Source organism: Stegodyphus dumicola, chromosome 1 (genome assembly GCF_044657685.1).
Source record: "Stegodyphus dumicola isolate Sdum_Otavi_A_Nest chromosome 1, ASM4465768v1".
In the NCBI taxonomy this organism is placed as follows: domain Eukaryota; kingdom Metazoa; phylum Arthropoda; class Arachnida; order Araneae; family Eresidae; genus Stegodyphus; species Stegodyphus dumicola.
In genome coordinates, this window is record NC_140768.1 from 64273465 (window position 1) to 64758032 (window position 484568).

Genomic DNA, 484568 nt, shown 5'->3' on the forward strand with positions numbered 1-484568 from the left:
ACACCATGAAGGCACGCTAAGAAGAGAGAGAAATACCTTAGAAAATTATTAGAGCACATGAATGTAATAAGCGTTCGACAAGATGAAGATGTTTCGTCAATAAATAAAAGCAAGGAAATACGCCTGACGTTCGTGAAATCTGAGGTAAGCAAAGATTTATCGTGTTAAAACTATATTATATTTGCAAATAAGTCACAAATTAATACGTTTAGGTCAGATGAACAAACTGCTGCATGGCGAAAATAAAAAAAAATTAATTTAATTTTAAAATCTTATTGTCTACTGTTAAGCTTGAGGGTTGAAACATAACGGTTTGGGCATGTTTCGCTGCCTTTAGGTTGAAAAAGTACTTTTCATAGAAAATAATGAGTAAGCATAAATATATAAATATTGTTATTGAAAACCTGAAAACGCAGGCAAGGAAACTTGGAATGCAAAATAAATTCAAGTTCTATTAGGACATAGATCCTAAATATACAGCCGTGAATATTCGCCTGTAACTACTGTACAGCTGTCAAAACTCTTCCATATTCTCCGGATTTAAATCCTATCGAACATGTACGGAATCAGCATAAAAAGGAATAGGAAAACATTTCTTCAAAAGCCCTAATAAAAGCAAGTCTTACGAAGGAATAGTCCAAAACAGAATATTCTAACAAGAAAAAAGAATTAGTTGAATCTGTGACAAAGGATATGGAAAATGTAATTTTAGCTAAAGGATACACAACAAAATATTGAATATTATGTTATTTTTGTATTTTTATTAAGTATGACCTGCTTTATTAAAGAGTCCGAATACTTATTAGTTGATATTCAGAACGTTTTTAATATTTTTTTTTATTTATTTATTTTTATTTATTTTATTTATTTATTTATTTATTTATTTATTTATTACCGAAAACGCTTTGCATAACAAGCAGGTTCTGAAAAAGGGGTCTATAGTATGCGTGGAAAAAAAGAGTGATTTTGCTAGTATTTAGTATCCGATACTTGACTGATACTTAAATATGACTATAAAACACGAATATTCGAAACATATGAGCTACTGTAGGTTCTTGTTAATAAATAACCGTATTTGATATCATTAATAAATCTTATTTAGTTTTTGAAAGGAGAAAACATATAATTCCAACTTAAACTACACAGACAATTTTTATATCAAAATCTTTAGACCATTCTTCTGAAGTTGCCAGGTCCACAAGGCGTAACTCTGTTTCCTTTACTTGTGGCTCTTGATCTTTGTTTTCTTTTATCGTATGAGAAAGTCATTTTAATTTAACAGTTTACAGAACTAGCTATAAAAACGACATACTATTTTTTCGAAAAGAGAAGTAGAAGTATTCCCAGTAGTTTTAAAATTTAAAACAAATATGCTCGACTTTTCTAAATGAACGTAATTATTACAATGCACTTACCCATCTATATAGCAATACATTTATAGATCTATATTAAATTAAATAACAAGTTTTTTCCCTTGTAAAGCTTTTGAGCTGTAATGTTTTCCTTAATTCAGTTGTAGAGATATTACGTATTTTTTTGGAAGCAGGAGAAACAAAAAATGAGCAAACGCCTTCGCCGGGAATCGAACCACGGGAACTCTGGAATACCGACCCAGCGTGCAGGAACCACTACACCACGAAGGCACGCTAGGATTGGTTTGGTTTGGTTTATTTAATAATGACAAAGCACACTAGGGCTATCTGCCTAAGGAAAGGGTTGCCTTCGTGGAGGACTTTCTAAGGAAAACTGACTCCTAGACACGTTACACATGTTGGAAAACCACAAAAACGCGCATGCAGCCAGCCCGTTCGCGGGATTTGAGCCTTGGACCGAACTACTAGTGTTAAGCAATTTTACCGCTGGTGGGCGGCACGCTAGGAAGGCGGTAGAAATACCTCATATATCTCCCCTTTTAAAGGGCGACTGAGGTTCTTAGGTGACCAAATCACCAAATCCTGGGGGCGGAGGAAATCATCCAACACCCTTTTAGTTCGGGCGCCACTGTAGAGATATTAGGATTTTTTGGAAGCAGGCAAGATGAAAAATTAGCAACCGCCTTCGCCGGGAATCGAACCACGAACCTTTGGAATACCGGCCCAGCGTGCAGAACCACTACACCACGAAGGCACGCTAGGAAGGTGGGAGAAATACCTTATACACTTAACCGATTATTCAAATTTTTGTTATCTTTCCTGAACTCCTCAACTTCCCTGCCAGGATGCTAATTTAAAGTTATGAAGTGAGTATTTAAACGGGTGAATCCTGCAGTTTATTCAGAGCGTTTTTAAACTAGTCAGCTCACGTTACGTTTCTGATCTTGCTGTTACAGGGAGTTGCTGATACGCCTTTTGGCCATTTGAATAATTATCCCACCGGGTGGGTTGTCGTGTCAACCTAGTTAGCCGTTACTTAAAGTGCTAGTCCAGCACTACTCTTTTAGACTTAAATTTATTATGTTATGATTCTTAAATTCCCCCGCAAGTTGTCGGTGTTATTACATTGTAAAGCACGAAATACGTGCCTTTCTGTTCATAGTTGAGAATAATAAAGGATTAGTTTTACCCCTTCTGTGCTGGTATTATTTTACGCCCGTGAGAGAAGTTGACCGGTTCTCTAGTAGGATCTAGTAGAGTGTTATGTATTAATTGCTATTATTTTCAAGCTTACGTTTTGCTTACTCTTTCAGTTTTGATCTGTAATTTAAGTTCTTAATTTTTTTTTAGTTGTTTAAAGTTGGTGTAAGTTTAAACTGTAACTTTTGTAAACTTTAAAATAATAAAAGTAAAAAGTTAAACAACCTTAAGGGTCAAAACAAAAGTACCAAAAACTAAGTAACTTAAGTCCCTAAACTCAAATTAAAACTAAACAACTTCAACTTAAGAAAACCTTTTAAAGCAACCAAACCTAAATTTTAAAGTTTAAAAAATTAAGAACTTCAATTACAGATAAAAAATGAAATAGTAAGCAAGACTTAAGCTTGAAAATAAAAAGCAATTAATACATAACATTCTGAGAATGAATTCCAAGCTGACGGTTGGGATGTGAAAGTTTTCAGAACCAGTGAAATGTTATTCAACACAAACGAATTTGGAACATTAAAAATTAAACTATTACATAAAAATATAATTCATTAAAAATGTCAGCACTATATAAATGATTTCTTCAGCAGCATTTTAAGTATACACACACATTAACCAGATTGAATTTCAATTACTATTGATTTACGTTACAGCCAGTCAGAAAATATGTATTCGACAACTTTAATAGAAAGAGGGGTACAAATTAAGTTAACTTAAGTTAAAAAAATTAACACACTAAAAGTGCGACAAACAAAACTTTAAAATAATAAAAGTTAAAAGTTAAACAACCTTAAGGGTCAAAACAAAAGTATCAAAAACCAAGTAAACTTACGTCCCTAAACTCAAATTAAAACTAAACAATTTAAGAAAAACTTTTAAAGCAACCAAACCTAAATTTTAAAGTTTACAAAAGTTACAGTTTAAACTTACACCAACTTTAAACAACTAAAGAAAAAAAAATTAAGAACTTCAATTACAGATTAAAACTGAAATGGTAAGCAAAACTTAAGCTTGAAAATAATAGCAATTAATACATAACAAGAGATTAGATAGCCAGAGAGTTAGATCCTATAATAGCAGTTATTTCATACTTCACCATTTCATGAGAAACGTGTTATAAAGTCACCTCTTCAGTAGTCATTTTACAGTTTATATTTTGTGAATAATTTCGGACATCATAAAATGTATGGAAGCTCGAGTAAGCCGGGCCTTTTCTTCTTGTATAATTTTTCCTCATGAAAGATTTTTCGTTTAGTAGTAAAATGACTGTAGCTGATGAAATTTAACAATGAAGACAATGATGAGTAATAGATAATTGTTGCCTTTATTCTTCAATCTCATTACATATTTTAGTGTTATTAATATTATCATTAGGTAATAATTAATACGATTTGCAGTAGTATGAATAAAATAATAATTGGAAAGCCCTTCTGTTCTGTGTTAATTATAAGTTAGGAAGGTTTTATTTGACTTCAAAACCTTCATTTCCATTACTGCTACCTCATAGTATTCCAAACCTTTAATATGAATTAATTTTGGTTGTTGATTTCTTTTAGCAAACTTTGATATACATGAATAAATTTTTGAATATAAATAAAGATACCTGTATGTCGTTTGAGGATTTGAATAAATTTTAGTAAGGATTACATTCTTCCAATGTTTGCAGATATTTTCCATTAAAAAAAATTAACTTCTTCGAAGGAGAAAATGATTCATATTCTCATAAGTTTCCTGTTATGTAGGTTATTTCTCTGGAGTACTGAACAATTTTTGTAATTTTAATGTCATCTTACGACTACATTAGCGTTTTTACAGTCGTAATGTTAGCTTGCGAGCACATCAACATTTTTATAGTCGTAATATCGGCTTACGATTACAAAGAATTGCCTTGCTCTGCTTATCTGAACATTTCACCCATTATTTTCATACATATGTAGCGTGTTTTAAAAATAGCGCAGTTAAATCTTTCTGTGGCAGTTAATCACAGATTCCTTATTCCTATTTATGAAATGGATCAAGCTCATAAATTTTTGGACTATAGCAAATTTGGCTTCATGAAACCTTTCAGTAAAAATATGCAAAGTTTAAATTTTTGCTTAGATCGTATACAAATAGATTTCAAGTAGTAAGGTATTTCAACCTTATTAGGGCTTACTTTTTGGAATTAGAAAAAAATATTCTAAAACAGAACTGACCTAGAATAGAATCTATAACCTTAACTATGATATTTAGTGTGATATTAATTGCATGAGGATAGGTTTTGTTTAATTTGATTGATTCCATCATCGTACTATCTATATTGATAGTACGATGATGACTTTTTCTATTAACGTTTTTTTGTAATACTGTTGGTGTAAAAATGTAAGTCTCTAATTTTTATTAAAAAGAGTCTAATATGACAAAACTGGATGGTTATTTTATTTGGTTCATTTATTAGACTAGAACAACAGGGCAGTGATTAATTTCTCAAAGGTATCTAATTACCTAATCGTTTTTGAACACTTTGCAAATGCAAAAATTTCGTGGTTTAATCTCAAGTTGCGTTGTTAACTTTTAATCTAATTTTGTAACTTTTTAATCTTTTGTAAAATATAAATATTATTACAGATTTTTAAAATACATACAATTTTAGATTAATATAGTTTTAGAATAGTTTTAAACCTAAATGATAGATTGCAACAGATGCAATAAGTAGAGTGGCAAGAGAATTCGTGGATCAGAACAAGCTGCAAGCATAACGTTTATTAAATCAACCTTTGTTACTTTCCAAGGAACCCGGCAGCAAAGTTTATTACAAAAGAACCTCTTAGAATAGAGTCTGGAACTGGTTGTTCATAATTTAGACTATGCACTTTTTTATAATCGCTTTTAACACCTATCGTTTTACGTAATATTTCACTTCTATTGCTCGCATAAATCTGATTTGCTACCGCGAGCTATAAAGCTGTTCATATTTGTCTAACATTTTCCAGCACCTGGTGGCATTCATGTCAATAACAGTTATCAATGATTTGAAGTCAGATTCTCAAAGCAATAACAAAATTATATCATATTTTTTGCGCTAGATCGCAGATGATGAAGCGACTCATGAAAAGCGAAGATCGGATCATGACTCATTCATGACCTTTGGTAGCCAAAGTGAAAAACTGGCATGTTGAGTTCTAGCAAGTTCCACTGACTTGGTATGACCATGGATTCTAAAGCTATGTTTTGGAATACGTAAGAGATGTGTTTTGCACTAATTAAATCTCTGAACTACTTATGAATTATAATTGGTTTGTTGTCTACCGTTTAGCCTTAGCGCAATTTGATATGAATTAGCTAAGTGCACAGTATTTTTTCAGTTGTACGATCTGAAGCCAAACTACAAAGCGTAGATTAGATGACATTAGCATATATCTAACAGCACATCCTCCAGTCACTCTACATTTCAGGACGCTGATAATGCAGAACTAATCTGCTATCCACAAATGTGCAACTGGCGTCATCTCTGCAGAATATGGAGACCATATCATTAGATGAAATTCATCAAAATGTTCTTGGAATCAATTCTGTAAGATCCAAGTACTATCGCACAGGATACTGGTGGGATTATCATAATTTAGGGAAGATAATTTAAGACAAACAAAAACTTAATTTCAAAAAGACCTACAATTTGAAAGCTTACAATTATGCATAGTAATCAAAACATAACCTGAAGAATTAAAGGAAAATAACAGAGTAAGCAACACAATCAACAAAATATTCGAACTATCGAAAATTGTTTGAATATTTTCAGCATATATTCTTCACAGCTGTTTTAGAGATGATACAGACAAAATATTCCCAAAATGTGGACCGCAACACATTATGCGGATCATGAAATCTTTTAAAATTTCTTTTTTGCCATATAATTATGAACATTTATAAAAAATTGGTAATTAAATTAAAAATATTTATTAATTATTCATTATTATATACATGAATTTTTTTATTTAATTTCAAGCTTACAATATTTTCGTCTAAGATTTTACATCTTTTTTTCCTCGCAATATTCGCAATTGCAATGTAAATATTTGCATGTGAGTCGTGCTGATAAATTATTTTGAAAATACTAATGAAGACCATGCAGTTGTGTTTATAGAATTAGCAATCAACATTTGAAAAATTAAGTATTTTCATTTTTTTCTTTATTTCCAGTAAAATAATACTAAGATTTCTTGGATTTCCGTAATCCTTAATCTAATTAATATGCAAAACGTAAGCACAAATACATTTTTCAACATAAAACCATGAATTTATTGCAAAATACATTTTGAGATCTATACAATGAAACGCCAACTCAATAGAAAGGTGATGTACATCCAAATATCTGCATCATGGTTAGAGAGTACGTCGGGGCACGTAAAACGCGAAGGGACAGCGTGAACAATGCAAGATAGCTTTAAAAAAGAAGGCGGTATTTCGGCATTTGTTTTTAAGTGAAAATCAGACTGTGCACGCAGTACGGCTGCAAGAATACATCAGTACGCCTTTATACGTTGTAGATAGATTGGCAAGCTTGAGGAGGGCCGTAGGTAACTATCACCCAAGGATTTGGCATTGATAAAAATGTTGTTTCACGAGCTTGAGAAAGTGTTACGAACGAGTAAGGAAGACAGCGATGTTAAGGAAAGCGATGACAACTGATGACCGATATATTACCCTGCAGACGGAAAAAGATAGAAACCAGAAAAAGGGAAACATTTTTCAGTAGCTACACACAGCAACCGACAGGTCTCTATTTACTGTGGCCAGACGACTTCATAAAAATGATCTGTTCTCCCGCCCTTCTTGAAAGCTACATACCGTCGACAGCAGCTCATTGGCGGCACCGTTTACTGTGGAGTAGAGAACACAAGAACTGGATACATTATCAATGGAGTCATGTTCTTTTGATATCACTGTAAGAAACCATTGGTTTGATCCAGGCGTGGTTGTAAAGGGAGGCATTATGATGAATGAACGGACGGAGCTCTATATTTTCGACAGAGGTTCATTTACAGGAATTTGTTCCTGTATAAGGTATTTCTCCCGCCTTCTTAGCATGCTTTCGTGTTGTAGTGGTTAGCACGCTCGACGCGTATTCGACAGGTCTGTGGTTCGAGTCCCGGCCAGGGACCATTTTTACATCTCTCCTGCTTCAAAAATACCTATTGTCTCTACGCCTGGGATGAAGCTATCCTGCTCGACGTGCGTTTTTTAAGGATGCTATTGGTTCCGACTTTGTTTTTATAGATAACATTGCCCGGCCACATAGAACTCGTGCTGTTGAGGAGCTCGTGGAAAGTGAAGATACCCACAGAATGGATTTTCCATCATGATTTAAATCTCATTAAATACAGTAGTATACTTTATAATGACGCCTCTGGCACTATCGTACCCTCCGTAAAACACCAAACAACTGAAACAGGTTCTCTTTGAAGAATTCGAACTCTTACCTAAAGAATTTCTTGATAATCTAGTATTGAGTATCGACAGACGGTGCATCGTAACGAATTCAGATAGGAGAGGTTCATATTCCCTTACCAAGGGTCTTTAGTTTGTTGCTCTCCCTCTGGGTAACCAATGCCATTCTCTGCATAAAGCCTTTTTCTGCTCGTTCCGTACTATATGTATACTATTCATTGTTTTGCTACTATACTTTCCTCTCCTTTACGTACTACATTTTACTTCTGTGATATAAATTTCATGTCTCCCAGTTGATTTTTACGGAATTACGGATGAAATCATAAAAGTTGCTTGCATTTTGCACATTAGTGTATAAATTAGTAATTTCTTTTCTTCAAACTTTGCAATCATTCATTTAAATACCTCGGATTTTGTTCAATCAAGGTATGTTTGTGAACAATAAAGAGCATAAACCCAGAACTGTCAGGGTCCGTTCTTAAGATATGCTTATCCTAGATGTTGTCCCGTTGGTAAATATCCTTAGGAGCACGGATCAGTTTTGATTTTAATAGGAGAACTTGTTTTGCAGCTATGCTGAAATACCTGGTAGTTATTACCGATTATTCTGTTGGGATATTCTCTCAGTTCTTCCATGAAAACCACTCATAACATAACACTTCCTCTGCATCCGTTCAATAGTGCATACAGATGCAATAATGACAAAGCCTCCGATGAAGATGAACATATCGAATGACCAGGCGACCTTTTCCAAGGCATTTTACGGTACATCATCAATGATCTTATACTCAATTAATATGCTATCATGGATGGTGCTTAGGAATCCCATTAAGTGTATGGCTATGCAGCCCGACATCCAAGCGTGCTCAGTGAACTGACTAAGAAATTAAACTGGCTGCCTATTCATCAGTGTCTGTAAGCTACCTGCTTTTAACAAATACCATCTCAAATTAATATAAGAATTTAGAAGGTATTACTTCATAACCAGTGCTGTAGCTGTACAGGTGAATTGCTAGAATTGCATACTAATCAAAGTAATGGAGATTTGTGTAGATAAATATATTAATTTATTATATTATGTGATAATAATAAATTTATGCTTTGAATGTTTTAGATTTTTTATATTGTTCTTAGAATTTGCATTTCAAATATCTAATACTATCTTCTTTTTATATTTGCATCTAAGAGATGACACAACTACGCCTCTTCTTTTTCTTTTTTTAAAGGCTGTCTCAGCTTTTTCAATTACATATATTGATGTTAAGAATCAGAAGTTATACTCAATGAATTGCAAACTATGTTGTTATAAGAATCACAGGTAAGTGCATTGTAAATATATTTAAACATTATTCGGTATTATTTGAAGCGTCACTTAAGACTAAATTATCTTCTCGACAAATAATGTTTTCGATTTTCATTCCTGAAGTTTAAATCAAACCCTGAAAAACACTTCTTTTTACTAAAAGAAATAACAAAATGTTCGTATATTTAATTACTTGCTGATTTATCTCTATTCTTCCTGATTAAATTATGAGCCGAAATATTCCCTTTGAAATGCGCTTCTTTAACATAGTATAGGATTTTCTTTGAAAGCAAGTAATGTTTTTATCGCTTTTCTCAAAAGAAGGCTTAGATTCTTCTTCAACTCAACCATTTATTTAAGAATTAAATGTTAAAATCAATGCTTTTTAGAATTTTTTTATCGCTTGAAAGCATACGAAATAATTATTGTTGTGTCTTCTTATCAAGAATTTTTTTCTAGTCTAAGAAGTTTTTATTGTAAAAGGAATTTGCATGCTTTCTTTAACTTTCCACAGTGAAAGCAATTTCTCTTAAAGCTTCACTTTGTCTTGTTAAGAAATTAATATGTACACGTACACGAGTGTGTGAATGCATATATATGCGGGTAATCCTTATTTTAAAATATCTCGAGCATTTCCTGAATTATGGCGTGCTAAAAAGTCATTTTATACATTAGAGTAAAAACATAACGACGAAGGAACAAAAAATTGTAAGCTAAATATCTGAGGTTAATTCAGTTTTAATAATGATCAATAGGAAGCTATTTTCTTTCTTTTAGCTCACCTGGAAGTTCGGTAGTTAAAGAGATTATAGGGATCTAGTCAGGAAGGGAAAAGTATTTTTTTCTAACACACTTTCCTTTTCTACTAAAAGGATACGAGCTTTACTTGGTGGCAAAAACATTAGCTTAAATCCCCTACTATCAGGGAGCGTTCATAATTTACCAGATGTGTTTTGGTAATTGTAGCTTAAGAGGAAACTCGCATCAGCCAACACAGGTGACAATAATGCAATCAGATGCCAATTGGAATTTAGTTAACTGCATGTAAAATATGCTTGTATGACGATACTTCTTAATAATTTGAGTATCTCTAAACATAATACACAAAGTCTAACCCCTGTGGACTCACAAAATTTTCCATATTTTAAATTACTGTGCTATGATAAGTGATTCCACCCCTCGAACAGTAGCTTTACTTTTACCTCAGGATGCGTCAAAATTGTACATAACTATTTATCATCCTATATATTTTGCTCTTACAATATGCACCAGGTACTATTTTTCAAAATTGTAAAAGCATTTTCTTTGTACATGCCTAGACTATACCATAAGTAGTTATTCATTTCTAAATAATCAAACCTTTTATATAATATTTATAAGTGTATATGTGTGTACCGTTTGCATTTCTAATGGTTGTGTAATTTCTTTTAATGTTCATTCTTTCGTTGTTCTGATGCAACTTGTACAAGTATAGAATACATCAGCTGGATTTGGCAACCATCTTCGGACACCACAACAAGGACTTATTCCGGGGTGTTCAGTTCTTAAAATGATACCGATATTCCCCTCAAACGTCCTTCAATCTATTCATGTTTCAAGACACATGTAACTCTTTCTCATCTATCGATAGTATCAAATTTTTTAAAGACTGTCAAAAAGTAATAGATTTCCGATGATAATGTTTGGATGTTGATTTTATAGTTGACACGTAGATACGAAGATACGGTAGACCAGTGAGGTCTAAAATTTGAAACCACGGCTTGTTCTAAAAGCTCCGACTTATCTTGTAAGTCGAATTATATAATGAAGATCATAGACTGAGGGAAAACTGTCGTGTCATTTTGTTTTCATAAATGTGCTGGCATTTTTATACAAGTTCGTTTCTGCTCTTCCTCTGATTTTCACAAGAGTACTCCGAGATAAAGATGATAGCATCCTTTTAAAAATTTTAACTTCAAAAAGCTCTCTTTTAAAATTTGCTGAGAAACCGCTACGACATTAGAATTTCATGTTGCTACAGAACTGAACGCAGCAGACAAATTCTTACTTGCATAGCAGTGCCATGAATAAAGGTAACATATGTTTATAAATAAGTATTAACAATTTTGGATGTCTTATGCAACGATCTTGGTCAAATACGCTAGTAAAAATGATTTCCTAAATGTTCTGAGAAGGTTACTAAGTTTAAATGTTACACGTATATAAATTTTAAATAGTAAATACAAATTTACACAAATTCAATCGTATTTTTCGGGAAACTTGATCATATTCGCGTCACACCTGAAAGTATTACGGAAGCTTCCTGCAGGCACCCCATTCGTTAAAATTTGAATTCTGGTCAAATTATCAGTGTTCTGCGGTTCTACCGCTCGGCCGCTAGTGGGCAACATTGTTTAAAAATTATACTTTTATTCTTACAGTAAAATGTATGGACCTTTCTTAAAATTTGGGTCATCCATTTTTAATTACTGCTTTCAAAATATAAAACAGTAGATAATGATGTAATTAAGAGAGTACGGCAGAGTTTATCATAAAAGACGGACTATTTATGCTATCTTACGAAGAAAAATGAAGCTTATTTTAAACATTGCTGTTTGCCTCACAAAGTAGAAAACAAATATGCATAATGCGTTGCAATGAGGTTTCAATGCTAAAAAAGAATTTTTTTCGTTAAATAATACTATAATAATTTATTGTTTATTTTATAATCTGTCTTTGATTTTGTTAAAATAATCATTGAAGAACTCGCTATAATTTTGTTGTAACGGTCGTTTTCTCTTGAGGTGAAAATACTGTCGCTGGCTACGTGTTCGTAGAAATCTCCTTAATAACTATGTTAAAGTAACAGACATAAATTGCAAGGTTTATCAATTATAGTCACTTAATTCTGAGCTAAATCACTAAATTTGGTTCCATTTCTCAAACGCAGTAGTATATATAGGGTATCCCAGCACTTTTGAAAGTTTCAGGTAAATCGTTCTTAGAGCTTAAAAAACACTGGAAACTTTCAGAACACTGAGAAGTGTCAGCAACTTAATGCAAAATTCTGTGGCTGAATTTTGCTCATTTATCAGCTTTTAACTGAGTTATTTTCACAGTTCAAATATCGATCGAATGAGAATTATAAGCATGAAACATACTCAAAAGGTGGCCACAATTTCGATTAAAGAAAATTAACCGCTGGAAATATCACATAAAATGCATCAAATAAACACATAATTGTATAAAAACAATGCATAGCACTATAAACATGCACAAAAACCAAAATTTAACGGAAAATATAAATAGCTATGATATATTTTCAACAATAGCGCCTTTATGTTTTATATAGTTGAAATCATGAGAACGTGCATGTAATAATAGACTCGATGCAAAATGTTCAATGTTTTGTCGTCTTACACGCCTGAACTTCATTTAAAATCCATTTCTCTGCATATATGTACGCATAGCGAAAGATCTGTATTTTACTGAAAATAAAAAGTACTTCTGAATTATAATGATACTTTTTGTTGTGGGATATTCTTATGGAATTCAGAAAACGCCTCTTAGATTATTAAGAGCAATTTAATAAAAACCTTGAAAAATATGCTTGTTCTGAAGTTTGTTCATATTTAAAACAACTTGGGTTACAAATTTCTATTATATTTGTAGTTTCATCGCAAATACTCTATATACCATTTCAATCATTTACCAAATTCACAAAATGGGTCGTCGTCAGTTATATTTTAGAATTCATTATATTTTATGTTACAGTTTAGAAATATTTATTCCACATAATAAAACTTAGGAAAAGAATTTTTTTTTTCCATTATTTACCTATGGCTTGAACACCCAAAATTTCGAATTTCTCTCTTAAAAAATGATTTTTTGAAAAAAAAAAAAAAAAAAAAAAAAAAAAAAAAACGAACATTGCTCTATTCTGTGCAAATATTATCCCATTCCTTAAGCAGGAAAACATTATCATTTTCAAACTTTTGTTTACTTATATGTTTGCAATATGTACATCATACTACAAGTAAATTTAAAATGCCAGTAAATCCTCCGCTGTTTTAATAAAAATACTTTTTATAATTAATATATAAAACTTTAAAAAAATGTCGTTATCTCCATAAGAATATTTTCCAATTTATGTAAATGTAAAAAATAACAAGGCACATAACAGCCAATTTCGTCGGAATTTGAACCCGGCTAGCGCTACCACCATTTAAGGTCAATCTTATCTGATTGGCCGTTGGTGAACAATAGTGAAAAGAATTCGAGAAAATCGTATATTCGCTCGAAGATGCAAAACAAAGCCAAATTAATAATGCAATTAAATGTGTATTTGTAAAGGAAATTGCTTGAAATCATGGGTTCGAATATAATGCATAGGAATAACTGACAAAACTACAGATTTCATGCTGGACTTGTTCGGGAAGTCCAAGCTGATTCTGCTGAAACCGAACATCTGCCAGCTACAGCGGATATGTATCTTCTATTTATTCCACAGGTTATGAAACAAAGGTTATAGGGAATCTGAAATTTTTAAAATGTGCATCATTCTTTCTTTAGCTTGCAAATACTTTAAAACTCATATTTCTTATATATATATATATATATATATATATATATATATATCTTTTATTCGCATATTCTTTCATATGTTATATGTGAATGAATGAGTAAATGAATAAGAACCATAACGAAAAAGAACGAAATAGCAGAGTTTATATCTAATATATGGGTTGTGGTTATGACTGGAGGGGGTTAAAGGAGCAGATGTTTGAAAAGTGGGAAATTAGAAATCTGGTTCTTTAGGGAAGATTTATTCTTAGAATAAATACCCCAAACAATAAAAAACAAGAGGTGTCATTTATTATTTGTACCATTTAGTTGTCCGAAGGACAACACATGAATGGCAAAAAATATCGATTTGCGAAATTTTTAACTTACCGAACTAACCCTTAATCCCAATTAACTTCGCATACACAGGACACTCTGAAGTGTCTAGTTAGGATTGTATGTAAAAGATAGCGTTATTAAATTAATGAATTCATATTCTCTTGTAGGTAACAGAATTTACCAGTTCGTATTTTATAGAGAATCCCTAACACGCCGAGTTCTGTAGGCTTTTCCTTAGTCTTCTGGGTGATCGGAAAGCAACAGGTGGATGGTTCTGCTGGTTAAAACCAATATCCATATCCACATGTCGGGAGCTTTTGTCTACGGGCGAAGACCAAATGAAGGTTCATATACCATATTTTTTCAATGAATATTTTATTTTTAATCCTACTAGCAACGTCGATCAAATCAGTTTTATTCAATTTGTTTTTCAAGCAAATATGAGTTCTTAAATTTTCTACTTTTAATAAAGAAATATAGGTAATATTTCATTACCCTTCCTTATTCCGCATTATGAATTTTAGATAATATTTCGAATTTTTTATTTATTGCATATTCTGTATTTAGAATGTATTGTAAAACCAACAGTGATGAAATACTGTGTTAAAAAAGTACAATTTCCTTTTGAAGGCTTTTGTTTTATTATTCGCTTTTGCAAATTTTATGCCTGTAAATGATATTTGATGTACTATTTTATAACTCAGCAACAAATACGTTTACCAGAATTTCCGAATTTTGCATGTAATTGAAGAATTACATGTAAAAAGTTGAATTTTTAAAATATAATTGAAGACATTACATTCAGTTACATATTTTATGAGAATTGTGAACATTTTATGCCCATTTATGTACAGTTATATATATTTTATGTGAACATGTTTTATATGCATTAGAGTAATAAAAGCTTTTAGTTTTATTGGGAAAATGCTTTACATTCAGCAAATCAATAAATAACTAGTTATGTGTCATCAACTGACAATTAATTACATCTGTTTATATTGGACGAATCATTTTCCACTTGAAAGCGACTTTTATTATCATTTTAATACATTATTACATAAAATTCCCATATGCAACTAGCTTCCAAAAATGGAAATCAAAATAGGAATGAAACTGTCGTAGGTTCTAGGCTTTAGCCATTCTGTCTTTGGGCAGACAAAAAGAAATGCTTTTTGCTAATGTAAAACAATAATAAAGAGCTTTTAAACTATGAAGAATTAATTCGTTTTATATAATATTTAAGTTACACTCGTAAGCTTAAATTAATTTACTTATTTATTCAATCCTTCATATTACCTTAACTAAAAATGCTAGTTCATTAAGCAAACTAGCTCAGAAAATGGAAAGATGAAAAAATAATTCCTTGTTACTAAATTAGATGTAATTTAGTATCTATTGCACTTCCAGAAAGTCTGAGAGACAAAATAAGCGTTAAGAAATGTTTTCCTTGAAGAAAAAATAGGAATGTCAAAATTCAGAAGTATATTTCGGTATACTCAACAATATTCTTACCTCAATCGCATTTTGGAATCGGAAAGCATACACACATTCCCCATTCAAATGCGCTAAGAATATTTGGATAGAAAGTATGAAAGACAACGCGATTCGGAACCGTTTCTTCTCAGAAGCGAAATAAAAATATTGCGACAGAAAGTAAACAAAAAGCGCCGGCTTCGGTTTTTTTGAAAAATAAAACCGCAGAAACCTTCCCAAATGCCATATAGGCCAAACTAGATTTTCGAATTTGGTAGTGGAGGTGAAAGAATCTTTCAAAATGATTTGTTGAGGATTTCTTGCTTTCTATTTGTATTTTCTTTTCACCAGATTTGGAATCGAACGTGATATCTTAAATTCTTGGATTGAGAATAATTCTGAAGTAAAAGAATACTTTATTGCCACCTCCGATTCAACTTAATACACAGGATTTTCGAAAAAAGAGGATACGTGCTTTATTTCTTTAAATATTGATCTTAGATACATATAATACAGCATGGAACATTTTTTTCCTGAAATTTAACAATTAACAAATGCATGCATTGTGAAACTACGTTTCTTTGCTATGCTACAACTTTAGAATCCAGATACTTTAGTTACGTATTCCATGCAATAGTTTCAGGCCATGCAATAGGTTTAGTGCATTTCTCTTCAAAATCCGTATTTTAGGCGTATGAGCACGTACAAGAAATTAGTTAGCAGAGCTTTTTAAGAGGAATCAAAGCATAGCTGCACTATAATCTTTCAAAATCCCAAAATAGATGAGCTGCGTTTGTAAATTTCAGTCTAAGTTTGTTGTTTTGTCACTGAAAATAAAATTTGTTGTTCTTCGTCTGTACAGAATAATTGCAATAACTACACTTTTCTTTAATCTCTTACCTTATTATAAAAATATTAGTCTTTTCTGAATTAGTTCATTAACCAATGCTAGATGCAGTAGTTCACTAATTCACATGTGGAAGGGTAATGCTTCAGTTCAGCATTGTCCAAGAGATCCAAGAAGTTGAAGTTGTCCAAGAGATCGCAAAATCCTACTGATTCCACAAAATCTTTTGTAGTCATTTTTATGTTTATGGCAATTATCATGTTTAAACTACTAAATCAATATCTGATAGATAAAGCTGAAAAAATACGTGGCAAAAATTCAGTTGTAACAGAAGTTGAAATTAAAATAAATAAATATTCATTAAGCAATAAGATAAATTAGAAGAAATTGTAATAACTTACAGAATTTTTTTTGTGGAACACTAACAATATTAGTAATAAATAGCTCATCGATACATTTTGTTATGGAATGACAAAAATTCACGTGAATTCACTATGATATAAATACTTGCCAATACAAACCCTTTTTAAATTGCATGATTTTAAACAAATTCAGTATGAAATGAAAAATAATTTGTTCAGTTAACATAATATTTTGAACATTTGGGACTTAAACTCGTGGGGCTGCTAACAACTGTAAATTTTAAGTGAAAATTGCCCAATTAAAATTTCAGAAAACTTGAATGTAATTATTCTTATATATGTCATTCCAGTACTATCATTTCTTATGTCCTTTGATATTGCGATATAGTAATTAATTACATATTACGATAGCTAAAAATTTATTTTTTACTTTTTAGTGCATATGATTAATACCGTTGTAGGGTTTATATTTATTTTAACTAACATTTATTTTAAGTTTAAACTATCTTTCCTGTCAAGTCTTACTTTCCCCTGGAACTGCCAATGCCAGAATATGTAAATTTTAGTAGAACGCGCAAGGATTCAAATTATCTGCGGAAGTATTATGATTTAAATAGTAGGAAGGAAACGAGTTCGGTGTGATATTCTTACTTCACGAGCGCGGAGGTAGTTAGCGAGAATTGAAGAACCCCGCGTTTCGGCCTATGTGCTTGGCGGGAAGTAGTGTTAATCGTTCAAGTGAGTTCAAGTCTGCTGAATTAACAGCGGTGTTGTAAAACGCGGTGAGTTAGTTATTTTAGAGAGCCTCGTAGTTAGAATCTTGTCTTTAGTTTCTTTTCAGGTTATTATTTTTATTTGACCGCCAAGTAGGCGCAGTCTGTGAGCGTCAAGAGCACGCAATTGTAATTTATTACGTTGAATAAAAAGGAACTTAAACCCTTCACAAGATTCTGTATTTTATCCAGTTGTCACAGTCACCTCTTGGTTGCGTGCAAGTTGGAGGCGCGCAACGTTACATTGGCGCCCGAACAATTATCGAACTGAAATGGCCGAAAACTGGATGGAAGCCGCTGGACAACACCAAGAAATGACAAGCCAGTTAGAAGGATTTGGATACCTGGTCCAGACTTTGAGAGCATCAATCAAGCCAAACGTCCATTTCGACGGAAAAAATTCGGTGGCGGTATTTCTAGAAGGTCTAGAAAACCACTTTCAGCTCTACCCTGTACCTGAAAGACAAAAAGTTGCCATCGCCACATCATCACTAAGAGGACAGGCCGCGCTATGGTGGAAAAACATAGGCAAATTTTTACTAGGTGAATTTGGAAGCCAGACATATACATTTGAAAATTTCAAAAAATCGTTAGTAAAGGCCTTCCCCATAGTGAAAGATCGCGCACGGCTGGAAGCCGAGCTATATAGTTTCTATCAACAGGATATAGCAGAATTGACGGACTTTATTCTACGAAAAATCAAGCTAACGGATATGCTGTATGGGAAGAAACCCGATGCGGAGATTATTGAAATAATATTACCAAGATTGTTACCCGCTGTTCAAGACTACTTTGAAATTAGAAACCCAAGAACATTGCAGGAACTGTTCGAATTGGCGGTGAAGTTTCAAAATCGCAGAATAGCGGAAAAAGCGAGAGGGGAAACATATTCTCAAAGTACCCGAAGGAAATCTTCAAAGGAGGAAACCAGAAATGGAAATCGCTCTTATGGGGGAAAAAACTATCAAGCTAACGCATCGAAACTCGAAGGTCAAGGCCCAAAAAGAAAATTTGAAAATAAACATCCGCGTACCCAGAAGGCACAGATTGAAAGGAAAGCTTTAAACGACTAGAGGGGCCTGTGAAAGGGAGGGTCCAGACCCCGGAAGTTTTTAAAAAACCCTCAAATAGACATTTAAATACGGTCATCGTAAGAAACTCACAGCTACCAATTATACAAGTCCTGGTTGGCGATGTACCAGTAGAAGCCCTCATCGATACAGGAGTAGAAGGAAATTTTATGAGTGAAAATTTCTTCAAAAAGAATTTTTATAGGGTACGACTATTTAAAACCAAAAATACGGAAATTATAGCGGCGCAAGGAAAAACATGTCACTGCATCGGGAAATTATCATTAAACCTACAGGTAAAAGAGGAAAGTCTCAAAGTATTAATTTTTGTGGTGAAAGATCTGCAACACTCTCTTATTTTAGGTATGGACAGCAAGTGGTGAGTAATTTTTCTCATTTGTTTTCAGAAAAACCAGGAAACTGCCAAATAGTGACGCACAAGATTCAATTAAATGCCGAAAAACCTTGTTGGACTAAGCCATACCGTTATGACAAACAAAAAGACTTAATCATCGAAGAACATATTCAGGAGATGTTAAAATAATAACGCCCATAAATAGTGAGTACCCGAGTCCAGTCGTACTATGTAGGAAAAAGAACGAGTTTCCTCCTTCGGATAAAAGGGCTTGGAGGTTTGCTATTGATTACAGAAAACTAAATAGTATTACCAAATTTCCAGTTTACCCTTTGCCGGTTATAGACGAGATCATTAGACAGATCAAATCGACAAGATATATGTCTACTTTGGACTTAACGTCTGGCTACTATCAAATAGCTATGAGACCCGACGATATACATAAAACCGCGTTTATAACAAAATCGGGCACTTATGCATTTTTACGCATGCCTTTTGGGTTGTGTGGGGCCCCATCAACATTCCAGAGAGCTATGGACATTGTTCTAAAGCCTGTCCTAGGAAAATCAACTTTAATTTATCTAGATGATATAATTATAACGAGTAGTACGTTGGAACAACACATTAATGACCTCGAACAAGTTTTTAAATTATTAAAAGAGGCCGGTCTTACAATTAACGCCTCAAAATGCAAGTTCGCAACTAAAGAACTTAAATATCTCGGTTATAAAATTTCGCAAAAGGGTATAGAAACGCAAGATTCAAAAATAAAAGCTATTAAGAATTTCCCACCGCCCAACACCGCCAAGAAACTTTCTTCGTTCCTTGGGTTATGTTCTTACTATCGATCTTTCATAAAAGATTTCGCTAATATTGTTGAACCACTCTTAGTAATCAAAAGAAAAAAGGGTAAGTTTACGTGGACAGCGGAAGCTAACACAGCTTTTGAAAGATTAAAAGAAGTGCTTATTAATGCCCCTGTTTTAAAATTCCCGGAGGGGGACGAAAACCTGGAAATTCCAGCAGATGCGTCAGACTATGCGGTGGGTGCGGTTCTTATGCAAAATAACCATCCGCTGGCATTTTTCAGTAAAACGTTGAATCAGACACAAAGGAATTATACAGCTACAGAAAGAGAAACATTAGCCGTATTAATGGCTGTACACAAATTTCGAGTTTATTTCGGCAAATCGCCAGTAACAGTCTTTTCGGATCATGCGGCTGTTGGTAGACTTTACTCGGGGAAAAACCTAACGCCCAGGTTAATAAGATGGGCTTTAAAACTCCAAGAATATAATATCACAATAAAATATAAACCAGGTAAGGAAAACAATGTAGCTGACGCACTTTCTCGTATAAAACTGGACGATGAAGGAAATGAACTTAAATGCGCTGTGTTGACTTCAAAAATTTTAGATTCTAGAGATACGGTTATTACTGAACTGAAAGCTGATCCTGAATTTGGAAATATCTATGCTTATTTGAAAGACCCCGAAAGCTTCGAGCACACAGATATCGATGCGATAAGAAATAGAGCAAAAAACTATGAAATAATACATAATTTATTATTCTATACGAAAACAACAAACGAAAATCTTGAGTATAAGCCAGTCATCCCAGCCTCGCTTCGATTAAGCATTTTGAAGGAGTTGCACGAAGCAAAAACAGCCGGCCATCTAGGGGTCAGAAAGACTTTAAAAAGGGTACGCGAGGCGGTATATTTCCCGCAATTATACAAAATAGTAACGGCGTATGTCAGGTCCTGCAATCAATGTCAGTTAATAAATGATATTAATTACAGCCCGGCCGGGTACTTAAATAGCATTCGCGCTACATTTCCGAATGAAATTTTAGGCATAGATCTCCTTGGTTCCTTCCCCCAGAGCGAGTTAAATAAAAATCGTTTTCTTTTAGGAATAGTAGATCATTTTTCAAAATGGACAGAAATTGTTCCACTTAAACGCGCGTCAGCCAAAACAGTCGCAGATGCATTCTTACACAGATACATTTTAAAATACGGTGCACCGATAAAAGTCATTAGCGATAACGGAAAACAATTCATTAGTCAAATATTTGAAAACATATGCAATGGACTTGGCATACGCCATATCAAAATGGTTCCGTATATACCACAAGCTAACATAGCAGAAAGAGTTAATAAAAATATAGTAAAAATAATTCGCAGTTACGTGAGCACACATCACAAGCGCTGGGATGGCTACATAAATGAATTAGCTTATGCTTTAAGAACGGCACATCATGATACTACGGGAAAAACTCCAGCAGAATTATTCTTAGGCCGAAAATTAATTACGCCTTTAGATAAATTATTCTTTGTGCAACAAAGAGAGCAGGAGTTTAAACAAAAAGATGTGAAAAAGTTGATTGATCAGGCGCTTAAAAGCTCGGATACGGCAAGAAATAGGCAGAAACTATATTACGATAGAAAACGCCGTGAAGCAGATTTTAAAGTTGGGGATAAAGTATTGAAGCGGAAATTTTCTTTATCAAGTGCCCCAGACAATTTTATGGCAAAGCTAGCTCCAAAGTTTGAAGGCCCCTATGTAATTCAGGAAATCAAAGGAGTAGTCTTATATCTTAAGAACGAGAGAGGGGAAATCTGTAAAGCAAGTCCCGACCAGGTGAAAAATTACTATAATCCAAATGATTTTGAAATCCTTAAAAGTTTCTTGCAGGACTCAAGTCTAAACGAAGTAGAAGGTCCAGAGACTACAACAACTATTCCACCACCCAAGAAACAGAGAACTGAAGAGAGACCTAGCACTTCTACAACCCGGACGTCGGTATCAAAAAGAAAAAATAATTTTCAAACTCCAGCGTTTAAGAAAAACAAAAATACAGATGCACCGGGTAAAGAAACCGTGGTAAAGAGAAAAACACCACCTACAAAGGATGGCAGGAGAAATTTCACATCAAGGAGAACGCGCACACGACCACAGAGTCAGGTGCCAGCAAGGCCGCCGTTCCGGAAACTGAAACGGCAACAGGAGGCACAAAAATACGAGGAACAGAAGAAATTCAAGAAGGACTCCAGACCGGAGGACGTCAAGACCAGCCGACCCAGGGAGAAACAGAAAGGCCAACAACCAGACGATTACTCCGCCAAGAGGCCAGCATGTAGAGGACGCAAAACAAAAAGTCAGGTGGACGACACTCGGAGGGCAGTAAGGAGAAGATTAACATCCATGAAACCTCTAACTTGGGACCAATTCTGCCAAAAACGAATGACGGAGTTTCAAGCATCGAAAACTCAAAGATAAGTTAAAACCTTCTATAATTTTTTTTTCTCTTTTGTTCCGAAATGTTATGCATAAGTACGAAGTTCTATGTTTTGACGAAAGTCAATATGTCTCGGTTGAGACTTAGTTTTGTTTTACTTTATTTAGCTAAGGCAAAAGTATTATTTTCTTTAAGTGTAAAAGCTAAAAACAAGCATTTTCTGTTGGTCGAAAGACTAATTCTGTTATGTTAAAGCCAGAATTTGGCCGAAGATAAAAATAACTTCGTATTCTTGTATTAATAAGAATTTTAGTTTCAGTGCCGCCAGCTTGGCGAAGATTGAGTAAAGTAAAAATTTATTTTCTCTTATTCATTTTATGGTAAATTGTAAAAATCATATGTATTAAAATTTTGTAAATGTACGTAAATACTTGAATGTTATGTAAAAGTAGAATTTAGTCTAGAAGCATAAAATTGTAGATGCTAAAAGTGAATGCTTAAAAGCAAGGAAGTCAAAATTTAAGTATTAAACTGTAAAGTCATGCTTTAGAGCGAAAGCCTGCATGTTTAAAGATGAATGAGGGGAAAGTTAGAATGAATGTGTTTTGTAGGGTTCTCCACCTACATTTGAATTTTTAAGACTATTAAAGTAGCTCATTGAGTTGTAGAATGTCGAGTAAGGTGTGTCTATTTGGTCGTTGAATTCTAACAAATCATGGTGGTTAGGGGAAGTGTTGTAAGACTAAAACACGAATATTCCCGTTTGACACCACACACGGTGGAGAGCCAGGGTAAAGTTAAATTAATGCTTGAAAAATTGAATGAATGTGAAGTAAGCAATAACTAAGAAAAACGAATCGTTTAAAAACAAAAATTTATTGTGTCAAGAAAGTGTAAATTATAATGTATGTAGAAAGATACTGATACTTATTCCTTCCAGATGCTGGAAGGAAAGACCAAGATTGATTGATGAAGTCCAGGAAAAGTTGCTGTAAGAAGAGAGCTTTGTAACGATCAACAGAATTTTAGTATACAAATGGTTACATAAGATTTTTTTTGTGTAAACGAGGTTCTCGCCAGTTAGTTCAGAATTAGAGAAACTTACAACAGGTCGTTTGTAGGACCTGCTTCCAAGTTTTCCAAATTCTGGCAGCGGCAAATGTAGGGTTTATATTTATTTTAACTAACATTTATTTTAAGTTTAAACTATCTTTCCTGTCAAGTCTTACTTTCCCCTGGAACTGCCAATGCCAGAATATGTAAATTTTAGTAGAACGCGCAAGGATTCAAATTATCTGCGGAAGTATTATGATTTAAATAGGAAGGAAACGAGTTCGGTGTGATATTCTTACTTCACGGGCGCGGAGGTAGTTAGCGAGAATTGAAGAACCCCGCGTTTCGGCCTATGTGCTTGGCGGGAAGTAGTGTTAATCGTTCAAGTGAGTTCAAGTCTGCTGAATTAACAGCGGTGTTGTAAAACGCGGTGAGTTAGTTATTTTAGAGAGCCTCGTAGTTAGAATCTTGTCTTTAGTTTCTTTTCAGGTTATTATTTTTATTTGACCGCCAAGTAGGCGCAGTCTGTGAGCGTCAAGAGCACGCAATTGTAATTTATTACGTTGAATAAAAAGGGACTTAAACCCTTCACAAGATTCTGTATTTTATCCAGTTGTCACAGTCACCTCTTGGTTGCGTGCAAGTTGGAGGCGCGCAACGTTACACCGTGTAATTTAAAAAATGTTAATGTATTTTATTTTACACTTGAAAGAATATTGCCTCAGAACGCCCAAATATTATTCTTTCCAATCAAGCATAAGATTATATTTAGTCATTCATTTAAATTTCTCTTTGATTTAGAGATCCGATAACATCATTATTTAAAATAAAGGATTGCTAATTATAAAGGATTGAACACGTTAGATTTAAAAATTCATCATTGCTAGCAACTGCACATGAAAATCGAATAAATTTTGAAAAATAGCCAAAATTCGGAAAAATATTTAGAAATTTTGAAAGCTATATTTAAAAAAAATATAACTTAAATTTTGATAATTAAAATGGTAATCAATTTTTAATCTAATATTTTTTATGTGTGCACATTTAATTTAACCAATAGGTTGTTCAAATGGCAAAATATTTTTTTTTTAATTTTTATTCAGAAATTGAAAAATAATCATTGTAAAATGTAGTAGTGGTGCTAAAGTTTTTCAATTTTTGTTTGGATGGTACGCGTTAGTCAAAAGGTTGAGAACCGCTGGTATAAATAATATAATACAATAAAAAGCATAGAAAAAGACTATTTTTCGTTTCTGGTTTTAAAGCAAAGCACTTCAAAGCGAGGCATATTGCTCGCTCGAGAACAACGATTCAGTGTCAAGCGATTTCACCTGCCGACCGCAGGTGAGTCATATTAAGGATATTGTTAAAAATTTATCAACTTTGTACTATTAAAATTTTTAGATCCTTAAATAGATAAGTGAAAATTCACTTATCTTCTAAATAGGGCTGCTCTGAACTGCCTGCTTTTCCTTCTTGTAGGTATCCATATCTATGATGAACTTCGATTCACTGCGAAACACAGCTATAAACTTTTTTAAGAAATTTTAATTCATATGCAAGATATCTACAAAATATTTACAAGTTATAATGATTACAAGCATAATTTATACGGAGATAGCATAATTTGCATCGTTATACATCTGTTAGACGCGTCAGCCGTTCAACTTATAACGTTGCGCGCCTCTAACTAGCACGCAACCAAGAGGTGACTGTGAAAGCTTGTATAAACCACAGAGTCTTATAAAGGGTTTAAGTCCCTTTTTATTCAACGTACTAAATTACAATTGCGTCCTCTTGACGCTTACAAACTGTGCCAACTAGGCAGTCAAAATAAAAATAATAACCTGAAAAGAAAATAAAGACAATATTCTAACTACGAGGCTCTCTAAAATAACTAACTCACCGCGTTTTACAAAAGCCGCAGCTAATTCAGCAGACTTGAAGCTCACTGGAACAATTGCAACTACTTCCCGCCAAGCACATAGGCCGCAACGCGGGGTTCTTTAATTCTCGATTTCTACCTCCGCGCTCGCGAAGTAAGAATAACTCTCTCACCGAACTCGTTTCCTTCTATTTAAATCATACTACTTCCGCTGATAATTTGAATGCTTGCGCGTTCTACTCAAATTTACATATTCTGGCATTGGCAGTTCCAGGGGAAAGTAAGGCTTGACAGGAAAGATAGTTTAAACTTAAAATAAATGTTAGTTAAAATAAATATAAACCCTACAAACTGACTACTTTTTAGTCTCTTTCGCCAGAGGGCGTTCGTGGAAGTAAAGTGCTAGTAAGCAAACGCGACAGATATTGTTGAGGAAGAAGCTGCAGTTTTTTTTTTTTTTTTTTTTCAGAAAAAGCCATGTATATAGACTGCTCAAAAGAATTAGGGGATATTGTGAATTCAGTATGAAAAAGCCATAAAATCGACAACTTCTTTAACAAAAGTCAAATAGAAGAAACAAAGGAAAATTGCAACGTTAATAAAGTTGGAAATATGCAAATTTTGTCTGTGATTTAAAAAATTATGCGTTTTAGGTAACAATCAACCTGCAGCATTCCTTGTAGGAAAAGATTTAAAACAATTTATATGCGTTGAATGTTTTGTAACAGTGAATACGACGTCTCAGCAAGAGACTTGGCTGAATTGGTAGCCTAGAGGGCCATTGGGTCTTTCTAGAGACGGGTCAAACACAATCTATTGTAGCGGAAATGTTAGGAGGTTCTCAAAGTATCATTTCCAGACCATGGAATCGGTTTCTGGAAACTGGAAATGTTCGCCGAAAATCGGAACAAGGTCTTACGCCTATAACGACACAAAATGAGGATCGGTATTTAACACCTAACGGCCAGAAGAAACCGCACTATAAAATGACACACTCTTGCAACATCACCTTCAGAGGAGGAGTACCAGAGTTTCGACTCAAACTGTTCGAAACTGACTCCGACATGTGGGGTTCTATGCTCGTAGACCTATGTTTTGTGTTTAGTTGATCCAGGACCATAGTGCTATTCGCAGAAGGTGGGCACAGGAGCGTCTCAGATGGGACGAGATGGAGCAATGTGCTATTCACGGACGAGTCTGAATTTAGTGTAGAACGTGAAAATAGGCGGAATCTTCATAAGGAGAGAAACTGGTGAACGGAATACGTCTGCATTTGTGCATGAAAGTGTCCGATTTGGAGGAGGCAGAGTTATGTTCTAGGTCAGCATTTCTATCAATGGCCGCACCGACCTGCACTTTATCAGGAGTGGAGCACTTACGGCTCAACGATATAGGGATGAGATCATCAGACCTATTGCCGCCCTTTACTCTGGGATTTACAATCAGGGATGAATTCATTCTGGTGGATGATAAAACAAGGGCATATTGTGCTCAGCTAGTGAATAGTTTTCTTTTCGACGAAGGAATCCTTCGAATGACTTGGTCAACATGTTCCCCAGATATGAACTCAAAAGAACATGATGGGGATATTCTAGGGTCGCTTATCACCTCAGAAACAATCAGCAGTCTGAGAGCTCTCTTCTACAGGAGAGGAAGAGAGTACCCCAGTCCCTCATTGATAACCTCACTGGTTGCATGACTCGTAGCCGTGCGACATTGGTTTTTATCTGGCGAGTCCATATATGTCAGTCACCAAAACATTCCTCATCCGCAGTTTATATCCAAAATCATAATATCTTAATATCGTCTAATTGTTTTATGCAGTGTACTTAAGTCTTTACTTGACACACCAAAGAACCAGAAAAGGGATGAAACTGCCTTTGTTAATATTTAAGATTTAAAGAATGCAGGAGATAAGGGAAGGTTTTTGGAAGGTGAATTCAGAAAAGACAGGAGAGCGTGTTATGCCTGTCTGAAAGCCATGTTGTTATCTTTGATTTACTAGCGATTAGCTTTATGCGGCGTTGAGTGCTTCTCAGAGCCTTCCTGCGCGTTACGTAGCCTGTAAAAGGCCGTTAGGCTAATTTAATTCTATTTTATTTTACCTGACTTGTTATCTTTTGAGTTAAGCCAAAAGAGTTAGCTTCTGTAGGCACGAGTCGGTGCCATCTGTGAAATTTATATTTAGTTAATAAAGGTATCCTTACACCCTTCTCTGGACTTTTGTCATACTCATGGATAATTCCTCAAGTAATCTTCGAGCATCTCATTAGTTTATGTTTGCAAAAAACACGAGACGCTATAAATGTTTAAAACATAGCCTATAACCATTATTTGTCTATAGGAAGGTACCTTTGCAAAGAACTTTCTGAAGAACACTGGTACATATTTATGTTAGTTAAGAGAAAAAACACGTTTAACTATGGCGTTAGGTTGATTTTCTGATCGTGAGAACAACCGGTGTTTAATTATCAGGACAACTTCGCCACTAATTAAAGCGAGATTTTTAGTTCGGCTTGTGTTTTTTTTTTTATTTTTTGAAATGAAATTTACAATATTTCTGAAATGTATTTATCGATAGGCAAACAACTACTAATATATTCTAAAATGTGAGATTTTACTTTATTATATACGGTTCGTATTTACATTAAAATTAAATCCAAGAATCGTAAAGACATGAAGATAACCTATCGTTCCTTCGGTTCTTCTAAGTAGAGTATCGCAAATCCAAATGAAGGTTTAAAATAAAACGTTTTTCATCGACATCTCAATATAATCAACACCTCAGTCAAAACGAATAAATAAAATAGAAAATCAGGTATCCACTAATTGCGAAAAAGATAAAAAATGTTTCAGTTAAATTAAAATATTAAATAAAAAAATAAGGCTCATCTAAGTATGCTTTGGCTCGGCCCTCAAGATTTCACAAAAGAATTTAAGCTAGCAGAGGTATAACTGAAAATCATATCAACAGCAGGAAGCTTACATATAATTAATAGACGAAAATGTTCTTAAAATCGTTGATTTAATTTATAGTTAAGGATCATTTAAAATTGGTATTGCAAAATATCTGTATAAAAAATTTTAGAAATTTATGTTACTATGGAAAATTACTTGAATTTTAAGTAGAAAAGTGAATACCATTCTACACTACATCAAGAGTCCCACGTTTTTGTCAATAAATAAAAACAACAGATATAAGGTTTCTTCTATTAGAAAATTAAATTTACTTTCAAACAACTTACATTCTCCGATTAAAACATATACAATAGCAATAAATTTTTCCTTAACTTTATAAGTTACAAATACATGTCTTATAACTTAAGATTTTTTAATGTTTCTTTAATCAGATATATCGCTCTATCAGCTTAAGCACAGCCAGTATATTTTCTTAAGCATTTTAATCTATAGATTAAAAATTCTTACTTATTTGGTATTAAATGTGTAACTTGCAAAAGCGAAAATCATAATAAAATCTTTAGCAGACTTTTCCCCCTTCATCTTTTCCATTATTTTTTAAACTATATTATACTCATCAAGCTATTAGTATGCATATATATTTATAGTAAAGCATAAAAAAACACAAAACTACGTTAAAATTTATGCAAACATGCAATAAAACACTGGGTAGGGGTCACTAAATTCTGAAGTTTTATTGGGTGATAGCTAATCCGGAAAAAAGATAAATTTTATTTTGCGTTTATGTATTTAGTCTTATGGTTGTTGCATTTTATTGCTTTTATCAGGATGATTAATATTTTGTTTTTGTTTTTACTTCGTTTACTTTTCACACAATGTACAGGGAATTTCAAAAAACAACACAATTTCTTTTCAAATTTGATATATTTTCCGGGTTAAGTAAGTGATCATGAATTTGAAGTAAATGGAAAAGTGATTGACTGAAACTATCCCATGATTGTAGACAATTCTATTATATATTCCTAATTGAAAATGATAGTAAACAAAAGATATTTAGATATAATTTCCAATCTCTGTATGTCCACCACATTTTTGTACGTTAAAAATTGTAAACTACGCAAACAAGCTAATTTTTATTTAATAAGCCATTTGAATACTTCTGATCTTCGTACGAGCTGTGCTCCGTAATGTATTGTAAATTGTCAAGCCCACCCCGAGTGTAGTAGTTAGCATTCCTCTAACATCACAGAGGTCTTTGATAGTAGATGAGAAGATATATGAATAACCTCAATAATTAGGCATTGAAAACCCAGAAATAGCCTCTCAGATAACGAGGTAAAACTTTAATACGAACGACATGAGCTTATAACACCAATAACTCTTTATTAATGCCATTTTAGTGAATTTATCTATAAGAAAATAAAAACGGCCTATGGAACATGACGTTATATATTTTTATAACATTTTAACTTGTGCAACTAGTAACTGGAATAAAATGATTAAAGCAACTACTCATATGAGATAATTACTATTTTATGCTAACAATCCCTATACACTCGAGGTATATATAACTATAAGTAACACTGGTAAAAGTGTTACTTATAGATATAAAGTAACACTATATTTAATTTTAAAGTAATTTATCCTCTTTAAAATTAAATACGGAACCAATTGCAACAGCGTACACTCAATGCAATAGCTCAGAGAAATTCCAGTTCCCACTATTACACTGCCAGTATATAAATGTGATCATCAGTTCTAATTTTCGGCTTGTTAACTATTTCTTCTTTTCTATATTATTGGATTATGAACTGAATTCATACTTATATGTGAACAGAATGTGATAACATTCAGCTGCTTTTCAATTCGCATGTTGAAAATTCCATTTCAGCCACCTTCTTTGTTTCTAACGCGTACGCAAATCGTGATGCCCTGGCGTATAGTCCTTTCATAAATAGTCTTAATATTATAGTAGTTGCAGATATTGACCTTCCAGATTTGAAGCACAACAACTGCTCTTGAAAATGATACGATCACACCTAGATTGCGCTTAAAGCCATATATTTGGTTACCCAAAACGTTCTGCGTTTCTGGCGATACATATAAAGAAGCAAGAAAAGCATAAAATACTTTCATTGAAACAAATGAGCACCATTTTATTCTATAATTATTAAACATTATTCTATAATTATTAAACATTATTCTATGATTATTAAACATTATTCTATGATTATTAAAATTTATTCTATGATTATTCATTTATTCATTTTGACACCTGTCAGGTAGCTACAAAATTTCTTTTTACTTCCTTATACGAATTAAAAAGGAAGTATTGTAATCGCGAAAATTTTCAGGCAGCGTATTTCAACAAAAATATCCATTTTGACCACTATCGAATGCAATTTAACGATGTTTTTGCTTGACATCTGTACGTAAGAACAGAATAAAAGACTCCTTTCCTCCAAAAAAATTATAAAACTGCTTTAAAATGAATTCTGAAGAGAATTTTTCGTGGTGTCTGTACGTACGTACGTATGTATCTCGCATAACTCAAAAACGAGTATCCTCAGAACGTTGAAATTTTTGTACATAGGACTGATATAACATGTAGAGGTGCACCTCATATTTTGGTTGCAATCGGCCGCACCAAACGTATATAAATATATTTATATATATATCCCCTTTGTTACCCGGCTCAGTGATCTCAATTTCTTTACTCTTATATGTTTGTAAATTGTGCATTTTTTGCTTTAAAAAGGATTTAATGATGTTGTTCTTATCTTCCTGTTAAGGTTTTTGTGCCTTTAGTAAATCTGCAAGCAATATTTGTACAATTAATCAACAATTTAAAAGCTGTTTAAGTGCAGATAAGCCTAATTTTTAAATAACATGGCGAACATATTTGTTTACATTTCAAACAGCAGAATAGCAGATTTATTGCCAATCTAGAGAGACTAAGCTTCGCAACAACAAAGATAAAGCCTTCTTTGATTACTGAAAATTAAATCATGCTTAATCCATTCTGGAATTTACTCGAGAAAATAAGTGTTTAAGATTTACTTTGTAACTTTTAATATAGATATTTTGAGTTTTTATGTATTTTTGCCTTGGCGGGAAGTGAGAACTGAATTAATTGAATAAGAAAAAGTGAATCGTCTGTGAAAAAAGGCAAAGTTAAGGGTTAAATTCATAAATTCTAATGAGAATGCACTAGCGAAGTAAAGCACTGCGGTTTTACATAATTTCTGAGTAAGTTATTCGTACGAATTGATCTTGCATTTAAACTTGTATTCCAAATTAAGATTCAACTTGAAATTAATGTAGATAATTACTGAGAGAGATTTTTGTAGTTCACGTGAGAGTTGGGGTCACGTGATATGAAAAGGCGAATCAGGATGTTGAACTATGAAAGCATAGTAAATTCTTAAATTAATATCTTTTCACAAATTTATTGTCTTTATTTATTGGCTTCTTTTCAATAATTTTAAACGATATTAAAATGTTTAATCCTTCAAAAAAATTCTTAGAGCTAACATTTGTTAATATTATTTATTTGTATACTGTATGTTGTCGCCAATAAAGTCTGCTCGGCGAGATTTGCGCCTGCGAAACGGAAAAGTACCAAAAATTGTTTAGGCATCGCTACATTGACTCAAGTTGTTATGTGTTGATAGACATGCGGTGATGAAAGGAAAGTGTAATAAATAATGATTTGCTAGGTTGGCGTCAGATCAACGAGGCATCTATGTGGAATGTTTCGGTTTGAGATGTGTGCCAAAGCAGATACGTAGCAACGGAGCCAAATTACTGATTGTACAAATTTATGCTAAAATGATTGTTTCAATAACAAGGTATTTTATTTGGTGTCAAAGTGAAATTAAGAATCGGAACTCTCCAGAAGTTTTATTATACGCGGAAAGGGAGGGAATCAAATGCGCATGCGTAAAGCCTACGAGAAAAACGGTTTTGAGGTCCGGATTTTAGATCATTCCGGATAATGGACGTTCGGATTTGAGTTTCTACTGTACTATGTTGCACCCTTATTCTACATACTAAGCCGGTCGACGGTTGAGGAAAGACTTCAAATAAAAGTAGCATAAAAAGTTGAAATTTGAAAAAAAAAAGTATTTTAAAATTCTGTTTGTAATAAATAATTGAGTAACTAGTAGTTAAATCTAGAAACTTTGGTATTATGTTATTAAGATGCTTCAGCATTCGAAAATATCTCAGCTATTCATTATTTTTGAATATGTTTTATTATATGTATGTATTTTTAACCCAAAAGTGTGTTAGCCCAGAAGAGCTATCAGCCTCGAAACGACATTTTGTGTCGGTTCATTATTAATGTCCATTTCGCTTTTCAAATTATCGCCTCCAAATATTATCGTTGTGCATTGTATTTAAAGAAATTAAATAATGAAGAATATGCTTGAATGTGTGTACGTTTCTCGCATTGTGAAAAAAACATACCTAAAGCTATCAAAGTTTGAATAACCTAGTCCTCTACCCGAATATGGACATCTGCAACACCGAATCTTGAATATAGAATATGATATATAATCTATTTCCTATTTTTTAAACTTAGGCAACACATTCTCTACGGAATAAAGTATTTTTATCTCTTGCGCGCGAGACTGTCTATCGAAATCCTAAAGATATGCTGTTTTAAAATAAATGCAAATATATTAAAGTGTCGTTCAAAGTCTTGACTGTTCGATGTTCTGATTGGGACTGAAAGAAAACTGAGAAGTTCCGCTGTAAATAACATTAAGAGCGTACCACAAGATTCTACTCGGCTCTCTGTATCCAAGCAGATGCCATGTAGAGTAAATGAAATTCCTAATACACAAGTGGCTGAAATTTCTAATCCAAAATATGCAAGGAACCTATCAAAATTCGATAAATTTTTCTGTCAAGGACTTGCTGATTAAAATAGCCAAGAAAAATTTTATTTTATCCTTCACGTTTCCTTTTGAAGAATAGCAAACTCCACAAAATTATGATTTAATCATTTTTCTAAAAAATAAGCTACTTTAAAATACCATAACTAGGCACAGAAAGTAACGTTATTGTTGAGTTTTAATTAGTACTGAATACGATTTATATATTAGGAAGTCTTTAATTAACTTTTGCTTATTATTAAGCTAGACATGAATATATTGAATAGATGATAATTAGGTCATTATTTATCGTAGAAGTAAGATAAAATTGAGCAGCCCATGATTTACAATTATAGACAAATAAAACATTTTGCAACTTTAAAAATCCTCGAAAGATCTCTCACAATGATTAGTATTATTCTAGGTACAATGAAAGTTAACTCTTATAAATATCTGTTTAACTTTATTCTGCCTTCAGTGACTTCTTCAATTGTATCGCTGTATTTTTTAATTAGTTTATATGGGAAATTAAATTCCTTTTTCTTCATCTCGTCTGGGTCAAAATACTCCATTAAATATTCGAAAGGTTTGTATCTAGTTTAAAATTTAGAAGCAACTTCTAAATGCAATCTTATTGTAGTAATTAAAGTTCTAAGAACTTCTAAGAACAAGGGAAAATATATGTTCTAAGAACAAGGGAAAATATATGCAGTATATCTTTTTATAAAATTTATTTCAGTCCGCACGTTATTTTTATGTTAATTGTTTTCTGCATTTTTATATTTTTTTATCCGGCTATTATCAGAATATAAATTAGGTTGAGTTTGAATAGCGTGCAAATTTGCAGCTTTGAGTGAAAGCTGTGTATCCCTGAGATGTCCACCAGTGTGCCAATCTGCGTTTTGGGGAAAGATTTTGTATTTGTTAGATTATAAGAATAGAAATCATATTAATTCGAGACGGCTTAGTGAGGTGAAATATGTTATTTTATGTGTTATGTGTATTTAAATAAATGGATTTCTGCGACTCTGCCACCAGAGGTGGCTAAGGTGTACTAAATTAATTGCACTACAAGGCATAACATTTTAATAAAACTTCTTAAGATTTACCTGTTACTTGTGTTATCGAAGTGGAGACTTCCAGTAAGTTCAAAGACAGGAATTCATCTAAAGCACAAGAAGGCTAAACAGGTGTAATTTAATAGTGATTAGATTTAATTATACAGCCTTTAGTTCAAGTTTTACTTTTCCAGTGTTCTGAAAAGCTTTGTCTTGACTAAAATATTACAATATAATTCGAAAGGACGATAATGTTTCAAATAGCATCTTTGACGTTAATGCTCTGCACTTCTTGTTTCATATTTATTTTCACGCTGGAAAAGTTCTGTATAAAGCTTTTATTGTATGTGAAACCTGGTTCTCTTTAATAAGCTCATCGATCTCAGAATGCTGTCTTGAAGTATATTAAAAGGAGTTTTATGAATATAAGGATTGTATTACTGGCTTTGCATTCAGCCAGTTTTGAAGTAACTGGAAGCATGCCATCATCCCCATAATAGTTTTCATGTACCAGTTCTTTATTTTCAACCTTTTCGAACGACTGATGCTGTACTTAAAAGTTTTCTGATAAAATAGTTTATCGCTTTAAAGGCTTTTTATCTAAAATTATCGTATCTTTGCGAAAGATTTTCGCTGTATCTTTTCCTATGTGAGCTTTGAAATTGCACAAAAAGAAAGCAATTAATAAAACTGTAGTCGCTCTAAAAATGCATAATTTCTTAATTTTGCAAATATATTCATGCGTAGCAATTAAGATGTTTCTTGCACTAAAAAAAATTCAAAAACATTCATTTGTTAAGTTAAAAAAATAAACAAATTACTTTTTTCTTCAACTCATTTAAATATGATAAAAAAATAATAAAATACGAAAACTACGTATTAATTATTAATTATAAATATAATAGTAAACATTTTTCATAAAAACTGAGAATTTTTGGTAAATATTTAAGGTTATTGAGATAATTTGAATAAGAAGTTGGGTACTTTATTACTGCAAAGTAAACAAGAGTTATCGTATCATGAATGATGCCTTCATACAAAACTTCTAAATAGTCGATGGCTCTTATGTACTTTGCTGACTGAAAAGAATGCTTTCGTACAGGTAGTTCTCTTCTACTAAGAGTGACGCTCAAGATGAAAATTAAGAACTTTTTAGCCAGATCATCAGTGGTCATTGAAACTTCAAACAAAGTAGCAAATCAAAATATATGTTGACACATTATTTATTAGAGCCATGCTATACTTATTTGTAGCATATGAAAGCATTGGCTCATTGGGAAGATTTCACTTTAAACAAGTACTTTAAATTCTGAATTTCGGTTTCAACAAACATCTGAATAGTAGTCGGTATACTATATTCGTTACTGTATTCTTAACTAATTATCTTTCCTCAATTTAAACAACTGAAAAATAAAATGAAGTTGTACATAAAAGCATAAAAAAATCTTTCAGTTGCCGTGAACATTACTACAGAACATTTGTGTTTATTTTTCAAATACGCATAGTTTCATGCACATGCTTATAATAATTTACATTGATGTCCAGAGATAAAAATATAAATAAAGTCAAAAACAAAGAGAATTACAAATTTGCTAAGAGTTCTTAGAGAAATGTACCTAAAAACTATTTTGGAAGAGCTAATGGGGTAATATATAAATATATGCAGTAATATTATTGGGGTACAGAAATGAATATTATTATGTTGAAAGACAAAGGCATATCAAATTTATATTCGGTTAGGAAAAATATTTTCTTTTCCTAACCCTGCTGCTGATCATAGTTTTTATTTTAGAAAATGTGAGAGCATCAAATGTATCCCATTTATAGCAATATTTTACATACACCAACAAACATAAAACAAACGATTATGATAGACCTAAATGCATATGTCTGTAGCATAACCATTAACAATATCTGAAATTATCTGGAAAATATTTTCTTAAATAATCATTTTATGCAATTTAGGTTTGCTACAGTTGGTTAAAAGTCATGAGAAATCCATACTACATTTAATTTTTCATTTAGTAGAGAATCTTTTATGCATTCGAGGATCTAAAATTTGGCTCTTACTTAGAAATATGTTATTTCATTACTCTCACTGTAAAAATATGAATCAATCAGTGGAAAATTTTAGCAATATCTCCTGTTCAATAATTGTTGTATTTTGTTCTGAAGACATTTATGCATTCATCAAGCTGAAGGTTTTAAGTAGATTAATTTCAAATGAAGAAAAAACGTAATGAGAATATTAAAATCTTAAGGCTGTAGGTGCAGTAAAATGTGTTATTTAAAACAGACAAATTAAAACATAAAATAAAATGCAATAATAATACAATGTACACAAACCAATCGAATATATCAGAATAGATAAATATTTACATTCATAACGTGTAACAAATAAAGTCATAAATACATTTTCTAAATGTTATAGCTTAATATAGTTAATTATTCTGATAATAAAAATTCGAAATAAATTAAATGTATCATTCCTTTGTTAATGTTTCCAAAATTTAAAGAGGGCATATTGTAATGTAAATTTAAAATATTTAAAACATCTTATTGTGTTTCAAAAGCTAAGAATGTAGAATGAAATACATAATGAGTATGCTCTTCGGATTATAATGCTATTTGGAATCTCAACTTATGTATGGAAAAACAAAATAAATTGTATTTGTGTAACTATAAAACACTTCAGATATTTAAATATAGTTTGCTGTTTACTAATATGATGAATATACTTACGTCCGAACAAACAAATCTTTCTCTTCATGCATTTAATTTGACAAACAGAAGATAAACTAGTTTAATTTTTGATGATAATATTCATTAACGTTGCCTAAAACTAATATATTTTAGAGCATATTAGTTCACATTCACTTGATAAGAAAATAATGTGACTTACAACGCTTGTTGGTAAACGTGATATAATTAATGTCCAAAATATATTTTGCATTATTCATTAGAATTAATTTCGACAGTATCTGCCTTCTTATTGAAGACAACAAAACGGCCAAGTGGCGCACATGCTACAACTATTTCTTCCCATCCTTCTCGATAAATATGTGCTCCATCTTTGCAATCAGTCCTCCACAATACAGGTACTTTGGCTTTGACTTCCACACATTTTGCAGTTTTGTTCTTTATCTTCCTGGATATCTGACACGAACATTTCGCAGTTAGCAAATATTCTGGTATTCTGGCAGAATTCCTGTCTGTTAGTGTCCAATTGAATGGACACAGTGCTCTTTCCTCCACACCACGGTCTGGACCCAAATGTTTATAATAGTTACACATACTATCTTCTGGATGAAGTTTCACGTGTTTCTTTTCTAATGCCCTTCTTAAGGAGTCGAGATAATCTTTGGTAAAATGAGGTTCAATTTCGTATTGTAATCTGGATGGACAAATCTGTTGATCACTAAAGGAATGGTTGTAAATTGAACAGGTGTCCTTTAAAAACACATCACCTCCAGTTTTTCTCAAACCATCTTCATGCGCAGAATAACTCTGGCTTTTCTCTTCATAGCGGGATTCGCTTTCTTCTTGCCTTGCTGTTTCATGAGGCATCAATGCATTGATGACATCAGGAACAGAATCACTCAGTTCAGAATCTGACCGACGTATATAAAGAATTTCCTCGACTGGATACCTCTTATTAATATGCTGCAATATACGAGATCGTTCAGAAGTATGCTCATGTGGAGACTCCTTCTCAGAGGCTAGTTGTTCTAGCAATTCGTGGAATGGTGTTTTTACTTTACTGTCCTGTGAGTGATTCTCGTGAAGTAAGTTTTCATGACTTGTAGAAGGCTTCTTCTCGTATGGAAATACTTTGTCCAAAGAATCATCTTTTGTTTCAATCAACAGCTTTCTGAAATCTAAAGTGTCTAACATTTCATCATCTGTAACTTCTTCGGACGATGATAGCTCATGGTAATCTTCGTAGTTCTGTTCCTCGACTGAGCTTTGATCGCCCCTTTGAAAGACGCTGTCATCAGAAAGAATATCACCGTTTTTAATCTTTTCTTTTAACCATAACTCAAAATCATCAACTTCATGCTTGAAAGATGGTCTGGATTCAATTTCTGAAACTGATTCAAATTTGGTCGAAAAACACATGTTCAGTACCGAAATTATCACAATAAATTCTACGCAAACGTCAGCTAGTTTATCGTATAAGTAACCCATTGCTGCTTAAGGTAAAATATAGAGCATATAAATTCTAACAATGCTCCTCTTTATTTATAAGTGTGTATCAAAAACTCTCGAATGTTATGCAGACAGTATTTAAATACCTAGTAAGAAAGTAAGTAAAAAATTATCAGTCCTGTTTTATTATTTATAAGCGTAAAATCCGTTTAAGAGAAGAACATAAAATTTTTATTTTTATTTTTTCCTTTATCAGGTACTTTAGCAAAACTCACGCTTTTTACATTCACCGGTTTTATTGATAATTTAAAGCAAACGTTTTCTAACGGATCTATTTTAAGATGATAACTCTTCCAATCAGTCAAATCATAAAAAAAAATTAGCTTTCTCCCAAAATGTTTTTTAGAAGTACAATTGTTTCAATTAATCCATAAATTTCATAGAAATATACTTTTTTAATCAATATATAACTTGCAGCTTGGGTTTTGAAAGCACATTTTAGTAATTTACTGTAAAATGTATTACCAAAATTATTAAAAAACATCAAGTTCATCTTACTTTATTTCGTCGTTTAATATATAAAATATCGTTTTCTAAAGCTTATCCTATTTATTGGAGACCGCGTAAAATAATTTGCTCTGATAATTAAAGTAAATTGCATACAGAAATAAATCTAGAAGATATTTGTAACATTTTAAAGGTATTCTAGAAACTAAGAAAATTATGAGAGCATTTTATAATTTGAATGAATGTTCGAAGTTAAAAATGATATACATTTTGCCATATTTTCATATTCATATTTTTACAACTACTGTGTTTATATATGTAATAAAACATGGTGACTATTTCTCAAAGTGACCACTGTTTCTAAGACCATAATAATTATCGATATGGAATATCATTCGCAATCAGGTTTTCTAAGGTTACTCTAATAATTGCAAAATTTGTTGGTATAATCAAAGTTTCGTTATGTTTCGTTATATACTGATATATAACGTTCGTTCGTTTCGTTATTGTTGAATTGTGCATTAGCAAGTAAGGCGTATTAAGTGCACTTCCTCTATTTAGCGCAGTTTTAATCAAAGAATCATAAGTCAAAATAGCTAGGAAATCTTTATTTAACAAGTATGAGAAATCTGCTTATCTTAAGTAAAACACCAATTAAAGTAGCAATCTTCACAAACATTAAAAATTGAAGTATTGAAAAAGAATAACTTACATAGAATCATCATCACTCCTAAATGTCATCAGCGTTACCTATTCAGGCAATAAAAAAAGAAACAGGAACATATTTTGACACAGTACCTGAAAGAGAAATCACTAACTGAATTAGACTTTTGGCCCAGGTGTAAGTAGCTAAGGTAAGAATCAAATGCCGCCCGACCTTCGCTTTCTCTCACCAATATATATCTTGGCGCACGTTCGTTTTTTTTATTCTTTTGAGTTTCATTATGCAAAAATACGTAAATTTACTAACAGTTATATATATGCTAGATGACCTTCCTTAGACGAGCACTCACAGTCATAAGATTTTAATAACTTGTATCATCTTCAAGAATCTGTGTATAAATGATATTCAATATCGTTATTGAATTTTGTTCTCAGAAATATTTGCCGTATTCAGATGTAATCGTTTTAGAAAGGCGATCACGGCGACATGTTTTAATACATGTAAAATATATACATAGACATCTATTCTCTAGATATAGAATACAACATAATCCGTCAGGGTAGCCTCTTCCTTTAAGATGACCACCTCTGAAAGTGGTCAGTAATTTTAAGATCACAATTTAATAACGATACTGAATATCAGAGATTGTCATATTCTCTAAGATAATATCAACAGAACATCATTCGACAGTCTGCAACATCCGATAGTCGTTCTAAAAGAGATTTCACTTATATGCAGGTATACAGTAATACTTTCCTGAGAAGACCATCAGCATTTTCCAATGATTTTGATGTTCTGTATAAGTGGTCACAGCAGCGAAATAACATGACAATCGGTTATCTTCAAAACCGACGTTTATTTATGATCTCAGAAACATTGGTCTTTCTAAGAAGTGGTCGTCTAATTAAAATAGTCGCATGAGAAATTTCACTTCATGTGAAATACAAATACAGATTTATAAGTATAGAAATGCAAAGTAAAATGGAGTTCAAGAAACGGCTACCTATCATTTCGCTGCAGTCGAAGAAAGCTCTACTGTGAAAGTACGAAAGCGATTCTTTAATTAATCAATATTCCCGTTTCATTCTTTGGATTGTGTTTGTGCAATGTTTAAAAAAGATTGCACGATTTTATGTTTTGAACAGTTATCCGCAGATTTTTGGTTCCTATTTAAAACCTGAAGGAAATATAATAAGATTTCAGATTTCGACAATTCTGGTCACGTGACAGTTTCAACAAAAATATAAAAATGTTAAATTTTTAAACATACTACTTACAAAGTTCTAATTAATAAATTATTTTTTCCTTATCTTTATATTTTCTTTTCTATTTATAGAATGTCTGAAAGTGACCCTGAAAGCATTATCAAAATTGTATGACTTGAGATACAACTTCCAAGGTATATGTTTTGAAATTTTTTAAAAAATGAATTTGTTAAACAGAAAATTTAATACTTTTAACGTTTATCCAAAACAAAATTTGAAAATCATTCTTGTGCATCAATATTTCCCTAGATGCAAAATGCCTTTTATAAATTTACATTCCGAAACATTAACCATGTCAACCCTTTCTTGTTAATATTTCAGCTACGAAAAACAATTTTATGATTAATATTTAATTTTCATTGAGCCCGATTGAAGAAATAAATGAGCCTAAATAGATTGTAATATCAATGAACATTTTTAATGACAGAGATTAACTTAAACATAGTTGCGTACAGCAGAGAAAAAAGGCGAAGAAGTAAGAAGGGTATACATATACATACATGCGTAATAAACACTTACGTCATCATCATCACCGCGCGGATAAACGCGAACGGCGCATGCGTCAGGAGAAGCCCTCTTAAGCTAAACGTCGTATTATAATTTATGATACAACAACCCCCTTTCGACGTTTGGCGGCTAAAAAAAAAAAATAAACATTAATCATTTACAGTTATTCCAATTAATTTACAGCACTTAGAATGTTTCGAAGCAGTCAATGTTTTTGTCAGTACTTCAGCAGGCATTTTCTCTGTTGGCAAATATTTAACGTCTATTTCATTTCTTTCATAAATTTCACGAATGAAATGATGTCTAATATCTATGTGTTTAGTGCGTGAGTGATAAACAGCATTTTTCATAAGCTTCTGTGCACCTTGATTATCACAATATATAATGGTTGGATAATCAGCAGTAAAATTTAATTCTTTAAGGAAACGACGTAAATAAACTGCTTCTTTGGCACTTTCTGAAAGACTTATGTACTCTGCTTCAGTACTTGATAATGCAACAGTTTGTTGCTTTCGTGATTCCCATGTTATTGGATTTGCAGCAAACTTGAATAGGTAACCTGTATACGATTTTCTAGTATTAACATCAGACGCCCAGTCGGCATCGGTATATCCAATAAGTGCTTTGCCAGTCTTTCGAAATTTTAAACAATAATTTTTAGTTCCTTTTAAGTATCGAAGAACGCGCTTTGCAGCCAACCAGTGTAATTTTCCAGGATTGTTATTAAATTGGCTCAGGTGACTGACGGCATATGTAATATCCGGCCTAGTAAACACAGAAAGATACATAAGCGAACCAATTAGACGGCGATAAGGTACATTGTTCATTTCTTCCTTTTCAGTTTCAGAAGGACACATTTCTTTACTTAATTTTACACTAGGATCTAAAGGAGTTGCTACTGGTTTTGCATCTTGCATATTAAACCTTCGTAGAATATTATCAACATATTTCTGCTGAGATAAACTAATAGAATTATTATTTACATCTTGATTAAATTCTATTCTAAGACAATAATGAAGTTTGCCTAAATCTTTAACATGAAATTCTTTAGAAAGATAACCTTTAAGTTCAGCGTATAAATCACAGCTATTTGTTGCTATTATTAAGTCATCAACATATAAAATTAGAATTAACTCACCTTGAGATGTTTTCATCCTGTATACACACTTATCTGATTGTAATGGTTGTAATCCAAAGTTTTTAAGTTTTTTGTCTAATTTTTCATACCACTGTCGTCCACTTTGTTTCAAACCATAAAGAGACTTTTGCAAAGCATAAACATAATCAGGATTATTTTGGTCTTCAAAACCTTTAGCTTGTTCCATGAAAATTTCTTCTTTTAAATCTCCGTTAACATAAACCATAACAAAATCTAGTTGATATAACATAAGGTCTTGTTCAGCACTGTATGCAATCACAGTTCTTATAGAACTTGCTCTGGCTACTGGAGCAAAGGTTTCATTAAAATAAATTCCAGGTTCCTGTGCAAATCCTCTAGCAATCAATCGAGCTTTTCTCTTTTGAACTGTTGAATCTGCATTATATTTCGTTCTAAGAACCCAGCGAGATCCTATTACCTTTTTGTTCTGTGGTCGCTTTACTAATTTCCATGCACCATTTTTAACAAGTGCTTCATACTCACTTTGCATAGCCTTATGCCATTCTTCAGCATAACTTCCATTTAATGCTTCTTCTAATGTCGGATTTGTATCTTCTTCAGCAATTTGTGCTTCTTCCTTTTCTATGTTTATATTGTAGTACTCCTTTTTTGGTCTTCCTGGCTTCCCAGTCTTGGACAAAAACGACCTGGCCCCCTTTTAATATGGATTTCAGGTAGTGCTTCGGAATCAGAATCTTCATTATCAGATGATTCAGCAGATGCTTCTGCCATATTTGAGGGGTCTTCTGTTATTTCATCAGCCGATATTTGATTTACATTCAGAGGTTCTTCCTTCTTTTTATCAGGAATATTTTCGAGAAAGAAAACTTCTAAATCTTTATTATAATTAGTACAGTTTTCAAATTCATCAATGAATCTAACATCTCGGCTTATAAAGATTTTTCTGGAATTTTTATTCCACAGCCTGTATGCTTTCGATTCATTTGAGTATCCTACAAATATATGTTCTTCTGATCGAGGATCGAATCTCCCTTTAGACCTTTTATTAAGTACAAAACATTTTTGTCCGAATACTTTGAAGTGAGATACAGTTGGCTTAATGCCAAAAAATAATTCATAAGGTGTTTTGTTTACTCCCAGGCTTCGATTTGGGCAACGATTACGAATATAAACAGCACAGTTCAAGGCTTCAGCCCAAAAGGATTGGGGAAGATTACTTTGTAGTAACAAACATCTGGCCATTTCAGTTAAAGTGCGGTTCATGCGTTCAGCTCTCGAATTCTGTTGAGGAGTCATTGGTGCAGAGAATTCTCGTTTAATCCCGCATTCTTGAATATATTTATTAAATTCTTCTCCGCGATATTCGAGACCGTTATCAGTCCGAAGGATTTTTATTTTCTTTCCTAGACGATTTTCGACCGCAGCTTTGTATTTAATGAATGCCTTTTTCACTTCATCTTTAGTTTTAAGAAAACTGACTTCGACATAACGCGATTTGTCGTCTATGAAAGTAACAAAATAACGCGAACCAGCATGGGATGGGACTCTCATAGGTCCAGACAAATCTGAGTGAATCAAGTTCAGTAATTCATTACTTTGAAATTTTGATTCTTTTTGAAAAGGTTGCACAGTTTGTTTACCTCGGATACAGACTTTGCAGTCTTTTAGAGATTCAGTGTTATTAAAATTTAAATTTCTAACCATGTTATCAGACTTAAGTCTTTTCAAATCAGACTCATTTAAATGACCTAATTTAAGATGTCACTTTACAAAATCAATTACCTGTGCTATTGCAGCTGTTTCAGTGCTTGGATGTATATAATAAAGATCACCATGACGAATAGCCTGCACTAGTATAGATCCATTTGGTTCTATTATTCTAGCATGTCGTTCTGTAAAAATCACTGAACGATTATTTGCAGTAGCTTTAGATGTTGACAGCAAATTACATTTTAATTCCGGAACACATAACACATTTTTGAGCGTAAGTTTAATTGTCTTATTTCCGTTAGGTACTGTTATAAGGACAGTTCCAATTCCTGTAATTTTTGCTGTTTTGTTAACTGCTAACTTTATGGTTGAATTCGTTCGAGGGTGAAATTCTGAAAATAACCTTCTGTCATTGCACATGTGAGATGTACAACCACTATCTAAGCACCATGAGGAGGTCTTCTGATAAGCATTGTTTACTGCTAAACTAATCTGCTCTTCATAATTAGAAGCCATCATAGAACCTTGATTTCCCTTATTTGATTGCGCATATTTTCTATCAGCTATTTTCTTTCTGCATTCAGATGCCTTGTGCCCAAGTTTCGAGCAGTAATTACACTTCAAGTTTCGAAAAGTTCTTTCAGCAGGAAAAGTTTTGTTTGAATTTACCTTCCATTTTTCATTTTTCTTCTGTTCTTGATTTCTTCTTTTATAATCAGTATAGTATGCATTCTGTGAATCTTGAGACGATTTCCCTTTTCTTGCTTCCCATTCTTCTAACATTTTGATTTTCAAAGATTCGGGACTAGGTAACTGATCTCTTGATTCGATGGCGCATCTAAAATTTTCAAAATTTTCTGGAATACTATAGTGCAGAAGAATCGATAATAAATCATCAGCTATGTCAATTTCCATTTGTTTAAGCTTATCAACTATTTCGAAAAAATTATTCAAATGTTCAGACATCGTTTCGCTTTCCACCATTTTTCTAAATAAAAGCTGTTTTAATAATGTAGCCTTCTTCGCAGGTCCTTTCGATTCATATACGGCTTTGAGTTTATTCCACACAGCATTTGATGTCACACAATGCTTTATATGACACAGTTCACTAGGATTAATTGCAAGAATTATATCTGCGCGAGCTTTTTGATCAGCTTGGAGCCATTTCTTTTCGTCTTCGGTTCCTTCAGCAGGTTTTAGCACTTTACCAGTTACATAATCCCAATGGTCGTTTTTAATCAATACTGCTTCTATTTGTAATTTCCAACTGTCAAAATTATCTTTTCCGAGCTTTTCTATAGTAGTCAAATGCGACATAATGTAATACAGTCTCTCACAGCCAAAAAAACAAGATTGAGCGCTATAAAAATAGGCTTAACTGAACGCTGATCAGTTCTTACCGTTGATTAGACGTAACAGTTCTTGCACTGAATTAGGCTTAAGAGTTCAATGCTCGAAAACTTCAAAATGTTCATTTTAAAATAAGTATTTTGCTAATTAGGCACAGTTGAAACGTTCCTGGGCCCATAACCATTGAAGAAATAAATGAGCCTAAATAGATTGTAATATCAATGAACATTTTTAATGACAGAGATTAACTTAAACATAGTTGCGTACAGCAGAGAAAAAAGGCGAAGAAGTAAGAAGGGTATACATATACATACATGCGTAATAAACAGTTTCGTCATCATCATCACCGTGCGGATAAACGCGAACGGCGCATGCGTCAGGAGAAGCTCTCTTAAGCTAAACGTCGTATTATAATTTATGATGCAACACCGATAAAATTGAAATTTCCTATATTTTTACTGCATTTGTCAGAAATCAAAATTATCACGTTTTGTGTCTATCTTATTTTATTTATTTCTTAAACTGGCATTATTTGTGGGAACAACTTCTGTTCCAGAAAAGAAAACAATCGATGCGAATAGTTACAATTATAATTATTTAGAACTGTTAAAGCACATATTGAATCTCTTTCATATCCTTATTTTAAATAGAGCATTAAATGTACTGGAAAAAAATCTTAAACTAAAAATTCAATCTTACTAATGAAACACAAATAATTTGGTAGATAAGCTGAAATTCGAAAAATTTCTCTTAATATTTTGAAATGACATATTGCGAAAACAAGTTAGTATTTAGATTTTTCATAATGAAAATTTTCGAACAGCACTATTTCAAAACTTTCAAAGCTCGTATATAATCTCAAGAATTAATGATCTTGTGATAGCAAAAACGACAGTTGCACACTCAACTATAAAATTACAAAATTAGCACATTATATCGAATTTCTAAAACCTAATGTACATATTTTAATGAAATTTAATATGAGTATACATTTTTAACAGAGAAAGAGATACACAAGTCATTTTATATATGCATGATTATTAGTAAATCTCAGAGAATACTGATGTCCAAAATCCATCTCGTGATATCGAACTAAATGAGTATAATATGGGGTATGGCTCCCTCTCACAGCTAGACAGGTCGAACAACAAGACGATATGCTGGACAAAAGCAGCTGAGGAGTCCCTGTGGCAGTCGATCCCACTCGTGCAGGAAGGCAGTTCAGGGGTGGTTATCGGAGGGGAATGGCTAGATGAAGTTGCCCTCTCAAAAGCGATCCAGGTATGCTGTATAGGTCACTCAAGATCAGAAGATCTGGCTGGCCAATCCATGCGGCGAATCTCCTCACATTCCAGGCAATCGTCGACTAGATGAACGTTATGTAGACGAACATTATTGTTCATTAACAGGAACCCAGGATGAACTGAGCTCCTGAAATTTCGACTACATGGCTATAAAATCTCCTCCCTATATTTCACTGCAGTCAGGGAGCCTTTGTTAACACCGGTCGTCCAACATAATGCTTGCCCAAGCCATTACACTTCCAACACAGCAGTGATCCTTTACCCTGATGAGGGAGGGATGGTATCGTGTTCCAGGCTCTCATGCCCATTAATACAATTACATCACAGCGTTACAGGTCCGCCGAGAATCCAGTTACAGGTCCACCGAGAATCAGTGTCTAGGTTGAATCTCGACTTATCTGTAAAACCCACGACGCTCCATTGAAGTCTGGTTCTAGACGTATGGTGTCTCATCTGGCATACAGCTTTATCTCATAAGGCTTTAGAGCAATATTAGACCGTGAACATGGGCTCTAGTGGCTGCATACAAGTCCCGGGAGAGTTATGAAGCTGAAGCAGTCCTGGGTCTCCGTGCTGAAAGTGTCAAATAAAGATCCGTTGACATGAATTTTTGTCGACCTTGTCCAGGTCTTCTCGATATGGACCCAGTGTTCTGAAAATCCCCAAAGTGTCCCAAACATTGCAGACGACATTGATCTTTACAATGAGCTCCGTAACCACTTGCGTTTTTGACTGGCCTATCTCCACTCTGCCGACAATTCTCCATCTCATTCCGTGATCCATACGATAGTGGCTACTCATTTTACCTAATACCTTCAAAATTTACCTAACTCCGGAGAAATACGGGGGATGTCATGAAAGAGAAGAACACATAAATGGCCAAAAACCACTTATATCGCCTCTACAATAACAGATCCTCAAATACGTATATGTACTCTCGCGTATTCGACTCCGAATATTTGCATAATACTTCGGCGGCATAATTAATATGTTTCGTAAAAATTTGCAAATTTGCAAATTCTTTTTATTTTGCACAATAGTGTATTTTATAGACACACTAGAACAGATGTGCAGTTGTCGCTAAAAACAGATAGTTTTTAGGCTATGTTAAGCTTTTCGAAGCAAAAAGAAAACATGAAACCTGAGTTATACTCTCACCGGGATTCATATTCCGAACGTTGCGCTTGCTAACTCACGTACAACTATTTACAGTACGAAGGAGCGCAGACTTGAATGGAAAAATTCCTTTCAGATTTATTATAAAAACATTCGAAGACTATTATTTGGAATAAATTCTTGTTAATCATTAATTTATTCATCAGACTCTATTGACCATGAGAGGATTAAAGTCCGCTTGTGTCTTCTGAAGAGAAAGACACAAGTCCTTTCTCTTCAGAAGCAAAATATACCAAACTAAGGGTTGATTCTTACCTAGTTTCAAATTATATATTGTCAGGTTTATCTTTCATTCGTTGTTACCTACCAGAGTTTCTTCCTGTATGCATAGTTCAGTGCAGTTCAGTAACGGCATTGCTTTATTTAGAGAAAAAAGAATGCGTGAATATAAATACAACCAAGTGGGAGATTTTATCTCCTTTCTTCCTATGTGTAATTATGCGGTTTGTTTGCTTATATCAAACTGCATATAGGACAATATTTTACAATTATTTTCATCAATAAACGCATAGAGAATCCTACGTTAATAAACCAAGAATTATAATTTTGATCTTAAAAGTATCTTCTCCTTACCGCATTCCTCATCAGAATGCAAATTAGCTTTGAGGTGAATTTACGCTGAGGGATTTGAATCTTAAGAGAAATTTTCTGGCAGCCGTGTCTCGCTGTTTGTATTCCACGCCAACTCTGTTCCAACTGATATTTCGACTTTAAAGGTCTCGCTAACCTATGTTTTAAATACGCGCCTGTAAAATAACTGAACCAGCTTATTATATTGGATGTGTAGTCTTAGACTACGTTATCAGTATCTGATACGCAGGAAAGGACGCCTGTGCCCAGAAATTACAGTTTTTCAAGCGGAACGTTTAGCAATTAATACGTCAGTAGAAATTGCAATTAATAATAAATGCAGTCAGCTCACAATTCAATCAGGTTCTCTTTCTCCATACATGCATTAGCGAACTTCAGCATTCTTCTTCAAAAATGCAAGAAATCTTTCATCTCTTCCAAGAAAATAGCCGAATTAAAAGTTCGCTTGGTTAGGTGAAAGTATATGGAGATAATGAAGGAAACTCCGGCTTCCTTGCTAAAGATTCAATTACTACTGATACCGAAGATATGAATTTAAAATGGCCTAAGCCATACCTAAAATGTAGGACACGAAATAAATCAAATCTTGCAGAACAAATGGAGCTATGTTCCCAAAGGCAGGAGAACAATGAACTAATCAACATAATAAACAGGAAAAGATGTTTTAATAACCACTGTTTAACTCAATTGATATGTGGATATGGACTCTTTCCCTCTTATTACTAAGAGAGAGAGATATTTCTTCCTCAGATAACTGTGTTTGCGGCGAAAGACGATCTCCAGAGCACTACATCTTCTTATGCCCATTAACACAAGCACATCATAACGCTAGACCAACTACAAATAACTTCTCATGCCCATTAACACAAGCACATCATAGCGTTAGACCAACTACAAAGGAACTCGAGTTTTGGTGAATTTTCATAAATAATCCAATTTTTCAGCACAAAATAAAGTTATTCCGTCACTTTCATGAGGACTGTGATGTAGATAAATTAAATACACCACGTTCTATAGTAGAATTCCGAAAATTGAGCAAACACCTCGCTCACTCCGCACCAATCATATGACATATGAATGTTTCCAAAGAAAAGGGAACACAAATTTTTACAGATGAATTAAATATCCAAGATAAAGTTGCATTTATGGCTTAGGAAGCTTAAATTCATAATATGTAAAATGTTTAAACTAAATGATTCAAGCACAGTTTACAAAGCCGAAGCAATAGCTTTGAAAGAAGCCTTTTGTGGCTAAATACTTTTCTCAGAATTAATAAGTTACAATATGCGAGCATTTATACAAATAGTCAAAGCATTTCAAAGGCGTTACGTTCTACGAAGAAAACATCTTTACCTATTCAAGCTCTTCAAGAAACAATAAATATGGAAATGAAGAATTCGTCCGTTTAGCCTAAACAGGATACGGGAACATACGTGTGTAATAGGGAATGAAGCTGCTGATACAGCCGGCTAAGGAAGCCACATTGAAAGATATGATTGGTATCCATCTTCCTCTTTCAAGACACACAGTCAAAAATAAAATTTCTAAAGAAGTTGTAATAAAATGGCAAAGAAGATGGGATGAGGCAGATGCAGGAAGATTAACTCACGAATACTTCTCACAAATATTCCTAAAAAGAATAAAAACAAATTTCCTGCTAGAACAATTATCAACAAATCACGGAAAGTTTGCATCTTATTTCCCGCGATTCTTACGAAGAAATATACGATGTGGATGCGGAACACCAGCATATTTAGCAGATTCTAAACATTACATTTCGCAATGTCCATTACTTTCAATTACTAGAGCAAAGCATTTACCAGGATTTGCAACAAAAATTCCATCGAAAGATTTATTCCACAATGCAATGTGCGCACTTCAATAAATTATGAAACATATTATTGAAAACAAAGGCACAGTGAATTATGCTGAGCGGATGGTTAATTAATTGTTTTGGCACAAGATACAAAATTGTCTTCTTGCAGTGTTTTTCACTGAACGGAGAGGGAGTTCAAAATATCGAAATATAGATCACAAAGTCAACAATACTATAAAATACCTTTTGGAACGCGAGACTGTTACTTAACTGTTACAATAATGTCTTTGCATTAGTATATAAAGTCTTCTAAATTATAACTGCATGAAGATATTTTGGAAAGTTTGAAGAGCTTCTGTAGGATGCTTCACTCCATCAGTAGCATCACGGAAAAGTACATTTATCACCAGATGGTAAATCCCTGGTATCATCTGCAGGCTGAATCCGCGAACTCTTTTTATTACTGCCTCAGTTTAACTTAATTAAAAACTACTTCCTTAGAAGGCAATATTCTTAGATTTTAGGAAAAAAATCATGTTATCAGCTTTATCCAGTAAACGTCCTGAAAGGCAACAAATACAGCAGCTACATGGCCAAGTGGCCCATTCTTGCCTCTAGATGTCGGCTTTCTTTTCCCCTTTTTGAGATATGGGAAGGAGACTAGATTCGAACCACTCTGAGGAACGTAAAGACAAACTTCTGACTTAGAAAACCAACTGAAATGTACTGTCTTAAAGTAATTATCAACTACCATGTAAATACTGTAATAAAGATGTGTGTAAATAAAAAATCATTAAGACTTAATTGAAGTTATGATTTGAATCCAATATAGAAGCCGAAATAGCTCTGCCAAATAGAACCCATGGATTAGAGACGACAACAAGCGGAACGAACAACTGAGTGGTCGATTTTCACTCAATTTGTTAATGCCCTTTCAGTAGTTGGAAATACTTCTACTATAAACGAAGATATCACAATTATTCAGAATAAGGATAAATTCCTTATTTTTACCAAACAAGCCATATAATTAAGAACATTTCTTCGAAAGTACTACTTGTTGATAACATAGCTAGCGATTTCGCTCACAGGTGGCTACCAGCGACTGATGAATATCGACCACTTGTATTTCATTATCGATTTTTACTGGTTACTTTCTTTTGTGTTTCCAACCATCCAAATCCTCCTGTAATCCACAGAAACTTCTTTCCTCAGGAACTTGTACTTAATGAAGTCCCCCATAGCACAAAACATCCTCAGGATGTCCTATTTAAGTCGCAATATCCCGGGACATACTTAGGATGTCCTAAGGATGTTGATTCTCAGATGTCCTGAGGAGATCGTAATTTAACATCCTGAGGATGTCTTATTTAAGTCGCTATGTCCCGGGATATGACAGGATGTCCTGAAGATGTTGATTCTCAGATGTCCTGAGGAGTTCACCAATTTCACATCCTGAGGACATTCATTCTGCATTGTCCTGAGGAGTTCACCAATTTCACATCCTGAGGACATTCATTCTGCATTGTCCGGAGGACTTTCGTTGTCAAACATTTTTAGGATATTTGTTCTCAAATTTACCAGTTTTAATTTTTTGACATTGCACATCTGAAACTTGCACATTATTTTATTTTTCATATGTATTTTACTAAGTTGTTTCTAAATGCTGTACATTAAAAATATTGATATGATTGATGATTTATTCTTGTTATTTTGTTATTAATTTTAACTGCTATTTTTTCTGACGTTTTTAAAAATTTATTTAGTCATGGAAAAGATTTTTTTCAATGGATTAGCATTTTCTAGAATATTTGCAAAATTCTAAATAACATATATTTTTTTTATAAAAAATGTGTAAATTACATGTATAATTACTTACAGATTACAAACCCTACTACAAATATAGGTAAAATTAGATATAGATATATTTAATTAAGGAAACGAATTTTTTTTTTTTTTTTTTTTTTTTTTTTAAATTTGGATATAGAGACATTAGGTATTTTTTTGGGAAGCAGGAAACATGAAAAATTAGCAACTGCCTTCGCCGGGAATCGAAGGACGGACCTCTGGAATACCGGCCCAGTGTGCAGAACCACTACACCACGAAGACACGCTAGGTGTGGTGGTGGTGTATTTAATAATGGCAAAGCACACTAGGGCTGTCTGCCTAAGGGGAGGGATGTCTTCGTGGAGGACTTTCTAAAGGAAACTGGCTCGTATACACGTTACACGTGGGGAAAACCACGAAAACACCCATGCAGCCAGCCCGTTCGCGGGATTCGAACCTCGGATCGCACTACCAGGGTTCAGCGACTTTACCGCTCGGCCGCTGGTGGGCCGAAGACACGCTAGGAAAGCGGGAGAAATACCTTATATTACTTCTCTTTTTAAAGGCCGACTTTTTTTTTAAGGGGATCCAATCACTAAATCCTGGGTGTGGATATACCTCATCCAACACCTTTTTAGTTCGGGCGCCACTGTAGAGACATTAGGATTTTTTTGGGAAGCCGTAGAGATGAAAAATTAGCAACCGCCTTCGCCGTGAATCGAACCACGGACCTCTAAAATACCGGCCCAGCGTGCAGAACTATTACACCACGAAGGCACGCTAGGAAAGCGGGAGAAATACCTCATAAGGAAAATTTTTTCCTCTAATTACAGGACAGAAAATGTTTTTCAATCGCGCGATCTGTTATTGATATTCGAGCATATTGTTTTAGAAACCAATGCACCATTATTATATGCTGGCTTATTTTATAGTTATATGCAGTTTAATTTTATGTTCATGTTACTGTAGTATTGTCATTATAATAAAAGTATATTGATATTGAATTACAGTCGTGCGATAATTTCGCAGTAAAGATACATCTCTGATGACTATCCAAGATTCTAGAAACTTTGGTCTTATATAGAGATGGTCGTCTTATAGAAATAATGCTTAATATTAATATTTATTTATAATCTCAGAACTATTGGTCACTTTCAGAAGTGGTCGTTTGAGAGGCGATATTCTATATATTTATTTACTGATACTCTCAGATTCCAAAATTTGTTTATATTCTCAGAAATATTGGATGGAAGGTGGTCGTCCCATACATGCAAAATTTTACATTTCATTAAAAATGAACTCGGCATTATTTAACTATTTCCCTATTAATTAATTAATTAGATAAAGAAAAAATTAGAAATAGTACTGTTTATTACGGAATAATGTAGGAAGTTTTACAGAACTATATTCTTTCGCGTCATTGCACATTGTATCCGGCAAACTACTAGTTCCTCGTATTCTTCCGCAAATCCGTAAACATCTGTCTGATTTGAAACGAAATCCAAAATGGCTGCGCCATGAGGTTAACTTGTATGGATAATTTTCGTTGCATGAAAGGTAAGTTCAGTTGCAATACTTGTATGTTTACTTTTTTTGCTTTTCGAATTTATGTTATTTATGTCATTTTGACAGTTAAGTGTTTCACAGCTTTATGAATTGTTACCATTCTGTCGTGAATTACGTGTATCTCAATGGCTGGCTGTCTTTTCAAATATCTAATTTGCCCTGCTATCCAAATGTTTATGACTGAATTTTTTTTAGTCTAGTTTATGCATTCAGTTTCAAAATAATATGTGTGATCAGATTGCTTATTATTTTATTGCAGCAATAAATTTATGTTAAATAGTTTGAACAATTGTATAAAAATAAGAGTTTGCATTGTTTTGTCCAAAATATGTATGGTTGAAACATTATCTTAATCTAGTTTGTAATTCAAGTTTTTTTGGGGGTACTGTTCTGTTATTGGGACCAGAATCGGAAATGTATGAACCTGTGTTCGTAAGTATGTGCATAGATGTGTATATGTAGACACACAAATATACAAGTATACATAAATACAATTCTGAACCCGGTCCTGATAACAGAACAGTACCTTTTTTTAATCTTTTTTGAATATTTTATAAAAGGATTAAGCATTTTTCAAAGTGCATATCATTTTAAGATTCGACTTGCAGGAAGACAAAATATGGTCATTCAATCAAATGCTTATGATTGCTTTTAACATTTTCTCATAAATATTGTTTGCATTTTTATTGTATTTTAGATACTTTAGTTATGTAAAGTGAACATGAGAATATTAGGAAAGCTGAAGAATATGAATAGTTACAATAATACATGTATTTTTTCATCGAGCCCATTGTTTTAGAAACCAATGCACCATTATTATATGCTGGCTTATTTTATAGTTATATGCAGTTTAATTTTATGTTCATGTTACTGTAGTATTGTCATTATAATAAAAGTATTGATAATTTTTGTTGAATCTTGCAAGTTGCCTAACATTCAGAATTATTACTACCGAATTTTACTGATAGATTATGTCAACTCGAAAAAACCTATCTGATAAATAAAATAAACTGGTGTTTAAATTATATGCATTTCTCTTAATGTTTCATTGAAAGTGAGATGGAAATATAAATGCTATCCAGAAAAGTGAATTCTTTTTGCCTGAAATAACAAACTGTACTAAATGATTAATGTTTATATCATTTTAGAAATGTCAATATTAAAGTTTCTCCCCCTTCTCTTCTTTGATTTTGAAATAATTTATAATAAAATAATATATGCATAAGTGTAATTAATGTAAAGTGTCATTCAGTAATATAATTTATTTTTACTGATATTTTTATATTTCTTATCTGGATTTTCTTTTGGTGTTAGAAGGAGGAAAAGACTGTAATGTTTTAATTAAGGAAATAATTAAAACATTACAGTCTTTTAAATAACACAGTTACAGTAATGTTTATTGAAGCAATCAGTACTGTGTGATTGCCAGTGATTGAATAATGTTAAAATGCATTGTTCATAAGGTGTTGGTGTATTTAATTATGGCAAAGCACACTAGGGCTATCTGCCTAAGAGGAGGGATGCCTTTCGTGGAGGACTTTCTAAGGGAAACTGGCTTGTATACACGTTACACATGGGGAAAACCATTAAAACACCCATGCAGCCAGCCCGTTCGCGGGATTCGAACCTCGGACCGAACTACCAGTGTTCAGCGACTTTACCGCTCGGCCGCTGGTGGGCCATTTGTTCATAAGGAAATTTGCTTATCTTTGTGTTATAGATTTTATTTTGACATAAGCTGAAATTTGAATTATTGGAAGCACTTTGAAAACCCGAATTATTTCCTGAATCATTAATCAGGCCAATATATAACATACAAATTTTCATACAAAATTATTTCTTTGAGCATATCATAAAGAGCTCATTTAATTTTATTATTTGTACAAATTTTAGACAAAAGTAGCATGTAACAGTTAAAGATTTATTGAAGCCTACTTGTTACTTGTGGTAACAAAGAAGTGTGAAAGATGTTGCCACATTAGCGAACATGACGATCATTGATGCTTAGTTTAGTAATTTAATAATATATTGAGAAATGCTGGGAACTTTCAGAAGTAGACATTTCGGAAATGATGGGCTTGATAAGAAATTTACATGGTTTTTTTACTTATTCTTTAGTTAAGAATGGATTTTAGATGTTCATGTGAAAGAATTGTTAAAGTTTGGCATTTAAAAAAATGAATTAATAATATGCAATTATCTTTTTATTATACATATATTACTATATATTTCTAATGCGCTATGTAAATGTCAGTGCTAAACAATTGAGATACTATTGTCAGGGCAATCTTTTCTTATACATGAAAAATTCTGATACTTTCTTATCATCTGCCCTCACAGCTTCAACTTATGCTACAACAGCAAGAGTATGCACATGATAATAGCAAACTATGAATATGCATACCACACACATGTATTTACATGCTTTATATTTAATCTTTATTTCTGAATAGTATTCCATTGGATGAAAAATATGTGAATATTGACCCAATGTATATATTTTTGTGTGTGTGCATCCTAAAATTTCTTGTTTCTTATAAAGTGCTTATATGAATTACTACTTGTGAACAGAGCAGTAGATATGAACCATAAACTAACCATTTTGCCAATTTTCACAGCTTTGCTGATAGTCAGAAAGCACCAAAATTTGTAATAATGTTAAGTTTAAATGATGTTCTATACTTTTGTGTTAATTTTTCTATTCTATTAATTCTATTACTGATCAAACTTTCTGCAGGAATTTCAACTGGTTAAGATGTTATTACCATGTAGAGAAGAATTTGGTTTTCAAGCTAGAAAAAATTGCAGCTGAAGGATTTTGTAGAAGGTCAGTCAAACTGGTTTTAGTTAATTATAATTTAATTTTGGGTTAAGAATTCTCAAATTTATTTATCATAAGTGTCTAAAGGTCTTCTAAATTAAATTCTGCTTGTTTTTGAAATTTTTTATGACATTCATTCTTTGATTATTATTATTATTTTTTTAATTTACTAACTTATATCCAGGCACATAATGTTGCATTTAATGCCATACCTTAAATATTGTAAAATGTTAAAATAATGCATTTCACTTAAAAATGTGGTTGTGACAGTAAATTTTCTGTTACATTTAATCATATCTATAAACATTGGTATACATCATTTTTCAATAATCTGTATATTATTTTGTGCATTTCTTTTACATCCAAGATCTGGCATATTACTTGCTTTTCAAACTGATAACATGGTGTAATAATGTAAGCTAATAGTTAAAGTTTACTATGGAACGGGCCAAATTTAATAAATTATTCTTTGATAGAAATTTATTCATGTGTTCAGTGTGTCTCATCTCTTTAAATTGCTAAAGTAAATTTTATGTACTTGCATTTAGGAATTTTGACTGTATCAGAGTAATTTTGTTTCAGTTATTATAACATGCAAGGGAAAAAATTCATTCATAGCTCCGTATTTAAAATTAGTTAATTAAAGTCCTTAATAAAGAGGGACGTTTTGTTGTTTTTAATGTCGATAGAGTTTAATTCAAAAATATGCCAGATTAAGGGTTACTTTTTAACCTAATTTAAAATTTTCATTACTTTAACACGTCCAATAATTGTTATTTTTTAACCTAATTTAAAAATTTAAAAGTAAATTTAATAAATTAAAATTTAATAAATTAATTAAAGTAATTTAAAAGTAAATTTTGTTTACTTTTTAACCTAATTTAAAATTTTCATTACTTTAACACGTCCAATAATTGTTATTTTAACTCCGATATTGTAATAATATCAAAATTCCTTACTTTTTGATAGGTAATCCAAATGTAAAACAAGAAAAGAAAAAATTAAAATCTAGAAGTATATTTATTTCATACCTCTAACAAATAAAAACAACACAAGCACTTTTTACTGTCTATCTGCATAGTGTGGCATGTCCCGTAAGACTGAGATTTGTATGGTCAAATCCATGTTTCAGTTAAAGGAAAATGCATGCACAGTCTTCTGATTTTCCCTTCGATTAAGGATTCTGTATATACTAGCGTAAGAAATATATTAGTTAATGCAGTGTTATACATCAATATTTATAGACAATTATTGTGGCTATGTTTATTATAATTTTGTTCACTGTAATGGCTGGAGTGCCTAAACAAACCATCATGCTCTGTAAACAAAACTCAAATCTTCATCTCTGCATACTGCTCCACTAGTGTTTAAACCACTGAAATGGTGATTATGGTAGAACATCTTTGGTAAAAATTTACTCTACTGTAACCCTTGGCGAATCGTTTCTTTTTTTTATATCAAGATCGTCACCTGAGAGGATCGGCACCAGTTTCAAGGTGGCCGCTACACAAAACCAAAATAAGAAGTCAGACATACACAAACTCTGTGTCCATGTACACATCGACCTATTAAAACAGAGAACTGCACAAACTGGGCATTGTGCACTGCCTTAACTTTGTCCATGTACACATTGATCTATTTTCACTTTAAGAAAATCAGAAAGTTAAAAATATCATAGTTACCAGAAAAAATTTGCCACTGTCTTAACACACAGACAACCAAAAATATACAAACAGAGAGGAATAAGTTACCAAAAATACATATTTCGTAACATAAAAACATTAAACAACAAATCTTCTAACAAAAATTAACACACAGAGACAAAAAAATAAATGAAACGTCATTTTTTTAACATACCTTTTTTTTCACATGCATATGTTTAGGCTTCTCACCACCATCCTCCAGGTAAGCAATTCAATTAAATTTTTCGTCTCTTAGTCACCTCAGACATACTCAAACGATGGTACCCACACCAAAATAATAAATAGCATGTTCAAAATACAAGACCATACCACTTCCGTGCAACCAAACACAGCAATTGAAAAGAATGGTAAGAACCAAAAACCTGGGACCATACAAAAGGTTTACTATTAAAAAAAGTAGCCCAAAACTAAATTTATCACAGCACGTTGGCAATATTTGCAGAAATAACTCCTTTTTATTGACAAAAAAAATTCCCCCCCCCAAAGGCTACTTTTGCCAACATTATCAACATTAGGGTTACTGAAAAACTTATTTGACACAATGGGCTTCCACATTTCACAAACAACCAATACCACTTTGCGATTTTTTTTTTTCAGACAGAAACCAAGGTGTACCATACAGTAAAGATTAGCCACATCTTCATTTACTACTGTTACAAGTACTTCTTTGGTAAATTTCTGCAGTTAAATTCAAAAGTTTAAAATTGCATTAACATGATCAGATTCAGAGTCATAGCTAGGGTTTTCAGCGCTCAGGGACAACTGAAGATTTCGCATCCCCTACTGCTTGCCAAGGATGGAAAACATTTTATTCTAAAATGTTCTAACATCAGTTTGGCGCCCCTTGGATCTGCACCCGGGGCCAGATGCCCCCCTTTCCCCCCTCTAGCTACGCCCCTGATCAGATTTTATTTTCTGCACGTAGCTAACAATTACTTATGTGTTGTCAGATAAATGTTAGCAGATGCAGTTAATTATTTTTTACTTGCCAATCTCATGAGACAAGTTTTTTTTTTTTGCTCCTGCAAGACTTTACTTTATGTTGCAAAATAAATTCATTCTCACTCTTTTTGGACTTGCCTACACATTAAATTTAAAATAGTTTTATGAATAGGTAAGATGTGATTATCATAATTTTGTTTCTCTCTTTATCTTGGCAACTTTATATGATGATTCAGTATCCAGGTTACCTACCAGTGGCTGATTGATAAAATTGCTCATATGTTCAGCTGGTGGTTTGAGTTTATTTTCTGACATAAAAAATTTTAAAAGGCATCCCCCATGTTTATTTTACTATAATCGAAAAATCAAATAATTGCTACTCTGTTTATAGGTATTAAACGTTAAAATATTTTAAATGCTTCCTTTAATTTGCATTCTAATAGTAATTTGTTTAAATTTAATTATGAATTATATTCACAAATAGTAATTGTGAGTGTTTTTTTATTTTAGGTGCTGTGAAAGGCAATGACAGAGATCCAATTTATCAAGAGTTCTTATATACATAAGAATACATGGATATAATATTGTTTTTCATGAATTCAAATAAGATGTGATAAATTGGATTAATAAAAACTATTTTGAATTTTGAAAAGTGTTTTTCCTCTGTTAATCATAATATAGTGCCATAAATTTCTGAATGTGTTTATTTTTCATCCAAATAAATAGCTTTACAAAAATTTGTCATATTAATAGATATTGCATAATTTAGCATTATTATAAATATTTATTATAGCAGATTTAGCTGAACTACTTTTTTAGTCTCTTTGCAGATGAAGTCACAAAGGTAAGTGGTTAGATATTTTTCTGTATTCCCCATTAAGTAATTTTATCTGGTAAATTACCATTACTTATATACTAAAGGTGAAAGAATAAGCTTTCCTTGAAGATACAAAAATTTGCAGATATTTCAAAAAATTGGTATACGTAAAAAAGTTCTTAAATTGCCACATATGCGAAACTGAAAATGTTATATATGAAATAGTTCAGAAATATAAATATTTTCATTATTTTTTAACTATAATTCACTGCATTTGTTATATATAATCACAGTTTAAGTTATTTGTTATATATAATCACAGTTTGTTATATATAATCACAGTGCTTTTCTCACTGTGATTTCTCATGTATTTTGATTCATAAATACACGTACATAAATCAACGTATTTGGATTTCTCTTTTGAGACCGAATAAAAAATGAACTAAACATTCTCGTTGACATTGAAAGTTGAATAAAAGCTCACCTCAAAATAAAATGAATTAATAAATTTATGAAAATTTTACATTGAATATATTGAGCAAAAAGAGTAAACTGAATATACTTTATGGATTAATAATTGGTAGAGTTGATAGCAGAATAAAATGCCTTAATTGCATGGTAAACAGTAGATCTTTTGAAGTTTTTCTATGTTGCATAAAATGCAGATTTAAATTTTTTATATTGATTGTCATATAAATGGCAATTACTGTTTTATTTTGCTCTGAAATGAATGGTTAGTAATAAAATTCTGGATGAGACAACCTTTAACATGCGCTAGAATTTACAAAGTTTAATTTGGTGCTGATTTCAACGGGTAAATTTCATTTTACTGAATTTTGCGTAAAATAATACCAATGAACCATTGCAAATTATTTTCAGAACTTTTTTTTTTTAATCTAAAAGGGCTATTAGTTTTGAAATGTGACTTCATATCGTCAGTTGTAAACTTGTTTCGCTTTTCATTCAAGTCTTGCCATTTGGCAAAATTTAACATATTTACCTTTAAAATCTAATATATTATTGACTAACAATTTAAAAGCATTACACACAGTTCTTAACAATGCTTTTTTTAATTTCTAATCTGATTGATTTAAAATGCATTTAATTCATGATATATCTAATTGAAAACATTTTAATATTTCTACATAATTACATGATATATTTCTTCATTTTTCAAATATACAGAAGATATATAACTTTCTGGTGTCAGTATCTTATAAAATGTTTTGCTATTTCCACTGCCCCATCTGTATTGATAATCTATGCATTCATAAACTTTTAGCCACTTTGAGTGAATGCTAAAATCTGAGGGCTTTTTTTTAATTGTGTGAGCAGAAAGATAGAATTTTAGAAGAGCTTCTTGAGTTACCTTTTGAATGATATAAAGAATTGTTAACATAATGTCAAATTTTTACAACTAAATGTTAAATATATAAAAAAGCATGCAGCATTCTCATGTTATGAAAACATATTTATTTATTCTGAGGCTAGGAATTGATTTAGTTTTAAAAATACAATTTATTCTTTTTAACAATTTCCCAACAGTGTCATCAAAACACTATAAATTCCTTACATGTTTTAAAGAAAGATGATTCATTTATGTAAAGATTATTAAATGGGTAATTTTATTATTCAATTTTTAATACAAATTAACTGAAATTAGAAACTGATTTTGTAAAATAATTTAATTATGAATTATTCAATTTGGGGGCTATTGGATGTTTAAAAATGATCAAAAGATTTTTAATATCTTAAAAGCAAAATTTTCAGTTTTAATATTTTGTATTAATAATTCATTTTAATTTCTTTGCTCAGTTTTAATATATTCACAAATTCAGATTTAAAAACAAAATAAGTTGTATAAATATTTTCAACATTTCTGATTTTTCCATAGTAACCATAGGAGAACGATTTGAGACTATCTGTGTAAAAAAAAGTAGGTTTTAGATCATCGCACCTTCACATACTTTCACTGGAATTTTCCTCTGTATATATACTGGGATGTGACACTAAGCAGTTGAGAGTATGTATTTAAGAGGTTAAAGGGATATTGTAACTAGTGTTTCAAATCCTGATAACATCCCATACGCTGTCGGTGGGACGTAGATAGGATGTCCTAAGGGTATACTGGGATGTGACATTAAGCGCTCAGAAGGATGAGTTTAGGAGGAAATTGGGATGTCCTGAGGATGTAGTAAGTAGGACTTTAAATCCTAATAACATCCCATAGTCGATGGGACATAGATAGGATGTTTTTAGGATATAATGGGATGTGCTTAGGAGGTTTGTGGGATGTCCTGAGGATGTAGTAAGTAGGAGTTCATATCCTAATAACATCCCTCACGCTGTCGATGGGACTTAGTTATGATGTCCTGAGGATATCCCGGGATGTGACATTAAGCACTCGGGAGGAGGTGTTTAGGAGGTTTGCGGGATGTGCGCATATCCCGCGAGCAACATCCTTGGGATATCCCAAGGATGTTTTTGTGCTATGTGGGGTCATCTCCCGGCGCCAATATTGAGAATTCGAAGGTCACGAGCTGCAACTTCAGAACTCTCGAAAAATACTTCCAAAAATGTTTTTTAGATTAGTATGTGATACGTGCTGATGTCCTAAGAATAGGAAAAAATTAATTTTAAACAATCCCATTTATTATGTTAGACCTTTTTCATAAAACTTAAAATATGTTGTATTTAAAAAAATTCTATTCTAAAACAGAATCATAGCTACAACCATCAGCGTCCACATGAATGCGCTCGAAACACAGTAACGGATGCTGCTCAAACGCAGATGAAAATCAGTTTCTTATTTAATGCGTGCTAAAAAGAATTAATCCCCAATTTTGCAGCACTAGATACTCTTATCCGTAATAAAATTCATTTCAAACTTAGAACATAAAAAAATCTTAGAAAATTACTTCTATGTTATTATTGAAAGACAGGCATCCGAAAACTAAGAAGACGGGTTTCGTGTGCCGTGCTGGGAAGGGCACTCGTGAAAATTTCGTATATCAGAAATTCTTGAATTGGTCACAATGGATCACTTTTTAGCCACAATTGTCCCCTGATAGTTATCATCTTGAACTCAGGGATTGTGTATTGTTCTGACTGGAAACGAGGGAAATCACAGATTTATTGCTGTGATCTTAATAAAAGATGAATTATACAAGAGAGATAATTAATATGAACGAATTAAAGGATATATTTATTAGGATTATAAGGTATTTCTCCCGTTTTCCTAGCGTGGTGTAGTGGTTCTGCAAGCTGGGTGGATATTCCAGAGGTCCGTGTTTCGAATCCCGACGAAGGCGGTTGCTAATTTTTCATCTCTCCGGCTTTTCCAAATTACCTAATGACTCTACATGGTAAGGAATATCGTTTTAGAAAAAAAATGTTAAAAAGGGTTGGGAGACAGTCATGTTTTATAAACATACGTATGTATATATGTATGTTGAAATGGTTTAAGTGGTTCAGAGATCATCGTGATTGAAGTACCGCGTATTAGACCTACGTTCTCTTTGCCGATGAGTCTTGTTTGGAGAATGATTCCACTGAACGAAGAAAAGAACACACAAGAAATGTCGAAACATCTGTATAAAAGTGTGGAATCGTGGTATGGGTGGACATTATTTTGAAAGGCAGCACTGACCTACATACTTTTATCAGTGCAACTTTTGGATACTGAAATATAGAGAGATGACGATCTTCATTCTTATGTCAAGTTTAGGGGTTCAGTCGGTAATACCTCTCTCGTAATGAATGTTAATGCTCTTTGGCATCGCGCTGCATTCAGAGATGGATTTACATGTAAGCTACACAAGCTATAGCTTAGGCCCCCGCTTTCTTGAGGGCCCCCCAAATCCCTCTAGATATCCTAAAATCATATTTGGCACTGACATATATCTGGACTTATAAAGAGCTCCATATCTCAGATAACTTAGAGCCTTAATCAAGTCTAAATCCGACACTGGCTATACTAAGAACTAATCTGTCTTAAGAGCCAAAGAATCCAACAGAAGATGTGGCCTGCAAATTTTAGAAATTTAAATTCCATGAAACATGTCTAGATTGCAATAGGATGATAACTTGCATAACAGCAGCCCCCATTTATTATAATTCTTAAGAATCTTCAAGATGCTATTCGTCACGAGTAAAATTTGTTATCGCAGAAGCTCTGTAAACTCTAATACACAGCACAGGGAAATCTTTGTAAAGCTTGCGTTTTAGTCAGAGGTGACGACATACCTCATATATTTTTCCTATGCCTCTTTAAAAGTTCTCAACACTGATAACTATATTATATTTCTTACGCTCTTAAAAAATTATTTTTCACAGAAATAGGTATTCTACATTTTGAAGATCTATCAAAATAAAGATCTTGTACAAGTTCCATTGCCTTAGCTGAAAAATCATTAAAATGACCTGAAATTTTGTAGTTGTTCCTTTAATTTTTTTTACCAGTATATTTTTTTTTTTACTATTCAGCTGCTTTTTTACTGAAACATTGCTTGTTTTTCCCACAATATTTATTAGTTCAAACGACGATTTATAAAATAATGTTACTTTCGGCATTTTAAAATTAAGAGATGGCAGCATTAAGAAAAAATTAAACTTTGCTCTAAATGTATAGTAATGTTTTTAAACTGAGCTTTACATATGTGCAGCTGATGTAGTTTGAATAATCGGGAATCTGGTATACGATTTGATAAAAATATTTATTTGAAATTCAAGAAATAAAATTTTTAAGTATATTTATTTAACCTCAAAGATTTTACAAGTATAAATTTTTTGAAATTTTAAGTACGTATTTCCAAAAAATGAAGAAAGGTAATAATAAAGACTCGTCTGATGATAAGAAAAGAAGTTGTAGTTCAACAAAAATTTTGACAAAAAGTCATTTCTGTGAAGAAAAGAGAAATTCAACTTCGGAAGTCAAAGTCTTCGATGAAACCGCAGCTAAAATTCTAAGTGAGTTCGGCTTGCTAAATAAATTCCAGAAGAAATACTTGTAAATATAAATAAGTATGAATACTAATACTTGTATCCTTAGCACTGATGTTGAAGTAAAAAATTAATTATACGAATTAGACGCATTGTATTTACCATGATTTTTAAATAATTAATCTAAGCAGAACATTATACTATTATGTGCAGTCTACTTTGGAAGTATAGTGTCATTTAACTATCAAAATATGGTGTTGTTTTAAAGCTTAATAAACCTCTCAGGGGTAAATTTCTTTTGAATAAGATAAAAGCGTTTAGCCATTTAATTTCATGGAAATTTTGATTAAATTAAAATCTACTCTTCTACACGAATTCAAAGATTTCATTTTCTTTAATCCCTCCTCATAATTTGTCCTGCGTAGCAAAAGAGGAAGAAATTTAATTGCTATGGAGAAGTAGCAGTGGATAGTGAAAAAAATGAGCATAGTTAATAGAAGCTCAAGTAGAATTCAATTTGAAAAGTACAACTAATTAAAAAATAATTATTGATAAAATTCCGTTATAAGGACCTTAAAAAATCGCCATACTATCACTGATGCCAATGATGCTAAAAATAATTATGGTACCCTTGATTTGGTACCATTATTTACTAGCACATCCATTGTTACTAACGCAAGGAAGGATGTATAGCATAACTACCGAATAGCTTACGGAAAATTATTATTTTAATTTAGATGAAAGGTTAATTTCACATATTGCATTTTTGACTACAATCCATAAAAACATTTAACGACTAAACAGAACGGAAATTGAACGGGACAAGTGCAATTTTCGATCTCTTCCAACATGCGGAGAAAATTTCAGTTCTTTTAGGTAAATGTCTCCACATAAATTTGAACAAATAAGAATTTAGGTGCACTCGAGCATTACCTATATGGTGTTTATTATGCCATTTAGCATTATACCATAGCCATTTGTGTATGTTACCAACTTTCGGGGGTCAACCAAATTACATTTGTGATTGACAGTAAAATGTCTTCGCAATTCACCTGACTTATATGCTTTTTAGCAATCAGCACAAATAGTGTTTCTTTTCCCAATATTTTCCTTTATGACATTCAATAAAGATTTCGTCCATCTGTATGGATGAAAAACATTCATCTGATTCTCTATACAATCCCCCCGAAACTCACTGTGTCTGAAAACACGCCCAATGCTGTTGTTTCTTCGAGTGAAGTCTTTCTTCTACTACAATAAACTTGTCACATCCTCCGATTTTCAACGTAAGCCGATTAATTAAAACTGTGGTACATATCTCGCGGATATATTTGATCCAGTCTGCAGTTGCATTGTGATTCATCTTCAGCTGAAGTTGACAAAATGCAGTAGATGTTATCTTCTGATACTAAAAACAGATGAACCTCCCTACTGCAAATAAGGGAATTTTTTCCCTTCTAACCATTTATGTGGTCTTATCGGCCGACTTAGCTGGCCGACAATATCTGAAATAGCTCGCCTGTCTACACGGAACGATTTTCTCGTTAGTACAGGAATTCGCTCAGCCAATCACTGTAAAAGGAAGTCGTTATGCAACGCCCTCTATAGCGTCACACTGTCTACGATTTGTAAACAAAGCTTACGGTGTTGTCAAATAGTCAAAATAATGGATGACTATTTTAAATTGCTACTATAGATACAGCTACAATTTTGAACTACTGCTACAGAAGGGAAAAAAAAGAAAATTGTTTGGAAATTGGGTTAAACGACGAGAAATTCATGGTGCCTTCACTCTGCTCCGGGAGTTGCATATTGAAGACACGGTACAATTCGGAAAGTACTTACAGATGATGCCGCGTGTTTCTGATTTTTTGCTAAATTTAGCTTAGAGTCCTTTCTTCTGATTACAGGATGTTTTCCTGCAGCGCCAGTTCACTACTGAAGATAAAACCCAGTTTCAATTTCGTGGTGCTTCAAACATAATTTTCTATCATTAATGATGCCTTTTCTTGGGAAAAAAGTGTATTGCAGACTTTCGTGCTTGGCCAATTCCGAAATTGTTAGACACATAGCATTTTCTAAATTTTTTTTAATTAAACATGAATTTAAATGACTTAAAAATCTAGAACTATCTACATTTAAGCGCAGTCTAAATTAACACATATTTAGAGAAATCCAAATTTGCATGCAGTTTGCGATAGCAAAATTGTTTGATTTGGCTCTTTTCTGATATATTTTTGCCGCAGTGTCATGCGGTCTCCATAATGGAATTGAACCAATAATTTTATCATCCGCTAGTATTTATTGCTTGCTAAAATAACATTTTTTTTATTTGAAGTAAACTGTTAGCTTTCCATTACCCTAGTGCAAATGATTTATGCCCTAGCGTCTGAAGATATTGGCAATAATTAAAATATGGTCCTTTTAGTAATTCTAGAGAAATGCTAACAGTGTAAGGAAATTAACGGTAGGCTCTTTCTTTTAGTTTAAAAAGCCGCTGGTGTTTAATGAGTATGATTACTTACTAACGGAAGTATGAGGATGTTATAGAACAAATAAAACAAACAAAAGGTTTTGCATGCATATACATTTATTTTATTTTATTTTATTTTTATTTATTACACTTATTCATGCAAAATGACACTATATAAAATTGGTCGATGATATGAGAAATAAGATACATAATTTAAGATGTCTGCAGTTATACTCCTAGTAAAAGTTTAACATTTGCCGGGTGTATTTGGATAGTTACTTGGCGCATATTGAGATTAAAAGTATGTTACATAAAATCAAATTTCTTTCCATTTCGTATAAAATACAGCAAACACCATTCGAACATACTGACTGTCTTTTAATACTTACTTTGGTAACCAGTAGTTTATTTGTTATTGTAACATTTGCTGTTGCAACGTCAAATATGAATTACATGGCAGTTGCATAACGACTTTGTTTTATCAGTATATACAGATAATATTTATGGGTGCACTGTTAAACCTTGGACAATAATTACTAATTCTACGATAGAGACTGGAAACAATTCGTCCTTAAACGTGTTGCAGAAATCCAACAAAAATCGGAACCTCAAAATTGGAATTTTAGTCTAGAGAAAGAAATTACAGCCGATACGATTACACGCGGATGTAAAGTATATTCTATTTGAGTGGGATAAGTTGTGATGGAATGGACCTAGCTGGCTTCACGAATATCAGAACTCCGCTACATGGATAAAGAGGTTTGCTCACAATATCAAAACGAATTCTGAAAAAATAAAAGGATTCTTGTCAGAGCAAAATAATACTATGTTAAATACTATGTTCAGGAAACCGAGTTCCTAAAAGCATTAATACAGTTATCTCAAGGAAAAACGGTGAATAATTCTTCTCGATTGATTAGCTTTGATCTGAAACTGGACTAAAACGGACTTATTTGTTCAGGAGGACGACTTCAGTATTCACACTAAACTGTTAACCCAAAACACCCTTGGTTACTTCCTGGAAAGCATCACTTTACGGAACTGGTAATTATAAGAGAACATCAAAATATTTTCATTACCCGCTTTTCTGACACGCTCGTACAAATTACAGACCGTTGTTGGATAATAAGATATCGTGAAAGCGTTAAGAAAGTTTTGAACAATTGTAATAAATGCATAAGGTTCAAGGCACGTCAAGGAACTGAAGTAACAGCTCCCCTGCGTCTTGACAGAATTAAAGTTGAGATTACGGGAATGGACTGCAGGACAGCTTTATGTGAAAAGCATACATTGAGAAAAATCATACATTGCCATTTATCTCATATGCAATATCTAGCGCTATTCATTTAGAAATGGTTTTGGCCTCAACAGTGATAAATATCTTCTTGCTTTCCGACATTTCATAGAAAGATGCGGTTTATGTAAAATTGTATTCAGTCACATTGCAAGGACTTTTAAAAGAGCAGAAACCGATCTCCGAAGATTGTGGAATTCAGTTACAGATGATCAGGTTATGTATTATTACGGAAGAAAGGATATCACATTTGAATATATAGTAGGAAAAGCTGCTTGGAAGAAAGGAATTTGATGAGGATGAAAAATAAAAATTTATTTGAGGAAAATTCTAGGAAAGTCTTTGTTATCGTACGAAGAATTGCAAGCTGTAGTAAATGAAACTGAAGTTATCGTTCTCACCAGATACCTTATCGTATAACAATCCTTCTGAACCCTCTCCTTTAATACCTCATTTTTAAGCAAAAGACCGAGATCTGTACCTGTTCTAGATAGGCCTACTGGGGACGTTAACTGCAGCGTGAATGCCATCCTAAAAAGGTATGTGTGTTCCCAAGGTCTTCTAAATAATATTTGGCGCTGGTGGTGCAAGAAATATTTACTATAACAAAAGGATGCTCATTACACAACGTCCAACAACGTGGGAGATAAGTTCAAGAAGAATGATATAGTGTTAATAACAAGAGGTTAAGTTATATAGCTGTAAGTGGAGATTTAGAAAAATTGTATACAATCATACAGGAAAAGATGGTAAAGTGCGCAGTTGTCCTTTGAAGACTTCATCTGGAACATTAAGGTGACCGCTGCCCAGACGGGAAAGTGGTTAATGACTGTGCACCGAACGACCCGGGCTCAAATCCCAGAGAAGGCATGGATACCCATTGTCAGTCCCTTCATAGTAACAGTGGCCGCATACTAAGTGCCTCCATAATAAAATGGCCACCGCTTCTGGCCTTAGGAGTGATCAAAGCCTAAAATGGCTAGCGTCCGCTATAAATTAATAACAATAAAAAAGCACCATTAAGGAGACCATTGCAACTACTTTATTATTTAGAAGTTTGTAAAGGTATTAGGGTTATTGTAAAGGTCATATGATTTAACTTTATTTTTAATGAAATTCATCCTGGGAAGGGAGCCTCGCGATTTTATTTTTATTACATATGATCAATACGATACATATTATGGCAGCTAAAACAAATTCCTTTTTCTTTATACTTTACTGCATTTTATTAAAATGGTTAATTTCAGGTGAGGTTTTTGTAAATTTTATTTTAGCCCTTTTAAGCTATAGAATAAGAGAAAGCAATAAACAAAGAGCATCACTGCTTTTAAGAAAATTATTCTTTCAAGTATTGCTTAAGATGGATACACGTGAATTTAACTCTTTTAAATTTCTTCTTGATTTAGAAATCCCGCCTCCTCCCAGTTTAGATGGCGATGAAATTCATGATCATCACTTTATCAAATCATAAATTTTGAGAACATTATTTTAACGTGGAGCTCTCCTAAACGAATAATATCAGAAGAGAATTTCAAGGAAAATTATGCGATAGTTTAAAATTGACATATATAAGAATAATTACATTCAATTTACCACTTAAATTTATCTTTGACAAAATTAATTCGCTACCAGCGGTGAAGATTTAATTTTTGGACTTAAATTAACAACTGTGCTATAGCTTAAAAAATAAAAAAAAGAAACTGTATTTGAAAAAGTCAAAAATGTAAAAAAAAATCCGAAAAGTTCATAACCGTTCTAGAAATCCCCCAAAATCTTCTTCTGGAAAAGTATTTTGTGGTCTAAATATTTTGAAGTATTTTGCGATTTGAAAATCAAAATTTTGTAATGATAAAAATTTGTAACTTTTTGCTATTAACAGTCCAGTTTATTTCAGTCACAAATATGCATATTTGAAAGAATTCTAGAAATTTGGGTCTACAGAAGATGATCAAAATTAATTTCAATGCTTGTTTCAAACAGACGGGGAACTAACACCGTATAAAAAGTGCATAAGACTGCCACGAGATGGCAGCATTATCTTTGCCAGTTGAAAGCTCAACAAGTAAGCAAAATTCTCCATATAAGCTATATTCATATAGGTAGGTGAAATAAACTGTTAGACATTTCTTTTGATTAAGCTGAAATGATGTATGATTTTTTGTTGCCAATTTAAGTTTCAAATTAAAAATGTAAATTCAACTTCAGCGTGAAATTTCCTCTTTAATTTTAAATGCAACTCAAAATTGATGAAACATTATATACTATTAGAACATCTATCCTTTCTATATTTTCAGTTAGAATAATCTAAAGCAGCGTTTCTCAATCTTTGGTCTGCAGACGGCAAGTGGTTGTCGAAGCTTGCCCTTATGATCTTCCTAAATTTTCAAAAAAAGACATCCGTTTTAGTCTATTTGTTATATGTCTGATCAGATAGCCTGGTTCAGTAAAAGTAGGCGGCCAGTGTAACTCTGATTCAAAATCCGATTAAGACCACGTGCAGTGCCTATCATGACCACGTTATACATGTATATATATATATATATGTGTGTGTGTGTGTGAGTTTGTGTGTAAGGTATAATAAAATACGATGGCTACGCTAAGAAATAATTGGCAACCTCAAAATTGACTATTCTAAATTTGGTGTTCTCCCTCCTAAGTTCATCTGTTCTCCCAAATTCGAGATCTGTCCATGTTACATAACACTGCTTGAAAAAGGAACTAACAGCTAAAAACTAACCAATTACAGCTTATAGTTGTACCTGTGTACATTACGCATCCCTTTGATTTCTGCCATGTAAACAACTCTCGCTTCTATGCTTTCCTGCATAAAATGCTTACGTCGTACTTCTAAAGCCAGTGTATATAAACATTATCGTATTCAACTATGATTGAATAAATGTCTGTCAAAATAATTTCATAAATGTAAAAATAAAGATGGTGATTCTTCAAATTCAGTTTTGGTTGTCTTCGTCTGTATGCCTTCACCCTATATATATCTTTATATATATAAGCCGATAAAGTGTGTGTCGCCGATAGTTTATTGTTGCCACTCGGAAAAATGAGCGCGGAAATTAACGTTTCCAAAGTTTTTAATTAATATCTCGGGCCGATTAAAGTCGTACGAAGATGAGAACGGTATCAATGGATTTGGAGAATTTTGGGGAATCCGAGTCTCGAATTTCAACTCGGCGCCGTTCCGTAGATATTCGAGAAAAAATAATTTGGCACGTAGCCAAATCCCTGTAATAGGGAAAACACAAGAAAGAAAGTGGAAAATGTAGGGGAAAATTAGTTTTTAATTAATATCTCTGCTAATTAAAGTCCCAAGAATACACGAATGGTCAAAATGGCGTGCCACGGACTTGCGGAATCCAACGGTGTGCTTCTCTAAGCCGGGGAGCCAGCCGTTTTGGAGCGATGATGTTACTTCACCCCATATATATATGCGGCTTAAGTGTCTGTTTGTCGCCGATAGTTTATTGGTTGATTGCATAACTGTACTAGCCAATGGGATGAAGTTGCCACGGCACGGGGTTGCCGTTTCAATCGAGACGTAGACAATTTCCGGTAAAACTTGCCTTTGCTATGACCATCAATAAGTCTCAGGGCCAAACGCTTAAGCGTGTTGGCATTTTTTTACCTGAGCCTGCATTTGGACACAGTCAACTTTATGTTGCCTGTTCAAGATTTCGTGAAAGAACGGACTAAAATTAAAAATAATGGATGGTCCTCTGTGAGGCGAGCTTAAAAGAGATGGAAAGATCTACACAAAAAATATTATGTACAAAGAGATCTTTAACATGTGAATTAACATTTCATTATTTAAATCACCTTTATTGATTGAGCTAGAGGTGGGCTGTTAAGAAATGTACTTCCAGTGGTTTTACTTTAAGCAATTAAGCAAGTAGAAGGGGGAAACCCCGTGGGGCGATAAGCAAAGGGACGTCCTCGCAGCCTGCCCTGTGTAATTCAGTTTAAATTAGCAGACACCTTTGCACAACTCATTTTAATTACAATTTATAATATCTAGAACAGCGGTCATTTCGTATGACCACCGGGCTTTCTAGTGTATATATATGTATATATAGAGAGAGATAGATATATTCATTACATACACTAACAACACGCAAAATTCATAATTTATTATTTAGAGATGAGAAGTATCTCTGTCAATCCCAGAGCAAGACATATGGTTCTGGTTAGGAGATTTTGAAATACTTCTTAAAGGGAGGCTGGCTTGTCAATTTCGTGTTCTCAATCAGAAAAAAAAAATCTGATATCGCTTATATTTAATTTCGAATATTTTATTATTAAATGATGATATGTATTTATTTTGTATCATTAATATTTAATAGTAGTAAAAAATCAACATTCCTTCCTACCATTTTCTTCAGGTTTCATTACGCAAGAAGTGCGAAAAAAGATGTTTTTAGTATAGAAATACTGTATGTGATATATCCATCGATATAAATAATGAGCTTTTAAATACTATATTTTCTTTGATTTAGAAAGCATCCCTGGTGTAAAAAGTTAATTCTCCAAGCTTTACGTTTAGTTGTAGGTTTAAGCAAAAGATGGCAGCACTATGTATTACAACTTTCGCGCAAGAAAGTTTGTACAAAAGTCAGTTAACGTAGATCGGTGGTTTTGAAATTGTCTAGCCACTGAAAGAAATTTATGCTGGCTCCACGAATGCATTTCGATTATGCATTTGTTGCAAAAATTTCATGATTATAATTATTTGACGTCTAACTTTGCATTATTTTCATTAACCTTAGAAATGAAAGAGAATGACAAAAAAAATATATAGCTAACAGTGCGGAATAAAGTGAAGATGCGAAGATAATTTTATTCGTATTTTTCAGAAGTACTCTTACGTAGTTTCAATATTTGCACCAAGATTAATATTACTTTGCTTGGAAAGACAGTATGTGGACAGCTGCTTTTTTTCTTTTTTTCACAATCGAAAGTTAATAAGAAAAGACCGATTGACCGATGAGCATGTACAATTCGTGATGAAGCTAATTCCTAGTAATTTTTCTCCAGTATACAAATATTATATAAACAAATTTTGCATTTACATACGAAATTACAACTATTTATGTACAAACATACGCATTTTAATTTATGTCTTAAAGAAAAATTTAACTACTAAGAAACTATGTTGTCATTAGTTATTCTCAAGTTTTGTCTCACTTGAAAAGTAATTTTTTTAAATTGAATTAAAATAAGTTACTTGATGACCAGTTAGACGTATTAGGACTATTTTTAATAAGTGTCAATATATTTGATTTACAAAGTGTAACCAACAAATATGTCTTGCAACTACCAAACTTTAGACTTCAGATAATAAAATAAATATAAATTTGATTTTTTTCCTTTGCATTATTACTATTATCGTTATTTATTTATGTTTTGATAAATATTTAGTAAGAGAAATTTAAAATTTAGTTAAATATTTTTTTTTTTAATATTTTGTTGATAAAAATTTTAAGTTTTTTTTTTTTTTTTTTTTAAAGGGTAAACAAAAAAAAAAAAAAAAAATTCTAGCCATTCATCACTTTTCAAATCGGTCCGCATGCACTATGAGTTGAAGACCTATAATATAGTTGATATTTCAATGAGAAAATATTAATTTAAATAACTAGTTAAAATTGATAATATTTATTTATCACACATATTGAAATTTTTATATTTTTCTTTACTACCATTTAGTGAGGAATAAAAAACAAAAGTTACTTAAAAATTTGGATTTTTTTAACGTGTTCGGTGGAAATACATTGTAGAAAAATAATCATCTTTTGTCCGAAATTTTATCACACTGAATAATTTCAGGCAATTTGAATGGAGACAGAGTTACAGGCTTTAGGAGTGCATCATATTTCAGGATGAACTGAAAACACCTAGGTGAAACTTTCAATATATTTTTAAAAAAATTTAAAATATATAACAAATAAATCATCTTATCTTAGTTTGAAGCTACTGTGCAAGTATTAGAAAAACTTGTTTTCGATTTCAGTGAATTTTATTTCATTCAATATTTGAAAATAAATAAGAAATATTGAGAGATAAAATCCAAACATATTGAAAGAAAGTTTTTAAATATATTGAAAAATATAGAGGGAAGATATTCTTTTGTACAAATTGCTTAGTAACAGGTTGCCATTACCAATGAGGACCACCACTAGCAAAGTAGTTTAATCACTGTGTGGTAACGTGTGGCCCCAACTTGTCAGCAACTGTGGTAGTGACCAATGAGGACCACCACTAGCAAAGTAGTTTAATCACTGTGTGGTAACGTGTGGCCCCAACTTGTCAGCAACTGTGGTAGTGACTGCTACGAAATGTAAATTTACACAAACACGTAAGAAGGGTTTAAAGCCCTTTTTATTCCACTTTAAAAATAACAGCTGCGTCCACTTGACGCTCACAAACTACGCCGACCCGGCGGTTTAACAGAAACAGAATGTAAAACTGAAAAAATAATGACTGGATGAATAAATAGCTAGATCAATATCCACGAGGCTCTGAAATCTTAACTATCTTAACAGCGTTCTAAAAATACAGCTGAGATTCAGCGAGCTTACTAATTAAGCAGTTGAAAGATTCAGCAAACTGCCGAGATAGGCACACAGGCCGAAACGCGCGGTTCTTAAATTTCTACCTAGCAACCTTCACGTTCGCGATTCAAGAACCACACATACAAACTCGTTTTCCTTCTATTTAAACTCAACTTACTTCTGCGAAATTTGAATATACTGCGCGCTCTACTACAATTTACATATTCTAGCATTGGCAATCCTAGGGGAAAGTAAAGGCTTGACAGGAAAGATAGCTTAAACTTAAAATAAATGTTAGTCAAAATAAATATAAACTCTACAACTGAAGTGACAAAATTTAGTAGTTCGACTCGGGTTTAAATCCCGCCAATAGATTTGTTGCATGGTAGTTCCCATGTTTTTCCCGATGAATAACATGAATAGTAACACGGCCATGTGTAATGCAGCCAATTTATTTTATCTTTATTGGAAATGTGAGGCATGAGCCAGAAGAAATTAAAAAGTATATAATATACTACAAATTCCTGTGTCCATTTAAAAGAATGCAGAGAATAAACTCTATTCAGCCATCTAATATGGCAAGAGTTTATCGTGGTTTCCACAGGCAAGAATTAAATCAAAAAATAACTCAACTACTTGTTTATCATTTTAATAAATCCATTAACCTTATTTAAAAAAAAAAGGTCACAACTGACCTTAGTCGAGATCAGAGGAACCGTTACATACAGACACGTCTTATAATGCAAAGATGAAGACGATATGTCTTGTTTTAAATCCATTACTTAAACTAGATCATAAAATTATGTAAGCTTAGGACATATGCAGAAATAATGTCACAATGTAAACCATTCAACACAATCAAAGAAGAACCATAGCCCGAATTTCACAGTGGTAGCAAGTATGCTAATTTGAAAGTCGACAGTATTAGGCGATTTGACCGAGGTCACCATGATGCTTCATCGATAGCTGCCAGAGAAGGTCTGCGCTATCCAATCACAAAGTCACCCCTACCGGACAAGACACGCCATTGTTTGGATCTTTCTGCTATCTAAGATTTCCCCACAGTATTTTCCTCCTCGAATGCCGAAAGAGCCAAGAAAGAAGTCACAAACATCTGATGTTGCTGCAGCGGACACGAGTTCCCTATCATGTGCCGACCGGTGGAACACTAGAAGGTAGTGAAATGTCGAGCGAAGAAGGAGAATCTGGAGAAACAGGACGATCTGGAGAATCAGAGGAATCCGAAGGAGTAGGAGAATGTCTGATTACAGGGATCGGAAGATTCGAAGCTTCGAACAATACAGGCATCAGTCTATCGATACCTAGGACAGTTTTCTTGTCATGCACAAGAACGGTGAAATGTTTTTTTCTACGTGCACACACTTTGAACGAACAATGAAACACATCAGTGCAGGATGCTCGAACGAAACTTCTGTTTTGTGCCATGATGTAGAAGTCAGAGACAACGTTTTAATCGCTGCTTGGAAAGTCTGATTGCCGAATGTGATACAAAAATTTGTTCTGAAGTCAAGAATTATTATTATAATAAAGACAGCGAACTCCCATTTTCTACATAGGATATGGATATTTAAAGTTAGAGCTTCCCTGTGGTTTCCAAAAAAAAAAAAAAAAAAAAAAAAAAACTACGAGGTATGAATATTCAAGAATGTTCTTTCTAGTGAAACCGTAACGTTACAACATCAGACATTCCACTATGCGCCAGTTTAAAAGGCAACGCGAACAAGAGTTCTATCGCTTCTGGAAATAATTGTCACCTCTTAGAAGCGAGACTCATAAGAGCTGCATTAGATGATAATCTGTTAGAGATGTTTCTTTGATGATTTCGTTTGCTGATAGATTTCGTTGTATTTTAATCCAGAAATAAAGGTTTTATGCCTTTAGCTTCGTAGTCCTGATTTTCACGACAATCTGTGACATTAAATTACTATTATTGTTATGATTACTATCATTTAGAGTATATATAATTTTTTCACAGCTCCAGTTGGGCCTTGGGAAATATAAAACGCCATTTGTCCGGCAAATATAAGACGCTAAAATTAGTCAGCAGGAGTAGAATGAGTCAGTCCGTTAATTGCCAGATATGACTCTTTCAAGCCACTAAATGATATTTCAACAGATAAAGCAAAAACTTCTACCAGACTTAAAGCAAAAAGTCAGGAAAAGCAATTTGGGTTTGCCTGAAAGCATTAATCACACTTTTAAAACTACTACTGGAGTAGATATAACTTACAAAAGATTCGAAACTGGAAGTGTTGTTCATTGTTATAATTTTTTTTTTTCAAAAACATTATTAAAAACTATCGAAGTGCGCTAATATTCAATTATTTTAGAAGCAAAAAAGAAAAATAGTTCGGAACTTCTGAATTTAAAAAACTACGAGAACAGTCAAGAGGAAGAACAGTTTGGTAAAAGAACATCAGCAAACACACAGTTTCATAAGAATGAAAACTTCCGTATCAAAACTTTCTGTATCGTTATCGCTATAGTGGGAGTAAACAAAGAACGTTCTGCGTATGATAATACAAATTCTAAATTAGAAGTTTTGATTTAGAAAATTGCTATTGAGTCACTTTTTTGAAAGAGGAATTTGAAAATTCAATTTATTTGTAAAAGAATGTTAATAAAGTTTATATTTTTGCGTAAGTTTATTTTCCATTAACACACTGTCAGAAGCATTTTAAAAATAGTAATTGAACAGTAAACAGAATCTCAGATTTAAAGTATATTTCTTATATATTTTAAGCACATAAGTTGATTAATTGTAAGACACTATTAGAAGCTAAATACATTTAAAACGGTTATTCAGCAGCAAACAGAACTGCAAATCGAATGAACATTTCCCAGTATAACAATAGCTAAAGAATTATTATATGTATTGCTTGAACCATTTTTGATGGGGTTGGTTAGTTTGGTTATTTTGATAATGGCAAAGCACTCGAGGGCTTCCTGCCTAATGGGAGGGATGACTTCGTGAAGGACTTTCTAAGGGAAATTGGCTCGTATACACGTTACACATGGTAAAATCCACGAAAATTCCCATGCAGCCAGCCCGTTCGCAGGATTCGAACCTCGGACCGAACTACGAGTATCCAGCAAATTTACCGCTCAGCCTCATTTATCATTTACCTATAAGCAGCGTTTTAGAACAATCCTAAATTCAAATAGTTTATCCGTTGAGCATGTTAGAAAGAATAGCTTATTGTAATGTTATCCATAATTTTACAGAAAGTAAATGCCACCATAAAAAAGTTTTTCGCCATTGCAGATATTTTTCAAAAATACGAATAAATTGCCTTTATTAAATTACAGTACTATTCAAGTAAACATAGATAAATAACAATAATAGTAAAGCAGTTTTTCAAATAAATGTTATTTAACTTGTAAGTAGTTTAAGTTTTACTAACGTTTATTTTATTTTAAAGCTTTGCTATCCTCTTTGATTTTCCATCTTCACCCAGAATAAGCGCGAGAAGGAATCTTATGTTAATGAGTTGCAAACGCCCTGCTACGCGTGTGCTTTTCAGTCAATTTATGTCTGCTTTTATAAGACCAGAACTTAGTTCTTGCTGATATACTAAAAACGTATTGTAGTATTCGCATTTCGCTCACTACATACGTAATGTCAAAAGGCCAATCTTCGCGTTAGTCTCTGTAAAGCATTTAAGTTTAGTTCTTATTAAGTTAGTTTATTTCTTATTTTATACGTTTTAGACCAAAAGTGCTGGTCTCTGTATTCCGAAGCGCGGGAGCAGCTGTACGCTGTGAGAAATAAAGGATAAAGTTAACCCTTCTTATTGGTGTTGTATCTTCTACGCACACACGAATATAGTTTTTGGTTGAGAAGAACAAATAAATAATGTAGTTAAAATTAATAATATTATCAAAAGTTAACTTAATAATTTATATAAAATATCTACTTGAGTAAGCCCCCTGTTCCTACTCAGGACTCCAGTAATGTTTCCCAGGGCAATTAGAAAAAATAGTACAAACTTACTACCTGTTTTATTTAATTAGTTTTCAGGCCAAATAGTTTTCAACTCAGGGCACTCAAACTCTCTAACTTACTCAAACTATGACACTGGTTAGGAATTAAAAATGATTTTCAATGTCCTCTATCGTAGAAATTTAATATTATGTGAATAATATGTCTTTCTTTATTCGAATATTTCTGTGAAATCAATCTCAAGTCATGATATTCATTAAAAGGGACCCTGAGTGAAGAAAAATTATGTTTCGAATATGATGACTAACTACCACAATAAACGCGCAATACGTTCTGGGAAAATTGCGAAAATTTGGGAAGGGAAGGTTAACGGTGATCATATGCTAATAAATAAATAAAATTTTAATTTGGTGAATATTCATATATATATATATTTAATTTTATAGTTATGTTTAGATTTTTAATTCGATGCGTCTTAGGAAAAATAAGTCAATAAACAATACTTATTTCTAAAAAGGGGAAAGGACAAAAAGATTAAAAATTCCGCAAAGCCAACCAAACGGTTTATTTCTTAGTTAAAGTATCACAAATCAGTTCAAATGTGAGTTATATTCGACTCAAATTACAATAACATGGGACGACAGGTGTAAACTTATAAGTTTACGTAAACGGAAAAGTGTGATATTAAGTGTACCTTTTGTCATTATTTGTTGCTTGTGTTAATAAGGTATTAAAAGGATATTGGGGACAAGATTACAACATTCTAATATCGGTAGCTGATCAGCAGGCTGATCGAAAAGAGGTTCTTAACTTGCTTGCTAATAGTCCGGAATAATCTCTTGAAAGAGACTTCTTCGTCTTTAGTGAGGCCTACTCCAAGTTCTCATCACATTTCACAGCCATTTATTTCATAATCAAGGGCGATAATAATTTGTCGCGAAAGCCCGGTAATAGGCAACATACCTGGGTCTTCTTACTCTAACTCAGGGCTTCTTAAACTTTTTTCAGTCGCTACCTCTATTAATAACTGAGATTTTTTTTCGCGACTCCAGGACACAGTAATATTTACGAAAATTTTGCGGAACCCCATAAGCATTGCGCAAATTTGACACATGCCTGGGTGAAACTGACAACGTTTTCACTGGTACTGTAATATACTATTTTAGTTTAGGTCATTAACTTTAATTTCTAATTTTAAGACAACAATGTGAAAATTTTAAATAAGTAACAGACGAAATGACAGCGTCACGTGCAAAGCAACTAAAATGAACGTTTATATTATAAAAAGAATAGTTTTCGTGTTTTCTTTGTCTATATTGTCTTATCTTTATCTATTTTCAGATACATTGTGTAAAAATCTTTGGTAATTGTATAATTATAATAATAATTTAAAGAAATATCAAAACTGCTAAAATTTTTGGCGGCCCGCAGTTTAAGAAACTCTGCTCTAGCTCAATAATTTCTTCACCTTTCTACTTAAAAATGCGATAAAATAATAAAATATATACAAATATAAGTAGCCAGAGATCAAACATTGAGCAAAATACGTAATAAGTAAAATACAATTGTATTTAAAAAAATGTGCGAATAAATCAATGAATAAATTAAACAGATAAGAAATAATACAAATACAAGATACCATTATAAAACAAATAGAAAACATAAACAAAAGTTATGTCGATAATATTACTTGGTTCTTGATCTGATAACCTTCTCATAAATTAATAACTGAAGACATTTTAGATATTAATCTAGATTTCTAATAGTAGATTTTCGCACATGGAATTCTATTCGCAACATGCTCCATGGTCGGATATCTGTCGCGAGATGAAAAGGTACTCAAGTGTTGATTGAAAGTTCCAGAGGACACAACAGTTACACAGATATCCTAATACGAGTTCTATTCGGGAGTCTCACGGTTCATGCACTTATAGCATACAAACATTCCGTACCGCACCAAGCGCATAGGCAAAAATACTTCATCGCGATTGGCTAGGGTTCCGATGACATCATTTCCTCTATGCTTAGAAAGCCTTCAATTTGCTCTATGCTTAGAAAGCCTTACGGCACTAGAGTGCGTCACCATCAAGATTGACGGCTTAGGCTGAAGAGTACACCTCCATACCGTCTGTTTACATTTTGATAGCAGTATCGAAAAGTTTATTACTGTTAATGACGTGCGTTGTATTTTTGGTGCCGAGATTACACTTCTTACGGCACTAGAGTGCGGTGAATTTAATTTAAAAAATGTAGTGATTTTTGTTTTCCTAAAGAGAAAAAGTATTATTTCTTCTAGTGCCAAATTCCTAAATGTGTATTAATATTAAGTGTAATATTTAATAAAGGAATTCTTAAATTAAAACCGCTCATATTAAAGGTGTTGTGATCATTAATACACTATTTCATGTTCATTATATATCCATTTTCTGCAGATGTAATCTCCGAAAGCATCAGACAAGTCAGATTTCGCAGATCGCAAAAATGTTGGGAGCTAAGGTAATACACAGCAAATTCACGATAATTGTGGTCGGTCTGAAAAAGAAAAACTTATTTTTAAAGTTAGAATACTTGGATCAAGAAATAAAAATAAAAGGGTAAATTGAATAATATTACTTTATGAATATTGCCCATTTTTTAATGTGTAATATCTGTTGCATGTTGTGTAAAAACAGTATTTACCAGAGAAGGAAGTTTATTTTCTTATACATATGCATTAAATTCAGTGACAATACTGAATGCACTTTTTTCTGTCATTTAAGGCAATAAAATATTAGAAATGTGAAAGACATGGAATTTATCATGGAAGTAACATATGCAGTTGCAAAGGAAATATTTTATACAATGTGAAAGGAACAGAATGCAACAAAATTGCAATATATACATACGTGCACACAATGCCTTTGCAGTTGGGTCGAGACCGTCCTATAATTCAATGTGTTTTGATTTTTGCACTAAATTACTTCTGATTAGACTATATATAATCTAAGAGCTTGAGATTGCTTCTGATATTAACAGCATCTTTGAAGGATTTTATAATTTTATTATTCCATGGAACAGGAAGTCATCTGCAGAACGCTGTAGATATTTTCGTCTGGCATAACTGTTCAAAGAAAACAAAAGATAATTTTCAAGCTTCCGTGTCACTCATGCGTGTCATTCAACGAAACAAAACCGTAAGAATCCCGCCTAAACGTTATTAAACCAAGAGAAAATGATGTCATCGGAAAGTATGCCCAATCACAAACACGAATTTTTCCCTATGTGCGTAGCGCAGTATAGAATGCCTATATGCGCACAGATACAGCCATCACGTCCAGAATGAAGTTCTTTTACAGTGCATATTTCTCATAAATATCTAGGTGCTTTATCTTCAGTTATCAAAATCACAGTATTTTCTCAGTTCCATGGACCGTTTGACTAATCATGGTTTATGAGTTGACGTAAGTTCAAGAAGATAAGATAATTTCCATCTTTTTCAAATTCGATTACGTAAATCTTCTTGGTATCTTCTCATTTTTAGAAGTTGAGATTCAGAGGAAGGAATCTCTTTATTTGCTCGAGGAAACACCAACAATCGCTATCTGATTAGGAAATTGCCACTTGATAACTGTTCGGCTTTGTTTGGATCATTCGGAAAACATAAATTAGGAGCCTGGAGTTAATATTGCAACTTTATAGATGAACATAACTGCCATTTCTTCAAATAAAATTTAAGTTCTTCCCAAAGGTTTTTCAGGGCCATCTTAACTGACCCCACTAAGCGTTCCTAAAAACACCCTATCAGGCAGGCCTTTCGATGCCTGATAGCTTCTTCCCAACTAACTATTACTTGACAGCTAACTTCCCAAACAAGTTTTGTACCAAGGTTCTTTAATATACTTCTTCACCTTTATGATTTACCTTAGCAGGTTCAACTCTCGATTTGCCTTGTGGAATATCGCTGTAAATTTCTTGCAAAGGCCTCTCCTTCCAACAAATTTTTGAAACGCTTGTAGAAATGTCTGAAAGGTCAAGTTAAGTGTCAATTCCAAATGTATCGCTCTACTTATGACACAAGTAAAGAGCAGTACATAAATCTTCTTCATAACGATCTTTAATGTACAACGTTTTCAAATAATCCAGTCTAGTCATTTGAAAAGAATATGCTTTCGATATCTTTTCAGCTGTAGCTGACGCAGAAATCTTAGTCAATGACTTCGCGCGAAATTTCTGGCATAAAATGAATTTATATACAACACCCTTAATTCTTTGTCTCGCTCTTAAAATTTATGTCTTCTCCTTAATACGGTCCAGTATTGCTGCTGAAACTCTATGCTTTAATTTTTGTTCGTAATGCTTAATGATAAAATAATTTCAATCCTTGATAATAATATCAAACTTGAGATAAGAAGTGGGAAACTAACTAGATGTGCTTCTCAATGGGAAATAATAGCACAGTGAAGGACATCCTCCCATTAAAATTATTCCTATTTTATCTAGAATAGGTTCAACAAACTAATTATAGAGTTTGTTGGTAGTGGTTTTCCTTGGTTAAAGCCCAATATGCTCGAGGAAAGTAACTCATTTGTGTCTTTTTCAGGCAGTACTAATTATCCAACTTACTAGTACGATTACCAAGCTTATAAGGGCTATTATGCAGCTTGTACCTATTTATCCATATTGTAATATTATTCATTCAGCTTGTAGTGTACTATTCATCTAGTGAAAATTCAGTGAAGAATAATCATGGAATCTGACCAGAAATAAAATTTAGTATTTAGTACTTTAAAGTTTTTTCGAATGCACTGAAATAATCTGGCTCCTAAAAGAACTGCAAGAACTTCCAATCTAGGAAATGTAATTTTACGTATTGATGTAATTCTTGATTTTACAGAGACTGAATTAGATTTCTTACCTGAATCATTGTAACATAAATAAATCACAGCTACTTTCATCTACAAAACAATGATGTAGCCAATTAGTTAATTCATTCATTTCCTTATATTCAAATAAATGCCGCAGCAATAATGTAAGTAGTAAATGTTAAGTTGCAAAGTTGTTCGCATCAGTTTTCATATGTTTTCGTCAAATCCGATAATAAGGGATCATACCAGCTCAGTTTTCATTTCCAGATTTTTTTAAGCATAATTTTTACTCTAACCGATGGGATTAAATATTGATTTTATCTTTGACGATTTCTTATCGTACTTATCTTCGAAGATTTGAATTCATATGCATGCTTCGTGTGTAGTGCTTCGTTATACATAAACTGTAACATGCGTATAAGCTCGTACAATCTTCATTTGGGTTCTAGCATTATCCAAGAATATTACATGACGTAATATCAGAAATAATTTTCCATTGAATCTTTGTTGAAGTAGCTGTATATTTGTTCGTTATTTCATGTAAATCCGGTTTCTCCTAAAATAAACTTTACCTACTAATGCACTTCAAAGGCATATTTTTCATCTACACTTCATACACCGTACGCAATCATAGTAAAATCTAGACACATTAAATATTTTCAAACAATTAAAGCAGCATTCAACACATGGTTACCATAACATAATATTGGACGTTCCTTCACATTAAAGGACACTACGAGTCCTCACTCCCCGCCGAATCAGGACCGAAAGTTCAACCCCTGTCCTTGCAACTTAAAGAGATTGGCTCACAGGCCCAAGGGCAACACTCATCGTCTATTTGCTACCTACCAGTCACACGGGCTGCTCGTCTCCCAAGGATACTATCAAGAAAACCAGGGGCGTCATCCCCAGGTAGAAGCCGGGACGCCACCCCGGGCTACCAAAGCCTTGAGCTCTAGGACCTGTCAGACCCACTGGCTGACCAATAAGTGAACTTTCGAGGGCTTTTAGAACCACCAGATTCGTAATTTGTATAACCCGTGGCCGAGACTACCTAGGTACATACACTCATGTCCATAAATTAAGGATAATTCGGAGTCACGAACTCTAAAATAAATATATCACCTGTAAAATCACTACACACATCTTCAAGAATCATATGCAAATTTCAGGAAGTAACCAGATGACACCGATGGTACGTCACAATGACGAGAGTGTAAGAAAGTGATATATAAGGAATACAGGCAAAGAAGTAAAATTGTTCGCAGGCGCTTTATAAGCATTTCAGTGCAATAACCGAATAGTTATGACACAAAGCATCAGGAAACATTAGGAAAACTGTAACCTGTGAAATTGAGGCTCCAGTGACAGCGGACTGCTTACTAGAGAGCGTTTGTTTGTCAGTCTTCTAGGGTTTATATAGCGAAAATATATATTCCGAAAATTGCAGACTACTAGTTGCTATGCTGAAATGACTTGCAAACATCGTCAAGCAAAAATAATTTTTTTCATGAAAATCATTAAATGATTTAACTGTTGTTGCCGTAAATGAAATTGTTAATAATCCTTCTAATAGTTCTATTGCATTAGTTAGTATAATGCATTTAAATATGCATGAAAGCTACGATCGATGTATACCTCGTGCAGTCGATTTCTTTGCTATAAAACAAAAAATAAATTAAGCAGTTCATAAATTTTAACCATTATTTTAAATTTAAAAGTCTAAAATTACTAAACTAAACTTTAAATCATTAAAAAATTTAACGATTCAAAGATTTATTTTGCTTTAAGAAGTGATAATAATTCAAAAGCTTTCCTTTCCTACTTTCATTTGCGTTTTACATTTACAGTTTTTATTTCCTCCCTTCGTTCAATTTTTTTTTTTTTTTTTTTTTTTTTTTCATTTGCAAATTCGACTTCAACTATAGTTTATTAATTGCCAACCAGATTCTTGGGTATTATTCTTATATTTATTTTTATTATTGGGTATTATTCTTATATTTATTTTTATTATTGGGTATTATTCTTATATTTAATATCAATAATGCCATGTTCTGCAAAATTTTGAAATATTTCCCAATTTCGGTTTCAGTGAATGGCATCATTTTTAAAATTTGTACTTTATTTATATTAACGCAATAAATAAACTGTCTTCTAACTGGAAAACTAAATTTTTTTTTTCACAGAATGTAGTCATACAACACATTTTTAGAGACAGCTGCATTCTGCATGTGCATTTTATAAAATATTTTTAATTTTGTTAGGCGATACAAAAGTAATGAAGGGTAAGCACTGCAGTATATCCTTTCCGTTACCTCGACGCAAGCAAGGCTTAAGGAAAAACTCGTTTACAACTGGCTGTACAAACAAACACCATCCGGTGAGTTACACATCTTTATCATCTACATAACGAGATGACAGCTGAATGCTAATTAAATGAGATATAAACCCCTCAGTGAAATGCTTCATACTGCAGATTAGTAGGTGATGACTGTAAAAATGATTGATAGTTTATTTATTTGATTCAAATGAATTTATATTCGGGTTGTGGTTTTTAAGTGACCTTGTTTAGATTCGTCTTTAAAGGTCATTGTGCGATCAAAACAGTAAATAATGAGCAGAATTTAAAATATATCTTTAATCATGTCGAAAAGTAATACAATTTTTAATATTCTTTAAGTAGTAAATGTTATTAATAAATTGGCATAAGAAAATACTAAAATTTAATTGTAATTTTAAAGTCAGTTGTTGTAAAACTGCAATTCAATAAAATAATATTAAACGTGGAAGTTTTCTCAGCAATCATTATTGCTGAGAAAATTTATGTAAAATATTTTCTTAAAAATTACAATACTTAATTAATGTAAAGTAGAATTCTTAAGCTTCAGTAATGTTAATCAATACTATGTATTTTTCCTTTCTTTTACACCAGAACTTATATACAGAATTTGATTTCTTACACAGAATTTGAAACAGCTCGTCCGAATCATTTTCGAGTTCTAAGTTTAATTACCAACATTCGAACTCAGAAAACAACTACCAGTGTTTCGTATCTTATAAAAGAGATTGAGACTAATCCAGTAAGAAGTTTAGGAAACGCTCCGAAGTTTCTAATCTGTCTTTAAAATACTATATTCTAAGTTGAACATTGTGAAAGAGTAGAAGCATTTCATAACAAGAAATTGCTTCTGAATTTGTTTTGTGTATCTTTTTGATAATTCAGAAATTGATCAACAGTAAAACAACAAACGCCTTATTGATGATATCTAAAAAATTTATTTTCATTTCGAAATTAATATTAAAACTCAGTAAGCTGGAATGCTTAGTATTATTACTGAAGTTGGAGCGTTGCTAACGTCCATAGCTACACTCAAGTTCCATTTACTTGACTTTTCTTTAGATGATGTCTGGCGGTACACGAGCAAAATGAAAAAGTCATATTTCTTCTTTTTCATATATCTCTTTAAAGATATCAATTGCGTATAACTCGGCAAGAAGCTCATTATATTTAAAGAAACGAGAAGAAGCGCATTAGACGTTTAACGAATTTTAACATCTCCGTTAATTATGGCATTAAGACTGAAAACAATAATTCAGTCTTCCAAATTTTAAATGAGGAATCTTTTATTTTATTTGTTTCAGTATTTATTTGTTTATTTATTGATAGCAGCTTTAATGTGGTTTTTTGCAACGTTACATAGGTTATTCAAATTAGTTATGGATATTTATAAGCAGCTTTTTCTCAATAGTTTAGGTTATCAACCACTTCCAAATTTTACTGAATTTTGAAAACAAATATATTTTGTTTTGTCTGTTCATGGAGTTTTCTGAATGAATGGCAAGTCAAAAACACAAAGCATAACCAATTGGATAAAGATTCGTCGGTGTTATGCTTATCCAAAGTCAGAGAAAATATACCTGAATAACTGAACCCGCAATTCATGAAAAGCAGCACTATATCATAGTGCAGGACATTATTGGGGAAACCGATAAGTATTACAACTAGCTACACGCGGAGAAGATTCTAATAATTTTTCCATATGGCCTTAGTCCTTTACTCTGTACCTCGAATCCTGGATGAAATTGGTTTTAAAGGATACCCTTTAAATATTTAAGTGCTTCTACAATTATGCTATGCTTTCTTTTTAGGCACACGTGTAATATTACGACTCATTTCGTTTTTCAGCAGCGGCAAATATTAGTTGTTTACAATGATAAGCAGAGTCTCATTCTAATTTTTATTTTTAACCTGCTGTTTTACTGCTATTTTAATTCTACTTTCTTTTTAATGCGCATTTCTACTCACGTTTGCTACTACTAGCAGCATTTGTGATACATATTTATGAATGAATTTAGAGCAACGATTTATGCTATTGAGTGAATGCACGCATTTTACTTTAAAAAAAGGACACCATACAATAGCTTCTTGCATCTCCTACCTACTCTGGACTAGGGAAGGAACTACATAACTTGAGGAACATTTCATTGAATTCGGATTCAATAATTAAAATATTAAATTGAAATTTGAGAACTTTTCAGAAACTTAAAAGAATAAAAATTACATGAGTTATTAATCTATTTTTATAGGGCACAAGAAAGAACCTGGATAGACAGAAACCCGTTCAAAAGAGAAAATCCTCAAGAGTCGAGGCTTTTCGGCAGATAGTGACAAAAAAGCGCCATTGTTGTTCTACAAATGCAGAAAGAAGCAAACATAAATCGGGAAAATTAGTAAAAAAGAAATCACTCAAAAGCAACTCCAGGAAAAATGTAAGTGATATTTTAATTGCTTAATTGCATTTCTTCGTTTTACGTCAATAAGATGTTATGAACTCATGATATTAATCCTTCTTTTTTGTTACTTGCTTGCAATTTAAGCTCAAAGTACATTGTTTGGATCAATGTACTTTGTGACATTAAAAGGTAACACCACAAAGATACATTGTTATCAAGATATTCAATGTGGAATTCCAAATAAAGTTCTGTTATGAGTAGTGTAACTGGATTTCTACACTGTTATCTCCCAAAGCTCTGCTTTACTTACCTTAATGAAACCGTTAAATATAGCATTTGGAATTTACGTACGACATCATATTCTTCTAAGCGTTTTACTACTTGGTGACCTGTTTTTTAATAGAAGCAGATATTAAGCATTTCGATCTGAGTAGTAGCTTAACAGACGAAATCAACCTTTTAACTAATAACTAACTAATTCAGAAGTCAAACAACAAAAATTAGTGTTATATTTTCAAAATTTTCACAGGACTTTCCATGGTTTTACCGAACCACCATCCTCAGCTGCAAAACCGCAAATGAACAAGATAGGAAATAATGATTAGATAAGATAAGAAAGCCTGGACAAGAATATGCAAGTGGCGCCATCTGTTGGTGAAACCAGAACTAAAACATAATTTCTTTAAAGGCCAAAGGCAAAGAACGCTGATTCTTTGCCTTTGTTTGACTTCTGAATTAGTATTTATTCGGCGTGTTATTGTGTCTTAATTAATAACTAACTACCCATTTCAATAAACGAATGTGAGATATATTTTTCTATGGTCTGCTCCCTTTTAGTTTATCACACTGTATAGTCATTAGGTTATTTTGAAGCAGAAGATGTGAAAAGTGGGCAATGCTCTCGCCGGGACTTGAACCTGGACCTCTCGAATACGCGCCGAGTGTGCTTGCAGTTACACCACGAAGGAATGCAGAAAGGAGGGAGAAAACACTTTATATACTCCTCCTTTTAAAGAGCGACTGGGGATAAGGATATACGGTATTTTCTCTCCCTTTCCTGGTGTAACGGTAGCAGACTATTCGAGAGATCCAGGGTTCGAATCCCAGCATTAACCATTTATCAATCCGGATACTGATTGTCATACACCATACACAGCCTGTTTGCAAAGGTATGGGGAGTGCGAAATGGCGAAATAATGGGGCACTGACCGTTGTCAATTAGATTCTTATTTAATTGTGTTTATGTTACAGTAAGAGTATCCGAAAATGCAATCAGGCATTTCAAATGATGATCAAGCTTCATGCCCTTGCGCTAATCTTAATTCACTAACAGAATTTTTTTTTATTTCTTTGCCCAGTTGCTTAATTTACATTAAAAACTTCTAATTTTAAGAATATTTTTATGTCATTTTTTTCCTTGGACTTTTCTTCAACTTAATGGTATCGTAAAAATTTCGGCTATTATTTTTATGCTTCGAATTTTTCTCCAGGTCAGTCTTCGGCGATATCTGAATCCGGTCCTGATAACAGAACAGTACTGGCTTTTCTGTCAAGGCTTTTTGTCATTAAAGGGAGGGAATGTGTAAGCTAAACGATACGTAAATCAAAATTATGACTTAAATTAGCAAAAGCCTTTAATTCTCCATTTTATTTGGGTATTCCTCCTCTCTATTCTAAAATGAATACTTGTATAATTGTATATAAAATATATCTCTATTCTAAAAATAGTACTTGTATAGTATAATTGTTTATAATAACTTTCTCCGGACTGCGTCGTTTCTGCATTATTCTATATCATGTTATTATAATTGTTTATAATAACGGGTACCAAGATACAAATTGATCCTTTAATGAACGGGCCCCAGGATACAAGTTACTGCTAACTGAATTAAAGTGAAATAATGTTCCTTTTATCAGAAAGACATCCTTTTGTAATCCTAATGCGACACTGTGGATGTTCTTAAATACTATTTGAAGCTCTGTGCATAATCTTGACTGGTTGTAACTCAGTTAATACTGATATTACACATAATGCTAGTACAATACGAAAGGATTCACTGAGTCTTCCTGTATAAACACATTCTATGAACTATGAACGTGCAACAGGACATAAATTATTACCAACTAATTAATACCAAACAGTGTCTCTTGTTTCACATAGCCTTCCTCTTAATAGTTAAATTCGATGTTCCATGGTTCTTAAATGTTAGAACATTTTGCGATTTCTTTACAAGATTTGAGTTATATTACATGAAAATCAATATAAAAAAAGAAAGAAAGAAAGAAAACAAAAAAACTTAAGTGAATCATTTAACTAAATCAGTTAGCTCAAAAAGCACAAGAGAAAGTTCATGAAATATTATTATTATTGATTAAAGATTTCTTATTTTGGTGCTTCTTTCTGATAGTACACGTATACATTGGGCACAAATATGCAATGCATGTCAAGATTTCAATTAGCCTTACAGATAAAAATGAATTTAATAACTTTATTGCTTTCCACAATGGCTCTTAGTGTTCCTAATATTTCACTTTAAAGGCGCAATAATAATTTTTCAAAAAAAAGCTTATTTAAATTAGCGTCTTTATTTCTCTAAAAGCATAAATCTTACATTCGAAATCCTATTACACTGTCTGCAAAATAAAAGATAATTCCAAGTAAATATTAACAGATAGTGCTTTGGAAATAATTCCAGTTTATTATTCCGCAATATACTCCTTAATATTGGCTAATCAAAACCTAGTTTAGGATGTGAGGCATCAAAACGTATCTTATAATAATCCTCATATGTTCTAGAGTTCGCCAACACTGACCTAAATTTAGCTTTACAATGATGCACTACGCCTTTACTCTAGAAAATGCAAAATATGTTACTCTATCTTTTTAATTTTAAGATTATTCATAAAAGTAAATAAAAAGTATTTTATTTAAATGCATCCTAAACTGTTTTACACGTGTAAACTACATTAAATACTTTGTTTGTTAACGCTATTCATTAAGTGATGAAATTTAAGATGATGAATTTATTTGTTGAGTAAAAGTTTCTGCAATTAAAATGGATATCTAGTTAAAGCACATAAACTTCACATCTCATCATTTTGGAGTACTGGTAGCAAATTCACAAAGTGGAAGAAATAGTTGAGCGAAGAATACGGATTGATATATGGAGACTGATCCCTGTTATACATTCAAATTGGTTTTTCGAACGTTCTTGAGAAAGGGTTAGGGATACATCGCTCGAATTCCGGAGACAGCTGCTTCTGATGACCAATGACACGATTTCGTGACGTGCATTAAGTTCAGTATGGTAAGAGTTGAAATTACTAATTTCTTTTTGATTGAACGTCTAATCTACCTGCCGCGTGTGTTACATGATTTGAACATGTAAAATGTCCATTTCCATCTGCATATTCCACTGCAGTATCTTCATGTTTTCGACTGAAGGCCTAATATAATTAGCTGTAATCAGGTTACGGAAAGCCTAGCTGCTGGCTGTTTGCCAAAAAGACAAAGATTTCAGAAAGAAAGTAATAGGTCATATTGGAAAAGATTTCTTGCGATCTTTCGTTAACATTGTAAACTTGCCAGTTTAAGATAATCAAGATATAAATATAACACAAGGTTTAACGGAGTAATATAGACTTTCATTTGTAAGTTACCAAAAGTCTCTTATAATAACGTAATTCTTTAGAAATCAATTAGTAAGTTACTTTCTACTGAAGTACAAATTCGCTAATTCAGCTATCAAACTCTTGAGAAACTAAAAAGATTCAGAGTAAATTCACATATTGTTGTTTTCTTGCCCATGTATTTCATGGAAGAATGGTTACTAGAGCGTCAAAGAGGTTGGAATTCTTCTTCCACTTCAATATTTAGGGAGAGTACCGCAGGGGCTGGTCCGAGGGCCTCTCACCACTCTCCCCTACCATCAAACCACAAGAGAGGACTTTCGTCTCGTCATATATTTAGAGTGCCCTCATGCCGTATGTACACTATACATTTGCAGACATCCATGCCTTCTCTGAGATTCGAAACCGAGCCCTTCGATACAACAGTAGGCTCACCTAACCACTCTACCGTCTGGGCGGCAATTCAGTTATTAATATGAACATCAGCAGTTAAGAAAGAATAGGCCAAATAAAACTGACAAATTTTTCGCAGTCGCTGAGAAAGCAACATTGCTTGGCATCATAGGCAACATCTTCAACCACTTTAAAAATCATGCTTTTCAAAGACGAAACAACAATAGTGCATTTTGCCTTGTTAAAAGTTATCTTGTCTTGTTAAAAGAAATCCAAAGATGTAAACTGATGTTTTAATTGTCGCTGGCTTAAAAGTTCTAATGTGAAATCATTTTATTCGAGGTACCGTAACAGTATCCTAGACATAACATAGTAATCTAAGTACAGCGGACCCCCGATGTACAGTTTGTTTTAACGAGACAAAAAAAGAAAAGATGAATAATATAGGAAAGCAATTAAGGTCGGGTACCATAATGCATTGTAAAAAAGTAGCATATATTAGCTTCAACAATTAATACGCTAAACTAGAAAAACTTCCTTTCAAAAAACGTTAAATATTATCTTTTGCTTTTTAGCTGAATTTTGCTTTGATTGAAAATACGACTTTTCGAAGCTTAAAATATTTCAACGTCTGCCTCGCTATCTTCCTAAATCTCAGTGAAGCTTGACACCATCTCTTGTTCATATTTATTTATATCTTCTGCCTCAGTAGTTTTCATAAGTGTAAACCTGTAAAACTTGAAAACTAACAATAATAATTTAAAATTAACAAAAATAAACTTATTATAACTCGGAATGAAATAACAATGAGGACCCGAAACAGAGTGCCATGCACTAAGTGTAGTTAACTTACTGTTACACTGGTGTGCAAAAATTAAGGACGAGGCGGTTTTTTCAATATAACTTTGTACAAAAGCTTTCCAAATCAACACATTTAATACCGTAAGATCCCCAATACGTAAGGACATGAGTAATGTAAGCAACACTTACTAAAAGAGAAATCAGAGGGATAAAAAGAAGCTTTATTGAAAAAGTAGCATGGAGCGCAATGCGACTGAAGGCCGAAACATCCCTGTGATGGGTGTCCAGCAAGAAACATCCGGTCTTCAATAGGGGATTTGATCTCCCCTGACTGCTAAGCAGGTTTCACAGCGTCTGCCCATGCTGAGAAAAAAGGGTGTCAATGAGTTGTTGAGGCATTGCTGCCCATTCGTCTTGCAGCGCCAATCGAAGCTCCGGAATCGTTACTGGTGGTAAGGTACGAGCTGCCAAGCGTCTGCCTAGAAAATCCCATACATGCTGGATGAGATTGAGATCCGGAGATCGTGCCGGCCAATCCATACATTCAATATCCTCACTCTCTAAGAGCTGTTCGGCAGCTACTGTGCGATGACATGGTGCAGTGTCGTCCAGGAAAAGGAACTGCGGACCCATAGCGCCTCTAAAAAGACGCACATATGGAAGAAGAATCTCGTTACAATAACGGGTACCGTTGACTGAACCTGCGTCGAAGATGTGAAGGTCTGTACAACTACCAAGCATGATGCCTCCCCAAACGAGAACATCGCCACCTCCATACCTGTCCCTTTCAATGATGTTAGAGGGATGATTGCGGCTTCCCCGCTCTCTCCAGATGAGTATGCGATGAGAATCGCTACTCAGACTGAATCTGCTCTCATCTGTAAAGAGTACTCGTCCCCATTCATTGTCTCTCCAATTCCGGTGTTCCCGGCACCACAGAGAACGCCTTCTCCGATGGGCAGGCGTTAGAGGTACACACCGTACAGAGCGTCGTGCAAACAGACCACCACCGTGCAGTCTTCTGGCCACGGTAAAACGCGATATCGGTCGCCCAGTCGCCTGTGTCGTGTGTCTAGCGATTTCTCCCGCTGCCTGCCGCCTGTTTCTTCTGGCCTGTAAGGCAATATATCGGTCATCTGCGGGTGTGGTTCCTCGTGAACGACCACTACTAAACCCCCGGATAGCTGTTCCTGTAGTTTGAAATTGTCTCCAAAGTCGTGAAACGATGCTGTGAGCAATTTCGAACTCTGCAGCCACACTTGTCACATTGCGGCCTTCCTCCAACTTCCCAATGATTCGACCTCGGGTAAAAGCATCCAGATGTCGTCTAACAGATTGATTATTCGCCATTTCTCGCTGAAGCAGCAACTCGGGGTGATTTTAACTGCTATACGGCGTGCAATCTCTTTGCCAGAAATACTGATCTTACACCGACAACATGCTTTAAACTACTCAGACACTCCCCCATTACGTCTACTTGCATATCTGCGCATGTGCTACCGTACATCACCTTACCTAATCTCCTGATTGGTCTTTCTGTCCGCTCTGCCTCTTCGTTCAGCTGATATGCTAATTTTTCGACTTCGTCCTTAATTTTTGCACACCAGTGTAGTATCCTTTATTGAAGATTTATGCAAGATTTCCCCAAGGGCCAAAAAGCACCAAAATATACATGGAAGAAAAGGATAGTTTCGAGGACGACAACCTGAGTTTTATTGTATTTAAATTATGAATCTACTCTCATTATTAAATATAAACTCAAATCAAATGGATTAAATCTTCATTATTTACTTTATTTATCATGAAATATATTCTTATGTGGATTTATAAATTTTCGGTATTTAGATATCTATATCATGTGTAATCTATACAAAAGAGTACAAATTTCTTTTACACATTTAACTACGGAAATTTCTCTGTTAGCCGCTATAGTTATAGCCATGTTAATACGCAAACAATAAACTTGATGAACTTCATATTTAAATGCAGTAGTTTAGTCGCCACTCGGTAAGATTTTGCAGAATCATTAGGTTATATCCATGAAAGAATGTGAAGAAATCCAAGGTGCCCTCACCGAGACTCGAACTCCGAATACGCGTCGAGTGTATTTCCAGTTACACCATGAATTCATGGGGAAAGGAGGGAGAAAATACTTTGTATACTCACCCTTTTAAAGGGTTACCAGGTATTGTGAGACCCAGTCGCCAAATCCTGACGAATTATCGTCCACCACCTTTTAATTCGGGCCCCACTTCCCCAGCTTTGTAGAATTTTTTCCATGTCAGGAAACTGAACAAATCTGCAGTGCTCCCGCAGGGATTCGAACTCCGGACCACTCGAATACGCATGAAACGTGCTTCCGATTATACCACCAAGGCATGCGGAATGGAGGGAGAAAATATCGTATAACTTAAATATGGAAGTTATTTCGGTTGAAACGTTTTACAGGAAAATAGATACAAAAAATAAGTTTTAATGAAAATAACACTTTGTAGAAAACTTTTACAAATGTTTTTAAATTCTCAAAGAATTCATTAGTAGGATACGAAAAACAGGATACTTGCTCACCAGTGAAAACAAAAGTCAAAAGAGTCAAAGAAAGATTCGCAAATGAATGTAAGGGAATTTTACACAGAATTGATACATAGCTAATTATTTGGATACAGTTATACTCAGAAAAATTCTTTTATCATACAAAATGCAAATACTAGACAAATGTATTTAATCTTAATATAATTATAGAAGTTTTTTTTATAATTGCTAAAAAGTAATTCGAGAACTGTGCTTTATAATACTATCTTATCTTGCTTAAATTTCAGAATCAAGATTTTCAAAAATGGTAAAAATGAAAGGTAAAAATATTTCTAAATATGACAGATAAAAATAAAAATGTTTTACTTTTATTCTGTTATTTATCTAAAAAAGTTCGATTTTAATACATTATTTGTATTTTAATGATAACTTAATAACGATATTAAGTTTGCAAAACACGATATCAAACTTTTTACTAAGAAACTAATTTTCAAATCTCCGAAAATTTTGACAATGATTTCTTCCTTCCTCTGGGTTTAGGGCCTTCAATCAGCCGAGCGGTAAAGCCGCTGAACTGTGGAAGTTCGATCCGAGGTTCGAATCCCGCGAACGGGCTGGCTGTATGAGCGTTTTTGTAGCTTTTCCCATGTGTAACGTGTATATACGAACCAGTTTTCCTAAGAAAGTCCTCCATTAAGGCATCCCTCTCCTTAGGGAGATAGCCCTCGAAGCTTTGCCGTAATCACACAAAACCAAAACAAATCCACCGTGCTTTAAATGCAGAACTAATGACAAATTTTTCGCAATTTTTGGCATTTAAAATAATTGGAAAATCCGTAAAAAAAAAAAAGAATTTTGCACCTAAGATGTTTTTGCAAATGAATTTTACGCCTCAGATCGTTTCGTTGTCATCTCAACGGATCGATTATGTTTGGAACTAGCGAATATGGCATCTGTGTTGAAATTTACTGTTATAAAATCTAGTGTTTCATATCACATTTACTTTAATTAATTTCACCGCATTACTATAAAAGTTTATTTTAATGAACTAGATTTCTCGGAACTCTTACTTTAGATAGATAGTTTTACTGAAGTTGGAAAGAATTTAAATTTTAGATTTTAATCTCATTTTAATTTTATGTTCTTTTATTTCAGAGGAAAAAACAATGGTCTGAACCCTTAATTTCTTGCGATACTCTTTCCATTCCAATCATTACAAGAAGTATGTCTCGATATTACGATTCTTGGAAAGAATGCCTAAAACGAGGAAGTGAGTGTGATCTAAGCAGCATCAATTTCCCAACATGCTTATTTGGCACCGGCATTGTCACTAGAGGATTCTTCAAGAAAATGGAATACAAGTCTCGTCTGAAACCTCAATCGAATCCCAAGCAGACATCCGCTGTCCATAAGTGGTTTTCCCGAAGTGATCCCGTAGAATCTTCACTAGTTTCCACAGAATTGAAACCCCATCGGAGTTTTCTTGCCTTGCCGCGTCCTAGAAAGTCTTATTTCGCACCTTCACTGATGTCTATGAATCGAAAATATCAGTTGAGGAAGCAGCTTCTCAGTTATGTCAGCTATACTTTGGGTTTTGATTTACAAGCTGATATTAACAAATCTGTCTGCGATTCCGAAGGATTTTGTGAATCTGTTTCGAAGAAAGAACAAAGCCCTGTATCGAGGACAAATCCAATGAAACTGCAAGAAATATTTAATGATGAAAAGGAGTGTGCGAATGCTTTGCGTGAGGAAAATAACGAGAATACCATAAAAAATGATAGTCCGAAGGACAAGGTAAATATTAGAACCTAATATTAGTTATTATAATTATTTGTTTTTAGAGAGGCAGATGCTAAAGTACGCAGTTATCCAATATGGAGGCTCACTAAGAGAAGGTTTTGGTTTAGGTTGCTTATTAGGAGAAACGTTTTAGTTCTAGAAATTGTCAGTTCAGGTTCCGAATTAACTACGTCATAGCGCTACACAAGTTATGGAACATACTAGATTGATCTGCAAATGACGCAGCCCAGAAAGGTTTCTACTATTTTTAGAATAAAGAGAAGAAATACCCAAATTAAAAATAAGGAAGTAAGAGGTTATTGCTAAATTAAATTATAAAGCCGATTTACATACATTTTATCTTACATATTGCTCCCTTCAAAGGCTTGGCGAAAAAAAGGATTTTCAGAAGAAAAATTTAAAGCATGAACGAAGCAAGGATTTTTTAAAAAAATATTATAAGATTTTGAAATAAATATTTATTTTAAATAACAAAATCTTATAGATATAATTATTAATAATAAACGCAAATTGAAAATTCTATTGAAATTTTGAAAGTCTAGAAGTTTATTTTTCTGTAAAAATACGGCAAAGAGTGTCCTATTTTTTTTTTTTTTTCAAGAAATAACTGGAAAAGGTTATATTTTTGAAAAAGCTTTACTTGAATTCATAATATTTATAGTTGTTGTCTTGAAAGTCTATCAAAGATGTAAACAATTTGAGACAAGCACAGTTAATGCGGCAAGTTAATTGTGGCCTCAATGCGTTTCTGAAATAAAAATGAGTATTTAATTTGTCACCGGTGCCAGGTTCCAGTTCATTATGGATTAGCATTCTGTGTAATCAAAATTCTTGTTGTTCGTTATGTATCTGTGTTTCTACGCCATCAATATTCTACCTATCTATACCATCCGTATTTCTGCATCATCTTTACCTCAAAGTTAACTTTCATTACAGTGAGAGTCTGCTTCATTACACACCCCCATATAATGAAGCCATACATATATATATATAGAGAGAGAGAGAGAGAGAAATAGATTTAAGTGATTTATCTATTTCTCTGCGTCCACTGAGTAAGTTTGAAATTCATGTCCTCTATTATTGCATTAATTTCAATTTTAAATTCAGTAAAAAGTGTCTAATTAATTTCTTTTGTTTTATTTGCGTTATTTGGCAATAGTATTTTTACGACTGAATGCGTCTTTGCATTTTTCTTTTAATACTGACACTGGCGTCAGAAAGGAATTCAAGATTTTCTGGTGAACTGTTATGATTAAAAAAATTAGAATGGTTCATCAGCTAATTTTGGATAAAAGAAACGCAATGATTTTCAAAGGGAAGGAGGATTCAGTTGAGCTTTTAATATGACAATTAAGCCGGTAAGGATAGTTTCCTGCAGCCTGAAACCTCAATAAAAAATTTAATTCAGCTCTTCAAATCATCGTTTTGTGATAAATCCAAGATAATGTGAAAGAAGTGAATCATCAAGTTTGTTTTTTCAGTGTTTAAAAAAAATAACAGATCATTCTTCTGCTGTGGTGTTTTGCAAGTGCTTCAAAAAAATAATCACGCCTAGTGTTTATATCTCGATAAATTGAGAAGTTCGAATGCCTAGTGAAAAGGAAATCATCAGTGAATTACCGTTTTGGAATGAAGCATTACAGCGGGTTCAAGGTCGATCCGAGTTAGTGTTTGCAAGTATGTGCGACAGAAAATTATTTGCACTTCCGCTTTTTCAACAGCTCAAAAATTATTTACATTCGTGTGAACATAGCTCAGGAACAAAATTATTTAATGTGCTGCGGATTCTATAGTTTTCATTTAAACTTTGGTTAAAATTTCCGCAATTTGTTTTGAAAAAATCTAAAATTCTTGTTCATTAATTTTTCTAATTTTTCATTATTATATGTGAGCAAATTAAGTAACGAAATTTAAGCTATTTAAATTATTCATAGGAAAGGATATTAAGATAAGTTTTTATATTTTAACTATGACAAGTTATTTTCCCGACTATGACAAATTATTCTCCCGATCTTGACCTTTTATATCTTTCACATAATTTGAATTATTTTGTAGCAAAAATTTTCTTCTTATTGTAGGATAATATTTGTTTCTAATTTACAACGTTATAAAAAAGACTTTAACTTGATTATACAAGTTATCCGTCTTATAATTTTGATTTTATATGATCTTTTATTTTTCTAACACCACTTTGAGGTAATGTACAATGCCAAAAACCAGTTACCTTCTATTAGGCAACGGAGGTTTTTCGATATTTGTACCTAGCACCCCCAACCATCAGCAAGTAATCACGCTTATCCGTTGGCGAGGACATGCCATAGTTTTAAAGTCAAAGTGTTCATTTTCTAGGTATAATTGTATTATTTATATTGAATTGTTTTTTGATTAAGTATAATATTTTGTATTGAAGTGTAAAACATGTCAATCTTTACGATGAGAGGAAAAAATGCATCATATTTGTGAACTATCAACATGCATCATATTTGTGGACTATCTGGCATTTAGAGATTTTACCAGATATTTTCATTCTATTCGAACTCTTTTTATGAAAAGGACTTAAAAAAAAAACACAAAATGGACATTTTTAACAAAATTGAGGACTTTTGTAATTATAACTTATTTATTTATCAGTATTCCATATTTATTATGTTATAGTCTTAAAATTAGTCATATATTATATATTTATTTATAACTCATTGTTTTAATGTTCAAAATTTCATATGCTATAAAGTCAAAAGTTTATATGAGAAAGTCATGAACTATGATAGGCCATAGTTAAAGCTTGTACGCTATGTTCTGGATGTTTTCATGTCTTTTCTCATACTTTTGCTTCACTCCTGTACTAATGCTTTTCTCACCCCGGCCTCTCTTTTTGACGGGGGGGGGGGGGAAGATGTAAAATAAAAAAAAAATACGATGGCTTTGCTCTTTGCGAACCAGCATCCTTTAATTAATTTTCTGCAATTCAGCATCTCCCCTTAGACCATTACCTTCTAGAAAATTCGCACCTATTACATAACCTCCTCATATAAATGCTGCGTCATAAGTTTTTCTACATTTTTCTAGAAGCTACTCTGTTACATAACCTTTCATATAAATGCTGCGTCATAAGTTCTCCTAGACAGATGCCTTCTCGCCTTCGTCCTGCTAACGCTTCCGCTATGCTCCTCTTTTTTGTTAGAACGTTATGATGTATTAAAGTTTAAAGTCAGTCGTATCTAATACCGTATTTATGCGAATCTAATGCGCCATCGAATCTAATGCGCATCCCCATTTTAAAACTTTAAATAATAAAAAAATTGTTTGTCGGCGAATGTAATGCGCATCATTGATATGAGGAATTTATTGAATCTTATTTTATGCAACAATGAATTTGTATATAAACTATCAATTAATGGTATGATAATTTTATTTAAATTTAGATACCATATTTTATACAACAATGGATTTATACATAAAGTAGCAGAACATAGAATTAACCTATTAGTGGGCTAGTGTCATGTGAAACAATCATTGTTAATTAGCTCTACCGTATATACGGTACCTATCGTAAAATATGAACATGAAATAAATCGTAACATTTCTATCTAGCTAACAGTTTCTACAATCAGTGATTAATAGTAAACGTCTTTATTCACTAATGTTTTCATCAGTGGAATCCTCGCAGCTCTCTTCGTCAGAAGCAGATTCATTTCTTCTTTCCTCATCGTCGTCATCGTCATCCTCGGCGTTCCAGAGCACGTCATCGTCACTGCCATTCAATGAATTTGAAATGCAGCATTTCTTGAAAGATTTCACAATCATTGGTGCTTCGATGCTTTTCCAGGCAGCAGAAACCCAGTGTGCAACAATGTGCGGTGCAGCACGCTTAATTTTTCCTTTCGGGGTCAATACACGGTTTGGCTCACAAAACCATTTTTCGTACTCCGCCTGAACGTACCCCTTAAAAGGTTTATTTATACTAACGTCCAGGGGTTGTAACACAGACGTCATCCCTCCAGGAATGATAACAAGATCACTGCCTAGCCTGTGCATCGTCTTTTTTACGTCGTCGGTGAGATGACTACGAAATGCGTCCAGACATAGCATTGATGGTGGATTAGAGAGCCCACCGGGACGGCGTTTCCGTACATTTCGGAGCCAATCAAGCATTAATGATTCCGTCATCCACCCCTTCTCTTGGTTTCGAATCAGGACATCATCTGGGAACAGCTTTTCATTTTTAGGGGTTTTAGGGCATGTTTTCCGTTTGAAGATTAAGAAAGGGGGAAGTTTGCACCCGTCTGCTGTTATTGCCAGAATCACTGTTACGCGTTGTTTTTCACATCCCGAAGTTTTGATGATAACTTCCTTATTCCCCTTCTCCGTAATGGTGTAGTTACGAGGCATATCAAACCAAATTGCCGTCTCGTCAGCGTTGCCAATTCGGCCCATTGAAAAATTCTTTTCCTTCCGAATTGTGATGACATACCGCTGAAATGTTAGTAGTTTTCCCTCAAAATCTGCAGGAAGCTTTTGGCATATTGTTGTACGGCGTCTTAGAGATAAACCCATCCGCTTCATAAACCGATCCACCCATCCACGGCTGGCCTTAAACTCTTGTTTCGGTATTCCAAGAACTTCAGCCTCCTCTTTTGCTTTATTTATTATGGTGTCACTAGTCACAGGTTGTCCATTCTTCCTCCTTTCATGTACAAATTCCAAAACTTTTTCTTCAATTTTAGGGTGTCTTCCTTTGCGAGGGCCAGTGAATTTCTTTCTACTAGCTTTAGTTGCAAACAGTGCCAATTTCTGTTGCCGCCACAAGCGAACATTGCTCTCAGCTACGTTGAACTCTCTCCCTGCCTTTCTATTGCCATTTTTTTCAGCATAAAGAATTACTTTACGTTTGAAAGTAGCGTCATATGACATTCTTCTCTGTTTGCCCTCCATTTCGTGACTACGTACTCTGCAGTTTGTATCCTCTATGCAATAATGTGTCAACGATAAATGTAACGGTAAATGCAGTCGAGAAATTTGGTTGACGTCATCGGCGAACTTTGCACTCGAATCTAATGCGCCATCGAATCTAATGCGCACCCCAATTTTGAATACTACATTTGGCCAAAAACGATGCGCATTAGATTCGCGTAAATACGGTAGTTCAATTACTGAATAAGTTATTTGATTAACTTCATCTGGAAAAAGTCATCTGCTATAAATTAAAATAAAGATATGCTTGCTGTTAAAAGTGAAAAGTCCTGAGTCGTCATTTTTCTCCGTGGTTCAATCACCCCAGCTTCGTTAACCATCTGCCAGAACGTGTAATGGAATAGCCTCACCATTCGCCCACGATGTGTTGGAATAACTGAAAACATTACAGTTATTAATTAGCCGGCAGGATAGTTTCCTGCAGCCTGAAACCTCAATGGAAAATTTAATTCAGCTCTTCAAATCATCGTTTTGTGATAAATTCAAGATAATGTGAAAGAAGTGAATCATCAAGTTTGTTTTTTCAGTGTTTAAAAAATAACAGATCATTCTTCTGCTGTGGCGCAAGTGCTTCAAAAAAAAATAATAATCACGCGTAGTGTTTACAGATTGAAAGTGATCTCTCGATAAATTGAGAAGTTCGAATGCCTAGTGAAAATGAAATCATCAGTGAATTACCGTTTAGGAATTAAGCATTACAGCGGGTTCAAGGTCGATCCGAGTTAGTGTTTGCAAGTATGTGCGACAGAAAATTATTTGCACTTCCGCTTTTTCAACAGCTCAAAAATTATTACATTCGTGTGAATCTAGCTCAGGAACTAAATTATTTAATGTGCTGCGAATTCTATAGTTTTCATTTCAACATTGGTTAAAATTTCTGCAATTTGTTTTGAGAAAATCTGAAATTCTTGTTCATTAATTTTTCTAATTTTTCATAATTATGTGTGAGCAAATTAAGTAACGAATTTTAATCTATTTAAATTATTCATAGGAAAGGATATTAAGATAAGTTTTTATGTTTTTGAAATTTTGTTGAGAGTTTTGAATACGAATTTTATAATTATTCTAAAAATGAAGTAGGTATAAAAAATAAGTGAAATTATTACAGATACGTAATATGAAATTATGGTAAATGCATGTTAAAATTTATGGGTTATTGTGTGTTAAGTATAGTATGATGAGGGTGTACTGGTTCCTTCAACAGAGGCCTGTAATTACCTCTGTACAGTTGTTCCCTTCACCCTCTTCAAGTAAGATAATGTTGGAAGCTCTCATTTTATGAGTGTGTGTGTAATTTTTTTTATATTGTTATTATTATTATTATATGTATTTTTTTATTATGGAATGTATTAGTGCAGTTCTCAAAGGCCAGTTACCTTAATGCAAGGAACGGAGGCCTTTTCAAGTAACTGCCTAGGCACCCTGGGCCACCAGTGCATAGAACACACTGGTTAGCTCAAGAGGACAGCCCTATTGATGGATATGTTTGTTTAGAAGTATTGCAAGGCTTCCAGTATGGTAAAATAAAGGAATTGTAAATGAAAGATGATAAAGGTGAAACCATAATTTCTGAAGCTTACTCCTATTATTATATGGTATTAAAATATAATTTATCAATATGAAAATTAATATCATAAATATTTATGTGCATTAAATTTAATTATAAGTAATGATTATGTAAAAGTTTATTTTGTGATATTCTGCGATAACAAGAACCTTCCCTGAAGAATTATGATTATATGAACTCTCAAACAAAAAGACTTTTGGACTGAAATGTTGAAAAATTCAATAGGACTCTAAAAATCAAGAATTTATTTAAATTAAGAATTTATTTTAAAAAAATTGATATTTATAAATAATACTTTACAGGATCAAAATTTTATTATTTATTTATATTTTTTTTTTAATTTGCTAGTGTTTTAACTCTTTCTCTTTAAAAAGGCTTCTCTGTCGCTACGTCTTTTTCTTTTTGAAGGGGGGAAATATGTAAGATAACAATGTATGAATCAGAATTATAATATAACTATAAAGATTAATTCTTCCTCTCTATTCTAAAATCGTAATAACTTATCTGCATTGCGTCATTCAAATTAATCATACGATCTTACGTAACCGTTAATACCAAATGCCTCTTGACAACCAATCACCGAATTGTAAACCAAAACTTTTCTCCTCGCGTGCCTCCATCTTGCATAACTACGCACTTCAGCTTTTGCTCTCTACTGTCCTAAGATGTAATTTCGCTGGCTTGCTTTCTATCCCACCAATATCAAAAATGTAAATCTTCTGTGGAAAGGCACGACTAGAGTGCCAAGTGATTGTGGCCACAAATATCAATTGGAAATAAAAATGGAATTAAAACTGCCTCGACTGCCAAGTTCTTTAAATACTACGCAATCAAAATTCTTCTTCAATTATGGATCTAAGCACGCATCTACAGTGTTCCGTCATTTTCCTTTGTGCTTTAATATTACATATATATACAGAGAGAGAGAGAGAGAAATAGATTTAAGTGATTAATCTATTTCTCTGCGTCCACTGAGTAAGTTTGAAATTCATGTCCTCTATTATTGCATTAATTTCAATTTTAAATTCAGTAAAAAGTGTCTAATTAATTTCTTTTGTTTTATTTGCGTTATTTGGCAATAGTATTTTTACGAGTGAATGCGTCTTTGCATTTTTCTTTTAATACTGACACTGGCGTCAGAAAGGAATTCAAGATTTTCTGGTGAACTGTTATGATTAAAAAAATTAGAATGGTTCATCAGCTAATTTTGGATAAATGAAACGCAATGATTTTCAAAGGGAAGGAGGATTCAATTGAGTCTGATGTACCTTCTCTTGATAACTCTGTATCAGATTTGATTGCATCCCTCTTCCTATGTATTCATTTGTGTGTGTGTTTTCAGTTTCTGAGATTTCTGCATTTCACTTTTCTTTAATTTTTAGGACTTTTGGTTAATTTACATGTTTATAGAAAATTTTGAAATTTATTATTATTGAATGTTACTTCTTTTGGGTCTTTGTGGAATTGGTTCTAAATTTCTTATTTTTTGTCTCTCTCTCTCGGGCTATATATATGTGTAAAGAAAGAACCAACCTGTAGCTGCAAATTGCTCAACTTTCAACTGTTGCTTTATATTTGTTACATATTTCATTTGGTATTTTATGCATGCACTTACTTATTTATAAATATGAACATTTTTACAGGAAATCAAGAAACATGCATCAGTTCAAGTTGATTTACTGAATCAAGGTGAAATATGCCAGAACGAATACCAACACGAAAATAGTTCAAAACGAATAAAAGAAAAATTTTTTGACACATTTCCAGATTATGAAAGTTTCCATGATTACTGCGTGGATCCTTACGTTTATTATTGCAAGAGCGAAGATTACGATTATGAATTTCCAAAGATTGACCATAGTGAAATGACAGAGCTTCAGACTTCCCAGGTTAAAGATAATTCAGTGAAAATGGGGCCTGAAACATTTTCATCATTGAATTCTTTATATACCGAGAAAAATTTGCAAAAGACTTCCAGCTTTAAACCTCAAACAACTGTAAGTACTGAACGTTTAAAATCAGTTGGGTTTAAGCCAGACTTCTTGCACAACAAATCAATCAACAGTTCTCTTCCTTTAACATTCTGCAAAAATGTTAATTCTCTGGCTGACAAGGTCCTTCATGATTTGGCAGCTGTTACAAAGTTGCATAGTTATGCAGATCATGAACAGACTGTTCCTGATAAAAGGCAGAGCGATCAGCAGATGAAAACACAAAATGAAAAAGAGTGCATTAACAGAACCTCGGATTCGAAATCTTTAGAAACAGCGGTAGTAAACAATATATCCAATCAAAGTTGTGACTTATGTTTTAAAGCTATGGAATTTTGTAAATGCAGAGTAAAGAAGAGTTGCAATGACGATAAATTCTCAAGAAACATGCTGAGCAATACGAAAGACACGATATCGAGCGAAGCAGAGGAAATCTTCTATCACCAAAATCTAAATGCATATCGAAACGGTCGACTGCATACAAGAAATAATTCTATTAATAACAGAGTAGCTTGCGATGAAAGCAGCAGAAGTACCGAGGTCCAAGAGAATGTTGAAGTTTATAAACGAAATCTACCTGGTGATCAACAAGAAATAAAACCAAACGAGGTGAGTATAAACTCTCACACAATTTGGAGTAGTTTCGGACCAACTCAGAACAATCAAAACTATCACAGACCAAATGCATTCATAAATGAAAGAATAGAGGAAATTCAAAATGCAGAATTATTTTCTCCTTTGCAGTCATTTTCTTGTTTTGGTCATAGCTTGAATCCTAGAAGTGTATATGCTGTGAGGTCAGAAGGAAATATCGCACAAAGAATGCTATTTAAATGTAGAGGTTTTTTGAAATGCATGTAATTAAATTATTTTAGTTTTTATGCATGAATAGCTATTTTTTGCATAAAAATATTCTGCTTTCTATTTTCCTTTAGCAAGTTCTAATAGTTGTAATCTAATTTTTCAGTTACGCAAACATTAATTTGACCACTAACAAAACTGTCCGGATTCTAATCTTTGGAAAAACTGGTATTAACTCATGCAATTAGAAGACAAAAGTTGCAATCCAAGGACATGTAGATACAGTAAACCCTTGCTAAACGCGAGGGTTCCGTCATTAACACATTACGCGTATGGCAAAATCGCTTTCCTCGATGTTAATTTTCTATGGAAAAAACGGGTTAAGTGTAGTTTAGATTAAGAAAGTTTGTGTAATTCATATAAACCTAAATATTACAAAAATAAAATAAAGAAATTTACATAAAATAAAGAAAAATGAAACAAGTATTAATTGAAAGTATTTCCGTTACTGCTTAATAAGTAGGTAGATGATACAATTATTTTTAATGGATAGCTGGTATAGATTTTTAACTTCTTGTACGTTAAAAACTCTTTATCTTCTTCACTATTTCTGCTTTCATTATTTGCTGGTGTTATAAGGTCATGCAGTTCTTCATTTGTCATTTCGCGATAGTCATTCTAGACTAATTCTTTAATTTCTCCTTCTGCCTTATATGAAAATAATTCGATGCTTATTGCTTTCGCGATCTGTATGATTTCATTGGCTTCATTTTCAATCGATAGAAATCCTCAAAAATTGTTGACAACGTCCGGGCAGAGTTGATGCTAGGAAGCTTTCATTGTTGATGAATTCACTTGTTTATATGCAAGTTTAAAGGCAGTGTGTTATGCTGAATTGTTTCCAAAATGCCATTAGCGTGTCATGATTTTCTTCGTCTGATGCTTTATTTGCAGAGATTTATACATGTCTGGAATAATAGAATGTTTTTATAATTGCTTGATCCAGTGGCTGTATTAAGGAAGTGGTGTTCGGTGGAAGAAGTAAACGCTCTATATTTAGATGTAATATTATGAGTGCTTCAGCACCGTATTTTGGAGCATTCTTGAGTATCAGGAGAGTTTTAAAACTCAGGTCTTGTTGTTCTAAGCGATAGTTGCCTTCTTTAATGAAGTACTTTTCACACCAGTTATTAAAGAGCACTATCGTATTCTTTCCCACGTCTTACAGCGTACCGGGTATAATCAAAATTCTTAAGTTGGACTAATTAAATGGAGACAATTAAGATAACGCGTGAATGCAAAATCGCGTTCCTCAAACCCGCGTTCGACAAGGCTTTACCGTATTCGCATGCTTACAATTTTCCTACACATACCTTCCTTAATTTTGAAAGCTTTTGGTCTAATTTTATTTGGTCCAGCCTTTATGGAAAGTGAATTCAAATAACACGTTAGAAAAATTTTTAAATACAAAGCCTGCACTCATAAAGTAACCGAAAAAATTAAAAGATCAGATTATAAAAGAAAAAAGTAAAAGAAATGTATGAAAAATGTTAGAAAAAAGAAATGTATGTTTAGAAAAAATGACATCTCATCTTGTTAAAGCCAGTTGAAACTGGTTATTTGTTTCTTTTGAATATCAAAAATTGGGAGCCATTTTAATTTACTGAGAGGTCATTGTAAAAAAAATTCCTTCGAAATGGAACAATGTTATAGCATTAAAGTTTGCTGTAATTTATAGAATATCAATATCAAGTGCTTCAATGAAAGTTTTGTGGTGAAGCTTCATTTAAGTTTGTAAGTTTCCTTTATGTTACCTAATCAGTTATTTTATACTTTAGATCTTTACTGTCACATTTCCTGCCATAATGTAAATTGAGGTATGTATTTAAGGTTTCTAGATTGTAAGACAGCGTGTATTCTGACTCTCCAAGTCACGGTACTAGTTTGCTAGATTAGGTAAGAACTGTAATCTTCGGCATTACATTATAATCGCCGATATTGAATCTGCATGTCGGTTGAGGAAATTTCGCATTAAATAGATCTGTGTAGATCTTTGGTTACTAGTTTATTTAATTTAAATTTTATATTTAAATTTACGCTTACTCTTAAGTTACCTCGCCACGATTGATGGATGAGGTTTAAACACAAAGTGTTCCATCTGTTCTCATTTAGTTTTAATAGAGGATCTTTTACACCTTTCTCAAGATTCAGTAGTTATTTTAGACTTACCGATAATTCGCTGCCATTTTATCTAAAGTTACATTGTATGATTGTCAAGAAAGAATAACTAAACTTTGTAAGTTAACTACGAGTCAGTGTTCATTGCTTTGCATAAGTTCCCAGAGCAGAAAAATCTGACAATTGATAAAGTTCCTTTATTAAATGCAGAACAAATAAAACTTGTCAAAGCGTTTTGAAGAATCTGGTTTGTTAGAGCATCATTCAAAAACCAATAGACTATGCTTAAATGGAGTCACAGTCAGGTCCCTTTGCATCCGAAATTGAAGCGTTAGGGTCTAAAGCAGCTACGGGGACCAAGCACCGTATATGTAGTGCAGTAGCAGTATCAACGGTTCGCAATATTCCTCATGGAATCTTATATCGCTGCCAATGGATTGCAGTTGTGCCATGGGCGTTTACCAGTAAATAATGCACAAAAAGAAGCATTTTCCGATTTATTGTCGTTGTCCAAAATTGCACAGGAAGCTAACTGAGTATTTAATTTCTTGCGGATGAATGAAATTTACTTTTCGTTATACGGAGAAGTTAACAAGCGATATCTTACCCCAGTGATTACACACAGAAGTCACTTCATTCCACAAAGATAATTTGTTGTCATTTCACGTGCTTTTTTCATTTTAGACTCCTTTTTTCTTTCAAGTTCAGTGCCTAGTAAATGGCTGGATAATTTGTGATGTGAATGCAGAGTGTTATTTAAAGCTTTTGCATATAATGATGCTGTCTTTGAGGAAAGTGATGCGGTGTCTACGTTAACATTAAAACACCATGGGACAACCAGTCACATTGCGAATCCAGTCAAAACTTTCTTTATCGAGACCTTCGGCAAAGATATAACATCACTAATAAGCACGGCATATTCTCGTGTCCTCCTCGCTTTCCAGATTAGACTCTGGCGTGTTATTTATTGATTGTGAACGTAATTGAATTCCTGAAAGTATCGCTTGAGGTCCTTATGTGTTATCGGAATTGAAACATACGATTCGTCAAGAGGTGTCACCTCTACATGTATGCATGCTGCATTGTGCCATCGCTTGAGTAGTGACTAGCATACAGTGTGTTACCATATAGCAGACATTACCTCAAGAACTTGCTATTGTAATAAACAATTTTAAAGCCATTGTCGTTGTTCCTTGCTTGTTTCATAGGTTGTTAACACTTGAAATTATAATCAGAATAAGGAAGGAAACTGTAGCTTCGTTTGTAGAGTAATTGGGTAATAACAACTACACTACGAAGGCAGGAGAAGGCGGGAGAAACATTTTATTCGTTTAAAAATCTGTTTTCTGAATAAGAAGTAACTGGTATTAATTTCTAATACAATTTTTATTAAATGCAACATAATCAATTAATTTTAATCTACAGGGAGTTTAACGCATTAGGCAGAATATTTACTGCGAAATTATCTTAATAATCATATACAAATTCTAACTCAACACCTTTAAGCAAGATATTTAGAAGAACTAAAATTTCATTGGTATTTACTAGACCGGTCTCGAGTAATCCTTTTTTAGAGAAATGATCAAAGTCATACAATAGCACAATGAGAAAAATACAAAGATAAGCTCTCTATAATTAGCAGATTATAACGGGGCTAACCTTTCGCATCCTTACATGCAGTTTCCGCATTCTGCTTCAGATTTTCATGTTTTTGTTGTTTGATTCTTTTTTACTTTGACCATTAATCATGTGGGTTTCACTGATGAATAGAAAGCAATGGCAATTCGTTAATCCGTTGTTATGTAACATTATTGTAAAAATCCATAATTCCAGATTGTTTAGGCTATTAAGGCGATCTGGCTTACGGATTTTCTAGTTTCCTTGGTAGTACATCTTAAATTCAAATTTGAGGTGAATTAAAGAGGAAATAACCGAGTAAGCATTAACGATTTATTCATGAAAGAAAATGTTGCTTTTATCGGTACAAGACATTTAAGAAAAAATTAAATTGAAATGAAAAAGATGTACGCATAAAAATAGCGAGTGACAAAGAATTTTTTTTTTTTACAGCCTAAAATGGCTAGCGGTCACTAGTCATTTTAGGTCACTACTGAGGCCAGAAGTGACGGTCAATTTATTCTACAAACACCTTGTGATCGTTGGAAAGATGGATAAATTATGCATGCATTGCAGAGCCCTCAAATTTAAAAATGAAGCACCAGGAATGTGTTGCGCGAGTGGAAAAGTGAAACTGCTCTCACCAGGTGGGAAAATAAAAAAGTATTGTCTATCCAAAAGCACTTCAATAAACATAATTAAAAAACACACTTTCTTTCCTTTGTAGATACATTAGGTTTTTTTTTTTTTTTTGGAAGCAGGAGAAGTGAAAAATGAGCAACGCCTTCGCCGGAAATCGAACCACGAACTTCTGGAATACGTGCCCAGCGTGCAGACCACCACACCACGAAGGCATGCTAGGAAGGCGGGAGAAATACCTTATATAGTCTACCTTTTAAAGGGCGACTGGGTTTTTAGGGGATCCAATCGCCAAATCTTGGGTTGGGAGAATCATCATCCGCCTCCCTTTTAGTTCGGGTGCCACTGTAGAGACATTGAGTTTTTTTTTTTTTTTTTTTTTTTTTTTTTTTTTTTTTTTTTTTTTTTGAAGCTAGAGAGAGGAAAAATGAGCAAAGCTGTCGCAGGGAATCGAACCACGGACCTCTGGAATACGCACCCAGCGTGCAGACCACCACACCAGGAAGGCATGCTAGGAAGGCGGGAGAAATGCCTTATACCTTTAAGTAGCACTGCAATGCAAGACGGGTGATATCTAGCATTGCATAAAATAGCTTCGAAAAGAAATTGTATATAAACATTAATAAATATTATTTACATTTTGTAATAGAAACCTTTTTTTTTTCGGAAAAAAAAAAAAAATCCCGAGTCACGAAAGAAACAGTTAAATTCACGCATTAAATCCTAGCGCCCCTTTGGAACAGACAGCGTGCAGTGACTTTTTTATGATAGTTAGCAGTCAAGTTTCTATAAATTTTTACACATATTTTTGTCCGTATTGGACCACACGTTTACCTATAAGAATCGTCTATAAGTCTATAAATTACAGTTTTTCATACACTCTAATTTAATTTCAAAGTAGTTTTGTTTGCTTCTCTAAAAAGGGCTGCAGGTCCTTTTCAAAAGACAAGGCCAATTAGTTTATACAATAATTTTGAGCTGCGGTGCCTAAACGAATCCTCCTGAATTGATTGATTTGTCAGGATGAATGACAAGAGACAAATAACACGTGAAGGTTTCTTTAAAAATATACAATATGATGTACAATAAATATGCAATATGTATAATGTGCAAAAAATATATAGTATAATACCTGTGCAAACGAAATATAATACCGGTAGTTACAATTCTACTAATGCTCCCAAAATTTGTGAGAAAAATAAAAATATTGCAAGTTAGAAATCCATGAAATACGTGCAAGGCTTTAAATGCAGTATTAACTTTGTATGTAAAAACCACAGAAGTATGAAATAAAATGTTCTCATTAAAATCAATATAAAACATGCAACCAAATTATAACAGGTGAAACAATAAATCGATTCAATAAGTACAGTATTACAGCGTCGTAATAATAAAAGTACATCATAAAAGAAAATGATAACTGAGACTGGAAATAACAATAAAAGAATTCAACATAAGTAATAATAAATATACAATTTGCAATAAATAAAAACAAAAAACAACAGTACTTAAAACATAAATTAAGAATAATAATGAATATGCAATTACTAAGTAGTAATACACAGTACAATAATAATAATAAGTATAAATGTGTACAACACGAGAGATGTTTCTAATGTTCACAATATATGTTTAGGCTTAAAATGCATACAGAATTGTGAAAGGGCACCACAACTTGCTCTAGTTCCGTGTGATCTTAGTAAAGCAACTGCAAAATCAGAAGAAATTTTAAACGTTTACATTAAAGCTTGAAACTTAGGGAGGCCACAGCTCTGGCTTAGAAAAGAATTTTCTCTACTCGAGGGATTTCTGTCAATGTAAAATGTCAAAGTAAAGCTCACGAATTTAAATTTTGAATTCACAAATACTATTTCTATCGAGTTTTTGCGCAGGATTCTACAAATGCGAGCAAACTCGACTGGCAAAAGGTTAACGTCAGTCTAAAGTAAATACATACCAGAGATGAGAAAAGAAATAGCAAAAAGGTCAGCGTCGCTGCCGGACATCCTATCCCTAACTTTCAAAAACTCTATTTTTATACACAGTTTACATCCTGGCGGGAACCGACGAAAGCGTAAGTGACACTGCAGATAAAATAATGGGTCAGTTAGCATATTAATTAATAATGGATTAATAAAATAATGAGTTAAACCTTAAACTGTCGGCTATTGTATTATGGTAGAAACATTGTCATTTATCAAACTCTTTTTTACACAACACTGATCTTGACACAATCTCTTACATACAAATATATGTATAAAGTATTTGATACAAAGATTATTTAACTGATGGTTTTTAATAATTTTCGCTGTTATTATCAAATATCAGATGGTTTTAAATGTGATGAAAGTATCTGCTTAGTTCTGCCTTATTTGCATTTCCTGCTGCCGCGTGCCGTATTTTTTGATACATGCTTGTTTTGAACTTTGGTAATGTCTTATAATTGAGTATTTTAATAAATGGAATTTTCGGAATGAAAGGGTAAAATTTAATTAATATATATGCATATAAAAATTACACTTTTTTTAAACACTTAACAAATCATATCTATCTACTAAACACATCATGTAGGCTATCACTACATTTTAAATTCCTGTATATATAAAATGAATAACTACTGCTAATTACAATATCCACTTCTAGGTCATTGATTTCAATTTAGACCTGATCTACTACGTTGGTCACTGGTCTACCTGAAAACTAATAAGCTATAATATATCAGTTACTTGGCTTTTTTGAAGGTGTAATTTATCCTTGGGTCACAGCCTAAAGATATTGCTATTTCGTGCAAATTAGCTATAAAAAGGGGGAGGAGAACTCACTCAAAATTTCTGCAAGACAAAATAAATAGTCATTACATTTCAAATTCCTGAAACTCTCTTAAAATGGCCTTTAATTCAAGGAGGTCTTATTTTCTAGTAAATATGATGTACCAGAAGAATTTGCAGCTGGGAAGACTCCTTTGCCAAATGACTAATTAGTACATTCAACGATCTTGCTCTCTCTTTTCCTCGGACTTTCCCTATTACCTTGAAGATTAGTTGTCTAATATCAACGTCTCATCCAGCAGCCACGCCTTCAATATTTCATTCTTTATTTGTTTCAATAGATTCTTCCAAAATATGATCCAAAAAATGATTCCAAAAATGACATCTATTATTGGTTCTCTGTCGCATCTTTGTCGCATCCCACTCATGTGGTCTTCTTAACGAAATCGTTTTACTTTTTCCTTTTATGATTTTCCATGTTTTGAGTGTTCAGATAGTCATCGTTCTTGAATACTGGCATTGTTAATTTATAGCGCAGTCTGACTCTCATTATTTATACTTATATTCTCTTTATTTAGAGTTTTTAAACTGATTTAGTTTTTAGCTTTTCAGTTTAAAGTAATTTTTTAAATAAAATAAAGTAAAGGGGACTTAAAAATGATACTGAGCCATAGAAGTTGGAGAAATTATAAAATGGCTGAGTCTCCGGTTTTCATTCATTCACTGTAGCACAGGTCTACATTGCTTCAAATACCCGAGAGATAGAAGTGCTGGAAGCTCGTAGTCTCAAACTGGTGGCCCGCGGATCAAAATGTGCACCCCAAAGATATTTTACATTACCCCAGAATACATTTCCCGCAAATTAATTCGCCTTATTACGACAAGAATTTAAAGACATAGTTTAAGATTTTAATGATTATCGAGTCCTATTTTACATCATTTACGTTTTCATACGTGAACTATTCTTTTTTTCGCAAATGAAAATTAATGTGTAAGGAAAGGACCAGATTGACAGATGAGCATCTGCAGTTCGTAATAAAGATAGCTTTTAATAAATTTTCTCCAATTTTACAAACTTTGTCAAAATCGGAGAGCAATGAGGTGTTCCAATTGATAATTGTAGTGAGAAAGAAATCATTTGTATATAATTTTTTTTGTATGCATTGATGGAAAATTAAGTAAATAAAAGGAAGAGAATAAGTTGTCATAATTTATTTTCGAATTTTTCCCTACTTGGGAAGTTTCCGTACTTTTATTCCTATTTTCTTACAATTTTAAATAAGCTATTTAGTGGTTAGTTCAATATATTACAATGCTTTGAAACAAATGTCAATCTGAAAATTTAATGTTTAGCTTTCAGTTCGAGTAAATTACAAAGTGTAACCAATAGGAATTTCTTGTAAATTATACCAGCCTTTAGATTCGAGGTAGAAAATAAGTATGAATTTGAATTGTTTCTTTGCGTCATCATTATTACTATTTATGTATATTTTGATAAATATTTAGCAAGTAAAATTTTAAATTTAGTTAAAAATATTAAAAAAAAACTATCATCTATTTTGCTAAAATAATTCCGACCTGTCAGCTATTTTCTGATAATTCATTATTCGGCCAGCGTGCAATTTGTGTTCGACATCACTGAATTCATTAGAAATTTTTTTTTTAAGATGACCTCTTTAAAAATGAATAGATATTTCAATAATATCTGAAGAATTCTGTTAGATAACAAGTATGTAAGTGATAACAATTATATGAAGTTCTGTAGAGCTGTTTTGTCTTTTAAAACTAAGTATTGTGCAGGTAAGTTTTATTATGGAATCAAAAAACAAAACTGACGTTACAGACACAAATGGCTGTTACGATTCCCGAATATGAAGCGAAAATGAATGAATTGGTTGATGTGATTAATCATCGAAATGTTCATCCATGAATCAAATGCTCAAACTTTAAATATAAAAACTGACACGCGAAAACATTTAACGGATTAAATCCTTTCTTAAAAAAAATAAACGTGTTTTTAAACGGATTAACTTTCCTAAAAGAAGAACATCTGTTTTTATTACGTACTTTGCTCTTTCAAATTTCTTTAATTCCGGTTGTATATAACAACATTTTTCAATGCGCAGTTGTCAGACCTCGTTTTATGTTGCTGTTTAACATAATGGAAAAAGACAGGGATGTCACAGTATTTCTTTGCTGATTAATCAAAGTTTCACAGTCAAGAAGGTAATTAATATTTCGGTATTTCCATTATTTAGATGGCAACAAGACGTGCGGACTGAAAATAGATTTGTAAATAAACACGCAGCCGCATTTCGGCACTTCAAACGAAAGGATGTAAATAAAAGGTATTTTATATTGACCCATTCTTAACTGCAATTAAATTGCAGCTTCCTAGTTTTCGCAGCACATTTTGAGGTTAAACTCCGGAGGATACTCGCAGCTATTTCTAAACCCTTTTTTAGTTTTGTGCCAAGTTTCTCCCTCCCCATTAAAAATGCTTTTCATTCAAACGCTTTCCTGTTTACCGCAAAAGCGGTAATTTTGCTTCTTTTTCCTCTTCCCCCCCCCTTCTACTGTAGTAACAAACACAATTGAGTTCTCGTGCCGGCGTTGACAAATACTACAACACCCCCAAATCTGCCGCCATCCCCTTTGCACTTTCGCAGAAAAATAAACATAAAACACAGACAGGGACGTACACAGAAGAGAAAGAAGCATTAAATAAATAAAAAAAAAATAAATGACCGTTTCTTCGATGACACGTGCTATTAAGTAGAAAACAATTTCGGTGTCATCCCGAAACGACCCCTCCAGTCCTGAAAAGTATTAAAAAAATAAAATAAAAGATCACCCCGTGTAGTACTACAAAAAGACCGAAAAAGAAAACTCCGCCATGCACCTCCTCGCTCATTGGCCAGTTGTACGGGGTGGGGCAAAAACAAGGCAAACACCCCCCTCTTTTACCTACTAGCTATTACTTTTCGTTTGGCAAGTGCCGGCGGAACACGAAGTTTTTCGTCCGCGCTCGGTGAAGTGTGCTTGTCCCCTTCTTGAAAAAAGTGAGAACGGATTTAGGAATTATGAAACCGCGGTATCACCTCGTGTTTACACCTTGCCATAGATAGGGCATATGAATTCTGAGTCGAGGTTTTTGAAAATATCGTCATGTTCGCCTTCTATTTAAATATTTTTGTGTTGCTACTGCTCCTACCCGAAGGACTTGCTATTAAATGGATGTGAGTATAAGTTTAATAAGCAAATGCCATTGTATTTAGTATAATTATAAATTTATTATATTTTAATTATTGTAAGCAAAAAGTTCAATTCATTTTAGTAATGTCATTTATGAAAATCGGAATTAAAAATGTTTACGTTCAGGAAATAGTGGTGATTTACAGAATTAAATAATATCTTAATTGAAATATAAAATGGTGATAAATTATTAAAAAAATTTTTTCAAGCGAATGTTTAGGCATTTATTTTATTAACATTATATTACGGGCATTTCCTCGAAAAATATTTGATATCAATTTTATAGAAAAGGGAGCTTTTTCTAATTTAATTTTGGGAAACGCAATAAAGTAAAAATTTTTATATTACGCATCTATATGCAATTTATTCTAGCTTTTTTGTGCAGAGCTAGAATTACGTTTACTTGCTAAAATTGATTTTAAATATTCAGAAAAACAGGTTATTAAAAGTGAATTTCAATCCTGTAAGGAGGTATGGTCATATAAGACTGTGTATTAGGTCGGGTGAATAGGCAAGTTACTCAAACTTTTTTTAGCAGAAACATATTTACAGATATCATTACTTATTTTAATGCCATTATTATACAATTCCAAAATATTGCTTTATTTTTAAAAACACAAATCAATTTGGTCTTAAGTATGCGTAATAATTCTAATAAATGATAGTAAATGACATTTAATTGTATTAATTGTAAATGTGATGGTAAACGTGAATAAGAGCTGTAATTTTAAAGTAAAAATGCGTGAAGTTACTGATGTGTTTTCGGGAGTAATTTCATAAACTGAATATATTATTTAGACCCCTCAAATGAGATACTAAAGTATAAGATTTTAATCACAAGACCTAGGGGCTATCTCTAAAGATCTCTAAGATTTTATGAATTTGCATTGTTCATTACAGCATGTATGAGTATCTATTAATAGTTAAAGATAAAATATTAGTAAATAAAATATTTATAAAATTTAATTTTAACCAAGGAATTTTTTCCGAATTGAAAAATGCTTTGTTCGTTAAAAAAATTATCTGATTTAAATTATGATATCTTTGACAGACCAAAAAAGCTTAAGCCTCATTATGATATTTTTAATAGTGTCGGAAAAATCTAGACGCTACGCGTTCCTCCTAAAAGCGGCTAAGATATCGTTGGAATTATTCTTATTTTAATTCCAAAACGCTGCGTAGAGATTTTGAATTCCAATCAATCTTCACCGAAATGAAAAGTTAATAAGTGCGTAGGCGCGAAAGTTCTAAAACCCTGTAATACACTGATCGCTGAGACTCGTAATCTTGATTTAGGGCTCATTATCAGAGAATATATTCAAATGCTGAGTGAGTATATTTGAATTTTATGACCGATTGTGAATGTATTTAAAGTTCTTAGGCTAGTAACCTTTTATTTCTTCGGAGGTTGATAGTATATTTTAGCCAATAACTTAATCTATGTTGCAATGTAATAACACGTTATCGTTGTGAAAATTTTACCAGATTTAGAACCAAATTCAGTTTTAGTAAAATTCGACAGGTGTTAAGTAAATACATTTTGCTGAATTTTCACATTTCGAATAAACGTTTCGTATTAAATATATAAGGCTGAGATAACGATCATTGTAATGGAAAATGTTTTTAATCGTTTACGAACTCAAATTTTGCTCAGTAATATTTTTATTCAAATTACTACTTGATCATTTAGAACAGATTTTAAAATAAATTGTTTTCACCAAAAATAATTACTATTATTTCTCATTTATTCTAAATATATGTTTATAGAATTTGTTAAAATTTTCTGGCGTATAGACCATTGAAAGTAAGAATTCGTGGTAAAATTATTTCACCGCTGAAATAGGTGGATAGGCAAGGCAAGTTGAATTTTTTAATGGAATAACGTGCGCTGCAAAAATCATTTTACGAATGGAATATGAAAAAATGTTTTTAAAAATAAAAATAAAAGTGATTTAATTCTGTATTTTATACTTACATTAGACGAATGTGTCCGGTGTCACAAAGATACAACGAATAAATTCTGGTAAATAATTTCTCCAAGTGACAGTTTTATGTTCTTAAATTAACGATTTTTTATTCTCTTTATGACGGATAATTAACTTAGTAAGCACATATCCTTACAAGCAGCTCAATAAAAATCTAGTTAAAAATTTTGATAAGGTTTATTGAAAGTAACAAATTATTTCTGCCGGATTTTCATGTCTTGAAAAATCTTTTATTTTTCTAAATGCACTGTCATTTATATACATTTCCTTTTGTGAATGATTGCGAAACTTGTATCTACCGTATAAAACGGAAATATGTGTACTCTGGAAGATTACTTGTTCATCTAGGTAAATTCTTTTGTGAAACAATAATCTATATTATAGATTACGGGATACGAGTATTATAACTCTTTACATTCTTGACCTGATATTTCAGTTCTTGTTATTATCTTCATTCTCTTGACCATCATACGCATTTGCCATTGTTCTCTAATCTCTGGTGGTAGTGCCATAATCGTTTCAAATTGGTTATAATCAACATATATTTGTCTTACCGTTCAATATTCGATAAATATGTCTACGTTCATAAAGGTAAAACACACCGCACGTTTTTCTCTTTGTTCTAAGAACTCTGTTATCTTATTTCTATTTTTCAGTTTTTATCAAGATTCAACACGCGAACGCGCGGCATTATTTAATGCTCTGACGCAGTCATCTTGTTCGAGTAGGTAGGTTAATAGATAATCTGTATGGTACACCGGAAGTAGTCATTTCTTCCAGTTAACTTCAGTTTGCATTTGCGGCCATCTCCTGATGCAAACTTTCTTTTCCACTGGAATTTGTGTTTACTTCAGACTTTCTCATTTTAAGGTGCACGAGATTTTGCGCATTTATTTGAGTAGCCCCTTCGACAATTTTAAATATTGTATGCAATTCTATATATGAACTTAAGCGTATTTCAAAGGATACATAGTGAATGATATCATACATAACATATTTTTTAGATGCAAGATCTTTTCAATTAACGATTTAGATTTCTAATAAATAAAAATTAGAATCATTGAGGTAATATTCACATTGAGGTAATTCAGGTTCTGTTTATCACAGCAATATTCATATAAATGTAGAAACGTCAGCAGTGAGACAACGATGAAGCGTTTTATCTTTGCCTAGAAGATCTGCAATTCCTGCCTGTACCTCTTTTCAAGAATTCAATGTCTTGAATACATAAAAGCAGACTTTGAAGTACAATCAACTCTTATCGTGCACTGATTTGCGGAACGCAATTTCGCATATAACCATTAATTGTTTCCATTTAATTTTTCCAACATAGAATTTCATTCATACGCGGTTCAAAGTTCATTCATCCACAAAGAATGTGTGCTGACACCAGCTCTGGCGGGAAATTACAAAAGTGACGTTGAAGATTTTGGGATATGGGAGAAGAAGTCAAATGCCACATACATACTCTTATGATAGCACAAGTAGAAAAACTGAAGGAAAGAAAGGATACTCATTCACAGTTATATTTACAATAATTAGCTCTGGCTGAAAAACTCCGGCCTGCTGAATAAACATTTTCCCAGAAAACCTTATCTCACATTTTCAGTAATTTTAAACTCTTCTGATTGTCACAGCTGAAAAACATTGAAAAGAATTCCCCCTTTGTTTCTTTAAATTTAACGAAGATGACGATTTGAATGCCTAGTAAGCAAAGAATGCATTTACAAGTGTTCTATTTTCTAATTTTTTTATCATTCCGGCCACTCGTGGCTGAGCTGTAAAGTCGCTGAATACAGAAAGTTCGGCCGGTGTTCGAATCCCGGCTAACGTGCTTGTTTTCGTGGTTTACCTCATGTGCAACCTGAATACAAGCCAGTTTTCCTGAGGAAGTCCTCCACGAAGTTATGCCTCAAGCAGATAGCTACTTGCGTCTTGCCGTAATTAAATAAAGCAAACCTTTCCGTTATTCCATCTTTTCAAGTCTGGATAATGCAATTTACGCTAATTAGCTCTATTATCAACTTTTGCATTTCTTGGTCTAATTGGTATAAGATTATAACTTAGCTAAATACAGAGAATTAAGAGGAATGTAAAACAAAAGCACTGTGCTGCGATGAAAAATAAATGATTCAGTTATAACAGCGGCGCCCAGGTCACAGATCCATGAATTACTGGCAGCAGAATGGAAATGTGTCTGATCGTGAAAATTGCCGAACTACAGAGCAACATGCATTTTGCTTAAATATTAAAAATGCAGAATATGGATTTTGCGATATATGTTTCTAATTTTGTAACTCTACTGCATTTACGTGTATCTTGTCAGTTTTTCTTCACCTGATAACTGAGCGTTTACCGGTGTGAGTGTTAAGTTTAAACTTATGTTAAGGTATTATAGTATATGTTTATGAATAATTTTTCTTTACTTAAGTAACATTTTAGCATATGTAAATCTACATTTAGTCGTATGATCAGATTTTAACTCATGCACTTTAAATATACCAGTTAATGTTAAGATGATTCGTATTCGTAAGATTTGTAAAAGAATCTTACTCAACTTTCACCTAAAACAAGTGTAGAGAATAAAAGCACGTGCTACTGGTAATTTTATTTCTGGTCTCAGATCGAAGTACGCATGTAAATTAATATTTAATAGAAACTGCGTTACTGTACAGACGCCTATTTGCTAAGTAAGAGATTAAGGTGAAGCAGCTAAACATCTCTAAGTTTGAGGTTTAAGTTGATTACGGCAAAGCACACTAGGGCTATCTGTCTAAGGGTAGGGATGTCTTCGTGGAGGACTTTCTAAAGAAAGCTGGCGCATATATGCGTTACACACGTGGAAACCCACTTGCAGGCCCATTCGCCTGGAATCCAACTCTGGTCGGAAGTATCAGTGTTAAGCGATTTTACCGTTTGACAGCTGGTGAGGAGTGAAACATCTCGAGTTTTGTGATAGCTCGTTTTAGGTTGTGTAAATATATATTATGTAAATATATTTGAATTTAAATTTCGGAAAAAAAGCTACCTTAATTTGGAGCACATATTTAATTTAACTAAGATTGCTTTTTGACTGAATTTTAAATTTGACGTTGTCGTGTTTCTCTTCCAATATAACAGTTTAAATGAATTTTCTAAGTACAGCTCCAAATGAACTTGATATTGTTTTGGTGAGATCAGAAATTTATCCAGTACTCAAATAACTATATTTTGTAGATATACGCCATAGGGAAATTATGAAGTTCACAGAAAGTTTGAATTGCGAGCGAATTTCTATATTTCTTGGGGTGTGGAGAATTTCTGGATATCTATTCCAGCTGAGTTTCATACTTAAAACCAGGATTGGAACCAGGATTCTATTTGAGTGGTTTCACTGTACCATAAAAGCGGTGAAAAAAAGTAATTAATAGTTTGAAGTATGCTTCACACACACAAAAAAAAAAAAAAAAAAAACCTTGCATATGAAACTGTCTTGCCCCTTATTGGCGTCGGAAAAACTGGTCATTTTAGACTAAACCATATTTCTAGTTTAGTTCAACGACTACCTGCTCCAGACCACCAAAAAAATACGAGTATTACTCATCTTAAAGGTTGAATACCTTGATCTAAGATTTCTTCCTTTTACTTAGACCTCATACAATGAAACATTGAGAATTAGTGGTTGACAAGAGAATAGTATAGCAGCGTCATTCACTATTTAGTTTTTTTTTTTTTTTTTTCTTACATTTCTGTAGCATTCTGTCCATCTGCCGATTAAAGAGAATTCTTTTCAGAAGAAAAAGCGCTGAAACTGTCGTCTTCCCAATAGAAACCAGACAGTGAGGGAAGAGGAGACTTCAAATTAAAATTTCAACTCTTTGGTAAACTAAAAGTGATATAAACTTTACAGTACGCTTATCTGTCAATGCGCGCGGTTTTTTACCACATCTTCCTGTCTCCCAGTAGATCGATCATAAGCTTCTGTTTTTTAATTTTGAGCTTTTAACAATACATTAAATTCATTGAATGAGTGAAAATTAAATTATACGAATCCCATTACCTCACTCCTAATGACTTTCAGCGCAATTTTACTTGTTAAATTTTATTTGATCAGAATTGTCTCAATGTATTACAGGCTTGTGTAGAACTAACTTTTTACGAAGATTTAGCCAATATTTAATCAACTAAGATTTCAATTTAATATTGTTTTACTTCTACATATGACACCTTACTAAGTTTATCCACACAACAGTATGTACATTAGTTATTAATTTTACTCTTATTTTAGTTGAAAGCTGTTTCATTTAAAGCTTCCTTTCTTAACTCAGATTTTCCTCCAGAATAAAGGTGTAAGAATATTTATTACAAAATGAAATTAATCGAAGAACTTGAAATTTTAGAATACCCGTTTAAATTTATTTTTCATTAATATGATGTAATAAATAATTTAAATCTGAATCACAAATTTAATTCTTTTGGGAGTTCTTTTGGAATAGCTTTATTGCGCAGCTCAAAAACTTCCGGAACTCGCGGCTTTGCTGTATAAATATATTTGGTGAATTTTAAATTCGTGAGCTATAGATCACGATTTCGTAAGCTCTGGTAAGAATAGAAAATGGTCCTAGTGGTACATGAAACCTTTTTTTTTCCTGCCGACTTACTTTATCTAAAATTATTTTTTTAGTTCCTTTTTTAAATGTGTTTCTCTTCCAATTATAAGAAAATTTGTTACTTATAATTAATTACCAATATATCCTTTAAATTTAAGGCAAAAGAAACATTGAATACGGATATTTAAATCAAATATATTTTGCTAGAGAAAATAAATTACAAAATTAATATGTGAAATAAATAAAAAAGTGCAACAAATTGTTTCATTGCCTTAAACGAAGCGCGTTTTCTGCCTTACGTTTTAAATGTTTTCCTGTATATACCATATTTTCGTTTTATGCTGAAACTAGCACGGATGTTTCTAAATGTATAGTGTCTGTGCGGCATGGAAGAACTCTAAATATTCAGCGAGACAAGGTTGGTGGTAGAGCAAGAGAGGTGATGTATTCTCGGACACCTCCTTCCTTAGGTCATGTGTAGAATTAACCTTTTAAGAAGTTGGGGTGGTGGAACTAAGCAAAATCATCTGTCATCTGTATGGTACCTAAGGCTGTTGGCAACGATAAGCGCAAGCCACGATGAATTTCGTAAAACAAACATGCGTTGGCTTGGTGTGATCTAGTTCTTTGATTTCGGCTAAATCACACGGTGCAGATGTTTTTATGAAGAAAATAGTTATGTATTTTAAAACCAAATCACTTCGTAAGGAGTAATAGCTTAGTAAGAAAAAAATCATAATTTTCGTAAAGAACTATATCAATAATTCGTAATTTCCGTAAGGAATAATATCTTAAACTTCTTATATTCCAAACTGACCGAGAAGCTATGTCGTTGAATACTGGTAGCCCAACTGACCGCATGGACGCTTCTGTGGGTTTCCTTGTTGTAACGGAAATACTAGCCATTTTGTTTTTAAAAAATCCTTCAACTAAGGCAGCTCTCATCAAGTCACGCTCTACGATAACTGAATAAACAATACTTTTCTGTTAATAAAAATAATTCTGGTCTGTAATTTGTTATTAGGTTTTGTACATTTCATAATCAATTAGTTATTTGATTTGGATCAGTTGCTTAAAGTTTTAAAATTGCGCTACAAACATTCATTAAATACTTTAATAAACTCATAAATATCATCCAATCTCTCTGAACCGTTTTAAGAATAATTAGGTCAAGTGCAGAATTGGCCGTTTATTTAACGCATTGTGTTTGGCGCTTTATACAAAAGTAACAAGAATTGGATTTTTGTCAATTTCCTTTGACTTTTTAAGTGAAAACAGAAAAAACTAACTGTATTTTTCGAAAATTTAAAATTTGTACTGAAGCACTGCGCGCAAACTGACAGTAATACAAATTTAGTTACAGTAATAATTTTTAAGTAAATCTAGCGCCAGAGTGTCGCTATGGTAAACAAATGCTAGAGTGAATTTTAAAGAATGCATTTATTCTATTGTGGTTTATGTGCTGTCGGCGAAGTAGATTTAATTCAATCCAATAAGTTTAAATGAAATGCAAGAAAAAAGGCGTATAATTAATTATTCCGTACAAGGTAGTCATGTGGTGTACACATGAGATTTTTTTAAGTGAAAATAGGTCGATGCGTACATGGATACCGAGTTTGTGCAATTCTTAAAAATGCGCCAAGCAGTGGGTGATTCAGCACTTTCCCCGAAAATTTTACTAAAATAATAATTCATAGCGATGTTTGTGTTTTTTTTTTATAAGAAATAGCTATGGTAATCGTTTAAACGTTACAATCGTAAAAGTTGTAATCTGCGTATTGATTCATAAATTGCTTTGGTGCTAATTTTGCGCGTACTTATCGTTTAATAATGAAATCAATACATAATATCATACATATCGTTTAATTATATAATACGCATACATATCGTTTAATACATAACGCGTGTACATATCGTTTAATTATGAAATCAATATACTATTTTATCATCCATATTTTGTTGATGTTTATTTATCAAGAATGGCGTAATAGGGTTATAGTGATTATTAATGTACGTAATGATTTACGTTAGATTTTAATAAATAACGGTGATAAATAAACAGACGTAATCTCTTTTATAATAAGTATAAATGGCATGACAACTCTGAACATCTGTTATTTAATCTCAAACCGGCGGAAATTAAATTCCTTTTCAGATAACAAATGTTTAAAATGTCAATGCTCTTTCTTACTGACTCGGTTGGTTTTATAAATAATGGAGAACTGGGCTGTTGGAAAGCGAGCAATGGTTGTTGCATGATTTATTTACTATTCCTTAGGGTAATATTCGGTCGTAGTATAAATTATTGCATAGTGCGAAAACTAAAAACTCTCTAGAAATTATTATTAAATAAATCATTAAAGAGAAAAAATCATTTTAGGATTAAAATATTGCCAGAACTTAATAGTCAATGAATCATCCAGGGAGAATCGAAACTAGTGCTTTACTGGTTAATAATTCTGATGACGTTTTATGTATGTGTATATCATACAACTCTGTTTAATCCCCACTAAAGCGGTAATTGATATTTTGCATAGAATGCTTTTCAGGGTACCCCATGAAACTAGTTACTTCCGTCAAGTAGAAATAAATGCATGTAAAGATATTATTAAATAAATACGCGCGTTATAGTTATCGATGATTTGAAACAAAATAGATATAACTTATGATTTTTAAAGTAATGAAATATAACATAACTTCATAAATTAATCAGGAGTAATATTCTTTTGAGTTCCTTTATCGATTTGCTTAGGGTCGTTTCACGCAAGGAAACGTAAGAGGCATCCTGAAACAGCAAATGCATTGTGGATTTACACTATAATGAGAAAGCCATTTAAGAGGACCAAATACTTATTTTTGGGGTTTGGCTTGTGTTCATGAAAAATCAGACAGACCTTGCTTTTGTAGACACTGTTCTCGGCAGATTTGCTCTTTTCGGATACATTTTTGGAATAAAATAACTTATTTCTAAATATTTGTCTTCGCCTTCTCGTGAGAAGTTAATTTTTCCGTCGAGACTTCAGTAAGTGGTATTTGGAGTATATTTTTCCTAGGTAATAGGATTGAGAAAACGCATTCTTCAAATAATCGTAAAAATTTGGATGTACTTCAAGACGTTTTTCTAAATGTTGAAATTTGTGATGCTTCCGATTTTGGTAATGTGTTCCGTTTTTCAGATAGATCTTTCAGTAGGGCGTGCATTATAACTGACGCAATCTGTCGATGTAGTTAAGAAGTAAAGGTCATCCATCATCAACATAAACACTTACAACCACATTTTTGTCCTTCGCTTCTTTTTTCCCGCAATAATCATATATATTATAATATATAGTGTATGTCGACATACACTATATATTATATATTATAATCATATATATTATAATATATAATATATAGTGTATGTCGTTTGTGAATGCAGAATTTTGAACTTAACCTCTTTAATCTAACTTCACTGTTTTGTTTAAGCGTTATTTCGGTGATATGCGAAACTTCGTTAAACTGTATTTCGCAATTCTGTAAAAAATTATTTCCCATTTTTGTAAGCTTTTCAGTGTTTAACAAAAATGTTACTATAATATCGTTTTACGAGATATTTTTTTGGTGTCTCATGTCTTCAATTTTTTGTGTGATAGTTATAACCATACATTTCAGAGGGACTCTATATTAATTTCCTATTTATTATTTCAGTGATTTACTTTTCACAAAATTTTTCTCATTTCTATCGCAGAAAGATTTTTTTTTTATGCGTTAATCATTTTATCCAAACATCATTTTTGTTTTTCTAGAATATTTGGGAATACGATTACTATACGAGAAACATAATTTAGGTATTTGATAAACTAAAATGTATTTTAAGAAATAATATTAAAATTTACATTTAGTTTGGCATGTCAGTCTTAGAACTATATCCCATGGTAAAGTAGTAAACGTGTAATAGTGAAGTATTTAAGGCAGTGAATCTTTTAAATTCATAGTTTGAAGATATTGCTTATCAATTGAAACTATTCTCTGTTTTATTATTCTTTTTTATTTAAACAGAATAATTGTATAAGATTATATATAAAAGTATTCCTTTGAGTATTAAATAGATGCATTATATTTGTTGAAATAGTAAAGAACATGCATTTAGGAGAATAAAATATCTTTTCATTGTCAACATGCCCAATTAAACATTTCCTTAAAATTTACTTTGTGGAAGGACAGACAATCCAAAGAACTTCGGATATTTTTGTTGCAACATAAAATCAGCATTTTTCTCTTTTACTAGCAAGATGACTCTAGCAATTTAAATCTGTGTGGTCGCGTGCATGGATTTAAAACAATATTCCTTCATTTTAGGCATATTAATATCAACGAAAATAAAGTACTACAGATTCTTAAATAATAATTATACAAAAATTTATAAATTAAAAAAATAGAACAGTAAAGCAGTTTAAATATGAAAAACAAATATTTGAAAGCTTTCAGATTTTATATAACGCCTAAAGGGACGTTTCATTGACGTTTCGTATTTAACTTTATTTATTAAATATCATGTTCTTCGCACTTAAACCATAAAATTCAGTTCAAAAAGAATATAGCAAAATATTTAAAAAGAGCATATCTTTAGAATTTCTGATACAGTCTCACGCCCTTGAGATAAAAATTTTCTTTTTTTCCTGTACAGTGTTATCATTGCTCGCTTTGAGATCGTCGAGTTTGTTAATCAAAATTTCCTTAAAGGTTTACAAAATATGAAACAGATAATAAAACAAATTTCCAATTCGGGCCTCCAGGTGTCCATATTCGAGTAAAGGACTACGTTATTGATAATTTGATGTATCGTTGTGATTTTACAGTGCGAGAGTTATACATACTTTCATGCAGATTCTTCATTATGAAATTTCTTTAAATATGTTGCAGGGCTCTAACATTTGGAGGCAAAAATTTGAAAAGTGAAACGCCGTTTTATAGTGGACGATGCAAAATGCCAAAGCGAAATTAATAGCGCTTCTGAGCAAATTACCCCTTTAGGCTAAATATAAATTTATTATAACTAATAAAACCAAATGACGACATCAAATCTTTATGTGATATCTTTTCGAAAAACAAACAAAAATTTTTAAAGAAAGTTATTAGACATTTTATGTGAACCATTTTTTATGATTTAAATAATGGATTCCCAACGGGGTCGGTATAAACTCCTTTAGGGTTATTGAAATTTTAAAGAGGGTCTGTGATGATCAAAGGGTCGATAGCCAAATAAGCTTCGCCAGTTATAGGCATAATTAAGATACCATTGATTACAAAATATATCCATTAACTTGATAAGTATTTATTTATTGATAGAAAGGCATATCAGGATTATCTTCGTTTTTTTTTAACTGACTTATTTTTATCGACATTGAATCGAAAAGAATTCCATTATTTTAACAACATAATGCAGTGATCTAATTACTGAAAAGCATTCTGTTTCCTCAGAAAATATTGTTATAATAAAGCGCTTGCAAAATTTAAAAGATTGTAATGTTCATTTCCAAGATATTTAAGATTTTAATAAGCCAACATGGCTGATAGAACCGCTGAAATACGATAATCGGATCTTGATAATTTGATTTAAAACGTGTTGACTACACTGAGGTAAGATGTTCAAGTCTTATTCAAAATGTATGGATGCTCTAAGTTTTGGAATTTAAAAGTCTTGCAACAGAAATATCCCCAACATTTAATTTTTTCTGTCTTTGTATTACTATAATTAAGTTGCATGCGGTATATAGTAGAGAAAAATGTAAGGGGATTGATGAAGAAAACCATTCTTTTTAAATTGGTCGATGCAAGAAAAAGGCTGGGAATCTCTGCTTTAATCTTTTACTATAACTTCTTTTTCGTATTCCGTAGTGCTCTACACATTTTGGCAATGTCACCTGCAGTTTAGGTTCTGTCATCCAGCTCTGCCAGTGAATATCCCGGATTTAGCCATTCTGCTAGCGAAAGTTTAAAATACTCCATTAAACTATTGAACCGACTTCAGTAGGAACCGACGTGCAGTCTTTGACTACATTAACCTTTGATTTGAAACCTCAACTTTGTTATTTTAAATACCAACAAGTGGCGGAGTTTATTTGCATGTCTGTTTATTTAAAGATTTAATAAAAAGGTTATTTGCAACTTTCTTACAACTTTTTCATGATATTTTTGACGGGGCTGTAACTCGCTTTTCAATCTAATACAATCCGAACGCCTTGGTGTTTTTTCACAAGGACTCTATAAAGTTCGAAATAAAATAGCAACTCAGTATAATATTTCTTATAACTTATTTTTTAAAGGAATTTTTTTATCTTTATAAAGAAAAATATTTTTAAAAGGCACTTTTTTATCTTTATTAACAAAAATATGTGTGGTTATTTTACGAAATATTTTGTAAAAGTTGTTTTATTTAAAATGAATAAGAAATTAGAGCTGCAGTCTGAAAACATCAGATTTTCCTTTAACGCATTAGAAAAGTTTATCATTAGATAAAATCAGTATTTAAATTTTTTAAATGTCAAAAGTCATGAGAATAATAACAATTTGATACTGACACGTAGATATCTATTCAACACCTGAAACGATATTAAGCTAAGTAGTTACAATAGGCCGAGTCGAAATGATTTAAAAATTAATCCCCCAAAATTAAAAATACGAAGCATACAATCATATGAACTGAGTTGTTCAAAATGACAAAAACCAGATGATGGGTAATATTTGTTATAATATTATTTAATAATATATCAACGCCATGTGGAGACTTGTTTTATTCAAAAATAATTTTTTTTTTTCATTTATTTCACTGAATCGCTTGTGCACGAGAGTTACAATAAATATTCCCGTTCATTGGCAATACTTTTACAGTAAAAAAACAAATAACCGTGAACAACAACAACAACAACAACAACAACAAAAAAAAAAAAAAAAAAAAAAAAAAAAAAGACGTCTCATAAAGCCTTTATTTGAGGTGTGAAAAAATAAATAAATCAAGTACTTAACATTAGATAATCACCCATATTTAACTAATTACGAATAAATAACAAGATTTCTTGACAACTAGATTTCTAGAATAACAAGAGCGATACTTTTCACCTAGGCAAGAATATGTTTAAAAATTATTAATCACAAAATTTTTTGTTAAGTGTACATGTCGGTTAAAGAACGCTGTTAAATATATGCACTAATTACATTCATTTAGTATATCCCTGGTTAGTTTGTCTAAAAACTTGAAATTAAACATTTAATGTCATAAATTTAACTGGTTATATTTTTATATGCGCTACATCCATGGTAACTCGGCACATTTTATTACAAATAACAATCTTTACAGTCTTTTATATAAACCCATAATGATAATTATTTTTTTTACCTCCAAGAAACACCATACATGAAACACCATTTCATGACGCAATTTGTTCTTGTTCACTTTCATCACCAGTGCTCAAACAAATAATATTTGCACATAAAGAATCTTATCTGAATGTCAGTAGTCTGCATACAGCTTGGTACATTCTTGAGGGCTAAATAGCGAGAATTTTTTTAACTTGACATTTTTTACCTCTCCTGCTTTTATACACAAATTTAATATACTGCCATCTAAGGTTACCTATAATATTAATAATTTTTAACTTAAAAATTATTAATTTTGTAAAAAATGTGCAGTGCCCTCGCCCGGAGTCCAACCCTAGACCTCTCGAATACGCTTCGAGTATGCTTCCAATTACACAACGAAGGCATGCGGAAAGGAGGAAAAATACTTTACATACTCCCTCCTTTTAAAGGGCGACTCATGGAGGTAGGAAGTTAGATGGAGTGGCCCTAAACCGGTTTCCCCATACCCTGCTTTGAAGCACTGGCGATACTATTGAGTTCAATGGGTTGTAATTACGTCATAAATATGCATATAAATGTATATATTTTCTTTTTCTACATTACTTCAGAGTCCTAAGTATATGAAAAGAAAACAGTTTTAAACAACATTTCATTCTGAACGGAATTAAATGCTATACTTTTCAGAGAACAATTTCCTCAGAATGGTTTAATTTGAAATATTTTCACAAGTTTTCGTTAATTACATTAGGAAAAACATTTAAGGTAATTCGATTTGATTCGGTTAAGGATTACAAAAATTAAGATCAAAGTTATTAAAATTATGCATTATTTCTTTTTTATTTATAGAGCTTCTTCCTAAAATACTTTCTCATATATGACATGATTCTTTAGCTTCTGAGTCATCTTTTAAATCGAAAACTATAAGTCAATTAATTTATAATTAATGCTCTATTCGGTCCATTTCAAATTAGAGCACCTTTTCATTTAGTAGCGAAATACTTTAAATAGTACTTAACTTTCTCTGAATATTTTTGAAAGAGGATAAAATATGGATTATTTTTAAAATATTATTTAAAACTTGTAACTGAGTTATTATAAAATGTAAGGGGAATAATTCTTTTAATTATACTCATCAGATTTTTTTTTACCCTTCATTTCAACAATACATATTCCAAAACTCTTCTTTATTACTTTCTTAAGTACGCATCTCAAAGAAATTGCTTTACAATACCTTTTAACAGATTGCTTTCCAGTACGAACAATTCTTGCTTAACTAGTTTTATCATGTATTTGTCAACAGGATGTCAATTTATATTTACAATTCAATGTTAAGGTTATATATTTAGATAATATTTATAATCATTATAAATTTAGATACATTTAATAATTAGATTTTTTCACAGTAACATTCACAGCTGTTTATGAATGAATAAATCCTTCATTTCAAATACATTTATAAATAATTTAATAAATATTTACGTATTTTGTTAAATGCAGATACATGCTTTTTGCAAGCACATGCATAAATACCATTTTTCAGTTCCGGCATGTGGAAATCTTTAATTTCTGTGCATTCACTATATTTTTCGAGTAAAATTTACACTAATTTTAAAAAAGTACATGTTACAATAATATATGGATGTGGAAAAAATTTACTTTATTTAAAACATTTTGGCGTTTGGAACATAAAATAAAAGTAGCGAATACTCTATCAAGGGTATCGAAAGATATATATACAATTTTAAATTTACGGTGAGATATTTTTCATTCTTTAAGCATAACTTTTTTTGCTAAAATCTATATTTTTTGTAGTTCAACAGCTTAGAATTTTATAAAACAAATTCATAATCAAAATCGCTGTTGTTAGTTATCAAAAAATAACCAAGATGTGATTTTTGCGTAAATTATACAAATTGCTATTATCCATCACACCAGGAATTTTTCTTTTATGCAGAAGTGTCCCGTTTTCCGATTTGTGTGGAACTGTCGTGTGTCGAAATACTATCAGAGCGCTGTCAAGCGAGCTTCTGAATGTAAACAAAAAACACCCCATCTGGTGATCGAAGCTTCGGAGCGATGCTTCACTTCTAATGCCGGATTGGCCACCCCTTCCTTTCTTACCTCCATGGAGCAACTGGGGGGGGGAGGAGACCCCACTGCCAAATCCTGGTGGTGAGGAATATGCTTCCACCACCTTTTATCTTTCACCACCTCGCCACAAAGTCAGGTCTTTTTGAAGCTGAAGTGGTGAAAAATGTGCAATGCCCTCGCCGTGAGTCGAACCCTGCGCTTCGAGCATGCTTTCAATTAAACCACGAAGGCATGCGGAAAGGAGGGAATACCTTATAAACAAAATATAGTTCTATAATTTGAAAATTATGAGTTCTATATTAGAAAGAAAATACACTATGCAATTAATCTAACCTGATTCCTATTAAGATGCTAACGGTAGTTTAAGTTTGGTCTGATTTTTTCTTGGGTACGTTTATTTACGTTGTCCTGTTAAGGTAAGGTTAAAAAAATAATGGGTAATTCACATTTATTCTAGATATTTTCTTTTTTTCTTGTATCTTTCGGAAGCATATAATTTTGAGGTAAGCTGTTTCAGAATGCATGCACTTATTTGTGTCCTGTTGCCATTGTCAATACTGCAATGTTGCCGATGCCGTTTGCCAGTAGTTTAATTGACCATTTGTTGTAAAATTATAGCAATGACAGAGACATATTGGCATTAGCTGTGACTGTAATCATTACTGTTACGATATCAATCACAGCTGAACCAGTAATTACGATAGATCAACGTGCTATAGTTAAAAAAAGTAAGGCTATAAATACGAAAGGATTATAAATAATTATTTTCGGTATTTCTCTGTCTTTTTTCCTGAACATAATTCTTTTTATTTCTCTCTTGTTATCTCTAAATACTAACGTATTGATTTATTATTAGAATTTAATGTGTAGAATTATTTCCTATCTGAAATGCCGTGTTGCAAAAAATATATTAGTGAGATAAAATATAAAAAAAAGAATGTTATTAAATTAATATCAAGTTAATTCTAAGAGCCTGAAAGCACTAGTTGTTATAAATAACAACATAATATCAAATTCGTGTTCATGTTCAATTATTACATGAGATAATTCTTATTATTAATTTGTATTTTGCTTTTACATGATTATTTATGGGAATTCCAGTTTACTGATCCTCTGAAATATTTTGATAAATGTATAGATTTCTGCGACTTTTCGATGTAATGTTAAATAACAAAAACCTCACTGTTCTTATTCACACACATGTTGTATTTGTTTCAGTTGGAACACAAATCGTCTCCATTGCCTTCTGATTTCGCGTCAGATTATGTTAATTAATTATGGCAAAATGCGTCAGTGTTGTATAAGCAGATTATTGCGTATGGACATTTTTCTAAAACAAAGTTGCTGATATTTGTATAATTATGAATGCGTTTATTTAGTCATCTTCTGTGTCGTAGATCAGGGGTTCTCAACCGGTGGTACGCAAAGAAAAAGTATTTTTAACTATTTAATTAAAAAATCTCGTGAAAAAAAGAAAAATTGATAGAAATTTCCTGTGATCGAACTTAAACTGAAGATTTCAAAAATAATGCACTTGTTAATATTTGTCTGAACCGAAAAATAACTTTAAAGGCATTTCAAATAAAGATATTAAATTTTTATTCTCTTTTTGCGCAACTTATTTGTGTGAACAAGGATTTTTTCCATGTTATATTTAAAAATTAAATACAAAACAAAATTAAAAGTGGATCCTAATTTCCTGTTAAAACTAGACGAAATAAGACCAGACACACACACAAAAAAATTGCCTTTCTTAAACAGGCCCACATTTCGCACTAAATTTTAGAATTAAAGCATTATAACTTAAATTTTAATAATAAAAATTATAACCCATTTTTAATCTAAAATATTTTGTATGCATGTTTAATACAAATGGCCAAGAGGTTGTGCAAATGGCAAAATATATCTATTTTTAATATTCCTATTGAGAAATTGAAAGATAATCATTGTAATATGTAGCGGTGGTACTTAAGTTTTTAAATTTTGATTTAGATAGTACGCGTTAGTCGAAAGGTTGAGAACCCCTGTGTAGATTATTTCTTTAAAACCATGGAGAATTTCTGCTTGTTTTTGTTGGTTTGGAGGTACTGGATATGAGAAATTAATTTCTGATTTCTAGTATTTTCTGGTATACTGGTTATGGGTTATCTAAGTCATGTTAACAGTATGTACCCGAATGTATGAAATTGGGTTATGTTGCGAAGTAGCCGTTCGATTAAATCTGTTTGTTACGTATCTCTTTCGGGGAAATATTGAGTACGTGATGAACCTTTTGGTTTTTTATTGGGAACAAAGGGAAGTTTTAAGGTAATAAATGCAAACATTACAGAAAGAGCCGAAAACTTTCATAGCGATGAGTTACATTCTAGCTCGACAAAAATTAGTCGAAGAACTAACTATATACCCTTATAATGCACAATTTTTGGAAATATATCAATGAAATGTTTTGAAGATATGTTTGCTGCAAAGTGAATAGTTTTCATTTGAAACACTGTAAACATAAAATCGGGTTAAAATATATTAACTTGCTCTCGAACAGCTTTCCAAGGTATAATGAGGTTGTAGGTCGCCTTTGGACAACTCGCTTTTTAAAAGTCCAAAAGCACAAAAATACATTGGTCAGAAGATTTAGTAGGGATATGACTGAAGGGTATGGCCTTGAAACCCGTTGCGTTTTAAATTTTTCCCAGGAAATTAACAGTAGATTTTAACGTGTAGCTACATGCTTTGTCTTGATGCAGTTCTACTGATCAATCAACACTCTGTGTAAAGAGAAGGTACTGCATAATTGAAAAATAAGTATAAAGCATGTTTCTGATAATATGTGGGGTTGATCTTAACATTTTTCTCCACTTTCTTCATTTTCAATTTGCTGTTATATAAAAACAAGCAACAATCAAAAATCCCTTAGAAAACTTTTCTTTAGATTTCTTGAACCATGTTTTAAAAGTTTTTTTTCTGGTCTTTGATGATAGTAAATGGATCTCTTTCTATTGCAGTCATTCAAGTACATCCAAGATTCGTTTATTGTAAATCTCGTCTATTAGGGGTTCTGCGTTCGGCGATATGTCGTGGAAAAAGACGATGCACATTATGTGTTAAGTTTTAAATCAGCATTAATCACACAGTTGACACTGCATATTTTAATGACTTTGCAACTATCCTTTGACTTGGCGAATTTTTAGCATTAATGATCTTCCTTTTGACACATTTGAAACATTCTGTTTTTTCTTGGATACGTATTTGGAACATGTATCCACTTGAAGCTAAATTTTGACATTTGTTTCCTTTGTTGCTGACAAAATTATCTATCGTAACTTTAAATACAAAAAAACCATGGCTTTCGCAACGTTTTTTAATAACTAGATGTGAATAATTTTATTCGGAAAGAACCTAAACATAGCCTTCGATCCACTGCTTCTTTAAAAATGACATTTTGCGTGGAAACAAAACTGACAATAATTTATACTTTCAATAATATAGTTGAAGTTAAAAAAAATTCCAAACAGAAGACTTAAAAGCAAAAAAAATCGTCTGAGAAATATTTGAATAGCATTTGTTATGACTTTTTAGCAGCCGAAATGAAAAATTGGAAAGCTTGCTTAGGAAATGACCTGCCTTCGATGGAATATTTTCCTTGCTAGAAAGATGGCAGATTATGTCGCGCATTCACTTTCTTCAGTTATAAATTTACGTTTACATTCAACATATAAATATAAGAACAAAATATAAGAATTATAAATAAATTAATCAAGTGATACATAATGAGGATTCAAATTATGCTGAGTAATAAGTTTGGGACTCGGCATTAATCAGAAGTCATTAAGTTATACTTGTCAAGTAACTGTAGTATATACTCATGCTGGAAAAGATAATAAATAAATTTAATGTTTAAAAACAAGCCGAAAAGCTAATAAGAAAGCTCTTGGATCTTAAATGTAAATCAATCTACTTAATTGAGTTTTACTCGCCGGTTTTGGAAGTTGAAAGAGACTGTTATTTTGGACACGCTTTTTTTAAGGTCTTATCGAGACTGAAATCAAATCATTCTTTTCTCAATGGTGGATTTAAATGATGCCAAACAACGAAGAACTTTCTAATAGATATTACTGATGTTGACAAATATCAGAATAGTCGTTTTTAAATAAATCTTACTGAAATAAACATGAGAACTTGCATTTTAATATTTTGTCAATTTTTATCATATTCATTTAATGTTACCTATAATGCCTAAATAAATAAATGAAAATTGTTAAATTTTCAATATATTTGTTCTCTTGAGCAGTAAAATTTTATTGATAGCTACTTTTCACATTTTCAGATTCGTTTGCGTCAACGCATGTTGCACCTTTTTTTATAAGTTCTTCACTAATCAGTACTTATTCAGTGCATAAAGGAACGACTTTATGAACTCGAAATTGTGCGCTCGCAGCGTTCAGCTGCTCGAAAAGTTGCTGCACCAAATAGAGCAAACGTTTTGAAACTTCTATTCTTCTGGATCTGCGTAAACGTCTTCGGAATATTCATAATTAAATATTCTTTTCTTTGTTTGATTTCTGGTGGTTTTTACTATAGTTTTAACAGCCAATGTTTCTGCCAAATTTCGGGTATCAACTATAAATGTTTTTGAAATCATTATCTCTGAAAATGAGTCAAGAAAATTTTCATATCTTTTTAAATAAATCCAACTGACATGAGGTTCTTGAAAAATCATCTTCACTGCTTTCGCTCTAATAGCATTTTAGTCATTTCATCGGGACATCTCCATTCTAGAGAGTAACTTGGATGACGGCCTCCGAAATTTGACGCCTTGGGCATCAGCTATGTCACCTATGTCTGAGGACGGGTTTCAAAGCATTCGCAGAAAACCAATTAAGTAGTATTTTACATCCAAATTGTCAGGAATCACATAATTTCCGAACAAAATTTATGGGGACAATTAAACGAGACACATTTAGTACCTAATCAAAGCTGCATAAAAAGTGGATAATTTAGTTGCTGGGAATCCAGAGAATCGAAATGAAGTCATTTGTTATCTGATTTTTATTACATTTATCTGATTCTTAATTAAGAATGATTGTGGACCTACTTATCAATTCGTGAACTACTAATGATATCTGTGAAATTAAGGAATCTGAAGCTCTTAGGATGATCTTAGCTTTCAAAATGAAAAAACAGGTCGCACAATAATTAGAGAATGTTCTACTAGAAATAGTTAAATGATATTAGGTGCTTATTTCAGTAAAATATTACTAACTGCTTAGAAATTTTAACTGTGGTTCCTAGATAACTATTAAATAGCGAAGGTAGAGTTATTTAAGAACTAAGCGTATTAAAATAACTATTTGTTTTATTAATATTCCAAGGCATCGTGTTGATAGAAGAATAAGAGAAAATTTCGGTGACATATTGACCAAGTAAATACTTCTTATAACATATCTATCAGTTATTATCCATATTTCGTTTCTCCTCAAAATTCCTGAAAAGCCTGCTGCTGCTTCAAAGCCGCAGGCAACCAAATTTATCCATTGTCTTGTTTAGACCAATAAATAAAATTTTGTCTAATTCCTTTATTGTATTTCCCTGAATAATTTAAAAATTATTTTTTACGTTATAGCGTACAACAATACTTCTCATCTGGAGCCGTAGAGTTCTGCGAAATAATGTCATAAGTCCGCGAGAAATGGTGATATAATCATATATAAATGAAATGTGTGGATAACCATAGAAAACATTTAAGAGTTCCCTGAGACATGAAAATGATTTCAGGGGCTCTGTAAAGATAAACCTTTAAGAAACGCTTGGATAATGTTAATATTCAACTTATCTGAGTGTCATTAAACATAAAGAAGAACCGAAATATTAGCCTGTGAAATTTTCTCTTTTTTCATGTCGCACTTTTGCGCAATGGAGTGGTGCCTTTGTATCAGTACTGGCATCTTCCAAGACTAGCAAAATTTGTATTTCATGCATAGAGCAGAGATAAGTGCAGAAAATTTAATTAATAAAATATATATAATAAAATACTACTACGCTAACATAAAATCAGGCTTTCTGTATGATGCATTATACGTTAACAGAGTATTTTTTTCTTTCATTTTCTATCTGAAATCTGTGAAATAATTAGTTTCTTAATCCTTTGCAGGCAATATTGTTACTAAAAGTACTGTGACTGCATTATATAATACCACGTACACCATCAAGGAATGGTAGAGCGAAAAAAGTCATAGTTTCCTATTAATATAAGTAATGTATTACCAATCTGCTTGTTGCTTGCGTATCTGCTCAGAGGCGTGATTGCTTTTAGTAGAAGAACAGGACGCACATAGATCTATTTCACCTATTTCTAACTTATCACATTTATTTCTCCGTACTATTCCCCTTCTCTGTTGTGGGCATTTTGAGACTTATGTTTGAACTTTTTCAACTTGTGTAACTCTTCGGTATTTTTTAAACTACTAGACTATGATAAATCATAAGTAACTAAAACTGCAGGTATTCATGACTGCATGTATTCACCGCATACCAGAAACAAGATTGCATATCCTTCACACATATTCAATTCTGTTGTTATTTTATTCATTATTTTATGCTTCTTTCTTCTTTGAAGTATCAAGTATTTTAAGATCTTCCTATTGTGTTGCCTTTTTGCGTAGAGTGCGTACATAATTTTTGCGTACATAATGAAATATGAAAATAAGCAATTAAAATCCACCACTCTAACATTCACTTCTTTAAAAGAAATTATTTCATTTCTTTTTGAAATTTATAGGTTTATGAAGCTTAAATTCCATAATAAAAGAATTTTCGAAAAATAATACTTGCAAACAGCATAATTATAGATTTGAATGTTGCTCATATTGTGAACTTTCTTTCAAGAGCGTACTTCTAATTTTATAATAGAAGTTTAAGGACACTTCAGTAAAATAATACTGTTACGAATTTGGTATTTAAAAAGCTAATATTAGTTCAATTATGAATTAATTGGTTTTATTTCTCGCGCAGTGCAGCGCGTGACGAATATTAAAAGAAAGCTAAGCCGGAAAATTGAAAATACAAGAGCGCGTGCATTAAATAAATAAATATCTCTTTTTGATTTCGAGAAAGTACTGGAAAATTCTAGCGCGTGATTTTAAAATCTTATAAAAGGAGGAAAACATCTCAGTTTGTAGCAGTTGCTTAGTTTGTTGTTGTTTAAAAAAACTACTGTTGTTGATTGTAGCGAATTCGTAGATTAGCGTTCTTTAGCTGTTTTGAATTACGTTCTATTGGACATTTGAGTAGTTAAAAGAAAACTACTGTGAGATATTGTAATACTGCGTGATAATTTGAGAAAATTTAAGCATTTTTGTTGTGATAATAATAAATTTTTGTTCATTTTTTTTCATCGGACTTGTGCATTCATTTCATAACGAACCCGTACGCACGCAACAATTTTTGGTGTCAGAAATGGGATTTGAATGCCAATAACAAGAGCGATGGAAGAACAATTCAGGCAAATGATGACTGCATTTGCTGCTTTCCAAGAAAAGATGGAAGGGGCCGTCAAATCCGTTAAGGAAGAAATGAAATTGGGCCAGGAATCCGTTAAGGACGAAATGAAAGCCGTTCAAGCTTGTCAAGAAAAGATTGAAGCATGTCAAGAAGAAATGAAAAGAGAAATTACCTGCATAATAGAAAATAAATTTGAAGCTATGGAAGGCAGAATTGACACAGTTGAAAATAAAGTTGGACAAATTGAAGAAAAAGTTTCTTTTGTAAAAGATCAAATTGAAGAAAGAGTTTCTTCGGTGAAAGAAGAAATAGAAAAAAAAAGTTTCTTCTGTAAAAGAACATATAGAAGGGAGAGTTTCGGCTGTGGAGGAACGAATTGAAGGAAGAGTTTGTGCCGTCCAACACCAAGTCGAACAACAAATTGATGAGAGAGTTTCTGCAGTTGCCAAAGAAATGGAAACGTTCAAGAAATTCGTAGCGACGGCAGGGAGCAAGAATGATGATTTTAAATTCTTACCGATGCCTGCTCGTCCATTTCTGAAGCTATCCACATATGATGGGAAGACATCCTGGCAAGTGTACAAGACCCAGTTTTCTATCGTTGCGGATGCGAATGGATGGGATTCCCAAGCTAAGGCCTGTCATCTCGCCGCTTCTTTAAGAGCCGATGCAGCGGATATCCTTCAGACTCTTCCCGAAAACAAAAGGTTAGATTTCGAAGCTCTGTCCGGCGCTTTGGAGCTGCGCTTTGGCGAGAAATGTTTAAAAGACTACAGCAGGCTTCAATTAAAATCCCGTCAACAGAAGCCCACCGAATCACTCCAGGAGCTCGCCACGGATGTTGAAAGGCTGTCCCACCTCGCCTTTTCGGAGTGCCCGACAGAAACAAGAGAAATCCTGTCGCTGCAATATTTCATCGACGGCATCCGGGATCCTGAAATACAGAAAGCTCTTCGAATGGCAGATGTAAAGGACATAAAAAGCGCTCTGTTGTACGCCATGAAGTTCGAGGCAGCCCAGCAAGCAACTCTTAGAGATCGCTACCCAGTCAGAGCTGTGCGAGTCCACGACCCAGGGGACTAATTGATGGCTCGTTTAGATGATTTATCCAGACAAGTCGATGCTTTGATACGGAGTAGCAGTGAGAACAAAGTGGCTGTAAGATGCTGGAGATGTGGTTCTGAAGGTCACCTACGACGGCATTGCAGAACACCCCAGGGCACGGATAATAAAACGGATGAGTTGACAAGACCAGTGAATGCTTTAAGACGGAATAGTGGTGAAACGAAACCGACCCTAAAGTGCTGGAATTGCGGTGTTGAAGGCCACCTACGAAGGAACTGCAGAACTCCCCAGAGCACGGAAAATAAAGCATACGATTTAAACAGACAATTAAATGCCACGGGAAGGAAAAGGACTGACAAGAAACCAAAGTGCTGGAACTGTGGAGCTGAAGGCCACGTACGAAAGAATTGCAGAACACCCCAGGGTACGAAAATTGAGACAATTTCTGAGCAACGACGCAGGAAACAAATTAATGACCATATCAAGGAACGGAGGTTGCCAGATAATGAGAAACCCTGTTTTAAAGCGCTTAAGATCTCTATAGTGAGTGGCAACAATAACGGACTGTCCATCAATGGGAATATCGATGGAGTTCCTTGCAATATGATCATTGACACAGGAGCTAATGTTACCATCATTAGGAAAGATTTAGCTGAACAGTTTAAAGATAAACTTATTTGGACGCCATCCTATGTTACCCTTCAGACTGCGTCTGGTGATAAGATCGACATAGCTGGGAAGTTAAACCTGAAAATCACGTTTGGAAGTGCCGCCTACCATCACACGGCATATGTGGCGGATATTACAGATCCATGCATACTCGGATTGGACTTTTTAAGGAAATACAATTTTTCCTTAGATTTCAAAAACAATAAGCTGCTTTCAGCATCTGATGGCATGACTATCCATCCTCAAAAGCGATCCTCGCCTGGAAATGTCGACGCCTTGTCCGAAAGATCGAGCTCGGGAAGCTGCCGAAATCATATCAGGGTCGAAAAGAAACGCAAGACTATCAGCTATTCTCCATCTCAGAAGTTCTTCGGTCAAGACCTTCGTCTGCCTTGTGACCGCCTGTTTAGTCTCCCTACGGATGCGCCTTCATCGCCTGAGGAACACATCCAAGATGCCCAGGCCCGGTTTGAGGGGATGCACCGTTCTGCACGAAAGCGAGTCAACTTGGCGACGGAGAAAACGAAGACCAGATGCGACACAAGAGCTACTAGACATAGATCCAACAAAGGAGACAAGGTGTAGTTGTGGAACCCGATTCAACGAAAAGGACTGTCACCTAAATTACAGTCACCTTCGGATGGTCCATATACAGTGCTGAACACGAATGACGTCGTGGTTCGGATCCGTGAGTCTTCGAACTCTTACGACAGGTTAGCTCATTACTATGGCCATAGTACATAATGTAAATAATTGTAAATAGTATCAGACCATGGTCCTTTTTGTTTATAAATGTGTATTTGATTTGATTTGTATTTAGTATTTGATTTGCATTTAGTATTTGATTTGTATTTAGTATTTGATTTGTATTTAGTATTTGATTTGTATTTAGTATTTGTTTTGTATTTAGTATTTGATAGCATTTGATTTGTTTAAGTTAGTTATTGCATTTATTGTTCATGTTGTTTGATATTGTGATGTAATGTTTATGCCTCAGTTGCATTTATGCCACAGTTGTAAGTTTAGCTTCCTGTCCAGGGATTGTACTGCCCGGGACGTGCAGTCCTTGGGAAGGGGGCAGTGTTACGAATTTGGTATTTAAAAAGCTAATATTAGTTCAATTATGAATTAATTGGTTTTATTTCTCGCGCAGTGCAGCGCGTGACGAATATTAAAAGAAAGCTAAGCCGGAAAATTGAAAATACAAGAGCGCGTGCATTAAATAAATAAATATCTCTTTTTGATTTCGAGAAAGTACTGGAAAATTCTAGCGCGTGATTTTAAAATCTTATAAAAGGAGGAAAACATCTCAGTTTGTAGCAGTTGCTTAGTTTGTTGTTGTTTAAAAAAACTACTGTTGTTGATTGTAGCGAATTCGTAGATTAGCGTTCTTTAGCTGTTTTGAATTACGTTCTATTGGACATTTGAGTAGTTAAAAGAAAACTACTGTGAGATATTGTAATACTGCGTGATAATTTGAGAAAATTTAAGCATTTTTGTTGTGATAATAATAAATTTTTGTTCATTTTTTTTCATCGGACTTGTGCATTCATTTCATAACGAACCCGTACGCACGCAACAATACATTTTATCCAGACATTACAAATTCAGAAAATAATAAAAGTTTAGTTAGTTCATTATACTTATTTCTTGTTCTGCCGCGTATGAATATCTAAACACATCTAATTTCCAACAAATGTATGTTGTACATCTTAGAACAACTGATTCTTTGCCAAAGCTCTGCATTAGCATATGGATGAGTTTTCCCAAAGATGTTTTTCTACTTTCATTTCCTTTGCATAAACATTGAAGTGTCAGATTATTGTCTTTATAGCCAGCTGAAAGTCTACGCTGAAAAAGAAAACTGAAGTCAACAAACTTTAATAAATTGTTCTTCACAAAGCCTGACTTTCATGTTTTGTTTTTGGATGCTTTCGATGTTTTAAATTGTTTAATGTATACAGAGAAGAGCATCAGATATAAAAGTGCCTATGTTTGCTGTTTAATTTGATTTAATATTTAGAAATATCTAAGCATCTAGAAAAAATATCAGTCAGAAACCTGTAGTTTTAGCAACTCTGTACGGATTTGTTAACCAAAACAAAAAAGTGTGTGGTAAACACTCACTTCTTGGGAATTTATGTCACATTTTCAGTTTTTTAGCTTTAAAAGGTATTTAGAGATTAAACTCATAGACTAACAGAAAGAATATCTTAATTATCATTAGCTTATTATTATTATTATTATTATTATTAATCGTCAGTTCATTAATGTTTCTTAATTTCATTAGTTTGTTGGTGCTTTATTATAATGAATTTTCTTAACAGAAGGAAAATTCTTGTCAGTACTGTAGCTCAGAAAATAGCTTTCGCAATTAACCCGTAACTCTTACAGACACGTAAAAATACTCTGTGTATTAATTTTATGCATGTAGCAATGCATTTTAATCCCTAGGTAACGTTAAGGTTTCTCTTAATTAGGAGATACCCTTTTTAGCTTTATAAGGTATTTCTCCCGCCTTCTTAGCATGCCTTCGTAGTGTAGTGGTCTGCACGCTGGGCGCGTATTCCACAGGTCTGTGGTTCGATTCCCGGGGAAGGCGTTGCTCATTTTTCATCTCTCCTGCTTCCAATTAACTTAATGTCTTTACAGCTTTTTGGATTTTATATTTTCTGTTTATTTCTTTTTCAAAACTTTATGTAGCATCCAGTATTGCGCATTCGATAAACTCAGTTATATATCAGCAAAACCATGTATTTCATAATATTTCACAAATTTATTTAAATACATTTAAACTAAGAGTTTACCTCTTCGAAATAATACTTGTAAATAATGTTAAGAAACGTACAACATGAGTGAATTCTTCAGTCAGCTTTCTTTTTCTGAGTTCTTGACTCTGATTTCAAACTATCAAGCTAATCGAAAGTTACACTAATAGTTATTTTCAGGCGTATTTTACTTCCATCTAGGTCAACGATTAAATACAGGCGAAGACCTTCGGAGTCGGACTTTAGAAATTCTGAATTTTTGAGAATTCCAGCCAGAGCTTCAAATGAGAAAATATCGCACATTTTATTAAAAAATTGTATCGAAATATTAGCAGAAATTTTTGTTACTTATGTAACGCATGTCAGCAGTTAGTAAAAGTGATACTAGCTATTTATTATATGCCCTTTTCGGCAAAATATGCCAGAAACTTTGAATATTTGAGAAGGTAACTCATGTGGAAATGTAATGCCTGCATAAGATCTAACGCATCAAGAAATCGTTACATGGATTAGAACCTGGTTAATCTGATGACGAAGAATACTGTTCAGGATTATTATTTCCGGTTTATAATCGGAAACATGTTCTGTTATCTTTAATTTATTCATCTTCCGTTTGTTTTATTATTTTCTTTAATTTTTGCAGAAAATTTATTTAAATTTAATTTATTATTCTTATATTTGATATCAATTTAACTTATTAGTCCAAAGCGGCTTTGTCCCCGAAGGACTTTTGTTTTCGTTTTGCGATTTTGCGTTGGTTCACTACAAATGTTCGTTTCGATGCCACCAAATGTTAAAGTTCTGCATTATATTTGAAGAAATTAAATAATGAAAAATCTGCATAAATGTATGTATATTTCTCGCATTGTGATAAAACAATGATACGTAAAGCCATCGAACTTTGAATGACGTAATCCTCCTACGAATATGGACATGTGGAAGCCCAAATTTGAAATTTGTTTTATTATCGATTTCATATTTTGTAAAACTTTAACGAATTTTTGATTAACAAACTCGAGGATTTCAAAGCGAACAATGGGAACGTTGTACAGAAAAAACATTTTTATCTCCAGCGCGCGAGTCTCGGAAATTCTAAAGATATGCTCATTTTAAAACTATTTTGCGATATTGCTGTTGAACTGAATTTTATGGCTTAAGTGCGACGAACGTGATATTTAATAAATAAATGTAACACACAAAATGCTAAAAGAAAACCCTCTTTAGACGTAATTTAAAACATGAAACCTTTCAGATTTTTGTATTGTTATTTCATTAACCTCCTCATCTTGTATTTAAATTTAATTTGTTTATGATATATTATTTTATTTATTTGTTCTTCGTTCATCTTTTCCGATAGCGTTCTGTAGGGCTGATTTCAGGAAATAAACTCCGATCCAATTATAGATCGTTTCAGCTATAGGTGCTTATTTTGGTAACTAGATGCAACAAAAGATTAAAGCCAATGCCCGTCGTTATTCCGTTTTTTTCAACATAAATATATGCAAGGCGGTTTGATAGTCCGTGAACTTTTGAAATAGCTTTTCAATGGCTGGTTGTAAGCTCCTGACTGTCTTTTAAAAATAGATCAAATACGGTAAATTAGGTTGGTTAATTGATTAAACATGACTATCCGCTTAGGAGAATGTATGCCTTCGTGGATGACTACCGGAAACTGGTTTATATCATGGTTACACATGTGAAAACTCCCTTGCATATAGCTTGTTTACCAGGATTAGGCTAGGTTAATTTATCTGAATTTGGCAAAGCCATGAGGACTATCTTTTTAAGAGGAGAAATGCCTTCGTGGAGAACTTTCTAAGGAAAATTGGTTTGTCTTTACGTCACACACAGAGGGAAATACAAAAACCAACCATGAAGCCAGCCCGTTCATCTGGGTCTGAACACAAAGCAAGTGAAACTACCAGTATTCAGAGATTTTAAAGAATCGGCCACTGGTGGAGGCTTTGTTGGGCTTAAAACAAGATCTTAACTACCAGTATTCAGCAGTTTTATCCACTCGGTCACTGGTAGGCCAGTCAAGGAAGGTTATTTTTCAGACTATGAAAATTATGGTCAATGACGCTTTTTAATAAAAATGTATGAAACTGAATTCTTTATCATGAGTCATTTACGGCGAAATTTCTAATGAATAGGTAAGTAAATGCATAAAAAAATTAACCCGTAATATATAAAATTAGATCTGGGAAAAAAATTCAGAATTACGCACATAAACTGCTGCTTTGTTGTTTCGAGCTTAGAAAGAGCTCATTTCAAGAGACTAGAAGCACAATAGGGCATAGATAAAAAACATCAGAGGACTTGTCAGGAAAATATTCAAAAGTATATATGCAATACCTGTATCAGTCTTCATTTTTTCAAGGAATGAAGAGGTCCTTTTCGAAGTATGACCTTGGTGCTTTCTCTTGATGAAATCTCATTCTTTGAACGCTAATGGGGTAAAGAAATGGAATTTCTTATGTAAATATCGGAAGTAAAACTTTCTCTTGGTATACTGAGTTGATTTTAGCATTTTTTCAGCGCTTCTTATTTTTAATTTCCCATTGTATGAGAATACCGCGATAATCATAAACCCTTCAGTGAAATCTTTGCATTGACTAGCACATTACAGTTGCAGTAATTTAGATGTACCTATACTTCATCAAGGGTCACAATGTGTTTCCGTTTATATCCTGCTAAGCAGTATTCATACATGGCTCTACAAATCGATTTGCACTGAGCCACAAAGACAAAGGTGCTGAACTTAATGATTTTTACCTTTTATAACTGTAAATCTTCGGTTTTTGTTACAGATGTATTTAAAAACTTCGCAACTGGTTTCTGTGTCAGTGGATTTTCTCTCAGTGGACTCTCTCTTGTTATCAACGACTTAACTTTAGAAACATTAGCTTTTTCTGGTATGCATTTGGAGTATTTATTCCTTCCATGGTGGTAATGATTGACGGTTTTTCCGTTTCAGATTAATAATGTTGCTTATTTTGCACTTAGAAAATTTTAATACCATGCATTTCAAAATATTTCTTTAATTATGGAATAGGAATATTTCTTTTCGGAAAGTACAAAAACATATCCTTTAATCCCCAACTCGTTTGCATGCAACATATTGAAACGAAGAATAAATTTAAAAGTAGCAAATGGTACTTTTCATTTCAAATAATACGTTCTTTGAGAATTTTTTATTCCAAAACATTTGCTTTTTTCTCAGATTATGTAAATCGTTCTAAAAATGTATAAATACCCTCTGTACGTCTAAGTGCTACAAAATGTTATTCAGAAGTACATATAAAATTATTTTTTAATGTTTCAGTTTATTACTTTGATGAGCGATGCATTTTATAGAATCTTAAAACTCTCTCCGATTGGCAACAATATTTGATTTTTATTTAGTGCGGATAAAGTTTATTGATAAAAATACTTCCGCTCCTCCGTGTTGCTAATAAATTCACAAATATAAAACAAAGAAACTCATTATAACAAAAAGAATGCGTCGATGAACTAAATATTAAATAGACTGTAGTAGAAACTCAATTAACTGGAGTAATGCGACGTCCACAGTTAACCTTAAATCACGGTTAATTCGACAAAACTGCAGGAAAGAGAAATAACTTATATTATTATTTACAGAAATAACTATTAACAAGTTCCGTACATTTTAAAATTAATTTGGAGAATAAACTAATTTATATAGTTAAATTAAATTATCATTTAGTACAAGAGCACACTTCAAAATGGTAAAACAACGTTTTTTTTAAATATTACTCTGGTATTTTATATGAGTAAATAGATAACAGAAAATTAATGGCTGTACACTTAATTTTTTGTTTTTAAGTTTCATCAGTTTTTTCTGTACAGATGCTTTTAGAAGGTTTATATATACTATATTCCAGATTACATGCAGTTAAATTACTTAATATTTTGTATGAAAACAGTTCCTATAAATACCCTTGACATCATTTGCTGTTTCACGTATTTTCTTCTTCATATTTTATTGTCTGTAGACATTTATTATGATAGTTTATGATAGCAATTTTCCCATCCTTCTGTACTAAAACAAATTAACATTTTTAGATGGGCTTGGTTAATCTGCAGCCGGGTTATTCGGCCCCCAGTTAATCGGAAGTTGTTTTAATAATAAATACGAGAGATCGTAATGCGAGTACTTCCGCAACTGAGGTAAAGTTCTATTTAACATTCGAAGATATAATTCGAGAAAATTCAGATTGTTTATTATTATTGCTACAGCCAAACCTTGTTGCTTATTATTAGCTTCTTTAACATTTCTTCTACATCTACGAGAGGTATACATGAGTTGTTTAATTCTACTTCAATTTTCTGTACGTTTGATTCGCTATTTTATGCCATTCTTGCAGATGAAAAGGAAAGTTCTGTTTAAATTCTGAAGCAAGAATATGTAACACTAATTTTACACCTTAAATTATAACACGAAATTTTTGCAACTTAGAATACTGATAACACAATAAACTACTCATCAGTTCCCTTATTTACATTATTTGCAATAATGCACTAAATTTAGCATACATGTAAGAAATCATGTTTGGATCTCATAAATTCTAGTTCTCCTCAGATAACTTAACTTCAGATTCAAGTTTACCTCACAGAAATTCGAAAACTTTGGCATATGCCATCAAATAGAGATAGAAGTTAACAGATAAAACAACAACACCCACGTACAAGCTTGTCGCCTGCAGTAATCATGCCACCATTCGATCAATCATACTTACGCCTCTTCTTCGTTTTGTAAAGCCGTTTATATACTTCTGGGTTTAGTAGATAAAACAAACAAATATAACCCATTAAAAAGAAAAAGATATTAACTTGTTTCCATAATAAAACCTTGCAAATTGTAGACATCGCAAAAATAAATATACGCAACAATAAAAAATGGCTAGCTACCCTTTTTCTTAAATATTTAAAATTTAGTTTCATCTGTTATTTAGTTACAAGAGACTTTATTTTAAAATTATCGTGGAATATGGAATTACCGAAAAGGAAAGATGTTTGATTTCTGCATGAAAATCGTCGAAATGTCTGGAAGACTCATTTTTACAAACGTGATTTTCATATTTAGAAAGATGTTCAGTATCGGTATCGTCAGGAAAATGAGATGAGTACATATTATTCTAACAAATAACAATAAGGCATATTCTAACAAGTGAGCTCCAAGCTATTAGAAACAATTGTTTATTTTCGATATTTTTTGTTTTCATTTTCATGTGCCTTATTCTGCTTTAACACAATTTAGGATTAAATTTCGAAATACTGATTTTAGACATTCTATCCGACAGTCATAAATATAATTATCAATTTAAAACAAATTTAAATATCAAATATATTTGAAACTTCTCTTATCAGTAAAAATTATAGAAAAGTTTTCAAAATTATTTCATAAATCATATAAATATAATTTACCATATTTGCTCGAATCTAAGAACAGCATTCAGCTATAACCTTTGTTCTAAAATTTCATAGGATCTTAATATCTATTAATTTAATCAATGAAATTCCAGAGTGTGAGGAAGGAACTTAATCATATACTATATAGAGTAGTTACAAAATTTAAATACTGAACCAATCACAGAGATAATTATTGTATATATGAACTGCGTAACTACTAATAATTATAATAGTCTTGTCTAGTAGAGCGATTTCTGCTTAGGCTTACTGTACTGCTTACTGGTACGATTTTGAAAGCAAATATGCAATAATGTAACATTAATTTTTCCAGCTTCTTTTTACTACACCATAGTAAAATGATGCATTTAAGTAGCTTGCCTTTCATTCTATTTAGAACCATGCTTTCATCAAATATTCTATCTACATTTTTATTTTTTAAAATTTACCCTAAAATTCACGGGGCCCTTATTTTTCCAGTAAACATGGTAATATCTTGAAATGAGTCAATCAATTAATATAAAATCAATAAAATGAATGGATTTGAGTTAAAGAATTCGACTTGTGATATTTTAAAGAACGTGTTTTGGCCAGAATTTCTAGTTCATGACTGAATTAGTGTTAGCATTAGCAGAAATATTTTAATTTAGTAGAAGATGGGGAAAAAACAAAATAATTCATTTTTCCCATTTTTTTCTTTCTTTCATAAGGTATTTTCTCCAGCCTTCTTAGGATGCCTTCGTTGTGTAATGGTCAGCACACTCGGCGCGTATTCGAGAGGTCCGAGGCTCAAATCCCGGTGGGGGTATTGCTCATTTTACATGTCTCCTGCTTCGAAATAACCTAATGTATTCACAGTGGCACCCGAGCTAAAAAAAAAAAAAAAAAGGTGGTAGATGATGATTCTCAACCACCAGGATTTGGCGATTGGGTCCCCTAATCCCTAGTCGCCCTTTAAAAGGGAGGAGTATGTAAGATATTTCTCCCGCCTTCTTAGCATGCCTTCGTGGTGGAATAGTCAGCACACTCGGCGCGTATCCGAGAGGTCCGAAGTTCGAGTCCCGGCGAGGGCATTGCTCATTTTTCATGTCTTTTGCTTCGAAGTAATCTAATGTCTTTACACTTTTTTTAAATAAAACACAGGTACTTTACATAATAATTCATAAGTAAATGAGCAGCTAATTTACGAAAAACTGTCCGCTTCTTCTCTGCTACTCCCGGTAACAGAACGATTTGTTTGTTTAAATGAACACCAGTAAGTATATGAGGCCTGTCCATCTAAGAGATGTCTTTAAGGGGCACTTTCTGAAGGAAACTGTCTCATATTTACATTAGACATAAAGAAGAGCATGAAAACGTCATGCGAGCAGCCTGTTCGTCGGAAGTAGAACTCGGATTGAACTACGTCAGTGTTCAGCGGTCGTATCCTTTTATTTACGGTGGATTAGAACAAAATGGAATTTCGTTTCATGCAGCAAGCGTGGAACAGAATCCCCCGGTCCACTTTCTATACATAATGTAAAAGTAATCCATGAAAATATGTCTTTCTAAACATGTGTTACAAATCTAATTCTTAAACTGTGATTCGCGGAGCTGCAGAGAATCAATTAAGCAGGAATCCGTGAGTTAATTATTTCAGTTTCTACAGGGAAATTGTAACTGTTATAGTTTATTTACTTGGCATAAAAAGTAAAATTACACCCATGAAAAGGTTTTGTTAATTTTCACTTAACGAAACTATAAAGTTAATGTTTTGGGGTTTGACAGTGTGTATTTTACATTATAAAAGGCTCCTCAAAATTTATGAAGTTTACTGATAAAGGTATTTATCATGATTTCTTTACCGCAATTAATAACCTATCTGTTTGAGATAGTATTTATCACTGAATTATTAATATGAATGTGAACATTTCTATTTTGACACTGAAAATGCAAATAATTTAAATCTGTATTAACAGATTTTTTTTACCCAGCATACTTTCTTTCTGTTGTGTCATGATATTTAGGAAAAAAACTTTATACATATATATATATATATAAAAGCTCTGAAATGTTTCAGATTTTAAATTACGTCCAAAGGGGCGTTTTTTAACGTTTTGTATGTTACCTTTTTTTATTAAATATCAAGTTCTTTACACTTAAACCATAAAATTAAGTTCAATAGCAATGTCGCAAAATAATTTTAAAATGAGCCTATTTCTAGAATTTCCAATACAAAGTTTTGTGCGCTGGAGATAAAATAGTTTTCTTTTCCCCCGTGGAGTGTTGCCTGACTTTAAAATCCTTGAGTTTGTTGAGCCCAAATTCCGAATTTCAACTTTGGTCTTCCACATGCCCAAATTCGTAGGAGAATTACTTCATTCAAAATTCGATGACTGTATGTACCGTTGTTTTTATCACAATGCGAGAAATATACATACATACATTTATGCATGTTTTTCATTATTTAATTTCTTCAAATATAATGCAGGACTCTAACATTTGGTGGCAACAGTTTGAAAAGTGAAACGGACATTTCTAGTGATTCAACGCTAAATCGCAAAACGAAAACAATAGTCCTTCAGGAACAAAGCCCCTTTGGACTAATAAATTGTTATGATTTGAGCATCTAAAGTTCAGGCATGTTCAGTGAATGCAATATTATCCTACAATCTTCAAAACATGCTCCTCCTTCTAATACGCAAAGACATTAATATCGAAACAAAATTGCGAAAATATGATGTACACAATAAAGTATTTTCGGGATATTTTCTCTATGTTCTGTAAAATACAATAATTTCTTTTTCTGTTACGCCAGCATCCATCTCGCCATCTACCTTGAAATCATGAAGCAATAAAAGAAGCATCTGCCGGTAGATCATGCTGCACTTGTCTGTGTAGATCTTCATGAAGCAATAAAATAATCTCTACCTGGCGAATAATTTTTAACTGCTATTAAATCGGTGAGAGTCAGGACAGTGACCCTCCATAATTAAAGTGCCAGCGCTTCATTATGTAGAGATATAGTATCAGCGGTAGGATATTAATTTTTTCTAATGTATATGAAGACAACAACTGATAACTGCACTAGGGGGCGTAACTTCCCTTTCTCCAGGAGCCGCAGAATTTATTTGAGGACATTTTACCCCTCACCTTTATCCGGTCAAGTATGTTGTTGCTTCATGTACGTGATTCCAATACTGAAAAGTTAATCCTCCTGCTGGGGTACGGAGAAAGTTCAGAATGTAGTATTTGTTGTAGAGGTTGCATATATATTGTGTAAGTATATTATTGCGGGTGCAAATTTTATGCTGTTATTATACACATATTTTAGTAATTTCATTTCTTTGGTGAAATATTTGTTTCGCCAAGTGTTTAACAGTTTGCAAAGGCTTTAACAAGATACGACAAGCCTTTGCAACTTTTTAAAAAGATTAATTGTATAAAAGATTTAATTTTCAGTGAGAAAAAGAAAATTCTAAAATAATGAAAACAAAACCTATGAGGTAACTATATTTAAATACAGTGAATTCTGTCTTGACGACCACCTCTAAAAGTGAAAATGTTTTAGAAGGAAACTTCATAGAAGTTTTAGTAGTTTTCCTCGTGTGGATGTGAGTACGAGACATTTCCCCTGAGAAAGTCGTCCGCGAAGGCATTCTTCACTTTAGACAGATAGCTCGAGAGTGCTCTGTCATCAAAATTATATTTAATGTTACTGTATTCTTTAATATATGTAACCCAAGACAGCGCATCTTGTTCATAGAATTCAGTTTTGTTAAGGTGACACATACATCTCAATTTTTGAACATCTAATACATCTACATCTCAATTTTGAGATGTATGTGTCAGATATACATAAGATCTTCAGATATACACTTACGATGTGTCAGATATACACTTACGATGTGTCAGATATACACTTAAGATCCTCGAATATGTGACTGCTGCAAGAATTGGGATGTTTTATATATTTTGAAAGCAATTACTTCCAACCTTTTACAGCTGACTATATAATTCAGCTGCTTTGGGAACTAGTAACCAGAAAGTTTGTGTTGCCACAAATACTTTTATAATTAGTCCAAAGGGATTTGAATCCCGAAGGACTATTAGTTTCGTTTTGGCATTTTGCGTCGGACGGATAAATGTCGGTTCACTTTTCAAACTGTTGCCACAAAATGTTAGAGTCCTGCATTATATTTGAAGAAATTAAATAATGAAACATCTGCATAAATGTATGTATATTTCTCGTATTGTGATAAAACAACGGTACATAGAGTCATCGAATTTTGAATAACGTAATCCTCCAACGAATATGAGCATGTGGAAGACCAAATTTGAAATTTGAAATTTGTTTTATGATCGATTTCCTATTTTTTAAAACTTTGACGAATTTTTGATTAACAAACTCAAGGATTTCAAAGCGAGCAATGGCAACGTTGTGCAGAAAAAACATTTTTATCTCCAGCGCGTGAGTCTCTGTATCGGAAATTCTAAAGATATGCTCGTTTTAAAACTATTTTGCGATATTGCTGTTGCACTGGATCTTATGGTTTAAGTGCGAGGAACATGATATTTAATAAAGAAAGGAAACACACAAAATGTTAAAAAACGCTCCTTTGGACGTAATTTAAAATCTGAAACATTTCAGATTTTTTTTTTATTTAATCTGCTTTGTGATACATTTTTTATGCGTTCACGTCATGTTTCACGCATGATATTTTAAAAATGACTAATGGTACATACTTGAAATTTGATGGAATTACTTATGTGGGCACTATCTTCTAACTGAACCAAGAATCTGAAGAATACTTTAATATTAAAAAAAGTTTTGCACGAAAACATTACAGATTTTTTTAATAAAATACATTTTATAAACTCAACTCCCAAAAAAATAAAAATTTAACATGAAATGCTTAGTATTTTTGGTTAAAAGTAGTTTTCGAATGTTATAAAAGCTATGTATTAAATATGGAATTAAATTTTGCAACAGAATATTTTAAACTGTGCGCGTGCGCACAAGGTGGAAACATGACGTGAACGCATAAAAAAATTTCGTCACAAAGCAGATTAAGTTATAAAGATTTTTGTGGCAACACAAACTTTCTGGTTACTAGTTCCCAAAGCAGCTATATTATGTTGTCAGCTGTAAAAAGTTGTGGATGTGAGTACGAGACATTTCCCCTGAGAAAGTCGTCCGCGAAGGCATTCTTCACTTTAGACAGATAGCTCGAGAGTGCTCTGTCATCAAAATTATATTTAATGTTACTGTATTCTTTAATATATGTAAAGTAATTGCTTTTAAAATAAACAAAATATCTCAATTCTTGCAACAGTCACATATTCGAAGATCTTAAGGGTTTTAAGGTGTATGTGCCCCTTTAGCGTATGTTTTCATAAAAATAAAAGTAATGAAATCATAATTTAGGAAAAGAATCTTTTTTTCAGAGAAAAACAGTTAAATAAAGACATACTTTTATTCGGTATGGTAGATATACCACTTTATAGAAACATATCACAATGACAAAATAAGTTAGACAATTAATTGAAAACTGGCAATTTTGTCGCTGATTAAGTGGAATGAATTCGTTATATGAGTGCTGTCCCCCAACGCGTTACGTACTTAGGTTTTGTTTCCTTTAAACAAATTTCTATAGACATGTTGTTCTGTGAGTTTCAAGTTACAGATATTTCTCTATCTTCCTAACTATCAAGATGGTGAAAGAAAAAAATGCCAAATTACTTTAAGAAGAAAGATATAATTTTTTTTCCCTTGAAGTGCAACATTTAGTATAATTTTACTGTTATTAATCTCTTATATAGTCGCTTGAAACGTTTATAGGTGATATGATTTTCATAGTGTATGTAGATATTAGTATAGGGTCGAAAAGCATTTTTTGTATTTAATTTAAATACATTTCATTAGAGAATCTATCATTTTCTTCATTTAAATGAAATTTATTAATAATATCTGGAATATTTACATTTGATAGAAATAATGGTTCAGCCAATTTCTCAATCTATATGTGCTATTTTTGGATAATACGCATAACAGCTTGTGAGCTGATTGTATTGATCTGAAAGTATATGTAAATCTAAAACGAAGTTTCAACGTAATGTTTTTGCATGCGATAACATTTAATTCTTTGTAATCTAGTATAGCGTGAAAATATCTGCGAATTGTTAACAGTGCACTTTCGATTATCCGTGTGAGGGTTAGCTGGTTTGCGGATCAAGTGTGCTTGGCGTATCGGTCATGCATGGTGTGATCTTCTCATAATTCTTGTTGAGTTTATGATTTGGTTTATTCGATGACGGCAAAGCGCTTGAGGGCTATCTGTCTAAGAGGAGGGATGCCTTTATGGAGAACTTCCTAATGGAAACTACCCCGTGCACACGTTTACACATGGTAAAAACCACGACAACGCCCATGGAGCCAATCCATTCACCGAGATTCTGTTCACTGGTACCGTCCATTCTATGGAAGTTAATGTCAATCGAGAAAACATCTAGCAGGGGTTCAATGGCGATTCGACTGGGCCAAGCTTTCGCTGCTAGAGTGATGAGAAAATTGTTTCGAATGTCACAAGAACAGAACAGGTAGGAAAGTAATCCTGAAAATACAAGAAAAGAAGATACTGTCAATTACATTATTCCCGAGACAATAATGGCTTCTTTTGAAACTCTGTAGGATTTTGTCAACCAAAGTGGATTCGAATACAATGATAAAACTGCACTTGGAAAAACACGCAGTGAAATTCGACAAATATTTAAGCATTCTCAAAGGGAAAATGAATTACAGAATTTTTAAATAAAAAAAATCTGATGTGTACACCACATCACTTCCTTGTATGGAATATTAAATTATACGCATTTGTTTCTTGCATTTCTTTTTAACTTATTGGATTTAAGTAAATCTACTTCGCCGACAGCGCATAAACCACAATAGAATAAAGGCATTCTTAAAAATTCACTCTATTTGTTTAACATAGCGACACTCTGGCACAAGGTTCACTTAACAGTATTATATTTCATTCATATTATAACTCAGAATGCACAAAATGTATATCATTTAAAGAATTATCTAATCGTTGTCACATGTTCTTTTCAAATACTATAATAAAGCTAGAACGATGTAAAAAAGAAATTAAGCAAACAAAACAAAAAAGAAACAGTTTTTCACAGACGATTGAGTATTTATTATTCAATTAATTCAGTTTTCACTTCGCGACAACACAAAAATACATAAAAGCTCAAAATATCTATATTAAAAATTACTAATTATTAAAAATTAAGTAAATCTCAAACACTTATTTCCTCGAAAAAATTCCAGAAAGGATTAAGCATGATTTAATTCGCAATAATAAACGAAGGCGTTATTTTTGTTGTTACGAAGCTTAGTCTCTCTAGATTGGCAACAAATGTACAATTCTGCTGTTTCAAATGTAAACAAACATGTACGCCATGTTATTTAAAACTTAACCGCACTTAAACAGCTTTTAAATTGTTGATAATTGTACAAATATTGCTTCCAGAATTACGAAAGGCATAAAAACCTTAACCGGAAGATAAGAACAACATAATTCAATCATTTTTTAAAGCAAAAAATGTACAATTTACAAACATATAAGAGTAAAGAAACTGAGATCACTGTGCCGAGTAAAAGAGTGGATATGTATATAAATATAGTATTTATATACGTTTGGTGCGGCCGATTGCAACCAAAATACGAGGTGCACATCTACATGTTATAGAAGTCCTATATACAAAATTTCAACGTTCTTGAGGCTACTCGTTTTTGAGTTATGCGAGATACGTACGTACGTTCGTACGCACGTACGTACATACGTTCGTACAGACGCCACGAAAAATTCTCTTCAGAATTAATTTTAAAGCAGTTTTATATTTTTTTTGGAGGAAACGAGTCTTTTATTCTGCCCTTACGTACAGATATCACGCCAATTGCATTCGATAGCGGTCAAAATGGATATTTTCGTTGAAATATGCTGCCTGAAACTTTTCGCGATTACAATACTTCCTTTTTACTTCGTACAAGGAAGTAAAAAACGCATGTAGTATGCATGAAAACTGATGGTTTGAAATATCCGTTCCCGAACATTAGCCCGTATAATCGAGAGTACACTGTATATACATATATATATTCACAATATAAAAGAAACGAGAACTTTGCTTTTTTCACTATATTAACTTCACCTGAAATATCTTTTGTATAAATTATTGAGAATTTTATAATCTAAATAACTGTGTTAGAACTTAAGTTAATCTGGAATGTTTTCAGTTAATATTTCCTTCTTACTCCAAAACGTGAACGAATATTAAAATTAACAAACATTGTTATAAATGTTAATTTTCAAACTTTGTTTGAAATAAATCATAATTAATTAATCTCATGTTTCATAAAGATGCATATAAAAAATAAAATTTTAGCTTTTCGTAAAATATTTTTCACTTTTACTGTTTTAAAACGTAAATGTACCTTTGATATTTTTAAAACCAAACCTTTCATGGTGACGGCTTTTGAAAATGAATAGCGTTTCTGAGAATTAAAATATAGATATGGCTATTGATTGTCACTTTTTAAAGCGACCACCTCTACAGAAAATCAAATTCGTTTGAAATCATGGGTGATCGTCTTAAGGGGATCACCATATTTCACTGCATTTGATTTTAATAGAAATTTAATTAATATTTTTTAATTTAAAATTTCAAGTTTACTTTTAATGTTTAATGAAAAAATATCATACTTTTCATTTTGAACTGTCATCGATTCTAAGACCTACCCGTTTAATTCCGTATCACCAAACAAAAACAGTGTTTAGGCAAATAAAGTGCATAAAATAAAATGCTAAATTGTCTGTTTAGCAATAAATAAAAATATAACTTTAAATGTGTGCTTTTAGCAATTTTTTTTAAGCCGAAAGGAGCGTTAGCTCAGGAGGGCGCCTAGTCTCGAAACGGAATTTTGCTTTGAATCACTATAAAAGGCTGAATCACTTTTCAGTTTGTTGCCGCCAAATATTATCGCCCTGTATTATATATAAAGAAATTAAATACTGAAAAAATCTGCATGCATGTATGTATGTTTCTCGCACTGTAAAAAACGACGGTACCTAGAGCCATCAAATTTTTAATAACGTAATCCTCCACTCGAACATGGCACCTTTAAGTCCGGATTTTGATTTTCGAATTTGTTTTATTATCTATTTCACATTTTGTAAACCTTTAACGAAGTTTTTTATTAACAAAATCAACGATTTCAAAGCGAGCAATTGCAACACTGTACAGGAAAAAAAAAATATCTCCAGGGTGCGAGACTGTCTATCGGAAATTCTAAAGATACGCTGTTTTTAAATATTTTCTGATATTGCTGTTGAATTGAATTTTATGTGGTTTAAGTGCGAAGAACATGATATTTAATAAATAAAGGTAACATAGCTTTCAGATTTTTTTTCCAGTTCTCCTTTCCCTCCCCCTTTATTTTGGAGTAGACTTAGATTTATTATTAACTAAATGAATATGTTTAAATTAATAATTTGTAAAAATTATATACTTCGAAATAATTAGAGATTGAGAAAAATCTGCACGTCTAAGACGTACTCAACGACGTTTATATGTCAAGAATGGTGCGCCTTAAAGTCGTAAGAATGCAATACATAAAATATTGAATGCAAGGATAAAATATTATTAAATCAAATTACTTTGCGCATATTCCTTTTCATAGTTACCGTCAAATAAACAGCTTTCTCTTCAATATTAAATGCTCTTCTCTTGTTTATTTTATTTATTATCTGTCTTAAACGTACGTTGTTAGTTACCACTCATTCGGCTCAGCCATTTTTTTTCTTCCCCTTGATCGAGCAGTTTACCAGGTTCATTCAGATTTTCATTCACCTTCCGTCTGTAATCTTTACTGCCATCGCCCGTAACATTGCCGCCTTCTTTGAAGAAGATCATCAGCCGTTTCATCCATTGTCTGTAGAAGTACTTGTCAAGGTAAGCAGTTAACTAATTCGGGATAAGAATAGCAATAAATATACTACCGGAGTGTCTAAAATGCATTTTAAGTCATTCACATCCCTCCATGCATAACTGTCTGTTACGGGATATTTTCTATTGTTAACTCAGCTGGGCTTAAGTTGTGTAAGGAAGTACCAGGATCATAGTTATTGATATTTACAACATTAATTATTGTAGGAAATTTTCTTAGGGTTGGTAATAAGTTATTTATTCAAAGCAGTGAAAGCAGGAAACTGTCGGATTAGATTAATTTATGATTTTTTTATGTGTATTTGTTTAATTAAGTTATTAAATTAGTATTCAATGATGAATTGTTTCTTCCTTTCTTCCTTGTGAATCGTTGAAGTAACCTGTTTAAAAATTCATTGTGTTTTAAGAAGAGATACAAATGTATATTTTTGTGCAGAGCTTTTGAAGAACTTATGTACGTCTTGTGTCCTTAATTTGTATAGAGATATTTGGCTGGGTGTTTTTCTCTGAAAACGATAAACAAATTAGCCGTACTTATGAGAACCCAAATTATATAAACGGGAAAAGAAAAAAGTGTCATTTTATCGGAATAGCATGACAACTGTTCAACAATGATATTTTTATGTAAAATAAAGTCATTTATTTATACACTGAATTTCAATAATTTATTCAATTTGAGTCAACGGTGTGCTTGCTTGTATATATTTTACCTTTTATTAAAATCTCTTTTAGATTAGAGATATAAAACTGGTGGCCTGTGGGTCTGTTGAGTAAAAAGTAACGTGTTCATAAACTGTAGTACAGTAATACTAATTGTAGTACAGTAATACTGTAATTGTACTACAGTAATAATAACGATTATGTAGTTAAAATGCAAGTTTTAACAGTTACAAGAGCCATACTTTTTCACCTGAGGCAAAGAGGTTTATTCCGATGCAGAAATCTGCAATGCTTTCTCCGAGATTCGAACTCATAATCTCCCGTTACTAGCCGGATGTGCTTCCATTTACACAAAGAAGGCATGCGATGATCATGTATAAAATTATTTACATTCTCCCCGCCCCCCACGTAAATGATGATGACGAGGAGGAGATTGATCCAGTCACTAAATTCAGATGTAGAGAAATTATCGTTTACCATGTCTTTTATTCTGGCGTCATTTGTAGAGTTTATTTTATTTTTTTCGGAGTTGCATAAAGTGAAGAATTAGCTATGCACTTGTTGGGATAAGAGCTTTGGAAAGCCGGATTGCTAGGCGGATGTGCTTCTAATTGCATCGCGAAGGTACCCGGTAAGCAGGCAGGAAGTTCCTTAAATATCTAATAATTTTTCCTGAGAAGTATTCTTCTTTAGACGTATTTTTTATAAAATCCATTTCCGTTTAGTTTTTTAACCCTTTTTTCTCTTCGTCTGAAGTGCTTATTACATACTTCGTGCAGCTTGTATTTTATCTCTTTGTTTTCTACAATCTCGGCATTCTACAAATTGTTTACTGTTATTATGCAGTTTTTAAGTAATAACGGAAAATGTTTTAGCATTAATACAATATCTTTTTTGCAGTTTTTATTATAATAAAAAGTGTTTAGTGTTATATCGCATATAAAATATTCCCAAAATTTACCAATATTTAAATATAACATCTCAATAAATCTTAACTTTTCCTGAAAAACACCTATTTACAATGAATTATATGAATCATTTAAAGTTGAAATTTTATTTTGGAAGGGAGAAAAGGTAATCTAGTCCAGCGTAATAGTTTTTTTCATTTTACTAGTACGGAATTTAATGAATATTTCGTAAATTTTGAGGTTTTATTTTCCGAAATCGACATTTAATGCGTTGTGAATGGTGTTTCTATTCAAATTAATGGAATTATTTAAATCCATGATATTAAAAATAAATTATTGAAGTTACTTATAAAATTAGAATGCTAGTGTCCGAGAAAAGGTTGAAAGATGAAAAATAATTTTAATCTCTGGAAAAGACTGGAATTATTGCATTTTAAATGAATGAGTTTTCTGAAGCCATACTGATGTTTATAATATTGATTTATATCATTCATAAAATTAGATTTTAGTATATCAATATAATACAATGAAATATATTCGAAATGTTGTAACAAAGGACTAGCTAAAATTTTCTGTAATGGGAAGCAAGTTTCATTTTCGCAAGAAAACATGTAGCATATAAGCCCATAAGCCATTTTATTAATTAATTCTCGAAAGTAATAACTTAACTTACAAATACCGGAGAATTTAAGATACACGCGTTTTTATTAAATTTCTCAAAGTCTGCGTAAGCCAGAACAAAATTTATGGCACTGTTCCTCGCAGAAATAATATCTATAAATTCCCAGTCTGACAAGAAATGAGATATGGAACACTTTTTTTTTGGGGGGGGGGAGGGGGGTTACACAAAAAATTTAAAAAAGCGGATTTCTTTTTAAAACCTTTTCTAGTATTTTTATTCTAGAATTTGCAGGCAGAGTTTTTAATGTATTATACAGGGTGTCCCATCAAGACCACTGAAATTCTGCGCAGCCAGATTCTTCTTTTAAAATAGATTTAAAAAAGTGTTGCTTACGTGTTAAGCTGCAGTCTGAAATATTCAAATCGAATTTTTTTAACTTTAAAAAGTTAGTAATAAATTTTTTGGCGTGTTAAGCTTCAGTCTGAAATATTCAAATTGATTTTTAAAAAATTTTTACTAATTTATTTGAACGCCTGGGAAGTCTGAAACTGTTCGCGGCTGTTTCTTCTTCACTTCTACCATTTGGAGTGGCGGGAAAGATCTGCTTTCCTTAATCCGGAGAAAATCTTCCTTAAGTGTTTCACATGCAAGAAACCCTATTAGTGGCCAAACAGTTAAAGACTTCTGAATATTGGGGGTGGTTTTTGAACTCGAACTTAGACAAACGAATTAGTTACGTGGTTGGTTTTCATGGTTTCCTTACGTTGTTGATGTTGTCACGTCTATAGTGAAGCCTATTCTAATAGTGTCATATTCTAATAGTGTCGAAGGTGACGGCCCTGGCATTCCGCAGAATGTTATAATCCTAGAGGTTCGGTCTTTTAAGCAATACCCTAATATTTACCAATTCAGCAAGGATGGCTGGACAATAAAAAAATATGTGCAGTTATCAGTTCTGTGTCCGGGCAGTTATCACAGTTTCTGAAGGTTTTCCTACCCTCTGTGTAATCTTCCAATCCTCTGTGATGGCCAGTTCTAAGCCTCACTGTGGTTTTAATTATAAAGCGATCTCCCATTTTACGGAGTGGCGCTTTATTGTAATTGAATGTTTCTTCAATCTATATTTGACCATGGCATTTGCGCCGAAGAGGGTGACAATTACGTTATCGTGGTTTCCTTATGTGTGATGTGAATACCAGCAAGTTTTCCATAGAAAGTCCTCCACCATTTCATCCCTCACCTTAGGCAGATAGTCCTTATGTGCGTTACGATTTTCAAATTACCAACCAATATTACTCAGTTTGTGAAACTTTCAGAATATGAAGAATTGAAATAGCATTTCCCTTAAGATCTTTCTTTGTGTTTTTAACTTTTGCAATGTGAACGCTTTAGTTTATATGCTCTTATGCTTCATAAGTATGCTTACAAAAGAATTACATTTTAAAAGAAACACTACATTTTAATTAAAAGTTGTTGTAATTATTAAAGTCAGATAACAGAAAAAGCTGTTTAAAAGAAGCTTGAAGTAACATTTTTTTAAAAAAACTTTATTTAAACAAAAAAGGCCATTCAATACGGGAGGAGGAGGGTAAAGAATCTTAAGTTATAAAATGTTACATTAATCACCTATATTTTTTACCCTGACAGAAAGAACACGTAGATTTTCAACGTTTTATTTCTTCTGGTCTATTAATAAAAATTACCACCATTTCATCCAGGCGTCTTTGACTTTTATTTTTCAGATGAACTTGAGCAAGCTTATGTGGGTTCATGTAAGATACGATTTCAACATATCTCAAGAAAGTTATTATTCGTAAGTGTTAATTAAAAATTCTCAGTAACTGAGCTAATTACGTGAATTTATTAGGACCATACGAAAGGAATTCTGCAAGAGCATTTGTGTTCTATTGTTAAATATTTTATAAGTCTTTACTCTATCCTTTCGTTTTTTATTTTTGGAATCGCACTGTTCACAGCAAGGTTAAACTAATTAAACTATAAAAAAAAGGATGATTTGTTGCAAATATGCAGATACTTTGCCGAACTGTTGCTTTTTACTATGAAACTGATACGTAAGATACGTGAGGAAAATATAAGGAATTATAAAACTCCTTACTGAATTTTCTCGCAATTAAGTGGTTAGCGGTCCAATTTTGGTGAGGGCATATGTTGAATTTTCATGTTTCCTGCATCGAAAGACTATACAACTGGGGTTCTCATCCAGAGAGGGATTCTCACCTAGGGAAGAATTTCATAGTTTCGAGAGGAGAAAGAATGTTGTCAACTTTATATATAGTGATTTGGTATTTAATTTTAGTTTATGAATATAAAACTACTTTTATTCAAGTTTTGGTATTTATTTATGTTTTCTATATTTTTGCTTTTTGGTGTATAAAACATGTTAAAAATAATCTAAATCTCTCTCTCTCTCTCTCTCTATATATATATATATTTCGAGTTTTGGAAAGGATGGGTGAAAGATATTCTAGCAATGATAAAAGGGAGTACATAGGCAAAAAAAGGTTGGGAATCACTGCTGTATAATCGCTTCCTAATTAAGAGTTATTCCTATGGAATAAACAACAATAATCAAGAGGCCAATTCTGGTGAGTGAGAAGATAATAAATGAAAGTGACATTTTCCGTTGCAGATCTAACAATATTATATATGCTTACGCAATTCAGTATTAGTGTTATCTTCAGAACAGATGGAGTAGTTCCCAATTTTAATCTGCGTTAATTAGCTGCTTTCTTTGTACTTAATAATTCAAGCTTTGTTTTAAATCCTAGGCTGTTTGTGTTCATTTCCTTTCTTATTTTCTTAAACATCTAACTTAATGCGTATTGAAACATATATCTAGATGGTAATAAATATTCAGATTAAATTACATGCTGTTTTATCTTACGTACAGTGTAGTGTCTTACGTATAGTGCAGTGTAGACCTGTGTTATCTTACGTATTCCAATTTCATTTTCACTTCATATTTTCGAAACTATCACACCATCTGGTGAAGTGAAAATAATTATTGATAGTATGTTGTTACCTGCATTTTAAATAAGCAATGTAAGCATCCATCCATCAAGAAAAGATTGAGTTCTAAGATAAAAGGGAAAAAAAATTAAATTCTTACGTGTCGGACTTCTGGCAAAACAGGTTAAGTGACAACTAGACTAGGTAATACTATTTAGAATCGAATGGCTTGGTGGCACACTGACCAAAGACAGGTTGATAATGAAGAAGATTTTGAGTTAAGCTGTCTTCAGATGCATTTGTACGTAGTGCATAAAATGCATTCACTAAATGTAACAGAGACTTAACTCTGTTCATTTTTATTTAAGACATGCAATCTTTATAGAGTGTTTCAAATAGAAAGCGTGACTAAATGCGGCTTGATCGTAGGGTGCATTATTCCATTTCAAGAAGTGAATGATATGGGATAGACCTTCAGATAGTGACAAGTTTTGTCACTTGCTATCTTTCAGGAAAAGTATGCGATTCTTAAATTTGTATTAGCATGCGCCAGAAATAACATCCCAAACCAAAAACGTGTGCCGTAACGCAAACATTCAAACAAATAAAAGGAGAAAAATAAAATTATACCATGCAATCAAAATTATTCAAGATATTATTAATTAGTAATTTCTGTCACTGAAGGCATGAAAAGATTTCTAATATAAAATTCCGGGAGAAACTTTTAATATCGAATAATGATATTGTTACGAATTTGGTATTTAAAAAGCTAATGTTAGTTCAATTATAAATTAAATGGTTTTATTTCTCGCGCAGTGCAGCGCGTGACGAATATTAAAAGAGAGCTAAGCCGGAAAATAGAAAATACAAGAGCGCGTGCATTAAATAAATAAATATCTCTTTTTGATTTCGAGAAAGTACTGGAAAATTCTAGCGCGTGATTTTAAAATCTTATAAAAGGAGGAAAACATCTCAGTTTGTACTAGTTGCTTAGTTTGTTGTTGTTTAGGAAACTACTGTTGTTGATTGTAGCGAATTCGCGGATTAGCGTTCTTTAGCTGTTTTGAATTACGTTCTATTGGATATTTGAGTAGTTAAAAGATAACTACTGTGAAATATTGTAATACTGCATGATAATTTGAGACAATTTAAGCATTTTTGTTGTGATAATAATAAATTTTTGTTCATTTTTCATCGGACTTGTGCATTCATTTCGTAACGAACCCGTACGCACGCAACAATTTTTGGTGTCAGGAGTGGGGTTTGAATGCCAATAACAATTCAGGCAAATGATGACTGCATTTGCTGCTTTCCAAGAAAAGATGGAAGGAGCCGTCAACTCCGTTAAAGAAGAAATTAAAGGCGAGATGAAATTGGGCCAAGAATCCGTTAAGGAAGAAATTAAGGCCATTCAAACTGGTCAATTAACTTTTAAAGACGAAATAAAAGTTGTTAAGGAATCTTTTAAAGAAGAAATAAAAGCTGTTCAAGTCAAGATTGAAGAAAGTCAATGCGAAATGAAAAGAGAAATTGCCTGCATAATAGAAACCAAATTCGATGCTATGGAAGGCAGAATAGATGTGGTTGAGAATAAAGTGGGACAAATTGAGGAAAATGTTTCTTCTGTTAAAGAAGAAATAGAAGAAAGAGTTTGTTCCGTTCAGAAACAAATCGAACAACAAATTGATGACCGGGTTTGTGCGGTAGCCAAAGAACTGGAAACTTTAAAGAAATTCGTAGCGACGGCTGGGAGTAAGAGTGATGATTTTAAATTCTTACCGATGCCTGCTCGTCCATCTCTGAAGCTATCCACATATGATGGGAAGACATCCTGGCAAGTGTATAAGACCCAGTTTTCTATCGTGGCGGATGCGAATGGATGGGATTCCCAAGCTAAGGCCTGTCATCTCGCCGCTTCTCTGAGAGCAGACGCAGCGGATATCCTGCAGACGCTTCCCGAAAACAAAAGGTTAGATTTCGAAGCTCTGTCCGGCGCCTTGGAGTTGCGCTTTGGGGAGAAGTGTTTAAAAGACTACAGCAGGCTCCAATTAAAATCTCGTCAACAGAAGCCTACCGAAACACTTCAGGAGCTCGCCGCGGATGTTGAAAGGCTGTCCCATCTCGCCTTTTCGGAATGCCCGACAGAAACAAGGGAAATCCTGTCCTTGCAATACTTTATCGACGGCATCCGAGATACTGAAATACAGAAAGCTCTACGAATGACGGATGTAAAAGATTTAAAAAGTGCTCTAGTGTACGCCATGAAATTTGAGGTAGCCCAGCAAGCCACTCGTCGAGACCGCCACCCAGTCAGAACTGCTCAAGTCCAGGAGCCATGGGATCAAGTCACCGCTCGACTTGACGATTTAACTAGACAACTGAACGCCTTGAGACGGAATATTGGTGAGAAGAAACCGACCGTTAAGTGCTGGAACTGCGGTGCTGAAGGTCACATACGACGAAACTGCAAAACACCCCAGGGTACTGATGTTAAGACCGCTTCTAACAAGCAGCAGGGAAACTTAATTAGTGGCCATCTCGCGGGGCGGAGGTTGCCAGATAATGAAAAGCCCCCGTTTAAAGCGCTTCAGATTTCTGCAGTGAGAGGCGGCAGCAATGGACTTTTCATAATAGGACATATTAATGGAGTCCCGTGCAATATGACTATAGATACAGGAGCCAACGTCACCATCATCCGAAAAGATTTGGCTCAACAACTAGGAAACAAACTTATCTGGACGCCGCCCTGCGTTACCCTCCAGACTGTGTCCGGTGAGAAGATCGACATCGACGGAAAAGTAAATGTTAACATCACGTTTGGAAGGGCCGCTTACCATCACACGGCATATGTAGCAGAGATCACTGATTCTTGCATACTCGGATTGGACTTTCTAAGGAAATACAATTTTTCCTTGGATTTTAAAAATAACGAATTGCATTCTACATCTGAGGACATAGCGTTATTTCTCGTTAATGATGAAGAAGTTAAATCTGTCCATAAAATCATAGCACAAGACTATATGACAATACCGGCAAGAACAGAAATTTTACTTCCTGGATCCATAGCCGAAAATAGAAATTTCCGCTACGGCATCATAGAATATCCCAATAACTGTAATATCCCAAAAGGAGTATTAGTAGCCTCAACACTCGTCGACCTATCCAGAACGGTTATCCCGGTGAGAGTCGCCAATGTAACTGAAAAGTCGAGAGTTATTAAGAAAGGTGAAGTGGTTGCGACATGTACTCCAGTAACCAGCGTTGAAAGAAAGAGTAACATCCCAGAATCCGTGTCCTCAGAGAGCATTACATCGCAGTTATTGCAGAATGCACAATTAAACGATAAGGAGAAAAATGCTGCCGATCGCGTCATTAAAGATCTTCAAGTTGTTTTCTCCCGCTCGTCTTCTGACGTGGGTCGAACTAGTTTGACACAACATAGAATAGATACTGGCGATCATCCCCCGATCAAGCAACATCCTAGACGTCTACCGTTTGCTAAACAGGAAGAGGTGCGAACACTGTTAAAAGATATGGAAGAAGGCGATGTCATCGAGCCTTCAGCGAGTCTATGGGCATCTCCCATCGTTCTCGTCAGAAAGACGGCTCAACAAGATTTTGCGTTGACTATCGCCGGTTGAATGAGGTTACGAAGAAAGACAGTTACCCTCTTCCTAGAATTGATGACATTCTAGACACTCTTTCTGGAAGCAAGTGGTTCTCAACACTTGATTTAAAGAGTGGGTATTGGCAGGTAGAAATCCATCCTGATGACCGAGAAAAGACGGCATTTACTACGGGACAAGGACTTTGGCAGTTCAAAGTGATGCCGTTTGGACTGTGTAATGCGCCGGCAACATTCGAACGTCTTATGGAGACTGTTTTGAAAGGCCTTTCCTACGAAGCCTGTCTGATATACCTGGACGATATCATCATCGTTGGAAAGAGTTTTGAAGAGCATCTAGAAAATCTTAGAAAGGTGCTTCAGAAACTGAAAGAGGCCAATGTGAAGCTGACTCCCGCTAAATGCAAATTGTTTCGAAAGGAAGTGACTTACCTGGGACATGTCATCTCTGCAGAAGGTGTGCGCACGGATCCTGAAAAGGTATCAGCGGTTAAATCCTGGACGCGTCCCGAAAATGTCCATCAGCTGAGAAGCTTCCTAGGGCTTTGCACCTACTATAGGAGATTCGTGAAGAATCTTGCGATGGAAGGTCTTCCATCGCAAGACCACTTCACAAGCTGACAGAGAGCAAGCAAAGATTCTTGTGGACAAAGGAATGCGAGGATGCATTTAACAACTTAAAGGAAGCTTTAACATCTGCTCCAATCCTGACGTATCCTCAGCTCGACAGACCATTTATTCTCGACACCGACGCGAGCAATGAAAGTGTCGGTGCTGTTTTGTCCCAAGAAATAGACGGCCAAGAACGGGTAGTAGCTTACTGGAGCAAGTGCCTGTCTAAACCGGAGAGGAATTACTGTGTCACAAGGAAAGAGTTACTCGCCATAGTCAAAGCTGTAGAACATTTCTATCATTATCTATACGGGAGAAAATTCCTCCTCCGCACGGACCATGCCTCATTGGCCTGGCTTTTAAATTTCAAAAATCCTGTGGGTCAAATAGCCAGGTGGATACAGAGACTCCAAGAATATGACATCACTATCCGTCATCGTAAGGGATCATCACACGGAAACGCCGACGCCCTATCTAGAAGACCTTGCCAAGAAAGCTGCCGATATTGTTCCAGGGTGGAAGCGAAATACGAGCTGCTGACTCCGGTCGCAAGACAAATTACAACATCAACATCGGCTGATCGAGACCCGTGGAGTGATGATGAAGTCAGGAGAGACCAGCTGGAAGACCGCGACATTAAACCCATACTTGATTTAGTAGAGTCATCAAACAGAAAACCTACATGGCAGGACATTTCTATCTGTAGTCCTACAACAAAACAATACTGGGCACTCTGGGATTCACTTCACATTCGAAACGGCGTCTTATACCGGAAATTCGAGTCGGATGATGGGAAGACGTTCCGATGGCAACTGATACTTCCAAGATCCCGTATTCCTGATGTCCTCAAAGAACTACATAACAGCCCTACAGGAGGTCACTTTGGAATTATGAAGACCTTACAGAGAGTTCGTGAGCGCTTTTACTGGAATAATGCAAAGAATGACGTGCAAAAGTGGTGCCGATCTTGCGATGCCTGTGCAGGTCGAAAAGGACCGAGGAAACGCAGCCGAGGCAGACTGCAACGTTACAACGTAGGTGCGCCTTTTGAACGTATCGCCTTTGACATCCTGGGACCTCTGCCACGAACTGCTGATGGCAACAAATACATACTCGTTGTCATTGATTACTTCACCAAGTGGCCTGAAGCTTATCCTATTCCTGATCAAGAGGCAGTCACAGTAGCTGAGGTAATGATACAGCGCTGGATTTCCAGATTCGGAGTGCCTCTTCAGTTACATTCCGATCAGGGAAGGAATTTTGCCTCGGCAGTAATCAAAGAACTATGCAAACTACTTGGCATTGACAAAACTCAAACGACGCCATTGCATCCCCAGTCGGACGGCATGGTAGAGAGGTTCAATCGAACCATCCTTAATAACCTCTCATTAGTGATTTCCAGAAACCAACAGGACTGGGACAAGAAATTACCACTCTTTTTACTGGCTTACCGCAGTGCTGTCCACGAGACTACCGGCTACTCTCCATCACAGATGCTCTTCGGTCGTGACCTTCGTCTGCCTTGTGATCTACTGTTTGGCCGCCCTCCGGATGCTCCTTCATCGTCTGAGGAATATATTCAAGATCTCCAGGCCCGGTTTGAAGTGGTGCACAATTTTGCACGAGAGCGAGTCAACTTGGCGACGGAGAAGATGAAGACCCGATACGACACAAGAGCTACTGAACATCAATTCCACGAAGGAGACAAGGTGTGGTTGTGGAATCCGACTCGACGGAAAGGACTTTGTCCGAAATTACAGTCACCTTGGGATGGGCCGTACACAGTCCTAAACAGGCTGAATGACGTCGTGGTTCGGATTCGTAAGTCTTCGAACTCTAAACCTAAAGTCGTTCATTACGACAGGTTAGCTCATTACTATGGCCATAGTACATAATGTAAATAATTGTAAATAGTATAAGACCATGGTCCATTTTGTTTTTAAATGTGTATTTGATTTGTATTTGATAGCATTTGATTTGTTTTTTTGTATTGCATTTATTGTTCATGTTGTTTATTATTGTAATGAAATGCTTATTAATGCATTTATGCCACAGTTGTAAGTTTAGCTTCCTGTCCAGGGATTGTACTGCCCGGGACGTGCAGTCCTTGGGAAGGGGGCAGTGTTACGAATTTGGTATTTAAAAAGCTAATGTTAGTTCAATTATAAATTAAATGGTTTTATTTCTCGCGCAGTGCAGCGCGTGACGAATATTAAAAGAGAGCTAAGCCGGAAAATTGAAAATACAATAGCGCGTGCATTAAATAAAATTAAATTCTTACGTGTCGGACTTCTGGCAAAACAGGTTAAGTGACAACTAGACTAGGTAATACTATTTAGAATCGAATGGCTTGGTGGCACACTGACCAAAGACAGGTTGATAATGAAGAAGATTTTGAGTTAAGCTGTCTTCAGATGCATTTGTACGTAGTGCATAAAATGCATTCACTAAATGTAACAGAGACTTAACTCTGTTCATTTTTATTTAAGACATGCAATCTTTATAGAGTGTTTCAAATAGAAAGCGTGACTAAATGCGGCTTGATCGTAGGGTGCATTATTCCATTTCAAGAAGTGAATGATATGGGATAGACCTTCAGATAGTGACAAGTTTTGTCACTTGCTATCTTTCAGGAAAAGTATGCGATTCTTAAATTTGTATTAGCATGCGCCAGAAATAACATCCCAAACCAAAAACGTGTGCCGTAACGCAAACATTCAAACAAATAAAAGGAGAAAAATAAAATTATACCATGCAATCAAAATTATTCAAGATATTATTAATTAGTAATTTCTGTCACTGAAGGCATGAAAAGATTTCTAATATAAAATTCCGGGAGAAACTTTTAATATCGAATAATGATATTGTTACGAATTTGGTATTTAAAAAGCTAATGTTAGTTCAATTATAAATTAAATGGTTTTATTTCTCGCGCAGTGCAGCGCGTGACGAATATTAAAAGAGAGCTAAGCCGGAAAATAGAAAATACAAGAGCGCGTGCATTAAATAAATAAATATCTCTTTTTGATTTCGAGAAAGTACTGGAAAATTCTAGCGCGTGATTTTAAAATCTTATAAAAGGAGGAAAACATCTCAGTTTGTAGTAGTTGCTTAGTTTGTTGTTGTTTAGGAAACTACTGTTGTTGATTGTAGCGAATTCGCGGATTAGCGTTCTTTAGCTGTTTTGAATTACGTTCTATTGGATATTTGAGTAGTTAAAAGATAACTACTGTGAAATATTGTAATACTGCATGATAATTTGAGAAAATTTAAGCATTTTTGTTGTGATAATAATAAATTTTTGTTCATTTTTCATCGGACTTGTGCATTCATTTCGTAACGAACCCGTACGCACGCAACAATATATTTAATACATGTATATGAATATATATTTTAATACATGTATATGAATGAATCGTTGTTGTTGTTGCTTATTCTTACTTGTCTGACGTAGTCAGCCCAAGCCCATGAAATTCCTTGTGGCAAGGAGCGCTAGATTATGTCTGTACGTCTGTCGTTGTCAACAGCCTTAAGCGTAATAAGTGGCAGGGCGATTTGGCTCAATTCTGCCCCCAATTTTGATGGAGAGCACTCCTGGGGAATGAATACGAGGATCTCCCACCTCTCTTCCGTTCCACAAGCCAAACGAGAGGACTTTCAGCTCGCCGCATATTTAGAGTGCCGCCATGCCGCACGGACATTATACATTTACAAACATCCATGCTTTCTCCGGCATTTGAACCCGTCCCTTCGGCATTGCACTCAGCGACGCTAACCACTATACCAGTTGGGGCGACATGAATATTAGTCTCAGCATATTGATGATTTCCTAACTTGCCGAAGTTAAGCTAGTCGCATGTATTTAGAATACGTGAAGTTTAGAATTTTGATTTAGAATACGTGAATATATATTAGTTTTATATGCCTGTTGACAATTTAACCTTTCTCATTCCCCTCAACACTCACATAACAGTATTATTACTACAAGTATTATGTGATTACTGTTATTTGACAGCATTCAAACTAACGTATCTCTAAACCTACTTGTTTCTGAAAAATTCAAGTAGATATAAAAAAAAAATCGATTGAACGTGTTATTAAAAGCACAATGAGCATGCTTTTATTTTCAGGTAAAGAGATCCTGCTTCGAATTTCTGTCGAAGGAACTTTACAAGCTGGCTTCACATTGCCAATGCAGACTTACTCAACAAGTATAATCACTAAATTGTTTTTTTTTAATTGAAATGCAGCTGTTGCTTTTACTTTATAATTATAAAATACGTCAAATATATATTTCACATGTCTGAGTTGCGTTTATATCTGAAGCTGGGGCTAATAAAATGTTGAATAATTAAAATGCTGTCAAAGAAACAATATCTTTTTGTTACTATCTTTCGTTAGTAGTTTTAAAATTGTTTGTAGGGGGAAGGGGTTATCATTAAAAGTAATTTAATTAAATTACCGAAAAGAGAGGGAAGGTGAAATGGCTGGAGGGTAAAGCCCGAATTTTGTTTCTAGAAATAGCTTTGCTGTTTGCTTCTTTGTCAGGAAAAGTCATTCCGTTTGATGGTTCAATTAAGCCGCCATGAGTATTTAAATGTTTCCTCTTCTATTTGCATACTTAATTTTTAGCTTTTATTTTAAAGTAGAGCAACATATTTTAGTGCAATAGAACAGCATTTTAAGCACAATTACAAAAATAAAATTTTTTTGGCAATATAATTATTTTCCGTCAGGATACTACGTTTACGAGTGGGAATTTAAGAGCTTATTTATAAACTGTTCTTGTAATTTAAACAAAGAAAGACTAACAACTCCGAGAGCTTGGGAGCAAGAACCTTCGTTTTCTCAGCGTCAGTATACGTTTACACATTCATAACATAAGTAGCTCTAAGCGGTTGATGCCAAAAAAAAATTAAATAATTGGTAAAATGGCAAAGGTGAAGAAGAAGGGTTTACTGCAATTAATTCGTAAAGAAAATGTTCATTAATTTTATTAATCGATTTATTATTTGATGATATCATCAGCAGTGTCGCGATCAACTTTTTGTTACGTCTGATGTACCAGCAGTATTTGCAATTTCTTATTGAAAGTTATGTGATTTGCCTATTTTTGGATTTAAACATGTATTATTAACTAATGCGTAAGGAGACCTAAAGATAGCAATAAAAATACCAATTTTGTGATTTAAAACCTACTTGGAATCTTTTTAGTCAGTCATTATAATTATCTTCAATTAAATTAAAAGCAGTAGGATAAGAAGTTCAACAGTACAGTAGGACTCCCAACTATTTGGATTCATGTCATTGAGATTGCTTACTTTACAACAGATTCGTGGCTGCTAAGATCATTTGACTTTCGTTCTTCCGCACAAATTAGACTCCTTTTTTAGACGTTTTCTCTTATAATCATAAAGTTATTATAGATTTGTAAATATATAAACTTAATACATACGATGTTATTAAATTCAGTAACTTTATACGAGCCAAAAAAGAATATTTTAGTTTAATTTGAAGTGAATAGTAAGAGGCTATGCAGCTAGCTCTAAACAAATGAATAATTTATTTGCTAAATTTTAACACAGCGAAAATAAAAACAACGTTTTTACTTAGCTTTACGACTTACATAAATAAATCAAATAAGATTTGTATTTAGCTTTATGGCCTACATGATAAATTTGTTTTATATGAGATCCTGTATTTCAGCTAATATGAAATAAGATCTTTATTTAATTTTGTGGAAAATGTTTTATGAAAATAAAAGTTTCTTTAGCCATAAAATTTACCAAGGAAAACCAGTTGTTAGCCTACAAAATCTTAACCTATGCTTTCGACTTCATAAGCAAAATTATGGTGTACGAAAGCACACCCAGGAACATTTGGAAGATCCATCGTTCTACTGTTTGAGAAGCTGATGAAACTGAACAACGCATTCTGATGCCATTTTACGTAAATTTTCTGTTTCGAAAGCTGATAGTCTGTAATGTACAGTATTGTATGATATTGGAAATGTTTTGTATTAATTAGAATCCATTAGTCCGTTATCCATTACATATATTATGAATGACATAAATTTGATGTATTTTATATTTGATCAGATAGAGATACTGCTAAAAATTAAAAACGTATTTTTAAAAGTACGAACATTCTTTGAAATCTCATAATTAGTTAGGCAATGTACTGGCTTTGAAAGATGAGTTAAAGATCGTATGGAAAGGTCAAATCTCAGTCCCTCGTAAACTGATTTAAATAGAAATGCCGCGCTACTCTAATAAAAGATATGCAGTTGTGTTAGGAGCTTACCGATTAAGTAACTACTATGAATTCAGGTAATTTAAAAAGTCCGCATAACTATTTTCATAACTTGCATACTAGCATATGGCCATCGGATTTTTTCTGCTTTGGAGTTTCTGTTTTTCACAGTTAGAATTATTAATACTGAGGAATTTAATCGTATTTTTTAAAATAGCTAAACCGTAGTTCAGAGATGCTTTCAAATGTTAAAGAACTGACTTTGAGAGTAATGTATCTAACAACAGAGAGAACGATACCGCTGTAATCCTTCTCTAATAACGATGCAAGAAATACGATTCATAGTCATACATTTTTCAGTCTGATGCGATATGGAAACCACATAAAATATTTCGATAGAAAAATAAGCTAATTCTCTCTCATTATTTCAGAAACAATGGCATGCAGTTTTTAATGATTTTTGTCTTTCTAATCAAATGGTCGTAAAAGCTCAAGTTCCATCCAATTTCACCTATATTCAATTTTAGTCGATTAAATGTGGCAAAAAATTTATCATCATTGATCAGAAATCAATAACGCGAACAAATAAACAAACGCACACATTCTTCTCTATATGTATAGATTTTGTAAAAGTTACAAGTTTATGATTAACAAACTCTACGATTTGAAAGCAAGCAGTAGCAACACTTTTCGAAATAAAGCATTTTTATCTCCAACGCCCGATACTGTTGCCACTCGGAAAAATGAGTGCGAAAATGAGCGCTTTCAGAGTTTTTAATTGATAATTCGGCTGATTAAAGTCGTACAAAGATGGGAATAGCTGAAATGGCTTCTCACGAATTCTTGGAATCGGGAATTATGTATTTAATGTTCGGCAATGCTATTTTTATCTCATCGTAAAACTTAGAAATTTTTTGTTAGCAAACTCCAGGATTTGAAAGCGAGCAGTGGCAACGACTTTCGAAAATAAAGCAGATTTTCATCTCCAGCTTACGAGACTACTACCACTCGGAAAAATGAGGGCGAAAATTATCGTTTTTCCGAGTTTTTATTAATATCTATAATTTTAGCTATTTTGTATTTTTTTGAAAAAGTGGACTTCGACCGTATCCAGAACCCAGAACAGAATTGTCGAAAGTTTGGTGACGATAGTAATGACTGAGTTATTAGAGGCAAACACACATACATTCTTCTTTATATGTATAGACTGAAATTTGATAAAATTGAGGAGGTACTTATTTTAGTTGACGTTTTAGGAGATCATACAAAGCAGAAACACATTTTATAGGGTTCTAGTTAAATTGAATGTCGTTGGCAACCAGAACTAGAGAAGAGTATAGCGAGTATTCGCTGTTCTTAAAACTGCAAAAACAAAGAAGGGTTAAAATATCCTTTCATTTAATTTGAGATATTTATAGTCAGCCTCTCTTGGGCTTACATGAAAACCTCCACTTGGGCTTTAAATTAAGATAGAAAATAAGAAACTAATCTAACGAACTAAAACAGACAGAAATAATTAGCCAACTTGGCCCGTAATTAAACCTCACCAGTGGTTACTAACAGGCACGTAAGAATGCGGCTTAACGCAGTAATATTGTCTTAACGCAACGACGTGTCCAGAAGGCGGAACACACTCTACTGAGAACTTCTGAGCTCTTCTAAGGAAATGACTGAAACTTCCCATTAAACACTTCATTTACATAAAACGCGATACTGAAAACTCATTCTGGCGGGGAATTGTAAGTGGGAAATAAGAAGTAAAGGAAAGGGTTTCAAAATTGAAATAACTCTTCGGAAGTTAAAATAATCCCCTAAATTTAAATCAGCTATAATAATATAATCCCATTTGCTATTTATTTTGTTAACAAAATTATAATAGATATATAAAACTTATGATTTTGTGAATGTTTAAATAAAAATTATAAGGTATTTCTCCCACTTCCCTAGCGTACCTTCGTGGTGTAACGGTAGCACGCTGGGCCGGTATTCCAGAGGTCCGTGGTTCGATTCCCGGCGAAGGCGGTTGCTAATTTTTCATCTCTCTGGCTTCGAAAACTTATCCTGATGTCTCTACAGTGACGCCCGAACTAAAAGGGTTGTGGATGATGATTCTCCACACCCGAGATTTGGCGACAAGTTCCCCTAACTCCCTAGTCGCCCTTTAAAAAGGGGAGTATATAAGGTATTTCTCCCTTTTTCCAGCGTGCCTTCGTGGTGTAACGGTAGCACGCAGGGCCGGTATTCCAGAAGTCCGTGATTCGATTCCCGGCGAAGGCGGTTGCATATTTTTCATCTTTTCTGCTTCCAATTAACATAATTACTCTACAAAATTATCTGAAAATTCTATTGTTATGTTATCAAAGAAAGGGGGTATGCAATTTTAGGAAAGGATCTCAGATAGCTGTTGGAAAAATATAATTAATTAATACATAAAATTCTCATAAAATATCATTTCTGTTAAATACTAGGTTTTAGCTAACAGTACCACAGATAGTTAGGTGTGTTACGACAGAATTTGAAAATTCACAGTAATCGAGAAATTCGTTTTAACCATTTTCATTCTGTAATCATGAAATGAATATCTGTCACAAAACTTAACCAACCGAGCCCAACGTTTTCTTTTAATGTCCGAGAATATGAGTGTGTACAGATATACTTGCATTTTCCTAAGAATCATTATTTCAATTCATTTCTGTCTCATTATTTAAATACACTTTGTAAAAAAAAGTGATTTCACATTTTCATTGTATTGCCACGCAAATAGCTTTTACAGATACTGCTTAGCAAACAGTGGTGCAACATGTTTTCTCATAAGTTTACCAGAAAGAAGGAAAAAGATCGCGTATTATTTAAAGCAATATAGGTATGTAAATGTAGATATTCTAATACAAACTTTTGTCAGATTATTTCTATCTCTAAACTGCTGAAAAATATTATCACGAGTAATCCGAAAGTAACGTTACCCAAAATGGTTTCGCACCAGTTATTTCACATAAATAAAATTCTTCTGAATACAACATCTGTCGTTTCTGGTAGTTTGATTCCTTCGAAATTGCTTTTAAGCTTTTTATTCAAGTTGACGCTATTTAATCCAAGTAATTCTTGGTGCAGGAAGTCTTCTGCAATTAATTTTATTTCCAATTAATTCTTTATTGGAAATTTATTATACGCATATTATGCAAATGCGCTGTTTATTATTCTTTAATAACGCAGCTAAACTCTGTAACTGGTCCATGACGTCCGTCAGGACCCTGTAACTGGTGCGTGACGTACAGGTACAAGGTTCTCTTATGAAAATTTAAATGGAGGCTGATTACCATTTCGAATGAATGATATAGGTTGTAAATTTATTTAGTCGTAAATTATTCGATTTAATGCTTAAACGGGCTTTGGGATTCTATGTATGTATTTGCATTATTGGTTGCATTGTTAGAGGAACTGAACTGATTGATGCATTGTCCGCAACTGATGTGAATGTAGGATTTTAAAGTGACGAAGATGTTCTTTGGTGTTAAGAAAGAGGAACATGATCAAATCAATTGCTTATCAAATCGTCAAGCAGTTCTTCAGCTTCTCCTAAACTAGAAGAATATGTATATGCACAAAAAGGGTATTGTCGCATCCCCCCCCTCAAAAAATAACAAATCTTTTGTGATGTCTGTATTCTGTAAAGAGGTTAGATCTTTTGTTTGTTTGAATGATTCGTCTGCGAAAACATATTTGTCGATGATATATTTCCTCTGCGTAGCCCTATAGAAAATATAAATCCTGCTCATTTTTGCCAAAGAATGTTGCGTGCCCTAAACTGAAGTAATGGTATATACTACTTACCTCGATTGATTTCTTAAACTGAAACCAAGTCAAACTGATTTCTTAAACTACGACCAATCTTTCGAAAAATATTTAATCTTGCAGTTCATTTGAAACGTAATGTGTATTTTATCATAAAAAGTATTGAAACTTAATGCGTGCTTTATCATAAAAAAATCAATACATTTAGAGAAAGTGAGTTCAAAATCCTTATTAATCATTAGTTTGGTTTGGTTTAGTTTATTACAGCAAAGCACATTAGGGCTATCTGCCTAAGGGGAAGGATGTCTTCGTGGAGGACTTTCTGAGGGAAACTGGCTCGTTATACACGTTGCACTTGTTAAAAGCCATGAAAACGCTCATGCAGCCAGCACTTTCGCCTGGAATCGAACCCCGGTACAAGTGTTCAGCGGTTTTGCGACTTGGCCGCTACTGGATCCTTATTAATCCTTACCGGTCCTTATTTATTATCAAACAGAAACATTTTTTATTCAGTAAAATCATACTTTAATTTAATTCGAAATTCTAATGTGATTAATTTTATAATGATGTATTTTTACGTTTGGAACCAATCTTTTATTTTTCCATATTCGTTATATTTGTGTACACATTCTTCCTTCTTTTTCAATAAAAGGAAGAAATAGATTTCAGTGTAGAAAGTGTAGAAATAAATTTCAATTTGTTTGGGAAAACTGTTAATCAATTTCTTTTATGAATTTATTCTACATAGATGTAATTTTTAGAAGCCTTTTTTTTTCGTAATAAACTCTCTAAAATAATTATAAAGTATGAATGTGTTACAGTTTTAATGAACTTCTTTGCCCAAGCAAGAGGAATCGTGAAACGCATTAAAATAATTCAAGATGAATTTCGTCTGACTGAAAGAGTAGCCACCAAAATAGTATTCGAAAAGTCCATAATCTTTATAATCTAGCGAATGATTTTGAATCCTGTTTCTGTAATCTGTTTGACTTTGACTGGAGATTCTATGATCATTTTGACTCTAAACTAGTGGCTATTTAAGTTAATTCAACAACTAATGAGAAACATACCTTTAGTATATCCCGTATTCAGCTAGCTGGTGTATTGTGTAGAGTAATGTTGTATGTATGGAATATATGTGTATATATTGTTTAAGGGATGAAAAAAATTAGTATAGTCATTGTGTTGGATAAAGAAGCAGCTACGTGTATACAGAAAATAAAAATACTAGCATAAATATCACATGTCAACAAGATGAATTTTTTAATCACTACAGTATGAACCGGAAATTAACATTTCAAGTTTCTGAAAGCTTTAGGAATCTAGCATCCTGCCATTGTAAAGACACAATAAAGTTTCGTTTACAAACTCGCATACCATCTGTAGCATATGTTCGTCGACAGGTTGATTAGAATCTCATCAAGGGTAGCTAAATGATTTTCTGTATAGTGACAACTTAGCACTGGCGTTTATATACATTTCGCATCACATATATTTCCCTATATTTCGCACCACGACAGAGGTTACTGTTCTCTGATAAACTGCCATATGACAAATAGAATCTGTCATTCTTGTGATCAACGGTATTATGAAATTATTTCGAACATTTAAAAGTGTATCAACTGTAACTGATTAACGGTGAAAGTTTAACTAATTAGTTTTCAGTTTTGAAAATTAAAATAACATTATTAATCTTTTTATCTATATAACTATCCGTCTGCTGACATGTTTTATATGGAAAAAAGCCGTTTAAAATTCATTTTTTATATTATTATATATTGCTAGTTAGTGGATCAGGATTATGCCTTGGAAGGTAAAATATTTTACGATAGGAAGAAACTGTTCGAGGTATAGCAAATAGCCTTTTTTTTGTTTTTTTTTTCTTTTTAAATTTCATCTCCTCCAGTTGGGCGTTTTTTTCATTTACTGACACATACATATTTTGAGAGCATTTGCGCTAATGTCACATTGTTCTAAAACTATTTTAAAACAGAATTTCTTTAGAATTTCCGATAGAACGTCTCGCGCGAGGGAAATAAAAATGTTTTATTCTCTACAGCGTTGCCACTGTTCGCTTCGAAGTTGTGAGATGTGAGGTTTATCTATTTATTTTCAAATAATAATTCATTTTTGGTTGAAAAGCCTTTCCTAATACTCTCTTTTCACCCACGATTTTCATGTCAGAATGTAAATGAGATAGCAAAAGTTTATTCAGATTAAAATAGAATAAAGAGGTAGGAAAAGATAGAATAAATAAGCAAGAGTTTTGGGAGTAAGTTACAGAGCGTGTCTACCTATTCCAAGCCACGTTGGGCTGTGATTATTAGCGACTTGCGTCAGCGGCTTTGCGTGTTCTAGCTCTTAGGCTTGTCTCGCCGGTTTACTACGAACCAGAGCTCTTAGTGCGCATTAAAGTATTCTGTAAGCCGTTAGGCTAATCTACTACACCTTGAAATTAGTATTTTGTTACGTTATACTGTTAAGCCAGAAGTTCTTGGCTTCTTGTAACCCAAGTTGTGTCATTGTTAATTTCATGTTTGAATAAAAGGATCTTCTACACCCTTCTTGTGATTTCTGTTTCGTTTCACAAGGCTAGAAGATAATTCTTCAAGAGTCCTTTTAATAGTTCATGTTTCCAAAAGGATATAGACCTTACTGAGTTTTTTTAATCAAAAATTCTTTAAGGTTTTACAAAATATGAACGTTAAGTTCCACAAATTCGGGCTTCCAAGTGCCCATGTGTCGGGTGGAGAACTCTGTTATCCAAGATTTATGACTCTAGATACCGTTGTTTTTTTCACTATGCGTGAGATCCGTCAGTGTATAGTTTTTTAAAATATAATACAGGATAGTATTTGGTGGCAACAATTTGAAAAGTGATGCAGCCATTTATAATGATTCGACGCATGACGTTTCGAGACTAATAGCCCTTCTGGGCTAACACCCGTTTGCGCTAATAATAATAAATAAAAAGAAAAAAGTAATAAACTAAAGAGAATAATTTAAATTGAGAATGAAACTCCGAAAAGCAAAAACTGTTTCTTTATTCCGGAAAAGTTCAGAAAACATTTATGGCCAAGCTGCAGAAAAGTGCTTCAAAGTGGCCTGAAGTGTCTTCCTTTGCTGGACTTGAATGACTGACATCAATTCATCTTCATTTTAATTGCGCACACCATCTTACTTGCTTTACATCTTCATTGCCACTACCGCAACCACACAAAGTACCTGAAGCAAGTCCAAGACGCACGGAACAGCCCTTAAAATTGCCATGATTTTTATTCTCTGAAAACTATAGGGAAAAAAACCCTTTTTGTTCGTTGTGCTTTTGCTGAGGCCAGATATCCTCTTTTCCAGATACCGATAGCATAATTTTTATAAAAGTACTTCCAGTGAGAAACACAAACACGGAGATTTGAATCAATAGGAAGTTTCGTGGCTGAGAGGTTAGCGATTCTCATTTCGTTAAATATTAACAGTTATGGTAAACTTTATTTTGAGAATAAAATCTTACTTGTACACAGATAGATAATTTTACTGCAGTTATATGTGAAATTATTGTATTTAGCTGTATGATGCGACATGAAAATCTAGAGAAAAAAAACTTGCCGGAAAAATACGAATACAGGGGGCAAGTCTTAACATTGAGTAAATGGCTATCTCGTTAAACTCTGTATCACCGTCCCTATATCACAGTAATAGGTATGGCAATTGAATAACTGTAATTAATTTTAGATGCTCTGTAACCGTATTGCCTTCCAGTAATTTTGAGAAGCAGAAAGTACTAGAAATATTTTAGCGGGCGGGTGAAAACTAAATAAGACCGGAAAGAGTATATGCTGTCAATTTTTGTTGCTGTTAGTTGAGGGTGAGTTCGGAGTACTGAGATATCTCCGGATTAGCTTCCTGTTTAGATGTGCTTTGCATTGCATTGTGTTTGACGTTCTTAGCAGTTTGAAGTATAACTATTAGCTGTAGTACTCTGTGATACAGTGAACGCCTGTACGAGTATTTCTGCCGAAAATTCCAGACCTATGAAATGTTTCTATTGATAACATAAATTTTATCAATCTATCATCCGGATCTGTGTGCATTCTATCTATTACGAACCCTTATGCATGCAACAGTATTTAACATTAAATTATTTGTTATTTAGAACGCGTATTAACAACTAAATATTTGTTGTCTTATATTTTTGCGGGGTTACACAGTGACATAAAAATAAATTTAAAAATTGTTTAAATACATGTTTCTTCTGCTATGTTGTTACTCTGTTGACTGTCACAAGGAAATTACTTAATGCAAAGTAATTAAAAGTAAATTAGGGGTCATTTATTAATTTCTGAAATAACTCTAGATGTCTCTAAAGTTCAAATTTGGTTGATTTTTTGAGTTAAACTATTTAGAAAAACTAAATATTCATTACTTTAGAATTAAAATTTAAGTAAATACATGCTGATGCTAATGAATTTTAATATGACCTCAGCGTGAATTCTTTTACCATATATTTATAGATAGGGTTGAAGAAGGACGACTACAAGGTAAGGCATTTATATAACAATGATTTTTAGAATTTTACCTTAAATTTCTTGAGTTTCTTAAAATAAAACACAAAGTTTTGTGAGAAAAGTTTCAATATTGTTAATAGACGGCTTTTGTAGGTTTAAAATGTAACATCTTAGAGCAGAAACGCCCAGTTAATAATATATTCACTATCCGTTTGTTTGTTGAATGTAAAAACTTCAATATTTTTTCGTTCGTAATCAGAGGAGATGCTGGAACAAATTTACTTACATAAGTCATCTTTCATCTTCCTTTAGCTACTTTAAGACAAAGCAATAATTAAGGATCCTATACAAAATGAAGATTGATGATTGGGTGATTAATGGTTTCTTTTTGAAATAACAGCATTCGCTAAAAGACGACCATTCAGGATCTCAGACGATTTTGATATTCTATGAAGTTAGACATCTTAAAGAGTAAAATTTCTCGGTACGTCCAGTTTCGTTATTTAATTATGTAATCAGACATTCTGGTTATTTTCAGATTTGATTGTTTTATAGATATGGTAGCCTTAAGAAGTTTCGCAGCATTTCTCAGCAAATTTCATACAGTTTTGCTGAGCAAGACTTTTACCTTTCTCTGAAAATCAATGATGCCGGTAATTTTAATTATACAAAAAATACGGAAATTTTTATTAAGGTCATTCATATTTTAATTATACAAAAAATACGGAAATTTTTATTAAGGTTATTCATATTTCTGAATGTGTTCTATAATCCATATCAGTATTGTATTTATAAAATAACTCCTGTGTGCCCAATAAAACTATGTAAATGTAATGTTCAAAAATTGATAAATAAATTTCTTATGGCTATTCAATGGCTAAGATAAATATTTTTTTTTTTGAGAAGCAATTACTTTAACCTTGATTTTGACACATGATTACACGTTAAAGTGTTTTTAGGAATAATTGTATTTAGATTCTTTATTCAAAATGTCTGTTATTCTTATAAAGAGCTATCATTTCAATCTTAGAAGTGATTAATGGAGGTCCATCATCTGTTAACCAACAAGTTCTTAGCATGTGATATACATGTCACATGCTTTTCAACAGATTTATGCAAACTGTCGGACAATTAATATACGATTATACACATTATGCTTTTCAGTTGTTTATATTGCAGTTAATCTATTAAAGGATCTAATTATCCCGCTAAATGTTTTTCATTTTATTTTAACTATTTTTATTCTTGAAAGTCTCTTTTTAACAAGTGAAAATATTATACTAATTCTTTACTAATCTTATCTGAATTAGGTTATGAAAATAAATCCCTGATTTATTTTATCCAGTAATGTCGTGGCTTTAAAGATGGAACCTTAAAGCTACTATGTCGTTGATTCGTAAGAACTTTATTGTCAGGCTACGTTATCAACGGCCAAGAGTGCTGAGCGGTATTATTCGCTAGGGTCCCGAGTCCTTGCACAAAATGTTTCATAATTTCATGGTGTGTAGCGTAAATATGCTGCAATTCCTTTTAGAAAGTCCTTCATGAAAACATCCCTTCTCTTAGGAAGGTACCCCTAGAATGTTGTGCATAATTCAATAAAGCCCACGCATTTTTAATTAAACTGAAGGTTTTCATGAAGCAACGACAAGAAAACTTTTGTATTAACATTTTTCAAATTCATGAAATTTTTAAACTTTAATTTAGGTATCAATCATTGTTGAATTTAAATATTGAGTATCTCTTAAGCAGGTATGTGATAATATTTTTTTTAAAATCATTTCCTTAGAAAATGTTTCTTTTTCTTCCTCCCAGTATTTACGCTTCCTTTTGAATGCTATGGTTACTTACATAGAGCATACAAATGGTGAAATTAAATTCGATGGCATATTCTATTCTTTATATTTAGAGCATAAAATAATTTAGAAGTTACAATTAAGAACACAGAATAAAAAAACAAAGAAGCGTTGGCAGTTTAAATATGCTCAGTGCTACGTGTAAGCATAATCTTGATGGCATATCGACAGTATTCATTTAACAAACCGATAATTTTCTAGGAGCTACTTTCTGGTAACTTAGACGCCAGGAACTTTAACTACCTTTTCGGAAGTGGCCATCCTTCATTAGCATATCGCGTGAGCCTCTCATTTATTCACTTCCAAAGTCTGAGTAGCTGTCCATCACAGAGCGTTTACCACAGCTATCATTTCGAGTCAAGCTTCCGTAACTTTCCTCATTTAAAAATCGAATTTCGCGGATGATTTTTCACGCAAATCTCATCTCCCAAAGGATCTGTGATGGACAGCTTTTACCATGACCGATTCCATTATCTACCGAAAGGCCGAACACACCTAAGATCAGGCGATGTTTCTTCTTTTTTTCGGAAAAGGTTCAAGAAAAGAAGTGAATATGCTTAATTTCATCACCGGGTGGTCATCCGTCTTCCACCCCATCCCAGACACCACAAACCTGTTCACAGGGCATGAAAGATGGGGTTAAGTTTGAGATGCACAGCTTTTATCTTCTGGGATTCTGTTTATGGAAGGAGAGCACGTTCATGGTCCAGGCAAGTAGGAGGGAGGTGTGAGTCAATGACATTTTGACATGCGTTTTCACTCTTTTATCGTTTTTGCGTAGTACAGAATGTCAGTAGACCGCATTGCTTAGAAAGAAGGAGCGTTAAGTTACATCATTCCTGTTATGATAGCTGCTTAGTGTATTTCTTGCAACTAGTTTACATTCTGTGAAATGGCTACATTAGTACTGAAAGTTGGATATTTTTAGCTGAATTTTATATGCACTAAATTGCATTTGCAAATTTTTAGTTGATTTATTTTATAATTATTTAAATATCAGTTGAATGTATGAAAGATTCAGTTGAAGAGGTATGCATTTTAATTTCAATATAGATCGCATAATTCTCTGACAATTTTAATGTGATAACGTTTGTCGTCGACATTTTGATAACATTAGTCGAATGATAACACTCAACGAAGACAAAAAATATCCTTCAACTTAGTAATACAATTTAACTAATTTAATCTAAATATAATTAGAAACATAAATAGGCACTTTCACAACACATTAATAAGGAAAATGCAAACTTTTGTGTATGAAATGTTCATAATATTTTCAATGCAAAAGTTCATTTATGAATTGTTCATAACTCTTCTGGAAATTATTTTGTCTGATGCTGTACCCCTAATTTTAATATTCGGAAGCCATTCCTCATCGGAAGAGAACTTGCTAATGTAAAATTTTAAATTAGGCAAAAAGCAACCTTACCGAAGATGTTTTGGAGGGGGAAAAATCCTGTAGTCTTTTTTTGGGGGGCAGGGCTTATAAAGAAAAGGTACCTGCGTGTGATTTCCACAAAATTGATATTGTTATTGAAAATCTGCATCAAACCGAGGATGTTCTTTGGCTAATTTTAAACATTTGACTAAAATCGAAACTAAGGTGTTTGCGACTTAACGCTAGTTGGAGATATTTCTATGTACATTAGCAATTTTTAAAATACATTTTAAACCTAATTTACTTTACGACTTTTTTCAGTTTAAAAATATATATTTTATAAGTTTTGGATCAAAATAAATCGGTAAGTGTAAACGATGTATTTTCTATGTTTTCGTATACAGACGGCGGGACACAGGTAGTTTGATAACGATATTCGAATGATAACATTAATCCTGATCACATTAAACAGCATCTGCTGTAGAAAAATAGACTTCCGTATTTTTCGCTTGAATAACTTACAAACCATTGCTTCATTGTTATGCTATTTTTTGCTTACGTTCCAGATTGGGTAATGTATGAAAGATTGGTTGAATTAATAACTTTTCTTTGAAGTGGTGCGGAATTTTAAAGACTTTTATTCCAGGAAAGAGATGTTCTTATTTGCAGTTTATACTAAACATTATTTTCTTGATTTTTTAAAATTTTTTATTAGAAAAATAATTACATTCGTAATAATCAATGGGTATTTACTTAATTAAATTCTAGATATTAGATTTATGAATGTTTATATAGATGAATTCATGAAGATTTTTGAATGTTTATACAGATGATTTCATGAATTGATGTTGAAATGAATATGAGCCAGACATTAGTATTCCCAAATGAAAACGCGCCCTTCTAAGGGAAATAAAAATATAGGGTCCCCCCCCCCGTGTATTAGTTACTTTATTTCTACAAGTATAAATAATAATAAAATAACAGTAAATAAAAGTCTAACTGAGCTGGTGAGAAAATGTTAAATTGATTGTTGTTAAATAATTAGTGAATGGTTGCAAGCAGTGTCTTCCCAATACAAGCATAATGCGAAATATGATTAAGTGTTATTTAGTATTTAATCTTTCCATTAATCTTAGAAGTAGCATATGTGTGTCTTCGATTCAGCAGTTTTTAGTAGCACATTTTGTTTGATACCAAAGAGATACTTTGTAAATTATATTTATAAATACTGGAGAGTTAAAATATGACAGTAAAAGTAAATTGCATTTGATTTTAATCTGTCATTTTTATTATTAAAAACGTCAGTCAAGTTTTGGTGTCTTATTTTATGGAGCTGCATCATAAATCGTTTGCAGACACAGTATTATTATTAATATATTATAATACTGATAAACGGTAACCACCCGAATATTGATAAACGGTAACTATTCGAAACAAAGAAAGATTCGATATTTATATTGTTGTCTAATGCATTTAAATGTTAAAAAAACTCTAAAATTTTAAACTGAGCAGTTACGCTTGGCTTAATAATTTAATAGTTAGTCCCTCTAAAAGTAGAGATACAGATGATAAAAATCTTACATTTAAAATGAGCTGTTGAAAAAGATAAAGTCGAGAAGAATTGCTGCAAAAATTAGCACCATACGAAAATATGTGTTTGGAAAAAAGAAAAAAAAATACTTGAGATGTAGTTGTGTATTTATTTCATTGAATTGCTTGCATACAAGGTTTGCAGCTAATATTTTTCTTCTAAAGTCAAGCCACAAAATCCACGAACTGAAAACGTTAAACCCCTCGAATAGGGTTCCTTCGACTAGTTAATAAATATGAATTTATGCTGCCACCAAACATAATATTTTTTTCGTTTAGGTTATAACATCTGGTGCTTCTTTTAAAAATTAGTAAATTGATTTTACGAGTAAATATTCTGTATAATTTACCTTGGAGTAACAGCTTTGCAAATAAACATCTTATTGGGCGAATTGACTTCATTTGATGGTATATAAATATTTATTAAGTAGGTTATTATTAAAAAACTAAACTCAGTGGCGCAGCAGCCCTAGTGGGCAAGCAGTACTAGTGGGCCAAGGCCAGCAGTGCCTGGAAATCTGCTTTCTTGACCGTTGGCCTCGGGGTGCATAAGTATATGCCCTGAACAAGTGGTCAACTTGTCGCAGGATCCCCCCCCCCAGTTTTTAGTTTCTAAGCGAACTTGGTACTCATTTTCTCGACCCAAGGCATGAAAGGCTGAGTCGACCTTGTCCAGCCCAGGGATCGAACCCCGGACCTGTGGTGCTGCTGTGCGATGCGATAGGTTATTGTTATTAAGTAGAATATTATTATTATCAAGTGGAATATGTGTTATACATAATATAATTTTAATCATTTAATAAAAAGTTTAGTGCGTTGATTAATTTAATACCGGAACTACGTTAGAATACTGGTGGAAAATCGAATTCTACACGTTTTGTCCTATATGAAGCCTACCTAACTTAAGTAACTGCTTTATATCCAACCGACGCTCTTTATTGTTATATCATGATATAGGCTTGAAAAAACACAAGTATCTACTTGTTTTGTGAAGTTTCACTCGCTTATAGAAGGGTGCTAATGAACAACAAGTGGGCAACTAATAACCTGAACAAATACTTCGTTATTGTACAATTTAAGCTTAAAATCTTCCAAACTTTTTTATTTTAATGAAATAAGTTGTGATAAACCTGCTTTCCGATTTTCTGTACAGAAGATGGCGCATTAAAAAAGCCTTTTTTTGGGTGGTGGAGCCTTTTTGGGGGTCTTATATAATGCAATAAAGAAGCCAAGTATCAAAGAGAAGTATACAATTCAGATTTTAATAACTTTTTGATGTATTCGGCGGTATTAAAGTAGTAAACCCTTTGATCTAAATCACAAATATTTATCTATATATTCTTCTGAATATATATATAAATCTCTTTTTATGTAGCAGCCATCACAAATTGAAGTGACTTGAGAACTCTCTAAATAAACTACGAATTATTGTACGGACGATCAGAGAGTAAACAACCGCAATGTAATACTACTCCGTTCCATTTATAACATACAATTCTTAGATTTCTTTTTGGACACTTGCATTTTTTAAATTTAGTTGCCTGTATCTTGTACCAAGTACTGAAGTACAGAAACATAAAATTTAAATTCAGAATAAAATAGAATAAAATTTTGGAAAAAGAATATTTTAAATATTTCTGAAGCCTTGGATTTCTTTCATTTCTTTCAATATTTCTCATAGTATTGTCATAAAACATCTTTATTCCAAATTCTTATGTAACTTTTTGTGGGGCTTAAATTGCTTCCACGGAAAATCTAACGTTTAGAAAAATGCTTCGTAATCTAGATCACCTGAAAGGTGAAAAACTCTGAAAGAGTTTTCCAAAGGTTGTTCGCTATGTTTAGAAAATTTTGTTTGGGTGTAAAAAAAGAATCTGCCTGGAATTTTTGTTTAACTGCAACTATACGTTTGAAAGTATAAATTACCGTCTGCTACTTGAGAGCTCTGTTTTCAGGCAAAATATCGCTTTTAAAGAAGCAATAGATGGAAGGCTATGTTTGTGTTCTTTCCGAAGAAAATAATTCGGGGATCTAGGTTATTAAAACATGCTGTGAAAGCCATGGTTTTTCGTTATCTAAAGTTACGATAACCCTTTGATCTAAATCACAATAAAATGTTGTAAAAAAAAATTGCTTCAACTGGAAGAATTGTTTCAAATACGTATCCAAGAAAAAAATGGAATGTTTAGAATGTTACAAAGTAAGATCTTTTTCCATGTTAAAAGATTATCCGCCAAGTTAAAGGAAAGTTTCAAAATCATGTGTCAATGGTAAACAAAGTGATGAATGTTCATTTGAATCTTAAAAAGGCGAAAAAAACATAATGTGCATCTTCTTTCTCCACGACATATCGCCGAACGCAGAGCACGCTTCAAACTTCTTTATGAGAAGCATTTATTCGGACAAAAAGGGAAAAATGTTGTCACAATAGACTAATATTGGGCGTATTTAAATGGCTACAATAGAAAGATATCCATTTATTAATAAAAATCTCAAAACATGGTTCAAGGAATCTAAAGAAAGTTTTCGAAGGGATTTATGATTGTTTCTGGATTTTCAAACTAAAAATAAGAACAGAGAAGAAAAATGTTAAGATCAACTCTACCAATTATCAAAAACATATTTTTTAAATTTAAAAATATGAAATAATACCTTCTATTTACACACACTGTGATCAATCAATAGAACTGCATAAAGACAAAGCAAACGGCGACACGTCAAAATCTACTGTTAAATTCCTGAAACAAATAGAACAAGAAACGGGTATCAAAGCCATAAGCCTTCTTTCATATCCGTACTAAATCTCCTGATCTATCACCAATGTATTTTGCGATTTCGGACTTTTAAAAAGCGTGTTGTCCAAACGTCGACCTGCAACCGCCTTAGACTTTAAAAAGCTGCATGAGAGCAATGGGATAAAATATCTATTCCGATTTTGCGGTGTATGAAGATAGTGAAGAACAGGGGTTGTCAAGTAAAACATTTAAAAAATAAAAATTTTATGTGAAATATTTTTGTAATTACAATGAAAATTGTCTAAAAAATGTGCGAACATCCTCTGCCTAATCGCAATGTTACTAATACTAGTAATTTTATTTTTTATTTGTTACAAGTCAGATACCAGCAAGTCAGTCACCATCTTCCACTTCTTCAGTACATGCAGAGTAGAAATAACTATACTTCGCTACGCGAATATAGTTAAACATTTCTAAAACGTCCGCAAAATAAATTTTTTTTAAATGCGACAGTTTCATATTTTATCTTGTTTTTTAATATGTATTATTATAGTTATGTTATTTTTGCAGAGTAATATTTTCATAATCCAGGCCTTGTATTTACTGTTTTGAGCTTCATATCAGTCATATACCATTAAGGGTTTGCTAAATTTCAACAACTAAAACTTATTGAAAATAATAAAATAACTAAATAATTAAAACTTATTAAAATGACACTCTTTAAATCCTTCTTTCCCTACTATTGTTTATTTAGAAGCAGTAATGAAAGCAAAAGTGCAATTACAACTTTTGTAAACACTAATTAACTTAATAAACTGTTTGTTTTTTATTTATGAATGTTCAGATTTACTGACTACTATAAAATTGCTTCTTCAAAGTGATAAAACTCTTTTTCTGTTGTTTGGCATCGTGATTCTGTTGCGTGTCAAATTGCAGACCTTTTGTTCGAACTTTATCGTGAATGTTTCCTGGAATTGAATGGAATTATAATTACATGTAACTTTTACTCCTCATTTAGCGTAAGCGATACAAAATTCGATCAAAACATCCAATTATCTACCGTCGGTTTTAATGTAGTGTAATAGTTATTGTCTCATTTTAATGGAATGTTTTTGTACAGGCATCATGACTTTATGATATCAGTTTAATTCACTTGTCATTTTTTTAAATAAAATATGGAGTCCTTTTTAATTCTTCGAACGTTTAAAGGGGGTAAAGAGGAAAGAAAGAAAAGGAAAAAAAGAAAAAGAAACTGACAGTAAACGTACGAGCAGGTAGTACAGTTTCCTGGTAAATATATTATTATTTATTTTGCAGTTATCTGAACTTTTCGTAAAGTTCTTTGGTTTAAAGAAAGATAACTAACCATTAAAGCAAAATTCATCTGTTTGTTTTTTGAAAGCATTTCAAAAAGCTGCATATGGAGAAAAACTAGTTTAAAATACTTTAAGCTTATTTTATTGCTTTAACAACATTTCACGATCTGAGATATAATTATGATTTACGTGTTATGATAAGACACTGTAGGGAAGGGAGGGATGCCTTCTTGGAGGACTTTCTAAGGGAAAGTGGCTCGTATTAACACATTACACATGGGGAAAACCACGAAAACGCCTATATAGCCAGCCCGTTCGCTGTATTTGAACCTCGAACCGAACTACCAGTGTTCAAGGACTTTACTGCTCGGCCGCTAATGGGCAACGATCTGAGATAAAAGAATTTTTCTTGTCACGCTTATCGTATTGTTTTATTATGGCGTATAGTATAAAAATCAAACTCTGGGAGTCCATAAGTAGATAGTTTTTTGTCATTAAACATTATGTTTAATGTAGTACAGAAGTCTGTATAACGTTCTGTAACTACATTAAACACAATTTTTTAATATAGTTCGACAAATACTTTTTCCGTCGTTGCTTAGCTAAAATATAGATGAACCAAATATTATTTAGTTAAAATTAAAAGCTACAGAAATTTGTGATTAAAAAAATACTTATGTATTATACCACCAACAATGAAACTGTCGCCAAACAGAAAGAGTTACTGCCAATTATGGATAACGTGACGTTAGAGCACTCTAATAACTTCTACGGTTTCATTTCATATAACCTCGTATTATTCTCGATAAGATACCTTTTGCTTTTATGAACAAGTATATAAGTTAACTGTTATTGATGGAACTATGGAAAAAAAAACTACTATAGAACTATAGAACTAAACTATGGTTAACTATAGAAAAAATATGATTAAAATTTCGGACGTATCTACTACAGAAAACCGAGCAGTGGATTATTTTTAAAGTCATGGTATCCTGTCATCTAAAAAGTTTGTATTAATGGACATGGTATGGTCAGCTGAATATGGCTAACACAGCAGTAATAGACTGGAAAAAATACCTACATGAAGTTTGTAGATACAACTTGGTAAACATAGCTTCCGTAAAATCGCAGAACATGAAATGAATGGAAATTGACAAAGTATAGAAATTGTCTAAAGCCTTTTTATAGAATGCAAAAACGGAGCGGATTGAAAACTGATTGTTTACTGAATAAAGAGGAGTTAGTTCCTTGAGAAATCCGCAGAATTTTGCGAGATCTCCGTCAAGTTTCTTGGTTCTACGGTAGCTAATTTTCATGATCGAGAGGTTAATACGTAAATATGTAAAAAAAATCAAACATGTTTAAAACTTTCATACAGACAGAAGTAATTCACAAATGCTTGAAACTATTTTTAAAAAACCTTCCAAAGCAAATATATTCAAAAAAATTTCTATTTTAAAAAGCATTTGGTCTTCCATAAAATGTATCTAAATCTGCGTAATAATTTCGTTCCTTTCACTGATGAACTAAGAATTTGCAAATAGGACAGTGTATTTTTCAAATTGAAAGCACTCACAGCATGAGAATAACTGTGCTTAAATCATGCCTTAAAATAAGGATCTTTGTAGACATTCAAATTAACATCTGTCAATTTTTTTTACTAAACGTAATTCTTTATTATAATCAGAGTTAATTGTGAGTCGTGACGCACACGGACAAGTTTTCTTTGTATCTGGAAAAATAAATATTGTTCCCATTTCTTGCTTTATTAATAATTAAATTCTGATTACTCGTAGAAAATAAAAAAAACTAATATATAGGAGCAAGTAAACCTGGCTAAATTATTTTTATTTCAAAATATTCTATGTACCTATTCACACTAAGACAGTTGACCTGCTCTATTTGAAAAATTATATTCGATGAAGTCATGTGCCATTATATATTAACTACGCTGTCGACTGAAATTAAAATTGTGTGTTTAACAAGAAACTCTCTTTTTCTTTTCCCAGTATGTAGAAAACTTGTAATTTCCAGTAGGCTTCGAGCGCAGTATCAGAAGCAGGTGCAAGGCAATATCATCACGATTTTAAAATTGTTCTTGATTTACTTCTTTCATAATCATCCAGGTTACTTCGACATACGTGTGCTACAGGCGTCCTTGAAAACTCCCGAAAGTGTTCTTGAGAAATAATTGTTTCTTTATTTTTTTCTTCGAGGGAGTTTTTATAATATGAAAGAATTCTGCTTCCTAGGGAGAATATTTTTGTAAAATATTAGTATTTACGTATTAGTTACTGTTTCCATTATTTCGATCATTTCAATTTTTACTTTTGTTAGTTGTTAACTTAAATTTTTAAATACGAATCATAAAGCTGAAATTTAATTAATAATTAAATTCAAGCACTTGAAAAAGAATATTTAAAACCGTATGTTTCTTTCGTTTTTCATTGAAATAGTTCATTTGAGTCAATTAATATTAATTCCAATCTTCATTCTTCATATTGTAAGTATGTTCCTATGACACTGAATGTTCGTCATATTCATGGCAACAAAACCCGTACGCTTGCGCGTAAGAATTTGTTTTTGGAAAATGAGATTTTATCAAGTGTCACTGAAAATGCAATGATCTGTTTCATTTGCAAAGAACGTCGAAATTTTTATACATAGATATATGTTTAGATGTCTAAATATTATGGCAAAATACTAACGACGTTGAACATTATTTGTGATGGAGTTTCCATGTTATGTAAGTTCAAGGTAAAAAATTCTTTAAAAATTACTTTAACTTACTGTGTTTACGTACGCAACGTATTTTCAAATAAAACAGATTAAAATGTACAATCAAATCTTATCGTATAGAGTTAATTCTCAAACTTGTATGAGATTCACGTTTTTCATTAATGACGTTATATATATTAGTATTAAAATAAAATTCAGTAGAACATTAACTATTAGTGCTACTTTAATTATATATCATCTTAACTGTAAGGTGAAAGGAAAAGCTCAATTTTCCAAGTTCTGTATTACGTTTTATTAGATAGTCATTGATATGTGCAATTATACACAAGATAATTCATTATCATACATAAAGTCAAAGTTTATAACGAGCTTTACATCTCTAAATGTGAAACTAGATTGAAACAGTTAGCTTCAGAATTTGCAGATGAACGTTCTAATCACAGAACTATCGAAGAGAATTTCTTTAATTATTTTATATCTCTAATAGATTACGGTCTTGGTTACTCATTTAAGTAGCTGCTCAAATTGCGTGATAAAAATAATGAGTCATTTGGGATCATTTGCAAAATAAATGCGAACTATTAACAGTAGCCTCCGATTTACTATTAATAATCATTCATAAATAATGCTGAAAGGTTGTTTCGTTAAGTGAGTATTAAAATGCTTTTTATAGTCTCACGCTTCGTATATTCCACAGCAGATGTACTGCAATCTATGTTCCGAAAGAATCTTTAAAAAATTTACAATTGTCAAGAAACTTTTGCATGAAAACTTAATAACTAAAATCTGTGACTGTTTTTCTAATCTAATTCAATTAAAAATTAGGCAATTCAGGAAACAAATCCTAAAAAACTCATGCAAGCCTGTTATTTCCCTTTCTGTTTATTCTTCAATTTAAGGAGATAAAAAATTTTAATAAAAAAAAATCTGAAGCTTTCTGATTTTATTTTACGCCTAAGGGGGCATTTTTTAACGTCTTCTGTGATACCTTTATTTATTAAATATTATGTTCTTCGCACTTAAACCATAAAAAACAATTCAATAGCCATAGCACCAAGTATTTAAAAGAGCATATCTGTAGAATTTCCGTTCCGATAGACAGTTTCAAGTGCTGGAGATAATTTTTTTTTCCTAACAGTGAGTATTGCGATTGCTTGCTTCAAAATCATTGTGTTAACTAGAAATTCGTTAACGTTTTATAAACTATGAAATGGATAGCAAATCAAATTCGAAATTCAAAATTTTGGCGTCCAGGTGCCATATTCGGGTGGAATACGTTATTCAAAATTTGATGGCTGTAAGTATCGTTGTTTTATCACAATACTAGAAACATGCATACATTTATGCAGAGTCTTCTTTATTTAATTTCTTTAAAGATAATACAGGGCTGTAACATTTGGTGGCAACAATTTAAAATGTGAGTCAACGCAAAATTCCAAAACGAAATTAATAGCCCTTCTGGGAAAATTGCTCCCTTGTGCTAAAAAAAGGACAGTGCTGTTTTGAACAGAGAATTTTCCCCTTAAGGTTTGTTTATTTATCAAATGCTTAAGTTCTAGCGCCTCCCCATACGATGTTAATTCTATTGTTGAAGTTTAGACTAAGTCCTTAAGAGGACTAGTCGTTGAATAAACACAGGTAGGAGGTGATACGTCTGTCATTAGTCATAATTATTTTCCACCAAAGGTCTATAATTCTTTCGAGCACTTTTCTAACTTTGTCTGAAACTCTCCAAAGTAGTGCGAAATGCATTTTTACGGGCAGGAGCTTCAGTTACACAGTCAGACAATTGATCATGAAAAGACAGCTTAAGAAAGCTAAGGTTTGGAGACAGGAAGTGGTTTTGTAATTTTTTATTGGTAATTTTCGTATTTAAACTTAATTATTGGTCTTTTGCATTTTTAAGTTTTGTAATTTATATTTTTCTTTATGTTTCATTTTGTAATTGTTAACTTCTATTCTTACCTGCATAGTATTTAGATTAATAATTTTTTTCGAGTACTTAATTTATTTACAATATTTTTTTTATTCTGTGATTTTGCTTAATTTTAGGTACAATTTAAAACTTTTTTTTTTCTATTTTCAATCTTTATAATTTCCAATTTTCAGTTTTCGTATAATTTTGTCATGCCCCTTGTATTTTTCAACTGTAATTGCTTACTTCCTACCCTTTTCTTGTAGAGTCGTTAAGTTTTTTGAAGGAAAATGAGCAATGTCCTTGCCGGGACTCGAACCTGGACCTCTCGAGTATGCGCCGATTGTGCTTTCGTTACGCCACGTATTTCTACATGTGCGTGTGTAATTATGGCAAAGCCTCGAGGGCTATCTGCCTAAGTGGAGGGATGCTTTCGTGGAGGACTTTTTAAGGGAAACTGGCTCGTATACACGTTACACATGGGGAAAAGCACGAAAACACCCATGGAGCCAGCCCGTTCGCGGGATTCAAACCTCGGACCAAACTACCCGTGTTTAGCGACTTTAACCGCTCGGCCGCTGGTAGGCCGACGCCACGCATTTCATTCTGGAAGAAAGGAGAAAAATACCTTGTAACCTTTACTGCACTATTATTTTATTTATACACAGCTTTTAATTCCTTTGCATGCTTAATACTTTGCAATTTCGTTTTACGTATTTCGACATTTTTTACGTGCAGTGAAATCTCGGTTCACGAACTTTATTCGTTCTTAAAGGTCGTTCATTAACCGAAACAATTTTCTGCATGGGAATTAATGTAAAATTAATTCGTTCCTAGGCTACAGATGATTGCTTGTTTAAACTTTAGGGCAGTATTTGTGTACACAAGTTCTTAATCAAAAACCGATGGAAATCATGACATTAAAAAATACGTATAAAGATAAATATAAAGGTATAAAATTAACGAAAACTTAAATTTGAATTTACTGTGCCTGTACAAAGGAGATTGTACAAAGTAGATGGCATAAATGGGAAATGAGGAAATTTTTATTGTTTAGATGGGACATTTTCTTCTATAAAAACACCAGGGAGCATCCATCTTCTTTTGCCTTTGTTTTCCTCTCTGCGTCACTGGATTCTCCTTAAGACCCACTAAGACTGGATTTCACTCAGAATATGTCTAGTTAGATTTGTTATTGCCGACATTTGCTTTTGATTATATTTATTTTTTATCCTTGTATTTTTAAGTATTTCCTTATTTTCTACGTAATGCGTAATTTGGAATCCAGATTACTGTTTGATATTTTTAATTTTTATGTTTTAGAACGAATTCCCGACTTATTATCCGTAATTTTACGACCATATCTTCCATTTCGATGATTCATATTATAACTTTTCATGTTGATTCCATTAACGGAATGTATGAGTTCGTTATTTTAGCTTATTTTTTTTTTTCATTAATTCCTTAATTTTTCATTTCAAATTCATTGACTGTGTTAATTTTAGCTTACTATCCTTTTCATACGATTGATATACGTATGAATGGGCCGAATATAAGAATACTATAAGAATGGGCCGTCTCCGTGGAATAACTAGTTACAGGGAAAACACTACGGTAAAAATATCTTGGGGTCAAAAATATAGCTAAGTGAACAACGCAAAACGAAAACGTCGTGAGAACATCGTGAGTCATACAAGACATCGTGAGAGAAAAGAAAGCAAAAAGCATCGTAGTTCTAAAACATCGTCGTCAAAAATAAAGGATTCAAAAACATCGCAGTTATAAAATATCGTTCGTAGAAAATATCGTGGTGAAAAATATCCTGGTAGAAAGCATCTTGGTAAGCACCTTCAAATATCAAATCTTCGCATGACGAAAACATCGCAGACATGTGTCTTTTAGGCATTGAAAGTTGTAAATGTATATTCGCATAATAATTTGTCAGCTAGAAAGGGTTCAGAAATATTTTTACCTCAATCTTATCCTATTTTATATATATATTTCACACTTTTCAACTAACACAATTTTATTTACAAAGCAAAAAACATTCAGAGACTGAAAATGAATAGGAAATTACTGCTACGTATAATTTAAGAGAATAGTTGATAGAATTTTAAATTTATACACGTACTTATCTATTAAAAGTAGTCATTTAATTAATCGCTTTTGTAAAGTTATATTGGTAATTTTTCATTAAAATATAGTCTGAAAAAGGATTAAAAATTTAATAATTCTTCGTGTTAAAATCTGGTCAGGTGATAAATGACCACATGCCTTTTTCAAATGCAAAATGGTTTTGTCTTGGTTCCTACGATTTTCTTAAAAAAAATACAATTTTAGTGTTTAATTTTCCAACCATGGCTATTTAAAAGTGTAAGTATTCTGAAAAGAGCATTTAAGAATATTTAAAAGCCACTTCTGAAAGGTAATTAAGACTTGCGAAAGAAAGAGGAGAAAAAATACTGAAGAATTTTGAACCTATCTTGATTGATAAACGGACTCTGACAGTACAAGCTGAAGACACATCTTTTCACTCCGTCAGCTGTCAAATCGCTGTTTTATTTTTTGCAGTCGTATATCATTAAATGCGCTTAGGTACCTTTTACTTTATCAATTATATCTGCCAAAACAATTTTTGATTCTTTGAATATGCAGAATGTTTCCACTGCCCTTCTGTTATGTGCCTAAAGTATGTAGTGAGGCCTTTTCAATAATATGACTGGAGATAAGTGGATTTGCATATTTAAATCAGCTTATGTCTGGGAATGTTATAGATTTTAAGATCTCTTGAAGCAAATAATGAGACATGTATCATTGTGAACAAATACTATTCAAAGCTGCAGAATTTAGAATGATAATTTCAGTTGGTAACGAAATGACTAGATGACAGCAATAAAATCAGAAAAGAGAAAATACACCCTACATTTTAGTAATAGTTTTAACTGTATAATAAACAATATAATTTTTCGCAGATTGAGAGAAAAAATCATAAAGTTTCTTTTCTTGTCTTTTAAATTTATAATATTTTGTGTGCGTTTCTGCAAACCGAAAGTAAAAATATATTATTATGATTCTAAATAATAAGTTTCGCTGAAACCTTTACTTTATCAATATAAATTACGCTTAAGAAATTTTTATCTCTTATCTAACCAAATAATAAGGAAATGGATATTTATCCTTAAATCTATAATTATTGTCAGCTATAAAATGAACGCTGTTCATACTGTATAAAGATTACATTATATTGTTACGAACTTTTGTATATATGTAAATAATTTTAATGAAGTTATGTTTAAAAATGTAGTATCTTTTGTATAATGTAACATGAAAATCTGAAGAGTTGAAGCTGTGCCAGAAAAATAAGATTACAGGGGAATTCTAATTAACATTTATGTGGGGGATCGTTTTGGATGGGGTCATAAAAGATATCCTTTATAATGTAGCAATAATTTATTAACAGGTTTAAGTTACATACGGATATTACATTTAACTTTAAGAAAATTACAGAGCAAGCGTCTGATGCAACCTATCAGGTTAATCACTTGGCTTTTACTAAAGTAATTATGTGGCTACTCACCAGAGGGCACCCTCGTCGCTACAGTATATATTAGCAGAGTTTATATTAAAGGATTGGTTACGTATTGAGATAAAAAGCTAGCTTGCTAAAGTGGCGAGAAATTGCCAGAAGTTTCCAAACTTGGAAAGTATTTGGCGACATTTTTGTCCGGTCCCTGTATAACTGTAATTAATCTCTATGCCGTTGTTACTGTATCCAGCCCTATGTAGCATTAATGTATCCAGCCCTATGTACATTATATGTTCAACTAAAATAATTTATTCCTGTCCTGCTAAAAGGATTATTTTAGCTTTTAATTCCAGAATTTTATTTTAGCGCTGAATTGCGCTTTGTTCCGTTATAAAAATCGAAAAAGGTAGGATTATATGCAGCTATTTAATTATACGACGATCTAACATAGATGAAATCAAGTTGCTAGAGAAATGAGTAATTAGTTCAGTCCCGATTACACCATTCCGGGACAGCTTAATTAGTTCAGTCCCGGAACTATTTCAACAACTCCCATCAACAGAACAATAACACAAACTCGTAGTTACGGTAATTGTAACTTGAAATATGTTACTGATATTAGTTGCATTTTAATTAATATTATCTAATATTTGTGAATTGTACTTTGAAGCTGTACTGTGAAGGTAAATGACGAATAATTCATATTTATGCAGACTAAACTAGCCAAATCTTAATGTCTTCTATCCACTATCAAGTGACCACATGAAGTTCAGTACTGTCGTGTAAAGGTTTTGTATTCAATAACAACGTTGACTGAATTTAACTCATTAGGTGGTCAACTCATATGTGTTGAGTTCGTTATATCAAAATAAAGTTTAATTGCTTTATTTAGATGCAGGTTTGTTCGCACAGAGCCATGACTTGCGCAGTCAGATTTTTTTCCTGAGAGAGAGAGAGAGAGAGGAAAAAAGTTTCGAGTTTTGCATAATCTTTTCAAATACCAGATAGCAAAACAACCCTCCTCCCCGCGCTAACAACACTTTGTTATTTATCACAAATGTCTTCAAGACATTGATCCTTCTTCATAAAAACGAAAGATCACGTAAGGAACATCATCAAAATAATCAGTTTGGTAGCAAACATAGTTACTGATTTCTATCATCCCTAAAGAATAAAGTTAAATTCAATAACAAATTCCAATATACCCACCAGTTTTTTTCTCTTGTTTTTTTTCTACGAATACGAAATATATTATGCCATTACAAGTAACTTCTTCATCCTACATCTTAAGTAAATAATAAACAGTGTAACCTAACACAAGTTTTATTTCGTCAAAAAATACAAAGTTCACATACAACATATTCGATCTTACAAATATTTTTAAACACTGTTGCTAAAGAAGTGCTGCACTTTGAAAATGCGTTACGCTCGCAAAAATTCGTTCACAGCGTTATGCTCTTTAGTTACGTAGTTGAAAATCAATATCCATTGACCCTGTGTTAAAGGCTAGCGCCATTGTCTGGTCTCAATTATCTTCCTTTTACATTCGTTTTGAAGAACAGACACGTGTGAGAAACAATAAAACTACATTAGTTTAAGAAAATCCGACACATGATTATGAAAGCAAAATAAACCTTACATGTTAATCGACGTTGTACGAAGAAAATGATATAATTGTGTGTGTGTGTGTGATTATGGCAAAGCCTCGAGGGCTATCTGCCTAAGAGGAGGGATGCCTTCGTGGAGGACTTTCTAAGGGAAACTGGCTCGTATACACATGGGGAAAACCACGAAAACACCCATGCAGCCAGCCCGTTCGCGGGATTCGAACCTCGGACCGAACTACCAGTGTTCAGCGACTTTACCGCTCGGCCGCTGGTGGGCCTTGATATAATTGAGATCTTAAGTATTTTTAGTGCATGAAAGGTTAAAAAAAATATAAGAAACAGTTTTGAACTTAAAATCAACAGCTTTCGAAATCTTAAGATAGTATTCTGCGCAAACTATGTAGAACAACTTATTGCTAAATTTCCTCCATTGTTATATTTTCCTGTATTGCTATTGCAAAAATGCTATCAGTATCCTTTTTTTTTTTTTTTTTTTTTTTTTTTTCGTATTACTGTCTCTTCCAGAACATAATAACTCAACAGATAAAATCAGTTTTCCGTATCTGGCAACTTTATATTTCGCAGTGGTTAATGTTTTTCCACCAAGCAAAAGTAGAAACGTTGCACAAGAATGATGGTTGTGCCAGATTTTTTCTCTGTGTGATACTGGTTTTAAAGGATTTTTGGCATTTGAGTAATACTATGTAATAATAATCGGCAGTCTATGTTTTAGAAAATTTATTACCAGTATCGAATTGAAAACTTAACAAAGGTGTCTCTTAATGTCTTAATGTCAGACCGAAAAAGTGACATTAATTATATCATAAAGCCTCCATACGTGGAAAAAACCTGGAAAAATATTTGAAGCACTACATCGCTTCGCTAGCCGCTTAGTTCTCAGGAATCAAACTAGATAAATCTGCATGCTTTGAATAGTTTCAAGCACTTGACTACAAATGTACTTCCAAAGCTTTTGAATATGAAATGTGCCATGATGTAAAACTAAATTTATAGTTGCATTATGTATGATTAAATGATTTGATAGTATTTGAGCCGTACATTGGTACATAAACAAAAAATCTAAGGTCTACTAATCTCCTAGAAACTTCAGATATTAACCTCCTAGGAACACCAGATGAATTCATTAAGATAACCTTCATCTGCTTCGGTTTAATGATATCCAACATTTGGAAGTGGTATTTTATTAAGTTTTATAAAGCTCGATAAGTCATTGATATTGTAAAGCCTGCGATGGACAATTTGGGTTTTCCAAAGCAAACCAGTTCTGATGTTTGTTCGGAGATGCAGTGAAGAGAAGTGTTATCTGATAAAATCTAGACCGTCTTTCTAAAATTAATGATACATGCATTATTTTAAGGCTTATTTGAAGATTAACATCTTCGAATTAATACTGTTGAATCAGAGAAGGTGATGGCTTTATTTAGTCCTTCTTCCTAAAAGAAATTCACGAGAAGCCATGGTAAGGTTTATTGCCTTAGGTTTAAAAATCTGAAAGTGTGAAGAATCGTAGAATTAAAAGAAAGTCGCTGTGAGTGTATCTAAACCATATAGTTTAATTGTGTAGTTGTAGACGTTTTCCTTAAGACTGACTGCATTAAATATCTCACTGAAATGCGTTTTTTAATAACCAACTCTGAAATTAATTGAAATAAGAATAAAATCCAAAGTAATTATCTCGTTTTAAATTGAACAATTTTAGAATTTATGGAAAAGAAGTGGATTAATCTTTGGATTATGGTAACTTGGCGATTTTTTGGCGAAAATTTGGCGACCAACTCTGCTACAGCAACCCTCTATTTTTTTTTTCGCCGCCATTTTGTCTTCATGAAGTAAAGACATGTTTCTTTTCTTTTTATTTACTCAACTCTTTTTCCAACAATCTGCTAGCCGAATTACGTTTATGCTAGAAATTTCATGGAAAAAAACTGCATAACCATGACAAATATTAACTGCAAAATTGGGAAAAGGTTCAAAATCGCAAACTCCTTGCCGCGTTTTTCAGATTCGCACATACACAGTAACCATGTACACGTCGACTTATTTTTACTTAAAAAAACATCCTAGAATTGCACAAAAATGGCATTGCGCACACTCTTGACTTTATCCATCTACACTGCTATTTTCTCATAAATTACAAAAACTTGCACGAAAATGCAGGAAAATTTTGTGAATCTTTAAACTCGGTAAAAAGCACATATATGAAATTACCTGATCGCGAAAAAGTATATACCCTTTCCAAGGATGAACATTTGCACGCATAAAATAAATAAAATATCCAAAAACTTTTCACTCTAAATTATCTATTATAAACCTCACCTGCCAATTTATAACGCAAACATTAAAAATGGTTCCAAATACTTAGTGTCAAATATTTAAATTCTTTCCATGCACATTTACTTCTACTCAAACGTATTCCAAAATACTACAAACATATAACTGGCAAAATCACGGTCATTAAATTAAAATATAATTAAATTAAAAAACACTACTTAAAATATAAATAAGCACATACATTAAATTAATAAAAATTAGCTTACAATCCTAATTACTTTAAACTAAATCATAGCTAATAACAATTTTCAAATAATACCATATTAATTTATTTACTCCTTACATTTAGAACAAAGCATAAAAATAATATCCTCAAATGATTAAAAATACTAACTTACCTAATCTTCTACAGAATCTTGAGTGCATGGCGGATCACAACATGTCCATTTTCACCAGATTTCTTGCACCGCCATTCAAACTTATCTGTAATATCCTTCCTTTCACATAATCTCATTTCATTCCCACATGTTGGACATTCATACTTATCCGCAATTAATCCTACACTCATACACCATTCAATCAATTCTTTTGAATTTTCAGATAAACGCATTAAAAATTTAGAATTCACTTTCAATAGCGCCATGCGATCCAAAAATTAATCAACACTCTTTCACACAACACACAATGAAGCTTAATACAAAATACTATAGTACTGCAGATATTTTCCTAAATTTACCCCCTTTTCCGATTAAAGAACTGTAATTCGTCCATTAATGTCACATGACATATCTCATGATCTCTCATTTCCCTCACACAAAATAATGCGTAATCGGAACTGAGTACTTCTCACATTATTCCGAAAGTCCTAGGTGGCCTACCAGCGGCCGAGCGGTAAAGTCGCTGAACACTGGTAGTTCGGTCCGAGGTTCGAATCTCGCGAACGGGCTGGCTGCATGGACGTTTTCGTGGTTTTCCCCATGTGTAACGTGTATACGAGCCAGTTTCCCTTAGAAAGTCCTCCACGAAGGCATCCCTCCCCTTAGGCAGATAGCCCTAGTGTGCTTTGCCGTAATTAAATACACCAACACCACCAAAGTCCTAGGTAGTAACCTTTATCGCCTCCAAAATGTCTCCAAAATACCTGTTACCATAATTCCAAAGATTAGCCAAGAAATGTAGATGAGAATAGCAATGCGTTCATTTATCAAGTAATAGTGCACACTAGAAATATTTTTGAAGGAACTTACTGGTTTCACAATAAAATATTGTGTTCAGAATATTTTATACTTGCACTTTTGCATGAATTGCGCTTTGCTCTTGGAAAAAAACAAACAAACAATGGAATTCTTATATTTGCAAAATCGTAAATCTATTTAGTTAAAACTTGAATCGATCAAGTTTGAAGAAAACAGACAAAAACTTAGTACCTGAAAGAAACCATTTTGATGAAAATGTGTTTTTCGGTAACAACATTATGACGAAAATTTGTTATTCGATAACGATATTCTACAAAATAGTGTTCTAAGATTTCCAGGTGTTGAAGAATTTAAGTAGTAGTCTTAAGACTGTTGTTGTATCTCTCAATAGAATTCTAAAAGGTAAAAAGAAATCTCTTACCTTTTCTTTCACCCGGGAGCCGAGCTTGTTCCATTCTAATTCTTATTCGATGAAATATCTAAATAATTCCAAGCTTTTGCATAAAAACTGACACTTCTGTATAAATAAAGATATTATATTTAGATACAGTTATATACAATTATTAGATTACATGAAATTACGCGCTCTCCAGCTAACAGTCAATCGAGTTCGGATTCAGAGTTCTAACTACGTTCTTACGTAAGATTATTCTCGAGTTTAGATGTAATGGTGCTGATAGTTCGGAGTTTAGATGTGGAGGCGCTGATAGTTCGGAGTTTAGATGTAACATCTCCTCCCACCATTGAGATCCGACGATGCGGAGGAACTCAATACACACAGGTCCAGTCGATGAGGAGGCCGAACAACTCGTCCAGCTCTGGTCATCACTCGAGGACTTGAGGCAGGTTCTGGAATACTAGCAGCCTGATCAGCCTGACCAGTTGCATGGTCGTTTCTGTCTCGAGGTGCTCTGTCGGGGAACGGAGGGCCAACGGATTCGGAAGTAGAGATCTCCAACGGGAAAAGCCGGGGCACTGGACGAAGCAGAATACCATTTCTTGTCTTGACCCTCGCTAGTCTAACTATTCCGTCTTTACTGGGGAAAAGCTCGACTATCTTGGCTAAAGGCCAATGTATGCGTCGTCTCTGGCTGTCTTCCAACAGAACGACATCGCCTACTTGCAATTGTTGAAATTTTCCTTTCTTTATTGCCTGTTGTCTCAACTGACCAAGATATTCATTACGAAATCTGTTTCGTAGATCATGTCTTATTCTCTGTCGGTATTTGGCTCGACGGTTTAGTTCTTTGGAATCTACGTAGTCCATATCAGGAACTCCAGATGACGACAATTCTTGCAGAAACATCATAGGGGTCAGTGGTGATGGATCTTGATTATCCTCTGATACGTATGTGATAGGTCGCGAATTAATCACTTGTTCACAGTCACATAATATAGTATATAATTCTTCATAATTTAAGGACGTTCGACCTAACACTCTTCTTAAATTTTCTTTCACCATTCGCACAAGCCTCTCCCACCAACCTCCCCACCAGGCGGCGGTCGGAGGGTTGAACTTCCATCGTATCCTTTGGATAGAAGCAGCTGAACATATGGCGTTCCAATTAACTTTCTTAAGAACACTGTTAGTCCCTACAAAATTAGTTCCGTTGTCGGAATATATCACATAAGGTCTACCTCTTCTGGCAATGAATCTACGTAAAGATTGGATGAAAGTTTCTGTAGATAGAGAAGTAACTAGTTCGAGGTGAATGGCTCTATAAATGGCACATGTATACAAGACTATCCACGCTTTAGACCCCTCACGGAGATAGAGAGGACCCGCTAGATCTACACCGACGACTTCAAAAGTCGCCCCTTCTCTGACTCGATCTTCGGGTGGAAATCCTGGCTCGACTTCCACTCTTTGTGAAACAAATCTTTTACATCTTACACATTTTCTGATAATATTTCGAATACTTTTTCTGGATTTTAATATCCAAAAGTTTTCTCTAAGATTTGTCATCAAAGTGCTGACACCAGCATGCTGGAGTTCTAGATGTTTCTCGTAAATTAGTCTCTCAACAAGAATATGTTTTGAAGGTAAAATTATAGGATATCGGAAATTTTCATTATCTTGACGCTGTAGGACGTTCGTTTTGGCTCTTAAAATTCCATTTTGGTCTACGATTGGTCTCAGCGCACGAATGGCGGGATCGTTTATGCCTGTAAATGATTCTTTCTGTACCAATCTACAAAGTGCCTTTTCAGCATTCTCCAATTCATCAACTGAGACATCAGGAGTGAGGTTTTTATCTTTGTTCTTTAAATTGTGATAAAACCTGAAAATCCAAGCGATCATTCTCACGGTTTTTCTATATGAAGAGAAGTATTTGTAGTACCGGTCCAAATTGTCTCCATGATCTAGAAGAGTCAGAATCGTTTTCCTTTTTTCCTTGTTTATAAGTTCTTCATCAGGCTTTTCTTCTACATGGGGCCACTCGTCTTCTGGTAAGTAAAGCCACGATGGGCCCTCCCACCATGCCGATTTCTGTAATTGCTCAATAGTACATCCTCTCGATGGGAGATCCGCTGGGTTTAAACTTCCAGGTACATGCCTCCAGTCAGATATTCTGGTAAGCGATCTTATTTCTTGTACTCGATTGTGAACAAACGTACCCCATGCTTGATCCCTTCTTATCCACCCCAAAGCTGTAGAAGAATCACTCAAGAACACTGTTCTACAATTCTTAAGTTTCAAATCTGATAGAATTGTTTTGGCAAGCCTGGCACCTATCAGACAGGAAAGAAGTTCAAGCCGTGGAATCGTAAGTTCCTTAATAGGGGCTATTCGACTTCTCGCACTTACTAACTGAACCTTTACACCTTCGATGGTTTCAGCTCTTAAAAATGCACATGTGGAATAGGCTCTTTTACTAGCATCCGAAAAAACGTGGAGCACTACGGTATCTTCGTTTTCGTAATCAATATTTAACCAACGAGGAATTTCAATCTGAGATAGCAGAGGCAATTGGTTCAACCAAGTCCCAAACTGCTCACTTAGGGGAAGAGGAAGATCTTCATCCCACTTAATCTTCTCGTTCCATGTTTCTTGCAAAATTAGCTTAGGAATTACAGTTATCGGTGCAGTAAAGCCAATGGGATCAAAAATTTTCTGGGTAATTGACAAAACTTTTCTTTTGGTAATAGGTTCCCTCAAGTTAAATGTTTCTTCGATCTTGCAACTCAAACTATCTTTTTCTAAATCCCATACTAATCCTAATACTGGGACAACTTTTGTCTTGCTCTCTATCTCATCGATCATGTCAATGCGAAAATTTGATCGCCAACATCTCAAATTGAAATGCCCTGAAGCTAAAATCAATCTTGCTTCTTGAACGAAATTTTCGGCTTCATCTACTTTATTTAAGCTAATTAACGAATTATCGAGGTAAAATGAATCCTTCAAAATATTAGAAGTTTCTACAAATTTTTCTGGGACTGTAGTCAAAAGGTGACTAAGTGTAGCGGCTAGCAGAAACGGACTTGATGTGAGTCCAAAAACAACTCGATTATGTCTATAAATTTTAAACTTATGTTGATTATCGAACTATAGAAACCTTAAAAAATCTCTATCCTTTTCTGCTATTTTGATTTGACAAAAGGCCTTTTCGATGTCAGATGACACTCCTATGCGATATTTTCGAAAACGATTCAATATACGTGGAATAATTTCTATTAAATTTGGTCCCTTACTCAGAAAATCATTGAGAGAGGGTGAATTCTTAGAACGTGCAGATGCATTGAAAACAGGCCGTATCTTTGTAGTTTCACTAGACTCTTTTATTACAGGTCTGTGTGACAAGTAGTGCACTCCTTCCTCCTTTTCCTCAGTTACTACCTCAATAATGTTCTTCGCTTCCCACTCATCAAATATTTCTTCGTAATCTTTTCTTCTGCGTGTGTTAATTAGTTTACTTTCGGTTTTGACGAGGTGTCTTTCTGCCATAGTACGGTTACTGGATAAGAAGGATTTATCTAAAATAAAGGGTAAGGTTACTTCATATCTCCCTGAGCTATCTCGTTTTACACTTTTTAAGAAATGTTTTCGAGTTTCTTCTTCCAAGACACTTTTCGTTTTGTTTTCCTCACTTGAAATCCCCAAAGTGTCTAAACGCCAAAGATTGGACAAATTTGTATCGGAAACATGTAAGGATAAAGAAAGAACGGACAGGGAACTCGACGTATTCGCATTCTCTTTAATCTTGCCCATTAAAGTCCAGCCTAACTTGGTCTCAAAGGCTACGTAATCCCCCGCAAAATGTTCAATTCTTTCAGTGAACAATTGTGCTGCGGTGTCCGCTCCTAACAGCATATGAATCTCTTCCGGATTTTCTTGAAACAGACAGAGATTTCCATTCACATGGTTGTCGTTGATAAGGATTCCCCTTTTTTCCATTACTTTAATTAATTTTTCGTCTTTGATCTTAGGTAGTGACGAACAAATTTTCCTCTGGTCTAGTGCTTCGATTTTACACCTGTACTTTCCATCCAAACTAGTTAAATCTATTTGATAACGATTATGATCTTCCGAAACTTCTACACCCCCAAATAACCCATGTTTAATTCTTTCAGTTCCTATCTTTTCTAATTTCAACGTTTTAGCAGCATATTGACTTATGTACGTGTTCTGACTTCCGGTGTCTATTAGCAATCTTAAATAACCCTTTAAGGTTTTCCCAGCTACCCCTACGACCAAAGTTTGTAAATAAACTTCAGAACGGTTGCTCTGATTCGAAAGTACTTTATTCTCAACTTCCTGGACAGTTTTGATCGTTCCCTTTTTACTCTCGGAATTAATTCTGTTGCACATAATCGTAGAATGCTTAGAGTGACAATGGGTGCAAAAAATGTTAGAATCACAAAATTTGCTGATGTGACCCTTATTTTGTAAACACCTAAAACAAGTGCCATTTTTGCGTAGTATTTCAACCTTTTCGTCATTAGTTAGTTTCTGGGCAATAGGACATTTATGACTTGAATGGGAAAAATCTCCGCAAAAAACACATGCCTTAATCAATTTTTCTTTAATACCCGTGGACACTAAATCAGAAGCAGAAGAAGCTTTCGTTTCTAATTTATTGCTCTTTCCATCGCTGTAATGACGAGTGTTTATTTTCTGGACTGCATACGCAGACTGACGGCGCCCACTATTCGCTGTCGAATGCTCTGAATTCTTATTTATGACTTCCGCCCTTTCGCGTGAATCTAAACATTGAGCTATAATCAAGCACAGGCTTTTAATATTACAATATGCACTTCCATTACTCATTCTGTTAATCTCAAGCAAAATATCTTGGGGAAGTGATTTCAGAATTATTGGACATAACACACTTGATAAATTCTCGAGAGACTGACCCAAATTTTCTAAACATCTTAATTCGATAGAAATATTATCATAAAATTTTCTAAAGGCGCGAACATCATTCGAGATTTTCAACGGTTTAGTGTTCAAAATGTTATTTATGTGGGTATAAATGAGCACATCTGTTTTCGCAAATCTTTCTTTTAGAAGATCAATTGCGGAATCGTAATTAGCAGCAGTAATCGGTAATCCTTCGACTGTATTTAAAGCAGAACCACCTAAATGAGCTTTCAAATAATTAAATTTGTCTATTTTATCTAATGAATCATTTTTATGAATGGCAGACTCGAAACTGTTCCAAAAGGTTAGCCAGTTGTTTATATCTCCGTAGAATTTCGTTAAAGTTAACTTAGGTAATTTAATTCGAACAGACTCGTTATGTTTTGGTTCGCTTTGACTATCAGTACTGAACTGGTTATTTACTACCGTTTCAGTAGATTTGCGTTTTAATTCGTCGATTCTTTTGGAGGTACGGAAACTGCATTTAACGACCTTTTGGCGATATTCTTCAGATTTTTGGAATTCAGCATCAAATTCTTCTACTTTAAAAAGAGGTTCTAATTCTGTATCGACACTTTTAAGCGATTCAAAATTATTCTTTAATATTTCTAAATTTTCTTCCAAATCATGAATTTTCGAATCAATTTCCGAAAGCTGCGATTCCAAATCTTTAAGCGATTTCGTTACTGATGTTCGGAGAGCTGCGCGCTTCTTTTTTAATTTATTTAATATCTCTTCAGACATGTTCTTAACAGTTCAAAAATTCAAAATGTAATCAATAATTGTATTCTTAATCTTTATTGTCTAATTTAAATTCTTATTCTTAGCTCGGGCGTCCCGGCAGGGATGCCAAAATTTGTTGTATCTCTCAATAGAATTCTAAAAGGTAAAAAGAAATCTCTTACCTTTTCTTTCACCCGGGAGCCGAGCTTGTTCCATTCTAATTCTTATTCGATGAAATATCTAAATAATTCCAAGCTTTTGCATAAAAACTGACACTTCTGTATAAATAAAGATATTATATTTAGATACAGTTATATACAATTATTAGATTACATGAAATTACGCGCTCTCCAGCTAACAGCCAATCGAGTTCGGATTCAGAGTTCTAACTACGTTCTTACGTAAGATTATTCTCGAGTTTAGATGTAATGGTGCTGATAGTTCGGAGTTTAGATGTAGAGGCGCTGATAGTTCGGAATTTAGATGTAACAACTGTGCTGAAATTGACCATAAAATTATTTTTCCTTTATTCTGCATAGTAATATTCGAAGTCACTCTGTAAAATTAATAATTGAATTAAATCCATTTTACAGTGAATATATTAAGGAATAGAATTAGAAAGACTTGATAATTATAACACACAGCAATGCTGAATGCACCTAATTTCTATATTCATTGTTTATTCCTACCTAATTTCCCATGCCTTATTTAAATCCACAATATTTCTTTGCGCAGGAATTATTATTCATTCGTCCTCTTAACATATGTCACATATTTCACTATGTTCAGTATCCCCCATATATCTTTCATTTTAGTAATTTTCAACCTAACCTTAATAAAAATTTCATTCAGGATTCTTCTCCAAAGATGCAATTATTGAAAAATATCCTCAAACTTAGCTTCAATTCTTTCAATTTTAGTAATTCTTTCCACTGGTTTACAGCCTCTAACTCAATTCGTAATGTTTATTTTCCCTTAACATTAAATCAAAGCCAGACCAATAAATAAAACTCTCCACAAGAATATCTGTTAGATTATAAAACACTTCCTAAAATTTTATAACTTTTGAAGAAATAAATAAGCCTAAATAGATTGTAATATCAATGAACATTTTTAATGACAGAAATTAACTTAAACATAGTTGCGTACAGCAGAGCAAAAAGGCGAAGAAGTAAGAATGGTATACATATACATACATACGTAATAAACAGTTACGTCATCATTCATCACCGCGCGGATAAACGCGAACGGCGCATGCGTCAGGAGAAGCTCTCTTAAGCTAAACGTCGTATTATAATTTATGATACAACAATCCCCCTTTCGACGTTTGGCGTCTGAAAAAAAATAAACATTAATCATTTATAGTTATTCCAATTAATTTACAGCACTTAGAATGTTTCGAAGCAGTCAATGTTTTTGTCAGTACATCTGCAGGCATTTTCTCTGTTGGCACATATTTAACGTCTATTTCATTTCTTTCATAAATTTCACGAATGAAATGATGTCTAATATCTATGTGTTTAGTGCGTGAGTGATAAACAGCATTTTTCATAAGCTTCTCTGCACCTTGATTATCACAATATATAATGGTTGGATAATCAGCAGTAAAATTTAATTCTTTAAGAAAACGACGTAAATAAACTGCTTCTTTGGCACTTTCTGAAAGACTGATGTACTCTGCTTCAGTACTTGATAATGCAACAGTTTGTTGCTTTCGTGATTCCCATATTATCGGATTTCCAGCTAGCTTGAATAGGTAACCTGTATACGATTTTCTAGTATTAACATCAGACGCCCAGTCGGCATCGGTATATCCAATAAGTGCTTTGCCAGTCTTTCGAAATTTTAAACAATAATTTTTAGTTCCTTTTAAGTATCGAAGAACGCGCTTTGCAGCCAACCAGTGTAATTTTCCAGGATTGTTATTAAATTGGCTCAGGTGACTGACGGCATATGTAATATCCGGCCTAGTAAACACAGAAAGATACATAAGCGAACCAATTAGACGGCGATAAGGTACATTGTTCATTTCTTCCTTTTCAGTTTCAGAAGGACACATTTCTTTACTTAATTTTACACTAGGATCTAAAGGAGTTGCTACTGGTTTTGCATCTTGCATATTAAACCTTCGTAGAATATTATCAACATATTTCTGCTGAGATAAACTAATAGAATTATTATTTACATCTTGATTAAATTCTATTCTAAGACAATAATGAAGTTTGCCTAAATCTTTAACATGAAATTCTTTAGAAAGATAACCTTTAAGTTCAGCGTATAAATCACAGCTATTTGTTGCTATTATTAAGTCATCAACATATAAAATTAGAATTAACTTACCTTGAGATGTTTTCATCCTGTATACACACTTATCTGATTGTAATGGTTGTAATCCAAAGTTTTTAAGTTTTTTGTCTAATTTTTCATACCACTGTCGTCCACTTTGTTTCAAACCATAAAGAGACTTTTGCAAAGCATAAACATAATCAGGATTATTTTGGTCTTCAAAACCTTTAGCTTGTTCCATGAAAATTTCTTCTTTTAAATCTCCGTTAACATAAACCATAACAAAATCTAGTTGATATAACATAAGGTCTTGTTCAGCACTGTATGCAATCACAGTTCTTATAGAACTTGCTCTGGCTACTGGAGCAAAGGTTTCATTAAAATAAATTCCAGGTTCCTGTGCAAATCCTCTAGCAATCAATCGAGCTTTTCTCTTTTGAACTGTTGAATCTGCATTATATTTCGTTCTAAGAACCCAGCGAGATCCTATTACCTTTTTGTTCTGTGGTCGCTTTACTAATTTCCATGCACCATTTTTAACAAGTGCTTCATACTCACTTTGCATAGCCTTATGCCATTCTTCAGCATAACTTCCATTTAATGCTTCTTCTAATGTCGGATTTGTATCTTCTTCAGCAATTTGTGCTTCTTCCTTTTCTATGTTTATATTGTAATACTCCTTTTTTGGTCTTCCTGGCTTCCCAGTCTTGGACAAAAACGACCTGGCCCCCTTTTAATATGGATTTCAGGTAGTGCTTCGGAATCAGAATCTTCATTATCAGATGATTCAGCAGATGCTTCTGCCATATTTGAGGGGTCTTCTGTTATTTCATCAGCCGATATTTGATTTACATTCAGAGGTTCTTCCTTCTTTTTATCAGGAATATTTTCGAGAAATAAAACTTCTAAATCTTTATCATAATTAGTACAGTTTTCAAATTCATCAATGAATCTAACATCTCGGCTTATAACGATTTTTCTGGAATTTTTATTCCACAGCCTGTATGCTTTCGATTCATTTGAGTATCCTACAAATATATGTTCTTCTGATCGAGGATCGAATTTCCCTTTAGACCTTTTATTAAGTACAAAACATTTTTGTCCGAATACTTTGAAGTGAGATACAGTTGGCTTGATGCCAAAAAATAATTCATAAGGTGTTTTGTTTACTCCCAGGCTTCGATTTGGGCAACGATTACGAATATAAACAGCACAGTTCAAGGCTTCAGCCCAAAAGGATTGAGGAAGATTACTTTGTAGTAACAAACATCTGGCCATTTCAGTTAAAGTGCGGTTCATACGTTCAGCTCTTGAATTCTGTTGAGGAGTCATTGGTGCAGAGAATTCTCGTTTAATCCCGCATTCTTGAATATATTTATTAAATTCTTCTCCGCGATATTCGAGACCGTTATCAGTCCGAAGGATTTTTATTTTCTTTCCTAGACGATTTTCGACCGCAGCTTTGTATTTAATGAATGCATTTTTGACTTCATCTTTAGTTTTAAGAAAACTGACTTCGACATAACGCGATTTGTCGTCTATGAAAGTAACAAAATAACGCGAACCAGCATGGGATGGGACTCTCATAGGTCCACACAAATCTGAGTGAATCAAGTACAGTAATTCATCCCTTTGAAATTTTGATTCTTTTTGAAAAGGTTGCACAATTTGTTTACCTCGGATACAGACTTTGCAGTCTTTTAGAGATTCAGTGTTATTAAATTTTAAATTTCTAACCATGTTATCAGACTTAAGTCTTTTCAAATCAGACTCATTTAAATGACCTAATTTAAGATGCCACTTTACAAAATCACTTACCTGTGCTATTGCAGCTATTTCAGCGCTTGGATGTATATAATAAAGATCACCATGACGAATAGCCTGCACTAGTATAGATCCATTTGGTTCTATTATTCTAGCATGTCGTTCTGTAAAAATCACTGAACGATTATTTGCAGTAGCTTTAGATGTTGACAGCAAATTACATTTTAATTCCGGAACACATAACACATTTTTGAGCGTAAGTTTAATTGTCTTATTTCCGTTAGGTACTGTTATAAGGACAATTCCAATTCCTGTAATTTTCGATGTTTTGTCAACTGCTAACTTTATGGTTGAATTCGTTCGAGGGTGAAATTCTGAAAATAACCTTCTGTCATTGCACATGTGAGATGTACAGCTACTGTCTAAGCACCATGAGGAGGTCTTCTGATAAGCATTGTTTACTGCTAAACTAATCTGCTCTTCATAATTAGAAGCCATCATAGAACCTTGATTTCCCTTATTTGCTTGCGCATATTTTCTATCAGCTATTTTCTTTCTGCATTCAGATGCCTTGTGCCCAATTTTCGAACAGTAATTACACTTCAAGTTTCGAAAATTTCTTTCAGCTGGAAAATTTTTGTTTGAATTTACCTTCAATTTTTCATTTTTCTTCTGTTCTTGATTTCTTCTTTTATGATCAGTATAGTATGCATTCTGTGAATCTTGAGACGTTTTCCCTTTTCTTCCTTCCCATTCTTCTAACATTTTGATTTTCAAAGATTCGGGACTAGGTAACTGATCTCTTGATTCGATGGCGCATCTAAAATTTTCAAAATTTTCTGGAATACTGTAGAGCAGAAGAATCGATAATAAATCATCAGCTATATCAATTTCCATTTGTTTAAGCTTATCAACTATTTCGAAAAAATTATTCAAATGTTCAGACATCGTTTCGCTTTCCACCATTTTTCTAAATAAAAGCTGTTTTAATAATGTAGCCTTCTTCGCAGGTCCTTTCGATTCATATACGGCTTTGAGTTTATTCCACACAGCACTTGATGTCACACAATGCTTTATATGACACAGTTCACTAGGATTAATAGCAAGAATTATATCTGCGCGAGCTTTTTGATCAGCTTGGAGCCATTTCTTTTCGTCTTCGGTTCCTTCAGCAGGTTTTAGCACTTTACCGGTTACATAATCCCAATGGTCGTTTTTAATCAATACTGCTTCTATTTGTAATTTCCAACTGTCAAAATTATCTTTTCCGAGCTTATCTATAGTAGTCAAATGCGACATAATGTAATACAGTCTCTCACAGCCAAAAAAACAAGATTGAGCGCTATAAAAATAGGCTTAACTGAACGCTGATCAGTTCTTACCGTTGATTAGACGTAACAGTTCTTGCACTGAATTAGGCTTAAGAGTTCAATGCTCGAAAACTTCAAAATGTTCATTTTAAACTAAGTATTTTGCTAATTAGGCACAGTTGAAACGTTCCTGGGCCCATAACCATTGAAGAAATAAATAAGCCTAAATAGATTGTAATATCAATGAACATTTTTAATGACAGAAATTAACTTAAACATAGTTGCATACAGCAGAGCAAAAAGGGGAAGAAGTAAGAATGGTATACATATACATACATACGTAATAAACAGTTACGTCATCATTCATCACCGCGCGGATAAACGCGAACGGCGCATGCGTCAGGAGAAGCTCTCTTAAGCTAAACGTCGTATTATAATTTATGATACAACAACTTTTTTATAACATATGGTTAGAATAAGAATTGTCTTCTTTTTAAAGAAAAAGTAAATTCCATTTTTACCTGTCTCTCGCAAAACAGTTTGGGTTATTTTACTTCTCTTTTATTTTTGACCAAACTTACGACAAAACATTTTGTCTTATGAGCATTCGTTATAACAAAAGCCATTTCTTTTCTAAGTTCGGTCTCAAAGTATTATAATTCATGATTTAAAAAAAGGATGGACATGAACGAAAATTAAACCAGATTCTGCCGATATAAGATATGGGAAAGATTAATTGACCCTTTCGAAGAACGTTATGCATTGAAACCTGAAAAACCTCACATCATTTTTTTATATGGAAACTGCACTGGTATTTTTTATTGATAAGTTATTTCTCTGATTGTCAGAAGTGATTTCTTTATTATATTTCTTTCAAGATGCAGGCATCATTTAATAATACACTTCTTCCAAACGAACTACAGTTTACTCTAATTCAGCTTCTCAAAATTCTTTCGGCGTTCACTTGGTTCATTCATCATATTAAGAAGGCGAAGGGAGAGGGATGAAACGGTCAAAGACCCATAAGTATTCCAACAATAAGGTATTCAGTCTGAATTCTTATTGCGTCGCTGCCTAATCACAGAGGAGGATATAAACTGCGTACATTTGAAGATTTTAAGTTTCAAAATTCGGAAACTAAGTTTTTGACATGATTAAGAGCAGCAGCGGTTAGTGAAGTATTAATTCCAGTACTTATATATTCGAAATATAATTTAGCCCTTTTGAAAGTAGGTAGCTCACTTTAGTTTCTTTCCTTCATGTGAAATTAAGATTGAGGGACTTTTATATCAAAATTATTTAAATGAACTGGATGTTGAAAGACTTATGCGTAGCAGCATGTAAGCCTACGTTAGTACAATTATATTGTTTCCAAAAGTTTCTACATGTAAAGGATCTTTGCATATAATTGTACGATTAAACATTGTTAGTCATAGACTCAGAGTTCCAAGTTAAGAAATAAATAAATAAAAATAAGCTTTCAGATTGAGGTAAATTTTGTTCATGTAATAGATTTGTATAAGAATACGCGAAACAATTTGTGAAAGGACCCTTAAAATAAATTCATTTGCAAAAATGATTTCTAAATCTTAATTGGTTAAAAATAAATTAAGAGTTCATCTTCATGCAATCAGAATTAAAGGTATCTTCTCCAGGCACAATTTTGCTTATTACAAATGGGTTATTTTTCTTCTTTGACTGTTTCAGCATTCATTCATGGAGTCAGCCAATTCTCTCTTAAGATGAGCATTCCCGGCTACAGGTAATTTTGGCGTTTTGAGGAGCTATTTAAAAGTGGCTACCTGTGATGGCGATTACCGATGTGCATAATAGATTTATCCTATTCAAGACTTGTAGAGTCTGTTAAATAAATAAAAACGTGGCGTGGAGATTTATTAAACCTTTGTATTAATAAAATTATGAATTCATTATATTGATAAATAGAGAGGGATGTAGAGAGGGAAGTTAGGGAGAAAATGTACAATTAATTTCCTGAATTAGAAATTTATAATGTTTTAAAATGTAAGAAAATGTTCTTATGTGGAGCACAATACGCATTTCTCTTAATTTTGCACGCATCTAATTTGTTTTCATGCCTACATTTTACTTATTGTAACTAGTGCCATTTGAAATCAAAAGAGTTTGTGTACTTACATTCTGGCAAATATTAACCTTTTAATAACAAGTTTATGCTTTTTTTCGTTGCTAAATTTGCTTTCTGTTATCTAAAGTTAAGGGTTAAATAGACTATATACTTAAAATTACTGATCTTTCTAAATGTGTTTAATCTGTTTTTAATCCCTTACTAAATTATTTTAAGTTGCTGCAAATCTCGAAAATGCTTTGCATACACTTATTCAGGGGGGAGGGAATATAAAAGATTAAGCTAACTGATTGAGGCAAAGCAACTCGAGAGTTATATGCCTATGAGAAATCTTTCGAGGAGGACTTTTTAAGAAAACCTAATTTGTATCCACATTACAAATGGGGAAACACCACGAAGACCCCACGCAGCCAGCCTGTTTCCCGAGAATCGAAACCAAATCAGACTATTAGCGTTCAGCGACTTTACCGCTTGGCGCTGGCAGTTATAAAATGATTCATGTGTTTCGAGTAAGGTTGCCATATTTTGAAAACGACGGTTCTAAACTATGTGACTTAGCGGGGGGGGAGCATGGTGCATATCATCCTGCTTAGAGGCGAGTAAAAAATGTGTTTTCTATTAATGAATGTAAATTATGCACAGAATACATGTGTTTTCTATTGCCACAGTACTTTATTTTATAATCTTGCGAACCTACTTCCGATTAAAGAATGAAATAAAAACTTATTGATGTAGTTAATTTCCACTCTTTCCGCGGAGAATATAGATAAAAGTTGGTTTCAGAGAATACAAGGAAAATATAATGACAAAATGTTCAAGATATTCTTTTGAAAATAGTTCTACTTTGATGTGAATGCTAGAATTCCAGTTGTCATTCATTCTTGCATAGTTCTCATTAGCTAATATTTTTCCCAACTTTCAGGTGGATTTTATATGCTCACCAAAAGTCCCTACATCAATACTTGAAATTCCGTTTCCAAGTTTTAATATGCTTTTAGTTTTGATCTCTATAATCTACCTCTTTCTGAAGCCTGACTGTTGTTCATGATTGAAAAATGTCATTGTACCGAAAGTATTGCATTTGGAGGCGAAAACTGATTCATTGGACGTATAATTAGTCTCATTTCACAATCCTGGACATTTTTCAATCCCGGACAGAACTCCAGAAGCGATTATGATTCCCAGGCTGTTGGGATCATCCTGGACATCTAATAACATTATTTTAACTCTCCACTTGCGGCTCCCGCGATTTGAGCGGGATTATCGAGTAGATCCGCTACTACAGTTCACGTGAAAATAGCGAGTGAAGATTTTTTCCCCTTGATTTCGACCTTGATTCCGTGCTGTCCAGGGTAAAATGTTTTAGTGTTAATTATTACGACGATAGATGGCTCTTTCGTTGTACATAAGTAGCATAAAGTTTTCCAGTTTCTTCACCAAACGTTTCGGCAATGTGTTCCATCAGATTGCTCCATAGTGCTCATCAAAACGTTCCAGTGATGTTTCATGAACTGCATTTACCTTACAGAAAGCCAGCCATATGCCACCAAATTCTATAACAAAGAAGCTTAGAGGACAATGGGCTGTGTATTGCTCCACAAAAAAAAAAAAAAAAAAAATAGAAAATACGTTAAAGTGACTCGTATCTGGTGTGAAGAATGTTAAGCCGGCTTACGTTTGGTGTCTTGCTTCAAAGTTTATCATCACACGCAAAAAACTTTGCATAATAATTAATAAGTGAGTAAACCTAACAATGCTAGCTTTATACAAGTCAATATAAACAATTTGTAATGTTTATAAATAGCTAAAACCTTTGATCATTTTAAATAAAGTATCCGCCACTCATTAAACTTACCTAATTTATAAAGGCAACCGCGTACTACTTTCAAATTCTCAGGAACCAGACGAAATGCATACTAATGAATAGAAAATCAGCCGTTTATAAAACTTAAATCGCAAGAGACTGGTTCTTCAGATCCAGAATAAGCTGTTAGTTTCTGACAAAAGCTGTTTGTTGTTCGTGTATTTATTTATCTTTCAGTTATATAATGCTTCAGTAAAACGGGTTTAGCAAAAATTTCGAGCAGTGTAGTTAGAACCAAGATCGTCGGGGTGTGTTTCCCTAGTCCATATCACATGCTGCATGCAAAGCTATTAGACTGGAGCCGGGCCAGCTAATACCGGAGTAGAGCTGAGAGTGACAGAATAGGCTTATCCTATAATTAACAAAATCCTCTAGAGCAGGGATTCTCAACCGGTGGTACGCAAGGGAAAACTAGGTGGTACGCAAAGAAGCAAAGTATTTTTAACTGTTAAATTCAAAAATTAAAATCCCAACATCCTGAATTAGTTTTATCTCTAACACTCGTAAGTTTATGCGATCTGAGCTTTGTTCAAGAGTGGTGGTGGTCCTAAAGGTTTTAAATGTTTTTTAGATGGTACGTATTAGTCAAAAGGCTGAGAACCGCAGCTCTAGAGGTATTCGAAACAAGTTCCTTGATTATAATTGTATTAGCTTTATCATCTATATACGCTTGCTTCTAGTTTGAATTTGTTTTTATACCTTTATTAAATGTATCAAATATTATCGTATTGAATTTGATAAGCTTCCTTTCTAAATAGTTCTTTCCGTTTGTGATGTTTCTATCTCTCTGAACTTAAGGAACTTCTCAACAAGCTTTTACTGTATTTACAAACATCATCTGAGAGCAAATGTGACCATAATACTCTTAGACAAACGATTTTCTTAATACCAGAATGCATTCCTAAACAATGGATAAATCAAATATATTGTGCACTTCGTAACACTAACATATACTCAAACTGACTCTTATATGCACAGAGGTGAGTTGCGATTGGTTTATAGCATAAATGCTGCTCTAACATTTAAGAAAAACTACAAAATTACTGCTTCACATTATAAAAAAGTGATCTTTTTTAGATTTCCCTTCAAAATACCTTTTAAATAATATGATCATGTTCTAGAATTTCACTAATTTCAGGAAAATTTCATTTGATTGCCTCTTTAAAAGTAATTTACTTGATTTTTGAAATGGTTGTATCGATAGTAGGATTACCATCGTAGTGTATAATGCATAAAAGAGTACGAATGACAATATGTGAGGTTTTCGTTTTCCAACCTAAACATTTTAATTTTTGTAGTATGTGTTCGTTTATGGACACAATACGCGATCCAGAAATTTGTACTGGGCAGTCTTAAGCTTTGTTTTCAGCTTTTTTCTCATTGATAGGATCAGAGTTTACATTTAGTATCGATTTTTTATTTGTCTGCTCCAATGAATGTCTGCTTCATTTTAACTCCTATAAAAAATTGAAGATTTTACATTTCATTTCGCCATCGACGGACAGCTGGTCCTCTGGGTAAGCATTCATCAGCTTATTAATTTCTGTCGGCGGATATGAGTAAACTGCGTAACCTGGGACTTGGTTCCTTGACGAAAGTTGTAGAAAATGCATAATGGTGCATAAAAGTAATGAATACTTATTCTCAATGTGCTTTAAGTCTTATTTTCCATATTTACTATATTTAAATTTATTACATAAATATTTAATTTAGTTTATCGAAATTTCTTTACTGTTAATTAAGTTGTGCGTTTCGATTACTGTAAATAATCAATAACAAACCTAGCGCGGGGTAACATAACCCACATTTATGAAAAAATGGTATGTGATGCACAATTTTAATGCCTTCTTGGGAATTCAGGGTCATTAGAACAAGTAATACGTTTAAATAAATATTTTCACAGAAGGCCTGTTGTTGGTTGCTATAATGGAATTTACAAACTGAATTTTAAGTAAATAAGCGAAGGAAAAGAAATGAGCTGAATGAAAAAGTACAACATTTTTGTCCTATACAGCCCCTCTTTCGTTAATTCCAGAAGCAAAAAGCAATTTAACACTGTTTTATGAAAGCATAGGAGGGGCTGATTAAGAAATTCACGATTTCTCTTCATTTTGTTTTAGAGAATCGTGAACTTCGAATCGGAGATTTTCGGTTTCGAAAGTCACGGCGTAACTAATCAACGAACTTCCTTGTTCTCTTATAAATAACATATACTTGGTTTCAAAGAGAAAGTAAAAAGGGAGCATGTCGATCTCAAACTACTGCTGAGAGGGCAATATGTTCTCAACACTTTTTTGCAACCTGATTTATTGCAGCCTCTATTTATTAGAACCTATGTTGTTACATCTTTAGACATACTTTAACAATTATAAATCTGACCAGTTTACAATAATAACCCATTGTGGTTGTGGTTCCCGGTTGGAAAATTTATCGCAATAGGTTTAACAAGCAACGTAAATCCGTAGAGGTTGGATGTCTACTTATGGTTCGAATGTATAAAATCGTTGGCAAGGCGCTTTACACAATTCCTAATAATTTATGCCGTACTGAAACTCTGTTGAAATCAATCCGCACTTAAATACGAAAATACGAATTATTATTAATTCTTTTATTCAATTAAGCAAGATATTATATTGATCACTAATATTTATTGTCTTTATTTATACTGAAAGAAGTAGGATTTCAGTCAAAATTAGTTTTGATCGGTACTTTTTTCTGTTTTTAAATCGTAATTATGTATTATTATTATCATGAATCCTGAATGAAAGAGATTTATATAAAAACTATTTTGTTCAGTGACAATAGTTGCTGTGATGAACCCTCGGGTTCAAAATTAGTTTTTACTGTGAATACATGCTTTTACTTTACAACAGGGTTAACTTCTTATCTTCAAATGTAGCAAGAAACCAAGAAGTTCAGAAATGGGTGCTAGTACTAAGAAGCGCAAGCATATGGCCTATACTTGCAAATGTAATACTGAAAAACTTAAACAAAAATATTTAATTTGCTTCTTAAAAATAAATTTCGGAAACGTTTAAAGTTGCGCAAAATGTTTGAAAGTTCGTGGAGTTCAAAATCGGGCAACGCAGTTATCAAGCCATTCGAGCTTCAAGGTGATGAAAATGTAGCATTTTGCCAGAAAAGCACGCCAAGCATGTTAAAGCTTTCCTTAAATAATTAAATCTGCAATTGCTGATTGAAACATTTTGAGAAATGTTTCCTCTGTTATCTCTTTTCGATATTAAAAATTGTTTGGGAAGATTCTGTATGTATTTACATGTCTGAACCTGCAGCTGAAATAGTTTGTATTTGATTACAGCGAGTAGAAGTACTTAGCGTACGTATTGCAGGGACGAGGAGGAAGAAGTCTCTTTGACTATATTGCAGCGATGTGATTGAATGTTTTGTTAAACTTAATAAGAATCGTAATAAAACACTTGAAATGGTATCAACAAATTAAATTTTTTATTTAGCCAAAGATTTTCGTATATCAAAATTATACTTACTCTCTTCATCGTATTTCAGTTCAAATAGTTCTTCTTTGGCAAGTAATATTCTCACCATTATTTGCAGTAAAAAGATTTTTCATCCTGTCATTCAACTTCAAGTTCAAAATATGTTCAGATCGTTTTTCCATACCCAATTTTAAATGTGAATACTGAAGCTTTCGGTCTCCACTGGAGTTACATTAACTTTCACATATGACAATTCGGCAAACTGATGAAATGCTCTCTTTAATAGACTATGCTAATGAAAATCAAGAGTATTGTCAAATAATGATGCAATATTTTTTTGACTGTTGTTTTCTGTTGGTTTCTTGAAGCTGCAAACTGATTTCACTGGATCTCTTAAAAATACCTGCCAAACAAAACAAAAAACAAAATGATTCTTGACAAAGTATTTCTTGGCAAAGAATGGTCTCATTAATGCTTTTCAAAATATGTGCGATATTGACATATAATACTACAAAGTGGTATGCGCATTTACCCTTTGACAACCATCGAGCATTTGAAGCCTTTTATATGTGAAAGTAACTTTACAAAATCTTATTTTGTCTTGTATACAGCTTTAATCGGTATAATTAATGATGAATGGAAACTTCTATTTAAATATTTTGCTACAGGTATTGTTTATGCACCATACAGTGATTTGATAATTCTTACTTCATATAAATAATAAATCTACGATAATGGCCTAGTCATGATTTTGATCCGTCACTAATATATGCTACGATATTGTTCGAAGGTAAATTAATTTTTTGTAAAATATGATTTTAGAGCATTAAATAGTGATAATCCTTGTGGTATCTATAATAAGATTTATTGCGAATAGCACTTTTTTATATAGCTTATCGTTTTCATAAAAACAGTGCCCGTATATAATCAATGAAACATGACTATCCACAACAGTTGACACGATCCATTTATATAGAAAATTAGAACAACTTATAAGTTTATTTTCATTATTAACTGCCATTTCTTCAACTCGTCGCTTTACTGTGCTATTACATAAAGCTCGGGATATATCTTGATGCTTTACTGTAGAGATAAATTTCTTTTATTGAGGATGTTATTCAAGTTTCTCCAGTACTATAAATTTTACCACATTTAGCAATTAATTGTGATATGCCATAAGAGGCTGTTAATTCATCTTCGTAATGGTATATTGTTTCTTAAATAATGCGGCTATTGTTGGACAGTTTTGAATTTTTTAAAAAATATTTCTTGAAAATATTCAAAGGGCTTGTCCTTATGTTTGCGTTGTAGCTCTGTTTGCTTTTCCTCTTTGTCCTTCTGTTCCTGTTTTTAGTTTTGCAGCAAGTGTTTTCGCAATAGGCTTGGCTTCATTGCTTCATTAGATAATGTTTTTATATCCCAGTAAGTACATTGGAAGTTGTTTATTTGAAACAGAATCAATGAAACTCATCTTATATATTCTGCTAAATAGCCACAAGCATACTGTTTGTTTTTTAGACATGAGTTACAATATACAATTTATAAAGCCTATTTTAAGCCGTAGACTTGTGCTTACTTTCACAAATCTAACTAGATACAACCACCTACCACCTCACATATAACATGAAATAGTTCTAAGCTTGAGTAATGACACCTTGCCCTCGTTAAACCGGTATCGCATCTACTACCTATCCTCAACACATAGAAAGAAACATTTTCTGAGATTCTAATTTTCGAGATATATGATCGGTTGATTTATGTAAAAACGAGTTCTTTGGAGAAACCCAACGAGAGGCAAAGCTTCAATTGAAACATTTTCCATCTGTAATCGAAAATGTCTCGCTTAGATAGCCGGTTCCAGTGAAACTATTTTCCAGCTAAGTATATTTTTCTTACTAAAACTAACTATATTTTACGCTAGGAACTATCCAGTGTATAGAAGAAGGAGAGGCTCGTTTCTCGAAACATTTTCTGCTAGCCTTATTCATTGTTAGATGTGATAATCCCATTATGCGCGCTATAGTTGCAGAACAATACATCAGAAAAGTGAAACATCTGTACAAATATGAAGACTCAAGATAGCTCTGCACACGGAGGGACTCTCAGTGTGCAATGCTATCTTGAGTCATCCATTCAACATACACGAGTGTGTGCATGTATATATATATATATATATATACAATGGTTTTGAAGCGTAGTCGGGATGGCATAGTGGCAGGCTGGGAAGACGAACAGATGATGCCGACACAAAAATGAATTAGACGAATTCTCAATCTTTATTTCCACGCATATAAAAGCATCTCATTAGATATTTATCCAATCATAATGAAATCCGATATATTCTTAACCCCTCGGCCACGATTGCTGCGGAAAGCTGTTAAGATTCCCAGTGTCGAAATTCTTCCATATATATATATATATATATATATATATACGCACGCATCCATATATGTGTGAGAATGTTTCGATCTTTCTTGATTTTCATCATTGGACAAAAAATCTGTTAACATTTACCAAAGCTTAAATTACCCACTAATGCGTGGTAGGGATAAGGTTGGGTATTCCTGATTTAGACTTTTCATTTGCTAGAAAGTTTGTAATGATACCTTCAATAAGGAAATATAAAGAGGTTAATATATCTAAACTAGATATCCATTAATATCTTAAATTTTTGTAAGGAAGCGGAAATTTAATCTAGCTTCAATTTGGCTAAGCAACGTTGATGATTCTTCAAAAGTCAAAATCATTTCTCCAGTTACCCTTTTCAAATGAAACTTTACTGCCTTAACTCCCTGCTTTCCAAAAGTCTCCCATTGGATGGCGATGCAGAGCGAATCCTTTACTAGATAACTCATTTTTTAATATATATATATATATAATATTTTATCTAAATCTTAAAATATTCTGCAACTCTAAAAGTTTCTGTTTGTCTCCTATAGAATGTGAACTATTATATGTATGTGTAGAAGAAGGCATGCCTCTTTTAGCAATAAACCTTCTCAGAGCGCTAATAAATGGTTTTGAGGTCATATTAATCATTGTTTCGATGTGGTATGCTCTGGCAGCCATACACGCAAATAAGGTGATTTAACACTTTACGGTCTTTGCACCATAAACTGAATTAAATTTAAAGTAACCGAACCGCGATAATCTAGAGTACAGTTAAAAACTGGTTTCTCATGTGTTGCTCTAGATTTTGGTTAGAACACTCATTACCTGGTTGTTACGAGAAATTCTTATGCTTAATACATTATTAAAATTACTGGATTATGGAAAGGAAAAAAGCTAATTAGAAATGTATGCAATTTCTAATTAGTTTTTCCTTTCCCTAATCTAATAATTTTGCTCTAAGAATATTAAATAATAAATTCTAGAATGCAAATGGGTTATATTCTTTTATGAAGAACTTACTTAGTTTATGATTAGGAGGGAAAGTAGCAGGATGCGTAGTATTATACAGACGGCTCCTCTAAAAAGATGAGTGATGTCAGTTTTAAAAATTTAGCTTTTCGAGTACTTTTGTAAATGCTGTAAAAAGTGTTCCCTTCTTTGCAGTAACTCTCTCTTAGATTGATAAGAATGGTGCATCACCGCACTTCTCGGGTTCGGGACCCAACCTCCATCGAGAAATAGTCCAAGCGAGCACATCTGCAATTAATGATAATTATAATATTAATGATACGAAATGATAATTATACGAAATTTAAAACCCATTAGCTTAAGCATTATCTTGAAGCCTCCAAGAAAGTCGAAAGATAAGCTGTCGAGCTGTTTACTACATTGACATTTCAAGATTAGTTCACTTTTTATTTCGTACCGACGGTTAAGCAATATTGTTCTACAATATAAGGCAATCTACAACATAAAGCATTGTTAAGCTACATCATAATGCATTATTAATCTTCAACAATGATCCTGGACATCCAAAATCTTTGCAGAATTTATACTCGCGCATCAATCTTCCTCCCAGTACTGCTTGGCGTATAGAACTTGTGTATCAAACAATGATAGCTACATTTAAACAATATTATATGAATCTGGCCATCAAGGCAATTGACATGTAAAGTAGGCCAACATTAAGAGATTTTTTGGAAGACTTAATATATGGAACGCAATAAACGATATTATAGTTATATGGGCTAAAATAATAGAGTAAAAAATAAAAAGTTCTTAGAAACAACTATGCCCAGAAATAATGACTGATTTCATAAATTCTGAAGAAACTCCGGAAGATATCGCAGATCAAGTAGTTAGCCTAATAAGTGATCTAAACTTGGACGTTGCCAACGAAGATGTTAATGAGTTGACTGAATATCACTTAGTACCTCTGTAGAATGAATATTTAATTAGCAACAAGAATTAAATGAAATACATAGTGAAAATAGGAAGAAGAGACTAATGGATGGTATTCAACTGATGTTTTACTAGCTTGTAAAAAGAAACTCCTGAAAGCGCTTAAACGCCTCGTTAACTTAATTATATATTTTAATAAATAAATATTTTTAATACTAATTTTAATTTTTTTACAGCCCTCTACTTTCGAACGTTCAGCATTTGCACACATTTCCAGGAACCAATTATGTGAGACTCGAGAATCGCCTGTACCTTACTTTGGAATTCTGAAGATGTCTTCCCAACCGTAAAAGGCCACCAGAGTCGACAAAATGGCATAAACAACAAACTGGAGTGGGCTTCCTCGGTGGCTTATTATCTTTTAAATAACATTACAAAATAAATGATGAACGTAGTTCTGTATTAAACTACTAGTCTATATAGTTGCTGAAAATTTGGGCAATACTGAAACATTGATTGTTTTTCAATTATTAGATACGGAAAATAAATTTTTGCGGAGGCACCGGCGAGATCCAAACTTACGACCAAATTTACTTGTATACCAGACGACAGGAGATCGTTTGTAGGTTCAAATCTTACCAATTTCTCCACAGTAAGGAGAAATAAACATGGAGGACACCTGTAATCTTAGTAATTAGTACTAGAACAGAACTGCATTATAGGCAAAAGCTAAATAATAACTCCAGATATATAATTAATGTATAGTGCATCGTGGGGTCTTGTCTCATTTGACCACAGTGCAGAATTTTTATGCTTGTTTTGATTGATGCATGTAGCATCTTCGTTTTTCATTGTGGTAACATCCAGAGGATTTGATAGCGTGCTGCATTATCTGTTTGAGCTATTTTATGGTGTGTAAAACTGTTTTTTTTTTTTTTATTTATCAAGTGTATGATTAAGCGAAAAGCCATCCGGTTCTGTGAAGTATGCTTCTTCCTCATTCATGTTTATTGTAAATTGTAATAAACTAAAAGCTTGGATTTAGAGGTGCATAAAGAATGTTTTCTACATTTTAACGTAAAATGAATGGTGAAATATAGTCATGCCATGGACTTTAGTGTGGGGCTTAAAAATGATAGAATAAAATGCAACAAATTATTTAATTACTAAAACCTAAAGATTTCTTCAAATAATATGAAACTTCGAGAAACATTAGAGAATCCGTATGATCGATAGATGTTTGCAGCTGCAAAACATAAAAGTCAGTATTTGAGTCATGGTCTTCAAAACTGAATTGTAGAAGATGTATCATAGTTAATCGAAAAATCGTGAATAGTTTTAGTTCGTTTTAATAATTAACAGCAGAATCAGCTTTCATGATAATTGAAAGATTGTTCCGAGAGAGTAATTGCATTAGCACTCGCATGGAATAGGTAATCGTGACAATCATTGATTCTTTATTTCTTTTTAGTAAACAACGAGTGATGAAATTAACAGATTTTTCGAAGAGATTAAACAACTTAATACTAAAATTATAAATTGCATTTTCGTTGGAATAGATTGGAAATTTTTGCGGTTTTTGTGTTTCTAATTGCGAATAACTTAGCAAAGGCAAATAATAAAATATTAAATATGTGTGTTAGTAAGCATATAAAATTTTTAAACGGATAGCTTGAATATTGTTTAATTGAATCTAACTTGGAACAAATTTAATTCGTTTCTTCAAAAGAAAAAAAAAAAGTTTCATCAACTAATAGTATTGCAAAAATTTCCATTTGTATTACCGAAAACTTAATTTTGGGTTAAGTCTGTCATTAATTTGAAAGTACTCTTACCCAATCTTTTTGTTCAATTTCTTTTGACAGCCTGGAAAAATAACATATAACATCTAACATATGAACTGTTCTTTTCCAGATATCCAAATATAAATAATTGAAGGTATTTTCTGTTTTAACTAATCACCTGGGTAAGTTGTACAAGCAAGAATAATTTAAGAGTTTTGTTTTAGTTGTCTGTGCCCTCGCATGGTACAAACTTTATTAGAAATGATATAATCATCCATTAGGTTTTGGAAAAATCTTCGAATGCAAGTTGAAAAATGTATACTACTATTTGCTTTCTTCTAAACAAACTTCTTCCCCAAACAAAACCTATTAATATTGTGAGATTCATTTAATTTGTTGCTAGGCAAGATTTGCAAAATTGAAGCTCCAACAACGTTATTTTTCAGATCTACGTCTCGGCATTTGAAATTATCTCCCAGAAAGATAATTATTGCCGTTATGACTAATGATGCTTTGTGCCATTAATCAAAGTGTTGTGTGCGTGTTGTTAGCTCGAATTTCTGGAGAGGTAAGATGAAGAAATTAAAAATTGAAAGAGATCGAAAGTTTTGAATCTTATTCTTCACCATAATCGCTGATATCTGATATGATCGATAGAATAAAAAGGCAAATTTTATATATAACGTAATAATTCATAATAACATAACATGTATTTAATTGCTATTGTTTACTACTCCTATGACCTTTTATCTGTCTTTTTTTAATTACACTTGCCGGTAGTGGTTTTATTAAATCTGCAATTTATGTTGATTTTTAAGTACTTCTCTGTGGGTGTGCGAAACGAAATCTTTCGAAATATAATCATTACTAAAGTGAAAGCGTATGTTTTTCTACTTCAATTTTACATAATGCTACCTCAATTATGCTTGTTAATTTAAATTAGCTCTATTTTTCCCCAGTATGGAATTACTTTTTCTCCCATTTATCGTTATTTTTGCTTTCTCTCGTGCGATTACTCAAACTTCTTCGGTGATGGAAAAGATTTAAACATCGGCAAGAATAAATATTTATAAAAATTCACCTTTCAAGATCATTTAACAAGCGTAAGTTAAATTTTGTTAGTCGATGTTACTGAATCTAAAATATTATTGTTACTCTTATTAGAGATATAAGTATTATTGCGTGCGTTCCGATTTGTAATGGATTGAATGCACACGGAACTGTGTATTAGTTTTATCGAATTTATTTTCCCAAAAGAAGCACTTTACAGTTAAGGAACTTTCCACAAAAGTAATCGTACAGCTCTTCTCGGTATAATAGAGCACAGTCAGTAGGTACTACTTCAAATTACCAATAATGTTAAACACAATACAATGCAAAGCGCATCCAATGAGCGATCCTCGCATGGTCTCTCATTGCTATATTATTAGTATATTCCATTTCTTGATACTGACTGCAAAGACGCAATTCGCAGCAAAGAAATAAAAGTTTTAAATTTGAAGTAACCTTAAAAAATGTGCGTCAAAAATAGCTTTAATTTAAAAGCGAAGATCTTGTTATAAGCATTTAAATTAATATTAGAATATACATTAAATATTAAAATGTGTCTGTTAAATATTGAAATTTTCAGATTGGCATTTATTCAACTTTTAGAGTAATTATTATTATTATTATTATTATTATTATTTTTTTGAAGCAGGAATCATGAAAAATTAGCAATGCCCTCGCCGGGACTCGAACACGGACCTCTCGAATACCCTCCGAGCGTGTTGATCGCTACACCACTAAGGCATGCTAAGAAAGTATATACACTTTAATACTTTAATACCTTATATACTTTAATACCTTATATATTTCTCCTTTTAAAGGGCGGCTGGGGATTAGGGGACCCAGTCGCCAAATCCTGTTGGTGGAGAATCATCATCTACTACCTTATTTAGTTCGGGCGTCACTGTAGAATCATTAGGATTTTTGGAAGCAGGAGTGATGAATAATGAGTCCCTCGCTGGGACTCGAACCACGGACCTCTCGAATTCGCGCCGAGCGTGCTGACCACTACAACACGAAGGCATGCCAAAAAGGCCGAAGAAGTACCTTATAAACTAATTGCAATATATTGAACTACTAAGTAACATACTTTTAAATTAAACAAAAAAAAATATACGAAAGCTTAACAAGAAAGACAAAATTTGAGAAAAAAATAATGACAATTTATTCTCTTTCTTCTTTTATTTATTACACTTTTCTATGACGCAAAAAAAAAAAAAAAAAAAAAAAAAAAATAATAATAATAATAATAATAATAATAATAATAATAGTTGTATGTAAATTGTAGTTGATATCGTTGTTGTTTACTACACCTTTTCAGTTACACTAGCTCATGAAGTTTCGATTTTCATGAAGTTTGTAATCTTAGAGGGAAATTACTGAAAAGTGATATCACAAATTGTAGATAGTCATCGGCCGTCTGGCTCTTTTTGTAGACTTATTAATTTTCAACTTCAAAAAAAAAAAAAAACTGTTCTCAAGTAAATGTACTCAAAAACAAAACGTGTATTCTTATTGCAAAAACTTGTAACTTAAGATATGTATCTTTTGAAAAGTACTAATAAAAGTTAATCAAATATGTATCTTAAAATCTTTAAACAAGATTTATATCACAGTTATATCACAGTTATAATTAATTAGCTCTACTGTATATTGCGTACGTTCAAGATTTATATCACAGTTACAATTAATTAGCTCTACTGTATATTTTATGAAGAGTTAGTTCGTTTTTGGTAATGAATATAGCGTAAAACTGGACTCCAAACCATTTAAATTTTTTTCCTCTAATTCTTGCCATAGTAATGCTATTTAATTTAATGGAAATGTATTCGCAGGCAGCATAAAATTACTTCGAGAGCCCCTCGGCGCCCGTGGGCAGACAGTTTGACACTGCTTTCCTAGAAAACAATATGTATGATTAAAAGGAGGCGAGGAGCCACAGAAAGAGTGACTTAGTCCTTTTTTTCAACTTTAGTATTCTTTCCACGAAGGAAAAACTGAAACTTTACGGGCACAAACATAAGTAGAAACAAAGAAGAAAGAACTTCTAAATTTTGACATTAGAAATATGAAACCAAATATATTTCATAAACCAAGATTTTACTTTTGTAACTGAGTAAACACAGCGGACAAATATGCAGAAAACAGTAAGGATGTTAAAAATATGTTAATATAATTTGTATATAACATTAATCAAAAAATATTTTCACTGCAGTGATGAAAAAAGTGATTTGTTTGATGATTATTTAATTACGGCAAAGAGCATTAAACTTAGTAGTTAGGGGAAAGATGGCTTCTTAAACACTTTTCTGAGGTAAACGAGGTTTGAAGAGTCAAGACTTGAGAGACTTGAAAGACTGAGATAAACTGACTGGTAGGTGCATCATGAAATACTGTACAGCAAGCTACTCAGCTCCGTGGAATCCAAATCCGTGATGAAATGATCGCATTTCTCAACCCAGAAACGGTAGGGTTGTACCTGCAACAGATCTCTTTTAAAACTATTAAATCTTTTTCTTAATTACAACTCATATATTTATGGATGAAATTTGGTTGCATATGATTATGAACGTGTAAGCAGAAGTAAATATGAAGATGTGGCAAAAGTGAATATAGGATACTTTGATTAATATTCTAACTACAGAAAGCCCACCAGTGACCCATATGTGTAAACCCCTGAAAACGGTGATTTGATTCGAACCACTATGTTCAGCGAACAAACTGATTAAATGAACGTTTTCATCTTTCCTCATAAAACCCAACATAAATATGAGACAGTTTCTCTTAAAAAAATCCCCCTCTATTACATCCCTTCGTTTAGGCAGATAGCCCTAAAGTGCTTTATAATAATCCAAATAATCCAATTCTAACATTGGATAACATTGTAGAAATTTTTCAACATATTACGAGTTTGAATAGTATAATATATAGATGCCATTCCCCTTTTTTACTTCTTTTCACCGTTTGCAGTTTTCATTATTTACAGCTTAATTAAGCTTCCGTGTATATGTTTATGAATTTATGAAATTGGAAAATCATAAAAACTATTGCTAGAGATACTACAAATGTATTACCTCTAAAATAAAGGTAGGGCTGTTAGCCTCCAAATAGGATTACACAATAAATCACAATAAATCGTTAGTGATTAGACGCAATCAAAATGTTTGCATTTTCATTCGAGTCTGTTGCCATTTTTCCAATTGTGAGATATTTATTTTTCAGTATGAATCTCTCTGTTGTAGGTTAAAAACTGAACTATTTGAAAAAATAGATACAGTTATTAAGAATATTCGTTTCTTATTTTTGAACTGGATTGATTTAAATAATAAAAATACATTTAATTTATGATCTGTCTTATTCAAATAGTAAATATTTTCATAAAATAACATTATACTTTTAGTCCGAAAAGGCCGTCAGTTCCGAATGGGATATTAGTCTCGAAACGGCATTTTGCGTTGAATCACAATAAACGTTTTATCATTTTTCAAATTATTGCCATCAAATATTAATGAAGAATCTGCATGAATATGTAGGTTTCTCTCAATGTGAAAAAAAAAACGGTACCAACAATAATTCTGAATAACGTAGGGCACTTAGAAGCCCGAATTTTGAATTTCGAATTTGTTTTAAACATTTTTATCTCCAGTGCGCGAGACTGTCTATTGGAAATTCCAAAAATGTGCTGCTTTTAAATATTTTGTGATTTTGCAGATTAGCAGAAAAATTTGTAAAGCCATGTTTAAGAAAACTGAACATTGATGTAATAAACTGAAAATTGACTGGGGGAAAAAAAAAAAAAAAAATAATATGCCAAAGCTTAGCACTGCATCAAGAATTCGAAACGTATACTGCTATGCTGCTTTTAAAAGTTTGTAATTTTGCTGTTGAATATATGGCGTAAATGCAAAGAAAATAATGCTTTGTAATAAAGCTAAAAGGGGAAAAAAGGGGGTCAGCAGGAATGAATTCATAACAGACTGGTAGACTGTGAACTCAGCGAGACTGTAAAAAACCTTAAAAACTACTTTTGGTCGCCGTTAAAATCTGAAACCTTTCATATTTTTTGTTTATTACGTATTTCATATTTTGTAAAACTAATGAACTCTCGATTAACTCATTTGAAAGCGAGCAGTGGCAAATCTGTATGGAATAAAATATGTTTATCCTCAGAGCTCAAGACCAGGGTTATCGAAAATTCTAGAAGTGCGAAGAAAATGGTATTTAATTAATAAATTTAACACACAAAACGTTAATAATAAATAGGCAAAAATCCTTTTGCAAGCTGTCTTACTAAGAAAACTGAACTTGGAAATAACAAACTGAAAAAAGACAAAAATAATAAAATATCTAAAAGGTTTCAGATTTTAAATTACGTCCAGAAGGGTGTTTTTTTAACGTTTTGTGTGTACCGTAATTTATTAAAGTGTTCTTTGATCTTAAACTATAAAATTCAATTCAATAGCAATGTCACAAAATAATTCTAAAATGAGCGTATCTTTAGAATTTTCGATACACAGTTCAGCGCGCTGGAGATAAAAAGGTTTTTTTTCCCTGTAAAGTGTTGCCATTGCTCACTTTTAAACCATTGAGTTTGTTACTCAAAAATTCGTTAAAGTTTTACAAAATATGAAATTGATAATAAAATAAATTCCAAATCAATGTTGGTCTTCCACATGCCCATATTCCTAGGAGGATTACGTCATTCAAAATTCGATGGCTCTATGTACCGTTTGTTCTATCACAATGCGAGAAACATACATACATTTATGCAGATTTTTCATTACTTAATTTCTTCAAATATAATGCAGCACTCTAACATTTGGTGGCAACAGTTTGAAAAGTGAAACGGGTATTTATAGTGATTCAACGCAAAATCGCAAAACGAGAACAATAGTCCTTCAGGGACAAAGCCCCTTTGGACTTGGACACACACACACACACATACATATATATATATATATGTATTTATATATATATATATATATAAAAAAAGAAAGAAAGAAAGAAAATGTATGCCAACTCTTTAGCACTTCATCGGGTATTCTAAACATATGTTCGTTAAAAAATTATGTGATTTTGCTGTTGAACTGTATATGGTGTAAGTAAACCAGGCTTAATAATAAAGCCAGAGACCAAAGAAAGGGGTGGTTAACATAAGTAAGTGCAGCAGCAGACTAATGGCTAACTGAGAACTCAGCGAGAGTGTATAAAACCTTAACAAACCCTTTTTACAGCATTTAAAATCTGAATCATTCAAATTTTTTTTTAAATTTTATTTACTCTGTTTCTCTCTCGTTTCAAAACCAGATGTAAGAAAATTAATTAAGCTCTAGAAGAGGGAGATTCTTTTACGGGTGATAAAAATTTAAATTGGATTTTTTATTATTTTATTTATCTTATTTTTGACTTGTGTAAAAGAACCAGGCGTACGAAAATTAATAAATGAAGGTAAAATCCCTTACAGGTATTTCCAGGCCGTTTACAGGCATCTTAATTGTCATCTGATAACGCGAGAATCACTCGCTAAATTTAACTTTGTCAACTCTATGGAGACATGTCTATTTTCATTCATGAACTTGTCTGATCAATAACTGCATGTCAATCACAACAGCGCCGGAAGCCAGGAGATCATTTTTTGTCACCCAATGAGAAAGCCTGGCTTGTAAATGTTCCTTATCTTGCCTATAATCAAAAACGAGCGCTTCTCACACCAAGTACAAGTTAGGGCTTCTCATGAATTGCCTAAAGCAAGTTACGTGTATCAAATTGCATACTTTGCGATACCCTGAATGTTTTTGGCCGACGTCAGTAGAATATAAAACGATATCTGTTGATATTTAATGAGAATACATGTAATAAGTTTACGGTTATAAAATCATTAGTTAATATATCGTTTAACTAACACAATTTATTTTAAAAGCAAATTTGTATTGCATAAGGGTTATTATCATTATGCCAGAGTGCTTTGACAAGCATGTGTTTAGAAACTGCTGGACGAAGCAATTTATTTCTTGATAATTATGATTCGGCTTTTTGTAGATGGTACAGCATTTGTCTATTTTACAGGGCCGGCGCTTGTACGATAGAATTCAACGCGACATGATTTTTATTACGTTGTGTTGTTGTTGTGACTTATCTCACATGTCTGACCTAGTGGCTAGGAGTACAAGATTACACCTGTCTTTGACAAGAGCCTTAGTCATCATATGGGTGACACTGCGATTTTGCCCAGCCACCCCCCCCCCCTGGTTTTGAGAGAGAGCATCCCTGGGGGTGATTCCGAGGGTCTAACTCCTCTCTTCCCTTACCACCAAACAACATAAGAAGACATTCGGCTGCCCATATATTAGAGTGTCCCAATGCCGCAGAGACACTATACATTTACAAACGTCTATGCTTTCTTCGGGGTTCGAACCCGGGCAATTCGGTACGGTAGCTATTAGAGTCACTATCCCATTTGTGCGGCGAATTTTTGTTACGGAAGCATCGGAGGTTAAACATACATTAAACGCTAAACGCTAACATACATTAAACGTTAAAAGCTAACATGCATTAAACGTCAAATCCCCACAAGCGTTTTTCTTAGAAATGATAATGCTTCTTTAAAATACATACGCGTTTTATATTAAAATATTGTATGCCTATAATAAATTAATTATATCAATATATTGCTTAAATATATGAGATTTTCGCAAATTTCAAATAATTTTTCGAATTTTATTTGGTACAATTCATTTATTATGCATAATGTTGGTTTTGAGTACTTGTGTAATCCTAGCTCATTACGTTCCTTTCTACTATTTGGAAAGGTGACCAAATAGATGGCATCCTACAACGACCGTGAAAGAACACCTTGGCCTTTTTACAGGGTTTTTTCTGTTCTTGTGTAACACACTATATCGATAGAATTCACCTACTTTACTATTCCTTTTCCGAGTTCGCAATGAACTATACTGTGACTACCTGGGACAAAGTGAAATAAAAAAATATTGTTCTTTGAAATTGAACTTTTAAAATTCTTGCATATAGATTTGAATTAAAATCTGTTTTTAGTCCAAAGGGGCTTGTCCCTGAAGGACTATTGTTTTCATTTTGCGATTTTGCGTTGAATCGTTACAAATGTCCATTTCAATTTTCAAACTCTTGCCACCAAATGTTAGTCTTGCATTATATTTTAAGAAATGAAATAATGAAAAATCTGCATAAATGTATGTCTATTTCTCGCATTGTGATAAAACAGCGGTACATGGAGCAATCGAATTTTGAATCTTATTGCGAATACGGGCATGTGGAAGCCGAAATTTGAAATTTAGAATTTGTTTTTATTATCGATTTCCTATTTTGTAAAACGTTAACGAATTCTTTATTAACAAACTCAAGGATTTCAAAGGGAGCAATGGCAACACTCTACGGGGGGGGGACGTTTTTATCTCCAGCGGGCCGTGAACTGTGTATCGGAAATTCTAAAGATATGCTGATTTTAAAATTATTTTGCGACATTGCTATTGAACTGAATTTTATGTTTTAAGTGCAAAGAACATGATATTTAATAAGTAAAGGTTACTCCCAAATTGTTAAAAAATGGCCCCTTTGGACTTAATCTGAAACCTGCAGTTTTTATTGCTTTTGTTCTATTATTTCTTTTATTAACTGATTATTCTGAAGTTAATTAACATTTTCATGATTTAACAAAATTTATTAAATGAGTAATCCAATAAGTATGAGATTTTTGCTGTGAAAAAGTAATAATCTTCATTTATTTTTATCAAAACCTACTGAGAACTTGCCGCTGTACTTAAGAGCTTTTATTACATATTTTTCTAATTTTGGTCTTAAGCACCGAAGAAAAGTATCATAATGATATATTAGAATTAGTTGTGACATTTTTAGATTTATGTACAAATTGAAGATTTTATAGCATATGCATTACCTATGAAGCTTGAGAAGACAAGCAAGTTCTTGAATGAAATTAATGAAGTGATTATGGTAGTCTTCGGCAATAAATTCTTAATCATTTTAGATATTATTGAATACACCGATACTATAAATAAGCCAGATATGAGAACATACGAAAAATAAGTTCTAGTTTATTTTACTGTGCTTTCAATTTTATTTGACTGATAGTTTCTACTAATTTTATGCTGTACATATTAATTTCTTTTTTACATAGAAAGTAGGAAATCTACAATAGATTCAGTTTGTAGAATTCTCTGTTGAATGTATTTATCTCAGGATAAATCCACAAGTCAAAAATTGTATTCAAACATTATCCTTCGATGAGCTTGAGAATTAGTATGAAATTCACTGTTTTCATCTACTTTCTAAATCTTTGTCGAATTTAATTTAATAGTCAAATTTTAGAGAATGAATTAATTTAATTTAAAGATGAAGTAAGAAGTAATCGCGTTCCGATTATATCTTACTTTTTGGTCAGCAGAATTCCTATCCATCTAAGATACAGATTTCCGTCAGCAAATGTAAGGCCTTGGTATTTTCAATATCTATCTGTCGTCTTCAAATGAAATACGATATTATACTAACAGATGAATGTCCGAAAAACAGTGGAAGTTTGATGCTAGGGTAAAAAAAAAAAGAATCTCAAAGGTTCTAGATTTTAAATTACATCTAAAGGGGCAGTTTTTTTTTAAATTTTAAATACTTGTTACCTTTATTTATTAAATATCATGTTCTTCGCACTTAAACTATCAAATTCAGTTCAACAGCAATATCGCAAAATAATTTTAAATTGAGCATATATTTAGAGTTTCGCGCGCTGGAGATAATTTTTTTTTTTTTTTTTTTTGGTACAACGTTGCCATTACTCGCTTTGAAATCCTTGAGTTTGTTACTCAAAAATTCGTTAAAATTTTACAAAATATGAAATCTATGATAAAACAAATTTCAAATTTGGTCTTCCACATGCCCGTATTCGTAGGAGGATTACGTCATTCAAAATTCGATGGCTCTAAGTACCGTTGTTTTATCACAATGCGAGAAACATACATACATTTATGCAGATTCTTCATTATTTAATTTCTTCGAATATAATACAGGACTCTAACATTTGGTGGCAACAGTTTGAAAAGTGAAATGGACATTCAGAGTGATTCGACGCAAAATTGCAAAACGAAAACAAAGTCCCTCAGGGATAAAACCCCTTTGAAGCAATAAACATTACGCAGTATACGCTGACATGCTATATGCAATTAATAGGACTGTGATGATATTTTTATTACTGATGACTGTGATGATATTTTTATTACTGATTTTTATATTTGCGCCACTTAGATTAATTACAACGTACATCAGAGAAATTTAGTATTTGTCCATACTCGAGTAATGAAGAAAGAATATCCAGAATTAAAATTTACTGTTATTTCTATACTGATTTTTTTCATCAAATAGAAAGATTCTAGATTTTTAAAATTGTAAACCATGGTTTTATCATCATCCTGAACTCAACTGCAAGATCAATGTTTTAACACAATCCCCAAAAATGTAAATGCAATTAGATAAGATCTAGATTTTTGCAGGAGCCAAGGAATAGATCTATTCTGTACAGCGCACCGTCATGAAAAAGGGGCGTTTAAACCATTCTACAGAATTGTTGCAAAATAAAGATGGTGCTTCAGTCGAATGCTGCCACGTTTGAGCGGAAAATATCTCACGTAATTTAACACACGTTAACATAGGTACAAAATCCCGTTATTTTATTTCATAAACACGGCAGAAGACTGCTCCTTTCAAGGATATTGTAATTAACGTTATTACGAGAATGTCTTAAGAGTAGACCAATTAAAAGCTATTCTCTTCTCCTCCTAAAACAGCCACAAGCAGGAAATTTCCTTTCTTGCAATGGCCACACATAAACTGCAACGTTCTCATAATAAAATCAAATAACTCATTAATTAGACATGGACTCGGCAGTAGTCATTGACATTCCGTGGTTCAAACGCAACAGAATACGAATGCGTGTTTCTTTGATAGGATAATTTCGCCGCTTTAAATCATCATCAGATTCCTAAATTGTCGGTGTTAACGCTCTAAGGTGCGAGTATGATGAATGGAGTAGCTCTCAGTTTAGAATTAATGCAATAAAGATCTGATAGGAGTATTTCTTGTACGATACTTTTTTTTTTCTTTTTCCCTTTTCTTTTTTATATTATTACTATTATTGTTATTAAATTTAGGAGTTGTAGTTTCGAATAATAATAATATGCTTAGAGTTGTACTCATTTATACGTAATTATTAGAGGCACATATCTATTATATTTTTTACTGATTAAACTACGTCATTAAGAATAATCAATATTCAAAATACGGTCTATTCTTAGAAGAAATATTTTTATTTCAACAGATGAAAGTACAATTTAAAATTCCGTGATTATTTATCTGATTGAATATTAGAATGTAATAAATATAAGTGAAATACTTTTTTTGTTATATCCATTATTAATTAATCCATATAACTGATGTGTATACCACAGGACTTCCTTGTATGGAATATTAAATTATACGCATTTTTTCTTGCCTTTCATTTAACTTGTTTCCTCGAATTTCATTAGAGATATTATTTCTCGTTCAATTAACTCAGTTCTCACTTCGCGAGAAGGCAAAAATACATAAAAACTCAAATTATCTATATTAAAAATTGAAAGATATAGAAAAACTTAAAACACCAAATACAGTTAAAACGATTTAAAAAGTTTTTTACAATTAAAATTGCAGTTTCTACGCAAAAACCAAGCAATTCGGCCAGCGGGCAAGAAGGCAGATTTTTCGGTGAACAAAACTGAAAGTTTACTTTTGGTCTCACTCGTCAAAAAGACACTGTAGGCATAGAAACTGACTTAATTTGTTGTGGACGCTATGATCTGTCAATATATGGGGAAATTTAATAACTTAAATGATAATTACACATTGAATTAAGCATAATTTAATTTGGAATAATAAAAGAATACGTTTCTTTGTTGTTGCGAAGCTTAGTTTCTCTAGATTGGCAAAAAATCCACTATTCTGCTAAATTTCAAGTGTAAACACGTATGGCTGCTATTTAAAAAAATCTAGGCTTAGCCGCACTTAAACAACTTTTAAATTGTTGATAATTATACAGCTATAACATGCAGGTTAACTAAAGGCATAAAAACCTTAACCGGAAGATAAGAACAACATAATTAAATCATTTTAAAGCTAAAAATGCACAATTGACAAACATTTAACAATAAAGAAACTAAGCTCACTGAGCCGAGTAACAAAGTGGATATATATTTACATATATTTATGTACTTTTGGTGCGGCCGATTGCAGCCAAAATAGGAGGTGCACATCTACATATTATAGCAGTCCTATATACGAAATTTCAACGTTCTGAGGCTACTCGTTTTGGAGTTATGCGAGATACATACGTATATACGTACATACAGACGCCACTAAAAAATTATCTTCTGAATCCATTTTAAATCAGTTTTATAATTTGTTTGAAAAAAATACTGTCCTTAATTTTGTCCTTACATACATATATGTCACGCAAAAACATCATTGAATTGCATTCGATAGTGGTCAAAAAAGATATTTTCGTTTAAATATGGTACTTGAAATGTTTTACGATTACAATACTTCCTTTTTACTTCGTACAAGGAAGAAAAAATTATCTTTGGTCATTACTTGATATTTTAAAAAAAGTGCAGCAAATTCGGTGGGAATAAATTTATTACAGAAATATTAAATTATGCACAAATGTTATTTTGTCCTATAATTGATGCTATGGCAAAAGTTGTCAAAACATATCGTGACAAAAGAATAGCTTAAAAATGTATGCTTCAAACCAGTAGAATCACCTTGAAAGCTACGTACAGAAATCTCTTCTCTCAAACTATAGAAGACATTATATTAAAAAGTCGCCAACATAATTTAAGATGAGATGAGAAATGGTTTATTAATTTGTAGAGACATTAGGTTATTTTTTGGAGCAGGAAAGATGAAAAATCAGCAATCGCCTTCGCCGATAATCGAACCACGGACCTCTGGAATATCTTCTCAGCATGCAGAACCACTACACCAAGAAAGCACGCTAGGAAGGCGGGAGAAATACCTTATAAATTAATGATGGAAAAATATAGGACAGCTTTCCGCCCAAGAAAAAGGATGCTTCGTGGAGAATCTTCAGACAGAATAGGTCCATATTTCCGTGCATATGAAGAAGTCCACAATATGCTAATGTAGCCAACCAATTTCCTCTCCGGAACCGGACTCTAGACAAGATTTTTCAATGTTTCTATACGTTAAGTAATTGATGCTTTTGATTAGCCAATTTATAAATGTTATATATGCATTAATTTCTAATCAAAAAGCTAAATGCTAATATTTTTCTTTTCTTCGAAATAAACCAGTGTGTATTCATAGGTAGCTATATGTTGAGGAAGAAATACTTTTTTTTGAGATAAAATAAGTAAGCATTATTGGGTAACTATTTTATACAGCTGGCAGATCTGAAGGAAAAGAGCTTATAGATATTTAACATTTGTGCATCATTTAATAGATAAGAAATCTTAGTTATACATACGACGGAGGAAAATTTTCGCATAATCTTATCAAAAGAAATAATGAAGAAAATGCTCACCTTGATGATGGTTCTAAACAATTTGTACCTGAAGTGGGAAGATGTGCTGTTTGCCTTCCAAATATTATATTACAGATGTTTTAGAATTGAAAAATAAGTAAGAATTAATGGGTACGTGTTTTATTATGATTTCAAATTATCATATTCTTTTATTAAACATAAGCTTGGGTTTTAACCGGTACCGTATCTACATTTTATAAAATGTTTGAATAAAATGCTAATTATCACAGAAAATGTATTATTTTATGTAGTTTGCATATTGGTAATGAGATACATCCCGATGACATCAGAGATCTTGTGACTTATATCATCTAATATAAACAAACAACGTGTATGACCTCAGAGATCACGTGACGTATGTATAGCTAATATATGTATATATGAAGAAAAAAAGGTAAAAAAAGATAATTCCTCCTCTTCCTCTTACGAAATGTATCTCATTGTTGAAGATAAATGTTAAAGCATAATCGAAGAACTTCACAGAGATGGCCGGATTAATATCATTTTTTATTTTAGTTGTTCAAGCATTTCAATAAGCCAACGTAAATAAATTAAACACCATAATGCTTGTTTTTGAAGAATTAAATAAATTCTGGTATGTTTTAACAAGAAAATTCTCAGGAGAGCAAGCTTTAGCAGAACTTATCGCAGAAGAAGCAAAAGGGAAGTGCGCTGTGTTCGAGACGAATCTTAATTCAAAATGAATTAGGTTCGTTTTGAATGGCTAATTAATAGTGCTTTAAGTCACATGATGGCGACTATTAATTTTGAAATAACTCAATCAAGAAAGGTTTATTGTAAGCAGTTACTGTATTTAGAACAGAAAAGGAAAAACCCAAATTAAAATGAGGAAATAAAGGACTGTTGCAAACTTAAATTAGAGTTGAGTTTTGATTTATATATCTTTTATCTTACAAGTAAATTTAGAGTCTCCTGTGAATGCTTTAAATGCCGTGAAGATTATTCGCAGGCTTTGCGAAGGAGTGTAAAAGTACTCACATCATGTTTTTCTGTGACTTTCACTGACTTAGGAATGGGTACTTAATCAAAGGTTGTGAACCGTTCTAATACCTCAGAACCAGGTCGTGCAGTTGCACAGAGATAGGTGCTTATTTCCTGAAGAGCTTATCGACAACAAGACGTCAAGGAGATAAATCTGGTCTGGTGACAGTAAATTATGTGTATCAGTCATTGATAGATAGTGTTGTTTGTATGTTCTAAAATTAAAATTATGTGCACGAAAAGTAAGAGTTATCATTTATTGCTCATCGGGGCAGAGCACTTTCTTTGGACTCGTCATATAATGTAATAATTATTATACGTATGCTCCAATTTCCTTCTTTTCTAAATTATAGATATAGTATGTGAAGAAAAGACATATATGTTGCAATGTGTTGGGAGGATAGCAAGCAACAGCAGGAATGCAAACTGTTTAGAAGGAAAGCTTTGGACAGAAATGATTTGAGTTTCACTTCACATATTCCCATTTAATTCCTATTAGCTAATAATTGTTTTCTAAATGCGTTATTCGCTTCTTAGAGAGGCTTGTTATAAGCAGTTACTATTTTATGGAGAGAGGGGAAATAACCAAATTAAAGTAGAGAGTATAGAGACTGACTGTTGGTGTATGTGGTTTGCCTCTTCCTCCAAGTCTTCAAAAAGCAAGCTCTCCTAAATTTTAAAATGGGTTCATCCACGCAGTGGTTTTCTTCTTACTAATTCATATCCTTGTGGATTTTGGGTGCGTGAGCTCTAAACAATTAGATTGGAGAGCTTCAAGAAAGCAGGGGTATCTAATACTCATGATGGTTCTGAAAATCATTTTGCGAATTAAGACCGACTAAACGGTGACGATGACGACGTCTTGCATGTTATAACAGACAAAAAGGACAGCAGTTTCAACAGCACTGAATGATTTAAGTTTTAGGAAGTATCAGTGGACAACAGTAACGGAAGTGAAAAAAACTACAAGTAAAAACGAAAATATCTTATTAGGTATTGCACTGTTAATATTACTTAATTGCATTCTTACTGGTATGCAGCTTTTTCAAAGAAATAGTATTGTGATAGTTACTGTTACTTTATCCATGAACCCTTTTTCATTTTTAAGCTATTACTGTAACAGCGGGCTTCGGAAATTAAATTATTAGCATAATTTCCCACTCTCTATTTTCGCATGATAAAATTAGTAAAGAGAAAAGAGGAGCTTGCAGACAAAAATCTTTAACGATAGCGATACGATCTCTAGGTGCTGGACCTTTTATGTTTGCTAGATTAATTCTAAACAGACTTTCTGAGCATGGAATCGAATATTCCAATAAAGTATATAAGAAACTGAATCAAATTTTACAAAAGTTTTACAAAACTAATCTAAAGATTTCAGTTAAATTTCGTAGCACTAATTTTTTTTTTCTTTTATTCTTATCGATTTTGTGACTGGAACATTGTTCTGAAACGAGGGGGGGGGAATAATAAAAATAAATAAATAAAATAAAAATCTGAAAGGTTTCAGATATTAAATTACGTCCAAAGGAGCTTTTTTTTTAACATTTTGTCTGTTACCTTTATTTATTAAATAGCACGTTCTTGGCACTTAACCATAAAATTCAGTTCAAGAGCAATATCGCAAAAGAGTTTTAAATTGAGCATATCTTTAGAATTTCCGATACAGAGTTTCGCGCGCTAGAGATAAAAGTATTTTTCTGTATAATGTTGCCATTGCTCGCTTTGAAATCCTTGAGTTCTTTAATCAAAAATTCGTTAAAGATTTACAAAATATGAAATTGATATTAAAACAAATTCCAAATCTCAAATTTGTGCTTCCACATGCCCATATCCGCAGTAGGATTACGTCATTCAAAATTCGGTAGTTCTATGTACCCGTTGTTTTATCACAATGCGAGAAGTATACATATATTTATGCAGATTTTTCATTATTTAATTTCTTAAAATATAATGCAAGACTCTAACATTTGGTGGCAACAGTTTGAAGAGTGAGACGAACATTTATAGAGAACCAACGCAAAATCGCAAAACGAAAACAATAGTCCTTCAGGGACAAAGTCCCTCTGGACTAAAAAAACATTTGTAGAAAATATCCGTATTCTACAGCATTACAGTTAAGCAGAGAGTTTTGACTAGGAAACGAAGAATGCTAAAACTGTGACTTCTTTTGCTAAAATCTGATTGCTCAGTTTCTTTTCCCAAGCTAGAATTTGAATTTTTTTTAATATGGAATGTGGAAAATATTAATTTAGAAACAGCGAAAATTGGAGAACTATGATAAAACAAATTGTTGAAAATTGTTGATTGGAGCACTTTTATATCTCCTCTTCTGCTGTTTATAATAATTTAAAACTAAATAAATTACGTGGCGAGGAATAAATATGTTCTTCAGCGTTCAGTATTGACTTCAAAGTCAAAACAGAACGATTTCACACCCGATGATTCTCTCACTTACGCGTACCAATGCAGTTGCTCTATTTCTAGATTGAAAAGCTCTCTAAATATGTTATATCTTGCATCTTAGAAGACTATGAATTTGTTCTTCAGCAGAAAATGAAATATTGCAGTTATCTGATGCGCTAACATAATAAAATTTCCTTTCCCGAAGTTTTGTCGATTGATCCAGCAGTCGAAATTTTATAAATTCAAATTCTTATCCTTATTCCGAGAAACGTTTTTCCTGTATCCATGATAATTGTTACAAACAAAATCCTCTTTCTTTGTGATGTTCAGTCAAACATTTCATTTTCTAGCGAACTTCACAGTCTGTCAATATGTACATTGAGAGATCTTTAAACGTCTGAGGAAGATGGAACTTGTCTGATATTTCCAAATGAATCGCTTATTCGGCATGAAATCCTTCTCCTTGATTTAAAGTCTCTTTGATTTGAAGTTAGTTTATACGTTGTCATATTACGCATTCAGTTTTAGATAATTAGAAGTAACATATTGAGAACGATAAGTGAATTGCCAAACGTCTCGAATTGTCAGTTTTTTCGATGTAATTTAAGAGAACCTTGTATTTTTTGCATCATAAATATTTTCCCGTGTATCATAACGAACAAATTCACATTAATATTGGATGCCACGAATTAAAAGTGTAATTCACGTCACATCGGACAATTAAACCAGACCAATCTGTAAGAGGACGTACGAGACAATTAGCCGCCCGGAATCATACGTCATTGCTGCTTAGAAGAACTGCTTTTAAGTTCCTAACTATTGCGAAATACTTTCAGGTTTCGTTATCCTGTTACGGAGCATATTTTGTAGCCAGTAATTGTTTGTTAAATATAACTCTTAAAACTCTTAAAAAAAAGTAAGTCTGCACCAGATAGTGACACGAAATGTGTGTAATGGCTGTTTTGTGCACAAATAAGGATTGTTCTTTGCCTATATTCGACAGTTATGAGTAATAACACTGCTGTAAAACAAAATTGTATGTCAACATTCCTAAAAATGTTCAACGTTTATCATACATTTAGCGTTTTTAATGGTTATGTAACAAATTCTTCATGTTTATGTACGTCACTTAGTTACAGCTTCTGGGATGTATTTGCAACACACCATGAAAGATCAACAGCACTTGAGGAATTTGGTGCAGTCGTAATTCTTCTTAATTCCCGTGTAGTGCTAACATCACTCGCTGCTCGTGCGACACTTCACGAAATTAATTAAACCAGTTTGAGCTATATTTCCATCCTCAAATACTCAAATTTTGCCTTATCAACGAAACTCAACTTGTGCATTAATATCTGTGAACAAAAATTTGGAAGTTTTATGCAGTGTGCATTACTAGAGCTTTTACCTCCCTCCCAGAGTGATCCGTCTGTCGCCCTTCTGTATGCACACTAAAAATTTATAAATATCAAAATGACATTTAATGAAGTAAATAAAAGCTGTGTGTTTATCTGTAAAATAAAACTTTTTCAACATTCTGCAGTGCTTTTTTGCTGGTTTTTCTGTTAACAGAACCGTCGACGATATTAAATTTTGTTTCATTAAACGTGCTATTTTGTAGCTTCTTTTGTTTCATTAGACGTGCTATTTTGTGCTTTCTGGAGAACTGTCGTCCTTCTTCCCACGCAAATAAAACACTGAAGTATTTCTCTTTCAATCAAGTTCCCTATTTATAACACTGTGATGATAATTTTATTGATATTCAAGTTTTTCATTCGAAAGTCTCGATGGATAGCATGGAACTGGTTGGCTGCATGAGAGTTCTTTTGGCAGAAAATTTAAGTCTTCCACGAAGGCATCCCTCCCATAGGCAGTTAACTGCAATGAGCTTTGCTACAGTCCAAAAAATTGAGTTCTTTCTGCTGCGATGATTCATAGACTCACACATATAAAATTTTACGTGTAATATATAAAATGCAGCCTCCCCCAAAAATGCCTCTCCGGAAAGTCCGCTGCTCCGTACCTAGCAACGCCATTAGTTTTTCGAGTAGAAAGTTTTTTTGAAGCTAATCTTATTTGCATACCTATGTATCTTACGATCCAGCGTCTATCTATTGATGAAATTCCAATTTTGTGTTTTCTCGAAAAAGATCTGAATCAAGGTAATAAACTTTGGTATATACCACATCCTTCTACGATAATTAATCGATTTTTATGATTTTTGTTTTAAAAATAACGGCTTTTAGATCACCCTACATAACATAAACTACTAAAATAAACTGCTAAAAGAGTGAATTACTGTTATATCATATCAAAAATCTTGATCTCGATTTACAGAGGAGCATAAAAATATGGCGGTACTTTTGATCTTTCTTTCTATTTGTAACTCAACAAAATAATGAATCCAATAAAAATACGTTAGAAATCTTTCGTTTTCATATATATCAAGCGTAATTTAGTGCCCATACACATTAGCAAAAAAATACGTTTATAGAACACCTACCCATCAATTTAGCGTTTAAATTAAAAAAACAAGAGGCGTGTCGAACATCCTGGCAATTATGTAGACGATTGACTTGCTTGATTGGCCACGACCTTTAGCTTGCTAGCTTCATATTGCAGCCATGGGATCGGTTAGTTCTTACATTCTGCATTAGGCGTCGTTAAATGCGTAATAGTTGCTGTGTTCTTGATCTGAAAGGGAGAGGATTTACCAGTCCTGTCGGGCCCTGGATGACAAATCGGGTTCGAAAGAGCCACCACATGCAGCATACCAATTGGAAAGTAGATTGCAATGACTCTTAACCCTGTGCAGAAGTTATTCACCCGTGCTGTTACGTTTCTGATTATCCATGTGTCTAGTGTGTTAAATTTCAGCTTTTTGAAAGAGCCTCTATTGTTATTTATATCCGCATATTGTTTTGACTGAAGATATTTAAGTGTTCAATTTGACCCTATTTATTTCCTTGTACTCTCTAAACTTTTTCATCATACAATAGACTCAAGTTAAATTTGCCGCTGTTCATTGCATAATTAATTATTTATACAAAGTATTGAAAGTAATACTGATTTTGCTCTGAGCTATAATCTTTTAGTTATTTTCCTTAATAATATACTTCAGGAGGTCAAAGCATAATAATAAATATTCCAGTTTTTGAATCGATATATCTGACTTCTTCAAAATTCGATCATTTATGTAACAACTGCATTATGTAACCCAGTCAAAAATGGCTCATCGGAGTATTGCAAAATTTTATAAATACTCTTATCATAATTTTAGATCTTCAAGATTGGCTTAATCAAATTCGCTGATTTATTCAAAAAATAGTTCCTGGAGAAATCTGTTTGAAAACGTTAGTGTAAATCTCACAATTTTTTTAAAAACTGAAGACTGATTGAAAATGACCATTACGTTTTAATATTTGATTTGCTGTGACTGAGCCATCTTGTCATACCTACATTTTTATGATTTTTCCTTCGTAAAATGTAAGCACCAGTGGAATCAGTATAATTTAAATTATGGCATAAAATTCTGTACCTATCCGGCTTAGGTATGGCTATCTTCGTGGATGATTTTGTAAAATGTAATTCGTAACATTCGGTATCAAATCCGGGTAAGAACTGTTTGAATCATTGTTTTGTCAAAATTCATTTTTTTAATAAATGTCTCAGAAGTTTGATGGTTGAGAGACTCCCAAGTCATGGGGTTCCGATGGCTTGGGATGCCGGCCATATGTCGGATAAAGTAAGGACATTTACTATTAATGTCATCGCTTGACCTGAAGTACAAAAAAAATCTGTCAGTTTGATAATAAAAATTCTCTTGAAAAGTAGGTTGCAGTCAAAGAGAGGCTAGAAAGCCTCAGATTACAATTTCTGTGGTACCCAGTTATAACTGTCAAGAGGAGTTCAGCTTCCGCAGACTCAAAATTTTACTTTTTACTATTGGATTAAAAAAATTCTGCCGTAAAGGCTAGATAACACTAGATTTTTTAATGTTATTTCTATTATTTTTTTGGAATTTGAAATTTATCATCGACTTTACACGTAACATTCCTCTTTACAAATTTTATAATTTGTCATTTGTCATCAACGTAGCCGGCATGTGTAAAATGTTATTTAAGATTATAAGCTAAATTCAAAATAAAAAATTATTCATGTTAAATATTTTTCTTATATTACTTGAAATTTTTTAATTCTAAGTAATAATTCCGTTTCGTTAAATTTATTAAATACCATATTAAAAATATATTTAGTTACTGTTTGACTATTACACATTACTATAAAATTGTATTGTTAGTTAGTTACTATTTGAATGTTAGTTACAGTTCATAAGAAGAATTACTAGTTGTTTCACGTCTTACATCTTATTATAAACGTATGCTCAACGTCACATTAAAGTTTTAGAGTAGTGCTCTTGCACGTAAATGGTATAAGATTCTTACAGTAATTCTTGTTGCGTATGTTATTCGAATGCTTTTTGTGTTTGAATCAATAACAGGAAACTTGTATTTTAGCTTGTTTGTAGGTAAGAAAGTTCTGTCAAAGAATTATGAATCACTTGCAGAAGCAGAGGAAAAATTTCAGTGTACAAGAAAATGTAATGTGCTTACTTCTAAATGCTAAAGAAATATATTTATTAAAGATATAAAACGATTTTTTATGAAATGAAGAATATAAGAAAAAAATTAATATTACTCTGTTAAATTATATGCAGCTGCTGAAAGTAAAGATAAAACTCCCGTTAAAGTAAGATAAATACGTCAATGCTACTGTTAACTGCATGATTTTACTTTCTTTCCTTCATATACGTGCTTTGCAAAGAGGAATCTTTGTCGCGGAACATAAGCAATAAAAGGAAGCATAAAGCAAGTCTAGGAAACGTATTTTTTCTCTGGAAATTCGTCTGGTTCGCACAACAGTTATGACGCAGTATGGGACGCAACGTCAATTGCATCTTAAAATAGTCCTCACTTAATGTGGTTCGTCGAGTAAATTTACGGGACATGAAGTGCAACAGCAATCAAGCACTCGAACCTTTTGACTTCATAAATTTCGGAGACCATTTTCTTAAGTCCATATTTGTTGCTACGCTTGGCCCTTACTTACCTGTAAAAAATAAGTCAAACTGGTTCAGAACAGGCAAGCGAAAATAAATTTCAGGGAATTTTGCGCACGTGGTGTTCAAAGGTTGCACGTGATGTACTTTCTTTAAGGTTTAGACAAGTTTTATATTTAACATTCTAGCAGTTAGATGCATTTTTTGTTGAAAATGGGATTAGTAAGAGATTTTGTTGTATGGAGAAATTACAGAGTAGTTTTAAGCACAAATAATAGCTCCATCTTCTGTACTTTTATGTGCAAGAATTTCTTTCCATAATCTGTTGAATATAAATTATTTTAGGGTGAAAGGTGAAAATATAAGGGAGTATAGACGTTTATGTAACTCTGTCAGCTTCCGAAAAGCGAAAACCACGAAGAACGTTTTCTGTTTTTACCCCAAAGGGGCAGTCTGCCCAGAAGGGCTATTAATTTCGTTTTGGCATTTTGCATTGATTCACTATAAACGGCGAATCACCTTTTTAAACTGTTTCCACCAAATATTAGAGCCACGTGTTATATTTAAAGAAATTAAATAATGAAGAATCTGCATTAATGTATGTGTGTTTCTCGCATTGGGATTGGTACCTAGAGTCATCAAATTTTCAATAACTTACGTCTCCACCCGAATATAGGCATCTGGAAGCCCAAATTTGAAATTTGTTTTATTATCCTTTTCATATTTTGTAAAGCATTTATGAGTTTTTGATTAAGAAACTCAACGATTTCAAAGCGAGCAATGGCAATACTGTACGGGGGGGGGACAAATTTAATCTCCAACGCGCGAGACTGTGTATCGGAAATACTAAAGATATCCTCTTTTTACATATTTTGTGATACTGTTGTTGAATTGAATTTTAGGGTTTAAATGCGAAGAATATGATATTTAATAAATAAAGGTAACACATAAAACGTTAAAAAAAGCCCCTTTGGGCGTAATTGAATTAAACATTAAAAAACACTTTGAAAAAAAAATCTTGCTTGAGAGATTTGCTGATTTCTTTTCTTGGCAACACAGCCAGTTTTGTCATTTGACGGAAATGTATGCAAATTTTCTAGCCTTGTGCGCAGTAACCGAATCCCATAGCTCTATGTTGAATAACTGAATATTTCTTTTGCTAAGTAAGTGCACAAGTTTCTTTTGTCATTAATTTGCGATGTAACAATATCGTAGCGCTTTTTTAATCGTTTGACTATTTTGAACTGCTCCTTTTAAATATTAATATTTAAAATATTCTACATCTGTAGGACTAATTCTGAAATTCTAATGTTGTTATAATTTATGTAAACGTTTTGAAACTTTAATCATACAACATCCAACATCTAAAATATTGATGTTGGCTTGCAAATTGAACTTTTCGAAATTTATTCTAAATTGTTTTAGGTCGTAAATTGAAAGAGCAAATGCATGAATTCAGGTTAACTGAATAGTGGTCGAAAGACCTAATCGTTGAAAAACTGACTATTGGGAAAAGATTAAAAGTACCTGATTATTACCTGTAATACCTGTAATACTTGAAGTATTTATCTGATTATTTTTAATTTGGGATGCTTAGAATTGTAAAATTATCTTCCCTGTCTAATTACGGCTTTAAAATGCTACGCAATGCCTCGGAAAATAAATTATCATGTAAGAGGCTTACGTAGTAAAATTAAAAATGCTTTGTGAAAAGATTCTGAAATAAAAATCTTCAAGTTTGTGTCTGTCTTTCAAATTTTGTGTCCTTTCGTTCAATGATTGCGATAGCAATATTAAAACATCTCTTGTTCTGGTGGATATATCACGATATCTTGTATTCTATACTCATTAAATTAAGCAAATAAAAACTTATTTTTGTTATATATTTAACGTACAAAAAATATACCGTCTTTTAAAATATTTTCTTAAGAATAGGTCTTTTGAGTCGACTTTGATAATGTAACCGTTTTCAGGACTTAATAGGTAAATAACCTAAACTGGGTATTCTTTACATTGTTATTCGGCAAAGAAGGAAACATCTGCTGGAGCAACCATGCTAGTAAATTTTGATGTCCATTCCAAGGGAGAAAGGCATGTACCTAAGATTTACTCTCTCCAGGAAAACACAAAAATCAAAGCAAATGAAGAACCCTTTTTACCCATCGCAGAAACAAGGAGTCCGCTATCCGTGCGCAGACAGTACCACTCTTCTATTTCATATATAGATTGTGTCCTAGTGAGGTGCAACAAAGGTAAACTAACAACCTTTAAGAGGAGCCTGTTTCCTTTAGGTTATTAATTTAACAATGTGCTTTGTGATATCACTATAAGCCTTTCTGTTGAGCAGGCTGCTATTAACCTTTAAATAATTTCCAGTTAAAGAAGAAATTCAGAGGATTCTAAATTTAAGGTTGCTATCATCCCTCAAATAATTTCTAGTTAAAGTAGAAATTCAGGTGATTTTTGAGTTCAACCTGTTGGTGTTAAAAGTTTTCATTGTGTAATTAATCTTAGCGCTTGCATGTGTCAAAAAGTAAAGTTAGAGAGGAGTTATTAATTTAATAATTCAATACAATTCGCAGTTCCGTTTAAAAATTTTTACATTAAATAGTCATCTTAAACTTTGTTTTAGGGAAGAAAATCAATTTCATTACTTATATTAATCCGTAGTTCCTCGTTTTGTAAATAAACTTCTAACCAGATTGGTCAAGTAGACTGAACCGGTGTTGATACCATACACTGCAAGGATTGTCTTTTACAGTCGCTGCAGTGTGAGATCATTAGTAAAACAGACAGAATAATTTAGATGTTTTTGATCTTCAGATGGATCCAGTCCAATCCTATTATAAGGGTGGTGCACCCGGAAACCTATGCAGCAATCTTGGACAGCACATAACCCTTCGTGCCGCAGAAGCATATTCTTTTCCTAAAGGGTTGACTGGTCTCTCTTCATCTCCAAAACTAACCATCTCCCAGTTGCAATTATGGAGGATGTTCACATCATATTAGCATTCTTGTACTGCCACGCCTCCAGAAGTGGTAAGAGGGGGAATAAATGGCCATGCCTTAAAGGCTACCGCACCTTTTCTACTGTAATTAACTTTGGTATATCTTACATTTACCTGGGTTTCTCGAGTTGTAATTTTTCAATTTTGTGTTTGGTTTGTGGTCTTTTTTGTTTATTTTTCTTCTGACAAAAATAAATAAATGTTTGAAACATAATAAATCTAATTAAGTTGTACTCCATAACTGTATGTTTTTGCATAATTATTATGTATGTAGTGTATTCAAATTTAGGGAACAGAATATTTACTTTTATTCCTTTTTGCTCCTGTTGTCAGAGTTTAGATCAATCGCTGATTGCTGAGAAAGGCCAGTATGTTAGCAGGTTAAGTAGCAGAGATTCTGATTCTCTTGATCGTCTGCAAATGCCGTAGCATTCTCATTTTACTAATGCGCGTTGTGGTAACAAAAATTATGGCTATGTATAAACAAGTCTGATTTTTGATCGTATGCATGATATGTATTTAAAAATAAATTCAATGCATCGTAATGTAAGTACAGCAGAATCTTGGCTATACAAAGTAAAATGAAGATTTTTCGTGGCTTCAATAGAATATTCGCGCTTTTAATGAATTAAGGGAAAAATTACTGTCAACTTACGTATTAATCTAGACTTGGAACACTGATAGTTTAGATTCTAAGATGTTATGCTTTTCTAGCAGCAAATTCAAATATTCCAATATTAAAAATAGAAATAGTTAATTAATTAAAAATGAAAAAAATCACGAGTATTTTCTTTTGTAGAAGACTGGGATAGAAGGAGGAAAAAGTGAAGAATAACTTAAAAATAAATAAAAGTGAAGAATACGTAATGAGCATATGAAAAAAAATACTTCACCTTCTAAGAAATCTGGCATCTTTTAATGTAATTAAGTATTATTGAAAAAAATTGAAAATGTATTTAAATAATGCAGGTGGTAAAATTTTCCCTTGTATTACCAAAATTAATGTAAATGAATAAGTCGAAAATGTATACTTTTGCCGTATAGAGTTTTTTTTTAATTTTTTTAAATTTTATTTTACGCTTCAGACAATAATTCAGTTTTGGGGTTGAAAATGATTTTTATTTTTACCATCCAAGAGATAAAATACTGCAGAATTTTCTTCTACTAGCCTGAATTAGACGACTTTGGAGCTGCTATTCAAGTAACAGTATTCATTTATCTTTATACATGAAATTTGGGCCAAATATATTATAACATTAAAAAAAGTGCGTAAAATCGTTGATATGCTTTTCTTTTTCACAAATCCAAAACTATGCTTCATGGTAATGCTTCTCTAGTTTTATTATCATGCAATATTACATTTCTTTTTTCTTAATTCATTTTAACAGTATTATATATTTTATTTTTACACTGTAAATGTTCATAATTATAAAAACTGAAAATCCATATTACAGCATTTGTAATAAAAGCGCCTCAACATTGATATCATTTTTATGTTCATTAAACAGATTTTTACATTAATCCGGGTCGTAGAAAGTGGACTGAATTTCACAGCTATTGAGAATAAATATTTTCTTTGATACTTCTAAATTTAAACAGAGTATGTATTGAAAATATTCATTCTTCTATAGACAAATGACGTTTCTTTTGTTCGGTGATCAATATTTGTTCAGTATATTTGTTATTTGTTAAAGAATTAAAAAAAATTCCAATATCAATACTAAATTTGTTAATTGTTTACAAATACCGTCATAGGCACAGTATTTGTAAACATTGTTATTTTACGCACTTATACGAGTAATATCCATTAAATATTTAATTAGGAACCTGAATAATGTTTGCGAACTTAAAGTTTTTTAAATTTAATTTTAAGCTTAAGTGTTATTAAAATCGGAAGCGAAACACGGCAATGTAAAACTAAAAGTTAGACTAAACAGCAACCTTATATTGGTGTAGACTTTGAACAAAATTCTATTGATTTCGAGATCAGTTAAGCGCAGAAGAGTATATATAATTTTGCTGTAAAAAGCCAAAAATTGTTCAAGAAGGCAGGCAGTCAAAACTGAAAGACATTTCTCGAAATGGCAGTTGGTAGCAAAACTTCAAATTGTAAGAGAAGTACATTAGTGAACTCAAAATTAGACAAAAGAATTCTGCATCTTTCTTTTTGCTCCTGAAGAAGAGGGATCTGTGTCTGATCGCCCTCCGTCTGACTGAAGTCGATAGCGCTTTGTTCAAAACCTGTACTAAGGTAAGGTTACTGTTTCGCCTAATTTTAAATATTATTGTTATCTTGAATCTAATTATTAATTTGACATTAGAAATGTTTTATTAGAGCAAAAATTATTTCTTGGATTTTGAGTCTAGGATGCTAAAAAGATAATGCTTTTTTAAGCATGTTTCTCCCCCCTCCCGTTCTTTCTAATTCAGTATTTTACTAGAAAAAATTCTAACGCGTAGATCTCGCTTAATTTTAATAGAAAGAATTTGGTCAAAACCGAATGTCTCCACAACGATTTGAAACATCTAGCGGCAAAAAATATTTAACTCCATGCGTAACAGGAAGTTTACTTTTACAAAACTGATATAAATGTAAAAATGTGCTCTAGAGAGAAAAAAGTAATGCTAAATTTGCTCACGATTATTTGCACATAAAATTTAAATGAAATTCCGTGATCTGCCTGTTAGCATTTTTTTTTGGGGGGGGGGGATTTGAAATCTATATTCACTAGCTGAGCAAAATATTTACTTACGTTTTTAAGAAAGCACACATTAAACGAGCGATAACATTGAAGTCAATGCCACTTAAGGAATTATGCACTTCGTGAAAAGAAAATGTTCATTTTACTTTTTAAAAGAACACGGTAGATTTTAGTGACAGGTACTGCTTCTGTTAATAATATATGTACCGCTTCAGAAAATCAGTCTCCAGACTGGTTCTGTTCTAACGAGGGAACAGCGCTCCGATTGTGAACTCCATCGACCCCAGCTAATGTTACAAATCTCTACTTTGTTTGGAATGACAGGAGGAGGAGGGGCAATAGCCATTCAGAATTCTTTAGTATTCCTCTTTATTGTTTCTTATTATTATTTTTCGCTTTCCTGTTTTTATCTTATGTATCTGTGGTTATAATCAGTAACGTTCTTAAATGCTGTTTTATGCATTGTGTAAACTGAAACCTCTTTATATGCGACCAAATTATTCTGCAATGATTCTTAATGAAAATTTTTAAAAATTTAGTGGTAGATTTTTGCCATATGGAGCTTTAATGACAGCTGTGTTTTCAAACGTTTAACGTAATATACAGCTTATCGAAAAGATTTTGAGATACTCGTGTCTACTTCGATTTCTTTTTTTCAATAACTTTAAAAATATATAAGGTATTTTCACCCGCCTTCCAGCATGCCTTTGTGGTGTAACGGTAGCACACTCGGTGCGTATTTGGGAGGTCCGGGGTTCGAATCCCGGCGAGGCACTGCGGATTTCTTCAATTTCCTGACGAAAAATGCTAAAACGTCTCTACAAGTAGCGTCCAAACTAAAAACTGGTGGATGATAATTTGCCTCCCCCCAGGATTTGGCGACTGGGTCCCTCATTCCCAGTGGCCCTTTAAAAGGGGGAATATGTAAGGTTTTTTTTTTCCCTCTCTCCTTCCAGCATGCTTTTATTGTGTAGTACATTCGGCGCGTACTCGAGAGGTACAGATTCGAGTCCCGGCGAAGGCATTGCTAATTTTTCATGTCTCCTACTTCAAAAAAACCTAATGACTCTATAAATAATAATGTTTTAAATATGTAAAACGCTGTATCATATCTTAAAAAAAAGTCAAATTTTACATGTGATGTTTATAGTACAAGTACTTGCTACATTTCCAAGCACACTCAAATTCCTGCTGGTGTTTTGTTCCAAGTTGTTTTTCGTTTTTGGCATAAAAAATTTTCTCTTTGCAATGATATTATTTAAACCTGATTTTAAATAATTTAAAATTATTTAAATTTAAAGGTTTCCCCGTCCAACTTGTCAGAAAAAAATGTAGATTTTGTTTCAAATGAAGGCATATTTTTATCTTTTTAAATGAATAAATATTTAAAAAATCTTTCGTAATATACGTTACTTTCATATTTGTTTGATACATCCAAACTCTATAATAATTTCTCAAACGGTAAAAATGTGTTAAATTTCACTATCAACTAGATATGTAATTTTATATATTTAAGTTATAAATTCTCTTTTTTCCCTCCATTTCCGTCATATGCACGCAGTTGATAATGAAAATGTATTTTTAGCGTTGACCATTGCATAATACGGATGAAAATCTAAATTATAATTAAAAATTGGTCATATCATACCTCCCAAGCTTAGCTTATTATTATATGCGGTAAAATTGTAATATTCAAAATAAATTCTAATTCCCTAACGACAACACGATAAGCAATCAGATATTATGATATAGCTTTAGTTCAATCTTTTTCAATCTTTTCAATCTTTCAGATATTCCCTCCCCTCCCCCTCTTGTTGAACACGGAGGAAATTTCCTCTTGAAGTTTCATGTTGGATGTACAAAAATGTTGTACAGAATGGCTGGTAAATTATTTATAAGGAATATGATATTCCGCGGTTACAAAACTTACAGAAATATTTCTAGAAGGACATTTTTTTGCAAATTTTCATTTGACGCCACAACACTGTACTCTCTGAAACGATGTTTCAGCTTTTAAATTTAAATACGGGGATAAAAGCAAAACCTATATTATTACCCAATACGTTCTGTATATTACATTATAATTGTATTTGCTTTACTTAAATTATATTCCCTCCCCGCCACACCATTTTCTGTATTTTTTATTCTTAATTTATTCTTTTTTTATTCTAATTTTTTTGGTGAATTCATTCTGTCTAATCGGACTGTCCAAGGTCCCTGACGGATAGTCAATAGAAAGTTACCATTAAATGGTGCAAAATTAACATGTAGGTGTATGTGAACGTGAAATTTGACAATTTGAATCCGTTTTACGGGTTGTTACACATAAATGTTAAAAACCGATTATAGTCGGCATTCATTTATGATGAAAGGACACTAACTGCGAAATGCTCTACAGTGGTAGTGGTTACATACGAAACATTTTACATGGTAGTTGTCAAAGTGATCAAAAATACTTTTTAAAACGTTATCACGTGTCAAGAATGAACGTTTACGTATATCCCTCATTTCCCTATTATGCACTGTGATATTTATACGCTAAGTTTTAAACCTTAGACTGTAGTTATAAGCTCATTTTCAACTATAGAAATAGTCTATTATACGTAAGTACATTATTTGTATGTTGAGTACTGTATTAATTGTTATCGATAATTAGCCGAAAGGGGTAATTTGACCAGAAGGAACGTTAAGTTTAGTTGGGCAGTTTCCGCTGGTTCACTACGAAAGGTGTTTCATATTTCAAATTGTTGCCAACAAATATTAGAGCCCTACATTATATTTAATGAAATTAAATAATGAAGAATCTGCATGAATGTATGTATGGTTTTCGCACTGTGAAAAAAGAACGGTACCTAGAGACATCAAATTCTGAATTACGTAGTCCTCCATTTGAATATGGGCATCTGAAAGCCCAAATTTGGCATTTGTTAGGAAATTCTTAAGATATGCTCTTTTAAAATTATTTTGCGATATTGCTATTGAATTGAATTCTATGGCTTAAGTGCGAAGAGCATGATATTTAATAAAGGTAACACACAAAATGTCCCTTTGAGCTTAATACAAAATCTGAAAGCTTTCAGATTTTTTATTAATTTTAAAAATGTATAATCAAAAGAATGGTATAATAATTAACTGGTAACAATTGGTGCTGTTGTCCTCAGAGGTGTTACTCTTTTGAAGCATTACGGTCAACATATTATAAATACACTGTGCAATATATTAATGATAATACAGTTATTATTATTATTGCTGATGTTAATAACAACAGTTTCTAGTATAAAATACATTTCTTGGTATGTAAGGTGAAATGAAGTGCCATAAATAGAAAATCTATTAACTGAGTCTTTGTTGTTCACATATTTTATTAATTTCTGATTTAATTACAGATAATTAGATGTTAGATATATATCTTTTTTTACTATTTCATCGTATTAATATCTTAATTTCTGTCCACTGAATAAATTTCGAAACACGTCCTTTAGTAGTTATCAACCGCGTGAAATATTTCTGATTTCTTGCTCAAATAGAATTGCCACATTGATATTTATCGATATTCTGAATCCCAATTTAAAAAATCTGGCTTTTTTGTTAGTTTGACTTATTTAAAATTTAGGTGCTATATTTTGGATCTTTTATTGCCTAAAATTACGTACATGAAAATGACATTTTTTTATAATACCCATTCAAAGATATTTATTACAGTTACATATGAAAGCATTTTTATCTCCAAACAAAGTGCTCTTGCAGTTCGAACGTGTATAAGAATATCTTTTCTATAAGAATTTTGTATAACAGTTATAATAACAAAATAAATTTGCTGTCGCGTTCAAAGTGTCTGCCTTTTAATCTCAATCAAAATAAAGGCAAGAAATGGAATAGTCTTAATTTTCCATCAGACGTGGTGGCATTATGTTATTGTGTAAATTCTTTCACACAACAATTGTTCATACAACATACAGTTGTAATAAACCTCACTCTGCCTTTTGGGAAGTAATTAAAATTTACCTCCGATAACAATTTTGCCTCAGATTTACTTAGTTCAATGTGTTACTTATTGGTAGTTGATTCCAAGTTGAGATACTAACTACTACATTAACTGGCTGCTTAGAGTGTCACAACTTTTCTGATGTTGTTGCTATGATTTATCTCACTTGCCTGACTGTGATATCAAATCAAGACCACAAATTTTATCGTAAAGTAAGAGTCAGGGTTTATACCTGTTGCTGACTTAGGCCTTCGGCAACTTGTGGGTGATAATGCGAATTTGTCCACTTTTAAAGGTTAATCTCTGGGATGTATCTAAACGTTTCCCACTCCTCTCTCTTTCCACTAAACTCTCGAGAGGCCATTCGCCTTCGATATTTTAAGTGCCCTAATGCGCCGAACATGCGAATCTAGACTCAAAGCTGAGGCAGCCGGCTCTCCTACCACCATGCCAACAGGCCAGCGCTTTCTTCACGTGTAAAATAAAATAAAAAAAAAAAAAAGAAATGGACTTCTCTGAAAAATCCTTCCATGAAACCATAACTCATTTTTGGCAATCGTCCAATTTCTTATGGTAGACAATTATTCTATCAGCTCTCTTTTCAGTGGAAATGATAATAGTAATCTAGATTTCCATTTGATAAGAAAATTTAATCTTCTGGATTCTGCCTTGATAATTAACAATAATATTTGGATTTATATCAAAATTTCAATCTACTCATCCTGTTCACAAGTAATACAAAAACCAAACCAGGAATCTTGAAAATGTAGTCTGAAGATACTCTTCAGTATAATTTCATATAGTCCTTACTGTAATCGAAAATGTAGGACGGCCATCACTGATCAATTTTTATGGACTCTTTCAGGTTCTGTTCGTTCCAAATGACCTCACTGTTTAACTAAGAACATCTGGAGTAAATTATATCTATTTTATTAGCATTTCACTTACTATCTTCAGTGCATTCATAATCATAATATATGAATACTCATTTGAAAGGAAAACATGAAACATATCTCTCATTACAACATCCGAAATCACAAAAAAAGTACGGATACATAGCATCTACATAGCATCTTCTGCTTTTAACATTCAAAGTAGCAATTACTAGGTTTGTGATCTCGTCTTCCTACTCTAAAAAAGTATTCTGATACCAGTGTATTATCATAATAAGCCAAGAATTGATGACATGATTTGCGATAATGCATGTTTTAACGAGATAACTATTTTTTACGCCTTGGTTAGATGCATTAAGATGAATCAACAGATACTAATGAAGTTCTCAGAGCCTGGGAAATTTTTTTAACCTCTGGCGTTCCGTGCTATTCAGTTCGATGCTGAAGAGCTTGTATCTTAAAATGCAGATCTTAGTCTGAGGCTCTGATCAAGGTGCATTAAAAGCACTTAAGTTTAATGAGGAAATAAATGTTTCAAACGTGATCGTGATTTTAATATTGTATTGAATTATGTACCTGTAGAATAATCGTTTTTCTCTAAGAAAGTACTATGGGTAAAAATTTTCAATGACGCTGCCAGACTACAACTAGCGACCGTTTTCATTTTCCAAAACTTGTTTTTAAACATTTCTTCACCTTAATTCTAGTAGCGTAATAGGTGCTTTTGACCAAAACTGGTATAATATTGCGCTTATTACATAGCTAGAGTTTCATATCCATAAAATGTAAAAGCACAATCTTACAGTGTTACTTCGTATCTAAATAATTAAATAATTTTTCATTCTTTCTTTCTTAATTTCTCTCTTAAAATGACATTTAAGAAACAACTGTTATAAAAACTAAATAATGTGCTATTATGTTACATTTTCTTTGCTATATTAAAAATTCTTCAACGTGAATATACTTAACTAGTGTAATTTTGAAGCAAAGCTGTTTCACTTGGTAGTTTCTCGAAGAACACTTTTCTTTTTGTCCCCACTCTACACAGAAATGTTATGTTTTATTTTCAAATAATCTTGAGCCTAAAGAATGGCCTAAAAGTTATATTCATCATGACTTATTGTCAGCTAAGGATGATTAATTTTAATATATATCGTCTGAAATGATGTGTTTTTGAAAATAAGCCTCGCCTCTTTGGAAGACTTAAAAAGCAAGATTACTAAAGGATTCTGAATTTCTGATAAGCGCATGTTGCCGATAATAATAAATGGCAATAAAGGCCGTGTCTGGATGCAAGTGAGGATATTTTTATCATTTTTAGGAAACGTGGAAATATTTTTTCCTACAGTATGGTTCGTTATAGACAATGTGATAAATTTATGTATGAAGTGTGCTGCAATTTATGGCGTACTGTTTGGGAGACTAGTTCAAAGGAACATCTTGCAATTTTAGAGATATATTTAGTGCATCATCGAAACACATAATGAATGAAAGGAAGAGATCGATTTCGTGTTTTATATACTACTTTATTTTAAGCTTGATTATTTTAGAGGGAGGGAATACGCTAAAAATTGTAGAACAAGTAAACTATTGAATGAAGAAAAGAAAATATCCCATCTACAAAGACTGTTCCCACATTTTTTAAAAACTTTTTGTGTTTTTAATGTTCTATTTGATAACCCATATTCTTCACTATCTTCCTACACCGTAATTTCCAGGCTTATTTTATCGCATTCCTCTTGAATAGCTTTCCAAAGTGCAAGGAGAGTTACAGGTCGACGTTTGTATAATCCATTTTTTAAAGTCCTAAAGCGCAAAAATCCGTGAATGACACATCGGGAGATTTCGTAGGTATGTAATTGAAAGGTATTCCCTTAATGCCCATATATTGTTTCAGTTTTTTTTCAGGAAATTAACAATGGATTTTGAAGTGTGGCTGCTGGCTTTGTCTTGATGCAGTTCTACCGACTGATGGCACTGAGGTTAAAGAGAAGTTATTTTATATTTGAAAAGTGGGTATAAAATATATTCCTGATAATACATGATCTTAACATTTTTCTACACTTTCTCTACTTATTTTTTATTTTTAATTTGCCGTTTTATGAAAAACCAGCAACAATCATAAATTCCTTTGAAAACGTTTCGTTAGATTCTTTGAACCATGTTTTATGATTCATTTTCCCCCTTTGATGATAATAAATGGATCTCTTTTTATTGCGGTTATTTAAATATACTTAAGATTCATCTCCTGTGCCAACGTTTCTCCATTTTTATCCAGATAAATGTTTCTCGTAAAGAACTCTGTAATGCGTTTTGCATTTAACGATGTGTCGCGGAGAAACACGATGCACATCATGTTTTTTTTGGCCTTTTTAAGATCCAAATCAGCATTAATAATCAGCACTTTGCTTACAGTTAAGAGCACAAACATAGCCTTTCATCCATTGCTTCTTTAAAAGGTCATTTTTCTTGAAAACACAACTGTCAAGTAACAAACCATAATTTATACTTTCAAAAATATAGTTGCAGTTAAAAAACTACCTAGCAGACAATTTTTTATAACAAAGCAAAATCGTCTAAAAAATGTGCGAACAGCCTCTGGGTCAGAAAGCATCAAATAAGCACTACAATGATCACTCTGATTTCTGTTAATTTTATCACTATAGCCAGCGATGAGCAGGGTCTGCGACATCCAGTGTGGTCATTTTGTTAGCTTTTGCTGAATGATTTGCTGATAATTTATTTCAATAATAATTACTGTGTAAGTGGAAAATAAGAGCAGTATATAATTTGCAAACAATTCATACTGTTAGCATGACTTAAAAGTTTTGGACCTTTCATCAATGTATAATAATTATCCAGATCGTTACACTATTATCATAAAGAATCCATTTCTCATCGTAACTTATAATTCAGTTTGTAAATCCATCACTGTCTTCTGATCATCAGTTGTGAATATGCCTCTAAGCTCTGAATTTCTGGGTGTCTGTTCATTCGTGTTCAAGTTTTATTTGTAACAAGTTTCTGTTGATGCTTGCTGTAAAAACAGAACATACAATTCCAGAGCATCTGGCTGCTTACAAACACTTTAGCTTTATTTTAGATTAGGTCACAGTTCGTAATTATTAGGCTATCAAAACAGTTCAATTTTCCTCTGGCGTGACTTTCCGATAATTTTTTAGATGCCTAGAATTGAATTTCCCACTGCGTGTTTAAGTCCTCATTACTCTACTTAGTATTTCTTTCCTAGTAAGTACTAGAAGGAAATTTAAGACTGGATTATTATATGTGTAGAAAGACCTAAATCTTTTTAAGCTATCACATTTGATTAGGCTTGTTATAGACACTGCGAAAATAAATTAAAACTTACGAAAGTAACATTGGCAATAAAAGATAGTTAAATAATTTATCATTTTCTTTTTTACTTCCTTGTACGAAGTAAAAAGGAAGTATTGTAATCGCGAAAAGTTTCAGGCAGCATATTTCAACGAAAATATCCATTTTGACCGCTATCGAATGCAATTTAACGATGTTTTTGCGTGATATCTGTAAGTAAGAACAGAATAAAAGATTCGTTTCCTCCAAAAAAATTATAAAACTGCTTTAAAATTAATTCTGAAGAGAATTTTTCGTGGCGTCTGTACGAACGTATGTACGTACGTATCTCGCATAACTCAAAAACGAGTAGCCTCAGAACGTTGAAATTTTGTATATAGGACTGCTATAACATGTAGATGTGCACCTCGTATTTTGGTTGCAATCGGCCGCACCAAACGTATACAAATATATTTATTTATATATCCACTCTATAATCTCAGTTTCTTTACTCTTATATGTTTGTAAATTGTACATTTTTTGTTTTAAAAATGATTGAATTATGTTGTTTTTATCTTCCGGTTAAGGTTTTTATGCCTTTAGTAAATCTGTAGGTAATATTTTTAGAATTATCAACAATTTTAAAGTTGTTTAAGTGCCGCTAAGCTTTTTTTTTTTTTTTTTTATGGCGGCCATTGGTTGTTTACATTTGAAATAGCAGACTAGTGGATTTGTTGCCAATGTAGAGAAACTTAGCTTCGCAACAACAAAGATAACGCCTTCATTTATTATTGCCAATTAAATCCTGCTTAATCCTTTCTGGAATTTTTTCGAGGAAATAAGTGTTTAAGATTTACTCGTAATTTTTAATATAGATATTTTGAGTTTTTATGTATTTTTGCCTTCTCGCGAAGTGAGAACTGAATTAATTGAATGAGAAATACTCAATCGTCTGTGAAAAACTGTTTCTTTTTTGTTTTGTTTGCTTAATTTCTTTTATACATCATTCTAGCTTTATTATTTATTATGGTATTTGAATAGAACACGTGGCAACGATTAGATAATTCTATTCTTTAAATGATATAAATTTTGTGCATTATGAGTTACAATATGAACGAAATATAATACTGTTAAGTGAATCTAGCGCCAGAGTGTCGCTATGGTATACAAATACTAGTGTGAATTTTAAAGAATGCATTTATTCTATTGTGGTTTATGCGCTGTCGGCGAAGTAGATTTAATTCAGTCCAATAAGTTTAAATGAAATGCAAGAAAAAATGCGTATAATTTAATATTCCGTACAAGGAAGTCATGTGGTGTACACATCAGATTTTTTCTCTTTCTTCTCACTCTCACTTTTTTCTTTCTTTTAAAAGAGGCGGTATGTTGCTCTTCAGAAATTAAATTAAAGAGCTCTTCTCTAAATTTGTTATTGATCGAATATTTCGAGTTGAAGCAAACTATTACAAGCAGAACAAATTTATCTTATTGTATCCTAACTATTTCTTTGAATAAGATATATAATGATTACTTTTAACATAAAATGTTATTTATAAATAACTTTCAAATTGTTCTTTCTTAGAAACCTGAGTATTTAAGTATGTAATCTAAGAAATAATAAAGAGTCTTTGCTTGGATTAATCATAGTGTGACAAATCTGACGCTTGGAATCTAGGTAGAAGGATTCGTAAATCAAATTAGTTTTTATTGGTTGATCTAATACTTTTACATGAAAAGAATGAAACTTATAAGTAAAGATTAAGTGAGAAAAAATAGAACATTATTATACTTAAAGAGAAAAAAAGAGCTTACTTTAATGCATTAATTTCTTTTACTTACAACAGGACCGGCGCTAGGAAATTTTTTACCTGGTGCAATTACTCCAGCATTTATAAATACTGTCTCCAACCGGCTCGGGTATTCACCTATATGTGCTGAAATGATAATTTTTTGCCGTCCCAACCGGCACTGGCATCGGCCCTGACCTAGAAAGAATTTGCTTTTTCTAGGTAGTGTTAATAAAATTGACTTTCGCGCTAAAAGAAAATTACAGATTTACCTTAAAAAAAATAACTAACCTTAATATCTCACATGTTTCTTCCCCTTTTTTTTAAACCTAATTTTATCGTTCGAAAATAGAAAGGGGAAATTTATGCGAGTACAATAAGAACATAACAAATCAAACGTAGCCGTGAATAAACTCAGAAACTTACATTCTCAGGGATAAATAAAATAATTATAACGTCTCTTCTAAGTCCTGGAGCGAACAAAAGATTTAAATTTCGGAAGATGGAATATTTCACCAGTTGACAAAGCTACAATGAGTCGAAATGTAAATAACAGAAGTACGGCGAAATCATATGTTTGAAAAGTTTCTTAAATGTGAGATCACCTGTCTTGTCCGGGTAGCTTAACGAAGAATGTGCACAAAATACGTTTCAAATAATTAATGCAAAGGGAAGTAAATTGATGCAATGCTAATACAACAACGCAAATACAAATTTTAATATACTTGGAAAAAATAAAAATAATCAAGTGTATCTATACACAATTTACCAATAAACTAGGCATAAGAGAGAAAAAATTATGTACAATAGGCGAAAGGGGAAATTATGCGAACATTTTTAAAATTTTCAAAATCTAGGGGCGCGAATACGTGAGGAAATACGGTGCTCATTTTTTATATATAAATGCAATAGGAATTAAAGCCCGATGGTCGAATTTTTATCTGTTTTCGTGGGTGTTCTTTAAAGCTTCTTCTAATATGACGCCTTATTTTCATTGCTATACCAGACAGAAAATAATTAACTAAAGGAAAGGGCTTAATTCTTATAAATTTTGAACGTCCTTAAATTCCTTGCTATTTCTTTCTCATATGTACAGTTGTAAGTGTAACTATGGGAACAATAAGCAAAGGAATATTAGAATGCCTTGACTTGAATGCTTTGTTCATTTTTTATACGTTATCATGGGGCGGGGGGATGTAGTAATCATAACACTGCGTGCAATTTTAATAAACTTTTTGATAAGGAAATTGCACATATGCATCATTAAAAAGTTTGCAAATAATTTTTAGAATAAGATTACATTGTGAGACCCTCTTATGCTTCAGTGCAACTTGTGGCAGGATGCGGAAGGTTACGCATTTCTCGCTCGGGCATGGAAGCTCAGGAGTTGCTTTTTGTCAGTTTCGAATGCCATGAAGTTCATGACGCGTATTGACATTTTTTGAGGATTCCAGCCAAAAAGCACTTTTTATTTATTATTATATTTGACAAACGATGAGTCTAAGCAACAAAATAGCGCCCAGTTATAAAATTTAACATTAACATTTCAAAAAATGTGTTTAAGTCAGTAAATACAGTGTAAGAACTGAATTAAAACAAGATATAAATGAGCTATTTGAAATAAATTGAGACAGACATCAATAATTGATTGTGTAATCTGCGATTTGGGTATAATTAATGACCATTGTCGGCATCAGAATCATTCATTTTTTGTATGGCATAACCATAACCGATATTAGGGAAATAAACGGGGAAAATTTAATGTTCCTGGGTTGAAGCCGTTATTGATACAATCTCACACATTAAGCAAACATGGACAAAACAGACTGCAAAGAGATGCAGAAAAGAACTATTTCTTGAAAATTAGAGCTTTTCATTTTTTACATGAAATTTGTTATTAAAAAGTTATTGTAGAGTAAGGAGACAGATAACCGTTTCATTTTAGTTCAATTACCCTTCCATATCTTGGGCAATATGCATGGTAATTCATTAGAATCTAATTGTTAGCTTATTTACAATATCTGCAAACATTAAATGGCAAATTCAGCAATTTTTTTAATCATTTCAGGTCTTTTGAAAATATTCAGTTTGTAAAAGTGCAGAAGCTGGTGTATTTCAGACTTGCTTTATAAAATTACCTTTCGAAGTTATGAAAGCATATTAACACAAAGATAGCATAGATACTGACATCTGTGTTCACTACAGTTAAAATTTTAACAGCGATTTAGTAATTGTTCAGTGTGGCACGGTTGTCGTTTTACGATGGGAAGCGAAAGTTAAAATACTCGTAAAAATCTTTTACATTTTCAAGGGCACCGCCAGATCCTATTTAAAGCTTTGTCCGACATCGTTCTTTACTACTGAAGGGTTATAATTTATAAGCTACCCGTAATCAGATACCTTTCATGTGTCATTTCTTGCAGTAGCTGTAGAAAACTATAAAAAATCATTACATCAAGTAAAATTCTCTATTCTTGTTGATGTAGACCTTGAATATGCTAAGAATTTCCTGTCTTAAAACTTTATATTCCCACGGAGTGATCTACTTTTCGTCATTGGGAGGGCTTCACAACTCACCCCTGAGATAAAAAGGGAGTAATAGGTTGACCTTCAACTTCAGGGGGTTGTCAGCAAATAGCAAAGGCCAAGGTACACGCCTCTTGCACGATGGACTTCTTTCGGACTTCTTTGACTCAAGCGACAACCTTTGTCTTTTTTATCGGTTATAAATCGGTCTACAGACCACCAGGCTTCTCATTTATCAGATGTATTTTTGTTGTCTGATGTCGAAGAATAGTGTCCCACAAATGTCAGAAGTAGAAGAGATTATTTATGATTTTGGCAGATATTTTCTTATAATGTTGAGTCAGTTTGATTCAAGAAGCTATGCATCGCCTCACCGAACCTGATTTCAGAGACATGTTTTGAACAAGTATGTATGGAATTTTGTTCACGTTACTGAGAACAAATGGCGAGAGCTCTTCTGCCTTTTCGCGTGGAGCTATCAAATTTCGAATCAAACTTATTGTTAAGTAGGATATATTTTATTCGGAACACTAGATTATTTTTGTCACGCTTTGCGGAAAGAAAAATTATTAATATCAGTCGTAAAAAACAGAGAATTTTTTAATTATTTTTGTTTATTAGCTTTATGTTTTAGCGATTAGTTGTTCTTCACCTCGCTGGATTGTTCAAAAACGGCGTAAACTCAAGAACGTTTTCTTAAAATCTCATGTTTATACTGCTTGAGCCGAATAATACACATGGTAGAACATTGAAAATTACAAATTATTTTTCTCAACCACTGCTTTTTAAGTAATATGAGAAGTGGATTTCTTTATCTATCACATCAATAATAAAATAATGCTGTAATGAGACTTGTGAATGATGAAAGATAAATATAGAATAAATAACAGAAAATGAGAAATGATAAATATAGAATAAATAAATTGATAATAAATAATTCATCTGTAGGACATTCTGAGATGTCAAGAAACGAACAGTGCTGAGGAGAACTATTTATGATTTTGGTATTTAACGTTTCTGTGTTGTGCATGTATATGTAATAGCTATGTATCATTATTACAAATATTCATCATAATGATCATAAATATCACTATCGTAAGTATCATTAATATATAATTCATATAAACAATACACATTCCAAGATGTATGCCAATTCTGGAGACATCTTACTTTATAAATCTCAGTAAAGTATCTTCAGTAAAGTATACATATTTAAGTTATGTGTAAATTTAATGTGTTAGTTTAATTTTTTAAAGAAGTTTCACAAAAGTATGAATAAATTTTACAAATAGTATAGAATAAAACTGCTTGCTTCTTAGTGTGGGTGATCGTTTCGACTGATGTATAGTTAAAATTGAATTGCTTTTAAACTGCTTTAAGATATGAGATAATTGTGTTATGTAAATTAGAAAAACTAAGCCTAAAAGGACTGAAATTCTGTTTAAATATAGATTTTTAGATATAACGTAATACATAATTTTTAAGAGACATCAATAAATATTTGCAAGGAATCATATCTGATAAGAATATGCAAAGTAAAATTACTGCGTTATGGAAATCAATATTATTAAAAGTATTCATAAGAACAAATAGTAAAGTTAAGTTAAATTTAAATAAATCTTTTGGACCATTGCTGCAAGGAATGAAATTTACATTTAACAAACATTGTCTTTTCGTATAAAGCTAATTTAAATAAGGCTATTTTAAATATGAAAATTTAAAATTAAATTATCTTTATACGAACGAGAGAATGTTTATTACAAGTATTGATGTAGTATCAGCAAAGTCTTGTCTTAGAATTATAATATTTTTGTTAGGATTACAACATCAATCCTAAATTATTGTTTTTTCTGTTTTCAATCGATTAAAATATTTTTTTAAAAAGCGGTTAGAATATTTTTCTAAATTCGTTCAATACATATTACATGCTTCTGGAAAATTGTAAAGTTGTTTAGTATTATTGTACGTGTGGGAAAGCCTGAATTCTCTTCATATATTTTATTCTGAAGCAAGAAGCTAAATTCTAATATTTCAATACTTATATTAATTATCTAGACCGGGAAACTAGCAAGCCGCGGACCGCATGCGACACCCGAAGCAATTTTATGCGACCCGCAAAGACATTTCAGTTATGTATTCGTTGCAAATACACTGTTTAATATAAAATTTCAAGATTTAGTTATTTGAAGTTCAAGTTTATATTTATTTATTTTCATTTCCATCAAAAACAAATACGAACAACGTGCCAGATGAAATTTGTAAATATTGTTAATTTATTTTAAATGTGATATAAATCTTATTCAAAGATTTCAAGATACAGATTTCATTAACTTTTATTGATACTATCAGAAAATAAATAAACTCATTTACGAACTTTTGCACTAAGTGTGTGTGTGTGTGTATTTAATTATGGCAAAGCACACGAGGGCTATCTGCCTAAGGGGTGGGATGCCTTCGTGGAGGACTTTCTAAGGGGAACTTTCTCGTATACACGTTACACATGGGGAAAACCACGAAAACACCCATGCCCGTTCGCGGGATTCGAACCTCGGACCGAACTACCAGTGTTCAGCGACGTTACCGCTCGCCCGCTGGTGGGCCACTTTTGCACTAAAAATAATCGTTTCGTGTGGTGATATGCGAACAGCGTTTTTCGCAGTTGAAAACTAATGAGGAAAGAACCGATGAACAATAAGGGTCTATAATCCATGATGAAGATCATTTTTAAAGACTACAAACCTTATCAGAATCTAAAGCCATCAAATGTCAAAATTTAGTAAGAAATAGAGTTTATAATTAGTATTTGCATGCAAGAATTCAGATTTTCATTATTTAATCTCAGTTTTTGCCTTACTTGGAAACGTTTCTCTGAAAACTTAGAAATTTTTCATGATATGTTTATTTTTAGTTTAAAGTTAAGTAAATTATTTGATGATTAATTAAACATGCTAAAATTATTTGAAAGGAAGGTCAGTCTAACATTTTGCTGTCAGTATGTTTTAATTACAAAATGTAGCCAACAATATCTCTTGCAAGTACGAAGTTGTAGATTTCAGATAGAAAATAATTTGAGCTTTTTTTTTATCTTTATCATTCATTATATTTCTTTTATTGTTGAAGTCACATTTTCAAAAATATTTTGTAAGCTAAGTAAATTTAAAATATATTTTAAAATATTTTTTATTCTGTTAATCAAGCTTCTTTTTTAAAAAAATTCTGAAATAGTTCAGATTTTAACGGACACCCATCAGAATTTGTTTAGGTTTTTTTTTTACACTCTGGCTGAGTAGGCAGACCAGAAGTCTGCTGTTGCTAACCTCCTGTTAACCTCCCCCCCTTTTTTTAGTCTTTTTAGTTTTATTATCAAGCATCTTTTTTTCTCGCATTTACGTTATGTACCATCCAACCATAAAACCATACAATTTTAAAAACAGCATAGTAGCATATGTTGAGAATTCCCAATGCAGTGTTAAGTGTCAGCATAAAATTTCCTTTTTCTATTATTATTTTTTTTTTTCAATTTTTCTCTCAGTTCATCAATTCAAGTTAATATTCAGTTTTCTTAGTAAGATGTCTTATAAAACCTCTTTAACGTCTTTTGTGTTAATTTTACTTATTGAATGTCACGTTCTTCTCACTTACGCCACATAAAATTCGATTCAACAGCAAAACTCAGAAAATATTAGAAAAAGCACCATGATTTCAGAGAGTCTTGAGCGTTGGAAACAGCGTTGGAATATTCTGTATGCGTTGCCACCGCTTGCTTTTAAATCATTGACTTTGTTCCTAAAAAATTAATTAAAAATTTATGTATGAACTAAATAATAAAAAAGTATAACGTCATTAAATATTTTCAATTAGATCATGAATTAAATCCATTTTTATTATTTAAATCAATCAGATTCAAAAGTAAGAAATGAAGAGTCTTATGAACTGCATCTATTGCTTTCAAAAAGCTTATTTTATTAATACACAATAGATAGATTCAATTTGATAGATAGATGTCTTATCATACACATGTATGAAAATATGAAAGTACAAAACATTGAAATATGAAAGAGATAATAAAAATGACAAAATATGACAGATAATAAAACAAATTTGAAGTTCAAAATTCGGGCTTCAGGGTGCTCATGTTGGGGTTCAGAATAACGTTATTCAAAATTTGATGGCTCTAGGTACCGTCGTTCTTTCACAATGCGAGAAACATATGTACATCCATACAAATTCTTCATAATTTAATTTCGTTAAATATAATTCAGGGCGATAACGTTTAATGGCAACAATTTGGAAAGTGATTCAGACTTTCATAGAGATTCAACGCAGAATGCCATTTTGAAACTAATAGCCCTCTTCTGGGCTAACGCCCATTTGGGATAAAAAAAATCCGCCCTCAGTTATTTTCAGATCGCACGCGTGCAATTTGAGCTTGACATCATTGATCTAGAGTTTTTAGTTGTAAGCATAAATATGATTGTAAGCATGCATCAAACTGACTGAAAGGAATTTTAAGGATATATTTTTCATTTAGTTGCATACTATCAATTTATAAACGGATTATATCTTGAATTCTGATATTGAGTTTTGATTATGCAGAATTATTGTATTCTGGATCAAGGCTTACTATTTTGGTTCACTTTGTCTGTACATAGAATTTTTTTATTTTCTACAGTAGTGTGGCTGCTGTTCTCGAAGACTGGACAACAAATGTCCTTGAAAGATAGCAAATTCATTAAAATTATTATCACTAAAATTATGTATCACTGAATGTAATACATAATTTTATAAATATTTACCTTAAGTTACATTACATCATACATAATTACGTATGGTCTGTTTAACACCATTAAGAGTTTAAAGAATAGTTTAGTTACTCATTCCATACGTTAAATCTTTGATAACAAACATTTAGCATGCGATGCAAATAAATAGCATGACGTTACCGAGGTATTGAAGGACAGCGACCTGAAGTACAACATGTCATTACAAAAGAACTTTTAGATATAACATTGGAAATTATTGCACTTTGAACTATAGTTTTAGTTAGAACATTATAGACTGTTAGGTAAAAGATTGGAAATAATCATTTCAGAACTATTACAATTTAGCAAAGCTTTCCCACTTTATCTTATTAAAAGAAAGTATCAAATTCTAATTAAATGTTTTACTTTTTATTAACAGCAGAAGATACAAATAACTGTGCATCAAAAGAAAATGTTTTAAAATAAATAATGAAATAAATGAAATTTATGAAAATGAAATAAAAAAATTAAACAAGTCACTGAAATTAAAAATAATAACTAGTAAATTTCCTAATGCTGCACAATTTAAGCCAGAAGCTGCCACTCATTGTTTTCTTCATCACTCACGTCGATCCATCTTCTGGGAGATTTTAGGGTCAAGATGTGATTTTTCAAAATAATTTTTTTCATAAACTTTTGTATTTAATTTACTTAAAATTTTTTAAATGGAAAGAAAACAGCGAAGTTTCAATTCATCGCCTTGATGTTCAGTTTCATATCCAACTATAAATTTATTGAAAACAGACGGCATTTTCCGACACCTATTTAAATTTTAGGCTACCTGTAACGTATTTGACCGAACTTAAATGAAACCAGATGAGACTTATCCTCAAGAAGACTAATGTAGCTATGATTATTACATGCAAAACGTGTGTTATTCTTGATTTTTTTTTACTGGTGGACGCTAGCCATTTAAGGCTTTGGCCACTACTAAAGTCTGAAGGGGTGGTCATTTTATCATGAAGGTACTTAATAAGCGGCCACCGTTGCTTCCTATGAAGGGACAGAAAGTTTACATTCATGCCTTCTCCGATATTCGAAATAGGGCCCTTCGATACTGCAGTCAGAGTCACTAACCAGTGACTAACCAGTAACTGGGCAGTTTCATGAAGTAAATAAACTAGCAAACAGAAAGAGCAGGTTGTTGGCAAATTAGAGACAAAGTTTAGCAAAGTGCTCCCGCGAGGCCCTGTAAGCACCCTTCAGCTCACAACTGAAAACAGTAAAACGACATGCTTGAAAATATTAAAATATCATGATACATATATATAGTCATCAATTAAGCGTTGATATGTTGTCTGTTTTAATGTCGCCTTGATCGGTATAGTTGTTAACAACGCTGGTTGCTGTGGCCTAGGTTCGAATCCGGAGAGGGCGTGAACGTTTGTAAATGTATGTATAGTATCTGTGCGGCATGGGTCACTGAAAATTCTAGAGAGCCGAAAATCCTCTCGAGTGGTATTATGGTAAGAAGTTTGAAACACCATCAAAACGTCCCATTGGGGGGGGATAGCTCAGTTAGTACGGTGGCACTATACCTGTAAGACTAAAAGTGTAATTATAGTGCCCCTCCCAAGCGCACCGACACCAGTATATTTTAATATAAAGACTACTTCTAGGATATTCAGTAGGTACTGAGTTTTCCCAAACAAATACCGGACAAATGGGAAAACGTTTTGACCTGTCATCAGAAAAATTTCAAATGTTTCTACAATAGTAGCTTCGGGCAATACAGATGTTACACTTGATCAGCGATTGCTGTGAAAGACTTTTTATTATTTGTTTATGAATTATATTTCTGAGGAAAATTACAGAGGGAATCTATTTTGATTGTGAATGTTACCTTACCAATTATTTGGTATAGAGATTACTAAATATCACTTAGTTTTCTTGATTACTGTAAATAATTTTCCTTTCACGGCCAAAGTTCAAGCTGAAATTAAAAATAATACAGAACCAGATAATGATCTTCAACCCTTCAGTCTTTAAATTGCGATATTTTAAACGTTTAACGTAACTTAGCACTACTGGTTCATTTCACAGACGCCTTGTCTCCAGTAATCACTACGAAATACCCTAAGGGGTTAAAACGGAAAAAAAAAGAGGGCAAGATGGAAAAAAAAACTGTTTTTCCCCCCGTTTTTATCCAATGATTGACGTACGGCATGTTTAGGCTGCTTGTCTGAAAAACTTTACTCTTCAGTGTCAATGAAGCGAGTTTAGTTTGGCTAAATTTGGCATTCTGTTGCCTGTTATAAATTATTTTTTCTCACCAACATCTTGTCGGAAGTTATGCTCATAAAGGGGGGAAAAGGCCCTTTTTTTGGTCGTGCCTCTCGTAGAAGGTTTTTTTCTATTTCACTTCCCATTTTCTTTTTTTTCTTTCTTTCTTTCTTTCTTTTTTTTTTTTTTTTTAATCCATTTTAAAGAGTTAATTACTGAGCGGTCTTATATCTGTCAGTCTTGCTGCGCGTTGTAATTTTGTTTCACGTATGTTATTATATACAAGTACTTCTTGCGGCAAGAGCTGAAGATGTTTTAATTGATGATGTATCTTCTCATTAACTTTTGGTGTGAAATATTTCTTTTCAACAGATTCGTGTTAAGTAACCCTTACCGTGAAGGATTAAACTAGAAATGATGAGATTCGTATATATTATGTCTTATCCAGTATTTGCTAACATAACTGAATGCTCAATATCCCGTATTATCCCCGTCTGTTAATATATTTTAGTTTCAATTTGAACATTCTTTTAAATATACAACATTAATTTGTACTTCTGGAATCTCACCTTATAAATGGCTATTCGTCTTATTGTAGTTTAGTAACTAATCTTCTAAGATTAATGCATCTTAACTTAAAATGTAAACTCAAAAGTAACATTTTAGAAGAAAAGCCTTTTTTTTCCCCAGATTTATTATTTGAAGTAAGATAGAATTAAATGAAGATGGATTAAAGAAGATGATTATAAATTTACGTCCATACTTTTCAACTTAAGGCCAGGTAACAAATTAAACATTCAAATATTCACTCCAAATTGTGATTTGTATAAAAACTAAAATGCTGTTAATTATAAATAGCTATCTTGTTAAAGAGTTATTAAGTTCAAATATGACGATTGACATGGTATATAGTATTATAGTTGTTCATGTAATTCTAAAGTAAGTGTCAATACAAGGTGTTTGATACTGAATGGGACAAAAAGAATAGCATAGTTAAAACTCTAAAATTTATAAAGTCGAATATAAAAATTCTGAAACTACAATTATACAGGTTTCACTTGCCAACAGCGAAAAATCGTCCGGTTGCGAAATTGCCGCTAGAGGCACTGTTAATCAAAATGGCGCCATCCATGCAGGAGAAAGCGTGGTGTATTTTGGAATACGCTAAAACATTATCGTTTATCGTCGTTCAAAGACATTTTCATACAAAATTTGGTAAAGAACCACCGCATCGTCACAACATCGAACAGTAAGTAGGTGAAGTAGTTTTATAGTACGGGCTGCTTGTCCAGTGTTTCGTTCAGACGATGGGTTTTCCGTCATAAAGCATAAAAGTAATTAAGTCTATTCACACCAGTTTAGCAGATCTTAAGCCACCTCCAATCAGGGAAGAGAAAGTTGCGCATGTGTAAATGAGTAGCTGAGTCAGTGAAACCGTCGACTGATATTGCTTCGCTGTGATTAGTTGGCTGTTATACCAAGTAGTGTAAAGTTGAAAAGTTAGAACATTTTAGGGAAAATCAATGAAACCAGTTTTTCTGACGTTGCAAGGTCTGATTGCCTAGCAGCTGAAGCTCGGCTTAGACCACTTATGATTTTTAAAATCACCGAGCGAAGGAAATTTAAGAAAACCAGCCCAGGACGAACTGCAGCCAAAATCGAAGTGGTTGAAAAAATTCGTAAAACGTTTTTACGAAGTCCCACAAAATCAGCGCGTCGTGCAAGTTCTGAACTCAATGTGCCTCATGTAACGGTGTGACTTGTGTTACAGAAACCTCTAGTATACCGGCTATACACCTTTCAGATGGTGCAGGCGTTAAAACGTTCTGATAAACCGCTGCGTCAAACTTTCTGTGAGAATGTGCGAGATAAGCTACTGGTGAAGCCACGTTTTACGTTTCTGGCAAAGTTAATTGCCACAATTTATGATTTTGGATACGGAAAATCCGCACTGTGTAATGGAACATGAGCGTGATTCTTCCAAATGTAAACGTTTTCTGCGCCATTTCGAACAGCTGTGTTTTCGGTCCTTGTATCTTCGTGGAAAAACAAATTAACGGATGCATATACCAAGATATGTTATCAAGAGCGTTTGTTTTTTTCATTTGGAGGAAGCGGTTCCCAGCTTCATTCTGCAGCAAGACTGTGCTCCAGCACATTGATATAAAAATATACGCAAGTACCTGAACCATAATCTACCCAATCGATGGACTGGCCTTGCTGGGCAAAACAACATGTCATTGCTTTGTTGGCCACCTAGATCCCCAGATCTAACCCCTTGTCACTTTTTCTTATGGTGTTGTGTTAAAGACAAAAGTTTTCGTACCTCTATTCCCCCAGGACTTAACAGCAACTGAAGCAGCGTATAACTGAAGTGCTCGAAGAATATTCTTTCACTTATGTGGCTGGAACTGGAATACCACATAGATATATGCTGTGCTATCAGAGGGGCACGCATAGAACATCTATAGAACTTTGATAACCATAGTTTCACTGTAAATTTGATTTATCAAATAAAATATTTACAGCGTTCACAGGTGTGCTTTCTTTTTGTCCCATTCCGTATAAAATATCCTATATTATTAATTTTGCTCTCGTTTATTGCTGTCCTGTCCCATGAATTTCTTGACTATTGCCAAGGAATGCTCTTGAAACAAGTTTTTTCTGGTACGTATGTTTGTGTATTACAAAAATCGTATATTTTTTAAATATATCATGATCAGAGATGGACGCTTTGAAATTTTTTCTTTCAAGTTTCCACGAAAGAAACTTTTAAATAGAAACGCGTATTGAAGCAATAGAACTAATTAGCTAAAAGTATTTTATTTTAACTATCCATAAAAAGAAATGAGAATCTGAAAGGACTACACTGCTGTCAAACAGCGATTGAAACTGGCCGTTAACTGAACTACATATTATACATAATATAATATACAGGGTGATTAAAATGTATCTGGCAAAAATGTAAAGGCAGGTAGACGGGAAAGAAATAAACAGATTTTCTAATTAAATGTTTAAGCGGAAATGGCGCCTTGAGGCGGTACAGGGTTTTGTTAAGCATTAGCTAGCACTGCTAGCGTAAATTGTTACTCCCGTGCGGCTTTCTAGAGGTACGCATCACTGCACGAACATGCAGTTTGCTAGTATGAGTTACTCAGAAGTCTCTGAGTAAAAGAGAGGTACTCAGAAGTTATTCTCAGTACCATCTTTAAATAGTTGCTCCTTTTAGCCGCAGCCCCGTAGCTGTGTTCGTGTAGGGGATGCATACCACTCGAAATACGCGTGAGGATTTAAAATTTTCGCCAGCAACACGCTTTTAGCTACCGTGTATCTCCTCGAAGCGCTGTTTCGGCACATGTGTTCCATTACATAATCTACATATGTCGGCCCTTCTATCTGCCCGTACATTTTTGCAAAATATTTTTGAATCACCCTGTATATCTCTGTGCAAGATAAAAATTTAATTTTAATCTCAGACGCTTTTAGTTTCAAAACTCTTTCTTTTCAAATTTCACTTATGTTTATCATTCAGCAAGCTGTATTTTATTTCAATTAAAATTTAATGCGTAAACATTTGTAGAGTTCCTCGCTTTGTAAATGCTAAGTTGTCGTTGAACGGGAGGAATCTTAAGAACTGTTAAGCGAATAATTGCTTGAGTTCGTCTGACAAGAAAAAAAAAGATGAAAAGGTAAATAACCCATTATTATTCCAATAAGATTTAACAGAACTCCGTGTTGGAGTGCACAATAAAAGCGGACACTTGGGCAGGAAATTAAGAGGCTAAGAATTAAACTAAAACTAATTTAAACTAAAGAGATATAGCCGAAGCTATCAAGATTCTAGCCGAGTTGGCCCCTTAACGCTAATTGACTGCGAAGCTATCAAGGGCCTGAGTACGGCCGAGCGTATTAACAGCTTTGAGAGAGAGTAGCCAAAAAGGCGGATGCGCGCAAATCAGAAACTCTGATTCTCTCTAACTCAACAAGTAGAATTTCGCGGTTAAATACCGCTCTTTCTCATTATGTATTCAGATGTGATTCCAAAACTACGCTCTGGCGAGAAGTACATTGCGCCATACATCTGCCTAACTTGCTGCCCTGTAGCCAACTGAAAAATATGAAAACAATCTTGGCAATATTTTAAAACGCGGAAAACATTTCCAACCTCACATCTGTAAATAAAAATAGCCAATTTAATGCCTGCTAAAATTAAACTTTTTGTTCGTTTAGATGTCCAACACTTGGAATTTTACGACTGCTAACAGCGAAGGATTAAATCTTCCGACTCAAAAATACAGCAACGCGATAGTAAAAATATTGAATAATTTCTAAAAAAACGTCAGAATTTGGTAATTTATTTTATAAATTCCAGTCACTCTTTATTTGAAGTATTGTTTTCTGATCTGTCTAATTCTGCAACGATTAAAACAAAGCTATGATAGAAAATGTCAATAGCAATAAAAAAAATAGCATTGAATTTTAAAACATTTCTGTGGAATATTCTATTGTCCTAGATACGTAAAATAAATAAATAAAAATAAAAAATGAAAATAAAAAAAAATGAAGAAAACCCGGCTGATAGAAGACTTTTTTTTTTTCAAGATTTAATCCATGCAAATAGAGGAACCAATTAAAACATAATTTTGTCGAAAGTAATAATAATAGTAATAATAATTAATAAAAATGAAATTTAACATTTTGATATTTTTTAATTATTTGTAACTAGTCTTCAGTTTCTTCATATGCTTAGATCCTCCAGTGACAGAGTGAATAAGACTGTAAGGATTATTTTAATGTTCTAACAGTTATTTTTAATTTTGAAATCCTTTCCTTTGAATTCTTGTTTCCCCACTTACAACTAACTGCCTGCCAGAATGAGTTTTTAGTATCGCGCTACATGTAAATGAAGTGAAAAGATATATAAAAGAGGTTTCGCTTACGTAAGAGAAGAGGCTTGGAAGTCGTTAGTGGCGCGTGTTTTCCGTTAGCCTACTTCGTTGTTAAGTTCACTACGCTCGGCCGTATGGTACGTGCCTGCTGATATTCGCCGGTTAGTTAAGGGCCAACTACGTTTGATAATTGTGTACAGCTTCAAAAACTTCTCGAGAATTTTTTTAAGGTTTGCCTATATTTATTAACAGCATTCAAAACTGGCATGTAATATCCAATTTTTCTTTGAACAGGAATTTCTCTTTCCATCTGAAGTTCGCATGTAACTTGATAACAGAAAGCCGTATTTGTCCAAATTCTCACCCCTGTGATGTTCCGTAATGTTTCCGGAAGCACTTTGCACAGTGGAACTTTTCTTAATGCGTGCAATATTCAGCAATATTTATATAGAGAGAACGTATTATTATTGTTAATATTACAATTTAGTCAACAGTGCAAGCTGACTATCATTTTGTAAAAGATAGTTTGAATAGCTAGGATCGTGCTGAGAATTAGATACTTTATAACTGTATCTATATTTTTCTGCATTTATAATTTTGTTCTTTGTTAAATAACTATTACTATCAGTAATTTATACTTAGTATCGAACTGATATGCTTTTTTAAAACAAATGCTTTAGCGGTCTAATTATACCGTTATGTTCCTTCTAGCCTGAATTAATATTAGCGAGATAAAGGGAATCTTTTGTTGAGTACATGTCTTCATGTTTGAATATTAATGAAAACTAATTTTTAAATTTAGCCTTTATGCAACATTATTTAAGTAGTACAGGTGTATGTGCTAAAATACACTCATATCCATAAATTAAGGATAATGCAAAATCAGGCAAAGGAAGAGTTAGAAACAAAACAAATTTAACTTATTTGTAAAGCTTATTTATTAAACAAAAGGTAAAGAGCAAAAAAAGATGCTATATGTTTGATATTATTAAAAAATTAGCGATTTTTTCTCCCTGGAGCAAATTACAAAAAAAAAACCTATTTACAAAAAAACAATATTACATGGTTGGTATGATTGTTAATACATTGTATGTCTCCCAGACGATGCAATACAGTCCGTACAACGCCTAGGCATGCTGAGTATCAAATTATCGATCTGATCTTGGGGGATATTACACCACTCAAAAAGCAATGCTCTCCGAAGTTCCGGTAGACATGTAGGAGGAGGTTGACGGGCTGCAACTCGTCGGCCAAGCATGTCCCACACGTACTCTACTGGATTCAAGTCCGGTGAGAATGCTGGCCAGTTTATACGGGTGATATCCTCCGACTGAAGACATTCGCTTACGATGTTTGCACGGTGAGGACAGGCGTTGTTATCCATAAACACAAATTGTGCGCCCATGGCGCCCCGAAACAAACGTACATGTTTTTCCAGAATGACGTCCCGATAGATTTGGCTTTTCGTGGTTCCAATTTGAACATGCAGGTCCGTTCTGGAACCCAAAATAATTCCACCCCAAACGAGGACTCCTGCGCTACCATAACGGTATCGTTCAATGATGTTTTCTAGGTGGTAACGGGTACCTGGAGCTCTCCATATGAAAGTCCGGCGAGAATCAGACTGCAAGCTAAACCTGGACTCGTCGGAAAACATCACACAAGCCCACTGTTGCGGTGTCCACAATGCATGCTCTCTACTCCAGGCTAACCGCAGGCGACAGTGAGTTGCAGTAAGTGGAACGTATCTGACAGGTCTACGAGCATATAGACCAATCTGCCCTAAGCGTCTGTACACGGTCTGCCTTGAAATTGTCGTACCAGTGGCTGAAGAGAGCTGACGAGACAGGTCTGAGGCTGTGCTCCGCCTGTTTTTTTTTTTTTTTTTTTTTTTGTAGTAACTGCCAAATACCGGTCCTCATTCGGCGTTGTAACTCTGGGGCAAAGTGTGCTGTAACGTCTACTCACATTACCATCATCTTGGAATCGTTGCCAAAGCCTGGAGATGACACTCTGGGCAATTCCAAGTTCGTCTGATACTTCCAGTTGGGTACGCCCACATTCCAGATGGCCGATATTTCTACCACGGAAAAAATCATCCAAATGCGTCCTTTGTGTCATAGCTATTCGGTTATTGCACTGAAATGCTTATAAAGCGCCTGCGAACAATTTTACTTCTTTGCCTGTATTCCTTATATATCACTCTCTTACACTCTCGTCATTGTGAAGTACCATCGGTGTCATCTGGTTACTGCCTGAAATTTGCATATGATTCTTGAAGATGTGTGTAGTGATTTTACAGGTGATATATTTATTTTACAGTTCGATTTCCGCGTGACTCCGAATTATCCTTAATATATGGACATGAGTGTAATTGTATTAGTAATCGTTATTCTTAAATTCATTTGACTATAAAAAATAACATTATTGCTGGTTGAATTGACTTTCAAATCAGCACGAAGCTTCTAGAGGCTTTCATAAGATATAAAAGAAATAAAACTATATGATATATTGCAAAACTGTCACATTATTTTAGTTGAAAAAATGGCAAGGTTCTTTTTCATCAATCAAATTTTAATGAGACATCACTTTCTCCTTCCATTAATAGATAATATACGATGAACTGCGCCAAATAACAGTAATATTCAATCTCACTGCTTATGTCTGCTCTCGAAATTAATTAATGTATGTTTGACAGCAATTACTGAGTGTCAGCATTAGAGTCTTAAAGTATTAGTTGGTCTTCCCGAATGTATTCTCAGTATTTACTTTTTGGTGACATTCATTCATTGTCAATAGCGTAATTAAGACTAGGCTCGGAAAAACATTGATGGATGATCTTATGCTTAAAGGCTAGAAAAATCAGGGAGTTCCTATGTCATCAAATACTGAGATCGTAATAAAATGAGGTAATAATTCTTTATGTGTATGTAATAAATTGAGCAATAATCTGAGCTCAATTACTTAAAATTAACATACAGAAATGGAAGAGAGATGCACAGAAATTAATACTGAAAGGGCCTAAGTTTATTAAAAAGAGGAAATTAGCTACTTTAATTTAATGACTGTGTGAAAAAAATTCGCATCTTCCACTCTTTTTACGTCCTCGTACGAAGTATTGTAATCGCGAAAAATTTCATGTATCATATTTCAACGAAAATATCCATCTTGACCGCTTTCCAATCCCCCCCCTTTTTCTTAAATTAGACTGTAAAGGGATTTTTTCGTGATGTCTTTGCTTATGTATGTATCTCGCATAAATCAAAAACGATTAGCCGAAGAACGTTTAATTTCTGTATATGGGAGTGCTTTGACTTGTAAAATACATACCCACTCTCTTACCCGACTGGGTGACTTCTGTTTTTTTTATTCTTATCTATTGGTAACTTGTGCATTTTTTTTGCTTTAAATGTGAATGAATAATGTTGTTTTTATGTTTCGGTTAAGGTTTCTAAGCCTTTAATTAATATGCATGCTTTAGTTGTAGAATTATAAACAATTTAATAGTGTAAGTCACGCTAAACATAACGGGCAAGATATTTGTTTGCATTTAAAACTCTTAGTTGTATTACGAATAAAGTCAATTGTTGCAGCAACTTCAGTCTTTTTGCCCAAAAGTGAAATGAAATTTTGTTGACCGAAAATTTTGTCTTTCGACCCTTTGGCCGAATGTTTTTTGTTTTCTCGTAGAACCTCCAATTTTAATTGCAAAAACTGTTTTAAACTTTTTAACTATATCAGCTGTTTTAGGTTTTTCTGTATTTTACAGTTTTTAATGAAGATGTTTCGAATTTTTATGTATTTTTGCCTTGCAACGAAGTGAAAACTGAATTGACTGAATGAGAAATATATATCTAATGAGATTCCAGGAAATAAGTTTAAATGAAGGGCAGCAAAAAGTGTGTATAATTTAACAGGCCGCACAAGGAAGTCATGTGGTGGCACATCAGTTTTTTTTTGGGGGGATAGTAATTCCATTTGAAACATGATTATTATTGTATTTGTCATATAAACTTTGATATACACATTATATATCAGAAATGGGAACAATTAGCAGACATCCTATTTCCAAAGTATATTAGCCCGAAAAGAATGTTTATATATTTAATGTACTCATGGTAAGAAACTTGAAATCCTGAAAATATACTTTGAAAGAATAATATGTTTAAAAGCGTAACGTGTTTAAAATAGAATCCCAAATGCGTTAGCTTGCTAAAATCTAGGATTTCATCTCTTTTCGGTTCCATGTGACTAGGCTGACTGTTTCATAGTTTCTGTATTTTTCGCTGTATTAATCCAGCTACATATAACGCGTATGTTTGGCTATCTCTTTTAGGAAGTCTTCCTGGAGATATCCTTTTTAAGCAGGTAGCCCCTGCGTAATTTGCTATAATTAATTAGTCATCTGAATGAAAATATAATAATGGACTTCCGAATTAGTTCAAATGCTAATAATTGTTATGGTCATATGATTTGAATTCCTTTTAATGTAAAGGCTAATATATATTCTGATGAATTATGACAATGCTTCTGTAAATACCCGTTAACAACATGGAAACATCGAAGATTAGGTTATTTGAATATGGCAAAGCGCACAAAGACTGTCCTTTTATGGAAAACTTCGAAGAGTACTCATCAAAAGAGTCTTAAACCATACTTATGGAAAAATTTCCGAATAATACACTTGTATGTGTGTACACGTGCGACCTTTTCTCGTGCCCCAAAATTAAAATTTTGTGTTGCGTTGTCCAAACTTTTATCTTCAGTGGGCTTTCTTAAAATAAGTGGTCTTCTGCGAACTTCAAACATAAAAGTTAAACATTGTTTCCACATTATCGTAATATACATTCACTTTCTGTTCATTTATCTCTCGCAATATAGCTTGGTTTGCATCGCTGAACCTAGATTACGAATTTGCATGCTATTAGGCATCAGGGGTGCACACACACAGATTCTCTTTATATTAATATGGCATGTCTGCAGGTTTCCCTTGAAATGTACTCATGGGCATATTAGTTACTTTGTCATAAGCTGCCTTTTACTGTACATCTCTCATGCACCACAGACTCTACTCACTGCATGCGCGTGCTACTAAGCACTTGTGGCATGCTTGTCTTCCTGATGACTTAAGTTCCTCCTCAAAAAAATGTTCTGACAATCCACTCATGCTTAACATATGTTGAAAAAAATGATGATTAAATACAACCATTATTCTTCGAGCATCCTGTATTTATTAGTTGTTAGTAAATTTGAAAAGTACTTGAATTTCCATCGCCGGTAGGAGCGGAATGACGTCGCTTTAATCTGAGAATCAGTACTTGTCAAAGAGTTCATAAAAAAAAAATATTTCATGTGAAGGAAATGATCAAAAATTTAAAAGTAATTTATATTATTATATCATTTTACATTTGAAACTATCCTCTTTAAAGAAATTGCACACAAGAAATTATGGTTGGCGAATGATTTTTAATTCATACAGGCACTTTTGTTTAAGCGTTTGATTTCTCTTTAATTTATTATATATTAGATCAGAATTTCTAATTCCGATTTACGCTGCTGATTATTGAAACAGCAGCATAGGGAGGGGCGGAGGGAACGAAAAAGGAAAGAAAGAGAAAGAAAGAAAAGAAAATACTGTAAATTGAGGAGAGGGGATTGTAGGGTAACCAAGGCATTCAAACGATCAAATTTTTCAGTGCCTAGGTCCAGTCAACTTCGTGCGAGAGGGGAATAAATAATACAAAGACCTGATCGAGTGCATTATTCTTTTCTTATTCAAGTGCGTATTTTAATGCTGTGTGTACATATACTGCACTGCTCTGCTGTTTAAGTGCAGTAGTATTTGAGCATATATATCTACTGCAATATCCACAGATTGAGTTTCCGTCTGTGGACATCTGAACGTTCTTCGGTTTTCTGATTGGCTTTACGGAGGTAAATTTTCCTATCTGGCTGAGGTGATCACCTAGACATTTCTTCTGAATTCCTCAAAGCAGATTCTCTAGAATGCGAATACGTCTTTCAGATTTGTATTACCTTTCATGAATTTTCAATTCAGTTTGGATATTTCTTGTCTCTCAAGAAGCAAGTCCCCTTTACCTCCTTAATTATTCTCTTCCCGTATATCTCACAGGACCTCACACAAGGTTACATACTGCAAGGCTCCTTTCTTATTGGAATAAGCTATGGCAATTGGAAAAGGGCTTTCAGCCGTAATCTAGTTTATACATATTATGTCATAGTGCCATGTAGGTTTCCTTTTCTGGCACATATGAATTCAGAAATCGGATTAAATCTTGTAGTTTCATAATGCGATGCGTCGAAGTCGGCAGTTTATTGAAATCTAAAATCCTTGAACTTAAAAATATTTGTGTATCACTCTTCGCATTTAAGCTGAAAACTCAGTACTGTTAACGTTTTTTTATCCCAGTGCTTGCGACAACAACGGCGAAGTTGGATTACAGAAAGCTCAAGCAGTGGCGAACTTCTGGCCATACAGCTTTGCGAATGAACTTGGGAAACCTCAGATCTAACAGTATCGACACAAGCCATCAGAAGATGCTTGATAATTGCTACAGGCCATTATTAATTAAATATGAATATCTCAGGAAATTCTATTAAATATTATTAGCTGTTATTATTTTAGATTCTTTTATAAATGATAGCGTGAAACAGTAGTTGCGAAATTGTTAGTATAAATTCTAAGTTATAAAAGTGTTTTTATGTAATCTGGACTTGGAAATTTTTGAGAATTTTCACGATTTATTCTGCAACTGCCACGTTAGTTTTTTCCCTCCGCAATGGAACTTATTGCCCTGTCTTAAATAAATGGCTTAGTAATGAGAACAGAATTACAAATGAACTCAGAGCTATTCTCTGAAGCTTTGTTGTAATATTGCTTTATCATATATAACCCCCAGTCATATTTTGACAATAGTTTCACACTCTCAAAATATCTTCGGGGCAATATTATTTATACCAGAAAAAAAAAAGTAACATCATCCAAGCTTATTTGTAATTCCGCTCCTGAGGGCTGCTGCACGTACAATCAACAACTTGTAGAAGGTGCGCCGTCTTAAAAATAGCAATAAAAATACCTAAAGGGGAAGCAGAAGGTTAAGATTGACAGGTCTCTGACAACTTCATTGAAGCTGGGTGTCAAGATGGCGTAGGTAATGGTTTTTTTACATCGACCATCAATGAACTATAATGGATGGGTATAAAATCTTTTCCTCTCGTAACAGGAAAAACAGGCAGAGTTCTCAGTAACTGCTGATAGTATTCTCACAGCAGTATAGATGACTGTGACGTGTTCAACTTTCGCCTATCGATCATCAAGAAAATTCTCCTATTCGATGACTTTTGTCTTCATTTCAAACAAACATTTCTTGCCATCAGTTCTAATTTAAGGATACAGATGGAGCATTTTTTATTAATGTGTTAATTACATTCGATTTATATTAGCTGTCTAGCTATAAAAATAAATTGAAAATAAGTTAATAATCATTAAAGCATGGATTATTAAGATAAGAGACATCACTGAAGAAGATATGAATGAAAATAATCAATAACGTTTCTACAAATTGCTGAAATATTTTTATATGCATGTAATTACTATAATTAATTTTCAGAATTGAAATCAAGGTTGTATGGATTCTTCTGCTGTCCGTTGATAAAAAGGAAAATAATAATTAATTAGGATGCGTAAAATCTCTCCCCCCCCTCTTCGTGGGGCTATTTCTTGTTTAAATTGAATAAAACCACGTAGGAGTTACAAATGTATTTAAGAAGTTTGTAGGGAATATTAGTCCTGAAGATATTTTTAAATAATTGTATGCATAATATAAATAGTAAGAATAGTTAGTGTTTTAATAGGACCGGAGATTTAATTCCTAATGACCAAGTAATGAATTTGAAACAAAAAGAGCAAAGAGTGATGCCATAATATGTAATAAATATTTCTGAATAACAAGATGGAATCTGGTCTACATTTTATGAGAATGAATCATACTTTTCAGAAAAAGACGAGGTGTTGGATTTTTTATGGGTGATATTAATACACTGTTGAAAATGAATACTTAAATTTACTGCTTCTTGGTTATTAGTTGTTCATTTGTAGCCATCTAATTATTAATCATCAAAAATATAAATATAAATATAACGCAATCTGTCATAAATGATTAATGAATAAATCAAAAGCTTTGATGAAAGTAACCGCATCATCCATTTCTAAAATTAACACTTTTTTCCTCGCCAAGAAATTATGCTAATCTTAATAATAATCTTTGCCATGTTAACAGTAAATTTCTAATGGCGAAACAAAAGTCAAGCTCTTACAACAAAATTAAGCCTTTTCTTAGGTACATTATTTGACATATACTGATATATGCGTATAATTAGGAAAGTAAAAAAAATATCTAAATTTTGGGGAAAATTATATTGATACAGATTTTTGGAATCTCGATTAACTATGCAGAAAATAAAGGAATTTTACATTGCATTAAAGTGGCCAGTGAAAGGAATTTTACACACTGGCCATTAAAATTGCAACACCACGAGGGCGGCACACAATAAATGTCAAATTTGCAGAAAAGGTTATCATATACTGGAATATGCAAATGATTAGCATTCCAGCGAATTCCCACAAAGCAGTTTGTGATGGTAGTGTTATGTAAAATACTTCTACCAGCACTTGTCGAAATTGATCGTAGCCTATCTTGGACTGTGATTTATCGTTCCACTACAATACTGCTTCTGTTGGTTGAGATCTAATGACTGTCAGGCGAATATGGAATCGATGGGTCCAGGAGAACCATACTGAACGCCACGCAAGATCTCAGAGGTCCCGATCTACCAACGACCCAGAAGGCAGACATGTTATACTCTCGGCCTTGTTGAATCATACAACTACGCGACGTACCCTGAGTCAGGAACTTGGCTGGTGTGCAGAAGGACAAGTGTTCTCAGGGCAGTGGAACGATGTTTGCATCACGGATTGTTAACACCGCGACCATTGTTGCGGTTTCACTAAAGGTTGCAGCAAAGATTAGCACCTACAATGATGCGATAAACGTCAACGCTGGACACGGAATCTCGTTCCTACAAACAGCATAATGATGGATTTATCTATGTGTGGAGGCAGGGAGGAGAATGAACGTTGCCAGATGGCATTTATCATTGTCAAACAGACTGAGCACCTGACGTATTGATATGAAGTGCTACTGGGTACACATCCAGGTGACCTCTTGTTATCACATCTGGTAATGTGGGCAGTTGCCTTTATATTTCTGACATATTAAGTCCCGTATTTAAGCTCTATCTTCGAAGCCTTCGTGAAGTCATCTTTCAACGAGATAGTGCACGATCGCATGTTACCCGTGCTTTACTAACCTTCCTTGATAAAGAGAGGTTTCGACTGCTGTTCTAGCTAGGACATTTTCCAGATCTTTAATCCACTGAGAACATCTGGTGAGGGTTTGCAGAGAGACTGGCGCGCCAGCACCCCCAGCCAGTACGATCGGCGAATTATGCCATAGAGTTGAAACCGCATAGAATTAAGTATTCGTATCCCTCATCAAAGCTCAGTTTGCCATCCCGAATACAGCCATTGTTGCTGCCAGAAGTAGCACTTTTGTGTATAGAGTTCTGCACTCAGTGTGCCCCAAACCACTCACAAATTTAACCTCGTCTTCTTTTCCTAATGCTATATATGTACTATAAATCAGATACTGCTGTTTGCTTTCCTGTCTGACATACCGATTTTAATGGCCACCACTGTATTTGAAAATCGCATTACCTTTTATCTTCTAATCACATATGTATTTTCATTTTATTTTTTTGAATTATTTTATATTTGCATTACTACTATGTAAGAAGGAGAAACTTCTACCAAAATTGCTTGCTTTTTATTCTGCGCTTACCTTGCCCTTCTCGCTTTCAAGTTTTGTTTTCTGGCCTTGTGACTGCTGGCCCCCTCTTTTCCTTCTTCCTCTGACTCCTCTGTGGGGCCCCATGGTCCAGACTTGTATTACACCATTCGTCCATAGGACGCTATTTTACCGAGCTGGAAACGTCGCAAAGCTGTGTGACATTCTCGGCAATAATAGCTCAGTTCAGTTCAGTATTTTCATTTTTTTAATTGTAAGTGTGAACAGTAATACAGAGAAACTTTGCAGTTACTTATCCTTTTTATCCAGCTAATATGTTGCAGTGATTTATATTTATTTTAACTAACAAGTTAAAGTTTAATTTGAAACTTTCCTGTAAGCCTTCATTCCCCTAATTGTCAGTGCCAGAATATTTAAATTTGGTAGCGCGCGTGAAGGAATGCAAATGTCTACTTTGCAGAAAGTATTTAAAAGCCGAGTTTCGGTAAGACACAGGAGAGTTAGGCTATAATCTCCACCTCTGCCATAGATACATTTGCTTATTGCTGGTTCACGTGGCTTAATTGCATTTACTTGCTGCCACTAGTTTCGAAGGGGGTTTAAGTTACGGTATCTCCGCCGAGCCCTGTAGGTTAGTTTTATCACTTGTTATATCTTCAACTTTTAGTTTCATTATCTGATTTTCAGTTACCGCCCAAGCAGAGACGAAGTTAGCATCGAGTTGACGCATTGTAGAGTTTAAAGAAAGTTTACTTTAACCCTTCTTCTGTGAAGTTACTACTATCCCTGTTTTGACATAGAAGTATATTAATTGGAGACTTTACAAAGTAATCACCAAAGTTTCTTTGCTTCTGTTATTGAGTTTCGTCTTTAGGCATGCCAAGTGTGCCAGCTTCATACAAATTTCTTATTGTGTATATTAAGTAGATAGATATTTAATAAACTTTGCGCTAAATACAAAATCTTCAACGCAATTCTTTTAACCATTCTGTGGACCTACACTCGCGATAAAAAAGGGGAAATAATTTTTTCAGGTCTCCCTCGATTAGTTCTGGGTTTTAGTGGCGGGTCCGATTGCAGCTGTTCCAATCTTCAAAAGATAAAATAACGCCTCAAAAAAAAAGGTTCTGCCTAAAAGATTAAAATTTTTCTGCTAAAAGCATTTAGATTCTAGATGCATTCTTGAGAATATATAGTACTTGTTCTTGAGAATAATAGTACTTATTTGCGACGAAAATAAACACTCTGACCTCGTCGGAGTACTTAGTGAATCATGTTCACAAATTAAAATTTTAATTTAAAATGGCTTTAAAAATGTTATAAAAAGGTTCAAATTGGGGAAGAAGAAAAAAAAATCTGAAGGCTTCAGATTATTAGATAATACCTTGAAAAATTTGACATTAAACAAAATATAAACAAGGTAAACAAAAGTTTCAAAAACAAAAATTTCAAAAAGATAAAATATTTACAACTATTAAAAAATAACATAATCCTAAAATTAAAAACAAATTACACTCTGTGATCCTTGTATGTAGATTTCAATTTAACAGCCGAAGCAATTTTAAACTAAACAGTTAATAATCCTGATATTTTGAAAATTAGTCATTCCTCACAATATTTAAGATATAGAGCATAAAATCCTACATTTGAAATAAGCTGTTTAAAATGGGGCTAAGGAAAAAAAGGCTTAAGAAAGGATTTACTTTTGATACCATTTGGTCGAAAATTAATGCCGTTTGAAGTTGTGTGTATTTTTTTAATAAAGAAATACGTCATTATTCAAGATGCAGCTGTGCATTTCTTTCACTAGATCACTTGTATACCAGACTTGCAATAAATATTACCCTCCACTAAAAAAGCAATAATGTATTTTCATATCATTATATTAAAAGCTCTATACTTTAGCTAAACTCTTGAAACGAAAGCAATTTGATATACCTGAATGCATTAGTTTCTGTCAAAAATTCAGGCTGGAATTATTGCTTATTTCGCACTTTTGTTGTAACTGATGATGCAACAATATGTGGCACACCATTATTAGAAGCTACTAGAAATGCAGAGCTGAATGAAAGTTAAAAAAACGTACTTAGTGATCCATTATTAGTATAATTGTGAATCGTGTTCTTTGAAACAAACTCAGTTGTGAATTTTTATTGTATCACTGTTGCTAAAAAGGAAAAAAACTGCATTTAAAAATTTAGAACTTTACGTGTGTGTGTGTGATTATGGCAAAGCCTCGAGGGCTATCTGTCTAAGAGGAGGGATGCCTTCGTGGAGGACTTTCTAAGGGAAACTGGCTCGTATACACGTTACACATGGGGAAAACCACGAAAACACCCATGCAGCCAGCCCGTTCGCGGGATTCGAACCTCGGACCGAACTACCAGTGTTCAACGGCTTTACCGCTCGGCCGCTGGTTAGAACTTTACGAGCGCTTTCTTTCGAAGGAAATACCAAAAGACATGATTTTTCGAAGGAAAATGATTAAAGTGTGCTTGTGATTAATAATATAAGAATTCGAGTTTATCAAGGATTACATACGACAAACCAAAAAATCGAAATTAATTTTCCTGTGTGAACAAGTAGTTAATTTTCTGTATTAATATTAAAAAAACATATAGTACCGTTAGTTATAAATTTATTCTACTATCAAATAATTTCTGATTCAAATCAAACTGGCTTTCTAACTTTTTTAGTTTATATTTACAGTTATCTATTATTAAGTTTAATTCCATTGATTAGTACCTAATTCCATTGATTAGTACCCGTTTACTTAGTGGTCCGATCCCTCAAGTTAATATATTAAAAGACCTTGCCCACCAGCATCTAAGATCTTTGATCTGACAATTACTCTTTAGAGGTTGGTAGGTTATTTGCTGTTTTTAAATTTGGTGCTAAATCTCATCTAAAAGAGGAGAGGTGTGTATGAACTATGTAACGCGAATAGGTGCGACTTTAGTTGCAATAAATTCTCCCCAGAAAATGTATCATTAAAGAGATTATAATATCAATGCATTAACAATAAACAACATTACTTGTGTTTCTATATAACAGTTATGAAAAACAGCTTTAAGGACGATGTTCTTATGAATGATTTATGAAAAACTAAAAAAAAGTACCATTACAAATATTGGCTTATCCAGATTAACAGATTTATGACAACCATAACTTACACATATACTTCAGCTCAATTCTCTGAAATATTTAATTGTAATTCTTGATTAAAATAACCGAAGAATATAACATTTTTATCTCAGATTGATCGATGATATTAAAAAGCAGTTTTACAAAGCAACGAGAAGGTCACGCATGTCAAAATCTAAAAACTTTCGTAATTTTTTTAAATCAATCGTCGAATTTCTTTCATTCTGTGATTTATTTTACCTCCAAGATCTCTCGATCTCACGATCTCTACAGCAATCTTGAATTTATATCTTTAAAGGTCATTCCCCGTCATTAAAATTGCTTGCTTTTATTCTAACACTAAATAAGAGTATGCAGTTGACAGGACATGAATCAAGTTCTTTCGCATCGCTGCCATGTGAAGACAATGCTGACGCAATGATGACAGAAAGATAACATATTTTATGCTAAAATTTGTTGCATATGTTGTGGTTGGACATTTGCCTTAGGCATTCATATTATGATATAATCAATCGATCATTTAACCGTTTTAACATTAAGAAAGTTATTATGGATTCACTGCAATAGCGAGGTAGACTAAATTTTCAAACAAAAATTTCAAATAATTTTGATGTCTATCATAGAATAAATACAGATATAATTTATATTTGAGATTTCAATGTAGAATCAAAATCCTGTTATAGAGAGAAAGTTGCGATTATTTTGACTTTTAATTTAGGAACCATAACACAGTTATTATTTATTTAAGCTGTTAAGTCGTATTCACAGTAGGGATTTATATGACATGAATAATGAGCAAAAAGCAAGCAATTTGAAAATGACGTATTTTTAAAGGCAGAAAATAATACTTATCCATAATATAGTTCATTTCTTCAGAGCTGCCTACAATAATTGTTCATCAGCAAAGAACGAAATTTTGAATATGAATTACCAAAGAAATAGGAAAGACATTTAACAAAAAAAGAAGTTATAAATATGGTCCTTAGTATAATGAAAACATCAGGATATAACAAGAGAATCAAATGTAAAATAGAGCATCCTAGTTTACCAACAGCTATGCGCCCAAAGTCTCAACTTAGCTGAACTCCCAGTGCCAGTTTTCAAAGAATTACCCTCTTTGTAAATACAGGAATACGATTTTGGTGAATACCGAATTGACCCTAACAACGAAGATTTTGAAACTGAAGAGATGATTCCGTTCGTAAGGGATTTGACCAGTATGTATCGAATGATTTGGTACAAGATTCGGGACTATCCAAAAAAGCTTCAAAGCTGATAGCATAAAGAAAGACTACACGATAAAAACTTGCGTGAAAAAGGAACTAAGGTATTCTACTTTCGATGAAGAGAAAGTGCGTTTCTGCAATACATTCGAAGTGATAGTGGATTTCTGTATTGCCATAACGTATATGTTTTAATTGAAGAGTTAGGAATTTCAGCCTATGACGCAGCTCATTGGTGACCATGGACCTTATGAGTCTTATAAATTTTTTATAAGGTCCATGTTGGTGACTGTTTGTCGATAGCTCAGAGTGAAGCTTGAAGTGAGTCCTTCTCCATGATGGATATTTATTTGGCGCAGTCCCTAATAAGACATTAGGTTTGTTTGTGTGAAGGATATGAAGACATAAAGAGAGTCATTGATTTGTTACAATATTCCCTGCACCAGTAGATCATCTGTCTTGACCTTAAAAAGGGGTTTGCTTTCTTCTTGGCCAGGGCGCAGATATACCAAGTATATACCAAGTTGTTTGGGTGTATGGGACAGCAGAGCTTGTAAAAAGCACTGGATGCAGTCGAACTGGTCGCCAAGATCTGGTCTCAAATCTGGTGATCCAAATATTATACATCAGCTACTTGTGGACTAAAAGAACCTTATACTTCTACCTTTGCATATAAAACTGGATCTCACGAAGAAATTTGTTAAAGCTTTGCCAATTGAAGGAAACTGTTTCAAGTATCTCATTTCAGCATATCTTTGCCCGAACCTTTCATCGGAACAGTGACAGAACTTCAAAAGAATGCTTAGTTGGCCTTCAGAAACATTGTCAAAGATTTTCTTCGAAATACACGAACAAAGAATTACAGCAAAATTGGAAGTAACTTTTGGAGAGCTTCAAAATGCTTGGTTGCAACATGAGCATCAAATTGCATTTTTTACATAGCCATCTTGATAACTTCCCGAAAAATCTTGGTGCAGTCAGTGACTAGCAGGGTGAGCAATTCCACGAAGATTTGAAGGTTATGGAGGTACGGTACTAGTGCAGATGGGATGTGCAAATGATTGCTGAGTATTACTAGAACATCAAGCAAGAATGTCTACAGATCAAACACTCCAGAAAGAACTATAAGCAAAAATTTTTATTTTAATATGAATATTTATCATTTAGTAAAAAGACTTTACTATTTGTATGAACAAAATTTAACTTGCAAGAAATATATATAACTTTTGTATGAATAAAACTATTTTTTGTGAACAATATATTTGATATGTTTTCTGTATATTTTCCTTTATATGCATATTTTGTGTGACTTTTGAGACAAAGAGAGGGTATCCTGTAGCTTAAAAAGTTGACATGATAGACAAAAACTGAAGTTATTTTTGTATTCAGAGGACAAAAATTAGTCAAAAACAAGTGACATATCTAAGACAATGAAATTGCTGTCCCTCAGTTTAAATACATAAAACATATAGTCCGAGAAGTAATACTCGTAAATTTTGTTTCGGATACTCGTTCCTATATATAGCTATTAAAATTGTTTCGAGATTTCGTGCACATCTTTGCAAATATTTTCCTAAACATTTTCTGTCAGTAAGAAGAAGGCTTGTTGATTAGATGGACAATCAGTGTTTATTTAGATTTTTAAGTATGCGGTAATCTCTTTCATAGTTAACGTTATGTAAATTATATATTTGGTAATCAGCAGAATATGTAAATTGTATATTTGGTAATAAGCAGAATCTACTTTGTTTTATAAGTTTTAAATTGAAAAAACTATTTTTGAAAGTATTTCATATCATTGTCTCTAAAACTATTTTCATGAGGAAAATTTTACTGTGCATAGGTTTTTTTGCAGAACAACATGAGAAAATAATGACACAGGTAAGCCATGTAAAACAAATTTTTACCGAAATATTACATAAGTAACTAATTTGTAAAACTATCACTACTGTAGTTACTGTCTATGGATTTTATCATTTCAACTGTACCCTACTTTATATTAATTTTAAACTAACACATTTAAAAAGGATTTTAAAGGGGCCGGTGAATCCCATATCGTTTAATATGTTTTGTTTGCAAAGCCAGTATAGATATTTCATGCACAACCAAGTATTTCATTAAAATTTTTATTTTTAATTTCTGTTCTAACGAATGCATTTCACCAAAGTCTCATAATACATGTATTTTGCTATTTTATTTCGTCTTTATTATCGCTCCAAATAAGAACATAGTTTGATATATAACTTAGCACTAAGAAGTATCCAAAATGTATTATTTGCCCGCAGGAAAAATTTATGCAAGAATTTCTTTGGAAGAATTTCTTATGACATTTTGTTTTTTATACGGGTTTAAAACCAGTACGTTTCTCTCTTTGAATAAGCTATTAAGACAGTTATCTCCAAACGTATCGGTGTGCCTTCTTTGTTTGCATTAATTAATAATTTGGACTTCATAGAAAGGGAAAAATATAACACATCACTAAGGAAAGATGGACAGAACAATGTAACAAATAAGACACACCCGTGCTCAACAAGGCGTGTTCACTGAAGGGTGTAACTTTATCTGTGATGATTACTGATTGTGATGCGAGAGTCAAAATATTTAAATTTTTACATGCAAATAACAATGTACTACTAGACAATAATGTAATTTCTGAAAATCAATTAACACAAAAACATACGTTACAGCATATAATGAATCGTCAAATTTGAGCTGTTGAAGTTTCAGCACAACTTTACAACAGTACTTAAATGTAAGCTTTGTAAACAATTTTATGCTCTTAATTAATTCTAATAGCAAACAGATCATGTTTACAAAAATGATTTGTAACGTGGGAACATCACGCCTGTTTCTAATGCAATATATAATGTCCTGAAACATGTTGCCTGTACCCACTACAATAGATAACCTCTTAAAAATATGCACCTGCACAACTATGTATTTCGCAATGTATATCATGTAATTTAATCCCTTTTACTTGAGCTAATTTAGCGCTGAAAGGTAGGAATACCGTTGATACCGCGCCGCCGGTGGCAGTACTTGTAGTGCTCACTGGAATCACAATTTCCATCACGACTCGAGGAATGATGCCAAAGTGTTGTTAGTTTTCTAGTTAGTGTGTGAGGCTAATACCTACTTACTTAGGGTAAATATTTGGTGGCCTCCAAATTGTAGGGACTTGGGTACGGACTTTCACTGTACAGACTTTGGTTGGCCCCCTGACTTCTGCATAACATAACATAACATAAGGTTTATTAAACTGATATCGTAATTTAACTCCATCTTCGTCAAATCAGCAAGGTTTATTAAACTATCAAATTCTAGGAACTTTTCTGGAACAAATACAGTGGTACATGATGATGTGTGCTCAGAGTTTAATTTCTAAAATTAGAAGTGCCGGAGCCCTATGAAATACATCAGAAAACGAGAACAAAAATGACTAAATAAATAATTAGTAATCAAAATAATTTATAATTAAAAAATATTAATAAAATGTAAAGACATAAAAATGATAAGTTTTTAAATTAATGATAAATACTTCAATGACAAAATAACAGACCTCATCTTAGTTTGGGCTCCAGCTGAAATTGCATTTTCATTAAAAAGCTAAGAAATAGTGGAATACGGCTCTGGCTCTAAAAAGTTCGCATGACAGACAAAAACTGATCAAGTTGTTTTTGTATTCAGACGCCAAAAATTAAAAATTATTAATAATGATAAATACTTCAATGATGCGTAAGTTAAGCCCTGAATGCGTAAGTTAAGCCCTGAACGTACAGTATAATGCTTTCAAGGGATGATAAAAACGAAAGTAATTCTTTTTCTATTACGCCATGGAAAAAAAAGTAAAACGGTTAAAGCTTCAGAAATAAGAACAGAGGAAATGCAAGAAACAGTATGAAAGTATAGATGAAACTTGAGCGGAGAGGTGTAGGTGTAACCAGGTAATCACTTCTAGTATTTTCGGGAACGAAATATTTAGCCCTTCTCAAACAAGTACTGATTTGACTTCCTAAAAATAAGATTACGACATGTGGGTAAAGACTTTCCTATCGTTAAAAATTTCAACCTCTATCCAAGGATTTACTTCCTTGGAAAGGACAGTTATGCATCAGAAGTTAGAATCAATTTTCGAGGTTTACTTATTCGAAGCTTTCTTTATTTAAGTAAAACATAATGTAGGTCTTTCATAAAAGTGAAAGGCGACGTAACGAATTTTTTATACAGAATTTTTATAATTGCACCTCTAAAACGTGATAGGATGTCGAGCAGTAGATTTATAACGTATTTTCTCCCTCCTTTCTGTATGCCTTCGTGGTGTAACGGTAGCACACTCGGTGCGTATTCGAAAGGTCCAGGCTCTAGTCCCGGCGAGGACATTGCTCATTCTTCACTTCTTCAATATTAAACTAACTTAATGATTCTGCAGTGGCGCCCGAACTAAAAGGTGGTGGATGATGATTCTTCAGCACCAGGATTTGGCGATTGGGTCTCCTAATCTCCAGTCACCATTAAGAGGGGGGAGTATATACGGTATTTTCTTCTCCTTTTCTGCATGCATTCGTGGTGTAACGGTAGCACACTCGGCGCGTATTCGAGAGGTCCAGGTTCGCGTCTCGGCGAGGGCACAACTCATTTTTTACTTCTCCAGCAACAAAATAACTTAATGACTCTATAGATCTAATATTAAAATGCAATACTAATGCATAATGAGAGTGCTTAACTTCAGAGTAAAAAAAAATAATCTGCTGAATTTTCATTTTCCGGTAAAACAATGAATATTTTAGTCCAAACTAATTTGCCACATTTTCGTTATGTTCCTAATAGTAAGGAATTTATAATAACGAAACTGGACTTGTGTTCCTTTCAAATGATGTAAATTTTGGCAGTGGTTAGGTTTTGATGGCAGCGATTAAAAAACTGCTGAAGAGAAATCTAATTCTGCTAACATGATTGTCGAATCACGAAACGGATTATAATATGAAGCATTTATTATTCGTTTAATTTTCTTGAGATGTTTTAAATGTTCATTATAAGGTAATATATTATATCTAGTTACGTCCTTATATTTTTCATCTTTGCCTTATTTATATCTAATTATTTTATCTTCTTTTGTTTTTCATTATCTTAGATGGAAATCACGGAATCCTTTCCCGTCTGTTACTACGTATTTTATTTTACTGCAATGTTTGTTTTGTAAAAGCAAATATAAATGAAGAAATACTGTCACGAAAGAATCGAGTTATGTTTCATAAAAATTTTATTAGCGGTGTAAGCAAAATGAGTATCACAGGATCTACTTTAATGTCATCATCTTCTTTCTACATTACGATTCTTGAAACCACATAACTTGTTTCTATCTTTGACGTGACAACTGCCTATAACGCAAAGTCGAAACGTGTGTTTGATTTGTAATAAGATAAGCACCAAGTAGTTCTCCATTTTTATCAGTATAATTGGAATACGATGTAATTAAAGTACTTTTATGATCATTTCATTGAATTGCAGTCTTAGAGTGTGAAAATGCTCATCTTACTTATGAGAAATAATGTTTAATATCTCCCTTTTTTTTAGAGAGGATAAGTATTTTTTATGTAGTTTGAAGTGAATCAGTTCACACTGCGTTGCATTTGTAATTCAGATTTTACACAAGAAATGCCTTCAGAATTTTACAGTGCTATTTGAAATTATTTTGTTAACTTTTAGGAATTAAGGAAGTGTACTTGCTAAAAGAAGAAATAAAATTAACTCTTTTCTGTGATTAGCTAACAAAGAAAAGTGATGCGCTTAATTGTCGTTTTAGGAGAAAGGAATCCTTCCTGGTGCTGGTGGCTTGGCATTTCGGTCATACGCATAATTTTTTAAGTGTTACTCTCTTGCAATGAATTCTGTGTGATTGCTTAAGTAATTCATTTTCCATTCTTCACATAGTTTTACTTCAGTTTTTAAATAGAAAAATCTTCGCCATTTTTGGGGAGGGGGGAGGTTCGAAAGGTAGAAACCTCTTATTATTCTTATGATAGAACGAAGTACAGTTAATTAAAAGCAAGTTGTAAGATAGGTGGGGAAGTGTTGGCATAAATTATCCCATCTCAGAATTAATTGTATTATAATATATGCACGCACATTAACTATATCTGAAGTGAGGAATAATTATCTAATTATTACCAGTCTGTTGAAGAAACGATTTAGCCATTCAAGGAGACTCTAAAGGTAATGTATTATGTGCTTCAAGTACCATCCTTTTTTTAAATCTTTCCTTCCCTCCCCCAAAAAAAGGGTTTAAAGAAAGAACCACATTAATACCTATATCGACGAGTCAGCTATTATATTGCATCTGCTTTACATAGAATTTAAGCTGTGAAAAATGTGAGTACAGCAATTTTCGTGTCATATGTGACTCACAGATTTTTCATTGTTGCTGTTACATCTCATTTATGTGAGGGAAAAGGAATGTATTCCCTGTCTGGAGCCTATGCACGTGATATAACACTTAACAATTTGCAGCCATTTACAAGTCTGTTAGACTGTTTTTGAGATTGAAGTTGTCTGGCCTTTGCTTCCTATTAATTCACAGCGAGTGTTTAATGTTGATGTGTATTTTTGTTCAACCTGCACTTGCATCAACATTCAGTGTGTTAATGAAATAGAAATCTTTTTGATGCACCTGTTGGTTCGTCAGAGTCGATGAATATTTATGGAATAAACACACATGCGATAGAAAACTGTTTTATGAAAATATATAACTTTCCTTGCGGCTATTTATTTAAACTGCACTTGATACTTTAATAACATGGGTTTCAACTCTTTGTCTGTATATGGACCGATTCCCCTCCCCAGAAGGAAATTTTTTGGAGATCAAAAACAGTTTTAGAAACTCGCAAACAAAATACCTCACCTAGAAATAAGGAAAATAAATTTTAAAAAATTGCTGTGAATGCATAGTATGTGAATAAATAGTAAGCTGCATTATAATACATTATCGTAAAATATACATCAATATGCTCCCTATTTATTGATATCTAGTATTAATAATAGGTATAGCATCTTCAGTGCTTGATATCATATAAAAATAGTGATGTAGGCACATGTAAACAAACATAGAGGACGTAAACTTAAATGTGTTTTCTTTTACTTCCTATCTATATGGGCGCATTTCTTCTACCTTATTGTATTATGAGAATGAAATCTACATTACTTATAACTGCTAAAATATTACTTTCGCATTATCTGTAAGACATCCGTTCAATAGCAAGCGATAAGTAGATATTTTTTTTTTCTGAGTTACAATTTGTTTGAGGAAATGCAATGCAAGAATCAGTGCTTATCTGATAAAATGACTTTTTTTCACTCTCAGGGGTGTATTTAGGAGTTCAACATTTCAAATTAAAATAACAAATTCCACCTGTATTATCTTGTTAAATGTTTGTTTTTAAAGCCTTTACTTAAAACTAATAAATTATCTTATTCCTTATCCCCCTCCTCAGACTTCGAATTATTTGATCATTTAGTTTATTTTGTCAAAGATTATTTTTCATCTGTCATCAAACATTTTTTCGAATGCTGTTACCATTGAAGTAGGGTGATATTCTACTAATAGTTGAGTCATATCAAATTATAATGTCTGAGCTGAGTAAAATGAATGATTATTTGTAATATTTTCAAATTTTTGTTGTAAGTATTTTCAAAGTCAAGTCTTAGGTGTATACCAGTTTCTTCTCACTGTTAAGTTATATTTATATTGCTGATTCTGCATGAGATATCTAATTATATCATCAATTAAATTTAAGTTTCGGCTAGTTTTTGTAGCAGTATTTTATTAAACATTCTAGACAATAATGCAGTGAAACCTCTCATGATAACTCCTTCCATAGTCGATCACCTCTGAAAATTGTCAGTTCTTGAAACATAAATAACATCAGTATTGAACCTCATCAGTAGTCATATTCCCTAAAACAGCTACCACCACAAAAGACCCAAATCTTCCAGAAGCGTAGATTTTATCAGAGAATGTTGGTTTTAGCCACGTTTCTCTGTGTTTTATTTCATCTATAACGTGAACGGAATTCGAATGTCGATCATTGTGAAGTCTTGCAAAAACGGTTACGAGGAAGATCATACCGCAGCAACTATTCATTTTTTCTTCTTTTAAATAAACACCGAAATCATTACTTTTGTTAACAGAAATTACCTCATTCAGGAAAAACAGGAGTATTTTCCATTCATATGTGATAGGATCTTCCATTCATCGTCTTCCGATTCACACAGTGGTTTCAAGATTATAGTACGATGGTTTTTCAGCGTAAAAAGGATCATAGTAATAATACTCGTAGATCAGTAGTAGCAGCACAGTGCTGGATAGCAATAGAAACAATGGTAGGTTTTTGGGGGTGGGCTATATGATTACGGTAAAGCACTCGGTGGCTATCTTCCTAAGGAGAAATAAATGCCTTCATGAAGTGGTTTCAAAGGGAAACTGGCTCGTAAACAATACACATGGGGTAAACCATGAAAACGCCCATGCAGCCAGCCCGTTTGCGGGATGCGAACCTTGGGCTGAACTACCAGTCTTTAGCAACTTTGCCGCTCGGCCGCTGGTGGACCAGAAGCAGTGGTAGAATAGATAAAAGAAAATTTATATTTCAAAGTACTGAAGATTATCAGCATAACAAAGACCTTAAAAGTAATGTTTTTAATTATGTTATTTTGATACTTTTGAAAGGTAGCAAGATTGACAGAAGATTTGCTGTTTGAAATAAATGCTGAACCAGTTATTTAAAAACAGGCGACTGAAACATAATTGAACTAATAATAAAATGCCATACAAACGTACAGGTTACAGTTAATCGTGCATTTCTTTTTTCTCTTAATTTCAGTTGCATGCTAAATATTTTGTTTTATTAGATGACAATAAGATGCATTTTCTAAAAACGAAAAAGTATGAATTAATGAATGAATAAGTAATGAATTTGTACGCTTATTAGCTCGTTTACATTTCAGCAAGGCATAATTCTTACTGTTTTGTGTTTACATTCATTGTTTAATTTACGTATTTTAATATTTGTATATAATATTTTAATAGGTGTCTAAATACTGCTCGTTGCAGAAAAGTTGACTTTTCCGATTTTGCAAAAGTCATTACAGCTTTTCCAGTATTTATTCGCATGTTTTAGACTGTTTTAGACTACAATTCCTGTTTTAACATCGGTTACAGTTAAGTTGAAGTTAAAATGGCTAAACTTTCTCTTCCCTAATATAAGCTGATCCCTTCCCTATTTTTCGTAAATCTAAGGCTACTTACTATACATATTCATTTCATAATAATTTGCTTCATTATGTTTCGTAATTATAATTATATTTAAATTATTAAATCATTATTAATTAATTTTCACAGATTCCAGGTGTTACTCGCCCGAGACTTTCAAGTATTTAATTATTTTGATTTCCGTAGAAAAAAATAATCTAGAACTCCTCATAAATTTTATTATTTAATTAAGATTTAATATTCTGTGAAATTTCCCATTCACGTATCTATTAATTCAATTTAAAAGATGCATCAAAACGATCTCTAACGTATTAACTTGTCTAACTGGGAAGATTTTTTGAAGCAAAAATATAAACATATGCCAGTTATAATGGCCGTTATAACTGATAGCGGAAAGACATAACTGCAGTTCGTAAAAGACTGAAATAGGTCTCGTAGATCAGACGTTCATTCCATTAAAAGTGCCATTTGGAAGTGCTAAATGGTGTACTTAATAAAATGAGGAAAGCAGCATCTTTGCCGAGCCAATCACTATATTGAGAGACACCAACAATTATTTTCTAAGGCACGTAAATTAAGGATGGTATAATGTTAGGCGTTAGTGATGTATCTGACATTAAAATGGATGACTGGCGAATCGCCATTTCTGTAACTGCTAGTTACAATTTCGTTTCTTCACTACTGAAGTTCGATGTTCTATTTATGTCAGAAATTCATTTATAGGTAAGTGGCAAACACGTGCTAAAATGCATAGGCGAAACACTTTTTTTCCCTTGGCATAGGCGTTAATGTGTTCGTTTTGTTGCTCCATTATAATTTTTTCTTTTCTTTTGCGGGGGGGTTGGTGTTTTTGATAAGCAGGGGCATCTGTTCTTTTCAAATTCCATCACGAAAATGACCTTGGTTGAAATATTAACCTTGCTAATTCGTTTTGCTTTCTCTGGTGATTAGACGATAATAAAACGATTATTATCCCTTCTTTTGACAGTAGACTCCGCCAGCCATTATACGCGTAGTTAAGTCATCTTTTCTTGCTTGCTTTTTAACACTAGTGTCTTCTTTCTCATTTGTTTTTACTTAAATATAGTTATTTATGTTGTATATCTGTCTGCTGAACATACATTTTTGATGTATGAACATGCTATCTCGATTTTATCGATTGCAAATGTGCTAGTGTTTTCGTTTAAAATTTCGTATTCTTGAAATTCAAAAAGATCCTTTTGCTTTATACGTAGACAGACTACACCATCTACACATTATACGTAGACTTTCAGATTACGTATTACGAAAATTAAGATAATATTTTAAAATAGAAGTTTAGAATTTTTTTTTTAAATTTAGAATTTGTTAAATAAAAATAACAGTTGCACCTCTATAAGATGTCCGTCTACAGTTCCAGCCGATTTTGATACATAGTGTATATTATTTTGCAAAGCGTAAAATCTTTCGAGCTTTAACTTTTCGTTCTGAATAGTATCCCTGGATTATCTAATATTTTTTCTTGACATTTCACAGATTTCCCACTTAAGTATATCTCACAACGCACTTCAATTTCACTTGCCTATAAGAATAAAAGCTCAAGTTTATGAGATTATGAACCAGATCACAATAAATTCTAGAACATATTAAACGAATTTTACTGTATACTGTTACTGCAAATGTACTAACCTTGAATGTAAACTCACGTAAATTTAATAATCTGCTAAATATCAGACAAAATGAACTTTTTAAAAAATAATAAAGGCAAATTGAATGGGTGGTTAATTGCATATCTTAAAGCAATAGGTGTGTATGGCTCTATATTGCTTTAAAAATGTAAAATTGCTAGGTTCAAAATAAACCTGTTTTTTAAAACGTTAAACCAACAGTTACATATAACTGAGAAATACAACAAAGGTTAACTTCGCAACTTGCGGGTAATGTAAAACAAACATAATTAAAATTGAAATTTGATATACCAGGTAAGAATGCACCCAAATAAGCTTTACCACGACCCTATGTATTTACGGAGAATAGCTTGCCAAAATGGCTTTACAGTGGTTTACCGAAATTATAGCTGTAAGGAAGCAAAAATCGATAACACAAAGGCGCTAAAAGCTACCTTTGAAACTCAAAAAGTTTCTCGCTTATATAATATTTTAATTAATTTGCATCCTGGACGAATGAAGGAGAGAAAGCGTATGTGTGACAACTGCATTACTTAACATAAAATCTTATAACCCTCGTACAATAAGCTGCCATTTTTCATAGTTCTCATTACTTTAAAATACTCTAACTGTTTATTAATGCTACAGAATACTGAGATTTGCGGCCGCAACCATAGCAGTTTTAGACAAAAATTTGGAATTCTCATGTCAAAAATATTTTTAGCTACTATTTAAAACTCAGAATTTCTTATTTAATGTAAAGCATAGCGACTAGCAACTTGAAGTTCACAAATTAAGTTTTTCTTGAATAGCAAATAAATATGCGCTTGTGTTCGTACTGTAGCTGTGCTTCTTCCTTTCATTGTACTGGTCCATTCTTTTTTTGGTGAACTCATCCATGTTGGCAGTTTTAACTTGGATATGCGAAGCTGTCTGTTCATTATCGCGGTCGTCTTCTAGCGATTTTTCCGTCTTTTCCTCACCTCGCGCAATCTCTTGGATCGGCGTCTGATTTCAGCGTCTTTGGGTAGTTTTAGTCCCTTCGTCTGGAAAAAATTACTTTGGGTTATTCTCAGCTTACTCTCAGCTAGTTTCCTTCGAGATTCTTCCAAGTAAACTACCGCAGCTGTTACACGCTGTTATATAACAATCTTCAGATTTGAAACCCAACCTTCGAAACTTGGCTTGCAGTAGGAAAGGTAAAGAATGTTTAAATTTCAGTACTTTATTTCTCGCCTTAAAGATATCCTCATCCCTTTTATCATCATAATATAGCCTTTATCCGAACTAATTTTTTAACATCTTTTATTTTAAATGCTTCTTTCCGTTTTATTACAAGGACCAGTTTATCAGCTCTCTCAACCAAAATATCTGCGATTGTTTTTCCCGTCGTGTTTTGCTGGTCTTCGGTTTCATCCAAGACGGATCATTTGGATTATCTTCCTATTTCCCGATCAACTGTTGGATTGTGGTCGATAAGAGATCGTTTTCAAATGTATAATAACGAGACCCATGCACATTTGCTCAAAAATTCTGCTAACGAATAATGAATCATTATCGGAAATTATTTTAATGGAACCCTGTATTGTGATATAAATTTAACCAGAGATGAGTCTGAGATTGCTTTCGCTAGACGTGTCGTGAGGAAACCATTTGCAGCCCTTTTGGAAAATGCTCTACTTTTATAATAAAATAGTTTTTTTTTTTTTTTTCAAAAGTTTATCGTATTTCTAGGAAACGGTCCTAATAAATCAGTTGTGACTAATTGTTTGGCTCTTCATATAATCAGTGACAGCTGAAAGAACTTGTTTCCCTAATTCTTTGTACCGGTGTGAGCTCTGTTTTCTTTGTGGAACCGGTGTGAGCTCTGTTTTGCATAAGACAGTCATTTATTTCATAATTATTTGCCCTGTTTCTTATTCCTGTTATATCGATGTGTTCGAAATATTCTGAATTCTTTAATTAAGAATTAATTAAATAAGGATAGTCGGAATCTGCCTGAAACTCATTAATTACCATCACTCGTGAATCTAAAATTTTCGAAGTTAACTTTGTGCACCGTATTTCCTTCCCATTATCGTCCAGTTTAGTTCTCAAAAAGCATCAACTATCACCTTTTTTTTACTAGGGGGTGGGTGCATTTTTGCAATTTGATGCCCAGTATATGGCAAAATTACAGTTAATTTCATGGAATACGTTGTAAGAAATTGCTATTTTTTAGTAAATTTCCGACATTAATGTACATTACTCCAGATGTGGAGAGTCATATGTCAGAAAGCAATCTTTTATACCCATAAAAAAGTTACAGTTCAAATTTAGTGTAATTTAAATGACTGTTATTTTATACACAAAAGTCTATACTACAGCTTGAATTTTTTCAGCGATGAAACGCTTACGGTATTCACTTCCATTAAACAGCGTGATCTCTGCCTGAAAATAATCTTTATTTCTGAAAAGTATAATTTAATAAGTTTAAAAAAGTCTGAAAGGACTGAGATTTTAACGTTTTGAGGGTTAAGGTTTTTTTATGCTCTCCCTGACCTTTTATTGCAGATTAGCAATATTCTTTTGAACGCATTCCTGCTAACACAATTTTTTTGTCATTTTAGCTTTATTATTAAGTATCGCTATCATCTCACTTACGCTACGCACAATTCAACTGCAAAATCACACAATTTTGAAAAGCAGTATATATTTATAATTCCCAATGCAAGCTTCAAGTGTTGGCACAATTTTTTTCTGTTTTTTAATAGAATTGCTTTCTTTAGTTCATCATATTACGCTTCAGTTTTCAACGAAGATGACTTAGGAAACTTTTCTCTCTTTCTTTCTTTTTTTTATGACTAACTTTTTTCTGTGTTTAAATTTATTTATTAAATATTACGTTGTTCATACTTGAGCAACGCAAAACTCAACAGCAAAATCATAAAATATTTAAAAATAGCATTATCTTTAGAATTCCCGATAGAGTGTTAGGGGTTGTCATACGTTCTTTAATATTAGGTATGTTATTTCTTTAACACTAGCTTCTTTACCCCCCACTCCAAATAGTTATCATAATAAAATGAGTGAAATGATTTTAAAATGAGTCCAGCTAGTGTAATTGTATAAAAATGTTTAGTATTTTTGATTAGGTTCTAGGGTTTATATTTATTTTAACTAACATTTATTTTAAGTTTAAGCTATCTTTCCCGTCAAGCCTTTACTTTCCCCTAGAAATGCCAATGCCAGATTATGTAAATTGTAGTAGAACGCGCAGTATGTTCAAATTTTAGAAGTAAGTTGAGTTTAAATAGAAGAGAAACGAATTTGTAAGTGTGGTTCTTGAATCGCTAACGTGAAGGTTGCTAGGTAGAAATTTAAGAATCTCGCGTTTCGGCCTGTGTGCCTATCTCGGCGGTTCATTGAATCTTTCAACTGCTTATTCAGTAAGCTCGCTGAATCTCAGCTGTATTTTAGAACGCGGTTAGGTTTGTTACGATTTCAGAGCCTCGTAGGTAGTGATCTAGTTGTTTATTCATCCTGTCATTAATTTTTAGTTTCAAATTTCTGTTTTGTTAAACCGCCGGGTCGGCGTAATTTGTGAGCGTCAAGTGAACGCAGCTGTTATTTCTAAAGTGGAATAAAAAGGGCTTTAAACCCTTCTTACGTGTTTGTGTAAATTTACAGTTCATAGCAGTCACTACCACAGCTACTGACAAGTTGGGGCCACACACTGCAAAGTATCAGAATCTCGTGATTTTAAAGCATTTTTGTTCAAATCAATCATATTGAAAACTTTAAAAAAATTATTTAGAACAGTGCTTTTTGTTTGTTACTCAGAAACCTTTCAGATTAAAACTGAAAGTTAAGAGTCAGGCTGTATCGAATGGGGGCTGGAAAATAAAAGTATTTTATTTCCAATAGTGGGTAATACGTCGCTTTCAAATAGCCGAGTTTTTCGATTAAAATTGGGAGGTAAATATCTTACATTTTCCCGAATGGCAAGAGTCTAGCGCGTGGGAAATAAAAAAGTTTTACTTAAAACAACGTTGGCACTTCTCGCTTTCGAATATCATAGTTAGTTAATCAAAAATACATTAAATTATACAAACTATAAAATAAAAACAAATTCATGATTTGGGCTTCGAGAAGAACATGTTCGATTACAGGAGGTACGTGTACGAAGAATTAAGTGACTTTAGGTGCCATTCTTTTTACACAGTTCGAGGAACATGCATACATACATACAAATTCTTCATTATTTTAATTTTAAAAAAAAATATGCATGGCGATAACATTGGATGGCAAAGATTTGAAAAGTGATACGGACAAAAAGTGAATTTTGAGATGAATACCACCTTTGCTGCTAATAATGGTTTTTATCATCACCGTTGGTAATATTCCTTTTTAAGGCTACCACATGTACTAAATATCTAATTCATCTGAAACCACGGATAATCGTCTTGAGAAATTTCGTATTAATAATTCAAAATGAAAAGAAGTTTTGACAGACGTACTGAAACATTGATTATAATTAGAAATATTATCTAGTATACATATAATTATGAGTAACATTAGCTAGTGGACTAACCTAAAATTCATGTTATTATCAGTTTTGAGGTTTAGTTTGATTTGTTGCCTAAAAGTGTCAAAGCAACTATGAATCTCAAAGCTCGAAACTTTCAGTGAATTCATTATTGCTGTAAAGTAATCCTTTGTATGAATAATGAACTGCAAGTTTCATGTATATTTCAATATTATTGTTATTATTTTTAAAAAAAATTATACGTCGTTACGTAGTATTTTCTTTTCTTAATCTTTGAAGCCCAAACTTGTGCCTACTTCATTTTATCTACGAAATGAAAGCATTGTTACTTATATTAGTATGCTAGTATTGAATAGGAATACGAATTTAAGCAATACATTTTTATAATGTCAATGAGAAATGTATTCTAAACTTTGTATATGTTGACGTGTAAAAGATAAATCAAGTCTCCACGGCACATTAACTTCTGTATCTGCCCCATCTTCAACAGCGCAATAATTGCTTCAAATCGGCACTAATGTAGCGATAATAATTATTCATTTATCACCATTTGCGTCCCGAGGCAAACAACGAAAAGAAATTGTATCGTGTTCAATGTTCAATGGAAATTTTGTATCTTTTCAATGCGATTGTTGATATTATCTGAAAAAGGCTTTGTAATTTGAATTAATGTGCGGCTCGAATCCGTTTCACGCGTTAAAAATATATGACATTTCCTTTTCGTTATGAAAGGGTTATTCACTTTGCATTTAAGGTGTCCTACCTATTATTGAACTAAACTTTTAACTATTAACTAAAGGTCATTTATTAAATTAAACTATGCATTCTGAGTTTTATCCTCAAGCTTACTGTAATGATAAGTTCCCATAGTTACCATAGTAATATGGTAATTTAAATATATAAAATTTTAAAAAAAAAATCTGAAATCTTTCAGATTTTATATTGCGCCCAAAAGAGGCGTTTTTTTTAAATATTTTGTGTGTTACCTTTATTTATTAAATACCATGTTCTTCGCACTTAAACGATAAAATTCAATTCAACAGCAATATCGCAAAATAATTTTAAAAGGAAGATATCTTTAGAATTTCCGATACACAGTCTCGCAATGGAAAATAAAAATGTTTTATTTTTCGGCAAGTGTTGCCATTTATCGCTTTGAATTTGTAAATCAAAAATTTGTTAAAGTTTTACAAAATATGAAACAGATAATAAAACGAATTCCAAATTCCAAATATTCGAGTGGAGGACTACGTTATTAAAATTTGATGTCTCTAAGTATCGTTGTTTTTTCACAGAGCGAGATACATACGTAATTCTTGCAGAGTTTTCATTATTTAATTTCTTTAAATAATATACAGGACTCTAATATTTGGTGGCAACAATTTGGAAAGTGAAACTCCATTTGTAGTGAATCAACGCAAAATTCCAAAACGAAATTAATAGCCTTCCTGGGCAGATTGCCCCTTTGGGCTAAATGCTTGCAGTGTTTACGAAACGGGAGAAGGATTGAAAAAACTAAGAAATATAATAATATAAACAATAAAATAATTAATATTTTTATCGCAACACGAATTATCAAAGATGTCTTTCAAACCGTATTTATTGTAGTTTAAATAACTGAAATGAATACTTTTGTAAAACAACTACATGATTGGCCTTAGTGTAAGATGGCTGTGTACAGGATGACCGTAAGTTTTTGAACTTGTTTTTAGGAGGTATAAAAAAAAAAGGCTTAGAATTAAGTCGCTTTGTAAGTTAGGTATTTGCAAAAGTTCAGCGAATTGCAGATCAATGGAGGTTAATGCGAGCTAAACATTTTTGTTTTTTGAGAGGTTTATAATTTTAAGATGATACTTTGTCACAACTTAAAATTTATTAGTGGCATCATAACAATGTAACCACATTTTTATCGTACCTGAAAAACTGAACACGGTAAAAGTGGATTAACTTCTAATGTTCTTCTAATCTGATTTTCGTTTTAACCTTCCCTTCCTCCCGTTCGAAAAACAAAACTGTTGTTGTGGAAACGAAACGGATCATTTATGAAACCTATGGAGAGAACGTTATATCCACCATTGCTTCGGACAGGTAGGTTAAAACGCTTAGCGGCAAAACGTTTTCTTAAGGAGTTGGCCTAAATATTGGAGGAATTAAAAATATTTGCTTTACTTTTTTACTTGTAAATAAATAAATATATTTCGAAGTCATTCGATCTTTCGCAAATATCTTATGTCATGCGTCTCATCTTCTGTCTCATGTTCAGCGGTTGCTAACTTGTTTTACGTGTATCCTCCAACTTGTGGTGCGCATAACTGTGGGGATACGGGACGGCTAGTTCAGGGATACGTGAAAAATTATCAATAAGGACAGACAAAACAACAAATTACTGCTAACTGTTCTGAAAGTGTAAATTTGTAATTGATTAAAAAATAATGTAAATGTAGGATTTCTTTTTTGATCGAAATGTGTACGCCTCAATAATCGTATTGCTGGATTCTTTCGTATCACATATTGCTACCCTCTCATTTGCTGTGTCACTGCGTATAATATAAAATGACTGGCAACCAACCATATTTTCAGTATTCAGTAAATTACCAGTGAGATGCATAGCTCACTTTCTTTAAAACTGAGACAGTCAAACCGAACTGAGTACAGAGTTTGTTCGAAAGAAATTTTTGTTCTTTTGGAGTTTATTAAATGTAATGTATTTTTTATATAAAATCGAATAAGTGATTAAAGAGTAGATTGCCACATAGAACTGAAACTATCGTGGATTACAGCTCTTATAAGAAAAGACCACCACTAGTTAAGTAATTCCAAACCGTGATTCTTCCCAGAGGAGAAGAAAATTTGAAGTATAGATTTTCATGCGCAGAACATAAGGACATCTCCTCTGTTTTGCATGGGGGAGGGGAAGTTTTATCAAATAGAGGTAGGTAATCTTCGTTTGTATTGTATCATTTAGAAACCAAAATCCGTTTTACCTCCCAAAAAAGAATAGTCTTTTTTCAGCAACTACCGAAAATGCTGAATGTAAAATAGTTTTAGGAAATAAAAATTTGACTGAAGCGTTCTGCAGAATCAGCTAACTTATTGCTGGTAAAAACCATGTATTTGGTGAAATTCGACATCTTTTCGTGTTAATGTGCAGCGTACATTTGGTGAGGAATGTGTTCAATAATTTGAGAACAGTACAGGTTTCCGGAGAATCAGTGAGGTATCTAATGCTACTGAATTGACATTAAATGAGACAATAAAAATACCCCGTTCTCTTCGATGTGCACTGAGAGCACAGATATATGGAAACTTTCAATCTTGCTTTCTATTGAAAGCTACTATATAAAATCGTAAATATTCTGAGGACAGTTACTTACTGAACTGACACTTCACAGCTTCAGAGCTGTACTTTTTTGAAAAGCACTTTTATCAGCGTAGGTTAAATAGCTGTTGTAAAAATCCTCTCCAAATTTACATACATGACTTAAAAAATTCTAGAAAGCTGAGAAGCTTAGCTGAAAGAAGTAGCCTCAAGGATCACATAAATAATGAGGCTTGAATAACTGTTTATATCAGGAATGAAAAACTCGCGGCGTGTAGGCCGCGTATGGTGTTTGGCACATTTTTGACTTATTTTTCTGCTTTCCACCCCGTGAAAATAATTAAAAATATATAATTATATTCTTTTAATCTTAAAAATTGGAATTCCTTAAAATATGAAAATGTATGTGTAACCTTGTGTGCTGAAATGGAATCTTGAGATGTTCTCTTTAGAAAACTCACTTAAGTTAAAATAGTGCCCTCTCATTTACAAATGGAATTAACAGTATTACATTTAGTATGACTCAATTTTTAAGCAAGAATTCAGTGAAGTGGGTAATCTAGAATTTTACAAATAGTTGCCTGCATGTTTCCCAGAAAGCCGCAGATTTGCTCCATACGTGATTTCCATGTTACGTAGTACACTGGTGTGAAAAAATTAAGGACGAAGTCGAAAAATTAGCATATCAGCTGAACGAAGAGGCAGAGCGGACAGAAAGACCAATCAAGAGATTAAGTAAGGTGATGTATGTAGCACATGCGCAGATATGCAGGTAGACGTAATGGGGGAGTGTCTGAGTAGTATAAAGCATGTTGTCGGTGTAAGATCAGTATTTCTGGCAAAGAGATTGCACGCCGTATAGCAGTTAAAATCACACCGAGCTGCTGCCTCAGCGAGAAATGGCGAATAATCAATCTGTTAGACGACATCTGGATGCTTTTACCCGAGGTCGAATCATTGGGAAGTTGGAGGAAGGCCGCAGTGTGACAAGTGTGGCTGCAGAGTTCGGAATTGCTCACAGCATCGTTTCACGACTTTGGAGACAATTTCACACTACAGGAACAGCTATCCGGGGGTTTAGTAGTGGTCGTCCACGAGGAACCACACCCACAGATGACCGGTATATTGCCTTACAGACCAGAAGAAACAGGCGGCAGACAGCGGGAGAAATCGCTAGACACACGACACAGGCGACTGGACGACCGATATCGCGTTTTACCGTGGCCAGACGACTGCACGGTGGTGGTCTGTTTGCACGACGCCCTGTACGGTCTGTACCTCTAACGCCTGCCCATCGGAGAAGGCGTTCTCTGTGGTGCCGGGAACACCGGAATTGGAGAGACAATGAATGGGGACGAGTACTCTTTACAGGTGAGAGCAGATTCAGTCTGAGTAGCGATTCTCATCGCATACGCATCTGGAGAGAGCGGGGAAACCGCAATCATCCCTCGAACATCATTGAAAGGGACAGGTATGAAGGTGGCGGTGTTCTCGTTTGGGGAGGCATCATGCTTGGTAGTCGTACAGACCTTCACATCTTCGACGCAGGTTCAGTCAACGGGACCCGTTATTGTGACGAGATTCTTCTTCCATATGTGCGTCTTTTTAGAGGCGCTATGGGTCAGCAGTTCCTTTTCATGGACGACAATGCACCATGTCATCGCACAGTAGCTGCCGAACAGCTCTTAGAAAGTGAGGGTATTGAACGTATGGATTGGCCGGCGCGATCTCCGGATCTCAATCCCATCGAGCATGTATGGGATTTTCTAGGCAGACGCTTGGCAGCTCGTACCTTACCACCAGTAACGATTCCGGAGCTTCGATTGGCGTTGCAAGATGAATGGGCAGGAATGCTTCAACAACTCATTAACACCCTCATTCTCAGCATGGGCAGACGCTGTGAAACCTGCCTAGCAGTCAGGGGAGATCATATCCCCTATTAAAGACCGAATGTTTCTTGCTGGACACCCATCACAGGGATGTTTCGGCCTTCAGTCGCATTGCGCTCCATGTTACTTTTTCAATAAAGCTTCTTTTTATCCCTCTGATTTCTCTTTTAGTAAGTGTTGCTTACATTACTCATGTCTTTACGTATTGGGGATCTTACGGTATTAAATGTGTTGATTTGGAAAGGTTTTGTACAAAGTTATATTGAAAAAACCGTCTCGTCCTTAATTTTTGAACACCAGTGTACGTACTAGTCTGAACAGCTTTCGTCACTTATGAAAAGAAACAAATCCTCAGCGAGGTTCAATTCAACATACATTCAACGAATCTTTGAAAATTGTTAATTGGAATAGCACATTTTCAGACATCCGAAAGCTGCTTGCAGGAAAATGATGTCAGGTGTCGGAAAAGTAAAAATTAGGTACCCAATTACTATCTGGATTTTCTTACAGTCTTTCTATTTTTTAAAAGCTTATACGGTATTAGGTGCGAATTAATATATTTACTCCCTTTCTCGTTCACTCTACTATTAGTATAAAAATGTTTTATTTGATTCTTGTAACATGCACTTTTGTACTCTGATGACTATTTGTTCCACTTGAGATGCTCTGTTTGACTTGCCTGGTTTAGGTCTGTCCTCTTACGGTTGTTGAATAATGTTTGTTTATTAATGTATTCATTTTTAATTATAAAGTGTCACTTTTTTCATGTTGTGTTTAAATATAAGGGCTATCAGCTTTTTCTTGCAGATCAAGTCTTTGTCTAAAATTTAGTACGAGTGGAGTTCGAAATAAATGTAATATAGTAATAATGATGTTTAAAAATATGGGTTACCGTTGTGTTTATTTAAAATAAATAATTTATATTATTTATTTAATAAAATAAAATATGCGTTACCGTTGTATTATTTGAAATAAATAATGTAATAATTCTACTTTGTTTGATTATACTTTACTGTCCTTATTCATTTTAGCCCATTAATTTTGTGATGTTAAAATAAAACAGTATTGTTATATACTTGAGAAAATACTATAGAAGCATGAAGGGGTTACATATTCTGAAGGCGAATGTTAATCTATAATATGAAAGTCTTAATAAGGGCTGCGCGGAAAATGAAGATGGGGAATTGCTGTAGTAACCTGATGTTGCTCTACAGCGTTTTTCGAAAAAGCTACAGGCTACAGATTTTGTTTCCATAAATATTAATGCATATAGCTCTTCGATAGTCGCAGAAATTTTGCGTTTGACGCTAGGTATTATTTATAGGACATGGATCTGAATTTAGTGCGTGTAAGAATTTCGTTTAAACGAAGAAATGTTTTTACAGAAAAATATAAACTAAAGCAACATTGACTGTAAAACGTTATAATAGTTTATTTGCAGTATCTATAGATTTATTTTACGTTTTATCATAAATTAATGCCCTATAATGATTAATGTTTAATTGCTGGGCAATAATTAATGTCATTATACACAGAACTTGGTCTATATTGCTTGATTACATATCTCTTGGACTGTTCGCTATAAACTTAGAATTATGTTTTAAGAAAGGAATCAAATGAGATATAAGCTTTCAAACAAACACATTTTAATCACTTCATAGAACCATTAGATTTCTTCGAAGCAGGAAGATTGGAAAATGTACAGTGACGAGGGTCTAAGCCTCGGGACTCGGAAATTCGGACCTTCTGAATGCCAGCTGGAAGTGCTTTCAATTATGCCATAAAGGTACGGAATGAAGATAGAGCAAATACTTTTCTTCATTAAAAGTGCGATTAAGAAAGCCAGGACCCTATTGCCAAATACTGGTGATAATGAATTATCGTGCACAATCTTTTAGTTGGGTAGCCATTGTAGAGGTCATTTGGCATTTTATTTCGGAGCAGGATGTCTGAAAAGTATTTCCAATAACACCATGAAGGCATGCGGCAAGTAGGGAGATAGATCTTTAACTTGATATCTTTTAGTAAAAATATACGAAATTTAAATTCAGAATTAGTATAGCGTTCCTAAGTCTGATAATGAATTTTAATTTTAAATAGTGCTTCAAAATTAGTGTTGCATACCATCCAAATATTCATCAGAAGTAGACGTCCGAAAACTTATCTATAGAGTCATTATCTGGAACAAGTTTCCGTTCTGAAAAGCTTTTGTATAAGATGTTTTAGGTAATTTTGGTCATATGAAGATAATTTTTGTACTTTGTAAGAAAGCATTTCCTCGTCTAAAAATTTAAGTTACATAAATTATTACCAAGCTTTTTACAGTGAAAATTGTCGTGGTTCGAAAGTCTGTTTTATTGAATAAGCAGAACCAATGAAGTCTTGAAATCTTTTGAAACACTCCGTATAGCACATTATCATCAGTATATGTTGTCAAATACTGTATTTATTCTCGTTTTCCTCCCTAATTTAACCTCTTGAAAACCAGGAGAAAATTGCGCGGAGAATAAATATTATTTCTGAAGAGACGACTTAAATGATAAAATAGCAGATTATAAAGAACACATAAATATACTCTAATATTGTTGTATTATGTATTTCAAAGGATTTATTTCAATAAAATTCATTTTACTTACACATCATTTTACATTGTTACCATAAATTAGAAGTTTCTAAATCATGCTGAAAAAACCGTGAGAAAGAATTACGTAAGGGGGAGAAATATGAAAGTAAATACGGTATTTTTATAATATTACAAATAATAGATAGATAAAGTACAGGAATAATTGTTGCACAGTTGTCAGTGATTATTTCTGTACAGCCTATATAAATAATTATTTCCTATATTATTCCTTTCTAGATTATTGGATTGCTGTATAAAAATTCTAGGATATTTCCGTAAATGAAAGGGGACTGTATTCTCGAATATATTTGATAATGATATTTTTGTTTGCGCTTGCACATTCCAGCAATCATATCCATTTACATATCACATAGTCGAACTTTTGACTTTCATTCGTTAAACTGAATAATTCATTTGTATAAAAACTACAATCATTTGAGTTAATTTGCCGCATCCATGAATTAACAGATTGCTTTAAAAGGCCAAAGAACTTAAGAGATCAAAGGATATTGCAGATTAGCCCAGCAGATTGCAGAGTTCTTATGTAAATGACTGTTGTTACGGAAATCGACAACAATGCAACATTAATAACTGCCAATAAGCATAATCTCAGGATTTTCAATTTGCTGTCTTGTTGTTGCTTCTCATCAAAAGCCAGAAAGGTTTTTGTGACAAACTTAATTAATTAGAAAAAAACACACGCTTACACTTCGAGAAAATGTTTGAATAATCCTTACTTTTAAATGCGTAAATTCAAATATTTAAATATTTTTATACTTAATTTATAGAACAAGCTAAAAATAATGAAACATTTGTGTATTTCAGAAAAAAATATCCTGGGGTATTTATAGCGATTTGGGGATTATACTTAGAGATTGGGAGCGGTCTAAAAGTTTTGGTAAAAATTAATGGAACTTCCTTTTACGCCTTAAGCTACTTCTGTAAAGAAAAGTTTACACATGAATGTTGTAATTTCGGAAGGCTTAATAGCTGTCATAAAATGAAGACATTGTGATCAATGTTTTTTATTTTAAGGATTTAGAATTAATTTTCCTTCTATAAGGCATGAAGATTTACATTTGTTAATGTGACTTAGGGTCACTGATTTGCGTTATCCAATTAAAATTTAAACACTATGTAATTATTTATAGAAAAGTTAGAATAACTGTAATTCTTTTTTTTCGCATGTTAAAATCATTGTCTGTCAACATTAGTGTACCTAGTATCAAAACAATCATTTTATTAACGTTTAAATTTGAACATCAGTTTATCCATCAAATATTTATATAAAATTATTAATTTCAAAGATGTGAAAATACAGTGAACCCTGTCCAAGCGTTCCGTTTCCCAAAATGAATGCCTTTGAAAATGACCAGCACTTTTAGACAGTAAACAAACATCACTACATATGAATGTAACGCAACAGTAGTCATCCCCTATATAAGGTGACAGAAGATTAAAATCCGATGGAGTTCACTATAGAAGGTCGTATTAGAGAAAGATTACTGGGCGTGTTTCCATAATAGCTTAAAGAGTTTAATAACTGACCACAGACTTAAATAACTGATTTAATAAACATAAACTGACCATATCCAACTATTATTTGTATTACAAATTGTATGTATATATTATTATACCGTTATTTCAATAAAAAAATAATTTTGAGAAAGTTTGGATCATTCTTCTTAAAAAGGTAAAAATTATCTTTTGCGTACGTTCATTCGTTTATTGTCCGCCTGCTGAATATAATTTTGCTTTTGGGGAACAGCGATATTTCTTTTCGCTCGAAATACACTCAGTCTATATTTTCTTTTTTTTTTTATTTAAATGTAAGTCTAGCAAGGTTGAAATTTGACTGAGTTTTATTTTGTATTTAACTGTTAGTAAAATTTTATATAACTAATCGCGAACTTAAGAGATCTTAACTACTACCTAAATTTCAGAATAAAGACATATGACAAGAGATTCCTTTTTTTTTTTTTTTTTTGTCGATTTGTATCTATTTCAATATTACGATAAAAAAAGGATTATGGTTTTTACGAAATTGAAGGTTAAAATGTAAAATGAAACCGCAATTTAGCACGCAGTGACGGAGAAAATCGTTAAGATATACACTGATGTGCAAAAATTAAGGACAAGACGGTTTTTTCAATATAACTTTGTACAAAAGCTTTCCAAATCAACACATTTAATACCGTAAGATCCCCAATACGTAAGGACATGAGTAATGTAAGCAACACTTACTAAAAGAGAAATCAGAGGGATAAAAAGAAGCTTTATTGAAAAAGTAGCGTGGAGCGCAATGCGACTGAAGGCGGAAACATCCCTGTGATGGGTGTCCAGCAAGAAACATCCGGTCTTTAATAGGGGATATGATCTCCCCTGACTGCTAGGCAGTTTTCACAGCGTCTGCCCATGCTGAGAATGAGGGTGTCAATGAGTTGTTGAGGCATTGCTGCCCATTCGTCTTGCAGCGCCAATCGAAGCTCCGGAATCGTTACTGGTGGTAAGGTACGAGCTGCCAAGCGTCTGCCTAGAAAATCCCATACATGCTCGATGAGATTGAGATCCGGAGATCGTGCCGGCCAATCCATACATTCAATATCCTCACTCTCTAAGAGCTGTTCGGCAGCTACTGTGCGATGACATGGTGCATTGTCGTACCCATAGCGCCTCTAAAACGACGCACATATGGAAGAAGAATCTCGTTACAATAACGAGTCCCGTTGACTGAACCTGCGTCGAAGATGTGAAGGTCTGTACGACTACCAAGCATGATGCCTCCCCAAACGAGAACACCGCCACCTCCATACCTGTCCCTTTCAATGATGTTAGAGGGATGATTGCGGTTTCCCCGCTCTCTCCAGATGAGTATGCGATGAGAAACGCTACTCAGACTGAATCTACTCTCATCTGTAAAGAGTACTCGTGCCCATTCATTGTCTCTCCAATTCTGGTGTTCCCGGCACCACAGAGAACGCCTTCTCCGATGGGCAGGCGTTAGAGGTACAGACCGTACAGGGCGTCGTGCAAACAGACCACCACCGTGCAGTCGTCTGGCCACGGTAAAACGCGATATCGGTCGTCCAGTCGCCTGTGTCGTGTGTCTAGCGATTTCTCCCGCTGTCTGCCGCCTGTTTCTTCTGGTCTGTAAGGCAATATACCGGTCATCTGTGGGTGTGGTTCCTCGTGGACGACCACTACTAAACCCCCGGATAGCTGTTCCTGTAATGTGAAATTGTCTCCAAAGTCGTGAAACGATGCTGTGAGCAATTCCGAACTCTGCAGCCACACTTGTCACACTGCGGCCTTCCTCCAACTTCCCAATGATTCGACCTCGGGTAAAAGCATCCAGATGTCGTCTAACAGATTGATTATTCGCCATTTCTCGCTGAGGCAGCAGCTCGGTGTGATTTTAATTGCTATACGGCGTGCAATCTCTTTGCCAGAAATACTGATCTTACACCGACAACATGCTTTATACTACTCAGACACCCCCCCCCCATTACGTCTACCTGCATATCTGCGCATGTGCTACCGTACATAACCTTACTTAATCTCTTGATTGATCTTTCTGTCCGCTCTGCCTCTTCGTTCAGCCGATATGCTAATTTTTCGATTTTGTCCTTAATTTTTGCACACCAGTGTATAATATTATCGATTCATCGCATCTAAGCTTTGGAATTACTGAATTACTAATTCCGTTTCAGGTTTCTATTGTTCTATCTAAACAGTGCAAGACATGTAGGTTACGCTCTACTGTCGTCAGTGCTTTTCTTAGTAGCATAACTGTCATCCAGATTAACGTAAAAAATCGATCTTGTTTTAGGAATGTTTCTTGTCTGCTGCAAACACAGCTTTGAAACTATTCATTTTTCGTAAGATGTTTAGAAGTAATTTCAGGAAATTCATGAAACTACGCTTCTCAATCTGTGGTCCCCGAAACTTGCCGTGTGTTCCTTGACTTTTAAAAAGGACCAAAAATAAAATTCAAATTAAATAGGTGTACCACACTATACCTGAACATCTCAAAGTTTGGAAATAACACAAGAAAGTAGCCTATTCCTTTCTCTGTCATTATGGCATTACATAACATTTATTAACCTGTTAATGTACGTACACATTTCTCATTCTAGTCTTAGCAACAGGAGAGGGATTTAAAGGACTATGACCGTGGTGATTCTTACTAGCATACATATAAACATAGAACAGGTATCCAAATTTAGCAGGCTAATCCATTTCATTAATGTGAGGACCAACATTTATTAAATGTTTAGTTACTAAGATATGAATTATCCTAATTCTACTTAACTTGAATTATTGAAAACGAATATAAACTTTCTTCTACTAAATACCAATATAAAATTAAATTAATATTAATAAATTATATTTTTAAAATGTAAGTATACTCTGGTATTAACGTATGCTAAAAAATTGTTTATGAAGGAAACATGGTCCTGCCAGGTGGTGCGAAGAGTATTCTAATTGTTTTATTTTTCCTACTAATTGTTTTCCTATTTAAAAGTATTTTGTGTAACGCTATAATAAAATAGTATAACTCTTATAAATTACCAAAAGAAATGAAAGTATTTCTTAAAAATTTCCGGAAATAGCATCTCTGTAGAATTCCCAGAAATACTGTAGACATGGTTTGCATCTATTTTAAAAAGTTCGAAAACTTACTGTTGAAGCCAACAAAGTGACTTTGTCGCCCTATGATGATAAACGATATCTGATAGATAGTGTGAAACAGCTATGCTTATGGGCATTATGCCATTTAATATTTTTTTATGTATTTAATAATTTTTTAATAATCTTTTTAGTAATTTAAGATTACTTAACGTATTTTATGTAAAATTTAATAATATTTTGCATATTTAAATTGTATATATTAAATTTAACGTATTTTAAAGATTTTTGTTAATTTTTACTTTTGAATGTATCTAATTATCTATTATATTTAACGCAATTTATATATTTAGTTTTAACGTATTTATTCATTAATTTTTCATAATTTTTTTTTCATTTAATGGAGTTCTATGTACTTAATTTGTATATAATCTTTTTTAATTTAATGGTTAATGATATTAAGCACATTTAGTTTATAAATATTTTTTTCTTAATTTTTACTTTCTTTCATTTTAAAAACACTATAGGTATATTAGTATAGTGTTACTTTTCGGCCTCTTGAAAAACTTATGGAAAGCTTACATAAAGTTATGCATAAGTTTTTCTGTTCTAAATTTTGCGCCTGCGAGCTTGCACCGCGCACCGCCTCCTGTCGGTGAACCGGCTGTTTCCCACTACTGGTACAGCATCGGTAAAATAATTACAAGAAATGTTCTGCTACACATTATGAACAGCTTTTTAATAAACTTTTGCACTCTTCTAATTAAAATATTGTGAAAATACCTATTTATATTTTTCTTGATAATTTTATATTAAATTAGTTAAATGCTATTACTGATTGGAAGGATATTTTTTCTTATCATTTAATGTTATCAGAATAACCATGGACAAACGCGATCGTATTAAGCGGCGCCTATCGTATGTGAAACTACCTTATATTAAATTCAGTACGATATGTTTAGTATAGTCCCTTTCTGGAAAAAAATAAATGTGACATTGTTATTTAAGGTGTCTCATTCTTCTTATTCTGCATAAGTAAGGAATTAGCTTTTAGCTAATTATTCTAAATTTTACAAACTGCAATAGCTTGCAGAACTCATTGCTAAATATTTACCACTAGATTGTGTTTATTCTGAGCTTACGTCAACCAGTTTATGAATGTATGTTTGAACTTCTTCAAAACCGTTAATTGCAGGCTATGCTATATATCTAGTTCTTATCTTCTCAACTTAGTGTTTTTCCTTTTTATAAACGTCAGTTCCGTTCGGCTGCTGAAACTGAAATACCACCCAGAACTTTTGACTTCTTAACCACTGTTTACAGAAACATATGCCATAATAAATAAGGATGTCCTCTGATGAAAACCTCTTAATAACATTTTCTTACCTTTAATTTTGTCACTATCCCTTTCTCAAAAACGTTTTTGACCCAGACAGTTTATTCTGAAGCTGTGAGACACGTGGGGAGAAAGGGAGTATCTACCTGTCTGGGAGGTGAAAGTGTTGGCTTCTGTTTGAATATGGAGGTAATCATTCCCTTGAAGGCTGTGTCTGAGTTGATGGACATTCATGGCGTCTAGCCGGAAACAAAAGAGAATGATCTGCTATTGTGTTTGGCCATGTAATGCAAATGGTATTATCCGCGGCTCTTTTTCAGTCGCGGTAGGGAAACTAATAATTCAACCAGTAGCAATTCACTTTTATTCTTGGTAAAGGTGTTACGATATGAGTTTTTTTTTTCTATGTACTGTTTCAAGTGTGGATGGACAAAAGGATTAAAAGCATGAATAAATAACTAAATAGTAGTTGTGTGATTAATGTTTGTGATGATAAGTTTTTATTTTTAATTATAAGCAGATTGAAGATTGCAGCAGATTGATTTTTTAATTAAAGATACCTCATAATCGAACTGGAATTGGCATTCCCGAGTAAGGCCGTTGTTTTGATCTTACTTCGGATATTCAGATTGTTTCATGAAATAATGTTACACAAAAGCGTTGTTAAGATTCCTTTTCTTACATATCCCATTTAAAAACGAAATATGTTGAAACTGCATAAAGGAATTTGAAACTTTTATATATTGTATAGTTGTAATATGACGTAAGAGATTCACTTTGAATTGCTATTATGTAGAATGCTATTGAAGACTGTTCTCCTATATACCGTCAAGTAGTAAATTCATAAGTCTGTCGCAGATTGGTAGTTAAACCCCGTCGGGAAAATTATGCAAGCTGAAAGATAATTTAATGTGTCGGTTGTGCACTTGATGGCGGGAAAAAGAATTTTTTCTCGTGAGGTGCGTTCCAGCGGGTAAATTACAAAAATGAAGCCTGTTAGAGAGCTAGAAAATGTAAACTGTAAGGACCCTTTTTTTTTTTAATAAAACTGAAGAATACCAAAAAAGGTATTTTTTAAGTATCCATATGTATAACTTCAGTCTTAGCGAAGATGAAACTTGATGAAAACTTAAATAAGACAGTTTGAAAGGATTTTGCTCTTCTGTGAAAGTGATTGTGTTGAAGAATATGACTGTTTGCAAAATTCAGTACGGCTGTTTGATTATGCTCAATCCCAGAGGTGTTGTTCAGCATGAGAAATTTTACTATGTATAATTTTATTAAGTTATTCCTTATCAGCGGGTTAAGTTTCGGAGTTTTTTCAGGTGTGTTTCGAAGATTTCAAAATTAGAATGTTTAAAAAGCGGTTTTTATGAGTTCCCTGATAACCGCTAAATCGGAGTTTCACTTTTAATTATGTAAACAGAAATAAATAAGTATATATGAGATTTGCAAAAGTTGTTGCATTACAAGAGCAAAATTCTATTTCGAAAATTCTATTCTATTCCGCTTCTATTTCGAAAAGAAAAATATATATATAATTGAATGTAGGCTTTCATTTTTATCATTCTATTGCTATAGGAATTTAAATGCTTGTCACAACTGCAGTTATTCAGTTCATTATAGTACCTTTCCCGTTCAGAAATGATATTTTTACGTGCCTTTTCTATTATCTATCTTCTTTTCTATTCTTATTTATATCGAAATTTTCTATTACTTCAATGGGTTTTTATTTCATTGCAGGGCCCTTTTACATTCGGCTTCGGTGGCAAGTATCGAAAAAACCGATCACTGCGAACACCTACTGGGCCTCACTAAACGGCAAATAAAGATTTGCAAGAAAAATCTTGAAGTTATGGATTCAGTACGACAAGGTGCACTGCTATCGGTTGCCGAATGTCAGTGGCAGTTTAGAACCAGGCGATGGAACTGCAGTACCGTAAATGGAACAAGAATTTTTGGGAAAGTCCTCAGCGAAGGTGAGAAATTGTAAATTGTTTTCCTCAGTTTTTCAGGACTTTAGTTCTTAGTTATTTAGAACAATTGCATTTTTTCATAATGTGAAGGAAAATGCTATGTAAATTATACATATTACATCAGTTCGCATTTTAATAAAACACAAATTTCTAATTATTTGGAAAGTTTGATATAATCAATAAAATTGCTACATATATAATATTCTTATATAAAATAAAATCGGATTTTGATTCTAAAACGATTACTTTCGTGTTTCTCAGAAATGAAGAGCGCATTACGGAGGCTATTCGCAAATTTTTTGGACAATTTTCATTGTATGTACAGAAATATTTTATCTAAAGGTTTTGTGTTTTAAACTTCCTATTTGATAACCTTAATTCTTTACTATCTTTTTGCATCGTAATTTCGAAGAAAATAGAACCTTTTATAGTATCAGAAGATGTATTTTATCCCATTCTTCTTGAACAGTTTTTCAAAATCCAAGGAGTTGCAGGTAGATGTCTGGACAATTCGCTTTTTAAAAATCCGAAAGCCTAAATCCATGAGTAGTACGTCAGGAGATTTAGTAGAGATGCAAGTAATAAATATAGCCTTAATTCCCGTTTCTTGTACCATTTTTTTTCCAAGAAATTCACAGTGGATTTTGACGTGTGGCTGCTGGCTTTGTCTCGATGCAGTTTTACTGACTGATGGCACTGTGGGTAAAGAGAAGGTATTTCACACTTGAAAAGTGTCTATAAAATATATTCCTGATAATATGTGGAGATGTTCCACATTGTTCTCGACTCCCATTATTTTTAATTTGCCATTATATGAAAAACTAGCAATAGTCGTAAATCCCTTCGAAAAACTTTCTAAAGCTTCTCTGAACCACGTTTAAAATTTTTTCTTCTCTTTGATGATGGATGTCTTTTTATTGCAATTATACATCCAAGATTCATCTATTATTACAACAGTTTTACATTTTTGTCCGGATAAACGTTTATCATAAAGAATTCTGCAGCGCATTTTGCGTTCAGTGATATGTCATGGAGAAAAACAATGCACATTAGGTTTTTTTCGCCATTTTAACAGTCAGATAAACATTAATAATTTTATTTACAGCTGACATTATTTAAATGATTTTGAAACTGTTCTTTGACTTGACGAATTTTCGTTTAGCATTAAAGACCTTACCTTTGCAGAATTAAAAAAATTCCGCTTTTTCCTTGGTTATATATTTGGAACAATATTTCCTCTTGGAAGTCAAGGACATTTTGTTTTCCTTTCTTGTTGACAATATTACCTATCGTAGCTTTTAGATATCGAAAAACCGTGGCCTTTCACAACGTTTTTCAATAACTAGATACCAATAATTTTCTTCAGAAAGAACACCAATATAGCCTTCCATCCACTGCTTCTTTAAAACGACATTTTGCATGAAAACAAAACTGTTAACACTCTCAATAATATAGTTTGAGTTATTCCATCCACTGCTTCTTTAAAACGACATTTTGCATGAAAACAAAACTGTTAACACTCTCAATAATATAGTTTGAGTTAAAAAAACAAAGTCCAAGATTTTACAGCAAAGCAAAATCGTCTAAAAATTGTGTGAATAGAATCCGTATAAATGATTTAAAATTTATAATTAAAAGACAGATTAAAATTAACGATGTAATTACAAGTAAGTGAAATAAGCAAACATAAGAAAAAATACCATAGTAGATAATTTATCATGCGATTAAAAGGTTGTCATGGAAATATGCTTGTATTTTGCGTTTTTATTTAATATAAGCAAAAAATGAAGATTAACAAGGTAATATTGAGCAAGGCTGAAAAATCATTTATCAGTTCGGCACATATGCATAGTTATCTTGGGTAATATGTAATGCTCTTCTTCTTCATATTGTTACGAGTTTGGTATTTAAAAAGCTAATGTTAGTTCAATTATAAATTAAATGGTTTTATTTCTCGCGCAGTGCAGCGCGTGACGAATATTAAAAGAAAGCTAAGCCGGAAAATTGAAAATACAAGAGCGCGTGCATTAAATAAATAAATATCTCTTTTTGATTTCGAGAAAGTACTGGAAAATTCTAGCGCGTGATTTTAAAATCTTATTAAAAGAGGAAAACATCTCAGTTTGCAGTAGTTGCTTAGATTGTTGTTGTTTAGAAAACTACTCTTGTTGATTGTAGCGAATTCGCGGATTAGCGTTCATTAGCTGTTTTGAATTACGTTCTATTGGACATTTGAGTAGTTAAAAGAAAACTACTGTGAGATATTGTAATACTGCGTGATAATTTGAGAAAATTTAAGCACTTTTGTTGTGATAATAATAAATTTTTGTTCATTTTTCATCGGACTTGTGCATTCATTTCATAACGAACCCGTACGCACGCAACAATTTTTGGTGTCAGGAGTGGGATTTGAATGCCAATAACAAGAGCGATGGAAGAGCACTTAAGGCAGTTGATATCAGCCTTTGCCTCGTTTAAAGAAGAAATGAAAGAAGAGATGAAAACTAGCCAAGGAAAGATGGAAGGGGCCGTCAACTCCGTTAAGGACGAAATGAAAGCCGTTCAAGCTGGTCAAGAAGAAATGAAAAGAGAAATTACTTGCATAATAGAAAATAAATTTGAAGCTATGGAAGGCAGAATTGACGCAGTTGAAAATAATGTTGGACATATGGAAGAAAATGTTTCTTCCGTAAAAGACAAATTGAAGAAAGAGTTTCTTCGGTGAAAGAAGAAATAGAAGAAAGAGTTTCTTCTGTAAAAGAACATATAGAAGGGAGAGTTTCTGCTGTGGAGGAACGAACTGAAGGAAGAGTTTCTGCCGTCCAACACCAAATCGAACAACAAATTGATGAGAGAGTTTCTGCAGTTGCCAAAGAAATGGATACTTTAAAGAAATTCGTAGCGTCCGCAGGGAGCAGAAGTGATGATTTTTCAATTCTTACCAATGCCTGCTCGTCCACCTCTGAAGCTATCCACATATGATGGGAAGACCTCCTGGCAGGTGTAAAAGACACAATTTTCTATCGTGGCGGATGCGAATGGATGGGATTCCCAAGCTAAGGCCTGTCATCTCGCCGCTTCTTTAAGAACCGACGCAGCGGATATCCTTCAGACTCTTCCCGAAAACAAAAGGTTAGATTTCGAAGCTCTGTCCGGCGCCTTGGAGTTGCGCTTTGGGGAGAAGTGTTTAAAAGACTACAGCAGGCTCCAATTAAAATCTCGTCAACAGAAGCCTACCGAAACACTTCAGGAGCTCGCCGCGGATGTTGAAAGGCTGTCCCATCTCGCCTTTTCGGAATGCCCGACAGAAACAAGGGAAATCCTGTCCTTGCAATACTTTATCGACGGCATCCGAGATACTGAAATACAGAAAGCTCTACGAATGGCGGATGTAAAAGATTAAAAAAGTGCTCTAGTGTACGCCATGAAATTTGAGGCAGCCCAGCAAGCCACTCGTCGAGACCGCCACCCAGTCAGAGCTGCTCAAGTCCAGGAGCCAGGGGATCAAGTCACCGCTCGACTTGACGATTTAACTAGACAACTGAACGCCTTGAGACGGAATATTGGTGAGAAGAAACCGACCGTTAAGTGCTGGAACTGCGGTGCTGAAGGACACATAAGACGAAACTGCAGAATACCCCAGGGCACGGATGCTAAGACCGCTCCTAACAAACAGCAGGAAAACTAATTAGTGGCCATCTCGCGGGGCGGAGGTTGCCAGATAATGAAAAGCCCCCGTTTAAAGCGCTTCAGATTTCTGCAGTGAGAGGCGGCAGTAATGGACTTTTCATAATAGGACATATTAATGGAATTCCGTGCAATATGACTATAGATACAGGAGCCAACGTCACCATCATTCGAAAAGATTTGGCTCAACAACTAGGAAACAAACTTATCTGGACGCCGCCCTGCGTTACCCTCCAGACTGTGTCCGGTGAGAAGATCGACATCGACGGAAAAGTAAATGTTAACATCACGTTTGGAAGGGCCGCTTACCATCACACGGCATATGTAGCAGAGATCACTGATTCTTGCATACTCGGATTGGACTTTCTAAGGAAATACAATTTTTCCTTGGATTTTAAAAATAACGAATTGCATTCTACATCTGAGGACATAGCGTTATTTCTCGTTAATGATGAAGAAGTTAAATCTGTCCATAAAATCATAGCACAAGACTATATCACAATACCGGCAAGAACAGAAATTTTACTTCCTCGATCCATAGCCGAAAACAGAAATTTCCGCTACGGCATCATAGAATATCCCAATAACTGTAATAGCCCAAAAGGAGTACTAGTAGCCTCAACACTCGTCGACCTATCCAGAACGGTTATCCCGGTGAGAGTCGCCAATGTAACTGAAAAGTCGAGAGTTATTAAGAAAGGTGAAGTGGTTGCAACATGTACTCCAGTAACCAGCGTTGAAAGAAAGAGTAACATCCCAGAATCCGTGTCCTCAGAGAGCATTACATAAGTTATTGCAGAATGCACAATTAAACGATAAGGAGAAAAATGCTGCCGATCGCGTCATTAAAGATCTTCAAGTTGTTTTGGTTAGTGCAGGTCGGAAAGGACCGAGGAAACGCAGCCGAGGCAAGCTGCAACGTTACAACGTAGGTGCGCCGTTTGAACGTATCGCCTTTGATATATCGCCTTTGATATATATTGATGATCGCCTTTGAACGTATCGCCTGGGACCTCTACCACGAACTGCTGATGGCAACAAATACATACTCGTTGTCATTGATTACTTCACCAAGTGGCCTGAAGCTTATCCTATTCCTGATCAAGAGGCTGTCACAGTAGCTGAGGTAATGATACAGCACTGGATTTCCAGGTTTGGAGGGCCTCTTCAGTTACATTCCGATCAGGGAAGGAATTTTACCTCGGCAGTAATCAAAGAACTATGCAAAGTACTCGGCATTGACAAAACTCAAACGACGCCATTGCATCCCCAGTCGGACGGCATGGTAGAGAGGTTCAATCGAACCATCCTTAATAACCTCTCATTAGTGGTTTCCAGAAACCAACAGGACTGGGACAAGAAATTACCACTCTTTTTACTGGCTTACCGCAGTGCTGTCCACGAGACTACCGGCTATTCTCCATCACAGATGCTCTTCGGTCGTGATCTTCGTCTGCCTTGTGATCTACTGTTTGGCCGCCCTACGGATGCTCCTTCTTCGTCTGAGGAATATAGTCAAGATCTCCAGGCTCGGTTTGAAGTGATGCACAACTTTGCACGAGAGCGAGTCAACTTGGCGACGGAGAAGATGAAAACCCCGATACGACACAAGAGCTACTGAACATCAATTCCACGAAGGAGAAAAGGTGTGGTTGTGGAATCCGACTCGACGGAAGGGACTCTGTCCGAAATTACAGTCACCTTGGGATGGCCCGTACACAGTCCTAAACAGGCTGAATGACGTCGTGGTTCGGATTCGTAAGTCTTCGAACTCTAAACCTAAAGTCGTTCATTACGACAGGTTAGCTCATTACTATGGCCATAGTACATAATGTAAATAATTGTAAATAGTAGAAGACCATGGTCCATTTTGTTTTTAAATGTGTATTTGATTTGTATTTGATAGCATTTGATTTCTTTTATGTATTGCATTTATTGTTCATGTTGTTTATTATTGTAATGTAATGCTTATTAATGCATTTATGCCACAGTTGTAAGTTTAGCTTCCTGTCCAGGGATTGTACTGCCCGGGACGTGCAGTCCTTGGGAAGGGGGCAGTGTTACGAATTTGGTATTTAAAAAGCTAATGTTAGTTCAGTTATAAATTAAATGGTTTTATTTCTCGCGCAGTGCAGCGCGTGACGAATATTAAAAGAAAGCTAAGCCGGAAAATTGAAAATACAAGAGCGCGTGCATTAAATAAATAAATATCTCTTTTTGATTTCGAGAAAGTACTGGAAAATTCTAGCGCGTGCTTTTAAAATCTTATAAAAGGAGGAAAACATCTCAGTTTGCAGTAGTTGCTTAGATTGTTGTTGTTTAGAAAACTACTCTTGTTGATTGTAGCGAATTCGCGGATTAGCGTTCATTAGCTGTTTTGAATTACGTTCTATTGGACATTTGAGTAGTTAAAAGAAAACTACTGTGAGATATTGTAATACTGCGTGATAATTTGAGAAAATTTAAGCACTTTTGTTGTGATAATAATAAATTTTTGTTCGTTTTTCATCGGACTTGTGCATTCATTTCATAACGAACCCGTACGCACGCAACAATTTTTGGTGTCAGGAGTGGGATTTGAATGCCAATAACAAGAGCGATGGAAGAGCACTTAAGGCAGTTGATATCAGCCTTTGCCTCGTTTAAAGAAGAAATGAAAGAAGAGATGAAAACTAGCCAAGGAAAGATGGAAGGGGCCGTCAACTCCGTTAAGGACGAAATGAAAGCCGTTCAAGCTGGTCAAGAAGAAATGAAAAGAGAAATTACTTGCATAATAGAAAATAAATTTGAAGCTATGGAAGGCAGAATTGACGCAGTTGAAAATAATGTTGGACATATGGAAGAAAATGTTTCTTCCGTAAAAGACAAATTGAAGAAAGAGTTTCTTCGGTGAAAGAAGAAATAGAAGAAAGAGTTTCTTCTGTAAAAGAACATATAGAAGGGAGAGTTTCTGCTGTGGAGGAACGAACTGAAGGAAGAGTTTCTGCCGTCCAACACCAAATCGAACAACAAATTGATGAGAGAGTTTCTGCAGTTGCCAAAGAAATGGATACTTTAAAGAAATTCGTAGCGTCCGCAGGGAGCAGAAGTGATGATTTTTCAATTCTTACCAATGCCTGCTCGTCCACCTCTGAAGCTATCCACATATGATGGGAAGACCTCCTGGCAGGTGTAAAAGACACAATTTTCTATCGTGGCGGATGCGAATGGATGGGATTCCCAAGCTAAGGCCTGTCATCTCGCCGCTTCTTTAAGAACCGACGCAGCGGATATCCTTCAGACTCTTCCCGAAAACAAAAGGTTAGATTTCGAAGCTCTGTCCGGCGCCTTGGAGTTGCGCTTTGGGGAGAAGTGTTTAAAAGACTACAGCAGGCTCCAATTAAAATCTCGTCAACAGAAGCCTACCGAAACACTTCAGGAGCTCGCCGCGGATGTTGAAAGGCTGTCCCATCTCGCCTTTTCGGAATGCCCGACAGAAACAAGGGAAATCCTGTCCTTGCAATACTTTATCGACGGCATCCGAGATACTGAAATACAGAAAGCTCTACGAATGGCGGATGTAAAAGATTAAAAAAGTGCTCTAGTGTACGCCATGAAATTTGAGGCAGCCCAGCAAGCCACTCGTCGAGACCGCCACCCAGTCAGAGCTGCTCAAGTCCAGGAGCCAGGGGATCAAGTCACCGCTCGACTTGACGATTTAACTAGACAACTGAACGCCTTGAGACGGAATATTGGTGAGAAGAAACCGACCGTTAAGTGCTGGAACTGCGGTGCTGAAGGACACATAAGACGAAACTGCAGAATACCCCAGGGCACGGATGCTAAGACCGCTCCTAACAAACAGCAGGAAAACTAATTAGTGGCCATCTCGCGGGGCGGAGGTTGCCAGATAATGAAAAGCCCCCGTTTAAAGCGCTTCAGATTTCTGCAGTGAGAGGCGGCAGTAATGGACTTTTCATAATAGGACATATTAATGGAATTCCGTGCAATATGACTATAGATACAGGAGCCAACGTCACCATCATTCGAAAAGATTTGGCTCAACAACTAGGAAACAAACTTATCTGGACGCCGCCCTGCGTTACCCTCCAGACTGTGTCCGGTGAGAAGATCGACATCGACGGAAAAGTAAATGTTAACATCACGTTTGGAAGGGCCGCTTACCATCACACGGCATATGTAGCAGAGATCACTGATTCTTGCATACTCGGATTGGACTTTCTAAGGAAATACAATTTTTCCTTGGATTTTAAAAATAACGAATTGCATTCTACATCTGAGGACATAGCGTTATTTCTCGTTAATGATGAAGAAGTTAAATCTGTCCATAAAATCATAGCACAAGACTATATCACAATACCGGCAAGAACAGAAATTTTACTTCCTCGATCCATAGCCGAAAACAGAAATTTCCGCTACGGCATCATAGAATATCCCAATAACTGTAATAGCCCAAAAGGAGTACTAGTAGCCTCAACACTCGTCGACCTATCCAGAACGGTTATCCCGGTGAGAGTCGCCAATGTAACTGAAAAGTCGAGAGTTATTAAGAAAGGTGAAGTGGTTGCAACATGTACTCCAGTAACCAGCGTTGAAAGAAAGAGTAACATCCCAGAATCCGTGTCCTCAGAGAGCATTACATAAGTTATTGCAGAATGCACAATTAAACGATAAGGAGAAAAATGCTGCCGATCGCGTCATTAAAGATCTTCAAGTTGTTTTGGTTAGTGCAGGTCGGAAAGGACCGAGGAAACGCAGCCGAGGCAAGCTGCAACGTTACAACGTAGGTGCGCCGTTTGAACGTATCGCCTTTGATATATCGCCTTTGATATATATTGATGATCGCCTTTGAACGTATCGCCGTTTGAACGTATCGCCTGGGACCTCTACCACGAACTGCTGATGGCAACAAATACATACTCGTTGTCATTGATTACTTCACCAAGTGGCCTGAAGCTTATCCTATTCCTGATCAAGAGGCTGTCACAGTAGCTGAGGTAATGATACAGCACTGGATTTCCAGGTTTGGAGGGCCTCTTCAGTTACATTCCGATCAGGGAAGGAATTTTACCTCGGCAGTAATCAAAGAACTATGCAAAGTACTCGGCATTGACAAAACTCAAACGACGCCATTGCATCCCCAGTCGGACGGCATGGTAGAGAGGTTCAATCGAACCATCCTTAATAACCTCTCATTAGTGGTTTCCAGAAACCAACAGGACTGGGACAAGAAATTACCACTCTTTTTACTGGCTTACCGCAGTGCTGTCCACGAGACTACCGGCTATTCTCCATCACAGATGCTCTTCGGTCGTGATCTTCGTCTGCCTTGTGATCTACTGTTTGGCCGCCCTACGGATGCTCCTTCTTCGTCTGAGGAATATAGTCAAGATCTCCAGGCTCGGTTTGAAGTGATGCACAACTTTGCACGAGAGCGAGTCAACTTGGCGACGGAGAAGATGAAAACCCCGATACGACACAAGAGCTACTGAACATCAATTCCACGAAGGAGAAAAGGTGTGGTTGTGGAATCCGACTCGACGGAAGGGACTCTGTCCGAAATTACAGTCACCTTGGGATGGCCCGTACACAGTCCTAAACAGGCTGAATGACGTCGTGGTTCGGATTCGTAAGTCTTCGAACTCTAAACCTAAAGTCGTTCATTACGACAGGTTAGCTCATTACTATGGCCATAGTACATAATGTAAATAATTGTAAATAGTAGAAGACCATGGTCCATTTTGTTTTTAAATGTGTATTTGATTTGTATTTGATAGCATTTGATTTCTTTTATGTATTGCATTTATTGTTCATGTTGTTTATTATTGTAATGTAATGCTTATTAATGCATTTATGCCACAGTTGTAAGTTTAGCTTCCTGTCCAGGGATTGTACTGCCCGGGACGTGCAGTCCTTGGGAAGGGGGCAGTGTTACGAATTTGGTATTTAAAAAGCTAATGTTAGTTCAGTTATAAATTAAATGGTTTTATTTCTCGCGCAGTGCAGCGCGTGACGAATATTAAAAGAAAGCTAAGCCGGAAAATTGAAAATACAAGAGCGCGTGCATTAAATAAATAAATATCTCTTTTTGATTTCGAGAAAGTACTGGAAAATTCTAGCGCGTGCTTTTAAAATCTTATAAAAGGAGGAAAACATCTCAGTTTGCAGTAGTTGCTTAGATTGTTGTTGTTTAGAAAACTACTCTTGTTGATTGTAGCGAATTCGCGGATTAGCGTTCATTAGCTGTTTTGAATTACGTTCTATTGGACATTTGAGTAGTTAAAAGAAAACTACTGTGAGATATTGTAATACTGCGTGATAATTTGAGAAAATTTAAGCACTTTTGTTGTGATAATAATAAATTTTTGTTCGTTTTTCATCGGACTTGTGCATTCATTTCATAACGAACCCGTACGCACGCAACAATTTTTGGTGTCAGGAGTGGGATTTGAATGCCAATAACAAGAGCGATGGAAGAGCACTTAAGGCAGTTGATATCAGCCTTTGCCTCGTTTAAAGAAGAAATGAAAGAAGAGATGAAAACTAGCCAAGGAAAGATGGAAGGGGCCGTCAACTCCGTTAAGGACGAAATGAAAGCCGTTCAAGCTGGTCAAGAAGAAATGAAAAGAGAAATTACTTGCATAATAGAAAATAAATTTGAAGCTATGGAAGGCAGAATTGACGCAGTTGAAAATAATGTTGGACATATGGAAGAAAATGTTTCTTCCGTAAAAGACAAATTGAAGAAAGAGTTTCTTCGGTGAAAGAAGAAATAGAAGAAAGAGTTTCTTCTGTAAAAGAACATATAGAAGGGAGAGTTTCTGCTGTGGAGGAACGAACTGAAGGAAGAGTTTCTGCCGTCCAACACCAAATCGAACAACAAATTGATGAGAGAGTTTCTGCAGTTGCCAAAGAAATGGATACTTTAAAGAAATTCGTAGCGTCCGCAGGGAGCAGAAGTGATGATTTTTCAATTCTTACCAATGCCTGCTCGTCCACCTCTGAAGCTATCCACATATGATGGGAAGACCTCCTGGCAGGTGTAAAAGACACAATTTTCTATCGTGGCGGATGCGAATGGATGGGATTCCCAAGCTAAGGCCTGTCATCTCGCCGCTTCTTTAAGAACCGACGCAGCGGATATCCTTCAGACTCTTCCCGAAAACAAAAGGTTAGATTTCGAAGCTCTGTCCGGCGCCTTGGAGTTGCGCTTTGGGGAGAAGTGTTTAAAAGACTACAGCAGGCTCCAATTAAAATCTCGTCAACAGAAGCCTACCGAAACACTTCAGGAGCTCGCCGCGGATGTTGAAAGGCTGTCCCATCTCGCCTTTTCGGAATGCCCGACAGAAACAAGGGAAATCCTGTCCTTGCAATACTTTATCGACGGCATCCGAGATACTGAAATACAGAAAGCTCTACGAATGGCGGATGTAAAAGATTAAAAAAGTGCTCTAGTGTACGCCATGAAATTTGAGGCAGCCCAGCAAGCCACTCGTCGAGACCGCCACCCAGTCAGAGCTGCTCAAGTCCAGGAGCCAGGGGATCAAGTCACCGCTCGACTTGACGATTTAACTAGACAACTGAACGCCTTGAGACGGAATATTGGTGAGAAGAAACCGACCGTTAAGTGCTGGAACTGCGGTGCTGAAGGACACATAAGACGAAACTGCAGAATACCCCAGGGCACGGATGCTAAGACCGCTCCTAACAAACAGCAGGAAAACTAATTAGTGGCCATCTCGCGGGGCGGAGGTTGCCAGATAATGAAAAGCCCCCGTTTAAAGCGCTTCAGATTTCTGCAGTGAGAGGCGGCAGTAATGGACTTTTCATAATAGGACATATTAATGGAATTCCGTGCAATATGACTATAGATACAGGAGCCAACGTCACCATCATTCGAAAAGATTTGGCTCAACAACTAGGAAACAAACTTATCTGGACGCCGCCCTGCGTTACCCTCCAGACTGTGTCCGGTGAGAAGATCGACATCGACGGAAAAGTAAATGTTAACATCACGTTTGGAAGGGCCGCTTACCATCACACGGCATATGTAGCAGAGATCACTGATTCTTGCATACTCGGATTGGACTTTCTAAGGAAATACAATTTTTCCTTGGATTTTAAAAATAACGAATTGCATTCTACATCTGAGGACATAGCGTTATTTCTCGTTAATGATGAAGAAGTTAAATCTGTCCATAAAATCATAGCACAAGACTATATCACAATACCGGCAAGAACAGAAATTTTACTTCCTCGATCCATAGCCGAAAACAGAAATTTCCGCTACGGCATCATAGAATATCCCAATAACTGTAATAGCCCAAAAGGAGTACTAGTAGCCTCAACACTCGTCGACCTATCCAGAACGGTTATCCCGGTGAGAGTCGCCAATGTAACTGAAAAGTCGAGAGTTATTAAGAAAGGTGAAGTGGTTGCAACATGTACTCCAGTAACCAGCGTTGAAAGAAAGAGTAACATCCCAGAATCCGTGTCCTCAGAGAGCATTACATAAGTTATTGCAGAATGCACAATTAAACGATAAGGAGAAAAATGCTGCCGATCGCGTCATTAAAGATCTTCAAGTTGTTTTCTTCCACTCGTCTTCTGACGTGGGTCGAACTAGTTTGACACAACATAGAATAGATACTGGCGATCATCCCCCGATCAAGCAACATCCAAGACGTCTACCGTTTGCTAAACAGGAAGAAGTGCGAACACTTTTAAAAGATATGGAAGAAGGCGATGTCATCGAGCCGTCAGCGAGTCCATGGGCATCTCCCATCGTTCTCGTCAGAAAGAAAGACGGCTCAACAAGATTTTGCGTTGACTATCGCCGGTTGAATGAGGTTACGAAGAAAGACAGTTACCCTCTTCCTAGAATTGATGACATTCTAGATACTCTTTCTGGAAGCAAGTGGTTCTCAACACTTGATTTAATAAGTGGGTATTGGCAGGTAGAAATCCATCCTGATGACCGAGAAAAGGCGGCATTTACTACGGGACAAGGACTTTGGCAGTTCAAAGTGATGCCGTTTGGACTGTGTAATGCGCCGGCAACATTCGAACGTTTTATGGAGACTGTTTTGAAAGGCCTTTCCTACGAAGCCTGCCTGATATACCTGGACGACATCATCATCGTCGGAAAGAGTTTTGAAGAACATTTAGAAAATCTTAGGAAGGTGCTTCAGAAACTGAAAGAAGCCAATCTGAAGCTGAGTCTCGCTAAATGCAAATTGTTCCGAAAAGAAGTGACTTACCTGGGACATATCATCTCTGCAGAAGGTGTACGCACGGATCCTGAAAAGGTATCAGCGGTTAAATCTTGGAAACGTCCCGAAAATATCCATCAGCTGAGAAGCTTCCTAGGGCTTTGCACCTACTATAGGAGATTCGTGAAGGACTTTTCTTCCATCGCAAGACCCCTTCACAAGCTGACAGAGAGCAAGCAAACGTTCTTGTGGACAAAAGAATGCGAAGATGCATTTAACAACTTAAAGGAAGCTTTAACATCTGCTCCAATCCTGACGTATCCTCAGCTCGAAAGACCATTTATTCTCGACACGGACGCGAGGAATGAAAGTGTCGGTGCGGTTTTGTCCCAAGAAATAGACGGACAAGAACGTGTAATAGCGTACTGGAGCAAATGCCTGTCTAAACCGGAGAGGAATTACTGTGTCACCAGGAAAGAATTGCTCACCATAGTCAAAGCTGTAGAACATTTCCATCATTATCTACACGGCAGAAAATTCCTCCTCCGCACGGACCATGCCTCATTGGCCTGGCTTTTAAATTTCAAGAATCCTGAGGTTCAAATAGCCAGGTGGATACAGAGACTCCAAGAATATGACATCACTATCCGTCATCGTAAGGGATCATCACACGGAAACGCCGACGCCCTGTCTAGAAGACCTTGCCAAGAAAGCTGCCGATATTGTTCCAGGTTGGACGCGAAATACGAGCTGCTGACTCCGGTCGCAAGACAAATTACAACATCAACATCGGCTGATCGAGAACCGTGGAGTGATGAAGAAGTCAGGAAAGACCAGCTGGAAGACCGGGACATTAAACCCATAACTGATTTAATCGAGTCGTCAGACAGAAAACCTACCTGGCAGGACATTTCTTTCTGTAGTCCTACAACCAAGTAATATTGGGCACTCTGTGATTCACTTCACATTCAAAACGGCGTCTTATACCGGAAATTCGAATCGGATGATGGGAAGACGTTCCGATGGCAATTGATACTTCCAAGATCCCAGATTCCTGATGTCCTTAAAGAACTACATAACAGCCCTACAGGAGGTCACTTTGGAATTATGAAGACATTACAGAGAGTTCGTGAGCGCTTTTACTGGAATAATGCAAAGGATGACGTGCAAAAGTGGTGCCGATCTTGCGATGCCTGTGCAATAACTGTAATAGCCCAAAAGGAGTACTAGTAGCCTCAACACTCGTCGACCTATCCAGTACGGTTATCCCGGTGAGAGTCGCCAATGTAACTGAAAAGTCGAGAGTTATTAAGAAAGGTGAAGTGGTTGCAACATGTACTCCAGTAACCAGCGTTGAAAGAAAGAGTAACATCCCAGAATCCGTGTCCTCAGAGAGCATTACATAAGTTATTGCAGAATGCACAATTAAACGATAAGGAGAAAAATGCTGCCGATCGCGTCATTAAAGATCTTCAAGTTGTTTTGGTTAGTGCAGGTCGGAAAGGACCGAGGAAACGCAGCCGAGGCAAGCTGCAACGTTACAACGTAGGTGCGCCGTTTGAACGTATCGCCTTTGATATATCGCCTTTGATATATATTGATGATCGCCTTTGAACGTATCGCCGTTTGAACGTATCGCCTGGGACCTCTACCACGAACTGCTGATGGCAACAAATACATACTCGTTGTCATTGATTACTTCACCAAGTGGCCTGAAGCTTATCCTATTCCTGATCAAGAGGCTGTCACAGTAGCTGAGGTAATGATACAGCACTGGATTTCCAGGTTTGGAGGGCCTCTTCAGTTACATTCCGATCAGGGAAGGAATTTTACCTCGGCAGTAATCAAAGAACTATGCAAAGTACTCGGCATTGACAAAACTCAAACGACGCCATTGCATCCCCAGTCGGACGGCATGGTAGAGAGGTTCAATCGAACCATCCTTAATAACCTCTCATTAGTGGTTTCCAGAAACCAACAGGACTGGGACAAGAAATTACCACTCTTTTTACTGGCTTACCGCAGTGCTGTCCACGAGACTACCGGCTATTCTCCATCACAGATGCTCTTCGGTCGTGATCTTCGTCTGCCTTGTGATCTACTGTTTGGCCGCCCTACGGATGCTCCTTCTTCGTCTGAGGAATATAGTCAAGATCTCCAGGCTCGGTTTGAAGTGATGCACAACTTTGCACGAGAGCGAGTCAACTTGGCGACGGAGAAGATGAAAACCCCGATACGACACAAGAGCTACTGAACATCAATTCCACGAAGGAGAAAAGGTGTGGTTGTGGAATCCGACTCGACGGAAGGGACTCTGTCCGAAATTACAGTCACCTTGGGATGGCCCGTACACAGTCCTAAACAGGCTGAATGACGTCGTGGTTCGGATTCGTAAGTCTTCGAACTCTAAACCTAAAGTCGTTCATTACGACAGGTTAGCTCATTACTATGGCCATAGTACATAATGTAAATAATTGTAAATAGTAGAAGACCATGGTCCATTTTGTTTTTAAATGTGTATTTGATTTGTATTTGATAGCATTTGATTTCTTTTATGTATTGCATTTATTGTTCATGTTGTTTATTATTGTAATGTAATGCTTATTAATGCATTTATGCCACAGTTGTAAGTTTAGCTTCCTGTCCAGGGATTGTACTGCCCGGGACGTGCAGTCCTTGGGAAGGGGGCAGTGTTACGAATTTGGTATTTAAAAAGCTAATGTTAGTTCAGTTATAAATTAAATGGTTTTATTTCTCGCGCAGTGCAGCGCGTGACGAATATTAAAAGAAAGCTAAGCCGGAAAATTGAAAATACAAGAGCGCGTGCATTAAATAAATAAATATCTCTTTTTGATTTCGAGAAAGTACTGGAAAATTCTAGCGCGTGCTTTTAAAATCTTATAAAAGGAGGAAAACATCTCAGTTTGCAGTAGTTGCTTAGATTGTTGTTGTTTAGAAAACTACTCTTGTTGATTGTAGCGAATTCGCGGATTAGCGTTCATTAGCTGTTTTGAATTACGTTCTATTGGACATTTGAGTAGTTAAAAGAAAACTACTGTGAGATATTGTAATACTGCGTGATAATTTGAGAAAATTTAAGCACTTTTGTTGTGATAATAATAAATTTTTGTTCGTTTTTCATCGGACTTGTGCATTCATTTCATAACGAACCCGTACGCACGCAACAATTTTTGGTGTCAGGAGTGGGATTTGAATGCCAATAACAAGAGCGATGGAAGAGCACTTAAGGCAGTTGATATCAGCCTTTGCCTCGTTTAAAGAAGAAATGAAAGAAGAGATGAAAACTAGCCAAGGAAAGATGGAAGGGGCCGTCAACTCCGTTAAGGACGAAATGAAAGCCGTTCAAGCTGGTCAAGAAGAAATGAAAAGAGAAATTACTTGCATAATAGAAAATAAATTTGAAGCTATGGAAGGCAGAATTGACGCAGTTGAAAATAATGTTGGACATATGGAAGAAAATGTTTCTTCCGTAAAAGACAAATTGAAGAAAGAGTTTCTTCGGTGAAAGAAGAAATAGAAGAAAGAGTTTCTTCTGTAAAAGAACATATAGAAGGGAGAGTTTCTGCTGTGGAGGAACGAACTGAAGGAAGAGTTTCTGCCGTCCAACACCAAATCGAACAACAAATTGATGAGAGAGTTTCTGCAGTTGCCAAAGAAATGGATACTTTAAAGAAATTCGTAGCGTCCGCAGGGAGCAGAAGTGATGATTTTTCAATTCTTACCAATGCCTGCTCGTCCACCTCTGAAGCTATCCACATATGATGGGAAGACCTCCTGGCAGGTGTAAAAGACACAATTTTCTATCGTGGCGGATGCGAATGGATGGGATTCCCAAGCTAAGGCCTGTCATCTCGCCGCTTCTTTAAGAACCGACGCAGCGGATATCCTTCAGACTCTTCCCGAAAACAAAAGGTTAGATTTCGAAGCTCTGTCCGGCGCCTTGGAGTTGCGCTTTGGGGAGAAGTGTTTAAAAGACTACAGCAGGCTCCAATTAAAATCTCGTCAACAGAAGCCTACCGAAACACTTCAGGAGCTCGCCGCGGATGTTGAAAGGCTGTCCCATCTCGCCTTTTCGGAATGCCCGACAGAAACAAGGGAAATCCTGTCCTTGCAATACTTTATCGACGGCATCCGAGATACTGAAATACAGAAAGCTCTACGAATGGCGGATGTAAAAGATTAAAAAAGTGCTCTAGTGTACGCCATGAAATTTGAGGCAGCCCAGCAAGCCACTCGTCGAGACCGCCACCCAGTCAGAGCTGCTCAAGTCCAGGAGCCAGGGGATCAAGTCACCGCTCGACTTGACGATTTAACTAGACAACTGAACGCCTTGAGACGGAATATTGGTGAGAAGAAACCGACCGTTAAGTGCTGGAACTGCGGTGCTGAAGGACACATAAGACGAAACTGCAGAATACCCCAGGGCACGGATGCTAAGACCGCTCCTAACAAACAGCAGGAAAACTAATTAGTGGCCATCTCGCGGGGCGGAGGTTGCCAGATAATGAAAAGCCCCCGTTTAAAGCGCTTCAGATTTCTGCAGTGAGAGGCGGCAGTAATGGACTTTTCATAATAGGACATATTAATGGAATTCCGTGCAATATGACTATAGATACAGGAGCCAACGTCACCATCATTCGAAAAGATTTGGCTCAACAACTAGGAAACAAACTTATCTGGACGCCGCCCTGCGTTACCCTCCAGACTGTGTCCGGTGAGAAGATCGACATCGACGGAAAAGTAAATGTTAACATCACGTTTGGAAGGGCCGCTTACCATCACACGGCATATGTAGCAGAGATCACTGATTCTTGCATACTCGGATTGGACTTTCTAAGGAAATACAATTTTTCCTTGGATTTTAAAAATAACGAATTGCATTCTACATCTGAGGACATAGCGTTATTTCTCGTTAATGATGAAGAAGTTAAATCTGTCCATAAAATCATAGCACAAGACTATATCACAATACCGGCAAGAACAGAAATTTTACTTCCTCGATCCATAGCCGAAAACAGAAATTTCCGCTACGGCATCATAGAATATCCCAATAACTGTAATAGCCCAAAAGGAGTACTAGTAGCCTCAACACTCGTCGACCTATCCAGAACGGTTATCCCGGTGAGAGTCGCCAATGTAACTGAAAAGTCGAGAGTTATTAAGAAAGGTGAAGTGGTTGCAACATGTACTCCAGTAACCAGCGTTGAAAGAAAGAGTAACATCCCAGAATCCGTGTCCTCAGAGAGCATTACATAAGTTATTGCAGAATGCACAATTAAACGATAAGGAGAAAAATGCTGCCGATCGCGTCATTAAAGATCTTCAAGTTGTTTTGGTTAGTGCAGGTCGGAAAGGACCGAGGAAACGCAGCCGAGGCAAGCTGCAACGTTACAACGTAGGTGCGCCGTTTGAACGTATCGCCTTTGATATATCGCCTTTGATATATATTGATGATCGCCTTTGAACGTATCGCCGTTTGAACGTATCGCCTGGGACCTCTACCACGAACTGCTGATGGCAACAAATACATACTCGTTGTCATTGATTACTTCACCAAGTGGCCTGAAGCTTATCCTATTCCTGATCAAGAGGCTGTCACAGTAGCTGAGGTAATGATACAGCACTGGATTTCCAGGTTTGGAGGGCCTCTTCAGTTACATTCCGATCAGGGAAGGAATTTTACCTCGGCAGTAATCAAAGAACTATGCAAAGTACTCGGCATTGACAAAACTCAAACGACGCCATTGCATCCCCAGTCGGACGGCATGGTAGAGAGGTTCAATCGAACCATCCTTAATAACCTCTCATTAGTGGTTTCCAGAAACCAACAGGACTGGGACAAGAAATTACCACTCTTTTTACTGGCTTACCGCAGTGCTGTCCACGAGACTACCGGCTATTCTCCATCACAGATGCTCTTCGGTCGTGATCTTCGTCTGCCTTGTGATCTACTGTTTGGCCGCCCTACGGATGCTCCTTCTTCGTCTGAGGAATATAGTCAAGATCTCCAGGCTCGGTTTGAAGTGATGCACAACTTTGCACGAGAGCGAGTCAACTTGGCGACGGAGAAGATGAAAACCCCGATACGACACAAGAGCTACTGAACATCAATTCCACGAAGGAGAAAAGGTGTGGTTGTGGAATCCGACTCGACGGAAGGGACTCTGTCCGAAATTACAGTCACCTTGGGATGGCCCGTACACAGTCCTAAACAGGCTGAATGACGTCGTGGTTCGGATTCGTAAGTCTTCGAACTCTAAACCTAAAGTCGTTCATTACGACAGGTTAGCTCATTACTATGGCCATAGTACATAATGTAAATAATTGTAAATAGTAGAAGACCATGGTCCATTTTGTTTTTAAATGTGTATTTGATTTGTATTTGATAGCATTTGATTTCTTTTATGTATTGCATTTATTGTTCATGTTGTTTATTATTGTAATGTAATGCTTATTAATGCATTTATGCCACAGTTGTAAGTTTAGCTTCCTGTCCAGGGATTGTACTGCCCGGGACGTGCAGTCCTTGGGAAGGGGGCAGTGTTACGAATTTGGTATTTAAAAAGCTAATGTTAGTTCAGTTATAAATTAAATGGTTTTATTTCTCGCGCAGTGCAGCGCGTGACGAATATTAAAAGAAAGCTAAGCCGGAAAATTGAAAATACAAGAGCGCGTGCATTAAATAAATAAATATCTCTTTTTGATTTCGAGAAAGTACTGGAAAATTCTAGCGCGTGCTTTTAAAATCTTATAAAAGGAGGAAAACATCTCAGTTTGCAGTAGTTGCTTAGATTGTTGTTGTTTAGAAAACTACTCTTGTTGATTGTAGCGAATTCGCGGATTAGCGTTCATTAGCTGTTTTGAATTACGTTCTATTGGACATTTGAGTAGTTAAAAGAAAACTACTGTGAGATATTGTAATACTGCGTGATAATTTGAGAAAATTTAAGCACTTTTGTTGTGATAATAATAAATTTTTGTTCGTTTTTCATCGGACTTGTGCATTCATTTCATAACGAACCCGTACGCACGCAACAATTTTTGGTGTCAGGAGTGGGATTTGAATGCCAATAACAAGAGCGATGGAAGAGCACTTAAGGCAGTTGATATCAGCCTTTGCCTCGTTTAAAGAAGAAATGAAAGAAGAGATGAAAACTAGCCAAGGAAAGATGGAAGGGGCCGTCAACTCCGTTAAGGACGAAATGAAAGCCGTTCAAGCTGGTCAAGAAGAAATGAAAAGAGAAATTACTTGCATAATAGAAAATAAATTTGAAGCTATGGAAGGCAGAATTGACGCAGTTGAAAATAATGTTGGACATATGGAAGAAAATGTTTCTTCCGTAAAAGACAAATTGAAGAAAGAGTTTCTTCGGTGAAAGAAGAAATAGAAGAAAGAGTTTCTTCTGTAAAAGAACATATAGAAGGGAGAGTTTCTGCTGTGGAGGAACGAACTGAAGGAAGAGTTTCTGCCGTCCAACACCAAATCGAACAACAAATTGATGAGAGAGTTTCTGCAGTTGCCAAAGAAATGGATACTTTAAAGAAATTCGTAGCGTCCGCAGGGAGCAGAAGTGATGATTTTTCAATTCTTACCAATGCCTGCTCGTCCACCTCTGAAGCTATCCACATATGATGGGAAGACCTCCTGGCAGGTGTAAAAGACACAATTTTCTATCGTGGCGGATGCGAATGGATGGGATTCCCAAGCTAAGGCCTGTCATCTCGCCGCTTCTTTAAGAACCGACGCAGCGGATATCCTTCAGACTCTTCCCGAAAACAAAAGGTTAGATTTCGAAGCTCTGTCCGGCGCCTTGGAGTTGCGCTTTGGGGAGAAGTGTTTAAAAGACTACAGCAGGCTCCAATTAAAATCTCGTCAACAGAAGCCTACCGAAACACTTCAGGAGCTCGCCGCGGATGTTGAAAGGCTGTCCCATCTCGCCTTTTCGGAATGCCCGACAGAAACAAGGGAAATCCTGTCCTTGCAATACTTTATCGACGGCATCCGAGATACTGAAATACAGAAAGCTCTACGAATGGCGGATGTAAAAGATTAAAAAAGTGCTCTAGTGTACGCCATGAAATTTGAGGCAGCCCAGCAAGCCACTCGTCGAGACCGCCACCCAGTCAGAGCTGCTCAAGTCCAGGAGCCAGGGGATCAAGTCACCGCTCGACTTGACGATTTAACTAGACAACTGAACGCCTTGAGACGGAATATTGGTGAGAAGAAACCGACCGTTAAGTGCTGGAACTGCGGTGCTGAAGGACACATAAGACGAAACTGCAGAATACCCCAGGGCACGGATGCTAAGACCGCTCCTAACAAACAGCAGGAAAACTAATTAGTGGCCATCTCGCGGGGCGGAGGTTGCCAGATAATGAAAAGCCCCCGTTTAAAGCGCTTCAGATTTCTGCAGTGAGAGGCGGCAGTAATGGACTTTTCATAATAGGACATATTAATGGAATTCCGTGCAATATGACTATAGATACAGGAGCCAACGTCACCATCATTCGAAAAGATTTGGCTCAACAACTAGGAAACAAACTTATCTGGACGCCGCCCTGCGTTACCCTCCAGACTGTGTCCGGTGAGAAGATCGACATCGACGGAAAAGTAAATGTTAACATCACGTTTGGAAGGGCCGCTTACCATCACACGGCATATGTAGCAGAGATCACTGATTCTTGCATACTCGGATTGGACTTTCTAAGGAAATACAATTTTTCCTTGGATTTTAAAAATAACGAATTGCATTCTACATCTGAGGACATAGCGTTATTTCTCGTTAATGATGAAGAAGTTAAATCTGTCCATAAAATCATAGCACAAGACTATATCACAATACCGGCAAGAACAGAAATTTTACTTCCTCGATCCATAGCCGAAAACAGAAATTTCCGCTACGGCATCATAGAATATCCCAATAACTGTAATAGCCCAAAAGGAGTACTAGTAGCCTCAACACTCGTCGACCTATCCAGAACGGTTATCCCGGTGAGAGTCGCCAATGTAACTGAAAAGTCGAGAGTTATTAAGAAAGGTGAAGTGGTTGCAACATGTACTCCAGTAACCAGCGTTGAAAGAAAGAGTAACATCCCAGAATCCGTGTCCTCAGAGAGCATTACATAAGTTATTGCAGAATGCACAATTAAACGATAAGGAGAAAAATGCTGCCGATCGCGTCATTAAAGATCTTCAAGTTGTTTTCTTCCACTCGTCTTCTGACGTGGGTCGAACTAGTTTGACACAACATAGAATAGATACTGGCGATCATCCCCCGATCAAGCAACATCCAAGACGTCTACCGTTTGCTAAACAGGAAGAAGTGCGAACACTTTTAAAAGATATGGAAGAAGGCGATGTCATCGAGCCGTCAGCGAGTCCATGGGCATCTCCCATCGTTCTCGTCAGAAAGAAAGACGGCTCAACAAGATTTTGCGTTGACTATCGCCGGTTGAATGAGGTTACGAAGAAAGACAGTTACCCTCTTCCTAGAATTGATGACATTCTAGATACTCTTTCTGGAAGCAAGTGGTTCTCAACACTTGATTTAATAAGTGGGTATTGGCAGGTAGAAATCCATCCTGATGACCGAGAAAAGGCGGCATTTACTACGGGACAAGGACTTTGGCAGTTCAAAGTGATGCCGTTTGGACTGTGTAATGCGCCGGCAACATTCGAACGTTTTATGGAGACTGTTTTGAAAGGCCTTTCCTACGAAGCCTGCCTGATATACCTGGACGACATCATCATCGTCGGAAAGAGTTTTGAAGAACATTTAGAAAATCTTAGGAAGGTGCTTCAGAAACTGAAAGAAGCCAATCTGAAGCTGAGTCTCGCTAAATGCAAATTGTTCCGAAAAGAAGTGACTTACCTGGGACATATCATCTCTGCAGAAGGTGTACGCACGGATCCTGAAAAGGTATCAGCGGTTAAATCTTGGAAACGTCCCGAAAATATCCATCAGCTGAGAAGCTTCCTAGGGCTTTGCACCTACTATAGGAGATTCGTGAAGGACTTTTCTTCCATCGCAAGACCCCTTCACAAGCTGACAGAGAGCAAGCAAACGTTCTTGTGGACAAAAGAATGCGAAGATGCATTTAACAACTTAAAGGAAGCTTTAACATCTGCTCCAATCCTGACGTATCCTCAGCTCGAAAGACCATTTATTCTCGACACGGACGCGAGGAATGAAAGTGTCGGTGCGGTTTTGTCCCAAGAAATAGACGGACAAGAACGTGTAATAGCGTACTGGAGCAAATGCCTGTCTAAACCGGAGAGGAATTACTGTGTCACCAGGAAAGAATTGCTCACCATAGTCAAAGCTGTAGAACATTTCCATCATTATCTACACGGCAGAAAATTCCTCCTCCGCACGGACCATGCCTCATTGGCCTGGCTTTTAAATTTCAAGAATCCTGAGGTTCAAATAGCCAGGTGGATACAGAGACTCCAAGAATATGACATCACTATCCGTCATCGTAAGGGATCATCACACGGAAACGCCGACGCCCTGTCTAGAAGACCTTGCCAAGAAAGCTGCCGATATTGTTCCAGGTTGGACGCGAAATACGAGCTGCTGACTCCGGTCGCAAGACAAATTACAACATCAACATCGGCTGATCGAGAACCGTGGAGTGATGAAGAAGTCAGGAAAGACCAGCTGGAAGACCGGGACATTAAACCCATAACTGATTTAATCGAGTCGTCAGACAGAAAACCTACCTGGCAGGACATTTCTTTCTGTAGTCCTACAACCAAGTAATATTGGGCACTCTGTGATTCACTTCACATTCAAAACGGCGTCTTATACCGGAAATTCGAATCGGATGATGGGAAGACGTTCCGATGGCAATTGATACTTCCAAGATCCCAGATTCCTGATGTCCTTAAAGAACTACATAACAGCCCTACAGGAGGTCACTTTGGAATTATGAAGACATTACAGAGAGTTCGTGAGCGCTTTTACTGGAATAATGCAAAGGATGACGTGCAAAAGTGGTGCCGATCTTGCGATGCCTGTGCAATAACTGTAATAGCCCAAAAGGAGTACTAGTAGCCTCAACACTCGTCGACCTATCCAGTACGGTTATCCCGGTGAGAGTCGCCAATGTAACTGAAAAGTCGAGAGTTATTAAGAAAGGTGAAGTGGTTGCAACATGTACTCCAGTAACCAGCGTTGAAAGAAAGAGTAACATCCCAGAATCCGTGTCCTCAGAGAGCATTACATAAGTTATTGCAGAATGCACAATTAAACGATAAGGAGAAAAATGCTGCCGATCGCGTCATTAAAGATCTTCAAGTTGTTTTGGTTAGTGCAGGTCGGAAAGGACCGAGGAAACGCAGCCGAGGCAAGCTGCAACGTTACAACGTAGGTGCGCCGTTTGAACGTATCGCCTTTGATATATCGCCTTTGATATATATTGATGATCGCCTTTGAACGTATCGCCGTTTGAACGTATCGCCTGGGACCTCTACCACGAACTGCTGATGGCAACAAATACATACTCGTTGTCATTGATTACTTCACCAAGTGGCCTGAAGCTTATCCTATTCCTGATCAAGAGGCTGTCACAGTAGCTGAGGTAATGATACAGCACTGGATTTCCAGGTTTGGAGGGCCTCTTCAGTTACATTCCGATCAGGGAAGGAATTTTACCTCGGCAGTAATCAAAGAACTATGCAAAGTACTCGGCATTGACAAAACTCAAACGACGCCATTGCATCCCCAGTCGGACGGCATGGTAGAGAGGTTCAATCGAACCATCCTTAATAACCTCTCATTAGTGGTTTCCAGAAACCAACAGGACTGGGACAAGAAATTACCACTCTTTTTACTGGCTTACCGCAGTGCTGTCCACGAGACTACCGGCTATTCTCCATCACAGATGCTCTTCGGTCGTGATCTTCGTCTGCCTTGTGATCTACTGTTTGGCCGCCCTACGGATGCTCCTTCTTCGTCTGAGGAATATAGTCAAGATCTCCAGGCTCGGTTTGAAGTGATGCACAACTTTGCACGAGAGCGAGTCAACTTGGCGACGGAGAAGATGAAAACCCCGATACGACACAAGAGCTACTGAACATCAATTCCACGAAGGAGAAAAGGTGTGGTTGTGGAATCCGACTCGACGGAAGGGACTCTGTCCGAAATTACAGTCACCTTGGGATGGCCCGTACACAGTCCTAAACAGGCTGAATGACGTCGTGGTTCGGATTCGTAAGTCTTCGAACTCTAAACCTAAAGTCGTTCATTACGACAGGTTAGCTCATTACTATGGCCATAGTACATAATGTAAATAATTGTAAATAGTAGAAGACCATGGTCCATTTTGTTTTTAAATGTGTATTTGATTTGTATTTGATAGCATTTGATTTCTTTTATGTATTGCATTTATTGTTCATGTTGTTTATTATTGTAATGTAATGCTTATTAATGCATTTATGCCACAGTTGTAAGTTTAGCTTCCTGTCCAGGGATTGTACTGCCCGGGACGTGCAGTCCTTGGGAAGGGGGCAGTGTTACGAATTTGGTATTTAAAAAGCTAATGTTAGTTCAGTTATAAATTAAATGGTTTTATTTCTCGCGCAGTGCAGCGCGTGACGAATATTAAAAGAAAGCTAAGCCGGAAAATTGAAAATACAAGAGCGCGTGCATTAAATAAATAAATATCTCTTTTTGATTTCGAGAAAGTACTGGAAAATTCTAGCGCGTGCTTTTAAAATCTTATAAAAGGAGGAAAACATCTCAGTTTGCAGTAGTTGCTTAGATTGTTGTTGTTTAGAAAACTACTCTTGTTGATTGTAGCGAATTCGCGGATTAGCGTTCATTAGCTGTTTTGAATTACGTTCTATTGGACATTTGAGTAGTTAAAAGAAAACTACTGTGAGATATTGTAATACTGCGTGATAATTTGAGAAAATTTAAGCACTTTTGTTGTGATAATAATAAATTTTTGTTCGTTTTTCATCGGACTTGTGCATTCATTTCATAACGAACCCGTACGCACGCAACAATTTTTGGTGTCAGGAGTGGGATTTGAATGCCAATAACAAGAGCGATGGAAGAGCACTTAAGGCAGTTGATATCAGCCTTTGCCTCGTTTAAAGAAGAAATGAAAGAAGAGATGAAAACTAGCCAAGGAAAGATGGAAGGGGCCGTCAACTCCGTTAAGGACGAAATGAAAGCCGTTCAAGCTGGTCAAGAAGAAATGAAAAGAGAAATTACTTGCATAATAGAAAATAAATTTGAAGCTATGGAAGGCAGAATTGACGCAGTTGAAAATAATGTTGGACATATGGAAGAAAATGTTTCTTCCGTAAAAGACAAATTGAAGAAAGAGTTTCTTCGGTGAAAGAAGAAATAGAAGAAAGAGTTTCTTCTGTAAAAGAACATATAGAAGGGAGAGTTTCTGCTGTGGAGGAACGAACTGAAGGAAGAGTTTCTGCCGTCCAACACCAAATCGAACAACAAATTGATGAGAGAGTTTCTGCAGTTGCCAAAGAAATGGATACTTTAAAGAAATTCGTAGCGTCCGCAGGGAGCAGAAGTGATGATTTTTCAATTCTTACCAATGCCTGCTCGTCCACCTCTGAAGCTATCCACATATGATGGGAAGACCTCCTGGCAGGTGTAAAAGACACAATTTTCTATCGTGGCGGATGCGAATGGATGGGATTCCCAAGCTAAGGCCTGTCATCTCGCCGCTTCTTTAAGAACCGACGCAGCGGATATCCTTCAGACTCTTCCCGAAAACAAAAGGTTAGATTTCGAAGCTCTGTCCGGCGCCTTGGAGTTGCGCTTTGGGGAGAAGTGTTTAAAAGACTACAGCAGGCTCCAATTAAAATCTCGTCAACAGAAGCCTACCGAAACACTTCAGGAGCTCGCCGCGGATGTTGAAAGGCTGTCCCATCTCGCCTTTTCGGAATGCCCGACAGAAACAAGGGAAATCCTGTCCTTGCAATACTTTATCGACGGCATCCGAGATACTGAAATACAGAAAGCTCTACGAATGGCGGATGTAAAAGATTAAAAAAGTGCTCTAGTGTACGCCATGAAATTTGAGGCAGCCCAGCAAGCCACTCGTCGAGACCGCCACCCAGTCAGAGCTGCTCAAGTCCAGGAGCCAGGGGATCAAGTCACCGCTCGACTTGACGATTTAACTAGACAACTGAACGCCTTGAGACGGAATATTGGTGAGAAGAAACCGACCGTTAAGTGCTGGAACTGCGGTGCTGAAGGACACATAAGACGAAACTGCAGAATACCCCAGGGCACGGATGCTAAGACCGCTCCTAACAAACAGCAGGAAAACTAATTAGTGGCCATCTCGCGGGGCGGAGGTTGCCAGATAATGAAAAGCCCCCGTTTAAAGCGCTTCAGATTTCTGCAGTGAGAGGCGGCAGTAATGGACTTTTCATAATAGGACATATTAATGGAATTCCGTGCAATATGACTATAGATACAGGAGCCAACGTCACCATCATTCGAAAAGATTTGGCTCAACAACTAGGAAACAAACTTATCTGGACGCCGCCCTGCGTTACCCTCCAGACTGTGTCCGGTGAGAAGATCGACATCGACGGAAAAGTAAATGTTAACATCACGTTTGGAAGGGCCGCTTACCATCACACGGCATATGTAGCAGAGATCACTGATTCTTGCATACTCGGATTGGACTTTCTAAGGAAATACAATTTTTCCTTGGATTTTAAAAATAACGAATTGCATTCTACATCTGAGGACATAGCGTTATTTCTCGTTAATGATGAAGAAGTTAAATCTGTCCATAAAATCATAGCACAAGACTATATCACAATACCGGCAAGAACAGAAATTTTACTTCCTCGATCCATAGCCGAAAACAGAAATTTCCGCTACGGCATCATAGAATATCCCAATAACTGTAATAGCCCAAAAGGAGTACTAGTAGCCTCAACACTCGTCGACCTATCCAGAACGGTTATCCCGGTGAGAGTCGCCAATGTAACTGAAAAGTCGAGAGTTATTAAGAAAGGTGAAGTGGTTGCAACATGTACTCCAGTAACCAGCGTTGAAAGAAAGAGTAACATCCCAGAATCCGTGTCCTCAGAGAGCATTACATAAGTTATTGCAGAATGCACAATTAAACGATAAGGAGAAAAATGCTGCCGATCGCGTCATTAAAGATCTTCAAGTTGTTTTCTTCCACTCGTCTTCTGACGTGGGTCGAACTAGTTTGACACAACATAGAATAGATACTGGCGATCATCCCCCGATCAAGCAACATCCAAGACGTCTACCGTTTGCTAAACAGGAAGAAGTGCGAACACTTTTAAAAGATATGGAAGAAGGCGATGTCATCGAGCCGTCAGCGAGTCCATGGGCATCTCCCATCGTTCTCGTCAGAAAGAAAGACGGCTCAACAAGATTTTGCGTTGACTATCGCCGGTTGAATGAGGTTACGAAGAAAGACAGTTACCCTCTTCCTAGAATTGATGACATTCTAGATACTCTTTCTGGAAGCAAGTGGTTCTCAACACTTGATTTAATAAGTGGGTATTGGCAGGTAGAAATCCATCCTGATGACCGAGAAAAGGCGGCATTTACTACGGGACAAGGACTTTGGCAGTTCAAAGTGATGCCGTTTGGACTGTGTAATGCGCCGGCAACATTCGAACGTTTTATGGAGACTGTTTTGAAAGGCCTTTCCTACGAAGCCTGCCTGATATACCTGGACGACATCATCATCGTCGGAAAGAGTTTTGAAGAACATTTAGAAAATCTTAGGAAGGTGCTTCAGAAACTGAAAGAAGCCAATCTGAAGCTGAGTCTCGCTAAATGCAAATTGTTCCGAAAAGAAGTGACTTACCTGGGACATATCATCTCTGCAGAAGGTGTACGCACGGATCCTGAAAAGGTATCAGCGGTTAAATCTTGGAAACGTCCCGAAAATATCCATCAGCTGAGAAGCTTCCTAGGGCTTTGCACCTACTATAGGAGATTCGTGAAGGACTTTTCTTCCATCGCAAGACCCCTTCACAAGCTGACAGAGAGCAAGCAAACGTTCTTGTGGACAAAAGAATGCGAAGATGCATTTAACAACTTAAAGGAAGCTTTAACATCTGCTCCAATCCTGACGTATCCTCAGCTCGAAAGACCATTTATTCTCGACACGGACGCGAGGAATGAAAGTGTCGGTGCGGTTTTGTCCCAAGAAATAGACGGACAAGAACGTGTAATAGCGTACTGGAGCAAATGCCTGTCTAAACCGGAGAGGAATTACTGTGTCACCAGGAAAGAATTGCTCACCATAGTCAAAGCTGTAGAACATTTCCATCATTATCTACACGGCAGAAAATTCCTCCTCCGCACGGACCATGCCTCATTGGCCTGGCTTTTAAATTTCAAGAATCCTGAGGTTCAAATAGCCAGGTGGATACAGAGACTCCAAGAATATGACATCACTATCCGTCATCGTAAGGGATCATCACACGGAAACGCCGACGCCCTGTCTAGAAGACCTTGCCAAGAAAGCTGCCGATATTGTTCCAGGTTGGACGCGAAATACGAGCTGCTGACTCCGGTCGCAAGACAAATTACAACATCAACATCGGCTGATCGAGAACCGTGGAGTGATGAAGAAGTCAGGAAAGACCAGCTGGAAGACCGGGACATTAAACCCATAACTGATTTAATCGAGTCGTCAGACAGAAAACCTACCTGGCAGGACATTTCTTTCTGTAGTCCTACAACCAAGTAATATTGGGCACTCTGTGATTCACTTCACATTCAAAACGGCGTCTTATACCGGAAATTCGAATCGGATGATGGGAAGACGTTCCGATGGCAATTGATACTTCCAAGATCCCAGATTCCTGATGTCCTTAAAGAACTACATAACAGCCCTACAGGAGGTCACTTTGGAATTATGAAGACATTACAGAGAGTTCGTGAGCGCTTTTACTGGAATAATGCAAAGGATGACGTGCAAAAGTGGTGCCGATCTTGCGATGCCTGTGCAATAACTGTAATAGCCCAAAAGGAGTACTAGTAGCCTCAACACTCGTCGACCTATCCAGTACGGTTATCCCGGTGAGAGTCGCCAATGTAACTGAAAAGTCGAGAGTTATTAAGAAAGGTGAAGTGGTTGCAACATGTACTCCAGTAACCAGCGTTGAAAGAAAGAGTAACATCCCAGAATCCGTGTCCTCAGAGAGCATTACATAAGTTATTGCAGAATGCACAATTAAACGATAAGGAGAAAAATGCTGCCGATCGCGTCATTAAAGATCTTCAAGTTGTTTTGGTTAGTGCAGGTCGGAAAGGACCGAGGAAACGCAGCCGAGGCAAGCTGCAACGTTACAACGTAGGTGCGCCGTTTGAACGTATCGCCTTTGATATATCGCCTTTGATATATATTGATAATCGCCTTTGAACGTATCGCCGTTTGAACGTATCGCCTGGGACCTCTACCACGAACTGCTGATGGCAACAAATACATACTCGTTGTCATTGATTACTTCACCAAGTGGCCTGAAGCTTATCCTATTCCTGATCAAGAGGCTGTCACAGTAGCTGAGGTAATGATACAGCACTGGATTTCCAGGTTTGGAGGGCCTCTTCAGTTACATTCCGATCAGGGAAGGAATTTTACCTCGGCAGTAATCAAAGAACTATGCAAAGTACTCGGCATTGACAAAACTCAAACGACGCCATTGCATCCCCAGTCGGACGGCATGGTAGAGAGGTTCAATCGAACCATCCTTAATAACCTCTCATTAGTGGTTTCCAGAAACCAACAGGACTGGGACAAGAAATTACCACTCTTTTTACTGGCTTACCGCAGTGCTGTCCACGAGACTACCGGCTATTCTCCATCACAGATGCTCTTCGGTCGTGATCTTCGTCTGCCTTGTGATCTACTGTTTGGCCGCCCTACGGATGCTCCTTCTTCGTCTGAGGAATATAGTCAAGATCTCCAGGCTCGGTTTGAAGTGATGCACAACTTTGCACGAGAGCGAGTCAACTTGGCGACGGAGAAGATGAAAACCCCGATACGACACAAGAGCTACTGAACATCAATTCCACGAAGGAGAAAAGGTGTGGTTGTGGAATCCGACTCGACGGAAGGGACTCTGTCCGAAATTACAGTCACCTTGGGATGGCCCGTACACAGTCCTAAACAGGCTGAATGACGTCGTGGTTCGGATTCGTAAGTCTTCGAACTCTAAACCTAAAGTCGTTCATTACGACAGGTTAGCTCATTACTATGGCCATAGTACATAATGTAAATAATTGTAAATAGTAGAAGACCATGGTCCATTTTGTTTTTAAATGTGTATTTGATTTGTATTTGATAGCATTTGATTTCTTTTATGTATTGCATTTATTGTTCATGTTGTTTATTATTGTAATGTAATGCTTATTAATGCATTTATGCCACAGTTGTAAGTTTAGCTTCCTGTCCAGGGATTGTACTGCCCGGGACGTGCAGTCCTTGGGAAGGGGGCAGTGTTACGAATTTGGTATTTAAAAAGCTAATGTTAGTTCAGTTATAAATTAAATGGTTTTATTTCTCGCGCAGTGCATCGCGTGACGAATATTAAAAGAAAGCTAAGCCGGAAAATTGAAAATACAAGAGCGCGTGCATTAAATAAATAAATATCTCTTTTTGATTTCGAGAAAGTACTGGAAAATTCTAGCGCGTGCTTTTAAAATCTTATAAAAGGAGGAAAACATCTCAGTTTGCAGTAGTTGCTTAGATTGTTGTTGTTTAGAAAACTACTCTTGTTGATTGTAGCGAATTCGCGGATTAGCGTTCATTAGCTGTTTTGAATTACGTTCTATTGGACATTTGAGTAGTTAAAAGAAAACTACTGTGAGATATTGTAATACTGCGTGATAATTTGAGAAAATTTAAGCACTTTTGTTGTGATAATAATAAATTTTTGTTCGTTTTTCATCGGACTTGTGCATTCATTTCATAACGAACCCGTACGCACGCAACAATATTTTTTGTTAAATGTAATAGAGATAATCAGTCTTAATTTCAGTTGAAATGTTGTTAAAATTTATTTTCTAAAGACGTGACAAATTGAAAATTAGTTAAATGTTATTATTGTTTTATTTATCAGACAATCTGAATAAAAACTTATCTTGGTTAGCATAATATTCAGCTTGGTTTGGTACTCCAAAAGTTAAGGAACAGCATGTTTTTCAAAGTTAACCATTCCAAAAATATCAGTAATGTTTAAATTCACAATTCATATGCAGGACAGTAACGAAGTTTAAGAAAATATATGCAAATCAATAGCTACACTTTTATTTTATAAAAATGAAAACTTATACTGAAGTTTGAGAAAAATGCAAAAATTGTGATTTTTGTTCACGAGTGTTGATCTTCAGTTGCCATTACAGTTTCGTGGACAATATCCAGGAGAGTCTACCAATGTCCAGGAGAAGTCATTTGCCCGATTCGTTGAGGTGGTGGGCGATCGGATGGATGTAAATGGGTATGTCATAAGATGATGCTGTTAGACGTCTCAATGTCTCTCGTTGTGTGGTCCACCGACTATGGAATCAGTTTGAATCCGAGGGTTCTGTGTTTAGAAGACATTTTCCAGGCAGACCTAGAGTTACAACACCTGCGGGAGATCGTTATTTAGCTCTTTCGCCTCGAAGGTGGAGTAAAATTACTGCGCCTCAGCTCATGGCAGATCATTTAGTAGTAACAGGAACAAGAATCTCAGCCACTACAGAGTGCAGGCGCCTGCACAATACAGGTCTGCATGCAAAACGACTGAACATGTCCTCTTTACCCGAGGACACAGATGTGCCTGTTTATTTGAGCAAGAAATCACGTCTCCTGGATTAGTCAGCAATGGGAGTCTGTTCTCTTCACAGACGAGTCCAGGTTCACACTGGAGAGTGATTCAGGTCGCCAGCTGATCTGGAGGGGAAAATGCGCCAAATACAACCAATTCCATATTGTGGAAAGACAAAGTTACAGAGGTGGTAGGATATTGGTTTGGATCGGGATCTCTCTTGGTGGTCACACTGACCTGCATGTGTTCCACGGAGGATCCTTGATCAATATGTCCGCCTATATGCCGCTGCTGTTGGTCCTGGGTTTCTTCTGATGGGAGTCAATGCGCGACCTCACCAAGCTCGGTTTGCTGAAGAATATCTTGAGGTTCATAGTATGGAGCGAAGGAAATGGCCAGCTCAATCTCTAGACCTGCATCCGATAGAGTATCTCTGGGACTACTTTGCGAGAGAGATTACTGCTTTAAGTCCTCCTCCAAGGGCGTTAGGTGAGCTTGAATAAAGATTACTCCGTTTCTGGTCGTTGCTTTCCATTTCACTGACCGACAACTTAATTGACAGCATAGCACTTTGCTGACGCCAATGTATTGCAGCTACGGGTGGACACATTCCATATTAGAATCCATTTTTGTAATATTACCACCACCCCGCTTTACCTCAAAAAATTGTGATGTACTGTTTCTCCAAGATTGGATTTCTCTACCAAGAGTGCAATTTTTTGTTGTAATTCATGTTTGTATTCAACTTTAGAAACATTTTTGTCGCATTCATTAAAGAACTGTTTAGTGAACATGTCCTGTAAATTTATTGTTTCTATGTTCTTTCATTCTCAAATAAGTGATAAAAAGCATTCTCTTCCTTAACTTTTGGAGGGCAGTGTATTTCACCGTAGTTTGGACACTTCTCAAAGGCGGTATCAATATCTCAAGCAGATTTTATTTGTTCACACTAGCAATAAAAACATATAGCGTCAATACCTGATTAAATTTAAATTATTATCCCCGAAGAGCTTTTAATCTCAAAACGGCATTTTGAAACGTTTCACTATAAACGGCGAGTCATTGAAGAATCTGTTTGAATGTATGTAGGCTTTTCGCATTGTGAAAAATTTTGAATAACATAATCCTCCACCCGAACATGAGCACCTGGACGCCCGAATTTTGAATTTCGAATTTGTTTTGTTATCTATTTTATATTTTGTAAAACTTTAGACTTTCTGATTAACAAACTCAACGATTCCGAAGCAAGCAACGGCAACACTCCCTGTAGGGGGGGGGGGACATTTTTATTTCCAGCGTGTGAAACTGTCTATCGGAAATTCTAAAGATATGCTGTATTTAAATATTTTGTGGTAATGCTGTTGAATTGTATTTTATGTGGTTTAAATGCGAAGAACAGGATATTTAATAAATAAAGCTAAACCACAAAACGTTAAAAAAACGCCCCTTTGGGCTTAATATAAAATCTGGAAGCTTTCAGTTTTTTATTTTTTAAATTTATTTTATTTCATATTTGCGTTCTGATGGCAGTAATATGAAAGGCAGTTTGTTACTTGCCGTGTGTATCCATAAATAAACACCTTTATAATAAAGGCACGTATTAAGATAACATAACACGCCGAGCAAGTATTAATTTAGAAGTCAAACAACAAAAATCAGCGTTTAAATTTGCAAATTTCCACAGATCTGGTTTCGATGGTTTTACCGAACCATCATCCCCAGCTACCAAAGGTGTGCATTGTTTGCTTAAATAACGTAAATTTGGCTTGATTACGAATGGGTTTATAAAGCACTTAAAGCCGTTCAGTTTTAGTTAAGAACTAACATTGCTAAAATTAATATCTTGAACAGAGATTTCTGTAAACCAATTATCCTAAACACTTAATAGGATTTTTCTGTTTAAGAGAAGGGAAAAGAAGTTGTAGAGTTACATTTTATGTTGGACTTCGCGTTAGATTAATTACATCCTGCTTGCATTTGTACTTCTGAGAGTATGTAGAATGAATGACACCAATAAATCAGACATTGTTCTATGTGTCACGTACATGAATTCATTCCTAGGCTTTTAATTGGCGTTGTTGAAAAGGTGAGGTATTACCTACATTATCAGATGAACCTACCTTCTGACACCACTGGCCGCCGAATGAAAATTTATTTGGCATGTTTTCTTCGCCGTAATTCAGTGCGGTCGCCAACCTCTGATTTGATTTCCCAGAAGCGTATTTTTTTAACGAAACAAGAATTATAACCAGCTTTCGTAGACCACACACGTTCTGGAATATTACTCGCTATCAACTTACGCACCCCCTACCACTACGGATCTATAATTTTAACTTGTTATGTCTTTTAATATCATGTTAACCCAAAAGGGGTGAAGCGTACGTGTTGCAGCAGATCTTTATCAATTCGTTGGGAGTATTTAATTAATTCAACGAAAATTTGTTCCAATAGAGAGTTCCATGAGCTCGAGAAATGGCGATAAATAGCTGCGAACAAAAAGCTATAAATCTGTCTTACAGTCCCGAAGAGAAGAGAAGGTTGAATTATAGGCAGCGAGGTTGGAAGCTTGTCTGCGCCATTGCATGGGATGGTGGACAAATTACAGGTTCGTTGTTCATAGTTATTCTTGGTAGAATTAAGATGGATGCTGAAATTTTTTTTCATCTTATTCGTGATTTAGAAACGCTCGGCTGATAAGAAAAATGATCAGGAGTTCGTATCAGCTACACAGTAGGTCTATTTTAAAAATGGTCTTTAAGATAATGTGTATTATTTCAGAGTTTTGACAGTTAAATGTCAACAATTCATTGTAAAATATCAGCATGTTTACGTTAATTTTTAAGATGGTCTTAATAATTCATTTTGATGCAGAACATGGTAGGAACATGAAGAAATATGTGTAGAAATCCATGATAACTGGTTGTATGAACTAGACTGTTTGGATTATGTCAAAGTACGCAGGGGATATCTCCTAGAATGGATGCCTTTGTGAAGGATATTTTAAGCGAAGTTAACTCAAAGTTATGCAAGGGCGTAACACCCATGCTGTCAGTTCGCAAGCCGTGATTTGAACTACTGGAGAATATGAGATTCCGCGTTGTGCGAAGCAGATATTTGAAGCAAAATTAATCAAATTGCATTATTCTGTTTTTATAACTAGCAAAAGTATGTTTATTAAAACTATTAGTAACTGAACAAAGTTATCATGGTTATATTGTATGTTAACGTGAACTAAAGCTTTTTTACTTTTTCCCTTTCACCCACAAGCAATACCAGCGTTTTTTCTAGTCCAACGGGTTTTTCTAGTCCAGCGTTTTTTCTAGTCCCTGAAGGACTATCGTTTTCGTTTTGCGATTTTGCGTTGAATCACTATAAATGTCCGTTTCACTTTCCAAGCTATTGCCACCAAATGTTAGAGTCCTGCATTATATTTGAAAAAATTAAATAATGAAGAATCTGCATAAATGTATGTATATTTCTCGCATTGTGATAAAACAATGGTACATAGAGCCATTGGATTTTGAATGACTTAATCCTCCTACGAATATGGGCATATGGAAGACCAAATTTGGAATTTTTTTTGTTATCGATTTCATATTTTGTAAAACTTTAACGAATTTTTTATTAACAACATCAAGGATTTCAAAGCAAGCCATGGTAACGTTGTACAGGAAAAACATTTTTATCTCCAGTGCATGAGTCTTTGTATCGGAAATTCTAAAGATATGCTTATTTTAAAATTTTTTTGCGATATTGCTGTTGACCTGAATTTTATCCTTAAGTGCGAAGAACGTGATATTTAATAAATAAATGTAACACACAAAATGTTAAAAAAACGCTCCTTTGGACGTAATTTAAAATCTGAAACTTTTCAGATTTTTGTTTTGTTTTGTTTTTTGTTTTGGCAGTGTAGTAACAGTAATACCTTCTTAACAATTTTCAATAATTTTTAACGATAAATAATGCATAAAGCTATTTAAAAACGCTTTTATCTTTCACGCGCTAGCGTATGGCCTTTAGTTAAGCCTAAGAAACTTTCAAATTTAATATGGAAAGTTTAAATAATAAGTTGTCTAAATAGAAATATTCAATATTTTGAATTGTAGCATTCTTAATGGCAGAATATCCTCACCTTGTTAGCTTCATACTTCAGTTTGAAACATAGCGCTCTTTTTTAGAAAATTTATACTAAACTTCCTAGCTATTTTCCACTGGTTCTTGTTTCTGTTTTCGCATAAAAGGTTTGTTACTTTCATTTACCAAAGATAGCTTTTGAGAGATCTTTACAGATTTTGTAGTGCAGAATCAAGCATTTGTAAAGTTCTTTCTTGAATTATGTGCTTCTTTCAGTGAAAGAATCTATATTTTAAAAATAAATAATATAGAACTTCATTTCTTCCTTCCATTTATTTCCTGAAAATCTTTGAATAAAATTTCGTGTTTATATCCATATTATCTTCTTCTATAAATTACAGAATCATTTCTTGTAAATCTGCATTATCAGTATACTTTATCAGTAATTTAATTACATCTTCTCACCCTTTTATACATTAAAGTGAAATATTATTTACATACATATATTACGTACATATTATTTTTAATCCAAAAGGAGCTGGAATGGTCTTGAAATGGGATTTTACGTTGGTTCACTATAAATGGCGTATCACGTTTTCAGATCGTTGCCCCTAAATTTTATCCCCCTGTATTACTTTTAAAGAATTTAAATAACGAAGAATCTGCATGTATGCATGTATTTTCGTCGAATTGTCAAAAAAGGATTATATCTAGAAGCGTAAAATTTTTAAAAACATAGTCCTTCACTCGAACATATGCACCTGGATGTTCAAATTTTGAATTTCGAATTTGTTTTATTATTTATATCATAATTTGAAATCTTCAATGAATTTTTGATTAACAACCTCAACGATTTGAAAGCGAGCAGTGGCAACACTGCTCGAAATGAAACATCTTTATCTCCAGCCGCGAGACTGTTGCCATTCGGAAAATTTTAAAACAGTTTTCTCACAATTTTACTTAACAAACTCGGCTCTATGAAAGCAATGAGTTTCCGCAGCCGGAAATGAAACAAATTTACCTTCCATGCGCTAGCGTATGGCCATTTAGTAAAGCCTAAGATACTTTGAAATTTAATAGGAAAATTACTGAGTAATAATGTAAACGATAAATAATACATAAAGCGATTTAGAAACGCTTTTATCTTCGACGCGCTAGCGTATGGCCTTTAGTAAAGCCTAAGAAACTTTCAAATTTAATATGGAAAGTTTAAATAATAAGTTGTCTAATAGAAATATTCAATATTTGTATGCAATTACACTAGCTGGACTCGTTAAAACCATTATATACCTTTCGTGTTAATAATAACTATTTGGTTAGTTTTTAAAAAATAATATAGCGAATATAAAAAAATATGCATGGCAACTTCTAATACTATATACTGAATTCTAAAGATATGCTGTTTAAAATATTTTGTGATTTTGCTGTTGAATTGAAGTATATGTTGCGTAAGTGCAAAGAACGTGATAATGCTGTTTTTAAATATTTTGTGATTTTGCTGTAGAATTGAAGTATATATTGCGTAACTGTAAATAACGTGATATTAAATAAATAAGGTTAACACATAAAAAGTTAATAGTAAAAAGACAAAAAAAAAATCACGTAGTAGCCATCTTACTAAGAAAACTGGCTATTGATATGATAAACTGAGAAAAGACTGAAAAAATATAAAAATGTACGCCAAAGTATAAATTTTTTGTGATTTTGCTCTTGGATGGTATATATGGCGTAAAAAAGCTAAAAATTAATAAATAAATAAAAGAGGGGGTTAGCAGGAGGGAGTGCAACAGCAGATTGGTAGGCTGCGAGCTCATGGATAGCGTAAATAACCCTAACAAACCCTTTTAGGGCGACCGTTAATATCTGAAGTTTTTCAGTTTCGCCCTTCCCCAAAAGGGCTATTAGTTATTCGGCAAAATGTAAGATATTTGTTTCAAATTTAATCTGTCTGTTATAGATGAACAAACTAAACTATTTAAAATAAACAGATGCAGCTCTTAAGAACGGTATTCTTTACTTTGAATTGTATTCAGTTAAATAAAACGTCTTTATTTCATGATACATCTAATTAAAAACATCAAATATTTGTACATAATTACGTAATTTATTTTTTCACTTTTAAAATATATTTTTTTTTACTTTCAAATTGAATGGAGTTAAATAGAAATGCGTGTAATTCTGAATATATCTGATTAAAATCATTTAATAACGTGTATATGTTTTCATTTTTCGAATAGACAGAAGATATATAACGTTCCCATGTTAGTCGAAATGCATATTCATCTAGTATCCCACTAAGTGTTTCGTCAATTCCACCAGGGCCAACTGTTGATAATCTTTACAGTTAAACTATATTAATCTTTTAAAATTTAAAATAGCTCTTTGGGGCGACCATTAAAATTTGATCCCTTTTAGATCTTTTTTACCCGCTTTTTCATTTTTTTTCTCTCTCTCAGAACAGTCATAAACTCTTCAAAATTCAATTTATCTCTGCCTATAACTTTTTTAACGGTTCCTCTATGCTCTTCATAGAGCGTTCGCAGTATCTTTCCAACCATGGTACGGGCTTTACAGTAAATTTCCAGGTCAAGCCTTCAGTTGCTAAAAATTTCGAAAGTCTGTTCCTTTAATTATGCTGTAAAGATATTGTAAATCTTTGGCAGCATATTTGAATATGTTCGCATTGTCCGAATAAAATGTGCGACAGTTTCTTCTTCTTGAGATGAAACATCGGAGAATAAATTTATTTACAGACATATTTCAAACGAATTCCAGATGTAGTGCTTGTATAACAGCTCACTTAACAATACTTAGTATGATATCTGAATGTCATTTTGAGATCTGACGTAAATAGGACCTGTGAAATCTACACCGGTAACATAGAAAGGTAGTGTTTCTACAATCCTGTCGTTAGGTAACTGAGCTGTCCTTTGTTTCGTTGGTCTTACTGCATATTTTTAACATATTAAGTAGTTTCCTATGACTTTCTTCACCAAATGGCGGCCTTTAGAAATCTAAAACGTCAGTCTTAGTTTGGCTAAAGTTGCAGCAACTGCTGCGTGTAAAACATTGTTATGTTCTCTCTTTACAATTAATTCAGTAAATTTGGAATCTTTAGGAAGACATGTTTTTCATCAACCATATATTCGGTTCCTTCTAGCCCTCCTTTAATTCGAAGAATTTGTTTTTTATCAAGAAAGGGAGCCAAGATGAATGTTTACATATTCATTTTGGCTCAAGGAAGTTGACTGTCAGACTGAAGTGCCCTACTTTCAGGTGTCAAGAAATCCATCTTAGCTTTGCAAACACAGACTATTTCAATTTCCTGAATCTCAGAAGCACTTAAAGGGCTACTCTCAGAGGGCAGTCTTCTTGCTCTAGCAACGAAACATTTGATCCGTGCCACAGTTATGAGAAATTTCAGCACGTTATTGAATTTCCTTGTGTCTAATAGTTAATCTCAGTGTTCCCTGTGTCAAAATTCTGTTGATTGACTAGTTTATGGAATAATTTTCTAACCATTCTGGTCCAAATGACCCTATATACTGCTTCCGTGTATTAGCCAACGTATTTCTGTACAAGTATAATGCTCTAACAGTTACACGCTTTTAAATGTGCCATTAGAAAAGAGATCTGCATATGAAACATCGAATTTACTATTTCCAAGAGAAGAGTTTTGTATGATAACGTTGATCTAACTTACTAAACCCTTATTAATTTTCTACTTAGTTTCGTGCCGACTGATCATTAGCATAAAAACAAATTGCATGGAAATTAAGCGGCATTTGAATAACAATCGTTCAGTTGCTGATTTGGAAACGTCTTCAGCGTCTAACATTTAACAACGAAATGAGCGAGTGATTATAAATTGCAAGACGTGCTTAATACCAGATTCCAATCAGAGACCGGTTCCGTCAATTAAAACTTCAGCAGCATGTGGTAAATTATGTTAAGTCTCTCCAACGCTCCTGGAATAAATGCTTACAAATATATCTTGCTTCAGCCAACAAGAATGCTGAGAAATTTATTTTCTTTCTCCGTCTCTTGGTGCAAATATTGTGCACGTTATTTTTTTCCTTGTGTGTTCGTCTAAGATCAGACTTCATTCTATGTCCTTCACTGCATCCTTAATTGGATATTAACGTCCTTATCACCATATTAGACCTCGTCTCAGGTGTCGAACAGCCTTAAAAGTGTAGCCGGGAATAAAATATTGGGTAATAAATGGAGAGCGTTGGCCTTGGTTGCTCGATTAGAAACTGATTAGATTCTCACCTGTGTTTACCTTCTGTAGAAAAGGGAATGTATATTGCTCTATTAATTGTTGAAGTTTCTTCTTTTACCATGGAAATAGCGGTTTGGGATAAACATGAATCATTAATCTGGAAGTAACGTGAAGTAGAACTTTCTGCAGTTCAGATTGAAAGATGTAAAAGCTGCTTTAAAGTTAATGACAAAACCTCATACTTGTTAATGAGGGCGGTTATGAGAAATATTTTTTCTCATAGCGTTTAACTTTAGTTAACTAAATATTGGGTTAGAGCTGTTTGGAAATCGATTAATAAAATAATGAAACGAAAGGTTTATACCGGCTCAAAAGAAAATTCTGTGTCTTTATTGATGTTGCAACACCAAATGTAAACGCATTTACCGTGAGCTTGAAGTTCATAAGACTCCCGATTTCATTTGTAAAATTAATTGATTTCCCTTTAAGAAAAAAAAATTTCCTAATTAACGGACATTTCATTTAAATCAACTGTTATATTACCATTAAAAAGTGTGCTATAAACTTCCAAATTTTCGAGCCAGCTAACCTATCCAGATATATGAAAAATCAGGTATTTGAAGTTGCTGTTTTCTCTTTAAAGCCAACTACGTAATTCAAGGAGAATTCTGCATTTTTTAATCTGTAAGCTTTTGTTTCGACAAAAACTATGCATTTAAACAAAGTAAAATATTTTTATTGCTTGAACACAACACCAATATTAAAAAAAAACATTCTTTATTACATACATTAAACCAAACGTATATAAATACTACATTTATATATATATATCTCCTCTGTTACTCGGCACAGTGATCTCAGTTTCTTTATACGTTTGTAAATTGTACATTTTTTGCTTTAAAAATGATTGAATTATGTTCTTCTTATCTTCCGGTTAAGGTTTTTATGCCTTTCGTAATTCTGGAAGCAATATTTGTACAATTATCAACAATTTAAAAGCTGTTTAAGTGCGGTTAAGTTTTAAATAACATGGCGGACATATTTGTTTACATTTGAAACAGCAGAATTGTAGATTTATTGCCAATCTGGACAGACTAAGCTTCCCAACAACAAAAATAACTCCTTCATTTATTATTACGAATTAAATCATGCTTAATCCTTTCTGGAATTTTTTCGAGGAAATAAGTGTTTAAGATTTACTTCGTAATTTTTAATACAGATATTTTGAGTTTTTATGTATTTTTTCCCTGTCGAGAAGTGAGAACTGAATTAATTGAATGAGAAATACTAAATCGTCTGTGAAAAACTGTTTCTTTTCTGTTTTGTTTGCTTAATTTCTTTCATACATCGTTCTAGCTTTATTATAGTATTTGAACGGAACATGTGGCAACGATAAGATAATTCTTCAAATGATATAAATTTTGTGCATTCAGAGTGTCATTATAGTAAACAAATATAGTGAATTTTAAAGAGTGCATTTATTCTATTGTGGTTTATGCGCTGTCGACGCAGTAGATTTTATTCAATCCAATCAATTTAAATGAAACTCAAGAAAAAAAATGCGTATAATTTAATATTGCGTACAAGGAAGTCATGTGGTGTACATATCAGATTTTTATCAATGTTTCTAGGATAATTATTTTTTGAACATAATAAAGCAGTCTACGTACCTTTTGCAATAACCTAAAATCTTAAAATATGAAAAAGTTTCTTAAAATATGTGCTGTGCTATATTATTGTTTTATATTAATAAAATAATTTAGTTATTATAAAATTTAAATCATGTAAATAAATAACATCAATAAGCATAAAGCTACTTTCCTTTGAAATAATATCAAGCGATTGAAATAACCTGAATTTAATTTATGGTACTCTAATTCACTTTAAATCTGTAATAATTGTGTCAAGGATTCCAAAGGTATTGTAACTATTAATCAAATTAAGTACAAGATTTTTTTCTAACTGACACTATTCACACCCATCTGTAGCTCGATATCTGGAATAACACCTAATTTTATAGTGGAACTAATTATGATAAAATACTTTGACCTAACTTGCATATGTAGTCTTAGACTACGTTATCAGTGTCTGAATTTGTCTGTTATTGCTTAATATATATAGTTATGAATGGTGGTTTGGTCTGTAGCACAAGTTGTGCCTTTACGTTCGCTTTAGACTAAAATAAAAAGATTATTTTAAGCCCTTGTTATAACCTTGTGAGTACTGAGTATATTATAGATTCAAGCATGAAAACACAGTTAATTCCAGCCATCAAACCCTAACAGCTGGGAATCAGTGTTGAGCCAGTGTGCTTCACACATTCGAAAGAATATTGATTTGCTGTTGATTCGAAAGAATATTGCAAACAGTTCCCCAATGTGTAGTAAATATCACACTATAGAAAAGTGTTAAGTCAGAAAATGAATATTGTAATAACTGCTGTGTTACAAATAACAACCTCGGGTTCGTACATGAGACAAGTCATTCGGACAACTCATCAAGATGCCCAGTATTTAGACTTTAAACAAGAATTTTCAAAAATAACCTTAGCAGCCTCATAGCAACCATCACTGGATAATGCATGTATAATTCAATAATGTATAATGTAATTTAGTTTAAAAGTATCTATCTATAATTTTAATTGTTATTACATTGAAAATAGGGTTTGACGGGTTTTCAACTCGGTTTAAAAAACGGTTTTTAAAGTAAATTCATCACATTCGAAAACCAAGTGATATTATTATGTAGAAAATAATTTTAAAATATCCACCATTCTTCAAAATTATATAAAAAATGAAAAAGCAAAGGAATTAAATTTAATTCTTAACTGCAAAACCAGGTGAATTAGTATGGATGACATGATTGGCAGATTTCCTGGCAGTAAAAGAATGTTTTGTTTTAGCGTTGAATGATAGTGGTTCTTATATGTGGAATGAAGCTCAATATCCTAAACTTTTATAACTTCATAAAGGTCTTGGGACCAATTCGTCTAGCAGCTGAAGGCTTAGGGCGACGAGATGCCAATTTACTAACAAATGGAGGTATATTTGAATTCATGTTAAATGAACAAAATTTTAAACACTGAAGTAAGTTTGAAATTATTATATATTTTAAAGGAACGAATTCAAGAAAGAAAACAAGTAGAAATAGCAACCCTTTTGCTGTATTTGCAAAATCCAAAAAACATTTCTAGTTTAGAAATCTTGTGTACTTTCTTTAGCTTCAAAAACTGAAATTATTAAGTTATCTGGAAATATATTGTCTAGAATATTTTCCAATTTTTATGTGGAAACAGATTCTAATGAAGTGCAAATCGACAGACTAATGCTTTTTTAAAAACCATGGAAAAATCAATTCATAAGTTTCTTGAGGTCTAAAGAAAAACTTACAAATCCAACGGCACTGAAAGCTCAATTTTGAGTATTTGAGGCAACAACTAGGAAAAAAACTATAATTTTAATTGTTATTACATTGATAACATAGTGTTATTTGTTATTTGAAACTATTAAAAAAAACTATAAAACCAAGCTCAATAGCTAGCGAACGAGTATGTTCAATTTCAGGGAATATTGTGTCCAAAATAAGAAGATTTAGCCACCAATCGGTGGATATTTTATGTTTTTTAAAACCCTATTTTCTTAGGAAAAATTAAAATTAGTGAAAATAATATAAATATTATTTGAAATTTTTGTTTGAGTTTCGCTATTTTGTGTGAGTAATATGTTTACGTAATCCTTAATTTGTTTTGTATTTTGACTTTGATATTGATTTCGTTATTTTGTGTTATGTGTATATGTATTTATAATTTGTATATGTATATGTAATCCTTAATGTTTTTTTATTATTTTGACTTCCATATTGATTTCATTTTTCATTTTATATAAAATGAATAAAATATTTTTCCCAATTCTGTTTTCTTAACAAAAATTCGAAAACCGGTTAAAACCGTTTTTTGAAAATCTTGAATTCGAAAACCAGTTAAAACCGTTTTTTGGAAATGTTGAATTCGTAAACCGGTTAAAACCGTTTTTTGGAAATATTGAATTCGAAAACCGGTTAAAACCGTTTTTTGGAAATATTGAATTCGAAAACCGGTTTTTCAAAAAAGTCGGTTTTTCTATAAACGCTAATTGAAAATGATTGCATAAAGCATACTAGTGTTTAGTAATGCATATATAATTTAACGCTCCGAGGGTTAAATTATTACGGGTTTAGCTCTGAAATTTCAAAGTTTCTCAAAATGTCATAAATAAGTGGTATTTTCTTGGTTTTAATTTAAAAATGACTCTCTCATTTTGCACCTTAATTCCTTTTCTTCCAGTATACTTCCAAACCGAAATCAGATACATTAAAAGCTAGTAGAAATTTTCATGTGTAATGTACAGAGGCTGTTCACACAATTTTTAGACGATGTATATTGTATTCACAAAACTAAATTACATTAAATTCTTGTGTTTTAAATGTTCTATTTGACATCCCTTTTTCTGAACTATCAGATACATTAAAAGCTAGTAGAAATTTTCATATAGAAGGCGGCCTTCTATACGGAATTTTCCGGCCGTTACGCTGAGAGGGTGATGCGATATTATTGTGATAATATTTCAATGGTCTTATATATGAATAGTATATAAAATTGTAAAAGATGAGTATAATATTGTGATAGTATTAGTCTTACGCAAATGTATCTAAGTGAAATATATTCAGTGTAACGTACTTGGTTTCAAATAATATTTTATTTTTTGAAATTTATTATTTGTATTATTTGGGGTACATTTTGTAAGAAATTTATAATGTATATTGTTCTATATTTATTCATTTGAACCATATAACTCAAACATAGTATTTGAAGTTCAGTTATTGCATATATTGTAATAGTAGAGTAAAAAACAAAACTTGGACATATGCAATAATATACATTTGACATAAACAAATTCTGTGTAATGAGAATATTATATAGAACGTAAATAATAACCGTATATATAATATATTACGAAAAATGCATGTATTATGAGAAATTTAGAAAATTGTATAGTATGATAAAACAGTATATTTAATGCTATGTAAAACTGTATTTACAAGAGTGCTCGTGTAAATTTATGCAAAACTGGCCAAGATCTGCTTCAGATTGGAAACATTTATGATTTTAGATATAAATAGAAATCTATAATGCAATGAAAACAATTGATGACAAATTACTATATATAAAACAAAAAACTTATACGTTAACAGATTTCATGAGAATTATAAAAATAAATGATATAAAATACGTATCGTGGGCATATCATGTTTGTATCATGATTACTGTGGACTTATGTAACGTGGATGTATATCCTATTTAATTTTCTAGGTATTGCATTATATATGATGTAAAAATACATACGCTGTAAAAAATATTTGACTTATGTAATAACTAATGTTACGGTAAATATTATAGAAACTGAAACAAATGCCGTCTAGTTTGCAAACTCATCCTTTCATGGGGTCCAACGAGTTCTAGATAGTATCTGCTAGGATACTAAACATTGAAAGATGAGGAAGTTTTAGATCAGTGGTTATTCGTGATGATATCAAAGTCCAAAAAAGGACTTTGTGACTATTTAAGACATAGCAATAACTTGCTATCTGTCTAGTAGGGTCTGCGGGATTTTAACTAATAATTTTCAGAGCTTCGGTTACAAAAGTAACCCTACAAATTTACCGATGTTTCAAGTCTGATATATACAATAAGAACTGTGATCAAGAAATACGTTGCAGAGCAATGCTAAAGCAAAAATTATTTGTTAAACTTTATTAATGTCATTGCTTAATTTTTTGCCTTTAGTCATGATATCACCGTTAACACAATTAATACAAGAATCCCAAAACAGCAATAGATACGGCACGCAGCTCATGTTTTTGAAGAACATTTTACGGTTATTCTCTCTCATACTACACTTCTGTTTTCAATCATCATCTCACATTATTTTTACGTCTTAGTTTCCATTTGCTTTTCTTATTGTGTCTTTTTCATGTTCATTTTTACCTGAGTATTTCTTCGCTTTGTTCCGCCCCCTCGGGAATTTAAAAAGCATTTGTTCATCATATTATTTCACGATTTCTCTTCAAGAACTTCGCTGATGACCCCTGCTTTTAGGTACCATTTTGGCTTGCCCTCCATCGTGCAAGATCAATTTTGTGGAAAGCATGATATAACTATAGTATATATCCGTATAATTCCATTTCCTTCTACTACTTTTGGTTTGAAATAATCTGATCGAAATAGAATTCTTGATAATTGATTTTGAACTTCAGGGCGGCGTTGGATCTACAGAGTGATGTACAGTAACAATCAGATATATGGATATCTGTGCCATATTAAGCATGTAATAAATTCAAAAAAAGTTCTTTAAAAGTATTATCTTGTTTTAGCGCGTTAAAATTTTAAAAAATTTCGAAAGATTACAAAGTAAAGAAGCAATTTAAATTTTGAAGAATAAATTAAATTTCATAATTTTGTTTCTAGTCAAACATAACCTGGCTCATAACTAGGTATTAATATTATTTAAGCAATAGAAATAAATTCAGTTTCCATCTTCGTGCTGTATTTTACAAAAATAATTGGTATCTTTGAAAAATTTCACCTGAATTAGATTCATTATTTCTAAAGTATTAAATAATGTCTTTAAGAGGTTGTGATCTATCTGTAAAGTATTCCCAAATTAGCAGTTTTACAGCGATTTCTGAAAATTTAATAATATTCTTCTTGAAATCTTCGGTTGAGGAAAGTATAAGTTTAAGTGCTTCCGGATCATGCCAATCAGATTTAATTATGAAAAGAGCAGCGGAGCAGTAATGCAGTCATTGTTCATTGCTTTATGAGGGTCACTCTGAAATTTTTAAGATACAGCTAAATGAAACAAGTTAAACATACCAGATCTAAGATGTGTTCAATGTAGTTTCCTTCAACATCAATGCATTCAATGCAAGTCCTATTTTCTAAAGATTAAATGCTTCAAACTACCCATTTCTTGGAGTCGGTGAAAAATGTGCTTTTATAGTTCCATAAATCTTGTCTTCGCAATAAAAACGACGGCCACATAAATTTTATTTTATATTAAAAAATGTATGCAAAGTTTACACGTAGCAAGATTAGAAGAATAGGGTGCGTGTTCCATTACTTTGATGTCTTTCGTTCACGAACTTTCACTGTCAACCTGGCTGAATGAAAAGATGCATTTATCATGGTGAAGCATAAGCCGTTTTCACTTCCTGAAGAGATTTTGGAAGACATTTAGTGGTGTAGTGTCCCATTGACTTAATGACTTTGACCAGTCTTACATTGCTGAAGGAAACGGCATATATTAATTTTTCATAGCTATTTGTCTTTTTACCATCCACTATCAATAAGTAATTTTAGGCTTTCTTAACTGATTGTGACTCTAATTTTTGGCGTTTTGTTGTATTATTAAGTTAATTGTTTTCGTATGCATGAGTAATTTTACATAGCTACGGATTTAAGGAGGCTCATACACCTTAAACCCCTTATGATTTTCGAATATTTGACTGTTGCAAGAATTAGGATATTTTATTTATTTTAAAAGCAATTGCTTCCAACTTTTTACAGTTGACTACATAATATAGGTGCTTTAGAAACTAGTAACCAGAAGGATTGTGTTGCTACAAATATTTTTTGTAATTTAATCCGCTTTGTGACAAAATGTTTCGTCATGTTTCCGCCTTGCGTGCATGATATTTTAAAAATGGCTAATGGTACATATTTGAAATTTGATGGAATTCTTTATATGGGTACTATTTTCTAACTGAACCAAAAGTATGATGAATATTTTAATATTAAAAAATTTTATGCACGAATACACCACAGATTTTTTTAATAAAATACATTTCATATACTCAACTCCAAATAAAATAAAAATTCTTAGAATTTTTGGTTCACATTAGTTTCCAAATGTTATAAAAGCTATATATTAAATATGGAATTAAATTATGCAACAGAATGTTTTAAACTGTGCTCGCAAAGTGGAAGCATGACGAAACCTTTTGTCACAAAGCGGATTAAATAATAAAAATATTTGTGGCAACACAAACTTTCTGATTACTCCTTCAGAAAGCATCTATAATATGTAGTCAGCTGTAAAACGTTGGAAGTAATTGCTTGTAAAATAAATCAGTTATCCCAATTCTTGCAAAAGTCACATATTCGAAGATCTTACGGGTTTGGAGGTGTACGAGTCCCCTTAATATTAAGTTCCTTCTGTATCACTTGGTAGATACTAAGCTTATCCTCGATTAACATTTTCGTATGGCCGACAGATTTTCTGGTACTACAGTTTTCATTAAGCATATCCTCAATTAACATTTTCGTATGGATGACAGATTTTCTGGTACTATAGTTTTCCATATATTCTTCATCCAGAAGAGAATTTCGATCTCTACGAAATTCTTTATGTCATCTGAATGCAGTGGTACGAGATGCTTTTCATTTTCATATGTCAAATGTACACGCTGAAGGCATTCTTAATTCAGCCCCACATTAAAATCATAGCGCGCCATAATGCTCTTGCGTCAGCTCCACTTTCCGTTCTTTCAAAAATTATATTTTACGGTAGATAAATTGCAATTTTTGCCACAAATTATCATCTGAGGACATAAGAAAGTTCAGATTTACGTGTCTAAAAATATTGTTTTTGGCGCATATTGTCTGCCCAATGTCAAAAATTTTAAAGTTACCTACGTATTATTGGAAGTTGTGATTGAAGTAATTGCCAGTTTAATGAAATGTTTATGAGCTAACGTTTTAACAAGAATTACCCAACGATTCAACCGATAATTACTCAGTAAACAATTATTAGTCTATAATATTGGAATATCTTATTCCTACATAGTGTTTTTGAACTGATCAAATTCAGTGTTCTTAGTCTGCAGCCGCGCATAGATTTTTGTAAAGCGCTACAAGTGTTTTTCTTTCCTGTATCAATATACGCGAGAGCGGTAGAGTCGCTGAACACGTGTAGTTCAATCTGGATTCAAATCCCGATGAACGGACTAACTGCGTGAGAAGTTTCAAAGTTTTCCTCAAGTGTAACGCGAATACGACTCAAGTTTCCTTAAAAAGCCCTCCAAGTGCATAACTTTTTTTAGGCAGATTGCTCACGGGTATTTTGCCATTATCGAACAATAAAAATCCAATTCAATCCAGTAGTCGATTGTAGCGAATCAGATAATATATATAATGATTAGGGCAGTAATGTTTTCATGGGGAAAAAGGCAAAATCAGAGGATCGTGGATCAAGCAGGAAACTTTCGCAAAATTTTCGCTATATAGGATTAATTTCACGAAAAACTTTGCGTCTAACCTTTCAAGAAGGGAATGGAAACCATAAACGAAGAAGTGGCTCATATAAATAAATTAAAATACGTTTTTAATACTATCTAGGATACATAATACGTTTTTAATTGGAATTAGTAATTCAAACTAATGAAATTATGGAAACATTTTAAGCACTATTGAGGTTAAAGTTACTGTTTAACAGTGTTTCTAGGATCTTTCTAAATGGAAGATGAGTACTAAAACCGATTCATTCTTGAAAGCCGTTCGCCGTAACGCAAATACAAGGGGGAAAAAATTAAATATAAAGCAAAATAATTAAATAAGTAAAACGGACGAAAATTTAATTTAATTTTGCCCTATTTGTACTAACAGCATAGATGACATAAGGGGAAAACAAGAGAAAGTGAACAAATGTTTCTATTTGGATGAGACGTCTCTGCCCATAAAAACATCAGTATTCTTAAAATTTTCCTTTATTTTTTCTTTACCTTTTAGCGGCTGTTGACTAAAAGGGTCTCCCTTTCGTTCAAAATTTGTCCAATGTGATCTGCTTCATATGTGATCCGAATTTGTCTAGATTTTAAAAAGTTTCTGAAGTGGCATATGGAATTAGCATTGAAAATACTTATGCTGGAACTTGCTGGTGCTTTGCTAGGGCGATATCATTGCATCAAAGCTTATTTTACGGATCACATGAAACAAATTTTACAGATCAGTGAATTATTATCATATTTTTCTTCCTTTCCCCTCTAAGATATTTCCTTCAAAAATTGCTTTTGTAGATAGATGGCTTTTGAAATTATTCCAGTTCCTTCTTAGTGATGTCATTGATGTCATTTTTATTGTCACCTAATTAACTTTTTCACTATTTGATTGTTAACATCCAAGCCCGTGGTTTTGCCTAGAAACACAATAATTTGGATAACAAAAACATCTTACATGGGAAAGCCCTCAAAAGTCTTCCCTTGCACGATAATCTGGATGTAATTTCCTCAAGGACAAATTCACTGTTTTATAAGTCACTTGCGGCCAGGACCTTTTTAATGAGGATTAAGTAACATTGTAGAGACATTAGGTATTTTTTTGGAAGCAGGCAAGTTGAAAAATTAGCAAACGTCTTCGCCTGGAGTCGAACTACGGACCTCTGGAACACCGGCCCAGCGTACAGAACTACTACACCACGAAGGCACGCTAGGAAGGTGAGAGAAATACCTTATATACTCCTTCTTTCAAAGGGCGACTCGGGTTTTCAGGGGACCCAATCTCCAAAATCGGGGTGAGAAGAATCATCATCCAACACCCTGTTAGTTTGGGCGCCACTGTAGAGACATTTTTTTTGAAGCAGGAGAAATGAAAAATTAGCTACCGCCTTCGCTGGGAATCTAACCGCGGACCTCTGGAATACGCGCCCAGCGTGCAGACCACCACACCAGGAAGGGATGCTAGGAAGGTGGGAAAATACCTTATAACGTGAATGATTAAAAAGATGTTTCCAGAAGTCGCTGCTTGTTAATTATGTGGCAGAAGTTACCTCAAAACACCTTTGAGAATTATTCGCTGCCGACTTAAGTATTCGTAATTCAAAAGACCTTTTTCATCCCAGAAGTTTTCTCGTTCATATTTTAACACCTTTACTGTGTTCCAGTACAATTTAGAATCTAATTGATGGTCTGCGTAGATCCTATGGGTGATCCTAAAACAAAGAGATAAAAATAGGTGTTTAAATTTATTCTGTTTTATCACCTCTGAGGGTTAAATTAAAAATTATGCAGCACCAGTTACCTAAATTTTATCCAGTCACCTGGATCTGATTGAAACACAAGTTTCCTTAAAACTGCTATAATTTCCAACTATCTAATTTATTCTAACCGAGATGGCAAGGTTAACCTAAAATCACAACAGTGATTTAAACTTACTAAAATCAAATCTACCTTTGCACCTATTCCATTTAGTATGAGATCAGCAGTGAAATCGCCAAGAGAGAAACGTTTCACTTCAGGCCGCATCGATATGAGAACCAAAATTCTATATACGTAAATCAATATAGCTATGCTCAATTATTCTAACTTTATAGTGAAACTGCCTGCCACTCAAATCTACATAAATCTGTAATGAATGAATTTCTTGACGAAATGAGGCAAACGCGAAGTAGTAAAACTCAAACACATTGCCACAATATAGATTGTCCGTGATCAGAAGGTCTCTACGATATTCAGTTAGTTCTAGTGGCTTCGCCATATTCAAATAACCTAACCTCTCGTTGACTAAATTCTTTGTGATATATAACGTTCGTGATCCGAGGTTCAACATTTTCGGTGTCATTATTTTAGGTTAAGTTATTACCTAATTGGACGGTATTTTTATATAGAAGATGTATACCAGAGAGGAAGGAATAACTCACATAATTAAAAAATTATATAATGCATTTTAGTTCAAATTAATTTATACACCAATCAAATTCTAAGGAAACGTATTCAACGTCATTACTTTAGATATATACTTCAAGTAATTTTGGGAAACGACTTTTTCTTGTATTCTAGAATCTAGTAAAACTCGATTTAAAAACGATTATTAACGTGGTTTATTAGCAGCATTAATTTTCGATTTACTTTTGTGCAAAGTCTAATGGAAATTAACATTAGAACAATTTAACAAGTATAATAAATATTAAAAATAATAGAAGAATTAAAAATTCATTCATTTTATTCGATATTTGAGAAATTAGAGTTTCTTAAATTAATCCCTTAAATTTCGAACTGAATCTTGGAATTGTGGAAATTCGTGCCGAGAATAATTAGGAAACTTCGTATTAAGAATAAAGTTACTGTCCTAATTATGATCCAGGCGGTTATAAGAAAAATTAGAGGGAACAATGATTAATTTTTGCTGCTGTTAGTGAAGAATATTTCTGATGTGTTAAATTGATTAATAGAGTAGGAGAAAATTTCTTGAAATTTCATCGCATCGTGATCGGAACAAAATACAAAGAATGTTCGCAGATCATGGTATTTTCAAAAAACATACTTTTCTAGAAGCATTAAAATTTTTAACTCCAAAATTTCCATATAGAATGATTTTCTTTGAACGACGTTTTAATGTTTCCACACAGCAACAAAATTCTTGCCCAGTTACAAAAATACATTTATTTACATTAATTGCAATGTCGCATTAATTACAATAGAGAAAAAGATTCGACATTTTATGAACGGCAAAAAAAATTTATTTTTAGTACGAAAAGGGGAATATTTTTTTTAACTGTATACGTATAGTAGGAATTTCAAATTTCGATAGGCTAATACTGTACGCATTGAATATTATCTTCATTTTCATCAGTACTATTCTGTCACAGAAATTACTTAACTGCTTTTCTATTCTAGCGGAGTTGTCTGTATATTTTCCCCTTTACCTCTGCTTTGCATCTGTGATCAAGATCCTTTATCAAAATGCTAACATTTGCTCAGCGCTGCTAAAAACTCTATAATAACGACTAAGAGTATTTTCGGGATTTCTTGAGCTGTCGATAAAAGATTTCTCACTGAACAACAGAAAAAAGTACAAAAGTAATTTTCTATGAATAATATCTTTTTATTCATAGCAACCTCTAATTACAAGTGAAATACAAACTAAAAAGTGAGAAATATTTATAAGAAATTATATTTTTTTCTTTACAGTTTTAATTAGTCTTTATTTATGTTTATTCTGCTGAAAGAGACTATTGATCGTTGAAAAACTATTGATTTTTGATTTTTAGCTTTAAGTTTTTCTTCGTTTTATTTCAGGAACAAGGGAAGCTGCGTTTGTTCACGCTATTTCCGCTGCTGGTGTAGCCCACACTGTAACTCGAGCTTGCAGTAGTGGGGCTTTAGGTCGATGCGGATGTGACCGGACAGTACGCGGATATTCTTCCGAGGGTTTTCAGTGGTCCGGTTGTTCAGACAATGTAGCTTATGGCACTGCTTTCTCCAAGAGCTTCGTAGACGCTCGCGACTTGAGGGCAGCCAGAGGACGTTCCAGCGCTAGAGCTCTAATGAATCTTCACAATAATGAAGCAGGGAGAAAGGTAAGTTCCATTTTCGAACATTTATAGCTGATAATCAATTGCAAATGCAACTTAAGGGGACTCATACACCTTAAACCCCTCATGATCTTCGAATAGGTGACTGTTACAAGAATTGAGTTATTTTATTTATTTTAAAAGCAATTACTTCCAACTTTTTACAGCTGACTACATGATATAGCTGCTTTGGGAACTAGTAACCAGAAAGTTTGTGTTGCCACAAATGATTTTGTAATTTAATCCTCTTTGTGACAAAATATTTCGCCGTGTTTCCACCTTGCGCGCATGATATTTTAAAAATGGCTAATGGTACATACTTGAAATTGGATGGAATTCTTTATATGGGCACTATTTTCTAACTGAACCAACAATCTGATGACTATTTTAATATTGAAAAATTTTATGGGCGAAAACATTAAAATTTTTTTTAATAAAATACATTTTAAAACTCAACTCAATAAAATAAAAATTTAACATGAAATTTTTAGAATTTTAGGTTCACAGTAGTTTCCAAGCTATATATTAAATATGGAATTAATAATAAATATGGAAATCTATATATTAAATATGGAATTAATATAAAAGCTATATATTAAATATGGAATTAAATTATGAAACAGAATGTTTTAAACTGTGCGCGCAAGTTGGAAACATGACGAAAAATGTTGTCACAAAGCGAATTAAATTATAAAAATATTTGTGGCAACGCAAACTTTCTGATCACTATTTCAGAAAGCAGCTATATTATGTAGTCAGCTGTAAAAAGTTGGTAGTAACTGCTTTTAAAATAAATAAGTTATCCCAATTCTTGCAACAGTCGCCTATTCGAACATCTTATGGGTTTTAAGGTGTACGAGTCCCCTTAATAAATATTATCAGAAATAAGCATGATATAAAAACCATAAACCGTGCAAACTGTTGAATTTTCATTTTTCGCAGTTGAATCTCTAGCTTGAAAAAGAGCTATCATTACAAGGCTCTAATAACCTTCCCTTATGTTTCAGGATTATCTGAAGTCATTTAATTCTGAGAAACATTTGCGGTATCAAGCTATTCTAAAATCACAATTTATATCACTAACGATAGTTAACTGTATAAAATTGTAATTTAAAATTGAGATAAGTAAATCTAGTAAGGTGATTTGAAAATATAAAGAAAAGACAAAAAACAGAAGGCTTAGAATTTGGCTAACTGGCATTTTAATTTTATAATTATTTTTGCTTATCTTGTTAATTTTAATTCAATTTATCCTAATTTTTAACTTTCTTACTGAAACTGACTGATTATTTGCTTATCAAACTGCTGCACCATGTATTTGCCTTCCTAACAATATTGCAACTAAAATCTTAAACTATACATTAATATTACGGTTAAAAAATAATGTAAAATGTTATTTGGGATGAGCAATAGAATTTGAACTAATTCAGAATTCTGCATATATAACGATTATGGCCAAATTATGGCGATATGAACATGTGGCTTATCTTAATTCCTTTTCAATTTGCTTCAAACATTTCTATATGTTTGTTAATTGACTTAAGCTTTTTTTCCCTCATTTAAAACGTTTGAAATTCTAATTTCCATTGTTATTTGAACATTAATGGAAACACTTCATGTTGTTATATTAATGAATCACCATTATTACTTGAGAAAGGCTGTCTGGAAATCACAACTTTTCAAAACTAAAAGATCAAAACATCAAAAGTCTGCCGAAGCAATTTACCCTTCTCGAATTTAAAAAATATTGGCATTAATATTCTTTCTGAAAACTATAAATAAAATAACGAATATTTTACTGTATCGTGCTGTTGACATGATAAACGTTATCTGCGCATGATCCCTCATTATTCCAAAATTTTTATCTATACTTTTGGCAAATAATTAATGCCTTGGAGTAAAAAATCAGAAATGTCTGTAATTACGTATGCTATACAAGCATATAAAATGCTTAATGATAATAATTTACTGAATAATAACTTTAATTACAGTCTGTAACATCACGCCTATCGGAGTTAGAACATGTTTTTCAACTTAATATAGTCGAATTTGAAACCTTCATGGACTTAAATGCTGTCGAATGGTACAGGTTTATAAATTCAATTTGCTTGATTTGATTAACAGTTTTTTACGTAACCTTTTTAAATGACTATTAAAATGTCTCCCATTCTGGTAGATTTTCTGAAAATAATTAGAAATCTAAAATGCAAAGCACACTGGTTCCATTAGCAATATTTCTATCTGAAATCTACAATAAATCTCTCCGAATATTTCCCGATCCAGATAATTATTGTGCTCTCTTTAAAACTAATCGCAATGTAATGCTTATACGTATTTATTGATGCCGGAAAAAATTTAAAAATTTAATTTGTTCAAACCATTAAAAATAACTTCTTAGTTTAATTTTATGTGTTTTTATTATTTTTTTAACTATTAGGTCAAGAAAATTGTGTGATAGGAATCGAGTTAGAATGAGCAGATGTTTTTTACATTATTTTATCTTTCTATTGTTGTTTAGGCTAAGTTGCTAATTTCATCTTGAGTTCTTTTATCATGAATAGACAGAACTAAATTAAGGTGTGAAAATTTTATATATCAGTTTTACTAATAGCAGGAAACTACATTAAAAGCAGTAGTTCAGTATTAAATTTGAAGATGACAATATCTAAGGTACTCAATTCATTTAAATTCAGTCTATGAATCATAATAATAATTAGCTGATCCATCGACAATTAATTTGGTCATCTCTGCAGTATAAGGGAAATAACCAGGTTAACAACTTTAAGTTGCCAGGAATGTTCTGCATAAAAACAAAAGTGAGTGAAAGCTGGTATTTATATCGTTCTGATTTTAAAACTGAAATATGAGAAAGCAAAGAATAACACTTGATATCCATAAAAGTTTAAATATGGTATGGCAAAATTTCTTTCAAACGATTTACTAATCAATTTTTAAAAGCGTTTAATCCATAGGAATTGATTTATAAATAATAATTCAAACAATAAATTCAAAAAAGAAATAATTCCTTGTTCAAATCAAAACATATTATTAAACTTTTGTGTAACTTTAAGTAATTTTAAATATAACAGAAAGACAAGGCAAAGTTTCACAAGCTTATGCTATAAATACTTATTTTCATGGATTACGTTTATGATAATCAAATTCAAATATTGTGAGTATTAGGAAGGGTAATTTCTTGTAAAAAAAACTGAATGCATATTTCTAATTTGCTTTTTTCCCCTCTTCCAAAGCCTGCTTATAATTGAACTCCCAAACAAAAAAAATTGATTGATCCGTAATAAATGCTTCATTTTAATAGATGAAGATTAATTGATGTAGTACTAAATGATGAAAAATTATGATGAATTACCATTGGCAAAACTTTAATGCCGTGGTTTTCTTACATAACAGCTCTAAAGAATATGATTAATGCGAATAAGTTAAAACACCGATAGCAGTTTATTTCACATTATAATAATCCATTTGAAAGTTAATGGGTGGAAAAATTATTATTTAAAGCATTAGAATGCAAAACTTAAATTTACGATGGCAGTCATGACACACTGATGCAATTGGTATTGCCATTCCAATGTTTTTTTTTTTCACAGGGTCAGCAAACAAGGCGGAAAAATATTTTTTAAAAGGCGCCTGCTCGTAATGGTTATTAACTTCAGTGTGGTACGGACATAAAGAAGTATTTAATTTCCGTTTATATCGTTATAGAAAAATTGAATGCTGCATAAATTAATTTTCAGTGCATATAATGATCAAAATTCTTCTGCTTCGAAACAAGGAGTACATTTATGAGTCGCCTTTGCCTGCACTGAATATTATTACCAAAGCTTCAAATAGTTAAAAAAAGATTAAGCTGCTACACTAGTATCACCTTATGATTCCTAATTTGCAAGTTATGTGTAAATCATTTAATGAACTTTTATATGTGTCTGATTAATTTTTCAGCATTTATCTATCATAAAAGCTTATAAATGGGATTATAATGAAGCCCTAGAAGTGTAAAAAGTTATAATGTTTGTACGTACAAGAACATTTACGTGACATAAATTTCAATAATATGCAAGAATGAAATATATTTTATGTCTTTTCTTCATGCCTCTAAGTTTTGTCATATTCTAGGTTAGGGATTTCATGATTGTTCTTCAATCTCAATTAATCTCAATTATGTGCACTGCGGAGGGGGGAGAAACAGTTCTCAATCTCCCAGTAGAATCGTCCGATTGACGAAATTCAAAGTTTTTCATGACTCGAAAGCTCGACAAAGGATATGTATTAGAGTTATATATAGCATCGTTCTAATATAGGTATTTTGACACAAAATCGGACTTTTTCTGAAATTACATGCCCATTTTTTTTATATTTCGATTCTAATTATGCCAAACTGCTACGTTTTTAAAACTCGCACGAGTAGTTTTTTAAAAATTAGCTCTCAAACTTTTAGCTTCTCAATGTTAATTCAATTTCGTATGTATTTATTAATATCGCTTTTTTTTACACTTACTTGATTCCTTCTATCACAATTCGAAATGTAGGTTCATTCCAAATAAAATTCACCCATTTTTATGGTATTTTCAAATAATTTTTAAAAATTTTTCGAAAATAATTTTGTATTATAACCTACAAAATTTTTGACATCATCTTAAAGTAGATGCAAAAGGTTAGGGTATTTTATTCAAAATTTTCTAAGGTATACATGAATTTAAATATTGGAGCGTTTTGAAATTTGGCATCTTTTTTTGGGGGGAAGCGATAATAACGCCAAATGATAATACGTACTTTGTTAAATTATTTGAAAGTATGAAAGATGACTTTTCCCCCGGGCTCGTTTGCAATGAAAAAAAAAGAAAGGAAAATGGATTGCTATAAATTAAGAAGTTCGCCAAGTAAATTATTCTTGGCGAAAACGAAAAAAATACGCCAAAATAAATTTTTGAATTTCTACGTAAATGTTGCACCAAATTTTACAAAATTTAATATTTAGGCATAATTTCAGTAGTAGAATCGAAATATGTAAAAATATTCCCATGTCATTTCAGAAAATGTCCGATTTTGTGTTAAAGTAACTATGTTAGAATGATGCTATATATAAATCTAATATATATTCTAAGTCGCGCTTTCGAGACATGAAAAATGCAATTTGAATTTCGTCAATGGACCCATTAGAACGGGATATATAGATCTGTGTCTTATTTTCCGTAGTGTATATATTTTAATTTCTTTTTAAATTCAATAATTTTTTTAAGTCAATTATATTTATTTTTTATACTAAACTATGAGTAGAAGAAAATGTTTTTAAATTTTATATATCAGCACAACTATATAAAAAATATAAACTAAATTTAAAAATTTATGTACAGGGTTGTCATAAAATAAATTCCCCTATATAGTAACCCCTAGCGGCCTATCCATTCAACCAATTCAAATGAAATTTCAGACGTTATTTAAAGATATGCCCTCGCGATTGTGATGACTTAAAACAACTGAGTTCTCAGTTTTACAGTTTCAGTAAAAAAATTTCGAAATTTTCGAATGGCAGCGCTTACTTTTTTTTTTTTTTTTTTTTTTTTTTTCGCGAAATGAAAAACCATTAATTGCATTAGAACGGTACGCAAATTGCTTGCGTAAAACATTAAAAAAAAAAAAACATTGTAAAGGACCATTGACAACACAATGAAGGGAGGAAAACTGTTATTAGAATTACAAGTTTCAGCGTTTACAGCGTTTCAAGATAAGCTCATCTCCTGTTACTTTGTAGCTTCGTGGCCACCGCGATTCCCTGACCTCAGCGCAATGTATTTTCGGTATTAGTTGAAATTGAAGGTGTGCTCATCAGATCCACGAGATTTGCCAAAACTGTAACGATGCCATTTAACGCGAAGTTATACAGATTCTTCCTGCGATGTTACCTTCGTCATTACTGCCAGTAATTTCCCGCATGCAGTGTTTTATCATCAGAGAAGGTTGCCACGTTAAAAATTTGAAATTCCAATAAAAGGGTTCCCCCGCCAAGTCTCTCTTGCTGAGTCCTAAGCATCAGATGTGCAGTTTGTGCTTCTTTCGTTTTAATTACAAAGATCTTTTTGCACCCTTCTCAAGGCTCAGTTGTTATCTTAGCGATAATTCGCTGTCAGTCTTTCTAAAGTTTAGTTACAGTTCGATATTCAAGTGATTATTAAATTGTATGAGTTTAACCTCATTATGCCAGTCGTAGTAACGTAAATAGTATGTTCAATACAAATTACCTGTACTTCGGTAACATAATTTGTATAAAATATATAAACAATTAAAAAATGGCCATAACTACAAAACTTTGCGCATGTAGGTTATTCTAAAGCAAAATAATTTAATGAAATAATGTAACTTTTGCTGTGAAAACAGAAAGCAAACTAAAAAAAAAAGGCCTATGTCCGGGATCATGTAAATAATGTGACAGTTTTAATTGCAAAAACTTGTTTGTACTTACTTGTCCAGACAAGGAAAAAATATTTTAACGAGAAGATTTACGCTTTCGTCATTTAGTTAACGAGGATTCTGAAATATTGGAAAAGCGTAATGGTATCACGTACGATAGAGCTATTTCATGCCATGTCTTTTATTTTGTGTTTCTCTAAGTACTCGTATATCAGTGGTAAGCATAACACTGCATCATGGATGTAGGCCGTAAGTTTAATAATAGCTGCATGTTAGAAAACTGATCGTGGATGTAGGCCGTAACTTTAATAATAACTGCATGTTACAAAACTAAAAAAGAATATTATTCTTTAAAACCGTAATTGTATTGTTATTGGAAGGTTATTGGCTTTTGCATTAACAGTTTAGAACAGACATAAATACGCATTATTTTTTAGCGCAAAGAGAGAACTGCTTCTTATCTTCCACATGCTCTGGACCGTCATCAATAAATTTTGTCTTGATTATTATTATTGGACTTTCATACTTTGCTTAGGATTATAACTTATTTCCTCTGCTATGGATTTATGAACAGTGATAAAAAGAGAGAGTAAAGATCTTTATGATTTTTTGGCAATTGATTAAATAGCAAACGAAAGGTATTGCTTTCTTGCGTGCATTACTCTCTACTTTTTGCTGATGTACTTGATTTTCGTGACACACAGTCACGTTTAGAATTGTCTTATAAATGTTTTACATAACTTTATTAACATAGCCTCTATCATTAAAAGGAAGTTTTGGGTCTAACGTAGCACCCCATGCTTTGGTACTGAGCATTATTTTTAATGCGTTATGTATAGGCTTGCTAGACGTCCCAGTTTCACCGGGACAGTCTCGGTTTTCAGACAAAATGCCGGTGTCCCGGCCGGTTTACTTCTAGTCCCGGTAAAAATTAAATTTGATTTTATAGGTAACCAAAAATATTTATAAAAATAATTAACTGTTAAGTACTTCCATTCGATAAGTACTCCATTCGATAAGAGGGAATCTCTATCATTTTAATCACCCTCTCCCTCATCTGTTTCAAATTCTTTGCGCTTTGGGTTAAGAAGACTTCCAAGCCATGCGCGAGGAGTTTCGATGGATAATGATGATTTCACCAGTGGATACAATAAAGCGGCTTATTTATTTCTCACAATGCCAAGACTTTCTTAAACTCGAAATTTAGATTCCAGTCTATCGTAAAATTTTCTCAAAGAAAACTTTGTGTTTGAATATTTCTTCGAGACTAAAGAAAGTAAATTTCTAATATACACTTCTATCAGGAAGTCTTTACTATGAGGCGCTTGTAATTATTCTAAAACTTTGCTATAAATTTCACTACCCGTTGGAAAACTCTTAATTAATTCCTTAGCAGACAAAGTTCTCTCCATAAACTGCAATAAATGCGCAAATCTGCCATGATCGAAACTATCAATTTTCTGAAATTGCTCCCCACCCAAAAAAAAAAAAAAAAAAAAAAAACCCTAACCGGTTTTAAATATTATGTCAAACAATGGCGGGATCAGTTTCAGATAGCGAAGAATTGTGTTTTCAAAACATTATTTAAGGAAGTAGCAGTGTGAAAATCTATTAACTAAGAGGCTTGAAAGTTTATATCCTATAGATTTCATTTATCTATGTAACTTTCAAACTCGTCAAAGTTTTTGTTTAACACACCTTTATTTCCTTAAGAATTAAATTCCTTTCTAAATAACTCTTCATATTTTATCATTTGTTTCGTTTTGTTTTTCAAGAATTTTTATTTTGAAACTTTCGATCCTCCAATAAAATACTTTCAACATTTTCATAATCATTTAACGGTTTAGTAAATAATATTCTAAACTCAGTACGCTTAACTTTCAACGCATCAATTATAGACAAAATAATAATTATTAATATAATGTAATTTACTCAAAAGTAATCGCCCTGTTGTGCAGCGCCAGATGTTCCATAAAGGACTCTTCTTTCGTCGAATTAACTCACAAATCAAAATAAACTCTAATAAAAACTTTAAATTGAAAAAACTTTGGAATAAAATACTAATGCGTATATCAAAGATCTTATATTTTATTCTCTCGCTTTCTAATTCTAAAGCACGATGAAAAGCTCTCTCGAGCGATATATCGCTGTTGCCACAAAAAACTCTTTAACGTGAAAATAATAATTTGAATTGGAGATGCAGGTGCTAGCATAGTACATTAATATTTATCAACATGACTTCCTTGTACGCCTGTTGAATTATGCACAGTTTTTGCTGCCTTTCATTTAAACTCATTTTATTTAGTAAGGTACGATCTTTGAATCTAATGTGCCTTTTCCGCACTGCCGATTGCAATTTAAAAGAGATACACAACTAGATGTTATAACAATCCCATATACAAAATTTCAACATTCTACGGTTAATCGTTAGTTATGCGAGATGCATACCGTATACGTACATACGCCAAAGCTAGTCAAAAGTCCGGAATACAAAATTTCAACATTTTACTGCAAACCGTTTTGAGACTTATGAGAACTTATGAGACTTATGAGATATACATGCGTGTATACTGTTCAAGCTTGTTGCATTGTTATTTTAAATTAAAAAGTAAAGATAGGGTTTTCAAAATTGGGAACGACAGCAAAAGTTGTAACACGGTCACTTGTGTTTTATTATTGTTGTAATAGTAGATTTGTTTAAAATCATAGTATACGGTACGGCCTTGGCGCGATTCTGATAGTTCTCGCTAACACCAAAATAACGCGTTTGAACTCATCCGATTTATCAAGACACAATTTTACATTCTTTACGCATTTGAGGCAGCGGAAGACCTTGGATAGTAAGCCGGCATCTATTATCTATTGCACGTTTTCCTTCTAGCTCCAACTTCGGAAAAAAAAAAAAAAAAAAAAACTTCATGTTTAAATATTGTTTATTCATTAAACTTCTCATCAGAAATTAAAAAGTACAAAAGTAACTAAATTTTGAGTCGGACTCACCATCGAAAAGTCGGTTTGTCGTACAAATGCCTGTTGCTGCGAAAAAACATAACTCTGACGGGGCCATAGAGCTCTCGTCAAAATGCTTAAATCAGCTTTGGAGACGTCTGGAAACCAACGATGAAGGCATTATATATCAAGTTCATGCAAGAATATAAATGTTTGCATCATATGGTTTAGACTGAAAGGCAAGCTGGTTCGAGGATAGTTTGCTGTCTACCTCATCACGGAGGTCTACATACCTGATAAGAATATCCCTCGACTGTATATGGCCTTCAGCATTAGTGCCAAACCTACTAGCGGTCTTTCCCTCCAACGACGTTCTTCTGAAGGGAGGTGTCGTACAAGAAGACCTTTTTTCTACCATGTTAATGTTTAGAAATCATCTTTATGCCTTTAGCGGGACATAGAAAAAATGTTTCGGCAACTTAAATTGACAAGTCGACCTTCAAAGAATTGTGTGGGAGAAAGGCGTTGACTCACCGGTAAAGGCCAAAACTCTTCAAATCGTTATGTATGGAACATCATGTGCTCCGTTCTTAGCCCAGTGGGCACTTCATCAGATAGCTTTTGATGAAGGAAAAGACTTTTCTCTAGCCTCATCTGTAATTTAAACCGACTTCTACATGGATGACATTCTGTCGGGCGCTTGAGACGTGACTCGAGACTTGAGACTTGACACTGGACCAGCAATCTTTCAGATAGAGCCGACCTAGTTGCTTGAACATGGTGAATGAAACTACACAAATGACATAGTAATAATCTTGAAGGTTAGGTGAAGAGGAATTTGGAAATTATCTCTTCCATCAGTCAGCTGAAGAAAATATTTCGAAAGGGTTATAAGTGCAGTGGAACACGCACATTAATTTTTTTCTCCTTCAAAGTGTTCATTGAACTTCGAAGCACATACACCAAACGAGCAGTGTTGTCGAATATAGCTTATATTTACAACTTCCTGAGGTTATTTGGACCAGTGCTTAGCTAAATCATTTATGTAGAAGTTATGGTCACTTCAGGTTGATTGTTATGAACCACTTCCCTCGCCGATATCTCTTGAATGGCAGAAATTTGTCTCAACGCTTCCCGTAACCGAAGATATATTTAATCCGAGATATGTGTTAAGCATCGACATAGAAAAAAATGTTATTCACAGATTTGCTGAAGTCTCAGAGAACTGAGGTTTTATCTTCAAGCTATTTCAAAGGAAAACGTATGTATACAGTAAGTCGCGGGTTGCTCGAATCAAGACAATTAGGATTCTCAGACTTCAGCTATCAGCGTGCTTGGTTACTAGGACTCTGTCATCATTGAATTTACGATATTCTTAGAGAGTAATCAGAAGGCACAAATCTGACGTGGATGCTGGGCATATCATTGAAATGGATGTTCTGCCATGGCCCACAGGTTTTACAAGAGACTTATGAGCTCAGGTTAGACACGATAAGTTCTACAGACGATCTTTATCTAAAGAAAATCCGACCCCTTGTGGACACTGTGTTATTGCCATTGACTGTAGATATTGATGTTTTAGACACTCTTGATCTTCGCTAATAATTATTTGAAATAAATCAGAGTTTTAAGTTTTGTTTTTAGGTTTATACATAACACAAGAAACCCAGCTGACCAGCATAGAGACCACTGACGTCAAAATAAATAAATAATGCTCGAGATATTCTAATTAACAGTGCTCAAGTCAATATTTTCTCTTTGGAAGTTGCTTTCCTACAAAGAGGAACACCTGTCACGTCAAAAAGTGAGTTAAGATTTCATAATCCCTGTTTAGATGAAAACGGCGTCATTCTTATTGGAGGACGTTTGAGTCAATCACATCTGAGCTGCAATCAGAAATGTTCCATAGTTTTGCCACCTGGCCACAAAGTAATGAAAAGTATCATGGAATATTGTCATAGATAGTACTTATATGTAGGACGCTCTGATAAACGCAATTCTAGAACCAGAACTGTTAGACAGGCCAGATAGTAATTAATACGTTGGCAGAGAAGAATAAAAATTGTCCAACAAGCATGGAGAACATGACACCGCGATTATATTAAAGACTTACAACAAACGATATCCTAAAGATAACGTTTCTCCTGGCGCTCTTGCATTGTTGAACGATAATTTACGTACGTTATTTATATGGCCTTTCTGTCGAATAGAAGAAGTTACAGTTGGTGCTGATTGTAAAGTTCGTATGGTCGTGATAAGAACGCTAACTGATACCTTTAAAAATGTATTTCGAAAATTTGTGTATTGCTTGTCCAGTGAAAAACGGTTGTTTTATGTAATCTTTCATTTATTATAACTATTTATTATCTCTTAATGATATTGAATGTGTTTCTCATATTGTTTAGAAATTGTTTTCTCAACCTGTTTCTTTGGAAATCTTGAGACATTGCAACGTCACTTGTTGTTGTTGTAATGTTGGAGATCGATTCAGTGTTTCTTTTAAAATAAAAAGTAACAGATTGTCTTTTCAAATTGTCAGCGACAGTGAAAATTTTAAAGATGTAACGATCAATTGTGTTTTGTTCTTATTCTGTTGTAAAAACTTCAATTATTATCTACTCTCTAACTTGAATTCTTATAAAATAAATTAATTCTTACTTTTCTTGCTACTAGTAGCATTGTGTTCTTCTTAATTTGTAACAAAGACGTCATGATGGAACTAGTCAAAATGAAATTGAGAAGGTCAAAATGAAATATTTTCACTGAAATCTGAAAACCGAAATATTTCGCGATTACAATACTTTCTTTACAAGAAAGTGAAAGGCATTCACTCTCTTAAGTTTTGATCATTAGTATAGTTTTAATTGAGGGGTTTCGTTTGATTGCGTTAATGCAGTATGAAATATAGCACCTTTTTAAAGCATTTAAATTTACAGTTAACAATTCAAAACCATTAGTTTTCAAAGTTAAAGCTTTTTTTTTTTTCATATTATACACTATTATAAATTTGTGTGTTATCGTAAATTTCCGAAAAATATTTTTAAATGTTTCATATATAGAAGTCTTTTATTTAAGTTTTCTTCGAACAGACAACTGGTTCATTAAGTCATTCAACTTATTTCTTTTATGTATTTTCTGTTACTACTGTAGTAAACCAATATTCATTTACATTCCACAACCGCAATGATAATCACATTTATATTTTACGATATTACCTCGTGGAGCATAATAGAGGGTAAAAAGCTCGTTGCGTTGAATTTGATTTTTCAAAAAAAAAAAAAAAAAAAAAACCCATCCAATACTAACTAATACGCAGAAGTTCTAAATGCAGTGGTGTCTCCGATTACATTATTAATCTGTTCCCGATCCGTGGGCTTATACTAAACGCGACGTATACAAAAGAACTTTTAAATAAGAAATAAAAATAATGTAATTAATCCGTTCTTTGACCGCCTGCTTATCGTTAATCCACTAATCCCTATTCATAAATGATTAAAGTCTATTGAGCTTGTCTAAAGTCCTTGCTTTTGTTAAAAGATATAAAATAAAATGTTCACAAAAACGAGTGTACTTAAAACCATTAAACCATAAGGCTGTAATAGATTCACTTTTTAGTATTCAGCTATTAGAGCAGCAAATAGCTCGTAAAACTCTCTTCACTGCTTCCAGTATAAAAGAACATCGGTAATTATTTTATATATGTTCGATGTGAGATAAAGAATCAGCAATTACACAGTTTTCCAGTCAGCTTCCCAAAGGGGTAATTTGTTGAACTATAAATCAATCCAAGACTGGAAAATTTTAGTAGAACCTGTAGTTAAGAAAGAAATAAAAATTACATAAAAGCTTAACACATTTCTCTCTCCATTTAGACCATTAACCCATGCAAGACGCTTTGTCATTCGCTGGATGACAGAAATAATTTCAACTGCTGCTTTTTAAGCTTTTGCAGAAAGGAAAACTTGTGCATGGACTGACGAACAGGTTTAGAAATTAAGACAGAAGAAGGGCAGTTTTGCGTTATTCATGTTCATCATCATCCCTATCATTTATTAATTGAAAATAAATAGATATTTATTGATTAAATTACAAGGGAGAATAATTAATAGCTTCAATGATAGTCATTTGCATTTGAAAACATTTTATTTATTTAATGTTAACAAAAATAAAGTATCGAAATAAAATAAAAGATAAAATTTGTAATTTATAAAGTTATTAATCATTAAAATAACATGAATGATGGAAAACATGTTGGAAACTAATTTTAGTGCTGCCATTCAGAACACCGAGAAATGTTCTGTAGTAATAATCACAGCAGTAACATCAGTTCTGTATTCATAGTAATATATGAAAAATAATTCTGCCATGTTATAATCGAATTTATGTATCCAAATAGTCTTGTAAGTTTTTTTTTTCTTATTTGAATAATTTCATTGACGATAAATGTAAAAAATATAAACATTAGTAGTTACTTAGTTATAAGATACGACAATTCCCTGAATTGCCATGTATGTCGGTCATGATGAACTTGTATCGAAATCATGTGAGTTTTCGTGTTTGAACTAACATGTATGTAAACTTCTAACTACGGAAACTATTTGTGCACTTCCTCGTAAAGACGAGTGTGTAATATCAGGTTGTATCAGAAAGATGAAAGAAATACCGATGAACTATCAAAAAATGAAGAACTATCAAAAGTGGCTCATTGTGAAAATGCCGTGAGCAGTTGCAGTGTGTTTGGATTACCTTAAGAGATCAAAAATGAGTTATAAAGTATGATTGACCCCAGAAGGGGTCAACCAAAAATTCTCAATATTAAATATTGTGTTAACGTACTGCCAGATGCGATACGGTCCAGCAAATGACTAAATCTGAAATTTATAGCTATAGTATTGTAGATTGATGGAGAAATTACTTGTTTGAATGTGGCAAATCATTCGAGGGATATGTGCTTATGAGAAACAGTTACTCTAATTTTAACTGTAGAACTGCAAAGAGCTGTCTGCCAAGTTAATTTTTTTATTCACATTAGAAGTTAGCTTCTTGTTAGAAACTGCATGTCAAAAAGAGATATTATCTAAATATATTGTAAGGTATTTTTTCCCATATTACCGCTTGGTTTCGTGGTATAATTGGAAGCATGCCCAGTTCGGGTAGTCCGAAGCTCGAACCCCGGCTCCGGATCTTGCACCGTTTTCATGCTTCCTGTTTTGAAATAAACCGATTGGCTCTTCAAAATCATCTTGTCTATTTATCCAACCTATTCCTATGACTTATTGCTATTTCCTAAATTAAAAACTTCCTGAAAGTTGTAAAGTACATTTTAATTTTATAAGAGTTATTTTAATTTAGTGAACCTTTCCTAGGTCAGCTTTTCTTTCGTTGATATAATTTTAAACTTTTCCGCTATTAACGTTAACAGTCGGAGTTTGCCAAAAACGGCTGGTTTAAGAGGGCCAGTCTCAGTATAGTCATCGCATAGGTAAGTAAGCGGTCTAGAATTCACTATTGCTTCTACGAGTTTAACCTCGAGTTCTTGACAATGTGATAATTCTGTGCTTAAACTATTTTTCAAACATGATTTCACCGAACGCGCAAGTCGCTTCCGAAAACCAGCCCACCAAGCGCTTTTTTTAATTATGATCTTCCATGAGATTCCTTGCCGATCAAAATATTCTGACATCCTTCGATCTTTGATGCTGTTCCATGATTTCTTAATACGATTCTGTAGGCCTTTAAACGTTTAGCATTGTTAGAGTAAAGAATTTCCTAAAAGCTAATAAGAAACTTTGTGTAGGCAGATTTGGAATTAATTCTAAATGTAGAGCACGTGTGACAGCACATGCAAACAAAACAATGTAAGCTTTGTCGTTATTCTTCGTAGAAAACGACCCGGTAAAATCTATTCCCATAACCTAACATAAATATTTCCTTCACTTTATATTAAATAGCAAAGGTGCATTAAATATCTTGATTTGTTGGTATCAATTTAATTTTTTGACAGATTACATATTTTTTCAAAATGTTCTTTATTTTTTTGTTTTCCTTTTAAAAATCATAATTTCCCTCATGTCTGAGTATGTATGACTGCTATACCTCCATGTCCTCTTTCCTCCTGACTAACTGTTAATATTAACTGTACCAAGTAACTATTCCCATTCAGATCGTTTTAAATCTAAATCTGCGTTTCGACCCATAGGAAGAACATTGTGTTCATCTAAAACTAGATTTAATATACGAATTCTGTCATCTTATGTAAAAAATGTTTCAGTATTCAAAGCATTAATTTCATTCAGAAAAAAATTACTGTTGAATGCTGTTGATTTCAGACATCTTCAGTTCTTATGTCGTTAGAGGACCTGATTGTTTTTCTCATATCTGAGATTGTATCAAGGCTGCCACTGTTTGAGCTTTATGAAAACGGCTAAATTTCTTCAAATTGAATGCTAATTTTTTCTTTAATTAGAACTTTCTTGAAACGTTTTCACATTTTCTCTTTTCTCAATTTTATTTCGTTCGGAGTTACAATTCATGGGTAAAATCTGCCCACTTTTAGCATTCGTCAACTAGTGTAGATTAGACCACCACACTTTTGAGGTAGTTCCCCCGGTGATGAAAATTGCTGGATTATCTTTCGTCAGAGAGTACCTCCACTCCGTAGGTTCAGATTTTTGGAATCTCCATAATTTTGCTTTGTCAAACGACTTCTATCTTTCTGCAGATCCTTTCATCCACTACAACATGATCACAATGTCAGTCCAAAAATATGATACAATATTTATCTCCTTCAAATGTGCCAATACTGTCTTTACCAATTTGTCTCCTATTAATGCAGCTGTAAATTCTTGTCTTGGAAAGGACAATTTTTCGCTGGAGTCACTCTGGATTTTGAAAGTACTAAATTATACAACTGATCTGAAATCTATTATTACGCCGTAGGCGTTTCAACTGGAACCGGTAAAACAATATAACTGGCGATTTCCTATTTCCTCTTTTTGCAAATTGTTGAAATAGTTTGTATTTCAGATAATTGTTCTTTTCAGTTTTCCTAAATGATACGCAGCTCACGAGGCAGCATTTCATCTCACGGAAGTCTGTATTTTTGTAGAAATATTATAAATAGTATAGTCCGTATTTCTTGCAATAAAATTCGCGCCTTTACGCAAAATGGATTTAAGACACTTAGACACAAATAAACATACAACAGTTTTCCGAACTGCGTGAGTTCTATAAGTTCTGTTATCTCAGTCTAAAGCATATCCTCTCTAGCATCTGTTTCAGATGCAACCTAAAACTTTATTGTTTGTATACTGAATGTATTTTTATTGTCTTCTCAGAATTTTTTTAACGAGCTGTCATTGCTCACCTATTTCTTCATATTAAAACTTCCTTTCTTCCCTTAATACATTTCTAATCTTTTAAACTGCTTTATTTATTGTATCTGTACCTTCTATTATGCCGTTTACGTATAAGCAGCAACTTCTTTGGATACTGTGACTCGTATTTCTTTATATTAACTTTCAAAATTGTACTTATTTTCACCAAAGATCACACGGATCATGCACAAGAATTTCGTGTTTTCAGAACCGCCGTCCCTTCACAAAAGTTTCACTGCACTTCCGTCTAGGCTGTCTGGCTTCAAGGAAATTTGAAGAAAGATTTGCATGAATGTCATTTGTGATTCCAATCTTTTGTCATCGAAATTTAACTGAAATTTGCAATATGTCTGGGTAAAAGTTTGGACCTTAATTTTAAGTATTCATTCAATGATAGTTAGGCTTCAGCAAATGATGAAGCGCTAAAAACAACGCGACGTTTCTTGGCATCATTTTTTTCTCAAATTAATTTCTCTGTTGTGGTAAAACGTATTCTTTTCAGTTTTCAAGTACTCTGATTCTTCCGCGATATCTTCTTATATATATATCGGCTTTATAACGCTCGTGGAACTTTAAATTCTTAAATCTGCACCACAGTAACTGAAATCTTTATTCTGCTGCTACAAAATTATCTTGGAATTCCCCTATAAGGTATTTCTCCCATCTTCCTTGCGTGCCTTAGTGGTGTAGTGGTTCTGCACGCTGGATCGGTACTCCACAGGTCCGTGCTTCGATTCCCGGCGAAGGCGTTTGCTCATTTTTCATCTTACCTGCTTTCAAAAAATACTTAATGTCTCTACATCCCTAGAATGCTCATTTAAGCAAATCTTGTGTTGTTTCAAATTTTCTAAAGGTAGCATCCTGTTCTAAACTGTAAAGTCCCCAAAGCATACATTTCTCATTAATTTGTATGTCGTATCAATTTCTAAATTATTTTTAAAGTATATTAAATCCTGTATGATATCAAATGTTTCTGATGTGTTGCATACGTTTTCTGTTCTGCTCAAAGACATGCCAATTTAGTTTCTGCCATTGCTAATGATTCAGAAATTCGGCACACTATTCCTGTAATTAATCTTGCAATACACGTCTGTCCCAATAAGTAATAAAACTTTTACATGTTCTTTTCTGAAATGAATAGTATTTAATTGTACCTTAATCTCGAAAGCATTCATGTGCTACTTTCGTGTGCCCCAAATTTGGCAGCTGTGGCGGCTTATGTATGGCTTGTATAGAATTGTATAAAACATAAATTCATCCTAAAATAAATTATTTTAGAGAAACTCTGGCTTATTGTCAAGTATCTGAGGAATATCTAACATGCTTCAATAAGTATCTGAATCATTCTAACAGCTCAGGTAAACCTAAGCTTCCTACGTTGTAGTTTCAACACGACACTTGCGTTTGAGAGGAATGAAACTTTAATCACTTACGTATAACATTTATTTGAGCTTCGTGTACGCAATAAAAACGCATTCATATAAGCTTGACTAACTAAATTAAATAAAAGCACTTTTAATCCATTTTTCATAACACATATAACGCAAAGATCTAATGAAATCCGACTATTTATTTCCCTTTACGTAGAATAAAATTGTGCGCAAGTTATACTACCGCTTAAGTCGCACTTTTTAAATGTTAGGCGTAATATCACTACAAATGCGCCTTTTTCGCCAAAATTAGTCAACCGTATTGTTTCACCACTCATTTTTTTTTCACCATGAGGACACTTCGTGGCCAGGAGGGTCTGAGTGTACCCCCAGTGTATTACAATGTATTACCGTATTTGTGTCCCTATAATATTTGTGAGGAAGACCGCGAAGAGAATATAATTCAGTGGCCTAAAATGGAAAGAATGAGTACACGGCTTATATGCTGGATGCTGGAGTTGACAAAAAATGGAAAATTATCTTTGTGATAATTGTTGTAATTAATTGTATAAATACAATAAATAAGAAAAAGGAAGTTTTATTAAAATTTTCCAATTTTAAACGTAGTACGATTTACGCTATAGGTGGTAGGACGTAGACCACTTATTTTCTAAGTTGTATTTAATACAATAATTATTTTCTAAGTATTAAGTTCATGTTCATAACATTTGTTAATTTTACCCAATAGAGTACACTGTATTGAATTATATTGTAATAAATATCAGCAACAACACAAAATATTATTACCACATGTAATTTTTATTGTTTCATAGGTCCTATGATTTATACTTATTTTTCTTAGGGGTACGACTTACGCAATCTTACCCTATGTGTTCATATAATACATATGTACACTGCGCAAAAAAATAAAATAAATAAAAATAAATAAAAATAAAAAATTAATAAATTAAATTTTTAAAAGGAACAGTTCTATATCTCTCGTTCTGCGGGGCCGATTGACGACATTTAACTTGCATTTTTCATGTCTCGAAAGCGTGACATAGGATATGTATTAGATTTATATATGGCATTGTTCTAATATAGGTATTTTGACACAAAATCGGACTTTTCTATCTAAGTAACATATCATTTTCTTTCCATATTTCGATTCTATGACTCAAATTATGCCGAACTACCAAGTTTTGTAAAATTCGCAGGAGTTGTTCTAAAATTAGCTTTCAAAATTTTAGCTCCTCCGTGTTAATTGAATCTTCTATATATTTATTAATATCTTTTTTTTCTATTAGATTTATTTTTATTCTTCCTTTCACATTTCCAAATTTAAGTTCATTCCAAATAAAATTCGCCCATTTTTTATGATTTATTTTTAAAATTGATATTTTTAAATAATTTTCATAAATGTTCCAAAAAATTTAAATATGATAAAAATATTGAATGGAACCTATAACATTTTTACCACCATCTTAAAGGAGATTTATAAGCATACCTGCAAAAATTTTTGGAGGAGTTATTCAAAATTTCCTAGGATATACGTGCATTTACATATTGGCACGTTTTGAAATCTGGCATATTTGTTTTAAGCGATAATAACACCAAATGTAGTTTACTCACTTTGTAAAAATTACTTGAAAGTATGAACGATGACTTCCGCCCCCTCGCCTACAAAGAAAAAAAAAGAAAGGAAAATAGGTTGCTATAAATTAAGAAATTCGCCAAGTGAATTATTCTTGGCGCAAACTGGAAAAAAAATGGGCCAAGAAAAATTTTTAATTTCTCCTTAAATTTCCGACCAAATTTTACAAAATTTAATATTTAGGCATAATTTGAGTCGTAGAATCGAAATATGGAAAACAAATGGTACCTTATTTCAGAAAAGTCCGATTTTGTCTCAAAATACCTGTGTTAGAACAATACTATATATAAATCTAATATATATTTTAAGTCGCGCTTTCGAGAAATGGAAAACGCAATTTGAATTTCGTCAGTCGGAACAGAAGTAGTATGGAAGATATAGAACTCAGTAGAACGGAAGATATAGAACTGTACATTTTTCAGTGTAATACAATAAGAAAGGTCTATCATGGAAAATTATTTTCACCAGCGGCCAAGTAATAAAGTCACTGAACACTGGTCTTTCGATTCGGGTTCAAATTCCAGCGCATGGGCTGGCTGCATGGGCGTTTTCAAGAATTTTCCTATGTGTAACATGAGTACGAGCCACTTTGCCTAAGAGAAGATGTCTACGAAGGTATTCTTGCCTTAAGCAGATAGCCCTCACGTGCTTTGCCATAATCAAACAAATCAAACGAATACATAAAAACACAACTTTACAAACTACTTATAAGGATCAACTGCTCATGGTAAATAAAGAAACATCTGGATTCCCATTAGTTATCATTGTTTATTTAAATGTCTATTATTCAAAGAAACAGCGAGTGTTTATTAAGTCAACAAGAGAACTGTCTTCAGTTGATGAAAGTTGTCACGATTTTGACAATAGATGCAAAACTCCAATGCAGACATCTTTAACGAAATGAAAGTCTTGTTCTCTCGTATGACCCTTTTCAATTATAACTACAATTGCCTGTCATGTTTTCTTACAGTCGCTTATTGAGTTGGAGGACCGAAAGAGATAAATGTTTTCAGAATGGCCATTATCAAGAGTAATGTCAAATAATTTTAAGACATTGAGAACCTGTTATGACTTGAAACTGACGTTTTGAATAGTTTAATATCGTAATGATGAATTTAATCACAACATTAATTAATTCTGTGAAAATGCTTACTGAATAGCTGTCAAGTCCAATTTAGGAAAGTATTGTTATTTAAATTCTGCATTATAATTGCGCTTTTATACTTCAGATAATAATTTACAAGGGAAAAAAGTAATTCTTAAGCTATTCATCAAATTGCTTCTACAGCGATAGCTTGGTGACAGATATAATTTTGTAGCGAAAATTGCTCTTTTCGACCGAGCTCCTCATAGCTAAGCGGAGAAGTCGCAGAACTCGAAGTCCGAAGGTCCCTGCAAGGTGCCTGAAAATTGGTTTTTATGTAAATTTCCTCCTTGTTAATGTTATCTTATTTATGTAAATTTCTTTCTTATTCTTCCAGAACATTTCGAATCTGGAATGTTCCATCATGTTCACCCGCTGTATATAAGTAGTTCTTCATTCAGTTCGAGTTAATTAAAAGTCTTGAGTTTAGACATGAGTACTTGCTTGTTCATTTGTACGATCCCTTCAACTACGCGACAGTATTATGAAACTTTATATTACAAGCAAATGCGGTTTAGTGTCTGCAGAAAATTAAAACAAATCATTGTTCAAAAAAGCGGAATCTAACTGTTAAGAGTTTAAAAGTGTACGTGGTTAATAACTTGCTGCATATAAGGCAAATATTCCATTAATTTTTATATACGCTTGCAGATAATTAATTAAGAATATTAAGTATTTGTTAGAAACCGGAGTGGTCTTCATACTCTAACAATAGTAAATTATCACTTATACGAGGCAAGTATTTAGAACATTGTGAAAAGTTATTCTAAAGAATTGAAACTATTTATCAATAAATGGCTGTCTGAAGATTCAAAATTCCATATAAATTCAAAAATTTATTCTTCATTTTAAAGCGAAATGGAGGCAAATAAATTTCTTTGAGTCGTGGAAATTCATAATTGTAAGCAGAGAAAAGCGAGGAAAAAATTTTTGAATCATAACTTGAGATTTAAGTTCTACGTAAATTCAAAAGTTTATTCTTAATTTTAAAAAAGAATGTGTAAAATAAACGACAAATTCATTTGAGTGATGAAAATTCATCATTGTAAATACAGGAAAAACGAGAAAAAAGTATTTGAGCTATAACTGGAATTCAAGATAAATCTTTTTTGATAGAACAGTAATCTGCTGACATCATCTGAAAATCTAAAGATGGTACAACACAGAATGTTTTCTGTTCATGAGATAGGTTAATTACCTCCTTAACCTTCATTTGATCTGTGGACGCTAACTCTTCTATGTAAATTTGCCCTCTCCAGATGATTTAAATAGTTCATTTGATTGCTGGAATTACATAAGAACTGGAAACCTAATTAGTGCTTGTCTAAGATAAGCCATCCACAGCTTTAGTAGCAAATTCCTAAGTGCTGTCTAGTACGTTATATCAATAAATCGTGGCAACCCATAGTGATAATTCCGTTGGCTTTTCATCTAGCAGACAAATTACGAATAACATTTGTTAAGATAGCTTTAAACAGGTTCCGAATTTCGTTGAAATAAACGGAGAGAAAAAATATTGTCTTTAACTAAGATTAAAATATATTTCTTTCTACAAATGAATTGTATAAACATGGTAATAAAGCATTCGATGTGTTAAGTTCAGACTTTCGAATGCTCAAATGACTACGGAAGCTCCTTTTTGTGGTATATTTAATTCAAATTTGAGCATGGAGGCTACGAGTGAGGCAAATTATTTAATACTTCACGACGTGTGGGGACATTTTGAACAAGCATGGTATCATCATACTATATGATAGGAGCATCAACCAAATATGGCAGATATTTGTCTGCTACCACGTTTATTGCAAAGCAATGGACTTTGATTTATATCCGGTGATGTGTAACTGGTAATTACTGTTCGTTACCGTATATTTGGGGGAGTCGAATTCATTGTAATTAAATAGCGTCATATAATTTTCACTATATTTTTCTATCTCGCTTTGACTCAGTTAATTTATGACGTACTTCTCCCGCCTTTCTTGGCATGCCTTCGTGGTGTGGTGGTCTGCACATGGGGCGCGTATCCCAGAGGTCCGTGAAGGCGTTGCTAATTTTTCATCTTGCCTGCTTCCCAAAAATACTTAATGTCTCTACAAATTTTTCTAACTACAATTATCTAGAAAAGAATATTGAATTCTTTTTGTTTGTATTGGTCATGTCTGAGTTTTAACTGAACTCAAGAAATCGTAATTCCGAATTAAAAAGGTGGCGTACGAATGTTTTACTGGAATCTGCATACTAAGAAGCTAAGCTTTCAATACCTAGTTAGAGGGAACTAACTAGGTATTGAAAGTCTGGATAGATAGTAAGAAAGGCTGCTGTAAAATGCTTACCGAATAATTGTAAAATTCAATTTAAGTAAAATATTATTCCAATTTAGCATTCTAATTACGTTTTTATACTTCAGATGATACTTTACAGGGAGGAAAATAACTCTTAAGCAAGTTGTTCATCAAATTACTTTTATAGCGAAAACTTGGCGACAGATATAATATTATGACACCTTAAATCACAAGTAAATTCAGTTTAAGGTCAGGAGAAAATTTTAAAATGTTATTGTTCAAAAAGAGTGGAATTTGTGAAATGGAATACTTGGCTTTAATAAGAATGCAGAATATTATTGCTAACATATATGCTTCTGTCATTATATTACAGACGGTGTTTGCACATTTTTAGAACAAATTCGGCGCCATTTAATTAATGTTGAAAATGTAAAGAGTATTTTTTTTAAATGTTCGACGTGATAGCATATTTTCTGGACTATAAATCTACATCGTGATTTCTATGATAGTAGAAGGGCTTTTCGTAAAATTTTCAGATATTGGTTGATTTCCATTCCTCCTCTACTAGATACTTTTCAGAGTCCATCAGTCGTCGTAGATTTGCTTTGAAATAGTTCTTTTTAAGAAACCGAAGGCACTGTAGTCCATAGGTGAAACTTCAGAAGACCTCTGCAAGAATACATTGAAAAGGTATATACGCAACACCTGTATATGTCTTCATTTTTTCAAGAACTACTGTAGGACTTTTCAAAGTATGACTTGTTGCTTTGTTTTGATGAAGTTTCATTCTTTGAAAGTCGATGGGATAAAGAGAAGGAGTTTTTTCTGTAAATATCGAACAGAAAACTTTCTCTTAATAATACGTTCGGTTGATTTCAGCAATTTTTTCTAATTTTCTTATTTTTGAATTCCCATTGTAAAAGAATACTGCGACAGTCATAAAACCCTTACTGAAACTCTCCTTTTCAGTAAAGGAATCAAGTATGTAATGTTTTTTTCTTTGTTTTAGATAATAAATGGACTCTTTTTTTGTTGTTTTTGTTGCAATCTAGGTAAACTCTTGTTTCATCAGGAGTCACAATGTATTTTCATCTATCTTCTGCTAAACAGTTATCATACAGGGTTGAACCACATGCCTCAGCAAAAGCTGGTGAACATCATATTTTTTAGCTTTTTCAAGTTGTAAATCTTGGTTTGTAATTTTATTTATCGTTGATATAGATGTATGTAAAGACTTTGAAACTGATTTCTACGCAGGCGGATTTTCTCTTGTTACCAATGTTTTGATGTCAATTTTTCGAGTATTCTTTTTGAGTCTTCTTTCCATGAAGTAATGATTGATGAATTAAAATCAAATAATACGCCGAATCAAATAACACTGATTTTTGTTGTTAGAATTCAAACAACAAAAATCAGTGTTATGTTTTCAAATTTTGACAGGACTCCTTTCGATGGTTTTACGGCACCATCATCCCCAGCTGCCAAAGCGCAAATGAAGGAGAGATAAGATAAAGTGTTATCTAGATTTATCTAATCACTTTATTTTATCTCGTTCATTTGTGCTTTGGCAGCTGATGTTGATAGTTCGGTAAAACCATGTAAATTAGTCCTGTCAAAATTTGCAAATATAAGACTGATTCTTGTTGTTTGAATTCTAAGTTAATGATTGATGTTTTTTCACTTTTCGATATTGCTTATTTTGCACTTAAAAATTTTAATACCATACATTTCACAACGTTTTAGAATTATGGAATTCGAATATCTCTCTTCGAAAAGCCCAAAAACATGCCTTTCAATCCACAGCTTGATTATATATGACATTTTGTACGAAAAATAAAGTAGCTGACGAAATCTCTTATTTCAAATAATAAGGCTGTTTCTAGAAATTCGTATTCCAAAACATTTGCTGTTTTTTAATTCTTTATTGATTCAAAAATGTGCCAGCACCAACTATAGTAGCTTTAATAAAACAACAATTAACAAAAATATAGCCTATACATAACTTTGTCAAGTTAAACTTAAAATTGGGTTTTAGATTTAGTTTAATATTATGCTCATAATAAATTTTAAAACATTTTTTTATTTTTTGTTTTTTATGTTTAATTTCTGTTAGTAGATATTCAGTCCATGCTTTAGTGTTTATTATGCTTGTCAAGCGTACGTTGTTTTTCTATCGTATAGTATATAGAGACCAGCTGAACTCTGAAGCTGCTCATTAAGCGATTTCTATCTCCACTGCCTCAAAAGCGTTGAGAAGTTGTTTCAACATGGGTGGCATATAGATGGGTGAATGAAATAAATTCGAAGTCATCATCACGAAAGATTAAATGTAAATTGTAAAACATTCATTACTGAAACATCTTTTAAAGATGTCAAGATCTGCTTGATTGCGGTGTGACTTAAAACGACAGTTTGTTTATTGACTGTTGCTACGTGATGTGGTGCTATTTCGAAGTGCGAATGAGATGAGAGAATACGTGATTAATGTAATAAGTTAAAGTAAATATAGTTAATATTCGGAAACTGATTGATATCACTCTCAAGGCAAGGATTGTAAATTTTATTTTTTTCATACTTAAAAATTTAATTCTTAAAAATCCACATACTCTCTTTCGTAATGAAAAGATTTTCTTCAGTGCACTCTTAAAAAGTGCATGTTCAGAAATAACTTTTACTGCATTTCATTTCTTCATTAATCTAATCCCTGTTTCATTTCTGAAGCTTAGTTACGTATTTTGTTCTCAAAAAGCTGGTTTCAGGCTTTATTTCTTTTACTATTAATTCTAGATATGAATTTTTACTTCCAGAGTGTACAACTATTAAGAGGAAATTTCATCTTCAAAGATCTAAGGCTTGTAAATGCGTAATCTAACTATTGTATTTTCAGCCTTGTATTTCACACTGAATTTTTTTAAATATTTTCTTTGTGAGGTTATAAGGTTTTTCTCCCACTTCCCTAGCGTGACTTTGTGGTGTAACGGTAGCACACTGGGCCGGTATTCCAGAGGTCCGTGGTTTGATTCCCAACGAAGGCGTTGCATATTTTTCATCTTTTCTGCTTCCAATTAACCTAATGTCTCTACAAGTGGCGCCCGAACTAAAAGGTTTGTGGATGATGATTCTCCGCACCCAGGATTTGGCGACTAGGTCTCCTAAAACCCTAGTCGCCCTTTAAAAAGGGAAGTATATAAGGTATTTCTCCCACTTCCCTAGCGTGCCTTTGTGGTGTAACGGTAGCACACTGGGCCGGCATTCCAGAGGTCCGTGCTTTGATTCCCGGCGAAGGCGTTTGCTATTTTTCATCTTTTCTGCCTCTAAAAAAAAAAAAAAAAAAAAAAAAAAAAACCCCTAATGTCTCTGCAGTGGCGCCCGAACTAAAAGGGTTGTGGATGATGATTCTCCGCACCCAGGATTTGGCGACTAAGTCCCCTAAAACCCATGTCGCCCTTTAAAAAGGGGAGTATATAAGGTATTTCTCCCACTTTCCTAGCGTCCTTCGTGGTGTAGTGGTTCTGCACGCTGGGTCGGTTCCAGAGGTTCGTGGTTCGATTCCCGGCGAAGGCGTTTGCTATTTTTCATCTTGTTTGCTTTAAAAAAATACCTAATGTCTCTACAAGGTGAACTAAAAAAGGTGAAAATCGAATTTTAAATTGTTTCAATTTAAATCGATTAATTCGCTTTCTGACAACTGCTGGAATTCGTATGCGTAAAGGAACCCTGAATACATAAAGTACCCATAACAGCTAACAAGATTTATTAATTTCAGTTATGTACACCTTATGAATTTAAAGTTAAATACCCTTATGTATACATATGAAAAACATTTTATGTGTTAAAAAATTTTTGTGTGTCATTTAGGTAAACATAAAAAAAATTATGTGTTATTTAAGTAAACATAATTTTTTTTTATGTGTACACATAAAAATATTTAAAGAGGACATCTAGGAGGATCACAAAAGAAGTTAAATTTTGTAACCCCTGTACGCCTATTATCAAAACCGTTTTCATAAAATTTCTGCCTTATTTTAAGGTATTTTGCAGTTGGAAACACTTTCTCGAATGCTGTCTAACGCATTGTGATGCACATTTTATGTTCATAATAATATAAAGAAACTTAAAATGAATAGTACAGCCCCCATCCCGAAAAAAAAACTGTTTGGTGTTACAAATTCATTTTGCAAATGCAGATATAAACTGAAGGAATAACATTTTTCATTTCTGCGTTCATTCACACATGTTCGCAAAGCATGTACGTTAATCTAGTTCTTGCTCTGTACGTACCATCTCATTGGGATCGGGCTGTCAGAATTAGTATAAAGGCAGAGGCACATTATTTTTGAATCAGCATTGTTATAAGATTCTGGTTGTAGTTATCGTGCTGGAAGATGCTGATTGTTCAAATCACGTATGTATATATGCCTCTGTGGTTGGGCATGAAATCGAGCATTTCTTTTTCTGTTGGGGCAAAATTAATTGGACTGAATGGCGCAGTACGTGAACCCTGTGACGAAGGTCTCCGAGAAAAAAAAAAAAAAAAAAACAGATTGCAATTTCTTATGCCCCAGAAAACTTTTACATTCTGAGAATCATACACATGTTCTAGCGTTACTTGCGGATTTTTCTGTGGCTCCAAATCTCAGATCATAGCTGTTTATTTTGCCATGTAAGTGAAACGTAGTTCGTCGTTGATGACGAATGTCTTCGCAAAATCATCTACTACTGACCGTTCTTGCAAATCAAACATAACGTTTTCCGTTTCTGTAGCTTTTTCAGACTTGTACCGTATGAAATTTATAATGCTTGAATTGCTGACGCTTGTGTAACATACACCATACTCTACCTCACGTGAAGTTGTCTGCTGATCCGACACATTAACTTACTGGAGCTTCATAAGTAAATCGCGTGAAAGTTCTCTACCATACCGTCTTTGTTAGCAGTTGGTTGTCTTGTACTTTCTGTCTTGCATAAGCAACCTGTCTTTTCACTCCGCATTCCGTTCACCGTTTAACAGCTTCATCCACCTTGTGATACTGTGATGACAGAATACATATTTAGCAAATTTGGTCAAGAAGTGACTCTGTATATGGGTTAACGATGACGGTTTCGCATATCCATATGCATAATAAACTTTTTCTTTCAATGATGTTGCTATTTTAAATTTCAGTACAGCTAATGATCATTTCGGAAAGGACAAGCTGTGCTGTGCTTAATGAAAACTGAAAAATACACCTTGATTTATATCCATATTTCTAAAATAAATTTATTACAGCACTCACCGGTAAGCTTTCTTTTTGCCATTCATTTTGAATTACCCTGTACAAAAGTAAGTTATTAAACAGGAAATTCTAAGTATAAATAGCATTAAAGTCGAAACTCTCTAATAAGGAAAACCGAGTATTCCTCCCTTTTGAGAAGTAAGAATTATGCATCGAATTATTAGCAGAATTTTATCTTTGTTTTTAGCTGATGGCATTTGATTTTCTGCTAAACAAATGTAGTTGTTAATACAATTATAGTTAGCAAGTGAACAAAGTTTTTAGAAGAGCCGTATCCATGCATTTTTCTTCGTTTCAGGGTTAGCTTGGTAAAATATTCGTGACACGATATTCTAGGGCTGCTAATGTATGCTTGCCTTGTTCGCACGTTCGGGCAGATAATTTTAGAGATTTATTACATAATTCTATGATGCCCGGCCATTAAATACAGAAGTACATGTGTCTTCTGTTGTGTCCGCTTCCTCCTTTGTTACAGTGATGAAGTGTGATTCGGGATTTGTTTAGAAACACTAATTGTGGTAATAAACTTTTATGGTTGTATAAAAGAAAAAAAATTAAGTTAAATACGATGTAAACATGCTTTTTATATTTTATGTTGACGCCATTCTATGCATACAGATAATGGCAAAGCACGTTCTTATTGTATTAGTCAATAAATCAACAAAATGATGCTCTGTTTAATTCTTTTATGCAGTTCGAGCATATTTCACTTCGTGCTATATACCGGTTTTACGCTTTTAGAAGGTGTTAATGTGTATTTAAAAATTCTCTTTGACTTATTTTTTGTAAAAATCTAAATTGATTTTTTTATATTCTTTATGTTTTTCAAGTTCAAATTTTCGAAACTTCTGTCCAAGTTAATAACTTTGGGATAAAACTCTCAATTTTTGTATTGAGATTGAAAATACGGGTTCAGATATAATATACCGCTTTTCACCTAAATGTGTACTATTACGTACTATAATGTCGACTTTGACGTCGTTAATGTGACTGATTTTAAGTCAAAATATCATCTCACTTAGAGTAATGGATGCTCGTATGACGATAACATTATTTAAAATTCCGGCCAACTTTTATAAGTTAATCAAGTTCATAAGCTGAGATTACACATTTATTCATTTACCGTTTGCAAAAATTTATGGTAAAAGTCACTTTTTCCGGAAACTTTTAGATGTTAACTCCAATCTACGAACTGCAGTCTCATAGTAGAGACATTTCCCTGTCTGCTAACCAACGAATTTCTGTTTAAATACATAATCTACGTATTTATACTATCAGTATATTTGATCATGAGGGATTAATTAATAAATTCTCACATTGAGAATATTTAATAAAAAATTCGATTTGTGTTATATAGCTTAATGTGAATATTTTTTTAGACAGTAAATGCACTGAAATTATTCTGATTGCTGTAGCTCAGCATTGACTTGAAGAATTCACTTATATTTATGATTGTATTGCTTTATCTGTATTTCCTGTATCGTTTCATTTACGTAAAATGGAATTCCGTGAGATAAAATATATAGTATTACATGGGAACCGAATTTTAATATATTTTCGAATATACAAATTTCAAAACTAAACTCTTTTTAAAATGACAATAATTTATGATTTCTGCTTTAAGCATTTTAAATTTTTATATTATTTCAAAAAATTAAATTTTTAGCATTTTTATCTTTGGTTGCTCGTTCAATTGATTATAGCAAAAAATGTGCGGGCTGGCTGCTTAAGAGAAAGAATGCTTTGTAACGTTGCATTATTTTAATTGACACGTTATTATGATTTTAGACCACAGATTCTCACTTCTTTCTGTTTCTGTTCTGAATGTGTTCTGCCTCTCGATCCCACGTTGCTAAGTTGCTGCTAGCGCAGATAAGATGGCGCTTTACACCCTAATTCAAGTTTCAGTGGTTATTTTAGACTTGCCGATAATTTGCGCGTAAATTCTCTTAATAGTTTGGACATTAATTGATGGTTGAGAAACATACCAAACTTTATAGCTTTTTGGAGCACTTTTAAGAATCAGAACTGTATTGCATCCTATTTAGGTATTTCGAAAAATCAAGCAAATGCCTAAAGACCACATTAGTCGATTTTTGTCTGTGTTAGTAGTTGCTTTAAACATTATGATTATTGTGAATTTTCAAACAGATCTTATGTACTAAAAAATGATGATTATTTTCAGGATAGTCGTCTATGGAAGCGAATTATCATGCCAGTTTTTACTGTATATTTATTTATAATATGTACATAACATTTATTTAGCATTAACTAAAGGTATATTTTGCTGCAATTAAAAACCGAATGCAAGCGCCCTCGTTTAATCGCCTAGATTGCCTGATAATAAAACCGCCTCCAAAAAGTGACCACTTCCAAGGAAGGTAAAATCGACTTGATGGATCATCTTAAAAAAGTGTTATTGCAGGTTTAATTTGAATTTTAAATTGTTTAAATGTTTCACGTTGATCTCCGTAGAAATTTGAAAACTGTAATGGAATCAGATATGACCAAAAGAAAAGAATAGTTAACGCTGTAGAGTCATTAGGTTTTTTCAGGGGAGAAGTGAAAAGTGTGCAATGCGCTGGCCGGCAATCGATCCACGGACTTCTCGAATTCGCTTCGAGCGTGCTGACCATTACACCACGAATTCCTGCTAAGAAGGCGGGAGAAATACCTTATATACTCCCCCTTTTAAAGGGCGACTGTGAACTAGGGGACCCAATCGCCAAATCCTGGTGCTGAAGAATCATCATTCACCACCTTTTATTTCGGGCGCCACAGTAGAGACATTAGGATTAGACATTAGACATAAAGGAAAAATTGATAATACTTTGCCACTTCGCTGCAACACATATTGCTATATTAGGGCTATTAGTATCGATACGGAATTCTGCGTCAAATCACTAAAAGCTCTGAATCGCTTTCTAAATTGTTGCCACCACATATTATCGCCCTTTATTAGATTTAAAGAAACTACTGTTTCTTTCATTGTTAAAAAAACAATGGTATCTAGAACCATCAAATTTTAAATAATGTAGCCCTTCACCTGAACATGGGCACTTGAAAGCCCGAATTTTTAATTTCGAATTTGTTTTACCTATTTCATATCTTCTAAAACTTTAACAATTTTTTATTAATAAACTCAGTGATTTCAAAGCGAGCAATGGCTACAATGTACGAAAATAAAAATTTTTATCTCCAGCGCGCTATATTGTCCATCAGAAATTCTAAAGATATGCTGTTTTTAAATATTTTAGCGCATAGGAACATTAGCCCAAACGTTCTCGAAACATGTATATGTATGTAAATTAAAAAAAAAAAAAAAAAACCGCCCTTTGGGCGCGATGTAAAATGTGAAAGCTTTCAAATTTTTTACTAAATTTAATTAATTTCTTTGTTTTAAAAATTAACTTCTCTGGCGGTAGTTAAAATAAATTAGCCGTGACGTAAATCTCTGAAAAATAAATGGTTTAAATAATTTAATTAATGTTTTAGTCCAGCTGCGGTTCAGTTAATCACGTAGTGTAAACAAATTTTGTTTAGACGGGTGGAGATTTTTGTTAATGTATTTGATTTACGCTTTTCTCTTACGTACGCATATGCTGTAATATAACTATAATTTGTTCATTAATCATGCTGAAGCGACTTCAGATACGAAAGTATCTTAATGCTTTTTTAATGTTTTAAAATTAGATGCAAAAATGAAAAACATTGAAAAAATTATTAAAATACATTTATGAAGATGGGTCACAATTGATGAAGTAAGCATAGCTAGAAAAACCATAATCAAATGATTTAGTGCTATTGAGAACATTTAAATGAAAGTTTTCTTTATTGACGAGCTGATAGGAACGTTCATTCTTGCTGTGAATAAATAAAAAAGAAATCTAACTATCCAATCTCGAGCTCTCAGTAGCCTGCTGTAGCAGATGGAATCTTTTCACTCGCCGAAGAACATTTTACGAGCACCATCTGATAAAAACCATTGCTTAAAAAAGTGTAAACAATCATATCGCTAAGCATGATGATTTTATCAGCTATCTTCTTGCCTTTCGGCAATTAGATATCATTAATATTCTGCGCAAATCCACGAAGCTGTCGGTGTTGGACAACTAAATGATACGTTTGCATCATTTATTTTGTGTATGTCAGTTGAACATTTCGGAATTGCTAGTTTTGCCTATTAAAGAATAGGTACTATTAAGCCAGTTTCTGATAATACCTCTATTCAGACATTCTTTTATCTGAGTATCTAAACATTATTGAAATACATGTCTTCATTGGAATCAGATCTTTCAGCTCACATAAAAGCAAAATAGAAATTTCATATTTTCTTTATGATGGTGTCAATTGAATAATCTTAAAAACTAATCGTTTTTTGCTATACTGTTATCTTTCCTTTCCTATGAGTACGTCTTGCGTAACACTTGCTAAAGATGTTATTAAGGAGAAAAAAGGAAAGGCTCTTCTCTGAACTGATGCATATTCATTTAGTAATTCATCTTTAAAATAAAATAATTAATGTTACTAGGAAACAAATTCTAAAATCTGCATTCGCTATGCATTTTATTGGCAGATTTTCTTGGACATTTACTATGGATATGCTATCTGATAACTTACGTCTTTTCAATTATTGTTATCTTTTATTTTAAATATTTTTCATACTTTGCTTTTAGTGTTAAAAAAGTATTTTTGGATAACATTTCTAATTTCACTTTCCTTTTATCTCGAGAAAAAGTGGCTCAAAGACTGTTTAATGATCCAATTCACCTTTAAAATAAAATAATTAATGTTGCTAAGAAACAAATTCTGAAATCCTTATGTATTTTATTGGCAGATTTTTCTTGGACATTTACAAATATGCTAACAAATAACTTATGTCTTTTCAATTATTGTTATTTTATATATTATGTAATTTTTCATATTTTGCTTCTACTATTAAAGAAGTGTTTCTAGATAATATTTAAAATTTCAACTTTCTTTTTATCCGGGAAAAAATGAATGTGGCTCAAATACATTTATTATCCTGAAGCATAATTTTTTAATTGGAAACTTAAATATTTCATCATTCTTCAGTACAATTACTGTCTTCTTTGCAGTGATTATCGTTGTCTTTTTTTTAAATTTCTGTGTGTATTAGATGATAATACAAAGTATTATAAATATGAGTTATTTCTGTAGAGATTTTTTTTGTATGAATAAAAAGAATAAACTAATAGTTATGCACCCTCTTACATAAATAAACTGCCATTCAGACTTTAAAAAAAAAAGCAATTTTTCTGCATAATGATTTAAAAGTTTCTATAAAACCTTGAGGGTAAAAACGTAAAATTTAGCACGAGTAAAAGTTAAAATCCGCAATCATCTATGGTTCAGGAACAGAATGAAATGAACAAAATCTTGATGAAATTGAATCAGTTTTCAAAAAAAAAAAAAAAAAATATTGTAATCTGGAAATTTTTGAAAAAGAGTCTAATCTCATAAAAATGAGTTCAGTATCTGAAAATATTAAAATAATTTAAAAAATTGAGACGTATAAAAATTTAGAAAAATAGCTCTATACCAGTTATGTAAAATATGACGGTAGATTACGTTAAATGTTTACTTTATATTTGCTGTATTATAAATGCGTTTACCTACCACATTAAAATTTCCTTTTCTTAATAACGCCTTTCCATAAAAACGTAGGCTACTCAAGAAATCTACTATCTTTCTCACACAGCCCGAACATAATAAATGTTTGCATATTCATATCCAAGACTATTTTTGCTCTGAAATAATCAAATTTACTTTTCCTTGAAATATTCATTTTCTCAAGATATATAACAATAGCTATCAATATTGTTGCGTTCTACAGGTTCGTGGATTTGGAGTGATTGATGACAAAACTTGATGATGAATGAAAACTTAATTTTTTTTAGCTAGTATTACTCAGGACAGTTCTAAAATTACGTTTACAGTCGTCGAAAACAGTACGACAAACGCGCCTAAAAAATCAGCAACACAGCCTTCAGGCTAGCAGGCTATTGCGTCTTTTATCCACTTACCAGCTACATGATGATCCGCTTCTTCATTTTCACCATGCAAGTTTTGATGAATAATGTAGGATTTCTCTTTCTCTAACTTATAAGCCATATCAGTTGATATAAAATTCTTTCCTAGCATTTAGCGAATTCGTGAAAGAGTCTCCAGAAATGAACAATGGCTTCTTTTATTTATATTTTTTTCTAACTGCAGTCTACAGTTATTACAAAGACTGTAATTTACGGTAAGGCTGTGAAGCATTTTATGAACTTTCTTTTTATAACCCTCTGTGAACAATATGTGTTTATCCCAAAGAGATTTTTTTGAACGCGGAAACCTTAAAACCGATACAGAAGTTGCATTTCTACCTCCTGTCAGTTGGTATTCGAGAAGGAGCCCTCACTTATTTACAATGCTTCTAGAGAATTTTTTTTAATCTTAAGATAGGAAACTTCTTCTCTTTTGACGTCCAGTTCGGGCAAAAAACAAAGAATTATAAAGTAGTTTTTCATAGGTACAGGGCGGCTATACGAAAATGACGATCAAACTCGTGTTATTGAAGCACTACGTATTTGAATGATAAAGCCGCAGTACTGAATACCGTAAATGGAGAAATTACGAAAAGTTTTGATAATTACAAGTAGGGTATTGTGGGTCACCCAACCAGGACAGTGGTTAGCGACGTTAGCTGCCGTACCGAAGAGTCCAAGTTTGAATCCCGGAGATGATGTGGATGCTTGTAAATGTAAAGTGTCTATGCGGCATGAGGGCATTCTAAATATGCGGCGAGCCGAAAGTTGTCTCGAGAGGTTGGTGGAAGAGAAAGAGGGGTGGAAGACCCTCGGACCCGTTCTCCCGAGGTGCTCTCCATCAGAATTGGGGGCTGAACTGAACGAAGTCGTGCAGTCACCTGTCTAGTGCTCAAGGTTTTTGCCAACGACCGGCGCAATCTTGTACTCCTTGCCACGATGAATTTCGTGGTTTGGTTCTGATGTTACTAACAGACAAGCGAGAGAAGTCACAACAACAACAGTATTCTGGCACTGAAGACTCAGTCTTTTGCCAGTCTGAGTTTAATAAATGACTGTTTTCCCTTTTTTGGGGGGGAGGAGGAGTTCCTGTCAATTTAAACGTAACACGCGGTTGAGTTTATTAACAGTGAGTTTAATAAGCTGGAGGTAATGCGGGTCGCAAACTGTTTTCAGAAATATATTGAGTTTCATGAATGGAGAAGGATTTCCTCTCTGATTCAGTGCAAAAGTAAACATGTGTGCTAAATCGGGTATGCCCCTCTAGCGTACTCACAATGTGAAATAAATCAATAGTCGTCTTCACAACATAAAAACTTTTATATTTAGCATAATCAAGTTACCAGGACGCATGCTCTGCGTGCGAACACCAGAAGACCTACACTTCTAACTCATGTGCAGCTACGGTTGGAGTTACTTTGCACATTAAGTTTCTTCACGTTTAAAGTTACAGTTATAGGTATATTAAATAATGCAATTAAATAAACAGTTTGGTTTGGTTTATTTGATTAAGTCTCGAGGACTATCTGCCTAAGGGAAGGGATGTCTTCGTTGAGGACTTTTTAAGGGAACCGGCTCGTATATACGTTACATTTAGAGAAAACTACGAAACCACCCATGCAGCCAACCCATTTGCGGAATTCTAACTGTAGACCAAACTATCACTGTTCACCGACTTTACCGCTCGGCCGATGGTAAGCCTAAATAAACAGTTAGAAAATAAATAATAGTTCAAATGTCTAGTTACGGTTAAATCGCCGCACCCGCAACGACCATCTGATTCGAAGTAATTCTTTTTATATGACATATCCAAAGCCAACCGTTTTGAAATCATGGATTTTCAAATTAGAATTGCGACGCCGCAAACCATAGGAATCAGTAACTAAGTTTAAGCTTCCGTGTAATATTTTCTGATGTTAAAAGAAAAACACCAAATTAATTAAATTTGTCTCTGCAAAGTAATAAGAACCACATCATGAAAAGTGTATTTTTTCCATGTATGTTTTCATTTTTACTCCTAAACACTTTTAATTCATGATTATATATATTTCTTTCTCTTTTATGATATGATACCCACTTGAAAATCTAGAGGAGTAGTTGAATTTGAAGTGTTTAATTTTTATGGTTCAATGATTTTTCATGCTTCATTGATGATCGATAGCTGATGTTATCGCTATCAACTGTCTGCAATGAAATTCTTCATCTTGATTAATATGACAGAAAGAAGTTTAATTTCTTTTTATTATATCTCTAGCGTTTTGATGTATTGAAATCTTTACTGTGTTAGTAAAGTGTCATAGTTATATGAAAACTTGGTCTCTTTTTAACTCTTCCACATTAAACGCATTTACGTACTGCTTTAAATTTGGTTGATAGAAATGCAAAAGAATAATTAAATCAGTGTTGCCCCAACCTTTGACCTATCGCGAGCACATTTCCAAAACATCAACATTTTTGTTAAACATATTTCCAATCTTATGTTATATATCTGAAATATTAATTTCGGCAAATGGGTTTCAGATGGATAATAATATTGGTTGAACTTTATGGAAATCAGAGAAGCGGAGTTCAAAATTGTTTTTCAGTGCATTTAGGTTTTCCGAGTATTTCTCTGTTTCAATTACCGTGTGGTTATTAATATGGCTTGTTAAATTCTGAAAATGGGTGAAATTTGTTTATTTCATCTGATTTATCCACAAATTTAACTAACTATCTGGAAAGCAGTTGAGTCCCAGTCAATTGAAAAGGTTTTTTTATTCTTTTCCCAGGAGATCTTCGTTCAGTTTGTTCCGTTTAGCTGTTATATCCGTGAGAAAATAAAAATCGGATAACCAGTTATTATCGTCCAATTCTTTATAACTTTCGTTTCCGGATTTCAAAAACTGCTTTATTTGCCAAAGAAGTTCTACAAATCGTTAAGGTACTTTTACCTTGCTGAGCCATCTAACATCGGAATGAAGCAATAAGATTCCATGTTCGCTATCAAGTTCATCAGTCAGCAATCAATTATTTTATAACGTCTTGCAAGATATTTCTTATGACTGTAAATGCTTACTATATTTTAACAGTTAAGAAATGTAAATGAATGTTTTTTTTTTAAATATCTTTTGTTCATAGTACCTAATCGGGCTGGCGAGCACATACAAAACGATCGGCGAGCACAAGGTTGGGCACCGCTGAATTACATGTTTCTGCTGTTTAAAATGAATTAAAAATCATCACACATTATACTCCAAACATTCATCATGATCAGTGCGGTCGCAGATTGAACTATATTTGAGTATTTATTTATTTCTTTGTTTCTTTGTTTTTCATACTATTCTGTACCTTATACATCATAGTTGAACTTGATTTCGTTTTTTATTACTAGCGAAAGTGCCCGAAGTCAGTTAAGTTAGATTAAGAGTAATGCATCTAACAGAGAGAACGATACCGCAGTAAGCCTTCTCTAATAACGATGCAAGAAATACGTCATACATAGTCATACATTTTTCAGTTTGATGCGATATGGAGCCCATATAAAAAATTTCGTTAGAAAAATAAGCTAATTCTCTCTCATTATATGAAAAACAATGGCATCCAGTTTTTAATGATTTTCGACTTTCTAATCAAATGGTCTTAACAGCGAAAGTTCCATCCTATATTTCAGCTAAAGTTCCATCCTATATTTCACCTACATTCAATTTTAGTCGATTAAATGTGGCAAAAACTTTATCATAACTGATCAGAAATCAGTAACGCGAACTCACAAACAGACGTTCTTCTTTATAATATTGTCGCGTAGATGAAGGGATCCTATATAGATTTTATAAAATTTACAAATATTCTATTAACAAACTCTACGATTTGAAAACGAGCAGTAGCAAGACTTTTCCAAATAAAGCATTTTTATTTCCAATGTGCGAGACTGTTGCCAATCGGAAAAATGAGTGCGAAAATTAGTGTTTTCAAAGTTTTTAATTAATACATTTCAGCTGATTAAAGTCGTACGAAGATGGGAATAATCGAAATGGCTTTCCACGAATTTTTGGAATAGGGAATAATATATTTAATGTTTGGCAATGTTATTTTTATTTCATCGTAAAACTTAGAATTTTTTTATTGACAAACTCTAGGATTTGAAAGCCAGCAGTGGCAACAACTTTCGAAATAAAGCATAATTTCATCTCCAGCTTGCGAGACTGTTGCCATCTGGAAAAATGAAGGCGAAAATTATCGATTCTCCGAGTTTTTAATTAATATCTCTTATTATAGCTACTTGTTTTTTGGAAAAAAGGGGATGTCGACCTTTTCCAGCACCCAGAAAAGAATTGTAGAAAGTTTGGTGACGATAGCTATAGTAGTGACTGAGTTATTAGAGGACAAACACACAAACTTTCTTCTTTATATATATAGATTAACAACTTGAAATATTATTATTCTATATCCTGGCAATAATAATAATAATAATAATAATAATAATAATAATAATAATAATAATAATAATAATGTTGTATTCTGATTAAATAGAAATTGTTGCCACATCGGTTACGGAAAATATTTGTTGTAAATCTCGTGCTCTGTCTTTCTAGTTTAAAAAATACCCAGATATGTTTTTAATAATTAAATTTATTTATTAAACAGCGTAATTCTTCACAAAACAGAAATTATTGCTATTTAAGTTGCAAGCTTATTGTAAGCTTCCGTAAGCAGGAGATCTAATGAAACAATTGCATAAGCACATCTTGAATATTTGTCTTTCCTTTATTCATTAAGTGCAAAATTATTTATTTGATGTTAAATTATTAGGAAATAATACAATATTAGTTTTTTCCCTTACTAGTTTCGACAACTATTAGTTGTCGCAACTATTTATCTGAAAAATATATCACTGTTAAAGCCGAATCTGAATATAATAATAATATTGTAGAATCTGAATATGCCAATCCGACTGCAGTATTTAAAAAAATTAAGATTTTGAAGTTTTTAGATTTTTATATATTTTCTAAATTTTGGAAATTTTTAAGCATTTTCCCATTCTTTCAGTAAAGACAGAAATGGCTGCTTAAATTATGTGCTCGCTTAAAGGTTTGCTTTTCTTTTAGTATGTGTTTTTATTTATATTAGATTTAACGTTTTTTTCAGCTTTGAGTTTTATTTACCTAATATACATATAGCAAGTAATATTTAACTAAAAATTATTATTAAACTTCCAAATTCAACTACTCTCCTACTTTTATATTTTACCCCCTTTTCCCTTCTCTCGTCTTAAACAGAGACAACATTATTTTCAATGTTACAATATGTATTTGCTCGTAGTCTTGATTAAGAAGCCTAATTTTGTGCTTTAGAATAAGTTATACTGTGTCTCGTTTTTAATCCTTCTGCTCATTGGAAAATTAAAACATTTATTTATTTACTAGCGGAAGTACCCGATGTCACTTAAGTTAGATTGAGAGTAATGCATCTAACAACAGAGAACGGTACCAACTATGTACTCCTTCTCTAATAACGATGCAACAAAGATGATTCATAGTCATACATTTTTCCGTCTGATGCAAAAGAAGCCACATAAAAAATTTCGATAGAAAAATAAGCTAATTCTCTCTCTTTATATCAGGAAAAATGGCAGGCAGTTTTTAATGATTTTCTTCTTTCTAATAAAATGGTCGCAAAAGTTCCATTCAATATTTCACCTATACCCAATTTTAGTTGATTAAATGTGGCAAAAAGTTTATCATAATTCGTCAGAAATCAATAACCCAAACAAACACACAGCAAGCATTCTTCTTTATATATGTACAGATGTTGTAAAACTTATAAACGTTTAAACATATAGGGGTATTAAGTATTTTTGGAAGCAGGCAAGATTAAAAATGATCAATCTCCTTCGCCAGGAATCGAACCACTGACCTCTGGAATACCGGCCCAGCGTGCAGACCACTACACCACGAAGGCACGCTAGGAAAGTGGGAGAAATACCTTTAAAACAAACTCTACGATTTGAAAGCAAGCAATAGCAACACTTTTCGAAATAAAGCATTTTTATCTCCAACGCGTGATACTGTTGCCACTCGGAAAAATAAGTGCGAAAATTAGTGCTTTCAGAGTTTTCAATTAATATTTCAGCTGATTAAAGTCGTACGAAGATTGGACTAGTCGAAATGGCTTCCTACGAATTTGTGGAATCGGGAATAATGTAGAAATTTTTTATTAGCAAACTCTAGAATTTGAAGGGGAGCAATGACTGACAACTTTCGAAACAAAGCAAATTTTCATCTTCCGCTTACGAGATTGTTGACACTCGGAAAAGTGAGGGCGAAAATTAAATTATCGTTTTTGCGAGTATATCTCTGATTTTAGCTACCTTTTTTTTTTTTTTTTTTTTTTTTTTTTTTTTAAATGGACATCGACCTTTTCCAGAACCCAGAAAAGAATTGTAGAAAGTTTGGTGGCGATAGCTGTAGTAATGATTGAGTTATTAGAGGACAAACACCCAGATTTTCTTCGTTACATATATAGATTCATTTTGTTTCATTTTTCTTGGTTCAGCAACATATATATTTAAATGTAATTCAATCCACTGCCTTTAGTTGATATCTGTCAGAAATTGGAGCAAATGAAGCTGAAAGCCATACATTTACTCTGAAAGCCATACATTTACTAATATACCAGCACTAAGATTTCTATGTCTACGTCCCAACTAATATCCCCAAAACAAGCAAATTGCTATCTGGCAGCGCCTGCATTGTTGAGAGTGATGCAACAGTAGCCGGCGTTCTTTGGCACAACTTCATTGAAAGTTCCGTTTTACTCCTGAGATGGAGTAGAATCCACTGTTTAAAGCCTCATCAGTCTCCATTATCCTCATCAAAATGTCGACGACTCGAACGCGTTCAGATTCATCGGTTCGGATCATAATCTGTCCCGCCTTTTCTTAACCCTGCCAATTAGCCCTCCGGCCGATGAGTTTAATCCTATTATTTTGGCACGCAAAGATTTTTTTCCTTCTTACGTCATTTGTTAGGCCGCAGATGAAATGGTCAGTGAACTATAAGCAGGACAAGGTATTTTCTTTAATGAGTGCATAATCCTTATAAAGGGGACTTTTGGTGAACGTATAAGGTAAGGTATATTGGCCATGTTGCAATTTAAATGTAGAGTGTTTAAAACGTGCCTTTCGTTTTCTCATAATGATTTACTAGCATGCAAGTCATGTAATACTACAAAGTTCTGTAATATAATAACTAATACTATCATATGTGGTATAATAATCTTACTAATTTTGGGGGTCTTTAAGAAAATTGCGAGATTAACCTCGATTTATATGATGCTCAGTTTGCTTTATTTGAAACATAATAGGAATCTAACTTAAACATTTTAACTAAAGATTAAAATGGAAAAAAAAGGCTTATAACATGAAAACTTGGACTAAATCTGACACATCTGAGGAGATTTTACAGTAAAATAAGTTAATATAATACCTTAAATTTCTGCTTTAAATTACAGAATTTTTATAAATGTAAAGCATCTTGTTAAAATCATTTATTTTTATTATTTTACTAATATTTAACTTACTAGAATTGTAAATGATATAGATTCATATTTATTTCACTTTTTTAAATCTGTACAAAAGCGTTCTAATATTTTCTAAGCTTTTTAAAAAGTATTTTAAAAATTCTAATAGTTTTAAAACTGTACAGTTTAGATTAATAAGAAGCTGTTTGCTAAAATATGCTTCTGTAAGACCTTTTTGACGAGTGGGAGTTTAGCTACTAAGTTTTTAGATTTTTGTTTTATACATATCGTTTTGTGACTTAAGAAGTTAACGTATAGCTATTGTACGAATTAAAAATAAATCTGTGGATTATTACTATGTAAGATTAGTGAAGATGCAAGTGGAATCGTGTCTTTTTATTACTAGATAGTAATCTTAAATTATGAGATAATTTAGTTTATATTTTAATAATCTCCTAACATATGCATGTTATTAAATGTAAAATTATTACTGCATCTTTTATAAACTACTAGCAGTTTTAATACTGTTTGTAATATATCCGTGTTTTACTTGAAAATTACAATCTATGAAATTTAACATTTCCTGGTATTTTCCGAAAAATTCATTGTTGATTTTCCGTTGTTTAATTTTTAAGAACATGTATTTAATAACATAATTTTGAAATACATTTAATAATATGTAGTTCGCATAAAAATCAGTATGATTTAACTTACAGTTTGCAGTGCAGTAACAAGTGAGCTCATGAGATCATTGAGAATTTTGAGAATTACCATAAAACTGATAAAAGATATTGTAGTCTTTTTTTCCGTAAATCGTAATCTTTTTGAGAATTCATCAAAAAAGTAAATAAATAAATGAAATCTAATGTAAACGAACTAAGTTCCTACTTTGAACTACCACTACTTATTTAAGACAGAATGGATTGAACATTGTTTTTTTTCACTGAGTAAATAGCGGATAAAAAAGACTGCTGTCCATGGTCAATGTTGAACTTTATTACAAACCATAAAAATGTATGTGAACAATATAACTCATTGTATATGTCTCTTGTATTTTCAGACTAAAATTAGCAGATATGTTGCAGCTTGCAATCAATCGAACTGTATAATTTTTAATTAATTTTGTTTTAACAATAAAAATGAACTAAATTAGGGACATCTACAGGCAGAGAAAATAAATGTTGTCAGCCTTATTATATTCTTTAAAAAAAAGTAATCTCATGAAATTACTTGCCGGTAACTATTTCAGACTTCCAGATTTTTAAAAATTACAATCAGTCGAACGGTATAATTTTAATTAACTCTATTTAAGGAATAAAAATGATCCGAATTATTGACAACTACAGGGACGGAAACTGGATGTCAGCCTGATTAAATTCTTTAAAAAAATAATCTCTTGAAATTACTTACGCGGACTATTTCATACTTCCAAATTTTTAAAAACTATTAACAGTAACTAAATCGTAATTGAAGTGTCTCACCTGAAAGTTCATATGTCGGATAACAGCAAAGAAGAAAGCAACCTCTAAACGCCGAAAACCGGGTAAGCAAGCAGTAAGACATTCACAGTCGAGTTTCTTTTTTGTTGGCTGTAATTTAGTAACTGATGGTTTATATACGTTTGCATTTGCTGATGATTTGTTTATATACGTTTGCATTTGTTAACTGATGGTTTATATCCACTTTCATTGCATGTGAAATGCAATGAAAATGCATCTGAGGGGTGAGAAAGGGGGCGTAAAATGATAAATAATTAGTTAAAATTACTAATATACTTTTACGAACTTTTTACTGTGTCCACTTAAAAATTGTTACTTAGGCCCTATTTTTGCTTTGAAAACATCTTCATTCTTTCAGTAATCGTCTTCCGCAATGAATCTAATCCTAGTTTTTAGGTAGATCAAGATTAGCTTCTTCCTAAGCAGTTATTTTAATGGCTGAATACTTTGGTTCTTAGAAATACACTCATGTCCATAAATTAAGGATAATGCAAAATCAGGCAAAGGAAGATTTAGAAGCAAACTAAATTTGGCTTATTTGTAAAGCTTATTTATTAAACAAAAGGTAAAGAGCAAAAAAAGATGCTATATGTTTGATATTATTAAAAAAATTAGCAATTTTTCTCCCTGGAGCAAAATAAAAAAAAAAAAAAAAAAAAAAAAAAAAACCCCTATTTACAAAGAAAAACAATATTACATGGTTGGTATGATTGTTAATACATTGTTTGTCTCCCAGACGATGCAATACAGTCCGTACAACGCCTAGGTATGCTGAGTATCAAATTATCGATCTGATCTTGGGGGATATTACACCACTCAAAAAGCAACGCTCTCCGAAGTTCCGGTAGACATGTAGGAGGAGGTTGACGGGCTGCAACTCGTCGGCCAAGCATGTCCCACACGTGCTCTACTGGATTTAAGTCCGGTGAGAATACTGCCAGTCCATACGGGTGATATCTTCCGATTGAAGGCATTCGCTTACGATGTTTGCCCGGTGAGGACGGGAGTTCTCATCCATAAACACAAATTGTGTGGCCATGGTGCCCCGAAACAAACGTATATGTTGTTCCAGAATGACGTCCCGAGAGATTTGGCTTGCCATGGTTCCAATTTGAACATGCAGGTCAGTTCTGGAACACAGAATAATTCCACCCCAAACGAGCACTCCTGCACCACCATAACGGTGTCGTTCAATGATGTTTCCTTGGTGATAACGGGTACCTGGAGCTCACCATATGAAAGTCGGGCGAGAATCAGGCCGCAAACTAAACCTGGACTCGTCGGAAAACATCACACAAGCCCACTGTTGCGGTGTCCACAATGCATGCTCTCTACTCCAGGCTAACCGCAGGCGACAGTGAGTTGCAGTAAGTGGAATGCATTTGACAGGTCTACGAGCATATAGACCAATCTGCCCTAAGCGTCTGTACGCGGTCTGCCTTGAAATTGTCGTACCAGTGGCTGAAGAGAGCTGACGAGACAGGTCTGAGGCTGTGCTCCGCCTGTTTCTTTTGGCAGTAACTGCCAAATACCGGTCGTCATTCGGCATTGTAACTCTGGGGCGACCTGTGCTGTAACGTATACTCACATTACCATCATCTTGGAATCGTTGCCAAAGCCTGGAGATGACACTCTGGGAAATTCCAAGTTCGTCTGATACTTCCAGTAGGGTACGCCCACATTCCAGACGGCCGATAATTGTACCACGTAAAAAATCATCCAAATGCGTCGTTTGTGTCATAACTGTTCGGTTATTGCACTGAAATGATTATAAAGCGCCTTCGAACAATTTTACTTCTTTGCCTGTATTCCTTATATATCACTCTCTTACACTCTTGTCATTGTGACGTACCATCGGTGTCATCTGGTTGCTTCCTGAAATTTGCATATGATTCTTGAAGATGTGTGTAGTGATTTTACAGGTGATATATTTATTTTAGAGTTCGATTCCCGCGTGACTCCGAATTATCCTTAATTTATGGACATGAATGTAGTAGTTAGCCGGAAGGAGTTAAGTGTCGGATCGCCAACGTCATAAATAAGACAAAACTTTTATTTTTCACACTGCAAAAAGGATAACGCTTGTACTAAATAGAATTTTTGTTATTCATTCTAGAAAAGGAAATACGCATGTATACTCTCAGGAATAATATTTTTTCCAAACAGAAGCAGAAGTTATATATATACAGTCGTATGCTGCACACGTACCTCGTGTGGTCCTTAGAATTTAATAGAATTCTTGATAGTTTAGTAAAAAGACACAATGCAGTCAATAATCATCATTAGATAAAATATTATAAATTGTTTACTTGCCTTTTCCTAAGAAGTCATATGAAAAAAAAGCTATGAAATAGTCGTGTAAAGATAGTAATGTAGGAAATAAATTTACTTTACTACGCTTGAGATTTTTCCTGCATTTGATTTAATGCATTTGTAGAAATTTTATCGAATTAAATATCTTCTCGATTCAGAAAAATAACATTTTATTCCGGCCTAGAGCATCCAAGGTAGTAAATTTTTAAGAATTCTAATACATACTAGTAATCCCCTGATTCTCTAACGAATTGAATACTGGTTTAAATTAAAATGACCAACCAGTGTGCCTGTATCCTTTCCAATGTTCCATCTCCTGTGATCTGTCTCGAAAATCTTTTTGATATATTGATATTGATAATATAACTCGGGAAGCGCGCGGAGAGAACTGAAATTGTTTTGACTTCTCAGTGATCTCTCTCAGACTGTTTTTAATTCTTACCATACATTGATCAGCTGAGTGCGTCCACGCCACACACACACTTCTTTCTCTTCTTCTTTTCATTTTTTACTTGTTTCCCAAAATAAAATCTTTAAAACTTACAGGATTCCATTTTAAATTGCTTTACAAGTCGTTGCCATTCTCAGCTTCGAAACAAATAATAATTAAATTAAACATTTTGATATTTTTCCAGTGTTACTAAATATTGAGTTAGCATTTTTGTGTGATAACATTTTATATAAACTTTGCGAATAAACATGCCAGGAGAACAAACGCATTTGAAACCGTTTTTACAGTTTTAGGCAAACGCAATTTTTACAAGTGAAGATATCCGGATACCTTCAACATTCCGATACTTTCATGAAGTTACATCCCAAATATAAATGGTATGGAAAATATAAAAAAAATATGGCAATACTTAACACTATGTAAACGTGAATATTAATTAATTAGCTGATTGCGCCCACGGCATACATATTTTCTTCTCTTCGCCTTTTCTTATATAAGGTATTGTGAGTACGGCGACGAAGTTATGATATGTAACCAAAATTTTAACGTTTTATCAACAAAAAATGAAAACTAAAGAATGTCATTTGAAAAATTATTTTAAAGTGAAAAAATCTAAATTATTTTAAATATTCCAAGAGAACTTTAAGTTTTTATATTGCGAATAGAATTACTTCTACGCTATTACAGTTCACCATAAAAATAATAACAACTTCTTGTGTCCGGCCGTTAAGTACATTTTCAGCTGATCGAAAATGACATACCGTTTATCTGCAATTTGTTTATGAAATAACGAGCATACGCGAGATTCTTTCAAGCAAATTATCTATGTAAATAAGTTAATTAGGGCTTAACTGACGAAATGTCAGCCGCTAACAAGGTGTTTACACAGCTTATCCAGGTGACAAAATAATCTCTAGATGTTTTAAAAGAACTGACGCGTGTCTAAGTATGTTTCTTCGCAGATGGTGTTAAGATTGATGCAGGAAATGAAGACCCAATATAATGTGGTGCTCTCTTGATATCATTTTAATTCGTATGAAGTACAATTTTTATTTTTCGAATAGTTTTAAGTTTTTATATCATACAAATTTAATTTCCCAAAGTTGCACTTTGGTCTGTTATCTGCGTTAAAAGTAGTTTTAACTATACTTGATATGGCCACTTTGTAAAAAGTGGTACGTTATCTTGCGAAGGATGGTTGCGGTATCGAAACAATTATGACACAAATTGCTTTTTTTAAAGTCAGCATATTGTGTTTAATACATGTACTTTAAACAATGCAAAACTCTTACATATAATTGTCAATTTTGATGTTCTATCGTAAAAGTCTCAAACTTTGAAAGACTTAATAATTTATTCGCTAATAACATGTGAGCCACGTAAGTGAAGGAATATTATAGCGGTTGAAAATTGCTGCTCATAGATGTTAATGAATGCTCGAAATCAAAAGTCTCGAAGACGCAAAATCTAGAAATATGAAAATGTTGGAGTCAAAAGTGTATCGTGTGCTTTATTGTGCAGTAATAATTTCTATGAATGGTGAACTTATAGCGTGTTTTATTGCAAATTTATTATATTTCTGTATTTTTATGATTTTGAGAATCGCTACACATTTGTTCTCATTTTTAATGCCCTAAAATATGTCTGCTAAACATTATGTATAATAAGAAATTATTTTAAAATCTAAAATATTACCACTTGATTTGTTGAAGGTTATTTAACTTAGTATTTAAATAATCACTAATGAAATAAGTTTTAGTCTTCAGTTCTTAAGGTGAAAGAAACAGGATGTAACATACATTTTCGCACAATTCTGTATGATTTCGCTATGTTTTTAACCTTTAAACTACAAGTTTTATAGAGTTTTCTGTATTTCAGTATAAAAATACTATTTAAATATGTTACTATGTGATTGGTTGAAGGATTATAATTATTCGTAGTTATGTAATTGATCGCTTTAGAAGAACTTCTACAACTTTTGGAATGGTTTTGAAGAAATTTAATCAATATTATCATTCTATTGAAAGTGTGAATTTACATTCCTTCAAATTTATTATAAGATTCAAAATTAAATTTTGATTCATTTCCATAGTAGTGTATTAGAATATAAGTTTGATTTTTAATTATTATTATTGTCAAAATCACTAATTTAAATACTAAAATATTACCACTTGATTTGTCGAGGGTTATTTAACTTAGTATTTAAATAATCCCTAATGAAATAAGTTTTAGTCTTCAGTTCTTAAGAAGGGAAAAAAAAGGATGTAACATACATTTTCGCACAATTCTGTATGATTTCGCTATGTTTTTAACCTTTAAACTACAAGTTTTATAGAGTTTTCTCTATTTCAGTATAAAAATACTATTTAAATATGTTACTATGTTATTGGTTGAAGAATTATAATTATTAATTAGTTATGTAATTGATCGCTTTAGAAGAACTTGTGCAACTTTTGGAATGGTCTTGAAGAAATTTAATGTATATTGTCATTCTATTGAAAGTGTGAATTTACATTCCTTCAAATTTATTATAAGATTCAAAATTAAATTTTGATTCATTTCCATAGTAGTGTATTAGAATATAAATTTAATTATTATGAACCTCAGTTATTATTTTATGAACTATATTCGTGATTATCATGTCATTATTTTTAATATAACCTGTGCTTTACAGACTAAAAATTTTCCAGATCATATTCTAAAATTTTCCTATTCTTAATTAGGTTTACGTATACTGATTTGCAGTATATGTTTTTTATCCTCTGTAGTTTCCTATATCATAGTTCCTGCTTTATATATACTTAAAAAATTTCTTAGATATTTCTAAATGTTATTTTTGATATGCTTATGTGACTGGCATCTCTAGTTATAGTTGCAGCTGCAATAATTATTTGCTGTATATTTTAAATCTCTGAAACACAGGTTATAAGTTTAAACGACTGTTTTTAAAACATTAACTGAGTATGTCTAATTAACTGATTGCATCCGTTGCAGTGTCTAGCAACGGGTCTTGATAAGGAGTTAACAAAAACACAGAGGCTGTTTAAACATATATCGAACGAAATTTTTGCATGCATAATAAATTTTTTTAATAAAAGCATTATTTTTTTAATGTTCTTTCGCTAATCCTTTGTTTGAATTATTTCTAAGATAACGAAATATGAATATTATTTTAATAAGTTCTTTTAGAAGAATATAGTTACGAATATTTATTTCAGCCAATTCTCTTAACAGTGCTTTCCATAGGCCCTCCAGTTGTCAAGACCACGTTTAGAAAAAAGTGTTTTCAAGTGGCCGTAGGCATACCATATATTAGGGAAACTTATTTGTCTATTAGGTCATCAAGAGGTTTTGAAAGAATGTGAATAGATTACAGATTTAGTAGTCTTCTATCATTCTGTCAAGAATTTAAACTATAAATTAGGTGCTAAGTTTGGTAGATTGGTAGCTTTACGGTGTGCCGCCCAGGCGGAATAGTGGTTAGGGAACCCGACTGTGATACCGAAGAGCCTGGGTTCCAGTCCCGGAGAAGGCCATGAATATAAATTTGTATGTACTACCTTCATAGGAAGTAACGGTGGCCGCCTATTAGGTTCCTCCACAATAAAAGGCCACCATTTCTGGCCTAAGGAGTAGCCAATCCTGAAAAAAGGAAAGTGCACGCCATTCAATTAAAAAAAAAGGTTTATGACGTTGTATATTCTGACAATTCTATGAATAATACAACGGAATTTAGTTAAATTCACGGTATACTTTAATAATACAAGTCCATTGTATGTTTTTCTCTGACTTAATTTTTTATTGTGTTTTTATAATTTAATCCCTTAATTTTTTTATTATTTTTTATTGTTAAAGCAGGACAAATCACCAATTTCTTATAGCAACTTTTTGCTTATTTTTCTAGCAAGTTTATGTCTTTTATTCTTCTCTTGCGAAAGTAAAATGATCTTTTTTATTTCAGTTATTTAAATAAACCTAAGTTGTTTCACTGTTGAAAGCATAAAATTCTATCAGCATCAGATTAAGTTAGTGCTTTAGTAAAGAATTCCTACAGCGGGCATAACAGCGGGTTTTGCATCCAATAATATTCCAAGGCAAAAGGCAATGACCATGTTACAATTTTCCTTTTAAAGATTTTAAATATTTATTTATTTATTTATTTGTACTGTTGAGATACACAACTTTAAAAATGCACTAACTGTTCTTTGAACCGATATGCTCTCTGTGGGAGTGAAGATTTTTCCAGTGTAGGAAAACAATACTTTACTAGGTTTCTCTTTACGAATTATGAATATTAATTTAATAATTTTTTAGGATATTTTTATTCAAAAAAGAATAAAAATTAAACGTTCGACCAAAAACTTATTTATATCATTATTACTTATTTACTAAAGCGTTTTTTTCTTCAAAATAGGACAAACAAAATATATTTACTCTATTATTACATATTTACTAAAGCGGACGATATACAATTATGGACATTAAATTAGTTTTAAAGCAACGACATTTGTACAAAGTAATACTTTCAGAACATTTTAGATATTTTTTCTGAATTCAAAATCGTTCTTAAAGTATTTAAACAACCACTGTAGATGAAGCGTTATATAATAAAGGATAAAAGAATTTTTAAAAATCATTATTTTGCGAAACTTGACTTGCTAATTTTTTTCCTCTTACTCCGTCGCATTGTGTACTTTTCACGCGAATTTTTTATGTTATTCTTAATATTCTATAAATATACTTAGTTAAAAGAAATGCTTTATTTAATATTCTTTTTCTATGCTATCATAGCTTTCGGAAATCTTATTTCACAGTACGATGTGTGTTTACCAAATAAAGTAAAATCTCTTGTGACAAGCAGCTCTAAAAGCAACTGTATTTCTGAGAATATAATCAAATAATGGGATTGAACATCATCGGTCGCGTTTTCTACCATTCATCTCTACCGAAGACTACAATCTCTGTAGGTGGTCCTCTTAGGAAAGTTCACTTAATTCCTTTGAATTTATTATTTTTAATCAAAATTATTCTAAACATGTGAGCAGCGCTTATATATAAACTTTGGTAAGATAAGTCTCATCCATATTAGATCTTCGACTTCAAACTTACGCTTTCTGCTTTTCCTGTACCAAATTACAACAGCTTATGTTGCAATTTTTTCCTCCTTTTTTAAATTTTCAATGTGCTTTCGGAAAGTTTTGCAAATTAATGCTGTTTGACGACGCCTTTTAACTATCTTTCATAAAATTTCCTAAGAAAATTTACTTTGTTTCACATGTAAAGAAGAAATTGTAGAGATCTTTATGCATATAGACACATGATAAATCAAATGTGGCCTTTCTGAGATTCAAATCGTCGATTTTTTTATTGACCAACTGGATACGCACCGCAAGAGCATTTACGCCGCAAGAGCACCAAATTAAAATGGTGACGATTTGGGTGTCCACAAAATTCAAATAGGTGAAAAATTACCGTCCACTACATTTTTTGTTCTAACGCCATTGCAGAGGAGATTAGTTTTGGTGAAGCAGGGATCATGAAAAATCAGTTGCGTCCTTAGGGAATACGTACGGGAAAACAAAAGGATAGTTACTTATCGAAATATATAATAATAATATTATAAGGTATTTCTCCCACTTTCTTAGCGTCCTTCGTGGTGTAGTGGTTCTGCACGCTGGGCCGGTATTCCAGAGGTCCGTGGTTCGATTCTCGGCGAAGGCGGTTGCTAATTTTTCATCTTTCCTGCTTCCAAAAATACCTAATGTCTCTACAATATGACAGACATCCAGTGATTATTTATCTGGTTCTTATGTTCAAATTCAGACTGAACTAAAATAAAGTTGTAATTGTATAGCATATTTTAATATTAGTAGATATACCCGTATATAAGCTTATGACCGTAATTGGTGCAGTAAAGAAGGAATTTAGGTCATTTACACCGAATATCTGAATTTGTTTCGCCGAGCATGCTCATATGTTACAACGCTACATACATAGATAACAGTAATTCTATGTTTAAGCAGAGAATGTTTTCGGATATTATCCCTTGAGTTCAAAATATTACCGCTATCTGATTTTTGTTTCAAAGAAAGATTCGGCATCAATAAAAAGCAGTATTATAGTGCTATCTACTAATGGCATCTTTTGTAAAATCGTGAGGGATGAGCTAATGATGGTCTGCAGCTCTTTTTTATTTCCCGCTAAACGAAAAAGAAAACGCATATTCACTTTTTTTCAAAGCACGCATTCTGTTAAAGACACCTTTCGGAACCTCACTAACTGTGGGTTAAATCCTTAATGGCAGACGATAACAATCGTCTTCTTTTCTTCGGGTAATGAAAACTGTCACACATCGCGTCGCTTTTACGCTGGATTGCGTTAACCACATACGATTTCTCAAAGTAGTATTATGAAGGAGGACTTGCGAATCCTGGGTTTCATTCTTGCATTGTATGCAGTAACTAATGTCATCATTAGACAAGGTTAATTGACGTCAGTGCTCCCCGCTGGGCAAGAGAAGCTTCAGAGTACGCTAGCCAATTAACCTGGAAGATGGGGCTTTCTTTGCCGTCTAGAGGATGGCAGCTAAATTAAATATTAACGCCTCACTTAAAGGAGATCGTTCACACTGAATGTATCATTTTTGATTGATTGATTGATTCTTCATTCTTCGCATTGAATGTTCTACAAAACTTACAAAAATTACATATTTCTTTCCGCGAATTTCTTCACATGAAGCCATCTGGAATCAGCTTAATATGCTTTCGAATAGTAAAGTTATTGTGTTAATTCTTTAAAAAGAATAAGGTTTATCGTTCTGTAGGCATGATGAGTGACTAAAATTTAAAGGCCTACTTGTATACTTTTTTCTCGATTTCAGAACACCGTTTCTCTTTGGATGACCAGAATGGATGCAATCTCTCAGAAATGAATTCGAGAATAGGAAACATTTCTAGAAATGCTATTTAGTTCTTCAGAAATGGTTTTTAAAATTTTATTACAGGGTATTTCTGAAGATTCTTTGTAAAGCGACTGTGCTATACAGAAGAAGCATGTACTGACAAGATTAAACAATTTTAAAAAAATAATGTTTTTTAACAAAATAATAGTTATGTTACATAACATTATAACGATTTTTTTACATAAAATAATGAATACAATCACTAAAACTTCAAAATGTTTACTAAAATAGAAACTAGCTCTGTACTGCGGAGGATTATTAAATGATGTCCAGCTAGCTGTGTATGTAACGAAAATTTTATGAAACATACTAACTTATTAAAACCTATTATAATAACCGAGTAGATGATAAATCCTAGTAATAGTAATAGTAATGAATAAAGGATGATAATCCTTTAGTTGCTAGTAATTCGTCCCCTGATTTGACCAGACCAGCTAGTCGGTGCGTTAGTCACACACACACACACACACACACACACACAAAAAAAAAAAAAAAAAAAAAAAAAAAAAAACCGCCTTGCGAAAGCAGTTTTGAAAGTACAGATGATTGTCGAGACTTTGTCTTTATGAATGACTAACGTAGCTCAGCTTAATCTAACTTGATCTAATTATAAATTTGTATAGACATTAGGATTTTTTTTTGGAGGCCGGAAAGATGAAAAATATGCAATTGTCTTCGCCGGGAATCGAACCACGGACCTCTGAAATACCGGCTTAGTGTGCTGACCATTACATCACTAAGGCACGCTATGAAGATGGGAGAAATACCTTACATATTCCCCCTTTTAAAAGGCAGGAAACCCAGTCGCCAAATTCTGGGTGAGGAGAATCATCATCCAACACTCTTTTAGTTCGGGCGCTACTGTAGAGACATTAGCATTTTTGTGGAGACCGGAAAGATGAAAAGTATGCAGCTGCTTTCGCCGGGAATCGAACCACGGACCTCTGAAATCCGGCTCAGTGTGCTGACCATTACACCACGAAGGCACGTTAGGAAAGCGAGAGAAATACCTTACAAATTTATTAAACCTTTGGAGGTTAAATGGTCTAAAATTAAATTATCATATACCACAAACCTTCACTAGTTTGCCTTCCATCACATGTCAAGTCATGTGTTTCGACTAGAAGGAGTTTAGTAGTAGTTAAGTAGAAGTTACATTTTATCCCTCTGTTTTCCAAGAACTTAAGTTTGCTCCTACAAATCTCTCTCGATCAATAACTAAGCTATACTTTAAAGCAATTGTTATTGGCAGAGGCATTTCACCTAACATTATAATTATATCAACTAACCGAACGGTTAAAATATTCTCATCTCAACACATCAAAAAGCACTCTTTCCTTTTAGGAGATTGTAGGAATTCTGTTGTCATTCCTTTCTTTCCATCGATTAACTATAAAATTGTACGCATTTTGCAGAAATACAACTTTCGGGTCGTTTACTCTTTTATCAATAATATACGTAGTTCCAGATTTTAAAGACCCTCTTCCGGATGTAAACTCCTGGGGTATATACAGGATTCTTTGCAATGGGGTTTAATTAACATTGGTCAAACTAAGGGAGCCCTTAATATTTCGCGCTAAGTAATATGAGGAATATGTTAGAAAGAAAAAAAACATAAATTCCCATTTTTGGTCAGAAAATCACGTTTTCCATTTTTCTGAAACCAAACATTTTCAGAAAACATCTTCTGTTGCGAATTAGATTTTCTAGAGACTTTTCACATTCATAAAAATCTTTCAGTTCTAGTTAACGATTCCATTTCCAATCCGTCTTTAATCATAAATTTAAGGAATTTATTTCATAGTTGATTTCATCCTCTTTTTGTTCTCGCTGAGCGCATACTTCGCTTTCACTCGCATTTCTGCAGCTGAAGTAGAAGACTCTATATTTAAGCCTTCGGTTCTAATCCTACAAATTTATGAAAATTATTCTGACTCTTGTTACCTCAGCACCTCCAATAATCATTATTTAGGGTGTTATTTTAACTTAGATATTCAGCCAATGTTTTTATTAATATGCTATAAATTAATACAAGATGCTTTAGACGCTTTATGTTTCATGACCTGGTGCAGAAATTTTATTTTATTAATTTTTATAATGCTTTGAGTTTACATACTTTCTTAACGTTTCAAACTTTTAATTGCAAACTCTCGTTTGAAATGCGTACCGTAATGTACAGTTGTGAGACTGCATTTCTTTCATTTGGCAATATAGCTTTTTTTGTATTAATAAAAATATTGCCCGTAAACATTTAATGTGAACAATGAAACAGAAACTATAGTTAAAGATGTTATCATTTAATTTCTTACAATGCATATAAAATATTTTAAAACTTAAAATAAAAATATATAATGTCGACTAGATTAAGAGTTTTGTTGTCTAATATGCCACATAAAAAATATTTTTATTTCTTAAATAAATTATAATTTCCTATTTTTAAATATTCATGAAAGCAAGAGTACCGTTAGTCTTGGGACTACTAAATCACCCCCAAATTCACAAAAGTTCAAATTACTATAAAATTTTTAAAATGGAGTTTTGAGGCATAAGCAGCACAGCCGGGGCAAAAATCAGACTTTAGCCTATTAAGAAATAAATTATCATTATTCGAGAAAGATAACTTTATTGACAGAATTATCGTTATTGACTACGGAATTTTTTTTATTATTAGGAAACGGTACATTATATGCGGGCCATTAGCTTAGAGGGAAGGAATGCCTTCGTGGAGGATTTTCTAAACCGTATTTATAACACACATGGTTGATTTATCGACTATTTCGACCTAACGGAATAATTATACTTCTGACAGAAAATTAACATTAATTTATAATAAATTTCGTTGTAAGGGAGCCTTCAGTTGATCTGCCGATAATTTCAAACTGTTGAAGATCGACTATATTTATGCATAGTCATAACAGCATCTGTTGATATTGCAGAATAAGATATAACCAAATTTTAAAAAATTCGTATTCTTTTAACTATGTCCATTTAGAATATTCTCATTAAATGAGAAAACATATAAATAATTCAAATGAAATAAATTACTGCGTTCCAGTTTTCTTTATGAAAATTACTCTTTTATTTATAGAATATTCCGGATTGATGCGTTTTAGTAAAAATTTCTTTTGTAATATTCTTTCCTGCGAATAACAATCCTACATTGTACCTAAATGTCAGAAGAAATAAAAATGGAGTATAATGTCGTTAACGAAAATAACGTTCCGATAAATAATAAACTTAGTTGAAGTTTTATGACACCACAATCGTATAATGTAAGGCAGCCTGTGCGGGTATACATGAAATTCGTAACTTCGCATTTCCATATTAATTTTATTATGGAATACAATAACCAAAAACTGCTTAGAAAAATGAATGATCTGGTTTGAAAAAAAATATTATTCATCTGCTGCGAAAACATTTTTAAATGAGTGCATTTTACCCTTAAGAATATGTGTAGGTAGTAAGCACATACACAATAGAAGGCACAATTTTGTCATTCCCCCAACAGGAGCCGATTGTTTAAAATCCAATAAAAAAAACTTGGTTGCTTAATAACTGGTCTACAGCAGTTTAAGAATGGCATGCATCATAACAATAATTAACCGAGCTTGGGAAAACAGAACACTGGATGACTTAACGTATATTGGTATAACGCTGGCAAAAAGAAATACTTGAAGAAAATGATTATGAAAATGTAAGTGTAATCATATTTGTTTTCCATTACGGTGAACTCTCTTGAAAATTGATGATGATCTTAGATTGGTCGTAAAGTCTTAAATCAAAATTCCTATCTTTCCATCTTGAAATGAGCATTATGGACTTGAGATGCTAGTAATGTTTTTTATAATTCTTTTTTCGGACTTTTGAAAACTGGAATGATATTTCATTTCCATGCATTTCTTATTAGTAGAATCTTATTTATGATCTGAGTTTTCTGTCTGCGGTTTTTTTTTTTTTTTTTTTAAATTTTCATGTTGTTTCTAATTATATGAAAGAAAAAGTATTATGAAATAAACATAATATAAATAAGTTCGCATTCTTTCTCAAGAACGATCTCTCTAATTAATTTAGCTTTGTAAACAATTTATTTGGCAATCCTGCCATTCATTTGGAAAAAATATCTTAATTCTTTCTCCCATACGCAAACATATAAAACAATTAATGTAAATAAACAAAATAATATAAAATATTTAAATAAAAATGTTAATTTAAATTAGCAATAGTCCTTTGATTCTTCATTTTAATTTGGATGTTTCTAAAAATAATAATTGCTTATAAGAACTTTTCCTGTACTACGTCATTTTTGGTTAATCCATATCATATGCCTTTTACATAAAGCCCTGATGAAAACAACTTGCTTAAGTCTTCATCCAGTAATAATTTTAGAGCTTTATTAATTGTTCAGTTAAATGGTATTGAAACTGAAACTAGCCCATTCTGGATTCAGATTTCATTTTGAACACAACGCACTTCGCTTCTGCTGTTCAGCCTAACTGGATTGCTGCTGCGCTGCTATCTCCTTACCCCAAAACTTTAAAAAATGCAAATATAGAAAGGGCACAATTAATGTGTTTGTGGCCGCAAAGTGTTTAAGTATAATAAAAGGAATATTATTTAAATTTGCCGTGATAGCTTCTTATTAAATCTGTTACGTTTGCAATTACTGCTTCATACTTCAATATTTGATGTCTGCGAAATTCATAAATCATCACATATATATATCAGTTTCTTAAGTATTCATTTCTTTATTATCTGAATACGCTAACTGTAAAGAATATTCACTTTCTGATACTTGAAACTTAATCCCCAAAACTGCTATAGATCCCAGCTGTCAGTTAAGATCTGTTATATTAAAAAAAATCATCGCTTTAGCTACATTGTTTTAAACATTGTCACGAAGTATTGCCAAAATTGTGATACTTCTAAACGAGAGAGAAATTTCAGGTTTTTGTTTCACGTATTTTAATGCAGGAAATCGAAATATATTTAAATAACATACTGACGCATGATATAACAGTTATATATCCCAATAGAGACAGAGTAAATATTTTTAATTATTTGTGTAGTTTTTTCTGAAAATAAACTACAGAATAGTTACAATTAACTCCACATCTTTCGAATACTTTGTTTTACAAAAACAACTTTCTTTCGCTGCTAATGAAAATCATTTCAAATGCATTTCATACGAATTTACCCCCCCCCCAAAAAAAGCGTAATCCTAAGCAATATCCGAAAGAGGCAGATCCTAAGCAATATCCGAAAGAGAAAGATCCTAAGCAATATCTGAAAGAGACAGATCCAGCTAAGAAATTACAGACATGAGAGAGAAAACTGCAGTATCCAAATCCATTATAACTACATCTACAAAATTCTAGTATCTTCGATAAATCTTCGGCTTTGTATTTTTCTAAATATTACCAGTTATCTCCCAATGGATCTCAGATCCCTAAATAAAATTTTTTTAAGGTTGTATGTAAATTTGTAATGCTTTATCATGTGTAGCAATTAATAGTTCTCACTGAGACATAAACTCTGGTTCAGCAAAGCTAAGTATCAAGCTGTTATTTATTGTAATTATATTACAATCTATCACCAAATATAAAATTTTTGTTAATCTAAAAGGTATAACACTGCCATAGAACTCAGTGTTGGAAAATTTGGGAGCGGGTTTGTTCAATATATATGTCAAGTATGAGGAAAACTATATAAAAGTATGTAAAGAAGCTTACCGTTTTCGTCTGGAATAAAATGAAATTTTATTTTTTATGAATTTTTAAATGAAAATACATTATATACATCAACTTAATTCGTTCTGCTAATAATTCGGTAATAAAGAAAAGCATGTAAGCTATCTGATATAAATATATTATAAACATACTTCCTAATTCTTACACATAAATACACTGCGAAAATATTGTATTAATGTTGTCATTTTAATTGCATTTTTTTTATTTCTGCTATAACACTAAAAGATACTTAATCTAAAGCTCAGTAGCCATTAAAATTCAAGAAATAAATATAAAAAAATAATCGATAGAAGCTTAAATCTAAAGCTCAATAGGATATGTGGAAAAGAAGTGAATGATGTCTGAATGGCACTGTATACACAACGTGAATTCATAAAAAAATGAAGCTACTGTCATAAGTTCGTCAATATGTGTGCTTCTGGAAACAAACGAGTCGGAAATTCTAAAAAATATCTGAGGTAAAATATTTATTGACTCAAATACATTCACAAGTCAAAGATAATTTGCACAGTTCAGTTCTTTGAATTATTATAATGCGCACTATTGCAATTCAAATATTGCAGATTTTCTCATTGTGAAACTATTACAGGCAAATTCGTACAGCTTTGATCTGTTACAAACTCGTTTTTCGATCTTACTTAGCGGGTGCTTAATATGCGATGTTCAGTGCGTAAATGCTGTATTGTATAAAATATTGCCGAAGCATTATATAACAACAGATGCAATTACTTAAAAGATCAGTCCTTCAGTTGGGTACCTTGCTCTCATATTCCCAGGTGGTCCTTACCATGGTAACCTAATAAAACAGTCACCTCCGCCTCCAAGAAACTTTCCAGAATACCAATCGTTATATATGCTTCCTCTGCTTGCTCCTAAAAAATAAAAGACTGGTGGTAATATTTGGTTACTTGGGCCCAACCCCACAGGTGATGATAGCGTCTTCAAGATGAAACCAGCTGGATGACCTCCCACTGGTTTTGCCCTGTCGGGGACAGTGTTACGCATTCTCAAATACCTGGATAATATAATCTTGATTAAGTGAATCGTACACGAGGGGGGTCATATGTGCTTCGTAATTCAATAATGCCGTTTATGACGTTTCATCTCCTGTACCAAGAGGGTCAGATATTTCACCTTTGATCTGCCATCTTTCATTGGGTGGACGTTGATGGCTTCTCAGATAATTCTATGCCACATGTATCATCCCCGGTGATTGTTCTTTGACCTTTTTCCCTCTTCGGAGAATAAAATTGCGCGCAATTTTTCAATTTCAGTGCGAGTAGTGTTTTTAAGTAATTTGAAATGAATTAGTTTCGAGGGAATAGTGAAGCTAGTTTTTGAAAATGCGCAGTAATTCTCGAAGTGTGGCGTTTCACTTTATTATTTGACGATTTTCTGTACTGGTGTTCCTTTTCAAACTGCTTCTGATGTTCTAAAATTACTGAGTAGCCAATTTGAAAGTTCCGCTAATATTTCTTGAATTCTAATGGCTTAATATGCAAGATTTAAAAACAAATTAAGATTTCATTAACATATTTTTAACTAACATATTTTTGCAAATAAGTTGAAATGGATGGGACTAATTCCTTGGGACTTCCAATTTGCTGGCAAATGCAGTTTTAGAATACAACATGTCAGAATGGATAAATATAAAAAAATAATCGACAGAAGTTTTGCCCATTTGAATGAAATAGAATATTGATAGAAATGCTAACTTTATTCCCGCTTGTAATGTTATCTAAATGAAAAGTAATTACCATTAATCCGCATTCAAGTCCAACGTAATTTCATTTCCTCCTATTCTTAAATATTACAATTCATAATTTCCAAGCTTCTGCGCAAATGTTGATAACAAAATGCACTTGTTCCTTTGTTTTTGAAAATTATGTCTTGCTGAATTAGTTACATTTTTCCATTTGCAGATGCTACATGTTTTCCATGACTGCTAAAAAGACCAGCATCTTTTCAAAAATACAAGTAAAAAACTTTAATAAACTGGGGGGGGCATAATCGTTTTTCGCCTTTATTAGTTTATCTTGCTTTTTTTAAAAAAAGGAAATCAGCTTTAATCAGTAAGCTATTTAGTAATATGTTATTTAAAATAAAAGATGAAAATATTATATCTGTAGTTCAAAATTTCCATCAAATGTCAGTTATTCAATATAACTGACATATGCTCGATAATTTATTTAAGTGTAAATTTCGGTTTGGTCATAAGAAGCTATATGACTTCCTATGCTTAAGTGATGAAATTTATAATGGGTTATGTCTTTATTACAATGCTGATTAAACAGTTCTAATTTAAAGTTTTTCTGCATGCAACTTTCCATGAAAAATCATCAGAATATGGATTTAGTAAAAGCATTAAAATGTTTCTAAAAAAATTTTATTTTTTGTAGCTTACAACACCATAAAACAGCAATACCCGTTGTAAATTCCCTGCCTTACAATGTCTCTTTTTATTATTACAAACACATAACATTATTGTATTACATTCTTCGACTGTTTCGACTGTTTATACTGTATTCTTAACATTACAGTATAAACAGTCGATAATAAATAATCTTGCATTTGCAGAAAAGTAACTCTAAATGGGTGTACTCCAACTGCGCTGATGAAAATCCCCCCCTCGTCCTGCTATAGTCCAACCGCGCCGATCAAAATTTCTTTCCCCCCTTGCCTACAGGGTTACAATTTAATTTTTCAAAGCCAACTGTAGCCAAGAGGAAAATAAAAATAAATAAATATATTTTTTATAAACGAATAGTGGATTTGTTGCCAATCTAGAGAAACTAAGCTTCGGCAACAACAAAGATAACGCCTTCTTTTATTATTATTGCGAATTAAGTCATGCTTAATCCTTTCTGGAATTTATTCCAGGAAATAAGTGTTTAAGATTTACTTCGTAATTTTTAGTACAGATATTTTGAGTTTTTATGTATTTTTGCCTTGTCGTGAAGTAAGAACTGAATTAATTGATGAGAAACACTGAATTGTCTGTGAAAAATCGTTTCATTTTTGTTTGTTTAATTTCTTTTATACATCACTTTAGATTTACTTTTGTTAATTGCTCTGTAACACAAAAGAAATTTTCAGAGGGCTTTCGTAATACTCTTGCAGGCATTAAATTCATCTTTTTAACAACATGTGGGGCTACAAGGCATTCTTCATGAGCACAACTATTGGCTCTGACCTTTTTCACCCCTACAACAGGAAGTCAGTGTATATTACTTAAATAGCTAAATTTTCAATCAGTTCCGAATGATTCTTTGACTATCTTGGTGAAAAATATATTCGCTTCTGAATATTTGCTGAGAAAAATATTTTAAAACAGGTTAGCATGATAAAGGATAAACTTAAGGAAAATGCTAAAGTATGAATAAAATAAATAAATAAGTATAAAATATTAAATCATGAAAACGATTTCTAGAGTAAATGTCTTAGGGGTTGAAATTTAAAAAATACAGTAGAAATGAGAAGAGAATTTAGATCTCTTTCATATCATAAGTTTATTAAGCATTATATACCCTACACGGAGCACGCATTCCTTGAAACTGAAATACGGACATAGCGGCACAGAAAAATATTTTTTGAAAAGAACTATGTAGTAATGCATAAATGAAAGAAATTAAATAAAAAATATCAAAGAAAATATATAAGAATTATTACATCAAATACTCTCTTGACCGCAAGTGATAGAATTTTGTTTTCTCGTTTATCTTTCAGCAAAGCTTTATACAATTAAATAATCACTTTCATTCGCGTAAAATTATAAACAAATGTAAATTATTATACAAAACGCATAAAGTTAAACACTACAGTGTGAAAGGAAAATTCTGGAATAAAAATGTTAAGAAAATTAGATGAGAAATAATCCATAATTTATTGATATTCATATACTAATCTCTATGCTTTTGGAAAAAGTTACACATAATTTGCACTGAGGTATCAATCACCGAAACCAAGTTAATTTCTTTCCTTACTTTTTCTTATCAGAGGGATTTGTAAAAAGATACGCTAAGGTGAAAAATTTTGCAATATTTTTAAAGAATAAATTTTAAAAGTATTTTTACTTCATGAACTGAAATTTTTACTATACATTTTTACACAGTAAATAAGTACAAAAAAAGAAAGAGCTGGGGGATCACTGGGACTAGAAACTCGGGTCGAACTACCAATGTTTAGTGACTTTTCCACAAGACCTTTTGAAATTAGGCTGAACAATATATCAAAGAAAATAGAAGATACAGCACACGTAAGAACAAAAGTGGGCTGAATTAGAGATTTACATGTTTAAGTGAATGAGTTAAACTTACCTGTATGCCATTATGAAATATTAGGAATGTAGCATAAAAGCATGAGTGAAGAAGGCAATGACAATCTAAATCATTTTAATCTAAATGTATATTATTATGAGTATCTGCTATTAATTTCAATACTGCTGAAAAAAATTATAAATGAATTACATTATAAATCACATGAACTCGTTGCATTATAAATTACAACAGTTAGAAATATTATTAGCGTGATTTAGCGACCATCTTTGTTAACAAATAATTTCAAGTAATTAATTTTACAAATAATTCAGCCTGAAACTAGGTTGGAAAATAAGCTGAAGATTAAGCTTTGCCAAGGTGTTAGAAACATCTTCTGTTAAGTAGAGTTGTAATGCAAGAATTTGTAAAAATTATCATTTAAATATAAAGTGGGATAAATACAATACAAAGTATATAAATTCTACATGCATGAAAATTTGAGTACAGTGCAACAATATGTGAAAAAGGAATGGATTAAAAGGGAACTGAAAATCCCAGGATATGAATATAAGGAAGTTTATTTTTTAAAAAAATTTTTGGGAATTATGAAAATTCTGCTCTGACGTTCATAATTATTAATTTATTAATTAAATGTGCATTAGAAATTAAATGTATGCCAAAGTACATCAGGTGGAAAACAGAATAAATATTTAAACGCTTCTAGTATTAAAATAAAGAATTTGTAACAAACTTAAATAACCTTAAAATAACTTCAATGATTAAAAATGGAAAGTTTAATACGGGAATATATTGCAATAATATTAGTGTGAATTTAGAACGACTTAAGAAGTTCAATTTTTAGATTTAATAAAGATAATTTTTATAATTAAATTAGAACTGTTTACCTAAAATGGTAAATTTGAAAGTTAAAACCATTCTGCTATGTAAGAAGATTTGTTAATATTTATCTAGACAAGAAACTTATTTAAGGTGAGCTACAAATCCGATATTTGATACGTTGATTATGTATCAGTTCTGTGTATGTCATTAATCTATCAATTTTACTATTCAAAACTGATATATATATATATATATCAGCGACTAAAATCTACAACTTGGAATAGTTCTTACAGAGAATAAAAAAGATCTGGCTCATCATTCCTTTAAGCATCATAAAACTTTAAAATGAGTGTAAAAGAAATTTATTTTTTAACACACGCCAGAATTTAAATTAATATTTGTTTTACATGCACTGTTTTTACAATATTGATAAACGAAAATAAAGGCTTGCAGTTTCAACAGAATGTCCCATTAATGGCGATAAACGACTTTTTGTAGCACCCAATCTTCCTGGAAAGAAATGGGGGACAGGAACCGTCGCGCAGTTCGTGCATTAGAAAAGAGGGGGACGGGGATTTTCGATCAAATTCGGCGCAGTTCGTACCCTACCCAAATAAAATACATCACTAAGAAAAGATGGACATAATAGTTAATGCAACAAATAAGACACACCCGTGCTCAACAAGCCGTGTTCACTGAAGGGTGTAACTTTATCTGTGATGATTACTGATTGTGATGCGAGAGTCAAAATATTTTTAGTTTCTTATAATCTTATTAAATAATGTTAAAATTGCAAAGCCTAACTGAGCTGCATTCTACATGTGAAGAATACAAATGCGAGAATACTTACATCGGAGACGAAGTAATCATTTCTTTGAGACTAATGCATGGTAGAATCGTTTTTCAATACTTTTTGAACTTTTGCTTTAGGATGAGGCTTTACTTTAAAAGTTGCAGCTATATTTGGGCAGCATAAAGTAAACAAGCGAATCCAGAGAGGGGAGAATTATTTAGATTTTGCATATTAAAAAAATAGGATTACTTGCCGAAGAAAAAATTCATGACCTTCGACAGTCTACTCTGAAGCTGGATGTTATTAGCCGTGAATCTTATGTTCAAGCTATGCATTTCCGAAAGTTATCAGACAGAATATCGTAATTCAAATCCATTTTCGTCAAATCAGTAATGTTTATTAAATTGTCAGATTACCTGATAAGTGAACACATATTATAAATAACCAGCATTGAGTTGGTAAAGTATCAACAATGTAATGTATCATAGAATGTAATTCATGTAAACTAATTATCGTAAAAACACACGTAACTACATACAATGAACTGACAAAAATAAGTTGGTAATGTATCAGCATATATATGCAGCGTATGTACGCATAGGTATGCAGATGAAGCTATTTTATTCTTTTGTTTTCAGACTTAATTTATTTATGTCTTTTTATTTCCTTGTACGAAGTAAAAAAGAAGTATTGTAATCGCGAAAGTTTCAGGCAGCATATTTCAACGAAAATATCCGTTTTGACAGCTATCGAATGCAATTTAACTATGTTTTTGCGTGATATCTGTACGTAAGGACAGAATAAAATACTCTTTTCCTTAAAAAAAATTATAAAACTGCTTTAAAATGAATTCTGAAGAGAATTTTTCGTGGCGTCTGTACGAACGTATGTACGTACGTATCTCGCATAACTCAAAAACGAGTAGCCTCAGAGCTTTGAAATTTTGTATATAGGACTGCTATAACATGTTGATGTGCACCTCGTATTTTGGTTGCAATCGGCCGCACCAAACGTATATAAATATATTTATATATATATATCCACTCTGTTACCCGGCTCAGGGATCTCAGTTTCTTTACTCTTATACAGCCTGAGTAAAAACTTTAAGGCCAGTAAAAATTTTTGAGAAAATGTAAAATGAAATAAAAGGGATTCAAATAATATTAAATATTAAAGTTCATTGATAAGAAATAAATGCTAAAAACATAATTTGTAAATACATAATTATGAGAAACATGTGGTTATTTACAAAGTTAGTATTTCTGCCTGAGTAAAAACTTTAAGGCCACCAGTCATTTTTTTAAAAATAGATGTGATATAATCATGTAATTACCATTGCAACTACTAGCTTGTGACAACGCTGCAATTTTCATATTTGTCATACGTTTCTTCGAAGTATTGGTGATCTTTGTGAAGATGGCGAAGGGTAAGAAGTTAACTCTAAATGTCTGTTTTTGTATTTCTTCTCTCATTCTCTTTCTCCTGTGCTAAAAATTAATTTAGATATTTATCTACTTGTTACTAACCAATGTGGAAGTTATCCAGTTTCACTTTATGAAACCATTTTATTATGCAATAGTTTCCTTCAGTCACTATAATCTTCGATCTAGGTAAAAAAAAGTTTAAAGCTGATCTATTTGTCAAAAAGGAAATTTATTTTTTAATCAGAAAGTATTAAATATTGAGCGAAGACTGCTGTTTTGTTCTGCTTTTCTGTAAATATGTCACCAGAATCTGCTTGAAACCTTGTTACAGAACGGAGTGAATTATATAAATTAGAGACGAAATTAATTTACCTTGTTACAGAATGGAGTGAATTCTATTAATTTAAGACGAAATTAATTTAAAACACTGTAGCAGTGTTATCGGGAAAACAACAGTGAGAATTCAGGAACATCTGAAAAAAAAATGCCATAAAAATATGCAAATCTCAATTAAAGACAGTGATTCTGATATATAGTTAAAACTCCAGTTGGAGTAGACAGAGCAGATTCATTATGGTGTGCAAGCAACAATTTACAGTTAGAGCCTGTAACTTCTAATAGCACACAAAGAGCTGTACTTTTATATGGCACTGGGTACCAACAGTTTCTCCCAAATCGATTTGGACAAGAAGTTGTTTTTAATTAATGTTTCATAAAATGAGGAATTTAAAAGAATGATCCAAAGCGTGACCTTCGTGAATTTAGATGGTCTGGTCAGCTTCAAAGTCACGTGATTTGACGTCACGAAAGGCGTCTGAACTTTCACCCTTCGTGGACCCTGCAAGCGAAGAATTCTTACGTTAGTTTGCGTGCTGTTCGTTAACATTGCACTGTGTTTTTTCATTATTCTTGTATTTTTTATTACTATATTTAAGTTAAGTAAAGTAGTTATGCTGTTTCGATTTTTAAGTTCACATTCATAGTTAAGTTTACTTATTTCTTTAGTATTTGTTAATAAATATAGCTATCGACTTCTATGTAGTAATAAAATGAATTAAGTCTACTTTCATGCCTGCACAATGTTGCGTTCCAGTCTGCAAATCGAATTACGATAAAACCAATGAATATAAACAGGTATTCAAGTTTCCAAAAGATACTTTAAAACGGGATTTCTAGATAAAAAAATCCCGAGTAAGCGTTATATGTGAGAAATATTTTTGAGTAGATGATAGCATTCGGTGCGATTATTTATCAAAAGATGAAGGCATTATTGTTTAAGTTTGTAAAGGGCACTCTAAATTATAAACGATGCTTACCCATGCATTTTTTCTGGTAGTCCAAAATACTTATCTGAGAATCCGACATCTCCGAGGATGAGCACAGAGGAAAAAAGAGCCAATATGGATAAACATATTTTTAATGAATTTTTGAAAAAAGACAAAATTGCGCCTTTTGGGGATATTTCTTCTTCATCTCTCTACATACAATGAAAGAGTTTGTGTGTGTGTGTGTCTTTCGTTCGCTCAGCGCGTAAGCTAATAGACCCACGGCTACGAAATTCGGTACATAGGTGCATCTAGACAAGAGCCAGTGCACCTAGAAGCGATTTTTTCGAAATTCGAATTAGAATTTATTTATTTATTTGTGACGAAATCGCGTCATTTTGAGACATGATGGGCTATAGGAAAGCGAGATTTTACTCTACACACTCCATTTTCACATCGTCATGAAACGTAGGCACTTAGCTATTTTACGAACTTAAAATAAATTTCGTGTTTCAATAAATCGATTAAATACGAAATTTACCAAAGTGAGCTTAACACCTTCTCAACGGGATTTTTTTCTAAAAAAGTTTATTTTTAAAAAGGTACAGTTTATTTTTCTTTGATTTTTGGACACGTTAAACTTTCATCCTTGCGACTGCTTATACAAAAAGAATTTTGGAAAAAGGATAATATTTTGTATTTTTAAAAAAATTATTAAATGAAGCTTCCGAGTACACTTCTCACATATCACATCTTTAAAAATGTCATTTTTGCAACAATTTTCCTTTCTTATTGTTGTTGATAGATTTTTGATGAAATCGCATCATTTTGAATAGTTTCATTCTTTTAGAAATATAGGTTTGGCAACAATTTTTCATCGTATTTCTTATGTCACTGTTTTTAAGAGATTGGCATATTTCATTGTCATTTTTACTGCCTTGTACGAAGTAAAAAGGAAGTATTGTAATCGCGAAAAGCTTCAGGTAGCATATTTCAACGAAAACATCCACTTTGACCGCTTTCGAATGCAATTTAACGATGTTTTTGCGTGATATCTGTACGTAAGGACAGAATAAAAGACTCTTTTCCTCCAAAAAAACTAAAAAACTGCTTTAAAATGAATTCTGAAGAGAATTTTTCGTGGCGTCTGTACGAACGTATGTACGTACGTATCTCGCATAACTCAAAAACGAGTAGCCTCAGAACGTTGAAATTTTGTATATAGGACTACTATAACATGTAGATGTGCACCTCGTATTTTGGTTTCAATCGGCCGCGCCAAACGTATATAAATATATTTATAAATATATCCACTCTGTTACCCGGCTCAGTGATCTCAGTTTCTTTACTCTTATTATGTGTGTAAATTGTACATTTTTTTTCTTTAAAAATGATTGAAGTATGTTGTTTTTATCTTCCGGTTAAGGTTTTTATGCCTTTAGTAAATCTGTATGCAATATTTTTAGAATTATCAACAATTTAAAAGTTGTTTAAGTGCCTCTAAGCCTATTTTGATGGCGGTCATTGCTTGTTTAGATTTGAAATATCTGAGTAGTGAATTTGTTGCCAATCTAGAGAAACGTAGCTTCGCAACAACAAAGATAAACGCCTTCATTTATTATTGCGATTTAAATCATGCTTAATCCTTTCTGGAATTTTTTCGAGGAAATTGTTTAAGATTTACTTAATTTTTAATAATTAGTAATTTAATTTTTAATAATTAGTAATTTTTACTAGAGATATTTAGAGTTTTTATGTAGACTCAATCGTCTGTGAAAGACTGTTTCTTTTTTGTTTTGTTTGCTTAATTTCTTTTATACATCGTTCTAGCTTTATTATAGTACTTGAATAGAACATGTGGAAAACGATTAGATAATTCTTTAAATGATACAAATTTTGTGCATTCTGAGTTATAACATGAACGAAATATAATATTGTTAAGTGAACCTAGCGCCAGAATGTCGCTATGGTAAACAAATGGAGTGAATTTTAAAGAATGCATTTATTCTGTTGTGGTTTATGCGCTGTCATCGAAATAGATATAATTAAATCCAATAAGTTTAAACAAAATGCAAGAAAAAATGCGTATAATTTAATATTCCGTACAAGGAAGTCATGTGGTGTACACATCAGATTTTTTTATATATATAATACATTTTTTTTGATAAAGTTGTTCTGCAGAGTAAAATTGTGCGCGGATTTTTTTTTTTTTTTTTTTAAAGTTTCTGTCATGTTAGTTTTCGCTTATCTCACTGTCTGTAAGATATTGAAAAGTTTTGCATGATTTTTTTTTTTTTCTTCAACGGAAAGTTGGTTAATTTTTTTTATTAGGATACTTAATATTTGTATTAAGAGATATAGCTTATTTCATTGTAATTTTTTTCTCTTGAAAATATAAGATAAAATATCATTAATTATACTTTACTTATCAAAACTTTTTGTTTTTTGTATTCTTTTATGTTATTTATTGCTCATTTCACTGTTTTTAAGATATTGAAAAGTTTTGAGTGATTTTTTTAGGAAACAAAGTTCTTAACATCCTTTATACCATTTGAGTTAAGATTTTGCAAAGGGAAGTTGGTTAATTTAATTATTAGGATAACTAATATTTGTATTAAGGTATATTTGTATTAATATTTGTATTATGCTTATTTCATTGTAATTTTGTTACGTAATAACTATTTTTGTATGAAGTTGTTTTGCAGAGTAAAATTCTACGCAGTTTTTAAATTTAACGTTTGATGTTCTCTTCAGCCATTTTTCCGGTACATTTAAAAGCCAGACGAAGGCTGGCAGTGAAGCTGCTAATTATGGAATAAACTAAACATTTCAGATGATTCAGATTTAATTTCACATAAAATCTGCTGATGGAAATTTATATTTTATTGCTCAGTTTTAATTTACAGCCTAAAATTGGGAAATGCATCTATGTATCACTTCATATGAATACAGCAGTGTTTCTTGGACAAGAAGCTGTTGAAGTGGAAGTATTTAAAAATATATTAAATGGAAATTCTAAACTTACTTTATGGATTGAATTTGAAAACATTTATAGTTATGTCAAAAGAATAGTAATGAAACACATTAAAATCGAACTATGATTTACCAGTATAATTAGGAAGCATAAGTTGAATAAAAATCACTTGGGGAATAGAACAGTTTATTTTGGAAAAAATTAAGATGCGTAAAGTAAAATGGCTAGAAGTTACTGGTCTTTGCTTATTCGTTATACATTATCCCACCAGCCACACAATCGCTGAACAATGGTGGTTCCGACCTGGATTCGAATCCAGGTGAAGGGGCTGGCTGCAAGGGCATTTTCGTGATTTTACCCATGTATAACGTGTATACGAGCCAGTTTCTTTTAAAAAGTCTTAGCCGCGAAGGCATCCCTCAGACAGAAAGCCCTTGCGGTTTGCCATAATAAACTAAATCAAGTCATATCAAATCGTTCTACATGAAGTTAGCTGCTAATGCGTTATACATGAAGTTAGCTTAACCTCTATGACAGTCAACTAATGTGCCTTCCATGCATTTATCAGGTTCAATGTTTCTTCTAACCTTCTTCGGAAACATACAATGATCTGACTAGGAACAGAGAGCTTACTAAAGCTATGTTCACTAATTGTAGTAAGTAGACAGGATACAGACGAAGGGTATACAAAACCCTTTATTTTTCTTTATATACAATGACCCTCCACTCGGGGTCTAACGTAAAAAGGTATAAAAAATAAAACTAAACTCTAATTTAACTTTAGAATAACACACGTGGAAGATTGGCCTTATAATAACAGGAAGCGTATGTAGCACAGAGACTGTGAACACTACAATACGTTTAATTTATTAAGAGGATTAAAACCTCTGGCCTGGAAGGCAAATAGCAACTGCGTAACTTCTAAGGTAAGCGGCCTGCTTCGAACTCACTGCTTCCTCTCTTTCGCTTGGCAAAAAGGCCACACTTAAATACTTGGCGTTCGCCAGACAAACTTTGCATAAAAACCTTCACGCTTATAATTCTGGCCGGAAGTAGAAAATAAGAAGTGATAGTAAAGATTTAAAATAAAATAAACGTTAGTAAAACTTAAGATCCTTACATACTTCCCGCCAGAGTTAATTAGTTTGAAACTGAGGTCTAAAACGACCTTGTTGAAAACTTTTAGCTCTAGAATATAACGCGAGGCCAACCTTTTACAATCATAACTTCGTTAGAAACTAGAAAATTTAAAAGAAAGAAATTTGTTACAATAGCAGCTCCCAGGATCTACAACAATCTTTTTTTTTTTTTTTTTTTTTCATCTGTACTGCATCTAAACAGGAGCTTTATTCAATTCTGGTTCCTTCCAGAGATCTGGAAGGAAAACTAGTTTAATGAAATGTTACACAATGACATTGCAAATAACATATAGAATATACTTCTCTTAACATTCTTATTTCATTCATGACTATTTTAATTATCTCTCCCCTTGCTCTCTGACATGTGTTGTAAAAGAACACCAAACACGAATGTGTTTATCTCTATGTGTTCAACACTTCCTCCTACAATCAAAACACTAACGTGTTAAAATTCAACATAACGAGACCTCTTAACACACCCTACTTTCAACTCTAAACCCTGAGGTACTATTCTAAAAGTGGCTAACTCTAAAGTGTAGCGTCAGAGAGCCTAACTACATCATTCAACCTTTAACATATATTCGCCATGATTTAGTCTTTACAGTCACACGAATAACAAATTTTTAACATTACTTTCACTTTTACCATATCACGGTATTTCTTAACATTTAAAATAACAGAACACATGTATATAAGAACATATCAACATGCCGTTAATTTTACACATTTGAAAACATACATTAGTAGTACATTGTTAACTTCTATTCTTTTCAAAGCAAGTGCCAATTCTTTCTACATTGAAATAATACTACATTTCAAAAAGTCTTTCAGACTAAAACTTCTTTCTTGCTAGAATGTTTTAAATAAAATTTATACAATAACTTTTTACAATATTTAAGTCTTTACACAACGCTATTATACATCAACTTTAGTTTTACGCGCGAGTAAGTGAAAAACATAATAAGAAAATCGGTCACAACTCATTTCTCGCCCTTTTGGCGATAAAGGTAGACCTCGCATGAGGTAAAACTTCTTGAAATCTGCCACTTGCAGTAAGAATGAAAGATTAACTTAAGTTTGCAACGTAACATAAAATTTTACTTATCTTTGTAATATTCGGACATCCTTTTCTGGGCCCAGTCTTTAAAGGTACTGCAGATAGTAGTTTGATTTATCCTCCTTCTTGTACGGGCTCGCCCTTCAGTGCTTTCCTCTGGAAGCTTCCGTTTTTCACCAGTACGGCCACCCTTGAACACCTTCCTTTTCCCCTTTGCTTGTGGTCTTGGCCGTTTGAAGGCAGCTGGTCTTGGCGGAACCGGGAAACTTCTGTCGTGATCCTGCTTGGACCTCGTTGTTGGCCGTTCAAATTTTTCTTGTACTTTTTCCTCCGCCGCTGATGGCCCTTCCGCAGTTCGGCGACTTTTGCTGCGGAGAGTTCTGTCGTATGAGTCGATCCTCCGTTTTAAAGCCGGGTTATAGTTGCCGTCCTTTCTCCTGGTCCTCTTCACATACGTCGTCCTTCTCCCTTCTTCATTCTGGGGGTGTTCGTGAACTCTGTTTTCTGGACGGTGGAACGGCTTCTTTTTCTTTTTACCTTCAATTTTTCCGCGGGGCAATTTTCTTTTCACTTGCTTCTGTCTCTCATTGGCTTGCCCTTGTACTTGTCGTTTTCCCACCTCTGGAACTTGTACCTGCGGTGTCTGCCGTGCCGGATCCTGCAAAAGATCTGAAAAGATTTGCATTTTATTACGATCGAAGTAGGGCTTAATTTGATCAATATTTGCGGAACAAGTTTCACCATTTCTGGCCTTTAACACTACAACAGCGTGAGTTATTTTTTCTATAACATATGGTCCTTCAAATCGTGGAAAAAATTTGGCAGTTTTATCTTCTGGTGCTGAAGAAAGTGAATGCTTAATTTTTAGTACTTCATCCCCTACTTTATAAGTTACTCCCCGTCGTTTCAGATCGTAATATAACTTCTGTTTCCTTTGTGCTACTTCCGTATTCTTTTTTGCTTCTTTTATTAGTTTTTCTATATCACCCATTTTAAATTCTGGGGCTCTTTGTTGCACATAAAATAATTTATCTAACGGTGTTATAATCTTTCTGCCTAGAAATAACTCAGCAGGAGTTTTTCCCGTTGTATCATGTTTTGCGGTCCTAAGGGCGAAAGAAAATTCATTGACATAGTTATCCCAGCTTTTATGAAAATTTTTAACATAACTACGGATAATTTTCACTATATTTCTGTTGACCCGTTCCGCTATATTTGATTGCGGCCGATACGGGACCATTTTTAAATGACGTATGCCCAGTTTTTGGCACATGTCTTCAAATATATTACTTACAAATTGAGGACCATTATCCGATATAACTTTTAGGGGCGCCCCGTATTTTAAAATATATTTATTTAAAATAGAATCAGTAACTAATTTCGCGGAGGCTCGTTTTAAGGGAACAATTTCGGTCCATTTACTAAAATGATCAACCATAACAAGGAGATAGCGACTTTTATTTAACTGACTTTTTGGGAAAGGGCCCAATAAATCGATGCCAATTATTTCATTTGGAAATTCGGATTTAATACTATTTAGAAACCCGGCCGGGCGGAAATTAATATAATTAACGGCTTGACATGTTGGGCAGGACTGGACATACGCCCTTGTTAACTTTTGCAGTTCAGGAAAGTAGACTGCCTCGCGTACGCGTTGGATAGTTTTTCGAATACCAGCATGAGAAGCTAAAGGGCTGTCATGGAGCTCTTGCAGGATATTTAATCTAAGACTAGCTGGGATAACAGGTCGAAATTCGTTGTTGGAATTCGTAGTTTTTGTATAAAACAATAGACCATCTATTAGTTCGTAATGGGCCGCCCTATTTCTTATCGCCACAATATCTTGGTGGCTAAAATTTTCAGGATCCTTCAAATACTCATAAATACTTCCAAACTCAGGATCCTTACCCAGTTCGGTTATTACAGTTTCTCGGGAATTTATTGTACACGCTGTAAGCATTGCAACTTTTACGGTATTACCCTGTTCGTCTAATTTAATTCGTGATAGGGCATCTGCTACGATATTTTCCTTTCCGGGGGTATGCTTGATTACCAGATTATATTCTTGCAGCTTGAGTGCCCATCTTATTAACCTTGGGGATAAATTTTTCCCTGAGTACAATCTAGTTACCGCCGCATGATCAGAATATACTGTTATCGGCGCCTTTCCAAAATAGACTCGGAACTTTTGCACTGCTAACAGAACTGCAAGTGCCTCTCTCTCGGTCGCGGAATAGTTTCTTTGTGTTTGATTTAAAGTTCGGCTAAAAAATGCCACGGGCTGCTGATTTTGCGAAAGTACCGCTCCTACCGCATAATCCGAAGCATCCGCTGAAATTTCTAAATTTTCATCCTTTTCACGAAATTTCAACACAGGGGCTTGCGTTAATGCTTGTTTTAATTTTTCGAAAGCACTATTGGCTTCGGCCGTCCACGAGAATCTTGCCTTTTTCCTTTTTAATTTTAACAATGGCTCAGCGATAGCCGCAAAATCTTTTATAAAGGACCTATAATATGAACAAAGTCCTAGAAAAGAAGAGAGCTTCTTTGCCGTGTTTGGAGTCGGATACTTTTGTACAGCGATTATTTTTGATTCATCTGTCTCGATCCCTTTTTGCGATATTTTGTAACCTAAATATTTTAATTCAGGGGCTGCAAATTTGCACTTTTCGACATTAACTTTTAGACCGGCCTCATTTAATAAAGAAAACACCTGTCTTAAATCCTGTATATGTTGGTCGAGATTATCACTAGTAATAATGATATCATCTAAATAGATAAATGTGGACTTTCCAAGAACAGGTCTTAACACAATGTCCATGCATCGCTGAAATGTTGCTGGGGCCCCAGAAAGGCCAAACGGCATACGCAAAAATGCATAAGTGCCAGACTTGGTTATAAAAGCAGTCTTAGGCACGTCCTCAGGCCTGACCCCTATTTGAAAATAACCATTCGTTAAGTCTAAAGTCGTCATAAATTTGGTTGATTTTATGTTCCTTAAAATTTCTTCTATGATCGGTAACGGATATACCGGATATTTCGTTATGGAATTTAATTTACGGTAATCAATAGCGAATCTCCACCTTTTTGGATGCTCCAAAGGATAATCATTATTTTTCTTACATAAAACCACCGAGCTAGCATAACTACTTGAGATGGGCGTTATGATCTTTTTACGTAGCATATCGGTAATATGCCATTCTATAATTTTTTCATTATTCTTATCATACCGGTATGGTTTTTGACGAACCGGCAATGCATCTCCGGTGTCAATACTATGGTTAGTAACCTGAGTAAATCCTGGAATATCACTAAATAAGGAAGCAAATTCACTTACCACTTGTCGGATTCTATCTTGCTCGTCATTAGGCAGGTGGTCAAGATTTAACCTTGGCGGTTCAACCTTTTCTACACGCACTGGTTTCATTGTCAGCCTAAGGGACGCTTCATTAAAATCCAGTGTAGCTTGTGCGTCTGAAAGAAAGTCTATTCCTAGGATTAAATGTGCTTGCAAATTCTTTACTATAAAAAACATCACCTTTACTTGTTCGTCCTTGATACGGATATATAAAGGTGCTTTACCTACGCACTTACATTCTTTTCCTTGCGCCGCTAATACTGTCGTATTATCCGCATTATATATGCGGTATTTGCGAAAATACTTTCTAAAAAAGACTTCTGCCACACAGGAACACTGCGCGCCGGTATCCAGGAGTGCGGTGGCCGGGATATTATTTACCAACACTTCAATCTTCGGAAGAGTCAAATTTTTCACCATTACTGTATTTAACTTGAAGGAAGAGGGGTTTTCGTGGCCTTCGGATTTCCGCACCCTCTCGTCAGCAGAAATCCGTTTTAGTTTAAATTATTTTTCCTTTCCGTGCTTTCCTTCTTTTTCCCCTGGCCTTGAGATTTTATTCCTGGGTTGCTATTGAACTGTCGACGTTCGCCGGCTGTTTTTGAATGCTCGGGTTTCCTTGCCCACTGATTCGCGTTTTCTCCGTAGCCGTATGCTTGAGTTTGTTGTAGTCTTGGCGTACCAAATTGGTTTCGCTGTTGATATTGGCGTCTTCTTTCGACGTCCGCCGTTCTTCTACTTTCAAACTGGATTGCTAGCTCAAATAACTTTTCCAGTGTAGTGGAATTTCTTAATTCAATAAAGTCTTGCACTTGGGGTAGTAACCTCGGCAAAATTACTTGAATTATTTCAGGATCCGGACGGTTTCCATACAAGAGCTTGAAAACGTGAATTTTTCTTAAAATAAAGCTCGACAGGTTTTCGATTCTTTGTTGATATATGCTAAAAAGTTCCGTTTCTAATTTCGCACGATCCCTTACAACAGGGAAGGCTTTTAGTAGGGCAGTCTTGAAATTTTCATAAGTATAGGTGGGACTTCCTGCTTGACCCAAGAGACTTCTGCCGATACATTTGAACCAGTTAAGCGCTTGACCCCTCAAAGCGCTGGTAGCTAAGGTAACTTTTTGAAACTCGTGCACGGGGTAGAGCATGAAGTGGTCATCCAATTTTTCCAAAAAACTGGTTACCGGTGAGTTTCCATTAAACGTTGCTTCTGGTTTCATCGAAGCGCGCATGGTCTGGACGATGTACCCAAATCCTTCCAGGGCGGCAGCTGGCATTTCTGGATTCTGAGCAGTTTCTGCAGGCAGCACAGGTTCTTCTTGAAATTCGGCCATGGTTATTCTTCGTCGGGCGCCACTATCAGGTTCAATGTTTCTTCTAACCTTCTTCGGAAACATACAATGACCTGACTAGGAACAGAGAGCTTACTAAAGCTATGTTCACTAATTGTAGTAAGTAGACAGGATACAGACGAAGGGTATACAAAACCCTTTATTTTTCTTTATATACAATGACTTCCGTACTTCGGAATACAATGACCCTCCACTCGGGGTCTAACGTAAAAGGTATAAAAAATAAAACTAAACTCTAATTTAACTTTAGAATAACACACGTGGAAGATTGGCCTTATAATAACAGGAAGCGTATGTAGCACAGAGACTGTGAACACTACAATACGTTTAATTTATTAAGAGGATTAAAACCTCTGGCCTGGAAGGCAAATAGCAACTGCGTAACTTCTAAGGTAAGCGGCCTGCTTCGAACTCACTGCTTCCTCTCTTTCGCTTGGCAAAAAGGCCACACTTAAATACTTGGCGTTCGCCAGACAAACTTTGCATAAAAACCCTCACGCTTATAATTCTGGCCGGAAGTAGAAAATAAGAAGTGATAGTAAAGATTTAAAATAAAATAAACGTTAGTAAAACTTAAGATCCTTACACATTGACCAGTTCTGAATAATCCTACACCTGTTAAAACTTGATGTATCAACAAACAATGAAGCTAATTGCAAATATGTAAAAGGTAAAGTTAAAAAATTACTGGGACATGAAAAAATTCGTGAATTTATATATTGATGAGGTTCGAGTGGAAAAAAGTGACATAGAAAGGAAAAATAATAATTGGCTTTCCGAAGAATCTTGAAAGTATTGAAGCAACATTTGTTCAGTCTTTTATGATATCTTCTTTATTATCAAATTATAAAGATATCATTACATTACTAATAACTTGCTTGCTGTAATGTAGCACAAAATTACGCTTTATTTAATTTATTTTGGCAAATGCCAAGAGGATTTTAGGAAATTTTAATTTTTCTGCGACTTTTGACCTCTTGTTCTTTTTTTAGGTAATAACTGAAATGAATAAAAAATGCATTTGCATACTTTTAAAAAGCTCTGAAGTATTTATAGTTTTAAAGCATTGGATATATTACTGATCGTTCATTCAAGTTATTCTTAAAATTAAAAACAACAATAATTATATTGTGATAAGATAATAAAAAAGTCGCTTTTATGTCTTTTAATTGGTTAAATAGTGTTTATATTTTATTCAGTTAATTATTTATATTTTGGAATCCTTTCATTCCTTCCGTTCCTTCACATCTGCAAAAATAAACCTGCAAAATTTGAGATCAGTGAAATCAACAGTAAATTTTGTAAATATATTTTTCGGAGTATTTATTTAAGAATTTTATTTTAGCATATAGTGGAAGTAAGAACTATCAAATTGTAAAGATTTATTTATGTTAATAAATAGAAATCTTTAATTATTTATTTGCTTCAAAACTTTGTTTTTCAGCAAATCCTAAAATGTCATTACTATGCAGTATAAAAATAATTGTACAAACTATAGTAAAACATCGGATAGAAAATTTCATGAATATTTCTTAAAATAATACCTATTAAGCTATTAGTCTTAACTATACATGAATAAACGACCTTTTATATACGTTTTTTCGTAAATCTCCGAAAATTTAATTACTATGCATCATTCAAAACAAAAGAATCTAAACATATAACGAAATGCGCATATTCAAACCTAAAGCAAAGTAACGGAAACCTAAAGAAAGTCCTTCCGTGACGTCACTCTAGCTTACCAGGCCATGTTCTTCCAGTTGGCCGTTTCCAAAGTCGGACTTGTGTATGTGCTTCCAAACGAAGAACAGTTGTGTAGAAATTTACTAAATGCAGTTTCTTATGATGATGTAGAAAATTTACGATGAGCAGCCTTCAGACTTTCTGCTTAGCATAAAAATTGAAGATAAAAGTCTTAGTGATCCTTTTTTATGAAAGACGTAATCAAACATTATTTAAAAAGGAAAAAAAGAAAAGGAAAGAAAAGAAAGGAGTGAAACATTGTTAAAGAAAAGGCATCAAAAATAAAACCCTTGCCTACAGGATTCTGTAACTTCAACATCAAGTAACACAACTGAGCTCTTGCTTTTGCTTCATTTGAGAGAATTTTCTTAATTGATGGGTTTAGTATTGAATAAAATGAAAAACTGTTTATGTGCAAAGAAAGCAGAAAAATTAGTTTAAGTTGCATTAATTTTTAAAGTCTGAACCAAGCGGTGTCTGATGAAAGTTCATAATAATTAGACTGGGTTTATTATTTGAAAATATAACATGATTTCGTAATTTAGTTACCCATTATTAATTTAAGCTCTAAATTTTTTCTATATTGGACATTAAATATGAAAATTGCCGTTGTCATGCGTATCGTTGAAACTGTGTAAAATTAAAATTGCATTTTAGGTCAAGCATTAGTTTTTAAAAAAGACAGCTTTCTTTACCCAAGTAAAATCTGGGACCTCTGTATCTTTAACTTGTTTTGAACATCACTATTACCTTTCTGTGGAAATCAGTTCTTACTATTTAATTTACTCAAAATAATTTTTCAAGAGTTTTCCTGTTACTGTAAGTCCCACCAGTATCGGTAATGTTTTTTTTTAATTATTATTATTATTATTATTATCCGAGCTTCAAGTTATTCTAATTCTACGTGAGCGGATTTTTGGCCGTTCATAAAAAATTAAAGCATTTACACCTGAAAAGATGTTTTAAGTGTGAGTGCTTCGTTTATCAAATGCACGAATTTTGTAAACTTGAAAATATTTTCGAAGGTTCTGATAATGCCTTTAAGGCAGTTTAAGTTCGTTTGTCTTGCAGTGGACTCGTTATTATCTGAACAAATGCTCCTATTTTCTATGCCTAAAATGAAGAGCTTTGAACGTTTAAACTATCAAAGAAAAAGATACATTAGATACTCCAATTCAGGTGTCGGTAGCCTTTTTAGACTGCGAGTTAAAATCAATCAAAATGCGTGTACTAAGATGACGTTTCGGGTTAGTGATATTTTCAGTTTAAAACAATCCTTCCTGGTGAAAATTAAAATAAATTTTATTGAGAAAATAATTACAACACGCTTTAAACATAAAATGAAAAATTCTAATTATTATAAAAATAAACGTAAATGAATCAATTTATTTTTCTCTTCGATATCAATGGCTTCCTGATGCTGAAATTGTGACTTCATTTTATTTAAGTCTGGCTCATAATTAGTTGTTTTAAGATGAATGCGTGCATCTGAATTTTCGATAGTTAAGCTGCTGCAGTTCTTGTTTAAATTAAGTAACATGTGTGGAAATATTTGCTCGCAAACTGTAAGTTGAACCGAATGCAGACAAAATGGCAAAATTTTTCGCTACTGAATTTACTATTCTTTCGCTGTTGACCATGTGCTACAACTGAGAGTTAACTAACAGAAGACATTAGTATTGCCAGATGTCTTTCAAGGAATTATAGATCAGCGTTGCCAAACTTACCGATTTCTTCTTAAAATTATGTTACAATGTTTACTTTTTTAAAACCATGTTTGTTACTGCAACTTCGTAATCAAATAAAAATGTTATTTTTTATTTTTAACTTATTTTTTTTTTTAGTATTCTTCTAGAAATTTCATATTTACGTTTTATAACTTATTTTTATATATTATACTTTATTTTTGGAACGCAAGTGGGTCACTTGAAATTATAAAATGGGCCACTCGGTGACCCGCGGATCATAGGTTGCCGAGGCCTTCTCTAATTATTTCTGTGAATGAAATGGATGTTTGGAAATTCCGATGTTATATATAAGTGTTTCAAAATGGTTTCACAACTAAATCTCTCTTAAACATGGGTTACTCTTGAACATTTCGTTCTACTTTAAGAAATGTCGTCATGTGGGCTTTGCTGCCTTTATAAAGTATATTTTTAAACAATGTAGAGTTACACGTGCCTCAGCAGAGGTTATTTTCGTATCTTTTACCTCATTCCGTTTTTCGAAATCGGGTTCTCATGTCTGTTTTCTGTTAATATGAAGTTCTTCATTACCTTATGATTCACGAATTTCAACTTGAAAAGTGCAGGTTGCATAAATTGTGATGCTGAAATCTTTCACCCGTCTGGAACTGAGAGGTGAGATCGATGAAAATTGGTATTTCAGTGACAGTAATACTGTGAAATCAGGTTCTGTTTAATGGGTTGGAACTTAGGACTTTCATAGATCTTTTCCATGTGTAACATAAATAGAACCAATAGCCTTTAACAAGACCTCCATGAAGGCATCCCTTCGCTTTGGCATGTTTAGTCGTAATCTCAACCTCAAATCCTTTGAAGTAACACCGTGCTATGCAGCTATACTTCTTTTAAATCTTCATCTTGCTTTTGTACATCGTCTTGTTTTTGGCTTAGAAGATGAAATAGTGCTTTATAGAAATAATGTACCACTTTTGATCTGCTGAAACGTCTTATTTTTTGTGAACAGATTTCATTACTTTCAGAACAATTTCTGTAGTTTCTGATATTTCGCTCAAGTTTAGTTCTTTGCCTTCAGTTCTGAAGGCAATTACAAAATTAATCTTTTCTCATTTAAAAATTGACAGTATTGAGTTTAAGAACTTTCATATGACATGAAAGCGCTAATTTTCATAACATTTTATCATAAAATCAGAGAAATTAGTCATAAAACTGGTTAATTTGACATTACATTTATTGTCCTGTGACTAACTAGTCCTGTGAAAATTTTGTAAATTAACGCTGATTTTTGTTGTTTGACTTCTGAATTAGTATTACATTTATTCGTGTAATGACCTTGCGGATTAATAAGGCACCATAAGGAAAACGACACAAACATTTATTAAAAATTAACTTTCAAAGAATAATGAAAAAAAAAAATTAACTTTCAAAGAATAATGAAAAAAAAATTAACATTTAAAGAATAAAGGCAAACTCGGAGCACTACCTCGCTCCTACAACATAATTAATCTATCACCTGCCTCTCTGAGGCTAACATGCAACTGGCGTCTCTCACTTGCTGGGCTCTGCCAGGCAGCTGATTGTCTCACCGCTGCCAGATACATGACACCCCCCCGGTAAGATTGTGCTACGCCAAAGCGAAGCAGAATCTGAAAACTGAACCAGCAAATACAAACTTAAATTGTATACTCCACATACCAAATTAATTCAAAATATATGAACATGTATACATGATGTAATAACATACTTTAAAATAAGTGCAATAAACATTCATCTCACAACAGATGAACAGATGGCTTGATACAATACCGGAGTTCTGTAATAAAACATATATGCAATACTATTTCAAAACACACTATTATAATGCAATATTAAGTGGAAACCAGTAATTTGATTTTCAAAACAGATGGAAAGTAGCTCTCGTACAATTCCGGAACAAAAAAAAGTAACTAATGCAAAGTTTTAAAACATATTAGTTTATACTTAGTTCCCACCTATTTCATTCACCCACTAGTCTTGAAAGACCATCTGCATTTTTTAATTGTGCACCAGGGCAATGAGAAATATGAATATTATAGCGCTGAAGTGCCATTGCCCACCTCTGTAATTTGGCCGAATGCGGTGCCGACTTATACAAATATAATAATGGATTATGGTCTGTGATCAGCTCGATATTCGATCCAAACATCCAACACTCGAACTTTTTTTAATGACCACACAACGGCATAAGCCTCGCGTTCAATAGTTGACCAGTTCTGCTGAGTTTTCGAAAGTTTTTGACCGGCAAAGCTGATAGGATGCAAACTGCCTTTGCTGTCTCGTTGTGACAAGCAAGCACCAACACCATATGAACTAGCATCACACTGTATGGTGTAAGGTTTTTCTGGTTCTGGAGTGTACAGTTTTGGTGCTTCACACAGTCGACGTTTCAGTTCTTTAAATGCTGATTCCTCAACATCAGTCCATGGAATTATCTCAGGAATTTTCTTTTTCGTAAGCTCCGTCAATGGGCGAGCTATTTCTGCATAATTCTTTATGTAATCACGATAATAGTTGAATAAGCCTAATGCACTCTTTAGAGCAGTCTTTGTTTTAGGACTTTTTATAATTTCAATGGCATGTAATTTTTCAGGATCAGGTTGATGTCTTCCAGCTCCTATTATAAGTCCTAAATACTTTATCTCCGAACGTGCAAAAACACATTTCTTCACGTTCACCGTAAACCTGAGATCACTTAATGTAGTTAGCACAGCATCTAAATGTTTGAGATGCGAATTCCAATCTGGTGAAAAGATAGCAATATCATCAATATATGCTTTGCAAAAATCACTATGTTTTCTTAAGGCATCATTCATCACTCGCTGAAAAGTAGAAGCTGCATTTTTTAATCCAAAAGGCATCACTTTCCAACGATATTGGGAACGATGTGTCTTGAATGATGTTAAATCACGACTTTCTTCTTCTAAAGGTATTTCCCAGTAACCTTTCAAGACATCTAAACAGGTGATAACATTCGCGTGTCCAATTTTATTGATTAGATCAGTCACATTCTCCATTGGAAAATCAACAGGCTTGGTTACTTGATTCAACAACCTGAAATCAATACATAAACGCATACTTCCATCTTTCTTGGCAACACATACGACTGGGTATGCTATTTCAGCTTCACTTGGCTCAATAAGACCCAAGCTCTCCAATTCTTCGATCTGTTTATCTACTTCAGATTTCAAAGATTCTGGGATCTTATAGATGTATGGCTTTTTTCTTTCAGCTCCAGGTAACAACCGAATTCTATGTTCACCAACTCTGGCTCTTTGGATCTCCCCAGAAAATAACGCGATGTGCTTGAGTAAGAGCTCGTGTAATTCCTTTTGTTTGCTATCCTCTAAATGACTAATATCCACCTCGATGTTCCTTCTAGTTACTGCGCAATCTCCTTTATTTGGAGTGGTATGAATTTCCCCAAACTCAGAATCATCTTCAAATATCACTCCCACAGTTTGTGCTCGAACATAAAATTTTCTTATTTTGTTCACATGAACATGCCTCACACTCCCATCGGGTAATTTAACTTTGTAAGAATGAGGATTCACTCTTTCAACAATTTCACCTGGACCTGTCCACCTAGCATATAGCTTGTTGCTAGAGTCTGGTATAAGTAAATATATTAGATCACCATTTTTAAATTCTTTCAAACTTTTGCGACGGTTAAAATAATATGCATAAGCTTCTTGTTTTTCCGCGGCAGATAAAGAAGCGAGCTCAGATGCTTTCTCTAAATTTATCTTTAATTCTTGTAGATAATCAACTGCTGAATTACTCAGATTAAGAGGTAATGGTATTTCACCGGACCATGATGATTTTAACACAGCTAAGGGACCTCTAGCTTCACGACCGTACATAAGCATAAATGGATACACCAGTAGTGCAATTTGGAACTTCACGATACGCAAAAAGTAAATAAGGTATGTGCTTGTCCCAATTAACAGGATCTGTGCGAATTACATGATGTAACATTTGTTTAAATACCCGATTCCATTTTTCCACTGAGCCGTTTGATGCTGGGTAACCAGGTGTCGAAAACCGAGGATGAGTTCCTAACCTTTTTTCGAATTCTTGAGTTAATTGTGAGGTAAAATTAGTGCCTTGATCCCTATAAATTATTTCTGGAATACCGGTTCTCATAAAAATATCTTAAAAGAGCCTCACAAGTAGCTTTAGCAGAAAGACTTTTTAAAGGTATGACTTCTGGCCATTTTGAATGATTATCTATTAAACACAAACAATATTTATGTTTCCTTCCTGAAGGAGGTGAAATTTCACCAATAATATCTATATTTAATGTATGAAAGGGATATGGCGCGCGAACAATAGGAGTAATCGGAATTTTATCCGATTGTCTTTCCGGACTTTTTAATTGACATCTTTCGCATGTTCTACAATAATTTTCTACATCTTTGGATATGTTCGGCCAATAAAATGAAAGCTTAATTCTTTCTTTAGTTTTCCTCATACCTAAATGATTTCCGAATATGGAATCATGAGCTAATTGAAGGACTTTATTTCGATAATTCTCGGGCAAAACTAACTGTTGTATGTTTTCCCCACAAATTTTTTCTTTATGAAATAATAATTCGTCCTGTAAAAAGAAATTATTCTTCCCTACTTCAGCGTCCTTAAAAGAATTTATTAACGTTTGGCAGTTTCTCTGATCGACCTTAAATTTATTCGATTCCGAATAACTGTTTAGTCTTTCATCATTCTGATTCGCAACTGAGCTATAAAAAAGATTTACATTTGACAGTTCAACGGCGCCAACCTCAAGTTGTTTTTGTTTATGAGTTTCCGGTTTCGTCTCGGGGAAGACTGTTGATTCATTCTCGTCTTCAAATATGCGATCCCATACATCTGGTGTAATTAAACATTGGACATTTAGCTTATTTGTCAACGCGAAAAGAGCTTCTACGCGCGAATATAGACAACTGTTTGGTTTTTTGTAATAAATGGGAATAGTTGCTAACGTTGCCTCTATGACGTCGCCAAATGCGGAACTTAAAATGATTTTACCCTTACTTTCTATTTTTAAATCAGGAATTAATGTAGTGTTCAAAATTGGTATTTCCGTACCTGAATCTTTTATAGCTTCTACTTGCTTCCCTGCAATGTAAATAGGAATCTTTTCCAAGGAATAAAAATTAAGTTTTCCGTCGGAACACTCGGGTTTTTGTAAATGTTTAGAATTTACATATGTAACAACCGCATTGTCCTTCGGTTTAGTTGAAGTGTTAACTTTCGGTTTGACCGGGAAATTATCGTTCTGTTTATTGGACCTCTCAAATTTATTTCGTCTGTTCCGGCAATCCTTAGCCAAATGTAAACTGCTACTACACACATAACATTCTCGCGGTTTAAACGAATGTTTCTGTTCATTTACCACTAAATCTTTTCTTAGCGCTGGTGGAATATATTTAGAGTTTTTGTTGTATGAATCACGAAAATTAGCGCGTTTTTCACCTCTTATGTCATCAAAAGATTTACCTTTTGCGATGAAATAAGTGTCGCATTCCTTCGCTAGTTCTTCTGGACGTAGCCAACTTTCACCTTGTCGAACTGCAACATGGCACGCTAAATCACTATCCAATGTTTGAAAAAGTTTGTCAGAAATTATTAAGTTAATTAAAGACTCAAAATCATTGACGTTTCTACTTTTACAATAATGGATCCAACATGATCTTAAACGAGAGGCGAACTGCAAATGAGTTTCCCCCGTCAACCTTTGAGCTTGGCGAAAATTTTCTAAACATATAATTGGTGATGGTTCATATTCCTTAAGAATTAAAGATTTAATTTTTTCATAATCTTTCAAATCATCATCTTTAATATATACTAGAATATTAGAAGATTTATCACCTATCAGTTTAAGTAAAATTTCAGATTTAAACTCATTTGCTACGTTCTTATGCTTAAAAGCCCTTTCTATGGAATCAAAAAATAAGTTCCATGCTTCACCCTTTTTAGGTACAGAAATCGATAATGCCTGTACAGCTTTCAAAAGCTTATCTAATGAAAGTGTATTTTCTACGTTATTACTAGATTCGTTGCTACTTTCAATTTGCATTAAACGCAATTTCACAATTTCTTCTGACTTTTTCCTTTCTTCAACCGTAGTATTAAGAAATTCAATAACAAAATCTTTATCTTTCAAATATTCTTTAGAACTTAAAAGCTTATCTTTTAATTCTACAACTTTTAAACTAGATTCGGCTTCTTCACCGAGTTCCTTCAACACCGAAATCAAATTACTTTTAACTACTCCTTTAAACATATTTAGAAGAAATTTTCCTTAAAGTTACAACAAAAATTTCTCACCTTTTCTCCAAAATCCAGTCGGCTTCGTTAGCTCTGGTTCTCGAAAGAGAGCGTGCTGTAATGACATTGCGGATTAATAAGGCACCATAAGGAAAACGACACCAACATTTATTAAAAATTAACTTTCAAAGAATAATGAAAAAAAAATTAACTTTCAAAGAATAATGAAAAAAAAAAAAAATTAACATTTAAAGAATAAAAGCAAACTCGGAGCACTACCTCGCTCCTACAACATAATTAATCTATCACCTGCCTCCTCTGAGGCTAACATGCAACTGGCGTCTCTCACTTGCTGGGCTCTGCCAGGCAGCTGATTGGCTCACCGCTGCCAGATACATGACAATTCGTTTCCATCCTGACGAACGAAAACAAATTATACCTTTTATTGCTAAATCCGAACTAGAGTGTATTCATAAAAACAGGGAAGATTTGGATATGTACTTAAACAAAAGGACTCAAGTTCAAATAAATGTAAAATAAGACTCAAGTTAAATCTATCTTCTTGATGACTGCTTGCATGAAAAATTCAGAAATTATTGTTTTAGAGGGAGTCAGTGGATTTCCATAAAATTTTCTGCTTTATAAAGCATTCCATTTCAGGGTCTGTACTATATAACACAGGCCCGATTAGATATTAATTATTATTAGTAATAGAGTGATTTTTACATGTTTACTTTAACATAATTTTCGCTATTAGTATTTAATGATTAAGATATATTAGGTATTTCTCCCGCCTTCTTAGCATGTTTTCGTGGTGTAATAGTCATCACGCTCGGTTTGTATTCGAGAGGTCCGAAGTTCGGGTCCCGGCAAGGGCATTGCTCATTTTTCACGATCTCTTGTTTCAAAATTTATTTAATGTCTCTACAGATGCATTGCAAATAAATGTACAAACAAAGCCGTAGAATTTGTGTCTTTACGTTAACATTTTATTTTCAGCTTTTGCCTGTTCGCCGTTTTATTGATTAATGTTTTGCCAAAACACTTGAAAAAAAATCGACTAGTTGCTTTTTACGACTCAATTTTTCCCAGGCTCTGAAAGGAAGAGAAAAATGGAAGCTAAGCAACTTGAACGTCGAAAATAAAATAAATTTCCCATCCAACAAATATGCCACATCTTTCTCTCTGTAAACAAAGGCAAAAAAATATGACTCTATATATTATTCCTGTCATCGCAAACCCACTTCAAAGATTCATCCACCTTCATCACGGAATACCTCCGCGAATTTCTCTTCGTTTGAATTGGGGTTGCCACGTTAGATCTCAGTGAAGAATTGTATTTAATTGCAACTTCTTTTTCAAAGATGTACTTTTTATTAAAAGGTACGTATATTGTTATGATCCTTGAGCTGTTGCTTCTTTTTTAAACATCAAAGAGGAAAGAAACTACGCCACGGAGCAGGCTTCCGTCTTACAAATCCTACATCATACATACATTCTATACATTCTAATTTATATGAAGATGCAAAGGTTCTGTTTTCACATAAATTAAAATATCAGAAATAGGAATCAGTAAGCTCGCTGTTGTTTTACTGTTGATGTTAAATGATTAAAAATCATGATGTGCTGAACAGCTTACATTTTTTTTTTTTTTTTTTTTTTTAAACTTGCTGCAGAGCGATTTCGAGTTTGAATCTCAGAGAAGATGTGAGCGAGCGACTTTGTTATTTATACTATGTGGACTGAAGAAATCTGTTGTTCCCCTCCCAGCAACCTCTGGAGATGACTTTCGGCTCACCGTATAGTTTAGTTGCTTGTTTGCTGCATAGACACCCTTACAAGCATCCATGCCTTCTCCGGGATTCAAGTTCGTGCTTAACGGTACGGCAGTCAACATCGCTAACCATTACGCTTGTTGAGCAGCCCGAAAAACGGGTAGGAGCCCTTCGGATTCCATCCTACTAAATGTCCCAAAAAGGGGCAATAAAATCATTCGATCATTCCTTTTGTTCGAATATCTATCTATACTTATTCTTGAGGCTGTTCTGAGCTGTACACTCGATCACGGGGCTACACTACAACAGCATCATACCTCCTTCTTAGAGGCTGTGTATGATTTGTAAAATATACTTTGATGTCAAAAATTAATGTTTACTAATATAAGTTTCTCAAACTGTTTGATGAAGCTGAATAAATTATCGATTTCAACATAATATTTTATTATAAAAAATTAGTTATAAATGTGACCGAAATTCAAGTATGAAATTAAGTTAAATACTATCAAGAAAATGAGTGAAATAAATATAGTGAGAAAAATTGAACAGTTTTAAATTATGTAGATTAAGAGTCTTGGATTGAATAAGATATTTGATGATATCTGATTTGGATGAATTAAGATATCTAAAGCTATATGATAATCCTAAATCCCACAACTCTCTCACAATAGAATTTCGTGCTAAAAATTAAGACTAACTCCAGGCAGTAGTCTATCGTTTCCTTTCAAGCAGTTTTGTAAGAATTCTTGGGAAAATTTGATGTCTTTGAGTAATTTCTTCCTCTTATATTCGAAATATGTCGGTCCAAATATAGAGATTTAACTAAAATTCGGAAAATTAATACGGAAATTTCCCTTCCTATAAATAATTTACGTATTTTGCGAATACATTATCTCAGCATGAGATCCAGCATTTAATAGTATCTTGAGTAAATAAAGTAAATAAATGCGTTATAAGGTTTTCCTCCCGCCTTCTTAGCGTGCGTTCTTGGTGTAGTGGTCTGCACGCTGGGCGCGTATCCCAGAGGTCTGCGGTTCGATTCCCGGCGAAAGCGTTGCTCATTTTTCATGACTCTTTTTTCCAACTAACCTAATTGCTTTACAAATGACGCTCAAACTTAATGTTGGTGGATGATGATCCTCCACACCCAGGATTTGGCGATTGGGTCCCCTAAAACCCCAGTCGCCTTTTAAAAGGGGGAGTATATAAGGTTTTCATTTTTCATGACTCTTGCTTCCAAATAACCTAATAGCTCTACAACGTCAAGAGTAAAGTAACTGCCTATCTCTGAGATAAAGATTAAATAAATATACCTGGCTCAGAGCGGCCAGATGCCTTCTGTTTGGGTGATTTTTTGCAGCGCTATTTTATCAGCTTGTTTTACCAAATTTGTGTGATGGACCGAAGTGTTTTGTGAAGTTTTCTGCTTATAATTCTGTAACAAAACTTTATACTGCAACAAGATGAAATTTATAGAATAATTTAGTTTAGTTGTTCGTGTTAGTTTATAAATTAATCTCTCAACTTTTAAAGAAAAATGCAGAATACACGCATTATTTAAGAATTTAAAAATTATGCTTATATTTCAGGTGATCGAGTACAACATGAGGGTAGAATGCAAATGCCATGGAGTTTCCGGTTCCTGTGAAACAAAGACTTGTTGGAGAGCACTGCCCAAGTTCCGTCTTGTGGGAACCATTCTTAAGGAAAAGTTTGACAGCGCTACAGAAGTACAGCCACGACGATCCGGCAAGCGCAGCCAACTCGTACCTTTGAATGCTTACTTCAAATACCACTCCGACACGGACTTGGTTTACCTGGACTCATCTCCGGACTTCTGCGAGCAGGATTCGCAGATCGAGACACCGGGCACCCACGGGCGCCAGTGCAACAAGACTTCACGAGCAATTGATGGCTGCGATCTGCTTTGTTGTGGTCGCGGTTATACTAGCCGGTCAGAGAATGTGACTGAAAGATGCGACTGCAAGTTCTATTGGTGCTGCTACGTCAAATGTAGAGACTGCAAAAAAGAGGTTGAATTTAATTACTGTTTATAGATTCATTAAGAAACTTATAGATAGGGCATAAACAGACTATATTATAAACATTACGCTCACCGAATTGGACTTGAGAAAAAATAAAAGGCAAAAATGGCGCCGTAGGAGGTTTTTCAGTTAAATCAGCCAAAATGTGTATTATATTTGTTTGTTGCATTGTTAATCTTAAATGCATAAGTACAACTTTGACTGCCAAATTTTCATATTTTACGTCAGGTTTTTTACACTTGCATTTACGTAGCTATTGTTAGGCATTTTAAAGGAAAATATAATGTTATTGTTTTCAGGTAATAAATAATGATATTGCGGTTAATTTACACTGGCTGTTTTGGGAAATTAATTTTTTAAAAGAGCAAATTTAGAGTCTAATAAATGTATACTTCTTCATTTGTAAAGCTAGAACCCTTATTAAAATGTTTAAATTTTAACTCGAACTCTAAACAGCATTGTATTTCTCACTTTGTGATATTTTTAGAAAAGTTTAAGTTATTCGTTATCTGAAATTCATCTATAACGAATTAGGCACATTTAAAGTTTCCTTAAAGAATACGAATGTACAAGAATAATAATTAAAATAAACCATTAATTTGCATTAAAATAACAGAATGGGCATATCTATAAAGTCCCTTATATTTACATATATTTGTATTAAAATAAAGTTTTTGAGGTATGATTTAGTTTAATTTGTTTCTTTTTTTATGACTATTTTTCATCCAGTTGGACTCATATTTCTTGGTTATAAAAATTGTGAAACAGCAAACTACTTTATGCTAAACTTTATTTAGAAATTTACATAAGATTTATGAAATCTGTATTTACAGTTATTAGTTTCTGAATTTCTGTAATAAAAAAAAGTTGATTTTCACTCAGTCAGTTTTTAAATAAATTCTGGGAGAGAAGTGAATTAAATTAATGTTCTGCTGTTTATTTTATTCCAGCTTACATTACAATTTCTTACAAAATGTCGTTCAAAAAGATCAGTAATATTTATAAGAAACAAATAAAATGTAACTATTCGAAATTTTAGTGTGAGATCTATGCTTCGGATTTATTTCTTAAAGCTAATTATAAGGCAAAAATATTTTGCTAAAGTATAGCTGTATTTTTCCGCCTAATCGTATGAAAACTACTCTATACCGAAAAAATGTTACGAGCTATTTATGAAAGTAGATTTAGATTTTCAAATTATGGAATTAAATGCATTTGAAATGAAACCTTAAATTTGGATATCAAGTAGATGGCATATTGTGAAACAACATTATAACTGTGATAAAAATTACTTAAAAATTATAACTGAAATCAAAAATGTTAATTTGATATTTAAACTAACTCTGAATTATATCCTGCAATTCAAAACTATAGATTTAAGTCTGAATTTAAAATCAGATGTAGAGTGTAAGATAATTTTTGATGTCAAATATGAGAAGGTTAAGTCATGTCATACTCGTGGTAAATGATATCATTTTCAGTGACGTATAATCTTAGAGCCTAAACTAGTTAAATCAAAATCTTTGAATGAAGAAGGGGAAAACAAAATCTCTAACTTTGGGATAGGAAGGCATTTCAAAGAAATCTCTCTCTCTCTCAATATTTTGGTCATTTATGATCGAAGGAAAATTGTGGCGTTATTTTTAATTTCTCAATTCAGTCGCCATCTTATAACTTTGATTAAAATATTTCTTCTCGAGGTAAATTTTCTATCCCTTTTAAGAGCTGGCTTCTTTTATCAAAAGAACTTTGCTTCTCTAAAGAGGGGGAAAAATCAAATTCTGAACTCCTTTTCCCGGTAAAGTTTTCTTCTGATTCTCCCAAAATAAATTATCCCTGTTCCTATCATCTATTGCGTGCGAACTTTGCTACATTCAAGTGAAGAAAAGCTCGCATTGTTTCTGTTAAAAGTTCTCTTTTTTGTTATTTTTCCCCTTTCCTTCATCTTGGGTATTATATGGGACTCCATCGCATCATCAGTTTCAGCTCGAGACAACAACTTGAGACAGTTTGTTCGACTGGACGAATGTCCCCATGTGATTTATAACCGCGAAAGGGGGTTTGGGGTTTGGAACAGCAATCTTCACCAATTCATCAATCAAGAATTTCTGTCAGGACCACAATTCGTTGCGAAGAGAATAGTGGTGGAAAAAAAATAAAAAAATAAGTAAAGATCCCCCTCTTAAGAGCCTATCAATCGATTCTGGTACCAAATGATAAATTCTTGCTAAAACTTTTGTTGTGAAACTTTTTGGAAGGTGTTTGAGACAACAGGCTTAATCGAAGATATCAAAGACGCTTACCATTTTCTGTTCTAGAGGGCTGGAAAGGAAAATGACTGACTTCAAGTCAGCTGGAAGTCCTTCATCCCATGACTTCATCTAATATCTTCAAAAATCAAAAGGAAATCAGCGCTTGAATGTTTATCTTCCCTCGATGAACGAATTTATGATTTCTTTGATACAATTCTTCATAATATAGGCCCATATTCATAATGAAGCCAAAGTGGCAATTATGTTGCAAAACAAGTAAAAGTCTCTAATATAAAAATAAATATAAGTGTGTGTCCCAAATATAAAAATAACATATTCGACTTTTATATTCGACTGCAATTTTAAAATATATAAGAACAATGGAAGCGGCACAAAAATGCTGTTAAATAAAGTAGTATATCAAATTAAAATTCCCCTAATTTAGAATTTTTTTTTCCTTATTAGATACTCACGAATTGTATAGCTGTTATATAAATCTAATTTATCTTAATGGGGGTTATCTTCTTATGAATTATAGATAATATGCTTTTCATCGCTACTATTTATAAAAGTAAAGGAACAATGTCAGTATTAAATTATCTCAAACTTGTCATCCAAAAATAAAGTAATAAATAAATAATATAATAATGGATAGGTAATATAATTATAAAGTTTAGAAACCTTCTTTGCAATCATAAACTGTAACTAAACTTCAATAGACTGGCAGCGAATTATCGCTAAGTCTGAATTAACTGAAATTTGAGAAGGGTGTAAAAGACCTTTTTATTTAAACTAAGAACAGAAGGCACTCTTGGGGCTTACAGTCTCAGCCAGCACTTATGGTGAGATAACTTAAACTAACAGCAAATTCAAATGTAAAATTTGAATTCAAATAAGCTAGTAACCGAAAGCTACACAAATCAATTAGCGTGAAGTTGGCTCAAAACTTAACCGCCGTGGATATTCAGCTATCGGCAATTATAATGCAAGGCTGAAGACTACAATCTTATCGTTTCTAACAACCTGGTAATGTGTCCTCGAGAGGGAGAACAGGCTGTGTCTTGCTATCTAAAACCCTAACCTAATATACGCGAACTAAACTAAATACTTGCAAACTAATTTGCATTCTGGCAGGGAAACGGGAGAAGTGACGATAGAGATCCAAAATATAAAATAACTGGTTAATTAACACAAAGGAATGCTACATAATAATACCAGGAAACATAAATAGCCGAGCCCTGAAATATTTACAAAATTTGATTATCTGTCTGTTTTACGAGCACTAATGTTATTTCTTGATTTTAGTGTTTTAAAATATAATTTATTAATGTTTCTTTTTTCAATATACTTTAAATATATAAAATTTTATATGAAATATTTTTCATTATATATTTATGAAAACTAGTGTTATTTTAATAAATTTTATATTCATATTATAACAATAATAATAAGAAGCGTGCTATACAAATGTATCATTTACTACTGTTTTATTCTATTTTTTAATATTTTATAAATTTAATCATTTCTATTCATAATGCCTCAATTTTCAAAATCGATCATTAATGTAGCAGTTATAAAACAACAAAATATTTATGTAAGAAAATTCTAATAAATCATACTGGATCTAGAAAAATTACCTCATAATTTAAAAACCTGCAGATATAATTTTTTATGAATAATTTTCTCAGTATTAAGTGTTCCCAAATTTAACAAAGGTAATAAACCTGTCGTAAACTCCTCTTATAGTTTGGCTTTGTTTGAAAGAACCCAAGAAATAAACTATATCAGTCAGTCTGCTAACCGTTTAATTCACCAATATTCCTTTTTTAATCATTAATTTGGTATAAAAATAATAGATAAGAAATATGTCTTCATACTATTGTCTTTAATTTACTTGCCAAAAAAAATATATTTTACATAACCATGCTAAAATTGCATCATCCCTTGTTATAAATGTAACTATTTACATTTAATTACCTACTTTTATAATAGTAGATTCTTGTATGGTAATTAGTTACCGGTTTATTCTTAATCTGCTAGTGGCTTCTATTGTTTTTCGAGGAGTGTGACTATTGTTACATTAACGAATGATTTTAATATGTTGCTGTAAGATACGTTGCACAGCTGATTATTACAATAAAACTAATGTATTTGTTGAAATTTCTTATATTTCGTATAAGCAAGATTTTTTACTTTAATGCTATGATAGTTATCCTTATGAATAATAATCATTATGCTTTGATTATACTGCATGATTTAAATTATGAGTACACTTGTTCGGGAGCATTGTAAATATGTATCACTATTGCATAGAATTTCAGCACTTTAATAAATATTTATTATGTAAATTTTAAGAATGTGTGTTTTACTTTACTTTAGCGTATTTCGCAATATATTTATTATCTTAACAGCTAAAAACAGTCTTTCGACATATTCTTTTTAATTTAAATGTTTGTAAACTTTTATGCCGGTTTTTTGCCGAATTACTTCCATTTGGAATTGCACCCAGCCTGGCTGGAATCGGTGAACTGGTCTCTTAAGTAGATAAGTTCGTTGCCAAATCTGTAATAGGAATTTAAGAGTTCATATATAACTAAAATTATCGAAATAATGACACATTCTAACTGTAAAATAATTTAAGCTGTTTCAATGAGACATAGAAATGATTAACAGGATTCTGCAAACATTTTTCTCCAGCATCAGAATTAACACAATGAAATCAATGAAATTATAGGGTAATGCAATATGTAACGAAAAGAGATGAATAATTGGTGAATATTCCTCAGAAAATAATCGGTATAAAACTGTGATATGATATACAAAGAAAGAAAAACAAATGTCTTATCATGTATGAATATATTTACATCTATACGTGTTTGCTGATTTTAGAGTTTACAACGAATTGACAGCTTACGTTTAAAGATTTGTAATATTTAAAAAAAATCAAAGAAAGCAATCGAAAACATAGCTAGATGCCCTTGAATTTTATAACTTTTGACATATAAAATGACATATTATGTTAGAATTTTTAAAAGTCCAGTTGCTTATCCTTTCATTACGCTCCTTGTATATTCAGTTATTTTTGGATATAGTTTACATACTGATTGAGCTTTCAAAACCTCATTGTTTAGCATTTTTGTAATCAGCTGTATTCTCTGTGTTCTCTTCAAACTACTAAGAACGTTAAACACAAGGCAATGCGAAATGCCTCAAATGCGTAAGCTTGTACAGCGATCTCTCATACACTGAGCCAAACAGTGAACTGTGAACTAAACTGAAAACTTACGTTGATACTAAAGTATTTATGCAGGATTTCTACTGCAGTAGCAGTACTATCCCGAATTTATTCCCGAATTTATTCCCGAATTAACCCGAATTTATTCCACAGTGGGCCTGATGATGAAAAGTACCTGAAGAATTTCTCGTAGCGAGAGAGCTTGATGAAACTTTTAACCGGTAACTAAGAAAACTGAAACCTGACCTTCTCTTGGGTCTTATACAGTAATTTTTACCGTCAACCAAGAAATTATCAGTATTTTCGGTTTTTCAAAATTGCTGGAAGGCATACACAGTTACAATTACATAGAGCCGGATACAGTTACAGTTACATAGATATCGGACCAAAATGTCCCCACATTTGACGATTTTTGGAAATTTTCCGCTAAATTTGGCTCAAAAATTAGTTCCCAAAACCATCGTCAACCATACAAGAAATACTACAATTTACATATAATTTCACTAAACTTATTTACTTTCGTAACAATACTTTCAATCAAAAATTTTTTTTGTCTCTATAGAAATTTAAATACCGCAACAAAACAACATTTGAAATATTGGTACTTTTTATAATTTAAATCATTTATGAAAAAACATTAAAATAGTCGAAAATCTGTTAAAAAGGAAACAAAACTGAGTTTTCCTGAGTATGCTTCTTGTGGCACATTTTGGATCTAAAGGAAAGTTTCAGTTCTGTTGAAGCTTTATGTAATTGTAAAGAATGCCCTTCAGAAGAGTAATAAACGTGACTTGTAAACTCTTAGAAGTGTACTGGAATTATCAAATGACAATTTGATTCGAGCGCGTTAACTGCACTTAATAGCATTTAATTTCTTTCGCAGATCCTTGAGGGCAACAAGCATTCCGAAAAGTGAATATTTTGTTACCTACAATCAAGAGCAATCATGGGTAGAAATTACTTCGTAGGATTTCTGCAGAAAAAAAAAATTTCCATATAATTACTTAATTACATAACATGCGATGACATCCAGGATGTTAATGCTTCGTTCAATGTTGAGAATTGTCGGCTAAAGTTGATTACTGAGCATCAGTAAAAGCTTCTTTTAATCTATAATCATTAAAGGAAATAAGTTTGTTTTAAACAATGACAAATTAAAATAAATATCTGTGCATTATCGTAGGCTGTATTATGAATAAAAAATAGTTTAACCTACTTTAAATATTTGAAATAAAAAAAATTAAAGCTTTTAGATTTTATATTACGTCCAAAGGGCCTCTTTATATATATATATATATATATATATATATATATATATATATATATATACACGTTTGGAGAGCATTTGGGCTAATGATCCTTTGGCTGAAAATATTTAAAAACAGCCTAACTTTAAAATTTCCAATAGACAGTCTCACGCGCTGGAATTTTTTTTTTTTAATCCAATGCTGCCTGCCATTGCTTGCTTTGAAATCATTGAGTTTGTTAATCAAAAATTCGTTAAAGTTTTACAAAATTTGAAATCGATAATAAAACAAATTCCAAATTTGGGCTATATTCGGGTGGAAGCATATGTTATTCAAAATCTGATGGCTCCAAGTACCGTCGTTCTATCACAATGTGAGAAACTGTGAGAAATGTGTATACATTTATGCAGATTTTTAATTTCTTTAAATATAAGACTGGCGATAATATATGGTGGCAACAATTTGAAAAGTGAAACGGACATTTAATGTTTTCAACGCAAAATGCCAAATCAAAATTAATAGCTCTTCTCGGGGAACGCCTTTTGAGCTAAAAACAGATATTCTGTTCTGATGTAATGCATAACGTCAGAAGCGTATTTTATTAATTGCAGGAATAATTCAAACATTCATAATTATCAACTGGATATATTTTAAATTAAATGCGTTTTGAGTACCTTAGTTAGATATGTCATTAAAAATGAAATAAAGATTTAAATTATTTAGAAGCTAATTTATTGCTTTTAAATTACTAAGTTTGTTAAATAGCACAGTTATAATTTGAAAGATAAATTAAGAATTTTATTTGCGTATAAAGGCAACATTTTACAAACTGTCCATTCACCAGGCCATGTAGAAGATAACGATTTCATGTCTATTACAGTTTACAACACTTGCTAGCTCAAATATATGATAAATGGCTTGGTAGATGAACATAATGTCATTGAAGACATTTCTAACGTTAAAAAAAGGGAAAAAAACGAAACTAGAAGAATTATTAAAAGCAAAGCCAATTCGTTGTTATGAGAAGCATAAATGACTAGTGATTCTGCTTAATTCTGCAACCGAAATGACGGTGGAAATGCCTCTGAATTAAATGACATAAAAAATGTTTATGAAATAACGCGTACATAATTTTTTTCTTCATGAATTTGATGAGACTATGAATATACTTCTTTTATTTACTTAAATAACTCATGTTATCTTAGTTAAAATGACTCTCGAAAAAAAAAAGTGTTTTGGTTAAAAAACTAAAATTATCCCGTTAAAGATCTTCAATGTCAATATTAGTTATTACCTTTACTGCCCTTCATCTTTGCACATGCGTAATGTACTATAACTATCTGTCTATCTATCTCTGTATATACATTATTAGATATATTCCTTGCAGCAATGGCGAAAGAGAATTATTTAAATTTAATTTAACTTTACTATTTTCTTGTGAAACAATTTTGTTAGTACTTAGCAGCTTTTAGCGCCAATTAACTTGTTTAATTTCACTCTTTTCATTTTTTCCAAAAACGTTTTTTTCATATGTACTTATTTCAAGTAGTTTAGTTTCCTTTTAAATATTTTTACGCTTAACTAAAAAAAAGTTTAACTTTATTTAAAATTATAACTGTTTAAAATTTTAATTAGTTCGCAGCTATAATAATTACTTTTATTTCTTTGCAATTAAAATTTCTTAATTAAATTTTAAATTTAATTTTATTTTTGCTTTACACGAACTTTATACGAATAGAGAATATTTGTTAAATTCATTATTAGATACAGATATAAATTTTTAATATTAGAATTTAATTATCTCATAGGAATAGTATTTCAATATCACTGTACTTAAGTTACAGTAAAAGTAAATTAAATTAATATGCACATCAACTAATTTGGAAGTGTGAAATATAAGTCTAATTGCGCTGATGAATAGTAGCCATTAAAAATGCTATTCAAGTTTACCTGAACGTATGTATAATACATTAAAAAATTATATAAATGAAACAAAAGTTAAAAACAATTTACAGCAGAAACAAAATGTAAAATTCAGAACTAAATTATTTCATTTGCCAAAGGGGAATTGATTTTGAAGGGAGAATCATTTTCCTTTAGCAGATGCACAGTAATTTGGGTATTATCCGTTACGTCACAGTATATTCTTGAATACAAACTATGTACACTCCTGTGCAAAAATAAGATAATTTGGGAATTATGGCTATATTTAGCAAAAGTATTGAACCAAATGTACTAATTTTGCCGCCGAAGAATAATGCAAATATTTAGAGACTAATACGTAAGCGTACATGCGTGTGTGTGTGGAGGTATGATTGTGGAGGGGGAGGGATATAAGCGTACGAGGGGTGTTCGGCGATTTGTGTACTCGTACTCCATCACGAATTTCACCGTGTTTCTCGCTAGAGTTGGGTAACTTTTATAAGGTATCAAATAAAATGAGTAACCACGAACGTATGGATGACGGCATAAGATGGAAAATTGTGGGCAGATTGGAGGCAGGCCAATCACAAACGCAGGTT

The 484568-nt window shown here is 33.4% G+C and overlaps 2 protein-coding genes and 1 long non-coding RNA gene across 5 annotated transcripts; all 3 read left to right on the plus strand.

Annotated features, from left to right (window-relative positions):
• Positions 1-53578: 53578 nt before the first annotated feature.
• LOC146999107 (uncharacterized) lies at positions 53579-59773 on the plus strand. Its single transcript, XR_015039425.1, has 3 exons — positions 53579-53646; positions 56393-56482; positions 59632-59773. It is a non-coding gene; the product is annotated as an uncharacterized LOC146999107 (long non-coding RNA).
• Positions 59774-86159: 26386 nt separating this feature from the next.
• On the plus strand, positions 86160-110563 carry LOC118200257 (uncharacterized). Its single transcript, XM_035372202.2, has 4 exons — positions 86160-86394; positions 88602-88784; positions 97260-97901; positions 106089-110563. The coding sequence occupies exons 1-4, from the start codon at positions 86293-86295 to the stop codon at positions 107295-107297; spliced, it is 2136 nt and encodes a 711-aa protein (XP_035228093.2). The 5' UTR covers positions 86160-86292; the 3' UTR covers positions 107298-110563.
• Positions 110564-117418: 6855 nt separating this feature from the next.
• Positions 117419-479912, plus strand: LOC118181591 (protein Wnt-4-like). Of its 3 annotated transcripts, none has more exons than XM_085815746.1 (4): positions 117419-117678; positions 329647-329882; positions 384007-384287; positions 474857-479912. In XM_085815746.1, the coding sequence occupies exons 1-4, from the start codon at positions 117608-117610 to the stop codon at positions 475322-475324; spliced, it is 1056 nt and encodes a 351-aa protein (XP_085671872.1). In that variant the 5' UTR covers positions 117419-117607; the 3' UTR covers positions 475325-479912. The 3 variants fall into 3 exon arrangements, with proteins under 3 accessions (XP_085671872.1, XP_085671880.1, XP_035206636.1); XM_085815754.1 differs by lacking the exon at positions 117419-117678 and adding an exon at positions 284501-284644; XM_035350745.2 differs by lacking the exons at positions 117419-117678; positions 329647-329882 and adding an exon at positions 364934-365205.
• Positions 479913-484568: the final 4656 nt, after the last annotated feature.

What these genes read in the sequence shown, in the direction of transcription:
- LOC118200257 (XM_035372202.2), top strand. Translation starts at nt 86,293, where the DNA reads ATGAAGGGTAAGCACTGCAGTATATCCTTTCCGTTACCTCGACGCAAG. An exon ending in GTACAAACAAACACCATCCG is followed by an intron (nt 86,395 to 88,601) that starts GTGAGTTACACA and finishes CTATTTTTATAG; the next exon opens with GGCACAAGAAAGAACCTGGA. An exon ending in AAAGCAACTCCAGGAAAAAT is followed by an intron (nt 88,785 to 97,259) that starts GTAAGTGATATT and finishes CTTTTATTTCAG; the next exon opens with AGGAAAAAACAATGGTCTGA.
- LOC118181591 (XM_085815746.1), top strand. Translation starts at nt 117,608, where the DNA reads ATGTTCGCCTTCTATTTAAATATTTTTGTGTTGCTACTGCTCCTACCC. An exon ending in GGACTTGCTATTAAATGGAT is followed by an intron (nt 117,679 to 329,646) that starts GTGAGTATAAGT and finishes ATTTCATTGCAG; the next exon opens with GGCCCTTTTACATTCGGCTT. An exon ending in ATAATGAAGCAGGGAGAAAG is followed by an intron (nt 384,288 to 474,856) that starts GTAAGTTCCATT and finishes CTTATATTTCAG; the next exon opens with GTGATCGAGTACAACATGAG.